Source organism: Rhyacophila brunnea, unplaced genomic scaffold, assembly GCF_057557595.1.
Source record: "Rhyacophila brunnea isolate RB1 unplaced genomic scaffold, BYU_Rbru_1.0 scaffold_11, whole genome shotgun sequence".
Taxonomy (NCBI): domain Eukaryota; kingdom Metazoa; phylum Arthropoda; class Insecta; order Trichoptera; family Rhyacophilidae; genus Rhyacophila; species Rhyacophila brunnea.
In genome coordinates, this window is record NW_028232763.1 from 33,414,764 (window position 1) to 33,991,479 (window position 576,716).

The 576,716-nt window shown below is 33.3% G+C and overlaps 9 protein-coding genes across 21 annotated transcripts; 5 read left to right on the forward strand and 4 right to left on the reverse strand.

The window, feature by feature from the left end:
• Nucleotides 1-4,433: 4,433 nt before the first annotated feature.
• Nucleotides 4,434-38,227, forward strand: Acsf2 (Acyl-CoA synthetase family member 2). Of its 7 annotated transcripts, none has more exons than XM_085960296.1 (14): nt 4,508-4,526; nt 5,074-5,162; nt 16,593-16,782; nt 20,172-20,403; nt 22,111-22,239; nt 26,105-26,328; nt 27,114-27,241; nt 27,774-27,880; nt 28,836-28,963; nt 30,413-30,578; nt 32,685-32,798; nt 32,923-33,065; nt 34,377-34,518; nt 36,745-38,227. In XM_085960296.1, exons 3-14 carry the CDS (start codon nt 16,715-16,717, stop codon nt 36,970-36,972), a joined length of 1,809 nt encoding a protein of 602 aa, XP_085816422.1. In that variant the 5' UTR covers nt 4,508-4,526; nt 5,074-5,162; nt 16,593-16,714; the 3' UTR covers nt 36,973-38,227. The 7 variants fall into 7 exon arrangements, with proteins under 7 accessions (XP_085816424.1, XP_085816425.1, XP_085816422.1 ...); XM_085960295.1 differs by lacking the exon at nt 4,508-4,526 and adding an exon at nt 4,915-4,945; XM_085960298.1 differs by lacking the exon at nt 5,074-5,162 and having other exon boundaries at nt 4,434-4,526.
• Nucleotides 38,228-45,862: 7,635 nt separating this feature from the next.
• Nucleotides 45,863-69,549, forward strand: LOC147078636 (medium-chain acyl-CoA ligase ACSF2, mitochondrial-like). Of its 6 annotated transcripts, none has more exons than XM_085960305.1 (13): nt 45,863-45,919; nt 47,341-47,571; nt 51,092-51,272; nt 54,551-54,679; nt 55,750-55,970; nt 59,764-59,891; nt 60,347-60,453; nt 61,793-61,917; nt 63,013-63,181; nt 63,307-63,417; nt 64,399-64,541; nt 66,317-66,458; nt 67,064-69,549. In XM_085960305.1, the coding sequence occupies exons 2-13, from the start codon at nt 47,486-47,488 to the stop codon at nt 67,289-67,291; spliced, it is 1,770 nt and encodes a 589-aa protein (XP_085816431.1). In that variant the 5' UTR covers nt 45,863-45,919; nt 47,341-47,485; the 3' UTR covers nt 67,292-69,549. The 6 variants fall into 6 exon arrangements, with proteins under 6 accessions (XP_085816431.1, XP_085816433.1, XP_085816428.1 ...); XM_085960307.1 differs by having other exon boundaries at nt 45,872-45,919; nt 47,354-47,571; XM_085960302.1 differs by having other exon boundaries at nt 45,880-46,000.
• A 5,434-nt stretch (nt 69,550-74,983) lies between these two features.
• Nucleotides 74,984-412,499, reverse strand: LOC147078637 (uncharacterized). Its single transcript, XM_085960322.1, has 11 exons — nt 412,014-412,499; nt 364,315-367,748; nt 358,505-358,644; nt 259,798-259,941; nt 214,812-214,952; nt 101,543-101,760; nt 81,856-81,976; nt 80,961-81,124; nt 79,861-80,031; nt 77,877-78,082; nt 74,984-76,738 (listed from the first exon to the last, which is right to left on the reverse strand). The coding sequence occupies exons 1-11, from the start codon at nt 412,020-412,022 to the stop codon at nt 75,451-75,453; spliced, it is 6,036 nt and encodes a 2,011-aa protein (XP_085816448.1). The 5' UTR covers nt 412,023-412,499; the 3' UTR covers nt 74,984-75,450.
• Nucleotides 412,500-428,084: 15,585 nt separating this feature from the next.
• On the reverse strand, nt 428,085-433,481 carry Mad (mothers against decapentaplegic homolog 1). 2 transcript variants are annotated; one of them, XR_015072196.1, is made up of 5 exons: nt 433,391-433,481; nt 432,886-433,021; nt 431,084-431,245; nt 429,144-430,727; nt 428,085-428,660 (listed from the first exon to the last, which is right to left on the reverse strand). XR_015072196.1 is itself a non-coding variant. In XM_085960323.1 (4 exons), the coding sequence occupies exons 2-4, from the start codon at nt 432,991-432,993 to the stop codon at nt 429,663-429,665; spliced, it is 1,335 nt and encodes a 444-aa protein (XP_085816449.1). In that variant the 5' UTR covers nt 432,994-433,021; nt 433,391-433,478; the 3' UTR covers nt 428,116-429,662. The 2 variants fall into 2 exon arrangements, 1 of the variants encoding a protein (XP_085816449.1); XM_085960323.1 differs by having other exon boundaries at nt 428,116-430,727; nt 433,391-433,478.
• A 4,852-nt stretch (nt 433,482-438,333) lies between these two features.
• Nucleotides 438,334-447,261, reverse strand: Stip1 (Stress-induced phosphoprotein 1). The gene is made up of 6 exons (XM_085960308.1): nt 447,057-447,261; nt 446,502-446,966; nt 442,946-443,411; nt 441,127-441,327; nt 440,197-440,393; nt 438,334-439,741 (listed from the first exon to the last, which is right to left on the reverse strand). The coding sequence occupies exons 1-6, from the start codon at nt 447,063-447,065 to the stop codon at nt 439,436-439,438; spliced, it is 1,644 nt and encodes a 547-aa protein (XP_085816434.1). The 5' UTR covers nt 447,066-447,261; the 3' UTR covers nt 438,334-439,435.
• Nucleotides 447,262-447,684: 423 nt separating this feature from the next.
• LOC147078640 (transmembrane protein 62-like) lies at nt 447,685-463,438 on the forward strand. The gene is made up of 8 exons (XM_085960332.1): nt 447,685-448,096; nt 450,342-450,591; nt 453,546-453,807; nt 455,315-455,512; nt 456,204-456,630; nt 460,448-460,833; nt 461,839-462,069; nt 462,534-463,438. Exons 1-8 carry the CDS (start codon nt 447,893-447,895, stop codon nt 462,610-462,612), a joined length of 2,037 nt encoding a protein of 678 aa, XP_085816458.1. The 5' UTR covers nt 447,685-447,892; the 3' UTR covers nt 462,613-463,438.
• Nucleotides 463,439-498,000: 34,562 nt separating this feature from the next.
• Nucleotides 498,001-503,300, forward strand: CaMKI (Calcium/calmodulin-dependent protein kinase I). The gene is made up of 2 exons (XM_085960309.1): nt 498,001-498,959; nt 500,923-503,300. Exons 1-2 carry the CDS (start codon nt 498,070-498,072, stop codon nt 501,134-501,136), a joined length of 1,104 nt encoding a protein of 367 aa, XP_085816435.1. The 5' UTR covers nt 498,001-498,069; the 3' UTR covers nt 501,137-503,300.
• Nucleotides 503,301-516,505: 13,205 nt separating this feature from the next.
• Nucleotides 516,506-530,131, reverse strand: Slh (sec1 family domain containing Slh). The gene is made up of 11 exons (XM_085960333.1): nt 530,006-530,131; nt 529,657-529,816; nt 528,262-528,563; nt 522,217-522,306; nt 521,277-521,535; nt 519,504-519,659; nt 518,319-518,494; nt 517,899-518,166; nt 517,674-517,803; nt 517,079-517,336; nt 516,506-516,783 (listed from the first exon to the last, which is right to left on the reverse strand). Exons 1-11 carry the CDS (start codon nt 530,031-530,033, stop codon nt 516,673-516,675), a joined length of 1,938 nt encoding a protein of 645 aa, XP_085816459.1. The 5' UTR covers nt 530,034-530,131; the 3' UTR covers nt 516,506-516,672.
• Nucleotides 530,132-531,409: 1,278 nt separating this feature from the next.
• Nucleotides 531,410-534,562, forward strand: LOC147078643 (glycerate kinase). Its single transcript, XM_085957541.1, has one exon. It carries the CDS (start codon nt 531,505-531,507, stop codon nt 533,038-533,040), a length of 1,536 nt encoding a protein of 511 aa, XP_085813667.1. The 5' UTR covers nt 531,410-531,504; the 3' UTR covers nt 533,041-534,562.
• Nucleotides 534,563-576,716: the final 42,154 nt, after the last annotated feature.

The window sequence follows — 576,716 nt, forward strand, 5'->3', positions numbered from 1 at the left end:
ATTGAAACTTCGATATAAATAAAAATATATTAAACCAATGAATTGTGTCAAAACCAATACATTAGCATTAGAGAAAACTTAATAAACTAATATGGTAGGGCCAATTATGGTGGCCCTAACTTATTTCTTCCCACCTACCTCAAATCCCCAATTATTGTCGCAAGACCAGGCGAACACCAGTCACGGGTCATCAGTCGACCGTGATAGAGTTACATTCAGTTAAAATACAGTGGACGCACTTTTTCGACCATGTCTGATTCTAATAAGATTATATTCACACTTTTTTTACGAGAAATGGATGTCATATTAGGTCGATACTTTGACTCATTCACAAATTGAAAAACAATATGTGTACGCCAGACCCAGAATTCGAACCTAGGACCCATGATGCTATAGGCCGATGCTTAAGCCGCGCGACCATCGTGGATGCCGTGAACGCGCTTAGGCTTGTTAAAGCTAAGACTCTATCGCGCCGTGATCTGACACGATACGACCGAAGCTGCGTTAACCACAGAGTGACCCCAACGCATCTGTTCGATCTTCGATGCGCTAAATCTGATATGGTTTGAGTGAACGTCGCGTCTATCATCCAAACCTGAACTTGTCATCATCATTTATCCCAAAACAGAAGTGAAACCGTAAGAGTGACATTCCGAAACGTTCGTTTACCAGTGCGTGAGTGCGTGACCATCGAACCAGCTCCAGCGTGCCAGCCTCTCTCAACATAAAATGTTAGTGCCTGGATCACTATTTAAACCTCCCACCTAGATCCGTAATCCACAAGCATCTTGAAATTACAGTCCACTGCACAAAGCGCCACCTTTTTTAATAATAAAAATGAACATAAAATAATATGTAGGTAATACTAAGATGAGATCCTTTAACGAATTCTGAATTTATAACTTTTTTTCGCTAGACGCGTCTGGTAGGCGGCGTATTTACCTTAATGTTAAAGCTGAATGTTCCACCTGCGTATGCACAGAATTGGCTAAACAAATCATTCATTCGCTTGTACTATGGACAGGCAAGGTTTACTCTATATTATATATTGCTTATACAGATTATAAACTCATCTGAGCAGTATATTTTGTACAAAAATTATGTATTCAACAACTCGCCCAGTTATTATGCCGCGAAAGAAAGTGTCTACTAGTAATTTTTAAATAGGTACTAGGTATAATAATTTTGAAATTGGCAAAGTTCAATAGAAATGGTAGACACTGTCCGTAAGTAACTACTAATTACTTATATTAATTTCTAAATAGATTAACTCATCAAATTTGATGCTATGAAAGAAAGCACATAACTAATAAGAATGTAATCAATTTTTAAATAATATAATTTAAACTTTCTAAATTTTAATAGAATTTGCGGATACTACACTATATTTTTCAGGCACTGTGTACTATAATAATTATTGTAATTATCAATAAAGTAGGTGTCTTTAAAATCATAATTGAATTTGACACCATTTCTGTAATCATAATCAAATACGCTTCAAACAATAATTATTATCAAGTGTCTTTTATAGGCACCATTTCTGTTTGTTTGGAATTCCCAAATTGATATGTCTCCAAGCGCGTGTTGACATTTAAAAAAATAACATACCACTATGTTACAAGACTTAGTGTTAAATGACAAGACTTAATGTTACTATGTATTATTCATAAATGAAAAACCCAATAAGAGATTTAGCGTATACACACGTATACTACGACAATTTTAGGTAGATTTTGGCTATTTTTTAACCCTCACAACCATCGCCACATTTATTCACATAAACTTTTACCCTCCTGTCTGTATTACGTCACATTTTTGACACCATAATTGTTAATTTTTTTTAAAATATCTATCCTTAAATCCCCAAAATTTAGTTTCAGGTCAATATTTTTTGTTTAATTTGTGACGGTATATTTTCTCTGACCCCCCCCCCCCCCTCCTTTGTCACAAATCATCACAGTATATCAAACCCCCCCCCCCCTAGTGCATGAAGTTAAATAATATGGACGGTTCCTTACGTACCGCGAATGGTTATAATCAAGGCCAGAGAGCACTCGTGGTAAGCAAGACCTTGTTAGTTTTCTAGAAAATAAATTCCAATCTATAAGTGTTAGTATTTTAAATTAACATTATCTAATAAGTAATAATACTAATAATGAATGACTTAAAATGCTAATTGTACATAAACGTATATTAACATAAAACAGTTTGTCCCTTTAAAAACATATATTTACTCCAGCATGCATAAGTCGTAGTCATAATTCTTTTATTGTAGTTGAATAAAAATTAAAGGTCATTGCGTCTAGGGCTGTCATATCGAAAGAAAAAATATTGGGTGCCAGGTATCGGTAACGTATCAAACTTTTGACTATTAAAAAAAATATATTAAATAGTTACTGCCAAAAGTTGGTAAGTCTCGAAATCATGTTTTTTTCTAGATGCCTTTATGGATACCTCGCATTTACTATCGAGGTTTCTTTAAGGACTTTGACACGCATACTACTGTACTTGATGGTAGTCAAATAAAAATTGTGCCAGGTGATAAAAATATGCCTTATTGAAAACCCACATCGGGTATTGCTAATTTGACTTCGGCTGGGGCCTATGAATCCGCCTTGCAAAATCCCTGGACAATTCTTTGTAGCGCAAGGCGGTGGTGATTCTGATGAATATTTTGTCGTATTCATATTGGGAACTGAGAACTGCGATTTATAGCCGAGTTTTTTCTGTGGTAAAAAAAATGTTGTATATGCAGCGCTCGAGATATTTAGTTATCTAATTTTATAATAACAAGTGTGTTAGATTTTTTGTTATAATATGACCTATATAGCTCAGATGGTCAAACCATTTTTTCCACGTGATGGAGCGATAATTTTGGGGATTTCATGAACAGGAACGGCGCTCCGATGTGCTCCTATCCATTTCGAGGCCTGGTACTGTCAGCAGTAAACCAATGCACGTGTACTCGTAAATGAGGATTATATCTGATTTTATTGGGCACATCAAACTTTCAAATTATAATCACTCCATTAAAATAAACTATTTGACTGACAATGGCATAAATACGGAAAATATTTTAATGAATTGACATCTAGTATTGATAGGAAAGTATCGATAAGATATCGTATCGGTCAAATAGTAGGTATCAATACTTTTTTGACGGCACTAATTACGTCTACATGTATAACCGGTTTATCTTTATGGATTTTGTGTTTTTGGTTTATAGTGAATTAGTATTTTTTTTATTAATATCTGTGTTATTATATTAGTACGAGATATCAGCTGAACATTTTCAAAAACTTGACGAATTTGGTAAAAAAGTGTTTAATAATATGATACACACACAGTTTAAATAAAATTTTGGAAGACACTAAACAAATGTTGAAATAACAATCATGAATGTGACCATTCTTAGCTCATATAATGTCTACATATAGGTACAAAAATAATATTCTGTTAGTGACAAGAAAAATATAATAAGTAACACAGAGAGAAATCACTATTGTTTAAGGCGATACATCTAGGTACCATAGGCATATAGCGAAAAAATACGAAACTTACAATTTGTGACATTTTTTTGATAATTTACAATATTTAAACTGTATTAATTAATAAATGTTTTTTATATTTATTTTTGAATACAAAGGATTTCAAGTTATACACATTTATATTTTTAATAAAAAACGATGTTTTTTAAAATAGATATAAAAAAATATTAAAACTATGAATTAGTCAAAAATCTAAACGGAAAAAATTTGAAAACTTAATAAACTAAATTTTAATAATAAATATAACCATAAAAATAGTGTAATAATAACGTAACCTATGTACCAAATATGTGACAAATTCACATTTTTTTACAATTATAAGTTTATCTTTGACTTAAAATAAAGAGAAATCTTTTTAAGGTTTTCAAATACATATTTATTAATAATTAATACAGTTGAAATTGTAAATTATCAAAAAAAAATCTCAAATCGCAAGCTTCGTATTTTTCTGCTAGATTCTCTGTTATCATAATATAATATGACCCCCCTTAATAAAACAGTTTAAATTGTAAAGTATAAACAAAATGTCTTAAATTGCAAGCTTCGTATTTTTCCGCTAGGTACCTCTGGCAGGAAAGAATTATCCCCTTAAGTTACGACTGTTAAATTTACATAAAACGTCACGCCGACAAGTTGAATGCGGGTGTCTGTATATTATTTTTATAGTCTCTTTCTTTTGATTTTGACAGTTTTCATTCTTTAGTGCAGCAGTTAATTTTAACACCGTAAACCTGCTTAATACGACGTGTTTAAGCTTTCTAATAGGTATTATAATATTATGTTCGTTAGTGAATATTGAGTAATTTACGAGATATTAAAGTTTTAGGTGGTGAGAGTGTAAAAATCATAAATGATTTTGAAATTGCCACCATTCTTTATTTGGTGCGCAGGCTTGCGTCTCAAGCGATGTATCATTCACTGCTATAGTCGAAGTAGGCCCCCAGTGCATTCACGTGGTAACATACGTGTTTTGGTAATGTAAGACATTTTATGTCAAAATATATATAAATGTATCCATTGAGAATAAGCCAAACAATTTGCTCTCTCTTGAACAATTTATTTGTAATAGTAACACCCGATATTTTACTTCTGACTTTGAAGGATAGTTAAGAATAACTTAACATAAATCAAACTAGAGTGACAATATGAATACATACAAGACACCATATTACCAAATGCGTGGGTGAAGTAAGAACCTATGAACAAATAAAACAGAAATAGTATTCAATGATTATATTTATATGTATAACCTTCACTTTACTGTGTTTATATAATAGTTAATTATTAGGCATCTGTTATCCATGTTTACAGTTTCCTGTGAAGTGAATTTGTGGTACGCATTGATTACAGTCGGGCAGTAGGCCTCAGTCGCGTATCTGCTCTAGTGTCAGGCTCAGGTACGGTATAGAGATTTGTCAACTAGAGAAATAATTCACAACAATTAACAATCACTCAAGTCAATTTTCACCGAATAAAATTATTGTTTGTTTGTGTCGAAATTCTATATAAATATATTTTTCCCCAGTGAATTTGTTATATAACAAAAGTTTTCAAAATTAGTGCCTCCTTTTAAAAAAATCATTGTTAAGTGTTGTGAAAAGTTAAAAAAAATAGGTAAGAATATTTAATATATTATAATATAATTAAATGAATTATACAAATATAATATATATAACATTTATACCTCATTAATTACTTATACTGAATTTAAGTAACGTCATTTTACTTTATATATACCTAGATAAATTTTTGAAGTGAATGAAAATCTATAACTTCGTATTATGTTAAGATGTCAATAGTAACATGAATAAAAAACTTTCATATACGGAGATGATATTGATTAGCGATTAGTTAAATAATAGTTTACATTAATTGACAAATATCATATTCAGATGCATCGACATTTGACATTTTTTTGAGGACATCATAAGCGTTGACTTGGATTTTTTGTGTATAGACATTATATTATCAAATAAAATAAAACAAAATTTACAGTATATAATTCATATAATTTATTAAAAATCATCGTGAGGTTACTGCCAAAAGTTGGTAAAGTCGATAATATAGGTATTTAGAATTAACAACGGATTATATGTATATGTATCTAAATATTATTATGTATGTTAGAAAAAATTCAAGGCTATCCGATATATTATAGAACATGCACATAAAGCATAAAGAAATTATATTATGCCTGATTATAGAGGACATAATATTATCAAACTTCCAATTGCAATTAATAATTTCAAAACTTACCAACTATTGGCGGTAGTCCCTACGATATTATACAATATTGCTTAGGTTATAATATTTGCTTCACACATTATTCCATACAATGTTCGTAACGACTATTTTTTTTTCAAATACATTGATGTTTTTGTATTACCATTATTTTCTCCAGTAGGGCATATTATTATGTATTAGAATTCTATCAAAAACGCACTAAATTCAAAGTAACATCTACCATCTAGAAACCCGTTTTAGTTTCACGGTCAATGCGATCCAGCTTGGTAAATGTTGTTTAGTACACCGCTTAGAAACAATATTCACATTTTTAACTAAAAATATTTTTGAAAATACAATTTTCATTATTAATATAAAACTATCACTTCGTTCGTTGTTCACTTATACTTACTGATTATTTTAAATATTTCTCAATTTGAGAACATACGGCTTCGTTTCTTTTTTCAGTATAGATACCAGTACAGATTTTCACAGGTAAAATTTCTCAGTTTTTAGATACGTTATACACTACATTAGAAAATATGTTTTTATCGCATAAAAACTAAAAAATAAAATATGTAGTAGCGTGAAAGTGGGTGCATTGTTTTAAAAATATTAGTTATTAAATAAAATTGTACCGCAGGCAAAAAAAATCTGCAAAACGTTTATAAGAAAAGTGTAAGATATAATTATTGTAAGTATATGTAAGGAAAATAGATCACACTACTATTAAGAGAAAGTCTGTTTTAATGAGGTTAGTAACGGGTATTTGTAGTATAATACACTGTTTATTAGTTTATTGATAATAACATCATTCTATTAGTTGAGGTAATAGAGATATTTCTTACCTAATTTTGTTGTTAAAAACAAATTTAATAATGTGCAACCATAACCCTTGTTTAAAAAAAGCATGTTCGAAAATCTGACAAATAAAATGTCCATTATGCTTCAATTAAGTTATGATGCACGTCACATAATGTCACGCTATCACGGCGTCAATTTAGTCTACGGTTTCGTCATTTTTCAGAATATTTTGAACGATCACTATCACTGTAAATTCAATGATGAAGAGGGCTAACTCTATTGTATTAGTATTTTGAAATATTATTCATTATTCATGCTAATTTCAATTAATTTTAACAGTTGTTATGTGTGCTTATAGACAAATAACAACAGATAATATTTTGAATATAACCCAACACGCAGACTATAGATAATAGACAACATTATTATAGAAAATACTTAATGCCAACCGCTAAAAACAAATGAGTCGAAAATGTGTAGGGTGCAGAAAATGATAAAAAACGTTCATTGAGTCATGCTGGTTTCGATGTAGTGTGGTACGCGTGAGATGACCTCATTGTTGTTCTGGTGATTTCGGCAGATGTTGCTAACTGACAATGTTCGTTTAAAGGTTGAAAATGTGCTACAGAATGGGAGCATCAGTCTGATAAGATTTTAAACACCTAGAAAAACGACATTATATATTTTTCCCATAGCGGCAACTCACTGTGATGTCATGTGATAGTACGCGACGTGTATCAATATATTTGTCGCTTTACTAACGTCATTAATACGTACTTTCTCTTAATTGTAGTAAAATATTATATTTTCCTTATACTTACAATTTCTTACACTTTTCTTATAAAAGTTTTACAGCATTTTTTGCCAGCGGCACAATTTTATTTAGTACCTAACATCTTTAAAAAACGTACTTACATGGTACTACATATTTTTTTATTTTCAAGCATTATGCGGTAAAAACATATGTTCATAAAATATAACTATTCGAAAAATTACACTTTTTTATGATGACGAAGTGCTACTAATTTTATGTAAATTGTATCTAAAAAGGCTGAGAAATACCAGTTGCAAAACATTATCTATCTATACTAATTATTTATATTAATAACTATTTATAATTATATCTAATATACTAAAAAAGAAACGCAACCGTATGTTGTCAAATACCTAATATAGAAAAAATATGCTAGCTGTTGTGTAATTCCAGTCGGCATTTATCTCGTTTTCCGGCTGGTTGCTATATCTTACGGTCTTTAGAGAAATACATACACAATATTTAAGATAATACATATATTATACTAACACTATATTTAAATATTCATAAATTACTAGCTGGTTATTGATTTGAATATTTAAAAATAAATCATTGTTTCAATTCTCTACGACTATTATAATAATATAATCCTATATCTTCTATCTCGCATAATCTTTTAATTAGTTATGTGTCAAAAGATCATGAGCTCTCCTAACCTAACCTAACCTTACCTAACCTAAACTAACCCAAACTAAAAAATAATCCAGTATATAGGGTATTTTCAAAATGTGTTTGCCGCTGTATTTCACATAACCGACTAGAACCAAAAATCCTTATATAAAAATGTATTAAGTTTATTTTGCCTACTAACTTCTAGAGTAGCAAAAATTACTTCTACAGGGGAGGGGGTTGTCGTTATCTAAGGGTAATCGGGACCGAAAAAATACCTCTTCAAGCGAATCTGCTTAAAACAGAGAGTAAAAATTATTACTTAGTAAATGGGTATAATTGGGCATGTTTAGAAAAGAAAAATACACATGTATCAAATTGAAAGATTGACAGTGACAGTGTTGATGACTGTGAGCTATTTTACTTGTATTTCATGTGTTTTTATAGTTTTTTTTTCCATCTTACTGCAAATTCGTAACTGCAAGGACTCGGATAATGAGGACCTCCTGTAATTACCGTTTTACAGTTTTATTACTGAAATATATTATTTACTAAGGGTGTTGTCAAATTTATTGTTTTGTGAATATTTTTGTTGTTGTATTATATCAAATAGGTACTAAGTGATTTAAAAATAATATGTTAATGTATGTTGATTATAATTTTGTAAAAAAACACATACATCGTAGTAACTTTGCAGTCAGTCATATCGAAAGCAAAAGTATAAATGCTGGTATCGGTATTGAACGGAAAGTATCAAACGTATCGAATTATCAGTAAAAAACTATCAATACTCTCGAGTATCGGTATCAAATGAAGCTTGTCTAAAAAATAGCAATTTCGGTATCCCCGTCGAAATAAAGTATCGAAGTATCGATCAAATAGCATGTATGCCTTCGTATACCCCGTTTACGCGTGCACGGATTTACTGCTGACAGTACCTACGTATTATCACGACTATAACAAAAAAATCCACCTGTAAACACGTATTATCGTGCAAATTAGAAGATGAATCATAAAATTAAGAAGTTTCTGAATTTCCACGCAACAATTATACCGTGCAATATATGCGCCTGCGCAGTAGAATTATAGTAGCGAACCTTCCGGTAAAAAAACGAACTATACAACGCAGAGACTCTTTTGAGGGTAACCGATTTTTACGATCTGTCAAATAGTAGCAAATAATGATAATATTGCGTGTCACTCACTCTTGTAGAATGAGATTGGCGAGACAGTCAGCACTTTTACGTGTAAACAGTTATTATCGCGATGGTTTAAAATACAAACTATTGGTGCAAGTAAATTCATGCACGTGTGCAGGCGCTATTATGACCCGTTTACACGTACATGGATTTACTGCTGACATTATGTATTATCGCGGCCATAACAAGAAAATTCACATGTGTAAACACGTATCATCGTGCAAATTGCAAGATTGCACGCATGTATCAAAAAGTTCAGAAGCTTCCGAATTCTCACGCTCTCAGTGCTCAGTGCGCATGACCAGTAGAACGATAGTAGCTAACCTGCCTGAATAAATAATGAACTACACTGCACAGAATATTTTGACGTCTAGGTACCGATTATCTATGAACTTGTCCGAACCTGTCTGAATCTGTCAATAGAGCCATACGATGACAATTTAGCGTCTGGCTTTAAGCCGCGTTGACACGGTCCAAGTACGATCCAAGTACACTTGGATCGAGTGTCATCCAAGTGACAGCTTCATACTAATTATTCCTATCCAAGTTAACTTGGATGAGTAGGACGCGGTCCAAGTAGCTTGGATAGGAATAATTAGTATGAAGATGTCTCATACGAGTTCACTTGGATGGCACTCGGTCCAAGTGTAATTGGATCGTACTTGGACCGTGTCAACGCGGCTTTACGCTTGAAGAATGGGATTGGAGAGACATTCAGCACTTTTATGTGTAAACAGTTATTATCGCGATAGTCTAAAATACACACTATTGGTGCAAGTAAATCCATGCAGTGTACAGGCACTATTAAAAAGGTTTGAAATCTTTATTACTTTAGATAATTATTATTAGATGTAGTGTGATAGCCCGTTTACGCGTGAGTGAATGTACTGCAGGCAATACATATTGTCGCGACCATAACAATAACATACCAAATGTAAACACTTATTGTCATGATGCAGCACACAAAACATGCCCGCAACAACGACAGGCGCGTCTCGCTGGGGGTCTAGGACGATTTGGTGCCGGGACAACTGGACGCCACGCAATTCGAAAATAAATAGACGTTAGGTTTTTATACGTACTTTAAAAAAATATTTAGTATTATTATTTATATTTAAATTATTATATTATCTTTAATAGTTAGTGAGAATTTAAATATGCACACGTAAATAATGATTTAATCGTGCACATATTTAAGTTCCAACGAAAAAAGAGTTTTTTATTTTTATATAAAGCCTTAGGCTCGGTTATTCTCAATCCACAATAAAAAAACATTATGTTAAGAGTAAAATGAATTAAAACTACTAGGTAGTAGATAGAAACTGATTAAAATTCATCGCTTACGTTCTGTTTACGTGTCTACGACAGTGCGGCGTCCAATTGTCCTGGCGTCCAGTTGTCCCATTCCCTCTCGCTGGGACTTAGGATTAAAAGAATTGGCGCGACAATCAACATTTTTGTGTGTAAAGTATTATTGCTGCGATAGTTTAATTTACACGCTTTTACGTGGCAATAAATCCATGTACGTGTATAGGTGCTATGATGGAATGATTAAAGTGTGTGTAAAATGCACTATGCATATCAATACAGTTGAATGTCAAACATGAATAATTTATTTAAAGTAGTTAATATCGACACGTGACGGTAAACAATAATTGTATTTTCATTGCCATCTTGTGATTATGTTCAATTGGCATATATTCAATAAATTATTTCCTATTTGGTCACTAATAAAATTCCATGACTGAATATAAATGTTGTTTTTTTATTGTTATTTTTTGATGAAAATGCATGACATTGAAGAAAATAACAGATACAATTTTTTTATTATTATTAATTGAATTTGCGTTTCCGTGGTATAACACTGTTATAACGGTTTTAAAAATAAAGTTTTTGTTAATTTTACAATATTTGAGTAATTTATGATTAACTCATCGTCAGATCGACTATAAGACATTTTTTTTTAAATCTTCTTTCTTTCGCACAACAGTAGCGTTGTTTTTTTCCCTTTTTGTATTTACATGAAAGATTTATCGTCCAAGTCTGCATAGATTTGAATTATGGGTATTAAAATAGGTTCTCATCTACATTAATTAAGTCATATATAGACCCTCGGTGGCCGCGCGGCTTAAGCGTTGGACTATCACGCCCTGGGTCTCAGGTTCGAATCCTGGGTCTGGCAAGTACACATATTGTTTTTCAATTTGTGTGTGAGTCAGGGTATGGACCTAATAGGTTGAGCAAGTGGCTGACATCCATTTCTCGTAAAAAACAAAATCTGTTAATACAAACCTCTACTCTGTGGAGGCCCATATGATCCTATTAGGATCGGACATGGTCGAAAAAAAAGATCTTGGAAAAATAAAATTATCTGAAATTAAACTTTTTACATAGATGCACCGCACCATGTGTAGGATCCACAATCTCTCTATAATGTGTTTGGAAAATGGTGAATAGCATGCTTTAATTGTTTTCTATTAATATATTATTTATTTATTTAAGAAAATAAACAATTGTGGACATAACAAAACTAAATTCAAGACGTACACAACATGATATTTACATTATAACAAATTAATTTAATATTACCCTCACAAGAGAGAAAAAGATAATATATAAAATAATAATAATAATAAAAAATTTAATTAAAATAAAAACATACTTACAAGTACAATTTTACACAGAAAAATAAAATTTTAAAAACAAAAAACATACAATTTAATACAGAAAAAAAAAATTTCGAATACAAAATACATATAGCAAATCACCGAAAATATCACTACTAATAATAATTATATCACGACGTGCTCTTCATATTCTAGTAACGAAACATCTCCCTGTCTGGCCCAGATAAATTGTTCGGCAAGTTCCACTCTATAGATTCGTTCAAGTGAATGCATGTGGTCTATACTATTTTTTTTCTCAATAGTTCTAATATTGTTTTATCAGGTTGCTTAAAAGTCAATATAAGCAAAAAGGATTATTGTTTGAGTCAGCAAGTGCACATGGGATATGAACCAAGCTGATTAGGTAGGATTTTGGGAAATTCCATTTTCATTCTACAAAGGTTTACCACTATGCTAGACTTCTCATGATAAGAATATTATTGCTCTGAATGATTGTCAGCCAATTATCAGGTCGTCTCAGGGAAGTAAGCATACCTAATATTATATAGTAGGTAATTAATATTTCATGTGTGTCATGCCGCGCTGCGCAGTGATTTTTAGATAATTCAATTTGTTTTTTCGTACAGTTACAAGAATTTGCTCGGTTAAGCGCGTAAAATTACCCGGTTTTTGGTAGTTTAGAAACACGCGGTTATCCGGTTTTCGATTTAAACCGGCTTGGAAGTTCTACCCTAACTACTGTTCAGGGCAACAGCTAGTATTATATTATTTTTATATTACATTTACATATCCGGCTCTCTTAAAAATAGTACATGTCATAACAGATTTGCATATGTATCACTTTTTTTTATCATATATTATTATCAGTGAGAAATACCAAAAAATATTAGTGATTGATGAGTATTATTATTATGTTTAACCGTCCAGTTATCTTTTGATTTTGGTTGATCATGACCAATAAGCTCACATATGGATAACTATCATCTCATTAGTGTAATATAGTGATATATATATATAAATATATTACTATATCTTATCTTATCAAGTTATCACACTTAACCATGGCATTAATTTCGTTTTATGATAACCGTACGCCAGTGTCAACATTGTGTAGCTCTAATATAGAATACTCCACATAGTTACCGGAATACTATATTTTTACATCGAGATCCCTAAGCCAGAGGACGGGATTATTTAAGGAGATTGATTGCTCAGAATTACATCTTTAGCGTTCCAATTTTTAGTTAGGGGAAAAACTCTCTCAAATTAGACCGCCTTAGTTAGCATGTATAATTGACACGTGCATCTTATATACATTGTATATAGATATAGGACGAACGCGTCACGTGTGTAAAGTTGTGATTATATTGAGATACACGTCGCGTACTGTCACGCTGTCACGGCGACAATTTTACTCTATGGTTTCGTCAGTTTGCAGAATATTTTGAACGATCACCACCTCTGTAAGTTCAATGATGGAGAGTGCCAATTTTGAATTATTATTCATTATTCATGCTAATTTCAATTAATCTTAACAGCTTCCACGTGTGCGTACGTTAAAATTACTTGCTATATTGCATCCATAGATAATATTTTGAACAAAACCTAACCTGCAGACCATAGATAATAGACAACATTCTTATGGAAAATATGTAGTATCAACTGCTAAAAAACACGCGATTTTTATATGAGTTGAAATTGTGTAGGCATGTAGAAAATGATAAAAAAAACGTTCATTGAGTCGTGCGGGTATCGATGCAGTGTGGCACGTGTGAGGTGACCTCATTCTTGTTTTGGTGTTTTCGGAAGATTTTACTAACTATGTTCGTTTAAAGGTTCATAATGTGGTACGGGACTGGAGCATCAGTCTGATAACATTTTTAACACCAAGAAAAACGACATTACACACCTTTTCCCCGTAGTGGCAGCTTACTGTGACGTCACGTGATAGTACGCGACGTGTATCTCAATATAATTAGAACTTTAGAAACAACAGACATCCGAGAAATCGGAAGGCAAATGAAGGCTTTGTGATACTCATACACGATGGAAGGATAATGTAACAATAAAGTTCTAATTTAATATTGTAACCCCGAAATATTTCAAACTATCCGATACGCCTTTTTATTTCATTCTTTTAATTTTAACTGATTTACACGTGTATGTAATTACTGATGGCAGTACGTACTATCGTGAACATAACGATAAAATACTAATGTAAATACGTATTATCGTGCAAGTTGCAAGCCTGCATGTATGGATCAAAAAAGCTTCTGAATTTTCATGCGATAGTTGCTACTTGCATGGCGTATGCGCATCCGCAGTAAAACGACAGTGATTAAGTTGACAAAAAAAAATACAAACTACACCGCGCAGAGCATTTTGACGTTTGAAAATTTTCACAACCAGTCAAATTGCATTATACAATGACAACAATGCGTCTCGCTTATGCTTGTAGAATGAGATTGGCAAGACAGTCATCAATTTCGCGTGTAAACAGTTACTATGGCAATAGTCTAATTCACATACTATTGATGCCAGTAAATCCATGAACGTGTACAGACGCTCTTATAGTATACAATAATAACCTATACAAACAAAATATAGTAGATTTTCAGCGAGAACTAGTAGTGCTGGACGGCATTGAAAAAATAAAATAATAATAAAACAATTCACAATTCCGTCATAATATATGCATCAACGCTATATATGAGTAGTGATTCTTTGCACACAATATCAGAATTGTTTGCCTTGATTGAAGATCGTGGAAATTTCTGAAAATCTCAATTTTAGACGTTTAAACAAAAAAAAAAAAAATAATTGAATAAACGGTAAATTCAAATCGTTTACAAATCACTTAAGTAGTTACGTTTATACACATATTCATATTTGGGTTCGTATGGATTGAAATTAGTTTTAACATTACCTATAAGAACCTACCAAGAATATTACAAGAGTATTAGTACATATTTCGAGTTATCAAGTTGTCACGATATTGGTATTAAAACGTTTAAGTACTTAGTATAGGCAATAAAACTTATCGATTGTGTATAATAATTATATAATTAAATAAGTAGGTCATCATCATCATCAGGCTGAATCTATCCACTACTGGATGAAGGTCTCTTCAAGCTGCTTCCACTTCTCTCGGTCCTGTACGTTGCTTTGTCACGTACTTCCGCAGAACTTTATCATTTCATAGATCCAGCGGTCTCTAGGTCTACCTTGACGATGTTTTGTACCTCTAGGATACCACTGGATGACTTAATTTGTCCAACTATTGTCTATTCTTCGAGCTATGTGTCCAGCCCATCTGCATTTGAGGCTTATAATGAACTGTATTACATCGCAAACCTTTGTCTGCTTCCTTATCCACTCATTCCTCTTTTTATCCTTTAGCGTTATGGTAATGTTAGGTAACAAACACACTGTAATATTATTATTAAATTAAATACCTAATATTATAATACGTATTGTTATCAATATTGTAATACGAATTTGTTCGTTTCCAATAATTTAATTACAATGGCATTTTAATAATTATAATTTATAACCTTATAACTTTTTAAATTAAAATTCCAATTGTTTTCATACTTATGTAAGTTGCATTTGAATTAGCGATCGCCTGAGTACGAAAAGTATAAACATAAAATGTAGACAGATTCGATTTATTTATTTTGGAATCAATGTTGTAGACATCGTTTAAATGTAAGCGCACGCCGCACAGGTCCTTCTACCCAAACCCTACCAGCGGGTCTATTGTATACACAAGGCTGCTTTCGGTCCGCTACGGCAGCCAAGTATGGGAGGAAAATGTCGAATTATTAACACTTATTGTAACAATTACAATAATTTTGTTATAATTGCTACAATAAGTACTATGCTTTAACAGCACCTCTCTTAGCTGTGATACATTTTAGACCGAGATAGACAGTTTTGGCAGGTCAGATGGTTAACTTATTGTAATTGTTACAATAAGTGTTAATAATTCGATACTTTCCTACCATATTTAGCTGCCGTAGCGAACCGAAAGCAGGCTTGTGTATAGAATAGATCCGCAGATCACTCCACAGCTGATAGTATAATTGGCTAGGGATTTCAATACCGGTATTTCAAAACCGGTATTCCAGTATTTATCAATGCCGAAATACCGGTTTTAAAAATCCAAAATAATTATTGATGACTGTTCAAGTGTTGAATTTAAGAAGCTTTTCCTGCAGCCAGACTTATTTGCACTTGATGAACTTTTGAGCACTTTTGTTAAAATTATCAATATATTCAAATTATTGTAAAAAATCACTAGTTCTACAATTATGATCAATACATATTTTTAAATGTCGACTTAATAAATGTAGGTATGTAGGTTTTTGCTATAAAATAATATTTTTAAAAGATTTTAGTAGCTATATTTTTATTGATAAGCACCTACTTCTGTTTTTTTAATGTTTAAGAAATACCGAATAACCGGTATTGACATTTTCATTCGGTACTGCAATCCCTACAATTGACATAATATTATGATTAGTAAATAATATAATAATTGATTTATATGAAAAAATAGAAATACTCACCGCTATTTATATTGCTATAATATGCTAATGTATGCATTATTTTAATGATAACTAAATATATCCACAATCCCGCAGATAATGGCATGTTGTTATCCATTTAAATGCCAGATACTTATCTCCATATATCCACTTAGATACAAAATGTATTATTATTTCGAGTTATCAACTTATACGTAGGTACAATATTTTCATTTCAGACAGCTGTTGTTTTGCCCAATCGCTGATCGATGGCTGACGTTGAGTGAGTTTAATAAGAAAAAAAGTAAACAATGCTTTGAGGATATTGAAAGTCCAGTAGAAGGATCTCGAAGTTTTAAAAATGATTTCGCTGCAGAGGATATGTCGGCAGACAACAGCCAGGGGGAAGGATTATTTCATTGGAATCATGTGAGTAGAACAAATTGATATTATAAACTTAGTGAAGAATGTAAGAAAAAATATCTATATACCATAATATATACTAATTTATAAATGTGGCTTTATGTAAAGTAAAGTGTAAGTCCTCATATAAAGTTGGTAAATTAATAAATTTCTTCATACTTCACAATACATAAATCTCTACCACTTTACCTCAGAGGCATACGAACGCACATAATATTATCCATATCCTCAATTGTTCAGGAGAGCAAAAAAAAATCAATTTATATTTTAGATGATTGCCAATTACTTCTAAAACCATATTTTTACTGCCAAAAGTTGGTAAGTCTCGAAATCATTGTTATGGATTAATTGAAATTTGATGTTTGACATGCCTTCTAAAATCAGGCATAATGCTAATAATTTCTTTGTGCTCTTATATGACAGATTACCTTGATTATTTTCTAGCATACTTACATATTTATAATATATAGACACATAAACCGCTGTTAACTCTAATCACCTAAATTATCTACTTCTTTTTCGACTTTACCAACTTTTGGCAGTAATACACGATACGCCAAAGATGATCATTTTGTTTTTATATTATCTAATTTAATTAATTCACCCACGGTGGTCGCGCGGCTTAAGCGTTGGACTATCACGCCATGGGTCTCAGGTTCGAATCCTGGGTCTGGCAAGTACACATATAGTTTTTCAATGTGTGTGTGAGTCAGGGTATCGACCTAATAGGTTGAGCAAGTGGCTGACATCCATTTCTCGTAAAAAACAAAATCTGTTAATACAAACCTCTACTCTCTGGAGGCCCATATGATCCTATTAGGATGAGACATGGTCGATAAAACTTTTTTTTTAATTAAAGCACTTCTAGAATATATAAAAGATAAACATGTTCAATTATTTTTTTAATATTAAAAACAATTATAAAGTTTGTGGTATAGATTTACATCCTTTTGCCTCAAATGATAGTTCGTCACTGTGGAGTTAAATCTTATTACTTGTTTATTTTTCTAATCTTTAAAGTCAATAAAATTTGTAGAACTTCTATTTCTTGTTATCAGTCATGGGAAAAAAATCCTAAAAAAATCTTCACTCTTTCTGTACCAAAACGTGTCTACTTGTGTCTACTTCTACGAGTATATTATAGGCGAATGTGACACGGAGTACCATGGCCCGCACAAGGGGTGCCCACAAAGTCGTCTGCGGTGCTATTTTCCATCACGATTCTCTCTTCTTGGTCGTGCACTCATGGCTGAGGATCGTGACCACATTTAAATTTCGCCATCCTTTGAGCGACCAAGACTTTCCATCCTTCTCGATCTTCCGCTTCTCTCAGGGCAGGATGGATGGTGCCCCCAGTCAGCTCTTTCACTTGGTCGTTCCATCGCGCAGACGATCTTCCTCTGCTTCGCCTTCCCTGGAGGCTACCCAAAACTACCAGTCTCTCCAGGTTGTCCGGTCCGCGCCTGACAATATGTCCAAAAAACTGCAGAATTCTTCTCAGACATATCGTCGAGAGCCGTTCCTTTATCTTCAGTTTCTGGATGATTGACTGGTTCGTCCTGTGCTCCGTCCAAGAAATGCAAAGCATTCGGCGCCAACACCACATCTCAAAGGCATCAATTGCTTTCCGTTCTCTTGCCTTCAGGGTCCACGACTCGACTCGAGAACACTAATATCGAGAACACTAATGTTTGCACAAGCATCATTTTTGTGGCAATCGAAATTCCCCGATCCTGTACGATATGATGATCAATATAATTAAACTGTGGTGAAGGTTTGCATATTACTTGGTTACCATAAAAGGAGGTCGCGATCAGTGCTTCATAATAAGTGCCGACAACTCAATAAATCAACTGGATTTACTTAAAAATCTCTAAAAACACACGGAATACTCTTAAACCTGGGGTTCAGTGGAAACCACTTAGGAAACACTACTGTAGAAAATCATACTGCCCTTAACCTTAGCGATAGGTAGGGGGGCCGCTTCAGGATGTGTACAGTACCCATGACAATGTATGTATGTCATAAGAAAGAAATAAAATAAAATAATTACTCATGCTATTATAATTTATCACAAATAATTCAGTGACCGTTCACAAGTTTAAAATATTCCCTCAGTGATGCGTGTTTGTTACATCAGGTGTTTGCTTTTTATTTGGTAAGTGTAAATATATAACGTTTTATTCAAATCGAGACGTACCTACATAATATATAGATATGTCTTTTTTAAAACTAAAATACTAAGATAAGATATAACATATTTTGTAACACCTCAAAAATATGTTTTTATCGGTGCGTTATCATCGTTGGCATTTTGTAGTGCAATCATAGTGCAAGTAATTTGGTTGAACATAGTTATCGCCCTCTCAATTGGCATTAGCAGTGGCAGGTTGGTTCTGCACCTTGGGAAAATAAACAATTGATGCTCTCTATTTCTAAGATAGTTATCAGGGACATACAGGTCAACACTGCCCAGAATGGCAGAGTTCAAGTTCAAGAGACACCCAAGCTTTGAGAAAATCACATAAATATATTGTGTCCTCACCGAGAATCAAGCCCGGAGCCACCGGACAATGCCTTACGCACTGGATAGGCGCACATGATAACTACCTGTTGGTGCGACATGTCACAGCGATTCATTGGTTACCGTCCACTCTAGAAGTAGCGAAAGGGTGCGGTAAGTGGTTGGCGGGGTATAGCGAAAATCAGTAGCATCGTCTAGTTAAGGGTTTATTAGATATCTCGTTAGGAATATTTGTTTGAAAATTGACCCGTAGGTCCCCGACATAAGTACAATTTTATTTGTGCGAGTCTGTAAGCGACTAAATAACTTGTAAACATAGTTGGAAAATGAACATTTTCGTCAAAACAGCTGTTGTTTCACTATACTACTTTCATTGGCTCTCGTGGCCTATTGTAATGTTAAAAATAATATCAACCGTGGAAAGGAAAAAGGGCGTAATCCACACAACTCAAATTTTACAGGAGGCAAAAAAACTTTTTGTTATGGTTTTCGGTCAAAATACAAAATATGAAATGCATGATAATTAATGATTTGGTTTTTTATATTATACTTAATCTGATATTAATTATTGAATTAATTTAAAAAAATCCAACAAAACTGATGGTTCAGTCGTTTTTCCCACGTAATTCCTTCCTTTTTTTTTTTAAATTGAAAGCTAAATTTAGATAATAAATCGGCATTTGCAGCTTACATCATTTGGATACAACGTGTATTTAATTGAGTACAACCTTATTAAGCAATAAAACCTACTTTGAAAAAATCGAGGGTTACGCTATTTTTCCTTTCTACAGTCGATATATTATAAGAATCTATCAAACTGTGATGAGATATTATTAAAGTGTTATAGTGAATAAATTCTTTTTGGTTTTAGTGCTCAACCTACAAATATCAAAACCATACCTCCTTCGCGGTCGATCAGCATTACTGGCTTGCGGCGGACGGAAAGTCGACCGAGCTATATCCACAATATTGGCGAAGATCCTCTACAGTTCAAGACTATAGGAGGATGCCTCGAAGAAGCAGCTGACAGATGGCCTGATAGACCATTCGTCACCTCATGCCAGGAGAGCCTCTCTTTGTCGTTCAGTCAAGTACTTGAAGAGGTGAGGATACAACCTGACATAAATCATTTATATTGCACGTGTTTTGTAAATAAATTAGTTATTTTGGTTCAGCCAAGCAGTTTATCATTAGTTTTGCTTTGCAGCTTTCATTTGCATCATGTTCTGAAGGTTTTCTGGTATCCTTCACAAAGACAACAATATCGTCAGCGCAAATATGTGGTGCTGTTATATTATTCTCCGTTAATGGTGATTCCATTATTTCTTTCTTAGTCGAGTTGTATTATTTGGTTACATGTAAATTTTACGTAAAACATTTCACCTAGGCAGTTTGCCGTCAGCCTTTTTATTGGAAAGAGATGACCGTATACTATACGGTCTCCAATTTTATTAGATTCAATGTACACATTAAATCATTTTTCATGGCTGATTTTGGCAAAATTCACGTATTCAAGAATTAAAACCTAACCTAACAAATAATCCAGTATATCGGCTATTTTAAAAATTTGTTTGCCGCTGGCTTCACGTACAACGTTTACAACATTTCACTGAGAAGTGTGACACGGCGAACTGCATATGTATACAAGTTTCGGGACATGGCATTAGTTAGGTACAGTAAAAACAAAACACTGATTTGGTTGGTCGATGGTGTGCGTGCGGATATTTAGCCCTATAAGTAAATCGTTCTACAGTGGCACTATAGGCGACACGCGGTTGTATTGGAATAGTTTTCTGCAATGCTTGTTTCTATGCTAGCAAACAATACCACTACAACTGCATCGTGGTTTTGCCGTGTCCATGGTGCCACTGTATACTGATTTATCTATACTAGTGCTACTAATGACCTGGCAGTCGGTGTGCCCACAGCGCTGACGACGGTACACGTATTCGTACGCATACAATCCACGAACCGAATCATTGTTTTGTTTTTACTGTACATATTTATTATTGGCTGCACAACCTTTGATGGGACATGGTCACTTTAAGAACTTTCTCCATCCCTGACGATTAAGCGACGTTACTATTCAGTTATTTTGGCTGAACATCTCTAAGTTTCCTGAATCACCGTCCAGACATCTCCTTCTCAACCATACAAATTTTCGATTCTTGTCGGTTTACAGGAAGTCAGCGGCAAACAAAATTTGAAAATAGCCAATATACTGGATTATTTGTTAGGTTAGGTTAGGTTTTCATAATTAAAATCATGAATTTTCCTAAAATCGGCCATGAAAATTAGCGTGGCTACCGCTTGGCTTCCTGTAAACCGACTTGTACGACAGATGGTAGATGAGGAGTAACGTGTTTATTTATATAATTAAGAGCCGCGTTTTGACAGAATTATTTATAAAAATCAATAGCATCCTTCTCACTTATTAAATTATTACCACCTATAGACCTACATAGGTATATGTTGATAAAATATTTAAAAAAAATTGTAACTTAGGTACACTATGATTTCCTTTATTCGTATTAATAAGGTACATTTCCTTTTTTAAGGCATTTTTATTTGGTGTGCCGCGGAACAAATTCCATTCACCAGTGTGCCTTGAAGTAAACAAGTTTGGCAGACACTGATCTAGTAGCTCTTCAAGTAGTCAATGTACGTGGCCAATCCAGCATTGAATGATTTGAATTTTCATATTATGATCATTTTTCTCCATTAAGTGAAGTGAATATTAATAGGTATATTTACATAAATAATTCCGTAATTAACTGTAAGTATGTAGAATTAGATGCGAATTCTTCCAGGCTGACCGTCTTGCCGCTGGCTTTCTGGAGATCGGCTTGGAGAAAGGTGACAGGATCGGAATATGCTCCCATAATTCTACTAGATGGGTCGTCGGTATGATGGCTGCAGCGAGAGCTGGACTCATTATGGTAAATAAATATTATATTTTATATCAACTTATATTTCAAGTCTTCGACGCCACACTTCTGCACGCGCTAAAATACATAACCGGGGTTCCACGAGGATCCGTATGAATTTAGTACAACTCGAAACATTTTTAGAAATTTTGCAGAGCTCGAAATGGACCGGAGCGCACCGGAGCGCCGTTCCGGTTCGTGAAATCAGTAAAATTATCGGTCTGTCTTGTAGAAAAAATATATTGACTGTCTGAGCTAGATAGGCCAATCTATAAAAATCAATATTTGTTTGTTTATTTGTTTGTTCGTATTTTATGCGTTGCCATACCGTTCATCCGATTGCGATAAAACTGTGTCAACTTATTGCTTGCACTTACGCGAAGATTATAGGCTATATCTTATATATAAAAATGAATGTCTGTCTGTCCTATGCGTTCCTATACCATTTATCCAATTGCGATGAAACTTTGGTGAGTTGTTGTGTGCACACCCGCAAAGGTTCCTGAATTAGTACAACCATCTTCTTCTTCTTTATTCTATCTTCTTTTATTTGTATGGTTCCTATACCATTCATCCGATTGCAATGAAACTTTGGTGAGTTGTCGTGCGCACGCCCGCGAAGATTTCTGAATTACAAAATCATCGTCTTCTATTCGTATGCGTTCCTATACCATTCATCCGATTGCGATGAAACTTTTGTCAGTTCTTGTGCGCACTTCTGCTAAGGTTTCTAAATTAGTATTATATAAAATACAAAGTTTGTTGTTTGTTTGTTCCATCCAATTTTGAATTTTTTACTACATATTAATACTACTAATAACGTTTTCATATTTTGGATTCGATTTTAATTTAGTGTCCTTTTGTTTGACCTTTACTCCTATTAGAATTACTTTCATATTGCCATATTGTATTACACAGATAGTTTAATATTAAAAAGATAATTACTTATTATTTTTTTTTTAAATATCTAAGATAAATGTATCCACGAAGCGACCATGTGCGAAGCCGGGTACTTCAGTTTATATAATATAAAATCTAACACACTTTTTTTATAAAATACACATCAAATTTGATAATAATGTAAATATCTTCATAAATTCGTTCGTAAAATTTTCCATTTCGAGCGCTGAAATTGTGTATTTATTTGTGACAATGAAAGACAGTGTTGTTGTTTAATTTATACCGACTCCTAATAGCCTACCTTCAGTCAAATATTATAATACATTGCTTCAAGTTGAAGAATGACAATTATGGGTAAGTATAGTTGATTACTGCCAGTTTTGATACCGGTTAATAGATCAGAGTCCTTGAAGTTGAATAAGTCCGCTCTAGATGAAAATGAAGTGATAGTTTCTTTTGTTAAAATTATTTATTTGTTTTTAAGAGTATAAAGTACCTACACAATAAAGTATGATTACAGAAAAAATAATATAAAAAATATTTGTTTATATTAATTTTTTGAGACTACTATTAAATGACAAGAGCTGCGCCATTTTTTTAAAGTCATATCGCTCATGTCAATCAAATTGAGATAAAAAAAAATGTGTTGTTAAGCAATATCTCGAATAGTCCTCATAACAATTATGTAACAATATCTTGTGAATTCCGACAATGAGTAATTACTTATATTATTTCGAGAGTTTTGGAACGATTTCAAATTTATGATACTGTGATACAAGGGAGTATTCTACTTGGCAGGAAACTGAACACAATCTCAAATCGAGGAGTGGGTAATCGATCACCGGCACTACAATTTCAAACAAATACATTAATTATTTTGGTACCGCCATATCAGTGGATACCAGAAAACCTGGACTGGAATGAGGCTATAAAGAAAATGGGCCAAAGTATGTGGATAGATTTTCACCATAGGGCATCATTAGAAAAGGGGAAATGGAGTAAGTCTATTCTACCATCACCATTAGAGGTGCCCTGGTTTGTAGAGTCTCCTTTGACGAGGAATGAGCTTAAGTTAATACTGAGGCTAAGAACAGGGCACACAATGGGCAAAAGATTTGATGTCCTCATAGGAAGAAGCGAATCGCAACTCTGCGATGAATGTCATGTTTTAGAGGACATTGTGCATATAACACTACAATGCTCTAAATATGAACTTCACAGAGTGCAGCTGCGAATTGCGGATATGTATGAGAATGTCGACGAATTGAAGGGTGTCCTGGCGGTGGGTAAGATGGAAGAGCTAGGCAAAATTGTAAAGTTATTTAACAGAATAGGAGGGAAGTCCTGATTGACGGATCCCCTTCTAGAAGAGAAGAGGCGATATGACAGCGAGTCGCAGTCAAAGCTTCGGTAAAATGACAAAAAAAAAAAATTGTACCGACTCATTAATTAATTACGCACTCGACAAATCACATTTATATGATAATTACAATATTATACTTATGGTTACGGAATTGTATGTTTTTCTACTAATTGGCTGAGATCGCGACATGCTCTGTCGGCCCGAAAGAATAAGCATTTATGGAAGTTATATTTTGAATGGAATGCCTATTATTATTCGCAAGGGTGACGGTCAACTAACTTTTTTTTCTTGTATCTCTAACGATGTCGATGATAACTAAGAAGATGTCTTAGATAAAATCGAACCAATTTCAAAAAAAAAACAAACCGACTCTGCTGTGGTAAATCGATTATAATTATTGCTGTCATTTAGAGAAATAATTTATAATTAAAAAAAATAAGTTCGTAGCAATTTTCATAAAACTACACAATAAGGCGGCTCTTGTTGTGCAGTGCGTAAGGGTTCGATCCCGGCGAGGACACAATATTTATGTGGTAGTCTCAAAGCCTGAGTATTTGTGATTGTTCAAAATTACTAACAACCACCTTGTACGAAAAGCAAGGACATGGTTATTATATTAATAATTCTAAAAAAAATACCACACAATATAATATAAATTACCTATATTTATTCCTGAAACAGGATTGAAACGCACTGCTTCGTTTATAAAGTTATAAGCAATATTGAAAATAGCTAAATATGTAGAATCAACAATCGCACATTTAACTTGGTGCACGGTGTACCTACTTGTATTGCTTCAACCCCCAACACGTAAATTATTGATATTTTGTATGTATGCAGCTATTCATTCAGAGTCCAACAAGATGTTGTCAACAAGAATTCTTGAGAAATCAATTTTCTAATATCGTCTATTCAATGCTATCCTAAATGTCAATTTTTCGAAATTCGTTTTTTTACATCAATTGATTCTCTATGAAATTTCCAACATTTCTGAAATACCTAAGCCTAAATGTATATGATTATATTGAATTTAAGAAACAATTATTTTCATGCCATTGCTTAAGTAGGTATCCTAGGTGACATTATGTGAAATTTGAAATTGGAAAAAATACCCCAAAATTAATTGTAAATTAAAACACAAACCATGTTTTTTTTAATATTTCGATATTACTGAACTAAAATCGAATTACGAGTATAGGTTCGTAATTTCTAAATTTCGCTTTCCTGCACACTTTATGGTTTGGCGTTTAGGATAGTTTAGAATTGAATAGATGAAATTTCAAGAAATCATCAATGAGATTCTCGAGGCATCCAGAAATTAATTGTCACTAGGCTTAAGCTGTCCAAGAAAACTTGATATCATGGTTATATTGACCTAAAGAGCTAAAAATATTCTCTACTTTGATTCTCAGCGAAAATTGTTAAAATTTACCGGTCCGGAAAATCTCTTCTTTAATTGTGAAATTTGTTAAATTTCTAAAGAAATGAAAAAAAAGAGAAATCACAGCTCTAATGTCTAAATAAAAATTATCGGAATAGATAGGCACTTGCGTCGGTTCTCGATAGCTTAATTGGTGAGGGTTTCTAAATTATTAAATTAATTTTATTTTACAGGTGGCGATCAATCCTGCTTATCAGCGCGCCGAGCTGGAATATTGCGTCAACAAAGTTGGTATCAAATGTCTAATGGTTCCGTCAGCTCATGGAAAACAGAACTATTACGAGATGCTCGTCGCCATGGCATCTGGAATGAAGAACGCGAGACGAGGAGACGCTGTCAATAGTCAGCTTGTACCAGACCTTCGAAGTGTTATCATTATGGATAATATTAAAATTCCGTAAGTATCAAAGTAAAATATCAATGTGAAAGTGGACAACTCAAATAAAATAAAATAAACAGATATAGTGTTTCTATACAAAAATACACGTCGGTTAGTAATTAGGTAATTAATTACCTACGTTAATTAATTATACTAAAATCGATAGCCAACATAATAACGCAATTCGATAAGCATTTCACGTAGGTAACAACTACTAGTTTAACTCATTTAGTGCTAACACCGCGACTGGCGCGTTTGGAGTATTTTGCCATTAGATATAATAAACGTGTTATTTAAATGTGGTAACTAAAAGGTAATTAAAAGTTCAGCAGTGATTGTGTTCTAAATCGTCGTAATTTAGTAATATGCCCATAGCGTAATTGAAAAAGCATATTAACGAATCTAGCAAATAAGGATTCAAGTCCCGTCGGGTGTTGTATTTTTTCTATAAAATGATTTTTCCTAGTGTGTATATTATGCATGAGATGTTTTCAAATGATGTATATTCAATATATAGAATTTTACATTCTCAAATCTTGTCTTAGTCTTGTCTTATTCATTGAATAAAAAAAATAGTTTATTAAAATTAGAAGCTTGCTCAAAAATGCTAGATCTGGTAATAAAAGTTAGCAAAACTGAACACCAGAAGAATAAGAGAATAATGAAGTAAATACATCAACACAACAATAATCAACTTTTCAGTAACGTACGATGAATATTATTTACATTTATACGTATGGTGAATAAAAAGTGATCCATTATGAATCCGATTTTTTTGCAATATATTATAATATTGTTTTCAGTGGAACATACAGGTATCATGATGTTTATACGTTGGGAAAGGCGGCGTCAAGTAAAAACATTTCTGGACTCCAATCTTCAATACGACCCGATGATGCTTGCAACATTCAGTTTACATCAGGAACCACAGGTAAAACAAAATAATAATAAATAATTACAAGATAAAAAGAACTTTTTATATACAACGTTTTTAAATTTTCTGTTGAATCACTTGACTAGCTTAAACGATCAAAAAAATGTATTAGATAGAAATAATGCTGAAATGTCATTTTGACACTCATATTGATTTCCATAGTAACGCACGTATATATTAATAATTTAGTTGCCTCGGGCCCACTAGCAACCAATAATGGTATCGAAATAACTTTTCATACAAAACAGAATTAACTGAAAATGAATTCAATTCTACTTAAAGATAACTAAAAGTATTAAAAAATGCATTGGCATCGTGTTTTGATATATTCTAAAAGTTTCAAATGTCTAGCTAGTCGGGAAGTTAGTTAAAAATCGATTGCAAGATTTGTACCGGACAACCAACCACCGGACATATTAGAATACGACCTAATAAAAACGTTGTAAAATTACCACGTTCGATCCTAAGTAGGTATAGCATAATATTGACTTTCTCAGTGGGTATATAACCCTAATATTTACTGTTTCAGGCAAACCAAAGGCAGCGTATTTTTCACACTTTAATTATATAAATAATGGATACTTTCTTGGGAAAAGGAATCTCTTATCTGATACGCACCAAAAAATCTGTACTCAGGTAAAATTATGTAATTTCTATTAGTATCTATGTTATATTATCTATAAGTATAGTAATTCCACGACCGCTCTTATTTTATCTAATAGTATTTTCTTAAACATTTAGGTAAAACTCAAATCTTTGCAGAAATCTCACTGAAAGCGGCGTATCGAAGTATGAAATCTATAAGCATACTCAAAACACACAAATAGGAGACTCCGTTCTTTTTTAATTATCTCGAATAATAAACCGGCGGCATATTTTTTATATTACACGGATACTAATACGGAGACAATTAGCTTAGTTCATATGGCTGATGACAGATTATTTTTTTTAATAAATAATGATTATTACTACGAAATGACTATGCTAGAACGCGTGCATTTCTTTCTATTATAGTTTTATTGTAATTTTCGTTTGTTCTTGTTCTATTGAAAACTAACTTTTGAGATCAATCAAAATAACCTTTTTTAATTACCCGATGAAATAATCTTTATTTGAACTGACTGTCTTTAATATAATACGAAATTGATTGACAGTCATTACGTAACGGATTTTGTAAATGTCTCTACACCTCACTGACTCTCTACAGATAATGCAAGCAACGCTATAAAACTATTTCAATAGTCATAACGTGATGTGTAATATTAAATTTATAATAGTTAATATTTAGATATACTAATATAATAATATTCGATTAATTCAACGGTTCTTGATAGCTTCGTTTATTATATTATTATGAATATTTATATTTTTAAAAAAAATCTTAAAACAATCAGTGGTGCGCTGCATCCACTTCATAATGAACTGCACGCCTCTTGTACCCAAATCCTCATAAAATATACATTTTGCACGTGTCTTTCATGTTACTAATATATTCGTATAATTCTAGTACATATCTAAGTATATAATATTATAATTTTGAAACCAGGATGAAGTATATTTCTACCAGAAACTTTTTTTTCTGATTTGACAGGTGCCACTATTCCATGCGTTTGGCCTTGTAATAGTCACAATGGCAGCTCTTCGGCATGGTTCAACACTGGTAATGCCTTCTTTTTCTTACAGTCCTGAGAGCGGAATTAAGGCAATTGCTCAAGAAGGGTGAGTTATCTATGTACGCATATTTATATATCACTAACGTGAATAATGTAAAACTGTGTACTGTTTTGATAATAAATTTCATTACAGGTAAAGAGTTTTCGTTACCCATAGTGAAAAGCCTCAGTGGCAGAGTTTTTTGGAGCGGGCGTGGATGTTAAATGAGTGCACACAATATTATGCACGATGCACTGCAAATCCACTGCAAATCCCTGCCACTGAGGCCCTAGGCATAGAAAACGACCGCGTTTAGCCGGACACTACCTTCTCTTTAGTCTATTTATTTCTTGCTCTACACCATGGGTGGCCAACCTTTTCAGCAGCCGGGCCAGATTCTAAATATGATATTTCCTACCGGGCCACACACGGGTTTTTTTTATTAAGTATACAAAACAAAAAAGAAATATATATTAATAAAATAAAACATAAATAAGAATAAAAACTTATTAGATTATACTTTTTTTTTTAAATTAAAAATGAACAAAAAAAAATTTTTGTGAGAAGTTTGATTTTGTGTGGCAAAACTAAGTGCATCAATATTGATATCGAGTAAGGTTGTTCCTACATGCAAACAGTTTTCCAAATGCACATCAGTGATTCGTGTTCTCATTCGGGATTCGATATGCTTCATCCGACTAAAAAGCTATTCACACATGTAAGTGTTTCCAAATAGCGAAGTTATAATTAGAGCATGTTTGTAAAATGCAGGATATTTCTCCTTGCTTGTCCAAATATGTTTTGTAAAACTCTTCCAAACCAACCTGAGGGAATTTCTCCTTTAACTGTTCATCGCAACATATTTCACAATGTTCCATTTATAAATTTCCCGGTAATAAATTCACGTCTACGGAGAATGGCGTTGCAAATGCAGCAAAAAGCACACGGTGCTTTTAAAATCGTAATCGAAATTAGCACATCTAGCGGTAGCATTTGATTCATTATTATTTTTATTTTCTCACTGCTTCACGGGCCACAAATTGACACCCAGTGGGCCGCGGGTTGGCCACCCATGCTCTACACTCTATCTATATAAAGCTTGTACAACTTTAAGTAGGCTTTTCTCTACTATTCATACTTAACACATTCACGACATGACATAAAATATAATAATAATTTATTGTTAACAATATTTAAATAAATATACATGGAAGAATACCGGATTAACTAAGTAGACCGGATACGCTATATAAAAAAAAATATTAAAACTACGTCCACTTAAAATTACTGTCACAGTGGAATATATCAATAACCAAAGCAATTTGATTTAACATAGTTATTGCCCTTCCAATTAAAATTGCTAATAGCTGGTCAGTTCTGCACTTTGTGAGAACAAACAGTGGATGCTCCCGATTTCTAAGATAATTATTAGGGTTTATTAGTGTCATCTACCACACTCTCTAATTGTCCTGTTGTAACACATACCTTACCATCACCGATAATAATTTCTTTCAGTTGCACCGTCTTGACTGGAACTCCAACAATGTATGTGGATATGGTATCAGCTGCAAAGTCCACAACATTATCAGCCAAACCAGTTATTGCTGTGACTGGTGGAGCTCCATGTTCTCCTAAATTATTCCATCAAATCAAAGAAACTTTCGGAGTAGAGACAATTAAGGTGATTATTAATATTTAAAATACCTACATAATTTTGAAAAACCTTAAAATATGTTATAATTCATTCAACTGAAATATGATGTAAAACGTCACGCGATTGTTAAACTGCGTAAGTAAGGGAAGGTCGAATAAAAATAGTGGGAATTTGCAAGACCCACTATATAGTCAGGCCGTGACATGAAGTGCCAGTTATTGCTCATACTTTAAATGCAATATGGTATACTGTTTATAGAAAAGGATTATTGTTTTATATTGAAATAAATGGTAGTAATTCGGACGAAATATTCAATCGAAAATCTTAATTTATTGCGAACAAGTTGTTATCAGATTACATTCGAAGATAATCAATAACTAGCACACCCATCGTAGTTCGCGATTCTGTACCACGACCTGGATAGTCGACTATGGGATTTTGACATGACCGTAGTTTTAGTATTTTTCAAGTTGATTTTGTTTTTTAAATATAACTATATTTTTTACCTTTCAAACGATGTATTGTTCACTACTCTAGTCACTGTAGGTGAGGAGCACTATAAAAAAAACGTAGTAACGCGAAAGTCTGACATCGCGAGTACGCATCATTTGCATTTATATATTCTGTAAATAATGGTAATAATAATAACTAATTGAATGCATTTTAATAGTTTAATCAATTTTACAACGTTTTTATTAGGTCGTATTCTTATTTGTCCAGTGGTTGTTTATGCAGTACAAATCTTGCAATCAATTTTTAACTAACTTCCCGACTAGCTAGACATTTGAAACTTTTAGAATATTTATCAGAACACGATGTCAATGCCATCTTTAAGCAGAATTGAATTCATTTTCAGTTAATTCTGTTTTGTATGGAAAGCTATTTAAGGAAAATCCGTAAAAAGTAAAAGACTATTATCGCCTTTTGCTAAGGGGGTGGTCCTAGCAACTAAATTATACTTTTATATATATATACATAATACTATATAATACTTTATAATTATATAATTATATATAATACTTTTAGCCATCTTTAAGTAGAATTGAATTCATTTTCAGTTAATTCTGTTTTGTATGAAAAGTTATTTCGACACTATTATTGGTTGCTAGGGGTCTTAGCTAAATTATTAATATATACGTGCGTTACTATGGAAATCAATATGAAATGTCAAAACGACATTTCAGTATTCTATATTTATTCAGTATTTCTATCAAGTACATTTTTTTTATCGCTTAAGGTTGTACCTCAGTTGAGGCACGGCCTGAAAAGATCGTGGCTAGGCGATGCGCGGATTGCGGGTCGCGGGTGTAAATGACGCATGCCAAACGAAATATAATTTGTCATAGAAATCCAACATACGTCCATTTTATGTTCTGTTTATTATTCTATTAGTAACAATAATAATATAATCATTGACATGTTTTCTTTTTAAAGTAAATGGGTAACGTTTTTAGTCATCTTTACACGATTTAAGAATTAACACGCCCGTCACCATCACGAAACAAAGTGACGTGTTTCCAGTTTGACATTCTCTCTCAGAATACGAGCGAGTCCAAAATTTTGTCGCGCCTACAGTTGAAAATTATTTGCCGTTTCACTGATGCACCTTAAGCTAGTCAAGTCAAGTTTATAATATGATTCAATAGAACATTTGAAAACGTTGTATATAAAAAGTTCTTTTTATCTTGTAATTATTTATTTGGTTAGTGAAGCAGTAAATTAAGTCAATATTATTTTATAAATCATTCTTTATCTTCTCTGTCACTATATTTGCGCTTTTATATTAAACACTAGCTTCAAATGCACCGTTCGCCTTCTTTTACCTTTATCACGAAAGGTTTATACATCTTTTCACAATAATATCATCTTCTATTGAACGGTTAAAAACGAAATGTAGTTTACTCATATTCCAGTATTTTACCCAGTTGTATTATGTTCCATAATTGCAATACAGTTTTAAACCATTAGCCCAAATTATTACATCCTTGCTTTGAATCAAATACACATTTGAAAAAAGAACAATGTGATTTTTGACAGACGCGGGATTAGGACTTGCAGTCACATGCGTTGTGTTAATAAAAAAATAAAATAATACTTATTATATTAAAATTCGTTGTTAATTATTTTTTTCAGTCAGTATTTGGCATGACCGAAACAACGGCAGTCTGCTTCCAGAGTATGAGAGATGAATCGATGGAAAAAATCACAGAATCCGTTGGAAGAATTCAGGAACATTTGGAAGCCAAGGTAATAGAATAATATTTTATTGAGGTTCTTGAAGGCGTATAATGTTAAAGGTATATATTTTTATAGTAGGTACATTCATAATAAATAAATTACATATTTAACACATTTTTTTTGTATTTATCAGGTGATTGATACCAATGGTCACGTGGTGCCATTCGGTACTCCCGGAGAGCTCTGCATCAGAGGTTACACAACCATGCTGGGTTACTGGAATGATCCCAAGAATACGTCAGAGATAATTGGACCAGACAAATGGCTGAAAACTGGGTAAATTGACCAATTCATTTGACGTAACCACACTGTCAATTTTAGTTGGATAACCATGATTATATTGCTATATCAAAATACCTATAATGTAGGTAGTTAGACAATTTTTTTTTAAATAATATGTTTGATTTGTTGCAAAAGACGAAGCCCGGGTAGCTAAAACCGATTTCTATAGAATGGTATAAAAATCATATCAATTAAAAAATCAATTCAATTCGCTTTTACAGTTTTTTGCATTAAATTATGAATTGAATATAAATTATATATATATATATATATATTTTGCTATTAGTTAGTTAAGGGGGATCATATTATATGCCAACAGAGAACCTAACGGAAAATACGAAGCTTGCAATTTGAGATTTTTTTGATAATTTACAATTTCATTAAATCTTATTTAGGTATGGTCCCAACATTTAAGCTCGATTTGATATAAATAAAAAGGATTTCAAGTTATACACATTTATATTTTTTTTATAAAAATCGATGCTTTTTAAAATAGATATAAAAAATATTAAAACTATGAATTAGTAAAAAATCTAAACGGCGAAAATTTGAAAACTTAATAGACTAAATTTTAATAATAAATATAACCATAAAAATAATGTAATAATAACGAAAGCTTTGTACCAAATATGTGACAAATTCACATTTTTTTTACTATATTGTAAGTTTATCTTTGACTTTAAAAAAAAAATCTTTTTAATGTTTTCAGATACATATTTATTATATAATACAGTTGAAATTGTAAATTATCAAAAAAAAACTCAAATTGCAAGCTTCGTATTTTTCCGCTAGGTATTGGCGAACAAAAGTATTACAATAATAATAATAACCTCGTATCTCGTTAGATGGTATTGGATTGGAAATAAAATAATACTTATATAGAACGATATTCAAAATGTGATAAAGTGGTTCGAGTCTTCGCTTATTTCGTGGAAATTATACAATAATGTCAAATATCTTCGTCTCTGCTACTTTACAAAACACTGTATTTTCGCAATGTTAATTCAATGAAGACGTGTCACACTGTGGCTGATTTGGTAGAGCGACTGTCTACAAAGTTGTTAATCGCAAGTTTGATTCCGCTATGTACTGAAACAACTAATCCATAATAATTCTATTAATATTATTGTTTATGGATGTCAGCCTGCTCCTCTTATGAGCGAAAATAATATATATCTTTACCATTTCCCTTTTTTAAATACTTTAGTACCTAGTTGAGTGACTACGTAAGTGTGTATTGATATTGAAGAGATTGTGGAAATCTGTAAACTAATGTAGTTACATGATATTTTTTTCTTCTTTCAGAGATCAGTTTGTGCTGCATGAAGATGGCTACGGTAAAGTAGTTGGACGTCTCAAGGATGTCATCATAAGGGGTGGAGAAAATATTTACCCCAAAGAAGTAGAAGATTTTCTCAATTCACATCCGGACGTCGTAGAATCACACGTAATAACAGTTGCAATACACATGTATTTAATTTATTAGTTACCAGCGCTCGAAATGGAAAAATTTACGAACCGGAGCGCTCGACAGTTTTCTGAAGATTTTTAGATAGTAAAGTTATCAAAGTTTATGCGTTTTTTCATAAAAATAAGTACTTATGTTAGATTTTCTATTATATGGCTTATCCAGCTCAGACTGTCAAATTATTTATTCCACGAGACGGAGCGACAATTTTACCGATTTCACGAACAGGAGCGGCGCTCCGGTGCGTTCCGGTCCATTTCGAGCCCTGTAAGTTACTATAGTTTTCAAAAGGAAATAAATACAATGGTGCAAATGTCAAAAGTTTCAATGTTTATCGGTTGGAAACGGCAGGTTATATGAAAGTATGGTGAAGCAGGCTGGTAATCAATTTACGGGAAAATTAACGTTAATATTATTAATTATACGTGTACGTTATAATGACCAAAGTAAGTCCTCCGTGATGCCCTGCATTTTTTTTGTCGCGTCGCTATTTCTCGTAAGTTGTTGGATATTGCTGGCCAGCTTCATTCAGTTGTATAAGAAAGCCGGTTGCTTGCTCCTCGTTTTATTTGATACCTCTATGGTTGGAAATAATGTTTACAATAAAATTTTAGAAATTGGTTCTTTAGTTAAAACGTTTACACCTATTTCAGTTATCACATCATTATCATTGTCAAGTTGATTACATGTAAATTGTACGTATGCAGTTCATCGTGGGACACTTATTCGTGCGCCGCAGTGCGTGGAACATGAGTTCGTATAACATTTTATCAAATGACGAGTTCTTCGTTGAACATTTCACCGTGGAATACATTTTGTACGTATCTTACAAAATGCGGCGATAGTTTGCAAATAGTACTGTTCCAATTTGACTAACCCTAACATAACTTAACCTAGTAAAGACATCTCCACGGGTGCCGGACGAAATCCCGAAGGCCAAAATCCCGAATGCTGAAATCCCGAATGGCCGAAATCCCGAAAGCCTAAATCCCGAAAGCCGAAATCCCGAATACCGAAATCCCGAACGCTGAAATCCCGACTGGCCAGAATCCCGAAGGCCGAAATCCCGAAAAATAAAAAAATACAAACATCATTAATTGCGCAATCTTGTTGTAAGAGAGACAACATCCATTTGTCCTACAAAATTGTCTCTCCTGTAAAAAATTGCGCAATCTGCAAAACCCATTTCCGCAAAAATCTCTTGCGAAAATTGCTCAATTATTGCGCAATTATTGGTGTTTATATTTTAAATTTTTTTATATTTCCAGAAAAAATGGGCTTTTGTCTCTCTTGTTAAAAAAAATTGTAAGATTGCGCAATTATTTATGTTTGTATTTTTCGGGATTCCGGCCATTCAGGATTTCAGCGTTCGGGATTTCGGTATTCGGGATTTCGGCTTTCGGGATTTCGGCCTTCGGGATTCCGGCCTTCAGGATTTTGACCCAAACTCATCTCCACATGTTGTAGCATACGTACAAATGTATTCCATGGTGAAATGTTCAACGAAGAACTCGTCATTTGATTAATTAATGTTACACGAACTCATGTTTCACGTACTGCGGCGCACGAATAAGTGTCCTGCGGTGAATTGTTTACGCACAAATTTCTGGATACGTGCCAAGTTACGACAAAAGTTTGGGTAACGAATATAAAAGAATTGTGGAATTTATCATAGTTAGGCTACTAATTAGCAGTAGCGAATGTTAAGATTCGCCATAAATAGTGGATATTAAATTTTGTTAGTCATACGAATTTGTATTTATTGAACTAAAACTACAATTTACAGATGGTGTAAGTTAGTTTATAAAATTCAAATAAACCCTGCCTATGCCAAACCATAATAATTTTGGTATACTTTGAGCGATACGATAATATTTTTCACACTTTCTCATTCATACTTATTTGTTTTCGTTTGATTAAGAATAAATATTACATATATTTATATCAAAATCAAATGTCGTTCTAAATTGAGCCGTTCTTTGGAAAAAGTGCGATATCGAGATTACGTTTGTTTTCGGTAAATCAAACCAAATCATTATTTTAACCTCGACATTTAACTGTAGCACGTCCGACATGATTATTTAACTGGTGTAACGTGTTTAAAAGCGAATAATTCAGGATAATGCTATTTTCCAGATATGTGTTTAATTGGAATTCTTTTCTTTATAGTATTAACTGTAATAATATTGTGTTGTTTATTGCTAGGTGTTCGGTGTGAAAGATGAACGGTTGGGTGAAGAGGTGTGTGTCGGCGTACGAACCCGCGAAGGCGCACAGTTCAACCTGAGCAGTCTGCAGAAGTTCTGCGAGGGACAGATCGCGCGCTATAAAGTGCCGAGGTACCTTAAGATCGTCGAGGCTTTCCCCAAAACCGCTTCCGGGAAAATACAAAAGTTCAAGTTGAAAAGCATGTTTGAGAATGGGGAAATTTGATAATATCTTGTACAGCCATTTCTATATTGTACCTGCATAATGGTTAATGCATTAAGTGAACATGGTTACATATTTTCGGCAACAAAATCATCATCAGATCATCTTAATAACAAATTATCAGTAATCCGATCAAGTTATAAATATATTATATTGGTTGAGACTTTCACGGTTGGATTTAATTGTATTTGGTTTCTGGTATGTCACCATATATTTTACCCCATTTTTTCCTCGATATTTCAGGTTCGATGCAAAAACCGTTCAGCAGGTCTATTCTTAACGGTTATCACTTTAACACGTTTCCGTTATTTTCATTCTTCCAAACTAGCACGGAAGATATTCTTTGCATTAAACAGCTAGCGGCGGCTATCTCTAATTCGACAAATTAGAATTTAGTCGAAAATTAGTCAATAAAATACGGCAAAAATTTTGGTTGGTAGACATGCCTGTCAAATTTGGATATGTTCGTACTACCGAACCCAAGCGGATACAGCCGAACCAGCGCCACCTTGTTGGTAATGAGCCGAACACAATAATTTTGTATTGACACGTCAGACATATCAACATAATCTACATTTTGATTAGTCATGCCATTGCAACTGAAACAAAACAGTCGGATCTTGCGTCTCAATTCTCAATATGTAAAATTTACATACTCTGTTTCATTCTCAAAGTTAGCATGGTCAAGCGAGGGACTTTTAAAAGATATCACCTTTTGATAGTTCAGACGGTTAATTTTTTTACATAATTAACCGCCAGAATACGTAAAGAGATAAATGTGGTATATTTTATCATAATTAGATCTTTTTTAATGGTAAGTGATATGTTAGAATAGGCCTGCAGGTAGTAAAATGTATTTACTAAGGGTGTATCATAATATATGTACGCATACGGGGGCAACAGGGTGGGACACAGTCATCCTGGTAAGCGAGAAATAATATCATAAATTTCTTATTTTGTACATAGTTGTAATTCGTGCAATGGGGCGTATTTTTTAAATTTATTATTTTTACATAATTTACAATAATTTCTTTATTTTAATGTATGTAATGAAGTACCTATGTATATTTAGTCCATCAAAAGTATACTCTAAGCCTAACCAACAATTTGGCCTTTAAATCAATGTAACGTGTACCTAGATATAAGTTTATATACATATATTTACATATAGACGCATGTGCTTTTGTGCTGTCTTAGGTAAATAAAAAAATGGTTCATTCTTGCATGTTACAAAATAAAACAAATTTATTAAAATTCATACGGTGTTTCATTTATTTTTTTTATTTTATATTCCTGGTGTAAAATGCATGTGTTTGTTTTTATTTAGGATGCACATATTTTCATAATACTGTATAAATATTACGGATCATAGGGTGCCACCACGAAACTGCACGTTATCATTGCGGATTTAGTACAAGGGTGTGCCAATATTTTTCGAGTTACGAGCCCTTATTACAGTAGTCAAGTTACCTGCAATCCCCGTCGTAATAATACATTTTAATTGGGTAAACAAAAAATATACCTAATTAAAATAAAGTAGAATATTTATCAGAATTTTCTTTCATATGCCTACATGTGAATTCACAATCATTACATTTGTATAGTTTACAGTTCATCATAGTACTTTAAAATGCCAATTTTATTGCATTTTTTTTTTAAAAATGCGGCGTTTTTGTATGTCCGTATTGTTTTAGGTATATTTTTTGTATTATATAATAAATATACAATTAAATTAATTTATTTTAAGTTAATTTCCCGTGCTTTTCTCTCCCATGGCATTTTTACAACGTCTTTATTAGCTCGTATTCTTGTTTATCCGGTAGTTGTTTGTCCAGTACAAATCTTGCAATCGATTTATAACTAACTTCTCGACTAGCTAGACATTTGAAACTTTTAGAATATATCAGAACACGATGCCAATGCCATCTTTAAGCAGAATTGAATTCATTTTCAGTTAATTCTGTTTTGTATGGAAAGCTATTTAAGAAAAATCCGTAAAAAGTAAAAGACTATTATCGGTTGCTAAGGGGGTGGTCCTAGCAACTAAATTATAAATATATACGTGCGTTACTATGGAAATCAAAATGAAATGTCAAAATGACATTTCAGTATTCTGTATTTGTTTGTTTGTTTTTTTATTTACTTCATATCAAGTATAAGTTTGAGCATATTGAGCATAATAATTCAGCAAAAAATTTAAAAAACGTGGCATATAAAAGGTTCTTTTTATCTTGTAATTATTATTAAATTAAGTCAATAGTCAAACATAGATAAAGCTCAGTTGAGAGCGTGGTGACCTCAGTCTTGGGTATCTGCAAATGAGGTATTACCAGGCAAAAAAAACTGCTGATGCTTCATATGCAAACGCAGGGCCTCGTGATACACTCGATTAAGACCGAGTATGGTGCCAGGCTGGTTGGTTTGGAGGGGTAGTTGCTTATGGTGTCTTTTTAGAATCGGATTTTTGCGAACACAAATTTTGTATATTACCACAATACCAAAGCTCGAATCAATACAAATAAAAAAGATTTCAAGTTATATAATATTATACATAGTATATTTATTTTTTCCAGGAAAATCTGAAAAAATCTATGAATTATTCAAAAATATTTTTAACTTAAGTTAAATGTTTAAAATATGAGAGAAACATGAACAGGGTCGGCCTATAATGTCGTAGGTAAGCGGCCTTCGTGGTGCAGTGGATAAGGCACTGGCCTTCCGCCCGAGAGTTCTGGGTTCGATTCCCGGTGAGGACACAATATTTATGTGTTTTTCTCAAATCCTGGGTATTTGTGATTGTCTAAAATTACTAACAACCACCTTGTACGAAAAAGCAAGGACATGGTTATTAATAATTCTAAAAAAAAAATGTCGTAGGTCCCAGGTTCGAATCATGGGTCTGGCAAATATACACATTGGTTTTCAATTTGTGTTTTAAGTCAGAGTATGGACCTAATAGGTTGACCAAGCGGCTGACATCCATTTCTCGTATAAAACAAAAATCTGTTAATATAAACCTACACTATCTGGATGCCCATATGATCTTATTAGGATCGGACTTGGTTAAAAGAAAAAATAAAGAAAATATGAGGTGCCTACCTAACTATATAAGTATAATAATCGGGCTTTTAATGAAAGCGTATTTCTTTATTCATATTTTTTTTATTAAAAAAAACTTTTCATTGTCTTTAGATACGTACAATGAAAATTATCAGTAAAATGTAATATTTTTCAGTTTTCAAATCAATACGTTGATGCATAAAGAATATTTTAAAAAAGTCATTAGTTACCTACTTTAATTTTATTGTAAATCAGATTTATTTCAATTACTAAAGTGACTCAGAAAGCTGTGAATCTTTTATGATTATTTACACTAAGTTGCTATGAATTAAAATGTATTTTATTTATTAATAATTATGGGCTTACATTGTAGTAGGTATCTTTATCTAATAAGGCTTATCACCAAGCCAACAAATTATACTGCTTTAAACTACTTTATATTATATTACCAATAAATCAAATAGTAAATAATATGTAGTAGGCATTGCACCCTATATATGCCAAAACGGGGAGATTTCATGAAATTTAATCTGTCACATTAGTGTTTCTCTTCTATCTACACGTGAATTGTTTCAAATGAGCAACATAGTAAATAATTTTATAGCGTACTTAAAATTATGTATGTAGTCATAATTATTATGTCTAACAGTGACGTCCCGTGGGGGTAGGCATATTGAGGGTCGCTTGGGGGCGGCAGTTACTCGAAGGGTCGCAAATCGAGGAGTATCATTTGGTATATATAGAAATAGCAACCTAAACTTGGTAATAAAGAAAATATATTTCCATTAAAAAAATCAGTTTGCTGATTGGAAACAAACTGTGTTCATAAAAGGATTAATACGAGTGTAATTTTTTCGTCGGGTTAGCGATGTCTAGTTTGCTTACTTCTGTATGAGTGGTCGATGGTGTTGTAGATGAAAGACGATCGTGGTTATTCGTGATGATGGAGGACTGAGAGTTTATTTATGGTTTCATAAGTACAAGGGTACAATCGGTACAATATAACAGAGGTAGGTGTTATTTTCTGAGACAATAAGTTCTCTAGCAAGATACAAGTTTATCCAGTGCATATTACGAAGAGACCAACCTGTTTCCTCAGGTATCTCAGCTATTTGGTGAGAAAATATAATAAACGTTTAATGAATATCACTGAGGTAAACAAAGTGCTTACTAAGTCGTAATTCGATTGTGTAACAAATGTATACAAAGAAATTACACATACTAAACAATAATTAATTTGAAAGCTATTCATATGTCATGAATTCAACTGACACAGCTCGGTTCTCACAGAACCATTGATAGCCACACTAAAAGTTTATTAGTCTATGGCCACACTTCTGTTGCCCTTCGACGTCTTTGGTGACCAGAAACGACACGTGCAGATTTAAGAATAATTACAGTTGAGTTGGCCGTCAAAACTAAAGATACATCTCCCTCTTACAGAACGTCCCATGCTCATGGTCCACGAGTTTAGTCCGCATCGAAGCGTCGTTTTGTCATTGTATCGTTTATCGATTTAATAATGCTTACACCTTTGCGATATCAAGCTAAAAATATCATTACAATTGTTGCCAAGTTTTGTAAATAAGAAAAGCCCCACATTTGAGGAAAAATTTAATTTTGTATGTTTTAGTGGTACCTATATATTATGTTAGTAATGTATTCATATAACACATTTCCTAGCTAATGCAGTCTTGTAAGGATGATAAAAAAAATACTGTATAAAAAATAGGTCGGCATTTTGGCGCTGCCTAGGGACATCTTGCAAGTAAATGATTATTAATATCCAAAGAAATATTAGCCGTGCTAAATAATTGGCCACAGACGATATATTTCTTATTACAGGCTATGTTATGAATCATTGTAGTTTAAAAATGACTCCACTTATGGCATTAATTAAGTTACAAAAATGCCAGTTTATAAAACTGTAAAGCTCTACAAATATCCAATAGCCTATTAAATTTAAAAATAAATCTTGTTTGACATGAAAACTATTTGAGAAAAGGTCGTTTTCAAACATTGTCAACCCCACCTCTGAGTTTAAAACATAAAATACTGACTCTACTCTTAACCAGTGTTTATAAACCTTTTTGAGTTAGTGGCACACTCTAAAACTAATTATAATTTCGCGACACATCAAAATTGATTTCAATTGTGTCAAATTTTTTTTTTTTTTTTTAAATAATAACACATGAAGCGCCTAGTTTCAAATCCCTATAAAACGGTTTTTACAAATTTCCGAGTTAGATATGTATTTAGATGAATATTTTTGTTACCCATATGATGGCCAAAGAATGAACTTTAAAAAACGCCAAAAACCGTCAATATGTATCATCAAAAATGAGGGTAAATTTCAAAACCCGCTAAAATGGTTGGGTGTGCTTTTCAAATAAGTACCCCTAAAATTGAAAGCCAAAATACTCTTTAGAATGTAACGAATTAAAAAATAAATACATGAAGTTCACAGATTTATTACATATGAATTATTATTGTCATTTTTCTCAAAACTACCAAAAATCGTTTTAGGGTGTTTTTAAACTAAGCGCTTCACACCTGCACTTGTTTTAGTTTTCGAAAAAAACGTGACATATCTACTTGAGTTACTCTCATGATAGACTGATGTGAAACACTGCTCTAACCAATTACAATCACAAGAAATGATAACGTAATTTGTCACGTGATCTTAGTTTCCTCGGTATGTATATTCCATCACCTATTTCATTCCATTTTGAAGGTTCCCCTATAGTTTTTGATATATAGATAGATATAGACATAATTATTATAAAACGTTTATCTATCTACTTTAGTGCTACGCCAGAGTGAACGCGCGGACAGCGGCCCGTGAAACTCAAACGTATAACCGTGTGTGAAATGCCCAAAAAAAGCCGTCTACAAAGATTTCACACACGGTTATACATTTGAGTTGCGCACGCCGCTGCCGAATCGTGTTCTACCACTTGCAATCACAGCATTAAAACATTTATTATCTTCAATACTTAGTAGTCACAGCGCTTTTTCTGCATTTTCTCGTAACTATTAAACATGAATAGGTGTTGATTTAATATTAGGTTACTTTATGGTAATTGCAATATTCAGGAATAACAAAAAGTTAAATAAAAATATTTAGTCCATTTAATTAAATATCAATTCAAATTATTTACAAGTTTAAGGACAAAAAACGAGAAAAGAGAATTACACAAGCCTAAATTTCAAGAAGAGGTGAGGTGCGGGTAGGGTATTTCTATATTGTGTATAATATACACAATATAATATATCTCTATTTTTTTCCTATTTCATGTGAATGAAGTCGTCGCGTCTCCAGTAAGTAAAAATATATGTGTATAATTCAAATAATAATACAAACACAAGGCCGACTATATATTTAGGCCGTGTCACTGAATTGCGAATTACGGTGGTAATAACTATTATTGATTATATTTGAATGCAATGCAGTAACTTGTAAGCAATAAATGACGATTTTCGATTGCATATTATTTCATTCCAATTATTGCTATTTATTTTAATATGCAAGAATCATAATTTTCTATAAGCAGTTCACAATATTGCATTCGAAATATTATGAGCGATAATTATCACTGCCATTTAATTTTACAGTTTCTTGTCACGGCCTGACTATTATAGTGGGCCTTGTACTAACATCACCTATTGTACGCTGGGACAAATTTTGGGTAAAATCTTGCGAACAAATACAACTTCAAACCATTTTGGTAATTGATTAATCACAACATTTAACGTGGCATACCTATTCATTCTAAAACACTACAGTATTTTAAAATTTAAGGTTAGGTGGTATTGCGAAATAGTTATTATATTGAAGTAGCGTGTGATGGACATCTTTGTAGCAACAAGGAAAAAAGGAATCAAAAATGAGGTATCAGTTGTCATTATTAAATTTCGCCGCCTGCACTGAACATTTTTTTTCTGTCAAAGCTTTTAAATTTGTATATTTGCATACTAACGTTACTTTTTTTTGTTGAAAACATTAGTTGTCGACAATGTGGAAGTATGATAATATAAATCGTGGATCCGAAGTATATGCAAACAATGGAATACTCTCTTATATTCCATGTATTTAATATATTTTTTAATTGTTAGTCACATACTTAACTGATTATTAATTACAACAGTAAAGTGTATTCATTCGTGTTTGGAAACTTATACGTATGCAGTTCGCCGTATCCCACTTCACCGTGAAATAATGTTGTATCGGAAATATATGGCCGTATATTAAAGACAGTCCAACCTATTTGGGTGGTGTTACTGGGTAGTACTGAAGTAAAATTCATGTCTAAATAAAACACGGTTCTTGTAGGTTTACACTTTACAGAACAAACAGCAGCAAACAAATAACACATTTTGAAAATAGCCGTTATACTGGATTATTTGTTAGATAAGGTTTTCATTCTTGAATTCATGAATTTTGCCAAAATCACCTATGAAAATTGAATTAATGTTATAATTAAAATATTTAATCTAATAAACTTGGAGACCATATAGTATACGGTCATCTCTTTACGATAAAAAAGCCCACGGCGAACTGTGCCACGGTGAAATGTTTTACGTACAATTTTTATGTAACCGTATTCATTGCGTAAAATTAATGGAAGAATTCGTATAATATAACTTTTTGTAACAGATTCTCTGTAGTGACAAATTTTTAATTATTTTGCATACAAATTGTGACTATATCTAGTAAAGGATGGCATTTTGAGAGTATTTTATAATTTTCATTTCTGGAACAGTTATGCATGATTTCCGCAAGATTTTATAAAATTAAAATGCTTCAAGATTCTGCTACACAAAAAGGGTTAGGAATCACTGGTGTATATAGATATAGCTTGTGTGTTCCAAGAATATACAAAAAAATCAGCAAACGAGGTTAGAATTCTTCAAGATAAGGTTATTTACTAATTATCATACTCAGAATTTAGCAGTAAGTTATTGGAATTAGGGATTGAAATACTGGTATTTCAAAACCGGTATTCCAGTATTTATCAATACCGAAACACCGGTTTTAAAAATCCAAAATACCGGAATTTTCGGTATTAAGAAAGCACACTCGTTTAGGTCTTTCAAAATGAATTATAAGTCGTGTGCTACTAAAATGCAAATATGTATATTGAGTGCATCCAACAGAGGTGAAAAAATGATAAAACAAATTTCATCAAATCATTATATCAAAAGTAATTGTCGCGATGAATTATCATAATATTATAACGAAATATAAAACATCAGTAACAAAAATGTTCAATAATTATCCTATAATTATTATTGATGACTGTACAAGCGTTGAAATTAAGAAGCTTTTCCTGTAGCCGAACTTATTTGCACTACATGAACTTTTGATTGCTTTAGTTAAAATTATCAATATATTCAAATTATTTATAAATCAATACATATTTTTAAATGTCAACATAATAAATGTAGGTTTTTGCTATAAAATAATATTTTTAAAAGATTTTAATAGCTATATTTATTGATAAGCACATACTTCTGTTTTTTAAATGTTTAAGAAATACCGGTATTAATACCGGTATTCAATAATAAATACCAAAAAACCGGTATTGATATTTTCATTTGGTATTTCAATCCCTAATTAGAATATTTCCATATCATCTTCGTCAGCTTTGTTTGAAACTGATATAGCGTCAGATCGCGCGTAACAAAATGTCTTACTTTGTTAGTTTACTCAGTGACATATTATCTGAGTTCCGTAATTCTTACATTTAATATTAATTACACAAAGTTAACTATTTGCTTTTATTAAATGATAAGATTGTATTTATAGTTGCAGAGATAGAAGACAGTAGACAATTAAACAAATTTTACCATTCCGTGTGGCGGACACACTTCATCTTGATTTAATTTAGTTAGTAAGCTAAAAGCTGTCAATAGTAAACTTTGTATTATTGAGTGGTTAAATTTTGTTTTATTAGTGAAACAATTAATAGTAAGAACAAGTGAATAACGTATAAACGTAATATTATAATCTACCTGCTTATTTAAATTTAAATTTTGAAGTGTATATTTTCAAATACTATTTCAATATTGTAGTAAACTATGTTTTTACGTTACGTAAATATTTGATTTAAATTGTGCTTTTTTCTATCGTAATAAAATAGTCCATTTATTAATAAAACACTTTAACATTTTTTCGCGTGATTTTGGCTTATTTTGGAAGCCACACTACCCTACTTATAAACACAGTGTTTTTAATTTTTGACTACAAGTTTAAAACTACCCTTTCTCTTATATTATCACTAAAATTATTGAAGGTGTCCTTCGGAAAGGGGTCATATGAAATAACCAAAATTTTTAGGAGAGAGGAAACACACTCAAATAAATAAATAAATAACAAGAATTTCAGTGATGTATGGTTATATTTTTATTTATTGACATTCATTGCCTTAAAAAGTCACAGGTAGGTACTATAGATCACAGAAATTCTTGTTGTTTATTTTGTTTTCCTTTGTCCTGTTAAATTTAGTTTTTGCATATAGACACCTTTTCGAGGGACACCTTCAATTATTGGATTGTTTTGACATAATATCAAAATATACACTGTCTATTTTTTTGAGATTATGACAAAACAATTTAAATAATTTTTCATAATATAAGAGGAAGGGTAATTTAAAACTTGGGTTCTCAATACACCAAAATCAAAAACACTGTCTTTTTACTTACAATGGCAGTATAGATCAGGCGTGTCCAGAACGTCGATCGCGGGAAAGATTTTGGTCGATCACACTATAATATGTATATATGAATCTAGTCGTGAAACTTTAAATGTGTGTACATTCAAATGTAACATGATAAAACTGCATTGAGATTTTCAAGAATAAGCATTACATAATCCTATGCCTATTTCTTTAATCACCTTACGTAACACTTGAAAAAGGAGATTTTAATTCCCTCATTTTAAATTGATTCACAGTTTTCCCTTACCATCACGCAGTAAGCTCTTTTCATAGTAGAATAGTAGTTTGAAAATGAGTATCCAAAATACCACGAAAACTTAATTTTCATGACGAATTAGCACTTTATTCTTTGTGATAGTAAAAAATAAGTGTAGTTTTATGTTTGATAATGTTAAGCAGTCATTCATTACACATTATGTGAAATTCCTCATAGAATACGTACTGGCGTAAATTATGTTATATTTTATGTTGAGCTATCGGTTTTTGTAAATATTACAAATGAAAATGGTTTGATCTATAATTTGATGTGTATTGAAAACGGCTTTTTTACGATAATTGTTTGTTAACCATTCGTTTAATATTTATAATATAGGTGATTTTTAAAGGTGAATGCTCTGCCAATAATCTAAATTGGGCGCTAAAAGCGAAATAGTGAGAATAAAGTGATTATTGCTAGCAATATCAAAACTGCATGGAGAAACGTTTCAAAAAAATTAACGCACAGTTTTTTACGAAAAATGCTTGCAAGAAATATAAAACATTGGAAGAAGAATGTCAGAATTCAAAGATGTACCCTGCCAACGTGGTTCACAGCGCTAAGAAGGTAAGGAAATACTACATTATTATATTTGAAAATGTGTAAATAAAATTACTAAACGAATTATGAAAAATAAGTATTAATGATATTCGATAATTGTAGGATTTTTTTTCTTTCATAATTATTAAAAATCCAAGAAAAACCATGTAGGATTTGAACAAACATCTTTCACTAGTATACACTATGCTACGGCTACTATTACTCTTCCGAATGATTGCTAATAACTATTTTATATTGAATTTTTCAAATAATTGATGTGTTTTTAATAAAACATAGTCCTATATTCCTAAATCTTTCATACAACCACCTGTCAACATTCTCATAGTATGCCTTCTCTCTGTATATCTCCTCGCATATGTTTACGTGTATGTTCTGTCTCTAGAGTTTCTGTCTCTAGTTCTGTCATTATGCTGGTATTTCAGACTAAATTCTTTATCTATGAGCTGCTGCATCAGCCGGGCGGAGTATTCTGACTTTGTCGAGCACGCCATCGCTGAATTCGTTCATTTTCACAAGCGTATTTCTTATCTGATGGTTATTTCTCATTCATAATGTTTCTATTTTCTTTCTTATCTGATGGTTATTTCTCATTCATAATGTTTCTATTTTTTTTATTGATTGTGTATGTTACCTATGGTTACAGTGGGTTGCATCACCATATTCCTATTATAATTACACTTAAATTTATTGAATGTCACACTAATTTCTCGATACTCTAATCACTCTATGTGATATTACCGCACTGTAATCAACGATCAAAAATTTATAAAACTATCAATTATTTTATTTCACGACTCGATTAAAATAAATGATTTCTTTGATTTTTCAAATTTAGAATGTGAGTTTATACGTCTTCTCCCTGTCTTGCTCTTTCTTATGTATTTTCGTATGTTTTTTCTCATGCGTTACATGTATTATAATATAATAAGGTAATACTATTGGGGATTTTAAAGTGTGCCTAATTTAAGTGACTGGCTTTGGGTTTTTTATTATTTATAGTAAGAAAAAAAATATTCATATATCTCTCTATATTCTATACCATGACTACTGATGGTTACATTATGCATGTTTTTACTACCATATACGTAGGAACGTGTAATCGAATTTCAAGTAATTCATGCTCATTATATATCATTATTATTTTTTTTTTAAATCCAAGTGTATTTTTGGAATTTTTAAATTCCGCGTGATGGTTAAATTATTATTTTTTTTATTATTTCCTGAAAAATTTTCCGAAATGCAGTTAGCTGGTTTTCAGATTAAGCAGTCGATATGTGACATTAAAACTATGAATTATTCAAATACCTACCTTTCTAATAATATATTGTGGAAAACTTATTAAAATATTTTATTTTAATGATAAAATAATCATATTAATACTATCGTCCGATGGTACTCGATGGAATTTGAATTTAAATTCTAATGGATTTAAGTTATGTATTCCATTTGAGTCGTTTTTTTGCCGAAAGGCGAAACCCGTGTCGCCAAAAACGACGCTAATGGAATAGTACATAACTTAGATCCTTTAGAAGATAAAATAAACATAAAAGAATGTGTAATAATGTGATTAATGTGTTCATCGAACCCAAATCAAAACTTAAACTAGTAAATTCACAGTAGCATTGCACTTCGCCTTAACGAAATAAGACGTCTGAAAATAAAGAAACGGCGACAGAATAGGTATCCATAATACACCTAAAATGCCACTTGCATATACTTTTTTTGTTTTTTCCTTGAAAATATCAGATAATATTTGGACTCTTAAAGTTATCTTATCATTTTTGTTTATTTGTTGGCCTGCCTATTTATAAGCAAATATAAAAATCTTGAAAATACAATTATATTGTTGATTTAGTATTTAGTTTAGTATGAAGGAGAGTGTACAAAAAATGATAGAATGAAAAAAAAAAAACAAAAAACAGTTGTATTCAAAATACACAAACGTAAAAAAAACCGGAAAGAAAGACCGAGTGGGATTCGAACTCATATCTTCCAATGTCCGGGTCATTGGTGAAATTTGAAACACATATTAATATATTATAATTAATTCGATAAAGTCATAAAGCTGATCGATGGCACAAACGCAACTTCATTCGGGGAATATGGCTTAAATGGCAATTTCACTAAATTAAAAAAAAATGTCTATAAATTAGCATTTAAAAAGGGATTATATTGATTATTATTTACAATGTTTTTCCAGAACAAAATTAATATTGTATAAGAACTTATAATTTCACAACTAATATTATAATAAATATAAGAAATATGCAGTTACGAAAATATATGGTCATCAGTTAAATATTATAATTAACATTTTATTTTATTGGTAAGATAATATTATAATATCGTATTAAAAGGCCAGTATGTTGATTTTCAAGCAAATTTGGTGTAATAACTTTTAATAAACTTTTTTGTGAGAAGTTTTACGCCATGTGAGGTGTCAAATAATGCCATATTTAATGCTTAATACGAATTTTGCAAGCTAAATTCTTATTTTAAACCTGAAAATAAATTCAAAATATTTTTAGAAATTTCTTGATAATATGTCCAAAAGTTTAACCGAAATATGTTGCTAGTTTCAATATTAATATAATAACATATACATTAATTGGTGAGCATGTTATATTATTATATACCTAGCATCGGAATAAATATTTACAATGCATGAATATATTATCATTATTATCAGAATCCGTAGCTATTTCCATGAATTCAAATAATAGTACACGCAAAAATTATTTATGTTGCATCATGAAATCATACCAATCACGATTTATATAATATATTATATGTAGATTTTCCGATAAAAATGTATTTTAAATTGCACTTTAACAGGTGGCTTTTTTGGGATATATAATATTAATTTGCCAATAGCTTCTTAAATGTAAAACTCAACAATAACAAGCATCGTATAACTACATATTTTAAAATTTTAATATTTTTGAAGTAAAATAGCGAAGTCAACTTTTTTTTACTATTAGAGCAAATTTTTGATGTGTGTTTATCTCACTTGGTCGAGCCGCTACGCCGGGCCTCCCTTAAGCCCGGGCCCCCAGGTTAAAGCCCTATCAACCTCTATGGCAAGGATGGAACAGTCCAGTAAAAAAAATCTGCTAAATAATGATTTCGCAACTACACATCTTAATGGATTTGTAAACGAAATAGATACAGAAATCAGTGGGACCCCGAAGACAAAATTCGAAATACTTTTATCAAAAATAAAACATAGCCATTTAAAAAAAAAAACAATCTTAGTACATATTTCTTAATTGTTGACTTCGATAGAAGTATATGTTTCGTTTTAAGCACAATCTAGTCTAAACATTGGTTCATGGTAGGTGATAAACATATTATATTGTAGTCGATGCTGACAAAAAATAAAAAATACGAATCACTTAGTACCACCTAAATTATAATTTATTCCGATTTTCTCGCATGAATAAAAAAATCACCAATTGGAATTATATTTTGTGAAATATTGTTGTAATGAAAAGTTGACTACAGTTTTTCAATTAATAATGTTTAGGATCACGACTGCAAAGCGAGAATTTCTATCTCCAAGTTACGCCCATCGAATTGGAGAAAGACCACTTCAACATAAGACCATCGGCCAGTGTTTGGAGCGAGCCGCCAATGCGTGGCCGGACAGACCGTGGCTGATATCGCGACATGAAAAATCCATGACATACAGCCAGGTTTTGGAAGAGGTAATAGTATAATATTATTACAATGACTTAAAATCCCGATCAATAGTATGGTGGATTTTGAAACATTTGCCATCAAACATTCAACTCACAGCAATGTATCACCTAAATAAATGTTTTAATTGGTACAGCGATATATATCTATACCTATAATAAAACTATCATGATTGAGGATCATGATCCAGTTGATTCATTGGTCCGATAGGCTTCTCCACGACATGGTTCCGTCAGCACAAAGCAGGGCGTATCTATCTAGATCAGTGCGCGGCACACTGGTGTGCCGCGAGACGATGCTAGGTGTGCCGCGGTGCAATAGCCAAATTTTCGTGCATGGCTGGTAATATATTTGAGCACCTGCGTGAACTTAATAAAACAATGCAAGGTCAGAATGAAAATATATTGACGTGATCTGATAAATTAGAAGAAGTCTGAAGAATAATTTTGGATCCGTCTCAAAAACATTTAACTTTGCTGCAAAAGAAATTCATCAGTACTTTCATAAAATAAATGCGACAGGATACGAAACCCTTTTGCAATCAATGCCGAAAATTCTATAGAAGCGCTTTTTCTATAAATTCGAGAGGAATTTGTTGAATTGATAAACGACGGGACGCTAAAACTGAAGTTCGCCGATGTTCCATTGGCTATTTTCTGGATTTCGGTTAATAAAAAATATCCACGAATTTCCGACAAGGCTATCGCAGTTCAGCTCCCATTTTAGAGTCAAAAAAAGTCGCCTGCGACGCTAGTTTACTGCGCTAGTAAGTATTACTATTTTAAAACATGTGATTGTAGGACACAATTTAGTATTATTGTATCAATACTCGACAAATAATTATTCCTAACCATAATTATATTAATAGAATATAACCATACAAAAAATCGCTAAACATAAAATCAATAGCATTAATTTTACCTCGAACACTATTTGAAAAACGCTATTTTAGAGTATAACACTCTCTTTAACCTTAGCGATAGGTAGGGGGGACCGCCAAAGATCTTGGGCTGGGGTCCCCTTTCAAGATGTGGAGTCCATGTTTTGGTGTATAAATTGTTTTACGTGTGGTGTGCCGCAGAATTCTGGGAAGACCTTTGGTGTGCCATGGGTTGGAAAAGGTTGCGGAGCACTGATCTAGATCACGTACTTCCTCGAGCTGTCCTACCTTTGACTTGACCAAATAGTACGAGCTTTTCCTTAATTATTGTTATCCTTTCTGTGGGCAATATAACCAAAAATAGGAGAGTCAGACAAAGGTACAGCAAGAAAAGTCTGTTTTGAATTCGTATTCTCAAAGACATATACACAGATTATTTGGAAAAAAAGAGCTCTTGTTACATATTATCGTGTACTGGTAGGTGTATGAATGCAAACGCCGCTCTAAGTGTGTTGAAAATGGGTTTGCAATAACCGTGAAATTCCGAAACAGTAATTATTTTAATATTACCAGTCTGTATTTTTTTTCAAGAATTTCGTTGAAACGGCGTCGCCAATGATCACTAATAATAATACAAAATAGCTAGATATCTATATACTTAATATAATATGAACTTAGTCTAAATCATAGTGTACAATTAAAATGATACGTAGTTCTTTTGAACTTTGTAATTATTGGCTCTGATCATAATTGATTCTGAATGATTCAAGACCGGGCTAGTTTATCTGAAACGTGAATATGTGAGTTATGAAGGAAACAAAGTAATGTTCTATTTTCTTGAAGACAATTGATCCCTAAGTTTATTATTATATGAAATCCCTAAATATTGGATGAACAAATGAATTATAACCGATCTGATTTTGAAAAAGCCTCTTAAAGATATTTACGTCTAATGAAGAACCATAATAACATTGTGCTCATTCTGAGGCATACCTAATTCAAATTATTTTTTACTTCTTTTTTTAGACTCGAGTGTGTTTTGAAAATTAGGTTAATTTATTAATAATTCTTTTAAACAAATCTTTAAAATTACTTTTATCTTGTTCCAACAGCAACGTATCAGTTAAATTAGCTGTCAGTTTAATCAGTTTTACAGGTACATTTTACTATTTTTTTTAATATTCATGCAATATTTTAACCATATTTTTAATTTATTCTTAGGTGTCTTGTTGAGTTATCAGCATTACCAATTCGACCAACAAAAAACAAATTCCCTTGTCGTTTACCTAACAATTATGTCGATACATATCGACTGTGTTTAGGAAAAAGGGCGTAACCCTCGATTTTTCGAAAAGTGCTTTTATTAGATATTAACAATGCATACAACTAAATATACATTCTATAAAAAGGAAGTAAGCCGCAAAAAATGCTCAATTATTATCTAAATTCAGGTTTTAATTGAGATTAATTAATTTTTAATTTATGGAAAAAAGCATTTATCCTCAATTTTAATGATTTTTCTGTAAAAACTTTTTTAATTTATATTAGATCGAAAATATATTACACCAAATCATCAATCATCATGCACCCGATGTCTGTGCCTATTTTAAAAAAAATATTAAACTAAGAACTATCAAAAAACGTTTTTTGCTTCTCCTGCAAAATTTGCTCAGTGAGGGTTACGTCCTTTTTCCTAAACACGGTCGATATGTATACAAGATCACAAACAGTCACAAAAACTCTTTCAGATACCTGCAGTTAAGACTCGAGAGAGAGGCTGGTTCATGGAACATAACAACTATTAGAGAAGTGGGAAACCGTCCATGCGTGGCTGTCAGAAAGTACAATTAAATTCTCGGGGGTAGAAAAATATAGGATACACTTGAACATATTATTGTGTTAAATAATGTATGACACGTAAACACGTTGCGCATTCGATATTGGTAATATTTTAGGACATGGGACTTTGCATTTCTTGCATTTAAGGGTTTGCCTCTCATTAAGTCATAAACCAAAACTGTCGCCAAAATCTTAGTCGTTGGCGATTGGCTTTCACACTTCTATCTTATTAATCGGCTATGTGGTCGATACATGTGTATTTTAGACCGCAAGCAATCACAAAAACGCAGTAACTTGTGGATTCTTGCAGTCGAAAAGGACTGGCCTACGGTTCTGTCCATAGACTAATATTATATTTGGTTCTGTCCATCAACTCGACTCCACATATATTAATCGTATTACTGTGGTTACTTGCGTACATATATTATCTTATAATAATATACTATTGTAGGTACTATTGTAAAATAAAATTCTCAATTAATAAATTATATGTTACGTTTAAAAAAAACGTGTGTACACGAGCATACACTAAAAAACCATTCTTAAAATTGACAATTATTTTAACAGGCAGATAGATTAGCTGCTGGTCTTCTGGAAAGCGGTCTCCAGCCAGGAGACAGGATTGGGATTTGCTCTCCCAATTCCTTGAGATGGGTCATCACCGCGATGGCAGCTGCGAGAGCTGGATTGATAACGGTAAATATGTCCCTAATTTATATGAATATCTAAAATTTATTGTAACAAATTTAAAGATAAAAATTATGACACTGATGAAAGACAATACGTTTCATTGTAACATAATTCAATTTTAAATTTACCTTACACCAAAAATAAATTAATATGATAGTGAGTAGCAGTAGCGAAGGGTGGAGGTAGGCTGTTAAGATCCGCCATAAATAGTGCACATTAAACTTTGTTAGTCACACGTATTTGTTTTTATTGAACTAAGATTACAATTTACAGATGGTGTTGGACGATAAAACAAAATTATGCACACGTTTACATTCATGTTTTTTTCTTTTAGTTGCATTAAGAATACATAATACATTATTACACATATTGTTGGTTCATTTTGTTTAAATTCATTAAGCCCTCCTAAACCAAACTATAATAAATACACATATTATTATATCTATACAATATTTAAAGTTATGTATGATGTAAGTGCATAATTTTAGATATTTTATAGATAGACGAGTTTTTTTTACTATTATCTATTTATGGCTTGGTTTTCGCAGTGTTTCATTGAATTTAAAAAAATAACAGACACTATCTATCTATACATTGTAGTCTTAGTTCAATGAAAACAAATACTTTTGACTGACAAAGTTTAGTGTGCACTATTTACGGCTGATCTTAAAAGCCTACCTCCACCCTTTGCCACTGGTGGGTAGGTACTAAGGCTATATATATATATATATATATATATATAATTGATTGAATGAATATTTTTTGAATAAAGAACTTTCTAGAATATTGTATTGAAAATTGTTTGTAACCATAGATATAAGAATTTATATTTTTGTTGTTAGTCTAGTTTAGATATGTTTTTGTTTAGTTGTGGATGTCCTATTAAAGTGAAGGAAACCGGTCTTAACCGTTATTAAATTATATGAAATAAGTACTACATAATGTTGTATTTTAATTTAATTAATACAATGTTTTGCCATACAGCATTGATAGTTAACACCATTTAACTGATAAATGGATGAACATTTAAGTAATATTGAAAGAAAACCTTTTATGGATCACCGTTGTATTCTCAGGTTGCAATCAACCCCGCTTACCAGGCCAAAGAGTTGGAGTACTGCGTGAAAAAGGTGCACGTCCGAGCGCTGGCTGTGCCATCAAGTTTCAAGAATCAGAATTACTACGGAATGTTAAGGGAAATCGCTCCAGAACTGGGAAGCTGTAACCCTGGTGACCTCGTCAGCCAACGGCTTCCAAGCGTCAAGACTATCTTCATGTTAGACGACAAGAAAATGGAGTAAGTCGATTGAACATTGCGATAAAATATATCGCATAATCGTCACGAATTTTAATTCTGACACTGCTCCATCGAGGATGCAACCATTCATGCATGGATAAAAACAATTAAACCCTTTCTCTAATAATATTTAAATTTTGTAAAAACTAACAAGCGTCATTTATTTAAGTCTTGATCATAGCCATGTTTTGTATAAAGTTTGGCTTCCAAAACTTAGTGGTTCTATTTGGTATTAATAATTATTATTTTTTTTACTAGGTATGTAGAATCTGCATAAACTATTTGGATAAAGGTTGGACTATGCATTTTTTTTTTTAAATATATTCTGAGAACTAATTCATTATGTTGAAAGTTTTCTTGATTAGGAAAGAGTATTATTGCATTACATCTATTGGCCAATGAACCATAATACATGATAAAGTACATGACAGAATTACGAACAATATGTTATATTTATAAAATAATCATGAAATGAATAAAAAGACTTAATTATTACTAATAACCAGGGTTTGAACTGGACCGGAGGGCTGTTCCGGTTCGTAAAATCGGTAAAATTATCTCGTAGAAAAAATAATTTGGCCATCTGAGTTAGATAGGCCATATAACAAAAAATCTAACACATTTATTTTTATAAAATACACATAAAATTTGATAACTATGTTAATAATAATTTCAAGAGATTTCTTTTCAAGTTTTCCATTTTGAGCGCTGCTAATAACAATCAATATAAAACACGAAATAAGAAAAGAGTCAGTTCCTATATAAAAATAAAATATTAAAAACAATTGTAAATTTAACCTATTTAACATGTCCACAAGCATTATAGTTATAAAAAATAAATCAACCTCTTCGGTGCAATCAAATAATTAATTAAAAGAAAACACATAGTCTGACTAGGCCCCGAAGCTTTCTTTAGTACTTATTATTTCTTTGAAGTATTATCTAATTAATGTAGACAATACGTATATCAAGGTAGATATAAACAATCACATTGTTTACTTACTCACAATATAATACTATATTTTGGGCAAAACAGGATCCTGTTATATTTTTTTATTATATTAAAATAATAATATAATATGCAAATTACCAAGAAATGTGATTTTACTTTCGCTAAATAATAATATTTACACACCTACCGAATGACAAATAGTTTATAAATTTAATAGTGTTATCAGTCTAGCTGCATAAATACTTATGTGTACATAGCCCTATGTTATTGTGTTATAAACAACAAACAAGGAAAACCTAGTAAGAAAATACTTTATATATTTGAAAAATGCAATAGTTTGATATTAAAGTCCATATAGAGCAGGGGTTCCCGATAGTAGTGTTCAACGGCGACGATGGGACCGTTCCAAAAGATTGATAAAAGTTAAAAAAAAATTATTATATTTTAATTTCATTTGTCCAACGGCCAAATTATAAAAAAAAACAATCTCTATTTACAATGATTCACCGTAGTTCCAAACCTTTGTAAATTCTGACGTAAGTCATAATATTATCTCATTTTCGTTTTAACTACATAATATTGTACTTAAAAAAATAATATCTAAACACTTAACTATTTTTTATTCAACGAATAATTCACAAGATTTAAGAATTTAACATTCTAATTATTGTATACATAATTTAAAAAAAACTTCTGAGAAAATATACCTATAACAACTAGAAAAAATCTTATTTGAAAAAAATACGAGGAAATACAAAAGCCGATCGGCAATAGTAACTCAATTTGGGAAGCGCTTTAGAGAGTATTAAGAGCCATTAGTTAAAATTTGTCGCAATTAAGTATGATACTTATAGCATAGTGGTATATATGCACGGGCGCGAAACCCAAGAGATGCAGGTTCGATTCCTGCTGGGTGTCGTATATTTTCAAAGAACATTTTTTCTATTGGTTATAGTGTTTTTAAAATTATGTATGATCTATACCTACACTTATACATACTTCATACAACATTCATTACAAACATTGTTGCATGATTTTTCTTGTCATAAATATGTTCCTTGTCAAAATCAAGCTGGGAAAATAGGCTTTAGAGCAGTATTTTTCAAACTTTTTGAGTTGGCGTCACATTTTATAACTATTTAGGATATCGCGACACACTTGAAATATTAACATTTGGGAAAAGATCGTAACACACTGGTTGGGAAACACTGCGTTGGCGCAAGGCAAACACGATAGCTATTTTCAGTAAAAGCCACGTTGGTAATCTTCTTGTTTATACTGTGACTTTATGGATGTTAGGCTCCTTTCAATGTTGTCCTGATAGTGTCCCAGGGCAAAACTTTCAAGATCTTGGTTGTGTGTCATTCCTATTCTAATTTAATCTATGGACAGGGTTTGGTGAGAAGAGACCTTCTCGTTCGCCGTAAGACGCCGCAAACATTTTGAAAGCTGATAAATTTTCCCTCGTAGTAAACAAGTTTCAATGGCCGATCAGTATAACACTGAGAGTCGGACCGGACCGTCTTGAAAAGCTCTTTCATTTCATCCTACATACATAATGATAACATTCCCAGATGATGTAATCGGCATCTTGCAATTCGCAACATTAGAAAATTTCATTTGCTTCAGCGATTTTTCATAAATAAACCACAGAAGGCTCCATGAAGAAGAATAAAGCCCGTTTCAGACGGGTCACCGGTGTTGCGCTCGATATAATATAGAAGGCCTTTGTATTCGAATAAAGGGGCCTTTGTACTATGTTTATGAACGCCCCAGAGCTAATGAGTCGACGCATAATTTCGCGTTAAAAATTAGAACACAAAACTGGCTGCGGTAATAAAAACAAATGTATCAACGGCTTGAGAATGTAGCGGCCGACGGAAAAGTGTACCGTACACGCGTTGACTCATTAGCTCTGGGACGTTCATAAACATAATACAAAGGCCCCTTTTAGTAGCGGTAAATACCTAGCCCGTAGCTATAACTGTGAATATTAAAGCAAACATTAGATGATTTAGTCATAGAATGCCAAAAGGACAAAAGGAGAGGGACCAACCCGTTGAGAAGGCTGTTGAAAAGCCAAAAAAGCCAAAAAGACTCTCAGTCATGAGGTCCTGACGAAGAAATAATATTCCGTTCACTTAAATAAGTTGTTAATTAAGATTTCTTTTTTCAAATAATTATTCACAAAATTTAAGAATGTAACATTCTAATTATTGAACATAGATAATTTTGAAAACAAAAATATATTATAACCAATAGAAAAAATCTTTTTGAAAAAGTAAGACGGGAATCGAACCTGCATATCTCGGGTATCGTACCCACTATGCTAAAGGTACACTTAATTATGTCAAGTTCAAGTAAGTTACAACAAAAAATCTTGGAGTGATCCGTGACGTCGGTTAGTAATTAAAGTAATACCTACTTTGATTTAGAATACAAAAGCCAATCGCCAATAGTAGCTCAATTTAGAAAGCGCTTCAAGGAGTATTAAAAACCATTAGTTAAAACTGGTCGCAATTAAGTATGATGCCTTTAGCATAGTGGTATATGTGCTTGGGCGCGATACAATTCCTGCGGGGTGTCTTACTTTTTTAAAAAGATTTTTTCTATTGGTTATACTTAATATGTTTTCAAAATTATCTGGGTATGTTATAAATTGTATTTTTTTCGTTCCTGGAGGAGTGTCTGAACCCGACACCCCCCTTGTGTACGCGCTTGTACACAATCAATAGTATAATGTACCTACCTATTTGATATGATGTGAATGGAAAAGCAATGTACGAATATTATTTATCAAAATAAATTTTATCATATTATTTGTTTGTTCTCTGTTTTCAGAGGTGTTTCAACATACAATGAAATTCTCTCCAGAAGTAACTCGCAGACCGCTCAACAAATTGCTTCCAATCAACATTTGATCTCACCGGAATCAGGATTTGTCATTCTCTACACTTCTGGGACGACAGGTAAATTGAAAAACTTCTTCCTCGAACTTTGAAATAAGCAGTCAAAAATTATTCGATAAGAATTGAATGCGTCCCCGGAAAAGGGGTCTATATAATACATCATGTCAAAAAATGATTTTATTGACTAAAACGGGTCAATATAGCATTGCTCACGATAATGGCATGTTTTATTATTTTAACTACCACACTTTTTGAGATATTAACAACACTAAAATGCTCACCGTAGAAAAGGGGTCTAAGAACCTATATGATTATTTTATTATCCAAAATAAAAAATAAAAAATGTCAATGGTAAAGAGTGTTTTGATGAACATAATTATTATCACAGATATACTCCAAAGGTCCGCATGATCGAATATAACGTTTTTTTCCTCTCCTGAACAATTTTGTTTTTGCATATAGACCCCTTTTCCGGGGACGCCTTCAATTTATGAAAACTTTTTATTTGTTTCCAGGACAACCTAAAGCTGCGTTATTGTCACATTATGGATACGTCAACAATAGCTGGGAGGGTGGCTTAAGGAATGAACTATCTGAAAAAAACCATACTTTATGCTTACAGGTAAAGGTTTATCTACTATTATTCTGTAGTAGTCTAGTAGAGTTGCTTTATTTTATCATGGCTTTTAAGATATCACTTTAGCGGTTGGCTCAAAAAAATTGTCACTTATTTTATCTACCTGTCGCATTTCGCGCTATATCCGTACTATAAAGCAGCAATTTCAAAACTGGGGGGCCCTGGGGAGGCGCGGACTGTTGCAAAGGGAGGCGCGAAAAGTTTAACACAATAATGTAGCCACAGGTTTGCAGTTTGCAAGTGCATAGTTTATAAAACAGCAGCTAGTTATAAACTACTCGTACATAACAAAACAGTCCTATAAAAGCTAGCTTGTTTGCAAACCTGTATGAAGATATGGAGACTAATTTTATTATACCTCATTTCTATAATATTGTGCATGGCCCCCATAAGAGCGGGTCTGACAGGGCTCCAGCCTTGGGGCCCGGCATTGCGGATCGACCAGTTAAGTGAGATAAATACACACCACAAATTCGTTCTATTAGTTAAAAAAAAAGTCGCAACATTTTATAATATATATGTCTGTGTGATACAATTTGATGTGATTGTGTGGTATGTGTGATTGATGATAATTCACATGTAGAATTTTATTTTATAATTATTTGTAGTGTATTTCCTGACTAATAAAAATGGCGATATGCAAATAAAAGCCCTTGTTCAATTTTGCTTGAATCGAACTGAAAAATAATATAATACTTTGTCAAAAAGAGCGATGAAAGTAGGTACTGCTACCATTCGTAACATCATATTTATGCGAAACGGAATTTTCTGCATTAGATGCAATGAAATCCATATATCGAGCCCGTTTAGTAGAAAAAAAAGCACGTTGTGTAAAAATGTATTTAATGAAATAAAGGGAGGGGGAGGCGCTAAGATTAGATTGTTTTAAAAGGGAGGCGTACAAACGTAAAGTTTGGAAACCACTGCATAAAGTATCTCAACACTTCAATGATTAATGCGGCAAATAGATAATCCGTTAGAGTTGACAAATCTTATTAGTAAGTAGCGTGAAGAACTCGTTGAACAAAGTTAATAATATAGTATGTATGTATGTACATATTATATTGTATAATAATAGTGACTTTTTAAAATTCATATTATTAGCTAGATACCTACACCTCCAACGTATAAGGTCGAAACTGCAAAACGGTAACTTTTCAGTAGTACGATTTCAATAAATTTTAATGACACCACATCGCTGGAATCGTATTTTTTAAGTTACGCCGGTTTACTGATTTTTTTTTTTGAAATCATCGTTTTATTATCTTTAAAATTATTAAAGGCAATGAAGTCAAAATAGCAATAATATCATTTTCTGTTTCAGATTCCCTTATTCCATGCTTTCGGTTTACTAACATCGATGGGTGTCATGCAACATGGAGCTACAATGGTCTTTCCATCTCCGCTTTATAATGTAGACAAAGCAATGGAGGCGATCATACATGAAAAGTGAGTGTAAATGAGTCTTAATAATATTGACGATATGTGTGTTTATTACAATATAAAAGTATATTAGTTTAAAGATAAATTTTATTGCGACTGGACACTATTATACTAAAATGTAGAAGCCGGTCAGCACGGTATACGTGCGCGGGGTTTAGAGGGGTTACATACATAAATCTTAACCACAAATGGCGTTAATGGGCGTGCAGGCGTATTGGTACATATGAGCCTCCGCAGAGTGGAAACAGTATTTTTGAGATTAAGGGTTGTCAATCATTTGCCTAAGGTACTTGTTTTGGGGTCACATATAAATTTTAGGTACATAAACACTTCTATGTATGCATTATTAAATAATAGATGACAGATAGCATTGAAACTGGATGACACGTTCTTCGCCCAGCATTTTACTGAGTTATAATTTGTACTAATTTTAAAAACATCTGTAACTGATATAGATGTGTTTTCCTTTCTTATTTTTTTTCCAACCTTTTTTGAGTAAATTACTAACAAAACATTTCTTGTAATCCACATTGTGATGGTCCACATCATGACCCCCACATCCCGAAGCGGGCCCCCAGACCAAGATATTGGCAGGCCTCCCTACCTATCGCTAAGGTTAAAGGAAGTGTCAAATGGTATTATGGGTATAATCAATGGTATTCGGTGTATATATAGCGATTTTTTATATTTTTTAATACATCTACTTACTTAAATTATGGAGTTGTCGAATATCATCAGAAAATAATCAAAAATTGATTCGCACGACCACATATCTTAAATTTTAACACTCTTGTAGTTAAATAGCGTCGCGAGCGACTTGTTTTTACTGTTAGAGCAAATTTGTTACGTGTATTTCACTTATCTGGTCGACCCGCCTCACCGGACCCATCTTGAGTCCGGGCCCTCAGGCTAGAGCTCTGTAAGCCCCCCCCCGCCCTCTTGAGGGGGCCATCCACTTGAAACAGATGTAGAGCTGGTTGATAACTTATCATTCAATTTAGACTGAAGGTACCAAGTAGAAAAGTTCATGAACGTGTAGTAGAAGAGAGATAAGAACATATCGATGGTCGATGGTACAGTCTTTCTTGTTGATGGTTGCAGATGTACAGCTTTAACTGGGACACCGACAATGTACGTAGACCTGGTGACGAAGCAACGACGATCGAACGCTCCGGTGACTTCTGCAGAAGTTGCTATCACTGGAGGAGCACCATGTTCGGCGCAACTCTTCAATCAGATCAGAGATCATCTTGGAGTACATACATTTAAGGTAACCTTGCCACTTGCTTTCCCTTCGATACCCACCACATTTCCACGCCCTTCAGGTATATGCAAATCAAACACGCTGTACACCTATCTACCTAACGTTTTTATTTATCTTCCAATTCTTTTCAGTCGGTTTATGGAATGACAGAATCTTCAGTAGTATTTCAATCGCTTTGTGGAGAAGACATTTTCAAAGCCACCGAAACAGTTGGAAGTATTTTAGGACACGCTGAAGTTAAAGTAAGTCATATCCAATACCTACTTAAATGATTAATTTTGTATGTAGTTATTATGAGAGAATCCAAAAACAAAATCATGACAATAAAGAGACATTTTTGGACTGAACGATATTGTTGATCTTGAGGTGGCAAATCGCAGTATCATGTCTTGTATCATGAAACAAAAAGAAAATAGTAAGACTATTGTTTTCCATGAATGGCGAAGACGATAGATGTTTCCATTATGGATAAAATCAAAGTGAAAGGCCAGCTCTCTACAACGTGTCCGATTCTGGGTCTACTTTCCAGTTAGTTTCGGATGTACCAAAAAGCGCCAATTTTAAATATGTATACCTATTCGTTGGGCCAGATGCATGAAGAGAAAATGCGTATTCGGTGAAAATGCCTATCTTTAGCGACCTCAGGGACGCATTACGGTATGAGTCTGGGGCGATTGCGTCAGTATCCGCGCCATCACACCTGTCGACTAGCAGAGCAACTCACGTTACCCTTATTGTGCAAGGCCATACAAATAATATAGAAACGTCTGCATATCTGACATTAAAATTACAAAAAATTAATGTATAATCGGTATAACTTGATGCTTTTATTTACTATGCAACACAGGGTATTTTTTATTTTATATACCATGTAGAAACTTACCTACTAAATCTATTAAATATTATTGTTTTTAACATAAATAAAACTTTTTTACAAAATCGTCTACTTAGATAAAATTGCAGTTCATCCTTAACATATTGACTGCTGTCTAGATAATTGCTTTTTAATTATCATATTTAAATAGCATGCTAATTATATCTCACCTTAATCGTACGCGCTGGGCGCGTCTTTAGCGTCCAATGTAATGTTAGTATTTCATAATTCAGGTATTTCAAGATCAAAAATTGACATGTGAACCCAGAATTCAGAATTACAGGATTGCAGACCTAAATTTATTGAACCTTTGTATTAGACATATAATTAATCATGATTATGTATTTAGATTGTTAATAGTGACGGCGATATAGTTCCAATGGGCACTCCGGGAGAGCTGATGGTTCGAAGCTATTCCAATATGGTCGGCTATTGGGGTGATCCTGAGAAGACGATGCATGTTTTAAACAAAGACAAGTGGCTTCATACAGGGTAAGGTCACCTTGTCTAAATTAATTACGTCACAATTTTGAACCCCTCCCCCCCCCCCCACCATCACCTTCGTTAAAATACAAATTGTGGAAAATTATCGATTTCTCTCGATGAATATTTTATCCTTAAAAAAAATGAATTTGTTTTGTGACTTTCATTATTCTATTTTCAAATATATAGTAATAATAATTATTGTATTAGGTCTTATATTGCACTCAACGTGTCTAAAAGGTTGCGTACATCTGCCCTATAGGGTATGCTCGCATGATGACCTACTTTGGCTACGATATCGTTTTACTGAGAAGGTTTTTATTTAGATTGGTATTACCACAAGACATCTAATTTTCTGCATCAGGCAAGTTGCTGGTTTTTGGTGGATTTTTTTTGCACACACCACTAAGTTCATACTGGAACCTTCTTTAGTAGGTAGTTTTTAATAGATCAATCACAAAGGTTTCTTCTAGAAGAAGATTCAAAATCTTACCCTTATCTCTTAATATTAAAAAAAAATAATAATAATAAGTATTTATAGATCTATATCACGCAAAAAGAATTTGGACTATAAATAGAAAGAACTTTATAAATGTTATTTCTGTTATGACATTTGAAATTTTATATTGAAAATTAATGCATGAAGTCCACAAATATTATCATCGCTTAGTTGGCATTCCTATTTTCTAACACACACAATGGCTGCCATTTTTTTTATGTTCATCGTGATTACTTACTCGACTGTAGTATTATTATTATATTATTAATAGTATTATTAGCTGGTTATCTACTCATTGTGACAGATTATATTTTTACACGTTCTACAAATTGGCAAATAAAATTTTCTGTGGTCATAACAGTAGTGTGGTGAAGTTCTCAGCAATCCCGCATAGGGAATTCACGTGTAGTTGTCCTTGTCTGTCCTTCAATTTCATACATCCATCACTATAACAGAAGGTGCTTTTCAACGTCTTTGATACCACGCCATCTCAGATCTAAGAGTAGAAGTTTTTTTTAATAAATGGTAGGTATTTTTCTAAATTTTTAGATGGCGACACAAGCAGCTTTAAATTTGAATAAAGTAGGCTCTCCTGATAAAGCCTTAAAACCACTTATAATTTATGAGTAATAATTAATTATACGATGGCCGAGTGGCTTAAGGCTATACCTTAGTTGAGGCATGGTCTAAAAAGATCGTGGCTAGGCGATGCGCAGATTGCGGGTCGCGGGTGCAAATGACGCATGCCGAACAAAATATAATTTGTCATATAAATCGAACATGCGTCCAATAAATGTTCTATTTATTGTTCTATTAGTAACAATAATAATATATTCATTGACTTGTTTTCTTTTTCAAGTGAATGGGTAACGTTTTTAGTCATCTTTACACGATTTAAGAATTAATACCCCCGTCGCCATCACGAAACAAATTGACGTATTCACACCTTGACGTTCCCTCTCCGACTGCCAGCGAGTCCAAAATTTCGTCAGGCCTATAGTTGAAAATTATTTGCCGTTTCGTCGACTTATAATGTCGTGGGTCTCAGGTTCGAATCCTGATTCTGGTAAATAGATATACATATTCTTTTTATATTTGTGTTTGGAGTCAGAATATGGACCTAATAGGTTGATCAAGTGGCTAAAATCCATTTCTCGTTAAAAAAAAAAACAATAATATCTGTTAATACAAACCCCCACTCCGTGGAGGCCCATATGTTCCTATTTGGATCGGACATGGTCAAACGAAGAAGAATTATTATAATAAATGTGTAATTCTTCCGCAGGGATCAATTTATCTTGGAAGATGGTGGATATGGGAGGATATCTGGCCGCTTGAAAGATCTGATAATAAGAGGCGGTGAAAACATTTTCCCTAAAGAAATTGAAGACTTTTTAAATACTCATCCAGATGTCATAGAAACACAGGTATGTTATATTATTACTATTTATTTACAGCTTGTTTATGTAAAAGTCTCAGTAAAGGAATGTTCCAGATATAGATATATATAATCTGCAGCGATATGTATTCTTTCTTAGTAAGTATACTTTTTATTTCATAACTCAACTTGAGAGTGAACGTTATATTAAGTATCTAATTATACATCATCTAGGTCTGACACGATTTGAGTTACCCCATCTCCACCCGCCATGTATATTATGCAGCCGCGGTTTGTGCATGGCCGCCTTCCATGACGCTATAAACGTGTCAGAATGAAAAGATTTCAGTGCCACACTTCCTTGATGCTGCACGGGACTGATGTAGCAACCAAGCACCTTAGTGCTTGAAGAAAGAGTTTTAGAAAATAAAAAGAATCTTGACTTGCTCTGCCGTCATTATCTGAGAGTCAGTATTAGTAGGATCAGCGTCCTGTATATCTGAATTTTTTTATGACAGGAGAGGATGTGAGACTTAAGCTGATTTTGTAAACCAAAGTAGTACTCGTTCGCTGATATAACTCCGCGCTTTATTAGTATCAACAACTCACTTGCACTTCTGATTATTTTTCAAACTCATGTGTTTTTATTTAAAGGTTTTTGGTGTCAAAGACGAAAGACTTGGAGAAGAAATATGCGCGAGTGTTCGAGTAAAGGAGGGTTCAGACTTTGGATACAACCAAATGAAAAACTTCTGCAAAGGAGCTATCGCACACTTTAAAGTGCCTAAACTCCTAAAAATAGTGGACCAATTCCCGGTCACAGCATCAGGAAAGATACAGAAATTCAAGTTAAGAGAAATGGTGGAGAGCGGACGTATTTAGGAAATAAGTTCAGAGACAAAGTGCCAAATTACCCATAGTCGTACGGTGCAATATAATATATTAAATTGTACAAAATATTATTAACCGGTTCTATGCCTTCAGCGAGTTTTATCGCTCTAAGAGGCCGTGATCGACTATCTCATCCGACTTTAAAATCAAATTACTGCCACTGTTGATTAATTTGCATAATTTAAAAAAAAAACACACAGTGACATCTGTTTGAACAATTATTGATATTACAATGATTTTAGTAAGAGCTTCGCTCTACATTTAATGTGTGTCGTTCAAAATCTGCGACCTGTCAGATACTGCAATAGTAATATCGTGAGACATAGAAAAGGTTAATATGCAATGAATGATAAAAAATAATTTTATTATGAATAGATACATGCTAACTAAATTGAATATTATAAATTTATACATCCATAAATATTAATATGTGAGAATTTTAGTGTTATTTAGGACATCTAGTGATGAAATCACGAAATATGTATGATTTCACCCAATTTTTAGGAGTGATATTCAACTGATATTCTAAATATTAATGATATTCTAAAAAACAAATCTATTTTTATTATTTGTCTGAGTACTTCGGCAGAAGTATTATGTCTTTGGTTTTTCAGAGCATTATGATTTTGTTCATTGAATCACATAATCCTTCATGATAAGTCATCTTCACTATATTTAATAAATATTCCTGGTACATATTTAGAAGTCTCGCAATTTTTATTGTTGTATGGGATATTTGTTGGATTGATTTTTTAATTAATAATTAGATGTGTAATGGGTGCAAGAATCTTCCATGGAGGTGGATATTTGATAATACTAGCGCAGGATCAGTATCAAAACTAACAGTGATTTACCATACTCTTTTATTATCATTTATCAACTTAAACAAACAAATTATAATTATCTGTAGGCACTGAGGCATTATAAATTAAAAATTTAAAAATTCCAATTGATTTAAGTTTTGTACTATGCCATTTGAGTATGTATGTATTGTACTATTCCAATAATTATTGAGTACCCAAATGGAATAGTGCAAGACTTTAAATTCAAATTCCATCAAGTAACCTAAGTCTATAGTAACTATTAATTTTATAAACAATAACACTTGAAAGAAATACTTTCAATTTTTCATTCGTCGTAAAAATGATAAATTTTTGTCTTCTTTTGGACATTTATTACACTCATAGCCAAACTGTTCTAAAAACCTATTGCATGACAGTTAAGAGAACTACGCTTCCCTTTAAAGCACAGGTATTCATGTAGGCCAGGAGTTATACAATACAATTCAAGTGTTATAGAGCCTGTATAGGTTACGTGCATTTATTGGCACCAATTGCGTGTAAATTTAACTATCGCGATAATGACTGTTTACACAAAAAGTGCTGACTGTCTCGCCAATCTCATTCTTCAAGTGTAAGCGAGACGCGTTGTTACCATTTTATGGTGTTATTTGACTGGTAGTGAAAATTGTTAAACATCAAATTAATATGCTCTGCTCGGTGAACTTAATTTTTTTTCCGGCAGGTTCGCCACTGTCATTCTACTGAGCAGGCGCAGATATGTCACAAGTTCCAATTGTCGCGTGAAAATTCAGAAACTGCTGAACTTTTTGATCCATGCATGCAATCTTGCAACTTGCACGATATTATGTGCATTTTCTTGTTATGATTTGTAAAAATTTGAGCAGTGAATTCAAAATCTCAATAAAATTATATAAAGTATTATAATAACTGAATGTAGACGCTTTTTACATTTTCACAACTAAATTTATATGTGGCTTTAGTAAGATTTACCAAAATCCATCCCATAACCAACTGGGTTGGACATGCATGTACTAGTTAGCATCTTCAATGAAAATCGATTTTTTTAACGAATTTTACACAATAGACTGATGACAATATTGTTTTAATATTGAAGCGGACCACTGTGCTGTCTACTATGCTGGTTATGCGGCAATTGTTCTAACCTAACCTATCAACACAAGGGATAGAAATACAATGTGAAAGAGATAGAAAGGGTACCTTTCAATACCTATATTAGATCCCAAATGTAGTCTTATCTATGTTAATGCCTCAATGATATTTATTACCTATGTATGTATTGATATTAGTAGTATTTCTTATGTATGAATGTATAATAAGTATTGTGTAGTGTTTGTCCAATATACCAATTGAGTTTTCATTTATTATTTTAATGTAAATATTTTTATATCTTTTGATAGTGCAATAAAAGACGATTTATTTACTCTCCATCTGCTTTCTTCTTTACTCCAATCCTAATGATGAACAGTCAAAAGTGTATTATATGAGTGTGATGAAAGAATTTGGACAGGAATTTTGAACAATTATTTTACGTCTGGTTAGTTACACAACACGTTTGTTATTTTCTTCTTCTATTGGCAACTCCGAAAACAAAATGGCAGTAACCTATGTTATGTATTTCACGGTGTTTTATGTTAATTATTTATCTTAAAAATAATTCTTTTTGGCTACCTACAACAAATTGACAAGGGAGCATTGCATAGATATTTATTTATAGTTAAATTCTATATTTTTTAAATCTTAATTTTAATTATATACTATCCAATCCTATGAATTTAAGAAGGTAGTTAAGGGCCCACATGCCCAACGAAGGTCAAAATGGAGTTTTTATGGTATTTTCAAAGCATTAGCCTGAACACTCCTTAATGTAGATAATCTATTTATTTAATTTTGAAGCCTTATTATCCTTTATATTTATTTTAAACATTTTATGAATGCATAAAGTATTTTTATTACATAAAATAGTATTCTTTTAAACCTCTCGATCTAATGTTATAGAATATAGTCATATTTCAGTACATCCATGCGCAGTGGTTGTTAAGATTCGACAAATCAAAAAAGGATTTTTTTTTCGGTTCGGTACATGTTCAAACACGCGCGTTAACATGATCTTATTCCCTACTTCAGTTATAGTTTGTCAATTATTAATCAAAAGACCAATTTCATACGTTATCTCTTTAGAAGGTTTTTTTCAACATCTTTAAGTGTGAGATCTTGTTGATGTAATGTAGGGTTTTTTCAGAATAAAACAAAAATGTAACATGTGCCTAACTTAGTTTATTTTCAATACTCTTCTATGTTAAAATTACATATCTATAGACAAGGTAATTTCACAAAGATACTCCAAGATATAAACATAACATCAATTAAAATATTGAATTGGAATGGATCTTATTCACATCTAAAATTTAAAATTACCGAAATATCATACACAATAATATAGAACTAACCAACTAACGATAATAGTTTCATGAGAAATATTCAATGCAATAAGAAATAGTATAAAATAAATAATAATGAGAAATACAATAAATTTAATTTAATAATATATAACTATTGAAGATATTAATTATATAAAGTGTTGCCAACAAATAAACGAATTTATTCCCAAATAGTCGAAAACGTTAAATATGGTGAGAATTGCAGTATACCCGAGAAGTTAAGATTATGTACATAATTTATTTACTTCGTACAGGTATGACAACTTTCCAATTATTAATGACTTTTGGGAAACATTATTATGTACATTGTACACATTAAAACATAATATATTAATTAATTTGTTCAGTGAAATGAGTATGTAATGAAATTTTAATAATATAGATATAGGTGATTATTACAGATATTATTTTTTTATTGAAATTCTACGATGGCAAGGCTTGCATGATACACACAGATCAAACGATTAAGATCAATAAATATATTTTTCAAAACAGTGTATTCCATATTATTATATTAATAACAAAATAATACCAATTAGTTTATTTTATTACCTCCATAAATAATTAATGGAAGTAATATGTACAAAAACTAATTGTGATTATTTTATTCTAATAACCTTTGATGAAGGATTAATAATAATAGTAAACAATAATAATTACTATCATAATATTATTATGTTCAATCGCCATTTTATATAATACTAATGTCATCTAGAAACTACAAATTCAGCATGGCGGAATCCGTTATACTTTATAAAATATCAAAATATTATTATTCCCAAAGAATGTTTTACATATATTTTATTATTAAGCCTATTTACAAACAAAAAAAATCCAAATATATTACTCGATTCAGTGTCAAACGGACCTGAGAGATTTTAAAATTTTTAATTTACATTACAATAATATATTAATATAATTTATTCTTGCGAAACTAATAAGGCTGACTGTACGACCTTAAAATTATAAAAACGTTTCGGCTGATGCCTCCGTCTGGCGGTGGACTGACCACAGCACACGACGATAATAAAGTGTTTATTCACTTACAATTTTAGGTTATGTCACATGTACAAGACGAAGAAAATATATATATATATATATTTACAATGACAATTCGCACGTACAAAAAGACAATATTATGATTTTAATACTCTTTTGAAAAACACCTTAAGAATTGCAAACCAAAATTTGGATAGGGAACATTAAGAATAGAATAATTATAAAAAATTTGAATCAAAAATAATTAACATAATTCAAAATAAATGGAATTCGAATTATCTCCTGAATTAATTTCCTAAATTCAGTAAAAAAAAAATGTGTTAATTATCTTTTAAAATACATAATGTGATTTCTTGCACATGGGTATTTATAATAAACAATAAGAAAAATAGTGTTAGTACAATGACATCCCATCAAGAATTAAACAATAGACAACAATCATAGTAAAGAAATAACAGTACAAAGACATTGTTATTTGTAGATATATTGTTAAGTATGTATTTATAATGACAAATTAGACAGATGTTTTTGTTATGTTTTACGTTAGCTAGAGAGCTTTCATAAGCAATTGTAAAAAAAGTTTAATACCTATATAGATAAGTAAATTAAAATATGATTTATAAAAATGATTGCGAAGTTTAAGCAGCCATAGAGTATCTAACTAATTATTGATTATATTATTATTTTTTAATATTTCAAACAGATAGCTTTAGTTTGCGTTGAATATCTACAAATACTTATAAAAGAAAGCCGCACTTGTTAAAGGTAAAAGCTAAAGTTATTTTTACGCGCGCAATATACAGCAATTCACTTTGAATTATTAGTTTCATAAAACTTTGGAAATGTAACAATATAAATATATTAAATGACGGGGCAACATTTTACACAATAAGGAGGAGAGGATACAAACATTATTTTTTTACAATATCAATAATATTCTTAAAGATCGACAACAAATATAATATTATTTTGATTAAACAGCTACGTATTTATTTTATTACAAACTTGAATACTGTTTGACTAGTTTTTCTTTTACACCAAAGTGTGATCAAGATTAAAAAAAAACTATGTAAGTATTTGAAATTATTCAATTATTAAAATCTATTTTGAGTACTGATTATTCATTAAAGTGCATCCCGTGTTAAAGTAACAATATTTTTAGTAGAAACTATTCTTAATTTGCTGTATCACCTGTATAATAATACGTGATAGTTATTTTTACTAATTTAATCATTACATTCATAATGTGATATATGTATTTGAGATATACGATATACACCAATTACATACAATGAAAAATACCTTACTCTCTTCCAAGTAGAATGTAACACATGACAGATTGATACAATGTGTCACAATATACCAAAATGAAGATTGTTACATTTTGGTATATTACAATTATGTCACACATAACTAACAATTGATACTTACACACAATGCTGCATTAGTATAAACGAGAAGGGATGTAATTTTTCTTCTAAGTAAACAGGGATAAAATTATTTATTAGTTTACCATATTGTTGGCTTTAATAAAACAGTATTCTGAGAAAAAATTATCAAGATGCAAAATCCACACCACCATTTATTATAATCTAACGAAGCTAACTTATTGACAGACATATTATCATTATAGCGATTAGTAATCTATTTGGATGATTGGATCCTACGATCGTAGTTTCTTAGCCTAAGTATAAAAAAATCTATAGGTCCTTTATTTAAAAATATTGTAACTTGCTGAGAGCATACGAACTTGTCTGTTACGAATTTATATTTATGTCAAGAAATAAAAATTAAAATGACAGAAAATAATATTATTATGATGCTTTCTAGAACTAGACTCGAGTCAGCAAAAATATTAGCTATATATAAATATATTATTATTATTTATAAAATCACTATTGTCAGCTTATTTTATAAATAAATTAATGATAATCACAAAATTGTCTTTAATATAATATTCATTTGATTAAAAAATAATATAAACAATACGAAAGTGTATCCATAACTTTCTATGAAATAAATTTAAAATGTGAAGGATCTTTACACTTGGATTTATAATGAACTGAATTGGTTTCATAATAAAATTATTAAAAAAAAAACACAAAATGTTTAAACAGTATTTATATTTTTGTATAGACAAATGATACTGAATATAATAAAAATATTTACTAAAATAAAACATCATAGTGGCAGCATTGAATATGCCCAGATTTTATAACAATTAAAAAATATGGTTTTAACAGTCAATAACAAAAAAATAAACATGCATTACCAAATGAAATTTTATTGACAGGGTACTTGCAAACTTTGTTTGGTTGAAAGCAAATCGTTTTAAAAGAGCGTGAACATTTTATTTTATGATTTAATGGACAATTTAAAGGTTTGTGTATAGTGAAATATAGAGACAGTAAGGTTGAGAAGGAAACTAAGGAAGGCCTTCATTATTATAATTAAGGACAAAATAAAAAGATATATATGAATAATTGAGTGAAACAGATGTTTAAAAAATCTGTACGAGCAAAAATACTTCTATGAAACATGTAACTAATTATTAGCAGCACAAATTTATTTATGTAGGTATTTAAAAAGATTTTAATATTTTATATTTAATCCATAGACAAAAATGGAAAAAAAGTGACAGTTTGTGTTTCAAATAAGGAATTTCACTGACAGCTAAATACACTGTCTTTTATTTAATGAATAATAAAAGAAAAATTATTAAATGGTTTATTTACTTTTAATAATTATCTCATTTAGTGCTAACACCGCGACTGGCGCGTTTGCGTAAGTTGGCCATTCGATATAATTAACATGATATTTAAATGTGGTAATTAAATATTAATAAACAGATCAGCAGTGATTGTTGTGTTATGTGTTAAGTATGTCATGTATAAAGAAAATAGGTCATTCAATTCTGTCATACTTTTGTTCATATTTGGCTTGGACTGCTATTAGTTAGTAAAATGTATGTATGAATATTATATATTATAGCCAATAATAAACAGTAACAAACATCATTTAGTTCAGAAATTGAAGACAATTGTAATATTTATAATAAGAAGTAATATGAAATGAGAAAAGACTATAAATTGGAAAGACAAAATTTGACAATTTCCTCAGGGACATTCTTGAGTGTCAAAAATATATTACAATACTATTTTAAAATTACATTTAATGAGATATAAAATAAATACAAAATACAGGTACGAAATAAAGACGACTTCTGATTTTCGATAGCTGGCTAACGCAGAATCAAAACGGAGGCTCCATTACCAATCAATATAATAATTAATTTTATCATCCTAATGACGCAAAAAATTTGAGTGGTATCATTAATTACATTATCATTGAGACAAGTTGACTTTATGTTATTAACACCAACTTCAATATCGGTTCGACACCATAATAAATGTTTTTTTTTTAATACGACACCACGTGTATTTATTTATTCACATTATCAATGGTAGAAAATTGCAAATGTTTTATAGAAGAAAAGTAAAACAAACAGACTAGACATGAAGACTCGCTCTCCTGCCAATCGCGGAGCCGCTTCGATGAGACTAACAGGGCATCGTTCGGCTCCGTTTCTTCATTCGTCGAGTAAAATACACCTCGAATGTTCACCGTGAAATAAATATCACTTCGCTGAGCGTTCACCCATAATGATTTCGTTTTTTTTAAGTAATAATATGTAATATTAAATACAACCTCTGGCGTTTAAGATTCATGTGTACACTTTGAAAAATAAATATAATCGAATCCGACGCTAGGACACTTCATAAGTGCGTGTGCAAACAAAAATATACTTGCGGTATAGTTAAATAATAAATTGCAGCGTGTCAGCTGCGTTTTAAATGAATCGAAAGTGACCCATTTAAAAATCCCAATTTCACATGTCCGCGTTGAACGAAGGACACTCGCCGTCTTCGGACCAGCTGTACTCCATGGGAGCGGCGGACAGGTCCTTAGTGATATTATTGGCGACCATCGCCAGCGCTCTTTCCGCCGGTCTCTCCCCGGCTCCGTCGCACTCCGACACGCTCTCGCAATCGCTGGAGCTGTGCGACGGGTCATCCAATGACACGTCGTCTTCGGAATTGGTTCCGGAGATGAGAGCTTCGCCGGCCGATTCCTTAGGAACTGCTTCGCACTCTTGCAGCAGAATCAAGTCTCCGTTTGAAACGAGAGATTCAGTATCGTAATCGTCTACTATTTGCATAGATTTATGTAATAAATTATTCTCTTTGGTATAAATCAAGTTCCCCTCTAGGCTCTCCATCTCTAAGGACAGAGCTGATGAAGAATTCCGCTCTTCGTGGGAGAAAGATGAAGCGCGCGGCCTGGTCAAATTTCCACGTTCGCAGCTGCGTCTGCCGTTCTCTTTGGTGGGCGTGCTGGTTGCCCTCAGAGCGAACTGCTTGTGCTCCACCGAACCAGACCGGAAGAGTTTGCAGCCCCCGCGTTGGCCGACGGGCTCCAGACAGGAAGCGGACGCCGATTGAGACAGCAGATGTCCTATAGAAGGAGGAGAGCACCCTTTAGGTCTGGACCGCTGCCTCTTCAGAGCCTCTCTGCCGGGCGGAGATGACGAAGTTCTGAATGAACCTCCGCGTCGCACGTACCTGGACGCCGTCTCTTCCGGTGCCTCTTCGATTTCCACAACCCAACTGACTGAATCGTTCTTCTCGACGACTCCTTTAATTTTAGGGGAATTGGGAGGAGAACAGTCGCTCATCTGGATGGATTCGATAGATCTGTTAGAATCACAGAAATCAGGTTTGATATCTGAAGAATCCTGACGAGCCGTCCGCTTGGGGGTAGATCTCCAATCGCCTCTCCGATCTTTGTAGTTGGTGGAATGCAGATACTTCTCGTTGAAGCTCGCAGTCATCCTGGAATGTCCCCGGACAAACAGCGTGTCGGCGGGTAGACTGTGATTGACTCTGTCGCTCTCGCCCTCCCCCAGACTGAAGGAAGAGGAGAGAGCACCCCGGCGAGGGCTGGCCATGGCGGAGGGGTCGAGGCGGTTGCCGGACTGGGCGGCGATCAGGTTCACGACCTCCGTGTTGTGCTTGAGTTTGTACTGCAACTCTTCGTTGTAGAGGCACAGGCGGTTCTTTTGAGCGGCCATCTGGGTGAAGGATTCTTGCAGTTGTTTGTTTTGTTGCAACAAATTTCTGAAATGAAACGGTATTTTTGTAACATAAATGCATCATAATATCGTTGAATTGACTTTGACAGTTTGAATTTAAATTGAAATTCCATAGGACAAAAATAAATTATTACTTAATTGTGGTCAATTGGTTAGAAAATGGTTTTAATATTAAGTAAAATAATTTATATATTGATTTCTCATTTATTTTGAAATATAATAAAAGTGAAACAAAGTAATAAAACATATCCTACGTTTTTGTGCAGTTACCTACACAATGAGCTGATTTTTGCCTAGAATACACTTTCTTCTCCCTTCATTTATGAAGCAATGAAATCGATTTTGGTAGTTTTAATGATAGCATCTTTGAGCACTTCCTCTGTTCAACAAATTGGCATTTAAATCTCAAAAATTAAAATAATGTGATGAGCCTGTTTTTGCCCTGTACCCTTCAAGTGGCATAAACATAGAATACAAAAATATTAAAACATGGAAACATGTATTATGTATCTTTGAAAGTGCCTTTAATAAAGCACTATTGCAGCGATTCCATACATGATTAAGATAAGCTATATGCGCTCCCTAAAGACACAGACATTTTCAATGATGTACTTTGCATTTTGTTTTTTAAACTTTATTTTATTGTTTAAAATTGTTTGTTGTTTATTATTTTTTCTTCTTCTCTCTTGTGAGAATAATATTTGTTATAATGTAAATCTCATGTTGTGAAAGTCCTGAATCTTGATTTGTTATGTCCAATGTTTTGTACAGTTCGGTTATGAGGAATACAGCGGAAAACACATTTTGAAAATATCCGATATACTGGATTATTTGTTAGTTTGGGTTAGTTTAGGTTAGGTTTGGTTGGGTTAGGTTAGGTTAGGTTTGGTTAGGTTAACCTAACAAATAATTCAGTATATCGGCTATTTTCAAAATGTGTTTTCCGCTGTATTCCTCATAACCGAACTGTACAAAATAATTAAGCGATAAACTTACCATTTAACTCATTTAATGTAGAATTTACTTAGTTCATTGTGTTTCCTGAAGATCTTTGGAAAAATTGATAGGTCGGGAATAAACAGAGAATAAAATGAAGAACTTACGTAAACAAAATAAACAAAAAAAACACAGCCACATTCAATTCATAATATTATTCAACTTACGCTTCTTCGTTAAGTTTCCTTTCAAGCTGTGCCCTGAGGTCTTCAGCGGTGTCTGCGAGCGTAGCTGATCGCTGCAGAGCGGCAGGTAAGCGGCAAGCTGCTTGCTCTAACTCTTCATTTTGCTTCCGAAGACTGTTCAAATCTATGATCTTCAGCTCCAAAACTGCCTTCAAAGATTCAACTTCTGCCTTAAGCGTGTCCTCTTGCTGAAATGTTCAAATATCATTTAAATAATGTGTACAACACCACCTCTCATAAAACTATTATAATATGACACATCAAAATATTATTATTATATGAAAGTATTACAAGTAGAATAATATTCATCTTGAAGTAAGTATAAATCAGGGCTTGTTTGACAATTGTAAAGCATGTACTCGATTGGAGGAAAAGATAGAATGTTGAGCTCTATAGTTGGTATGCACAGTCTAGAGCAGTCATTCTCAAAGTGGGCGATAACGCCCCCTTGTGGGCGCTGGAGGCGTTCAGGGGGGCAGTAGAAGGCTCAAAGAAAATAAGCGTGCGTTAAGGAAATCTAGAGGGGCGACGGCAGATAAATTCTATCTATAAACAGCTACTGTACAAAAGATCAGGCAGACATGAATTTAATAATTTCCGCAATTCAGCAGTATCCTTCAGTAACGATGACTTGCTTATTTACTGTCAGCACTTGAAGAACCTCCACGATGATTTAACGAAGAAACGATTCCAGGACATTTTTAACAAGGACATACCAGACTGGGTGTTGGATTCTTTTCAAATGTCAACACAGTAGGATCATCCCAGTTGAACTTATAGAACTGACAACAAATGGAGAATTAAAAATTATATTCAAGAATAGCTACAAAGAATTTTGGCTACAGAAGCGAATTTCTCAACTGTACCCTGGGTTATGGTCAGTTGTTCAACAATTTCTCCCATCGTCGTATTTGTGTGAACGTAGATTTAGTGCTGTAGCAACGTTGCTAACTAAAAAGAGAAATCCGCTGCAAGTTACTGAACATGCGGCGACTTACAGCTGTTTTTAAGTGAATTCGAGCCAGATATTAACAAACTCATCAAAATGCATCAGATTCATCCTTCAAATTAGATAAGTTTTAAATTCAAAGCCTTCTTTTAATGTTAATAAAAATACTTCTAAATATGATTAAGTAGGTATGAGTTTTATTTCTCTCATTCAAACATTCCTTGATCTCAGAAATAGGATATGGGTCACACCCAAGATATCATATCCATATAATAATGCATGTGTAAAAATTATATTTGCAACAACTGTTTTTAAGATATGCAACAGATGGTAATGAAAAAGGTAAGTTAAAAAATGACTATGGTGGTTAAGTGTTATGCACAGTATAAACAACAATGACCCACCTAAGGAAGTAACGTTGAGCATTCCAATAGAGCACAGAAGAAAACAAGGGCCAAAAATTCGATGGCTCTACATAACTACCGATCACTGCCGCAAGCTCGGGATACTGAATTGGAAAGTGGTCAATTCTGAGCGGTGAGTTGTAAACCAGCGCCCACACAAGAGTTGTCACACTCAATTATAATTATAACTATGCCCTCTATTGTATTATTATGCTATGTATCTATAACCTACCCGTGATAGACTTTTGAGTTATGTTTATCCTCGATGTTTCGGGCTCCATTATCAAGAGATAAAATATTGAAATATATTATTTTATTGGGTGTATTAGTGCGAATGCGGATCATAGTGTGTGGAAAATTGGTCTGTTTCGCAGAGAGCAAACGTTGCTCAGAGTAAAAAGAGGGTACTGTACTGTGTCTGTTGCGATGACCAAAGATACTATATTCGATATTGGACCGGAAGGCATAATGTTTTTAAGCTAAACACCATTGTCCTTATTAATTTTGTCAGGGTTCCTGTGAAATTCGATAAACTCATTTACTAAGCGCGAAAAATATCTCGTCTTAGTGTCAAACCTATCGAGAAACACGATTTATCGACAATAATATTAACCTTGCAAGGCGGTGATTGATTTCTTCTGAGGTCATCCGCAAGCTGTTTAGCTTGCTTCAATTCCTCGATGAGGGTCCGTCGTTCCGCCTCCCGGCTCTGACCGGCTCGTTCCACCTGCGCAAACCTCGCACGGCTCTCTCCTACTTCTTTCTTGAGCTCACCCAGAGTCACCTGAAATCATAAGAAAACGTGTAAATTATCATACATGTTACAAGACGAAACGTATTGTCAACACGTATAAACAATGTCCAATAACTTTTTCAATCGAGAATATAGGCGGCCCTCGACTTTCGTACGTAATTGGTTACTGAAAATGTATTCGAATGTTGAATGTTCGAAAGTAGAGGGATGTAAAAAAAACATCCAAAATTGTACTTTAAATTATTTATTTTATCAATGGGTATAATAAAGTTAACGAGGCGTATTACCAATCAGGTGTTTTCTTTACAAACTTGTCAAGAGATAGTTGAATATCACCCTTTTACGTATTTGAGAAGGTGACGGGGAGCGGAGGAGAGAAGAGCGACTGCATGGAAACGCACATGTTTTACATTTTCACCAAAAATCTGAATTTTAAGAAACGTATGAAATAGCGAATTGTGCAAAAGTAGAACATTTGAAAGTCGAGGGCCACCTGTATATAGGTAAAGGGTAATACTATATTTGTACTTTTATTTTAAGCTTATAACTCATTATGCTCTTATGACGAAGATGTTGTAGAACCAAATATATAGAATTTTAAAGGTATAAATGACATCTATCTATGTATATTTTAATGTAGATTGACAACGCTTAAATTAAACAATAATAAATGTGATTAATAGGTATTAGTTTGTTTTATTTTAATCATGATTGGATGATGATACATGGTCAAGTTAATGGCCAAATGGGTTGGAATCCCCAAAGAATGGCACTTTGATTAAGGATGCTTGGTGTGAAAGGACACACGAAACACACAATATTATATTGACTGAAAAAAGTCAGTTTGGCCTTGCTGTGAGATTTGAACCCACAACCAGTGGAACTAAACGTTGGTAACTAAACTTAACTATTGGTAAATGTGGGTATTAATACAATTTTAATATATGGATAAAAATTACCTTTAGATTCCTAATTTCGTTGGACAGAGCAGCACTGTCCTCCAAGGCAGCTCTATACTTATTGTCATGCTCCGTGGTGACAGCCAAGATCCTCGCATTGTACTTTGACTCCTGGGTTACCAGCTCACTCTCCAACCTCGTTATCTCACTCAGGCATTCCGCCACTGGAACAAAATAAGTATCTATTATACCTAGTCCATTGATAATATCACAACATATATCTTTTGCGATGGGGTTGTGCTGTTATCCGCATGGTGACACAAAAAACAAGGAGATTGAACATCGTTATCATCGAAAAACAAATTAAGTACATTATATATTCGCCTTGATTTATATATATATATCTATTATGCAAGCATGTGTCTTTGTTGTGCGATTGTATAAATCACACATGCATTGGTATTAAAATCGACACATTCTTCAGCAATGAATAATATTATTGTTACCCTATACATTGCTTTACTTATAATATAAAAAATAGTAAGTTTTATTACTGAGCACATCGAAAATAATGTTGGCATGTGACACTGCCACCTGGTAATTTTAAGCTGGTAAGGAATAATAATAAAAGTATACCATAATCTTTATTCATTATAATGGTAACAATATGGAGAGAAACATTCGTCCATCATCAGCTGGGGTCAATCTACTTCGTCTGAAAGCCTCCCTGTACCCAGCTCCTTCAATTCCTCTCGATTCTTGACTCTACGTATCGCTATTAAAGACTTAGACACAGCGGGTTTTAAGGCGGGTGGTTTTGTGACCATTGATTAACCCACTGGATGACAGCATTAGTCCAAATGTTGCGGAGATAAATGTCCAGCAATTTTAGCAGTTTGGCGAAGTACCTATCCTACATAGATTTATCCTGTTTACAACATTAATTAATTCTTACATGCTTGCTGGTCAGCTCGCTGCGCTTGGAGGACGCGCTGTAACCTGGTGGCGGCCTCTGACAACTGCACTCTGGCACCTGCTGCTTGTGCACGCCATTTTGGTGCATTCAATGCGTCCAACTGAAAAAATAAAATTGTTACATTAATAAAACAAAAACTAAATAAAACACTAAAGGATTTTTTTCAAATAATGCATATAAGAAGAATTCTTTGATCCAGATACACGTAGGACATACCTATAAGTAGGTACTCAGTTTCTTGATTATATTGTCCGTAGGAGCACCAATGGATTTGGAGGGGCAGTAGGATGCTAAAGTGCCCAGTGGGTCTATTCTATACTTATCGACCGCTAATGTGATAAAGTAATAAATATTATCAAACTTAGGGTAGGTTTGTATCAAAGTATTTAACAGTTACAATAAGTTGGTAGTAATTGTTGCAATAAGTGCTATATTTTAACAGCACCTCTCTTGGCTATGATAAAATTTAGAGCGAGATAGACAGTTTTGACTGTTTAGACGGCTAACTTATTGTAAGAATTATAATACCTCAATACAAATATGTAATAAATACTATCACTTTAGCGGTTGATAGTCACCTTGTGTATAGAATAGACCCGCAGGTGAAGAACGCTACGGGCTTCTCTCTACCAGAGGTGCGGAGCGCAGGAATGAATGGCAGATGGTCATTGAGGGTAACCAGGGATCAAAAAAAAGGGAAGTAGGTTACCGTCTAAGAAAGTGCAATAAATTCTTGAGTGTGGAGAAAGATCTCAAATGTTATATTCATTAAAGAATATGTCATATTCATATATTATATATGTCACGGTATCGAAATACGCATTCAATATAGGTAATATTTGAGAACTTTCAATGAGCTTTGTATTTCTTGCGTTTTATGGGCTGGCCGTCATCAAGTCATAAACCAAAATAAGTCTTGGTTTATGACGACTGATTATCGCATTTATATATTATTATTAATGTAAAGTAGGTATGTGACTTCAGTCTTGGGTAACTGCTCCCGAGACATTCCCAGTCATAAAAAAATGATGCTTCACATCCAAACGTAGGGTCGCGTGATACGCCCGATTAATACCGAGTGTTGTGTTGGTGGGGTCATTAACTGACGTGAGGACGTGAAGAACTCTTTACATTGTGTTGCATAGCATTTCTCCTAAGGGCACTGTTTATTAGAAAGTGTCTGTAAAATCAGTCAAAGCATGCTTGAGTGCATGGCGGCCTCAGTCTTGGGTATCAGCTCATGCGCATCTATTCTATACACAAGACTGCTATCGGCCACTATTGGTGGCTATCGAGGGTAGTTTATCATATTTATATATTGAGGTATTGTAATAAAATTGTTAGAATAAAGTAGCTGTCTAAACTGTCAAACCTGTCAATATTGCTCTAAAAGTTAACACTGCCAACAGAGGTGCTGTAACAAGAACTTATTATAACAATTATAATACCTCAATAAATAAATATGACAAACTACCCTCGATAGCCGCCGATAGCAGTCTTGTGTATATAATAGATGCGCCGAGACATTTCCAGGCGTAAAAACTGCTGATGCTAGACCAAACGTAACCGTAGGGCTCTTGATATAAGGTAAATCCAGGACTCGAAATGGACCGGAGCGCCGTTCCGGTTCGTGAAATCGGTAAAGTTATCGCTCCGTCTCGTGGAAAAAATAATTTGACCGTCTGAGCTTGATATGCCATGTAACAAAAAATCTAACATACTTATTTTTATAAAATACATATAAAATTTAATAACTATGTTGATATCTTCAAAAAATGTCGAGCGCTCCGGTTCGCAAACTTTTCGATTTCGAGCGCTGGGTAAATCATTCTACAGTGGCACAATAGGCGATTCGCGCGTGTATTGAATTGCTTGCGAAAATGCCTGTTTCAATGCTAGCAAACAATACCACTACAACTGCAAGCCGCGGTTGTCCTACCTATGGTGCCACTGTAAAACGATTTACCTATACATTCGATGAAGACCGATTGTAGTGCGGGACGGGTTTGGTTTCGAGGGTTCTATGCGCAGAACAGATAATAAATATAATTACGATAGGCAATATTCAATAACACTACATTTTGATTGAATGTGTGAGTGCCCTACGAAAATGAAACACGTATTATGCACGTGTAACATTGTGTGTAATCATTGCCGACTGAAGAGAAAGCCAATACATTCACGACTGGTCCTACCTTTCCGCCCCTCCGCTTGTCTATGGATGACCTGTTATTGCCATTGACTATAGAGTGATCATACTGACGCGTCTTTCGCGTTCAAGTGAAGTATAAGTATAGATGAGTTAAAATAGTTAAATGATAATTAATACACTAGCATTAATACACCTTCTACAAATGTAATGGATAGATCAATGCTACATATTTTTTGGAAATCGATATTACCACCGGCTTTTGTGTGAAAGACTAGTCTGATTTTGACAGCTGAAGAATAACAGGAATGTATATTATTCATAAATAACACTGATAGCTAACATATTTGATGTGCGAATTTTTTTAAAATCCAATTTGAAACGAGAAAGGGCGAATCAATATGTCAAGCAATCTGGGATCTGATTTTGACAGCTGAAAAGTGGACCACTCGTTGCTTGTGCAAAAAGTTATGCTCAGGCTTTATTAATCTAAAGATGGCGTTGGTGTAATACACCAATATTAAATGATTGCATAAACCGAAAGCAGTTGTCAGTATTCGACGTATGACGTATTCTTGACACGTGTTAAAATTTATCCCGTATTCTTCCTTACTCGAGATCGTTTACCTGCTACTCCTTACCCATTAGATATTTTAGTTCCCATTATTTCTGAGTTCAGATTTCAGAGGAGGTCTAATTATTGGAGTGAGGAACAACTATTACAAAGAAGCGTATGACAATATTTATATACAGTTATTTTTTTGTTACTTCTTGAAAGTTCCATAAGTTTAGGTATGGTTATTCTTTCTGCCCTGATATTGAATAATAAATAATTACCCGCGAAACTGTAACGACAGCATTTTTATTGTGTGTGGGTGTTTTCGAGAAAACTGTGTGCCGAATTATTAACTCAGTTAAAATATTTCGACTTATGACACATTTCCAGCACGCGACTGGCCTCAAAACGCCATGAGTGATTTTTCATAGTATTCTGTAAATTTTCAAAGAAATAATTTCCATATCCATTCACGGGATTATTCGGAAAATTCATTAATAAATACCATTGCTTGGTGAACGCAAATTTTCATGTCTTCGCAAACTTAGCTAAGTATCTAAATAAAGCTCAAATTGCATTGACAGATTGAAGTCACTTTTGAGTCGTGACCGAATTGGAACAATTCCTATTATTTGGGCACGATTTACCCGAAGATTACCATGAACCAGTGGCGAAGGGTGGATGTAGGCTGTTAAGATTCGATATAAATAGTGCACATTAAACTTTGTCAGTCATTCGTATTTGCTTTTATTGAACTAAGACTACAATTTACAGATGGTGTTGGTTAGTTTTTAAAATTCAATTAAACCTTGCCTAAACCAAACCATAATAGTTTTGATATGTTATGGGCGATTCGACAAAATAGCGCACACCTTTTCAATCATACTTATTTGTTTTCGTTGGATTAAGAATGCATATTACACATGGTGTAGGTTAAGTTTTTTAAATTCATTAAGCCCTGCCTAACCAAACCATAATCGATAAAAAATATTATTCTATCTACCTATAAAATATCCAAAATTGTCTATGGTTGAATGGCATAATTTTAGATATAATAGACGATTTTTTTACTATTATCTATGACTTGGTTTTTGCAGTGTTTAATTGAATTTTAAAAAATTCAACAATTCCATCTGTAAATTGTAGACTTAGTTCAATGAACACAAATACGTATGACTGACAAAGTTTATTGTGGACTATTTATGTCGGATCTTAACAGCTTACTTCCACCCTTCGCCACTGCCGTGAACGTACGAAAATATGCGAATTAACCTTGAGCTTTCAAGTATGTTAGTGTCCGCTTGTATCGTGTGCGTTGTCTTGTTTTTGAGACACGCTTCATAATATTAAAATTAAAGCAAAAATTGGATGTCTCGGATGGTTACATATTACATCAGTTCCACGGGTCTTTCACTGACATAGAACTTGCGTGTCGTAGAATCCCGAGAGGAGTGGGGTCGGCCCGTTGAGAGGACGATCCTCAATCATGGAGTCTTAACGTAGTGGAAGAAGTAATATTCCATGCGTCACCGAAATCATCTTTATTACATGATCGAGGATGATTATCACGCCCAAGTCATTGTTTACGTTGAAAACAAAATACGTTAACACCTATCTACAACCGTGTTAACTAATTTATTTTAAATGGTTAAAAGCGTTGTTGTGGTTTACGTGGCACCAAATACGGGGGCGGCATTATATATCATAAATATAATGATACAGATAATATTATTATATTATAACTATATCGTCTCATAACCTCAATTCGAAAGGAATTGACAAGCTTAATGTAACGGCTTAATAATTTGTTTGACCAAATATTTTGAGGTATTCCTGGCAAGTTTTTGAGGTTACGAGGGTACTAGGTCTGATGGAATGTCTCCATGATTGACCATTCGATATCTGCAATCTAAAACACAACTATAATATTTCCCGCGCTTTCACTGGATGCTATAAATTTTATAAACATTAACGTAACAATCATCAGCTGCAGGTGTAGCAACAATGTAACAAAAAAACTCCACTTCAGTAAAAATAGCTGATCGATAAATTAAATTAGTGATGTGGCAATATTTAAATAATTATTACAAGTGAATAAAATTGTGTTAAAACATAATTATTTTAATGATATGCCCATCAACATATTAGTAATACAAAGGTACTTAAATTGTGTTTCATTTTTAAATCTGTGCAGCAAAATTATTATATTATTAACCATTTTTTTTACCATGTCGGGTCTTAAGAAGATCATTTTATTATGGGCCTCCAAATTGTGTTAACAAATTTTTATTTATACGAGAAATAGTGCATGTTAACAGTTCGAATAATTAGGTCTATACTATAATTCGAAACATACAATACATTGAAATACAATATGTATATTGTGTATTTACCAGATCCAGAATTCGAACCTGGGACCCACGACATTGCAAGCCCACGCGTAAGCCGCTCACCCGTCGTTATTTATTGAGTTATAGTTGCAGGGTACTATTAAACCATTAGCTGATACAATATTAACTAAATGATACTGATAGTCATATACTTAGGAAGTAATGGTATATTAACTACATCGTTATGCGGAAAACGAATTACTTAACCAACCCTCCTAAATCCAATTATTTTACTACTCCTAATTTAACTAGTAAAAAAATAACAAAAGATGCCAACCAGCTGCTAAAAATCATGAACTGGAAAAGACGTGCGGAGGACCGTTCCGGCTGGAGGACGGCGGTGGAGGAGGCCAGGGCTCGACTTGAGCTGTAGCGCCATCGAAGAAGAAGAAGAAGAATTTAACTAATAACAACTAATCTAATATTTAACATAATATACCTATGTTGTCAACATTGTATACAATACTAAGTACCTACTAATATATTAATAATTTTATAAACAATTATAAATGTGAATATATACATGATAAATAAAATAATTACCTATGTAGTTTCTAATAATAAGTTATGTATCACTAACGGATCAAGATGACAATTCAATTTGAAAAGGTAAATATTATATAGGTAAATAAACATGATAGTGAAGATGATTTTAATTAAACTATTATGATCATCATTAGTAAATGGGTAGCACAGTATAAAGGTCGAGCGCTGAGTTACATTAATAATTTAAACCAGCGCCATCTTTGAGTCGGCAATGGTTAAACCCTTCATTCGAAAATTAAAAAAAATGTTTATTGAGCGTTATTGCCCAAACAAAATTGCGCCACAGGCGATATTGTCTATACAGATACAAATATACGTTTATGATGGCGAAAGTGATCGGAGAAATACACGAAAATGTATTTTTAATAATAATAATCCAACATTATTAAAACTTATTTATACAAAAGACTCTTTACTATATTCAATGCGTAATAATTTGGGGACACGTTTACTAATATTTTTATTTAAATTAAAACTTTAAAGTCGACTTCCCAAAACAAATAAAACACTAAAACTTAGAGGGAGACGAAATAGTATTTAGTATCATACTATGTTTTTTATACGATAGTAATATCTTGTGATTTATAGGCATTCTTGTTAGCAGTGAAATATTGATATGTACGTGTATGTCTTTATTATTTATTTTTAATTGTATTTTAAAAATGGCATAGCCCCGTGACCACCCGTTGGATATGTCTACAATTGGACACGTCTGAAGAATGGGTACTTAGGTATTTACTAATTACCGAGTTTGAAAGATAAATAATATAAGAAATTGTAAACACACAGAAGATGTTTACATTGCTAATGGTGAGTCAAGAAATATAAGTCAACGTGTCTGTACAATTTGACATTTGATTTCCTTTCCGGACACCCTTAAATAAAGGTTTAGTTGCAACACTAGTCCGACAACAAGAAATTGGCAATAACAGGAAGTCGCTGTAGTCGCATATAGAAGACTTCTCAGTGACGTACCTGTCATGGCGGCCACACGCGCACGGCAGGCGTGTTTAAATAATATATAGGCTCTCTTTTTAGATGCGACTCATTTTCTTCTTAGCAATAAACCAAAAGTTTACTAATAATAATTTTAACATCACTCCTGATTAATTTAGACATATTTCTCATTATAAAAAGCTTCAAATCACGTAAATTGATAAATCCGTATCCCACGAGAGCGTAAAATGCAATGATGAATTTGGAGGCGTTCCTCATTTAAAAACGGAAGTGCGATTAACTGCATTGAAGGGGATTGTTAGTTCACAGTTTTAACAAGTGAACAAGAAGTTGTTGTTCGACAATATGTTTGTATAAAACCATGCTCATGCTTCATGCTGCCATGATATTCCAGCTGTAATAGTATTGGAACCAGAAGAAGAAGAATATTATACTTATACACATGTTATATTAAAGCCTCGTCGGTACCACTGAATCAGTGGCAAAGGGTGGAGGTAGGCTGTTAAGATCTGACATAAATAGTAACACTAAACTTCGTCAGTTAGGCATACGTAATTATTGTTTTCATTGAACTAAGACTACAAATTAAAGATAGTGTTGATTATATTTAAAAAAAAACAATTAACCTTCAAGTCAAATATTATTCCTTTAAGTAACTATTAAATATCTAAAGCTATGCTAGCAAATCATAGATAGTTATAGATATTTTATAGATAGAAGAATGGGTATATTTAATCTATTATGGTTGCTTTAGGCTAGGGAATCCATTCCCGAGCCAAAATTCTGATACCGGGATTTCGGGATTACAATTTGACAATCCCGGATTTTTTCCATTGTTAATATATTTTTTTTATATTTACAAATAACATTGATAAAATCGGTCAAAAATAAATCTAGTATAATTTATACCATTTAAGACATTTATTGTTAATATTGTATACGTTAAATCTTGGAAATACATAAGTTTAATGGAGTAAATAATATTTTAATATAAATAATGATGTGAATTCAATATGAGATTGCTGTTTCTGATAGTAAAGACTTAATGAATTGGTTAGCGAGATTTAAAATAGTAAAGCAAATCATGGTATATTTATGGCCTTTCCGCTTTATAAATCTAATTAGTAAGCCAAATATGAAACTGCCGTAAAACGTATGATATCATGGTGGAATTACTTTGTTAATAGTGCTAAGCATTGTTTTTTTCCAATCTTTCTCATTTTTATTAATTTATGTGAAAAAATAAAATGAATCGGCAACTTACACATGGGTATAGATCAAACTTCAATCATTCAAACTAAGTTTATTTCTAATGTAGTTGTTTGTTATTGAAAGTATTTTTTCTGTTATATTTTCGTTTTTTATTTTATTTTCCATAAAAATTGATAAAAAATCAATCCCGAAAGGTTCGGGATTATGTTTATCAATCCCGGGATTCATAGGCATCGAAAATAGCTCGGGATCCCGGGATTGGAATCCCTACTTTAGGCAAGACTTTTTTAGAGATTTTTTTAAATTTAACCAACACCATCTGTAATATGTATTCATAATTCAACGAAAACAAATAAGTATGACTGAAAAACTGTGTCGGATTGTGACTGTGACTATTTATTTCGGATCTTAACAGCCTACCTCCACCCCTCGCCACTTCAACGACAATTTAGATTTGACCGGTAATTGTATTTTTTCAGTCCATTTTCATTAGAAAACGACTGTAAACGAAATAAGTAGGTATCAACGCAACTCACATCAGTGATAAGAATGAAAACAACTTGGAGAGGCCTTCATCAAGCAGTGATGACGATATATTGGCAGTGAAAAACTAAGCTTCGAGAGAAACGGATGAAACTTATACAGGCATTCATCAAGCAGTGTATCGACAAAAAAGTGTATAATATATAGTACCTACCTATAACTTAAGCGTCGGCCTATAACGTGTTGGGTCCCATGTTGAAATACTGAGTCTGGCAAGTACACATATTGTTATGTATTCAATTTATGTATGAGTCAGAATATGGACCTAATAGGTTGAGCAAGTGGCCAAAATCCATTTCTCGTAAGAACAAAATCTGTTGATACAAAAACCTCCACTCTGTGGAGGCCCATATTATCGATCTTATTAGAATCGGACATAATAAAGAAAAATGAAAGTTATATTTTGAGTTATAAACACTGACTACTGAGTACTAGTAGATTAGTATCGGTGACGGTTGTAAATTATAGTGCGTTAACAGTGTTGAAGACCGTTTTGCGAAAATCTTGTGCACCACTGGGCGTTATAAATAATAGTAGTTAAGTTGACATCTTGAGTTGCCTCGATTGATTATTTAAAATCAGCCTGCGAAAAATATCCATCTTTTTATTAAAATGTCACAACCTTCTGACGAAGCGATCTGCTTCATGGGAAATCGCCACTGAGTAACACAAACGTAAATACCTAATGTACATAATATCTAAACTTATATTTTAAATATAGAATTAAATAAATATTAAATACCTATTTTAAAATTCTACTTGTTTATCAAACACTTATAATGCGTAGGTAGATCTTTAGTTTATTTATAAACCGGTACCTACTAACACTGACAGAAGGTATAGTATACGAAATTGCGATTCAAAATAATACGCAATGTACACCGGAAAATGGCGAAATAAGAGGCGTACTAAGACATACTTATAAAGAACATATGTTATGTATTTTAAATTGAGTGAGATAATGTTGAATTGTATAGAAAGATGACGTTGTTTTGGCAAAATATAAAACTCACCATACTCAACACGGACGACATTATAAATGTTTCATTAATTTTCTGCGAAAGTCATTAACTACAGTATGTAATATTGTATATTTTATAAAGAGGTATCCAAACACTGAGCGATGAGTCACTGAAAGCACGAATAAGGCAACAATCCGGCAGGCGGTGACACACAACAGTGGAAACAATATTGGGAAAGGGCTGGACGGACGCGACCTCCCCCGCCGGCGAGTGAAACCGAACTGAACTAGGGGGTGAAAATCTACAGCAACACAATGCCAGTAAGTAGGCACCTACTTGCGGGGTTGCTCTCTCTCTGGAAAATTTGCCCCGGCCGCAGTGAAAAGCTGCGTAAATGGAACAGGGGTTGGGCATTTTATATAAAAAAATGTATGTAACATTAATTTATTTCAGTACTAACACTGCGGTATTTGTGTGTTGAAACAATGTTTTATATAAAAGATTTGATTTTCCTCATATAAAATTCAATCACATTGTAAAAATTACGTTCACAATATTATGATATTTATATGTTGTTTTCAAACAAACAAAAAAAAACTAGTTACAATATATAGCGAGTAAGAATATATGATATGGCCAAATATGGTGGCTGTCATTCCTTATTTCCCCACCTACCTCACATCCTTATTTATTATTGTCACAAGACCAGGCAACCAGCAATTACGGGTCATGAGACGACCGTGATTGCGAATAACATTCAATTATCTCGAGTCGCATTAAGAAAGCGGTCGTGTGCGGATTTGTTATAGCTTAGCCGTCGTTAACCACAGACTCAAAACGCATATGTTTGACATTCGTTGTGCTAAATCTGATACGGTTTGAGCGAACGTCGTGTCTATCATCCATCCTGAACTTTACATCATCATTCATACCAAAGCCAAGTGGAAACCGTGAGAGTAACATTCTGAACCGTACGTTTACCAATGCGAACCAACTCCAACGCACGCCAGCCCTTTCAACCTAAAAGGTCAGTATCTGGCATCCTGTGTAACCCCCACCCTAAATCCATAATCCACCAACCAGCATCTTCAAATTACAGTCCACTGCAAAAGAGCCACTAATATATTTTGAGAAATTCTAAAACAACTTACATCTAAAGTCTAAAGTCAACTCACTTAAGTGGAATACATCGAGAACCAAAGCAATTTGGTTGAACACAGCTATTGCCCTCCCAATTACGATCACACATTGGGATAACAAACGAGAATTACTAACGTTATTGATTTAGCTTCTACACCACGAATTGGTCAATAAGTTATAACTTATAACACATAATTATATTATATAGTTAGTTTAAAGTACTTGTTTTTAATTGTAAAAATTGTAAATCACCGTTATGGTTACAGGGCTAGATATATTATAAGTTGCAGAATGGAGATTATAATATTATTACACGTTTTACGAGTATTGATTGTAAGCTATTCATTCAAGCATTTCATACTCTGGATCCAAACATACACAAAATATAACACATCCACGAACTACGGGTTTAGTGACTATAGGCATTAAATATTGTTTATAAGGGACAGAACTTGAAAGATACATCAAAATACCTATGAGCAGTTTTGAAAAGGTAAAATATACCATTTCAGATGAGCATCTAGGTAGGCCTTCGACAGGGTGAACAGTCTGGAGGTACATATGGATAGTTGGTTATTGTTAGAAATTAGGTAAAATTTCTGGGCTTGCTTTGACTTCCAGCATGTAGTAACAACGTGGAAATTTGAACTAGCTGAAAGATTTGAAACCGTGACCCATGCTTTTAAAAGCTTGCGTTCTATCATTGTAACGCTCTGAGCGCAAAAATATTCACTAATAAATTAAGTACCTATGTAGTAAAGTTTTTTTTTCCGACCATGTCCGATCCTAATAGAAGCATATGGGCCTCCACAGAGTAGAGGTTTTGTATAAACAGATTTTTGTTTTTTACGAGAAATGGATGTCAGCCACTTGCTCTCAACCTTTTAGGTCCATACCCTGACTCGCACACAAATTGAAAAACAATATGTGTACTTGCCAGACCCAGGATTCGAACCTGGGACCCACGGCGTTATAGTCCAACGCTTAAGCCACGCGGCCACCGTGTTATAACTGTGATAATAGGGGTGTAAGTTTTACAGTTTATCTACCCCTGTAAACGTGATATTTCAACGCTAATATCTCATTGTTACAAGATTCATAAAACTGCTTATATTGGATATTGTGGGGTAAAATGATACTATACGGCTACGACAGATTTTCCACTAACCTTCGCTGGTTACTTTCCTACATAATATGTTAGAAAGACAGTGATGCAATGCAAATTAAAATAGTGTCGGGTCGCAGTTTTGAAACATCTTAATCCCCTCCACCCCACTCCCATTCCACAATTTTTCTAAAGCACGATATATTTTAATATTTCGACGGATATGTATATACCGAAAATTTCGTAACAGTAATAACAACAATTGATCTTAAGTTCCCCATCACCACCCGCCATGTATGTATTGCCGTAGATATGCATGATGCTTAAAACTGTCTCAAAGAAAAGATTTTACGTGCTCACTCTACTATCCCGGTACAGAGCCGCACGGGACTGATATAACAACCACGCACCGTGGTGCTTAAAGAAAGAATTTAGAGAGGAAATAATGACAATGATTGTCGATAGACAAAATCATCGAAGCGTCGGGATGCTTAAGATCAACAAATTATCCCATAATCACTAAGGAATTGAACTGACTAATCGCCTCCCTCATATTGTATGCCTAGTTTACTGGTTATCGCGATTGTGTCCAAGTTAAAAACAACAGCGAAATAATTTTATTTATTCACGTGATTCAAAACTATTGCGTGTAACATAATATTGGTGAAGACACGGGCGCCACTGGTTAGAAACGAGTTATATTATAGGAATTTATAATTATTACTAATACATTAGGTAAAGATAAAGAATCGTTTGTAAATAAATATAATAAAATATCTAGTTTGTTAGATTGTAAATGTCAATTTTCGTTCTCATGTGAAGCATATAAGCATCCCTAGAGAAAAGTTTATAAGTTTATAATGACAGCTTTTTTACGGGGGGTGATTGTCCATAATTCATCCAGCGCATTGGGTCCTAACGGTGGATCAAACACAGCTTGAAAATATAACAGATGTGAATTTTGTCAGACGTTGGCTTCGAACCTGCACCCATCAGAGACGGACACTCACAACTCCACCGTGAGGTTAGTAAATTGAATCACGACCAATCACGATTGTCAATGAGAAATATTTATATTTATAAACAGGTACACCAATAGAAGAATATAATATGTGTGTTTATATTATTATACACAGAAATATATTATAGACACACGATACACATAATAGTCTCATTTTTTATTGGTTGGCGATAACTTATATACGAGTAGAAGATATATTGTTTGTTACTTGTTATTTTACGCAAAAATAAGGTGGTGAAAGCTATTCGAATTTTTAATGTCACTAATTAATGTATCTATAAATTGAATCCATTTAGTTAACAAAAACATGCTGTATTTCTTCGAAATTTAATATAAAAATGCAGCCATTTATAATTCTACGAATTAATTTCCGAGAAATGTATTATCATTAATTATTATGAATATCAGGTAGAAAACTTAAAACGAGACACTACAAAATATTTCGTTGAAAACCCAAGTTAATCACTATGACCATTGCCGACTGAAGAGGAAAGCCGATATATTCTCGACTGGTCCTACCTTTCCGCTCCTTCCGTTGTCTATGGATGACCTGTCATTGTCTATAGAGTGCTCATACTGACGCGTCTGTCGTGTCCACTTGTCTGAGTATTCTTAGTTTCAGATTTCTTTCAGATTATTTTAACGTAGGTATCTTGGAGACCTTGGAGTTCATCTGATTTAGTGGTTATGTGTTATTAATAATTGGAAGTGACGATCAAAGTAAGTAAACTTCTTCTGTGTATAATAATATCATAATACACTAGGATGTTTGTCAATGTGACAGTCGATTATAAACGACAATAACTAATAACTTATTTATACTCTTCAGTCATTATAGAATACCAAACTCTGCTTGCATGTACGTTATCAATAAATAGTGTGGCTGTGGACCACTCGTTGCTTGTGCAAAAAGTTATGCTCAGGCTTTATTAATCTAAATATGGCGGCGCTCTGACATAATAATAAGTCTTTAATGAAGTATTTCTATAGTCAGTAAGATTTTTAAAAATTACAAAAATGGATTACTTCACCATTTCCGCTTAACAATTTAGAATAGTATGTATTTAAAACTATTATTTTGACGGCTCTTGTCAATTTACAGGAAGCTGGCGGCAAGCCAAAAACTGAAAATAGCCGATATACTGGATTATTTATTAAGTTAGGTTAGGTTTTCATTCTTGAATTCATGAAATTTGCCAAAATCAGCTATGAAAATTAGCGCCGTTCCCGCCTGGCTTCCTGTAAACCAACTTGTACCATTTTTATTAATATCTGATGGCAGCCACTGGTTCTATAAATAACCAAAGGGTGGGAAAAGGGATGGTAATAAGAGACCACGACAAAAAGCCATGTCGCCTGGATACACATGTTAATATTAAATATATTAAATTTCACCCAGCCGATTTGATAAAGACTCCCGATTTCAGCACAGAGAAGCAGTATAATATTATAGCAAACTTTGATAGCTGAAAGTGGCTGAAAGCTAGTTAATACTTAACAATAAATTAAATGTAAAAATAAATAACCGAAAGGGTATTTCCCGAGAAAATCTCAATATCGAGATTCGGGATTTCCCGTAATGATGAAATTTTGAATTCTCGAGATTCGGGATTTCCAGAAAATAATTCTCGAGAATTCTTGAGATATCGGGAAATTTAATCTTAAAATCAGTGTAAAAACAGGCAAATTCCAAAAAAATATGTTATTTTAAAACAAAAATATTTCAAAACATTAATTATTAAAACGGAATTTTAAAAAACAGAGACTGTCGCGTACGCTTTTGATACACAAAATTCTCTGATGTTGCAAAAATTGCGCTTATTTTGAGTCGACGTTGGCTCAATTGTGTTAAATGCCCCGATCAGTCTTTGAACGTTTTGTGTTTTCTGTCCACTTTTTTCATATAGTAATGTTGTCATATAGACATGTTCAAACACGCGTGTTAATATAATTTTACTCCCTACTTCAATTATAGTTTGTCAATTTATGACTACGGCCGTATGTTGTAGCTTAACCACTGGGTGATGACAAAAAAAATGGAGTATTTCAAAAAAACACTACCTTATTCTTAGGTCAATAATTATTATAAAGCAATCATTATTCGTAAAATTTTTATCACACTTGAATGGTCAAAAACATAGCTTATAATAAGTATCTTTAGAATTATCTTCAAATGTGTTAATCTTGCCAATTTTTTGAATAATAAAATGCCTAATTCTTGTAAAATTTGGGATGACAGAGATTATCAATTTAATTTTTTATCGTAAATATTTTACTAAAATTATCTCGTCATTAATTATACTAATGGTTTTATAAATGCGTTTAATAATTAATAAATGTAAAAAAATCTTAACACCACTGCACATTCATGTACCGAAATATGACTATATTCTAAAACATTAGAGCGAGAGGTTTAAAAGAACACTATTTTATGTAATAAAAATACTTTATGCAGTCATCAAATATTAAAAATAAATATAAAGGATAATAAGGCTTCAAAATTATATAAATAGATTATCTACAACGTTTAAGGAATGTCCAGGATCATGGTTTGAAAATACAAAAAAACTCAATTTTGACCTACGACGAGCATGTCCCCCCTTAAGGGAGAGTATAATAACTACTAGTGTCATCTAGTAATGGCATTAAAAGATATATTGTAGTATTAAATACACGGTACTGAAAATTTAATAAAAGCATTCAAATTAATCAGTAACTAACAATAATAAAAAATTATGTTTATTTTTTATGATTGTTATTTATTATCTTTATCTTTCAATATGTATGTGTCATCAACGACTGCCCAATACTATAAAATGACCGATGGACACTCACAGCTCTGTGTAGACAGCATAACCATAAAATTGATCTCCAAAAACCTCACGAAATACTAAACAACAAAACAACACAAGAACACTACACAACATAATATTTAATTCTGGCTATAAATGAAATTGAAGATATAAATGGAGGAACATAATTAACTGTACATCATTGTAATTAACCCTCTCAATTACCTTGAATGAGAAAGCAAGGGCATGGTTATTATAAAAAATATATTTGATCCAGTACAAAGAAGGTTTGAGCGAATGGCCTATGGAGGTCCGTATGCTCTGATCAGGATCGAACATGATAATTTGCTTTACTTGGGCTGTGTACGATATAACGGTTTTATTTGTATTTTTTAAATACATATATAAACCGAGTATATATATCACATGTACATATTATTAAATGTGTTTTTAGTTTATATAAAACCTTACTGTAACGACAACTTTGTTGCATTTTTTTTAAGTAAATCAAAATAGTAATGAGGTTTCTAATTTCTATACCAATTTCATTTATGACGTATACTCGGTTCGACAAATCACGCAGTTTGATGCAATTTCTCTAAAGCTCTACAAAGTGTTAATGAAGGAGTCCCAGTAGGCGCCCGGTTCAAGAGTTAACCTCTGGAGGAGATGAGCGGACTGCTTTAAGATACATGCAGAAAGAGTCACTGACTGGAGAAATAGAGCTTGGATGCTTGGGATTGAAGGAAGAGGGTTTTACAAATGGCCATGGACTTAAACCAACGTTGTATCAAAGATAATCTATCTATTATTTAATTGCGTGCCAAGTAATTCCATCGCTAGATATCTAATACTAATTACACTTCCATTAAACTCTCTATTGGACGCTATAAAAAGTATATTTCTAAAAATACTCTAGAATCTAGTGGGGAATTTTGTGCGAATCACTCAAGTGATAGTGTTAAGTTAAACGGAGATGGGATGAGAAGACGCCGTCCTGTTATTACTCTGAATCGATATTAACCTCGCACTGCGCAATCGCATACAATAAAGACTTTTTGAATAATATTGCAATGTAGTACCTACCCAAAATATATGCATACTATTGTAAAAATTATAAAGCTAAAATTTGAATAAAATGCATCTGTAAAAAACGAGTCACATTACTAACATACTGAAAATTTAACAGCTCCCTTGTAACTAAAATTCAATAAATACAAACCCAGTAAAATAATAATTTATATCTTGATATCACATATAAAAAATGCAATCGAATTTACATATCCTCTTCTTTCTCGGCGACATACATAATATCTCCTACTGGCTCCAACTATCGACAATTTCCAGAGCTTTCCAACATGCCCCAGTCCCTCATACACACAGTATACCTATCTGCCCCTTTGGTGACTGCATCTACGTCACATCCGCTGGGGTAGGTACCCCAATCCCAAGCCTTATTTATTATTGGTTTTGGTTTATGATATAATTAAGTAATTATTGGTTTATTATTCAACTATGCTGTCCAGTCCATAATCAAAATTTACTTATGTTTAAATACAATACAATTTAAGTTGCAGGGTGCTATTAAACTTTGGCATGTAGGTATATAAGAAAAATAATATATAATTATGTATTATGTACCTATATTCATGTAATGACAAATGGGCTATAATTAGTTTCGATGGCAATTACGAGGGCAATAACTGTCAATCAAATCGCTATAGATATTGATATAGGTACTCAACTTACGTGGATGAGTTTAGGTGGACGTTGTTTTATAGGTTTTTAAGATAGTGTCACCCGGTGTGCTTCCATGTAAGTACTAAAAAAAATATTTTTTACTCATATTGTATATTTATTTACATATTGTTATAGGTCTCTCAGTCAGAGTTGGTGCAATACAGATATGAAAGACTGTGTGTATTGGTGAATTTCTGAACAATACGAATACAGTACCTATTCTTTTACAGGCTGTTCCTTTTTTGAATGCGTCTGTGTGAGTATTCGGTCGCCTCAACTCTGGTTGTGCGATTTGTACTCATTTTTTTATATCATGTCGTGAACGATTTAAAATTATAATTTCTCATGTTTATTATAATAATCGAGTTTCATATTTTTTTAGAAATCCACCTAAGTAACTGTACCTAAGTGAAGCATGTGGACTTCCGCGGTGTGGAGATTACGTCAACATACTTTTTTATGAGGAATAGTTGTTACGATTTCACCCAACAAATTGGACCATTACACTGGATAAAATTCACATTGAAAAAACAACACGCATTTTTGAACAGCCCCAAATTCCAACTCGAGACCCAGAGCTTCGCATCAATAGAAAGACACCCGCTCAACCAATTAGACTATACAATTGAAAGATAATATATTAATCACTAAGAGTAGGTATATGCTTCATAGCTTTGCACTCGGCTCTAGGATGAAAATGATATAAGTAATGATATTTTTTTAACTATTATCTATTTATTTATTTATTACTACATATATTAATACGAGTGAATATAATTTGATCTAATATACTATAAAACTTATGAGTACTCTACTTAATATTGTAACAACATCAAGTTTTTTTTGCTGTAATGTAAATATTTACCTTTGAACTAGGTACTGTGGGTTTTCAGCATCTTTGCATAAGAACAATTTATTTTATTCTATAGACTATTCAGGAATGAAACATTTATGTAGGTAGGTATCTACTTCAGTATTCACAATATGGTAAATATTATGTAAATCCCAAAAATGCAACGAAAATAATAGAACCATTTGGTATTTTACCAACTACAAACTACGGAAATAACGTAAAGAGTAGGTAATACAATATGAAATGAATACATCAACGGCTGATTACTTAGTATTTTATTATTAGTCTTCCAAGACGGATTTTTATTGCTATAAAACAAAACTTTATCACATTAATTAATAATAGTACTTATTCACATTAGCATTACCTGTTTTTACCTTAATTCATGGAAGAATAAAACAACAATACCTAATACTGGTTCATTCTTTATATTTATTCATTACCTGCTGATGATAACTGAATACACAGGTAAACGACTTGCGGATTTCCAATAATAATTAACATTTCATGAAAAATAATATCAATAGGTAAACAAGCAGTACGAATCGAGTGATAATCACACCAAAACATGACACAAATGTAATTTTTATGGCTTCGAATTTTGCGTAGGTATAACTTACCTCGTAGTATAATCCTAAATAATTAAAACTGTCCGATTTGTGGATTAATTCACAGTGTGTTAAAAAACATCAACATACTAACTATTCAACATTATTCAAAAATGCCATTATATAATAAATATTATAATTATTTGACCTGAATTTAGTCAAATAATAAAATGCACCTAGTTAGTAGTTTTTGCTTGATACATATTATAATATGTTATAATTAATGATTATATCCAGCAAGAGGCACTCGTAAAAATATATGTTCGACATGTAGAATCAGTAGATAACTGGGTGGACTGAGGACCAGTGTTGCCAACCGTACTATAATTATAGTATTTGTACTATAATTGTTTGCTGCGTACTATGTACGATATAAAACAGGTATAGTACGCCCAAAATACTATAATTTTCAAAATTCGGAAAAAAGTAGGTAATCGATAATAAATAGCCCTAAAGCTGCTCCGGAGAACTAAATTACTTACCTTTTTGAAATTGTGTCTAAAAAAACGAGACGTTAATTACTTTACGCTTGAATTTTTGTTTAAGGGTGACGTTAATTACTTTATACGAAATTTTTTTGAAAATGCAGAAAAGTATTGGTCATTCAACGCGTACTATATTTTTTGCTGAAATACTATAATTTTGGAGGCTCGGTACTATTTCACTTAGGAAATATGGCAACACTATTGAGGACACTGAAGATCCTGGTGATGTGGCTATCTCATCAAAGGGGTCTAGGAAGATGCCATGAAAGAAGTGGATTGATTGTGTGTCAGAGGACTAGTACAAGCTGAGATGGCATGGAAACTTGAGTCAGAAGAAGATACTTGTAAGCGTGACCATAATATAACGCTGAGAAGAATAAGCATTTTGAAAATGAAAAACTACCTTCGATAGCGGCCTATTGCAGTCTTATGTATAGAATAGATGCGCTGGTGTGTAAATATGAAACTACAAGTTTGAAGTTTGCTACAAATTAACCTGCAATGCGAAGTAATTTAATCATACTCCAGAATCACTTTCATGCTAATATAATATAACGGCTGCAACTCCAGTACAAGAAGGATGTTTACAATATTTTAAGGGATTTACCTGATATACGAGATAGTGCACGAGGACGGCCAAAGCCTCGACTCCTCGCGTAGGCGGAGGCGCTGGCTTCCGCACCTGCTGCGACGGTTGAACCTGTTGCTGCTGATGGAGTTGAGGAGACGCGGCGACGGCCGGCGGCAGGATAGGGGATGACACCGCCACGGGTCCATTCACCACTCCGCTGGCTTTCGACGCGGGGCTGGAGGCACGATTTTGATCTGCAAAGAACAATACGAAAAATGAGCATGGGCAATCCAAAATAACAATTAAACAGGTAGGTTTCGTTTAAAATATTTATTTAGAGAAAAAAAAACACTATAAATATAGCTTTATAATGTGAGCAAAAAATTTTAATACATACAATAAAAAATTAAATAATTTACCACAGAAAAATGGTTGGAAAAGGGGTTCATTTTGAAAAATATCCAGAATAATTTATTAAAATAAAAAAATATTTTTCTTTTTAATGTTTTCAGATATATGTACCTACATATTAACACGGTTAAAATTGTATATTATCAAAAAAATATCTCAAATTGCAAGCTTCGTATTTTTCCGTTGGGTGCCTCTGGTAGGTAAAGACATCGCCTTAAGGGCCAACATGCGCCACGTAGATAAAAATGGAGATTTTTATGGTATTTTCAGAGCATAATCCTGGACATTCCTTAAACGTTATAGATAATCTATTTATATAATATTGAAGCCTTATTATCCTTTATATTTATTTTAAACATTTGCTGACTCCATAAAGTATTTTTATTACATCATAGTATTCTTTTAAAACTCTCGATCTAATATTTTAGAATATAGTCATATTTCAGTACACCCATGTGAAGTGGTGTTAAGATTTTTTAGGTTTATTAATTTTTAAACGTATTTATAAAACCATTAGTAAAATTAATGTTAACGTTATATAGTGAAATATTTACAATAAAAAATTATATTTATAATCTCTGTGATAAGAATTAGGCATTTAATTATTCAAAAAAATGGGCACGATTAACACACATGAAGATAATTCTAAAGATACTGATTGTTTTATAATAATTATTGACCTAAGAATAAGGTAGTATTTTTTTGAAATGCGCCATTTCTATTGGCATTTTCTCAGTGATTAAGCTGCAACATACGACCGTAGCTATAAATTGACAAACGATAACTTAAATAGGGAGTAAGATCATGTTAACGCGCGTGTTTGAACATGTACCTAACCGAAAAAAACATTTTTTTATTATGCTCTGAAAATACCATGACATCTCCATTTTGGCCTACGTGGCACGTGGGCCGTTAATACACCAATATATACTTGAAAACATTACATTCCTTATTTGATAGTAACTGTAGTTTCTAATACATTTTAACAGTTATATTGATAAGTGATCACACAGCAGAATGAAGTGTTTTGAGAAGAAAATAGGTAGCTCAGGTAGCTGGTACATTAAATATACGCAATCTGAAACTGTCCCAACCACTGAGTGCGAAAATGAATCTAATATTAGCTGCTCGACCTATACTCGGACGCACTATTTTCATCTTGGTAGAGGCGCCACGCATAAGTGCCTGCACATGTTTTCTCTACATATCGACAATCATATCCAGACTCAATATCGATATATGATAACGGCTATAAAATCGGCCATCAATGGAAACTCAAGAGAGAGTTATTAACATTGTCAAGTAAACTAGCAAGGGCCAAGATACAAACCTACAGTTCAAAATACACGAATCGCGGTTGAGGAAAATCCGTGAGTGGAGTAGACTTGGAAGAGTCGGAAGGTTTTTTTTTCTACACGCCTTTATGGATACCTCGCATTTACTATTACTATACTAGTTTCTTTAAGGACTTTGGCACGCAAGCTACTCTGCATGACACTAATCAAATGAAAATGGTGCCGGCCGAACCGGAAAACCATTCGTCTACCCGCATCGGCTATTGCTAATTTGAATTCGGCCAGGGCCTATGAAACCACCTTGAAAAAACCCTGGAAAATTCTTTCTAGTGCAAAAAAATGGGGGTAACACTTGGAAAACTTTAGTCTCCACAAAGTTGAGGTTATATTAACCAGTAGCGAAGAGTGAAGGTAGGCCGTTAAAATCCGCCATAAATAGTGCACATTAAACTTTGTTAATCATACGTATTTGTTTTTATTGAACTAAGACCACATCTACAGATGTTATTGGTTAGTTTTTAAAAATCAATTAATACCTACCTTAACCAAACCATAATAGTTTTGGTATAATATTTTGGGCGATACGAAAAAAGAAAACAAATATTATTATTAAACATATTGCTGGTTCATTTTCAGCAGCCCTGCCTCAACCGAACTATAATAGATATAAAAAATTATTCTGTCTATAAAATATTCGAAGTTATGTATGATTTAATTGATAGACGAGTATTTTTTGACTAATATCTATTATGGTTTTTTACTATTATTTTTTATTAGATATTTCAGCTGAGGCATGGTCTAAAAAGATCGTGACTAAGCGACGCGCAGATTGTGCAAACGACGCGTGTGGAACAAAACATAATCTGTCATAAAAATTCAACATGCGTCCATTAATGTTATGTTTATTGTTATATTAGTACGTCGCCGTGGCCGGCCCTCCCTCACCCTGCAGCGATGCTACAAAAGCGACCTACGTGCTGCAGGTCTGACATGGCGGGAGGCACAGGAGTTGTCGATGGACCGAGGGAAGTGGCGCCAACTTGTGCTTGCCCTATGCCCCAATGTTGGGACGTGACAGGGTGAAAGAAGAAAAAGAAGTAGTATTAATAATAATATATTCATTGACATGTTTTCTATTTCGAGTATACGCGTGACGTTTTTCAGTCAGCTTTACACGATTTAAGAATATATTCCTCCGACGCCATCACAAAACAAATTGACGTGCTCATATATCGACTACCCCTCTTCGATTGGCAACGAGTGCGAAATTTCGTTCCACCTATTGCTGAAAATTATTTGCCGTTTCACTGATGTATGCTCTTAATCTGTAAACTGAAGTCTTATTTGAATGAAAACAAATACGTATGACTGACAAAATTTGGTGTGCACTATTTATGGCGGATCTTAACAGCCTACCTCCACCCTTCGCCATTGATATTAACAGACTTATTAGGAGAAATGGTGATTATCAAAAAAAACAATATTTTTTGTCACACGCAGGATTTGAACCCACGTGCCTCTCAATAATTCAAACATGTAATTAATACGTATATTATATAATATACATAAAAAACAAATATACTGTTTTAGCGAACCCGTACTTTTGGTCCTCCGGAGCGCCGACCTAGCCACATATCCTCGCGGAGTTTTAGTCAGCAGCGCTCGATACATGGTGCAGCACACGACGTCTACGATGACGACTATCCTCCAAGGCTCTCCGACCAGCAGCACATATATCTGAAGAGGCGCATGGCAGCGCCGCTCGTCGATTAGTTCAGTCACGTAAACGAAATATGGCGGATTTTTTGAACTGGTTATATTGCAATGTTCATGCATGCCTCTGATTTGGTGGACCTGAACTACGGTGTTTTAATAATTTATGTTGTATTGATTATTAAGTATTATATTTTACGGACTTTGCAACCTTTTTAGTCCATTGTAATCAGGTGTAATTATTTAAGCACATGATAAATTAATTATTAGACATTTCACTACGAGGGGGGGCTGTATTATCCGTACAGTCCATTGCAGACCTCAGAAAAAGACACAAGATAACACAGTCATAATAAGTTGTCCTGCGTTGCAACGCGCACAAGTTCAAATTATTCAATGGAAGTCAAGTGTCACTGGTCACCCTACAAACAATCACACAGTCTGATATTTTCATAAACAGCTGTTTTTTTTCTAAAGATACCAAAATCACAATAATATGAGGTTTAGTTTACTGTTTCACTGATTTTAAAATTCCTCTTCAGGCTTTCTTATAATTCTATTAACACTATGTAATATTTATGTAACTGTAATTGACCCATACATAATATAACTTTACTTTACTGTCAAAATTAGTTAAGAGTGTACTATTAACATATCAAATCGCTGAAAATCCTAGGTTGTCGGTATTAGATGAAATTCTCTGCCAAACTATATCGTGGTATTTTTTGTATGGAAATACTACCTATATCTGAATATTTAACTTAATCTGATAGTCGAAATTACCAATTTTGCATTTATCGTGCATTGGTCTTCGTACAAGGACCAGGAATATGCATTTTCTTTTGAAATGTACCGTTTCATGTTATAATAGTATTTGAATTTATGAAAATATTGGCCAAAATACTAGAAAATTCAGTAGTATGCATATACAAATAAACGAAGGCCCTAGAAATAAAGCCGGCAGTTTTCATTTTTGAAAAATGTTGACAGGTCAATAAAAAAATTACACTTATTTATCTCTTGTATAATTAATATCTCTAAAATATAATATGATAAAATGTTTCATACTATTCGTAGGTATACAAACGTTTAAAGATATTTTTTCAGAAATTACACCTCAAATAGGTATAAGGTATGGGTCAAAGATATATGACGTTTTTAAATGGCGTGCCAATACTTTACGAAAAAGGAAGCTGCCGTTTTTGTTTCTAGACCCTCAAATGCTTTCCTACGCTGCGATGTTGGGTCATGTATAAAAGTGGCTTTCTATTCATATTGACATTTTAAATGAAAAAAAACATTAACTTTTGAAAAATAGCCAAAACAAATTATTAACATCCGATTCTGCATTAACAACATTAAGTAGATAATATTTTGCAACCATTGGAAACATTTTTTTTAAATTCAAATCAACGTTAAAGGCTCAGACACACAACACCGCTGCTGAATAAAAAAAATACAAGTGGAAATTCTAATCAGATGCGTTTGGTATCAAGTAAATCCTGCACCAACGCACGCTAACTGCAGTGCAGTGTGTTTTCGTCTTAGCTCGGATATTATATAATATCCAGAGTACATGTTGTATAAACGCCTTTTACATACTTGTTAATACGAAAATAATCTTGCGGATTATCGCGAACTGAAAAAAAAATCGATAGCATATTGTGCCCAATATTATTTGGCAGTTCATTGACGCCTCGTGAAGTGAGTAAAGCCGCACGAAAATAAAAAATAAATAATAATACTTATACGCGGTTCATCAAAACACATGAGTCGATGCCTTTTTACAAGATTGACTTTATAAATACGGCGTTGCGGGGAAAGAGGCGGTTTTAATCTAATAATATCGGATATGTGCGTATTACGAAAGAGCTGGCAATCATTCAAGGCCATCGGAAATAGAACTTGGTCCACGCGTCCACATTAATCTGACAGGACGGCGGTTTGGTCTCTCAGTTGGGAACAGCACAGTAGCGCGGTAAAATACACACATCATTATTAGAGAGAATAGAAAAACAAAAGCATCAACACCAGACATTCGGCTGGTGTCAGGCAAAACCACACAAGTGACAATATTGGTTACTTTTCAATACATACTGCAAAAATAGTAAAATTTGAACGCAATCTGAATTTGGCATCTATAGTAACCAGCATGGCCCCCACAAGGGGGGGGCTGATAGGGCTCTAGCCTGGGGGCCCGGCGAGGCGAATCGACCAGATAAGTGAGATAAACACACATCACAAATTTGCTTTAATAGTTAAAAAAAAGTCGCTGCGGCGCTATTTTCTTTCAATAATATTATTTAAAGTTATGTGGTTGTACGATACAATTTTTAATTGTGTATCAATACTTGACATCTCCATAATTCGAATGGATGTATTAAAATATACAATAAAACGCTAAATATACAGATTGATTTTACTGCGTACAGACTGCCCTAATTCTTAGCGATAGGTAGGGGGGCCCACTTCACGATGTAGGGCCCATGGTAACCAGTATTGCCCTTATTGACAAAAATATGCCAGACGAGATACGAAGACAAGCTATTTGGCTGGCCAAACGCAATATCCCTTTTGTCGATCGAAAAAAAGGCAAAAATTGAAAAAAATGGGTATACGTGTAAAGATCACATCACATTTCCCCAGAAATTCATTTCAAAATTGACAAAAATTAATTAATTAATCTAAGAACCTACGAAAAGCAATACTTAGGTAGGTGATACCAGATATTGGAATCTCCGATAATCTTCAATCCGATGCCACATGCCTAAGCACACATTAAAATATAATATCTGACACCATCGTATCAATACAACGCCAAGAATGCTCATATTGTTTCATTAAATATCCGAATAAATGTTTCGCTAGATTTCAAAATCAGCCAAGTCCATAATAGATGAATAGGAGAAAAACAGCTTTTTGTTTTCTCAAGTACACAGTCACAAGGGTGAAAGTTTATATTATTTCGAGTATAGAATATTTAAAATTAATAAGTTTCGCATTTTGATAATGCAGAAATGTTAGAAAGCAGTAGTTCTTCAGAAATTCACAAAAAAGTCAAAAATACCTAGGTGGACTTGGCTGATTTTGAAATCTAGCGACACAAATAAATTAAAAATCTAGCTTATTTACAGCATATTTAATTAAAGCTGTTGGAAGCCATAAAAAAAATGCTAATAAAAACGCCATAAGCTAGACGCATTTTTTGCAAGCTAGATGCCTATCAAAAAATTTTAGATCTGGCAAGAAAAATGCTAACATGGCAACGCTGATAGTAACGTCTATCAACATAAAGTATAACAAATGAGCTAAGGCGATAATTAAGTACTCGTCACTCGAACATCATAATATTAATGAGTCGATATCAAACCTTTAAATCAAGCAGTTCAAAATTAACCTCTCAATTAACTAGTCGTTACTTCCATATTATATTTGTCTTAATATGACATAAAACTATCAAATACAAACTTCACATAACTAAATTAATATTATCCAAATATATACATCCCCAAAATTTAATACAGTGTACACGTGCATACAAATAAAATAACCATTAGGAATAAACAGTTCTGTTTCTGTCTATCAATCAATTATGTATTCACATATCAAAAACTTAAGCTTAATAGTTGCTTCAATGAATAAACAACTACACACCTGAATAAGACGTGGAAAAAAGCATTGGAGACACGTTTTTCCGATGTTTTAATTTGACAGACTGACCGCAAGATATAATGAAATGAAATGTGGTACAAATAACAAAAACTGGGAAACATTAATTGAGCGATTTGCCTTATATGTCGGATTTGGATAACATTCATTCAGTACTATTAAATTCGACAAATGTATGTTTTTAAAAACAAACAGTTGAGCAATTTCACCTGTAGGTAATAAAAAAAATAACGAAACTGTACTAACAAGACAACACGATAGTGTGACGTAGTAGAATGAAGCAGTAATCTTAAAAAAATATTATTAAATTATTATCCAAAAAAATTGATCTATAATTTTGTAAGTCATGCATATTTGACGAATATGACATGGATTGCAATTTTTATGGACTTAATGCGGTTCTGATTGACAAATGAACGGAATGACTCAATAGGGAATTATCGCCATTCATCGCCATATATATCAAGTAAATAAAAGTTGAAGTAATGCAAAATAAATGATAAATTTCATTGACTTCAGTCTAGCTATAGGTATTTTGTACCTAGGTATTGCGGTTAAAAAACGTCGCATTAAAAGAAATCATATTTTTTACAATAGAAAGCTTGAACGATTTGAACTTTCGTGCTTTATCTTTTTCCTACTGTCAATAATTATTGTTATCAATAGGTGAATTTTTTAAAACATTTTTATGTGGTTTATGTTATTCAATATTTTGTGTCACTGAATAAACTGATGTATACAAGCTAGGTATATCTACTAATATATGTATGCGTATAAAAACGAGCCTTAGTCAATTCAATAGAAACTGTAGGTAACTTTTTAAAATGAATTAAAATTTTCAAGTAAGTTTTTCGTTCTCATTAAGAAAAACAGAAACATATTTCATATACAACATACTTCATGATTAGGTATGTAGATACTTGCGTATTTAAAAAAAATGTTTGCCATAATCGGTCATAATAAAATCATAATATGGGCCTCCACAGAGTGGAGGTTGTATTAAAAGATTTTTGTGTTTACGAGAAATGGATGTTAGCCACATGCTCAACCTATTAGGTACATACTCCGAGATTAAATACACATTGAAAAAAAATGTATTTTTTGATCTGACCTACAATTCTACACCGGGACCCACGAAATTATACACTGACACGTTACCGCTTGGCCACCGTCTTCATTCCGTCGACATTTAGGTAAGTAGGTACTTAATAGAATTCAATTTACAATTTACAATTTATAATTACAATTTTATTTTTTTTACAATTTATCACTGCGAGAGCCGAGTTAACTCGTCAAAGCATGTATATCGCATCAGGCCATGGACGAGTTAACTCGTGCATTCTTGTAAACGTCATAACTTCTGAATTCTGTTCCTATTTCATATGTTGAAGGGATTATTTTGTTCCAAAAATAGCTGGTCTACAAGTATCAACCAAGTAAAAACTGGCTGGCAGTGATAGGGTTTTAAGAATACAAATATAACAGTACAATAAATGTATCTTAGGTACTCGTACCTATATACTTTCCTCACAAAAAATCTCTTTCTGTGAGTCAAGTATAAATCGTTTATCGTCGTAGTCTGGTAATGGTGTAACAACCGAAACAACTGTCGATTAATAAACCACTCTTTAAAATTTAATACGACTTATATTATCGTTTTTATATATAAAAATAAATCAATTATTAACGTTTAAATTGAACTATTTTAAACGCTTTTTCTTTCACGGTATTCGCAGATAAGGTACGTCAAATATAACTAAATAAATAAATAAATCTATTTACTTTTTAGCCACCTCTGATGTGACGCCAATGGAAAATGATGAGTAACATTTCTAAAATCAAAATTACCAACTGTAAGAGCAACAGAAGTAAATAAACATGAAAACACTTGACTCATTTCTTGATTGAGCATTTAATTCAATACAGGCTTCTATATAAATTATAAATAATAGCTGAAATGTATGGCATAGCCATGTGCAAAGTAAAAATATCTATTATGCCAACCAAATTTAATAATAGTATAATACATTTTGTTTCAAATTTTATTAATAGTTCTCGCAATCTAAGTTTATATCAGTCACAACACAGAGCTAGGAACTTAGAACCGGAACTGAACATTAAAATATCAAGGGTACAAGTTACTTACATAATACCTAGTCCACACAAATATATCTACATATATTCGAACAAAAAAATCATACAATGTTTGCCGCTGTACAAATGCAAACGTGCACAATAATTTATAAAAAACCCCAACTGATGTGGTTTGGAATGTTCACTACACACAAATTTGCGTGATTTAATCGAAACAACATTTCACAAGACCACGCGTCGCTACTTCCGATGACAGTAAAAAACTGGGGGAAAAATAGACACACTTGCTGTGTACAGTACACGTTGTCCATCCGTAGCGAAATGCAAGGGCATTTTTATAAAAAAACATATTTACGGACTTGTATCATGACCAGTCGCGAAGGTTGGAGTTAGGCTGTTAAAATCCGACATAAACAGTGCATTATAATTTAAGATCGGGGCATCGTGTTTACAACATCTTTCCGTTGGTATAAATATACTATATATATTTAACCATGTCCGATCTCAATGAGATCATATGAGCCCCATCGAGTGAAGATCATATAAACAGATTTTTGGTTGTACGTAAAATGGATGTTAGCCACTTTCTCAACCCATTATCTAATCCTTGGTACAAACGTACATGGACAAAAAAATCGCCAAATCCGGAATATGAGCCCGGGACCAGTGACGTTATAGGCCGACACGTTTCACGCTCAGCTATCGTTGGAATTATATAATATATTATATTAGTGGCGTTGAGTTTCTTTTTCTGAAATGGGCCAATTAATTTAGGAATCCCTGATCTAGTGGATACAGGAGCGGCCATGTGGCAAATTTAGTGCCTATTGATTATATACCATCCGATGACGGAACGTTATATTTGCCTGCCGAGTTATATTGATTACAACGTAAGAATATAATTATTGTGTGTGGTTTGTACCGTATCCGGAAATTTGTACGTAAACAGTTCACCGCAGGACACTTATTCGTGCGCCGCAGTACGTGAAACATGAGTTCGTGTAACATTTGTACGTATGCTACAACATGTGGCGAATTTTATGAGATGTCTTTACTAGGTTAGGTTAGGTTAGGCTAGGTTAGGTTAGGTTAGGGTTAATCTAATTGGAACAGTACTATTTGCAAACTATCGCCGCATTTTGTAAGATACGTACAAATGTATTCCACGGTGAAATTTTCAACGAAGAACTCGTCATTTGATAAAATGTTATACGAACTCATGTTTCACGTATTGTGGCGCACGAATAAGTGTCCAACGATGAACTGCATACGTACAACTTACATGTACTTAACCGATTTGTACTTTATCACATGTGGCAGAGATCCTATTCTAGTCAATAATTGTAAGCGAATATTTAAATATTAACATGCCATATAAAAGCATAAAAATATTACAGATAACATTTGTATTATTATTCTTAGTGAAAGTAAGAGTGTGCGGTGTATTATTTTTATAAATTTCTCATGGGCTGAATTTGCAAATTGTTATTAGTTATGCGCACGCCCATTCAATGACCGTACATTTTTTTGTAAATCGTTAAAAAATAAAAGTTTATACTACAAAGAGAGAGTACAGTTTAGATTGAAAGATGTGATGTGAATAGCCGAATGGAGTCCAGAAATTGAGGATCCAGTCGCAAAATCGTTGAAATTCCTCGGCGGCAACTGAATTCACTGCCGTTAAATGCATGATGTAAAATTATGATTTCATAATAATTAGTCTTGGTTATCGATATTTTTTTCATCATTTTCGTGCTGGGATAAACAATCATTAGAGTGCTTTTTCTGTCGAATGCCAGCATAAACGTACTAAGTCATGTTTTTCTAATTATAATATTGTAAATAAACGCGTGAAAAAAATGCTGCGATTTTATGTCGACGTATACCTATTTCCGGTCAAACCTTACAACAGCTGGAAAGGTCGAACACGGGATGGGCTTGCGCGATTCTATACCTACCCAATATAAAATAGTCCCAAAATAATGTAAAAATTAATTGATATAATATGATTTCCAATTGAATTAAAAAATAAACTAGCTATATGAATAAGTAGTTAAATTTAATATTATTACGATATCGTTAGTAGGTATAAAAATCAGACGATAATTGCTTTTATTTTTTTGACATTTCAAAGAAAATATTTGGTGTTTTAAAATAACTTCTGAAGATTGGATAAATAAACAAATAAATATATTTTTTAAAGACTTATTATTAACAACTACATAAGTATATTACTTATATTATTCAAAATAAATATATTATAAGCTGTTTTTTATGAAACAAGTGTTAATTCGATTATATATCTACGGTGTTGCCATTTATGCATGTGCTAATTAATATATGCTACAATGGTCATAATGTACGCTAAATCCTCCAGATTATCAATAAACACGAATGTTCGCCTATATAAATATTGTTGAGACCAGTATTGTGCTACGGTTCAGAAACGTGGACTGTCGGTGATTCCCATAAGCTTCGGGTAGAGCGTAAAATCCTGTGAACGATCGGCACCACCTGCGAAGATACCATCTGGATACGTCGCTATAATCATGAGATATAATAAGTATTATAAGTTCATGGTGATCTTGACATCACCATATTCATTTAAGGCCAATGAATAAACGTTTCACATTTAGAGGTCTACAAGGAAAACGGAGTGTGGTTAGATCACTATTTCCTTGACATCGGCTGAAGGAAGAGAACGGACGATCGAGAAGAATATACGTTTGGGGTGATCAAGATTCACCACTGACTTGTGCCAGAGAAGAAGAAGTTACTAGTCAAAGTCGTAACTCAGATTTGTAAAAACACTCTAAATATATTATTTCAATAAGAAAACTACTCAAAATTTCAAGGTTAGTTAGTAATGCCATTCGATGTAGAGATGTCTTCTATTTACAATTCAGTAAAACAAAAGAGTCAAACATTTGTTCAATGTGTCATAAAATCTAAATACTCTTTCTGAAATTAATCATTTATTCAGTTATCTCCTGGAATTTTCAGGTTAATTCCTTATTAAATTGTAAAATTTCATTGTGCATTGGTGAAGTCCAATAAACTATATAGAGATCGGTATGCGAATATATCATTATTAAAACTATTCATTCATTTCATCAGGTATTTTTTAGAAAAGAAACTGGGAATACTAACTCTCCGTTAATCTCCATTAATAATCGAGAAGCGGTCGCTTTTCTGTGGTCTAGAATTCACAGATTATAAAATTTCACACGGAAATAAAACAAAGCAATTTATTTACAATCCAAAAGTTGTAACACGAACTGAGATTTTGTTAGCAAAACAGAGAAATTCCAGATTAAAAAAATATACAATATCTTGTAAACCAGTTGAAGACTCTAGAAACAATTACATGTTTAATGCACCCATAGATAATAAACGTACCTTCATATAAATAACCTCACTTTGGTCGAAATAGTGAAACATGGTACCCAAACGCTCACATACTAACAATATAATCTATCACAAGGGATGGTTTCTAATCCTGACGTCCTAAAGAATTAAAATTTATACGCGCCTGTCAATTATTACCTACGTAGATGCAGCCATGACTTATTCTGGGTCAGAACTGTTTCCTCGGGTTAAGCGTATCAGGCACCGTTAGCGAGGGGTGCAAGATTAGTCAATGCGCTCCCCAAAGACATCTTCAATTAGGTACTTTGCATTTTGTTTCTGAAACTTTATTTCATTGTATAAAATTGTTTGTTGTTTATTATTTTATTACAACGTTTTATTAGCTCGTATTCTTATTTGTCAGGTGGTTGTTTGTCCGGTACAAATCTTGCAATCGATTTTTAACTAACTTCCCGACTAGCTAGACATTTGAAACTTTTAGAATATATCAGAACGCGATTGAATTCATTTTCAGTTAATTCAGTTTTATATGGAAAGTTATTTCAGAAAAATCCGTAAAAAGTAGAAGACTATTATTGGTTGCTAACGCGGTGGTCCTAGCAACTAAATTATTAATATATACGTGCGTTACTATGGAAATCAAAATGAAATGAGAAAATGACATTTCAGTATTCTATATTATTCTGTTTGTTTTTTTTTATTTACTTCATATCAAGTTTGAGCATATTGAGCATAATAATTCAACAGAAAATTTAAAAACGTGTTAAGTATATAAAAAGTTCTTTTTATCTTGTAATTATTTTCTTCTTCTCTCTTGTGAGAGTAATATTAGATATTATTATTTTCAGATACATATTTATTAATCAATACAGTTTAAATAGTAAAATATCAAAAAAAATGTCTCAAGTTGCAAGCTTCAAATGGCATAAACATTGAATATAAAAAATATTATAACATGGATACGTGTCTTATGTATTTTTGAAAGTGCCGTTAATAAAGCACTATTGCAGCGATTCCATAGATAAGCAATTTTATGTGCTCTCTAAAGACATAGACATTTTCAATGATGTATTTTGCATTGTGTTTCTGAAACTTTATTTTATTGTATAAAATTGTTTAAGTATGTTATTATTATTATTATTATGTCTTCTCTCTTGTCAGAGTAATATTTGTTATAATGCAAATCTCATGTTGTGAACGTCCTGAATCTTGATTTGTTATGTCCACAGTGTTTTGTTTTCTTAAATAAATAAGAAACATTGACAAAGTAACGCTGCGTCAGGGTGACGGTCTGTCTGAAAGCGCCAATAATAATGTCAGTGGTGATAACGTAACAATTCCGTTTGGTTTAGTCCTAGTTGGATATTTCAGTCACGCGCGACGGGCTGGTACGAGGAAGAAGAAGAAGATGGGCACGTTCGCCGGAATTCCGAATTCGTGCAAAAGGAGTCGGATAAATAATAATGTATGGTCGACCGCTCATTCATGATGACAATATTATTACTATTATACTTTGGTACGAGTTTCTTTGCTGTCTATGGGCACAGGTCTATTTTCCAGGTCGATGTGGACGAACGACATAACTGTCAATTAGTTATCACTGAACATTATTCAAAATATAGATGTATACTCATGATAATAGCGCCAATATAAAGAAATACTATAGTATTGCTAAGTTATGTTTACTAACTATATACTAAGTTTTGTACTATTCCATTTGAATCGTTTTAATCTGTAGGGGGTCGTCGATGTGAAGGCCAATGGAGTTGTGACGAGGAGAGATGAGAAGTCGTTGTCGTGATTATGAAGGGCGTGAGTTTATTTAAATTGCTTCAGTACATGGTGTACAATTGTTACAATATTGTGAATCACAGCACAGAGCGATGTGCTTCGGTCGAAAACTTACAATCGAATAATCACGACAACGACTTCTCATCTCTCCTCGTCACAACTCCATTGGCCTTCACCTTCCAAAGATTCATCGACGACCCCTACAAATCTTTTTAAAGACTGATAGGTATTAATGATAGCTTATTAGTTTACTTTATTAAATTCCTAGTATTGACGATTTTAGACCTCTTGAATGTAGTATTTATTGATTAATATTTAATGATTTATTATTAGGGTTTGACGATGTATACGCCTATTACTACTATTATTGGTGACAGGGGGTTTTTAAAACATTTCAACTATTCATAATCTCTTTTATTTTGTTAACTGTCAATTCATGGTGGAACTGCATTGTATTGTTGTTTTTATTTAATAAAACGCAATTTTTTTATAGTACTTATTCCACTTTAGTTAATATATTAGGACCGGTTTCTGTCCACTTAATGTTAATGTCCCACTGAGGCGGACGAAACCGGTCCTAATATATTAATTAAAGTGGAATAAGTACTATAAAAAATTGCGTTTTATTAAATAAAAACAACAATATTCATAATCTGTTGACTTTAATAGGTGATAAAGTTTTTACCTACTTTATTGTATTAATTTATTATGTAAGTTAGAATTGATTGTATTCGTTATCAGTATGTATTTACCTTTTGGTGAGTACACACAGTGCACGAAGATGCCGAAAGGCGAAAACCGGGTCGCAAAAAACGACCCAAATGGAATAGTATAAAACTTAAATCCATTAGAATATATTCCGACCATGTCTGGTCCTCATAGGATCATATGGGCCTATAAAAAGAAATTCTTAATTATGTTTGAGTAAGTCTAACTATGTTAAAATCATACAAAAGAAAATAAACATAAAACGCCACTAGTTTTTGTAATAATAAATATATAAAATATATTCCATGTTGACGGTTTTCCGAGATCCAGGATTCGCTTTTTTGTATCTCTAGGTTTAATATATTCGGTATATATTATAATATATATATACGAGTATGTAGCTGACGGGCAGCATCATGAAAATGATTCTTGAATATAAATTTATTTGAATATCTTAAACTTGGTTTTTTTGCACAATATCAATCAATCATTCTTAGTAACTACTATGTAGGCATGTCTTGATCAACATTGATCTTGGGTTAAATCCGAGAAACTTTCTAAACAGTAACGATTACCAGTTGAATGATTAACAATTAATAATTATTGGCCTCGGCAAAATTAAAATTCTCCCAATATTGTCAGGCTCGAGTAAATACGGTAGACAAAAAGAAATTCTGCGGTGATATAAACTCAAAAATATAACAGAAGATTAACAAATACTAAACATTGCCTTCAGATGCTTTAGATAACCAGTGAAACTTACAACATCAACGAAATAATATTATGCGAGGTCCAAATCGGACGTCATAAAAACGCAGTGAACGCAGCACAAAAAATAAACTTTTGTATTCCTGTCATTACAGTTAACTTAAATAACTCCGCACCGCGTATATTTTTTATTATAATATTAATATGCATTAATTATTAGATTCATTTAACATTTGATCACATTTCCCTTGTCTATACACAGTTGACGTTGCCAAACGTCCAAGTTCAGCAGGGATCGTCCCGGAAAATACAACCCTTATTTAAATTCAACCGGGACTCAAAGTATATCGGAGTCTTAAACACCACCAACCAGACTTTAACAGAGTTAAGGCATTTAGAATGAAAAATTAAGCCCCGTGTCGAAAAACAAAACGACCTCTCGAGTGTGAATTTGGGTGGATTTTTCTTTTTGGGAAGAAAACCGCAAACCGCATGGAAGGAGACAATATTTTGGAATGAAAAACTAAAATGAGGTCTCGAATACCATTTCAATAGGTATCAAATTTATTTTCACTGGCGGATACAGCCGGCTTAGGGACGTGGAGGCCGGAAATACTGACTGATTTTGAGCCCCTCCCCACAATGAAAAAATAAATAATAGCAATAAATCATGGTATTTATAGAAAAAATATTATTATTGAGAATGACAGTGATGACACTAGGTACCTATAACTAATATTAGAGGTTTATTTTTTTCTGAACAAGTACGTTTGAGTGGTTATGTTAGGAGATTTGATTTTATTTACATTTAAGTTATGCTTCGGGTAATCTTTCATACTTAATTTGTGAGATTTTACACTTTCTAAATTGTATTATGACCGGTTTGAACTGTTTCGAGGCCCCCTGTTAAATTGTCTAACGAATCAATTGCGCCATGCGTGTCAATAAGAAAATCACATGGGTTTATTATATACTTGCCTCGGAACTATCTGAGAAAAGTATTCAATTATTTTCAAAACGGCCTTCGTAATCTAGTGCGTTAGGTGCTGGCCTTTCATCTGGGAGCTCGAGTTCGATTCCCGGTGGGGTTATAATATATTTATGAGACATTCTCAAAGCCTGTGTGTTTGTAATTGTTTTACTTACATTACTACTGATAACGCTACTGTTTCACTAAACTATTGCCATTCGACCTCATGACCTGTTTGTTAGTGTTAAAAACAAAATGTATTATATTTTGTGGTAGGTGGTACGTATAGCGGGTTCTGAAAGCAAGCATCACGTGAACGGATGAGGAGTATTCGTAATGTGAACCAGCATGCAGTGACAGTAGACGTGTTTTTAAAGGAGAGGTAAAAGAAGTGACACCGGAAGGCCGCGAGCGCCGCGCAATTAACCCGGAGATCACTCCACAGTTCACACTTTCTTGTTTCCCCTCGTACGCCGTTTAAACGACAACATAGCAACTGTAAATATACGCACTAACTTAAATGAGGTGTAATTGAGTATGTATTACAGTAATTCCAAACCTTTTTGTGGTTGGCGTAATTCTTGAAGCATTTTGAAAAATTTCGGGGAACCTCTACCTGGCTGACACATAATAATTATAAAGCAGAGGGCGGTAACATACATAAGCAACGTGCAGCCCTGTGGGTCTATTCTATACACAAGGCGGCTATCGGCGGATATCAAGGGGAATTTATCATATGTATGTATTGAGGTATTATAATTGTTACAATAAGTTAGACGTCTAAACTGTCAAAAATGTCGCTCTAAAAGTTAATAAAGCCAAGGAGAGAGGCTGTTAAAACATAGAGCACTTTTTGACAATTTAAACGTCTAACTTATTGTAACAATTATAATACCTCAATACATAAATATGATAAACTGCCCTCGATAGCCGTCTTGTGTATGGAAAAGACCCGCTGAAGTAAATATGCCGGCATTTACTAGCTATAGTATCACATTTTATATAAATTCACACCACCTGTATACTTTTGTACCTTATGTTGTATAATAATATCAATGTTTCATACAAAATGAAGACTAAATTGCTTATCTGCATTTATTTTTAATTTTAAGATTTATTTTATTTCATCATATAAACTTCATATAAACTCATATAAAAAAATCATATAAACTTGACTTGACTAGCTTACGATCAAAAAAATTTGTACTTATAGAAATACTGAATAATGAAATATCATTTCATATTGATTTCCATAGTAACGCACGTATATATTATTTAATAGTTTAGTTGCTAGGCTAGGATCCCTTAGCAACCAATAATGGTATCGAAATAACTTTTCATACAAAACAGCAATAACTAAAAATGAATTCAATTATACTTAAAGATGGCTTAAAGTATTAAAAATGCATTGGCATCGTGTTCTGATATATTCTAAAAGTTTCAAATGTCTAGCTAGTCGGGAAGTTAGTTACAAATCGATTGCAAGATTTGTACCGAACAAACAACCACCGGACAAATACGACCTAAGAAAAACGTTGTAAAATTACAGAAATATTAATAGTTTTTCATGGAATAATTACAATGGATCACTTGAGAACGATACATCAATTACAGAATATTGAAAATAGTTAAGTAGAATTTACAATAACATTTTTAACTTTGATGCCGATGTAATTGAAATTGGTCACCGGACCACTTGTAGGTATTAAGTTAATCCTCAGCACCTAAATGTAGTGTTTTTTATGCATCAGTCTCAGAGTTAGGTTTTAAAGATAGTATGCTCATGTTTGGAAGACTGATTTAGGTAAAAAGGGAGTTGTTATACAACATTTTTGGACATACAGTACGAATCTAGGTAGACACTAAAACTGTTATGAGGAATAAAGATGTCCATATTGCAATTACACAAATATCATTATTTATTATATTAAAAAGTTCAATTTAAGTCATGAAATTAATTTACGCCATGTTTAATCCAAGATACATTACAATATAACAAATAATATTATTAAAGCCATTCCAAGTGCAAATATCATTAATGTTTTAAGCCATTGCCTAGAAGCAAAATTAAATTAATAAAAGTCAACGAATTATAAAAAAAAAACACAACACACGCCCGCACTGAAATGTCGGTTACTGCATTACCATAGTTTTTTTTTAATATTATTTAAATGTATATTTTCATAGCAATGCATTAGGTCGATTATTTTTCAGATGAAGGAATAATTCGAAGTGAAACCAATGACCAGAGACTACCTTCTCCCTCTCCTCAGTATAAATTTTATGTTTGACTTGAGTTAGGTTGCCGATAGCTCGACCAAAAGATGTATGTAATATTGACGAACTGACAATTATATAAGTTTAGTAAATTTAGTTTCGGAAAATTGCCATTTAATATTTTACAACGATATCCTGATTCTTTGGCAACACTACTGAAAAATTTGGCAATCAAAATTCGAAAATGTATTAAGTACCTTCCTCTCATTTATGAGAATACCTCAATTATTATCTCAAAAGATTATAATTTTTATACCGAGTGGAAATACCAAGGACGTACGAAAAATAATCTAGATTATTATTTATTATGAATTTTATGAGGGCGTTCGTAATTTAGGAACGTGCCTCTTGTAAAATAACGAACAAGATTGTCTAAAGTTGGTACCTAATCCCATCATCATGTTTTTACAACTTCAAAGGAAAATGTCTGGTGTATGTAAGTATATTATGTATTATTTACACAATTTACATTATTTAATGAAGTTATACAAATGGCAAGAATGTATTTTTAAATCTTTCATTAAAACTTTTTAATGTTTTTAAAACATTTCCCCATTATTTTAAGGAATCACCACAATATTTAAAATATGCACGTATAATTTAATTAATAACTATATTTTAGTGCGTAATGTGAATGACAGCAACATTGATTTTCATTTGTTCTGTTTATTTCTCATCGACTAAAAAGAATGTTTTTTAAAATTGGAACTAACTATATAGAAGACATGCACATTTTGTTTATTAAAAATCTAAGAATAGTAATTGATATATATTTTGCAAATGCATACGGCGAACAGCGAAAGCCATTTCAATACAAAATAATCGTAAATACCATCGTCATCCACCTCCATAAATGTGCTATATCACAAGTTAACTCCTTTTGATCTTGTATGCAGTTATCACCTTATTACCGTCACCATGTTATAAAAACTAACACTCATTTTTAAATGCACAACAATTTATTATTTTCGATGAATGGTACACTACATCATACTCACTTATACAAAAATGTCATAGTGTCAATACTTGACAACTGCTGATATTTTGTAGTTGTTAAAGAAAGACAAAACACGTTATTATTACCTACGGTCCATATTATATTCTCTGTTAAGAGCCAAGGTGCTGTCTGAAAGTTTAAAATGAAGACTTTGGAGCATCTTTGCAAGCTTAGCCGCCATAATAATATGTACACTTGAGTATAAAATGTCATTATGATACCTTGTCTTTTCTTATCATACAAATACGGAACACAAACTGTTACAATAAAATTACGAGTCAATCACAAATGCAATTGAAAAGTTTACAGATTATATTTTACTATAATAATAAATTAGATACAAATTGATAATACAATGCACGTGTTGACAAAATAATAATTGAACAAGGTGCTTTTACTATGGATATATTATGATGTACCAAAATAAATATCGTTTAATTCTGAATTAAAATTCAGATGACGATAACGATGACGTTTACAATAATACGTTTTTATTGTATTATTATATTTTATTTTTTAAATAAGAAAAGACAAGGTATCATAATGACATGTAGGTACGCATTTCTTATAAAATTTACTTACAGACAACCTACGCAAATTCTTCAATTTCGACCATCACACAACACCGGGCACGATAAAAAATTCACAATAACGTTACCTCTTACTCAAATAGGGTTTCATCTGAAGATATATCGTTTTCTAACCATTATTTTTTTCTGTAGCGATATCTAATGGGCGAAGTGAGTTTTTCTATCTGTATCCGTTCATATTATAATTATGGCCACAACGTTGTCGCGATATCTAATAGCATTAACGTAATCTTTTTATGAAGATCATATTATTATGTTATCGAGTGCATTTATATAGATTCATTGTCAAAGTCATTGTCTATTGATATTGGCGGAAAGCACACTGTACTCTTATATACAATAGCGGATATTACAGATCCAATACGTCCACAATATGACAGGGAAAAATTACGGAACTTACGAGGACTGCATATTGGCGGGTCTAGAGCGATTCGACGCAGGGGCAACTGGGCGCCATGCAATCGAATGAAATTCTAAAATAAATAGACGTTCATGAATTATAGGTACTTACTTCAAATTATTATATTATTATTTAACACTTGGTGAAAAATTAAATATACACACGTAAATAATGTTTTAATTGTGCGTAAATTTAAGTTCCAACGAGAAAATAGTTCTTTTATTTTTATATAAAGCCTCAGGCATGATAATTCTCAATTTAAGAATAAAATGAATTAAAACTACTAAGTAGTAGATAAAAACCGATTAAAATTACTCGTCTACTCTCTGTATAAAATCGTAACACACGTATATTTATTTCATTCGACACTGCGGCGCCCAATTGTCCTAACCCCCATTCCTTTATTGGCCAATCGCTACATCCATAATTTTGATACCCACGATTCAAGAGGCAAGAAATATATTATAATATATAAATGTGAAAGCAATTCTGTTAATAATCAAAATTGCGGATTGTCTCCTTATAAAATGTGAATGTGAGAATTTTCGGTATTTGTCACGAAAACCTTGTGCTTATAGAATATTGACATAATACAAGGTGATGAAAAACAATTCACAATACGCCGTGACAAATTAAAAAGCGAATTGTGAAATCAATTATCAGTATGGTGTCACAAATTGAATTATTATACAAACAATCATAAGCAAAACAGTGTTTAATTAGCGGCAACACTCGAATTATTGCACCCTGATACGACTAGCGTTCAAATTGTATTCTAATGGTTTATTACAATAGGGTTATATTCTGCTCCTGGCCAGAGAACACAAAATTAATCTCCTGACGAATAGGGACATTGCTGTAGGTCAATTATTTATGTATCGTGTTATATATTGTGTTTTTACGTGTATGAATAAACAGGTAAGGTGTTAAAACCCCAATTAGCATGATGTCTTATCTTATCAATTATCATATCACTAACTTAATAGTGATTGGGCTGAAACAAGTCTCTAGATCACAGGTTCCCAACCTTTTTCGGGTGGCGACCCCTTTTTATAAAAGCCATGTGACCCGTGACCCCGATGCAATTGAAAGAGGCATTTTTAATAAGGTAATAAAAAAAACAACGAAAATAGTTTTTTTAGTATAATTTATTTTAAATTATATTCAATAATTAATTTAATGCGATGGTTGAAATTGCATGTTATTAACCAGCCTCAAAATTCGCGGGTGAATTTTTGTTAACGCCAACCTCGTGTCATTCTCAAGATTACACTTACTTTAATTTAAAAAAAATATATGAAATTATTCAAACTTCAAGCACCATTAAAAATAAAAATTGCATTATAGTGAATATTTTTTTTAGTTGACTGTATAAGTTGGCAACCCCACAGAAAACCCGTTGCGACCCATAGGTTGGGAACCCGTACTCTAGATGAATGACAGGAAGGCAAAAGGTCCTAATTATGCGAAGTATTGAAATGCCCATAAGTATAATCATCGTTTGGAAATAAAGTTTCTGTCAAGTCTACGATAGTTAAGTTATTTATGTTGACAATTGTTGTAGACTATAAATCCATTGTTAAAACGATTACTAAAAAACAGTGATCTTTACGAACTGCGAATTATGTCAGATATAGAGGTTGTATTCTGTTAAATTTAAACCTATTTACTTTGGCTTTTATAGACAGCAGTGGTTAAGTTTTCATTCTAATTTATTTAATTTATTACACTGGAAACATTTAGATCTATGGAATTAATATATATTTAGGGCAGGTATTAAATCAGTTTTAAGAAGGGACTATGAAACAGATTGATATCTACATTAATTAGATAATATTTAAACTTAACTGTATACAATGTAGCTGACTGATATATTATGTACAGGTATCGGAGCATGAGTTGTCTCTACAATATTTCGATTCCGGCGATTTGGCAAATTATGAATCTGCTTAAACTGTTTTCCATGATTTTATTATACTCTTTATACCTGGTAATAAAGCTTCTACCACCCCTCGCACAAGTATTATACTAAAATGTATTATACCACTGCATTCTATTTATATTATATCAAACCAGCCGGAAATACCGATTTGCACTAGCATTTTAAAATTCGTATTTAGTACACTAAATCAGATGAACTCTGAAGTCTCCAAGATACGTATATAAATAATCCATTTTTAACGAAAACAATAAAAAAAAATGCTCCTACAAGTGAACACGTCGCTAAAGGGCGAAATATATTGAGGTGCATATCGCGTACTATCACGTGACGTCACAGTAAGCTGCCGCTACGGGAAAAAAGTGTGCAATGTCGTTTTTATTGGTGTTTAAAATGTTATCAGACTGATGCTCCCATCCCGTTGCGGATTTTGAACATATCACATTCAAATCACCAGAACAACAATGAGGTCACCTCACGTTGTACTGCACAGCATCGACACCTGCATGACTCAATATACGTTTTTTATCGTTTTCTACATGCCTATACATTTTCTAGTAATATCAAAATCGTGTGCTTTTGTTTTTAGCGGTTACTATAAGAATATTGTCTATTATCTGTGGTCTGCGGATTAGGTTTTGTTCAAAATATTATTGAATTTACAGAGATTCGTTACTAGGTTACCCCATCATTGAATTTAAAGAGATTGTGTTCGTTCAAAATATTCTGCCAAATTACGAAACCATAGACTAAATTTATCGCCGTGACAGCGTGATAGTACGCGACATGCATCTTAATATAGTCACAACTTAATGGGCACTCTATATAATTATATAATATATAGGACAACTATTATAGTTTATAGACATCAGCAGGAGTAGAGTAGGAACAATCGATGTCGGCAAGCTTCCATAAGTATCGGTTTGTATTGGTAGTAGGTAATGATTATACACAAGTAGTTATTGTCTCCACTACAGTGTGACTGAGCATGTAATGATATATCGCGCAAACGAAAGTTCAATCGATAAATTGTTTGTTACGGAAAATCGTTAAAGTGAAGAAAACCGGCATTTAAACAAAGTATCGCATCGCATGAAAACGTGAACACGCCCGCATTTGTATCGAGGCAGGAAATACAATTTAAAGATATGTTTTTTTATAACGGGATAATAATTACCGCCGGTTAAACTATACCGTTTATTAATTTCACGTGCGTCTACCTGCATGGTACTGAAAGTCGTTAGCAAGAAGATAACAATATTAAATTTGCGAAGCGAAGGTGTGTAATTGTTATAAAATCTAGCTCACCTGGTATAACCGAACGATAGTTACGTTATCGCGAGATAACAAAAAAACAAACTTTAAAACAGATTATAACATCGACAGCAATTATCTTAGTCAATACAGCGAGACGAAATATTGTTACAACGATAATGAAAAATACTAAGTAAAGAAACTATTCGTAGGTACACAATAACAAAATGAACACATAATGAGGCGAAAACAGGGGGATTGATGCGAAATTAAGTGTGGAAATTTCTTAAGTTTATTAAGGAATTGTTAAAAATTAACATAGGAAAGTGAATCGAAGACTTATAGGATAAACTTTAGTGGTTCTCCAGCGAAATGAGCGGGGGAGTTTATTCTGGACGAAATTATTAAATGATTTTTTTTTATTGAATTCGTTTTGTAAATTGATTGAATTAATGATTTATAAAGTACAGCGTTAACGTCCGGCCCGCTTGCAATGTAACGGATTTATGCGTATAAAATGGCCGCCGGAACGCAGTTATCGAGTCTGATTTCACCCGTCCGTCTCAGCGACATATTTTTGTTTCGCTGTATTTATTTTTATAAGAGTTTTAAGCTATTCGAATGCAAAAGTCCTTGCATTCGTATCACGCCGCAAATATTTTTAAAGTAGTCATTGCCGACTCAAGTAGAAAGCCGATACATTCACAACGACTGGTCCTACTTTTTCCGCCCCTCCCGTTGTCTATGGATGACCTGTCATTGTTCTATAGAGTGCTCATACAGACGCGTCTGTCGTATTCACACAGGGAATGGTTTGATTTGAATAGATAAGTTACATGATAAATAATACAATAGCATTAACACACCTTCTACAAATGCAATGCATAGATCAATGTTACATATTTTTTTGAAATCGGTATTACCACCGGTTTTTTGTGTGAACGACTAGTCCGACTTTGACAGCTGATGAATAACAGGATTGTATATTATTTATAATTTATAAATATATTTGATTTGAGATTTTTTTATAATTCAATAATTAAATAAACAAGGGCGAATCAATATGTCAAGCAATCTGGGATCTGATGTTGACAGCTGAAAAGTGGAACACTCGTTGCTTGTGCCAAAAGTTATGCTGAGGCTTTATTATTCTAAAGATGGCGGTGAAGCAGTGCAATTGACTTTTGTGTCTACCTGAATATGCCATGGTGGCCTAATAAAATGAGCAGGATCTAGCTTTTAAATTTACTGATAATGGTATTTTTTGACAAAAGTAACTGAAGTTTCTCATGTTTACACTGTAGCCGAGTGTAGTTATGATACAAAAAATTGGGCACGTTTGAATGCACTGTATTTATTTTCATATTTGCATTTTTTGCGATACGTGGTTCAGTTTATACGTGTAAGCACGGCTTTAGATAGATTCAGCCGTTATACACGGTTCATTTTAATACCCCGCTATATTAGTCCATAGATAAATAATAGTAAGTACCTACGCGAAATGTTTGTATGAAAATTTCAGGCCAATTTCTATGGGCAGTTACTTTCTTGATGGCATAACTGTTTTGCGTTCTATACTCGGTTAAAATTCAAAGCAATCTTCTACCTATATCTTTAACGACATTTTGGTACTAGAAATTTACAATTACAATATTAATTTTTACATTATGATGGTTTTGATTGAACTATACGATAATAACCATCAAACTAATAAAATAAACCAGTGGCGTTTTGTACGGAGGATGTCTGGTGATCGATATACCAGAAAGTATGAAAATCTTAAAAAAGTGCATATTTTTATAAACTGAGTGTAAAAAAAAATCTCACGAGATAAAAAAATGTTGCTTTATATCCAATACCCAATTGTAGTTTATTGCTATTGGCCAAACCTGTCAGTATATTCACATAACTAATACCACATCTGTATTATATAACATGACAGTGTTGCCATATTTTTGTCACAGAATTATAGTACGCAGGCATAAAAAGTATAGTATTTCGTCACAAAATATTGTACTCGTTGAATGACCGATACTTTTCTGCATTTTCAAAAATTACACGTAAAGTGATTAAAGAAAGTTTTTTTTTTAGACAAAGATTCAAAAAAAAATTACCGACAGGAATATCAAGTAATTCCATTTCAAGTCAGGTCGAGGGTTTTTTTTAACTCTTCCAGACGAATTTAGTCCTATATTTCATCTATTGCCAACTTTTTTTTCGGAAATTTCAAAATTATATTATTTTCGGACTTATATAGCGTACATAAGTACGCGGGCCAAAATTATAGTAGAAATACTATAATTATAGTACTGTAACATGATAATTATTATAATACGTCAATGTGAAGACCTCAATACGCCATTATTTTTTCTACAATCCGGTGTGTTCAATAGTAGCAAGCTTATCAAAAATAAAAATGGTTGATAACCATTCGCTCATGTACAGAATATAAAACACATCGGCGAAAATCCAGTGGTTAAAGGCTCAAAACACGTTAAGCGCCGTATTAAAAAAGGTTTATAGTAGGTATATAGGTATCTCATGTGTTTTAAAATTATGTAGGTACCTATATATTTATATAAACACACGTTAATAAAAACAATATATAAATTTGGCGCAGACACAGATTTGAAATCTCGATTCAGCACAATACTCGACCGCGGACACAAATATAGGATCACAATAAGCCTCATAACTTGACTAAAGTATCTCGATTATGATCGCCAATAATATTTAGCTACCATAGTAGATTTAATATGTTTATAAAGTTCTCTTAAAATTTACCGTTAAATTAAATTCCACGATTCTTGGGTGTTGCCTTATTCAATAATGAAATTAATACAAATACAGCTGCACCGATGTAAGTAACTCATGCAATAAAGGAAACACTTCAATATGTATTTTATAATACCGTTATTCGTGTTAAAATAAAGTAATTATAAAAATCAACGGACGATCGCATTATTATTATGTAATGTCATTGTGATTAATAATTTTCTTCAATATCACAGCGAATGGATATTAGTTGTTTGAGTAAAAGCTTGTAAATACGCTATCGACGTCAGTTAAACAAATCAAAATATTTTACTGTGAAATGCATGCACCATAATCAAAATCCACCGAACACTCCGATAAAAAAATAACGTCAGAATTTTATCCAGCACGCCATTGCATGGAAAATACAGTTATCATAACCGCGAATGTTAAAAGTATGTATCTACATAGAACTATTGAGATTTTGCGCGTGTTAAGTTCGCGACGTTACTTAATCAAAATCGTAGATAATTTATAACATTAAAAAAAATACAATATCAAAAACGTCGATTTAAAATGTTGCTGGGCTTCGATTTAGTTTTTTAACAATTATATTATACCTACATAGTTTTATTTAATTCTGTGAATATTCAATTCATTTTAAATAAACAACAAAATCAAAATATACTGAATAAAAAATATATCAATAAAAACAAAACGTTGGATTTAATTTTTATATGCATATGTATGATTGCTTATGGTATGGCCCCCACATCCTTAAGCGGGCCCCCAGGCCAGGATCTTTGTCGGACCCCCCTACCTATTGCTAGGGTTAAAGCAGTGTGACCTACAAAAACGTTTTCCAAATGGTGTTCCAGTTAAAATTAAGGGTATTCAGTGTATTTTTAGCGTGTTTTTGTATTTTTCAATGAATCCACTTGAGTTATAAAGTTTTCTAATATCGACACAAAATAATTAAAATTTGCATCACACAATCACATATTTATTTTAAAATGTTAATATACCTAAAGTAAAATACACGCGGGCCCCCCACAGCCCGGGCCCCCAGGCTAGAGCCCTGTCAGCCCCCCCCTTGTGGGGGCCATGCTTATAGGTACTAGACACTCTTTCCCACGAATTCACAAATACTTAAAACCACAACGTAGTTCGACAAGGAATATTATTTTTTTTCACAAAATATTTATTTTATAATAAATCAATTATTGTAAAATTTTATTATTTCAATTTGTATTAACAACGGGTTTAATTCAAATACTAAACATCTGATAATAATGTTTAGGATTTAGTCATATTAACCTTAATAGTAGGTTTTTATCACGTAAATTTTATTAATTTACGAAATGTTCATTTAGAAAACGATATTAATAAATGCATTTAACTGCGTTTTTATTTTTAACCCGATGGATGCACCAACTGTATGTATATTATCGATAAACACAACAATTATCAATTATTCACACACGACCGACGGCAAATTACCTAAGCCGGCAATTGCGCGAAAAAAAAACTGTCACAAAACATCATTTCTCTCTGTCACTTTGTCACTGGCGGACGCCGGGCGTCGCTGGACGTCGCGAGGAAGTGCTTCACTGTGAGCGTGCATTGCGGCGGCCCGGCCCTCACTGCTGGTTCGCCGCTGGCGCGATCAAACAGACCTAATGATTCAGTCAATGCTTTGCCCGCCAAGAGAAGGCACTTTTGCATACTGATCACGCAGTCGGCACGCGTGCTGAAACTGCCACCAGCCAAAGAGTTAGGAGTACAAAAAAATAAATTCATAAAAGCGGTTTTCTTGACAGATCTAGCATTTTTTCTAGCCTACAAAAATCGCACCTGGGATGTGACGTTTTTTCTATTATCAACTGAGTCTTATTTAGCGTTACGTTTACATATTATATACACTGTTAATACATATTATTACAATACTCATGCAGTTATTACAATTCAAATTTACAGGAGGGAAAAAAATACAATTTACATGTATACACGTATTGTAGGCCACAATTCCTCAGAAACACTTGGACACACTGGAACGCCTTGTGATCCAGTCGATCCAGTGGCAATAATTGATACTTTTGTTTGCTTTTTCAGTTTTTCAAGAAGCCGCTGTCTCTGAGTATCATACAGGCATGATGCGTTAAGCGTGGCTTTTTTCACGTCACTTTTGGCTCGAAATATTTCATAAAAACGCTAGATTTTTTTGATAAATAAATTTACTTAGTATGAATACTACATAAATTTAAAATGTGGGTGGTTTTTAATTGTCTCTACATCAAAAAAGCTCACGATTGATCCTGAGTAAAACCTTTAATTGAATAAAAAGTTCCGTCGATTTCAGCGTTGATTTTTCACTTAAAATAGGTGAAAAAAGGTATTGATATTTCACCGGAAGAGGATTAAAAAAATACTACTGATTATATTAAAAAATCTTATATATCGTCCTCTTGAGGTTTCTTTTCAATGACGTTTTAATATCAGGAAATCTAGTGTTTTTCTTGCTAAGATAGCTGATTTTCTTACCCCGATTGCATAAACTACAACATATCACAACAATTTCATGGTAATTTTTGTAAAGTTTATAGAGGAGGCTGAAAGGTGAAACACCATGCCGGAAGTAAATCCAAGACAGAAAACAACACCAACCCGCCTGAATAGAGTGATGTGGTATTTCCAAATGTCTCCTATGAAGGAGATTAAACTTATATCTACATTGCTGACGAAAAAACAATGAGCAGGACATGAGATTATGTGACAGCGAAGAACTAGAAACCGAGAATAGTGTAAGAAGTTATTGAGAGGCCTTCAACCAGCTGTGGATCGACTCCGGCTCATGATGATAAAAATTAGTGTTGGCATAATATAAATCGAATCAAAATGGCGGCATGCTGTTAACGTTTCAATTCCATTATTTACTTTCAATATTGATGGTGAATCGTTCTTATATTACAATGCAACCTTGATATAAATCTAAGAGTAGGTAGGAGTGTGATATTTGCAACAAATGAATCTAAAATTCGAAATTTGCAGTTAATATTATAACCTAATTCTAATGGATTCAAGCTCTGTACTATTCCATTTAAGTAAAGTTAGTTAGTAACTCTTTCTCAGCTTCAATTTCATAATATATTTTAGAATACAGATCAATGAAAGGTTTTCTTCAACGTCATAACAATCGACTACGGAAAGGAAAAAGAGGGTAATCCACACAAATCAAATTTTACAGGACGTACAGAAACGTTTTTGTTATAGTTTTCAGTCAAAGTTAAAATTCAAAATAGACAACCTAAAAGTGCATGATATTTTATAATTCGGTTTTTATATCCTTAATCTGATATTAATTAATAAGTTAATTAATAAACCTCAACAAAAATGATGGTTAAGTCGTTTTTCCACGACACTTCCTTAATTTTTTTTAATTGCTAGCTAAATTTAGTTAATAAATCGGCATTTGCAGCGTATATGGTTTGGATACAACGTGTACTTAGTCGTGTGCAACGTTATTATGCAATAAAACCTATTTTGAAAACACTGAGGGTTACGCCCTTTTTCCTTTTTACAGTCATGATCACAAATTTGGCATGCAACTCAGTATAGTTATTCGAAGATTCGCAATCACTGTCATTAATACCGCCAAGATCGATGTATCGGTCAGCAGACGGGAAGGAGGGAAATGCTTTCTTTTTTGGGAACACCCTTTTACTACTGGGCGCATTAATTAATTCTATCACTTAGAGTCTTGCTAACGAGATAAAATAAGCATACTATGTGGGTATAATGTTTATTATTTACTTGATCAGTATTAATATAATGCAACCTATAAAGGGTGATTGACACATGAATATACAAACAAATGATAATGTTTATTTTTTTAACATTTAACAATTTAACATGTAACATTTTTTTTGTAATCTCATAGGTATCTCTAGTAATCTGTTAAAAACGCAGATAAAAATATGGCATGCAACCCAAAGCTCGCGAACGCATCACTTAGGTCGGGGAGGGAATATGTGAATTTCTTCATCGAGTGATCGCGTGGAAATAGTGACAAAAATGCGCATGCTCGAGTAAACGCGCCTGTAAACCCAACATCTACAACCAGAAATGAACGACTATGAAATATGAAATATATTTGATAAGTAATTTTTTTTTCTTCGTATTTTAGTATTTTAAACGAACTAAACATTGTAGAAAGCTTATCTTTTGATGGCGATGTGGTGAACGCTCTTTTTCCATAAGCATAAACTGATAAATCTCAATAGACGTAGTCTTGACATCGCGAGGAATTTTCGCTCGATAAGCTAATGTGATAAGAGACTTGCACGGACAGTTCTGTTTACACAACTGCAAATTCTAATAACCGATACGATAACTGATAGCAAACCCATCGAGCCAAGTCTCCGTTTCAGTTTCAGTTGGCCGATTCAGTTTTTGAGTTTAACTGACAGTTCAACTGAAACTGAAAGGACAACTAAACAGATCATTTAAAAGCACCTTTACTTATTAGAAAATGAAATAAATTAGCTGATTGAGCATTGAACCCACATCCGTCATCCTAATATTCATTCAATAAAAAATTATCTAATTAACAAAAAAAATATAGATTATTACATCGCTGCCTCAGTACAAGGGTCTATTTGACAAAACCCTGTTTGGAGAAAATGGCTGTCAAAGTTTTTGAATACCAATAAGAGAGTAATTAGATATATTTATATATTATTATTAAATGTAAATATCCTAAAAAGATTAACATTTTATCTAAAATTATAAAGAACCACTTTAAATTGCCTCCCATATTTAAATAAAATCAATTTATGTAAAAAGTAGTATTGCACTAAAACAATTATTACTCCTTTCATATTCATATTGATGTCATACAAATGTATCTGAAATATTATGGTAAAATAAATTTCAACAAAAATAGTGCAGACTTACCCAGAAACTTCAATCGATTCTCCATATTATGTAATTCATAAGTAAAAACTGACATTTTGTCAAATAGTGTACCCACAGAACAGTTAATAAATAGAATTCCGATAGGCCATATACCAAATGGTACATTTTGACGCATGGTTTTGAATGTGAGTGTCATACAAAAATGAAACACGCATTATAGACGTGCAATAGGGTGTCTAATACACCAATGTTAAATGAGCGTCAATGCATAAACCGAGAGCAGTTGTCAGTATTCGACGTATGACGTATTTCAATTTATCCCGTATTCTTCCTTACTCGGGATCAGTTGCCTGCTTCACCTTACCCGTTAGGTATTTCAGTTCCCATTATTTATGAGTTCACTGAGTGTACCCTTGTACTGATGCAGCGACATGTTTTCGGTTATACCTATCGAAGTAGGTGCCGAATTATAATGGACTAAAAACAAATGACGTACTAATTTTAACGTAAATGCACAGGTGTGAAAAGTTGTCAGTGGCGTAGTAAATAAACGATTATTGAATCATAACGTGCGTCCCGTAGGCAGTGGAGTTAGGGGTCAAGTAAAACATCATAAAACACGCATAAATCCACTCGTTAGGGGACCGGCACTAAACGTCGGTGTTCCCGTTGGATAACAAGGCGGGCGATCTAAATTAATGTCGTTAAACTGTCTCCAAGAATCTGTTCCTTTGACCCACTTCTATCTCTTTTCGGGCACACGCTTCTGCCGCAAATAATATATACACAAGCGTCTCTTTCAGTGTGATGTTTTCATAGTTTTCAATTTTATAGCAGTGGCTTAGAATGACTTTTGAAAGTAGGTAGGCTATGGAAATCATAGTGCATAGGTAGATGCTTGTCAGTCATACTAACGGGACTTGAGAAAATAATAATAAAAATGTGACGACACACTAAATAATATTAAGAGCATACTTCAGTGAAACGGCAAATAATTTTCAGCAATAGGTGGGACGAAATTTCGCACGCGTTGCCAATCGGAGAGCGATAGTCGACCTGTGAGCACGTCAATTTGTTTTCTGATGGCGTCGGAGGAATTAATTCTTAAATCGTGTAAAGATTACTAAAAAACGTTACGTAAAACAACACGCCAATGAATATATTATTATTACTTAAATAACAATAAACATAACGTAATGTAACATAACATAAACATAATGGACGCATGTTGAATTTTTATGACAAATTATGTTTTGTTCGTCACGCGTTGTTTGCGCAATCTGCGCGTCGCGTAGTCACGATCGTTTTAGACCATGCCTCAGCTGAAGTGTAGCCTTAACGTAAAATAGTATCTTAGAATTCAGGAAATAGATAGTGTTAAGTTAGTTTTTTTTAATATTTAAATTTAAATATCTATGACTTAACAGCGTAGAAAAATCTGTTATCTACTTGAAGGCTTATCATGAAAAGGCATCAAAATTTTGTGCAATTTACCGATTTGTCACGACAGTTTGCAGGTAAATGTCACGATACTCTATACAAGAACATGATACATTTACGTACGGATTATTACAGCTATTGAACGCATGCGTTAATATACGACACAGCGCATCTGTAGCCAGATAGGTAACAAAATAGTGTCAATATAACATGCATTAACCAAAATAGATTTTAAATATATCAATATCACCACCATCATCATCAGCCGGGATCGACCCACTACTGGATGAAGGCCTCCCCTAGTAATCTCCACTCTTCTCGGTCTCTAGTTCTTTGCTGCCACATACATCCATCAAAATTTATGAGTTCATCTATCCAGCGGAATTCAGGGCGTCCCTGTAGGCATTTAGTGCCCTTTGGATACCACTGTATGACGGCATTAAATTTGTCCAGCGGTTGTCCACTCGCCGGAGACATGTCCATCGCGAACTCTTGTCTGCTTCCTTATACATTGGTTTATTTTGTGATATTTACGCGTTATGCCTAAAATGCACCTTTCCACGCCACGTTACGGTACTCATAAGTTTTCGATTTAAATATTATATATCTACTTACCAATTATGATTTCTCGATAATTATAAATATTTTTTTAATCGTCAAGAATAGCAAAAGTAGGCAAACGGCACAATAAAAATTGAGTAATAATTATAAATAAATAGTTAAAACTTAACAATTTAATAGTTGCTATATCAGCGTAATATAACTAATTTAATTAACACATTGCGGATTGAGTATATCCAGTAAAATAAGATTATTTTTGATTCCGCATTGTTTAAACATAATAAGCAACTGTCTCTTTCAGTATTTCAGTTTTTTATAAAATTTCATCACATATAGAAAGAGATACACGATATAGCGAAATACTCTACAAAGGAGTTTATGTGTAAAAGAGTATTGCGTTGAAGAAAAAATGAATAGAATAAAAAGTGTTCATTCATTTCTTTTGGTGTATGATTGTCGTACGTTTTAATTACTTAAAGAGCGAGATGCCGAATGGTAAAAATTGAAATATAGGAACAGTTTATTTATACAATAATAATATGTGAAGGTGGTTTTCCGCGACAAGTGTCTGCATTTCCGAGTCGAGACACCTGCGCCGATTTATATCTGGATCGCCGGCTATCGTAATAGCATCGTATACGATAATCCGGTACGCAAACAAGCGTGAAACTTATGCCAGATCTGGGCCATTGAAATATAATTTAAAAAAAATGATGATATCTATAAGATTGTGTGTTTCACAAATATGTTTTGTAAAACGTGTACCTATGTACCGACATTATTAATATTTCGTATTATTCCGACATGTTAAAATATACTATTACAAGCCATTACATAACAATTTATTCTTGAATGATAACGGGAAACTCGAATTTTCGCCAATAATTATCTCGAAGAGTAGATCGGTGACACATTTTTTTACACTAATTGTTTCTGGGAAACAAACGATGTACATCGATTGACGAATCAATATATAGCATATCAATGTATGTATCGACAGAAGTAACTGGGTTTTAAATGGCCGTTAGAAAAAAAGTAATTTGTTATTGAAGACACAGCAAGAAACGCATTAAAAAGGTATATTAGACAAAGTTTTGAAAAACATATGACAATCGATAGGACTTGAAGTTCTATTCATCAGATTCCAGCCAATGTGCTTTACGAATTTAGCCACTAGAGCGTTTACAAATTTCACAAACATTGATGACTTGCTTTTGTGGTTTGAATCAAGATACCAATAATAGTACATTCTCAAATCCGACGAACTATATTATAATTAATTGGGATGGCCTTCGACCTACTATTAACAGACAATAAACAACTAAAGTGCATATCGTTTACACACAGCAGCCATACGAACAATTATTGAATATATCTGTGTTGCGAAAAGAAAAAAGGAGATAATTCTGACATTTAAAAAAAATGTATTAAACTATTAAATAATTCACAAGATTTCAGAATGTAGGTAATATTCATAATTTCTCAGAGAAATTACATAACTACTAGAAAAAATCTTTTTGAAAAAAAAATACGACACTCCTCCGAGATTCGCGCCCATGTGCGATACCAAGTAAACTATGTGTGTCCTATCTAATTGCGGCTAAATTACTTACCTAGTATTTTTTTAAATTCTCTGAGACGATTTCCCAAGCATTCATTCATTTGGTCGTATAGCTGCTGCGTTTTAATCTCTTAACTATTTTCTCCATTCTCCATTTTCATTTCGTACACAATTTTTTTCACTGCTAGCTACAGTCCATTACTATAATAAAGTATCACTGATTATCAAGTACTTAATTATTGTGTTATTACTGTGTATGCTATCTGCTTCCTCCTTTCGGGTTCCATATAAGGTCCATCTTCAAGCCGGAGAGATGGTGAGAGAGACGAACAACTGCGATAGTCTCAAAGTTATATGTATCAAAAGAACTGAACAAATTTGTAATCTTTTACAATTTCTCTTTATAAGAAGAGAGAGAAAGAAAGGCGAGGAAAATTATAATTGCACCATTAAATGCTTTAGTCAATGAGCAGATATTACCATTTATTTATACTATAGTAAACGGAATCGAAACAAAGTGAAAATGAGCCTCGGTTTCTCTAAAATCACCATTATATTTAGTAACAGAATACGTGTATTCTTTATCGTTGAGTGTTTTTTTTTTAAATAATGAAATACAATATCAAAATGTGATATCATTGTATAACATTATTGTGTGTAATAAAAATAACTGTATATTTTAAAAAGCAAACTTAGCGATCTTATGTTACGGTCCGCTGATAGAGCTCGACAGTTTTAGAATTCCTATCGCAGTTAATAGTAGAATGTTTAAATGAAAACAAGTGAAAAATCGACTATGTAAACGAACGCTAACTTGCCTAAAAGTAGGCCGCCTAATTAAGAATTAAATAGTTATCTAAGTATCTACAAGTAACAATCACAAAATAATAAAAGTATAATAGTAATATTTTATTGAATAATGTAAGTTTAATTTGATGACTTTCACACAAGAAAGCAGTGGCGAAGACTACGTAGTAGGCGATTATTTAAATCCTACCTTCTTAAGAAAACTAAATTTAATTGCATACTGACGTATTTAAATCATCACTTATATTCTAAAAAATAATTAAATTTGCCAACGACATCTGTCGTACTCGTTTAGTAACTTGATGATCAAATTACAGTAATAAGAAAACTCTGCCGTGTCAGTAAAATTGATTCACCAACATATTAGATACTGAGCCAACTTCAAGGGTCTCGTTACGCGTAGCTAAAAAAATGTTCTACTTACACCTCTGCTTGTCTCTATATCCTTCCCCGTTGTGGAGTAGTGACCCCCGTTCTTTGAATGGTATAAAATACCATTGAGAACTTTTATATTAAAATGACCAACCTGCTTTTTCCAGAAAAGATATTGACACCACCGTAATCTCACCTGGAACAAAAAGAAAATATATTTTTTATAATTATACGAAAATAATTGGATAATAATTGCAATATTTGGTCTAATTTTGCAGTCCTTTTACAGTCGACTCGCGTCCAGTTAACAGGACGCGGTTGCTAAGACAAAACGTAAACCGACTGCAAACTACCTACCCCTATCAATATTGTATTAAAAACAGGTATTAATGCGTTTATACAGTCAATAATCAAAAAAATTAATTAAATCATTATTCATATTATAATTAATTTCTATATAACACAAAATAGAACAAAATTTATTTTTAAAAAATCAGACGACATAGTTACTTTGAATTATTTTGGCAGTATCAGTTTTATTTGCATTTTAAAAATAGTTTACTAAGTTAAAGAAACACGTGTCATATAAATTAAGTAAGTATTACAATACGTGGTATACTTTATAAAAATAACGATATATCGTTCTTCAAATGGATTTGTAGCCCAAAACAGATGTCAACATCAACAACATACGCGTAAATACTATCAACTGACGGTATATTGAGGAATTTAAATTCTAATTGACGAATATTTTGTATTATTAAATTATTCCCTAAACTCAAAATTGGATCTATTAGAAATAAAACCATTGTTTATTTTAAGCAAATATCAAAAATATGCAATGAACCTATCAAGATAAAATTGAAATGTGTGGCTTAAATTAAATGCACATGCAATGTATACATGTATTATGTATTATAATATCATTAGATACGCATGTTTACAAGTCTACATTAGTTAGGAGAGCATTAGTAGCACTTGAAATAATCGAGATCAATATACGAGAAGCAAATTAATTAAGGGGAACAGTTCAGTCGGACGTGTTCTGCCACTCTAGATACCCATGTTAAATGTCTTTATCTAAAAGCTAAAAGCTCGTCCAAAGCTCGCAGGGGCTATTCATAGCCCTGCGGTCGTAGAGAGCGATTGTTTTGCCGAATCGATTTCATCGATTCAAGTTTAATACAGAAATAAAGAATTCCAACAACGCTTGACAGAACGAAGGTGTTATCCTTCCAGTTTATACTGTTTTATCATACTAGAAAGAGCATTATTGATCATTAACGTTAATAATTGTAGGGAACGACAAAGTATAATAATTCATTTAAGTTACCTACTTATAACATTGAATCGTTTTAGCGACCGGTATTCACCTTACAATATGTTTGGGCACTGTGTACAGTGACGTCCCGTGGGGGTAGGCAGATTGAGCGTCGCTTGGGGGTGGCAGTTACTGGAAGGGCGGAAAATCGAGGAGAAATATCTACCTAAACTTAGTAATAACGAAAATATCTTTCCATTAAAAAATCAGATTACTGGTTGGAAATATAATGTATTAATTAACATAAAAGGTTTAACAGGACTGTAATTTTTTGTTGGGTTCGCGATGTCTAGTTTACTTCCGTTGAAACGACACGAGCAGATTTGCGAATAATTACAGTTTATATTTTGTTAGTAATGTATCCATACAACACATTTCTTAGATATTGGAGTCATGAAAGGGATGATAAAAAATACTTTATAAAGATTGAGGCGGCATTTTGGCGCTGCTCAGGGGCGGCATTCTGTCTAGGGACGTCACTGACTGTGTACCATTGGCGAAAGGTGGTGGCAGGCTGTTAAGATCCAACATAAATAGTGCACACTAAACTTTGTCAGCCATACTTATTTATAATTATTGTTTTCATTGAACTAAAACTATAAATTACAGATAATGTTGGTAACTTTTAAAAATTAATAACTCTGCGTAAACCAACCCATAAGAGTTAATAGTTATGGAATTAAATCATACATAATTTTAGATATTTTATAGATATACTAATATATTTTATTTATTATGGTTTGGTTTAGGCAGGGCTAGTAAATAAAAAAAACTAACCAACACCAACTGTAATTCAATGAAAACAAATATTTTATTTAGAATTATTAATAATAATATGCCTGCTATTTCGTAGGATGTGGTTGTTAGTAATTTTATTTTTTAATAAATATTGTGTCCTCACCGGGTATCGAACCCAGAACTCTCGGGTGGAAGGCCAGCGCCTTACGCACTGCAGCACGAGAGCCGCCGAAAACAAATAATTATTAAGTACTGAAAAAGTCTGTACCATTTTTGACGGACCACTGACTTATGGCATACCTAAACTGTTGTGGTTTGGTTTAGGCAGGGTTTAATTGAATTTTAGAAACTATCAAGCACCATGTGCAATTTGTATTCATAGTTCAATGAAAACAAATAAATATTACTGACAAAATTTACTGTGCACTATTTATGTCGGATCTTAACAGCCTACCTCCACCTCTTGCCACTGCTGTGCACATAATCGTGTTCGATCCTAAGAGTTCCATAATATGGGCCTCTACAGAGTAGAGGATGGCCACCTATTAGGTCCATACTCTAGGGTCCAAACACGCATTACAATAACCTCATGTGAATTTGTCAAATCCGAAACCCACGACATTATAATCCGACACGTTACCGCTCGGCCATCATATGTATGACAGTGGTGTTTAGGCATAACCTGATAACGATTTTTTTTGCTCAAGAGTAAAAATTGGTTCACTATATTACCTATTATCTCCCATTTAGTAATAACCTGATAACTATATTTAATTTGAAAATGCTCAAAACGCTATGGAAAGCTATATACAGCTGAAGAGACAGAGGTTAGTTTCGTCAAAACATGACCAAAGACCTTATCATATTTTGATCACTAATACGTGACATTATTTTCCTAATTAGTGGAATAATTGACAATTTAATTATAGTCATATTCTTCTTCATTTATTTATTTTAAAATGTAGTCTTAATGTTTAGACAAAAAAATGTACAGACCTACAAACTTATCTGAAGAATGGGATGGGGGAGCCACTGTCGAAAACTACCCAATCAAGACTCGTAGCTGGACAAAATCTGACATTCGAATGACTTTTTAAAAATGGCGTCCTATGGAAGTTCGTAGTTCCATTTTTGGCCATTCTATAGATAAGTTTGTAGATCTGTACCGAGATTTATGGGGGCAATTCAAAGCTTAAAATTGCTCTCGCAATTTACAGTTAACAGGTTATGCCCAAACACCACCGATATATATTACGAGCTTCGAAATAGTCCTTGACAAACTTAACCTTGACAGACGAAACATAATTGATAGACCGAGATAATAGCATCATAATTATAAATATGCAGATATGACAGAACGAATTGAGAGGTGACGCGCGACTGCTCGCTACATCATCATCACGCTGGGATCCTCCAGTCAAGGGTCGTTAATTGAGTCCAGCGTCAATTACGAGCCACTCGACAATAATGATACGGTACGTAGGAGGGAGCTAGTTAACCGAACTTATTCCAGAACGAGCCATGACTCCTGCATGAGTTATAGATATGATTATTACCCAAAGGCGCGATACCATACGTGCGAAGGCGTACTATAATAGAAAATTAAGTGCCACAGTACGTAGATACTTGAAGAAATGCGTTGTTATAGTAACTTACATATTATTGTATATTTAAATTAGCAATCAAAATATAGGCGGCCTCGCACACAAAAACGCAAAGCAATTACGCGATTACATATCGTCAATATCGATGTAGGTACTTAATTAAATTGACACCCAGAAAACCATTTGTTAATTACTAAAAGCAACTGTTATATTTTCGGCAACGGAAATCCTTATCAACGAGCCCCGATCATTCACGTGGTCCAGAGGAAGGTGTACTATATCAGTAATAAGACTCAGTGGACGTTATTCTTCAGTGATGTTTAATCGTCACGGTCACAAAGTAATGTAAATAAAAGGGGAAAAAAACTTAGAGAGTTAAAGTGCGGCCACACCGGCAACAAGTCGCGCGACAACTCGTTAAATTTCACGATAATTATCATAATTGCTTAAGAAATTTTACGATAATTATCATGCTTATCGTAACATTTAACGAGTTGTCGCGCGACTTGTTTTCGGTGTGGACCCGGCATTACATCCCCAGTGAAACAACTTGAAGAGTAGAAAAAATAATGCACACCTTTTTAGTCATACTTAGTTGTTTTTGTTGAATTAAGAATACGTTTTATATATTTATTTAATTACAGATGGTGTTGGTTGGTTTTTTATATTCATTAAACCCTGCCTCAACCAAACCACGAGAGTTAAAAAAATATTCTTCTATCTATAAAATATTTAAAACTATGTATGATTTAATGTCATAATTTTAGATATTATTTCATAGTTAGAAAACTATTTTTTGACTATTATCAATTATGGCTTTGTTACGCAGGGTTTAATTAATTTTGAAAAACTGGTGTCTGGACACCGGTGTTTCGAGACGCTGCATTTAAACGTAAATGAATGGGCGCGAGACGGACACACAGACACCAGTGTCTCGTGTGAAATGGCTCTTAGTCCAATGAAAACAAATACGTATGCCTGACAAAGTTTAGTGTGCGCTATTTGTGTCGGATCTTAACAGCCTACCTCCACCCTTCGTCAGTTATATAAATAAGTATTTTTAGTTAATAAAGAATGCATACATGATTGATAAATCGTATTTAACTTCTTTCTATGTATTTTTTCCAATTAGTATGTTTTTTAGGTTTTTAAAAATATGTATTCAATTAAAAAAATATGAAAAGATTTCAACTGTTTTAGACATAAGGCTAGATATGTCAAAAGCGCTAATTTCACTTCACTGTTATCCGACGCGTATAATATCTACTACGATTTTCCCGGTAACCACATAAATATGGTGCTTGCGTATTATTTGCCAGTTGGAAGATAGTAACAACATTATTTTATTTTTCAGCAACCAATAAAACGAACATTTAGATTTATAAAGATACGGAAGTCCATCATATCATAAACTCCACGCACTAGACACAGAGTGAATAACTACTCATTGTTTCGTAAACGTTTCCATAATGATTATTGCAAGAGATTTTAGTGCAATGCGGAGAAAGTACTTAGTAGGAAATGTGTTCGACGAAAATGACTTAAAATCATCGCTTGATGAGCGTCGAGAAAGTCGAAAGATGACAGGTGATATTTACAATCCGGCGACGTTTACGAGATGGTCAGAAAATATAATTAATCAACGCCAGCAGAATAAACCGTGCTAACAGGCCATTACTACATGAATGATTGCTCATAAATAAACATACGTACGCCACGCATTGAATCATACAAACAAATAGAAACAAATGCATAATAATTATTCCAATTCAATAGTCAGTAGTGAATAGAAAATGGAATTATTTCCTCTGCTCTGGTTTCGAATTTGATTGTAGTTGATTATCTATAGACAGAGTGAGATATATAGGAAACAGAAACGGACATAATAGATACAGAGATAAAATGAAATATAGTGGGAAGGAGAGAAAATAAAAACAGTTGATAAACGGAAAATTCAAAAGTTAAATAAACCAAGAAGCATGATGTCTAAAGTTGTGATTATATACAGATGCATGTCGCGTACTGTCACGCTGTCAGTGTGACAAATTCAATGACGGAGTAACCTACTAACGAGTCTGTAAATTCAATAATATTTCGAAGGAACTCAACCCGCAGACCACAAATAGTAGATAACATTCTTATAGAAAATACATAGTGCCAACCGCTAAAAACAAAAAAAAACACGCGATTTTGATGATTCGAAAATGTGTAGGCATGTAGAAAATGATAAAACGTTATGCAGGTGCGGTACAACGTGAGGTGACCTCATTTTTGTTGTGGTAATTTGGGAAGATTTTGCTAACTGACAATGTTCGTTGAAAGGTTCAAAAAGTGCTACGGGATGGGAGCATCAGTTCGATAACATTTTAAATACCAAGAAAACGACATTACACATTGTTTTCCCGTAGCGGAAGCTTACTGTGACGTCACGTGATAGTACACGACATGCACCATAATATATTTCGGGCTTTAGTGGTCCTAGAGCTTGTGATTTCTGACTATTATTAATTCTGAAATTATAGAATATTATTGATTCTATACTTTAATTGATGTATTACGAGAGGATTTTTTCCCGTTAAGGCGGTTTTTTTCACTGAAAATCAAAGCCAACATTTAATATTTTTTAAAAACATTTTTAAATCACAGAACAGTTTAAATATTAAAGCCGAATTTTGTTCATAGCTTAATGACGGTTGGGTCAAAACAAGCTTGCAATACAAAGCCTCCAAAATCTCCTTAAATATGACCAATATTTAATACGCTTTTCGGTTACGTGGCAAACTTTAATACACACAGACGTAATGAAAATAATTACTGTCCGACAACAAGATCGTGGCGATAACAGGAAGTCGCTGTAGTTGCGTTTTTTAACACTGCATTTTGCCGTACTTGTCACTTGTCATGGCGACAACGCGTGCTAGGGGCTTGTTTAAATATTGTATGGGCTCGCCTTTCAGTTGGGGACTCTTTTTCTTCTTCGAAATCAACCAAAAGTTTTCAAATAATGATTTGAAAATCATTTCTGATTGCTTTAGACATATTTTTATTATAAAAAGCTTCAAATTACATAAATTGATAGATCCCAATACTACGGGAGCGTAAAATGAAATGAATAATTTGGGGCGTTCCTCATTTGAAAACGGAAGTGCAATTAGCTGTATTGGAGGGGTTTGTTAGTTCGCAGTTTTAACACGTAGACAAGTTCTTGTTCGATAGTAAGTCTATTCAATATTTATCCACAATGGCGAATTAAATCTTGTACTAGCACATTCAGAATGTAATATTCCCATTATTTCCCAGATTTAAACAAATTCCTTCCAGACCCAGGTCACATGAACCTGTTTTTTTGCTTTCCTTCTAAAATAATATAATGTGCGACCTAATTCAATTACATACTTACAGAATCCAGATTCGCTGATTGAATATTTATTATTTTCCAGGCGATATTCCCGATTTCTTGAGAATCTCATTATTCGTTTTTCGAGAAATGAGAATGTAATTGTATATTGAACAAAGCTAAAGAGTTTGTAGTTATGATTCAATTAAATTTTCCAGCGCCGTCTGCATGGAAACGATTGACATAAGAACTAATAACATGCGAGCTTTCGCCAAGCGCAAAAGGGTTTAGGCGACGCCGACGTTGAAACCGTCGACCTTCGTCTGTCCGCCAAGTTTTATGTCATCGCTGTCATCGCGTTGGACTGGCGTCGCTTCCTGCGGCCGTAGACACCGACAAAATAAACCATAACATCTCTTTTTATGTTGCGCAAATTTCGCCGCTTAGGGCTCGCGTACACGATTGGATTATTTTGTAATTCAGGGAAGATGTTTAAAAAAAACTTAGTAGGTAAATGATTTTCATTCCACCACTCGTTCTACACCCTTTATGCCATATGGCATATACTGAAGAGCGGTGGCGAAGGGTGGAGGTAAGCTGTTCAGATCCGACATTAATAGTATCTACACACTAAGCTTTGTTAGTAAAAGAACTTAGACTATAATCTGTAGAGTGTTTGTTAGTTTTTACAATTCAATTAAACCCTGCCTAATCCAAACCATAGTAGATAATAGTCAAAAAATATTCGTTTATCTATAAAATATCTAAAATGATCCTATTAAACAATACATAATTTTAGATATTTTATAGAATATAAGAATATTTTTATCGGTTATGGTTTGGTAAGACTTAATGAATTAAAAAAAAAAAAAACCAACACCATCTGTAATATGTATTCTTAATTCAACGAAAACAAATAAGTATGACTGGCAAAGTTTAGTATGCACTATTTTTGTCGAATCGCTCATAGTATACATAAACTATTATGGTTTTGTTTAGGCAGGATTTAACTGAATTTTAAAAATCAACCAGCACCATAATATGCAAATTGTATTCTTAGTTCAATGAAAACAAATAAGACGTATGACTGACAAAGTTTAGTGTGCATTATTTATGTCGAATCTTAACAGCCTACCTCCACCCTTCGCCACTCCTGTATAGTGAAGAGCAAGAAACTTATGTTCTTAGCTCTCTAAATTTATGTTGGATACATCTCAGAAACCACTTTCTACGATCTTTGTTATAAAAGGCGGATTGTAAGTATGCATCCATTGTAGTTTAACTTACATGATACTTTGATCGACTCTAGATGTGAAAAGATCGTCTCCGTTGACGTATGACACCGCAAATTTACCAAACCGCAATTAAAACTAGAATGAAAGTCGTGATAAGTAAGCTAGTTGTACACGGAGAAAAGAAAATGAAGATTTTTGCTCCTAATCGGAGCAGACCCTCACAGTTATATTAACATTTTTTACAGGGGATCTTCTTCATCACTTTAGTGATGCCAGTTAGCGGTAATAATTAGCCATTCACGAAACCCAATTAGTACTTCCTTTGAATCAAAAACACGTGTATCTAATACACAATATATAAAATTATCGCCAAACGCCCACTGCTTCAGAGGGTAACCGGACAAAACAGAACATGAAAAAACGGAACGGTGACAAAATAGAACATAAAAAAATAGAACAGTGACAAAATAGAACAACCAGGGGAAAAATAAAACATTGACTTTGGTCGTATCTATTTATCAATTAAATACTTATAAAATATTATAAATTTTTATATATCTAACCACTGCATGTTGTCCATCATCATCATCATCATCAGCCTGAATCTATCCACTGCTGGAAGAAGGCCTCTTCAAGTTGCTTCCACTTCTCTCGGTCCTGTGCATTGCGTTGCCACGTACTTCCGCAGAACTTTGTCATTTCATCGATCCAGCGGCCTCTAGGTCTACCTTGTGGACGTTTTGTACTTCTTGGATACCACTGGATGACTAGATTTGTCCAACGATTGTCTCTTCTTCGAGCTATGTGTCCAGCCCATCTCCATTTAAGGCTTTTAATAAACTCTATTACATCGCAAACCCTTGTCTGCTTCCTTATCCACTCATTCCTCTTTTTGTCCTTTCGCGTTATGCCCAGCATGCACCTCTCCATACCACGTTGTGCTACTCTAAGTTTCTGGATCTCTCTTTTACTTAGGGTCCATGTTTCACACGCATATGTCATCACGGGAAGCACACACTGGTTGAACACTTTGCGCTTTAGGCACAGTGGAAGGTCACTTTTGAAGACATTATTCAGGCGGCCAAAAGCACTCCAGCCTAGCTTTACTCTGCGAACAATTTCATCAAATATACATCCATCTATATGTCTAGCCATCTAGCATGTTGTCCATTCGGCGTAAAACCTTGAAAAACGTTGATTTTGGTAATCATGCACAACTCCACAGAATTATTAAACTCATTATTTCATTGTACCTAGTCACCCAAGCATTTTGAACATATTAAATTGATTAAGACTAAATATACCTACGCCCGCGGTGGCCGCGCGGCTTAAGCGTTGGACTATAACGCCGTGGGTCCCAGGTTCGAATCCTGGGTCTGGCAAGTACAAATATTGTTTTTCAATTTGTGTGTGTCAGGGTATGGAGCTAATAGGTTGAGCAAGTGGCTGACATCCATTTCTCGTAAAAAAACAAAATCTGTCAATACAAACCTCTACTCTGTGGAGGCCCATATGATCCTATTAGGAACGGACATGGTCGAAAGAAAGAAATATACCTAACTTGCCGGCAACTTAACTTGAGTCCCGTTTAATTGAGACTTTTCAGCGATTGGGAATGCAGAAATTATATACGTAATTTGATTTTTTACGGCATATTGAAAACCTGTGTTATTAAAAATCTATACAACATATTATAGAGATACCACAATTTCAATAGTTAATGTTATATTTTTTCCGAAAGATCATATTTTTATTTATCGCTGTTCTGTTATATCACTGTTCTGTTTCATCATGTTGTTTATTCATAGAACCGCTTCAGAGACAGGAGCTCTACCGACTACGGCTTTGTGAGCTATAACAGCTTCAAAAGTATACAAAGATCAACATTGTCTTGCTTTATATTAATAAAATTCATCGTAAAAGTAAAATCGTAAAGTTTTACAGCAATCGGTGGCTAAAGAATGAGCATAATTTTCGTTTTTATCGCAAACAACTGTGGTTTATCCATTAAGCGTGTTGGTAGGTATTGAAAAATGCAGTTGCGCGATAACATATCTACCTGTATTCTTGCACATTATTTCCATTTCGCAGTGAAAGGTGTATCGGCCATTAACAATACTATAAAACGATATGATTTACGTTTTTCTTTGTCTCGCTGCGATAAAGATATTGTAAGAATTTTCTGAAATATTTAAATTGAGACATCTACGCCAAAAAAGAGCTTTAATATGTCTGAAGTTAAAACACATGTCTTTTAATATTCCTTCATGTGCGCAATATGACTTTTTCAGGGGCTTTTTATTATTACCTATAAACATAGTATTATACTATTAAATTTGATTGTATTTTATTGGCAAATATTGCTTATCATCAATGACGTCACTATAGAAGGAACGCAAAACTTCCTATAATTTGTTTTGTCACTAATTGTAAACATTAAATACAACTACTGATCCATTTAGCCTTAATGTCCCCTCTAAACGGACGACAGAGATTAGCAGTTGGAATTTCTTGAAAAGGGAGTGAGTGGTAAATAATAATAACGGATTTATTTTCGAACAAGCTCTCCCCCAGCGTAATAATTATTTAACAAATATCTTTACCCTAACCAAACAATAATATAACACAATTACAACTTAGGTCTTAAAGTGGTTTAATTTAATATGTCGTCGCACCACCATGGACAACAAAGGGAATGACTTTGCCTGGCTAAATTTTTAAACAATACTTATTGATGAAATAAGTTACAAAAGACGAAGCGCAGCGGACTGATTTTCATGTAGTTGAGAAAGGTCACACACACGTCGTTCTCTTTGACACATTTCAAGGTATTCGCGTACAATTTCACTCGGTGGTACAAATGGTGCCAAAATATAAATTTATAAAATTAACTAGCTGAAGTACCCGGCTTCGCACAGGGTCGCTTCGTGGTTATATTTATCTTAGATATTTAAAAAATAATAAGAGGTAATTATTTTTTTAATATTAAAATATCTGTGTAATACAATATATCAATATGAAAATAATTCTAATAGGAGTAAAGGTCAAACAAAAGAACACTAAATTAAAATCGAATCCAAAATACGCAAACGTTATTAATGTTATTAATATGCACTAACAAACCAAAATTGGATTAAACGAACTTTGTATTTTATATAATACTAATTTAGAAACCTTTGCAGGTGTGCGCACAACAACTTACAAAAATTTCATCGCAATCAGATGAATGGTATAAGAACGCATACGAATAGAAGAAGATAGAATAGATGAAAAAGAAGAAGAAATGGTTGCCTCAATTCAGAAACCTTGGCGGGCGTGAGCACAATACTTGATCAAAATTTCATTGCAATCGGATGAATGGTATAGGAACGCATACGAATAGAAGAAGAAGAAGATGGTTGTACTAATTCAAAAACCTTTGCGGGCGTGCGCACAACAACTGGTCAAAATGTCATCGCAATCGGATGAATAGTATAAGAACGCACACGAATAGAAGAAGATAGAATGAAGAAGAAGAAGAAAATAATGATTTTTCTAATTTAGAAACCTTCATGGGTGTGCATACAACCACTTACCAAAATTTCATCGCAATCGGATGAATGGTATAGGAACCATACGAATAAAAGAAAATAGAATGAAGAAGAAGAAGAAGATGATGATTTTTCTAATTCAAAAACCTTCATGGGTATGCATACAACCACTTACCAAAATTTCATCGCAATCGGATGAATGGTATAGGAACGCATACGGGACAGACACACAGACAGACAGACATACAGACAGACAGACATTCATTTTTATATATTAGTATAGCCTATACTCTTTGCGAAAGTGCAAGCAATAAGTTGACAAAGTTTTATCGCAATCGGATGAACGGTATGGCAGTGCATTCAAAACGAACAAACAAACAAACAAACCCACAAACGAATATTATTTTTTATATATTAGATATGTTTAGATCGACTTAAATTATTTAAATCTCAATAATGCATCAGATTACAGGCTGTGATACTAGTTATTTGTCAATATTAATATTGCTATGTCTATTATTCCCTGTGGCCCAAATGTTAAAGTTTCATTACGCAATATGAATTCGCATCTAGATAGCATTAGATGAAATTGTCCAATGTGACGTCTATTATACCAACGTCGTTATACCTACAGTATTTTTTATCATCCTTTCATGAAAGAAATAATGTGTTGTACGGATACATTACTAGCAAAATATAATTACCACTAAATCTATTTGTATTTAAATGCCATATCTGCTTCAATAGACAATATTGCGACTCCACGGTTTCAGATGCATTTATAAATACACCTGAAACTAAACTCTAAAACTCTCGAGTGACTGGCAAAAATATGTTTGAATAATTTTTTAATTAGATACGTATGTACCTACCTATAATTCAAATATAATTCGCTAATCTGCCAGTCATCAAGGGCGTGACGTCCAAGGAAGACGGAAGTAAACTAGACATCGCGAACCCTACAAACTACAGTCCTGTTAAACCTGTTATGTTAATTAATACATTTTGTTTCCAACTAGTGAGCTAATTTTTTTAATGGAAAGATATTTCCCTTATTACTAAGTTTAGGTAGCTATTTCTACATAGGTATACCTAATGATTCTACTTGATTTGCCAGCCCCAAGCGACGCTCAATCTGCCTACCCACACGGGACGTCACTAGATGACGTCACGACGGATGGTCGACATGAATACCTATTATTAGTAACTTTACATATTGAAAATAATTACAGTTGTGCTATAAAATAACGTATCACATCAGATAATATAAAAAGGCAGTAAGTAAATAATAAATGGTGCATAATATGTATACAGTATAACGCGTGATAAATATTAATGATTGATAAACAATTTATTATAGCTATCACAATTTCCTCCAGCCAAGGTCTTCTGTCTTCAACCACGACTCAAAGGATAAACAATTTCACGAAAAGTTACGAATCAAAGCGAAGGAAGGAAGTGGTAAAAAGGGCGATGGAATAAATTTCATTTTGACCAACCCCGCTGACAAATTAATACTTCCGAATTCCGTTAGTTTGCCACTGACATCGACCGAGCTTTAACACACGATAAATAATACTATTAATGTCTGCAAATATTTTGTATACAATTTACTGACATATGAAATAAATTTGTCATCGTAAACAACCTAAAGACTTTACGATCAAACTTAGAAAGTTTTGCATTATTTTTAATCGGTTTAGAGACAACGTTCAACAGTTTTAAACTCGTTGTAAGGGAATGAGTTTTTTTTAAATATATATAGCCAAGGTAAGTAAGGTCAGTAAGGTCGATCACCAAACATATTTTATTTATTTATTCATAGTTCTGAAGCAGATAAGTATCCAAATCTGTTTAAATGCGCTGAAAATTTGTACGTTATTCATATTTTGGTTTGACATACTTGTGCGAATCAGCGTTTTTGCAAATGAATATTATAAAATCGAAGTACAGAACAACTTGAACGGACGAACATATTGGACTCATGTTTGAGAAATGGTTTGAGTAATTACATCCCCAATTATAAAAAGTTGTGGACACCTTAATATGTATGATAAGTAATTCAGGCTCTGTAGCATCCGGAAGCTCAGAATAACATTTATGTATTCAAAATAAAATAACTACAGTTATGTAAATTAAATTTTTCTATGTACCTATGTTTTTTTCTTTATTTATTTTTCTTGGTATGATTCTATTTTGGTTTAAAAATATATCTATTATATACTATACTTATATATATATATATGTCCTTAATTTCAGAAAAAGTAGATCGCGGAGGATTTTTCTTCGCGGAAGTAGACTTATGTAGAAATTAGTTGAGACTCCTGATGCATAGTATTGAATAATTCTCTTCTATTAGCGACTGCAATACTTTATTACCAGGAATTCTCTTCTTTCGACCATGTCCGATCCTAATATGATCATATGGGCCTCCACAGAGTAGAGGTTCGTATTGACAGATTATTTTTTACGAGAAATGGATGTCAGCCACTTGCTCAACCTATTAGGTCCATACCCTGACACCCACAAATTGGAAAACAATATGTGTACTTGCCAGACCCAGGATTCGAACCTGGGACTCACGGCGTTATAGTCCAACGCTTAAGCCGCGCGGCAACCGTGGGTTCACCCGGAATTCTAGTCTGCCGTATTTACTAACATCGCGTATCAGGGCTTCTCCAAAAACTTTTTCATCCTGGTTCACGCTTTCCAGTTGCTCTGTTATTATATCTCCCGTGGCTCGGTTCAACTATCGAGGTTTTGGTCGTCCAATGGCTGTATTCCATGCACCCACCGTGAGTGCAATATATCGCGAGGAGATTAGCGTGTAGTTATCACATTAGTTACACGATTGAAGTTGCATAGAGTAACGAAGGTAACTCGTTAATATGCAGTCGCGATGGGTATAATTATAGAATAAAGGCAAAAGTCTTATCATGTTTTAAGGGAATACATACATAGCCCGCCTTACTGGTAACTCCTAAGGTAAGGTCCTAAAGAATTTAACTTTATATGCGCCTGTCAATTACCTACGTGGTCGCAGGAGTTATTTTGGGTAAGAACTGTTTCCTCGAGTCAAGCCTATCAGGCATCATTAGCGAGGGGTGCAAGATTAGTAAATACGCTCCCTAAAGACATAGACATTTTCAATGATGTACTTTACATTTTGTTTTTGAATCTTTATTTTATTGTATAAAATTGTTTGTTGTTTATTATATTGTCTTCTTCTCTCTTGCGAGAATAATATTAAATATTATTATTATCATACACATATTTATTAATTAATACAGTTTAAATTGTAAATTATCAAAAAAATGTCTCAGATTGCAAGCTTCGTATTATTCCACTAGGTGCCTCTGGTAGGTAGTGGTATTGCCTTAAATCTTATTTTATTACAACTGAATGTACACGCGTTGGACATGCTTGGTCTAATATAGACAACAAATTCTTCGTTATACGCACAGCTAGTTTAGAATAAGTCCAACGTCTTACCATCGAGTTTGTTCGCTTATGCAAATATTTAGAATTACCAAAAAAACAGAATCAAGTAGTATGCAATATCTCAGCGAATAGTTTTTCATTTCGGAGAATAGATACAGACCTACCTGTCGGCCAATTCGCGACAGGTGAAGCAAAACGCGAGGTGTTTCAAAAGCATTACGGTCAGATTCAGGCGTGATAATGTGGTGCCAGCAACCGCAAGAAAAAAAATGTCCAAAAATATTTTGCACAATACCCCTCAGTGGAGATGTCGTTCATGCCAGAGTGAACCAATGTTAGGAATGATCTGTTATAGCTCAAAAATATTAGTTTTATTGCACAGTAACCAGTCACCATGTCAAAACTATTTTTTTACTATGTTCGATCTTAAGAAGATAATAATATGAGCCTCAACAGAGTGGAGGTTGTATTAATAGATTTGTATTTCTTTTATTTTTACGAGACATGGATATTAACCACATCGACTGTTCAATCTGCAAACCGGCTACCTCCATTTGGGAAAATTTTTCAGGAGGGAGAAAAAACTTAATAATTTAACTATCGAGCGGAGTGTAACAATTCAAAGAATACACTTTGATTTTTTTTTTACAAATAAGCTGCACTATGAATTAATACACTATTTTTGTTATTTTATTCGTTTGTATATGACTTTGTTTGATTTTGTTTTTACGAGAAATTGATGTCAGCCACTTGCTCAACCTATTAGGTCCATACTCTGACTCATACACAAATTGAAAAAACAATATGTGTAGGTACTTTCCAGACCCAGGATTCGAACCTGGGACCCACGACGCCAAAGGCCGACGCTTAAGCCACGCGGCCATCGTGGGTGTATTACTATTTTTAGCTTCCCTTTTATATATAAATATAATTTATATAAAGAACAGAGTTCATCCATTTTAGAAATGTATTGGAAATTTGGTACCTGCAGTTAGCTGTTTTGTGTGAAAAACGATAACGCATTTATTTATAGGTTTAGGAATTAAAACATGCTTTATTACAAAATTCCATCAAAATCTCATTTTTGGTCAAAAGTGCAGTAAGCTGATTTGCTGATTAAGCAGTCGACATGCTTAACCTATTAGGTCCATAGTCTAGGTCTAAACACACATTGAAAAAGAACATGTGAATTTTTCTCAGACCTAGAATTCAAATTCGGGACCTATAACAATATAAGCCTGACGCGTATTCGCTCGGCCATTGTGGGCGTCAAAATCATGTTAAAACTACTGAGGATTTATCGCTCTATGTATACAAGTATCAATTAAAATAGACCATATCGATAACTCGAAAGATTCTGAAGTTATAAGATAACATTTCTATGGTACTTTATCACGAATGAGTAGGTCAACTACGTGGTGTCGTGGGGTGCGGGTAGAAACATACGCCTACATATAACCTCATCTCAATCGAGTGTGATACTGACGTACTCGTACCTACGTGTCTAAAAGCCATTAATGGATATTCATAGAAATGGAACGATCGAATAGATGAACGAAAGCCTAGACCTAACCGTATAGGTATAACGGAGCTGTTTGCCAGGGTCCGTCCACACATGGGCCCGATTGGCCACGCCGACTTGATATTAACCAGGGCCAACTTTGAGGCATTCGAAAAATTTGCTGCGTCATACGGAGGACGGAATAATTCCGATCCCTCCTTAGATTCATCACTTTCAACTTCTGACTCCTCTGTTTCGGCATAGTTTCAGTACACGGGAACAGAGGACACTTCATGTCATTCAAGATAAATGACGGCAGAGCAAGTCAAGATTTTTTTTATTTTCTAAAACTCTTTCTTTAAGCACTAAGATGCATGGCTGCTAGATCAGTCCCGTGCAACATCGCTTCGGGACAAGGAAGTGTGGCACTAAAATCTTTTCATTCTGACACGTTTATAGCGTCATGGAAGGCAGCCGTGCACAAACCGCGGCTGCATATACATGGCGGGTGGAGATGGGGAAACTCAAATCATTGGCCGGAATCCAATGAATGCGAGTTCGCGTTCCACCTGGCGTCGTTTTTTTTCTAGTACGTCTATATCTGCGGCATTTTCAAATTATATACGTACATAATATTATATTATGTTTAATAAAGAATGTTACATTTTAAAATATTGTGGAATAGGAAAATTAGTTAATACATTAAATCAAATCGACATTAACTTTTTGTTGGTATTTGAATTTATTCTCACGGATGTTTATCATACTTAACACCTACACCTCACGAATTCGATGTCTTTAGTATTTGGTTAGTGACGTGAGAAATGTGAAGTGTGAAATGTGGACTTCCGTTGTTTCGCACTTTCCGAGAAAGGCGTTCGTTCGCGGCCTATGGCTCGAAATCCAAAACGGGAGACCGCCGATCGGAAAACATCCGCCCGATTTGTACACAAATACGAATATTACTGTCATTCCAAAGCAGGCATGTATATTATATGAATTAACACACAAAACGCCTGCCTACATAATTTGAATTACACAATTGAATTGCAACTACATTATTTAATTCTTGATTTATATAAAACAAAACATTGTGGACACAACAAATCTGAAATTAGGAAAGAATTGGTTCTAATCAAACAAGATAAAACAAATTATAAAGTAAACATTAACGGCCCACGTGCGCCACGTAGGTCAAAATGGAGATTTTTTGTGGTATTTTCAGAGCATAATCTGGACATTCCTTAAACGTTGTAGATAATATATGTATATAATTTTGAAGCCTTATTATCCTTAATTTACGGCTACGGCCGTATGTTGTAGCAGTGTACCTTAACCACTGAGAAATGTTAATATAAATGGCGTATTTAAAAAAAATACTACCTTATTCTTTAGTCAATAATTATTATAAAACAATCATTATTCGTAGGATGTTTATCACATTTGAATGGTCAAAGACATAGCTTATAATCAGTATCTTTAGAATTATCTTCAAATGTGTTAATCGTGCCCATTTTTTGAATAATAAAATGCCTAATTCTTGTCAAATTTGGGATCACAGAGAATATAAATATATTTTTTTATGGTAAGTAAATATTTCACTTATATAATTTTAACATTAATTTTACTAGTGGTTTTAGAAATGCGTTTAAAAATTAATAAACCTAAAAAATCTTAGCACCACTGCACATGGATGTACTGAAATATGACTATATTCTAAAACATTAGATCGAGAGGTTTAAAAGAATACTATTTTACGTAAGAAAAATACTTTATGCAGTAATCAATTGTTTAAAATAAATATAAAAGATAATAAGGCTTCAAAATTATATACATAGTTTAAGATATGTCCAGGATTATGCTCTGAAAATACCATAAAATCTCCATTTTGACCTACGTGGCGCACATGGGCCCTTAATCTCCAAAGAGAGAAGACAAAGAAAATAATGTAAAACACAAAATGCACATCACATCATGAAAAATGTCTGTCTCTGAGGAGCGCATCGATTAGTCTCGCACTAATGGGTGCCTGATAAGGCTGATACAAGGAAACAGTTATGCAGTAGAAGAAGTCATGTCATAATTTTTGCGCGCACATACTTGGGCGTAACTACAGATTCTTCAGGACGTCAGGATTGGAAACCATTCCTCGTGAGGGAAGGCAAAAATGTATTAAGAGCAGAAGTGACCAACTAGCGTCAAGAGAGTAAAAAGCAAGTATGCCTTGGAGACAACAAATGTCAACTGACGGTGCTATGGACGAGATTGCTCGCAGAACCAAATTGACATGGAGTGCATCTGGACGCCCCACTGTGTCTTAAGCGTAAAGTGTCCAACCAATGTGAGCTACCAATTCTCACGTATGCGTGCGTAGCTAATCTAAGATAAATCTAAAAATTACACGTAGCGTAAAGTGGTACAGAAAGGTACATCTTGGGAATAACGCGGAAAGGCCACAAAATAAATCAATGTTTAAGGAAGCAGCCGAGAGTGCGCTATGTGATAGAGAAGCACTGGACATGTCGCTCGGCGAGTGGACAACCGACGGACAAAAAATGCCGTTATATAGTGGTACCCAAGGGGCACTAAAACTCGATGGATGAACGAACTCACAAAGTTCGACGGATGTACGTGGTAGCGAAGAATTAAAGACCGATAACAGTGAAAGTATCTAGGGGATGGCTGCATCAAGCACTAGATATACCCTGGCTAGTGATGCTGATGATGAGATAAGAGTTTAAGACTCTTCCAATCTCTATACATCGTAAGACATCATTAAATTTAAAGATAACTAGCCTAGATGTAGCGTCACAATGATGTTGCAAGAGTCAGTTTTTAAATATAATCAAATAATATTTCGTTCGCAGCAGGTGTACAATATGTTAGACGTATTACTATCATTATCTTTCGTACGATATTGTTCATAATAGATTCAAATAGGTATTGTACGTCGCCGATTTTTAGAATGGCCGATGTTGTACTTTCATTTTTGCAACAACATTGTAATAGTACTAATAACAATGTACTCGAAACGTATGTAACAAAAAGTCCGCTCACAAAGCGAAATAAACGGCAGTACATTAAAATAATAATATTCGATCTGATAGCTCATCATGGATGCCAACAATCGTGCATGTAACACGAAGATTGAATTTAGAAATTTTTAGATAAATCGATTTATCCAAAAAAAAAAAAAAAAGACTGTATGCAATTATAACAAAACCTAAATAAGAAAAAACCAAATGAAGAAAATTGTTGCGTTAATCGCGAGAGATAAGTTTCGGACATGGTGGCGATAAACTAGTTTTTCCGATCAACTGGAAACATAAAATAATTTAAAATAATAAGAGAAAAGTAATAAAAAAGTCGGTGTGTGTACTTATGTACGCGCGTTAGAAGTTATACTTCTTTGGCGTAACAAAACAAAATAAGCCGTTACCTGAGTATATTAATATTATAGTGGGTTAGGTTGATAAAAACGTACGCGATTCATCTGTGTCTCATATAGCACATGATAATTCTAATTTAATTATTATATTGGACCAAAACTCATCTTTGCCATACAGCGGTTATAATCGATTCAGAAGTGCCCATGATGACTAAATAAAAAAAAAAAAATATATATTTTTTGAATCATTGACCAACTCAACATTCACAAAATTTATTTATTTACATAAACATAGCCTCAAATCTTGATACACAATCTTTACAATGAAAAATAAATATACACTCCAATATAAATAAAGTTTTATGAATATAAATTAACAGTGTAGAAATATTGATTATGTTTACAACACGTGTTGTTTACTTGGTTGTATTAAACGACTAACCAAATGACACTATGCGCATGCGCAAGTACCCTTGAGACCGAAATGAATATAATAATAAATTGTGTTGCATCGGCGCGCGCAACTTCGTCACACGCCAAAAATACATTCTGATCTGTTTTCCCAAACGCGTCTAAAGAAGTATAACTTCAAAAATTAAACGTCATACATGAAACAAAAGTAGGTAATTAGTATAACTTTGCAATAAACTGAGACAATAAATAACATTAATTTTGCAGCGCGTTGCAAATAACAATCTACATGGATTACCACCCTGCATGGCTTGCCTCCACTCATTATCATTTGTCGATAACTGTCAAATAATCTGATCGTATTTTCGTGATTCCACTCAATATAACGATTCCTGGCACGTAGTATGTCAAATAAGTGCGGGACAAAATATATTATCAAACAACGGTCGCGATACCACGAATTCCCACTCCCCTGAGTCGCAATGAACCAGGGTTACCCGCATTGCTATTAAGTTAGTTTAAATATAGCGAATTTCATAGTTAAGTCAAGAAAGTACAAAACTACCTGAGTCAATCGCGTTCAATCTACAAAAGCTATAGCATGGGCCAATTATGAATTACTATCTGCCAGTCAAAGTTGTCAAGCCAATTATTATTAAACTTTAAAAGCACAATAATTATTTATTTGCTCCTGGCGACGACCAACATTAGAGGTTGACAAAACGGTTGCCTCATATTCATTGGATAACGGGCTCGAATTCCGCGGTTAGGTCAAATTCACAGACTGCTCTTTCAATTAATTGATAATATGTGTATACCTATATAGATTATAATGCATATAACCTGAACGGCTAAAAACAAAACATTGTAAAAACCTTTTCAAAACGCGGGTTGTCTTATCAAAGTCATGGAAATAAACACATGTAGGTATATATCAACGAAACGTTTTCATTAAACTTACATTTATGTACCTACTACAAATTAAAATAATTAATAATTATCTAGATTTGTAATAACATTAATAACTGAGCCATCAAACACTGTTTCCTCAACTGTAAACAGATAATTGTTCATTCCATGCAGTTTAAAGTCGAACAATTAATAAAACCTCGATGGAGCAGGGTTGCCACACACCACATTGTACCTATTTGTATACAAACGGTATGTTTAGATGTAACTACTTATATCTAAATTTATTCTATTAGCTATTGTTGAAGAATTTTTGTCCTTTAAGATCCTAGAGTGACAGTCTAAATATTTATCTAACCATATAAATAACGAATTTTAGACATAACGCTCCTCACGCCCGTTTTTCATATTATCATCCGCGATACTCTATTAAATTAATTTTATTATTAAGACACGTCATAAAGTACAAAAGATCAGTAAGTATGTTAATTTTTAAGCGAATTTAGAATATTCAAACTTTTTTTATGATAAATTTAAAATGTCTAAAAACGATAGATTTAAGGGGGAGAGGCACGCCAGCAGAGAACCTAGCGGAAAAATACGAAGCTTGCAATTTGAGTTTTTTTTTTGATAATTTACAATTTCAACTGTATTATTTAATAAATATGTATCTGAAAACATTAAATAGATTTTATTTTTTTTTTTTAATTTAAAGATAAACTTACAATTGTAAAAAAATGTAATACAATGTGAATTCGCTGCAGGGTCACATCTTATTCTTACATTTTATTTTATGGTCATATTTATTTTTATAATTTAGTTGATTAAGTTTTCAATTTTCTGTCGTTTAGATTTTTGACTTATTCATCGTTTTGATATTTTTTATATTTAATTTAAAAAACATCGATTTTTATAAAAATATAAATGTGTATAACTTGAAATCCTGCAAATTGAAAGATGTAATTTAATAAAAAGTGCCATGGGAGAGATAGGCACGGACACTTAACAGAAATATATGAATTTAATGATATATAAGATACAAAAAACAAAGCTAAAACAATACGGACAAACAAAATTATGTGAAGAGATCTTCACGTCCGCAATAAAACGCCGCAAATTGTTTAAATGTAATCACTAGGGAACGGATTTATATGTAACCAAAAACATGATTATATGCATGCACGTATGCACTTAAAATCAACAAAATTTGCACTAAAACCGAAGAAATATGCAGTTAAAAATTAAGAATTAAAATTAAGAAAAAAAAATTAAGTACAATATTTTTTTCAATATGCTCTGGCATTAAATTTTTCCGCATAGGTATCTGTCAGTATTTTGTTCATATGCTGAAAACGAACCTCTCAACGTCCACAGAGGTGATTGGGCAAACTTTAAATAAAAGTGCCCGAGTTGACTTTACTTTTTTCTGATAAATCCACAGCTCAGAGATGGCATTAAAAACGCAAGTGCATCTAAACTATCTACCTTCCTAACTTAGTTATATTTCGATAAAATAATTTAAAAAAACTAAAATTATAAATTCAAAAGCTCTAAAATATGCAAATATGCTCTAGCGTCTCAAATATTCATAATTCTCATAATTTGGCGCCCCTAAAAAAACCCATGGTCTGCCTACCTCTAAGAGACGTCACTCGGTAACGTTAAATAATGGTTTGAAGATAGACGAATACGTCTTGGATAACTCCTCAAGAAGGAGAACTTGCTGTAATTTTTAAACGTATTATTTTAGTGTGCAAATCTTAATATGTAATAATTATTAGTTCTTGTATTCCCAATGTTACATGCAAATACTATAAATACTACCAAGAGTAGTTTTATTTTGTATGTAGTTACGTAATAGTGTGATTAAAAATATAAAGGAAAAAAAATTGATAATGATATTATAAATTGAATTAGCTGTGAACATAAGTGGCTGTAATAATTGATTTATGTAACATGTTATTGGCAAGAGTTCATGCACACCGGTAAAACGTACCCCGCGGGCCACAAGCGACTGGTCGGTCGCAGTTGTCGGTAATTATTTTCTCTTGGTTGATTTGTCGCACTGCGGCGCACATCATTTTGCATTTTCATACCCAAGAAGAGTTAGATGACCCGCGGGGCGGCCAGATCAACTTGATATCAGATGTTGAGAGTGCCATTCGGTGTACAACCAGACATGTTATATCTATCACAATTTGTTATAATCATAACGTCCCCTTAGAGCAGAACAAGCCTAACTGTTTTTTTTTTTGTGAAAATACTTTTATTGTAGGTACTAAAAAAAATCTTTTTCGATGCTCTATATCAGCGATATTCAACTTGCGGTCCTTTAAGCTTTTATGTGTGGCCCGAAACACATTTATTATCAGGAATTTCGTATATCCTGAGATTCGTTTCGACTTTGACGCACAGATAGTGACACCCGAAGAGGATTGTCATTATGGTCCACATCAAATCTGGTATAAGAGTGTTGCTATTGCACACGATTAATTTTAAAAAAACACGCATAATTTTTAAAATTTCAAAAATGTTTTGTAAAAAAGGGGGGTTTCATGATTTTTTTCGTCACACCACTAGTGATGCGGCCCGCGTTACTTTTCAAATATATGCATTTGGCCCGAAGAAAAAAAAGGTTGAGTATCATTGCTCTATATGGAGTCAGAATTATGAACGTAAAAAAGGTAGTCAGCTTAGAATGCTTAGATCTTAAAAATATTTTAGATGTCAGACGTTATCTGACGAAATATGTAACAGAATATATTTTTTTCACATAAATGATGCTGTCAACGAATGTATTATCGTATATTAAAATCAATATTTTTATATTTACAGTTTTCAAATTAATGGCAAAAGAAGTTTAGGGCACTTCTCTCCTGTAAAATATAAAAAAATCAGTTAGGCTTGCCCTGTTTTAAGGGGGCGATAAGATAGGTATGTAGGTACCCATAATAATTTAATATACCAAAACCGATAGCCAACCTTATAACGCAATTCTATAAGCATTTCATGTAACAACTATTAGTCAAAATCGTCGTAATTATCTAAGGCGCCCGTAGATTCATGGTATAACATACTGGCGTGAATCCAGCAGATACAGGTTAAAGTCCCGTCGGGCGTCGTATTTTTTCTACATAAACGATTATATTAGTGTGTATATGCATGAGATGTTTTCAAATTATGTTCCCATATAAAGTCAGATAAAAAGTAAATTACCATGTTCGATCCTAGTCAGCATAATATAGATTTTTACAATAGGTGTCAAATCGCCGATGATTCCATGGCTTTGTATTTATACAAAGACAGCCACTTTACGCACTAGGCCAACGTGGATATATTACAACAATTCTATAAATAGTAAGGAGTAGGTATATTAAATTGAATATTTTTTGAACACATAATATTCTAGTTATGTAGTGTTTAATTCATTAATAATTGAATCAGCATTTAACTCGTAGAATTCCCATTTTACAGAATGATAATATAAATTATATTAAATACTACAGTCGATAGCTATTTCGGTTATAACACCATCATTTTGTATTTAATTCGTCTTCGTGTCAGGAAAAAATATTTATTTTTCGTGAGTTGACAATAACCAGTCATGATCGTTATTCAATTATGTGGATTATGTACGAAAATCGTGATTTATTTTAACAATTTATATTATAATATGAATTGATTAAGTAACACCAACAATAATTAACACGTCAATTACACCTTTAACGTGATCTAGATAAGACAGGATTTGCCATAACGCTAAAGGGCTTTAGCACAGGGACCCCGAATTTGTAGGGGCGCGCGAAGCCTAAAAAGTAAATTTAAAAATACATATAAAACCCTCAAGACAGGAGAAGCAGCCGCCTCTGTGCCTAACTTTAATAAAGTAGAACATTATTGAAATCAACTGCAACAAAAAATAATAAAACAAGCACATAAAATTTGTGGGCGAATCAAATATAATAATTAATAATATTGAGGAAGTATGTTGTTTACTACTTGCAATGCGTAATAAAAGTTACGATTAAGCAAATTTAATATATTATATTGTGTAATATGTTTATTTAAATATATTTGTTTGGCGTTTTTTGGGGACCCCAATAAGTATTAGACCAGCGGCCCCTTTAAGTGTAAATCTGGCCCCAAATCTAGAAATAAAGGAACAACTTATATAATTAAATACTCATGGTAAGCGAGGTAAGTTTTTAAGTAACGACAGATCTTAGTGCGTCAGTTGAGCAATTCAGCATCGCTTACACCACTCAGTTTAATTGATTAATATGAATTTGACTTGACTATGGTGGTTGACTAGGAAAAAAAGTTCCAACGATAGCAACAAATTATCAACAATATTAAACTTTGGCTACATTTTCTTATATTACGTAAATACCCACAGAATATCAATAATCTATGTGTTATCTTCTCTATTATTATATGTCTCATAAACGTACACAAAAATCTTGTAAATCAGTTTAATCACTTTTCAATTTTAATTGAGTAAGACATATTTTTGTTAGGTGGGTATAGTTAATAAAATTCATGATTAGTTTTTCATTTGATTATTTACAAAAAATATGTTAGATTTAGGCAAGTATAAGGTGTCTAAAGACTTGAGAAAGCCTCTGTCGTAACTCTGTACTAACCTAACCTTTCGATACACTTAATTTTTATTTTTCATTAACTGCTAAACATAATATGTGCAATATACCTGTTACTGAACTTTTAAAAATATCTGAATAATAATTTAAATAATATAAATTAAACTTTCTTTCATAATTTTCCATAATAATTAAAATTACCCCTAAAGACGAGCCGTCCCTGTGTCTTCCATCATCAGAAATAACATAACCAAACCTAATTTGACCCAACTCCATTGTTTTTTTTTTTTTTTGAATTAGTACATGTACATTAATTAATTGACCTTATACGATAGTGCCCAAGTAAATCGATAGGTAATGCATAAAATATATTCTAAAAGATTTGAATGAATGAATTTGATTCATTACTTTGCGTTTCATTTAATGACATTGTTTTATTTAAATCATTCTCACCTTTATTTTTCCGCGGTCCGCGAATGGATGACCATAGATAATGATGCTTCTTCAATTTTTCACTGTCACCATAGATATTCAAATCACTAGTGTATTTCTTCTGGTACAGCGTTTTCCTTCCATTCCCGCCATTATTGTTATTATTATTACTGTCCCCGTGGAAAAACGACACCAATTTGTTTAAAGGACGCATTTTGATTTTTAAAATCAACTGCACTAAAACAAACGACAGTCGCTAGTTCGAAAAAGCAACGCCACTTTCAGAACGATTTTCCGGGAACGCCATGAACACACAAGAAAACTTTTACGTAGCAACTACAATATTTTATTTTCACTGTCATGATACTGCAACTAAATAGTTAGAAAGACTTACTAAATTATTTTCACTGAATTTTGACACGATATCGACCATTGAAAAAGCCATGACTAATATTTTTAATGTAGCGGTCTATTTTATTGCCGTCAATTACAATAATTTCGCAAAAACAATAGATAAAAATGCAGAACTAGAAGAGTTCAAAAGATATTCTTTTGCTTGTGGCTAATTTGATTGTTTTCAATTGTTGTATCTGAATTTATGGTATTCGGTGAACGCAAATAAATTCAAAATTCGAACGATTATTACATTTTTCAAATCTGACAGGTGGCGGAATTTAAAATGGCGACCGCGTGATATTGCCAGGCAATGCCCGCCGCGTACTGATCGAAATAAAGTAAAGCGATTCGTTTTTTTACCATAACAGTAGAACGCTCGCAAAACTTTCTTTTCGGGCGACTTTCGATCCGCGGCGGCCTGCCGTCTGGCCGGTGCCGAGTTATTACGTCCATGTTTAGTTCGGTCGGGGATCCGCCATTTGAAAGTGCAAGAGCACCGCCATATACGATCGACCAAACAAGCGGCAATCACAGATAACAGCGTTCATTGATTGCAGCAATCAATGAACGCTCTAGACCCGGTAACGTATGGCAGCTTTTCCAGCAATGTAGCCAGCTAAGTAGCGAAGGGTGGAGGTATAAATAGTGCACAATAAACTTTGTTAGTCATACGTATTAGTTTTTATTGAACTAAGACTACAATTTACAGATGGTATTAGTAAGTTTTTAAACATCAATTAAACCCTACCTAAACCAAACCATAATAGTTTTGATATACTTTGGGCGATGCGACAAAATTGTAGACACTTTTTCATTCATACTTATTTGTTTTCGTTGAATTATGAATACATATTACACACATTGTTGGTTAATTTAATAAAATTCATTAAGCCATGCCTAAAACAAACTATAATAGATAAACAAATATTATTCTATCTATAAAATATCCAAAATTATGTATGATTTAATGCCATAATTTTAGAATTTTAATTATTTAATTAATTATTTTGAATTATTTTAAACAATCACAAACACCCAGGCTTGGAGAAAAACACATAAATATTCTGTCCTCACCGGGATCGAGCCCAGACCTCTCGGATGGAAGGCAAGCGCATTACGCACTGCACCACGAGAGCCGCCTTAGGTACATTTAGTTACATGTGTTTAGTGAATGCCAACAAAATCACATCGACCAATTTTTCGTGTCGAAGTCGAGACGAATTTGTATGTGCGACCCGGCTAAGGACGCTCGAGAGACGATTTTTGAAGCCACTGTAGTGGGAAGTAGACAAAATGAAATTAAAAAAACTTTGCCTCCTGAACACAATAGTAAACTTGAGTGCCCACTTACCTATCTATAATACCTATTTCCAAACAGAGACACGCGAAACGTTACATTTCGTTAAAAAAAAAATCATAACGGGACTTCGTACTATTCTCTATTATCATTTACTTCACGGAGATTTAAAATAACAATTTGATTTCGTATTATGTTTTTTTTTGTTTTTAGTTTAGTAGCTAACGCCGTAATCCGAAGTGAAAAATTCCATTATCATTGATAAAAACTAAATAACTCAATGAGTACTGGGAAAACAATATATCAACACAAAACGAAATGATTAATGGAGAAAAACGGCTTAGAATAATTCATTCAGAATTATTTCAAACAATCTTTTTTAGATTAAAAAAATCAATATATTTTTGCACAGTTGCCGGCAAATAAAAACCGATAGTTTTTACATTATATCTCGTTATTTTGAATCATAATCAATGAATGACAGACAAGCCTTTTCATAATAATATTATACTAATTAAGTATTTTTTTATTCAACGAATAATTCACAATATTTAAGAATGTAACATTCTAATTATTGAACATACATAATTTTGAAAACACTTCTGAGAAAATGTATTATAAGCAATAGAAAAAATCTTTTTGAAAAAAGTAAGACCCAGAGAAAAAAGGAATTAACTAATGGCTTTTTAATATTCACCGAAGCGCGTTCCAAATTGAGCTACTATTGGTAATCGACTTTTGTATTTTAAATCAAAGTAGGTATTACTTTAATTACTAACCGACGTCACGGATCACTCCAAGATTTTTTGTTGTAACTTACTTGAACTTGCTAATAATTTTTAATTTATTTTTTTATTCAACGAATAATTCACAAGATTTAAGAATGTAACATTCTAATTATTGAACATATATAATTTTGAAAACACTTCTGAAATATATATATATCTATCTATAAGTAGTATAGTATGTTCAATAATATTATATATAAAAAAGAAAAATATTAATTAGTATATACGCTAGTTTCGCCTTGTTAAGGATTTTCGATTCTAAGTCACAATAAATAAGTGCGTTATTTTGAAAATAAGTCCGAATATTTATTATGGGTACATGGCATGTCAAATTAAATAAAGTAAATCACAAATACGTATAAGACAATCTTCCGTATCTACTTAATTCATTTGATTGTTTTTATAAACTTGAAGTCACGTTCATTGTCTGAGGTTTATTTATCAGAGCTGCACTGAGATAACAAAAAATGCATTTAACGTTTTATACAATGTATAATATACTATCATTATTAACGAGTACAACAAAAATACAAGCCGCTGTTTTGTTTTATGTTGCCACATTTAAATTCTGTCTTAGAATATATTTTAGATGGCTACAAATTGAACCTTTTGAAATCATTTGCTATAACTACTGTGCTGTGACCATACGGTGACAGAATTTTGAGCACTTTTAAAAGAGTTATGGTCTTTTTCTTCAACAATAATATTGTACAAGTTGTCTGCGATGTATTTTAAGAAATATTCCTACATCGGCTTCGGAAAAATAAACCACAATTTTATAAATAAAGAAAGAACTAAGCTGTGTTTTTTTTCGGAATAAAATTAATTTAAAGGACACCGTGCTCAAATAACGAACTGTTCTCTTAAATTAAAGACGGATGGTCACCATAGTTATTACACAAGTATGCATATAAATAGCTCAAGGAAATAGCTCTCTCTTCCTTAAGATTAAAATATTGTGTATCATAGACATGTATTAAAAAATGCAAGAATTGTTAGTGAAATTTATTCAGGTAACGGGTTTCAACTTGAAACGTTGATCTTGAGCTCATCGCAGACTAGATTGACACGTAGCAATCACAAATCCCATTTTTGATATTCAATACTAGGCCGATTTTGATCCGATGACTGATTTCACGTCAAAATCATCCTAGCATTCCCGCGATTTGTAGTTGCGAGTGTTGCGACATGCCATCTTAAGGCTATAATTATATACTTCAGCTGAGGCATGGTATAAAAAGATCGTGACTAGGCGATGCGCGGATTGTGCAAATGACGCGAGCCGAACGAAATATAATTTGACATAAAAAATCAACATGCGTCCATTTAATGTTATGTTTATTGTTATATTAGTAATATTAATAGTATATTCATTGGCATGTTTTCTTTTTCAAGTACTTGCGTAACGTTTTTTAGCCATCTTTACACGATTTAAGAATATATTCCTCCGACGGCATCTCAAAACAAATTGACGTCCTCACATCTCGACTGTCGGTCTCCGATTGGCGACGAGTGCAAAATTTCGTCCCACCTACTGTTGAAAATTATTTGCCGTTTCACTTATGTATGCTCTTAATGATCATAAACGAATCATTATATCATAATATAAAAATCGATACATAATTAATTTTATATTTACATTTAAATGAAATTTACCAATTATTTTCATGTTGAGACGCGTGCGTATTGTATAAGAATGATATAGCCGCTCCCGTAATACATTTCTCACGACAATTTTAACGAGATGGGAATTGAATTAAGTTAATTCCCATACTTTTCACAAAGTTCTGCCTGGAAATTTTCACACATAAAACAGTTCTTTTTGAACTGGTGTAAAATAATTGAAACTCCTACAATGGCAGTGTTATATTGAAATTACGAAATTTGATACGAATCAACACACATTCGGCGTAGATTAGCAATGCGTATGCAACCTTCGGCATGCGGGACCGTGTCGTTTTCAAAATTTAAAATAATCACTGAAAGAAAATTTCCGAAGGAAAACTCAACGAATATTTTCATGAAGCATGTAATTTCGATAATATCATTGAGTTACCACAACGAATATTAGGTGCTGGTGATTAAACGTAATTAAAATATATTTTCACAAGTGACCATGTTGGACAAATCGACTTCAAAGTTACTTAAATAATATTCGATTGTAAATTCTACATAACTGTAAGTTGGCAACATTCTGTTTCTACTTTATTGTTTATCTATGTTTTTTCTTTATTAATGTTTTTAATATTCGAAGGAGTTCAAAGCCAAGTCAAGCTAAAATATTACAATTATATACGGTAGCTATGAAAATAATAACGACATTTTATACATTATTACGTCTATGGGATTGTAGTATTGGGTTAGTTTTTAGGATTGTAGGTACTTTAATGTTGATAATGTAATGCACGGGGTAGTTTCCACTTTTTGACAAAGTGAACTATTTTACTGTTACTGTTTACTAGCAATAACGTCGTCTCTCTGATCACCTTCATAGGATGATATCTACTTTTGCGATGATATGATTGGTTGAAATAGATTCCATGATATTTGAAAACAAGAATATTAATAATTAGTAAATTTTCAAAATGATTAGATATTGAATTTGACGAATTCTATAAATGACATAATATCAATTATTACTATCAAAAGAGTGGTCTAGCTTTGCCAGTTTAAAAAATCTTTTTTGGAGTTAATCACTTTTGAAAATTACCTCCTCATATAATATTTATGTGTGTCCTAAGAACACATACAACATTGAATAAACATTTATTTCATTTAATATTTTATCAGATTTCCGAAATAGTAGGAATTCTTAGCGTATTTTTTGACACTTTTAAATAGGTACTTACCTTACTGCTCACGTAGAACAAATTAATCCACAATACTAACCAGCCGAACAATAAAAAAGACTTCATAGAGTAAGAAATCCAGAAAAAAGCTTTATGGCGAAGACTATAATAACTCTGGCCGTCCCACCCGAAGAAGATAGACTATCCGCATGGGAGGCGAACCTAGCCTCTGAGAGTCTCGAAGATTGGGTAAAGCCAGCAGAGTATCTCCCACCCGGAGCCAGTCTCGGGTACCGTACATGGCAAGCCCTAAACAGACTGAGAACCATGGCAGGGCGCACCCGAGACAACATAGTAAAGGGGTTCTCCGAAGACCAAACTATTTTCATGATAGGGCCCAGTAAGCTGCAATTTCGACGAGATCCTACAAGCCGAGGAAAATGGTGTTGCCTTCGCCAACTTTTGGAGCGACACATTGTAGTTATCGAAGACCCGACAAGACGAAGAACAGAGAAACTAAAATTCCCTTTTTTTCATATATGTACAAATACATTTCCCGACCTCCGCTTCTGTTTTTATGTACAACCTACAGCACTATGAAATATTGCTATGGAATTTTCGTACCTACGACAACTCCATCGGCGGCAGACTTTACAATTTACATCGACGAAAAGGCTGACAATGTCTGGTCAAGATTTCTGGTGTGTGTCTACTCGTGCATCGCAACCGTAATAATTCGCAATCCGAAGAAAGGAATTCCTTTCACTCTCCCGCCAATATTAATAAAGCGGCCGCCATTTGCGAATGGTAATTATTTACGAGAACGAAGAAGATTCTCACTTTTTAGCGCGGCAAATGGAGCGTGGCCATTTTTATAATGGCTGTACTGTTTTGCACCTATATTGTTAGTTAGCAAATTGGACAAACCCATTGCTTAATTGCCCGAAGGCCAGCGGAGGTTTTCTTCGACGCAAATGACACAACCGATTCGCCAGGAAATTTAAAAAAGGGCCTTGAAACAGTTCAAAACAGTCATAAAATTATTAAATTTTACAAAAATATAAAATAGATAGGTCGTGATCGGCCCTCCTTCACCCTGCAGCGGTGCTACAAAAGCGACCTACGTGCTGTAGGTCTGGAATGGCGGGAGGCGCAAGAGTTGGCGATGGATCGAGGGAAGTGGCGCGAACCTGTGCTTGCCCTATGCGCCAATACTGGGTCGTGACAGGGTGAATGATGAAAGAAGAAAGAAGAAGAAGAATTAATAACAAAATTCGAATGTTTGTATTTATTTGGAAAATTAAAATTACATTGAATTTTTTATCGTAAGAGGCCTTAAAATGAGCCAGTGCGTCGGGCCACTACGTCACTAAACGCACCACTGCCGAATGCGCGAGAAATTCAGTCACTTTAAAGGCCATATACCTAATATACTAGTGCGTGTCAGGAAATTTGTACGTATGAAGTTCGCCTTATCACACCTTATTCACCGGAAAATGTTGTATCGGAAATATATTATGGTCGTATATTAAAGACCGTCCAACCTCTCTGGGTCGTATTAATGTCTAAATAAGACACGGCCCTTGTCGATTTACAGGAAGCCAGCGGCAAACAATTTTTGAAAATAGCCGATATACTAGATTATTTGTTAGGTTAGGTTAGGTTTTCATTCTTGAATTCATGAATTTTGCCAAAATGGGCTATCAAAATTGAATTAATATTCATATTGAATCTAATAAAATTGGATGTATACGTTCATCTCTTTCCGATAGAAAGCTCACGGCGAACTGTGATACTAGTGACCATACTAGTGATCTCCCAATAGTTCGCAGACATTTAATAATCAAACCAATTCGTGTTCTTAATTATTGTTCGATTCCTAGGCGTGGATTTCTCTACCCACACCTACCTCACATCATATTGTTGCAAATTAATGACGCAGAATTTGTTCGATTTGTAGTTAATTTCAAGATATCGACAATCAAGATGAAATTTGGTACCAAATAGGGTTTTTGATTATTTATTCGGTTTAGGCAAGGTTTAATTTAATTTTATAAACTATGTAACCAACACCATCTGCAATTATTTGTATTCTTAGTTCAATGGAAACGAATAAGTTTAGTATGACTGACAAAGTTTATTGTGCACTATATTATGTCGGATATCCACAACATATCTACACTATTATTTGACACTTTAGGACAGTCTTTCAAATTAGCAATGTTTTTTGTCTCTCCTGTATAGTTTTGCGGAAACATCTGTTTTTGAACGCGCAATGATATTATTACCTAATACAATCTACTAGAAGTATTTTTAATCTCGCTCTGAGATGAGCATGCAATCTTCGAGTGAAAAAAATGACACTTTGACCCCTCTAGCAAAAATAATTTCCAAGACAATGAAAAAATATTCTAGAAGTATTTACAATGTGATTTCATCGCTCATTGAGATAATGGGCCGATTGACGATATTGGAGAAATAGTTTAACTGTAATCCGCACAACGCAATGTGAAATAGCAAAACACTATCGAACTTTTTAATCTGGCATTCCAACTATTATTGAAAAATGAACGCTTCAAGATCGCATTGCTGATATCAGGGCCGCCTTGAACTGATGCAACTACAGTAATATTATATAGGTACGCTTCTGAGCGCGATATGTGGAGCTAAAATGAAGTGTGGCGTATTGGCGAAGGGTGAAGGTAGACTGTACATAAACTTTGTCAGTCATGCGTTGTTGTTTTCATTGAACTAAGACCATAGTATGCAGTGTTGGTTAGTTTTTGAAAATTATTAAACCCTGCCTAAACCAAACATAAGTCAAACTAATATGTTTAACGAACATACATAACTTGAAAACACCTCAGATATACACCTACCAGAAAAATCTCTTTTGAAAAAAATAAGACACCCGACGGGATTCGAACCGGTATAACCACTGGTATCGCGTCAATATGCTTTATCCAATTAAGCTACGGGCATCCTCATGAAATACGTTAATTTTAACTGCTAGTTCTTACATGAAATGCGTTATAATGTTGGCTATCGGTTTTTGTATATTAGATTAAGGTAGGTATTAATTAAATGCCTTAATTACTAACTGACGTTATGGACTACTACAAGTATTTAATTTTTACAACGTACTCGTACTTGCTAATAATTTAATAAACCATTCATCGTTGAATAAAAGAAATGGTTTTTTAATATTTACCGGGTTCGTTTCTAACTTCACTAAGTCGATTATGCATATTATGTCTTGTCTTACTCTTACGCAAATTGCGGATATTATACGCGTGCCGAATGCTTTCTCACTCGCACTTATGATTAGTTGTCTAGTGTCTCTCTCCTTCGTCCGCCACCTATCCGCAGGCTGTCGAGGCTATACACAGGAAGAATCTCTCAAAACCTTTGTTTGCCGATGGCGTTCAAAATCCCTGGGTACTTACCTGTCATCTTTACCGTGGCCCTGCCACTTGGCGAATCACAATCATAATTCTTGATGGCCGGAAACGATGAAGCATTGCCAAAGAAACGAAAGACCGCAGTGTGGGAAATGTCGACGATCTCGAATCAATCCAAAGACACCACGTAACCAATTTCTTTAATCGCCCAAGAGATGCATTAAAGATTGCCACTATCGGCGAAGACTCGGTACTAAACGATTGATTAACATAATTTGCAAAACATATGTAAAATCTATGACCGAGTGGGGTTCCGGAACACAGTGACTTTTGCTTTTCGGGGTGCTCTTACCACTAAGCTACCAACCAAAGTACTAACTAAACCGATTATACCTAATAGCTACGCCATCTGAGATTTTTCAAATTTTAAAAATCCAGTAAGAGCCCTCGCATGTTTCCGAGAATTCCGAAATAAATCTAGTGTATATTTTAGTCAGTTATCATAAGATGGTAAATTCTGTTTTTTCGCGTCACAAAAATTTACACGCCATGGTTGACCATTTCTCACCGTGCGGCGATGCTACCAGAGCAATATACGCTCTCTAACATAATAAAAGAGTATCGAGATATGGTGATACCTTCTCCTTGCGACATATGGTCATGGAAAAAAACTGAGAACAAGTTAGCTTATTTCTCTCGGATGTGGATCTCCAATAGAGTGGACTTTTAGCCCGGTCGCACATATAAACTCGTCTCGACTGCAACATGTAAATTAAATTTGTCGATGTGATTTTGTTGTCATTCCGAAAACGCATGCAATTTAATGAACTGTCGCACATAGCGCTGGTCTGACATTTTTGGTATAAAAAAAAACATCCGCTTGTCACTTGTATAGTCCACGCACTTTACAGAGTCACTGTTGTACGCTAAAATTGCTTCGCATCTGGATTGGTATTATTTGTGTGTATGCATTAAGGCCTGTAATAAAACGATACTTAGAACCGCCTGCAATTATTACTTTATCACCAATTGGTTAGACGTACAGTGCAGGGGCGTAAAGGGCGGAGTTTCTTTTGTTATTAAGAGTCGCTGGTCATAAACAGGTCATTAACTCATTCTTTGGAGTCGTCTACAGAGTGTTCATATAGTGACTGTTATCTGGTTATCTATATAGCTGGGCGCCTCTTTAGTGTCCAATGTATGAAATTATGTTCTTCCTATTATTTATTTTACTTTGACAGCATTATACTTATAGTTGAAAATGCCATTTCTAATTGTTCTCAGAAGTCCTAATGATTATATGTATAATTAAATGACATTGCCAACAAAATTATGTATTTACGGTTTTATAATTGTCTTAGTTGATTAGTTCTCTATAAATTTATAATTAATCTGTTAAATAACGATAATGATATCGTTATGGCTAATTCATAAATTCCAAAACATTGTATATTCCCAATCCCAACTAAATAAATAATAATACACGATGTTTTCATTGAATTGTAATTATCAGTATAAGATAATAATACACAAGTATCTACGTTCTAATGTACGCATTTTTATTCCATATTTTATTAAAACAATAAGTCATAAAAATATGCTTATTTTTTCGTAATTCTTCATGCACACCCTGTGTCAATACTACCAAAGAACACCAACACAACTGCAAATCGTTTTTAGCGTACAACAGTGTCCCTGTAGAACAAAAGACCTCTAACAAATTTCACTCGATGTGGGGCGTAGGTATAATAGCAAAATGTCGCATCGGCTCACTGTCCTGGCATGATCTCGCATGCATGCGCGAAAGACAGTTACAACTTTGCGCCCGGTTTTGATTTATGACCATCGCATCTATGCTATACACAAAGCTGCTATCGGCGGCTATCGAGGGTAGTTTATCACATTTATGTATTGAGGCGGTTAATTGTTACAATAAGTTAACCGTCTGAAATGTCAAAAAGTGGTATGTTTTAGCAGCACCTCTCTTGGCTGTGTTAACTTTTAAAGCGAGATAGACAGTTTTGACAGTTTAGACGGCTAACTTACTATAACAATTATAATACCTGAATACAAACATATGATAAACTACTATCGATAGCCGCCGATAGCAGCCTTGTGTATATGATAGATGCACATATCCCAGTCGAAACGATTGTATATGTGTAACCGGGCAACAGTTTTATTATTTATGATTGCTAGCCATTCGTATAAAATTCGTCCGGATAAAACACACGTTGAAATAACAAAACCAACAATTGGGCAGAAGTGGATATCGAGCCCAGCCCATAAATTTAGAGGCGGATGCATTGCTAGTTTACTTTCCTAAATTTAATGCGAACAACTCCTTATAAAATAATTCGGTAAACTTCAATCTCATTCCTACTTATAATTTAGTCTAGAATGTTCCTAATTTTTTTAACTCACCGCATTTTAATACCTGCGTAGCGTTGCAGCAATAATCGATAAGCATTTAAGTTATCAATTTATCATGCTTATGAGTCGAAAAAACCATGCGGCCATTCCATGAACTTAAAAAGCAGAAAAACAAAGACAGTATTTTTTTACCCTTCTAATCGAGAAAGTTGTCATTAAAATCGTTACATAAAAATGTTGACCGCAAAAACAAACCGAAAACCGGTATCCAGTTATTATGTTTATTAGCAACACTAACTTGGACCTACTGTATTATTGATTTGAACTGCTTTTTATGGCATGTAAGTATCGCGGATTAGCTTTTTTTGGTCAGTCACATTTTAATCGTACATTATTTATACTTGATCATTGCAAGACGCCATGCTAATTTAATAATATATAATTTAATTACCATTGAAGTATTCTCGAGGTATCCGGCGGTTATTTAATTATTTGCGGATTTAAACCAGCGACAAATTTATGTTAATTTATACTGTAAGAGAAATGTTTAATTGTCATAATCGCACATTCATTTTCGAAATTTTAATTGAGTTTTTTTAGAGCAGGAAAGTTGTGAACTACATAACAAATAAACAAAAAAAAATTTAAATTAATGTAAATATTTCTTAAAATAATAATAATTATTAATAATGCAAAATTATTAAGAACTACGTGGTACATTATATACATACCTACAAAATTACGTAGGCATATAATTATTCAATAAATCAACTATTCTACTATTTTTATTTTAAGTAGATACTAAAAAACCGCCCTCAAGCCCTTGAAGAATGTAGCGGAGAATAATTGCGGACGAGTAGGGATGGAATGTGGGGGGGGGTATGTCAGAATGAACACTGATTTTGTAAATCTGACTTATTGTGACAGACATTTGAAGTTTAAAAATCAAGTATAACTTTACACAAGCTGTTGTGTGAGGAGAAGGGAGATCGATACTGTATTTCAAACTTTTTGGAAATATCGATTTTTATGACGACATTGTGAAGTTTATATCATTTGTGACGTTACACAAGTAGTTGGTGTTAATACGTACTTACCTAATTAATACCGCATCAAAAATAATTCATTTTCCTATGACATAGAGTAGGCGTGTCGTATGTGCCTCAGTAATTAGTAATTTGCAAAATATATGCAGCCTCTCTTTTTTATTTGAGCAGTCTTCAAGATTCACTTAATTATAAAAAGTTGTCGGTCTGTATTCTGCACGGTTTTTTGCGGAGAGAAAAAAAATATTGGAAGGAAGAGATTATTCTATGTGTGGCCTAAGAGTTTCACGTCATTCAATGGATCCCTGTAGAGCAGCGATACACAACCTGCGGCCCGCGGGCCGCATGCAGCCCTTTAAGCTTTTATGTGCGGCCCGAAACACATTTATTATCAGGAATTTCGTATATCTTGAGATTCGTTTCGACTTTGACGCACAGATAGTGACACCTGAAAAGGATTGCCATTATGGTCCACATCAGATCTGCTATATGAGTGCTGCTATTGCACACGATTAATTAAAAAAAACACGCATAATTATTTTAAAATCTCAAAAATGTTTTGTAAAAAAAGGGGGGTTACATGATTTTTTTTTTGTCACACCAGTAGTGATGCGGCCCGCGTTACTTTACAAATATATGTATTTGGCCCGAAGAAAAATAAAGGTTAAGTATCATTGCTGTAGAGTGTAAACATTTGTGATGATTTCTGTCGCGAAACTTCGATGGAAGAAGGCACCCCTAGAATATAAACAATTATTATTTAAAGACCTATCAGTTCTATTGGCGTTTAGATCGACTAGAGTTAGTAACTGTTATTATTTTGTCCGAAATAGTTTGCAAACCAATCGAGACGAGTTTTCAAGGGTTTGTAGCTGTTTCTGAAAGTATTTGAATTGATTCAGATAGCGCGCATAATAACATTAAATCCACAAGTGCATAATATGTCTAATGGATTCGAGCAGTTACATAAAAAAAATATTTTGAATGGTATATGTAACTACATACGAAGTGTTTCCCAAATAGTATATGTACTTATACAAAATAATTTATATTTGTTTTTACGTACCTACTTATGTAAAAAGAACGTTTTCGTCTCCCCTGAAGAACATTAAACACAGTGACGATTTATGCAACTACCGTGTCATATTCATTCACCATCTTGACAAAGCAATAATTCATCTCAGTAACCATTATGAAGCAATTGATATTATCAAACTGAACGTGTATCGTAGGTCTCAGGTAGTTATAAAAGCCAAGTACACTACTTTCATCTAACATGTGAAAAATTCGCAATATTGGTAGGTAAGTGTGTGTAACGCTATCTATTGTAAGGAAACTACGAATAAATTTGGTAAAGTTTACGAAATTAATGTTAATTAAATATTGGCTGCAAGCGAGAAATTGGCAATTTAAAATAATAATTAAATTCAAATGCGATGTTATCTATGTAAGTATTAAATTTATTTTTGAAATAATTAGATTGTTTTATGCTCGTTGCAGTGTTACCTAATAAAATTTTAATTTAATTAAATAAAGACTTAAATAACTTTAATACATAATGCTACTCCTATGGGTCTATTCTATACTTATCAACCGCTAAAGTGATAAGTGATAAATATTATCAAGCTTAGGGTAGGTTTGTACTATCAAAGTATTAGCACTTATTGTAACAATTACAATTACAACCAACTTATTGTAATTGTTACAATAAGTGCTAATACTTTGATACAAACATACCCTAAGTGTGATAATATTTATCACTTTATCACTTTAGCGGTCGATAAGTAAAGAATAGACCCACTGAAAGAATTCTGATTTTACTGTGTTCCTCTGTTTTTTTTTCTATGTATACATTTTTTTACCTAATGATTCTAAATAGTTAAATGAACAATAATTATTGTGTCATCTCCGTTATTGCATCCTATATAATGTTCGGGGTTGCCGTATTGATTTAACATAACTTTATAGATTGCACATAATTTATTATTATTTTTTCGTCCATCAAGTCAGTTTTTATTTTTGTATTTTTTTTTATTTCTCAACATAATCTCCTTGGAGCTCTATACACTTGGTTAGACGTTTCTCAATTTTTTTTAAACCGTCAGAAAAATAAGTTTTCGGAAGGTCCTCAAAATAAGCATTTGTCCGATCGATGACTTCTTCATTTGAAAAAAAAACGTTGTCCACTTAGCCATTTTTTTAAGTTTGGGAAAAGGAAAAAGTCACTGGGGGCTAAATCTGGCGAATACGGTGGGTGGTCGACCAATTCGAACTTCAATTCTTCAATTTTAGCCATTGATCGTAAACATGTGTGAACACGGGCATTGTCCTGATGAAAGAGGATTTTTTTCCTGTTTAAATGAGGCCGTTTTTCTTCAATTTTGTTTTTTAGCTGGTCCAATAAAGATGCATAATAATCCCTTGTTATTGTTTTTCCTTTTTCCAAATAGTCAACGAAAATAATTCCACGTGCATCCCAAAATACAGTAGCCAACCCTGACCAGCTGATTTTACGGTTTTCGCCTTCTTTGGACATGGTTCGCCTTTCGCAATCCACTGCTTTGACTGTTCTTTCGTCTCGGCAGTATAGTGGTGTATCCATGTTTCATCTACAGTCACAAAGCGACGAAAAAAATCATCCGGATTGCGTTGCATGAGCGACAACAGGGCTTTAGAGGCCACCACCCTATTGCGTTTATTGTCGACTGTAAGCAAACGCGGCACCCATCTTGCAGACATTTTTTTCATGCCCAATTTGTCATGTAAAATAGAAATGACGCTACCTTTTGAGATCCCTGTAACCTCAATTATCTCACTCAACTTTAATCTTTGGTCACTTAACACCATATCGTGGATTTTATTGATCATTTCTGGTGTAGTCACCTCTACAGGACGTCCTGAGCGTGGTTCATCCTTTGTTGATGTACGACCACGTTTAAATTCATTTAACCAGTTATAAATAGTTGCAAGTGAAGGAGCAGATGTGCCGTGAACTAAATCCAACTCATTTTTTATTTCCTTTGCTGTTAACCCTTTTATATTAAAATGTTTAATAACAGCTCTAAACACAATTTTCTCCATTTTTGTAAACAAGCAAATTTTTTTTTTAAATGTACGAGAAACACACAACAACCCGACCAATCTGATTGAAACTTGGCAGCATACTGAATCGGTAGTGCCGCTGCATGAAAACAAACCGCTTCCAGTACTAGTCGCGCCACCTGTCGGCTTTTCTAAGGACTTATTGACCCACCCTCGTATAAATTTTATAAACGAATTATTAATCAGATGTATTGTGTTATTAAACAATGATTAATCATTTAAATATTTGTTTTGTGATATATTGAAATGTGTTTATTGCTTCATATTTTGTTTTATGTTAATAGTTTAGAATATTTGGTCTAGTGTCCTTAGTGTTCAATATCATTAATTTAAATTTAATTGGTATCGGCAGAATAGTATTGGATGGATAATTATTTGTGAGATTATTTGTGTCACATTATGAATTTGTTTTAATAAATGCCTGTTATATAAAGATTATTTAGTTGAAAATATCCCTCTGAGGCGGACGAAACCAGTCCAGATTTATTTATTAAAAGTGGAGAAAGTATTATAAACATTTTTCGTTTTATTAAATTAAATTAATAATGTGTTTCTCTGGTTTAGACGTCTGTAAATTATGAAAGTAGATATTGTAGTAAGCATTAAGCAGACGAAACGAATTTTATATAATTATTATTGTAATACATACTTCAAAGAATAAGTCTACATGATATAGGTATATCGTAGAAGATTTTAATAATACTCCAAAAAATAAAAGAGTAAAGTTCAATGACACGTCGTACCAAAGTATTGTAAGGCTTCGCAAAAAAATTCCCACTGTCAGTTGGCTAATCCACCAGTTTGGTTATTCAGTCTATATCGTATGATGCAGATTATGTATTTCGTTTTATTTTATAAAGTCAGTGGAGTACTTGTATGTAACTTTTATGCGTAAATTTGGAGGGTTGAAAGTCTATAGAGTCTAAGTGCCAAAAATTCTATAACAAGTTTATTACTTCAATTCAATCTACATGCCAAACCTACTGGATATTCAGAAGGGTCTAAGTTCCAAACTCTACAATTTTTGTCACACGAATACATTGAAATATGGGCGGGGTCTATGGTCTATGTACCCCTACATACCCCCTACATAGAATGTTTCAATATGGTCCATGTTTAAATATTTAGTCACTGTTCTGGCAGAAGACACTAATTCGAAAAAATGACATATAGAGTTAGTTATACCAAAATGTTCCTTATTTCAAACTTTACCGTCTGGAAACCTTCTTAATAAATAAACAGTCTCTATTTTAAAGTCATTCTTTTTATAATTACTTAATAAACTCACATGATAGACCATTTCAAACATTTTAACAACTTCAAAGTCAAATTACTCAAAACTAGTATTCTCCAGTTAGTGTGTGCTGCCAGAACAGAGACGATTTTATCCTTCCTTTGTATATTTTATCTTTAGAATTATGTAAACTTATCAATCTTATCATATTATACTGATGTTCTTCTGTAACTTTGTAAAAATAAAAATACAAATTTTCTTGTAATATATATGGTTTTATTTTCTTTTTTTTTGTCATTTTTAGCACTTAGACCCTATAGACTTTCAACCCTTCAATTGAAAAATAAGAAACTTTTACCCACTATCACAATATGTCTACTTCTATCAGAGACCTCTACCTTAAAGTAGTGAAGGTATAGTGGGTATAGTGGGCTAACTTCTGGCTTCTCCGAATTTGACACAACATAGTAAGTATGTACTATGTCCTTATTACTACGGAATTTCATATGTCGTTTAATTAGAAAAATAGTATGTAGGCAGTGACGTCCCTAGGCAAGGAGCTGCCCTTAAGCAGACTTACAATGCCGTCACATTTGTTTTTAATTACAATAATTGTTTGGAAATTCGATATGTACCTACCTACTTGTCTATTCTATTATTTATTTTCGGCTATCTCAAATAGACAAATACACTAAAAATCTTTAAATTGATATAGGTACACACCATATATTGAAAATTAGAGCATATCCACGAAACGTATTCTCAAATAATGATGGTTTAGGTCTGTAGCGCTGACAGGTTTGGAGGCACCCCTGTGAAAATATGCCATAAATCGCCATTATAATAAGTATGTATTAGAATAGGTAGGTATGTATTGCAATAGAACAATAATGAAGCTTGCTATCTGGATTCTTAAGGTCAGATTTTTTTTTTGAAACTAATATGTCGATTGTCTGCTTCATAGAAAACCTCCACTACTCACAAAAGTTGAAATATTTGTAATCATTTCCTCATTCGCCGCCCTTTATAATGTGCCGTCCCCATGCAACGCATTGCCTGCTCTACCCCCACGGGATGTCACTGTATGTACTATATTTCATATTTTTCGATTGGACTAATATTTCTGTGTTGAAATTTGTATAAGCTATATGAAAAGTCTTAGCAGATACCAGTTTTAGAGTTTGGCATTAAACTTTAACACTCCTGTTTTTTTTAGTACACTACACCCCTGCCTAATTGGCCTGCTCCCTCCCTAGCATGACAATTTTTTTCTTCTGATTAAATAGATAGTTAGAACGTGTCCGGACATTGCCGATTGAAGAGGAAAGCCGATACATTTCACCACTGGTCCTACCTTTCCGCCCTCCCGTTCTCTATGGATGACGTGTCATTGCCTATCATTGTTTATGGAGTGCTGAAACTGACGCGTCTGTCGTGTTCACTTGTCGGAGTACCAATTCTTAGTTTCAGATTTCTTTCAGATTATTTTAACGTATCTTGGAGACCTTGGAGTTCACCTGATTTAGTGGTTCTGTGTTATTAATAATTGGAAGTGACGATCAACGTAAGTAAACTTCTTCTGTGTATAATAATATCATAATACACTAGGACGTTTGTCATTGTGACAGTCGATTATAAACGACAATAACTATTAATCTATTTATACTCTTCAGTCATTATAGAATACCAAACTCTGCTTGAAAGTTTTTTTTTATCAATACATAGTATTGCAGTGGACCACTCAGGCTTTATAAGGATGGCGGTGGTCCGGATCATAGCATAATTTAAAAACGTGGTAACTTTTAGCATATTATTATAATTGACACGGTGATGAGACGGTTCGTGCATTTAGGATAAAATAAAATAGTAGGTAGGGTTCGGAATTGTCGATTATTGGATTTGTCTGGCAAACTATAGGTATATTAGTACCCCTGAATAGAAGCACTGCATCTGTCGATTTACTACTATCTATGTATCTAACCACCTAGCGTAATAATTGTTACTATGTCCGATAGAGAAGACTCTGGCCTACCACTGAAACTGCCGCCATCAGCGAAAGTAACTAGACCAGCCCACAGTCCTAGCGCAGGTGATGGATGTGAGAACTTCTCGTTTCGAAAGTGTTAACTTAATAACATAATGCCACAAATAAATCGGCGAGAGTATCGCGTAAAATGGAAACATTAAAGGCGAAAACGCGGGAAAGATTAAACGTCAGATAGGGCGCTGTTGTCGCGGTGTCACGCTGCGACACTAACTTGACAGTTCAATGCGATCCAGATAAGATTAATTCAATTCAATTCAATATTGGTACAGTGTGAATTAAATTGCTGCATCATGAACAGACAATAATTTTATTTCCCGGTGTCAATACGAATTTAAGTAGTCTGACAATTACGATAAACCGTAGGTATGTATTATATACGAAGGCAAGTTGAGAGCTTTCCCATTTAATTAGAATTAAAACTGGGTATTCACAGCCAGTGACGTCCTGTGGGGGTAGGCAGATTGAGCGTCGCTTGGGGGCGGTAGTTACCCAAAGGACGTCAAATCGAAGAGAATCACTAGGTACCTACTTAATTATAGAAATAGCTAACTAAATTTAGTAATAACGGAAATATCTTTCTATTAAAAAAATCAGCTCACTAGTTAGAAACAAAATGTATTAATTAGGTAGGTAGGTACTATAAAAGTTTTGAAAGGATTTTTTGTCGGATTCACGATGTCTAGTTTACTTCCGTTGTCCTTGGACGTCACGTTCTTGGTGAACAGCAATGACACGTGCATACATAATTTAAAATGTATCCAAATATGTTTGCCAGTTTTGCGAGTTTTGGAAGTTATCAAGTGTATTTTTAAATGTACCTATCTGGAACCGTACACTTTGCAATATTGGCTATTGAAGCAGAGATGGCATTTAAATTAAATTTGGTGTTATATAATATATTGTTAGTAATGTATCCATACAACACATTTCTTAGATATTGGAGTCATGAAAAGACGATATAAAGTACTGGATAAAAAAAAATGTGGTGGCATTTTGGCACTGCTTGGGGGCGGCATTTTGTCTTGGGACGTCACTGCTCACAGCTGTTATTGATAGCACACCTTTTTATAATATTAAACCTGTAGTTCTGGACCTTAAAAATATATATAATTGTGTAATTAGATTTCTCATAACGATTGGTTCATAGAGAAATGGTAATAGGTTTTAATAAGGAATATTAAAACACACAGACCCCGGGTCCATTCATACAATATACATTACGTACCAGGGACGTGCAGTGACTTTTGCATTTAGGGATGATGTTTTAAAAAATATATACCTACCTACATATTACTATCTGCTTATGGTTTTGTACGTGTTATTGCATAGTGGCAGCCAGTGACGTCCCTAGGAAAAGTGCCGCCCTAAAGCAGACTTAAAATGCTGTCCGGTTTCTTTTTTAATTTCAAATCGTATGCGAATTCGTCGGATTTTTTTTTGAAAAAATGACATACCTACACATCTACTGACGATTCGACAATTACAGCATTTCTATGAGGTACATACATGAAGGTCTGAGACGCTGACAAGTTTGGAGGACCCACTGTAAAAAAATTGCCCATGGAATAAACCACCACAGGGTGGGTTCACGATACCACAATGGTAAATTTTTGTTGGCAAATTTTTTTACACGTCGGTACTTTCTAATGAAGCTACCGCATTGTCCACTCCATGAAAAACTGCCATTGCTTTAAAAAATGATAATATTTCTATTCGTTCCTTCATTTACCGCCTCTAAGCAACGCATGACCTGCCAATCTCCACGGGATGTCACCGGTGGCAACTCCGTAACACATTTACGATATATTCATAATATACAACGTAAATAAATAATAACAATCAACGAAGCGGATAATCCTCAAAATACCACTCAAATAAGACGAAATGGTTTATTAAATCGTTTAGAATGTTACCCACCTATGTAGATTATAAAAACAACATGACGTCCATGGATCATAACAATATTAATAAACAGCGAGTGTCTGCAATTAAAATTAGTCAAGAAGGAAAAAAAAAATTTTTTGCAATGTGTGTGAGGTCTATCTATCAAGAGACCACCAACAAACATGTAAAAGATCCGTTTAGATATTTTAAAAAAACAGCACTTAGATAAGTACCTACCTACCTATTTCAATTAATTCTATTATCTATGAAAATACTATGACGTATTATCTATTGATTAGTTTTTTCAATTCGACTAAATTAATTTGAAAGTACGACATAATTGCCATCGCGAATTGCAACTAACTTTAAAAAATAGCAATACCATTATCACGATGACGTATAAATTTGTATGCCGGACATCGATGCCCAGTCAATTGGATACGTGTGGATAAAATGACAACAGGGTCGGATTGGCCCGGCGAGACACCGGGAGAAATCTCGGCAGGAGGCAAATGAGTCCCAAATGACAATGAAAACAACGCATATAAATTAGGTCAAAATATTTTAACCACGAGACGGAGCGATAACTTTACAGATTCCACGAACCGGAACGGCGCTCCGGTGCGCTCCGGTCCATTTCGGGCCCTGATCATATTGTACGACAGCATCTTCTTGGCTACGTGAAGGAAGGCGCTAAATGGGAGGAGCTTGTTAGTTTCTAATGGAAATGCGGTTAAAAATGGGAGGAGCATGTTAGTTCACAGTTTTAACACGTACCTAGCCAAGATGTTGTCATAGAGTAGACATTAATATTTGCAACTGTCGAATGTATGTCGAATGATTTACCTTTTTCGGACCGATAGCAATCTACCAATTCGCCCCTGTATGCAAATGATGAGTTGTTTATAAGTAAACAGAATCATCATAATAATAATTAATAAAAACATAAATCGATAGGTAAGTACCTAAAAATATCCGTTATGTTTTTTTACAATTTACTATTAATTATTTTTATAATTTACTAACGAAGTTCATAACGAAATCAGTATAGCGACCGTTACTGAAGCCGCGAAAAGTACGTGTTGCTTTTTCAATGTGCGTTCTCAACCTGTGCATGGACCCAATGGATTCGGTAAAGGGCTAAAAACATTCATCTGATAATAGCCTCCATCCTATATTGGAGGCATAATAATATATACTTACTCAGTATACATTGGGACCAGCTAACATGGTAATAATTTTAATGAATAAATATTTTTCTATGATAGGTAACCTGATAACAGTGACAAGGCAATAATTTTACGTAACCTATACGAAATTATACCTAACATTATATTCTTAAATTAAAATACCAAACGGTCAAATAGTGTTGGCAATTAAAATATTATCAAAGCATAATGCAATAAGATAGAAATAATCATAAACTGATTCACATATTTACTAAAATATTTTGACAGGCGAAAACTTTTCCAACAGGTTTTCGGTAGAAATCTGCAACGCCGACATGACTCCACGTGGAAAACAGTTTTCTAACACACAAAGCTTCTAACGTTGTTTGAGAGATGGTACTGGCGTTCTCAATATACTATGATCACTGCATGGAAATAAGTTGCAAAATGTATGTGATCTCAGCGTAGATAATAAGACTAAACATAATTATATTATTATGTATGCATCAATTATCATAACAGCATTGCATTTAATATTGGCATTGTTTATCAAATAAAAAAACAATACATTAATAAGATAACGAAGTAGTATGTCGTACAAAGAAAATTCATTTTTCTAAACCTTTTAATATAAGTAATTCAATAGGTACATTTATTTTGGACATAGCTTTAAAATTTGTTTATGATGACTACCAAATGAGAGATTACATTTAAATAGATTCAAATTTTGAGTACATCCTGACTTCCATTCGTATAGTAATTAAATTAGTGAGTGTCAATGACTACTACCCTAGCTTCAATTCTATAAATTATTGTTCACATTACTATTATAAATAAATGCCTCAATCAACATATATATTCATAGTACATAATTATTAATATACAGCCTTAATAAAATAAATACACATAATAATAATCCATATCGCATAACTACACATTCTAGCACAGTGATTACAGCGTATTGTGTAGTGCGGTTTGCCGGCAGTACGGCGCTCAGCTCGCCAATAAAATTATGTAGAACAACGCCCTCATGCGGCCGACTTACAAACTAATAGAAAATAGTTTTCCCTCACCCCATTATTTTATGGCGCCGCGCCGGTTTATAGTTCATTTTACAATGCCGCTATAAATAATAAAACACTGCGTAAATAATCGTTAATTTCACTAAGGTTTATATTTTATAAGTTTATAACATATGAATACTACAAATATAGTCTCATAAATAATCTAGCCAATGTAACAAAAACTACTTTCGTTTTAATTATACAAAAATACCTTGTATAAGTAGGTACCTACCTATTTTTAAATTTCTATAATATAATATTACGAAGACCATTGAATCAAACGTCGGAATGTACGAATCGATAGTTAAATTCTATAATAATTACCAATCAATTATAATATGTAATAACTATGTGATTAATATTAGGAGAATTCAGGACCAAGCAAGCCTTGAAGGGTTAGTTGGTTAGTAGGTCATATAAGGGCTTCCAAAAAGCAAGGCTTAATTAAACATATATAATTTAGAAAAACACTTTCTGAGAGCATACATTATAACCAATAGAAAAAATCTTTTTTGAAAAAAGTAAGCCAACCCGACGGGGATTCGAACTCCGTATCTCCCAGGTATACGCCCTGATCCGCTGCATTACCATTATGCTGTTATAATGTATGCTCTCAGAAAGTGTTTTTCTAAATTATATATGTTCAATAATCAGAATGATATATTCTTAAATCTTGTGAATTATTCATTGAATAAAAGAAATAGTTAATTATAAAGGCTTAATTAATATAAATGTCAACCTGTCTCTTTTAAAATTATTACTTACTCAAATATATTTTAAGTCCATAGAAATAAACCATTTTCTTATCGCTACTTAAAACCCAGCTCACTCCCAATAATTGGAGGTTGTGAATTGTAAGAGAAAAATCTCGTCTCGAGAATCTTCAAGAAGTAATCACAAAAGGGGAAATCTCTGGGAATTATTTTCCGAAATTTCAAGAATTTTCATTACTCGAGAATTAATCGTACTACTACGCAAACGACAGTTTGTTGCTTGGATTAAGATAAACCCTATTTTACTCAAAAATTAATTTTTCTTCCGTCCTTTCTGATTAGTATTGCGTACCTACTACCATATTATAAATAATGTTAATTTGGGTAATAAACAAGAAAGGGAGGGAAGGGCGCCAAACGAGAAAAGGTGATACAATAGGAGTAATGTAAATACTGTCGGCGATAGCGACCGTACAACTTGCGCTTGGGTATAAATTATATATCGACTGTGTTTATGAAAAAGGGCGTAACCCTCGATTTTTCTAAAAGCGCTGTTATTAGATATTAACAATGTATACAACTAAATACACGTTCTGTAAAAAGGAAGTAAGCCGCAAATGCCGATTTATTGTCTAAATTCAGGTTTTAATTGAGCTTTAATTAAGTTTTAATTTAAGGAAGAAAGCATTTACCCTCAATTTTAATGATTTTTCTGTAATAATTTCTTTAACTAAGGTATTACACCAAATCATCAATCATCATGCACCCAATGTTTTTATCTATTTTTTTTTTATTAATATTGAACCAAAATCATTCAAAGAACGTTTTTTGCCTCTCCTGTAAAAAAAAATCTGTGTGGGTTATGCCCTTTTTCCTAAGCACGATTGATATATATACCTTATCTCACTGTGCTGTGTAGTTGTTTATTCATTTAAAAGGTCACTCTTTGTGGTTGTTAAAACTACTACGTTTAATTTTTGATATGTGGATACATAATTAATTTATAGAATGATAGAAATGTTTACAATGGTTATTTATTGTATGCACTGTATACTGCATTACATTTTTGAAGATGTATATAATTATTTAGATAACATTAATTTAGTTATTTATGTGAATTTAGTATTTAATAGTTTTATGTCATATTGGGACAAACACAATATGCAAGGAACGCCTAGTTAATTGAGAGGTTAATTTTGAAATCTTGATTCAAAGGTTTGATATCGACTGATTAATATGCTGTTCGAGTGACGAGTACCTACTGAACTCGTTAGCTATACTTTCTGCTCTATGATTAGTTTTGTAGCGTAAAGTTTGAATTTTTAAATTGACATTTCATCGGAAATTTAGTTGAATCTCATGTCGTTATGTGTGTCTTGTATGAAGGAATAAAAAAATAAGTAAATTTTAATGAAAAATGAGAGTTTACCATGTGATTATTTTATCTCGCATTCAGATTATTCGGCTTAAGTATAAATACTATATTTATTAAGAATCGATTGTCTTTTCGATTAAACATATGGGCAGCGACTGCTATTTGGAAACGTGCCAAAATGGCGTCGAAGCGCCACCGATTCAAATTACGAACATGCTTACAACTGACAGCTGATATTTTCTTGTTATTTTTTTACTGACAGATAATGATTCCCAGCACTCGTATAGAGCAAAGCAAACCGGTGTATAATTTTAGAATTAAAAATATGACACTAATTTGACAGTTTAGTATCGTGTATTAGGAATAGGTTTCTTTGTGGACGGTTCTTTGGGGTTCATTAAACACAGGAAAGACCTTTTATCTTATCTAGAACTATTGAGAAACCTACGTCTAGTAGATACATTATAAAATTCTTTGATCTTTTAAAAGAATCTTCGCCGGTGGTACCTTACCGGTATTGCTGCTGTGATTATAGAAAAAAAATAGTTATCATATATCAATATAAAGTCGTCAGGTCATTAATTAAACCTGAGATATCACAAAATTAAAAATTGTATAGTTGGACAAAAAACTGCCTCATGAGCACATACATACATAAAGGTAGATTTTCATGTTTGTATAATTCTCTGAATGTCTTGATTTATCTAAATAACAGAGTGGAGGGCTCGTCATAATCGAGTGTTTGTAATAGCTCCGATTGGTGTGTCAATTACATATTATATGCAGTAGGTATATAATATACAGATGTAATATCTATAGACAGAAATGCCACAAAATAGTTGACCAAGAAAATTAAGCTATTCCGAGAGTCATAAATGCTGAGAATGTCGAACACGTCATCGTGTTATTTTTCATAAGGGTCTATTTATCTACTATGTCAACCAATTCAATTGGCATACTACAAGTTGCCTCATTTTCAACCTCGTGTATACTGCTGCACGACGGCTCTCGTAGTGCTGACCTTTCATCCTGGAGTTACGGTTTCGATTCCCGGAGAGGTCACAATATATTTGTTATTTTCTCAAAGTCTGTGTGTTTGTGATTATTTTACTTACTACTTATTACTAAATACCCTACTGTTTCACTACATTACTGTCATTGGGAATATGATGTTATAAAGAATGTAATATATAGGTAGGTACTTATATATATTTTTTAAATATTATATGATATACCTACCTATGGGTCCGTGCTTGGTTAATTCGTATGAACACTAAATCAGCTGTTGTTTATGATAAAACTAGTATTTTATTATATTAGTTATTTTTATAAAGATAACAAAAAATTTAAACAAAATACATGAAAAAAATATAAATATTTTAGATTACATAGTTTGAACGTGACAGGACAGCTTAATAAAAAAATACTAGGTATATAAAACATAAACATACACAGGTACATAAAAGGTACTAGAAAAATGACATAGTTTTATCCTTACAATTGCATAATGTTTAGGATGATTTGGCTACCAAATACTATGTAGAATTATAAAACAATCTTACTAAATTCGTATTACGTACACATTTTTATTGGTATATACAGGAAAAAATAAAAATCTTTTCATGTGCCGTGGATGACATAATATGACATTTCGTCGTTGAAACTAGAAAATTGTGTAACTCCGTTTTAATCGAAAATTGACTTTGAATGCCATCTAGTGGCCGTTGATAATATCTATCCGTCTTGCAAATTTTGTAATTCCAGAAAAATTGTATCATTGTTAAATCATGGATGATTTCACTCCAAAACCATACATTTGTATAGGAAACCATAATGTTTTTTGTCTCTCCTGTAAAGTAGTGTTTTTGGAGTTACACAATTTTCTAGTTTCAACGACGATTTGTGAAGAGGTCATTTTAACAACAAAGACAACACGATGATAGGTTAAAAAAAACATTGTCTTGTAAAATATTATATAATAACGGGTCTGTAGGAATAAGAAGCAAATAGAGGTCGCTATTGTTATCCTAGCGCAGGGGTAACGAACCTATGGCACGCGAGATGATTTTGCACGGCACTCGAATGTTTCATATTGAAGAGAAAAAACCAATAATAATTTACAAAAAAGTTTTACAAATAAATATTATACTTACCCACATATACATAATATAAACAAATTATGACGACATAATCCTTCAGTTTTTAATATTATCTTTTCTCGATCTATCTAAACTCCTAAAAAACGCGAAAAATTGTGCAACCTACGGCCCGCAGCGAAATCTTTCACATAAAAAAACGAGCCGAAAGTTTGTAACATAAATTTCTTCATTTTTTCTCCATGAAAAACAGTTTGGCACGTCAGACGGCCGAGAAATATTTTTTGGGAAATTTTGGCACGCGTATGTCAAAAGGTTGGCTAACACTGTCCTAGCGTGATGTTTTTGTGCATCTTTAGATAACCAGTTTATTGGAAGAATACCGGAAGAAATTGTGTTTTTTTTCTATAAGTACCTACCTAACAATATTTTATGAAGGCTTGCGATATTGTATTTCATAATAATTTCGATGATATCCGTATAAAAATATATTGATTAGTCGACAATTTAGTGTTTATTATGAAGCTCAATGCTTCATTACCAGTCATGGTTATAATGCGAATCTTTTATATATTTTTTGCACACTAATGATGGTAACACAATTATATTATTCTGTATTTTTTTTTATTATACGAATATTAGAACGATTTGTTTTCCTGGGGGTTCTTAACGGCCCACGTGCTCGTCGTAGGTCAAAATTGAGTTTTTATCGTATTTTCAAACCATGATCCTGGACACTCCTTAAACGTTGTAGGTAATCTATTTATATAATTTTGAAGCCTTATTATCTTTTATAGTTATTTTCAACATTTGATGACTGCATAAAGTATTTTTGTTACATAAAATAGTATTCTTTTAAACCTCTCGCTCTAATGTTTTAGAATATAGTCATATTTCGGTACATAACTGTGCAGTGGTGTTAAGATTTTTTACATTTATTAATTTTTAAACGCATTTATAAAACCATTAGTATAATTTATTACGAGATAATTTTTGTAAAATATTCACGATAAAAAATTATATTGATAATCTCTGTGATCCCAAATTTGACAAGAATTAGGCATTTTATTATTCAAAAAATCGGCAAGATTAACATATTTCAAGATGATTCTAAAGATACTTATTATAAGCTATGTTTTTGACCATTCAAATGTGATAAACATCTTATGAATAATGATTGCTTTATAATAATTATTGACCTAAGAAGAAGGTAGTGTTTTTTTGAAATACGCCATTTCTTTTGTCATTCCCCAGTGATTAAGCTACAACATACGGCCGTAGCCATAAATTGATAAACTATAATTGAAGTAGGGAGTAAAATGATATTGACGTGCGTGTTTGAACATGTACCGTTTACAAAAAAATAAAAAATAAATCGGTTAGGTACATGTTCAAACACGCGCGTTAACATAATTTTACTCCCTACTTTAATTATAGTTTGTCAATTTATGGCTACGGCCATATGTTGTAGCTTAACCACTGGGGAATGACAAAAGAAATGGCGTATTTCAAAAAAACACTACCTTATTCTTAGGTCAATAATTATTATAAAGCAATCATTATTCATAAGATGTTTATCACACTTGAATGGTCAAAGACATAGCTTATAATAAGTGTCTTTAGAATCATCTTTAAATGTGTTGATCTTGCCGATTTTTTAAATAATAAAATGCCTAATTCTTGTCAAATTTGGGATCACAGAGATTATCAATATTATTTTTTATCGTGAATATTTCACAAAAATTATCTCGTAATAAATTATACTAATGGTTTTATAAATGCGTTTAAAAATTAATAAATGTAAAAAATCTTAACACCACTGCACATTTATGTACCGAAATATGACTATATTCTAAAACATTAGAGCGAGAGGTTTAAAAGAATACAATTTTATGTAACAAAAATACTTTATGCAGTCATCAAATGTTTAAAATAACTATAAAGGATAATAAGGCTTCAAAATTATATAAATAGATTATCTACAACGTTTAAGGAGTGTCCAGGATCATGGTTTGAAAATACAATAAAAACTCAATTTTGACCTTCGACGAGCATGTCCCCCCTTAAAGATTGTTGCAAAACCAGACATAATTGATTTGAATTTAAACAATTTAATAAGGACGTTTTATCCAAAGCATTGGAGCGGAGCTCGAAGCAGAAGCACGGAGCACTGGAGCAATGGGATTTTACCCGGAGCACCGAAAATTTGTGGTGCTCCACTGTTTCAAATGTTTTTTTTTTTAAATTTTCGTCCTAAAATCGAATGAAAATAGTATATTTAGTACACTTTACAACACTGGAATTGTTTTAAATATGGCAACACTGCCGAGTCATAAATAACCTCACTTTTTTGACAGGAGAGGCAAATAATGAGAGACGATTTGCTGTAGTAGTCGTAATAATTATTGATTACTCCACGTCTACCTCTCGTGTCCAGATATACGCAGACAAAACTATTATTTATTTACTTTCTCCGGGTTGTATGTCGTACCGCGTGGGTGTTCGCCAATAAACCCCTGTCACCCTAACAAATAGCTTAATTTTTCAGCAAACCCTTTGAATTAAAGCCGACCGCCGAAAAGGTCTGGTCTGAAATAATAAATTGGGATGTCCAGTTAACACCTCGCCAGACTAATTGAATGCGCACAACTATACTCCTGGAAACTCTTTTCCACGGTGAAAAAATAACATTACGATAGCGGAAAACGCGAAACAATTACATGCTTTCGAGAGAAACCTATGCTTGTATTTATTTGGTGGTTTATTTTTTTACTGTGTTAGGATATTATATTTTTAATTGTGTACCTAATTGAGAACTGCAATTAGTACCTATATCTAATTTGATTTGTGTCCGTGATGATGTAAAACAAGTGTTTGTACACATAAGTTGATAACACAACTTAAAAACAGTTCGACTCCCCAAAAAATGGTAATAAAAAACGTATTGTTAGAGCAAGAATCCGTGAAAACAAATTACATAATAATATGTCAATTATTATGCAGTAAGTTTCGGGTAGGTACGAATTTCGGGTCTGGCAAACGTGTGTTTGAACCCAGAGCATGAGCACAATTAGCTTGAACAGGTAAGTATCTAACATCCATTTCTTGTAAAATACAATCTATTAACGCCACCCCCACTCTATGGCGGTCCATTTTCACCGCTTGAATTCGAATATGGTAATGTGGTAGTCGATGTGGGTCATCAATGTGGGGTTCGATTTGAGTTACCACTGTGGGAGTCGTCGACGTGTCGTAGATCACGCTGTTGAGGATGATGATGAAGAAGTCGAAGATGGATGCAGGAGCGAGTTTTATTTGGGGCGTAACGGTCGGTACAATAGTATGTTACAGTAGTTATGCTACAATACTAAACTTCTGATACGGATCCGAGGTCCGCATCTCGGTACAATGAGATGTTGTACGGAGATTGAGATAGTAATAAACCGGAAACGTATATTCGAGTGACATTTCCGATAAATTATTATTTGCTATTTATACAATCAAAATAATATTCGTTTTATTGAAATAATCGAGTAGGCATCTGGCGTTTGTGTCAATGGATGACTGACTAAGTGAAACATGGATATGCGGAATTTATTATTGCGGTCAGCTCCTTAACGAGTTTGCTATAATTTGACACTACGGAAAATATTTATTTAATTTGTAATTCTATATCTCTATAGTAGTTTACTTTTTTACTGAAGTACCTACTTAGTAACCGGAATGACGTATTTTCTTTCAAGTCTAGGAATAACACGATTTTGATATTTTGTGATAGTCAATAATTAGTGTGCTAAACAATAACACACGATTCATAATAAAATCAGTTAAAATCGCCGGAAAAATGTGTCGACAGAAAAAAACAAATGAAAACATCGATCAGATGCGTCGTGGGCGCCATTTTGACGCGAGCTTCCCAGACTGGAACCAATCAATCGCATACAAAACACGACGTGTCGCCAAATATTGATTAAATTTCAAACCCCTATCCAAATTACATTAAAAACGAATCAGACACGCTCATACATCTACATAATATCTATCTTGTAAAGGGTTTTCACAGTACCTACCCAGCAGCGTCTGCAATAATTTAAATATAGTAAATAAATCTTACTAGACCTCTATATTGTAATTTACCTAAATAAAATTATAAGGCTTGTCACAACATGTTGTGCAAAAAATTTGAGGTTAAAATATTGTTAAAAGTATATTGTAATTTATGTACGGGGTTGTTGGCCGGGCGGTACCACAGACATTTTAAAAATAGAACAGAAAACGAATCGAGATATCACCGATTGTAGTTAAGTGTGCTCAATATGAAATAGGTACTATTCTGTAGCCAAATTTGCTGTGTTAGAAATGGAATGTTCCAACCCTACATAATATTTTATGCAGTTGCCATACTATTCAAACATAATATTATTTTAAAAGCTGACGGAGAAATTACATGGAAAATAATAAATGACAAATTATAAGGTTGCTGTTATAGCAAGAAAATATGTAAAAACTAATCCTGAAATCCCGGGATACCGTACCGTAATGAGTATTGTAATATATTACGTATTAGTAGTCTTCTAAATTAGAGATAACATCAACATACATTCTGAATAATGCAGACTTATTCATACACAGGCATGTGACGCACTTTCATTTATATACAGAGCGTTAGAGCGGAGCTCGGAGCAGGAGCACGGAGCAGTGGAGCAATGGTTTTTTTTATCTGGAGCACCGAAAATTTGTAGTGCTCCACTGCTCCGGTTGTTTTTTTTTATTATTAAAATTTCGTCCTAAAATCCAATAAAAATATTATATTTGACACTTTGCAACACTGGAATTATTTATTTTGAAATACGGCAACACTGCCGAGTGATAAATAACCTAACTTTTTTGACAGAAGAGGCAAATAATGAAAGACCATTTGCTGGCGGATTTTGTTTAATAGAATCAATCTTAATGAAAATGACGATTATTTTGAAATTACTTACTATCTTTTTAATTTTTTAACATTTGTATACTTACATAATATAATACCTATTAAAACTTTTTAGCTAGAGCAGCGCTCGAAATGGAAAAATTTACGAACCGGAGCGCTTGACAGTTTTCTGAAGATTTTTACATAGTAAAGTTATCAAAGTTATGTGTTTTTTTTTCATAAAATTAAGCGTGTTAGATTTTCTATTATATTATGGCCTACCCAGCTCAGACGGTCAAATTATTTATTCCACGAGTCGGAGAGATAATTTTACCGATTTCACGAACAGGAACGGCGCTCCGGTGCGTTCCGGTCCATTTCGAGCCCTGAGATAGAGCAAGTATTTAGGTTCCGGAGCGGAGCAACTCAAAAAGAGTCCGCTCCAACCTTATGTTTATATACCTAGGTACGTTAAAATTAAGCCGGTATTATAATCATATAACACTGCAGACATAATATAAAACATAAAGACGTACATAACATACGACCTTGTCATATCGAAACAGACATTTATTTTATGTATTTTGTTGCTAAACAGGTATTAAAAGTAGGCCAGAATGAAGCTTAATAGAAAATCCCCATTATTTAGGGCGAGCTTTTTAATATTGTAAGTAGGGACGAAGGCGGCGTAAACAACCCCCACAAAGTTTACACAGATCATGTTGCCATGTTGATAGTAAAAAGCGATTTTCACAAAACAAACAATTTGCTCATGTCATTACGCGAAGCTTGGCTAAATCTCTAAGCATGTTGACACTATAATGACATGAATGACTATAAATATTATATATAAACGTTCTTCTTTGCATTACCGGACATTGTCAATGATTAAAGATTTAAGTATTTTCCTTGTATGCCATAGAGATAGAGTGCTGATGTGAAATAAATCTATGAGATTATTGACCAAGGACGTGCTTTACCTTTTACCAGAATTTTTACCATGAATATAGTATCTAATATAATAAAATAAAATTTCTTTCACGTATATCACCTACAGAAAATAATACGATGTATTTATAATAAAAATAAATTCATTTTCCTACACATTCCATCAAAATTCTCCTTAATAAAATAATATCGTGTCCGGAAATTCGTACGTATGCAGTTCGCCGTATCACTCTTCACAGTGAAATATTGTATCGGAAATATATGGTCGTATATTAAAGAGCGCGTCCAACCTCTTTGGATCGTATAGTATATACTGAGATAAAATTCATGTCTAGATAAAACATGGTTCTTGTCGGTGTACAGCTGCCAGATTTTGCACAAATTTTGAAAATAGCCGATATAATGGATTTTTGTTAGATTAGGTTAGGTTAGGTTTTCATTCTTGAATTCAATAAAAACTACCGAAATAAAAGGGAAAGGCAGTAGAAAATATGTATGTAATTAAATCAGAAATACAGAACAAGGCGTATTTTTTTCATCTCGGTGCTATAGAGACGACCGTATGGCGTATAGTATACGTTATATATTTTCATCTCTCTCAGATAAGAAAGCTCATGGCGAACTGTGCTGCGGTGAAATATAATACATACAATAATTTACAGGCTAAATATCAAATATTTATAACCACACAGTACGGGCAACCAAAATCATAATTAAAAAACAACTCATATTGTGTATACGTAGAACGAAGGAAATCACTTTTGAGTTTTGCAGTGATATCTATTTCCATTAACGACGGGAAGATTATCTTTAAATACCTGGGGGTTCAGATCACGGGAGATGGCACTTCGGAATTTCTAAAGCGAAATACAATATGTTCGACGCTAGCATTGCGACGGTGCTACTATACGGCAGCGAGTCATAGCACCTTACAGAGAAACCATATCGACTGTAGAAAGGGAAAATGACGTAACGCTTAGGCAACGATAGGTTTTACCGGATAATAACGTTGTGCAAGACTAAATTTAATACACGTTGAGTACAAAGGATGTAAGCTGCAAACGCCGATTTATTATCTAAATTTGGCAAATTTTAAAAACAGGAGGAAGCGAAATGCGAAAAACAACTTAACCATCATATTTGTCGGTTTTCTTTAATTAACTCAATAATTAATATCAGATTAGGAATATAAAAACCAAATTATTAACTATGATGCACTTCAAGGTTCTGTCTATTTTGTATATTAAACATAACAAAAAGTTTTTGTACCTCTTGTAAAATTTTGTTTGTGTGGGTTACGTCATTTTCCCTTCTAAAGCTAAGAGATAAGATAACGAATCATTGAACCCCTAATCACGATAAGAGTAAGAAGACACATTGACTCGAGTCTCCGGAATAAGCATACAGGATTCCAGCGTCCTGGCCGCTCAATACCATCCACCAGATAATAGTATAAGACGGATTTGGCGTGGCTTGAAAAACTAGTGACCAATGGGGATTCTTGGATGCGCCATGTGATTTCTATATGCTCTACATTAGGAGCGAATATGGTCTAAGAAAAAGAAGAAATATTAGGTATATATCGTAAACCTTAATCCCAATGTTAAACGCTGAGTGATGAAACTATGGGTTCAGTTTGTTTTGGTTACCTAAACATGTCACTCCACTCCACTGATAAAAAAACTACCGTATGTGTTGTTACAATGCGTCAAATAGTGTCGATCGATATGCAATCGGATGTAGAGTGGTCGACATACTCATATCACATGTCCGTACACGACACAGAAGCCATATAACTAAACACGACAAAATCCGAAAAGACTGTTTAGCTACAAAAAAATATTATCTACATCGGTAATATTTATAAGATAGATTGTTGAATTGATTCAACGAAAGCCGGACTCGAATTAAGGAAAATTATAAAGGAGAAACTATAATCCGAATTATCAAAGGTTATTAATTAATTATTGTAATCATTTAAAAACAAGACCTCGTTTATAGAATTTTGAACTCGTTTTATTCAACTTGATCACATGTGCACTTGTATTCGTTCAATACTCAGCACCTCCAGTATTGTTTTATTAGTAGTTATTTTATTACTTTCTTCAATATCGCAGTGAGTAGGTAATACTATGATAATAGTTTTTCAACAAACATGTGAATATTATGCTGCAGGTAGATCAATATGAGTGAAATAGGACATCTCATCTAGCAAGGGGTCAAATTTAACTGATGAAAGTGGCGAAGGGTGGAGGTAGACTGTTAAGATCCAACATAAATAGTGCATATTAAACTTCATCAGTCATTCGTATTTGTCTTTATTACAAACAAAGACTACAATTATTTACAGGTGGTGTTGGTAATTTTTTTACATCAATTAAACCTTGCCTAAACCAAACTATAATAGTTTTGGTATGTTGTGGGCGATTCGACAAAATAGTTACTTACATACTTATTTATTTTCATTGAATTAAAAATACATAATTATTACACATGTTGTTGGTTAGTTTTTTTTAATTCATTAAGCCCTGCCTAAACCAAACCATAGTAGATAACAAAGATTATGCTATCTATTAAATATCAAAAATTATGTATAGTTTAATGGCATAATTTTAGATATTTTATACATGGTAGACAAATTGAATTAAAAAAATACTAACCTACACCATCTGTAAATAGTAGACTTAGTTCAGTGAAAACAAATACGTATGACTGACAAAGTTTATTGTGGACTATTTATGTCGGATCTTAAGAGCCTACCTCCACCCTTCGCCACCGATTGATGATTATTAAGACTTAAAGATAACAATGGGATGTTTAGGCATTTATTGGCAGCACAGAATATAAGTATAAATGAATGAGTCAATGTTTACCAATTAATCCGAGATATATAAAAGCTCCGAACAAAAAAGCTATAACTACTCGTATATAGATATCAAATATAATTATAAAAAAACATTCGGTAAGTAAGCCAATCTATGAAGTATGTATTGCGTTATGCAGTGGTATCCAAGAAGCAAGAGAAGCTATTAGACCAAGGTTTGGAAATATCTGGTAACCAGGGAACTCAACGAAGGGCCAAGGGTTAGTATGTGTGAAACGAGTTGAGTTCTTCACGGTTTTTGTTATTGTATATTGTTTTTGAATTCCCACCGTGTGTTCTTCGTTTTTCTTTCATCGACACAACGTTGTGCATTTTTTTACACAGCGTATCTCTATTATTTCAATACACGGTACAATAATGACCAATTAATTCAGGAAATATAAAAACTCCGCCCAAAAAAGCGATAAGTAAAGATATCAAATTAAAAACGCACAGCGGGCGTTGTTATCTCGACATAAATCTATTAATGAGCAATTTGCTTGGTAATAGTACTACGGAAAGATTAACAATGTCCATCGGTATAAGGTCGAGAAGGGTTACAAATGATTTATATTAAATTCCAAAACCGGTTCCTGCACCACGATTCGTGAATGGAGTGTCTACAGCAGTGTGTTGAAGCTAGTGATGTCCGGGTAGCAGAGCGCAGTGGCTAAGAAGAACCTCTTGTTAAAATTCGTGTATACCTACAGATGCATAGACTCATTATAATAAAACTCACCTACTTACTTTGATATTGCATAAAATTAATAATAATCGCTACGACATTACATTTTTAGTGACCCTCGTAGTCCAATTCGGAAGGCACTGACTTATTATACTGGGGTACCGGATTCGATTCACGGTGAGGTCACAATACATATAGATAATGAGGTTTTCTCAAGCTTGGCTATTTGTATGATGTGTTACATTACTGTAATTGGGTCTCGTGACATATTGTTGTATAAAAAAACACAAAATAATAAGTGTGCATTACAAAACAACAACCATTGCTTAAACAATGGTGGAATATCATAAATGTATTATCATAGGGGAAATAGAAGATTGATTGAAATGGCTAAGAGCCATTTCACACGACTGGTGTCTTTGGACACTGCATATATCTACATACATTTAAATTTAAATGAACGCGAGATACTAGTGTCTCCATTTGAACGTGCCCATTATTCATGTATTTGTAAATGCAGCGTCTCGAGACACTTATGTATGGACACTGATGTCTCGTGTGAAACGGCTTTAAGATTACATGGTAAAGGTATCGACACATAGGTATCTCGACTTCGATAAAAACCTTTTTGGTAGTTTTGTTATACTTTTTTTTATAAAAGCAGCGAAATGAAAAGGATCAATGCTTTTGAGGCGTTTGTTCAGAATATCTCGAACTTCCAGTCATATTAACAAAGGCATCACTGAAGAACTAATGACAAGGACAGACTCTCAACGATCTGTGTTAAATTAAATATTGAGTTACTTCTCCATTAAACTGGGGAGTATTGTGGGGACGAGATAGAGTACGATTAAAACCGTAGAGTAAATAGTAAAAGTGATATGATTGGACCTGATTAAGAATGTGGCAAGATCATTATTCGTGTTGTTAATTCATTCTGTTAAGTACCTACATTAATAACTGGAAGGTAATCATTGGCAGACCAGTTCATGAGGACAACGATCTTCACTAATGAAATAACGACTGAGAAGAAGAATTGTATAACCATAACTAATAGTTGCTATATGATTGGAGTGTCATCTTATTTTTTTTTAATAATTCGAGTTTGTAAACTACTAGCTATTAAATGAGTTTCACCGGTATGAACTGTGAACATTTCGTCTGTGGTTGGTCAATTTTCCCTGGAACTGGTTATAACATTCGCTCATTACAGCGAACCCCTTGTTGCTTATTTCGAAGAGGACATTACTACGCGAAACTGGATCCAATGAGCCACTTGCGGGATACTCAATCCTAAATTGAAGGCCCCGGACCAGACCGAAAACCTTTCCGGCGGAGGCAGGTCGTTTGTATTATTCACCGCGAAGCCATAAACACAACCTCCCATTTAGGGTAACGTCCACGTCAAGCGCCTAATTGGGCGATAATTATTTGGCTTGCGCAACATTACGAATTAGGCAGACACAATAGAGATTAATTTTTTAAATTGTTTAATTCTGGAACATATCAATTTGAATTCAGTACCTACCCAGGTATTGCCCATTCTGACAAATTTGACCCACCGGACCAACATCAGCCAACATTGTTTTTTCTCTCTTTATTTAGGCAATTGACAAATATTATATCGAATTATTGATAGAATTACTGATTACACGACGATGGAGAATTAAGAAACCATAAAAAAAAGAATTTGTCATAAAATCAAATACTTAAACACTTCTGGGATGTATCATTAATATAGTTTTAAACGGGAACGTCTATATAGATATTTCTTTTATTATTTAAACTGTCAATTCATGGTGGAAATACGTTGTATTATTAATTTAATTTAATAAATCAATCTTTATAATATACGATGATGATGATATAAATCAAATAATCTTTCCATAAAATAAAACTAAGATTTAAAATTGAAATAAGAGTTATAATCTTTTCTCCTTTTGGTGCCATCTTCTATCGAAGCTTGCCGACCAAATTGCAGTACACCTCCCTATCCTGGGACAGGCGTATCAAACCCCAAGCCCTTAGCCATTGCGCCACCTACGGATGTTTCTTAGCCAAGAGAATCACATTCTACCTACGCTTATACTGCCGTCTACTTTTCCCTGTAGTGTGAGTTGGAGTAAATCATACTAATCACTGAGGAAAATAGGGCACAATAAGTGCACATGTACCTGGAAAGTATCAATTATCGTATTAATACTATCTACCGAAGGTACTTGATGGAATTTGAACTTAAAGACTGATATGTATTATTGATATATCTCATTGTTTAACTCGATTAAATTCCTAATATTGACGATTTTAAACATCTTGAATGTAGTATTTAATGATCTATTATTAGGGTTTGACGATGTATACACCTATTGATTGTATTATTAGTGATAGGGGTGTTTTACAAACACTTCAACTATTCACAATTTGTTGACTTAATGTATGGTGGGTAATAAAGTTTTCACCTACTTTATTGTATTAATTTATTAGATAAGTTAGAATTAATTCTATTCGTTGTCGGTGTGTATTTACCTTTTGGTGAGTGCACATAGTGCCTGAAGATGCTGAAAGGCGAAACCCGGGTCGCAAAAACGACTCAAAAGGAACAGTACAAAACTTAAATCCATTAAAATTTTGTATCAATTATCATTTTTTTCCGGAAGCAAAAACAGTTTTAGTGAAATCATTTCTTTTAATAGAAACATAAATAATATTGATGGATTAGTCGAGGGTTTTCTGCATTTGGCGTATTTCAAGTTCAACATTAATAAATATATAATATTATTATATTGACTGAACGTTTTACGCTCCACGTAACTCTTTTATACTAGTCAATACAATAAAATTGACTGTTTACTTTTCCACTATAATATTATACGAATGTACATATTTATCCATATGCATACAACGGTAAATTCATTTCTTCGTTAACTATGGTGTGTCCAGTGTTTCGAAAATTATTTAGGAACCGGAAGAGGCTCAATCACACAATGTTGCCAACTGTCATCGACAAAAAATACCATCAAAGGTATACATGCGCCACATTATAAATAAGTAATGTTCGATAGTTAGGGCAATACGACAGTTTGCCGAGAATGTATTTAGTAATTAGACAGTGATGATTATGAGAGATCCAGAAACTTAGAGTAGCACAACGTGGTATTCAGAGGTGCATGCTGGGCATAACGCGAAAGGACAAAAAGAGGAATAAGTAGATAACGAATCAGACAAGGGTTTGCGATGTGATAGAGTTCATTTAAAGCCTCAAATGGATATGGGCGAATTTAGTCATCCAGTGGTATCCAAGAGGTACAAAACGTCCGCAAAGTAGACCTAGAGACCGCTGTATCGATAAAATGATAAAGTTCTGCGGAAGTACGTGGCAACGCAACGCATAGGACTGAGAGAAGTGGAAGCAGCTTGAAGAGGCCTTCATCCAGCAGTAGATAGATTCAGGGTGATGATGATGATGATTATGAGTTTATTTAGAAGAAGAACAAAACGTCAAAAAATATTTAAACACAAATCGTCACCTCAATACAACAACCAGATAACTTAATTTTCACTGTTTTTTAGATTGCTATTGAATATGATTCTACATTTCCTTCGACGAAATGCTAAAACTAGTTAAGTCAGCAGTTAATAGGAACTGTATTAATTTTGTGTTTGAAAATATTACAAAACTTTAAAACCATAATAAGATTAAATAAATAATATAATATATCTACAATATTTTTTCATTTAATTGTTCCCAATTAGACAAAGCACAATTTTCCATTTTTATTTTGAATAAGTAATAATTATAGCCTAGATTTATGTTATTCAAGTAGAGTTTAAATTGCATTATTCGAACAATGACCAAATCAGAGTTATCTAGTCGTAGTATTGAGGTGATGAAATACGTATCACGTACCTATATGGATTTTGTGGAACTGACATAAATGATAACACATATATTGTTACAAGAAGTTTTGGCTGAATTTGAGAATGGCAGTAGGTAGTAATTTATTACAGTTCAATAAGGCAGTTAGACATTAGACGTTTAACACATTCGCGTTAATATTAATATATTCTCCCAGATGGCAACGCTTTCAAAATCACGATAGCATTATTTCATTAAAATAATACATCATACGAATTCAGCATGTAACACATCCTTAATAAAACAACCCTTCAATTTAATTGGATTGTTCATTACTTTCATGTTATATATTATTCATTAGCCTTGGCGTATTCACGGGGTTTATATTTAATACATAAAAGATCCCAGTTCAATAATACATTTAATCAGGGGCGAATTGGCCTGAGAAATTTTCTAGTTTGATGTTTTTCAATCTTTTTACTAAAGCGGCACATTTTATTGATCTATTGCTAAACTCTAATTGCAAACCAAACATCGATATAATAATAATTAAACATGCAAAGCTATCTTTGAATATCCATAGAAGCTCTACTACAAGAGTAATCAACCTTTTTATACCTACCGCCCACTTTTGTATATTATGTTAGTAGAAAAATTTTCTAACCGCCCACCGGATCCACAGTAATGGTGATTTATAAAGTAGGGAAGTTACTTTACTTCATAAAATTTATAAAGCAGACTTACAGCAAGTGAAAGCATATAATAATAATTACTTACCAAATACTTTATGTCAGACTTTCGCTAAGTTTGTCAGAATAAATCTTTATAAAACAATTTACGGTAGTTAAATTTATATTTCTATCTAGGTTTTCATATCCACACTATCGAATTTATGTTTACTTTCGTCATCATATCTAATTTTATGAAAACATAATGAAAATGTTTTTAAAACCCTTACCGCCCACCATGAAAGCTGGAACGCCCACTAGTGGGCGGGAGGGACTAGGTTAACTACCCCTGCTCTAATATATTGTTTGGCACTTGACGTGTAGGTAAAGCCAATTTTATTTCGTGTATTCAAATATTGAATGACCAATTTTGAACGATTGAAAAAAATGATAGAATTGAACCAACTAAAAATAGAAAGCGAAATAGATATTATTTGAATGATATACAATATCTTCTAAAATACACAATTTTACATATTATACAATGCTTTACAATATAAAGATACTACCCAAGAGGCCACGTTGTGTATAATAACTCGATTCACGTACTGGACATACAATAACTATGCACTAAACCTACCGAAAAAATAACAAAAAAGCATTATTTAAAATTACACGTCAGCATACTGGGATTTAGAAACCCCCAGACTAATTCGCCACTGTTAATTCAAGATATCAAATATTATAATAATCAAATTCCATCTCTATAGTTACGCATTAGAATGGACAACCTTGAATGGGTTACCAGCTTACATAGTACGATGTAATATCACACATATTAGGCATATTCCTTCACATTGAATTAAATTGCTTACGTCGCCTCTCTAATGTTATTATAGGCAGACAGACGTAGTGCCAATAAATCCAGGGTGATTTCCATCGACCTTGCCTAAAAAGAATTTATGAATTCCAAAACAAGACAAGTGTCTCTTGAAACAATTTTGATTTATCTAATACCATTTCAAATAGAAAACAAATCGGTTATACTAAGGCCATGTATGCTTTAGCGAACCGCTTAAAATTAGCGAAAATAGCAGCACTTTCGTTATACGTTTCCGTTTTATTATACCTATACGTACAAATTATAATAAGCCAATTAATATAAAACGTCTCAGTGTTACGCACCTACTAATTCTAGAATAGTAAACGATATATCGTTTGAAAATAAAAATAAATCACACACACCATCCAAAATTTGGGTGCCGGACGAAATCCCGAAGGCCGAAATCCCGAATGCCGAAATCCCGAATGCTGAAATCCCGAATGGCCGGAATCCCGAAAAATAAAAAAAATACAAACAACAATAATTGCGCAATCTTAAATTGCGCAAATTTTTACAAGAGACAAAAACCCATTTTTCACAGAAAGTGGGTTTTTGTCTCTTGTAAAAATTGCGCAATTATTGATGTTTGTATTTTTTTATTTTTCGGGATTTCGGTCTTTGGGATTCCGGCCATTCGGGATTACAGCGTTCGGGATTTCGGTATTCGGGATTTCGGGTTTCGGGATTTCGGCCATTCGGGATTTCAGCATTCGGGATTTCGGCCTTCGGGATTCTGGCCTTCGGGATTTCGACCCAAACCCCCAAAATTTAGATACCTAGAGATCACATCTTCACCAGTTGTTACACAATTACCACGGCTAACTATTACAAATACATGAACACTTAAACGTAATTTGTAAAAAAAATCTACTGCTGCAAACAAAATTAATTGTTTATTTCTTTCTTTTACCCTTCTCTCACTCAAAGAGCTAAAATACTCAAAAAATATTCAAGATGTCACCGTGACGTTTTAGATACAATTTTAGGTTTAGCGTTTTTTTTTTTCGATTTTTACGTATTTTCGAAGTTTCAGTGAACGTGTCTAATAAAATAACAATATTACAAAAAGTGAAAATATATTTGCAAATGTAAACTTTTTTAGATCTACGACATATTCATAATATCCCATTTTTGAAAATGTTTATCGGTTACTTTTTATAGCAGTTTTGATAAAACTGGTATGTTTTTGGAAATTTTTAAGAAGCTGAGATTTGAAGAAAGCGATTGATTTGCAAATAACAACATCAAACTTATTTTAAATTGATTTTTAAAAAAAACTCCTAAATATGATATTTCTAGTATAAACCTATTTATTTTTCATAGTACCTATCTTCAAAATTTCACTTTGATTTATCAAATTCCGGAATTGAAAAGATACCAATTACTGTTGTAATCCTGTGATTTTAATGCCTAAGTACCGATCACATCCTCCGGATATAAACACGTGTTAAGAATACGCTTGTATTTCTTTTTGACAACTGCTCTCGTTTAATGCACTGACGCTCATTCAATATTGATGTTTTTGAAGTTGCAATAGACACTATTGCACGTCTATAATCCGTGGTTCATTTTCGTAGGACACTCACACATTCAAAACCCTGCGTCAAAATGTAGTGTATTGAGTTATAGCCAATCGGAAATATATTTATTAATCTGCTGTGAGGGAGTTTTATTCAAGTCGGTTCAAACATCAATCGGATCGACCATATCGATTTTATAATATTATGTAATTCTTAGCGATAGTGCCCATAGAACGCGTCGAGCGGGCGAAGTCGGTGTATGAAGCGTTTATTCATACCCATAATCACACGTCTCTAGCCGCGCATTACCCTTCACCTATGTAATAAGCGGCCCAAGCAGCACAAAATAATTATTATTACAGCGTCTCTCATAACAAAGCAATAAAAATATTATATTATTTCGCGGCTTGTAATTAAGGTGACGCATCAGTGAAACGCCAAATAATGTTCAACTGTACGCGCGACGAAAATTTGTACTTGCTTCGCATTCATTGAGAAAACGTGGAGTCGGACGCACGTCACTTTGCTGCGTGATGGCGACGGGCCAATTAATTCTAAAATCGTGTAAAGATGACTAAAAACTTTACCCATTTACTTTAAAAAGCAAACATGTCAATGAATATATTATTATTGATACTAATAGAATAATAAACAGAACATAAAATGGACGTATGTTGGATTTATATGAGAAATAATATTTCGTTTGACAGGCGTCATTTTCACCCGCGACCCGCAATCCGCACATCGCCTAGCAACGATCTTTTTAGACCGTGCCTCAACTAATTCATGGCCTTAATATTTACGACGACATTATTCAACCAGCGAAATATAGGACACGGGATAAAATTAAACAAAGAGATCTCTGTTATTAAATAATTGCTTCTCGCCCGTCGATCGACGACGCCTCGAGCAGCGTGATTTTGGTAGCCGTGTTCAATGAATGGACTTCTTTGTATTTTCATTAAATCGTATCGCCGAGTAGCGAAAAACGGTGACTCATGCGGCAGGCGGGGGCGCAAGGCATCGTCAAGTCCAGTGTGCGCTGGCGTATTTGATTACGTTGTATTTTCGATGATTTACGCGCCACTTGTCGAAATTCAACGGAGTCCATTCATTGAACACAGCAAGCAAAATCACGCTGCTCGAAGCGTCGTCGATAAGACGGGCGAGAAGCCATTATTAAGAACAATGTACGCTTTGTTTAGTTATTGCGTGTCCGATATTTAATTACAAGCCCCGAGAAATAATATAATATTTTTATTGCTTTGTTATGAGAGGCGCTGTAATAATAATTATTTTGTGCTTCTTGGGCCCCTTATTACATAGGTGAAGGGTAATGCGCGGCAAGAAGCGTGTGATTATGGTTATGAATATACGCTTCTTACGCCGACTTCGCCCGCTTGTCCGTCTTGGTGGGCTTTATGCCGTAGATATACCATTTTAGGTTGTGAGTGTTACCATAAGAATAAAATAGCCATAACAATTTACAAAACTCAAAATTAACTCAATGTTACAAAGATGATTTATAGCTAAACATCCATTTTAGAGGAACATCAACATCACCTCGCATCTGTATTTATGGTCATCGTCATAATAATAATGTCAGTCCCCCACACAGTTATTGATATTACCACCAAAAATTGCCCGAAAAAGAATTGAGCAAACCATTTACAAAAAACCGTAAAACACACCTGCTATGTTGTAATAATTCAAAGCACGTGTTTTACCGAATAACGCGTGGTCAGTTGGGAGTTATTTTTTTGGTCACTGAAATATTCGTAATTTTAGTGAAAACCGGTATAGTCCTGGGAGACGACGGCAGGTCCACTGTAACCTTATGGATTATTTTCACTGCCATCTCATCTCACTAGTCCCTTGAGAAGAAAATACATATTCCTCTTTATTTGAACGTGTTCCATCCCTCAAGAATAATGTTTCACCAGGCAGAAATAACGTAACCCAAATGCCGAAAAGTATACATACATTTGAAAAACTCCAACAAATGCCTACCGTATGTATGTAAATACAAAAATATGATATTATCATTCTAAGACAGCGGTCCCCAACCTTTGGGACCTCGCGGACCACTTAACTCAAAATCTTGAATCCCGCGGACCACTACCACGTATTTTTCCCCCACTTGTTAAAATTGTCAGTATAATGATAAAATAATTATAATAAATAAACTTATTAACACAGATATTCATTACAAAAATTGCATAAGAAAACATTTTAAATTTCATTTTATTAAAAAAGAATCAATAGAATTATTAAATTAATATCAATTCTACGTCGACAGAGGTGCATAAAAGATTAATTATTACAGGTACCTAACAGAAAGATAGTGTGATAAGAATATACTGCAACATTTTAATAAATACGAAAATTGCAAATATATTCAAATTACTCTGCGGACCACCAAAATTCTCTCACGGACCACCGGTTGGGGACCGCTGTTCTAAGAAAAAGCCAATGAATACTTCACTAATATAATTTTCTAGCATATACAATACGATGCACATTGTTACCTTGAGAAATTTTGACAATAAAAGGTTAATTTTGCCGTATTCATATTTTTTTTTCGAATTATAAACTACCCTAGCAATGATCAATGTACAAATAATGTGTAAATGTACATAATACAGTGCAGTGCCACTGTGACTTAGTTCTGTCCAGAAATTATTATGATTAAAATCACATTTAGACTTTATTACTCGATATGCTAGTACGGCACTTTAAGTATCTGTCAAACTATTATGAGAGAATCAATATTTTTTTCTTTCATGGCCCGATTAAAATAAACGATTCCTTTATTTTCGTGTCAGCTTATTTTTCAAATTTAGAATTTGCGTTGTGTATTTTTTTCTTTTACATTACCACATTCAATACGCCTTCTCCCTGTTTTCTCGGCTCTTTCCTACACATTTAAATAATATGTTTTCTCTCATGCGTTACAGATACATGACTCTATGTTATACTGTATCACTTAAAACGTTAATAATATGAGTCTGAGACTTGGGCAATGAGCACACGAGAAAAACAGAGAACTGAACGCATTTTAAAATGGGGCTGTTTTAAAGTATTGTTGACCGCAAAAAAAGTCCATCGTCAACAAGCAGACTCCGCTGATCCCTAGCCTGCGATAAAAGGGAGATCAGCTGAGGTATAACAATACTTAGAAGCCAATTAAACACCTAATGTAATTTTATTGTATTATTATAAATTATAATCCAAGACCAAACATGTCATAACGAGGGGTCAAAAAGACAATACGGCATATCATTGATTAAAATTGATAATAAGCGCAATGCCATGTCCTTATCTGACGTTGCATTTATGTCTGTATAAATTAATGTCCGTCTTAAGTCCGACAAAATATCAATTATAATATTGATATATCTGGGAAACTCATGTTCATAGCGGACATTATCATTAAAATTTATATGGAAACGACTAAAATATCGGTCAATGTCGGCTAACTATTTACAGTTTACGCGCTTGTTAGCGATTGACTATCAAGGTCTGTTGAGGTTACGAGATTATCTTCGATATTTCCATAAAAGTAAACATAATAATATGAACATACATAATTTGAAAACATCTCATGCATATACCTACTGTAGTTTAAATGCTAGCAGATATCAATATTTGGCCACGTATTTTTTTCGGTTTATACATGGTGTGAATGAGAACTCTGCCATTCTTGGTACTATTGACTTCTGTGTCCCTGATAACCATCTCAGAAATCGGGAGTATCAATTGTTTGTTCTTCCAAGGAGCAGAACTAATCTGCCATTGGTGATGCCAATTGGGAGGGCAATAACTCTGTTCAACCAACTCGCTTCTGATACTGATATATTCCACCTACGTGAGGATAAGTATGGGTGGACGTTGTTTTATAAATTCTTAAAATAGGGTCTGCTTAACTCATTCGGTGTACCTACTTCCTTGTACCTATCTAATGTATATATAGTATTTTTTGTATTTTTTACACTTTTCTACTGTTTAATAACTTAATACAGATCTATTTCTTTTGTATATAATACTGATTTAATAATATTTCTTTGATTCTAAATGTCATGTTATGAACGTGTTAAATTAATAATTTATAATCTTCACTATGTAAAAATAAATAAAATTTAGAAAAAAATCTAATTTAAAAAAACGACACCCGACTGGACTTGAACCTATAACAGATAGATTCGTGCTAGTGTGCTTTTCCAATTAAGATAGAGGCATGCTCAAAAATTAAATCTTTATTTCCAATTTAAAATTTTATCAGCAGCATAAAAATTAATTTCTTTTACAGCATTAAACAGTTAATCATCTGTATAATAAATAAAGCCATACCAAAAGGGGGGCTGGACGAGATAATGGAATAATCTTTTGGCGAAGCGCCAACACGGAAAAAAGATAATTAACTCCATTTCGCATTATTACATACGTCTCTCTATCTTACGTTTGAGTTATTATATTATTTGTTCCGACAATCGTATTACTTCAGATATTATATATGACGTAAAGATGGCAGCATTGATTTATCAACGACAGGGCAGCTGCCCGGTTTAAATAGAAACCGGTTAATTCATATTTTTGTTAATACGAAAAACGGTTTATTTTACTAAAAAATTCGAATGAAATTTTAAGCAAATTTCTCGGGTACACAAATACATAGATACGTGCGTGTTTAAATCTAATAAAAGTTCTAAAAAAGTACGTAGATAGAATAGTGTCTGATTATTGTGGCAGTGCAATCGACTCATTTAAGTGTTGGTATCATTACTTATGACAGTAAATCGTTCCCAAGTGATTTCGTTTGTACGCAATGCCAGAAGAATCTGTCCTTCCGAATTACTACGTTGAAATAAAGTAGGTATTAATCAAATATAACGAATCTTCTTCCAGGTGAAACCTTTTGTCTCCCAATAAAATCGCTGATGTAAATTCCAGTACAATCATAAAATCAGAATCTGTAATAAAATTAGACACCCCAGAGGTCATTCATTGCCATCATTATAATATTAATTAGACTCCATCTCCATAACATAAGGTTTTTTTTAAATACTTGGTTTTAATTGATAAATTGCCTGTTATTTAGAAGAATCGAGAAACTGTCGCCACAGAAGCAGCACATACACAATTATTGTAAATTTCGGTGACTTGGTAAATCGGTTAATTGGAAACTATATGAGCGAAACGCGTTTCGTATAAACAATAAATCAATGTTAAATTTAGTGAATAACAGTTACTAATTACTGTTCTTACAATATTATAGAAACGTTTATTGCAAAGAATAAACGCTGTAAATACCTAAAGTAAACCACTACAGGCATACCTATTATACATTGCCGACGTAAGATATTATTATGTTTAATAAAGTTCATAGATGATCTATTTTGCCACACTAACGACAAACGTGCAAAAAACGTAAAAATATGTATTCATTCATGATACTGAAGCTTCAGTGCATCTATTCTATACACAAGACTGCTTTCGGCCGCTGGGGCAGCTATTTAGTATTTGTATCGAAGTATAAGCACTAGTTGTAACAATAAATTGCAATAAGCTAGTTGTAATTATTACAATAAGTGCTATGTTTTAACAGCACCTCTCTTGGCGAAGCTAAATTTTAGAGCGAGATAAACAGTTTCGACTGTTTAGTTTAGACTGCTGGTCTAAAAAGGACAACGGAAGTGGATTGCCTCCCAGAAGAGAGTCGTATCCAGAAATGGAAAGAAAGACTCTACAATCCTTGGATAGAGTCAACAGAGGAACCCTCGCCGGGACACGAACTTCCCTTCGATGTCTGGAAGGCACTGAACAGACTACGAGTCGGTGTCACAAGGTGCAAGACAAACCTCAAGAAGTGGGGTGTCTTAACCGGCGAGGATGTCTCATGCGAGTGTGGGGAGGTGCAGGATGCGAAGCATATGTTGGTTTGCCCTCGAATTGGGATTGGGTGTGTTGAGGAGGACCTGTTGAAGGCCAATGACAAGGCGGTCTCGGTCAAGGAGCGGTGAGATCCCGGACACGATAAGTAAGTAAGTAGACTGCTAACTTATTGTACAATAAGTGTTACAATAAGTGCTAATACTTCGATACAAACCTATCTTAGATAACTGCTGTAGCGGCCGAAAGCAGTATTGCGTTTATGATAGATGCGCAGAAACATTATACAGGGAATACGAGACATTTTGATATACCTATTAGATAGTCTGTTGTGGAATTAGAAGAGAAAAGAATCGATAATTATTATATTATTAATAATGTATTTCTTATATTAGGAAATTAATAAAGTGTTTATTTTAATTGTTAGATAATGGTAGGAAATTTCGATTAAAATTTTTCCGTGAGATAATCAAAATTGAATCAATGTTATCAAATGGTAGTGATTTTACTGGCACTGGCCGAAATATTTCAATCCACGAATGCAATGGTCGCATAAGTAATATCACGGCTTAATTATAAAATAATTACAAGATAAAAAGAACTTTTTATATACAACGTTTTTAACATTTCCTGTTGAATCATATAAACTTGACTTGACTAGCTTAAACGATCAAAAAAAATTGTATTTGATAGAAATAATACTGAAATGTCATTTTGACACTCATATTGATTTCCGTAGTAAAGCAATTTTGCACGCAATTTAGTTGTTAGGACCCTAGCAACCAATAATAGTAGATTGGATTACGGATTTCTTCCGAAATAACTTTTTATACAAAACAGAATTAACTGAAAATGAATTCAATTATGCTTAAAGGTGGCTAAAAGTTTTAAAAGAATGCATTGGCGTCGTGTTCTGATATATTCTAAAAGTTTCAAATGTCTAGCTAGTCGGGAAGTTAGTTAAAAATCGATTGCAAGATTTGTACTGGACAAACAACCACCGGACAAACAAGAATACGAGCTAATAAAAACGTTGTAATAAGATTTTTCGAGTCATTCGCCAATCATACACAAATATAATATATTTATTTTTTTCTACGGAAGGCCCAATACGTGTCGCAAGTAAGCCCCCCCCCCCGATTGGTAAAATTTGCCTCCGCGTACACAAACGTTGCTACCATCAACTAATATCGTACAATTTGAACAGTGATGTAATCCAAATTTGGAAACGAGGCTATTGAAAAACGCCAAGTGTGAAAAACGCTTACCTTTATGCGGCTGCGACTTGGGCGATAGCGTCGACGTAGGACGCCGCGGCGCCGGTTTCCTCGCTGACAGGGGCAGGGGGAGGGGGGCACCCCGCGTCGCGGCGCCGCCACTCAGCGCCGACACAGCACCCGGCTTTTTCACTGTGGATCAAAACAAATTGTACGCAATCAATATTCTGAACACTTAACCACTCATTGTGAAGGCCAAAAGTTTTTATCTAAAGATGTTGGTATTATGTAATATTCAAGTTTCCTACACTATCATTTATCGGCAACACAATCTATCACACCCTCAACATTACATACCCCCTTAAAATACATTAGAGAGGTTTTCACACTATTTTGCCCATAATAAGTAATATGACATGGGGGTTCATTCATAAGGCCATCCGCTCACGTGAAAACTCAAAAAAGACGAGACTGAAACTACAGTAGGATCTAGATTCTAGCTAATGTACTTCAATGGCGGCTCGCTGACGATAAGACGGTTTCGAAACGTCTGCGACAGAAACCGAAGAGGCGCGACATGCTAGTTTCCCAGTCTCTCAGTTTCCAGTCATCCATAAAACAGTGGCACCAATATCAGTAGATTCGATGAAAAATCATATTTTCTTACCAAAATTGGTAGCACTGAACTGAACTGATCAAGAAATAACAAGCCAAGACGTCAAAAGTTAAAGATGGGCGAACCGAATTTTAATTTAAAATATGTGACAGATACTCCTGCCTGTATAATTACAGGTTGCCAGAATACTCCCGTAAAGATATTACGAAAAAGGCTTAGAATGAAGTAGGAAAGACAATGGCTTTCAGAGTTTGAGGTTATGAGAGTATTAAGGTTTCAGTAGCATTGTGTGCGAAGCATCAGTCACTGGCCAGTTTATGACTTCCATCACCAACCAGTTCGTCAGAGTTTAGTTTCTGCGCGAGCGGATGGCCTACGTTACAGGGCTTTATTATAAAATACATATTTTTTAGCATATAAGCTTACTTTCCTGAAAACAAATTGTGTACTTTTATTTGCTTTGTGTTATTTTATTACTATTAAAATCTATGTAATATATCCACGACTCACGAACATAAATTTTGTGACATTTTGTATGAGATTTGATTTACTAAAAGTTTTGAAGTTAACATTATAAAAGTATATAATTAAACTGCCTAGGATAATAATAAAATGTAAGGTATGTCTCTGATTTCAAAATGTTTGTCTCGCGATCAGTGTGTTAAGTCAGTTTTAAAAATCAAAAACTAATAGACCGATATTAATCAAACTTGGACAGTTTACATTGATGTAACCAATTGTATGTTTTATTTTGCTAAGTTACAAGAAAACTTCTCGCAAATATTGCATGTGCAACAATTCATCACGAGTAGGTTCAGTGGTACTATAGCAACGGTAAAATGGTGATCTGATACTGACGAATGGGTCTAAAAAAACTGACTTAATATTCATTGAAATTAAAGGGCTGGATAGAACGGAGTGCCTAGATTCAATCATTATCCACATTTAAAAAAAATCATATTGATTCAATATATTTTTTATGCTGTATATGGCTGATTTTTATTTTAGAATTTCGGACATTTTATGTAGTCATGGACTTCGACTAGGTAATATATTATGTGCTTACGATTCCACATATGCGTGAGAAACATGGACCCTAAGTAAAAGAGAGGCCCAGAAACTTAGAGTAGCACAACGTGGTATGAAGAGGTGCATGCTGGGCATAAAGCAAAAGGACAAAAAGAAGAATGAGTGGATAAGGAAACAGACAAGGGTTTTCGATGTAATAGAGTTCGCTAAAAGCCTCAAATGGAAATGGGCTGGACATATAGCTCGAAGAAGGGATAATCGTTGGACAAGGACAAATCTAGTCATCCAGTAGTACCCAAGAGGTACAAAACGTCCGCAAGGTGAACCTAGAAGCCGCTAGATCGATGAAATGATAAAGTTATGCGGAAGTACGTGGCAACGCAACGCACAGGACCGAGAAAAGTGGAATCAGCTTGGAGAGGCCTTCATCCAGCAGTGGATAGATACATACTGATAATGATGATGATATTATAAAAGTGTCATTGTATAATATAGCTAAGTATCTACTATACCATTTTTAAACTATTAGTAAAAAATGTTTCGATGTAACATTTTTCATATAGAGGCAACCCTTGACGAAAGTTTTTGTGAAATTCTAATTATAAACACACAATAATATGTAGGTACTTAACACAAAAGCGTCCATTTTGAGATATTTAATAGTTTATGATGACACTTCTAGACAAAAATACTTTCTTTTCATTTTGGGTATTAAAGAAACCTAACGATTTTCTTTCGTGGAAATAGTATTCATTTATTTTCACAATAATAATAACGAAAAGCGGTTTCATACGAAGAACCGCCTTATCATTAATTTTAACGTGAAACCACTTTATTTCATTTATGGCTGCTGTAATTAATTTGACGTTTCAATGACGTTAAAGGTTCAAATATATTACGATCACGTCATGTGTTGTCACGTGCTGTCACAGTAAACTGCCGCTACGGGAAAAACTGTGTAAAGTATTTTTCTTGGTATTTAAAATATTATCAGACTGACGCTCCCCCCATCACATAAAAGGCACATTTTGAACCTTTTAACGAACATTGTCAGCAAAATCTGCCGAAATCACCAGAATAATTAGGTCACCTCACGCGTACCGCGCCTCATCGATACCCGCTCAGTGAACGTTTTTTTATAATGTTCTACATGCCTACACATTTTCAACTCATGTCAACTCGTGTTCTTTGTTTTTAGTGGTTTTCTCTATGGATTTTCTATTAAATTATTATCTATTATCTATGATCTGCAGGTTGGGTTCTGTTTAAAATAGTAACTATGGATGCAATATTGTAAGTCATTTTAATGTACGCACACATAGAAATTGTTAAAATTAATTGAAAATAGCATGAATAATGATTAATAATTCAAAATATTAATACATTAGAGTTGGCACTCTCTCCATCATTGAATGTCTACAGACAGTGATCATTCAAAATATTCTGCGAAATGACGAAACCATAGACAAAATTTGTCGCCGTACCAGCATGTGACAGTACGTGACGTTATCATATTATGTATTTAAACCTTTAATTTAGAATCTTGACGCGAAATCGCGATTCATTTATTTTTATACGAATAAGGAATTTTATATCACAGAAGTATTACAGAAAAATAAATATTAATGGCTTCAACAGCGAATCTCTTAATATTTTCCTGTCTGATAAGTCTAAATACAAAATTGTACGATTCTTAAAAAGCTTCTACAGAAGTAATGTTGCTTTTAGTAGACTTGCGTAATCTGTATTTATTAAAGAAACATTAGTATAGCTATAGACTATAGGGGTGTTGTGAAAAAATAGTTATTTTCTAGAGGCCTTTTTGACTACCAGATTATCGTTATATCGGTCCAATTTTAACCAATAATGTTGTAAAATATAGAAATCATAGACTTATGATTTTGGGGGAAACCAAATCGATATTATTTTCATTTCTACAAATTGTATGCCAAGATACAATTATTTTGCAATTAAAAAATATAATTATTATATTTATTATAGTATAATTATTATATATAAGATAAATGTATACCATCAACGAAACGACCTCATGCAATGCCGGGCACTTCAGCTAGCTGCTTATGAATATTAAACGCTAATAGCTAATCTAATATACTAATAATTAGAGGTTGTGATTGAGAAATCTCGTCTCGAGAAATAATCAGGAATGGCAAATCTCGAGAAATCAATTTTTCGAAATTTCAATGAGAATCTCGAGAAATTGTCACTAGACTAAGCCGTCAGAAAAAGAAGCTTCTAAATAAATATTCTTGATTTATACTTGACTAACTAATTTTACAACAATAAATCTTTTAATTGTGCAATAGGTTATCTTTGGCATTGTTTTAACAATCAATTCTCTCGTGGCATTATAAACTATCAATCAACAATAAAAATACATAAAACCATAGACACAGAGAAACATAACAACATAACATATTGTTCGTGTTCTGGAACTTTTGGCAAATCATCTTAATATTGCATAATCGTACAATACTGTCAAGGTTATAAGTCGAAAGTGATTATAGGCTATTAAATAATGAATACATTACTCAGCTGTTTTCGAAAGGCTGCATTAATAATACAAAATGGTAAAAGTTCACGAAGTATCACGTAGAAACCTAAAATACCTATCGATAAATAATTTATCGAAGCAAAGCGAACGCGACCAAGGAAGCAACAGGAAAGGTAATATTTTCAAAGGTCGTGTTTGGGAGACTTTGCGAGATGTAATCTTCTAAGCAAAAATATTGAAATAGCATACAGGACGTTATGTGCATTTAATTATAATCAATTTAATTATAATGTAATTATAATTATATATTAAATTATCGTTTTTATGCACATAACGTGGGCTGAAGATTGATTTGTCAGTTAAAATCGATAATTTTGTCAGTATTCGCTAAAACTGTGCTTTTTTGAACTGGCCTTTCGAAATATAGCAACCAAGCGCACACATGGGATAAGGAGGGTCCGGACCCGAATATGAATTATTTAAGTAAATCGAATATTACTACGTCAATACTTCAGCGCGGACGATACAAATGGACACTGGCGATCCTAATAATTATGACCATTACGCCAAGCACATTCGATAACTTGTGGATGCGACAACACACAATAAATCGTATGTCCTTCACCCTCAAATCATTTTTCTGTGTGCGCGCCTAATAGCAAATTTAGCCTTTAAATTTGTACAATATTTTAATTTCGCTGAGTTACATTGAGTGAAGACAGATTCTCTCGTGCCGCATAAAGAGCTTTACCCTACGAAATTTAAGCTTCTTTTTTAAGCTCTATCTACTGATAATAATTCCCTCGAAAAATTTAATTCCAATCAAGTTAAATCAGAAAAAAAATCATTTGTAAGCTTAGCTTTTCCGTCCAGCATTAAAATAACTCGCTGACAATTTTTGTTGCCCAAAACATTTGTTTTTTAGGTTTGTCCCGCATTGGTAGTTGCCCGGGGCTGCGAGTGTTGGAGAAAATGTTGCTTTAAATGTGTACTTAAACATTATTAGGGACTAAGTACACATCTATATAATGTTTTAATGGTTCAAAGGCACTGCGAAATACGATGATTATCGACTGAAGTTTCACTAAAGCACGGCCAGCAAGGAAGTGGTTGATTGGAATGAAGCCATTTACACTCTAAAGTGCCCTTTTATACATATCCACTGCAAAATAAGTAAAGTAAGTACACGCATTCAAGATTTTTGAAAAAGCAAAAGGCCAGTAAAAAAAACGAATCGAGTATTAAATATGCAAACAGCCTGTAGACCTCTTCGCGAAATGTATTGCCGATTAAATAAATGGATCATGGAGTCGGCACCGGGAGTCGTGGAGTGGGGTTGGATGAAAGTGGTTTTAGAGGTTTAACACGTCGCTCGAGGACGCGTTTAATACATAACGGAGGGGCGGCCTGTCAGACGACGCGTGGCCTTCGCAAGGGCGCTCATTTAAGAGTTTATCGACGAGGCATTTTTCGACTAAAAATAAAACGTCTACAATCTGCATAATTTAATACCTCGAAAATTACTACCCGATAGGAAAATTATATGTGTTGGTATTGATTTTTTCAAGGCCCGTGAGTTTTTTTTATAACAATCGATGAAGGCATTAAAAATTGCTGAAGGAATAAATTGACAATAGCATCATGTAGGTAGAATGTAGATCAAGTATTTCCAACTTCAAGTAGGTTATGATCCCAAATGACTGTGACCTACAATATCCTCCCAATATCATTACTCAATTTGAACAAACGTATTATATTTGGTTGAGAACAATGTTCCGGAGTGTTGCCAACCGTACTATAATTATAGTATTTGTACTACAATTTTGGTCCGCGTACTATGTACGATATTAAACAGTTATAGTACGCAAAATACTATAATTTTGAATTTCGGAAAAAATATGTAAAAAGTACTAAAATTTCGATATTTCCGTTCGATAAATTGGTTCAAAATACTATAATTTTGCAATATAAGAAGATTTGGAGAACATGGAAAACAATGCTCGAAAAACGTAATAAAATCCCTTGACTTTGGTTTAAAATGAAATTTCTTGAACTCTTCGGTAAGTATTTTTGGTCGGAAGAGGTACCTAAATTAAAAAGAGTCTCGGAGTTACTCAAACTCTCCGTTATTTTTTTTCTGATAAAAAAAACCTATACATTTTCAACAGATGACAATGCGTACTATATTTTTTCCCCAAATACTATAATTGTGGAGGCTATGTTCTTTAATTCCACTTTGAAAAGATGGCAACACTGGTTCCGTCACAAATTAAACAACAGCACTAATTTATTGTCTATCACCATCACAAAGAAATATGTACGTACTCAGTTTCCCATTTGCCATGAAATATATAAGTTTTGATCTATTTTTGAGTTCTGATTTATTACGATAAGAGGAAACTACGGTTTAATTTAATTACAGTGCGGGGATAATATTATATTCTCTTTCTAAAACTCTTTCGTGACGCCGTGAGTGATGCAATTTGAACCAAGTGATACGACGAGGTCACGTGGACTTCCTTATGGTTAATATTTTACCTACGTACCTACTTTTACGTATAGTGGTTAAGGAAATAACAATAGGAATGGTACATCTTATTCTTTATCTAAACCAAAGATCGTTCCCAGCATGATTTGGCAGTTGCAGCTTACTCCACCACTACATTTCTTCGTCGTCGTCTGGTCTGACCTTCGCCTAGTATGAGTTTTCCCCGCTGCGGGTTATAAATATAGTCAAAAAATTCCAAAAGTTCAACACAGGAAACCCAAGGAGAGTCTTTACTGAATATGTGGCCATCCACAAGACTGTGTGTAAACTGACACTTTTTCATGTTTTTATATGTTAGGTATGTTTGTTAACAAAAAATCGGTGTGTGTACTTATGTACGCGCGTTAAAAGTTATACTTCTTTGGCGTAACAAAACAAAAACAAAACTTGTGATAAACTAGATTCTTTCACTAGCTCTTAATTATCTTGTTAAATTACACACTCAAGAAAAAGGACCGCTTATTGGAACGCCGTTGGTTTATTTCTATACACTTTAACTTATATTACTAAATTATATAATGGTTTCTCGTTGTTTTTATTTTTAAAGTACCAACTGTCACTCTGACGTTTTGTAAATGGCTGACAATAATAAATTCGCTGCCTAGGCAACGGAACAGTTCTAAACTATAATATTATACTGTATAACCGTCACGATTGCAGTATCATACTGTGGCGTAAAAGTAGTGCAATCCAATCGAGTGCGTTTTTTTTCGTGTGAAAAAATAAATTATGTGTTACATGTCACACGCCAAAAATACACTCTGATCTGATTTCCCAAACGCGCCAAAAAGAGTTTAACCTCAAAAAATATAAACAACTAATTGAGAAATCGACATTTGGATTCAATCTTGGTTCTTGATTAATTCGAAACTAATAAATCGCACCATAATAATTCATGCGGATAGATCTGGGGTGTAGATATTTCTACAAGAAATACTAAGATGTACGTCATCACGGTTCGTGATCCACATGTTGGTGACGGCTTATTGATTAATGGCAGTGTCTTTTCAGTTACAATCTTGCAACATTTGTCTTCTATAATTTGCAAACTTCGAACAAAATTGTATCTAAGCTTCGAAGCCATACATTAAATTGCGTACCTAACTTTCCGCCATTATTCATTAGCGTGTCTGTTACTAAATGTAATATTTTGTGAGAACGGTCTAGCTCTAGCTAAAGACAGCCATTGTTATAGTCGCCATTTAAGTTTAAATTTATTATAAAAAAAATTATAAAAGATGCAAATGAAGAATCTAGGATATGTTAAGGATCTAAGCGTAACAATTTCTAAGCTTTTTAGATAGGTAATTGTGTCATTATGATACTCGATCTTTTCTCATTATGAAAATCGACATTTAATAATAAAAAATATTTTTATATACATATTCCATAATTATTTTTTTGTCAAAACGTCGCATTATACCTACATGTCATTTCTTCTTCTTATCAAAGCGTTGGAGCGGAGCTAGGATCAGGAGCACGGAGCAATGTGTTTTACCCGAAGCACAGAAAATTTGAGGTGCTCCGCTGTTTCGGATGTTTTTTTATTATTAAATTTTCGTCCTAAAACACAATGAAAATAATATATTTGACACTTTGCAACACTGGAATTATTTGTAAAACGGCAACACTGCCGAGTAATAAATAATCTCACATTTTTGTCAGAAGAAGCATTTAATGAAAAACTATCTGCTGTCGGTAATTTTGTTTAATATTATTAATAATGAAAAGGACGAATAATAAATCTTATTTAAAAACTACTTTTTTTAAACGTTTTTTTAGGGAGTCCGTTAGGAGAAAAGACGGACGTAAAGTAGAAATAAGAAGGCGCATACAGATTGCAAAAAAGTCGATTACACGCCTTATCAATATATGAAAGGATCGATGAATTTCAATTGCCACGAAAATGATGCTTGTGCAAACTTTAGTGTTCTCCATATTTTTGTACGATGTTGAGTCATGACCCTGAGGACAAAGGAGCGGAAGGAAATTGATGCCTTCGAAATATGGTGTTGTCGCCGAATGCTTCGTATTGCTTGGACAGAGCACAGGACGAACCAGTCAATCACCCATATACTCCAAACAAAGAAATAGCTTTCGACAACATATATGAGACGCATTCTGCAGTATTTTGGACACTACTCGGCGCGGACTGGATAACCTGGAAAGACTGGTGGTTTTGTGTAGCCTCCAAGGAAGGCGAAGCAGAAGAGCGTTGGCGCGCTGGAGCGATCAAGAGAAGGAGCTTGCTGGGTACAGCCTTCACTCTATCACGAGAGAAGCAAAAGACCGATCATCAGCCACGAGGGAACGATCAAAAAGAACGATAATATGTAATTTAAAATAGATTTTTAGTTAATTTAGGTTAGGTTTAAGTTTTTTTATTTAGTACACAATCACCCGCCAGTGGAATAAATGTACTACAGAATATGACGCCATTTTTAAGCTAACTTCAGACTTCTAGAAATAAATAAAGCGGGAATTTAAAGCTCAAACAGTATTTAAAATGTTTTGTTTAATAAAATAAAACATTTCTTCGTGTTGACGTCTTATCTAACGGCAGAGATAACAGATAGACAAATTGTATTGTTTATAAATTTCCAAGCTTTTCTTTGTTACGCAGAAAGAAACATTAAAATAAACGTATTAAAACTTTGATTTCGTTTGTATTTTAAATTATTAACATAGTGTTAGCACGAAAAGGTCACAATACTCCGTTGTACATTTAACTTTTATTTATTTTAGTTGCGTAATAAGAGAAATAGATAACTGAACTTAACCAAAACCTTCCAACACATTACCCCGCCATTTTTATAATGATAAATAAAATAATAATATGATTTCATTACGATTTTGAAGGGGAATAATTATTAACTAATCCTATTATTGTCTTGAATATAATATAGTCGACCTTGACACAACTCGAATGCATTGGTAATCTATCCACATAACAACAATAAATTAGCAATAATAATTATACTACTTTTACATAGGTAGATATCTAAATAATGACAAAAAATATTTAAAAAAAGAACAAATGAAAAATGATTATTCAAAAGCTTTTCATTATTTTAATAAGTAATTAAAATTACACGCTATAATTAATGCAGATGTATGTGTTGTAAAAATATTCGAATAAAGTATAGGTATTAGGTAGGTACGTTATCAACAACAATTCACTGTAAAATACATGCTCATCAATATTCATTACAATATTACAGATAACCAGAATTGAAGTTTCACATTATGAAATTGATTTTAATATTAGCCATCTAAGCCGACACTCAACATGGGGTGTGAAACTGTTAAATTTAATACCTACATACGACCTGCTTCTCTACAAATACGTATATGTATGTAAGTATTGACACATAGTATCAATCGTTTGGAGGAAGAACGAAATATACCTAACATAGCAAGCTTCCTTCCGATATAGAAATCTAGAGTTGGGCGAACCGTATTGAAATAATTAATGAATCAGCAAAAAAAATTAAGTCCACGAATTCGGTTGCTTGATGTTATCGACGAGGAGTTGCGAATGCTGTGCTCGAAATGAAAAAAAATACCAACTCGATAATTTTCCGAAAATATCAACATATTTATGTATTTCATACCAAAAATCATATGCCTACCTACTTCAGACTGTCTAATGGACAGTCATTAAACTTGTGGCATAAATTATTAGGTCATACAGATAGACGATGTCAGCGCCGCAGGCAAAAAAAGGGTTTATGAACATGAAAAATACTGTGTAGACTGTGAGAAACCATTATGCTCCACTTAGATAGAAATGTTACTAGTTTTATAAATTATACTACAATATATTTAGTATAGATAATTTTAAAACATCTCAGATATAATATACCAACCAGTTTTTTTTTAAATACGACGTCTTGAATCTGTACACACTGGAATCGTGCCAATATGCTTTACTAATTATTAAGCTATGGGCGTCCTATCTAATTACGTCGAAATTACCTAATAGTTTTTACATGAAATACCAACATATTAAATTGCGTTAATTTTTGGCTATCGATCTCTGTTTTTTTTTTAAATCAAGATATGCGAATTCGTTGAATAAAAGATATAGGTACTTAGTACACCTATTATTACATAATATTTTGTTTCCATGACTTGTTTTTTTGAAAAATCAAGGGTTTCTGGGATTGAGAAAATACAAATTACGTAATCATAGTATTAAAAATTGTAATACATGATCCAATTTGTCATGTGTTGAAACAATTTACTCATGATACAAATCAATGCTAATTGGAACAAAAGGATTTTCAGTAAAACAGTCATAATGTCATAAAAAATTGTTTATTATACTGATTATTTTATAGTTATGTGTTACTTTGTATGTACATTTAATTTAGCCAATTAGAATAATTCACAAGTTTTAGAGAATCACGTCTTTATAGTCGGTAACATTGACACTAAGAATAAAATTTCCATTTTATAGTGTTGTCATCAACGTTTATAAAGTACACAATAAGTCTGTCATTATTTTTCAAAGCACATATCGATTTTTAAATCAATCGCATCAATATTCAATTTCTGATTGTTGACATTGTTTATGGATTAATGTGCTTCGAATAAAAATGTTAAATTATAAATGTTTTACATATTTAATGTGTACTTTCTACGTGCCGTGTTGCTTTGTACTTACAGTTATAGTATTTAGTATATTATATATCAATAAAATAAATATTAATTATATTTTCACCAAAGAATAAACATGCGTTCTTAAATACTTCGTTTTGATACTCAAAGATGATAATCGATAGAAATTTTAAAATAATATAACGTTACCATCATTTACCATGAGGAGAACGCTGTTGATCGTGCCGAATTTTTGCTGATAATTGCTGCGAAAACTCACCAAGCAATACTATAACATTCACGAAATTTATAATAATTATTTTATAGCATACGTTTAATTGAAGAAGTCTTTCGGAATAAAGACAGTAAAACTCAAAACACACTCAAATTATCCTAATAGCCACCTGAAATTTCTGTTCAATAAACAATACATACAGCTATTAATTATACACTGCCTTCTCGTTTTATATGGACGATTAATAATCAATCTCTTTTAAAATAGAAAACAATACCTACATATCTCAGGTATTTATTGAATTTTCCCTTGACAAAAGCTTTGACTTGAGTACCTACCTACTAATGCCGATAGTTTGACGATTAGTAGTCCCAACACCTACCGCTAGGAGCGAAAAAACCGCGTAAAAAATATACACAAGAAACGCTCATAGCTTTTCTATGCTTAGTCATGTCATGATTGTTACACGTACCTGTCATTCCAATGATCTTCTTAGTGAAGAATAACTACATATTATATTATTAATATTGATAGTAAATAAGTTATAACGAATCTTTTTAATTAAGTATACATATTATAAAACTTTAACAATAAAAAAACCCTTCTGAATTACAGGCGTTTTAGTAACAATTATTCACTCTGTAGTGACCTTGTTGGTAAATTTAATGTATTCAGTCGATTAAAAAAAACATAAAATAAGTAAGTACCTACGTTAATTCCCGGCCGAACCGGAAGATGGACGAAGGCTGTGTAAAGTGGAAAATCCGGTCGCCTTGTCTACGTTCAAGTTTTGTTTTCAATTCTTTATGGCCGAGTACGCGGGCTTAATTTTTTTTCTCCCCCATTAATGCAAAGGTCAATCGCCTGCCACGAATATTACGTACATTTTATATCATGTTGTGTCTTGCAACTGATGTTGCAGATTCGACGGTTAACAATATAATGCCTGATAAATAAAACAAACCATAAGATGCATATAGTCACCTCAATACTATAACTAGATAACTTGATTTTCACGGTTTTTGAGATAGCTATTGAACATGATTTTAGATTACCTTCTCTACAAAATGATAAAACTAGATAAGTCAAAAGTTAATGGGAACTGTATTAATTTTGTGTTTGAAAATATTAGACAATTTTAAAACCATAAATGCATTAAATAAATAAAATAATATATCTACATTATTTTTCCATACAATTGAACATTATTAATCAATTGTTCCCAATTAGACAAGCACACTTTTCCATTTTATTTTAAATAATAATTATAACATAGATTTATGTTAATTAACTAAAGTTAATTTTCGTAACAATGACCAAATCAGAGTATTGAGGTGAAGATATTATATTATTTCTGTAAATAGAAACTAAAATTTCTTTTCGATTTTAATTACAGTTTAGTTGGGAGGAAGTATTTATATATCTACTTAGGTATAAATTTTCTTTTTTAATTATATACGTGTTACTTATTAGTTTACATAGTTGCTTATTAGTTAAATCGATAAAGCTAGCTACACACGTAACAATACCTATACTTCAGTGATATACTTTTACCGCATTTTTTGTACAAGTATTGATGACGGTCCAAGGCCGCTATATTCAAACCGTTTTAATATTTTTTTGGGTTTTCACCGCGTGTACTTCTGCCTTCTTTCCTCGACGTTTCGGGCTCGTTGTAGAGGCCATTCTCAATAGATAATATGTTATGATGAAGTGTAGTGTATGAATGCGAACACCGGTTTATGAGATACCTATGAGTAATGACAGGGTATCATAATGACATTTATAATATGTTTTACCTAGAAAGTCCATAGATTATCTGGACTAACCTCGCAAAGACACTCTAAAATTCTTCATCTTCGACTTTCGCACAGCATGTCAACCGTTAATGGAAATTAGACAGAGCTACCGCCTAACAATTGATAAAGAACGGCTGTTGACAATGATTAATTCGAAAACATACTGTATAGTCTCGATATCGATGGTTAAAACAGTAGTGTTGTGCCTAGGTAAAAATTCAAATGTATATATTATAAGTATAACACGCGTCGCTCAGAACGGTGTCTGGTTTCCGGTTGGGGGCGCAAAAACAACGGTAGCTGTCAAAATAATTGGCGCGAAAACAATCAAAAGAAAATGGCCAACTGCAAGATGGATAATCGGAATGAACCGGCGGAGCGGTTCGCAACAAGACCGGCCGGCTCAACAAACTGTAACTAATATATGCCAAGTGTTATATAAAAGTAAAACAACCATAAAATATGAGGGTTATACTAACAAACAACACTCATAACTTGCGTTTATACAAGGCTGTTATTCCAGATGTAAGACATAATGGATATTATGGAAGTTAGTGTACTATCAAAAAGATATCATGGCCGACATTACACTTCCAGACTCGACAACTTAGAAATATACTTACACAATAATAAGCGATAATAGGCATGCATTTTGTATATCCATAGATAGGTTAAGTACAGATATTTTATGTCTGTAAATTGAGTTATTAATGTTATTAATGTTATTATATACGAAATACATCATACATTTAAGCCGTAAAAATATTGAGGTTATTTGAGAAGACATTTTGTCATCAAAATACATAAATAATTACACGTCCATTTCGCTTTTGATTTTCGATCGATTGGAATCATTCAAATTCTATTAAGACTGAGCTTGGATATCGTGACCATTATAATCTCGGTTTGATATAAATAAAAAGGAATTCAGGTTAAATACATTAAAACAGTTTTAGTTACTATTAGTTATTCAAAAATATTTTTGCATTCTTAGAAATCATAAATTATGAATTTCATTGATCCATAATAATTATGAAAAATATGTACTTAATACGAAGAAGAACTTGTTCAATTAACGCAAATTTTATAATTTATATTTGAATTAATATACTTATATATAGGTATATTATAGTGTTCTAGATCATGGGTCCCACATCCTGAAGCGGGCCCCCAGGCCACGATCGTTAAGGTTAAGGGTAGTCTTCTCCAAATGGTATTCTGCGGAGCTCCAGAGTTCAGTGTAAAATATAGGATATTCCGTGTATTTATTTTTAGCGATGTTTGGTGTTTTAAAATAAATCCACTTGCATTGTCGGCTCTCGGTATCGTACTATGAAACACTGATCGCGACCCCCTTTTGTGATAGCCAAATAACATGAAACCCTTCACCATATTGGATAAATAGTTATATTTATCAGTCAGGAAACACAGTAAAAATAATTGTAAAATAAAATTCTAATTATTAAATAGCGCCGCAGGCGACTACTCATACTATTAGAGAAAATTGTGATGTGTGTTTATATCATTTAACTTATTTCACGTCGGGGCCCCAGGATAGGGCGCTGTTAGCCCCCTTCTTGTTGGCGCCATATTCTAGATATGTATTGATTATTTAAAACAGTAATCGTTTTAAATTATTAGATAAATGTAGTTAGATACCCCTGCTTTCACTGCACGACCGTTTAAAGAAAGCGATTGAATTATAAATAATAAAATATCTCATAACATTCAAAGACATATGGAATCGGAAATACAATACAGAATTATAAATTATTATTGTATTGCGAAACACGGGTGTAGCTGTGTGTGAGATTTATAGTATGCTTTAAGCAAAATTTCACTTGTTTTCGTTTAATCCTGATTGAAAAATATTAATTCCGTTATTCCGGGGTCGAAAATTATGTCAAAGATTTCAATTTTCAACATTTCACGATACAATTATGTTATGTTATAATATATACATTCGAATGAAAAATAAAAGGTGAGACAGGTCGCAGTTTATTTGGCATTGAAAGTATGATTGGTTTTTAATTGGGTATAAATATTTTTCTCACTGACCTTTCGATGCCATGAAATATTCATATCCTCAGTCAATAGACAACAATTGCACTTCATATGACAACACTGGCATTGTTTTATTGAAAATTATAAATGCACCAACTACAAAGCGGCCAAGTCAAAAAACATGTCACTGTTCACTGTACACTCATTTACAGTTAATTAATGGTATTTAGAACGATTCACTTAATTGATGTCTTAATATTATGTTATAAGTACTAGTAACTACACATTACTTATGCATTATATTGTAAGTAAACGAAGTATATATTACTAACTAAAAAGTAACCTTAACTTATAATGCAATGAGGAACTAAGTGTGCGAGGGTCGTATTATAAGCATAAGTAATAGTTTTGAGAAAAACACGAATTAACATCTTAATTAGGTTACACAAATAATGCAATCCGTTTACTTTATTATTACATCATTGACATATTATTATATTAACCAGTGGCGGTCAGTGTTGTCAAATCGTGTCGACAAAAAAATGCCAAACGGGATAACAAAAAAAGACTTAAGATGTTCTGAACGAGAAAAATATCAGTTATCGTTTGTCGTCCGTGGAAAAAACATGTGAGTAAAAAAGATAACACATTTTATGTGAGAAAAATCATTGGTGGAACCTAAATTTTTCCTCTCAGGAAAAAGTGTACGAGCTTTCTTTAGCTCTGACCGAGAAACATGTACTTACAGTAAAAAATAATTCTCTGTTATTGATTTTTAAAAATGACCTGTGTATTATAACATTGTTTTTCTTGTGTCTTTCAAAAAATACTATCACGCCAAGAACATCTTGATCGGGAGTTTCTACAAAATTAAATAATAAGCTCATACTTTTTCAATTTACGTATAAATATAAATGCAAGCTTTAAAGCTGGAGTGGAGAGAGAATAGTCATATTGGGCGTATCGCGAAAAGACCACAAAATATACAAATTGGTGAGGAACCGGTAGATATAGTAGAAGGTGTAATATGTCGTTTAAACATTGAATTGACAGTGAGTTGGATTGATTGCAGCGATGCAATTACGAGGAAATACGTGATGAATACCAATAATATAATAGTATTATTTTAAAGGTTGCATTTATGTAAATATATAAACAGTTCATTAGAAATTATTTACGGTTTGTTTAGCTTAGTGGAAGTATTTCTTGAAATTTCAAGTGTTTTTGGTTGAAATATTTAATGTAGTATTTAACTTAGGCGGTATTGGTAACACAACCAATCCAAGTTTAGGATCGGATTGATGTGAAAATAATGTCTAGAAATTCGAATAATCATGTATATACTGTTTATCGGAACCATACCTATTGAATTAACTTGCATAGCTGATGTATTTTATACATGTCTATTATATAGCACATATTATGTAATAACATTAATTAAATAGAAAAACTAATCGCTTCACCATGTTTACATGAAATATCTTTGAGTTTAATGTAATCTGTAAGTTAATGCGGTTTACTGTTGTAAATCAACCTACATAAACATAACCTACAGAGATATTTCAAGCGATGTTATTATTAAAAGATATACATCTTTGATTATATAGTTTATGAATGCTCTGTGCTTTATTGTGCTTTCGATAATTCAGGTCAAACGTAATTTAATTATAGACTTGAATAACATTTAGAGATAATACCTTCTTAAGCCGCAGCCAGTCAAAGTGTAACTACAACTGACTGAATTCCAAATGCAGTTACAGCAGCTTCGTCAGAAAGAAAGTTCGTTTTTTTTAAATATGCTTATTTTTCATAGTCCAAAGCTTTTAAGTGTAATATAAATCCAGGTAGAATGACCCTCAGTTAACTTAGGATAAAGCACTAAAACTAAAAATGTATACATTGTTTACTGAAAACTCATTGGTTTAATTTTTATCTAGAAATCAGTCATCCAACCTGGGGCATCCATGTACCCTAAATCACCACTGTTTCAATGAACCTGACCTTAAATATTCATGAGAAATGTTGAAATTTTTCGTCGATGTGTGAATTTTATTAAATATTTCGATTGAGGGTTGAATCATTTTAAATGCCTCAATTTTTTCATACATAATAATTACAAATTATGGTTTCAATTTATGGAATTTAAGTCGTAAATTTCCGATAGAAAATCAATACGTACTAAAAGTATGTCATGTGTCGTTCATATTCTTAACAATTATTAATATTTTTACTCGTCCAACACGTCAAATATAATATTTGGGTTGATTTTAATTAAATGGGGTCACCAAAATATACATGGAAATATTACTTCTTCTCCGTTATATCGTCAGGTCTTCAATGGCTGCGCGCGTTAGCAAAAGCAACACCGTTTTCCTAAGTGTGTAGAATTCCGTTAAAATTGCATTAATATAAGTAGTATACGAATATTATTTGATTATTTTTACATCAGATGCCTCACATTTTGCAATACAAATTGTACCAATGTTAGTACTGACAAATTAATGTAGTTTTGTTATGATTGTTCAATAAATCCGATGTTTGATGTTTTATGCATGCACCTGTACCAATATGTAAGGCACTGGCTTCTCATCCGAGGGCTCGGGGTTCGATTCCCGGTACGTTCAGGTCTAGGACGATTCGGCGCCGGGACAACTGGGCGCTACGCAATCTAATGAAATTCGAAAATAAATAGACGTTCGTGAAAGATAGATTATTTTAAAATGCACACGTAAATGATGATTTAATTATACGAGTACGTATGTTAAAGTTCCAACGAGAAAACAGTTCTTTTATTTTTTATATGAAGCGTTATGCGTAATAATTCTCAATCCACAATAAAAAAATATTATGTTAAGAGTTAAATTAACTAAAACTCTACTAACTACAAGATAGAAACTTATTAAACTTCCTCGTCTACTTTCTGTATTAAATAGTCATGTTATATCATTCGACAGTGTGGCGTCCACTTGTCCTGGCATCCAGTTGTCCCAGTGCCGTACGGTCGCAATAAATTTATGCGATTTTATCAAAGTATGGATGTTCACCGCTACTACTAATGCTTCACGACTGTCATTGGACCTCACGGCATATTATATTTACGCGAATAAATTTTAGTTAATTGCGACTAATATACACAACATTAAAATAATAATTCATTCAAACAGGTGGATTTATTTGGAGAATTAAAATTCGATTTGTATTACATTAGAGGGGTATCAAAATCAGACATCGAGTTGAATATCTATGTCATAAATCGCGGCACTATACTTTTTCCAGAAAAGGATGTACACGTCTAACAAAAAGCTCTATAAATCACCCTTATCACCACCAATGCTTGTCCAGTTATAAGTACATACATATACGATAAGTATGTATTTATAACAAATATTTTATCATTATTTTAAATTGAGGGGTGTATTTTCAAAGTGAACTTATTCCATTACTTAACAAAAATGAGTTATGAATGCCAGAATTTAAAGGATGAAATTTTGAACAAGTATTTTTTATATAGAAGAATCTAATAGCATTCAATCCATTAAAAAACACAACTTCAAGATCGGTGTAAGTTACAAAAGTAATATTCCAATTCCAAAAACTTCTGTATTTAATATCATCACCGTTAACGTTTTTTTCTCTAGTAATTTGATTTACCTGTACTCTTTATTCTAAATGTGATGTTGTGAACGTCTTGAATTAATAATTTGTTATGTGCTTAATGTGTCCCTTTAAATAAATAAATAAATAAAGTCGTGGTAAAAAAGTGGAATAAGTTCACTTTGAAAATACACCCCTTAATAAAAGTAACAATAAAATTAATTAAGCCCGACCCTTATCTGTATAATGTAGGTGGAGTTTATTTTAAGACACTTTCATTTGTATTTATTATGAAATAATATTTTTTATTGAATAATTCTGACAGACTAAACTTTAGGAAAAACTAAAATTATGTAGTCTTTTTTGTTTGTCGTTTTTACATTTCACACATTTTCCATATAATAATAGGTCATGCTTCGAAACAACGATTATAACGTAACAGGAAGAAAGAGGAGGTATACAGCAACCGGAAAAACTGAGTAACTGGTATTTTTAACTGTGCATACTTATTTAAGTCTGCTTTTATGGTAAACAAGAAACATTTGCATATTTAAAATAACCACATAACGAACAAGACACGGAAAAACTTAATTCACATTTTTTTTATAAATAAAATCCGCCACGTTGTCGAGTAAACAATATCGTTTAATATGCGCGTAACCGGTGGCTGAGTGAAGACTGCCTGCCGGTGCGCCGAGCAAAGTAGCGGGTTCGAACCCCGGTCGCTGGAGCGTGAACCCGGTACCTACACACCGTGAAGATGTGTGAGATCTGTGGCGTTTATCTTTACTCCATGGTGCAGCCATCAAACGCAGACAATTGTAAGGAATTGAGATGCTCAAATATTTACTGGAAAACTGCAAAATTAACATATGCCTTCAACATGTTGTAATATTGTATTCACCAATTCAATTCGATCGCAAGTTACATACTTCTCATTGCAAGATGTAACACATGTCATAGAGCTTGTGATTTCTAGACTTCTTATAGTTTCTCGAAATTTGATAATTCAAGATTGAAATTCTAATTCCATCAAAAGTACCTTAGGTCGATAGTATTAATATTATAGTTCAAGATTGGTTTACTGATTCTTTTTTTAACCCATCCGGTCCAAAATTTCTGCCAATTGAATCAGTTTGAGGTCACATACCTTTTTTAGGCTTTTCTTAGCGCAAAAACTTTTTCATTAAGGTATGTATTTTTAAAAAAAATCCATTTCGGTTTAAAGTCACCAGCTTTCTTTTTTAAATTTTATTTCCTTTTTTTATTTTTTCCAAGTAATAATTTCTTTAATTTTCGATCGAATCATGTATGTAGTTCTGGGACTGATTACTCATTACTTATTATCAAGAAATTTAATATAAGAAACAGTCGCAAAATTATTATTGTCAAGCAATATTTATTACACCGAATGACACAAGTGTCGATTAAAAATGATTAAAATAAAAGGATGTAAGTATCTAAAAATAATGGTATATTACGTAACTATCTACCCATAGTTATCACTATATTCACAAAGTGATATTAAAAACACTATGTCAGTATATTGTTATCAACTGAAAAGAAATATCTACATTAACGATCAATACATAATAATGGAAAAACTAGTGAGAAAATAATTTACTCAATTAAAACTTTATTCTGAACAAAGTTTTACTAAGGGACAGAAATACTAATAAGTGAAATACGAAGTTTTTTTTTATACCATCAGTTTTGTTGAGAACTGAAGTGGTTTTCCGACCACCGAGGCATTATTATATGGGTAAACATTGAAAACAAGAAAATAGACAGAATACAAAACTAAAAAAGAAACAAACTTCCACGACCACCCGTGATAATGGATGAAAATTCAGAAAATATAAATGTGTACTTTATATTTTTATACATTTGAAATATAAAATAACAGTAAACCCATGTATTAACCCGGTATTGTCATATATGAGGACCCTTCTTTAAGCATTGTATCAGTGCCGACTCAAGATAATTAATATGAGGTTGTGAAATTATTATTATATGACGTCAAAAATGACATAACCTCATATTATGAGTATGTTAAGTAGTCACGGCACTCATTTATGACGATGACGTATTTATGAAACGATAATCATTGGTTAATTAATATGGGTAGTAAATTTTTTGATTTCGATGTTTTCAAATACAGCTAATCAGTTGATTGATAATTGGTAAGTTTAATTAATATATAAAATATATGTAATGTTTGAAACTTTCACGGCTGTTATTTATCGTAATAGATTCTTGGGTTTTCACCGCGTGTACTTCTTTCTTCGATGTTTCGGGCTCGTCGCAGAGGCCATTATCAAGAGATATCTGTTATTACAATGAAGTGCAGTGTAGGTGTATGAACGCAAACGTCGTTCTAAGAATGCTAACTTCCGGTTAGCTAAGAGCAAACGTTGCTTAGAGTAATATGTCAATCGTTACGACCAGAGATACCGGATCGAATATTGGATTTTGCTGACGGTGCCGGAAGCCATGACGTTTTTAACCGTAACCCATTATCCCTATCAATACTCAGGGTTGTCGATGGCCCCTTTACCACTCGTGAAAAATATCCCTTATTCCGACCCAATATCTCGGTATCGCAGTCAAATTTGTGTCCTGTATCCATCGAGTCCACGGCAATTGCTGACATCGTGAAGTATTTTAGTCAATTATAGGTAGATGTTTTAAATATATATATGACATATTCGAAAGAAGTATTATAAAATCTATATGACACTGTTTAATAAATAAACTTAGGCACGTGCTCTACATGAAGCATGTTTTTATAATTAATTTTATTCAGGAATATCCAATCGAGCATATCGATATATCTTTGCATTTTACGATAGGCACATCTAAGGAGTGTTACTGCTTAAAACAATGGCCGATGTATATAAATGGAATGATGAGAAATTTTTGGTATGCAAAAAACATTATAAAATCTTGTATCCATGTCAAAGCGAAATATGCAACATGTAACTGCAAATTCCCAGTTTCTAAAACCATACTAGGTACCTGTCTAAATAAAAAAAATGTAGATATACGTCGTTCACGAATGACTGACTTGAGACAGCTTCCAATCACTATTCTACGTGAAAAAACAAACAATCTGATGACTACAGAGTGATTCATACAAAACGTATCTGTTCGATCTTCGTTGCACTAAATCTGTTACGGTTTGAGTGAACGTCGCGTCTATATCATCCACCATGAACTTATCATCATCATCATTCATCAACCTCACAAAGTGTACCGTCCGTTTACCAGTGTGTGAATGCGTGAACACCGAACCGGCCCCAGCGCGCGCGAGCCCTCTCAACATCAAGGTCAGTATATGGCATCCTGTGTAACCCCCCCCCCCCCCCCCCTTAGATCCGTAATCCACGAACCAGCATCATCCTCCAATTAGGTACTAGTAGGAGAATAAATTTATATAAACTAATTGTTTCAATTATATTATAAGAAAACATGTAAATTCTAGTAGTTATCTAAACTTTGACACTCATGCATTGACAACATTTATCGAGCATTATCAGACTCAGATAATGGATAGATGATGGAATAATATGGCGCCACAGATTGAGGTCTCGTTGTGGTGCTGTATAAATAAATTGCAGTTGTACGCTGCAGTGAACAGCAAATTGAATGGCCGGGACTATTCCCCGAAACGGTTCGCTGCTCCGCGGGTTATTTCATATTATCATTTTACTTCCTAAGGATGCTTACTTGAAAATTGTAAGGGCCGCAATACACAGACTGCACTTTGCGATCGAGTCAGGTCAGAATATTAATTACTCCGTAATAACAATGATTTTGTATTACAGCCCCGTTTACTAATAATTTACCAGCAACATTACGATGTAACTGTTTTCTTATGTTAGCCTTGGGCGATGTTTCAAGTCATAATAAAGAAAAAAAAAGTTTCCAACTTAATAAAATATGTCATAGTTTGATTTACTATAAATTATTTTAACGGATTTTAGAGCAAGATGAATAATTATTTATGGCCAACACCGTACTAATCTGCGAAAAAAAAGTAAGCTGAATCTTTATTCCTTTTTTCGAGATTTAATGAGTAATCCGAGCTGTGTTGCCGGTTGTATGATGTTGTGAACTCTAATCAGGCCACTACGTAATGTTATGAATGATACATAGGCTTCGTAAGATAACATCGTCTGGAGTGTCCTTTACCAAGTAGTCGTACAATAGACCTAAATTATCCTAATGCTAAAACATTGACTGAGTAAAGTGACAAATAGTAAAAAAATCTTCATAGAATCCAAGTGCGGCAGAAATAATGTTATAAATTCGTATTTTTCTCACACTCAAGAAAGATTTGTATACATGAGCATTTGTGTCACAAAGCCTTCATTGATGTAACAGGAAAATTCATTTAATTTGATTCAAATATTCTATTTTGATTTACGGATGTGACATTCTTTCATTGAACATGCATAATAATTAGAAAACACTTCTGAGAAATATATATCATAACCACTAGTATAGTAAACACCGACACCGATCACTATTACCACTTTGCTATAGGTAACTTGTCTAATTGCGACAAATTTAACTAATGGGTTTTACAATACTCTCTGAAACGCCTATTTCATGACGATTTTTGGCCTGACATTCCTTTCCTTCAGTTGTTTTTACACTACCGTAGCTAAAAGAGTTTTACTTGAATGAAAATGTTTGAATATACCTATTGAATTTTATTTGAAAATATAAGTAAATTTTGTTCCAATTTTAAACTTGAATTTCATGTAGGTACCTATATTGTATTTTCTCGTTTCGAAGTTCAACTTTTGTCTAAAAGCACACTTACATCACATTCTACAATCATGTTGCAGTCAGTATACAATCAATATTAAATCTCATGATGTCACATTGTGTCGACTACGTGACAGATATTACGCATTGTAGCCGAGAGTTAACGCAAAATGTTGCCAGTGCATTGCGGCCCAAGTAAACACAATCTGAAAACCGGAACACTCTACTCGAGTGTGCAATTAATTTTGTAAAACCTGTTAGCATACACCAGGGTGACATCTAATAAATACGTATTATGGATGGTAATTAATTACTTAGCCTCAGATCTTACGAAAGGGTTATTCATTTAATATTGAGTTTCAAATTTATGGCAATGGGCTTAGTTCACGTCCTTATGAAATATTATTCCAGACTCCGTATAATAAATTAAACCGTTTATACTTTCCCATGGATTTTCAAAAGCTGCGGAAACAGTGAACTGCAACACGGTGACAAATAAAATACTTATGAATAAAATTTTTAAAACAAATCAAAACACCCAAACTTTGTAAATATTTTGAAGTAAATACTGTCACTTGTCTTGGTATTTTGCAGATTGAAAAAATAACAATCATATTTAAAGAAACGTGCATTGGTTCATTCTATTGTTTGAAGAAAGACTATATGTTTGTATTTTCAAGATACTGTGTTGTAGATACTTGATAATAATTATATAGACGGCAATACAAATACCACCATTCTGAAAGAAATTAACGTGAAAGACCGACACTCTAAAATATATCTCCAAACCGTTCTGTAGTTCTTTGGCTACATAGACAGAGGGCGAAAACAATAATTCGGAAAAGCCCATCGCCAGTGGAAACATTTAAAGTTGTATGTTGTTTATACCTAGGTAAACATATCCCAATTTAAGTGGTACATCGCTACCAGTTTTAATGCCTGACAGTAGATCATACCTACTTAAAATTGGATACGTCTGGTTTATACGATGTCCGATCAAGTGAAGGATGGATTCTCTATCTATGGATTTCGCAGAGATCATTTGATAATAGTCACGATCATGGCCACTAAATTCTCATACGGGCCTCCTGGCCAGGATCTTTGGTGGCCCTCTCTACCTATCGCCAAGGTTAATTGCGATGTGTGATGTTCTACAACAGTGTTCCGTAAATGGTATACCGTGTAACCCCAGGTTTCTACGAGGCAAAATTAAGGGTATTCCATGTATTTTTAAATAAATCCACATTATTTAGAAACCAAATTATTGAGTTGTCGGCACCCCTTTTTGTGCTATCCAAGTAACACGCTATTCTTTGCCATATTGGATAAATAGCCATTTTTATTAGTCAGGAAACACACTAAATATACTTATAAAACAAAATTATACACGTGAATTATCATTTAATTATACCAATCACCATATCACAACAAATTGCATTGCATAATCACATATTTTAAAATGTTAATTTAAATATTAATATTCTTCTAGTAAAAATAGCGCCGCATGCGACTTTTTCACTATTACAGCATATTTGTGGTGTATGCTTATAGTATTTAACTGCTCGACACGCCACGCCGGGCCTCTGGGCTAGAGCCCTGTCAGCCCCCCTCTTGTGGGGGCTATGGTCACGATCGTCAATGGTATGGGGCAGGAAAGTGAGGAGACATTGATAACCTAATAAATGAGTCAATTGTTAACGAAACACATAATATGTCGAATATAGTTTAAAAGAACTCTGAAACAAAATTGTCAAATAACAAACACTTTTATTTATATTATTATTCTATTGGCCTATTTTCATTAGTTGAAAATAGATAGATGTAAAAAATGTGAATCGCCTTTCAATATGGGATAGATTGGCTAGAAATTAATCAATCTACAAAAGTCTGCCAAATCAACTCAGTACTCACGCTAAACAGTAAACACGCTTTTTGGCTCCCAAGTTACCACCCAGCCTCTTAGAATATGTAACGAGACAAAAATAAACAGGATATGACAATTTGGCAAACTCCCCGGGTATTAAATAGGCAGGTAAGCCAATTTCTTAAAAAGGTAACGATTCCCCGAGTGTATTTGGCAAGATTAATTTCCGAGTGTCGGAAAGAGTGGAGGCACCTCTACGGATTGATAGATAGCAGACCGGTAGAGCCAACATTCACTCCGAATCAGAATAATTTTGGCGAAAGCTCCCCCAGGGTGAGGCCTTATATTTTCGTACCAGCCAGGGTTTGGAATGTACAAAGACATACCGGACCGGAATACCGATAAATAAAAAGTTTCTCGGTGAATTTTTTTTTGTTAAATGGCAATCGGAATAACTAAAATACCACCTATAATGTAAGTGGCCGGTCCATTTTATCATCCTCACGTTTATTGCCCTGGTTTTTAGAGTCTCCTTTGAAGAAAAATGAGCTTAAGCTGATACTGAGGCTACGGACAGGATACAAAATGGGTAAAAGATTTGATGTCCTCATGGGAAGAAGTGATTCGCAGCTCTGCAACGAATGTGATGTTTTGGAGGATATTGTACATATAGCAGTACAATGCCCTAAATATTAATGGCACAGAGTACATCTGCGAATATCAGATATCTTTGAGAATGTCGACGATTTGAAAGGTGTCTTGGCGGTGGGTAAGACTGAAGAGCTTGGCAAAATTGTAAAGTTCTTTAACAGAATAGGAGTGAGGACCTGATCGGCGGATCCCCTTCTAGAAGAGAAGAGGCGATATGACAGCGAGTCACAGTCAAATCCTCGGTAAAATCATAAAAAAATGTAAGTGGTCATTTCTTTTGTTTAGCATATGTAAATGTAGGTGAATAGAAACGGCATATAAATTGGTACAATTGAGAGCACACAAGCTTTACTAAATGGAATTATTTTAACAACAGGAACGCAAGTCAAATTGGTTTTTCTAGCTATATTTAAGTATATAAACAAATAAATTTCCATTATTTACACTAGCAACATCCTGGAAGATCGCTAAATACCATACTGTGGAGCTACAGGACGTTGCCATGACCTGGAAAGATGCAAGAAGACTGGCGAGGGACAGAGATTCTTAAATATGCTGTGTGGCGTGTGGTGTACATAAATGCGCCAACTAATGGATGGATATAGTCTACTAAAATGGCGGTTCATTAAAAATTTTGACTTTATTTACAACAATCTACAAGTTCTATATTTTGATAGTAGATAGGTAATTCATGAATCTTCTATGAAAGTTATGTAAGTACAACTATTTTTATATGTGTTGCCTTATATAAACACAAATCAGAAAAGGGTAAGTAAGAGACGTCCCGATTTTTGCTGGACGTCCTGCTTTTTAAGCAAAAATAGATTGTCTCGCGAGGGACACTTAAATTCACGATTATTCAACAAATACCTACAAATAAGACGTTTAGGTTAAGCTAATTTCATTTATTTTAAGCATACCAACATTTAATTTCTGTACCGAATGGGTATTCCCTAAGATAAATTTAAAATGGTCAGATGCAAGAAACAAATGTTCTATTGAGTTGATAAAATCGGAATAACTTGTTCAATTCAACATGATATACTGATGAGCTGAATTTAACCAATATATTAAGCAGCAGAAAGAATCTCTCCAGAAAGTGAAAATCTTCAGCCAAGTACAAATAGGCGAGTGTCAGGAAATAATATTGATTAATATTATTATTTTGATAGAATAAGAGTTTTGTACTGTGTGTTGTGTCATTTGTGATCAATATAAAAATATAGAAATAGAAAATAGAAATATTGAACTATGCGTTTTTCAGGATGTCCCGGTTTTTTGCTGCTAAATCGCAATTTAGTAAAATAATTATCTGCCAATGCTGGTACATATACTTAATAGAGTTAAGTATGAGAAAGAAACATCATATTATTATTAAATAAATAAAATAGATTTTATAAAATATTATATTCCGGTTCATCAATTATTTTCAATCCAAACCCTGATACTAACGCGATTTGCATCGATCGAAAGATGCCGTTACTGCGCCACGTTGTCGTGACCTCATACAGTCCTACCATTGTTGGGGTATAATAGAATCTATCACATATAACATAACAATAAATAAATTATTGTTTCCAACTAATTTAGGTCTGCCATGTTTCTAAGAATCTCCTTTAAAATAGGTAAGTACCGACATGATAATTGCAAGAATTTTAATTAATGTAGGTATGTATCAATGGATAAATAACTATCCTTCATACAGGAAAGTCGGTTAAGATAGGTCTTCAATGTGGTTTGCTCGCACACTATGTCGTTGAGTGCAGATTATGATATACGCTTTACTAGTGGTCATCGTGTCCGGAATTATGTGTGTTAATGGATTATCACAAAAAACAGATATATACGGCGCGGTCAACACAAACGGACACCAACAGTCCCTATAATTAAGACAGCTAAACCAAGAGCACACAACAACTACTTGTGGGTGGACAGGTTGCAGCAATTCGTAGGCAAGCATTCCACTGGTGGTTATAGCTGTAGGTATGCCAGGTGTTCATCATTAGAATCAAAGGCGGAGTGTCTGGGCATAATGTACTCGAGAAAATACGGGGTACGTGATGGAACCAAAGACCTATTATTTTTTTCACATATAAAGGCACCGGTTGGCTGTCAACTCACTATGGAGTCGTATCTTGCCGTATTATTATATTATTACGGATTTTTTTTTTTTTTTAAATCCCTGCCCCATAATATTTTTCTGTGTGGATGCCTGACATAGATACTTTAGTTTTACGAATTTTAGTTTATTGTACAATCAATAGCAGGAACACAAAATGAATGGGAACTCGCTTACCCGACGGGGTGTAGTGATAGTTTTAAAACAGGGTCCACTTTAATATTTTAGGCCATAAAACCAAGGGACACAAAGGCCTTGTCCACATTATGCGTTTTGACTCGCGCGCATTCCATATACGTGTGACCTCATTGAGCCGTCCATATGTAATCGGCGCGCGCCACTGTCCACGTGCGGTCGAGGCACCGGTGACCTCATTTAGCTACTATATGCAGTCGCGGCATATCGCGGCGAGACACGCGCCACGTGGACAGGGCCAAAGCGAGCCGACTGTCCGCAAATATTGAATGATTTATAATTTATATATACCTACGTGATAAACTTGAATACGTCATATTACTACGAGAGAGACGTAAGCATTACTATTGAAAATAACATAATATTCTTTTACACGTGTTCAAGCTTATCGCATATTTTACACACCACAGTTCTGTATCTTTAAAATACGGTATAAGATATTGTATCTACTTTATAATTGTTGTATTTACTGCGTCCATGTTTTTTATTTTTATACTGGTAACATATCATACCGTGAAGATCTTAAATTTATAATTTGTAAAGTTCACGACATGTATATACAGATTTTTTTAAATTTGAATCCTGTTATACCACACCCGATTGCGTTGGTGCCAATGACATTAATATGGACGAAGCATCTGGAAAAAAAATGACACTCACTTTTTGGTCGGGTCTGCCGAATGGCATAATCTGTTCTAACGCCATTACAATAAAGGTAATATTGCTATAAATTCCCGATGCGTTTTGTCGGGTCTACCGAATGGCATAATTTATATCATGATCATGATGACGCGCGTGTTTGAACATGTACCGTTTAAAAAATGGGTTTTTTCGGTTAGGTATATGTCCAAACACGCGCGTTAACATGTTCTTACTCCCTACTTCAGTTTTAGTTTGTCAATCTATGGCTACGGCCGTATGTAGTGGCTTAACCACTGGGGAATACCAAAAGAAAAGGCGTATTTCAAAAAAACACTACCTTATTCTTAGGTCAATAATTATTATAAAGCAATCATTATTCGTAGGATGTTTATCACACTTGATTGGTCAAAGACATAGCTTATAATCAGTATCTTTAGAATTATCTTCAAATGTGTTAATCTTGCCCATTTTTTAAATAATAAAATGCCTAATTCTTGTCAAATTTGGGATCACCGAGATTATCAATATATTTTTTTATTGTAAATATTTCAATATAATAATGTCGACATAAATTATACTGATGGTTTTATAAATGCGTTTAAAAATTAATAAATGTAAAAAATCTTAACACCACAGCACATTTATGTACTTACTGAAATATGACTATATTCTAAAACATTAGAGCGAGAGGTTTAAAAGAATACTGTTTTATGTAATAAAATACTTTATGCAGTCATCAAATGTTTAAAATAAATATAAAGGATAATAAGGCTTAGATAAATATATAAATAGATTATCTACAACGTTTGAGGAATGTCCAGGATCATGCTTTGAAAATAGAATAAACGCTTCATTTTGACCAACGCTGAGCATGTTCCCCCTTAATAATGTCATTGGTTGGTGCTCATTAATTTTGTATCAAACGACGATACAGAGCTGTCGAAACGTATTTATATATTTGTGGATCATACTTTTGATTAAACTCTGTAAGCACACTTATTAAATTTAAATTAAATACAGGGGCTATGTTATTATAATTCTGAGGCGTCACAGAGCGGCGCATCGCTACGTGAACCTGCATCACGAAGTTCGTGACAAGAGACACCCATACACTTTCTACTTCCACTATCTTCTATCTTCTCCGCCGCATCATTATTTTAATACACTCTTCAGCCGCCGAGCCGTATAATGGCTTTACCCTTTGGGCTGCGGCTAGAAAAAAATAGAAATTAAAAATAAACTTCTTCCTATTATGATGAGAAACATATTCTTATCTCTTCAGAGTAATACTATTTTCAACTCACTGTTGAAATCAATGAGACTTCATTTCGATATCAGATTGGTCCAAAAGTTGTAATAATGTTTATACCTAATATCGTCGGTGTTTTGCAAAAAGGTAGAATTAACAAAAATGCCATTTTACTGGAGGAGGATTTTTAACGTTTGACATTTATTTGTTAATTACCTGTGCATGATTATAAATATCTAAGCTTAGAAAGAATACTATCATTATAATAGGCATTATTATATAATATTTTAAAAGGCCTAATATGTCACATTCGCTTTTTATTCGTAAAACTAAATGGATATTCGCCCTTACGATTATCGTTATTAAGTACTTTCCTGTGGAGATACAAATTCGCCGTTTTTACAAAACAAAGGTATTGGGGTACGGAGTTAACATATAGTTAAATCCTCATCCGTCTACATAGCGCTTGCGGCGTCCAGTCAATGGACAGCGCCATATATGGGTCTCTTTTCGAAGTCAGGCCGCTACTATATCTTCAGAATATTCGACGTAAAAATACGTGTTCACTGGCTAATTCAATAATCAACATCGTCATATTATACTTAATGCTTTTATGGCATCACGATGAAGTGAAGAGCTACTGTATGATATTAGAAAGCATGTGATTGACAAATAACCAATACGTACCTGTTTATATATTTTTTTCATTGGTTCTCTACAATCCTATCGAGATCTTGCTCGACTCACGAAGAGGTTTCTTAACAGTTTTTAACGAGAAATTGGTATCAGCCACTTGCATAATCTATTAGATCCATGCTCTGGGTTCAAAGACACGTTAAAAAACAACATGTAAAATTTCTATACACAGGAATCGAACCTGAGACCCACGACTTGATGATTTATTAGTTATTACCTTATTACATATTTTATGGTTATTTTGACATTGAAATGTATGTTAATAAATTCTCTTAATGGTATAGTAGAGATTTTTTGTTTTAATATATTTGTATTTAATTTAAAACAAAACATAAAAATGTACATAATTAATTGAAATCGTTTTAATCTAATTATATCAAATCAAGGTTATGTATTAATTAGTAATTAGCTGTTAAAAGGGTTCGAAATGGACCGTAGCTCAACGGAGCGCCGTTACGATACGTGAAATCGGTAAAATTGTCGCTCCATCTCGTGGACAATATAATTTGACCGTCTGAGCTAGATGGGTCATATAACAAAAAATCTAACTTACTTATTTTTATAAAATACACATAAAATTTGATAACTATGTAATTATAATATCTTCAGAAAATTGTCAAGCGCTCCGGATCGTTAACTTTTCCATTTCAAGCGCTGTCAAAATATATGTTCTTGGTAATGGAGAGGTACACTTTAATGCTCAAAATAGCGTATTGAAAATATATAAATCTTTTCTCAAACTTTAAGCGACATAAAGACAGTAATAAATTTTTGGGTATTAAAATGAGGGCGTATTTCATAATAAACCTCTATGATATTATTAACCTCAATAATATTTAACTAACCACATAAAATGTATAAACGTAAAAGATGGCAACTGGAATTATCGTTTCAAAAAAAGAACACAATGACAGTTTGTTTAGTTTAGAAAACAATTGTTATAAAATACATTTTACCTTTCATTCATAAATGTGGTTCGCTGGTTTCACATTATTCAATACATTCGTATTTTCAAAAAACAATAAATCATTGCGTCCATTAACCCATCCCACATATTTATTTGGTAACGTTTCTATTGGATTCCTTCGAAATTCGTTATGGGTTATGCCATCAATGGCTCAAAATGAGAGCATGTCATGAGTTTCGCGAAGTTTTCGAAAACCGAAAATGGCGTGTCAACGTAACAGTTCAAAATACCGACTGTGGTGGTAAACTATAGCGAAATTATTACCGAAGCATCTAGAAGAAGAAAAATTACTTTGGTGAGCGCCAGGTGACATAATATTATTCTATCAATAACAAATAACGTGATAAGTGAAAAATCTTTATGTATGTCTGTAAATCTGGATGTAAGCTCCCACGATGGCCGAACGTCGTGGGTTCCAGGTTCGAATCCTGGGTCAGGCAAGTACACGTCATATTGTTTTTCAATTTGTGTATGAGTCAGAGTATGGACCTAATAGGTTGAGCAAGTGAATAACATCCATTTCTCGAAAAAACTAAATCTGTTAATGTAAACCTCCACCCTGTGGAGGTACATATTATGATCCTATTAGATTTGGACATGGTCAAAAGAAAGGACTTATTCAGAGTAGTGTAACCAATCGTAAAGAGTTAATATACGTCAGTATATTATAAAAAATAATTTAAACAAAAAAATCATAAGTATATATATATACTTTCCTGTAAATAAATAACCTATTAGGGGAAAAGCCATAAAAAAATATTATCAAACTAGACAAAATACGAGGTGGCAGTGCCACCTGTCAACGGTATCGGGTGTGGCTTATTTCTGTAACAAAAATTATTGTTTTCGATGTATCCACTACGTTAATTTATTCAATTTGTATTCAATTCTAACAGAAATTTTCATTTTCAGAGATATATAATTTGCAAAATCGTGTTTCCTATCATCATAATATACCTACTTCTTTACACCTTTCCTTCAATCTGTCATAAATTAATAATTGTAATTTCGTTTAATACTTCGTAGGTATCTGTCACACTATCATTTATTTTGTTTTCTTTCGCGACACGATTAAAATAAACGATTGCTTTATTTGTATATCAGTTTATTTTTCAAATTTTGAATTCGCGTCGTGTGTATGTTTTCTCATACCTTACGCTTCTTCATACGCCCTTTCCGTGTCTCGGTAGCTCTCTCCTACACGTTTATATATTATGTTTTCTCTCTTGTGTTACAGACAGACAGATAGATAAATCAAAACAAATAATATTGATGTTACATAATACGAATTAATATGTAAAATATTGACGGGAAGGTATAAATAAATTTGGTATCTTGGATATGGTTCAAAAGGTCATTTTATGCTGACAGGTGGCACTGCCACCTGGAATTATTTTTCTAGTATATTATGATTACGTAATAAAAAATTCTTCATGTAAATAGTGTAAACAAAGTATTTAATAGAACCATCCGTCAAATACTATAGTTATTACAATCGTTGTAATGAAAGATGGGTAAAAATGTACGCAAATTACGAAATTTCCAGTTTTGCACATAGCACATATTTTATATATTTAAGTAACAGTAATGTTAAGCACAGCCTCAAGGGTTCCGTCGCCGTGGCCGGCCCTCCCTCACCCTGCAGCGGTGCTACAAGAGCGACCTACGTGCTGCAGGTCTGACATGGCAGGAGGCGCAAGAGTTGGCGATGGACCGAGGGAAGTGGCGCCAACTTGTGCTTGCCCTATGCCCCAATGTTTGGACGTGACAGGGTGGAAGAAGAATAAGAATGTGATTATCGGATATAGCTACTAAACAAAACATGTAATTTACCTAACCAAATATCGGGCGCTCAGTTAACGTAAATCGTCAACGTAGGTAACCTCTATTCTCGACCCGTAATGGGATTAAATCGATACGGTGACAGTCGCTTGTCAAACTGTCCGCGAAGAAGGCACCTTCTTTAATGAAGATGAAATAGAACTGTGAACAATTTTATATATACAAGCCTCGGATAGTGCTTACACGCATACAAACGGCATGAGAAGGTAGTAGGTACCTAAGAATCCAGCAACAAAAGATTATAAAATATAATATAATGTTGCATAGTGGACAAGTGCACATTAATAATGTAAGCTCTACAAAATGATTGTCACGGAAATACAAATAATTGGTGTTCTTGTAGTGTAGAATGTGTAGATGATATTATCGTATATTTAAAAATGTATCACCCACGGTGGCCGCGCGACTTAAGCGTTGGACTATAACGCCGTGGGTCCCAGGTTCGAATCCTGGGTCTGGCAAGTACACATATTGTTTTTCAATTTGTGTGTGAGTCAGGGTATGGACCTAATAGGTTGAGCAAGTGGCTGACATCTATTTCTCGTAAAAAATAAAATCTGTTAATACAAACCTCTACTCTGTGGAGGCCCATAATATGATCCTGTTAGGATCGGACGTGGTCGAAAAAAAATTATACTGTTACGGGTAGGGATTGCAATACCGGTATCCCAGAATTTCACGATACCGAAATACCGGTTTTAAAAATCAGACAATACCGATATATTCGGCATTGAAATTGGAAACAAAATGTATTAATTGACATAAAAAGTTTAACAGGACTGTGGTTTTTGTCAAGTTAAGCGATGTCTGGTTAACTTTCGTTGCCCTACGACTTTCATGGTGACTAGAAATCACACTTGCAAATTTTCGGAACACACGTGCATTAAAGGTAGGTAGGTATCTACTTCTGTAATTTTTAATTTATTCAAATATTTTCGCCAGTCGCTCTCGGGTTTTAGAAGTTGTCCTGTGTATTTTTAAGTAGACATCCCGGTTAATTACTATTCGTGTGCACAATCATAAAGAAAGAGCGGAAAGAGATTTTTATATCTATATTTATTGGTAGATACTTCTGTTTTCTTCTATATATTTCACGAATACCGGTATTAATACCAGTACTCAATAGGAAATAACGAAATACCGGTATTGATATTTTCATTCGGTATTGCAATCCCTAGTTGCGGGGGTTTATGGAGTCCGAAAAACTTATACATTTGTGTTATTTCTTGCAAACTTATGTTTATTTAAATATTATTGTTATTCAGGTGCACGGCTGCTGGAATATCATGGACAAAATACAACATCAGTGAAAGAACACGAGCCGCCATTTTGTTTCCGGGCTTGCCAATAGAAGAAGAAAAATAATGACCCTCTATCTATACCAATGCAACCATGCCTACAATCGTTGGATTCGAAAATCGAACTGCCTTTTTACAACTGCTATCTAGATTCTAGAGTACAAACTCTTTTCTATATACCAATTTTGAGAACCTCTTGAAAGATTTTCATACATCGTGAACGTGCTGGAAAATATACAGTACAATTTTGTAGTACAAAGCTTGTAGGTGGTAATATAATGTGCATATATATAATATATAATAGCAGAACCTATCGGTAGTCGAGGGTTGAACAACCTATCGATTCTCCTGTCCTCGGTCATCAAGAGATCGTCGACTTTGGCGCCGTGAAAAAAAATCGCATTGCTGATATTGTTGGCATAACAATTTTTTATTCTTGTCGTGAAATTTTACAACGCTCTTGGCATCTTCGGGTCTGACGTTATCTATTTTATTGTGGACTCTGAGCCAGTCTGCTGTCTGACAAAAACTATCAATGTCTAGCGAAGTATAAGTTCCTGAAAAGTTGCAAAATGTCAATTTCAATAAATAAACTTTTAGTTTACCTACGGTCGGGACAGAGGCTTCTGAAATTGGATTAGTAGCATGAACTTTTCTCGTTGTGTCATTGATAACAAACATTTGTAATGTTCAACAGTGAGCGTAGTATCATCACGGGATGGATTTTGGTCGGTCGTAATTATTGAATCGTCAAAATGGAAAAAGCGTGTACCTACCTAAATTCAGTTGTAATATTATATAATTGAGATATTAAAGGGGAAGTAAATTAAACATGAGAAAGCCCACGAAACCTCATCGTATCACTTGATTCGTATTTGTAAACTCACTGCATGTCGCAGGAGTAAAATAAAGATACTGTTTGAATCTTCACGCTTTAAACTGAGGTACAGTTTCCTCTTACCATCGAATAGTAGACACTATGTACGGTAGAAGAATACTTCGACGATGAGAGCAATAAGTGCCCAATAGCAAAGCTCAAAATGGAACATTTTACGAACCAGAGCGCTCGATAATTATATAAACACATTTTAAATATTAATATAGTTATCTAATTATGTGTATTTTATAAAATTAAGTGTATTAGATGTATTATATGGCATATCTAGCTCATACGGTCAAATTAATATGTCCACGAGACTGAGTACTTTTGGGGATTTTATGATCCGGAACAACGCTCTGGTCCATTTCGAGCCCTGCCCAGTAAAATATCAAAACTCATAATTTTCACGACAAATGGGAAATTGAGTACTTATCTCTTTTCGAGTTGAAGAATGACAATGGGAGAGTAAATCACAACTCACTTCCATGTAAAAGTTGATTCTCATTTCTCGAGAAATTATTAATGAGAATCTCGAGAATTCCAGAAATATATACAATATTAAGATTCGGAAATAGCGTTCCCAATTAGGCATTTTTCTTGCCAGGATCTAGCGTTTTAGAGTAATTTCCCGATGAAACACCAAATAGTATTTTTTGTGAAATTCGAAGGTGAAAAAAGCTCTCCACTCCGAATCTAGGCAATTACCTTACATAAAAAATCGCGAGAATTCAATAAACCAATCTCGAAGTCTCAATTCATATTCTAAAAAGTCGAGAAATCACAAATTCAATATTAATATAGTTCAAACTCTTACAATAGCAACTGTAATACAGATATTTGGAATAATATGATGTTCTATATCTCCTCTCAAAAATACATTATGATCACATCTTTTCACTTCACTTAAATCACTTAAATGGCGTATTTCAAAAACACACTACCTTATTCTTAGGTCAATAATTATTATAAAGCAATCATTATTCGTAGGATGTTTATCACACTTCAATGTTCAAAGATATAGCTTATAATTAGTATCTTTAGAATCATCTTCAAATGTGTTAATCTTGCCCATTTTTTGAATAATAAAATGCCTAATTCTTGACAAATTTGGGATCACAGAGATTATCAATATAATTTTTTGTCGTATATATTTCACTATAATAATGTCCACATAAATTATACTAATGGTTTTATAAATGCGTTTAAAAATTAATAAACGTAAAAAATCTTAACACCACTGCACATGCATGTACTGAAATATGACTATATTCTAAAACATTAGAGCGAGAGGTTTAAAAGAATACTATTTTATGTAATAAAAATACTTTATGCAGTCATCAAATGTTTAAAATAAATATAAAGGATACTAAGGCTTCAAAATTATATAAATATATTATCTACAACGTTTAAGGGATGTCCAGGATCATGCTTTGAAAATAGAATAAAAGCCCCATTTTGACCAACGCTGAGCACGTCCGCCCTTAAGGGCATATTTTAAAAATATGCCATGTATTATATTATAATTTAACACCAACCAGAAAGTATATATTATGCAAATTATTAATAGCATTGCTGAAGTAAAAAGTTGAATAAAACTAAAGTTTAGGGTACTAACTAGGTAGGTACATGGCTAAATTAGTTTATTTAAAAAAAAAATCGTTACATTAGTAAACACATTTTTCATATATCAGGTAATATTTAATTAAAAAGCACCCTTCTCCAGTATGTGTTTATTTAATAAGTATTAAACACAGGAGAAATTTATTTAACTTTAGCATGCCATTTTTCGGCAGTATAAAAACAGAAATGTGGCAGTTTTTAACTTTTTCGTCAGATAAACAAAAGGTTTAAGCAAATTTTAAATAATATTTATTTTTACGTTACTAGCTATCTCATTTACTAGAAATTTGCAAACACTGACGTTTCCATGGTAATCAATAAAGACAATCAAAAATGAGATAGCTCATAAATGAAAGTATTTTCATATAGGCAATATTCCAAAATGGAAACAACGAACGTGTTTAAATTTAAAATAAACATTGTTCCATTATAAAATTTCAAGGACCAATCAGCACACATCCCGCCAAATCCGCTGTCAAAAAGGAAGCGCGTCAATTATTATGGAGTAGTCAGTTAGCAATGGGAAAAGAGATAACCATCTCTTCGCCACGTTAATAATAATATGATCGAGGACCTCTCAATTCGCGCAAGCCGTTGCCTACTTGACAGCCAAGTGAGGTACGCCAAGGTCTGCGGCGTCAAATCGGCCGATCAGTTTATTTTTTTGATGGTCGGATGAATCGCAAATTTAAGTTTTATCGGGCCGTATTTCACAATGGACGCGGTGCGGCACGTGCCAACTTACGGAATCAGGACTGTATTCAACCATTGTTGTGCCTTCAATAATTGAATGCCTGCGATCGAAGACTACTAGTGTGCCCGTTGTCATTTCGTTTATTAGGCTATGGCAATAGTATAATATCACATCACGTAATGTTTTCGGCTTCCTTCCTTCCGACCTTTCCATGCACCATATTATATCAACACACACTTACTAGTCTTTAGTGTGAACCACGAAATTTTAATATTATCTTATCACGATTGTGTTCATTTTCGCCGTCTTATCTTAAATAATATTAAAATTTTACAAAAAGTGTTTAAAAATATATATCTAGTACCTACAGTGCCGCGTGCGGTCCATAGATGCTGTGGATTCATCGCATGCATATTGTAAGCTATTCATATGACAGTAAAACCAATAATTAAATTGAATGATATAATATCTGCTCGGTACTGCTCCCTATGATAGCAAATGCGGGTAGGTGTGCCAATAGCTATTTAATAGTATGTCTTTCATGCTTAGTAAATAGTTTTCCATTACTTTAAAAAAGCTGACGTTGACATGCGTATATTCTAATTAGAAACCAATAATAGCAACATTAAATTCATTTGTTTTATCTTCTGTTTTAATCTTCAATCGAGTATTCAGAAGAAATAATGCATCTCAAAATTAGAATACCCAGCGAGATAAAAATTTCGCATCTCAAAATACTTTACTAATAATTATGACTTAGAACAGAATACCCGATCTCAAAAGATACCTAGTATTGACGTACCTAGTATTATTGCAAATAATTGTATAATGTTGTTATGTATTAAGTGAGAACATTGGTAGGTATGGTTCTTTCCTGTAACGACAAACTGTGGTTCCATTTTTCAGCTTTTCTGAGCCGCTAGTTGAAAAATTTCTATGCGGAGTTTTTAAATATTGAACCAGCTGAAACACCCCTCTATGGCCTAATTTATTATAGTTAACTACAGTAAAATTATTACTCGTAAGTATTATGATAAATTTATTTTGTATTTTAATCTAAAGTTTGGTTTATCTTCTCTATATATATAAAAATCTCGTGTCACGATGTTTGTGGTCGAACTCCTCCGAAATGGCTCGACCGATTTTTATGATTTTTTTTATGTATATTTGTTAGGTATGAGAATAGGTCAACAAGTATATTTCATACCGCTAGATGATTAGGGTATCTCTATCCAGAATTTTTATTTTTTATTTTTTTGACAATTTTTTTTTTGTGTTTTTTTTATTATATGGCATATAAAAATACCTATAACCCCAAATTTTCATTCTCCTACCCCCACCCTCCCATTTTTTAATCGCGATTTTATTATTTTTGTATGAACAAATTTAACCAAATTCAAATAGAACGAAATTATATATGTTGTTGAATGACAGATGGCGCTACGTCCAAAAAGAATTCAAGAGAAGCGTCGCGTCATTTTGACATTTCATTCGGCATATCACAACGCAGTGCGTGCAAAATTTTGTACGATTTATTTTAATTTATCTATTATTATTTGCGTGTATTACAGTACACAATGCCAGCAAGACGCAATGGGGGCTATTTGGGCCATCGAACGAATAAAGCAACAAACATGCAAAATAGTAGAGCAGAAAGAACAGACGAACAAATCCAACAAGATAACAAAAACGTGCGTGTGAGCATGTCGCAATTGCGTGCATCCCAATCACAAGAGGCACAAGCTGAACGAAATCAACAACGACAATTGGAACGGAGCCAAGCGCGCCAGTTCGTAGTTAACACACGCAGAGCAAATGGCCGACAACGCCAACAAGTACATCGAACATTTACATCCGCTTCGTTCCTTCGTCTCGCATTCGAGTACGAGCCAGATATTGAATATTCCGCTCATCCGAAAGTGCTGATTGGTGCTATGGACAAAGAATGTCCCCATTGTCATGCGCTCAAATTCAAACATGAGTCAGCCGGGATGTGTTGCGCATCAGGAAAAGTGCAACTAGCAGAAATTGAGATACCACCAGAACCATTGAACGGCTTGCTCATCGGCACGGTTCCAGATTCAAACCTGTCCTTAAGTCCATTCGCACATTCAATTCATGCTTCCAAATGACTTCGTTCGGAGCAACAGAAATAATTCACAATACTGCGGCAAATGGTCAACAATTCCACTCTACGTTCAAAATCAAAGGCCAAGTATACCACAAAGTAGGCTCATTGCTGGCAATGTCAAACGAACCACATAAATTTTTACAAATCTACTTCATGGGCGGTGAGGACATCAATCATGTGGATGCACGTTGCGGCTACAATAGCCTCAATTCGCCTAATGCCAGGTGCATCGTCGGCGAACTGGACGCCCTGTTGAATGAGCACAATGAATTATTGAAATTCTTCAAAGCACACATGCACGAATTGCAAAGTGACAATCACGCTATTGTCATCAATCCTGATAAAACACCAGCTGGAGAGCACGTGCGTCGATTCAATGCGCCTGTTGTTGACGACATTGCTGGAATCATGGTTGGCGACCACACATCGATTCGAGAAATCGTGATTCGAAGAAGAAACAATAATCTGGAGTTCATCGCTGACACACACCGTTCATACGACGCTCTCCAATATCCGCTAATTTTCTGGAAGGGACAAGACGGATATTGCATAAACATTAAACAACGAGATCCTGTCACAGGTAATTCATTCATTATGAACATCATTACTCATTTTGAATTGAGAAAATGAATGGTTGATGTTTTTTTGTTTTTATCGGCGGTCATCGTGTACAGCGCTCCATTCCTCTTTCTGTCATATATCCCATCCCCACACACTTACGATACATTCGTTATTTTTTATTTAACAACCGAAATATTCACTAGAAATAATTTATATGGCAGAACAACGTTTGCCGGGTCAGCTAGTATTATTATAAAATAATGGTCAATCAAATACTAATAAAAAAATTACAAGTGCACGCCTCTTCTTTATCTAAAATAAATAATGTATCGTTGTCAGCGCGGCCAAAAGCTACAAAAAATTTCCACGTTTGTTATCGTTGATCAAAAAACACTCGAACATTATTGACTTCGTAGGAGGATAAACAAAACAGTATAAATCTTCGTTTCCGAAAAAGGTATCATGAACAACGGATTAATAAAATTAAAAAAAATACTTGAATGAATCCAGTAACAGATAAAGAGACATACGACTCTCTCTATTTGGATCGAAATCGCCCGCGGGTAAAAAAATATTACAATGTGTCGTTATTATTAAAAAAAACACGATTTTTGAAGTGCGGCAAATACGCTTCGGGTGGGCGTGCACGATTTCAATTTTGAGGTCGTCTAGTGAAATGAAAAGAGCGTGTGAAATTACAATATTAAATTTTATATCAAAATAATTATTATAATTTAAATTTTAAACCATCGTGAGCGTCATTACGAAAACGTACGACCATTAGAATTTAACGCCGAGAGAGGGCGCTGTTGTGTGATCGAGAGATATAAATTACTTTGCTGATAATTTCGAGAGCTTTAATTAAAATCTAAAGTGTTTTGTGAAAATTTAATATAAAAGGTATTTAGTAAGTAGTCTAAAATTATGTTCTGACGTTGAAAGGATTGGCCGGGGTTTTAAATGTGACGTTGGAAAAAGATTTTATGACGAAATATGACAATGGGAGTAGGGGTAGTCAAAATAACAAATATCGTGTGATGATATTTATAGAAGACCCCTAAAAGAAACATCTAAATTATAATTAAATTTCTTTATTTCTTTATCATTTTATTTATGCACACTACAAATTGTCAATATTTCGACGTTCGCAAAACATATATTTACGTACATTTAAGAGGTACTTGATACCAATATATAAAATATAGTCCGACTAGTGATTGTGAATAAGAAATCTCGTCTCGAGAATTCTCATTTCTCGATAAATCATCAATGAGAATCTCGAGAACTGAAAAAATAGTTACTAAGAAAATAATTAGCAAACGGAATTTGAAACGGAAATAAATAATACGCCCACTTTGATCCGAAATGAAAACTTTTGTATTCCTTTGGAAAGAAATCTCGATTTTTAACCGTGGAAAGGAATTATCGAAGTTCGGCCGACAAATAATTTGTGCCGGAAAAGTTAATTTAATAAATAAAGATATCTATAATAATACTGAATCTCGAGAAAAGAAAAAAAATCACAAGAAATCACGAGAAATTACAAGCTCTGAGTCTACCTGACTCATGATAACAAATTTATTACAATAGGTACATAATATTATCATAATTATGTTATTTTTCTTCTTTTTTTCTTTTGACCATGTCCGATCCTAATAGGATCATATGGGATCACCTGATCAAGGTGGAGGTTTGTATTAACAATTTTTATTTTTACGAGAAATGGATGTCAGCTACTTGCTCAACCTATTAGGTCCATACTCTGACTCATACTTAAATTGAAAAACAATATGCATACTTGCCAGACCCAGGACACGCGACCATCGTGGGTGTAAAATTATGTTCACCACTATAAAATATTGTCCTTTTTTATAAAAATGAACACATAGGTATTAGAATCCCGGTATTAATGAATACTGAAATACAATTTAAAATATGTACCCGTATTTTAAATTTATTAAATTAGAGGTATTAAATTATAAAAGGTATTAAAAAGCCGATAAATTGGGAAAAAAACTATATCTAATACGACTGAATCATCCGACAAAAGTAAAATAATTACAAAATTGCGTAAAGTGATAGGACTGACGAATACCGGTATTCAATATGAAATACCGAAATAACGGTAGGTATTGATGTTTTCATTCAATATTACAATCCCTGTTTACACGTGAACCAAAAATTCTTACGATGCTGGAAAACATTTTTAAACAGAAGGTCACTCGGCATCACATTGAAAGCCAAGGCTTTTCAATCATGAAAAGACAAGGCTATTCATGACAGCCCTTTTTATTATAACGTGGAGAATTCTCGCAGTCATACATTAACATAAGTATGATGATTAAAGTGCTTTCAAATTCGAAAGCGGGTATCTACTTACTTACTCAAGTCTCTCGGTAGACTTTTTAAAAGATTTAACGCCAATATTATGGCTCTATTTTGAAATCTGAGCGGATAAAACGAGTCCATAAACAGTCGCCGTCAGAGCGTATTTCCATATTATAATAGTTTCCATTTCCTTCAGAACTTTTCCACGGCCGGAAAACGTTCATAATTCAGTGGAAATTAGGGAAAATAACTAAACGGTAATGATTATATAACATGTTAGTAGCACGCCTGCTTAATATAATATATGTATCAAAATTAGGATGCCTTCTAAGATATTATATGGTAAGTATATTATATTATAGATATTATATACACTTTTCAGGAGAAAACGGAGATAGCTGCTATTAGTTCAACAATATACCTAAAAAATGTACACGCTTGAATAAAATCATGAACATTTTTGCTTGAATAGGCGGAACCTACCTACCTAACCGATTTTTTTTAAACGGTACATGTGCAAACACGCGCGTTAACATCATTTTACTGCCTACTTCAATTATAGTTTACCAATTTATGACTACGGCCGTATGTTGTAGCTTAACCACTGGGGAATGCCAAAAGAAATGGCGTATTTCAAAAAAACACTACCTTATTTTTAGGTCAATAATTATTATAAAGCAATCATTATTCGTAGGATGTTTATCACACTTCAATGGTCAAAGATATAGCTTATAATTAGTATCTTTAGAATCATCTTCAAATGTGTTAATCTTGCCCATTTTTTGAATAATAAAATGCCTAAATCTTGTCAAATTTGGGATCACAGAGATTATCAATATATTTTTTTATCGTAAATATTTCACTATAATAATGTCAACATAAATTATACTAATGGTTTTATAAATGCGTTTAAAAATTAATAAATGTAAAAAATCTTAACACCACTGCACATGCATGTACTGAAATATGACTATTTTCTAAAACATTAGAGCGAGAGGTTTAAAAGAATACTATTTTATGTAATAAAAATACTTAATGCAGTCATCAAATGTTTAAAATAAATATAAAGGATAATAAGGCTTCAAAATTATATAAATAGATTATCTACAACGTTTAATAAATGTCCAGGATCATGCTTTGAAAATGCAATAAAAGCTCCATTTTGACCTACGCTGAGCATGCCCCCCCTTAAAAATAAAAAAAAATAATTGTATCTCGTGATTATTATTTAAGATACTTACTTCGTTCTGTCATAGACAAAAATAATTTATTTCACGATATCATGCAGTCTTTATTGTCAGTTCAAACGCGAGTGTAATATCGTATTATCTTCTTATTTCCCGTAAGTATACCTGATAAGTGTGCTATTTTTCTCTGATCTCCACAGCCTACCTCTTTCACCCTTCACCACTGATATACCTACCCCAAATCTTTAATTATATGCTGAGTCAAAATTATACAAAAAAGGCTGCAACACGAACATTGTGACTAAGTATATTATCATGATAGACGTTATTGCTTAACATTTTTCTGTACAAAAAGCACAAATTTTCCAGCTGAAATAAAATGAAAGGAAACTCACCAGCAACATTAGGAGGGCGACCGTTGACTGCGGGCGGGGTGTGTAGGCGGGTGTTGACGTGGGCGGGAGGGTTGGGGGTGGGCGCCTCGCTCTGAGGGCTGGCATTACGCCCCGGCGCTACCACGTCGCGCTTCTTCGCGGCGCCTGCAGAGAAACAAAGAGTCCACGTCAGAATTATTGTTCATGGCATTTAGGTACACTTCGTTGAATCAATACCACTTGACTTATTGATTGAACTAACGTTAAATTTAAACGGTAGCCTCCATTATCTAACAGTTACTCTGTAATTCTAGTAAACTCAATACAATTTTAAAACTTAGTGTGTTATTTTAATTTACTTAGTTATATTATTTTGGTTAAAAATGTAAGTTTATTTATTTGTCGTGTTTTTGGAAACATTTTTTTTTTTTTGCTTAACGTGTGAAGTGTTAAATCAAATTAATATTCCTAAATGAATGATTATGTACATTTGTCATAACTTTGAAAACACTTCTAAGAAAATATTATATTATAACCAATAGAGAAAATCTTTTTTGAAAAAAGTAAGACACCCCGCAGGAATCGAATCTGCATCTCTCGGGTAACGCGCCCAAGCACCACTATGCTAAAGGCGTCATACTTAATTGCGACAAATTTTAACTAATGACTTTTAATGCTCTCTGGAGCGCTTTCCAAATTGAGCTACTATTAGCGATCGGCTTTTGTATTTAAATTAAAGTAGGTAAGCCATTGGTTAAATTTTGTCGCAATTAAGTATGACGCCTTTAGCATAGTGGTATACGTGCATGGGCGCGATACCCGAGAGATGCAGGTTCGATTCCTGCGGGGTGGGGTATCTTACTTTTTTCAAAAAAGATTTTTTCTATCGGTTATAATATATTTTCTCAGAAGTGTTTTCAAAATATGTAGGTATGTTCAATAATTAGAATCTTACATTCTTAAATTTTGTAATTGTTCGTTGACTAAAAAAATAGTTTTAAGTAATTAAGACTGATTATGTATTTGAGATAGCATTTATTTGGTGTATTATTTTATATCGAATCCATACATTATAATATAAGATTAGTCGAAAGCAATAATGGAGGTTTTATCACACCATTACCAATGATGGGTATTTGTAGCTTTCGACTACAATACAAAAAATGTATACAATGTTGAGAGAAGTGAACATTTTGTAACTTCGTAAAAGAAATTGTAACAGACCACTATTCACGACGCTAGTTTTGTCAAGAAAATTACATAATATTATACACAAAACAATGATCGCAAACGATGTAATTTAGGAAATATCAGTTTATCGTCTTTTATAAATCTTTTTTTAATAAGGTCTGTATCCTGAGTCAATAACCATTTAAAAAAAATATATACCTATGAGAAAGTACGTCTAAAATAACTTTTTATAAGATCACAAAAAATATTGATTTTTTGAAAACTTAGCATGTGAAATGTATTGATTTAGCGTTGCTTATTCGACTCGTCCATTTCACACAAATCCGACTATAAGGCAATGCGTTTACGATGTTCGCAATAAATAAAGGTTTTCAATACCTAGCATATTTCGTTCAAATTATTACAATTTATTTCGATATGCAATAATCATCGTTTTCTACAGACAGTTTCCCATAATGCATTAAAAATATGAGCAATATTGAGCACTACCATTAAGTTCATCATGTTTTTTACATAGGTAGATACTATATATAAAAAAAACACGAAAAATAAGTTTACAGTAAAATTAAAAAACTTCTATTCTATTAATAAACATTTCCCAAACAATATACAAACCTCTAACTCCAAAACTGCCGAACCTTTCTCTGTGAACGGACGGCTTGTACTTTTTATCTGCCGACAGCTGTAGTTTGGGCTGGAACTTCTCGTGGTACTTGTCAGGAAACTTTTCTGACGCGGAGCGATAGAGCTTCTCCTTCGAGCCATGGGCGCCCATCTTAGCACACCGCTGGTCAGCGACCAACGGTTAAAACTACTCTCGACAGTGTATTTTATTGGTGACAATCATCATTTTCACCCTCCACATCTGTTTACTTCTTGATAACTCCATTTAAGTTCAGTACACCACCGTTCAGCTTGATTATTTTTATTTTCCACGTATATTCTGGTCAAACTATTAATTTGTTAATAACCATCTCCTTCTGAGCACAGTTTTACGCCAAATGTCTTCAACCTTAATTCTAGGAAAGTATGTTATAACATTTCCTATAAAACGTTTTTCACTTTTAATTATTATTATTTAATATTTTAATGGACACGTCATCGTTTTCCCCATTTTTTGACTACATTTTATAAACTTTTTTGAACACACTCTAAACACACTCCACATAGATATCGAACAATGTTTTGAACAGGTTTGTCTTTTTTCTATTGCACTATGTATCTATACCTACATAAAACAAAAACATTATTTTAATGCTCGAATAAAACAATGATTTGTTTAATATTTACGTGATAATTAATTTAGTCTCATATATACGCGCGGCCTATAACGTCGCGGGTCCCAAGTTCGAAGAGTATGGACCTAATATGTTGAGCAAGTGGCTAACATCCATTTCTCGTAAAAACAAACTGTTAATACAAATTTCCACTCGGTGGAGGCCCATATAATCTGATTAGGATCGGACATGGTCAAAAGAAGAATATATTCTCGGATTTGTTCGGCCTGACAAATCAGTCTGACCAAACCTGAGATGATAACTGAAAAAGTTACAAATTATTATATATTATTATATTCAAATATACATAATAATAATATGTATGTACCAGTGGCGAAGGCTCCATAGTAGGTGATTATTTGAAGCCTACCTTCTAAGAAAAATAGACAAAGTATTTAAATTTAAATAAGTGACATGCAGCGCTACGTGTTCTCCAGCGAGTATATAAATATCGATGCATTCGAGATGATTTCGGCGTACGTTTTGTATAAACTGCGTATCACGTGACATCGGGGTAGTCTGGCTTTTTTCGTACGAATCTATAAGCTTAAAAAGCGAAGCCTAAAATCTACGCACATCGTAATAATTAATAATTAAAAGAAAATGGGTTCAATAACGTCATATAAACATAGAATATTTTTAAAAATAAATAATAATTGTATCACGTGATTATTATTTATCAGTTAATTCAGTCATAGACTAACATAATTATATATTTTTTTGGTTGTTTGTCATTTTGAGCTGTTGATACCGCTATATTTACCGACGATACATTTTTGGGCGTATGTGACGTGTAGATATAGGAAAATACATAATTTATATTCATCGCTCAATTGTATATCGTCAGTGAGCTATCGAAATTTCATAGATTTAGTGTGATGTTGACATTAGTGTGTACCTATTCATCAGTAGTAATATCGTATTATCGTCGTGTTCCCCTTAAGTATACCTGATAAGTGTGCTCTTTTTCTCTGATCTCCACAGCCTACCTCTTTCCAAAAGTCACCCTTCGCCACTGGTGTGTACATCACAAGAATTTTACGCTGTTACTAATGTATCTCACAAAGCTTCCGAGAGTAGTGTTGTTTTGAGTTATTTTTAATTTGTCATGTTCTGCTTAATCCCAGCATTAACTCTCGTCGCTAAGTCTCGTGTGATCATGATTAATAAATCATGATCTTTTTTTATTCATTTCACTTATTTGACTTGGGTGAGAAACATTACGACAGTTATATTAATGCAAGTTAAGTATTGCCTAGTAAGCTGCTATTTTCGTTTTATGACGTTTCATAAGAGAGTAAATTCAAATATTAAATTATTCAATTTCAAACTAGAGAGATCGACTATAAAAAGAGGTAAGTAATAATATTATGAAATTTATGAAGTTTATTATAATAAAAGCGCATGATGTATTTTATAAATTGATGACTTGAAATTATTATTAAAACATGTCGGCGTGTGTTTTTTATAGACGTCAATTTTGTGTAGACTTTTCTTTTTTTCTAGTTTTCTCTCACTTTAACCTTTTTACGATGTCTTCTCACTGTCTCGCTCTCTCGTACACATTTACATATGGTATCTCTCACGCGTTACAGACATGTCTAATCAAATATATTTAATGCAATAATCAATTATTTCTGTCTAAGACAGACAGTTCCTTAAATCAAATAAAATAAAATCATATAAAATAAATACAGTTTTCGATCAAATATACGTAAATACTTAGGTACAATGAATGAGTAATAAAATATTATCTACTCTACTGAAGCAATACACCAAATTGAACTACTGTTCAGGTTGTGGCCGGCAAAAGGAAACGCAACTGGCTACTTATTTATGGAACTAAAAACATTTTAATTCTTTTTTTGAGTGACACGTGTGAAGCAAACGCGCGGGAAAACACCAATCTGGTGATACCATCAACAAAAAATGTAATTATGTGACCCATAAAGAATGAAATAATTGTGACACTTTTTTATCCGAAGCTGTCATATATTATTAGGAAGATACGTATTCCTATTTTATTATTTCGCGTGGTCATGATGCATGGTCATCTAGTGTTATCACATATTCAAATAAATGATTAATTATTCGGAAAAAACTACCAACAGCCACGGAAGATAATATAAAGAATAATACAACGTAGTCATTATATTTTTTATTTTTTATTCAAAATTGAATAAGTAGCATATAAAACATATAATATTATGTCTCAGCAGGTACGTGAACTACAGAACGATGCGATCGACCATTCGCTCGCTTATCGACCCTACCGCTGTCACAAATGTAGACGACAGTCGGCGCGGTATGCCTGCGCAGGGTATAGAAGGGTCACACATACATTAAAACGCAACCACAGATGGCGTTATTAGGCATGCAGGCGACAGTATTGTTATTGAAAAAACGTAACGTCGAAAAGCCTGATGAAACATTAATACATATCTCAGTCGGTCCAAGATTTAAAAATAAAAATTAAAATCTTGGACCGACTGAGATTCGAATATTATTTATGTCTCCAAACATTTATGAATAATTATGTATTACTGCGAGTAGTCATCTTATAATATCTTATAATATTATAGTAGGTGAAATGAAGCGATATTTAGGTAGTTGGTATCCTAAAAGTTTTCAACCCTAAAAATATTTAGGTAATATAATTTATTTTAATGAATTGTTTTGTTACGTAACCAGCTTGATTTTTATTACTTTTCCCAAGATTTTTCCCGTTTCTACGATGTTGTCAACATGTTTGTGTACAGTGTTTTATGCGTTCTTTCCTTGAAGAGAATTAAAAATACTCTTACTACATATAGGTAGTAGAGCTCTGTTGAAACTTATAAAATATGACAACAAAAAATATATTTAGATTTCAGACGTTCCTCCTGGCGTTGCAAAATTTAATAACGCTCGAATAATGATCCCAAACCCGCCCCGCCGGTGGTCGCCATTTTATTTCTGGCTTGTGACAAATCGCTCTAAATTTGGTTTTTTTGTGCAATAAGAAGAAAAGCGTCGTTTAAAAGTGACGCGGATAAGCTCAGCCCGCAGAGACAGCTTAGATATTATCAAAAGCGACAGCGTTGAGTAAAGGAAAATTAATATAATGCCGATATAAATATACATTATAATCTCTATTATAAATTATAATATATTATATATCGTAATTGTACAGGCCAATTGTCGTAACCCTCACTTTTCATCGAAGTGACATTTTGATGGCAATGAACTTATTGCATACTCTTACACGAACTGGCCTAGTATCATATATCCCAAAAAAATATTTCATAATATTATGATTCAAAACTATTTTGAAGCCATTTATAACTTAACAAAAATATTCCAGCCAAATACAGTAACCAATAAAAGTAAGCCACTGGTGTGTCAATGAAAGAAAATTCTCAATGTGTAATAAAACAATAGATATACCTACATATATATAAAATAATAAATAAATAGTATATAAAATAATAAGTAAATCCAATGCCCACAGTTTTTTTTTCTTCCTGAAGAATTTGATATTAATATTTTGAGGGTTACGACAATAGGCCTGTACAGTAGCGATATTATATTAATATTATTATGTCCGTGGCGAAGGGTGGAGGTAGGCTGTCACGATCAGTCATAAATAGTGCACACTAAACTTTATCAGTCATACGTAATTGTTTTCATTTAAATAGGACAGTTAAATTCAATTAAACACTGCGAAACCAAGCCATAATAAAAATAATAATAGACAAAAAATACTCGGCTATCTATAAAATATCTAAAATTATTCAATTAAATCATACATAAAATTGGTTATTTCATATAAAGAATAATAATAATTTATTATATATTATACTTTGGGTTAGGCGGGGCATAATGAATTTAAAAAAAAATAACCAACGAAAACAAATAAGTATGAATGAAAAAGTGTTCACAATTTTGTCGTATCACACGGTATATCAAAACTATTATGGCTTGGTTTAGGTAGGGTTTAATTGGTATATAAAAATTAACCAACACCATCTGTAAATTGTACTCTTAGTTCAATGAAAACAAATACGTATGACTAACAAAGTTTAATGTGGACCATTTACGGCGGATCTTAACAGCCTACCTCCTCCCTTCGCTACTGATATTTATATGTTTTGAATTATCTGTAACGCATGGGAGAAAATATATTAAAGAGAGCGAGACAGGGAAAAGGTGTAATAAACACACAACTATCCGTCTTTAAAAAATACGATTGATCAAAAATGTTTGACAGGCATGAGCTACACAATAAAACGCCTATTATTTTACGGACGTCTATTTTCAAATTTTCCAGCGTCTCCCTTTCCACTGTTGAAGAAATAAAAATACTTTCCGCAAGTTATTGTCCTCGCAATATAAAGTTTAACAAAACTCCGTGAAAATTCCGTAAACTTTTCACAAAAAGTTTCCATTCGCGTTTTATTAATTTTGCCCACGAAACAGTAAAATGAAGCACACCGAAGGTACGTATTTAATTGCCTTAAAAAATCTTTTATGTTTAATTTTGTATTTTTCGTGGGTCACAAAAATTTGATTGTTTTTTTTAATTTTGAAAAACCTATTTTTTTGAGTAAAATATTAATAAAGCATCTGTTTTTATTGTTTTAAGTTATTGTCATATTATTGTATATAACAAGGACACATTCAAGAAACTAAGAAGCATTTTAAAATGTACATACGCTACCATGGCCCCCACAAGGGAGGGGCTGTCAGAGCTCTAGCCTGGGGGCCCGGCGTAGCGGGTTGACCAGATAAGTGAGATAAACAAACATCACAAATTTGCTTTAATAGTAAAAAAAAAGTCGCCTGCAGTGCTATTATACTTCATGACTATTAATTAACATTTAAAATTATATGATTGTTCAACGTAATTTTTAATTAGGTATTGTGTGTCGATACTCGACAACTCCATGATTAACGTAGGTAGGTACTACTTAGATGTATTAAAAATGGGGGGAAAACCCCTAAAAATACACTGGAATAAGTAGGCACAAATAATGATTATAGTTAGCAAATGAACGTTGAATGGTAGTAGAAAAAGATTACTTATAAAATTTTGGGAGATGAAATTTAATCAAGTAAATATATAAATAAATATATAAATAAATATATCAATAAATAAATAAATAAATAAACGTTGATTAATATTATAATTTATAACCACCCATGATGAACAAGTTAATTTGCAGACATGGGATTCGAACTGGCTACAAACTGCAGCAGAAACAATCAATGTCTTTATTGTCCACGACATTTGTTGAAATTGGTAAATACATATTGTTTATATTGTTTAAAAAGTATCTATTAAAATAGCTTGAATGACATTTTTATTTCAATTTTATTTAAAAAAAAAAATTTAACATAATATTGTGGAAATTACAAATTATAAGTTTAAGACGTTCACAACATGACATTTAGAAACAAAGAAATATAAAACAGTATTACATAAAAAAATAGATAGATCAGTAGATAAATTAGATAGGTACCAGGAAGTACACCGGATGAGTTAAGCAGACCCTATTTTAAGAATTTATAAAACAACGTCCACCTAAACTCATTCTCACGTAGGTGGAATATATCAACACCCGAAGCAATTTCGTTGATTATAGTTATCGCCCTCCAAATTGGCATTACCAGTGGCAGGTTGGTTCTGCACCTTGGCAGAATAAACAACTGATGGTCTCTATTTCTAAGATAGATATCAGGGACACACAGGTCAACACTGCCCAGGATATTGTATTCAATGCTGAGGTTTTATAAAGTAATATTGTGATGTTACTGAAATTTGTTGAACACTGGCTGGCCCGACTATGATAAATGCAACTACATAATATAACTTACAGAACGCGAATAACTGCTGCATCGACTGCAAAAACAGAAGCCCAAAATACGAAATGCAGTCGTGTGTTTGTTTACTGATGTAAACACGACTCCTGAAATAGATTACCACAAAACGGGAGAGTAACTTGTATGAACAAGCAATGCGAAATAGAAAGCACATTTAATATTGCTTGTTATGTAATAATTTCAATTATGAATGTTAATTTTATAACGCAGAATTACGTGAAAACCAGCTTGCCGAATTTATTTTTAACACTGCAACCGAACGAGTGTAGTGCTGTCATGGCCCCCACAAAGGAGGGGCTGACAGGGCTCTAGCTTGGGGGCCCGGGCTCAGGAAGCGCCCGGCGTGGCGAGTCGACCAGATAAGTGATATAAACACACATCACGAATTCAATCTAATAGTAAAAAAAGTCGCCTGCAGCACTATTTTTCTTCAGTTATGTTATTATTTAAAATTATTTGGTTGTACGATACAATTTTTAATTGTGTATCGATACTCGACAACTCGATAATTCAAATGGATGTATTAATATATAGAAGAAAAAAAAACACTAAATATACACACAGCCATTCGCTGCGGACCTTTTAATTAATATTTAATTACCACATTTAAATATCTACACTATTTGGAAAGCGCTACTGTAGAGCGTCACACTGCCTTTATCTTTAGCGATAGGTAGGGGGCCGCCAAAGATCCTAGCCTGGGAGCCCACTTCAAGATGTGGGGGCCATGAGTGCAGTAGTAGCAGTGAAACAAATACAAAAATCAGTCTTTGACAAAATCACATACGTAGGTACTTATATAATATATATTGGACTACGTGGGCCATTGAAAATATTCTGCAAAAGAGTAGAACATAATATAAATAAATGAATGCATGTCCTAAGGGGGGGGTCTGATATAATGTGAAAATCTGTAACGAAGGGGATGGGGGAGCTGTAGAAAATGCGACGTAACAAAACCAATAAAAAATAAATTCATGTTGCCTAAGAATAAAATTAATTGGGGGCGGAGTTGATATGTAACATAATTTTGATAGTGTGTAAAAGATTTAGGGGAGGGGGTTTTTAAAAAAATAACGTAAATTTTGTGATGTCATTTATATACGACCACTAATATTCAATTTTCAATTCATTCTTACGTCGATAGATAAATGCAGATGAATTAATTGAAAAAATAACATTGTAAAAATGATGCGTTTTGTGAATTTACCTTTCGTTTAAAACATGCTGCTAAAGCTGCTAAAAACAAACTGCTAAAGCGGTTATTGTGTATGCATGAATTGTAATATTTCCACATACACATAAAATGAGTTTATAATGTGGAGTTAAAACAGTGATGCCAACCGTACTATAATTATAGTAAGTACAATACTACAATATTGAATCCGTGAAAAATGTAGAATACTATAATTTTACGCAAATATGCCAAAAATACTATAATTTTTAAGGATTCGAGACGAAAAATGTTCCTGTACTATAATTTTTTTCAGAAATACTATAATATTTACCCTTTTGTACTATAATCAACATAGAAAAGGTGGCATCACTGAGTTAAAAATTAAATCTACCTATACATTAATTAATTGTAATACGCGTGTCTATTGCAAATCTGCGTTGATGTCTTTACATAAGTGTTGCCCTATTCTGCTAATGCACGTACAGCTGTATCCTTATTAATACTTGTGGGAGGTAGGTGTGTGGTAGCTTACTTATATAATTTATATATACTATATAATATATATTGGAATAATCATGTTGGTAGGTACTGAGATTATTTTAAATACAAATTTAGTTTATTTCTTTATTTCTCCAAAAACGGTAATATTTTCATACGAATAGTTTCATTATGTTTATAAATGTCGCTAGTTATCTCGTTGTAATTTAATTACTTACGTGTGGAATAATAAATTAATGTACACTATTTTTTACATGTTTAGCACGCTGTCACATAAAAAAACTGAAGAAAATAGTTGTGATGATCACTCAGAAATATTGTTGAGAAACATCTGTCTTTCGTTTCTCTTTGAGAATGGATTTGTTGATGCGTGTGGCTGTCTAAAAATTCTAATCATACGCTTATAACAACACACATCTCAAAAAGATCGATCCTCTTTACATCCACTTCTTTAACGCTCCATGCACAAGTCAAGATAAAAGTTAAATAATCGTTTATCCCCGAGTCGTCACCACACTATATTTACATGCCATATTTTCTTCAGAAGAATGTCAAAAAAATTAGTGTCAATTATAAAATCCATCACGTCGCGAAATACGACCGACATTCAATAAGTTTTCTTTGCGGCCGCGTGGAGTATACAAAACTGGAGAATCTATAACTGGCAGTCAGCCAACAGTGTTCTGCTGAGATGCATTTAATCATCGAAGAAGATGAGAGACGAGGGCGAAGGAAGTGCAGCCAGAATACCCAATAAAATATGAGTCTGCTGACCTAGTTTATTTAACACAAGTAACCAGTTGGTATTTTAGATTGCATGGAGTAATCCGTCGTTGTTATTTTGGAAGATAAATCGATAGTTTTCTTAATGTCTTTAGTTACGAGTAGTTGTGAAAATAGCACAAGTTGCGTAGTAGAAGTAGAACTTATCCATAATGTGGTTGTTTCACCTCAATAATTACTAACTACTGTTTACTGTTTCACTTGACTACTAACATTAGGCCTCATCGCCTGTTGTAGTTTTGAATATATATATTATTATGTCAGCGGTGTGCAGTGATTTGTACTTGCAAGGATTCTGTTAACCTGATATTCGTTACTTAACGTTTAATGACTAATTCAATCTTGGGGGTGGCAGTTGATGAAATAGTACGGTGTGTCGCAGGTAAGTAACGCAGCCTGGTAATACAGATATATATATATATATATATATATATAGGTATATTTTTATTAAATAAATCGGCAATATAATACCAAACATTTAGACGTAAACTTACAGTAGGATTCGATTTCAACAATGAATACTTACAAAAAAAGAGTATGTACTATATCGATCATTTCTGGGGATGCGGAGAATCTACATTCTACAGCATCTATGAACCGCACACCACTGATAGGTATATATAATATATTAAATATTTAAAATTCATAATGTGGAACTATCAATAAGAAAAAACTTGTGTGGGTAGCTTTTAAATACCGACTTAACCAATTGTTGTTACAGGTCAAGTAAAATTTACAAATTATTCCTTGCACAGTTCTTAAATATATAAGTAAAGGAATATATTGTATAAATAAAAAAAATACTAAAAACATACAAGGGTTTGATAAATCACGATTTTGAAATTGCCATTTTGTTATCTTTTGCCATTTTAAACACAAAATTTCAATGTTCCTGGAACAATTGGAATAAAAATAAGTACAAAATGTGTTTGGTAGTGTTTTAAATAAAAATACTGGGCTTCAAACGCTGCAGAATATTAAAGCTGTTTTGGAAAATCCATCAAATGCCTCAGATGTTTCAATTTTTTCTACTTCAGAAATAGTTTCATTTACATACGCTATAATAATATCTGTAGAACCAAGTGGAAAGAAGTTTTTCCACATACAAAAATATGCTAGGTTCAAATCGTCAGAGATTCACTTTTGAAAATTTGAAGCATTATTTCATTATTTATTGTAATAAAGCGTTTTCTGTTTGTGAATAAATATTAAATTAAACTGTTGAAATAGATATGATTTATTGTAATACTTACTTAAATTTTTAGCACCTATTTTGTTTTTAGCACATAATTATGAAATTTTAATAACATATTTTCCAATTATAATACATATTTTAGGTACCTAGGTATTATTCATTTTTAGCACCTAAAAATCCTAAGCCTAATCATCACAAACAATGATCACCACACGCCACTGTTATGCAAAAGATATTATGAATATTGTATTAATATAATAATTAAATAATGACGAAACACGCAACTACTACAGAACCTGGCAAGCACGAATTGAATGGCCCTCAATTGTTTGTACGAGAAAGTGACACAAGACAATAATAGACAGGATGTATGGCCTAGTGATCAAGAGGGCTAACTGATAAGTTATGCGTATGTTTAAGTAGGTAGCGAAATCTTGCGCTTGTGGTACAGTGATACCGAACCTATTCTATGATTACTTCAATGGGCAAAGTGTTTGGAAGGTTAGAATAACAAGCTGTATGCTGTCGTACAATGTATGAAAATCGTGTCCGGAAACTTGTACGCATGCAGTTCGACGTATCACACCCAGCCGTGAAATGTTGTACATATTGGAAATATAATAGTATGGCCGTATATTAATTAAAACCCATTCGCTGCGTCCAACGCATCTGATCAGCTGGCAATTAGATATAATTAGCATGATATTTAAATGTGGTAATTAAATATTAATTAAAAGATCCTCAGCGAATAGGTTAAATACCGTCCAACCTCTTTCGGTCGTATAGTACTGACATAAAATTCATGTTTAAATAAAACACGGTTCTTGTCGGTTTACACTCTACACTTTACAGGAAGCCAGCAGCAAATAAATAGCCGATATACTGGATTCGTCAGGGTCTGAATAGGTCAGGATAGGTTGGGTTTTCATTCTTAAATTCATGAATTTTGACAAAATCAGCTATGAGAATTGAATTAATCATATTGAATCTAATAAAATTTGAGACCGTATAGTATACGGTCATCTCTTTCCGATAATAAAGCTCACGGCGAATTGTGCCATGGTGAAATGTTTTACGTACAATTTACATGTAACCTATGAAAATATCACCTGTCATGTGGGTGGAGTTTAGCGACGTCTTGTCAACAAAATGCTTGCATGTAAACAAACCATAAGGGCGTCGTAGTGTTGAGGAAACCAAGTTTTCTCGCATAGACAACACGAAGGACATGACCAGTGATCTAGTGGAACCGGAACACATTGAGTCGGCGCTCCGGCACTTCTCGAGACAGTTATCATCAATATTATGCTACATACAATAATTTTGAATAACGTGAACTTAAATGGATCCAATTATAAGCAGCAACCTGATCGTAAAAATGCTAAGATCGATTAGTCAGTTAGTCAGTTCAATTCCAAAAAAAATATGAAAAATGTGTTGCCAGTTTCACTTCGATTACTAGCATCAGGTCGCTCGATTTTGTTGTCTCTTAATAATCGTTATCACTGAGGTTAATTGTCTGTATCTATCATTTGAAATAGGTATTGGGTAGTGGGGGGGGGGCTGTAATTGGGATTTTTAAAACCAGCAACCAGACTGTATTTTATTTAGTAGGTACTACAGCTTATGTATAATCGTGAAAACACTTCTGAAAGCTGTTCTGAGGGTAATATTTGAGTAAATACTTAATATGATTATAACCAGTTACTTTTAAAAGTAAATGTTATGTTGTGAACGTCCTGAATTCTAATTTGTTACGTACACAATATTTTGTTTTTAAATAAATAAATGAGCATTGTATTAAAACTGTTCGACAGTTATTTCAAACTAGTAATGTTCCTATACAAATATCGTACAGAAGTTATTGTGCTTAAAACTAGGTATAAGAGATGACCCCATCTTTACTCGCCATGTACATATTATACATGTATGGAAGTAGGTACAACCAACGTTTATGTGCGGTCGGCTTTCATAGGGCATACATACAGGATAAAGCACAAGAGAAAGATCTTCACAAAGAGTGAGTATGGAGAAAAAGACGGGATTTTAATGTCAGTGCGGCTCTGTCGATTTTAAAAGCATCTATATGTCCGTGTGTCAGGTGTTCACAAGGCGTGACCACAATAAGGGGATACGTACCTATAATAATACTGTCCATCCATGCCACACCATGTGACTTTGTGGAAACATCGCCTATTCACCAAGCCGGGACGGTGGATATGTCTTGTAATGCATTTGATACTCATCATGTATGATGAACATACGTAGAAGAACAATATTATGGCTACTGACTGCGGTCAAACCGTCACGGAAAGGTGATTTCGATTCTTCTGCAGATAATGCTGCCCAGTAATTCTTTACTCTGTAACATACCTAGGCGTACCTGCATTCAATTAAATTGTAAAGTTATCATTTTACGTGCCCAAAAGAAATCTACCAGATATGTACTGTGTACAAGCATAAAATAGTATATATTGTTTTATTTTGATAATTTTACTTATTTAATTTTTATTAAATAATTCAACTGGCGTTAAGTTTTTAGTTAACTCGAGGTAATACTTTAAGTCTAGAGTTATTTATGCTTCGGGCTATCAATCCGTTTTCAGTATGATCCTAATAGCCCATTTACGTATGAGTGGATTTACTGCTGGCAATATGGATTGTCGCGACCATAAAAATAAAAGGCAAATGTAAACATTTAGTTGCTATGCAAGTTGCAACACTGCATGCGTGGATCAAAAAAGTTTAGCAGCTTCTGAATTTTCATGCGATTTTAGAAATTTGCGCGAGTTGTGCGCATGCACGGTAGAACTCATTTTACGGGATAGTGCAGCACATAAAACATAGTAAACAGCAATAACAAACGTCTCGCGTACACTTCAAAAAAGAGATCAGTATTTTTTGTGTAAACAGTTAATGTCGCCAAAATTTTGCACGTTATTGCTGGCAGTAAACCCGTGCACGTGCACGTGCACAGGGAGTTTAATGCAGGTGACACATTGACAAGCAAATCAGACAATAATTTATAGCAATACTAACCTAAATAGAAACCTTCACATATTATAAACAAACAATATGGCAGCTAAACTAGTCCACCATGCTAGCATACTATAAACCAGTTTTCTAGAAGGTGTTTTCCACAAAGAAGATGCAATAAAATGCGCTCTCCGTGTGGAAAACGTTATACAGTTGTCTGTTATTATTATTGCCCCAAGTTATCTGACTTGCTCCTCAATGGAGCACCTACATTTAATTTTAAACATCCAAATTCGGGACAGTCAAAAATGGAATTAACAGTTTTATTAAAGTCAGCCATTTGACGACTTCACCATCGCCCATCTTTAATTAAAGACTAATCACTTAAAATATTCACCAGAAGTGTCTGGTCTTTACTGTTCGACAGAATTTAATATTAGTCATAAAAATTGAAAGTCTGGCTGATTTGTATGTTTTCCCCATGTTGTGGTGGGTGAGTTGTTTAGATTTCGGCAGAGTTCATCAACTCCTGGCAATGTGAGGTCAGTTATTTCCACAAATAGACCTGGTGATGAGTAACAAAGGGAATGAGTAAGAATTCACGACTCCTGCCGTGGCCACGTGCACTAAACACTTTGATAAATATGCCTGCATTACGGGAGAATTCGCGGTAACATCAGAGGTAGACAACATAACATGTACATATGCGAAAATTTTGGCTTTCGACAAACGACCTTTATCGAGCAGCACGTTTTTGCAATATACTAAATATTTTTTTTATATATAAGAATGGCGATCTATCAAAAATCACCATTGGGGCCAAAAATCAAAATAATAGTTAAAATTATTCAGAAATATTATATGACAGTATGAAGGGAATGTCTACGTTGGTACCTGGGAGTAAATTACCAAGAATGAATTAAGTATTTGTATCATTTCATTCAGAATACCATATGGAAAGATGACAATATTTAGGTGTAAGTACACGATCTTCAATTCGGTTTTTAGAAATTATAATTTTTATTTAATACTGCGTATCCATATACCTACACTAATTATTGAAGCATATAGCATTTTTTTAATTTATAAATTGCATTAGAATGAAAATCCCTGACCGAGTGGGATTCTAACACATATCGTCCTCTTGCCAAATGAAGAAACTAACCATTAAGCTACCGATCCAGGCATTTTGTTGATATCTCCTTTCCTTGCTCAATCCATTAAGAACTATCGTTCCATTTGATTAAAGTACCGAAATGAGTTGAGGAAAATAAACAAAAATAAAAAAGTAGAAGCTACCATTCAGCGCCAATATTTCCCAATTAAATTTAGTTACGGAACCCTTTAATGTTTTATACAACATAACGGAACCCCTTAAACATTTTCAGCACAACATATTTTTAGCCACATGCAAAAATGTAAAATACCTTTAAATTGAAAATTACCCTTGTTAGGGGTAAATACACTATACGCGTGCCGCGTTCTTAGGTATGTTTTATGTCCCATAAATAAATGAAAACGGATCATTGAAAAATACATGTTCATAAACATGTACATAATATACAGCGCGTGTAACCAAGTACACTACTACTTTAATACCGCCGTGCATTTAGAATCTGCTTGCGACACATTCCAACAAAAACAATGAAACGTGTAATACGATGTTATGGCACCCATAAGTTTTCCATCTGTCTTCTTTCATCCTACCTTTATATTTTAAAAGCTATGAAATGTAGCACACTTATCAACGCACTGGAAAACGTGATGAGATAAGATCAAACGCCTCTATCCAACTGCTGATAAACAGTTGCCTTCTGTATGTAGTTAATGATGCATATTATACTGTTTTTATAAGCTCTGGGTGTTGATTTCCCGACAAATCTTATATGGAAGTGTATAGTAAGTAAACATGTAATTACGTCCTGTGCCCGTAAACAAAATAGTACGTGCATTAATTAGAAAATGTCAACAGGTAATAAGTTTCCTTCCCCTGATCGTTTGCCTGCAGCCGGTTATTTTGATTTCGCTTAAAAGCAAATTGATCTCGCGAAAGTTAAAACCGCAAGATGGAGTGTTGATTCTGCACGAAATGGCAGATGACAGCGCGCGAAAACAAGTCGGTAACGCAGGTACCTGCCCGTCCGCTAATAACATCGCACGCCGAGCCGCGAATTTTATTGTTTATGGCCGCCTGCAAGATTTCACACATTGCAAGTGAGCTGTGAAAGTTAAAATAAGTAATAATTATTATTGTAAGATAAAACAATGGTTGCATTAATTTTAGACACTATGGCGCCAACTTGCGTTTTCTTTCTGCGAAACGTTTTATTTCCATTCAATACAACAATAATTTGAATTATCGACCGCAAATTAATTCGTCTCGAGTGTTCTCTTACAATTTCTCTTGGATGGTTTTAAAAACTTTTAAATACTAATAATTTATGTATGGATAACAAATGTATCGCAAATAATAAGGGGCGCGTAAATGTATAATATTATATAAGTGACATTATTATTGTAATTTACTTTCCATAAGATGTCTTTACATAGGTATTGCTTGAGACTTTGGAGTTGATTTTGGGCTTCGCCAGAGGCCAGGGCTCGAAATGGAAAAATTTACGAACCGGAGCGCTCGACAATTTTCTGAAGATATTTACAAAGTTATCTAAGTTATATAAGTTCCTATATTATATAAAAATAAGTGTTAGATTTTCTATTATATGGCCTATTCAGCTCAGACTGTCAAAATATTTTTTTCACGAGAGATTGAACGAACCGGAATGGCGCTCCGGTCCATTTCGAGCCCTGGGGCTGCCACCGTCTGTTCTTCTACCGCCTTTCATCTACGTTTCAGACTCGCTGTAAAGGCTATTCACAAAATATAATGTAGTAAAGTATACTGTTTAGTATGTCAACACAAACTCCGCTCTAAGTGTGTCTAAAAGGATCGGAGGTGAACAATAGTGGAATAAAGATGATTTGTTGGAATTTTGTTGAAAAACCCAGAAGCCATGACATTTTTAAACATACCCAACGTGCCACGATGAAATGTTTTGCGTACAATTTACATGTAACCCAAATATGTACTAATATCCAGTTAGCATTGCACTCATCTTAAATTATATGCAATAACGACGTCTTTTGCAATACATTTAATACGGTTAAGGGGCCGCTGAAGAGCCCGCCGTTCAAATATAATTCAGTATGAAAAGGACCTCGGCGTCGTAACTACGTCAATTTAAATCGATCTTTTCGCAAAAATCACTAATCATCGGAGATTTTATTTCAAGAAATATTATTATTATTACTGATAATTTCTGCCGCGGGGCATTTTTTTTTTTTAATGAACACCTGCCAGACGTAAAGCCGATCAGAAAACAGGGCTGTCAAAATAATATTAAGCATTCATATTTTTTAAATGTTAATTTCATCATGGTTTTTAATCAAACCTGTGCAAGTACGTACTGATAACTTGGGTGGATTTTGTAGCAAACATACTATTGATATATATACGGGTATATTATTATTATAACCCAATTCAAATTGAACATAGGTTGATACTCAAATACTATTATAGTATGTTTATGATTTCGAGAAAATAATACGATGGTATAATTAATCCATATCAATTATTTGAAAACATTACATTCGCACTTTGCACAAAATTACAAACACATTCGAAGTTTGCCGCACACGTACAGACCACGTGATATTTGTTTACGCAAAATCGTCGCTTTTCAAAATGGCGAATTTGATTACCAGATTTTACTGCGATGAATCAGTATGTTCCTTTTTGTCTTTTTTTATTCGTAGGTTTGTTTACTATGTACACCGAGAAATTTCCATTTATAAACTCGGAAACGATTTTTACAGAAGAGTTTTGGAATATAATGCAACCAAAACTGGAAAAAATTCTATCATGGGTGTTGACTTCCTGAATTAGCTAACCCCAGGTCCATGCCACTACGTGAACCACAGTGGATATTAAGCCATTTCCACACTGGCAACAAGTTGCTGGCAACCTCATTAAATTTTACGATACTTACCATAATTGCTTAAGAAATTTTACAATAATTATCGTAAAATCTAACGAGGTTGCCAGCAAATTAACTTGTTGCCAGTGTGGACCCGGCATTAGATGCACAAAACTTAAATAATATATATTATAAATAAAAATTTAAAATTATAAATATATATTATGATTTATGTCTTCGACAGCCCTGATGAAATAAATGTGAAATATGAGTCGGATCAGTCACAGAGCAAATTTATTAACACAAACAACTTTGACACGACCTTTTTATATTAACTAGTAGACCAGATATTATGGACCACATGTTAAAAAATCATATTTTCAATTCTCAAGGCCAATTCTGTAGAACGTCCTCTTAAGCTACACTCGCTTCATCATTCACGCAATGAAAGATCGCTAAAGCTGTCTCCATCCAAGAGTATGAATTAGCGTCAACAAAGGAAACCGATAAGCGCAGCTAATTCGTTAAAGACGGCCTCTTTGTTGGATCATGTTGAGTGTTGACAAATAATACAAGACGATGTTGACCCGTTGGATGCCAGTTCACTTCAGGTGGGGTCAAAGGAATTATTATGACACGCTGAAGACGAATTTTATATTGGCTAATAAGAAATGTTTGTGTGGTCATTTAACATGTTATAGAATCTAGCAGTGGCGAAGGGTGGAGGTAGGCTGTTAATATACGAATTTTATATTGGCTAATAAGAAATGTTTGTGTGGTCATTTAACATGTTATAGAATCTAGCAGTGGCGAAGGGTGGAGGTAGGCTGTTAATATACGAATTTTATATTGGCTAATAAGAAATGTTTGTGTGGTCATTTAACATGTTATAGAATCTAGCAGTGGCGAAGGGTGGAGGTAGGCTGTTAATATACGAATTTTATATTGGCTAATAAGAAATGTTTGTGTGGTCATTTAACATGTTATAGAATCTAGCAGTGGCGAAGGGTGGAGGTAGGCTGTTAATATTCGATTTAAATAGTACACACAAAACTTTATCAGTCATACTTATATTTTGTTTTCGTTGAATTATGAATACAATTTGCATAATATGGTGCTGTTAAATATTTTTTTTAAATTCAATAAATCCTGCATAAACCAAACCATAATAGTTTAGGTGTGATATGGGCGATTCGACTAAAACTGTGCACACTTTTCCAGGCATACTTATTTGTTTTCGAATTAAGAATACATACTGGTTAGTTTTTTTAAAATAAGTCCGGCCCCACCAAACCGTAATCAATAAAACATATTCTTCTATCAATAAAATATCTAAATTTATGTATTGTTTAACGGTATAATTCTGAATATTTTATAGATAAACGAATATTTTTTTACTATAATCTACTATGAATTGAATTAGGCAGGGTTTAATTGAATTTTAAAAGCTGACAAACACTATCTACATATTTTAGTCGTAGTTCAATGAAAAAAAATACGTTTGACTGACAAACTTTAGTGTAAACTATTTATGTCGGATCTTAACAGCCTATCTCCACCCTTCGCCACTGGAATCAAGTAATATAAAATACCCACGGTATTGTCAACATAGACACCTACAAATACTATTACGTAAAAACAAATTTAACTTAAGTACTTAATTAATATTTTTGAGGATTCTTGACTATATTCGGATAAATCATTGGATGTTTCGCGATCATGTATATTTTTATGCCGTGCACATATGAAAAAAAATATCACAACTAATGGTTCAAATAGACTATATGACGATCGGGCACATATATGCTAAGAGCGTTTTAGTGTCTATGATAAAATCTATGCCATTCCGACATTTATACATACATATTGTATGACAGCTATGACATCGTATTTACACTCTGTGACACCCTGTGACACAGGACGCCAACATAAGAAACGGGTTTTTCGGCATTTATATGACCGATTGTCATAGAGTCTATTTGAGCCATAAGTACAGTCAATTTTTATAATATATCTCCCTTCCCCTTCCTAATGCACATTTTAGAACAACGATTAGCGATAGACAAAAATTATGTGCAACAAAATTAAAATATTTCACCGCGCTAAGACAAACTAGCAAAAGATTTTCTCAAAATTACTTCTGAATTGGATTGACTAATCGTTTCTTTTGCATTTTTATATTTTGCGCCTACATATTTAGTTATATATATTTATGTTCTTATTTTTTCTAAGTTAAAAATAGCACCGACGTAATTTTCTAAATTCATGTCATTTGAAGTTATTGTCAGTAATGTACTATTGATTAGAACCTGAAGCGCACTCCGTTCTGAATAAAAAAATCTCTGATCGTCTTGCGAAACCCTACTTATCAGAAAGCAATGCAGATGCATTTTTTACGTCGATATCGATGCAGATTTTGGCTACTGCATTTCAACGGATTAAATTTAATGGGGTGGCCAAGAGCTGCATCGATGTAGACGTTAAATTGCCTCTGGCTTGCTTTCAGATAAGTAGGGTTTGGCAAGACGCGACCCGGCGCTTTCCGACCGAATGAATACACCACTGGATACCCAGTCTTAATTATACAGTTCTTAATATTGTTTATCTGGGTATCGATTGCTCAAAATGTTTTTTTTACTATCTAGATTCTGATATCGATCGTACCGATTCAAATATTCATATCGAATTGATAAATATTGTAAAAACTATGCTAATATAAATATAATGGCGATCTTTTTGTACAAATCGTCGGCTGAGTGCAGCTAACTCACATTTGAAATATTTTACAGAGGTGTTCTTTGAACCATCATCTTTAAGTTATTTATTTCTATTTATATTATAGTATAGACACATTTATGAATAATTATTTTCATCAATAGTCCTACTAAAATATGATGTGTATACATTTATCTATATAAATAATTAAGTAGGTTGTTTCAGAGAACTCCCTTCTGAAATATTTTAAATGTGAGTGCATTCAGCTGACGAAATGTTTACGCACATTAAATACTTTAAAATACTACTTAAATATTACTATATTATAAATAAACATTTACTACATGAACCTAGGATTATTTTAAACTTGATAATGAGAACCAATCTCCTTAAACGAAGCTGGTCTCACCAATTTAGTTATAGGTATGCAAATTACTATTTAAATTTTAAAACACGAGCTTAATTTATTCCGAAGCACGTCTCCGTTCATGTTATGTATTGCCAGGGGAAAAAAACAGCTGACCGGAAGACTTCGGTTATGATTTCTCATTGAATATGTATGGCAGTGGGAAAAATCAAACGTGGGCATAATTTTATTCGTATATATTAGCTCTTACGTAAAAAAAATAACAATATTAATCGTAATGTTACGTTTGGTTGAAGAGAAATATTATTTTTATGTTGCCAACCCAACCCGCTGGTTCGCAAATAAATGTTTTCTTATATTGATTCAATACCAGAATGAATACATCATTATATTGCCATCAAAAGGTTATACTACGAGAAGAGAATTTATATGCATACTGTATCTATCAGTGAGAAGGGTGATTGATGAAAGAGTTAGGCTATGGAGAACTTGGAAAAATAGCACACTTGTCAGATATACTTACCAGAAATAAGAAGATAATACGACATTACTACTAAGGAATAGAATAGGATATACTGAAGAACAGGTAAGCCATGTTGAAATTCTCTTGAACTATCACAGCACGTTACGTTGCCGAGCCAGATCCAACGTCGCCTCTTCACTCTCAGTGTGATGACTGATGAGAGGCCACAAACCTTGATAAAACTATAACATATATATATACTCGTAGGTATTATATTAAAGTGACGTCCGAGCGGTAAAGTGTCGGCTTATAATGTGTGTGTTTGAACCCAGAGTATGGACCTAATACATTCGTGAGGTTAACATATATTTCTCATAAAAACAAAAATCATTAATAGAGCCCCATAATATGATCCTATTAGCCTTAGGATAGAACATTATGACTGGTGCAATGTAAAAAAAATTGTATAATACTTATGTATAATTGTGTGACATGTATTCTTGTTTACACTGCCGAAAACGGGAATGGAACCGAACCCATTATTATGGGGGTAAATTTATATTGCATAGAAACGAACGATTTACAGGCCTTATAATCGGCGTGTTAAATTTTGGTTCTAATTGCCGATGTAATCAGTATTATAAAGTGCATGGAAGTGACTTTAGTGCTTTTTCTAACGAAAGTTATTGGTTACAGCACGTTTTAAATGCATTTTCCATACCGTATCACGTAACATCGATTATAATCACCGTAAAACGATATAAGTAGTAATCGTGTGGAAGCACTACTACAATGTTAATTATCACGTGTTGTGTTTATAATAGAGGAACTGTGGACTAAGGTGATCTAAGTGCAATATAACCAAATATATTGAAATAATTACAAGATAAAAAGAAAAAGATAAAAAATTTGCTTGTATGTATATTTATGTTCTTATTTTTTTTTTTAATTAAAAATAGCGCCGACATAATTCTCTATATTCATGTCATTCGAATTTATTGTTAGTAATATCCCATTGATTACAACTATCTGAAGCGCACTCCGTTCTGAATAAAAATAATTACAAGATAAAAAGAACTTTTTATATACTTACAACGTTTTTAAATTTTCTGTTGAATCATATAAACTTGACTTGACTAGCTTAAACGATCAAAAAAATTTGTACTTGATAGAAATAATACTGTAATGTCATTTTGACATTTCATATTGATTTCCATAGTAACGCACGTATATATTAATAATTTAGTTGCTAGGACCCCAGACCCCTAGCAACCAATAATAGTGGATTGGATTACGGATTTCTTCCGAAATAACTTTTCATACAAAACAGAATTAACTGAAAATGAATTCAATTCTACTTAAAGATGGCTAAAAGTATTTAAAAATGCATTGGCATCGTGTCCTGATATATTCTAAAAGTTTCAAATGTCTAGCTAGTCGGGAAGTTAGTTAAAAATCGATTGCAAGATTTGTACCGGATAAACAACCACCGGACAAATAAGAATACGACCTAATAAAAACGTTGTAAAAAATATTCTGTTTGAGCCAATAATTATGGTAGAGTTAATCACAGAAAAAAAACTCCTAACCTACCCCCACAATGATTGTAGGGCGTCCAGGCACGTTATAAACAATTCGGTTACCTCCAGACCGTAAACGCGTCAACACGTGCCCAAGTTTTAACCATAGCGTCATCGAAGAAGTAATTCAATTATTACGAATTACGCCCAATGCCACATCAATCATCAATCGTAATTAATAAACAATATAAACTCATTACCCAAACATATATTCAATAAAATACAGTGTTACTGCGAGAGTGATAGTACTAGTGGGTGAGTGCGTGAACAAGGAGCCAGCCCAGCGCGCCCGCCTTATCAATATTAAAGGTTGGTGCCTGGAATCCCTGTATAACCCCCAGCAGCATCCAAAGCATATTTTTCCTAATACAGTTCACTAAGTGCAGTCCTTTTCTTTTATATAGATGGAACCGAAACATATATACAAAGATAGTGAAGAAAAAATGACCTACTTATTGTTTGTTTGCTTTCACAATCACGCAATTTCAAAACCAGTGTCACACTATCACGTGACCTGAGGCTGTAAGTATTTAAGCCTAGTGGTCCCTCCAGTCCATACAACAATGTAATTTTTATAAAAAAAATATACATTGATTTCGGCGCACCGGGCCTACACCAAAACAGTTTCTCGGTATAAACTTTTCTATTGGTCTGTATTCTATATAATATATTATATCTATTTAGTGCATGTTGTCTTTTTTTCATGTTATATATTATATATAAGTATTATAAAATGGTAAAATATAATATTTTTTGTTCGGCAAAATACTGATGATGAAAAAAATCAAATTCAAGTACTGTAAATATGACTGTCCTATAACTTGTTTTTATCTACCGCAGCCTACCTACGTTCAACATGCATCTTTCGCCACTGATACAATGATACAAGTAGAAATTACACAATATTTGTATTGATTTTCCAACATTTTACGAGAATGAAAACCTCCGTGTTTGCTTCTAGAGTCTTTACAACTTTTCATACAAAGAAGTTACATGGATGAATCTTTTTTCGGGCCTTATAGATAGATATGCTGTGATGTAAAAACTACTTTTAACATTTTATTAATAAGTCACTTGTATCTCTGGATTTCCAACCCATCAATTGTGTGTATATAGCGTTTCAGAGACGCGAAAATAATGAACTAGGAAAATACCTACGGTAAAATTAATGACGTTACGGTAGAAAAAATCATAAAAATATATTTTCTACACGACATTAATAAATTTAACAAACAGGAACAACCGGCTGTTGTGCCATTATTAAATTTAATAATTAATCGTCAACTATTAATCAACGAGCCATTTTCTCTTCACAATATGACAGCGTGTTAATTAATGACAACGTTTCTGTTTGACAGCCATCTTTTGGTAAAATCACATAATTCAATTATTTTAAATTAACCAACTGAAATAAAATTATCCCATGGAGATTTACTACCTACTTCTCATCCCTTTTGGCCAGTTGTAATTTGGAAATTTAACAATGGTGCCTTTTTTGCAATAATATTTAAGGCCTCACAGCCCCCCTTCCTCCACAATCCTCATAGCATTTAACATTACATCTGTACGGAACAGTGTATCGTGTGTCAAAAAAAGAATATCATCGCTTTTTTGTTTCAGAAATTACAGGTTAGATACAGGTTAGTTACAGGTTAGTTAGGTTAGGTAAGATCTGTACTTAGCTGTTTTCTGCAAAATCATACATACGACACACTGACTCTGACATACAGATAATGTAAACCCAATCGTCGTTTGTTATAGATATGCAAAAATATTCAGATGGCTGTAAAACTTTAACTGTGCGTCGGATTTTACTAAAAGTTTTACAGAAGTTGTATGAAGAATGATACTTACCAGCAGGTATTTAGCTTTGGTGAATAGTGGCATCATCAGCTATCGAGCTTTTCAAGCATAATGAGCTTTTCAAACTACCCTAAATATATGGAGAATATTTTTGGGAATCTAAATAAAATGGGGCGCGATGCAAGGCGCCATGAACTTTAAAAAATTGAAAATCTCTGAATATCTACCTATTATCAGCTGTAGATACTCCAAGAAAACCATGTAACAGAACTTATAACATTATAATATGTATATGGCGTTTGCTGGAATCCACTGTATACAGTATATACTGCATTGACATACTTTTGCGAAATGCAATATAGTCGGTCTGTTTATAATTTTATTTATGCATTGAATAGAACCGGTAGGTTGGTACTTGGCACAGTTTCCCGCGTAATTCATGTGACAGTTAAAGCAATATGGCGTCTGCAGCAATCTTGTTTGAGTTTAAACAGCTGAATACTAGACAAATATGTGCAGTAACCGTGGAATTTCAGTTATGTCATATTAGGGTGATCATAATACAATTTAAATCAAATCTTGAACAGTAAAAGATTTATATACAATTCATATGCTAGTAAATGCTTCTCTAAATTACCTATTTATATCTACACACATACCTATAGTACACGAATGTCGTCAAAGCATGTACTTATTCACAGGAGAGAAATGGGCCACCACGAACTTTGTTCGCTATTCAATGTTTGCCCATTGATAGATATTTATAAGGTTTATAGATTCTTTAGAAAAGCATACATTATGCTGATTGATATATTGAAAAAAATAATAAATAAGCGGCGCCATAAAAATGAGACTGATCTTCAAATCTAGCAGTGCGGCAAAGTAAATTGTGACAATAAATCAAAAGTGATAGGTAATATCTAGTGGTTGGGTCGATTATCCGCAAAAATGTCACATATACCGACATACCATCCTTATTATTATTGTTATCTATGTACTTAACAATCACGGGTCATCAGTAGACCGTGATTTAATAACAGTTCGTTAGACAACGAGAGAGTCAACTTGCTACAGTTTGGCCGTCGTTTAAGCAAGAACTTAATACGAGTCTCCGTACGAGCTTAGTAAATCAAAACATCTATACAAGCCGTGTTGCCAGCACATGGCGTCTGATCATTCATACAAACGAAATCATCATTCATGTTTAAGTGTAACAGTGAGAGTGACACTCCAAAACTATTTACCTGTTTACTAATCCACGAGCATCCTTCAAAATTACAGTCCACAAAAGCTCAACCATCTAGCTCTAGCATATTATAAGAAGACAAGACAAGATGTGTTCATCACACAGCATGTAATTATATTTCATTTATACGTCATGTAATGACTCATCTCATGACATTATGAATTAATGAAAATTGCATCTCTGTCAGAGAAAAGAAACGTGAAATAATTACATCGTAAATAATTATTGTTCTAATTCTTTTTTCTATCAATTTATTTCTCATGGTAACCCTATGGCAGGATATATTATGTTGATATCGATTTGTTATGTTGTCAGAAATGTACCGCAAATGGAGTCACTGAAGCGTGCCGAATGTTATCTGTGTGTACAATAGCTGTGCTGTTCATGTTATTATAAATATTTATATTGAGGAGGTTAATCTTTGCGAACCAAGTAATACGCCAAACCCATAAGAGGCTGGGACAATGTCAAACTCAAACAGAACAGACTATACATACATATTATTATAAGCAACATCAACAATGTTAAAGTTCTTATATAAAAGCAGCGTATGCAAAAGATATTTATTATAATCAAATTGATAAAGTCCTTCCATTCTATACATTTTAAAATTAAAAATTTACTACCTAATTAATTTTCTGACATGTTATTAATCAATGCAGGTGAAATATTAGATCCATAATCAGAAAATTTATCGGTAATTTTAGTTAAGAAATCCAAAAAAACCTACACCGAAAACAATCCATGTCGTAATTTAGTTAAAACTAGTAATTCTAATAAATTAATAATACATTCCACTGGCAACCAAATACGGCAAAGGGTTACAGAGAAACTTTGCATCAGCGGGCAATCCGTCATACATACCACAAGTCAATTATGATTTGTTCTGAAATATAAACATATCCGTGGCCCCAAAGGGCACTAACTAGCCTGGGGCCCAGCTCAGGAAGGGCCCGACGTAGTGAGTCGACCAGATAAGTGATATAGACACACATCACAAACTCTCTCTAATAGTAAAAAAAAGTCGCCTGCGGTGCTATTTTTCTTCAATAATGTTATAATTAAAAATTATGTGGCTGTATGATACAATATTTAACTCCGTAATTCAAATGGATGTATTCAAATATACAAAAGAAATACACTAAATATACACATTCATTTTACAGCGTATTGGAAAACACTATTGTAAAGCGTCACACTGCCTTTATCTTTCGCTATCGGTAGGGGGGGGCACCAAAGATCCTAGCCTGGGGGCCCGAATCCAGGATGTGGGGGCCATGGACGTAGTTGTTGGCCCACTTGATTTACCCATTCCATTGATGAGGATCGCTTTTGGTTTGGTAGCAAAACAGTTATTCATTACTTTTGTCTTGGATGCATTCATCTTTAAGGCACTTCAGCTGGAGCACGGTCTAAAACGATCGTGACTACGCGACGCGAAGATTGTGCAAACGACGCGTGCAGAACAAAAGATAATTTGTGATAAAAATTCAACATGCGTCTATTTAATGTTATGTTTATTGTTCTATTAGCAATAATAATAATATATACATTGACATGTTTTCTTTTTCAAGTAAATGGTTAACGTTTTTTAGTCATCTTCACACGATTTAAGAATTAATTCCCCGACGCCATCACAAAACAAATTGACGTGCTCATAGCTCGACTTTCGCTCTCCGATTGGCAGCGAGTCCGAAATTTCGTCGCACCTATAGTTGAAAATTATTTGCCGTTTCACTGAAGTATGCTCTTAAACATATTTTGCGACTTTCATTTGCACCTCCCGCATCCTGTTCTGAAGGTCTTCTGGGTCATTCGCAAAAACAACAATGTCGTCTGCAAAATACGTAAGTATAATATAGTGTTGCATCTCGTAGGTACCCACCCATTAACATATTGTGATTTTTTCCAAGTGCTTATTCTGTGACGTTTTTAAGACTCGGGACTTTATTCGAATATATGACAACAGCTGTCACATGAAGAAACATTAAACATTATTTGTAGTCAAATTTCAAGACCACGAATTGTATTGTGATTTATTAGCAAAACAAGCATTTTGAATGTTATAAATATACCAACCAGGACACGTTTTATAACAACTTGCTGCCTACTTATTATTTGAAGTCATTTGATTATCAATGTCAAGACAAATTTAGCAGAGACGTGCAAAAAAATATTTTTATTGATTTAAGCTTTTTGTTTCGGTAAAATACCAAATAATGGCGGTAAAAGGAGCGAAAGGCGGAACAACTGGCTCAAACAGTTAAATACTTACATCAATTCTCGAATAATATCCATGACTGGCAGGATTCCTTTCACACCTTTACATGAAGAACTTTCTCTTAGTAGTACAGAATAAGGAGATTTTTGCAAACGTCGAGGATAGCCGACACTGTACGCAGCAGACAAATAAAATATAATAGTATTGATAATAATACATAGAAATTGACATAGAACTATAAAAGTTGCGTAGATAACCAAAATATAAATTGTCAGAAATCAGGAAGAAAGTTCCGTGTTTTGACATAACTATAAATGCAAATCAAGAACTAAAAAGTCATTGAATTTTATCGTGAACAATAAAATTATTGTCAATGATTTTACTGTTTTATCTAATTTGCTTGATTATTTTCATTTTATGCACTAGTTAAAAGCTTATTTTTTAGTTCAATTTGTTCACCCGCAAGTCTGTTTGTGGTTTAAGAGTCATAAGGCTTAATAGTCGATACAACTCTGTCCTTTTGCCCAAATGAAAATCTACATTCACAATAACACAATTCTTGAGGTTCTAGTATAATTACTTCCTGGAATAAAAACCCCCAGACTGGAATAAAAATCCCCGTGCATTAACGCCTTTTAATTAAAAACTCTTTTAAATAAAATTTCATTGACACAATAAATTATGGATACAAATTTAAGATTACACCAATACTAAATATACACATGTTAGAAATAGAGAGAGAGAGTTCTGTCACAGAAAATTTAGATTAATATCACTATTTCAGATACTGTTATAAATTATTATTAGATAGTTATAAGACATGAATCAATAAGTAAATTTATGACCGAGTTTCCACATTATTTATGTTATATTGTTAAATAATATTATAAACAAGAAATGTTTTTATAAATAACACTATAAGGGATATTTTTACATTAAGTACTAAAAATAGACTACATTAAGATTTATTGTGTAAATTTAAGAATTAGCTATATTCCCATAATGTCACCGAGTATGTAGTATCATGAATTGTAATGTTCACGTCATAAAATCTATTGTTTACGATGTTTTTTTGGTACATCTGCTGTGTAGGGTACCTAGATATTCTCACGGTGACCCTTGTTTATGGGAAGTTTCCAAGGTAACAATAGATCCCTGTGCAGTATTCAACCTATACATTGAGCATGTAGTTAATGTAAAAGGGACTCTTGATTCAGACGCCATACCGATAAGTTATATTAAATGCCTGAGTTTACAATTAATTGAATCCAATAAATTAATAAGATAAAATCGTTAATTATACTAATTTTGGATAATTATAGTAGCCTGGTTAAACCATGATATAACAACACATTTAAGACAAAAAATAATCGATTTAATTATTATTGAACTTTATTGAGAATAATTATTTTGTGGCTCAAAGAAAAATATTCTATACAGAAGAGATTTTCTTCAACATCGTTGGTTTTAATGGTTTTTGCTTATTTTTCTACGACAACGTAATTTATCAATGATTGACAACATTATCAATTAAATTCACAAAGCTATAAGCCCATTATGCAGCCTTTGTTTATTTTTTTGCAATCGCTTGCGTAACATTGAACCATTCATTTTTTTACATCACATTAATGACCAAGATTAAGAAACAATTTGTAATTATTTTTGGTTGACAAACTAGACTGCCGATAATTCGCCACGCCTATGTTTCTGAGGACAGACGAGTGAGAGTTGCTGAGGAGGGAGGAGTGAGGTGTTGGCGGACTTCGAAAAGATTTATCCGGTCCAAGTCCAAAGCAAAGTGGGTGGTGGTTTAATCCGAAATTGAAAGTATCAGATGTAATTTGTAATACAAGACAATTACCAATACAATTACCCACAACCGCAATTGTTATTTAATGCAATTCAATCGGGCGATCATACGGAAACTCATTCTAATAAAACTAATAATATATAATTAGTATTATAAGGCTGAAAGTTTATCGGTAGGTAGGTACCTATACCTACTGTCCGGGCCATAAAGGCTCCAAAACGGTAACTGATTTTTATACTGAAGATTTGTTGGGCAATTTCCAGGTCAACGCAAGTATTTTGAGGTCATAGTGTGGTCCTGTTCACGAGACAATATAGCAATTTGAAGTTGTCACACAAACTTAGTACAAAACAAAACAATGAAATTAAATGAAAGATCCAATCAAATGGACTTATTTTAACAACCAGTATCACAGATACCTAATCAGGTACGTAGGCAATTGATAGTATGGCATATTTTTACAACGTTTTTATTAGCTCGTATTCTTATTTGTCCGGTGGTTTTGTCCAGTAACAATCTTGCAATCGATTTTTAACTAACTTCCCGACTAGATAAATATTTGAAACTTTTAGAATGTATCAGAACACGATGACAATGCATTCTTTTAATACTTTTAACCATCTTCAAGCAGAATTGAATTCATTTTCAGTTAATTCTGTTTTGTATGGAAAGTTATTTCGGAAAAAATTGGTAAAAAGTAAAACATTATTATTGGTTGCTAAGGGGGTCCTAGCAACTAAATTATTAATATATACATACGTGCGTTACTATGGAAATCAATATGAAATGTTAAAATGACATTTCAGTATTCTATAATATTTATTCAGTATTTCTATGTACTCATATATGATGTACTTTCTGTGTTCAGTGTTCTAAGTACAAAAAAAAAGTATTTATTAATACATAGAATTGTCAAGTTTATATGATTCAACAGAAAATTTAAAAACGTGGTATTTATATAAAAAGTTCTTTTGATCTTGTAATTATTTATATGAATTTATCTCTCCAGTAATTTTCAACTATTCTATCAGTGTCGCCAAACAGAAAATAACCCAAAAGGGGTCATTATTATCATCACATTTGTAAAAAAATAAACGGATTTTTTCTAAAAGTACGACTAAAAATGACGGCACGGATTGATGGACGTGTGACACCCCAGCAACTCTAGGGTAATATTCCCATGTCTGAACTATCTGGAATGTTTACGTCTTGCGATTTTTGGTTGCATCTAGCCGTCTTTATCCTTTGAATAAGAACAATGATGAATTATTTTTAGTAGGGACTCCATAGCAATTAAATTCTTCAGGAGGTATGGTGTAAAATCAAAATTAGTTTTTACATTGACCTTGAGGGTCAAGACCCACCTACGAATACGAGAGATATACGTAATGTTATAATATAGACTAGATAATACAGTTCACATCTTCACAAGTCTTAATCGATTCAATCATTATTGTAGGTATATTATTATGATTCATTTTATATCCTATGTTAAACGACCGTTTAATTTCAAGAATCAGATTAACGAAATGGTTTGCTTATAAAACGGCCTTGATTCTGTAATAGGTCGTTCAAAGCTCCTTTTTTATTCCAGTGGTTACACGCTTGAAAAGATCCAATTTATCTTCTAAAGAAAACAATACAAATTCTTCAACTGGCACAAATTGGTGTAAAAGATACATACGTACTAACATTTTATGATACGACCTTTTTTATAACTAATTGCTTTTAAATCTTGTCCCTAGACGAATAAACAAAATTATATAAAAGAAAATGAAAATTTATATTTTGTAAGATAAAAACAATCTACAAAACAAGCTACACAAATATGTCAAATAAGATATAGATGTTTCGTTCTACATCGGCACTGTTGTACGCTAAAATTGCTTCGCATCTGTGATGGTATTATTTGTGTGTATGCATTAAGCCCTGTAATAAAACCTTACTTAGAACCGCCTGCAATTATTACCTTATCACCAATTGGTTATCCGTGCAGTTTAGGGGCATAAAAGGCGGAGTTTCTATTGTTAAAGACAGTTGCTGGTAATAAACATACCATAAACTCATTCTTTGCAATCGTCTACAGTGTGTTCATATAGTGATTGTTATCGAAACGATACGCATACTGAATTATAATGTCCCGTTTAATTAGTCATACTATTAATGCCCAAACGATGGAAGTTATATATAATATATATATACATACGTAAAAAATTAAAACCAAATGTGTAGTGAAAGTAGTGTTGTGACAGAAGTTTCGAATGCATCAGGAGTTGGTTTAAGAACGGTTTGGCGTGTTTTAAGAGAAAAACAAAAAACAGGGACCTTTTCGAGTCCTAAAAAAGGGTAGTTAAAAATAAAAAAAATTATATTGATGACTTTGATAAATCTGTAATTCGACGGTGTATTCACGACTCTCATAAAAATCATAAAACTGTTGCAACACTGAAAAACATTCATGCCGTGTTGAAAGAAGATATTAATTTTAAGGGTGGAATTACGTCATTAAGGAAAGTTATGAAAGATATAGGATTTAGATGGAAAAAAAAACAGAAGACAATCGGAAGCTGCTCATGGAAAAAAGTGTCATAGTTTTCAAAAGAATTGAATATTTAAGAAAAATTAAAGAATATCGTGTTCAGGGGAAATCTATTATATTTACGGATGAAACTTACATACATTCCACACATAAGCAGCCCGCACCCGGCACCAACATCAAATAAAAAGAAGGGTGAAATAATTCAGTGGCTACAGGATAATAATATACCTTTCTCATCGACGATGATCAAACCGGAGCTTTACAACTTGGTACTAATGAATAAATCTCGGCATGTAAAATACAAAATAGATGCTATTTTAAATCAGCACGGGCATTCTGTACTGAGATTACCTCCTTATCACCCAGAGTTAAATCCCATAGAGAACATATGGTCTGTTGTTAAAGGTTATGTAGGAAATAACAATATTGAAATGACAATGGCATCTGTAGATAGATTGGTGGAAGAAGCCTGCAATCAATTGCCTATAGAGCAGTGGCGGAATATCTGTGGTCATGTGGAAAAAAAATAACGCAGTTTTTTGGAATACGACATAAGAACGGATGAATTGACCAGTGAGATTATAATCCACACTGCAGATACCTCTGATGACGACGACACAGACAGTGACTCAAATGGGTGACATCAACGAATACCTTCAATAAATTATGTTCTTCCTACTATTTATATTACTTTAACAGCGTATCATATTGTGTACTTATAGTTGAAAATGCCATTTGTAATTGTTCTCCGAAGTCCTAATGATTGTATGTATAATTAAATGAAATTGCCAACAAAAGTATGTCTTTGCGGTATTATAATTTTCTTTAATTGTTTAGTTCTCTATAAATTTATAACTAATCTGTTAAATAACGATAGTGATATCGTTAAGGCTAATTCATAAATTCCAAAACATTGTATATTCCCAATCCTAACTAAATAAATAATAATACACGATTAAATTATGTTCTTCCTATTATTTATTTTACTTTAACAGCATTATACTTATAGTTAAAAATGCCATTTGTAATTGTTCTCCGAAATTCTAATGATTGTATGTGTAATTAAATGACATTGCCAACAAAATTATGTCTTTACGGTTTTATAATTGTCTTTAATTGCTTAGTTCTCTATAAATTTATAACTAATCTGTTAAACAATGATTATGATATCGCTAAGGCTAATTTATAAATTCCAAAACATTGTATATTCCTAATCCCAACTAAATAAATAATAAAACACGATGTTTTCATTGAATTGTAACTATCGGTATAAGTAAATAATATATAGGTACCTATGTTCTAATGTACTCATTTTTATTCTATATTTTATTAAAACAATAAGTCATAAAAATATGCTTATTTACCGTAATTCTTCATGCACACCCTGTGTCAATACTACCAAAGAACACCAACACAACTGCAAATCGTTTTTAGCGTACAACAATGCCGATGTAGAACGAAACTACTATACCTAAAATAATAAGCAATATGTAAAAACAAATGATAGATTTTCTAAAAAAAAAAAAAAAAATTGTCTAAGGACGAGGAAGGGCCATTTGGATGGATCAAATCATGAGTGCTACGTTGTTTTTCTACTGACACAGGCTCTGAATGCGTAGTATGTCAACAGATTAGATCTCGACGAAGTAGAAGAATAATAATGTTATCATAATATGAATACGTGTATTAATTAAGGCTCTAAGTACCAAAAACAAAAAAACTGACATTTTTATAGAAAAGTGTTCTACATACCAACGCCAATAACTTCAACTATAGTCTAAGTGCCTCAAGCAAGTCAAAAAAATACAGCAAAATATTTAAACCTGTCGACGTTGTAAGTCCGTTGGCCTGTTTTATTTATAATGGTGTAAATAGCACTACAATGGTCAACTTCATTCAATATAAAATGGCTGACGATGGTGTGTTGACACTTGCGAGTTCCTAATACCTAAAATTATAGAAGCTGCCGTAATTGCTTCACACTGTAAAACCACATTTTTCAAAAGGTCTGCTTCATGAAATTTTACTGCAATGACTCGGTATTTTGTATCTACAGGCAATACTACTTTTTGGTACTTAGAGCCTTAATTAATACACGTATTCAATTATAATAGGTGCATACTTAACACATAACAGAAGTCAACGTGCGTACCTAAATAATAATAGTACGCGTATGAAAGGAGTGCGCCGTGTCTTTCAAATACCAAGTTAGAAGAGTGAAGAGTGAGATCCACGACATTTTCCAGAGCTGGTACCATTACTAAACGTATATAATATCGTCACAGGCAGACCAATTACAAAAGAAAATACGCCAATCATATTATTATCCATACGAAACCCTTACGTGTGCTCGGTGTCCTTGAAATACCAGGTAATGGAGGTGAAAAGTGGGACGAATCAGAAGAGAAACTGCGTCCCCATTATGACGTATACACAGACCCACTGTCCACCTTTTAAACCTGGTTTTCACTGTAATGAAGATTGAAGAAGAATTTATTTTTCCCCACCTAATAAATAAGTCATATACAACTAAAATATAATGCAGGTACGAAATTTGGTCTTACATTATTGTAGAAAACATTGTTTTAAGTAGGTACTAACGTAAACATGTTTGTATGTAACATTGTTTATGAAAAGTTTTAATCTGTTAGCGGTGTCGAGAAACGAAGATGCGAATTTTCCAACCACTAAAAAATGCTAGATCTGGCAAGAAAAAGTTGACAACGCTGCTTACCTATATTTTTTTAGTTAAGTACTGAAATAAGGAAAATGGACAATGTAAACGGATATATTGTGTTGATGCAACGTTGGGCATAACTCCAGCCACGCGCTGCAAATTCCTCTTGAAAGTTTCAACCTGGTCTAGCAATTTTCAAACTAATTGGATGTCGGTATCTACTAATTTCTACTGCAGTGGTTTGAGACTTATAACCGATATTTGATCAGGGACATACATTTAAGAACAAGATAGGAGCGAAGGGTACATTTGAAGCTTCCATGAATTTTAATCTACCAGTTTTCAAAATCTCCCAACTTCAACAACTTGAATATTAAATAATTTTGGATATTCACAATGTAAAATTCAAGATCTTGGTCTTTTAATTGATCAAGTTTATTAATCGATTCAGCTTAGTTGGTAATCACGAAAAAAAATTACGAACCATATCTGTCAGAGAAGAGTAAATAATTTCTTTGTCATAACTCATAATTCACAAGATTTAGGAAGGAAGCATTATAAAACTCAAGGAAGATTTCATATTAGTGCGAAACTTCCTTTGTCCAACTTTTTATTTCTTAACTTTTACAGGCAATATAATAAACCCACTACTTGACAAAACCAAGGGTGTTCGTGTGACCTGGGAAGATTATAGAATGTATATTATTTTGGGACGCTGGATCGTGGATACATACCTAATATGGACCGAAAATATAATATGTAATAAGACCAAAAGAAGAACAATATTGCTGAATGCTGAATTTTCACTAACTTTAACAATAACGATTTTTCTAAGTTCCGCAAAATGTCTCCTTATCTATAAACTATAAACAATAATAATATAATATAAATTTAGTATAACTTCGTTTAATTTGAATTCTTTTGTCATTTGTTATAAAATTCACAGAAAATACTGCATTAAAATTCAAGATAAAATATATGAAAGTATAATGTTCTACTGTTTTAGTGCATTGTACATTCTGGAGATATTGAAATGTTTTTTTTACCATGCATTTCAACACAAAAATGCAATCCATCACCAGCTGACTAAAAGTGCTATTACAAGGCGAAGAGCAGTGACGTCCCGTGGGGGTAGGCAGATTGAGCGTCGCTTGGGGGTGGCAGTTACTATAAGGGCGGCAAATCGAGAAGAATCATTAGGTACATATAAAAATAGGTACATAAACTTAGTAATCACGGAAATATCTCTCCATTAAAAAAATCAGCTCCCTGGTTGGAAACAAAATGTATAAATTAACATAAAATGTTTAACCGGAGTGTATTTTTTGTCGGGTTTGCGATGTCTAGTTTACTTCCGTTGTCCTTGGACGTCACATCCTTGATGACCAGCGGTGACACGTGCAGATTTGAGAATTATAGTTGAATAATAGGTTGGTACATACTTACCTAATTATTTTATTCAAATATTTTTGCCAGTCACTCGCGAGTTTTGAAAGTTGTCAGGTGTATATTTAAATGTATCTGAAAACCGTGGACTCGCAATAATATCTTTTGAAGCAGAGATGGCATTTAAATTATACCTAGGTATATATTTTGATAGTAATGTCTTTTCTTAACACATTTCTTATATATTGGGAGTCATGGAAGGATGATAAAAAATGGGGTGGCATTTTGGCACTGCCTAGGGGCGGCATTCTGTCTAGGGACGTCACTGGCGAAGAGTCTTAGTAAAGTATTGGGATTATTATCTATCATTACTAGACGAATAAGTAGTTGAACAATGGAACTCGGAATAGCCGGAGGAAATATTGTTTCTCACGGTTAATGATAATAAGTTCACAGTTATAAGTAAAGTTATAAAGATGTACTAATTGTTCTGCAGGCCAGGCCACTTCCGGTGCAAGGTGAACCTTACAATTGTAGGTATAACTCAAAGATTAAGTGGATACGTATTAAAAGAGTAAAAAGCAAGGATCGCAGAGTCAAAATTAATAATCAAATTTTAAAATATTGTAAGTATAATCAATTTATTAATTTGATATTTAAACATAGAATATTCGAAACAAATGAAAATTCGTGTATTTTTTTTTCGAATATTCAATATTTAAAATGTGTCAATTTCATTTACCTTATGCTGTGTTCTCACATGGCGATTTTGATCCTTCAACTGAATAGTCGAGTTTAGATTAGTGTTTAGTTATTTGAATTTAAAGAGGTAATGCAGTCGCTGTTTTGGGTACTCTTGAGGTATCGAGAGAACTGGAGGAGATATTTTATATACTAGAGAAAACCTAAGATAACAATAGTTTTATAAATATTAGTTTACATACAAATTATTTATATTATTATTTAATTTTTTATCTTTTCTAAGTGGTATTTTGTTTTACTCTTTAATTAACATTATTTTGTACGTGCGTATTAATTTCCTATGTAATTCTCTATTTAGGGTTTCCCAAACTATGTTTCGCGGAACGTGAATAAGTGTTCCGCGGATTTATCAGAGAGTACCCCAGTGTGTCAAAACAAGCTATTATTATTTAACATTACCGTTTACTAAAACATATTTATGTGAAACAGGATTTTCTTATTATGCTGCAACGAAGTCAAGGTCCAGGAACAGGCTAGACGCCATACCAGATATAAGAATTCAATGTTCTAATAATGTGTCTGATATCAAGATTAATTGCAATTCAAGGACCCAAAAATCATTGACGTCATTAATAACTTCATTCGCTAATATTTTTATTCTGTTTTAAAAATAATTACTTACTATTTAAATTTAATAATTATCTCATTTTTTTTAAATATTTTATTATTTACATACCTTGCAAAATAAACAAGATGTTCTGTTAAAATTTCAGAATTTGCGAAGTGTTCCATTGCAGGATAAGTTTGGAAAACCCTTTTTTAAATATTGATTTTAAAATTTGATTAAAATCATCCATTACATAGTCTATGTAATGTATGATTTTAATAAATTGATTAACAATTAGTATCTTATAAATATACCAACAAAAAAAAGGAAGATGGGAACCATATTTCATCAAAGTTGATCAACTTGTAAGTTGGGTTGAACGATGTTGAAGTCCTTTCTACCTTTAGTCGTTCAACAGTGAATCGTCATCCGAGTCAACTGGTTGCCTAGAATAACCAAGGTGATAACAACTCGCATCGGCATGTTGTCGTTGTAGTTGATAATAATGAATAATGATATTATTTCATGACGGATTTTGGTTGTACATTTCTTTCCTTCAGGCGAATTGTACGTTACCACGGCTAAAGAAGTATTCCACAATATTTTTCTTCTAGGATTGCAGAGCGAATGATATGAACATGATGACATGTTAATGTTAGATCCAGGTTTTTTTTATCAAAATATAAAAAGGTTAGCCCGACGATTACCGTATACTGCGGGGCACTAACCTTTCCACACAAGAAACAATATCCCCTGCAGCGCTAGCATAATAATCAGACTCCTTCTACCACGAGGTCTCAAAATCGTCTCCAGCCATCGACCGCCTGAATCCACCACTGCCAATTGATATTATTTCGCACAGGTCACGATGCAGAACTGTAACACATTTTACGATATTTTGGCGTTTACCCGTAATACGCGTTGCGATATTTGATAATATTATAATATTTACTCAACAATAAATTTAGCGGACTCGCACATACAAACTCAACGTAACCACATCTCATCAATTTTATACCTACATGCAATTTTAGTTGACATCCACAAAACACATTGACGCACAAATACCATTGTTACATAAAACAAATAAAACCATATTTTATGTAACTACCTATTTACGTAAGTACTTATATAATTTTAATTATATTATTTTTTTATATGCCACATAGTGCCGAAACAGACAAGCGTTTTTATTTATTAAATAAATTATCACGGAATATAAATTACTTATCACCACGACCGGTTTCTTCCGCTAATAGCCATTGTCAACCGATGATATTTTATTTTTTTATTCAACACTGAATAAACAAAAGGTATAGGAATACATACAATACATCAACAATTATATTAATATTTTTAAAATCTTATACTTAATTTGTTTTTAGACTGAATGAGATTCAAACATACATTATTTACTAGCCGATTGAGTGCAAATAATTGCTAATAACAACGCCATCAGAGGTATTTCAAATTCCATTGAAATATGGTTACCACCTTTGTAATTTAAATAAATTAATGTATTGGCATCAGGAGTAATCCGCAAATTGACGTCCATCCTCATGATAATTAAATTAGTTTTTATACAAACCCGAATTTACGCATGGCGTCGATTGATAAAATATGTATTTATACAAAACCTTTTATGAAAATAATATTTGTAATGAAATGTCTTTCAACTGATTTGGCAACTGCGTATTGAGTATTGGTAACTGTAAACACTTCAAACGTCAAATGTAACACTCTAGTAATTAGTTCGTGTGTTGAAAGACGAGGTTTAATCGAAATGTATAATCTAATCACAGTATCAAACCATAATTTTCTCTACATGACTACTAAGTTTGCACTAAAATAATATAACCCGTCAATTTTTAACAAAGAACACATAATCAACTTTTATTCAAATTCTTAACGAATATAGTTCGTATTCGATTTTTAAATTGTTTTTATCGTTCATAGAGTACTGAAGCAACAAAATCGTTTACACTGGTTTATACACATTACTTCACAGATTTGCTTTCGAACAAACTTGCAGTATTTAATTATTTATTGTATATTACATGAACACACGTGAATATTTTACATGACATAACAGAACAACTGAACATATCGCGTGTATTATTTGTACAGCCGTTGGAAACTGACTAAATTAAATGGCTTTGTAAGTGATGTGATCTGTTTTAATGCTGCTGTGCGGGGGCGCTACTCGGTTTCCGTACAGGTAAGTGTACCTACAGTGCCCCTTTTTTGGCGCCGCGTAATCAAATAAATGACGTGGGAATGAAAATTATGATGGAAAAAATAAGTCAATGGCACGCATTTCGGTTTTTACTTACTCATGCCTGAATAAATTATCTCTCCCACTCGATTGGGGTGCGTTAATTGATATAATATTTTAATTAATATACGCACAAATCAAAAAGGAAATAATTTATCATCTTAAATCAAATAAAATTCGTTTTCAAACTGAGTTTTGTTAGCTGTTAAATTTGATCAAATTTTTTCAGAATTGTTTCAATTGAGAAAATATGTATCTTTCAGTGTTTATTTTATCCACAAAAGACTCGGTGGTGAGAGGTGGAGGTAGGCTATTAAGATTCGACATAAATAGTACACACTAAACTCTGGCGGTCATACTTATTTGTTTTCATTGAACTGAAATTACAATTTGCAGATGATGCTGGTTAGTTTTTGAAACTAAATTAAACCCTACCTTACCAAACCATAATAGTTTGGTTATGCTATGGGCGATCCGACAAAAATAATGCACACTTTTTCAATGACACTTATTTGTTTTCGTTGAATTAATTTATTATTAGGTACATATTATGGTGTTGGTTAGTTTTATAAAGCTTATTAGGCCCTGCTAACAAAATATTCGTGTATCTATAAAATATCTTAAATTATGTATAATTTAATGGCATAATTTTAGATATTTTATAGATAAACGAATATTTTTTACTATTATCTACTATGGCTTGGATTAGGCAGCGTTTAATTGAATTTTAAAACTTTTAAAACTAATAAACACTATCTACAAACTGTAGTTTTTTTCCCTTTTATTTTGTTAACTGTCAAATCATGGTGGAACTGCATTGTATTGTTTTTTTAATTTATTAAAACGCATTTTTTTAAATGGAATTAAACACAGGTATAACATGTGACCAAACATGTTGAAAAAAACCTTATTCTATAGAGATAAAGTCTAAACGTATGAAATTGAATGAAACAAAACGTTAGCTATAAGTGACTTCGCATGGCACGTACATTTGAAGAGAACTTCACACTTCTCTTCAATGACATTTCATTATAATTATTGCAGATTCACCTAATTAATTTATTACGTTCACGATTATAATATAAATATGTGCATATATTGGCAAAATAAACCTTGAATACTTAAATTCATACGATTTGATAGTGTATAATTAAATTCTACTTCAATGTAACATTTCACGCATCATAAATGTTAGGTACAGTATGAAAGCAAACATTTGAATATAAAATTTAGTTAAATACCTGTAAAAAAAATACTCCCTCGTCAATTGTATATAGTCAGCCAAAATCAACACCTATATTTACCATTATTGTTAAGAGGAAGTACCACTTAAAACACTGAGAAAAGAGTACGTAGGTTTTTAAACAAAATAACAGAGTTCTAACCAGAACGTGAGCTGTTGTAGCACGGTTTGACCAGGCTGCTATAATTAGTCCAAAATTAGTAATAAACGATTTTATCCTATTAATTAAATATTATTGAATTGACAATTGTATAATCAGGTAATTAACATGCATAACTTTACAGTATGACGTCGGATACAACAATCCCGTTATATTGACTAGATGCTCAATCATGGCCCCCATAAAGTGGGGGCTGACAGGGCTTTAGCCTGGGGGCCCGGGCTCAGTAAGGATCCGGCGTGGCGAGTCGACCAGATAAGTGATATAAATACACATCACAAATTCTCCCTAATAGTAAAAAAAGTTGCAGATTTTCCTTCAGTAATGTTATAATTCGGAATTATGTGTTTGACCGATACAATTTTTATGTGTGTATCGATACTCGAAAACTCATTAATTCAAATGGATGTATTAAAATATAAAAAAAACACTAAAAATATACACAGTAATTTTACCGCGTACACTGTGGAACATCACACAGGCTTTATCCTCAGCGATAGGTAGGGGGGGGGGGCGTCAAAGATCCTAGCCTGGGGGGCCGTTTCTGCTCAATATAAAAATGTAGGATACTGAATAAATATTTGTTGTACTTGCGATACATTCCTATGGACAAGTAAGAGTCAAGAGGAGAGTCCCCTAATCAATACAGATGTTACACAAAAACATCATAAACGATTGATTTGATGGTGTAAACAATTACAATAATTCATGTTACTACACCCTCTATAATATCGTAGAAATATAACTGGTAATTAAATTTACACAATAAATCTCTATCTAGTCTAATCAGTACTTAATCTAAAAGTTTTCCCTTATTTATTGATATAAAAAATCCCTAACAATATAACAGAATTGTGAGATTATTGACTTACAATAAATCATATACCTATAAGTATTCACATCTTATACTTATCTAAAAATATTTTATAACAAAGCCGCCATTGCTTTGTACGCTGCCGATAGAAAATACAATGAACATGTTAAATGTTCACAGTGAAAAAATATACAGTGTATAAATGCAAGTAGATATTATGTAAATATAATATAAATAACCTCTATGTTATTTTCCAAGATAACACAACGTAATAAATGATCACAGTATTTGAAGAGGGTAAATCCGGAAAACGCTAGTGTAAACATTCGCGATTTAGCGCTAATAGGATTGTTCTTGTTAATTATTCACATAAAAACTTGGTTGTGATGACTATGAGATTCCTGTAATTATCCGGTGAGATCTCATGGGAATCTAGTTAACCAAACAAAAATTTGCAAAATTATGCTAAAACTGCGCTGTATACGCAATGCGGCAGTGCCCGTTCAGACAGATTAACAACATTAAGAATCGTCTTAAAAAACTTAGTTACAATATTAAAAGCAGAAAGTGGTTAACAATAAAAACTCTTATAATTTTCAAATGAAGTGGTGATGTATAATTTAGATATGATTTTTTGCTATAAAAAAGTAATAGTTATTGGCAATAACTAACCTGGCAGTTACTATGCTCACATGTTACAGTGTTACCATAAAAAAATAAAGTGAAATATTAAGTCATTTAGAAGAGTTTGAAGACAGAGCCAGACCATGTATCGGAGTGCGACAAAGTTTGTATATTTTGATAGGTCACTAGTAATAAATGAAGTTCTATAAATGTACTAAATGGCGATTTTATTTGACGCAGGTGATCAGTTCGTCAGATGGTTTAAAAGGTTTTTAAAAGGAGTTTCGAAACAGTTCAAATAGACGTAGAATAGCTAAATCATACTTACTATTTTTTTTCTTTTTTTTTAAATATTACTACCTATTTCTCACAAATCGCGTACCTATAAAATATCACCCAAAGCATGACAAAATCCCTGCATCTAACATCAAAGGGACCTATACCATAACCACTCTAATGCCGGGTCCACACTGGCAACATGTCGCCGGCAACCTTGTTAAATTTTACGATAATTATCATACTTATCGTAAAATTTAACGAGGTTGCGGCGACATGTTGCCAGTGTGGACCCGGCATAAGGCTGCAGACACATTGCATTGCAGTCGACGTGTGTCGACTACAATTTCGTGTGTCTGCGCCCTCACGGATACGTACTTGCACACAAAAAATTAACTGTCGTCTCTTCGATGATAATTATTTTTAGTTACAAGATGTGATTCTAGGAAAGAAGTACCAACCTTGATTAACATTTTACTCGGAACATCGTTAGTTGGAATTTATGGTTTTTATGGCTGTACAATCGACGACATGACAATTATGACAATTAGAACGGCGTGGAGTCAAGAGTGGAATATTTTAATATAAAACGGAGACGATAGAGGAAGAAAGGGAACCAGGTTATAATAATTATGGGTAGTTTGACCAATGGCAGGTCATTTGCTAATTATGTTGATAGATCTAATCTAAATTTGAATAACTAAACATTTCACATCAAATAATATAAATAAATAGATCTGCTTTTTAACAGGTTATCGTTGGATAATAGTTGCGAAATATCAAAAGGTCAATTAATAATAGAAAAAATTTCATTAGATGTTCAAAATAACACAAATACTTTATATCTGCAAGCAGTTAGGTCATTATTATTTATAAATGTGTATATTTATTATGCCAAATGATGGCATTAGCGAATATGTTATCATTTCTATAAAAAAAAACTTCAGTCTTTAGCGCGTGATAATTATCATTTAGTCACACTTAGTTTTTAGTCATCGTAAAATTTCATAGTTATGTATAGTGAGCTGTTATTTTTTTTTTTTAAGAAATTATACAAATATTCAATAAATTTAGTGTTCTCGTGACTTCACACGGGAAAAACCTGATATCTCACAAAAAAAATATATTTGAAATGATTTACGTACACTAAGTATACAAAGTTTTCCAATTCATGGATTTCATGACAATAAAATTCCTGGATTAAAATATTCGAATCTAATGAATTCTGGATGAAATTTGATAAAGGAATTAGCACCCTATTTTTTGACGGCACCCATCTGATCGCTCACCACCTTGTGAAAACCAATTCGATATGTATGCATTTGGTTGACGTTACCCGGACTCAAACAGAGTATACATAAACATATTTTTGTCAACTAAAAAAGCGAACGTATATAAACAAAATTGAACTATACAAAAGATATCAATGTCCTAATTATCACGGTTTTATGAATAGTAAAAAAACACCATTCACATACATATTATAGCGACGTACTAAGAACGTTCTAAATGTAAAAAGACCTTTTGTTGGCATACATTTCGTCAGGACCAGATCTAATAACTATTAGAGAATATACAAATACTGTAAATCCAGGATTGAAAATTTTGACCGGGGTTTTAATCTCTACTATAATCAATGTCCTACTGTTTAAATTGGTAATTCGTCAAGACGTGATTCTCAGATTTAAATTCAGCGAACGTTTATGAGAAAAAGAATGGTACATTTTTTACTGTCATTGCCCAACCCAAATAAGTTACATACTTAATAAATAATAAGACACGCAGGTATTTCATTTTAGTTTTTAAGTATTCTCAAGAAGTCGTTTTTTACGCGTATTATAATAATTATAATAATTATATAGTCTCTATTGGAATGAATAATATTTTCTAAAGAAGAATTAATCACCAATTAATTGCAGTTTAGTAAGTTATTTGGTTAGTACTTTATTATATTGTATGTACCTATTAAATGCAACAACTAAAAATAACAACAAAAAATAACTTTAAAAATAAAGGTCACTAAGTCCTCTGATAATTTCTATAAACTGTATTCAAGATGTTATCTTTGACCAACATTGCAAAAAATGCAATGACATTTTCCCACGGCCGCTTTTTTGTGTTCGCAATTCAACACAATAACAATAATAAATTAGGTTTCTAAAAATAAGTAGATATCTTGTTAGGACTGTTCACAAAATGGATCATTTCAACAATGCACGACTAGCCAAGATAACTACTGCAATCTGGTCACTAACCTTCATTATGAGACGCCGTGAAAAGAAGACGAATTGCAGAGACATATAATAGATATTTTGAAATCATTATACCTACTATAATATTCAATATGTTCTGAACACAAAGCATTCTAGTATGATAATGTTACCCAACTATAGTAATATCATCTGACCAAAAGAAAGACATAGTAACATTTGAGAATGACATAGTAAGAAGCTGTATTTTGGGTCGGCTTATGGTATACCAGTGGTCCTCATGTGCGACCCTGCGGCCACCAGCGCGTTACAGAATAATATTTATAAAATTATGAAATTGGTTGACTTGTCTTAAATTTCTTAATGATCCATAATATGTTCTTGTGATGAGATCATAATATTGTGTGAAATAGTATTTTTCTATTTTATTTTCTTTTAGAAATTACGGACACAACTTCTAAATTAAAATTAAAGCGTAGAATAATAGAAATTCTATCTCTAAATCTGGAATTTGAAAAGTTCAAAGAAATGATTTTGTTTTTAAACTCTTTCTTACGTAACTTCGCCTTTCCAGATGATGACAAATGACAATTTCATTGGACTACAAACGAGATTAACATCATTTCCAGTATTTAATTTAATTAACTGGGTTAACGTTAAATATTACGCATTATTTGAAATAAGTCATGACCAAGTACTTAAAAACCATTTATAATACCACGGTTTAAAAATTTTGGCCCAAGTTTGTTGACTAAGAATCAAGTCAATTCAAAGAATTGGAAACAATTATTGCTTTATTAATATTGTCGATTTTTCCTACTACTGTATACTGTGAAAGATCATTCAGTGTAATGTACTTCATAAAAAACAAATATCGAAGCCAGTTGACAGATGTGAATCGCAGACAGACAGAGTATTGAGGAATTTCCATTTGCATTATTTTTAAATAAAAAGATATGTACCTACTAAAATGTTCAAATGTCTTTTTTTCAATGGACTTGTCTATAAATAAATTGATCCATTTTTTTAGTAAATAAAATTTAGCTTTAATTTTTTCAGTCACAACAAAAGCGAAATTTGGTGCGGCCACCAGATGTTTAAATGGAACTGTCAATGTCAATTATTGTGCGGCCACAGTTAAATTTCACGTGAGAACCACTATGCTGCCCTTCTAAGGAAGAAGGCAGTAACTCGCAAAAATTGTGTAATTGAGTTATGAATGCCATCCGTTAGGTAATTTTGATAGTTAAAATCCTTAGTGAAAAAATAGACATCTTCTAAAATAATACATTTTTTTAGCAAAAAGGCAGTAATTGCACCTATTCATTGCAGTTACGGCTTGTTTATTATTACTTTGATTGTATTTTAACATCTTACTAATAAAAATTACCACTGTTTTTTATTAATTCACAGTACTAAAGTTTGAGAAAAAACACATGTCATTTATCTCGAAAGTGTGTGAGAGTCAGTTACTGCCTTCTTCCTAAGATGGGCAGTATGGTAGACGATATGTCTCTGTATGTCACTGCATAGCATGAACATTTTGTAATTAATCACCGATCATTAGTGGCTCCGCGAGATTTAAAAAAGTGTCTCAAGGGCTCCGCCAAACAAAAAACGTTGAGAATCACTGTATTAGATAATATTACATTCGTTATAGTCGCACACTTTATTATTTATATTCAGTCTAAACTACACTGCACACCCTTCATTAACATGAATTTATTATGATACCAAAATTTATATTTTATGTCTGTACCTAGTAAATGTCTAAAACGTGAGCTTGTTTCTACGTTCAGATGCTAAGGTTAACTTGTTCCACGACCTTTACATTATTATAATGATGCGGTTTCATAATAAATTCATGAAATTTGCAATTAACGCGAATAAATGCAGTTTTAATGCTCATCTTAAATCTTAAAGTTACCATTTTAAATCTGATATTAAAATAAAATTCATAAAAAATACAACTGGTTATTTCCAGTGAGAGTGAGTCTAATAAGCTCAGATTAAAGCTAGTAAGACAAGAATTTCGTAATTGATAATTAAAGTATTCTGTAGTTTTCGTTGAAACCACCCGGACATTGCCGCCAAACCAAATCCGCCCAGACAAAACCGCAAATAATACAAAAATGTAATAATAATATAAAGCGTGAAAGTAAAAGTGCTTTTTTGGTTTTTCGAAGTGCGTATCCAGGGAACTCAGATTTTTCTTTTCTGTGTGCGTATCGATACATGTCATAAATTTATCAGTGTAATTTGAGATTTAATCCGTTGCAGCTGTTCATAGAGTAATAACTTAAAATCATCAAATTTTTTAATCTAAAAACAAAAAAAAATGTCGGTAAAACATGTTTAATCCGATGCAGCTGCATAGCTTACATCTGAGTTCCCTAATGAAATACCTGGAATATCCACTATGTTTTTAATCTTTATTTTTATATAATATAAGTGTATATTCGTATTTTTTTTTATTTGTGTAGGTATCTAAAATATATTATGTAAAAATAAAAATTGTCAATTTCTAAATTGTTTTGGCAGCAATGTCTGGGCGGTTTTGTCGGGACCCCTTCGTTAGGGGAAGGCGAGATACATCGAAAAAAGTGTAACAGTATGTATGGACGAACCCCTATGTTGTTATTCTAAATGAAAATTGGCTGTCATAGTTTTCTGATATTTTCCGATACCACAATCAACATAATCCTAATTAGGTAAAATAAAGTAATTACTTTGTAAAACTCTTCGATTAAGTATGATTTTAACTAAGTATTAATATACTATAATAGTATGTATTATTATTATAGTATCTGAGGTAAATAAAATAATATTCACTAAGTAAATCATAAACTTTTATGAAACATTGCCTCCAAATATAATAACGATCCTACATCAGAATTTCATAATAATTACGCAACTAAATTCCATATTGTCTATCCGTAACGAATGGTTATTTGAATAGATAGTAAGGTATAGTTGAAATACTTTTATGATGTATATGTCGATATATCGCCAACGGGCAGATCTTGGTATTAACTGCAATGGACAATGGCGTAAAACATGTGTAGGTGATAATAATTAAATTATATCTTATAGCAATAGTAATAAAATATTTATCTCCCACGAAGTAGATATTTAAAATACGAATTCGATAGAAAATGCTTCAATAAAAAGGTTACGACAGAATAGTAGAGAGGGACTTTCAAGGTACACCAACACGAAACTAATAAGTAATAACATTCATATATTAATAAAAGTAATGAAATAAATTAGTGATTAAAAATGGTGATTTATTTTTTTATTTTAAAAATCGGAAATAAATAATGTATTATGTAATAATGGCCATACTACTTATAAAACCGCAAACAATGATGATTAAGTTAATAATGTGTAGTTAAATTGATACAAATCTGAAACATTGTTTTATATTTAGATATTCGGTTGGTTAGGTTAGATAGATAATGATTTTGACAATGTATCCAACTGAATTTTAACTAGTTACGTCAAAGCCGGTGAGTAAAATCATACAAATTAAATATGAAATAAAAATATTGTTGTCAGTATGAAAAAATGCATCGTGCAGAGGAAAATAGAAGACTTTTCTAGAATTTCCTTGACAGGATATTATTGAAATAAATATGGACGTCGCCGATGATTTCAACCATATTATTATCTCTCCCTCATGGTGTCGTTGCTCTAACTCAGGGGGGGCAAACTTTTTGGGTGGAGGGCCAAATTCAAGAATTCAAAATGAGCGGCGGGCCGCAAGTAAAATACCATTTTTAGATATACTTACACTACATATTATCACGAAAAATAAACATTACAAAAAAAATAATGAGAAGAATGAAACTGTGTTTAACATTTTTTTTAAATGCAGGTGTTAATTTTGTAGTTGATATTCTCAAAACTTCTTGAAAATAGGCATCGGAGATATTTGATCGTAAAGAATTTTTATTTAGGTTCACGATCGAAAATGTATATAGGTTGAAAAAATAACGAATATTTTTCTTGCATAATCTTTAAGTTGGTCGAATTTGTCTTCTGAGATTTTTTCACGACGATGCAATTCTGATAAATCAGTCTCACACTGCAGATCAATAATCTCAAGTTGTAGCTCTGTCGGTACACTATCAATTTCTTTTGAAAATGGATCCCGTACTATTGCTAAACTCGTCTCAATTTTTCGAAAGTCACCAAATCTTTGTGAAAAATCGTCATTCAGAGCTTTATTACCATATTCTTCAAATTTATATTCTGGTATATTCAGCAACTTCAAAGTTGGAAAGTGGTCCACGTCGTTATTCGATGTTTGTCGAAGGAATAATCTGAGTTTTAATTGAAATCCATTCAAACTTTTTTACCATATCGTGGGCATATATTTTTTTTCTTTGCAACGCGGAGTTAAAAGTATTTAAATGTGTCACGATGTTCAACGTAGAAAATAGTGGTTACATAGTGTGAGACGAGACGCAAGGAAGACATACTGAGATAATACATTTACGAAACAAAGAATTCTTCAAATTTTATTCTATTGACAATATTTTTTAAAAAATTATAAAAGAGGTACAATTAATGATGGCGGGCCGCAAAAAAATACCCGGCGGGCCACATGCGGCCCGCGGGCCGCAGTTTCCCCCCCCCCCCTGCTCTAACTAGAGATGGCGTGCGCATGAATAGTGATGTTGAAATCTGGAGATTTGATTTCCTATTGCGGATGTTTCTAATTTACTAATTACATGATATTATCATCACAATAATAATAAAAAAAATCACAAAAATTAATGCTTTTATAATTCCCGATATCCCTTGCTTGAAAACAGTGACCTAGGCGAAGTGCATCCCATAGAATCTTAAGATAGACTGAAAATCCCCCCTCCCCCCTCGATCTCATCACCATCTGCTTCTACTATTATTCTGTTACTCATAATCGATTGATTCCTAAAGAAGAAATTCGTTATAGACAATTTGATTAAAACATTTTAGTCTTCCACAAATGGAGCAAAAATAATTATGACGTAATTTTGTATTTGTAAATTTTACAAGCCGATTCATTCCTTCTTGTGTATGCCCGATGCCGCCCATATCCAGCGCTGCCTCTACACCTAGAGGACGTCACTGCTTGAAAATCTTTCCGGGATTTCAGTGCCTAAGCTGATAAGACTTATTAGAACTGTGCCACAACTTTATTTAGATAGAAAACAGCGTTGCAAGAAAATTAAGGTAAGACAATTAGAATTAGGAACATAAGTCGTAGAAAAGGTGAAAACCCAAGTTTTTTTCACGATGAAGAAATCAAATTACTATTATTTTCCAACCAATCAAAGATCCACATTAGCAAGTATGTTTCGACTAACAATGTGTGAACAAAATGAACAGACAGCACATTATTTAATTTAATGATGTAATTCCCACAGACTCACACAGAGGTGATTCAATTGCCGCAATGAGTGCCCTGCAATTCACACTGAATTTAAAAAAAAGTGTATAGCAGAGAGATTGATCTAGTAAAATAGATGGAGTAACAACATTTTTGTGTTGCAACACTTGAAATGGATTAATACGGTTGCATCGGTAATAAAGAAAATACGTAAAATTCGTTAGTTAAAAAAGGGTAGGTACTACGTATTATTATTTCTAATGATATAGATTGTTCATTTAAATCAGTGGTCTCCAAAGTGGGGTATGCGAGTCGATCTGCGGGGATGGGTAAACCTAGATCAAACCTAATAATAACATGGCACAAATATCAATAAACATTTCTTTACAGTACTAATTATTATTGTTGAGTGCGATTGAAATCTGAGTATTCTACATAGCAGCGAATGCACTCCTGGCTTCTGGTTCTGTGTATTTGTGTGATATATTATTTTATGTGATGTCGGGTATCAAAACCAGACCTTCGTACCGTACTATCAAAGAGCATCAAATCATAAATTTTAGATATTATATAAACAAATCCAGTCCTATCGGTCACATTAAATTGTATTGAGAAAAGTAAATATGTAAGGTACCTATGTAAATTGTTCATAAAATAAATACTGTGTAGTACCCTAATAATTAATTTTTGTTAATTTGTTATGTTATTATAATGACATTAACGCCTAATTTTTCACTCTCTACTGTAGATACTTATTCAATTTAATTACTGCTACAGTTTACCAGTGGTATCCAAGATGTACAAAACGTCCGCAAGGTAAACCTATAGGTCGCTGGATCGATGAAATGATAAAGTTTTGCGGAAGTACGTGGCAACGCATCGCACAGGTCCGAGAGAAGTGGAATCAGCTTGGAGAGACCTTCATCCAGCAGTGGATAGATTCAGGCTGATGATGATAAAATAAACGTATGCCTCTATGACTCTACATAATAATATATATTCCTACACTTATTATATTTGGAGTGCACACTGTTCATTTTTTTCTGCCCTAGGGGAACGTCATCAAAAAACGTTTGGAGACCACTGAACTAAATAATGCTTAAGTGTAAATAAAAAAATATAGGCTTGTAACACTAATGCAAAGCATTTTTATATGAGTATGACCCTAGCAAATAAAACTCAGAGAATATAAGCGTGAAGTTTTCTATTCTACAAATGGATCACTTTATATCAATTATTAGTTTTAGTAACCCCATTTCAGATTCACTTTCAAAAAACATAAAAGCTAAATATTATGATTAACGGTATGAAAAAATACTCGTTGACAATTAATACAACTATTGCGCACACATATAACAGACCACGTGGGAAATCACTGCAGGCCTATGTTATAACTGATGATATGAAGTCACCCGACGACATGACGTAATTGTGACGTAAGCCAATACACGCTCACCATAGATATTATTATGCTGAAACACCTATTTGTGAATGGGGACAATGGATAACGCCAGTATTTTAGTAGCGTTAATTTCTCGAATGCTATTATCACTCCGGTAGTACGTCACAATGATGTCATATGACGTCATGTCGACCGGGCGACTTCAACTCGCAAGTTCTAACATATGGTAAGATGAACGGTCAATTTGTTCACACTTTTCTTCTCAATTCCTACCCAGACATTATCCGTCCTTATATTTCAGTCAGCCAATCATTCTTCACACCGTTTTCCAATAAAAAAATGAAACTACAAACAGCTATGTATGTCTTATTTGATCGCGATACCAAATGTACTCAATTAATTGATCGTCGCGGTCAATTTGAGAAAAAAAATGGAGTCTTCGAAAAAACAAACGATATTTTTGTGCAACTGTTCTGAAAGGTTTCTCAATCTATTGTTATGGCTGTAATCTGCAACGCCCTCTCGTCGACAGACTAACGGGCGTATCTAGTAACTCTGAATTGAACCAATTGTATGCAAATTTATTATTTTTGTCGAAATTTAGACTGTGGGTAAGTACCTACGGTATGACATGTACTGCAGGCCTATGTTATAACTGGTGATATAAAGTCACCCGACGACATGACGTAATTGTGACGTAAGCCAATACACGCTCGAGGCAAGCCGCCCAACACACACTGCTCACCGTAGATATTATTATGTTGAAACACCTATTTGTGTATGGGGACAATGAATACCGCCAGTATTTGACTAGCGTTATTTTCTCGAATGCTATTATCACTCCGGTAGTACGTCACAATGATGTCATATGACGTCATGTCGACCGGGCGACTACAACTCGCAAGTTCTAACATAAGGCCCCTGGATCGCTGGCTATGGGAGAAGGACATCAGCATGAAAGTTGCATTATTGTGTACATAAGCAATGTATGTAGATATATTAGGTATCAACACGTGTAGCATTCACAATAAATCGTTTTAAACTCATTGTAAACTAGCAGAAATGCCTACGACCATGTATGAAGGAATATCGACGTTTATATTTAAAACATATTAAATTATAATAATTACATAGCATATTACATTTAAAATCGGTTTTAATTAATTTAGAACAAAAATCTATCTGTAGGTAGAGAACAATGGATATTTTAGATTGACAGTTAATTAAATAATTTAAAAATGAAGATGACTTCAATACGATTTCATTTTACGTCACGTTATCCTAAAGTTGTGATTATATTATGCTGCACGTCATGTGACGTCACGTGACGTCACAGTAAGCTGCCGTTACGGGAAGAAAGTGTGTAATATCGTTTTTCTTGGTGTTTAAAATGTTATCAGACTGATGGTCCCATCCCGTAGCACATTTTGAACCTTGTCAACGAACATTGTCAGTTAGCAAAATCTACCGAGATCACCAGAACATCAGTAGGTCACCTCACGTTGTACCGCACTGCATCGACACCGGCATGCCTCAATGAATGTTTTTTATCATTTTCTACATGCCTACATATGTTCGACTCAAACATGTCAAAATAGCGTGTTTTTTGTTTTTAGTGGTTGGCACTGTGTTTTTCTATAAGAATATTGTCTTTTATCTATGGTCTGCAGGTTGGGTTGTGTTCAAAATATTATTGAATATACAAAGACTCGTTACTAGGTTACTCCATCATTTAATTTACAGAGATCGTGTTCGTTCAAAATATTCTGAAAAATGACGAAACCGTGGACGAAATTTGTCGTTGTGACAGCGTGACAGTACGCGACGTGCATCTCAATATAATCACAACTTTATCGTCAGGAGTACAATATTATTAATAAACAATACCTACGTAAATATAAATTGTGACTACTTCCAATCAAATCGCATTAAAGTGATAAGATCAATAATTCGAAATTTCAAATATGTGAAGGAAACAAATGACATCCAACATAATATTAGTCTTTGACAGATATATTTTAGCAGTTCAGTATTATAAAAGAAGTAAAATGTCAGGTTGGCTCATAAGTGGAATAGGTATATGGGAAAGTAGAGGTTGTCGTTTCCTAATTCAATATAACCAATTCAATTTCCATCAAATTCGAGCTTGTAGAAATTTGAAAAGTCGTGGGTGTAAATTTGGGAGATTGACTTGTATCTAACTTAATCAATAGATCATTGATCCTTTTTTATATACACTTAGAGCGGAATGCAGAAACATTTGTCATAACTAAAATTTCCTTAGCAGAAAACACTATGCAGAAACACTGTCCTTAGTTAAGATCATTTTTATTGAAAATAATACCATATTTAAAAATTCTCGTTAGGTAAATTAGGTAAATTATTTTATAATCGTTAAACGATGACAAAAATATGACAACTGCATTTTATAAATGCAATAACTATAAATACATATTAATATTTAATTATAATACTCTTATGTTTCCGTTATAAGTCATTATACGTGATTCCACAGGCACCACAAGATTTTTTTTAACATGGTAACACTAGCATCAAGTGTCATTCTTCATCTGGTATTTTGTATTTCTGCGGGCTGGCGTATAAAAATAAAATAATATTCTGCAAGTACATGCCAAACGAATTAACACTATCAATATCCATATTGAGATACATTGTCAAATGAATTTGAGTGTATGGACTGTGTTATAGACATGCGAATTTATTTTGACAGCAGCTGTCAGTGGTAAATGGTAATACAGAAGGGGGCGTGTTCATAACAAAAGTAGTCTATGGTTAAGGATTCCTTAACTCTATACTCAGGATTGTCTATAGTTAAGTCATGCTTTTCGGCGACTTATCCTTAGGAACGAAATCTTAGATTGTGCATTCCGCTTTTAAGCTCCATCTCTTTAGAAGAAGATTTTCCTCTAGATCTTTGGGGTCCCGGGGATTCCTGTATTTTCAATCTTGGCATTTTTTGGTTAAACAAATTGAACGGGATTCAGGGTAACCCTACTTATATCTAGCCCAATATTGAGGCCAAGTACCAAACGGGCGGGAAATCATAAATCTTGACTAATCATTTAATTAACAATATAAATTAAATCACCATTAGCCTGAGCATGTTAAATGCATGTCGTTTAATTTAACGGTAATTGGTCCAGACAAACCGGAAGCATGTTTATTATTATAAGTACCATCTTAATTATTATTCAATCCAGTGCATAACATTTGGATGCATACCTACTTCAATCCATGTTAGGAAGGATCCTTCGGTGCAAAGTATGTATTTCTTTTGGTATTAAATATAGTCAAAGCATTTCGTTACATGTGCATTACAATCTATAGACTATTAATAAAAACTATGCACGCACACACCTACAAACTTATCTGAAGAATGGGATGGGGGAGCCATTCAAGACTCGTGACTGGACAAAATCTGACATTCGAATGAAATTTTCAAAATGGCATCATATGGTAGTTCGTAGTTACATTTTTGGCCATTCTACAGATAAGTGTGTAGGTCTGTACATGAATCTTCTAAGTATAAAAACGTGTATCAGTGGTAGAAAGTTGGTTGCTTATAGTGAGGTTTAAAATATAATATTATAAACTGTTACTTTTCCAGACCAAGGTACACCTGTGCGTGAAGAAGTGAACGTGATATACAAGAATATCTTAAATGTTTTAATACGAATAATGTACATGTTTTTTTGTACATACTCCAAGTTCAGATGGAAAACAATATACAACTGTCAATTTTATTACATACGTGGTCGCAGCCATGACCTATTCTGGTTCACAGCCGTTTCCTCGTGTCAAATTTATCAGGCATCATTAGCGAGGGGTGCAAGACTAGTCAATGCGCTCCCCAAGACATTGACATTTCCAGTGATTTGGTGTGTATTTTGCTTTTGTAATTTTTGTATAACATTGTTTATGTTGATTTTCTTCTATCTTGTAAGAGTAAGTAATATTTTCTATAGGTAGGTACATTAGACAAGTGTGTTTTTTTTACTTGTTTTCAATTTAAATCACATGTTTTGAACGTCCTGAATTTTGATTCATTATGCCCACGATGTTTTTTTTTGTTAAATAAATTAAATAAACACGTGTCAAAATACTGTCAAAATAGAAAATGCAGTCAGTCGTGTTTGGCGCGTCTTTTAACTATTTTCATCGGAAGTAGCGACACGCGGTATTGATTTGATTTAAGAGTACAAATTTTTACGGCGTGGACTGTCTAAATAACATTAAATTTGACAGCAATGTTTTAGGGTTTGTTAAATTTTAAAACTTTCAAACAAATGATTTTGCGCGGACATTGGATGTTAGGACATATTATTATATTTTAACACACATTTATTATCTACGCCTAAGATAGCGGTGGTAGGTACTCCCAACATTTTTCTATATATTGATTAAATACTACGTAAAATAATAAAACGTAAAGTAAATACTAAAAAGATTTTGCCCAAAAAAATTATTCAAGCAACATTATTTGTTGGTAAATTTAGTTGATATATTTATTATGCTGAAAGTGCTGGTAACATTGAAAAATTTAAATACGAATTTGCATAATAATAGATATGAAATTCAAATTCGGAACGAAAAAATGGCAAACAAAAAACATGCGAAAATTAAACATACGCCGCCATGACAGTCTGAAAACAATTTTTGATAACGTCGCAAAGAATTTTTTTATAAATGTGCAAAAAATCTCCGAAAATATTGACTAGCTTTTCATATTATTATTTTCATGTTATGGGAGAAATATTTATCAATAATAATAATATTTTCTTACCAAATAGTGTTCGCGGTGATATTATACAGGTAGGCACATTATGCTAAGAATGCTTTTTTGCACGAATTGAAAATGGTTTCATTTTGAAAAAAAAATATATTTTAAGAGAAATTCTTATACTGTATAAAGAAATGTGACAAAATTTATCCGTGAAATGAAAATAATTCAATACGATGCCTATGCCAAAAATAGCATAAAGCACCCTAGAATGTTTTTCTGTGAGCATTTAAAATATAAAAACATACCTATTATAGATACAGTGTGACTCTTATATCAAGTCTTCTACGTCATCACAGTCGTTTATGGGGCTAAAACCGGCTCCCCTTTTTTCTTTCCCCACTACTACATTCCCCGCGTCCATAATTCAGTGTGCGTTCAATATCGCGTGGAACATTAAAATACACAAACCTTTGGGAAGCAGACGAAGTGCATTATTTCCAATGTAGAAGTATTGTGAGAAATAAAAACAGAAAATTCCTCTCAATCATGCCAGAGATAGTGTCGAAAGTCAACGAGCAAAGAGCACGTGATAATTAGGTAGTAACAAACCGCTCTTTGGGTACGGTCGAATATAGGGTGGAATCGTAGGAGAGGAGAGGATGGTATACATTCAATATTATATTATTATTCGTATTTCTCTCATTATACAGCGCGTCTCCATTAGGAGTGTGATCAAAAATGCGTCTTGATCCGGCGGCTGGGGGATACTAAATACTAAAACAATTTTAAATGGAGAGAAAATGAACTGAATCCGGAATAACGTCAACCAAATGGATGGAGGATTGGTTTTTATGGCCGCGCACAGGCGTGTCTAGATGAGTATCATCATAAAAAGAGGGTGTAAGTACTGTTCTGCAACATCTTTTTGGCTACGCTTCTAGGCGCTGTTGTCTGCTAAATGGTAGGAGCTTGTTAATTTATAATGTAAGTGCGGCTAAAAATAGGCGGAGCATGTTAGTTCACAGTTTTAACATGTAGCCAAGAAGATGTTGCTGATGAGTATGTATGACATCCTTAATTTAAAGATAAAACGTAGTATGTAAGCAGAATGGTATTATCGCATGAATACATTCATTTTCGATGGTATTATAAAAATATTGTAGAATGTCTTTGTTGTACCTATTTATGACATTATTAAAAGTTAATAATAATAATTATTGAGGGTGTTATATTATGTAATATATTTTATTAATTTACGAATTATAACAAATTTACAAGAAAAATCATGATAAATTATGTGCATGTCTAATTTATTGTATCCAAACACACAACATTGAGACATCAAGTTTTTTCTCATACAATACGGCACAAAGCACCGTAAGAATACACAAAAAATCTTGCATGATTAAAGTGTGATCATGATCAAAGATCAGTGGAAAAACATGATATTGTAACGGGTCTAAGGACCGACCGGTTTCAGAACCGAAACAAAACACAAAGCATTATTATATTCAAATTTCATACATTGATCAGAGACTTAATGGATTTCCCAATCGTAGACATAATATTCAAATCAGTATATAGACGATTGAATCATTCTAAATTTAGTTTTACAAGATCGTTAACGACTACTTTGGATTAAAACTATATAGTTAAGTATTTGAACTATTTCTGTTACATGATTTTGATTCCTCGACGTTTATGATGCTGTTCAACTCACAGCGTAGTAATTAATTTAATAGTATTCTTTCATTCGTAAAAATCAAGTTTTTTTGTTTATCTTTGCAAAATCTGTGCATTTCATAATTTATGGAATTGGGGGGTATTTCAGTGAATCTAAAATTTTGTTGAATCGTGGTTTTTGACAGATGCGAGTGATTATAATGTGACATTTACAAACCTGTTGGTACTTTAGAGATAGTGTGCTTTATGATAAAAAAAACACTTTCGGAAATTACGATTTAAGTTTTTTCAGGCGATTAGTGTTTAATGGACTCGAGGATTAATTTGTGGATAAACTCAAAGGTGACTTAAATCACGCTGGATTTGTGATACAGAAATTAATATATTGTAGTGTAATGTAACATTTCCTTTATTTTGTTAACTGTCAATTCATGGTGGAACTGCATTGTATTGTTGTTTAATTTAATAAAACGCATTTTTTGTAGTACTTATTTCACTTTTAATCAATAAATTAGGACCGGTTTCGTCCGCCTCAGAGGGACATTTTCAACTGAATACATTTTACAATTTAACATGACTTTAAAATCTGGAATGAATTGATAAAAATGAAACTAACCCAGAAGGTCAAAATACGCAACATCGTAAAATTGTATAATTCGACTATAGAGTCGACTAGTGGATCTTTGTATCAGTAATATAATAGGTACGCACCTACACTAATTTAAAAGTGTTGATAAGATAGCAGAAGCGAAATCATAGAAAGAGAGCGAGAGAAAGATAAATTGGCAATATGACGTATACCTACTCATGTAAGTGTTATCAAATATGAGATGTAACAAAAATTTTGCAACAAAAAAAATGTAGAACGCCCGAAGTGAAAATGCCTGTCAGTTTATTAACCCGAGATTCTGCAAAAACTCGATTTATTTATATCGCAATAATAAGGAACCAAAAAAGAAGCAAGCAACGTTCATAGACAAGAGAGTCAAAGAGGCAATCATCTTTTTGTCAGCGGACAAAATTTTGTGCAAATTGAGAAATGTGAAAACGATTTCGTCAGTCTGTTATTGGGTATTTTTATTTGGATATTTCGTTTTTGGTATCGAGCGACGGCGACAACCCGCGAATTAAATTGAATAAAAAATGAACGTAAAAGCGTAAATTCCGATTTGAAATACATTAACTAATAACCTCCCCGTTTCTATTTCTTTAAATCTGTATCTGACATTGTAGCGGACCGAGGCGTAAAATTTGCGGAAATGAGTGATCATAATCGAACGCCATTTATTTTCAAAATAAATTGCATATTATCTATTGACAAGTAAATAAATTGTACACGGTAAGTAGTTTTCTGTTATACCGACTAATGTATTGTATTATAACAACTGAATACAAAGTATTATTTGAAAAAACAACAAGACTTTAGATTAAAATTTAGTAGGTATCTACTACGTATTGCTACGCTATGATGTTAATCAACCATAAACAACTTTTACGTGTATTTATACACTAACTAAACGCAAAGCATGGCATGACGCCGCAGTACAATTATTAATATAGTCTCAAATTGTATTGCGTAGAATGTAGATAGTTAGGTACTTACATAGTATAATAAAGGAAATGGGAAGATTTGGCGCCGCCATCTGCACACCAAGCCAACTGAAAGATTACCATGTTGACGCCGTTAAAGATTAGTGAAATGATGGAAGAATTACACGTACCTAAATACTTCATGCCTCTAAACATTAAGCAACCAACATAAATCGGATAGAAATTTAATTACATACACAGAACAGATTAATAAATATAATTCAAATAGGCCATACCCCAAATATACTACATTTTGAAGCAGGGTTTTGAATTTGTGAGTGTCCTACGAAAATGAAACATACCTACATTGTAGACGCGCAATAGTGCGTGTTGCAACCTTAAAATACACCAATATTGAATGAGAGTCAGTGCATAAACCGAGAGCAAATATCAGAACGAAGGACAAAGGCAGTTTATATTGAATATTTTTGACACGTGTTTAAGTTTATCCCATATTCTTCCACACTCGAGATCGGTTGCCTGTTTCTCCACGCCCGTTTTGTATTTCAGTTCCCATTAATTCTGTGATAAATGATATAAGTATCGTAAATATTCAATGCTTTATATAACACTCAGTAATGTATAAGTATCAATAGCGTGCGATGACTTTTACTTCTGGAGATGCTTTAAGCAAGGCAAGTTTTAAGTCATTCATGATAATATCGAAAAAAGCTAGATTTATCGCCATATGCCAGATACATCTGAACTAGACTTATCGTCGCTATAGATTGGTTTCCCGGATATCCGTTTTTTTGTCGAAATCGACCTTTTAAGGCAGAACGATTTTTTGTGTCTAAATGGACCAGAACCATCCTTTTCTTTAAATTGCTTTGTAATGAAAACAGCATTCATATGCTGTAAAAATAACAATTGAAATACCTCCATGTATTTAAATATAGGATAATGTAATTTGTTTTTCATCTCCTGAAAATTTTACATTTGGTCTATTCGACAAACCAATCCTACAGCGACGTTATGAAGACTTAGACAGACGTATGTTTAAAAACAATCAATGAACCTATAACGTCGTAATAGATCAGTTTTCTAGTTGCACGTAATAAAATCAAATTAAAGCGTTCAGTAGCTCACGGCATCCAATAAAATGTCGTCAGTTGATATAAAAATACGAAAACTGGACATTTACTGCGTACAAAGCCATTAACACCGACTAGTAGCGAGTAACCCTCCATTAGGCCAACGTTCTATTTCGTATCTTTATGTCGACATCTGTAAATCTGTGCATATTTTATTAACGGCATCTATATACCTACTCTATGGTTGCCAGAATCATTCATGACGACCAGATCCAGGGTAAATCTATTAAAGGTATACTGCGCAGATATTTATATAAACGTGTAAATATCTACTGTGACGTCACGCAATGACAACTTTTTGACAGTTTAATTCTCAATAGTAATGGGATTAATGGGAACTGATATACCTAACGGGTGTGGGAGTAATAGGCAACCGATCTCAGGTGTGGAAGATTATAGGATAAACTTAAACACGTGTAAAGAGTACGCTTGTCCTTCGTTCTGACAACTGCTCTCGGTTTATTCACGGACGCTCATGCAATATTGGTGTATTTGCAGGTTGCGGCGTACACTATTGCACGTATATTATAATGTTTGGTTCATTTACCAAATACAAGTTTTCTATCATCCAGTGGGACTTTTTGTCATCCATCAAGCTGGAGAAAACGCTCTGGCATAAATTGAGAGTTTACCGTTCCTTTTTTCTCAACAGTGTGACATTGTCTTCACACTCCAAGAATCCCTGTCGCTCGACAATCATCAACTTTACTGAACTTACTAAACTTTAGTACATAACATATTATATAGATTTCGAGATACAAAGGAACACTGTCTGCGCTGTGGACATTGCTAAAATCAATCAAGGTAAGGAGGTAGGTACATAGCGCACTGGCTGTCATATTATAAACCAAGATGCATTTTGTATTTTTCAACAGTAAACATAGTTATAATCAATAATATTCACACTATGACATTTAAATGTCAAGTTTTAATAATACAAAATTATAAAATATCCGAATTTTACCTAATGCGGACTTTAAATAATTATTTCGCAATAAATATATATTATTATATCCCAACTTCCTCCTTACTTTCACGGCTCTACAAGAATAATATTGACATAAGTGACATTGAATCAATTCCGCGCAAACGAGATGGATGCTGGGGTCTTACACGCCATCAACGCAAACTACGAGTACTACAACACTAGTGAACGTTAGTGTTAGCTCGAAAAACCCATAGTGAGATTATCATCGTCCACAGAGTCCGTACTCCCACACTTTCGCCCTAACCATCCTTCTATAGTCTATACAGTCCACTTAAATCACAACCAGTGACTATAAATTAAGATGATAGCTTTTCCGAAAGAGAACAAAAGTATCGTATCTTCCGAAAAGGGTAATATAAATTCTACATATTGGTATTTATGTATTAGTCGGTTATCACAACTATCTGCTGGACTAACTCAATTAATAGTAAATACTACCTTATATTACAGGTATAGTATTGACAGAATCTAAGAAAGACAGATCATATTTTGTCTTTATATGTAATTTTGAAAAACACGTCAACATTATTTAGTATTGGTGAAGTTTCAAAAGGAATAAAATTATTGATATCCGTATTGTATTTAGCAGTCCTATGTATAAATCGATATAAATATAATTGACGTAAGTAGATAGATAGCTATTTAAAAACATGTCCTATCAGAGAATTCGTAGTCACCTTGGAGACAAAATAATCGTGCAGGAAATTTAACAAAAAAGTGACGTCTATCTTGATCATTATGCTAGTTCATGTAAGTGCTATGTCGACTTACTGACGACATAAAAAGGTGAATTTAAACATAATGCCTCTCGAATGATTTATTGAAGACGCTTGAAAAAAATGAATTAAAAGTAAAATATAGCTAATTGGTTATAGGTTATAACGCTATGAATGAGCACCTAGAGAGCAGGCCCGGTTTTAGGGCGATTGGACAGATCGGCCCCAATTGGCCCTGGATGGATCTGTTTCTCACAAGATTCTCGGGGCATTGTTTATTAGTTATTCAGGACAATATCTCGGCTAGCACACTATTGTAGTATTTGACTGTCATTCATGATTGTGCAATCCATATTAACCACCAAAAACAAAAATATAAATGACAAATACATTTCTGACTACATAATAGATTAATAATATAGAAAAGCAAAAGCCAGTCGTCATAGACCAATACATTAACGGCAGTTTTAGTGTACGGCTTAATGAAGGCGAATGAAAGAATCACAGAGCCCCAGAATGTCCTCAGCCATTTAAAAAAATATCATATTCTTTAACACCTGTTACCACACCATAGTTATCCACGCTTGACATTGTACCTTCTTCCAACCGCTCCCAAAAAGAAATGTACTTTCCACTAAGTGTGTGTTCCCCAGGGAACTCAGAAATAATGGGAAATGAAAATACATAACGGGTAAGGCGATAGCAGGTAACCGACTCGAGTAAGGAAGAATCCGGGTTAAACTTACACACGTGTCAAGAATACGTTTTACGTCGAATACTGAAAACTGCTCTCGGTTTATGCATTTACTTTACGCTCATTTAATGTTGGTGTATTACACACACTATTTGCACGTGCATAATGCGTGCTTCATTTTTCGTAGCATACTCACACATTCAAAACCCTGCATCAAGATGCGGCGTATTTAATATAGCCTATCGGTATTCTATGTATTATCTGTTCTGTGGTGTTCCCTGTTTCTGACAGATTATAATACATAACAAAGCGAGAAACGCAGATCCCCCTGAATTTCCTCAAATACCTATATACCTAAACTTCATAGTATTATAATTCAAATGTAAATATTGAAAATACCATATTCTTTAACACGTGTTTATGTTCATCCTCCTATTTCTGACAGATATATACTTAATAATTTGCATAAAGTAATATGTAATAAAAAGTATCACCATAACACAGAGTAATGCTTAATATTAACCGTGATACAAGCAGGTCTAACGCTGTTTAGGAGCGGCACATTCCATGGGGTGGTAAATATAGGAAATGGATGTAAATATTACAACATTTCATAGTACTTCTCGTATTTTTTTAGAATATAACATTCGCGCGTCGAATCTACGAGTAGCATCCTCGCACAAATGCTCAAATCGGGCCTCACACTCTCTAGGATCGGCCCTGCTAGAGAGGCATCTAATGACGGTCAATTTCATGGTTTTTACTGTCAATCCTTGACAAACAGTCATTATAAAGCAAAAAAAAACGTTGCATGTTTGGTACTATTAAAACATTTTAATTTTCAAGATTCGAGCCTATTGTAGCAGGTAACTAGTTGTTCTATACATTTTCTAATATATCGCTTGATGTATTTTGATGATATCAAATAATTTTAATAATGTCAAAACACACGTGTAGTTACAAGGAGTGTCACAGTGTACACAGCATATTAATCTCACTTCGTCACTATTGTGAAAACCTAAAAAAGAAAATACACGAGAATTCAGGTAATTGCCATGAAACTACCTTGCCAATGGGAATTATATTTTGCATAATATTGATGACTGTGAGAATCTTAATATTAAATTATAAATCCTTAATGGACATATAAATACATATTCCTAATTTTCATAATAATTACGAAGCACAGCTATTGACTATAATAATTATGGACGGATTAGATCAGTAATCCTCAAAGTGAAGGCAACTGCCTGTTTGGGGACGCTAGAAGGCTCAATGGGCTAGACTAAACTCTAGGATGCTCAACATGGTCAGATGATATAAATATAATATACCTTTAATTTCACCTTCCGGTGTGCATTATTTTAGGTGTGTTTATAGGCTCAGAAAAGATGCAATATTTGGTCATGAAAACAACGAATATCGCATATAAATGGTTTTCTCATGTACCTATCTAATATGTCATTTAATGTGTTTTGAAGTGTTCGAATGTCCGCATTTCTTATTATCAAAACTGTTTTTTAATAAATCGTTTCTGTACTAACTTAGGAGGTGGCGCTAAAAGCGAATGGTATTCTGAAAGAGATCCTCTGTAATCGACGGATAAACATGTTCTCCACGTCCTCCAAAATAGATTCGCCACCATCATAGATTAAATAATTGAGAGAGCATTTTACTTTTTATAATTAAAAAAACATTAAGTACGTATTTTTTTGGCTTTATAATCTAATATGGATATGGCCGCCCCACGAAGAGGTTTCGCACAGATTAAAACACATTAAACAGTTTTGTTTAACGAGAAATGGATGTTATTTAGCCACTTGCTCAATTTATTAGGTCCATGCTTCAAATAGGCCATGGTCCAAACATACATTAAAAGATAATAATATGCGATATACAATATTATTTACTAACATTAAATTGTACAAATTAGTTTTTAGTCAACAGTTAATTTGGTTGTACACCACTATCAAGACTATGGATAAAATCATATTTAGTTTAATTTTGAAATTTCAAGCTTTCGAACAAATAAGTTGCAATATAGTTGAGAACCACTGCATTTAAGCAGGAAACGTTTTGAAATGTTTAATCAATAAACATCTACGATACTTAATAGTTATTATCATAGAAAATCATGTAGCTATCTAACACAATTTCTTGTAATATAAATAACTATAAAGTAAACGTCGAATCTGGAGAAAAGATCAATTTATAACTTGAGAAAATTAATGGGTTAAATTTTTTAACATAAACACGCAATCTGTAGAAGAGATCAATTTCTTTTATATATAAAAAAAATCAACATACATGTAACTTCACAAATTTTCCAAAAGTGTCTAATGGTATTCATTAAGTTAACTAGTAGTAAAATCGATGGACAGCAAGAGATAGGAGAATCTGGAGAAGAGATCTCAGTGGAAGAATGCGGCCCCAGCAGACAGGTTGCCGGACAAAAATTATTACTAACTTATTTATTATTAACGGTGAGTGTTAGAGCTCGCGACCGGCGAGTGCGGGGTCAACGGTTTGAATACTGACTGCCACAATTCACCGAAATACCCTGAGGTGGTGTTAAGCAGTGATGGTTAGCGGACAACAAGGGGCTCGCTCGTTCATAGGGCCTTTAAGAAAGGTTTAATAATCTGTGATCATTCGAGCCATGTTACAAAGGTTCTTAAATTGTGTAGGTACTGAAGGGAAAATATTACGTATAATATATTGGTTAATTAACTTGAAAGACTACTTCTCATTTAAAGGAATTTTGAAAGGATGTGTACTTGTACTTGTTTCCTAATTCATAACCGTATATTTGCCGAATCCCATAGATATTGATACACGTAATTTCAAATTATACTGGCAGACTTGTAGATTAAATTAGATCCAACGAGTCACGTCGATCGTCTGCCCCGATCGTAAAATGTCATTTTGGATCATTCCCTTGAGTCGTGGTCAAAATAGAATACCTAATACCTGTTTTGCACATGAGTCGACGATTGGTATCATTTGGGTCAACAGTACATTCACGTTAAAGTGAATATGAATGAACAGGGATAATGTGAAGGAATTACAAAGGAATTTTGCCAACAGTTCCAACCTTCAGCATTCGCATATTAGGTACCATAGTTCAATATTTGGTTGACAAAAATAATTCAAGGGATACGATTAAATGTTTTTTAATAAATTACATTCAGAACTGTAGATACTATGCATTTTTAATGTACCTACATAGGTACCACGATAGTTTTGTCTCTGAACAAATATTTTGTCATCTAAATTGGTTACGCTGGCATGAAAATTGTTTGAAAACAAGTATAATACATTAAATCAACAAGGTGCAAATCACTATTTCTCGATAACTAACTAGATGAAAGCTAATAACTAAACCAAAATAGATTTAGAACCATTAAAAGCAAATTTGTAAAAAAGTTTGTATAATTAGAAACAATGTATAAGATTCTGTAAATAATCAAGACACATTCAAAGAAGGTTACCATTGTTAACAAGGTGTTCCATAAAACCTATGTGAATCTGCGTTGGGACATCACTGGCGTTAAGTAACAGGATAGAAAACGACAGGCATAAACAGCGTGTCAATTTTATCACCGCGAAATAACACCGCCATATTGCATCGAACTATGAATAACAAACAGATTTTGTAATGGTCGACTTGTCAATTGCTTGAAACGACAGTAGCAACGAACTGCTGAAGTACCCATGACATTTTGAAGATTTTTCTTACATCTAAAATTCTTCAAAATGACGCCAATACATCGATCGCTACCTACTTTAAAGCAACAGTGAGACAAGTCAAAACACATTTTTGAGAGTACTACATATTAACGCTTATGACAAAAAATTAAGTAAGTACGAAACAAACATTGATGTGCAATAAAATTTTGATAGTAGTATTTCGATTTCCCTTACTGTTGTTTACAGGTAACGATATTTAGTATATTAGTTAATTAATATAATTGTCGTTTACATGGTAGAACTCCATTATAATGGTTTTGAAACAAAATTAATTGTGCTAACTTTACTATAATTGGGTAATTTACGTTAACAGTTACCTATATCCATACATACCATATATAAACAGCTGTCAACGTAAATGACTCAATTAAAATAGACAGCAAAAATAACTTTTTTTCATAAGCATTACATTATTTATCTATGCATACAACAATGTCATGGTTATCATTAGAATTATCGCGGTTCCGTTCTACCATTGTAATGTTGTAGCTCAGCAAGCGTAGAAAGGCTGCATACTTCGGTCATATTATTTTCTATAATAAAAAGTAAGATTTACTGCATGGGAAAATAAGTAAAACGCGTAGGTAAACAAAGTTCTCTTGGCTTCGATCCTCCATAAGTGAACTGGGTCAGGCAGGATAGGGAGATGTACTACAATGTCAACCTTCGCGGCACCAAGAGAAGGAGAAAATAGATAGAATGCTTTAATCCCTCAGTTATGTAACAATGATGAAGAGCGACAGCGCTGAACAATACTACAAAATGCTTCACCGTATTATCATTACCATTACATCCAATCTACTATACTATGTATTGTATCATTGCACAAATGTATATTCTTTACGACAGAATTGATTGAATAATTTTGATAATTTGGTTAAATTTTGATCGACTCTTACTTACTTTTAAAAAAATGTAGTCACGTACTTCCGGACTATAGAATCGTGTAGGTGTAGGTAGTTCATGTTAATATCATTTGTCTGATTCTGCCAATTTACAAAACCCCCTCCCCTTTCGCCGTAATCATTCGGTCCTACTGAATTTTGATTTCTATGGTATTGCGAAGGCCTAATAATTTCCTTGTTGCCATAGTATTTCCTTATGAATAAATGAATAATATTAATAACATTATCATTTGATGTTATATATTTTGGGGTTTTGTTAAATCAATAACCCGTGCCTGTCGTATCAATGTAAAAGTTGATTTAAATGTCTGTTTTACAATATTTTTCGTTAGTTTTCAGTAAAAAAAAACCCTTTGATGTAGATTTTATTGTTTACATTCAAATTTGGAACATTCGCATTTTCCTAATAATAAAATTGACTGGACGCGTTCCAAAATAGCGTGCATGCGTTTCTGAATGCAGCTGCAAGTTATATAAATCGTTCCGAGAAAATTGTATATTTTACGACAAAATTCAATACTGCGTTTTCATACATACAAGAAATCGAGTGAAATCGAAGAAAGACCTGACCATTCTCTTTAAGAATACTTTCTGTAATATTGAGGGGTTATTTTATTGTTGGTTGGAAACGATAATAATTTCATAATACATATTTATTTAGTTATCTAATCTTGAATCTAAAATGAATAAACAATAAATTTATTGTTGTAAATTATAATATATTGCAATTGCATCATAATAATAATATGTTTGCTGGTACAATATGTACCTACATATTCTAATTATAAATGATTGAACAAAAAGCAAAATTAATATGATTAGATTATCTATGCATTTCTATCAATAATTTATGGTCAAGTATTTTACTAGTATGCATATTTTATTAAATATACCTACTTACCTATTTATAAACCAGCATTTTTATTGTCTATCATGCATAACAAAATTATTCCATGTGTGTATTCTTATGAATAGAAAAAATGAGAACATAATAAAGCTGTTGCTTGCATAATGATTAGTAAATATAATTATTAAAACAGATGTTACATTTATGAATAAATTTACTGGAATGTATGGTAACATATTGAATGCAGTCGTAATAAAAAACGTAAATATAACGATGATAAAGTAGGTAGGTATTTTTTACAATAGACATATTGCTCCATCGCTAACCTAACACAAATCCAAGTACATTTTAGTTAGAGATCGATATTATGATTTAATACAAAACAACATTATAGGTGAAAAATAATTGAATTTTCCATTACACACTGTTTAAATTAAGGTAAACATCGTATTGTTATTTTGATAAACGCCTATTATACTGCTTGACATTATTTTATATAGGTAAGTAAACATTATTGGGCATCCTCATTGTTTGGTAACTTCTTCTTATTGAGTTTATATCAACAACATTATGTTAAACAATCTCGTCATAATAATATTATGTTAAATCCTTAAAACGATTGTCTTACTCAACCATGTATTATTCCAATAGTAACTGGGACACTAATCAATTCACTAAATAGCCTTTTATTCGATTTATAAAGCATCCGAATCATCACAACACCGATTGTCACTTTTGAAAATCGAACACACGCGTGTCATGGCCGCCGATTTAATGTCGCGGATATAAGCGCGGGAACTTAACGGTTTCCCTCGCCTCGGGCGCCTGACATAATGCAGTTTTGCCGCATCGGGAGAGCGCAGTGCAATGGCGCGGAAGAGTTGGATCGCTCGCAGACTGACTAAAAAAGCCGGGAGCAGCGACTCGGAGCACGAAACGAGCCAGACTGACTAGAGTCGCCTGTTGGGGGCCTGCCTCGTGGATCCGGCCGGCCATCATTCAAAAAAATACACTAGTAAACGTCAAACGAGAAATGGTGGTTCCTATTCAATAATGAAAAACGTTTCGAAAGAAATATTATTTATAAAATGTTGAAACTTGAGTTATTATTAACAGTGAAATGGTATTTATTAAACGCGATGAAACGGATTTAGTGGTGCATTATAGAACACAGCCAGGACCGGCTTAAGCTTCACCGAGCATCAACTGGAAAAGATGTTCAATTTTCTTTAATGGGTTTAAGTAATCAATTTCACAAATATTAATATAACAAATTCATTTTCAAAATATTGCATTAATCAATGACAATAGGTACGTCTACATTACAAAAAAAAATCCCCATTGAATAATTTTATTTTATTTATTATTATTATGTTATTTCGAATAATAGCTTTCGATAAGAAGAATCAATCAAAGATAAATAATACTGTACTAATAATACTATAATAATAATATACGATTAAAGTCTTCAAATGATATAATTATTTACTTTAAGCAATATCTATTATCTTACATGAAATTTGCAAAGTCGACGTTTTCATCTTTTTATTGGTTAGCCATGTGTCATCTTTACAGTGAGTCATGATTCCGCCAAAAAATTTTCCGCAAATCTCATAAAAAAACATACACAGAGTAGGTAACACTAACTAACTCGTCAGACCAGTTCTTCTTTTTAGATATTTCAATATTATTACAGTTAGCTAGTTACATTTCAAACCAGATATGTCGACACACAGCAGCTGATGCATGTGACATGGCGACAATGGTAATAGAACCTCTTTATTGTGAAGAAAATAAAAATTTATAACCTTGAAAACGACGACCATCGTAGTCGGGCGGGATACTTGAGCATGTAATTACGATTTAATGGTCTCTGAAATTCTGAGAACAGCGCGATAAAAACTCTAATCCAAAAGTTAACAAAACACTGTACCTATGTATTATTTCTTTGTACCGAGTTTGGCGATAATTATTTTATTAAAACTATAATCTAATACAGTTAAAATAATGATTATAATGCTTCATACCAAAAAATTGACACTACAATAACCAGTTGCACGACATCTATTTTAACTTTCGTTTTTTAAATAAAGCAGCGCTACAGGCGAAATTTCATTTTTAAAATGACAGTAGGTATATGTTGCTGCCTGCTACCCGTGCTCTTCTCTCATATGAGCATACTTAGTTCGTATTTTTAAATTCAGTTAAATCACACTCGAGTTCGTGGCGACGCCAATTTTTGGTACCTGCGAACAGCGTGAAGCCCGTGTGTGGTACGGGGAGGAAGTGGTTTGGTATGCCATGGATCCATCCAATGTTGGATCCAACATGGTCGCCACGAGTGCCAATTTTCTTGCGTTTAGTTTTTGCAGCGTGATACAACGAACGTGCATAATATTATCGTTAACTTACGATTGATAGGCAGTTTTTATTCAATTTTAGTATTTTGTGTTTTGTCTCCTAGATATATCCTATCTCATTCGTAATACCAGCCGGAACTCATGGCGACCTCAGTCTTCTTAATATTTGTCTCCGAGACGTTCCCAGTGATAAAAAAAACTGTCACATCCAAATTTAGAGCCTCGTGACACGTTTCTGATGCAGTCCGAGCACACTTAAGTGCGTATCGTCCTCAGTCTTGGTTTGCTGCTCCCAATATATCCCCGATCATACAACTATAGACGCCTAACGTCACCTGTTCGGCGGCTCTCGTGGTGCAGTGGGTAAGGCGCTCGCCTTCCACCCGAGAGTTCCTGGGTTCGATTCCCGGTCATGACAAAAACATTTATGTGTTTTTCTCAAAGCCTGGGTGTTTGTGATTGTTCAAAATTACTAACAACCACCTTGTACGAAAAAGCAAGGACATGGTTATTAATAATTCTAAAAAAAAAAAAAAACGTCACCTGTTCTTGTGATAAGCCCATACCAGCCAAAGAAATAATAAAAATTAGAGCATTTAAAATAATGAGTAGCCATTCAGAAAATTTTCAATTAAGAAATTAATAAATATGAGTATGTAATACTGGTTTCAGGGTAATCTGGTGTAGGTGTTTCGTTCAAAATATAAATACTTTTTATAATATGCCCCCATAGGCCCCCCTCAACCGGTGCTATGAGTATGGCAGCCCAGTGGTTAAATCCGCTCCTGCTCATTAGGTCCGTAACACATCGTTTTTATTGACTAATAAAAATCTAGTAGGTATATTTGTATATTTTCTACCAGAGCTTCCTTATAAAATTATTATTGCATTTACCTAACCACTAGGCCTATATAAAAATGTAGTATACTTATTCATTAATTGTTGTAATAAATAGTGTGAATATGGTATATCGATTTCATAATCACGGTTCTGTGGTTATGGTACAGAAATTGGTCATAAATTAAGAGATAAAAGTTAATTATTTCGCTATTCTTGGAGTGTGTCGCTGTTTGTTGGTTATCCATGAAACGGATCTTGCAGATGCAAGTGCAGTCCGGTTTCGACAGTGCCGCTGTGTCAATACAAACCAGGGACTGCACTACCAATTTACATTTACCGGCACTGCAAATATTTTTTTATTAATTTTGCCGGTATCAATACTATTATTTATGAATATTGTATGTTCGCTAAATTATTGAAAGGCTTGTGGAAAGGTAAGTAAATCTAGCACACCAAAGTGAAGACGTTTTTTACGAGAGTCAGATACTGGCCTGAAAAAACTTAATGTAGGAGATGACATACTACACTGGTTGACCTTTATACGCTGATGATTCTTTCCAGATGAAGGAGACATATCAAGAGTGCCACGGATTTTCTACTAGCTCACCTATGCATATAGCTGAATTCAAAGAGAGGCGGAGCCGATCCGTGGACTGCTGACGGTCAAATCTGGGTTGCGATCCTCAGACACGAGATGCCACGAAAAAAATAAAAATATATCCGGAAAACGATTTCCGAAATTAATATTACAAATAATCGCTTTTATCTTCTGTTCATATCACTTTGCTGGCCGACCTGCCAAGCCCCCCCCCCCTTGTGTGTGCTATGGTCTAGGGCAGGGTTTCCCAAACTATGTTCCGCCAAACCTGAGTAGGTGTTCCGCGAACATTTGGAAAGGTTTTATACACTGCAACACATTTAAAGATCTTCTACCAAGTAGAAGTAAAATAAGTAAAACTAAAATAATTAAAGAATCTACTTCATATTGAAAGGCGAGTGATGAACAATCTCCACTGATGTTTATGATGTCAAGTATCTAGATAGGTCATGGCTCCCACAAGGGGGGGGGCTGACAGGCCCCTAGCCTGGGAGCCTGGGCCTACGGAGGGCCCGGCGTGAGAGATCGACCAGCCAAGTGAGATAAACACACATCACAAACATGCACTAATAGTAAAAAAATGTCGCCTCAAGCATACTAACATTTAATAATATGTGGTTTTGCCATACTTACAATTTTTGATTATTGTCGATATTTGACATGTCCATAATATTGTGCATATCAACATAAAAGTGGGTGTATTAAAAATACAAAAAATCGCTAAAAATTCCCTTAATTTTACCTCGAACACCATTTGGAATGGAATGCAACTGTAGACTGTCACGTTGCATTAACCTTAGCGATAAGTAGGGGGCCCGCGAAAGATCCTAGCCTGGGGGCCCGCTTCGGGATGTAGGGGCCATGATCTAGGTACAGACGGAGGACCATCTTTTCTCACACCGTGCGCATGAAAAAGATGGGGTACCTATATTGTTTTTAACTGACCGGCTGACAAGTCTTGTCAGTTTAACGACAGTTGCCAAAATTGGCAGAACGGTTAGCTGCGCTAATAAATAACCTACAGAATAAGCTAAGTGTTCCGTGAAAATTTCCGAGTTTGCGAAGTGTTCCATTGCAGAAAAAGTTTGGTAAACCCTGGTTTAGGGAACTATCTGCAAGTAGCGAAGGGTGGAGGTAGGCTGTTAAGGTCCGCCATAAATAGTGCACATTAAACATTGTTAGTCATACGTAGGTATTTGTTTTATTGAACTAAGACTACAATAATTTAATTTAAAAATCAATTAAACCCTACCTAAACCAAACCATAATAATTTTGATATATGTAGGTACTTTAGGAAAAACGGCAAAATTTTGCACACTTTTTCATTCATACTTATTTGTTTTCGTTGGATCAAGAATACATATTACCTACATATTATTATATTATTGGTTCATTTTTTTTAATTCATTAAGCCCTGTCTAAGTCAAACTATAATAGATACAAAATATTATTCTATCTATAAAATATCCAAAATGATGTATGATTTAATTGCATAATTTTAGATATGTCACAGATAGATGAGTATTTTTTTACTATGATCTATTATGGCATGGTTTTCGTGAGGTTTAATTAAATTTTAAAAAGTAACCAACTCCATTTGTAAATAAATTGTAGTCTTATTTGAACGAAAACAAATAAGTATGACTGACAAAGTTTAGTGTTCACTATTTATGGCGGATCTTAGCCTACCTCCACCCTTCGCCACTGCTACCTGCAATAATACAATGAAAACAAAATATACCGGTACAATAGTACTAGTCCGTTGTCGCAATCCCTTCAGATACAAAATACCGACTTTCATATACGATTTTATTTAATTAGCATGTAAGTAGAGTCACATATCCAGCAATGTCGCTTGCAAGAAGTCGTCCGTTGTGTGTAACTCGCAGACGCGTTTTGACCGACAGGAAGTTATTTTCGGTCAGCCTCTTTTCTTGAAAATTCGCTATTTTTTGTTTATCTTGCATCTATAATGATGCGCGTCTTCTTTATTGCTGGCCAGCGAGTGGAGACGAATCAAATTAATGAATGGAGTGCAATAATTAATTGACAGGTTTGGTTTGCGAATACCTGGCCACTGTGTTGTATATACTCACCTGCATAACTAATTAGTTTGGAAAAGGATGTATGGGGAAAATTGCCAATTGTCAGATTTTCTTAAAACAAAATCTTTCAGTTCATACATAATTATTATCTCCATATTCAAAATTGGAATTTTATTCGTAAAATTACGATATTGTCGTATTATCCACACTGCTCGGTCATCCAATAGCAAAGTTGCATGTGGAGTGGACAAGCTAAATAAGCTGGTTTAAAGAAATTCAAATGCACCGCAATAGCATAATATGCATATTATGCAATTATATCGAAGTGATTAGACCTACCTGCAGGCATTTGTTGGTATTATTGATCCACCAGAATACCTTGTGTGCCCTCAGAATTTTTAAAATGTTTTTTCTCTGTCGACTTATGATACATTTTTATTGAGTTTTCTTTCACCAGTTAAGAATTATAAATGCGTGTGAAGTGGGCAAGCTAAACATTATCAACGCATTTACAAATTATTTACATATAAAAAGATACCCATTTATTATTCCACGATAGGTACCAATTTTATTTTTCATTACCAAATAGTAAATCTCACACCTCACCATATTTGCTCCCGTAGAGAGTTCCTCCGGGCCGCTAAGTAGTAAGAATTAAAATTTGTAACGTAAACAAAACGCGCATTCAATATTGGTAATATCTGAGGGCACTAAGCGGACATTGTATTTCTTGCGTGTTATGGTCTGACCGTCATTATGTAATAAACGAAAACTGACTTCAAAACCTTAGTCCAGGGTGACTTGCTTTCGCAGTTCTATCGTATATATATATTATAATGTTCTGTCATTAAAACTCTGGATATCCCATTAGGTATCACTAGCGGACCGTGTTACCTCCGCTGCAGTGGGTGGCAGTTAATTTTATCTTACGGAAATGTAAGTACATACCTACACTTATCAAAAGCTATTTTTTAATTATGAACACACATTTTACAACATAATGGCCACCGTTAATTTTACAATCCTTACAAAGAACATTGTAAAAGATCATACAATATTAATTAAGCAATTATAACTCAGAGATAATCAAGCCGGGAACTAAATTACTTGTGACTACGAGGTGATTATTTACAGAATGGGTGTTTCACTACACCTCTAACCGTGCATCATTTATAAGGGCAGCTCAACTGACGTCTCGCGAGCATTAACCGGCATGTTATTATAATGATGTAAGTTTAATTAATTTATTTTGTAATTAGGATAATGCATTTACTACAACATGAACTATTTACCTATACCTACATGAAAAAGTTACGATACCCGGAGGAAAAATCTGTAAATTCTACAAAATGTAAGTAATACTGAATTAAGAATAAGTCACACTGAAATGCAACAAAAAAACTAAGCTTTTCAAGACTCTTTTCTATATAGCATGCATTTACTACAACATGAACTATTTACCTATACCTACATGAAAAAGAAACGATACCCGGAGGAAAAATCTGTAAATTCTACAAAATGTAAGTAATACTGAATTAACAATAAGTCACACTGAAATGCAACAAAAAACTAAGCTTTTCAAGACTCTTTTCTGTATAGCATGCATTTACTACAACATGAACTATTTACCTATACCTACATGAAAAAGAAACGATACCCGGAGGAAAAATCTGTAAATTCTACAAAATGTAAGTAATACTGAATTAAGAATAAGTCACACTGAAATGCAACAAAAAAACTAAGCTTTTCAAGACTCTTTTCTGTATAGCAAACGTCAATGAATAAAAGAAAGTATAATTCTTTTACAAGATTTATAAATATATTTATAACTATAAATGTGTACACTCTTTTCGTCTCGAGAGTTTTTATAATTTAAACTGTTAAGGCTGGTTCGGACTGGTCGAGTGATTTAGTGATTTAGTAACTGAAAAGTGTCTGTACACAGTACATTAGTAAGTAGCGCATCAAAATGAACAGAGCACAACGTAACAAAGCAAAAATGAACTATTTTTTTTATTCAACGGATAATTCACAAGATTTAAGAATATAACATATTTTTATAACTAAAAAAGTAAATAAGTTACTTAATAACTTCATATAATTAGAAGAATTGGAGGAAGAAATTCTACAACAACTAATGAACTTGACTAAACATAACATGTCCAGACTTGTCTCGTGGCTTTTTAAGTATATAGTGAGATGTGGTGAGGGTCGCTACTCGACCGAAAAAATAGAATAAAATGGATCGACTCGACTAAATTTGACTGTGTATACACGTTTAGTTACTAAATTACTCGCCACTCGACTAAATTACTCGACCAGTCCGAACCAGCCTTTTGAGTGAAATTGGAGCTGCCTGTGCGTTATAGAACTCCATTTTCACATTTTTGGTTAATTGTATAAGTCTCGGTATTGATTATTGGATATTATAAATCCATTGCCAGAAACAAAAAAAATACTTAATCTTCTTTCAACTCGATAAAAGATACCTACCTACCAATCTAAAGGATTATCACTGTTTGGAGCATATGAAACTCCAGAGCATGGAAATATCGCAAGAAACTTTTTACAAAGACTTGCCGTAAACCATTCGCTGAATCCTGATCTAGATCATATCGACTGTAAAAAACAACATAGGTGTTATGAATATAAAATATTTTTTATTTAAGTTTTTCACCGCTAAAGACGCGCAAGGCGCGTGGCCTTTGGATCTAATACTTTCACTGCTGACGAGTTAATTACCACATGTAATTATCTTGATACACGCCTAGCGTGACTTTAGCAGTGACCGTATTGTGGTAATTAGCTGGCCAGCATGGAATGTGATAATTATTAATATAAATACATAAGATTTAAAAATGTAGCATTATTCCTTGAATTTATTTATTAATTGAATATGTATAGATATTGTGTATTAAAAAAACAATACTTCAATAAAAACTTATTATCATGATTACCTACGATAAAATTATAATTTTGAGAGAAAGCCTGATGCTGTGCCGGCATTAAGGGAAAATTGAAAATATCTCGGACGCATAGTTATTAGGTGAGTAAGTATCTACTTAATTTCATCGGGAATAAATATGGTCTATTGCAAATCACATTGGCACGCATCCGATTGATGTGAGTTTGACCCATTCCCCGGTATATTTTTTTTTTTAAATATATATTTTTAATATGTATGTTTCTTAGGTGTTCCGAATTATGTATACATTATATTATTAATATAACTCAATTAGCAAATTCGAACTTCTACCTTCTTACACACGATCGTCTGCTACACGAACCTCTGCCCCTGTCAACTGTCCGTATTTTTTACCCAAAAATGATTTGAATATACTAGTATTATCCTAATAGTCGTAGCTACATACATAATTACACTCTAAAATTATAGATATAAATAATTAATAATAGGAGGAAGTAGCTTGTCGAATCCGTGTCAGTATCCATCCAGTCACATCCGTGAATTGTAACATAGGTATTATTATAATTTATATCAAAATTTAATTACAAGTATTTGGACCGCGACCCGCTGAAAAAATCTCCACAAAGCCCGCGGTTGTCAATTAAATTGGGCACCCGTGATTCAAACCACACACCAACTTAGTTGAGCTCACAGTACCCAGGTAACGAAATCTCGAAAAATAGTTTTTAAATTTCGAACGCCGTATATTTTACAAACTCATTTAGGAACGCATTTAATTTTAATACACTTAGTTTATTGTAGGTGGAGTTGTTCAGTTTAAAATAGTAGCATGCATACATTATAAAATAACTACGTCAATTAATAAAAATATTTGATAATACCATAATGTAATTTGGATATTAGCAGTTTATATTTTATTGGCCGATATAAATCGATCAATGCATTATACTTTTATATCGCTAATTAAATGTATAATTATAATACGTAACATATCTGTTATTTGTATGCATGTAGAAATTTGCGACGTCAGATTGCCAACGTGAAGATCTCTTCACTTGGATTGTTCGGGAGTTTTGTATTAGCTTTTTTACTTAGGTCGGTACTATAATTTTGTGCTCTCTCTCCCATGTGTACTCTTAAGGCTATACCTCAGTTGTGGCATGGTCTAAAAAGATCGTGGCTTGGTGATGCGCGGATTGTGCAAATGACGCGTGCCGAACGAAATATAATTTGTCATATAAATCCAACATACGTCCATTTAATGTTCTGTTTATTGTTCTATTAGTAACAATAATAATATATTCATTGACATGTTTTCTTTTTCAAGTAAATGGGTAACGTTTTTCTTCTTTACACGATTTAAGAATTAATACCCCCGTCGCCTTCGCGAAACAAATTGACGTGTTCACAGCTCGATTTTCGCTCTCCGATTGCCAGCGAGTCCAAAATTTCGTCGCACCTATAGTTGAAAATTATTTGCCGTTTCACTGAAGTATGCTCTTAACTTCAAGTCATGTAAATTCAGTCAAAGCACATTTGAGTGCATGGCGACCTCAGTCTTGGGTAACTGCTCCTGAGACATTTCCAGTCATAAAAAAATATGCTTCACACCTAAATGCAGGGTCCCGTAATAGCCCGATTAAGACCGGGTATGGTTTGGTGATGTCATTAACATCAATGTAAGTAACATATTATATGTTATAAAAAATATATATTTCTGGTTGATACAAGTTACTGGTATTTGTAGTCAAATATAGAAAAAATAACGAGCGAAACATGGACCCTCGGTAAAAGAGAGGTGTCCAGATACCTACTAAGAGTAGTATAACGAGGTAAAGCGAGTTGCGTGTTGGGCATAACGTGAAATATCATAAAACGGAATGATTGGATAAGGAAACAAAATATGTAGGTACGTAAACGTGATGTAAATCGAAGATCGAACAATCGTTAGACAAATCTGGTCACTAGTTGTACCCAAAACGTAGAAAATGATAGAAATATTCGAGGCTAAACGGTTGCAGTCCGAGAGGGTTAGAATCAGCTTGGAGAGACCTTAAAATGAAACTAAAATTTAAATATAAATTGTGTCATTTGTTAATGTTGCCCTAGGTCCTTAATAATGATTAAAATCAGCGAAAACATCACATAATATCACAATATGTCTAATGATATTATGATTTTAAAACAAACCACAAGAATTTATATGCGTTGGTTTTATCAATTTATCTGATACGACTGGCCCAATATATAGATAAACCGGAATTTGGTCACCAACCTTCATTACAAGACGGCGCCAAAAGAAGAAGAAAATAATCAAAACTCTTTCAAGTTATACATATCTCTTAAATTGAGTAGGTACGCTACAACTTGGCAATACATACTTCATACATGCCTGCTATATTGATTTTTCCCAAAGATACTGAATAATACTTTCTTCTATAGAGATGGAGCCTCATCATAATAATAAAAATTAAGCAAAAAAGAACACTTGTTGTGTACCTATTTTCATACATAATTTGGAAACACTTCTGAGAAATATATAAACACTAGGAAAAATCTTTTTGAAAAAAAAATGCGAACATGCACCCCTCGGGATTCGCGCTCATGTGCACTGACAACTAACTACCTATGCTATAAGTGTCCTATCTAATTGCGACAAAGCTAACCAATGTTTTACAACACTCTCTCTGAAGCATTTTCTAAATTCAAAATATGTTTTCAAAAAGGAATTTTAAATTATGTAAGTATGATCAATAAAAGAATGTTACATTCTTAAAATCTTGTGAATTATTCGTTCAGTATAAAAATAGTTCATACAAGTTTCAAGTAATTTGCGTAAACAGGCTGACGTGCGTACATACCTGTCTTATTTGTTTGTATTTTGTGACAGATTTGGAGGCCGGCCCCCTCAAAAATTTGGCTTGTACGATAAGCTGTCACTGAGTTTTAAAAATACAATATAATAGTGCCGTATTTTTATTGTTTAATTAAAAATCTTGTGAAAAGAAGCATTTGATTGTATGCTTGTTTTGAAGGAGGAATCAAATGCCTCCTGCGCTTCAAGGAAAACCGTAACTGAAACATCTATGAACTGAAAAGAGTTCTTGGTAGAAACCTAGAATCACGCTCGTCGCGCTCCTGATGTTAATGATGATTGCATGATTACGAAACGTCGCGACGTGGTATAAACTATAAACGGTATTATAAATTTTATAAAGTAATAAAATTACCGAAGTGAATAAAATATAGTTCAACGTGCAACGGTGATATGAATGTAAATAAGGTGATACTTCTATGGTAGCTACTTAGTTTGCATGAAACAAGACTTGTCTACTTAGTAGACGTGACACCTATCGGCAACACTTTGAACTCGTTACATTTCAGGTGTTGTGAACTGTCAAAGCATTAAGTTTTTTTTATAATGTCTGCACGAACCATACGATAAATTGGTTAACCACAAGGTAGCAATAATAATTGATTTTAAATATTACTGATTCCAAGAATAGTTATCCGTAGATGGACTGTATTTAATTGTAATGTTATGCTGTGATTCCGTGCTGAGACAGGTGCAGATTTGGAAAAACCTGTCTTAGTCAAGTGCATTTTTTGTTTGTATTAACTTTGGATATGAGGAATATGTAGTGTGTAATTTTATTTAAAGAACAATCACATTATATTATATTATTCACTATAGGTACCTACGTAATATAACGATATTATAATAGTCCTAAGGCATCACTGTAATAATATTGATATTGATAATCTTATATAATATCAAGGTTTTGTTTAATAAACGTTTATCAATAAGTCAGCATAATTATATAACTATCATTCGGAAGTACCACCGAAAAGATATTGACGATAAAGGGCAAAAGATTATGCTTCAGTGGTTTGACTATGGGCAGATTAAACCAATTAGGGAAAAAAATATTTAAAACACAATATTTAAACTAAACTTTCTTAAAATGGCGCGTAAGGGTGCATTTTTAATTATTATTGATTTCGTAAACGCAATTTTCGTTGCCCTCATTTTTATTCGTGTCTACACGTAAAATGGCATGAATAGCTCCAATTCAGATTCAATTATTGATTATTTTCCATTGTACAAGTCCACGACTAATGTAGGTATCATAGAACAATGCACTTTATATTATATATTATAAAGGGTTATATTGTCACAAACTGTGATATTTCCACTATGTCTTTTAAATCGTCATCGAGATTATCAAAAAAGTGCATTTTCCTCTATACCTACCCGAATACCAATATTTTGGTTATTCGGCAAGAAATCTTAGGATAATAATTCTACTCCTATTTGACTACAGAAATTAAATGAGGTACTGCACTACATATTATTTGTGACAAACATTTCAATAATATTATGTAAGAACACCATTGTCATATTAGTCAAAGAATTGTTGCTATTTTTGCGTAATATGTGTAGGTATATGTATATAAAATTTATTATTAATGAATTTAGGGGGCTCTTATCAGCACGGGGCCCTACTCCTACACGCACTCGGAGTACCTAGTACTAGCAGGGCTCGAAATGGACTGGAATGCACCGGAACGCAGTTACGATTCATGAATTCGGCAAAATTATCATGGAAAAAATAATTTGACTGTCTAAAGTAGATAGGCCATTTAACAAAAATCTAATACATACACTTATTTTTATAAAATACACATAAAATTAGGCTTAGTGGCGCAAAGTGTTCAACCAGTGTGTGCTTCCCGTAATCACATATGCGTGTGAAACATGGACCCTAAGTAAAAAAGAGATCCAAAAACTCAGAGTAGCACAACGTGGTATGGAGAGGTGCATGCTGAGCATAACGCGAAAGGACAAAAAATAATGAGTGGATAAGGAAGCAGACAAGGGTTTGCGATGTGATAGAGTTCGATGAAAGCCTCATATGGAGATGGGCTGGACATATAGCTCAAAGAGACAATCGTTGGACAAATTTAGTCATCCAGTGGTATCCAAGACGTACAAAACGTCCGCAAGGTAGACCTGGAGGCCGATCGATCGATGAAATGATAAATTAAAAGTACTGTGGAAGTACGTGGCAACGCAACGTACAGGACCGAGAGACGTGGAATCAGCTTGGAGAGGCCTTCATCCAGCAGTAGATAGATTCAGGCTGATGATGATGATGACACATAAAATTAGATAACTATATTAATATTTTTAGAAAATTATCGAACGTTCTGGTTTGTAAATTTTTCCATTTCGAGCGCTGCTTATTGGTCTTGACCAAAGCACAGAGTCGCAATAAATATGACAGCACAATGATAGCTAACCTTCGTTTTGAAGATGGCACATTAAGAAAAAGAAGAAGCAATGGCAATTATCTCAAATTCGCAGAAACGTCACGGTATCTATATAAAATGTAAAATTGAAAATGTCACGGACTACCTTGAAAATATACGGCTGCATTTAAAAATAATTATAAATAAACACGTTCTTTTTTCCGTATCAATGAAATTATTTTTATCTTTGCGCAGTTTTTTTTTCGGCAACATTTATTTGCGTGATTCGCCAATTCGTTAATGTTCGGCCATTTAATTTTGCGTCTGTCATTTTTGACACCTGCTCTCGGTGATGCCAGAGAGGAAAATTAAATTAGCGCCTGTGTGACAGGTAGCGAATAGCGAGCAGTGGCAATAATAATATGTCTCACTTGTCTCGCCTCGCAAGCGATGTAAATTTCAACTACGTTACAGAAAAAAGTGCGTAGACCAATCATCCAATGGTGTACATCTGCGTCTCTAACTCGGTACAGTTACATGTAAATTGTATGTAAAAAATTCACCGTGGCACAGTTCGCCGTGAGCTTTCTTATCGGAAAGAGATGACCGTATACTATACGGTCTCCAATTTTATTAGATTCCATATGAACATTAATTCAATTTCTATAGCCGGACTTTGGCAAAATTCAAGAATGAAAGCCTCACTTAACATAACAATAATAATCCAGTATAACGGCTATTTTCATAATTTGTTTGCTGCTGGCTTCCTGTAAAGTCTAAACCGATAAGAGCCGTGTTTTATTTAGACATGAATAATTGTATGTCAGTAAGTAGTGATAGGTATGGGTTGCGGAGGGTGTTGATTTACACTTTTCCACTTATTAAAAACACCGATTCGGGGACATTAAGTAAGTATATTTCGCTTGACGATAAACAATTGATTGTTAATAACATTTGTAAGGCGCGCTGTGGCGCGAAAAAGGTAGCGAATCGTATTTAGAGGCGACGTAAGGGCTCAACGGGGGTAGGTAGCCGACTGGCCGTACCTACCCTCGATCCCTCGTTTGCCTAGAAACAGATAACGGTAACGTACTTTTTGTTTGTTTCGCTGTGCATCATCGTTTAGCCTTGACTCATTTACAGTTACAATAATATTATCATTATATTCTCAACTCTGTCGATTGGAGGATTGTTGATGGGGGATTTAGGCATTATGATATTTGGTAACAGTAGGTACTATACGACCCAAAGAGGTTGGATGGTCTTTAAGGCTCTATACTTCAGCTGGGGCACGGTCTAAAAAAATCGTGACTACGCGACGCGAAGATTGTGCATACGACGCGTGCAGAACAAAACATAATTTGTCATAAAAAATCAACATGCGTCCATTTAATGTTATGTTTATTATTCTATTAGTAATAATAATAATATATTCATTGACATGCTTTCTTTTTCAAGTAAATGGGTAACGCTTTTTAGTCATCTTTACACGATTTAAGAATTAATTCCCCCGACGCCATCATAAAACAAATTGACGTGTTCACAGCTCGACTATCGCTCTCCGATTGGCAGCGAGTCCAAAATTTCGTCGCACTTATAGTTGAAAATTATTTGCCGTTTCACTGAAGTACGCTCTTAATATACGGCCATATTTCCGATACAACATTTCACGGTGAAGTGTGACACGACTCGGTACAGTGACAACAGGATTATTATAATGAAATGTCCAACGTCGATTTTCTTTGACGCAGATGACGCAATCAGTTCGTTAGAAGATTTTATAAGGAGGTCTCGTAACAGTCCAAACCAGACATACAATTATTAAATTTAGGTAACCAAAAACTTCACAACTATATCACAAATTGTATGTATTTATAGCATAACAAACTAACTGCAATAAAACACGAGAGGGTCATTAACCTAACCACTTAGTATATTATTTTTTAATGTTTATTCAAAACCATAATATGTAGCAAATATGTTTGAAAAAAAGATTTTTTTTAGTGTGTACTATTATGTACATTCAATATATTATAGAATGTTCTCAAATCTTGTGTCTTATTTGTTGAATAAAAAAATAGTTTATTAAATTATTAGCAAGTCTAAGTACGTTTAAAAACTAAATAATGGAGTAATCCGCGACGTCAGTTTGTAATTAAGGAATTAATTATTGATTATACCTTAATTTAATATACTAAAACCGATAGCCAACATTATAACGCAATTTGATAAGCACAACTACAACTAGTTAAAATCGTCGTAATTAACTAAGATGCCCGTAGCTTAATTAGAAAAGCATAATGGCGCAAATCCAGTAGATACAGGTTCAAGTCCCGTCGGGTGTCGTTTTTTTTCTACAAAATGATTTTTTCTAGTGTGTATTTTCAAATCTTGTGTCTTATTCGTTGAATAAAAAAAATAGTTTTTTTTTTAAAGTACTTTATGTACCTAGCCTATTTACGAAAAAGAAATCCAGTAAAACCAAATTTTATATAAATAAAAATAGTTGGAGTTTAATAAGGGCCTCTCAATCTGTCAATGCATCAGGCCTCTACGTCCCTAAATCTGCCACTGAGAATTTTTAAGTCACTTTCTAGTTATTAGCTAAGCTTGGAAGATTGAAAGCCTTGAAGACTGGATGCAGTTGCTCAAGTCAGAGACAGAAGAAAATAAATTCCGCTAAAGCGCCACAGGATTTTAACTGGAGGAGGTCAGGCATGTCACCGTATACCGAGGATAGTATGCAGGAGTCTAACGACGATGCATTATTTAATGTGCTTCATTAGTAAGTGATAGATTCTTACATAAAGATAACTTAGAAGTAAAAATTTCACGGAAAGAAGACATCAATCTGATGATCCATGGTAAAAATAAGTTTTCTTTTATATAGTTTCAAACCACTAAGAAATGATTCAAAAACTATACAAGTCTTATAGTAAATAAATATATAAAATAAAGCGCTGTATCAATTTTAATAAAATTCTTGTAAAATTTATCACAAAACTAATTCTGGCATCAGTGTTCAATGGATCTACTACACCTACGAATATATTAATCGATGAAATATTGCATGAATCTATATAAATATACAAACACGGTGATCGTGATTAGGTAACTTTTTATTGGTTTTTAAACATTTTCTCACCGAAGTTAATATACACTATGTTGAAAAAACACGTCTCAAATGTACCTAAATATTATAATAAATTCTTATCAATGAATTCATTGCTGGCCTTCGCAGAACCGGTTTTCCTTCAGCATTGCTATCGTCTAGGTAAAAATGTAATAATATTCATATACAAACAATATACATAAAATAATAAGTATGTACCTACAAAGAGTTATCTATGAGACATTTTACTCGTGCTCTATCGATTATTAGTTATTAATTATAATAACTTATTATACAATGCTACAATAATTATCATTTATTCCATACGTATTTAGAAGAGGGATCGAATTCAAAATCGGTGAATGATTGATGGGACTCAATGGGCCGAGTGAATGTTCAACAATCATCCCTGATTCACTATTTTGCTTGTATTATGGCAGAATGACTACGACGGCATTGAGATCCATCCCTTATTTAAAAAAAAATTAAAAAAAGTATAATAACCTCCAGTCTGTGAAGTACCATATAGTGGTGTGTTATTGCACAGATGTGAGAAAATCAAATTTGAAATATTTTAATCGACTGAAAATCACAGACAGGAGTTTATATCTTCTCAAATATCCCGTTTGGACGAACGCTATGTATCAGTAGCGAAGGGTGGTGGTAGGCTGTTAAGATGTGACATAAATAGTGCACACTAAACTTTGTTAGCCATACGTATTTGTTTGCATTGAACTAAGACTTACAATTTACAGATGGTGTTGGTTAGTTTTTAAAAATCAATTAAACCCTACCTAAACCAAATTCTCCGATCCGACAAAATTGTACATACTTTTTCATTCATATTTCTTTGTTTTAGTTGAGTTAGGAATACATAATTATTTCACAAGTATTGTTTATTCGTTTTTTTTTAATTCATTAAGCCCTGCCTAACCAAACTGTAATATATTATACTTACTATCTATAAAATATCCAAAGTTATGTATAATTTAGCTGCATGATTTGAGATATTTTTTAGACAGACGAGTATTTTTTTACTATTATCTATTATGGCTTGGTTTCGCAGGGTTTCATTGAATTTTAAAAATCAACCAACCCCATCTGCAAATTGTAGTCTTAGTTCAATGAAAACAAACACGCATGACTGACAAAGTTTAGTGTGCTCTATTTATGGCGGATCTTATCAGTCTACCTGCACCCTTCGCCACTGATTTATACAGCACAAAGGAATGATGCAGACGACCGCTTTGTGTATAAAAAATAATCTATTCATGTCGATAAAAAACCTATTATATGATAATATGTGCACTAATCCATTAATATGCTAAAACTGAAATCATTCACGATGTTGGAAAATGCAAAATATTTAAACCTGCCAGAAGAGTGATGATAGTTTATAAAATTGTCATTATTAAGTCTTTATCGGTCCGTATAAGAGCGTTACATAAATTTGTAAACGCATTTGCTTGGCTGGGAACCCCACGTTGAGATGCAATGAATTAGCCAAAAATAAACCAGTTCTCGACGGCAGGGTTATTCAATTAATAGACATGAACGCATTGATGCGTCTTGCGACCATTTTCAATTATTATCCTATTTCTTTTACTATTACTCCATGGTTATTCATAATATTTTTATTCATCACATTTCCACAAATTATTATTGGTAAACATCCATATTTGATGACGTAAAAGAAGCACGTCATGTCGTAAAATTTAAACAATTAAAATATTAGGATTAAATAAAATATAAAATCGTTTATCATTATGGAAATATAAAAGAGTCATACCTATTTTGATAGATGTCGTAGATTTTTACTTATTATTTATTATTTTAGAATTATTTTTTTGTGATTTTTTCCGTTTCAGATCAGTTCTTATATGATCCAACAAAATTTTTCCGGCCAAAGAAATTCCGTTCAGAATAAAATCCGTGGCTCTTTTACATAGAAATCAATTCCATATTTTGTCGTTTGCGGTCGACGGCTTAGCCTGTGACAATTTATCGATAATCTCGTTGAATGAGAATTCTCTAAATTTCGGAAAAATAATTTCTCAACAATTCTCGAGACAAGATTTCTCAATTACAACATCTACCTGGGACGCTCTCAGCATAACTGACGGGTGCCAAATGTTCACCACGCCTCGGTATACGCCCGCATAACGGATGTGTAGCCATGACGGGTTGGTGGAGAAAAAGCATGTTTTGTTATAATATGTAAGTTCACGTGCTTATATTGTGTTAATACTACCTATTTCTATAAATCAATTGTGATAAAATAATACTACGTTAATGTCCAGGAACATACTTTGGAAACTAAATAATAGTATAGTGGTTCAACTGAATATTTAACTAAATGCTTTATTCAGCAAGTTTCATAAAAATAACTCCCGACGACAACAATATTAAAAGTGTAAATCAGATTTTAAAATGTAGAACTTTTCATATAAATATGAAGTCTAGATAGGGCATCTCTACAAACAAGAAGAATATAATTGGATTAGAATAAAAATTGAGCAAACGTCCTAATCTTCCGTAAGTTCAACGCCTCTGGCGCGAAGCATTGAACCCTAAGGTGCACTAACTGGGGGGCGCCAGTATTTTTTTTTTTAAATTATGTAATAAATTTTAAGTGTTATTTTATTGCGAATGGCAAATATAAAAGTAAACCTGTATAAAAAGGTATTATGATCCGTAGTTCCGTCTGATAGCAAAGCGTAGACAACTTCTGTGAACAGCTATAATGTTAGAATGTGGGAAAACAGAACAGATTCTTGATCCTTTGAAAATAACATTATGAAGAAGATTTTTGGAAATGCGAAGGAAGGAATCCTGGAAAAAAAGAAATCGTGCAGTGTAATAATTATGACTGACAATCATATCAGTGACTAATATGGCAAAGTAGTTCTCGCGATTAGAAAAGTTGATATTTTTTAAATTACAATTTTCCGTATTTAAAAAAAATATTATGAAAAGTTCTGTTATTACACAGTGATTTTATAAGGAGTTTTGTATTGAGTAGGTACCGTGTCATTATAATCACTTTATTTTTTTAATGGCAAGAATATAAGTATTTTGTGTAAGTAGTAGGTATTTGTACTTATGATATTTTATTCTTTAGTATTTCATAAGGTTTTGGAGGTAAATTTCGTAACAAATTATGTTATCCACACAGAGTTCCGAAAGCCCGTCGATTTTTTTCTAGTATTGGGCAGTTTTTGATGATATGCCACACTGTTTGAGACGTGTTTCCGTCACATGGACAGCAGTCATCGTCCCTCAGTTCAAATCTTTTTATATAAGCACTCAGTCAGTGTCATGTGATGTTTTACGTTTTATGTTACTGGCAAGAATGGTGGCGGGGATTATGGTAGGAATTCGTTTCGTAAATAATTAAAACATTTTCTTAATTGACATACAATCGTAGATTATAAACATAGGCACCACATAAAGGATTGAAAATATGCAAACTTTTCATGAAATGTCAAAATTACATTTCAGTATTCTATATTTATGCAGTATTTCTATTAAGTACATTTTTTTTTGATCGTTTAAGCTAGTCAAATCAAGTTTATATGATTTAACAGAAAATTTAAAAACGTTGTATATAAAAAGTTCTTTTTATCTTGTAATTATTTATTTTTACATACTATTATATTTAAACACAAATTAAAAAAAAAACATACGAATAAAGATATAAAAAAAAATAGTAGATATTCCAGGCATTCCATTAGGTAACTCAGGTATAATCTATGCAGCTGCATCGGATTAAACACGTATTATCGGCATTTTTTTTTTAGTACTAAGTGTTAAAAGCTGATGATTTAAAGTTTGTACTCTACTGGATTAAATCTCAAATTACACTGATTGTGTATCGTACGTATGTAAATTTCTATCGATACGCAATTCGTAAAACCAAAAAGCACTTGTGTTACATTATATTTTTGTATTTTTTGCGGGCGGTTTTGTCTAGGCTGATTTGTCCGGGCGGTATTGACGAGCACTGGTACGAGCGGATTTAGTTTGGGCGGCAATGTCCGGGCGGTTTTGTCGGGTGTCGTGTACGACAATTCTTGGTGACAGTACAAGTACAGTCGAATATTTCCGATGCAGCCCAAACCTACACGAAGCTCAGTTCTTTAAATAAACATTGAATATAAGTGTATCATAATTAAATTTGCTTTCACGTCCGAGAATTAAGAAGAGATCATATTCATCAAAAAAGAACTAAGTACCTACCTACTTTAGAAAGATTAAAATATATAATATGACCTACTGAGGGCCATATGTACAAGAGTAAGCTAAGATCCTTGGAATACGTTACCCACTAAGCCGGCTAAGTGGAGTAAACATCAGCGACTAGTGACAACTTACTTTCAATGCTAGAGTCGTGGGTTTGAATCCGTACTCCTGGGGAGTAGGTATTTACTACCGCGTAAGCCGTAAAGCGAGGGCGTGTATAAACATACGCTTGTAACTAATGATTTCTGTAATATTGTCGTGGGTGGAAATAACTTCTCCATTCATGGGCGAACATCACCACTTGAGACATTCGAACAACATAATATTGTAATGTCATTCTTAAAATGTTGACAAGTAGCACGATGCCTTGTCATTTTAATTTATAATAATTTATAGTCATCAGCGCAGGGACGGATCTAAAAGAAATGACAGGTGGACATACATCGGAATACGTTTATTACCATCCCCCTTCTTAAAAAAACAATACATGATTACTTTGGTCGCGACAAGTATCATTAACATAATACTGTAGGTATATTAGGGCTACAGGCAAAACTCGCTTAGTGTTGTGGAAAGGAAAAAGGGCGTAATCCACACAAATCAAATTTTACAGGAGGCACAAAAACGTTTTTGTTATGGTTTTCGGTCAAAGATAAAATACAACATAGGCATCACCTTAAAATGCATGCTAATTATTAATAATTTGATTTTTGTATTACTAATCTGATATTAATTTTATTGTCGAGTTAATTAAAAAAAAAAACAGGAATGATGGTTAAGTCGTTTATCCCATGTCACTTCCTTCTCTTTTTTTAATTGTTAGCTAAATTTAGATAATAAATCGGAATTTGCAGCTTACATCCTTTGAACACAACGTGTATTTAGTCGTCTACAATGTTATTGTGCAATAAAACCTATTTTGAAAAAAACTGAGGGTTTCGCCCTTTTTCCTTTCTAAAGTCGGTTTGCATAAGATAAAAATCTTCTCTGTCCGTATGGACGTAGACGACAAACTAAAGATGGATATCTGCGAATGTAATTAACTCAGTTGAAAATTGGAATTACCCAAAATTGTAAACATAATAAGTAATAACATTACGTTTGGTATAAAGTGGTCAATCAATATTCAAGTATTATTTTTTGGTGTCATAATGGTTATTAATTTTCTCCAATATTGCGGACAGCAATGGCAAATATAAATGGACGCTTCAACCTCATACACCATATTACTACTTTCATCTGCCACCTATCAAGATGAAAATGGTTGCAAAACGCTATATAGATAAAATGTAAAAAATATTAAATGTATATGTATTTTATCAGCAGAATCACGACAACCAAAAAATAAAATTATTATAGGCAGTTATCACTAATATAGTCATTATCATCATCTTCCTCTGCACTTTTCAGCGACGTACATCCACCGAACTTGTGAAGGCATTTTTCCATCGGTTGTCCAAGTCATGTGTCAAGTACGTATGTTGTTGTTTAAATATTAAATTGAAAATAAATCTCAATAAATAGATAGGTATGTGATATATATTTTATGCGTATTTTATGATACAATTTAAACCCACTACAATATAAATAATAACTTCGTTAATCAATATTTCATTATGTAATCCACTTTATCACCAACGCGTTAATATTTTGACAGCAACGTGGAAGTAAATTGAATAAAAGTTATTAAAAATTATTGATGATTGACAAAAATTGTGAAATTTTGGGTTGGGCAAAAATGAAGAAATATGTTTATTTTTTTTAATGTTAATAGTATACAAGCCCTATAGATAATTTAATGCGTGTATTTTTTTGGTCGGTGCAACCAACCTTACACAACAGTTGACACTATTTGATCAAGATCTTTCGTAAAATTTTGAGTATGCACACAACTGAGTCGTTTTTTAATGAATGATAATTTTATTATTGTCTACTTCTACTAGGTAGGTACAATTAGGTATCTAATATTGTTCACTGTGTAGTAGGTAAGGCTGTCATATCGAAAGAAAATTCTCTATATAACATCTACTAAGAATTAGAGAATTTCCAGCATTAGTAGTTTTAGATACATGGAGGTCTGTGGCACTGCCAAGTTTGGAGGCACCCTTATAAAAATTGTGTCCATGCGATAAACCGCCATTACAATATGTAATTATTACAGTGGGTATTACAATACAATAATATAATTATGCTGTCAGATTTTTTTAAACTAAGATGTCGATGTTACCTAATTTATAACGAAGCAACAACTTCGTTTACTTCGTGGAAAACGGCCATTACTTTAATAAGTTGTAATATTTGTATTTGTTCCTTCATTATTCGCCGCCCTTTATTATGTAACGCATGACCTGCATATCGCTACGGGACGTCACTGCATAAGGTGGTCCTAAATTTTATGGAAATTTCATTAGGCCGGTAATTCAGTGAAACGGCAAATAATTTTCAACTAGGTGCGACGAAATTGCGGACTGGCTGGCAATCGGAGAGCGAAAGTCGAGCTGTGAATACGTCAATTTGTTTTGTGATGGCGACGGGGGAATTAATTCTTAAATCGTGTAAAGATAACTAAAAAACGTTACCCATTTACTTGAAAAAGAAAAAATGTCAATGAATATATATTATTATTATTATTATTATTAGTAATAGAACAATAAACATAACATTAAATGGACGCATGTTGACTTTTTATGACAAACTATGTTTTGTTCTGCACGCGTCATTTGCACAATCTTCGCGTCGCGTAGTCACGATCGTTTTAGAGTTTAGAATATACCCCAGCTGAAGTATAGCCAACCGTGACCCAATAGCAGTGGCGAAGGGTGGAGGTAGGCTGTTAAGATCCGCCATAAACAGTGCACATTAAACTTTTTCAGACATAGATATTTGTTTTCGTTGAAATAAGACTACAATTTATAGATAATGTTGGTTAGTTTTTAAAATTCAATTAAACCCTGAGAAACCAAGCCATAATAGATAATAGTCAAAAAATACATGTATATCTATAAAATATCTAAAATTATGCAATTAAATCATACATAACTTTAAATATTTTATAAATAGAATAATATTTTATATATATTATAGTTTGGTTTAGGCAGGGCTTAATGAATTTAAAAAAAATAACCAAGAATATGTGCAATATGTATTTTTAATCCAACAAAAACAAATAACTATGAATGAAAAAGTGTGCACAATTTTGTCGTATTGCCCAAATTAGACTAAAACTATTATGGTTTCGTTTAGGCAGGGTTTAGTTGATTTTTAAAAACTAACTAACACCATCTGTAAATTGTAGTCTTAGTTCAATAAAAACAAATACATATGCCTAAAAAAGTTTAGTGTGCACTATTTATAGCGAATCTTAACAGCCTACCTCCACCCTTCGCCACTGCCCAATAGGTATCATCATTTTCAATATTCTTCGCCGTAAAAACAATTATCGAACCAGTAGCGGCACGTAAGTTTAAATATTTTCAATTTCATAACCCTCGCCCCATCACAATAAATTCACAAAAAACTATTTTTCTCACATCGTGCATACAAACATTGTTATCGCACTTTTGTTGCGAACAAGAAGAAATGTTCAGTCACGACATTATTAAAACGCTATCACTATGATAACAATTACAGCGCTACAATATGGCGGCTGGGCCGATAAAAAGGTTTCGTAAATAAGAAAAACACTATTTTCCTGAGTAGGGCATAGATTAGAAAACAGTTGAAGGTATAACGTAGAAATTAACCCCGAAGAAAGGTGCAGGCATTGTACCCACAGTGTTCTAATTAACTTTTACATCAGGGTCCAGATTTTAATCAAAACCGAACCGAAAACTAGCGCTGAACCGTCATTATTTAAAAAAAAAAAAAAAAAAGGTTTCCTAAATGGAAAACATTCCAAAATCCTATACTCAGTATTGCCAACTCTCGTCGATAAAAATATGCAAGGTCGAGTAAGAAAATAATCAGACAAAACACATCTTTTCGACCTTCGTTGCGCTAAATCTGATCCGGTTTAAGCGAAAGTCGCGTCTATCATCCATCCTGAACTTGTCATCATCATCCATCATCACAAACCGTGAGAGTGACATTCCGAACTGTCCGTTTACCAGTGCGTGAGTGCGTGAACACCAAACCGGCTCCAGCGCGCGTCAGCCACAAACATAAAAGGTCAGTGTCTGGCATCCTGTGTAACCCGCCCCTAGATCCGTAATCCCTCACCAGAATCTTCAAATTACAGTCCACTACTAAAAGCGCCACCATATTATTATATCGCTGATTCGCATCATATTTGAAGTTGGTCATGCCTGATATATACGATTCAAATTTAATGTGTAGGTAGGTATCACAAATGCTTTTAAAAATACTAGACATGTTCAGAATACGAAATAATGCTTCTATGAGAGTCAGTGAACAATAATTAATTAGTTAATAAGACGGTTGTATGTTAATCTGGCAACTTAGTTTGGATAACTTCACACACTGCTAACAATAGTACCTATGTGATGATTTAATAAGCCGTTTGAGTAAAACTTTTCGTCTGGGAAAAATGAGCTAATTTTTGAGATGTACGTTCCAGTTCAAACGAAGGTTATTGTTATTTTATGTAAATAACTGCCTACAGAACGGAGTTCACAAAAATTTTAATAAACTCGGACAATTTACATGAATACGATCTTTTCATAGCTAAGCTAGAACAATATTATAGTAATCTTTCGTAAAGCAGGTTTCGTAATTCGTTGCTTGAGTTTTTTGAAGAAAAAACGTTAAAATTCCCAACTGAGTTTGTTATTAAGAATTCATTCTCCGAAATAAATTGTTTCGCAGCTCAGATTAAGTTAAATAAACAGATGTAGTCTTTTTATAAGACATATAAAAACGCCACTAACTAGTTTGCCATAATATTCTTCTTCTTATTGTACCATATCCTAGCGGAGGTCGGCTACCCAGGTACCTCCGCTACCACAAACAGTTCAGTGGAGCTGCACTTGTACCAATGCCTGGTAATACCAATGCATTACTCAAGCCACAAAATGCGGTGCCGTCCTCTTACCTTTGATTTTCCTTGAATGACAAGTTGGGGAATGCTATACTTTTGTCCTCTCATAATGTGGCTGAGGTACTGTAGTTTCCTGGTTTTGATACTACGCAGAACTTCTCGGTCCTTTCACATTCAATGAAGAACTTCAACATTTGTGATTCGGTCAGTCGAAGGAATTTTGAGGATGCGTCTATAGGTACAGCCTCATCTAGAAAGCTTCAACTCTCAGTGACATCTCTTGGTTTAGCGCCCATACTTCCATGATAATATTAGAGAATAGTAAATGTCGAACACGTCTAAAACGTCATGGTGCTTTTTTTCATAGCTGACAATAGTTCTACAGACAACTTTGCTAGTCGTACAGTTATCTTTTTTCAATCGATCTATACTTCATACTTGTAGTAGAGGGTAGATAGAGGGACCACTGCATACATAAATTTGCTACATTATACTGTATGATAACAACTTTTCAAATTTAGAATATGATGTTGACCCAAGACCAAGGGGCTGGAGCCTTTTAGTCAATGGTTATACAATCGAAACTCTGAAATATGATGAAAGTCCAAGGTAGTCTGCCGTTGCTTCCTTAAAGATTACCCAAGTAAATGTAATTAAATAAACTCTTTCTGTTACTTTTTTTAGTTGTCCTGTGTATTTTGACTTTAGAAGTCTTTGGCTTTTCATGATATTTCTCCACCCTTCTCACCTATCCAGCTATCCGTCTATCCAAAATAGAGACTGTGGCTATACCAAATAGTACACTTTTCTAATATCTATCTACATTGCCAAGAGTTATGTACAGAGGGAGTTAGATCCCTAAAGCGGTGTCCACATTGGCAACAAGTTGCTGGCAACCTCATTAAATTTCACGATAATTATCATAATTAATATGACCATAAATTATTTTAATCGAAATTTAATGAGGTTGCCAGCAACATGACGCAACTGATTCGTGAGAAATTAAGGAGGCCTCCTAAGAGTTAAAACCTGCCTCTCCTATAAAATGAATAGATACATAGAAGGTTTTGATTAAATATATCTTCATTATTTTAATTCAAATATTTCCGTTCTATTCGATTGAACATATAAAGTCGTGAAAACTATTTTTCGAATAGGTACTAAATTGGCAAGTATCTGTTGTAAGTATGTACTTAAATATGTACATTATTATTTGTAAGAAAGGAGACTGTTTCAATTAAACTATGTTCGTAAGTTTAGTATATAATTTATACAAAATAAAAATTGTTTAAATGCATGAATTCAATTAGAAAATTAAAATTCTTTTTTATCGTAGAGGGCCTCAAAATCGTAGGGCCTCTACGTCACTAAACGCGCTACCGGTTATGTAAGAACATCGAAGATTGTTTTTCCGACACTCAAAAATAATATACAACGGCGTATCAATCAAAATCTTGTTATTTTGGTAGTAGGTACTTCATGTTATCCTCCCCAGCTCTTCAGCTATACATCTTTAATAATAATAATAATACTAGGGTAATAAAATATTTTGAATAAGTTCTTTGTTTTATTTTTTTGTATGAGTGGCCCACCTAAGCTCAGTAATATTTTTTTTGGCCCACCAAACGATTTGGGTTGGACACCCCTGATCTATCTTTTCGAATATAATAGACGCAATTAAGTTCCCATATTAATTGAATACTATATATATATAATATAGATAAAGGGTAACTAACACAAACGACGGTTGTTATGTTAATTGTATGGGATAAATTTTATATCTTTAATTATTATCTTCTTCTTTGATTATCCACTCCACTCTGCACTGGTCCTTGATCTTGTTTCATCTTACGGATTACAGTAATTCCTAGCGACATAAGGGAAGAAATACAAGTAACTGGTGGAAAAACTTACGGTTTGCATTGTGTTTCGCCACAGTGGTCTTGGGTGGAGTTGGCCCGCTGATGCTGACGTCGCTTTGTGAGCTGTGAGGACTGCTCCGACCACTTCCAGCCAGCATATTGATCTCCGGAAGCCTGCTTCTTACACGCCGGCTAGATAACAAAAGAATATTTTAATATAAGGCACTAAAAATAATTTATTTAGTAAGTATATAATGAGGATTGATTACCTGACCCTATAATATCCGAGTGTACAAATTATATTGACGTCACATTATTGTATAAAGTTCGTATTATCTTATTTTGTTTTATCATCACAAATGCAAATAATATTTTGTTAAACGTAGATTTAAATTAATTAAACTTTACTGTTTGACAGTACACTGCAATACGAAGTGTACCTACACCAATATTGCTACTGACTAAATTGCCAACAAAAACTACAGCATTCAATATTTTATATTACAACACTTGATAACAATTCCAGCGCATATATTATATACACAAGACTACTGTCGCCGCCGCTATCGGCAGCTATCGAATGTAGTTTTATATATAAGTATTAGCACTTATTGTATCAATTACAAAAAGTTAGTTGTAATTGTTACAATAAGTGCTATGTTTTAACAGCACCTCTATTAGGTGTGCTAAATTTTAGAGTGAGATAGAAAGTTTTGACTGTTTAGACGGCTAGCTTATTCTAATTGTTACAATAAGTGCTGATACTTCGATACAAAAAACGAAAAACTACCCCCGATAGTTACCGATAGCGGCCTATAGCAGTCTTGTGTATAGAATAGATGCGCTTGTGTATGTCATACTATATATTTTCATGATTTTTTGCGTCTATCTGTTTAGGTTAAGATGATTATATATTATGTAGGTATATACTTTACAATTTCGCATACAATTTGAGCATAAAAGTAAAATAGACTACATTCTAAGTCTGCCTAAGGGCGTCATTTTTCCCAGGGGCGTCGCTGGGATACATCCCTCGAACATCTTTGGAATGGCGCGATTTTTAAAATATTTCAAATTCAATTTCCTATCACTCGGTCATTAAACAAAATTTATTCTATTTAAAAAGAATTCCTAAGAAGTAGTTATTTATTGATACTAATGTTATGTACGAATGTAGTTCCTTGGCAATGGCGACGGCAAAACACGTCAATGTTCGTGAGATTATTCGTCTAATGACATTTTCATTATACTCGACTTTCGTTTGCTTTCAAGGAAACCGACAAAGTTGAAACTGCTTATTATGAAACATTAAAAATGCACACAAATGCAACCAATGCAGTAACTGTGCAATTAGTAATAATATATTCTTATATATTTTCCACTATGTGCAAACACTTGATGTCACTATGTTATTGAAATAGTTTTATTATATTTTAATTGAATACAAAAATAATTAGAATACAGGTAACATTCGTTCATCATGGCTCCGGCGAGATCGAATTAGTTATATTGCGAATGATTTTTAATAATATTTTTTATCTATTAGAACAAAATGAATGTTATTTTTTCGGTTTATTTCGATTGTATTAATTTTATTTTGTTACATATTTATTTTATATTAGTTTATTACCTCTATTACCATAAAATTGTTTACATATTATAAATTTTGTTTTTTAAAATCCCTCGTTGATCGGAAAAAATCGCTTATGGTGACCGTGTCCAAAACGTATTCATATATTGTTTTTTCTAATCTGTGTTTGATCCAGAGTACATACCTAATAATTTCTGGGAAAAATACACACGTTTGTGTTGTGACATTGTGTGTATGGTGTATTTTGCACTTCAGATACAACATACGTCATATTACTATATTGTAAAAATCCAATTTACATGTTGTTTTTTTTCAAAGTGTATTTGGACTTGATAGTTTGAGCAAGTGGCTAATATCGTTTTCTGTATAACCTCTACTCCATGGAGGCCTCTGGGATTCTTAGTATCGAAGATGGTAAAAAAATAATATTAAACAAAATGTAGTAGTTCTGTGCGAAATGGGTACATTTAGTAACCTGGGGTGGTGAAGGTCACCTGTTGAAGGAATGAAAGCTGTGGTAGGTAACTAAAAAAGCCCTAGGATACCCACTAGCCATACTTGCGGGCCTTGAATTTGATTTTTGTTTCAACTTCAGCATCCTACTGGTACAATTCACTGAATATAAAATATTATATTTTACTTTTTATAATAATATCTACCATTATACAACAAGCACTAAAATAGATAGTTTACTAAAATAAGTGATGCCCAACCGGGTCGAACTAGCGCCAAAAAAAATTAAGGCCTTTGCGACTGGGTCCATTGAGCGTAGAGTGCGAAAATTAAAAGTTGAAGTGTCATGACCGCTATCGTGGCGCTGCGATATATTAAGAAAGGATCGTCAGTATTGTAGTTCCACTTCAGTGTTGCCATGTCTACTGAAATTTCAGTAGATCTACTGAAATTTTTGTCAAGAAAAGAAGAAATTATGATACTTGTGATGAATAAAAGTCACTTTTACATGATTTTTTAAAAGACACTTTTGAGATTATGTCAATACGCTTTCACCAAACACAATCGTTGAATTTAATACATTTTTGTCAATCTACTGATATTTTGAAGAAAAAATCAAAAAATCTACTGAACTTTGAAAATTTTAGTTGGCAACACTGTTCTACTTGCTGCAGTCTATAATAACATCGCCATACTAGCGTATTCTTTGAAAACATTCATAAAATGAAGCAGACAATGCTAAGATATCAAGGACAAATCATATCAAACTACATATTACATTAAAACTTTGGTTTATCCCAAGACTGTTGAATGTGTTAGTATATTATTTAACAAACATAAATACAGTATATATATATGTGTAGAGTTGGGTTTCGGGAATTTCCCGATGGGAATTCTCGAGAAATTTACTGGATTTTCCATCCCGAATCTCGAGAATTGAAATTTTTAACATTTCGGGAAATCCCGGATCTAGAGAATCTTTTCTCGGGATTCGGGATTTCTTTATTATCAAATGTTATTTAAAAAAACGATTTTCTATATGAAAAAAGTGGACAGAAAACACAAAATTCAAGGACTGATAGGGGCATGTAACACAATTAAGCCAACGTCGAATCAAAATGAGCGCAATTTTTGCAACATCAGGGAATTTTGTGTCTCAAAAGCGTACGCGATTGTCAGACGCAGCGATTGACAGTCTGTGTTTTTTGAAATTCTATTTTAATAAGTAATGTTTTAAATTATTTTTGTTTTCCTACTTCTATTTTGTTTGTCTCCTTACATAAATAAAAAAAATCATATAGTTTTGGAATTTGTCTGTTTTTACACAGACTTTAGGATTTTTACAAGCTTTTTTTTAAATTTCCCGATTTCCCGATTTCTCGAGAATTCTCGAGAATTCTTTTCTGGAAATCCCGAATCTCCAGATTGAGATTTTCTCGGGAAATACCCAAATCTATCTATGTATATGTGAATCCTACATTCAATACTTAAGAGACAGATTGTTATGTTTTTTATTGTATTTTTTTCTTTGCAAATGTCTTTAGGATATTAAAATATATTTTTCTTAAGGTAGGCTTTTAAGAAATCGCATAGTAGGTACCTATAGTCTTCGCCACTGGTAACCTGGTATAATTAATCATACTTATTTATGCTTGATCCTCAAATTGAATACGTCTGTATTGTATTTACTCTTACGTGTTGAGGTATTAATTATTAAAAATGTAAAATATCGTAAATCATAATTACGTGACAGCAATACCAAAGATGGGTTTACATTGTATGGCAATCTATAGCGGTGATTGTAATTTAAATTAATTAATGTATTATTTTTGTACTGCAATTAAAATATATTCGCAATTTTATTCTGTAAAGATGTTGTTTATTTTGAAACAGATATGTTCCCAAGGTTTGCAAATCATTAATTAAATTGAAAATATGAAGCGTAGACAATAAAACGAACGTGCACTATAATAATTGCAATACATTGTCAAGGATTATCTTTTCAATTTTCATTATATACAATTAACATCTTTTATTTCAATAAAATATGTAGATCTTCTACTTCTTTGTGTGCAATTTGCATTTAAAAGAAGGTTGACTGTTATTGGTTTGCCACGCATCAGTTGAAGTAAGTACAGTCTGATGAAGGAGAAATTTCATAAGAAATAAATTGTTCTCCTTTATTTTAGAGTTTAGGCTATATATCAGTGGTTCTCATATGCGGCCACCAGAGGATTTTGCTGCGGCCACCAACATAATTTTCAGTGAATAATTTAATTAACTGGACTAACGTTAAATATGCGTTATTGGAAATGAGTCATGACCAAGTACTTAAAAACCATTTTAATAATACCACGGTTGAAAAATTTTGGTCGAACTTATACGTTGACCAAGAATCAAGTCAATTTAAAGAATTGGCAACAATTGCTTTATTAATATTGTCGATTTTTCCTACAACTGTATACTGTGAAAGATCATGCAGTGTAATTCACTTCATAAAAAACAAATATCGAAGCCAGTTGACAGATGACAGATGTAAACTTTGAAGCAGCCATTCGGCTCGCATTGGAAAAAATGAGTAGGTATTGAGGAATTATATTTGCATTTATTTTTAAATAAATAGATATGTACTAAAATGTTCAAATGTCTTTTATTAAATGGACTTGTCAATAAATAAATTGATCCATTTTTTTAGTAAACAAAGCTTTAATTTGTTCAATCACAACGTAAGTGAAATTTGGTGCGGCCACCTAACGTTTCCATAGAACTGTCAATGTCACAGTTAAATTGCATGTGAGAACCACTGTTATAATATATGGATATTATCCGTTGCTCTATCCCACTGACTTTTTCTTAAGGCCAGTTTACACAGATTTAGTACGAATCATTAGTACTCGCACTAATCAGCACTCAAAATAAGTTTACGAACCAGAGCGTTCAAAATCTTCTCAATATATTAACATAGTTATCAAACTGTATGTGTATTTTATAAAAATAAGTGTGCTAGTATTTGTTATATAGCTTAGACGGTGGCGATAATTTTACCGATTTCACGAACCGGAACGGCGTTCCAGTGCACACTGATCCAGTTCAAGCCCTGGAACTAATACCGACACGTATAAACAGGCCGCATACTATTAAGCATTTGTAAAAATGCAAATAGAAACCCACCCTATTTACTACCTAATAATTATTAGTACATACCCCCACTCTCACTCGCAACTTGTAGCAACATATTAACCTCCCAATGCCTGTCTAAGCTAGTGTTTAGTAATAAATAAAAATACGAGCAAGACTCGTCATTTTTTGTTGTATTTTCTATAGTGCTACTAATACACTTTTACATGTCAATCCATGTAAACTTTACTCAGCATTTTAAATAGCTTAGTGACTAGTGCGACTAGCAAGTACTAATGATTAGTACTAAGCCCGTATAAACAAGCCTTTAGGTATGCTTACATAATGTAGTTTAAAGTTTAGAAGACTTTCGCCATATATTTTTTCCGACTTACAAGCAGTGTAAACGGAAACTTTCTAAACTAAAGTACCACCTATCTTAGAAATTCAAATATTATAATTTATTTTTTATGTTATGTCGTGAACGAATGTTTTGATTTTATAATTAATCATGTTCAGTATTTAATGTCAAATAAATAAATTTTAAATCTTTAATGCAATTTTGAAGTAACTCTAAAAGTCTAAGCTAAATCACAGTTTATTAAACTACTGAAACTACTTCCACGTGCATCGTATAAAAATTATCAACACAATCATACTATTTTAATCTAAATACTAAAAGTATATTTTCTGGTGATTACCTTTTGAGTTTAGATGGTGGAGTCCTTGTCTTGGGTCCAGTGGCTTCTGATGTGTTTGAAGTATCCTCAAATGAGCCTCTCACTTTATCAGTGGACCTCGAAGACGTGACTTTCGACTTAATATCTTTCAAATGGCTTTTCGGCTTGGCTTCCGTTTTATTCGCAGAGATTTTATTCATCACCGCATCCCACCTTCCACCTTTCCTGGAAGCTTTTGGACTAGCTCGTTTCTCATCATTCTCAGGTGAAGGTTTTGCGGTGGACGTTGATAGCATCGTTTTCACTTTACTGGCAACATCTCTACGAGGCATTTTGTATTTCTTCAGAGCCATATTTTTCTCTTCTTTGTTCATTTTGTCGCTCGTGGCGTTCGATATATTCGAAGTTTCGCTTTTCGTTTTGGCTAGTTTGCATTCGGAAGTATTGATTTTTGCTTTCGTTGATTTTATAACGAGTTCTTCATTGCTGTCGTCGCCGGGTGATCGTAACGATGCTTCCATATCGGCAGCAATCACAGTTCCATTTAGAGAACCTTCAAATCCATCATAGAATACTCCAGAACTATTATTTTTCTGACTTAATTCTGAACGAATAGAAGGAGAAGACCCATCAGGAGATAAATCGTCTATTGCATTCAGCAAAAGAGGCGAACATCTCTGAGTCTCCATATCTGTAAACACCCCACTTGATTCCATACAGGAATCTTCATTATTTGAATTACCGTTTCTACTGACAAGAACTGGTGGATTTGAAGCTTTACCTCCACCATACAGGGCTCCATCAATTACTTGGGCCCGTCTATCCCCTCTGTGTACTTGTTCATCATGTCCATCAGCATCACTTTCTGTAAAGAAATCTGAATCAGTCATCGGATCCGGTCTCCTGTTTATAGGAATATTCTGCCAATGGTTTTGAAGATTATTATGCACAGCTCTGTGCCCTATCGTTGGGGATTGATCTGCACCTCTGCTGACAGGTCTTGACATCTCACCATCACCTTGGTAACCATCTAGACTAGTTATACTTGTGATGCTTGTTATAAAACTATTTGAAACTTTAGACGTTGCCGACTTTGTGGTATCAGTTTTCGTCTCAGAATCTGCGAGCGACTGCTCTTGGATTATCGAATTACAAAATTGGTTCGCAGACAGAGTCAACATATCTGTCCGCATATCAATAGGGTCTAGAGGTAGTTCCTCGGGCGAAGGTGTTTGGTCCATCCGATTTGCTGAATTCTGGTGAACGTTATCATATCTTCTGCTATCGAGAGGGAGATCCAGATTGACTGTAGTATCGACAACTGAACTTAGAGGATCCAATATGCTGCTGTGAACGGAAGGCAAGAGTTCATCTTCAATGGTTTGAGTGATGGTTGTTGAGCATATTTCTATATTGGATAAATTCTCTGCCGTACTCTGTTTGAAAGGACGCTGAACAAAATTATCATAATTATCGCAACTAATCGGTGCATCATCATCATAATCCATCAAATGGCACACTTCAGGTTCTGTATAAACTACAGTTTCATCTAAAACATTTACAGAAGTACAATTCTCGTTTTCGAGTGTAGCCTCTTTCAAATTACTATCATCTTCCGGGATTTCATCTTCTTTGTGAGTGCTGAGAAGTAATTTAATGGCATCTGGAGTTAATGACTTCAAATTTTCAGTTGATGGTGTCTGAGAGTTACTTGAAACAGTTTTTTCTGTTGTTTTAGAACTGTCGAGAAGATCATTTAAATCGTCCACAGACGGAGAACGGACGTTGTCTAAAAATGACATAGAGTCCATTTGATCGGGCGTTAAAATTCCTAAACTCTCATCAAATGAATTCTGCTTACTCATTTGATGAACTGAGTTATCAGAAACTGTCGGACTTGGAAGTTCAGTAGTCGTTCCAGATTTAGGACGACGATTTTCGATAGAAGGAGCCAATGTTTTTGGTAACTTGGCAGCCTTTTCAGAGGATTCTGAACATTTGTCTCTGTATGGTAATTCAGTCGGTGTATTTTGCTTACGCGTCGGGGGACCCAAAATGAACTTTTTTGGTCCACAATCTTCCCGACTTGTAATTTTGTCGACAAACGTGCATGGTTTTGGTGTATGCACACTTTTAACGTTTGTTTTCATTAATATTTCTTCTTCAAGAGGAGTGGAAGCGACTGCAGTTTTATCAAGACATAATACTTCAGGAGGTGTCTCACACTGTGAAGAACTAGTATCACTAGCTTTTGGCATACTCACAACAAGTGATCCATGACCCATCATGGGAGAATCGAAATTAATTGATTGAAATTCAATCATGCTTTCGGCTTCCAAAAGAGGTGCAGTGAAATCCGATGATGTTTGGTTGTTTTGCAGCAAATCTTGATTCAAGATGTGTGAAATTTGTTGGTCATATTGACTAAGCCTATGTTTTCCGTCGTTCGGTGTCGACGCAGCACCCACTGATGAAAATCTGTTCTTCGAACTGGGCAAGTCCATAGTAATGTCAGGATAGTTTTTCGGTTCCGTAATAATTTGAGTGGTGTCCAGCCCAACTAATAAACTATAAGGACCCGATTCTCCTTGTCGATCAGTTAAATCTTCGTCGATTAGACGTTTGGTAATATCTACTACGTTTGGTCTAAACAAATTATTGGTTGGCAAACTCGGCTTAGATCTAAGCGTTTGTAGTTTGTTTTTTAATTCTAATATTTTGGAATCTGTTACTACGCACGCTGTTTGGTTTTGAAGTTTTATTTGAGTTGCAGGCACTAATAGGCCGTGGCCCCTTTCGCAACTAAAATATTTAACGCCATTCAAGGAACCATCATGCAAGTCCTTTGACGATTTATCAGCTTCGATTCCACACCAGATATCATCATCCATTTGGACATGTCCGACGTATTTTAAAATGCCAGATATTATTCTCACAACTGATGATTTTAGATCAGGCAAAACTGCGTCAACTTTTGTTCCGATATGATCTCCCAGCTTTGAGAAATCGGTTTCCTTGTCGAATGTATCATTTCTCCCAAGTTTAAACAGGCGCTCTTTTTTATTCTCGCATTCATCTTCAACGTTGAATGTTTTTTCAGCTTTATCGACAGTAAATGTTTCTTCTTTAAAATCTGGTATAACATCAAATGTCCTTTCTCTGTTATCAGTCGAAATATCGAATGTTTTCTCGGCAATATCGTGTTTATTACACATTGTAAAAGGCTCAATCTTTTGAGGGACTATTTTCATTACGTTATTTTTAAGTGCCGCGTTGTTGACTTCCGATATTTCCGGGCTTTTGGTTCTTGGTTTTAGACCCGGTATTTTGAGCTTCGATGGAAGAAGTCGAGATCCGACAGATATTCCTGTCTGAAGGGTTCGCCTCACTGCACCTTTGGTGGCTCCGGGGGCTTGAACTCGGGTACCCATTGGAATTCGAGTGTCACCTGGCACCTGTAATCAAAGAAAATATAACATTACTATTTTGAGAAAATGAAAGACTTTATTATATTTTATATAGTGTATATATTATAAGTGTGTGCACTATTTTTTTCATTAATAATCCTACTAAATATCCACAAGAATAATAAATAATTTCAGTAAGTTGTTTCAAGGAACTCTCTCGTAAAAGAAATTCAGATGTTGGTTAGAATAGGCATTCAACTGACGATTTTAGATTGTCAAGGAAATAGTAAAATTAAATAAAAAATATTAAACCAAATTTAATAAAAGAAAATTGATGGAAGTAACTATATCTTCTAAAATACAACAAACGAAAAGAAGAATTGATAAATATATTATGTGTGTAATTTATTACAACCTAGTTAAGGAGTACAAATAAATATTTTTTTCTTTAGTCCAAAGTCTGTGTAACTTTATTTGAAAACAAGAAATAAAAAACCCATTAGAATATAAAACGACTACTTATTTCTCTAATGTGATTTTTTTTTTTATTTTAATTTAAAGAGAGATATGAAACCAGTGGAATATGAATGTAGTATGAATTTTTCCTTATGTGTAAATAAAGTACCTAAATCTATTAATATTGTATCTATACACTGTAGATATAACATTGTAATTTACTACTGTCACATTTTTTTTTGAAAACTTATTGCCATACTTAGTGTTGTATTTACTAGAATACCTTGAAGATACCTAATTAACAAAATCATAAACGAGCCAAAAAAGGTTTTTGGAAGAATGGCTACTAAGTAAAGGACCTACTAATTGTTGTATTGTTTGTTTTTATTTAATACTGAATAATAAATGTTCTACTTGTGATAGTAATGGCTCTAACAACTCCAATAAATACATAGTACACACCATTTCGGTATTTTTTAATTCAAAAATAAACAGTTTATAACTATTTAAATATAAAATTTTAAATTTAATTAAAAATAATATCGTTTCACCTTTTTTATCAATGTTTAATAGCATACAATATAAGTGAAACGGCAAATAATTTTCAACAGTAGGTGGGACGAAATTTTTCACTCGTCGCCAATATATTCTTAAATCGTGTAAAGATTACTAAAAAACGTTACCCATTTACTTGAAAAAGAAAACATGTCAATGAATATACCTACTATTATTATTACTAATATAACAATAACAACATTAAATGGACGCATGTTGAATTTTTATGATAAATTATATTTCGTTCGGCTCGTGTCATTTGCACAATCCGCGCATCGTCTAGTCACGATCTTTTTAGACCATGCCTCAACTGAAGTATACAATAAGTATATCCTTAAAAGAACAACCACCAACTATTTATAAGCGTCCTAACATAATCAATCCGTCGTCTCACGCGTGAAGTGGGGCAACTCCGTTGGGCGGAGCATGTCTCAAGAATAGAAGAAACCACACAAGAACCTCCTCTTCAATAAATCAAAAATGGAAAAAAGGTTGGGAAACCTAGGTGAAGTGAATATACTGTGTAAAAAGACACAGCATTCGTCAAGCAAAAGCGTTGGAGGCAGGGGCGCGTAACTGGTTTTAACTCTTCGAAACACCCTTATAAATCTTCAGACGAATCGGTTGCGTCATTTACATCAAAGAAAAGCACCACTGGGTGAAGGAGATTACAGCAGACAGACGGAAGTGATAGCGGTTCCTGGAGACAGTCAAAATCTGCATTAGGTTTTAATTCACCCATGGCAATTATTTGGAGGCTTTGACGTTTAAAAATGAAAACCACATATTATTGTGGCAGCGTTGGAGAGGTCAATAATTTCGATACGCAGACAAGAAGGTGGAGGGTGACTCAGAATGATAAAGTGGATTAAAAAACTATTCATGGCGATACAAGAAGTATTGGTACCACTATAATCGAGGAATTCTGTTGGAAATGAACAAACATAATCTAAATTTCCCCTTAAACTAAAAATTAATAAAAAGAATTGGTGAACTGGATCGTTTCATTCAAAACATCTCCATTATTTATTTATTTATTTATTTATTTATTTATTTTGAAATGGTATTGTTTCAGTTTTGATAAAATTATAATTGTTTTGTATATGTAACTGTTACATTATGTTATCTGTATGTATTCTATCTGTATTCTCTGTACCTCGGCCTCTAACTATCCTTCTGGTCGCCAGAAAGAAGACCTGGAAGTATTGAGAAACAAAGGTTTTTTGGCTGATTCTGGCTCACTTTTCCCCCTGATTACGAGGCTGTATAGATAACGGTTAATTAAATATTAACCAAAAACCAGTCTTGGTCGCCATTTCTCCAAGATGGCGGCATTTGCTCAAAGGTGCCAATATGGCGTCCGGCATATTCGTTCAGTGGAATATAACTGAGTCAGAATCAGGCATTAATTAAAATTTGTCCTTTAATATTTCCAGGTCACGATACAACTGTATAGGCTGGCGACAAGACAATATAGATAGACCGATCCATGCATAACGTTAGATTTAGCGAATGTTGAGCTACTCGTGATTCGCCTAATGTGCCCTAGCATAATGGTTAAGAATCGCATCCATAATCTATCGATTATCTACGTATCTAAATGCATATCTCAAAAACAATAATTAAGATATATGATTACTGATAAGACTAAAATATTTAAATTCCTGCATCTCATCATTGGAATACCCACACAAAATTCACCTGACAGGAAGATAGGTAATAATATTAATGTTTCAGTAGGTTGTGTATATCAACACATATATGGAATAACACGTTTCCAAACCGGTCACGATAAACTCCACAAAAGGCAATCATTCTCTTTATTTTATTATAATGTATTATTATTTTCTACATTCGTTGTTAATGCAAAAACAATCGGTATTATATTTCATATAAACCGGTCCTACTTAACATAGAAAAACGTATTATAGATAGATACAGATTGTGTCTAGGTTTGCATAAACATTATAGTTACTTATGTACTGGGTGTTCTTTAAAATAATATGTCAATATGATAATATAACGCCTAATGATTCTGTAAAAAAGTTCAACAATCATTTTCAAGGCTATGGCCGCCGCATCATATTGTGCAATGTGTGCGACAGAATCAAGGGACGGCCCAGACCATGGCCCCCACATCCTGAACCGGGCCCCCATGCTAGGATCTTTGGCGGGCCCCCCTACCTATCTCTAAGGATAAAGGCAGTGTGATGCTCTACAGTAGCGTTTTCCAAATGGTGCACGCGATATAATAAAATTAATGTGTATATTTTATTGTTTTTTGTTGTATATTTTAATACATCCATTTGAATTAAGGAGTTGTCGAGTGTCGATACACAATTAAAATTTTCATCGTACAACCATATAATTTTATGTAATAAAATTATTGAAGGAAAATAATGCGCAGGCGACTTTTTTTACTATTGAAGCAAATTTGTGTTGTGTGTTTATCTCACTTATCTGGTCGACTGGCTTCGCCGGGCCCCTCATGAGCCCGGGCCCCCAGGCTAGAGCCCTGTCAGCCCCCCCCTTGTGGGGGCCATGGCCCAGACTATTGTCGAACAAGAACTTCTTGTCCACGTGTTAAAACTGTGAACTAACAATCCCCTCCAGTGCAACTAATCGTTTTCAAATGAGAAAAGCCTTTAAATTTATCATTTCATTTTACGTTCTTGTTGTGTACGGATCTATCAATTTATGTAATTTGAAGCTTTTTGTAATAAAAACATATTGTCTAAAACGATCATTAGTGATGTTAGAATTATTATTAGTAAACTTTCGTTTTAATGCGAAGAAGAAAATGAGTCGCATCTAAAAAGAGAGCCGATACATTATGTTAACACGTCTGCCGTGCGCGCGTTGCCGCCATGACAGGTACGTCACTGAGAAGTCTTCCGTATGCGGTTACAACGACTTGTTATCGCCGATGTTTTGTTGTCGGACTATACCTCTTGAATTCGTCACTGTGCAGCGGTTGGCTACTGTCATTCGTAGTCATTAATTGCAAAAAAATGTTTAATAAAAATATAACGCCAGTTCGAATATAAACAAAATTCGAGTTATTGCAGCGTGCGACGTCAATGATTGGTAATGTACGAATATTACTTATGTATCGAGTAACTAACGTAAAGAGAATAGCAAATCTAACGGCAGTCATAGTTTATCAATAAATCCCAGAAATTAAATTAATCGTCACTTAAAAATGAATTTAATAAATACAGTTTTTACTATCATTTACTTCTCCGGGAAAGGAAAATTCAGTTTATATACGCAAACCCGATAAACGTGCAGTATTAAGTAAATTTATGTCTAATTACATTTTTCGCCCTATGAATATAAATACTACATAATAACATCTTTATAATAAAAGTATTATATTAATTTCAAGCCATTTAATTACCATATCAATAAAAAGAAAACACCGTATGTGAGTATACTGAATCCGCGATGTGTATATTATTTATTCATTAACCCGTTGATAAATCAACCATTGAATTATTTAAAGTTCATATTATATATTAACTACTAATTTATAATCATTTAATTATGCGATTCTCATACTTTCATTGTATGCCAATTAAAAAATATTTGAATAATTTTCGGGCAATCGTAATTTAAAAAAACTGCAACAATTTTGATGGTCGCTTTTCGTATCTGTCATTCTATTTTGATAATAATAATATATGCAAAACGATGCTTTCGACGATGTTTCGATTTAACCTAAGTTGGCATTGTTCTCGGCCTAACAAAATATTGATTTCTTTTTATTCTGATCTACAATTATGTAATCAAACTTTCTAGGCAGCGTGTACACGGCGAACTTAATTTTTTATTTGATTTATTTGCGAATAAAATATTGATCGCCCGGATAGCTAGGCGCATACCAATGTTACCTATTAATTATTACGAAGGAGCATTATTTCTTTGTCGAAATAAAACGAAATGTTTATCGTTGCCTTGTTAAAATATTATCAAAGAGGATATAGTAAGTCTTGCTAATTTTGAAGACCATATTTTAAGGAGGATCATATATGCCAACAGAGAACCTAGCGGAAAAATACGAACTTTACAATTTGAGTTTTTTTTTTTGATAATTAAGGGGGCTCTTAAGGGCACTAATGTTGATATTTCGACGAATCAAAAGAGATTAGTCAAATTATAAATGCCGTTATTTAATGAATTTGTAATGAAGAATGTAATTATTATTGAACATATTGGTATAACTTGAAAACACCTCAGATTATACCCACTAGAAAAAATCAATGCTTTAAGCAATTAAGTCACGAGCCTTCCATCGAATTGTGATAATTTAAACTAGTGGGTCCTACATGAAATGGTCATCAAATTGCGTTATTATTGACGATCGGTTTTTGTGTTTTAAATCAAGGAATATTAATTACCTTAATTACTAACCGACGTCCGGCTCTCGCCAAATATTTAGTTATAATTTATAATATATATTTGAACTAATTGCTAATAATTTTTAATAAACCATTTGTTTTATTCAACGAATAATTCACAAGATTTTGGAATGTAACATTCCATATATTCAACATACATAACTTGATAACACCTCAGATACGAGGGTGGGTCAATAAGTCCTTAGAAAAGCCGACAGGTGGCGCGACTAGTACTGCAAGCGGTTTGTTTTCATGCAGCGGCACTACCGATTCAGTATGCTGCGAAGTTTCAATCAGATTGGTCGGGTTGTTGTGTGTTTCTCGTACATTTAAAAAAACAATTTGCTTGTGGAAAATGGAAAAATGGAAAATGGAGAAAATTGAGTTTAGAGTTGTTATTAAACATTTTAATATAAAAGGGTTAACAGCAAAGGAAATAAAAAATGAGTTGGATTTAGTTCACGGCATATCTGCTCCTTCACTTGCAACTATTTATAACTGGTTAAATGAATTTAAACGTGGTCGTACATCAACAAAGGATGAACCACGCTCAGGACGTCCTGTAGAGGTGACTACACCAGAAATGATCAATAAAATCCACGATATGGTGTTAAGTGACCGAAGATTTAAATTGAGTGAGATAATTGAGGTTACAGGGATCTCAAAAGGTAGCGTCATTTCTATTTTACATGACAAATTGGGCATGAAAAATATTTCTGCAAGATGGGTGCCGCGTTTGCTCACAGTCGACAATAAACGCAGTAGGGTGGTGGCCTCTAAAGCCCTGTTGTCGCTCATGCAACGCAATCCGGATGAATTTTTTCGTCGCTTTGTGACTGTAGATAAAACATGGATACACCACTATACTCCCGAGACGAAAGAACAGTCAAAGCAGTGGATTGCGAAGGCAAACCATGTCCAAAGAAGGCGAAAACCGTAAAATCAGCTGGTAAGGTTATGGCTACTGTATTTTGGGATGCACGTGAAATTATTTTCGTTGACTATTTGGAAAAAGGAAAAACAATAACAGGGGATTATTATGCATCTTTATTGGACCAGCTAAAAAACAAAATTGAAGAAAAACGGCCTCATTTAAACAGGAAAAAAATCCTCTTTCATCAGGACAATGCCCGTGTTCACACATGTTTACGATCAGTGGCTAAAATTGAAGAATTGAAGTTCGAATTGGTCGACCACCCACCGTATTCGCCAGATTTAGCCCCCAGTGACTTTTTCCTTTTCCCAAACTTAAAAAAATGGCTAAGTGGACAATGTTTTTTTTCAAATGAAGAAGTCATCGATCGGACAAATGCTTATTTTGAGGACCTTCCGAAAACTTATTTTTCTGACGGTTAAAAAAAAATTGAGAAACGTCTAACCAAGTGTATTGAGCTCCAAGGAAATTATGTTGAGAAATAAAAAAAAAATACAAAAATAAAACCTGTTTTAATGCTTTTTTCTAAGGAATTATTGACCCACCCTCGTAGATATTATATATAGACGTATATATATATATATATATATATATATATAGAAGTATGTTAGTTAGAGTTTAATTAGACCGTAGATACAGACCGAAAAAAATTGCATACGTATTTTAGTTTGAAGATTATCTACGAAAATAATATTAATTTAAGTATAGGTGTACATACTCGTGTTATCTTTTTCTTGCACATAATATTTTTAAGTGTAGATATTATTATTTTACATGTAATTATTAATAAGATCGTGAGCATTATTATCACGCACGAGGTTAACTAACTATACAGCAAAACTACTTATTTTATAATAAATTATTTTAGATATCTTCTAGTCGAGTAAAATAACCTTAATCGATCAACATTTAATTAAACCAAAACTTACGAACAAGTTATAAGTCGCTTTCAGTTTAACACATTGCATTGAGGATACAAAAGATGGGTGAGCTAAATAAATTGATATTCGACAGTGGAAAGGAAAAATGAGTTGACCCTCAGTTATTTAAAAATAGTTTTTATTGGATAATAACACCAAACACGACTAAATACACGCTGTGTCAAAAGGATGTTAGCTGCCAAATTATTATCTAAATTTAGCTTATATTTTTTATAAAAGAAGGAAGTGAAGTGGGGAAAAAAGACTTAACCATCATATGTATTGTTTTTTCTTTAATTGTCTCAATGATTAATATCAGATTGGACATAAAATTCATAAAATCCATGCAATTAATGTTTATATATTGTATATTATTTCAACTGTGACCGAAAACCATAACAAAAAGTTTTTGCGCCTCCTATAAAATTTGATTTGTGTGGGTAAAGTCCTTTTTCCTTTTAACAGGAGAGTTATCATAATTTAATATAATTTTTACATTTTCGATAGCTTTTATCAATATTCTGTAAATAAGGTCGTGTTATTGAAAGATACCTACAGTTAGTATTCCAAGAGAAAATATCAATAGGTATGTCTTTGATAGAAAATATTGTGTTGGTTTTTTTAGGCTATCTACAGTTAGAGTTAGACTATGATAATTATTTCGTGTCCTCTGATAATCTCGCGAGATACAAAATGTCAGGCTAACACATTCAAAATAGATGCGTTGACATGGAAATAACAATGTCAATGCTTATGTTATCATTGCTATAATAAAACAGACTTATACTAAGATCAGTTTGACGTTTACATATAGCCTTGCTTGCATGCCTCGTGTTTTTCAGGACATCACCCTCTTTTTCAACTATGTCGTAAAAAACCGAGAAGTGTCTATGTTGAATGCTAACGATAGACTCTGCCCTTTCATCCTTTAGCCGTCCACAAGGCTTTTTGGTTGTCCGTAAACATTAACCACCAATGCTGCGTTCGACCCCCCCTCGTCTGACTCTTCCGCCGTAGGATATGTAGAAGCCAGTCGGCGCGGTAAGCCTGCGCGGAGTATATACAGGTAAAACTCAACCGCCGGATGACGTATTGGACGGGCAGCATTAATGGGCGGTGGCTCTTAACACTCGCCTTCAGCAACGGATTTCAAATGCATTTCTCTCTTCTTGCCCTTTCTGATTTCCTACATGCAGCGAAAACTGGATTCTAAAAAATCAGTTACGGTTACAGACAAATAATTTAATATTACTCGTTTACTAAAATAAAATAATTTGCACAATTCGTGACAATTGCATCATATTAGGTTAATCAATTTCTAGTATTTAAACTATTTTTGAAGTTCGAATATTAATACGATCTGCCTTCTAGAATAATTTTAAACTTCGAAGGCGGTATTTTCAAACAATTTTATTTTACTGGTACCTACTTACTTACACTTAGGTACCTACACATCGTATTATTTCGATGCGTTTTTTTTCTACTGCGCAAATTAAATTTCTAAAATCTATTATGGTTAAATTCTGTGTTCTCATTTCCTGTAATTTTAAATCAAATCTGTAATGTAAAACGTTTGTTCCGGAAATCTTTTCAGCTGCGGGCCCCTCCTCCCCCTCTGGTCGCCATTTCCAATTATTTTATCGCTTTTGTTGTCCAGTGGACGTGCCCAGATTTTACTCACACTAACTTCATTTCTACCGGGCTTAACTATATACCATAAATTACATCAGGTAATGGTTCCTTAACTTTCTATAATAACACACTTTCGATTTTTATAAATTATCAGACTTGCCTTACAGTCCAGAGGTTTTCAAAGTGTGCGCCACAGCACCCTGCACCGACACGATTAAGTCACAGATACATATTATTTTAATAACGACATACAGACTTGATTTAACACGCTGGTTTTACTGTAGCAATTATAGCAGTTCAACATCATGCGCAGAAAGGCTGCATACATCAGAACTGGAATGTTCGATAATTGAAGGCACTCACCGATCAACGATAGGTAAGGGGTACATTTCAATAAATTTGATGAATAAAGTAAAAACGTTAAATCCAATATTTTTACAGGAAAATAATATTTTTTGTTTATTGATATTATACTTATTATTATTATTAATACATCTATATAGAACATAAACTTCTATACTTCTAGGCTTCATAGAATCTTCATTTTGCTGCTTTTATTTAATTGATGTGTGCCACTAGATGACAAGCTCACACCACTAACATCCGCCATCTTTGTTCTGGTTATCATTGTTCTCGGATTAAGCAGTTTTCAAAACCTTACAGCACCGTCTAGGAGTGAAGGATAAACCTGTTCGATACATCACAACGTTCACAGGGATCTACTTATCATTGTTATATACTTAATTCAATGTGCGAAATATACTCCGCTTATCGTTGTTGCCTTCAATTTTCCGAAAATAATAAAATCTGTTCAATTTTTGATATATATTAACTTCACTACCATGCGTTTGGTATTAAACTTTAAGAAGGAAATTATGTACCAAATGTAAATGAATTTAATTATCTTCTTAATAATGCACGAAACAGAATAAAGGTAAAACATAGTTTAATATAACTTCATGCTAACTTCCTTGTAATACCACTAGTGTATTTGTGCCATATAAATAAAGGACAAAACGATATAAATACCAACGCGCGTATTTCCTTGAACACTGCCCATACAATACCACATGACGCATACAAAAGCAACCGTCTGAATATAAAATATTAACGGGGGTAGTTGACTAATACTCATATAACTCAATATAACAACTACTCCCCTTATAAGTCTGATCGAGCTATTTTGCGACTTTGTGAGTAAGGTTTATTTAAGTATAACTATATAATATATCGATTTTTTTTTATCAGTAAAGGGTGAACAGCATATTGAGTCCTAAATCTTAGCTAAGCTTGCCTCCATTTACGAGAAATTCCTTCTGAAAAAACTCAACTAAACGTAGAACGGAAAATGGGATTAACTGTCTAGTTTAATTGCAAGATTTGAAAGTATGATATTAACAGCAGACTCACGCATTAAACGTATGCTCCAATTACATCGCGTCACGTGCTATCACAGTAAGCTGCCACTATGGGTAAAAAAATTGTAATGTCGTTTTATTTGTATTTAAAATGCTATAAGACAATTATTATTAATGCTCTCATCCTGGAGCACATATTTTTGCAGCACCGTGAAACGAAAAAGTTTGACAACCATTACCTTACACCATTTGTAGCAGTTTTAACGACGCGAACAGGTTTTCTATTCAATAAAAATATATATTTAAAAAAGTGTACCAATAACAATTTGAGTTAATAGAAGTAATTTATTAGTATTATAAATTATTTCATAAATCATTAAAGAGTGTATCAGCTGACAGCTGTATTTGGTGATAGTTGATTCAATATCATAATACGGCCTTGTCAACAACATCAAAGATTTTGTTTTAAGTAATATGTATTAGGCAATTAAAATAATAATTATTCTTGGTTAATTAGTGGTACGTAATACGCAATTGCATAATATATAATGTAACATAATTTAAATACCTTATAAAAAGACCCTGACTAAATATTTTATTTCAGAATAATCAAAATCTAGATTAAAATTTTACAACCAAGTGAAGTGAAATATTGAAAAACACTGATCGTTTGCCAGTGTTTCTTCAAACATGGTTTACCTATTGCAACGATTGTTATCAATACAATTAATGGCTTGGCAGTATTTTTAATTGCCATCGTTTCTTATTGAAACTGGAAATAATATCTGTGTTACACAAATGGTAGGTATATGGAGTCATATTATACCGATCCAAGTGACACGTTCGCAAGACGTATATTTCTTTAAAAAATGTAATTTATATAGTATTTAATAGTTTATATTAACTGTAGAAAGTCTACTAATGAATCACATCTATAACTATACAAATAATAAATAATATATATTTGTCATTACTCATTATACTGTTCTCTGCCATTAGAGCCTTGGTTGTGTCAATTAAACTCATCCACAATCATCAAACCCGGCCATTCGCTCTCCTTACCAAGTCAATCACTTCTTGGTATAGGTACCATCAAACCACCGAAGTTATGGTTTTCAAGCCTCCGTTTTATTTCCGTGCAATTGCAATTAAAAACGTAAGTATGGTTCATATGGGTGGTTCACAATAATTATGGATCAAGTCCAATTTTCATAAAATTTGATTTTTTTGTTTCAGTGGTTAGGTTAGATAAAACAGATTTCTATACAGTCGTAGCTCTACAATTTTCCACATAAATGGCGATAACTAATATTGATAAGACACCAAATTGAATGTGAATCATTTCTATTTTGACAGTTCCTTCAGCAGTATAAAGAGGTATTTAATCGACTTTCGTACGTTCTACATTTTTACAATTCGTTATTTCGTACATTTCTTAAAATTTAGATTTTTGTTGATAATGCAAAAACTGTGCGTTTGCATGCAGTCGTTTTTCTCTCTTCTCCGCACTCGTTACCTTCTCAAATACGTAAAATTAAGGAATAAGGGTGGTATTCAACTATTTCTTGACAAGTTTATAACGACAGTACCTGATTGGTAATACGCCTCCTTGACTTTATTATTTCTTTTCTTCTTTCGACCATGTCCGATCCTAATAGGATCATATGGGCCTCCACAGAGTTGAGGTTTGTAAACAGATTTTGTTTTTACGAGAAATGGATGTCAGCCACTTGCTCAACCTATTAGGTCCATACTTTGACTCATACACAAATTGAAAAACAATATGTGTAATTGCCAGACCCAGGAATCGAGCCTGGGGGCCACGACGTTATGAATTTAGACCGACGCTTAAGCCACGCGGCCATCCTTATTGATAAATAAATATTTTAAAGTAGGTACATAGACACACTTCCTGATTTGTTTTATTTATATTGCTTTACTTTCGTACATTCAATATTCGTATACATTTTCAGGAACCAATTACACACGAAAGTCAAGGGCCGCCTGTATTTATTTAACAATTTGAATAGAACATACAACAAACCCAAGAGCTCACAAAACTTGGTAAAACTGGGTAACCATTTAGAAATTAACAATTCTCAAGCATTTGTAATTTGCTTGTAATTTTGCCCCTCGTAATTTGTTCTTGATCCGCCCCGCGCTGTGGTATGAAAAGCTATAATAGCGCGATAAATAACTTAAAGCTCCATTATTATTACCTTACTTAGTAGGTACTTAACTATGTGCTTATGAAGGTTTTTGATGATAGAAAGCTTTTTTCACGTTAATAAACTAAAGCTACTTATACACTGTTTGTTATTTTTATAAGTATCGTTTTTTGAATATTATTTAACGTTGACTTACGTTATAATATTATTAATTAACTATTTTTTTATTCAACGAATGATTCACAAGATATAAGAATGTAACATTCTAATTATTGAACATACATAATTTTGAAAACATATTATAACCAATAGAAAAAATCTTTTTGAAAAAAGTAAGACACCCCGCAGGATCGAACCTGCATCTCTCGGGTATTGCGCCCACGCACATAGTCCACTATGCTAAAGGAGTCATACTTAATTACGACAAACTATTGGCTTTTTAATACTCACTAAAGCGCTTTCAAAATTGAGCTAGATACTATTGGCGATCGGCTTTTGTATTTTAAATCAAAACAGGTACTTATTGCTTTAATTACTAACTCATTCCGTGCGTCCAACGCAACTGGTGCGTTGCCATTCGTTGACCATTAGATATTATTAGCATTTTACTTAAATGTGGTAATTAAATAATAATTAACTGGTCCGCAGTGAATAAGCAAACCGACGTCATGGATCACTCAAAGATTTTTTTGTTTGTATCGCCTTTAGCATAGTGGACTATGTGCGTGGGTGCGATACCCGAGAGATGCAGGTTTGATTCCTGCAAGGTGTCTTCCTTTTTTCAAAAAGATTTTTTCTATTGGTTATAATATATTTTAACAAGAAGTGTTTTCAAAAGTATGTAAGTATGTTTATAATATTATGTTTTAAAAACATTGTCTTGTCAATAATTATTTATCTTCTCTGAAAATAACAATGAAGTATGAGCGTCATAAAATCTAACATAACTACTGCATAATAAATATTCGAATGGCGTGACGATTTTGACATTTAGCTAAAATGGCGTGAAATAATACCTCTCCATCACAATGGGTCTCGCAGAATTCAGCCGTGTGATTTACCCATTATAAAAATGGAGTGACAAAAAATAACTGCCTATTCAATGCGTATTAATTTATAGAAAGTTGCGGAATGCTTTTTCGCCTATTTACACATTGGTGGTGCGAACATAATATTTGTATTAATGTGGCTCCAGACGATACGTCAACGCTCGTCGGTTTGCGTGTAGCAGAGGTTTATAACAATAACACAAAACTAATAGTAAATAGTAAATAGGGTAGCTTCTGGGTGTAACTGTAAAAAGATTTATTTATAACGTGTGGATAAATGTGGGATAAATTTAAACATATTAGGGTTAAGAATAATATGTTATTTTCAATAGTTACGTCTGTATTGAACACACATAATTTGAAAGCACCTCAGGGAAATGTATAAGTACTTACTAGAAGAATAAAAAATTAAAATACGGGACTCGAATCCGCTTCTATTGGATACGCACCAATTAACTCAACAAACTAAGCCATGTGCGTCCTATCTAATAACGACCAAATTAATCGGTAGATTTTACATTTTAGACTCACTTCACAAAAATTAAATTTATTATCGCGATAATTTTGGCACTCTGTATTTTAAATCAAAGTATCAATTAACTTAATTATTAACCGGTGTCAGGATCTCTTCAAATTTTAGTTATAGCGTACTTGCATTTGCTAATAATTTAATAAATTATTTTTTTATTCAACGAATAAATCACAAGGGCAGTGTACCTAACATTTACATTCCCAAATCTTGTGAATTTGTTGGAAAAAAAATAGTTTATTAAGTTACGTCGGTATTTTAATATGCATTAAAGTTTATTACGTTAACGATACGCGCATTCAACATCGGTAATATATGAGACGGGCTTTATATATCTTGCGCCTAACCGCCCCATTAAGTCGTAATCCGAAATAAACTTCAAAGCCTTGATTCATGGTAACTGGCTTCCCCATTTCTAGCATATTAATCTGTTATATATTACAACGCATATGCCCAACATTGCAACTTGTCGCTTTTATTGCCTGATCTTGCATTTTGGAAGTAGGTGTCTAGCTTGAAAAATAAGCATTTATACCAAAACTAACATGTTTATCTTATTTTTTATATAAATATTTAAGCTTCATATTAATTGACTTTTTAAATGGACGGTTTTCTTATATTATCAAATAGATAACGTGCTGTTTAGACGTTCAACTAATCAGACAAACAACGATCGCCGATCACATCACGCATCGTCTGAGGCCGGCACTATAAATTGTTATTTTTTATATTATAGCCGTGTATATATTATTTTATATTTTATATTATTTCCATTCAATTGTCGTTCGTTCAGTTTAAATAATAATTTACCTTTACTTTAAACATTTACTTGTATCATAAAATGTTTGAATTTAACTAGTCACCTGACGACACGTACACACAGGTAAATTTATGAACCCACTTACATAAAAAAATATCCGATAAAACAACATCAATAATAATTGCAATCAGTGATGGATTAAGGCACTCAGGCAATAAGTACTTACTTTTAAATTATTACTCAATAATTCTTGTTAAAAACTGGAAAGGCATTGTATTAATTAAAATAGAATACATTATATTATTATTTATTATAGTGTCAACTTTTACGACCGGAGTGGCGAATCCAATAATCTAAAAGAATTTGAAGACGGAAAGGATATTAAAAAATGACGATTACAGCGTATACAATAATGGATAATTATGTAAATATATAAATGCCGCCGACATGTGATCTACAGGCCTGTTAAAATAATATGACCCGAGTGACAGGTAAGCGGCAAGTGACGACAATCTCTAATCATTGAGCTTTCCGTTTTCCTTTTTACCTGACTGTCACATCGCTGATTCGGCGTCGGTTCTATTCCGAATGGTCCACGGGTACCTACACTTTGACTCAACAGGTGGTCTCTTGCATTATTGCATCTAATCAATTTTGAATAAATAATACAATTAAATCTTAATTATTACATATTACATTTAAACTATTCTTAGTTATAAGATCACTAGAAGTCAGTTCAGGTCTAGTCCCCAAAGCAGGGTCATTATTAGTAAATGTTACTACATAGGTACATCGATCGTGGCTCTTTAGAACGTTTCTATTGAGACGATTTGACCTTTGTTTCGGTGTCACAAGTATACACGCATGATCCATCTTCTACTATATGGTTATGTATTGGAGAAATCCTGATTGTCAACGGGTTCATTCAACCATAGTGGAGTTTTATACATGCCTTGTGAAAAGTGCACATCGACAACAGATTGGTGGTACCGTATGAAGTCCTACAGTCTACACTTACATAAATCTACGAGAAGTACAAGATCTTGAAGCACTTTTGATAATCCCATACTGCGACTATTCTAGTCGATAACAGTGATACCAATGTTATCGATAAGGTCGGATATAATATTTATGTAGATAATAAATAGTATGCAATATATTTACATGGCGTGATTTTAAGTGTAGGTACTCACTTACTGATAATGTCATTAGAATCAGCAGTTGCGCAAATTTTCAACATAAACTAAGTTATTAATTGAACTGGTGTTTACGTGTTAGAGCTCCATTATAATGGTTTTGAAACAGAGTTATTTTTGTTAATTCTACATTAATTGAGTTATTTACGTTGACAACGGTTTCGGGCTATAAACCCATCTTCGGAACAGTCGACTATAACTGAAGTTAAAGATTCGGATAACCTGTTGCCACCCAAGGCCTGAACAACAACGAACAAATGCGAATGAGCATTCGACGCGCTTATATCTCCGCAAGAGTTAGAGTAAGATTGAATTTCTACGGCTGAATTAAATATTTTTTGGAAACGACGCCGGTAAATATTGAATTGAATGATTACATCTATCTAAAAACTGCGATCACGTGTTGCTGAAATTTATTGTTTTTGTGTTAAATAAAAAGTTAATGGTACTTAATTATTTTTAATTAATTTAATAGAAAATACATTTATGTGTAATTATGTTGTGTTTAAACTTAGTACTTAGTCCGTTAGCCGTACTGAGAAGCAACATGATGGTATAACGTTTCATAGTTAAAGTTAATAATAATAAAATTGAGGTTATACTGAGCGTTATATGCGAGAAACGCGGCTTCATTTTGCCTAACAATAGCCACTCCCTTTATATTATTACTCTGGGGTTGCCACTCTAAAGCTGCTGTGAAAGAGCGAGAGGGTACATACAGCTTCGGTATATGATGATAATGATGATGGTGATAATCTGATAATAGCAATGACATTAAGATAATAGTAACAAAGAGATAGATATTATTATAGAAGCAGAGGTCAAAGATTTCAAGACGATCAGTTTGGTTAAATGTCCAGTAGACAACTCTTCATTTAGAAAAAACTCGTAATGGGTTTACACCTGTTTATATAGAATGATCGATACTTGATTTTAATAATGGATATCAATCGATTGTCTACAAATTGGGCGGATGAATCAGCGTATTTTTATTATTGACGGCAATGTCATCGTGTAAAAAAAATATGTTTAACTTGTATAAATTTTCGCAAATATATTTTACAGTAGCCATTGTGTTTTGCACAGAACGATGATTTGTTGTGAGCTAAATCACATGAACCCTCCTTGAGGAGTGAAAAATGAAAGAATATGTGTGTACCAAGCACCAAGCTTTAGTGAATTGTTCAGATTTACCCAAAATCACACAGCATATTAGTAATTTTCTGTAAATCACATGCCCGTATTGAATACAACTATTTTAATATATGTACGTACTTGAAAGATCAACTTTTCTCATTATAAATTTTACAGTATATATTTTCAGCATTCGATTGAGTGCACACGTGCCGTATACAGATCTAAAATGAGAATTTGGGGTGCCATTGGAAGATAAACCCTTATGCACTCTTCTTAAGACAATACATCAGTGAAACGGCAAATAATTTTCAACTATAGGCGCGACGAAATTTTGGACTCGCTGGCATTCGGAGAGCGAACGTCGAGGTGTGAATACGTCAATTTGTTTCGTGATGGCGACGGGGGTATTAATTCTTAAATCATGTAAAGATGACTAAAAACGTAACCCATTGAAGTACTTGAAAAAGAAAACTTGTCAATGAATATATTATTATTGTTACTAATAGAACATACGTTAAAGTTCCCACCACCACCCGTCATATATGCACAGCCGTGAATATGCACGGCCGCTTTCTATGACGCTTTAAACGTGTCTGAAAGAAGTGATTTTAAGTGCTCATTCCGTCCCGAGACGGAGCCGCACGGGACCGATGCTGCAACCATGCACCGTAGTGCTTAAAGAATAAAGTTAAGAAAGATTTTTTTTTTTGGACTGGCTCTGCTATCCGCTGACGTTAAGCGCTTTGTGTACCCGCATACTCGGTGTCACGAATTGAAATGGATGAGTCTACAGAAGAGTCGGGACTATCCCACTCCCCATACGACGCTGCAAATTTATCGAATGCCGCAAAGTTGGCCTCGGTTGCTATCAGATCTCCATGACCAATTGGGCCATGACTAATAAAACAATAAACAGAACATTAAATGGACGTATGTTGGATTTATATGACAAATTACATTTCGTTCGGCATGCGTCATTTGCACCCGCGCATCGCCTAGCCACGATATTTTTAGACCATGCCTCAACTGAGGTATAACCTTAATTTTCAAACAATCAATCATTCAAATACAAACGCAATGCTTTTTGGCGCGAACTTTACTTACTTTGAGTTGAGTGAAAATAATTAAGTCTAAAATTAATAATTGACTCTAAGAATTATGACAACACATTATTTATAATTGCTCAGATCAAGGAAGATTCATCAACCGCAAGCTATGTCTACATTAATTGATCACTTCATTTTCCAATTCACTTAATTTTTTAAATTGTGGTTTTAACACTGAGTAGTTTTGCGTTTGGTTTAGGATGAAAGCATCAACTGTCTACACTTGTACATCAAATATTTTTTATTTTTTCACGGGATAGTATTGTCATGTTTTTATAATACCTACTGATGTTACAGAGTCACAGACCTTTTACACATTTTCTGGTGTCCCTCAGGGCTCAAACTTAGGGCCGTTGCTGTTCACGGTTTTTATAGATGACATAGCATTGGTAATAAAAAATCCTATGTTTTTGTTGTTCGCTGATGACTTGAAACTCTTTTTGGAAGTTGTCACTTTGGACGATTGTCGTCAGCTCCAACTTGATATAGATAATATATTAGATTGGGCAGGCGTAACAAACTAGAATTCAATATTGATAAAAGCAATCTTTTGTCGTTTACCAGAGCCTCAAAAGTGTTGTTTTCCAATACTCGATGCATGGCAGAGTTCTGTCACGAATATCATCTGTAAGGGATCTAGGCATTATGTTTGAGAGTAAACTGACATTTATTAACCATATAGTGGCCATTTATAACAAGGCGCTTAAAATGTTGGGCTTCGTCATGCATACTTTCCGGGTCTTTTCGGATGTTTTAAAACTTTTATTTAATTCTTTAGTTCGAAGCAGACTTGAGAGTGGGTCTATTGTTTGGGCACCGCATCAGTTGAAGTATGGTCTTATGGGGGAGAGGGTTCAGAAGAAGTTCTTGAGACTCCTTTACTTGAGGTTGTATGGATACTATCCGTGGCTTTATCCAACTGACTTTCTCTTAGGCATGCTTACATACAGCAGTCTGTAATTTAGAAGACATCTTTATTTAGCTACGTATTTTTTCGACTTATACGAGGTATAAATGAGAACTCTGCCATTCTGGGCAGTGTTGACCTGTGCGTCCCTGATAACTATATTAGCAATAGAGACCATCAGTTGTTTATTCACCTAAGGTGCAGAACCAACCTGCCACTGGTAATGCCAATTGGGAGGGCGATAACTATGTTCAACGAAATTGCTTCGGGTATCGATATATTCCACCTACGTGAGGATGAGTATAGGTGGATGTCGTTTTATAAATTCTTAAAATAGGGTCTGCTTAACTCATCCGGTGTACTTCCTTGTACCTATCTAATTTATATTTTTTTGTATTTACACGTTTCTACTGTTTAATAACATACTATCTATCTCTATACTGATCTATCTCTTTTTTATGTAATACTGTTTTATATTTCTTTGTTTCTAAATGTCATGTTGTGAACGTCTTAAACTTATAATTTGTAATGTCCACAATATGTTAAAAAAATTGAATAAATTGAAATACAAAGGTGTCAAAAATATAGTATTTTGAAAAACCCTTTAATAAATAGAACATTTCTCATTTTTAATCGTTCAAAATTATAGTATTTTTGCCTTATTTGGTGTAAAAGTATAGTATAATATACCATTATACATGTTCACAGAATCATTCAATCGATCTACGTGCGGACTTTCATCATGAAAAACATATATTTTGAAACCGATTTGAGGCAAGAAAAGCGCAGGTTACGCATGCACTGCAATGCGTTGATCTAGCGAACGAATAGATGCCCGAATGTAGACAAGGCTATAAGCAGTTAATCGGTCAACTCCAACACTAGTAATAATTCTAATAAACCATGATTGGCACTTACTTAATTGAAAACATAGTCGTATAAGAAAAGTTTATGTTCGTTCATGAAATTATTGTCGATGTTATTAAAAAAAACATTAATTGCTGTACCTACCTACTTATGTGATAGGGACATTTTGGAGGGAGCACCGAACCAACTTGCAAGTTTGTTTTCGTTGAATTAAGAATACATGATAGCGTTGGCTAGTTTTTTTAAATTCATTAAACCCTAGATAAACCAAACCATCATAGAGAGTAGAAAACATATGGTTCTATCTATAAAATATATAAAATGATGTATGGTTTTTTACTATTATTTAATATTATGGTTTGGTTTACGCAGTTTAATTGAATTTTAAAAACTAACCAACAGTGTCTGCACATTGTAGTATTAGTTTAAAGGAAGACTTTAACCGTCTACCCCCACCATTCGCCATTGCTTACAACATATAGTATGGTTTGGTTTACGCAGTTTAATTGAATTTCAAAAACTAACCAACAGTGTTTGCACATTGTAGTATTATTAGTTTAAAGGAAGACGTTAACCGTCTACCTCCACTATTCGCCATTGCTTACAACATATATTATGGTTTGGTTTACGCAGTTTAATTGAATTTTAAAAACTAACCAACAGTGTCTGCACATTGCAGTATTAGTTTAAAGAAAGACTTTAACCGTCTACCTCCACCATTCGCCATTGCTTACAACACAGCCACCCCAATAAAAATATGTTAATATAACCACTCTGTCGAGGCCCATATGTTCCACTTAGAAGCTTACGAAAAAATGTTGAACAATTATTTACAATGCGGATTTTCGCGTACATACGAATTCGTCAACTGTCAAAGCAGAAATGCAGAGACTATAATGCAGAAATGCTTTATTTCTTGAAATGTCCAAACAAAATCGGTAAAGTAGGATGTTTATGGTAAAACAGTTTTCTAGGCATCGAAAAATGATATTATTTGATAATTTACACAGATGTCATTGGCTATATCGAAATAGTTTGAAATTTCGCAAATTTGCGATACTATGCAGTAAAGAGTAAATATTTACCAATCGATCCATAAATGACAGAGCGCATTGTATAAAACATAGCATGCAGATACTTTTAAAGAATAAGCATTATGTTTAATTTAAATTGAATAAGTCAGTCCTCTGGTTTTCAGCGTCACACATAATATTATTACATTGATCTCATTAGGCAGCGGGAGAAGCCATTCATTTTACAATGCTTGAGACCAATTCTGGCGTTAATTTGTGTGTAAAGAACCAAACTAAGTAATACAGAAACACTCACAATAACTCAATTATAATGTTTGAACTTTTTTAATAGAATTCTTATTAGTATTTTTCCCCTAGGTCAGACAGTCAAAAATAAATTTTGGGTAATTTGGCACGCTTACGTAAAAAGGTTTGCTAACCCTGATCTACATGTCGTTTAATTTTTCATGAACCAAGTTTTTCCAACTAACTAACGATTTTCTGTCGTCAAGTTTGTTGGCCTCAAACAATAGAAGAGCTTAATCGACATTCGACATCGATGGAGGTAACTGAACCGTGTCTACGACATGAAATGTTAATGTTATCACTACCGCTTATGATAAGCATATTTAGCCAGGTCCATATATAAATAATTTTCCGCGAACTTATAACATTTTCAATACTTATATCATTCAGTTTACAAAGACACGGCATTTTCATTACACAACTATATCGATGAGCGTATATTTATTGCCCTTTCACTCCAAATTTTAATAAACGTTTTTTTATAATTCATTTTTTTAAATACGCCTATGTTGCGTAAGTGTCAAATTATTTATTGACCTATGAGCCCGATGCTCAATTCGTACTTACCATAAAATAACAGTAAAAATTGTAAGTAGCCGAAATCCATCTGTTAACTATAGATTATAGATATAAGGAATCCTTAACCATAGACTACTTTTCGCCCCCTTGCCCCCCTTCCGTATTGCCATTTACCACTGACAGCTGCTGTCAAAATAAATTGACGTGGCTTTAAAACGGCCAATACACTCAAATTCATTTAACAATTGATCTCAATATGGGTATTGAACAACTATTAAATATCCGTGACATTTAATACGACACATTTTCCCTTATTTTCTTGATTCTGTACATGTCTTAATTTAGTAAAACCGATTATCGAATTGAAATGTCAGTATCAATGAATTATGAATTAACTTTTCTTATTCAGATTTAGATATTTATGTAATATTAAACCAATAGATAGGTAGTTGAAATATATAAGTACTTAGTTACCTACACACCAACATGGTAATATTAGTTTTAATCACTCCATATAATTATTCACATCGTGGCATATATTTGTAATAATTGTAAATGACAAAATCTGACATTTCAACGGCAAGTGTTACCGTATCGGGAAAAACATGGTCAAAAAATAACTTATATTATTCACTAATTGCGGAGACATTTAATCATTTTTATTAAATATTAATTGTGTATTTATAGTTATTGAATTTATTTTATATATTTTTCATATTTTTGTCATCGTTTAACAATTACAAAATAATTTACCTAAATTATGAAAAAGAGAATTTTTATATATGGTAATATTTTCAATAGAAAAACAGAACGAAACTATTGCAGATTTGGTGGACCATAGACAACTCGATCATAACTATGAAATGCTTTCTGCATAGTGTTTTGTTGTAATTTTGTTGTAATTATGACAGACGATTGTGCATAGGGCTCTATGTCTTATATATTAACTTTTTTTGGTGCTATCTTCTATCGAAGGTTGGGGACAGAATTGGACTAGAATTGTATGCCTGCCCTCACAGAACAGAATAATACAGATTAAACAGACAATCTACTTCTGCCTACGTCACGTCTAGGCAGTTTCTACCTTTCCCCACATGATAAGCTGAAGTAAATCATACTCCTATTTCGGAAAATATGGCAACCTAACACTTAAAAATAATGGTTTCTACGAAGAAAAAAAAAATTAGTTGAAATTTCCGTTAACCTATAATCTATAAATGGGTACTTAAGGAAATGTTTACAAATGTTTTATTAGTTTATTGCACTTTTTTTAACTTCTGCGTCGAATGGCAATGGAAGTAAACCAGACATCGCGTAACTCAACAAAAAAATTACAGTCCTGTTAAACCTTTCATGTTAGTTAATAAATTTTGTTTCCACTTTCAAAACCGAATATATCGGTGTTGTCTGATTTATAAAACCGGTATTTCGGTATCGAAAAATACTGAGATACGGGTTTTCAAATACCGGTATTGCAATTCTTAACAATGTATAGATGCGTTTAATCTATGTGTATAGGATACAATTAATATGTATAGTGATTGGTGAGATCGGTGTAAGTATTCCTACCTCAAACAGCATTTATTTTTTTCACAAATTTTATATTTTATTACATAATAAAGCAACAATATAATAATTATTAAAACGTTTGTTCCAGTAAGTTTTTATATGTAGGTATAGCAGGATCTAAATGGAATATCAGGGTGACGTAATAATTAATTGTTGTTCCCAGCATAACAACCTAACAATGCTAATAATTTTATATGAGATCAGGCTATTATTTACTATCCAATAATAGTTGGCACTAGGCTCACCAAACATTAATAAAATTATAGTCTATATTATTATCGAATACATAAAAAATCTATTATATTAACACTGTAATGTTTCATCGTGGCCATAGTTAAAAGTAATTATTATGGCTGTAGCAAAAACAAACTAACGAATAGTATGGTGGTTGATAGCCCCAAAAAGATATTATTCTACTGATTCCCGTTGAACATTGAAATTAAGGAGCATTGGGTACGCATAGTGGCGAGTGGAATGATTACGCTATTCCGCGTGCCATTGGCTCTGCTGGGAGGTAGAAGCTCCTAGTAAAACTGGACTGTGACATAATAATAAATAACATCAGATTTTCTTAGGTTAGTGCAGTGGTATCTCACCCTAGCGCTATGGATTCATTTGCTGATGAGGTCACAATGTGGTTTTCTCAAAGCTCGGGTGTTTATCTGATGGTTTTGCATATACTGCTGTTTCAATATACTACTGTCATTGGGTCTCAAGGCAAATGCATCCCCTGCAACAACACTGTACTTATATCGATTTTGGACAGTTCTGAGTTATTAATGCCACAATGTTGTACATCTCCCTGGGCATCGAATTGTGTATTGAACAACCATATACATGAATTAAAAACATTGTGTAAAACAACGTTTAAGTTGCCTTCCCTGCAACAACGCCAACAACACTGTATATCATTAAAAACGGCCGACACGTCGTCTTTTGAGCTCTCATCAAGTTGTTTAAAATCGTCAAATAAAGGGAAAAAAGGAAGATACAACCAGTTAGATGGAAGAGAAATATGACAAAGAGATTGAAGGATAGTTGGGTACCATATAGATCTGGTAAAGATAAAGAAGGATAAGATTATCACCACCAAAAATGTAAATGTCAAAACAATGTATATATCGAACTGTCAAAATTTTGTATTGTATGGTTTCAATTGAATTAATTTCTCAGGTCGTTGAAAATAATTCTGAATTCAAGAGACATAATATAATGATTATGTTGTGTTAATATAAATTATTATTGATCTTAAAATGTTTGAGTTCTTAGGTAAAAGAAAATCCGTTTTGTTTTTATTCCATAGTAATAAATGGGGCGATTTCCATGGGGCGATATACAGTGTTGTTGCAGGGAAATCTTACTTTTTTTATGTAGACCAGTAAAAATAACCTAAAAACATAATATAAAAACGCTATTTGTATTACATACTTGTTTTTGCTTTACATATTGTGTATTATAAAGATAAACAAAAATAATTTTCTTAATGCTTCAAAACGTTTTTTTCATTTTCCCAACATTTGTCAAAATCGAAAACGGAACCCATAGTTCTGAGGAAGCGATTTAATTTAATCAAAAATGACGCGAAGAGGATAGTGTAAGACCGTAGAATAACAACAATAAAACATGAAGACAATTTGGTATGCCTGCCCTACAAAGATGATGAACGACGATAATGGAAAAGGTTATGACCTACGTTCGTTCGTGTTGTCTCAGAAAAGCGTGGGCTTATTAAAGGCAATGTTACGAAATGAAATTTTAAATTAGCGACATCCTAAAAACGACTCTTCTAAATAAACAGATAGAATATTCAGAGGCACGATCGCATCTTTTTTAGTTCGGAGACCTGCCACCAGATTGTATTTCTGACACTCTTTAAGGCTAAGCTTTCCATTATTTTATTTTTTATGACAGCTTTGTTGTTAAGATTTTCACTGTCATTCTGTGCAACTTCCTATTTGTAATCTCAGTAGGTACCTTAATACCTGTTTATAATATTTTCAAAAATAGAAGACAGTTAATATTTATAGGTATGGGTTATAACTTATAGTATAGACCAGTGGTTTTCATGTGCAGCCCGGCATGTGGCCACCAACATCATTTTCAGTATTTAATTTAATTAACTGTGCTAACGTTAAATATGCGTTATTGGAAATGAGTCATGACGAAGTACTTAAAAACTATTTTAATAATGCCACGGTTGAAAAATTTTGGTCGAAGTTATGCGTTGACCAAGAATCAAGTCAATTCAAAGAATTGGCAACAAATGCTTTATTAATATTGTCGATTTTTCCAACTACTGTATACTGTGAAAGATCATTCAGTGTAATTGCACTTCATAAAAAACAAATATCGGAGCCAGTTGACAGACACAGATTATGGAAACTTTGCTGGTTGCAATAACTTTTCATTATTATATTTTAAATTTTTGTAATCAATATGTAACTGTTTGTTTCCTTAATAAATAAAAAAAAGCTTAGAAGCAGCCATTCGGCTCGCATTGGAAAAAGGAGTATTGAGGAATTTCCATTTGCATTATTCTTTAAATAAATATATATGTATGTTCAAATGTCTTTTATTAAATGGACTTGTCTATAAATAAATTGATCCATTTGTTCAGTAAATAAAATCTAGCTTTAATTTTTTTAACGAAAGTGAAATTTCGTGCGGCCACCAGACGTTTCTATAGAACCGTCAATGTTAATTGTGTGGCCACAGTTAAATTTCACGTGAGAACCACTGGTATAGACTAGTCCAAATTAGACCCGTGGTGGTCACGTGATGTATTGAGCTGAAATTAAGCAGGAATCTCTCAACCTTCTTATTGATCAAAAATTGTCCCGATCCTTCCGAGTGGCGCGTGGCGTTTTATGGGCGGTTATGTTCTTTATTTTGATATTTAGATGAATAATCACAATATACATCGCATACGCCATATTTACATAACACCGAAAGGTCACTTCCTAAATATGGCGGTATAAATAATGGTAAGTACCTACCGACAATACTCAAGTAAGATCCGTTTGTTTAGTTCTGAGATAGTTAGTGTTAAAGTTATGGATTCCTTGAAAAAACACTCAATATCGTTTCAGAAAAATACCTGATAATTTATCAGATGAATCACTTGTCCGCCATTTTTATGTGGAAAGACAAATATGGCACTCATAATGAATTATTTTATTGGATTGCAAGAAATTACTGTAGATGGTAGTATCACAAAACGACAACTTTTAGTGACAGTCATATATCTTAATCCTGACAAAAAATGAATATTTATTTAATACCTATTGATGAAATGTCTAATTCAGTTTTTTTCGTTTTAGTGGGTTGCACAAGCTGGTTCTGACGCACACAGTTAGAAGACCACCTGAAGCCGGTCCGGCCTAATCCCCGAAGAAGATTTAATATAATAGTACATATATGTACGTACTAAAAGTTCATAAGCCTCTCTCTTATTATGGTTTACACTCTTTTCATCACAAACAATAATAAGAACATCATAGTCCAGTGCGTACGGATTGGTTGAAGTCACAACTCACAATACATTTGTGTGATTTTATCAAAACCTGTGTGTTATCTGTGATTGTTTCACTACTACTTAGGCATACTACACTACTATTTCTCTACACTTTATTATCGTTGTGCTTCATCATGAACTAGTGTAGTGTTAAAAATATTAAAACAATCAGACACCTATGGGTTAATAGTTTTTTGTATGCATTTTATCTTGTATATATACTGTTTTTACTCCGTGTTTTATTATCAAAACTTATTAGGAGATTGTAATCATTTTTATTATCATTCATGACTTCACGAATCAACATAATAATAATATGCAGCAATCATTGTCGCAATTAAACGTGGCGTCGACGATTGAGAAAAATTACAAAAAAATGTATTATATTTGCAAACATCATGCAAGTTGCAAGAATGATGTTTGTACTGACTATTATTTCAATAGATAAAAGGAATTAGATTTCTTTATGAATCTTACATTATAAAATGATTATAAATTCAAATGATTGAGCAAGATTTTTTAGATAAACATCAAACAATACAAGAAAACATCAATATATTATTATTCCTACTCATAACTACCTACTGTTTTCAGAATGTCTATTATTATTCACCTAAGATGGAGTCCGAACGTATCGTGCAAATAAAGATTCAATAAATCAGAGAGGTGTTATCAACGTTATCATAGATTACATTAATACTGATCAGTGTTGCCAACTGTCGTTGACAAAAACATGCTAGACGGGGTACGAAAACAAGCTATTTGGCAGGAAAAAACGCTAGATTTTGTGAAAATGCCACCTTTTTGCCTATCGAAAAAAAAGTGCAAAAATTTAAAAATAATATATTTATCTAACAACCCACGATAAGTAATAATTAGGTATGTAATACCAGAGTGGAATTCCCGATAATCGTCAATCCGATGCCAAATGCCTAAGCACACATTGAATTATAATATCTGATACCATTATATCACTATAACGAAGAATGTTGACGCCCGTTGATGCATGTTGAAATACCGACACTGTGCCGAAAGACGGCAAACAATTGCCGCCCATGGACTATTACAACGCGTATGCAGGGCTCGAAATGGACCGGAACACACCGGAGCGCCGTTCCGGATCATGAAATCCTTAAAATTATCGGTCCGTCTCGTGGAGAAATTAATTTGACCATCTGAGGTAGATAGGCCACATTACAAAAAATATCTAACACTTATAAAATTAGAGAACTATGTTAATATTTTCGGAAAATTATTCAGCGCTTCGGTTCGTAAAATTTTCCATTTCGACCGCTGCGCGTATGTCGCCCATCACAATGGTGAGCACTACGTGACTACATACATCCGCACGACTTGGGCCACTGTGAAGAACCACCATTGGATACCTCGCCATACTGCGCTAAATTATATTGGCTACTCTACTGCACAGCACGTCAAAGCGGAAATGCATGTATATTCTACTACCTATAGGTATGTCATTATAATGCGGATTGAGTATAGTAGAAGACACCCGAAGAAAAAAAATCGGTGTATACTTATGTACGCGCGTTAGAAGTTATACTTCTTTGGTGTAACAAAACAAAAACAAAACTTGGGATAAAGTAGATTCTTTGACTAGCTCTTAATTATCTTGTTAAATTACACACTGAAGAAAAAAGACCGCTTATTGGAACGCCGTTGGTTTATTTCTATACACTTTAACTTATATTACCAAATTATATACTTAATGGTTTCTCGTTGTTTTTATTTTTAAAGTACCAACTGTCACTCTGACGTTTAATCGTTTGTTTACGTAAGAAATTGCAAATGGCTGACAATAATAAATTCGCTGCCTAGGAGACGGAACAATTCTAAACTATGATATTATACTGTATAATCGTCACCATCGAAGTACTATACCGTGGCGTAAAGGTAGTGCGTTCGACTGATAACCGAACAATCGGTGGTTCGAGTCCAATCGAGTGCGTTTTTTTTCGTGTGAAAAACTAAATTATATGTTACGTGTCTCACGCCAAACATACACTTCTCAAACGCGCCAAAAGAAGTATAACTTCAATAATAAACGAGACAACATTACATAATTAATATGCCTATTATTAAATATAAATCTTTGATAAATTGTTAGTATAAAATACAACGTTATCTACAGTGGATATAGTAAATATTCTTACGAATACATTGTACTTAAACATAGCGGATTATTTGACAGTATCCTGTATTATCGACATGCATAATATTTTATTATTCTTGACATGTTCACAGTCAAGATCGGTTTATTCGAGGTGCGGCAAGGTGGACTCGGATGCTTTGGCGGTCAATAAAAAATTAACATTTTCACCTGATTTCTTTTTAACGACAATGGTTGTCCTCAACAAACTTGGCACAGAAAACGGCGAGTTCAGTGTGCTGAATTATTTTGCGCATACATTGAACAAACCTTACCGTTGCAGTGTAATTATATTATGTGTTAGTTCATTGAAATAGTATTTATACAAAACTGTAACTATCCAAAGAGGCGGCTTATTTTAACAGATCTTTAACTTAAAGAAAACCAACTTTACAAATAGCTGCCCTGAGAATTGGTGTTTGTAGACTTATCAACATATTCAATCAAGCCATACACGGATTTTAAAGGTGATACTTACTGATAAGGTATGTTGGTACTTTCCACTCCAATATGAACTATATTATGCATCGTGATAGTACAGAGGTATTTTTACGAAGGTTGGTTTTTCACAGTTCATACACAGGGCCGCACACAGAAAAATGATTTTGTATTTTGAAAAAATATTCTTTATCTTTAAGGCGACGGGAGGGGGCGGGACTGACAAAATCGCGGCTATCGATGGCTAAAGAGATAATTATGATCATTAATTGAGTTAGCATTTACTTGTAAGAATTCCATTTTACAAGAAATGAAAATATAAGTAATATTAAATTCTACAGGTTTTTAAAGAGGTTTGTCGATAGCTATTTCGGTTGTAACACCATTATCAAGACTATTCAGATAGGCCGTTTGCCTTTGCTTAAATACTATACGTGTATAGATAGAGACAGAATACATTTTCTTATTCGTTCCAGCAATATTATGAATTTGTACACTTATTATTAATTCTAATATTATTAATACTTTGCAAAGTAATTAATTAAGCAAAGGCAAACGGCCTATGTGAATAGTCGTAAATAGTAGATAATGGTGTTACAACCGAAATAGCTATCGACAAACCTTTTTAAAAACCTGTAGAATTTAATATTAATTATATTTTCATTTCTTGTAAATATGATCTCTTTATCATAATTACATATGTATCATGGCGGTTGATTATTACAATAAATTAACCATCTAACTAAACTGCCAAAACTGTCTATCTCGCTCTAAAAGTTTACACAGCCAAAAGAGGGGCTGCTAAAACATAGTACTTTTAGACAGTTTAGACGGTTAACTTATTGTAACAATTAACCACCTCATTACATAAATATTATAAACTACCGTCGATAGCCGCATTGTGTGAATCCCGCCCCCTCCCGTCGCCAGATAAAGAATATTTTTTTCAAAATTGGCCGATTGATCATAAAAATCTTCGCCCAGCCTCAATCCGCCGCATATACTTTGGTGCCAATACCAATTCAATAATTAATAATGCAGACGAAAAACGTAACATTTAAAAATAAAAAAAGTGTCATATAAGTAAGGTGAACTTAAAATTACATATAAAATATTATTTTCAAACGAAATTTATCCATTGAAAAACTGATTATGAAGACTGAAGAGGTTTATGTATTAATTAATATTGAATTTTCAAAACCAACACGAATAGTAATTGAGTTTATTCAATTCAGTGGAGACTACATAACATTAAATTATTTTTATGGTTTTTTTAGTAATACGAGTGAAAATGTGCTCAACACATTTCATTGCCACTGCTTCTCAAACGATTATGTACATATATCCAATAAACTATTTCGGTACAAGTCTGTTTACTGGAAGTCAGGCGGGAACAGCGGCAATTTTCATGGCCGATTTCGGCAAAATTCATAAATTCAATCATGGTAACCTAACCGACGGCTCTCGTGGTGCAGTGCGTAAGGCGCTGACCTTCCATCCGGGAGCACTGGGTTCGATTCTCAATAAGGATACAATATTAACAAAGTTACTAACAACCACCTAGTAGATACGAAAAATCAAGGACATCAAAAAACCTAACCTAACCGAACAAATAATCCAGTATTCGGGTATTTTCAAAAATTGTTTGCCGCTGGCTTCCAATAAATTAATAAACAAGAACCACTATTTCATTTTTTGTCGTTTGGTTTTGAATAGGTTGAATATTATATTGTATTTTGATGTTCGCACGCTCGCTTGATCAAACTATGAAGACAATAATGGTGAACGCCAGTCCGAGTTGCGCAACCAATTTGACGGTAGGTATACGTCACCGCTGCGTTGCTACAATTCAAGGATAATTTGAAGAAGAATATTTTGAGAAACAACAGTAAATAACCAACCTATTTTACGTCATCATTCGTAAATACGTTTTAGTCATCGGTGAGTTACATCCTGACATCACACATCATCACAATAATATGCATTGTAACATCACGCAGACAGTACACTCCTCGTAGCCTGGATAAAGATCACACCCAAAGTTGCATAGGTACCAACATTACTTAAATGTATTATTATTTTGCAGTATTATGTCACAAACTAAATAGCAGACATTGTATGTGTTTACAAAATAAATATCCGCGTAGAAACTTTGGACAGAACAATGAAAATTTGAAACAGACAAATTACCCATCATAATATTTGGTGCATAATAATAATTACTAAGTAACTTTGGTGACAAAATATATATCTTTAAACGTTTTATCAGAAGAGGACCGACTGTCCGCGTTAGCAGTAAGGAAATTTTTGATTACGAGAATTCTGGACTCTCAAGAAATGAAACATGTCGAAAAATCATAAGTAAAGCTCTATCTACTTTTCATATTAGAAGGTCGCATTTAGCCATCTTGGACTTACAAGCACTTGGCTATTTTTTTGAATATTCATTTTTAAATACGGTATAATTGGGTTAAGAGCCAATACATCATTACAGTAGTAATTTGACGTAAGAAAAAATATATCGGTGTATTTTACAACGTTTTTCTTAGCTCGTATTCTTATTTGTCCGGTAAAAATCTTGCAATCGATTTTAAACTAACTTCCCGACTAGCTAGACATTTGAAACTTTTATAATATATTAGAACACGATGCCAATGCATTTTTAATACTTTTAGCCATCTTTAAGTAGAATTGAATTTATTTTCAGTTAATTCTGTTCTGTATGAAAAGTTATTTCGACAGCATTATTGGTTGCTAGGGGTCTGGGGTCCTAGCAACTAAATTATTAATATATACGTGCGTTACTATGGAAATCAATATGACATGTAAAAATGACATTTCAGTATTATTTCTATCAAATACATTTTTTTTGACTGTTTAAGCTAGTCAAGTCAAGTTTATACGATTCAACAGAAAATTTAAAAACGTTGTAGGTATATAAAAAGTTCTTTTTATCTTGTAATTATTATTTGTTAATTTTAAAGTTGGTAGAAATCTGTTTGCTGGAAGCAAGGCGAGAACAGCGGCAATTTTTATAGCCGATTTCGGCAAAATTCATGAATTTAAAAGTGATAACCTAACCTAACCCCTAACAGATAATCCAGTATATAGGCTATTTTCAAAATTCGTTTGCCGCTGGCTTTCACTCAATAGGCAAAAGTATCTTAAAGTTACCTAACCAACATGCCTCAATAGCTGTAGTGACTGCTTTTTTTAGTAATTAATCAAATTTAAATAATAAAAGAAGAACATAAAAATATTAATAGCTAGGCAGCCCTCCTAGTGCAGTGCATAATGCGTAGACCTTTCACCCGGGAGCTCCGGGTTCGATTCAAGATGAGGTACAATATATTGACATAATCTAATAGGTATGTGAATTTCTCAAGCTTGGGAGTTTTGTCACTTAAATTGGGCGTTCACGGTATGTTGAGGTGCTTAAAACTGTACCTTAGAGCGGAAGTCACATTTTTATAATTTTTGAGACACTTGTGCAGATTTAAATGTGTATTCACGTTCTCTTAGTGCTGAAAATTTGGGAGTCCAATGGCACATGATTTTCAAAATACTTACTTCTAGTCCAATTATTATACATACTTTAGAGCTGAAAGAGTGGATGTCCAATTTAAGCCATTTTTTTCTTTAAGCTAAGTATAGCAAAAAGATTATTTGCAAAAGTGCGGAAGTCCAACATACGGAGTTTTAGTCCGAACGCGAGTGAGTATTTTAAATAGATTAGATTATCTATTTACTATGTTAAAACTGCTCTCCTGCAAAATATTGAATATGTGACTTCCAGACTTTGAGCTCTTAGGTACCTACAGATAAAATAAGAATAGTAATTGTACTCTGCAAAATTTGGACTCATTCAAAAATCCGCACTTAGTTAATGGCATGTGGCATGCATGACGCAGGTTCCCCACCTCTGATCTAACTTATTATGAATATACCTACAAAGAACATCGCATTCAATTAAATTATCGATGTAGTCAAAATGAAGATGCGATGACGAAATTACAATACACCGGTCATTTTTGGAATAGTAACCAACACGTCCTAATGCAAACACATGCATGTCTTAATAAGTAATAATATTATGTATTTTTTTCAAGGCGTAGGTAACATTTTTACATAGTAAAAACATCGCCTACAGAAATTCGACATCCATACTTAGATGCGTAAGCTATTAAAATTAAATATTATGAATTTCAAATAACATCAGCTAATCATTTTATTTCGACCGTTTTGGACACACTCGTTTATTCTCCAACGCATTTCTGAGTCGAAATAATCACCAAATAATGTGCGAGATAAGTATTTTAAATTATAATAATATTTACGTAGGCCTTTATCTTCTCATCTTCACGTTTTTACGGTAATTATTATTTTATTTATTTTGTACAGAAACCACGGAAGCAGCAAAGTATACTTACCTTAATACTTAGATACGTACTGGTAATGCTCTTTAAGTTCATATTATTAAGATAGGATAATTTGTAATAGGTGGTCTATTGCAATATAAATAACATTTAAATTCTTCATTAAATCAAAATTATATACTATTATAATATAACCATCGCGTTCGGACTATACTTCGAAAGCCTCTCTGTACTACAACATTTGGATGCGATTCCAGGCGTGCGATGACTTTGGCTTATAGGAATTCTTTTAAAAAACATACATACCTAATATTGAACATACATAATTTTAAAACATCTCATGCGTATACACACTAGAAAAAATCATTTGGTAGAAAGTGTCTAGTCTAACTGCGCAAGTATACAGTATAGAAATTCAATCATTTCGGTTATTATGAAAGTAGATAAGAACAAATTATAAATTATTTAGGTATGCGTAGGTACTTATTATTGTAAAGATAATATTCCATAGTTTGTAATATATTAATTATGTAAATAAGGTTGGAATGTAATATCAGTTATTTGATCTAATCTTATCGGTTGATAACAGGTTAAAACAGGTATATAAGTATTATTATTATATTAGGTTCTTTTCTGTTTAGTGGAAGCCAGCTGCAAACAAATTTTGAAAATACGCGATATACCGGATTTTTTGTCAGGTTAGGTTAGTTCTTTAATTAACGAATTTTCCCAAAATCGGCTATGAAAATTGCCGTTATACCCGCTTGGCGTCCAGTAAACGGACTTGTACCTTATATTGATATAGAAACAATCTTATTGGGGTCTATAGTAACTATTGATACAGTATCAACCTAGTCATAATAATTTTTGTGTTACCTACAATAACTTTAGTCGGTAAGTAATTATTAATTATAAGTATACAAATAATTACAAGATAAAAAGAACTTTTTATATACCACGTTTTTAAATTTTCTGTTGAATCATATAAACTTGACAATTCTATTTATTAATAATTTAGAACAAATAAGGCAATTGTCAACAAATCATTTTTTTTGCTATTTTGCAACAAACAAACAAATATAGAATACTGAAATGTCATTTTGATTACGATAGTAACGCAAGTATATATTAATAATTTAGTTGCTAGTACCACCCCCTTAGCAACTAATGATAGTGGATTGGATTACGGATTTCTTCCGAAATAACTTTTCATACAAAACAGAATTAACTGAAAATGAATTCAATTCTACTTAAAGATTGCTAAAAGTATTAAAAATGCATTGGCATCGTGTTCTGATATATTATAAAAGTTTCAAATGTCTAGCTAGTCGGGAAGTTAGTTTAAAATCGATTGCAAGATTTGTACTGGATAAACAACCACCGGACAAACAAGAATACGAGCTAAGAAAAACTTGGTAAAATAGTACAGTCTAATTAGCAGTGTATTATTATTTACTAAAAAAATCGATTAGATCACATAAATAAGGCTTGTTATCTAAAACACGTGAAAGCTACCATTGGAATATAATATGATAACGTGAAAAACAATTGAATGAATTTGTTTGTTTTTAGTTTAATATTAAATCCCTACATCTAGGTCAGTGTTGCCAACCGTACTATAATTATAGTACAATACTATAATTTTGATTCGGTGAAAAATGTAAAATACTATAATTTTACGCCAAATATGCTAAAATACTATAATTTGAAGGGATTCAAGACGAAAGATGTTCCTGTACTATATTTTTAACAGAAATACTATAATTTTTACGGCTTTGTACTATAATCAGCATATAAAAAGATGGCAACACTGATCTAGGTACCCACTGAGAGAGGTATAGTATAAGAGGGCTCGCACATCAGAACTCGCCGCATGCGTCTTACGACGAATTCGTCGATGTGACGTCATCGTAAACCAAGAAACAAACGTTATCAAATGGACCTTCGCAGATTGGCCGATGCAACTGCAACTCTGCGACCCAGCGACATTCGTCTAGTTGCATTGGCCAAAGCGTGCATGTCGATCTCGGGAATGTCGCCTCCGCGCAAGCGCACAGCCTGCGGCCATCGGCCATTTCTGTTTCTGTCTCTGTCTACACTGTCATTGCTCGCTCATCGCGGTGAGCGTTTGACGTTTGTTCATACAATCAACACAATAAAAATGGCAGACGAGAGACTTCTCCTTTTTCACGTTTGACGTTTGCCGCTAGGCAGATGTGCGAGGCTGTAGCATACAACATTCGCCGGCAGTCTCAGAAGTCTTTGATTTATGGCCGTCAGGCACACAAGGCGAGTTGCGATGTGCGAGCCGGCTAATACCACTATACCGCATACTTATTATCAAGATGATACGTATATCAGTAAACAATTTATAAATGCAGACAGACATCCATTTTCAATAATCTGTTTAGATAACGAAAGTACATTTCGATTCCTACCTAATTCCACATGATATCTATATTTTCATCAATGATGTGAATGTTTTTGTATCCATTAAATGTAGTGATTTGGATACAGTGGGCACCTATATGATGTATAAGATAACAATATAGATACAAACTTATCTGCTACTTACTACATGTAATATGCAAGTCAAATTACACATAGATGACGCAAATATGATTAAATTCAGCTCTATTTTAGGAGTACTTAAATGATTGGAAATTTCCCCTGACAATAAAAGTAAAAATGCACACGTATACCGTGGCACAATTGATAAGGAAATTTTCAAACACATGCAGGGAGTGTTCAAAAGAACTTCAAAAAACCCTGGTTGTGAATTATGTGAACTAACCTGTGCATTATTACTAACTTGACTAATAAATGCTACGATTACTTCGGTCCAGTATATACAAGAAGTACCTTCTGTATCGTCACAATTGATAACTGAAACCGAGTATGTATTTCGTCCGAAGACTCCAGGTTCGATCCCGATGAGGTTACAATATATTTATGTGATTTTCTCAAATCCTGGGTGTTTGCGATTATTTCATTTCTGTTGCTAATTAAAAGCTGTTGTACTACTGTCATAAAAATGATAAAATTAATATACTTAATATTATGTGTAAGTATATATACAAAAAAAATTAAAAATAGACACGCACACTGAGTGAGTCGTACCTACATTATGGATTATACAAATTGTCACCAAACCAACAAATTAATGCATCTACTACAAAAAGTACTTAAGTTTTTTTTTCAATGTAATAACTTAATGTTAAATTAATGATTCACGCGATCCTTCACCGTTCGTTGTCACGACTATAAAGTTGCGTCAGATTTGAGCACATGCAATTCGTCCAAATCCAAACAACTTTCTTTTTGTAAACAAATTTAGTAAAATAAATATTTTATCTGCCTGTCCGTATGTTCTACATCACTCATAGAAGGTACTACGTACCTACACCTACACATACTTCAAAACAATCTCTTGTCTTGAAAATTTCTCTTTGAATCTTCCTTATATGTAAATTTGTATCGTAATCATGTCGATAATACAAATTTTAATTGATACAAAAGATAATAATTATAATATTATGTATTATAAAATTCCACAACTTACATAAGTAAATACTTATCTTGCTATCAGCTGTAAATAAAAGCTTACTGTCTACATTCGGTATTTTTTTTCGTTCGCTAGATGAACGCGTCGCAGTGCATACGTTGCTTGCGCCATTGTCTACCTCAAACCGGTTTCAAAATAGTCATTTTTCGTGACCAAAGTGCTAGCGCGCATAGATTCATCCATCACCGATGGACATCTTTTCAACATCACGTCAATGTTGCCAACCGAATGATTCCGCGAAACATTTATAACAGTTTATTATAGGTACCTAATATAATTTTAAAATAGGCCAAAAATGCTATAATTTTGAAGGATTCAAAACTAGAAATGTTCTGTGCAGTATATTTTTGAAAAGATTAAAAAGGTCACAACAATGCTTCCTGTGAAAAATTTAAAACTGTTTGACGTACACGTGTAGACAGTTGACACGATGCGTAACACACTTACAACCTAATGCCGGGTCCACACTGGCAACAAGTTGCTGGTTACCTCGTTAGATTTTATGATAATTATCGTAAAATTTAATGAGGTTGCCGGCAACTTGTTGCCAGTGTGGACACGGCATAAGGAAGCCGTCAATTTTTAAAACATTTATATTGTGTATGAGTTACGTAATCCGTGCTGTTTAAATTTATTGATGGTAATCGAACACATGTGAACTTAATATTAATTAGGTATAGATAGTATATAATATGTAGGTACAACTAGAATTGGGTATTTCTCGAGAAAACCTCCATCTCGAGATTCGGGATTTCCCGAAATGATGTAATTTTGAATTCTCGAGATTCGGGATTTCCAGAAAAGAGTTCTCGAGAATTCTCGAGATATCGGGAAATTTTAAAAAAAAACTGTAAAAAATCCGAAAGTCAGTGTAAAAACAGACAAATTCCAAAAAAATATGTTTTTTTTCATATATGTAAGTAAGAAGACAAACAAATAGAAGTATGAAAACAAAAATAATTCAAAACATTACTTATTAAAATAGAATTTCAAAAAACACACACATAATTCCCTGATGTTGAAAAATTGCGCTCACTTTGAGTCGACGTTGACTTAATTGTGTTAAATACCCCGATCAGTCTTTGAACGTTTTGTATTTTCTGTCCACTTTTTTCATATAGAAAAGCCGTTTTTTCAATCATTAATTATTAATAATAAAGAAATCCCGAATCCCGAGAAAAGATTCTCGAGATCCGGGATTTCCCGAAATGTTAAAAATTTCAATTATCGAGATTCGGGATCGAAAATCTCGAAAATTTCCCGAGAATTCCCGTCGGGAAATTCCCGAAACCCAACTCTAGGTACAACTGTGCATAGGTTTTGTATTACGTAAGGAGCGCATTTTTGTTATCGCCCCGGGCGCTAAGATACCTTGCTAGGCACTTAACATCATATTATCATAATATGATGATCCGAAAGTGCTAGATTTTCGTTGATTTTTACGATTCTCCAAATGTTAACCATATTGTATTTACATAATTACTTAGGTATGACGTACTAACTATGTAAATATTTTCTTTTTTTTTTGACCATGTCCGCTCCTAATAGGATCATATTATGGGCCTCTTTAGGTTTTTATTAGGTTTGTATTAACATATTTTTGCTTTTACGAGGAATAGACGTTAGCCACTTGGAGCATTGCAGACAGTAATGTTCAATTTTATTAGATCCAACAAGAACGTTTTTTTGGTAGGTACCACTGTCTTGATACTGACAAGCACCTATCAGATTTTTATATAAATATAATATACGACATGTTTGTATTTCTAATTTACTTAAGTACCTACTGATTTTCTTTTGTCTTTCCCTTGATCTCAATATTATACAGCCATCTACTTTTGATACAATACCTCGCGATGAACTGTGTGTGATACGGACAAATGCAGTCACATTTTAGTCGTATTCGATATGATTGTGAAAATATATATATAAATCACATATACGTAACAAACGTAAGTTTATACGTTTTGACCATCTACGAGTATTACTATTCTAAATCTAAATAATGCGTGAGTTATTTCTAATGATATTTACACAACAGGTGTCGTATTTGACTTACCATAAATATTTATTCAATTGTATCGTGTAAGTATGTAGGTACCTATATGAATTCGTTATAAAAATGTACCACAGTGTGTGGGAAAACTCGCAAAATTCAATTGATTCAATATTTTGTATTTATATAGGTAATACGCTTAATAGTGCACATACTATTTTAAAACATCTCTGGGATAAGTATGCATTGGTTACAAGGACTGAGGTGCTACATTAACTTTATAGGGGTGAAACGTTGGCTTACATAAATGAACAAGATCAATGATTTGAGTTTACCCATATCCACCCGCCATGTATATGCAGCCGCGGTTTGTACACAGCCGCCATCCATACGCTATAAACGTGTCAGAATGATAAGATTTTAGTGCCACACTTCCTTGTCCCGAAGCGATGCTGCACGGGACTGATGTAGCAACCATGCACCTTTCTTGACTTGCTCTGCCGTCATTTATCTTTAATGACATGACAGTCACGTAGGTACGTTATATCGAAGTAAGCAAACATACACATACCTTAGGTGGAAAAGAAGATATGAGAAACCGAGATTGAGGCGGCTGGACTACGGCACAGGAATTTTGAGGATGCTCGATGAAGAGATCTGAACAGCAACTGTGCTGGATCGCACGAAGCGGAGAAAGTTTATGGATGAAGCCACGACCCGCCACGAGAAGAATGATGGCGAATAAATTGATTTAAATGTTAGTATCCTGATCTTTATTCTGTTTTGTTCTGTGGTCATAATCATACATATTCAATTCAATCAACATTTTCTCTTTTCTGATGCATTGGTCCATCCGGTTCAGGGGCGGATTTACCAGTAGGTACTCTGAATGCGACAACAAACGGGCCCCTAATTCAAAAATTATTAATTCACAACTCATTTGTGACGACGTTTAAAAAATATAAAAATACTGAAACGTGTATTTCACAGAATTAATTTAGTAAGGAAATCGCATATTTCACAATATTTATTGTCGATTTTTCGATAATCTTAAGAGGGGACATGCTCAGCGTAGGTCAAAATGGATCTTTTATTGCATTTTCAAAGCATGATCCTGGACCGGCGTATTTCAAAAAAACACTACCTTATTCTTAGGTCAATAATCATTATAAAGCAATCATTATTCGTAGGATGTTTATCACACTTGAATGGTCAAAGACACAGCTTATAATGAGTATCTTTAGAATTATCTTGAAATGTGTTAATCTTGCCCATTTTTTGAATAATAAAATGCCCAATTCTTGTCAAATTTGGGATCACAGAGATTATCAACATAATTTTATATCGTAAATATTTCACTATAATAATGTCGATGTAAATTATACTGATGGTTTTATAAATGCGTTTAAAAATTAATAAATGTAAAAAAATCTTAACACCACTGCACATTTACGTACTGAAATATGACTATATTCTAAAACATTAGAGAGAGAGGTTTAAAAGAATACTATTTTATGTAATAAAAATACTTTATGCAGTCATCAAATGTTTGAAATAAATATAAAGGATAATAAGGCTTCAAAATTATATAAATAGATTATCTACAACGTTTAAGGAATGTCCATGATCATGCTTTGAAAATGCAATAAAAGCTTCATTTTGACCTACGCTGAGTATGTCCGCCCTTAACCTAAACGTCTTATTTGTATTTGTTGAATAATCGTGAATTTTGCTGTTGCTGACAATCTATTTTTGCTTAAACAACGGGATATCCCACAAAAAGCGGGACGTTTTTCAACGGTCCTGTGACATACCTACTACTTAACATTGCAGAAGATTAAGCAATTAATTATTATAAATATTTTAGTATGTTATTTCATATCATTTGACGTGTAGGGTGTAGGCGAAGGGGAAGAAAACTCATAGCATTGACAATGAATCAACGTACACTTATTACATCGATTTAACAAAATATTTTAGACATTAATAATTACGAAACGCAAGTTCTGGTGCCATTATTACCTATCTCCATAAGTAATTGTTATCTCTATGGGGGACCCCAAATTGGTGCTGTAAGTATGGCCCCCTATTGGTTAAATCCGCCCCTTACCCGTTACGGTTTTTAAATCTTATTGATGACTGTTTTAATTTGATTATGTCACTTGGTATGAAACTGAATAACACGGTTAAAATCCTAATGATAAGCTAATTATGCATTTCTATATAGCTGATATTTTGCAAAACGATGATAATAAGCTTGTATGTAAATTTTGTATGGATAAATTATTAAAACTGTCCCAAAAGAACGTGGATACATTTACTCATTTCTTATAAATCTTCACAATGCCATATAAAAGTCATAAAACGTCATTCATCTCATTTTTTTTAATACAACGCATCATCCAGAATCCACATGATACAGTCCTGTTGTCGGTAAATACTAATTATAGAATAATATTATTCAAAGAATAAGCAGTTAATATCAAAAGGACATTTATTATAACATCACCATACTTGTACATGAAAAAAATCGCTACCTAATATTGTTATGTTTCATCGATGGCATATTCCATAATAATTAGATAGTGAGGAGAAACCAATGAGGCTGTTAAGATCCGACATAAATAGTCCACAATAAACTTTACCAGTCATACGTATTTGTTTTCTTTGAACTAAGCTTACTAAGCCAACAATTTACAGATAATGATTGTTATTTTTAATTCAATTACTCAAGGAAAACCAAGTTTAGTTTAGGCAGGGCTTAATGAATTTAAAAAAAAAACTAAGCAACAACATATAATAATATTATGTACCTACTCTTAATTTAACGAAAACAAATAAGTATGAATGGAATAGTGTGCACTATTTTGTCGAATCGCCCGTAACATACAATAATTATTATGGTTTGGTTTAGGCAAAGTTTAATTGATTTTTAAAAACTAACCAACACAATCTGTAAATTGTAGTCTTAGGCATGAAGCCCATTGACGCAGCGAGTGCGGCGCTCGCGCAAAATCTCTACAAGTGGCGCGTAAATCATCAAAAATACAACGTAATCAAATACGCCAGCGCCCACTGGACTTGACGATGCCTTGCGCCCCGCCTGCCGCATGAGTCACCGTTTTTCGCTTCTCGGCGATACGATTTAATGAAAATACAAAGAAGTCCATTCATTGAACACGGCTACCAAAATTACGCTGCTCGAGGCGTCGTCGATCGACGGGCGAAAAGCAATTATTTAATAACAGGGAACTCTTTGTTCCGTGTCCTATATTTCGCTGGTTGAATAATGTCGTCGTAAATATTAATTACAAGCCCCGAAATAATATAATATTTTTATTGCTTTGTTATGAGAGGCGCTGTAATAATAATTATTTTGTGCTGCTTGGGCCGCTTATTACATAGGTGAAGGGTAATGCGCGGCGAGAGACGTGTGATTATGGTTATGAATAAACACTTCATACGCCGACTTCGCCCGCTCGACGCGTTCTATGGGCACCATCGCTTAGTTAAATAAAAAGGAATACGAACCATTTATGTCGAATCTTACCAGCCTACATCCACCCTTCGACACTAGGAAAATACATTGTTATTTTAGTGGGTACCTTCGTTGGTATATAGTTGGAATTAATGGTTTTATTTTGGTTTGTATCGTGGGGGTCTCTAAACCCGCCACTGTCTTTATACGTAGGTATTAGTACATTGTACATACAATGTACTATACAAATTAATAATAAAGTACAAAATAATGTACCTACTTGTTAATATACAGATACACATTAATATTTTACTTTCAGTAAGTATTCAGTAGGTACCTACATGGAATGATAGGATTTGCGGTCATGTCAATTGATTTTTTGCATCGGAAATTTTTCCATTAGACGGAACACAGTTCAGTTAAAATCTAGTAGACAGGCTTTCAAAAGAATGCTTTATTTCATTTTGTCTTGTTTATACGCCAGACAAAATCTAAATTATCTTTAAATCGACAATACTTACTACCTATCTATTTATCTTTAATCAATCGATAGATTACAAAATACTTAGATATACTAATACCTACTTATTATATAATTTCATGTTTTGCCGTGTTCAAAAATACATTTAACATTACGAATAAAAATCTGGTCTAAATAATGTACTGTCCGATTAGAATCCAATTGGATAAACAACAAATAATATTGATTTATTTGAAAGATGCTGAAGCTGAAAGAATGTAGTTTATTTAGTTGGCATAAAACACGTAGTGCCAGCTATAAATTAATAATTACAGCATATTGTTACAAAGTTTTAAATTAATAATAGTTTCATGCTAATGAGATTGCTTCATAAATGTTTATTATACACGGTCATTACGAATTCGGTGGGTCCTTTATTCTGTTCATCGCCTTCAATATATTGTGTAATATAGCTTAATTAGTTAGATATCTAGTATTACGTCAGTATTGAATGCATTATTATTTGTAATCGCACATTTATCACATTATTTTGCTGTAAAAAACATTGCAATCGAAATAATCAGCCCAATATAATGATTGCGGTTGGATGTTTCGCGCGTTTTTCTTGTAAATTCGTTCCTATTTTAAAAATAGTGCTTTACGTCAAAATTTAACTTGTTTCCAAATAACAGACAATGACATTGTACAAATTGTGACATGTAACACCAATATGAGAAGTGAGGTGTTGAAAATCTTAATTGGGATGCAATTTTAATTAGATGAAGGTACTTTGTGAATGCATGTATTGTAGTTTAGCAATGGATACTCGTTTATATGGGCATTGTTGGTGAAGTTCCACCGGTGTAGTACGTTTTATTATAATCAAAGGTTAATTAATTCTAATTGTAATGCAATATAATTAAGTTGGCATTCATTACCTTCGCCATATTGCAGCAAATATGAAATGCGCTCAAAATTCAAAAGCGCGTCAAATTGCAAGCGACCTTCGGCAGATGATCTCGTGGCCTACTGAGTGGCCTGGCGTCCGACATCCTTCCGCTTCAATCCGTAAAACACAATTTTCAATTCACAATAAAACCGAATCACAGAACGCACGCGAAAAACTAACACAAAAATAATAACGGATAGAAATCTCGGTTTACTTAATCAACAACAATGTTATTTATTACGCACAGTCGCGATTTTCAAGAAATTATCCAAGGAATAATTTGAAATTAGCACGAATTATAAATGAAAATCGACACAATTTACTTCACTGGCAAAGGTTCGATTCAATACTTTCGGTTTGTAGATGTTTTATTTCTCTCACTGACCGCGAAGCACTATTTATGATTCGTTATTCGTTGACTCATCTTTCCCTCTTTACACACACGAGTACGCGGCGCGCGCGTCAAATCAATACTGCTGGATAAGGTAAAATAATTCTTATTGCGCATGGCAGAGTGGCGCAAAGAATTAAATTGAAATATTATATTGTATGGCGTATGCGATCCCATACTGCCGCGTTCCGCTACAACGGTGGTGCTGCGTTTTTTATTCGAGGGTGTCCAATAACCTCTATTATGGAACACGACAAAGTTATTTGTTTATAGAATTATCATAAAATTAACCACGACGAACTGTCATTTTCAAATATAACAAAAAAACTAATCCCACTGGACCAAAATGTAATATAATTAGAACTAAATTAACAATTTCCAAGCTTTTTTCTAAAATATTTTAGCCCGATTGAATGATTTACATTTTACCTAGATGATATCATACGATTAACGAAAATTCTAATGGATTTAAGTTTTGTACCTACTATTCCATTTGAGTCATTTTTTACGACCCGGGTTTCGCCTTTCGGCATCTTCAGGCACTGTGTGAGTGTGCACAGTGCCTGAAGATTAATACTCAATAAAAATGTCAATTTTAATACTCTCGCCTTGTTAGCACATTTATTATTATCATTATTATTATTATTATTATTAGGTAGATATTAAATAAATCCACTAAAGCCGCGTTGACACGGTCCAAGTACGATCCAAGTACACTTGGACCGAGTGCCATCCAAGCGCACTCGTATGAGACATCTTCATACTAATTATTCATATCAATCATATCCAAGCTAACTTGGATGAGTAGGATGCGGTCCGAGTAGCTTGCACAGGAATAATTAGTGTGAAGCTGTCGCTTGGGTGGCACTCGGTCCAAGTGTACTTGGATCGTACTTGGGCCGTGTCAACGCGCTTTTATCCACGGCATTCGACATCATTAAATTTATGAAGCAATAATCGCAACTCCTCGCCATATTGAATAAATAACTATTTTTAGGAACTACACACACACGCTAAAAATAATTATAAAATAAAATTCTACACGTGAATAATTATCATTATATCAATCAACCACAAATGTCAAAATGCCATATCTTAAGTATAATAGCGCCGCAGGCGACTTATTTTACTATCGGAGGACATTTATGATGTGTGTGTGTGTGTTTATCTTACTTAGCTCGTCGACCCACCACAGTGCCCCACCTGTTTATCAAGCTGCAGAGGGGTTTCTATGTTCGGTACTGAGACTGGCTCTGGCGGAGCGACGCCGACTGTGACTCTGGAGAGACAAGGGAAACGTGTAAAACCTCAACCACTGGCACTCATAAAGTCTCAATCGACGTGGCACAATGTGCAAATTTTAGCATGGCATGCTAAATTTTGCAATTTTGAAAATAACAAATTTTGTGAAAAACTGCTTTGAAAAAGTTCTCGTCCTTGGATTTTCGACGGGGCTTTCATTGTCAGCAATAACTCGTAAATAATGAGGGAACTCATAAATAATGGCAACTGACATACCTACCTAACGGGCGTGGAGAACAGATAACCGATCTCGAGTGTGGAAGAATATGGGATAAACTTAAACATGTGTTAAGAATTCGCTTGTATTTCATTCTGATAACTGCTCTCGTTTTATGGACTGACGCTAATTCAATATTGGTGTTTTTTTTAAATCGCAACACACACTATTGCACGTCTATAATGACGCATGGTTAATTTTCGTAGGACACTCACACATTCAAAACTCTGTGTCAAAATGTAGTGTATTGGGTCTATCGGGATTCTTTATTAATCTGTTCTGTGATAGAAATAGAGAGCTTAAAAAACTCGACTCTAAATTCTGAAAATAGACCTCGAAAACTTTAGCGTAAAAAAACAGGTACCTAACACTGTTTGGCACACCACCCGTTATCACAATTAATATTATTTTAGATTTACGACATTTCAATGTTGTTTTGGTATTTATATTTTTGAATTTGGAATTTATAGCTGTAAATACCTAATATACTTATGGTATTAGTCCAATATTTATTATTAGGTATGCCAAAGTGCGGACATCAAATACTTTGAGAACCATTTCTACGGCGTGCAGCAGTTTTCAAACATCCCCTCTTTAAACTGAAAAGACCAAGTCATGGTGCAAAATGTTCTCAACATTAACCTTCCGTCGATTCAGATGAATCTAATGGATAAGACTCGACAATAATAAGTTGATTGTGATCGTGATGAAGCTGTTTTTACCGCGACGATTGATTTCCCGCGTCAAATGCAACGAAAACAGGAAATCTATTCATTTTTTTCATTCCACAATCAAACACGGAAGAATCTTCGATGAATCTCGTGTACCATGGATTATTTTCTTTGAGAAGTCATACTAATTATAATATTGATATGAATAATTTTGATGTGTGTATGGGGAACTACCTATCTCTATGGGATCATCCATAATTACGTCACCTATTCAAATACCTGCGCATCTATTCTATACACGAGGCTGCTATCGCTGGCTATCAAGGGTAGTTTATCATATTTATATATGGAGGTATTATAAATGTTATAATAAGTCAGCCTTCTAAACTGTCTATCTCGCTCTATAAGTTAACACAGCCAAGAGAGGTGTTGTTATAACATAGCACTTATTGTAACAATATTACAACTAACTTATTGTAAAAATTATAATACTTCAATAAAAAAATATATGAAAAACTACCCTCGATAGCGACCGATAGCAGTCTTGTGTATAGAATAAATGCGCAAACGGTTAACTGATTGTAACAATTAAGAGAATTCTCGAAATCAAGAATTATATTTTACGAGATTCTTTTTTGATCACTCAAAAATTGTCTACATTTCGAGATAGTATCGGCATTATTACGAAATTACCTCTTCTTGTCAATTAATAAATGTGTCTTACAGCCAAAAATGTTTGTACCTATACCAACGATTTTTAAAAAATCCCTTCAATCAGGCCTTTATTTTTTTACATCAAATTGTCTTGTGAATTTCCATTCACTTTTTTTAAATCACGGTTGGTGTCAGCAGCTTAGTTGTCATTATTTCTCGAATTCTCGAGAATTTCATTACCTAATAATTTCTCGAAGTTTCGAAAAAATAATATCTCGATAATACTTAAAACGACATTCCACGATCACAATATCTGCATATTAAGTACCTACTTAAGCAGAAAAGGTTTCATAAAAAATTAAAAAGGGTTATTGTTGTTGTGTTTTTGGTTTTCAGGGTTTCCCAAACTTTTTGTACCTTAAAGTACACTTTGAAATGGCCACCACCTAGTTTTTCAAAGAAATTTTAAAAAAAATTGTCGCGGTCGAATAGTGGCAGGCGCCATGGCGCCCGCGGGCACAGGGTTAGCAATCCCTGATCTAATAAGTAATATATATATATATATATATATATATATGTATATGTGTCTTAAAAAAACAAAATTTTAAATAAATATTAATCGACAATGGGCGATGGCCGATGACGTCTTATTTTATCGATAGTGTAAAAGACGGTCAAACTGAGGTCATTTTTTTTGTTTATTGTGAATACCCAAAGCTTCAGTGATATTTACAAACAAATATTAAAATGATATTACGGGTGTAATAACAATAACACCATTCGGTGAATTGCGAATATTCAGTTTCTTGTATTTGAATACCTATGTCATACGAACTTTTAAATATCCAGCGTTTCTCAAAATGCGCGAATATTATGCTCGTATTGTTTTATTTAATAAAACGCATTTTATTGTAGTACTTATTCCACTTTTAATAGTAAAAGTATTTATTAAAAGTGTAATAAGTAAGTACTACAAAAAAATGCGTTTTATTAAATAAAACAATAATACAAATACAGTTCCACCACGACTTGACAGTTAAAAAAATAAAAGAAAAAATACACTCGTAACTAGAACCCATACTTACCTCGACATGTTAACATTACCACTCTAGGCAGATGGAAAACAATCAATGGACGCCATTTATTGTACCAGACATCCAGCATCTTTATTTCCGCAGTAATCCGGTGTAATAATTCTACAATTAGGCTAGTAGGTACCAGTGGAGCACCCAGGATTTAATATTGGGGGGGCCCAAGGAGGAGAATGTAAATTAGTCCTATAGGCTCTTTTTCTTCTTCACAGCCTAATTTCTCGTTTATCGGTCGTTTGTCTATTGCACTCGGTGTACCTACACATGGTCCCCACATCCTGAAGCGAGCACTCAGGCTAGGATATTTGGGGGGCCCCCTACCTACCGCTAAGATTAAAGGCAGTGTGAAACACTACATTAACGTTTTTCAAATTGTGTTTTAGTTCAAATTAAGGGTACTTATACAGTGAATTATTGGCGATTTTTAATACATCTACTTTAATAATGGAGCTGTCGAGTATTGACACATAATAATCAAAAAATATATTGCACAATTATATAAGTAATTGAAAATGATCATGGCTACGAAGTATAATAGCGCCGCAGGTGACTTGTTTTGCTATTAAAGCTATTTTATGATGTGTGTTTATCTCACTTATCTGGTCAACCCGACACACCGGGCCCCCCACAGCCCGGGCCCCCAGACTAGAGCCCTGTCAGCCCTACCCAGCCATGACCTACACCATTCCGGAATTCGGGTAGACACCGAGAATTTTTTGACAGTTCCATTAGGGATTGGGTTTCTAAAAAAACCTGACATTAGTGTTTCGAAATTTTTGTGTTAGAAATTAAAATCTAAGAAATTTTTCTTAATAGGGTGCTGGAGAATAAAATTATTATAAATCATTTTTTTGCAGTGTTTTTATTTGTCTAAGCCCAAAGTTATAGTTTATTGGCTTTCAATTTCAATGTTTAAAATCATTCTGATAATTTTCATTTTTGGGGGGTGCCAGGGCCCCTTTCTCCCCCTGGGTGCCCACTGGTAGGTACAGTCCCACAAAATTATCTGAAGAAAGGACAAATATGGAACTACTATGACGCCATATTGAATACCTCATTCCACTGTCAGATTCTGTCCAGTTGCGAGTCTTGTTTGGGTAGTTTTTTACTGTGGCTCCCCCATCAATTTCTCAGATAAATTTGTGGCACTTTTTTATTCAACGAATAATTCACATACTTAATTTTAAAATACATGAGAAACATACATACGTATTAGAAAAAAAAACAAATAAACCTGGTCCTGTCAGCGTTATATTTTTCGGGATTTTTTCTAATAGTGTTTTTCTAAATGTTTCTGAGGTATTTGAAATTATGTTCAATAAAATAATTTGATGCTGGTTGCGGTGTTTATCATTATCTACGTAAACAAACAAAATTTGTGTAAAAAATACTTGCTAACATTCGAAATGCTTTTATACGAATGACGTATCTACAGTCTATGCGAATGACCATTTTTTCTGTCGTGGATGGAAAACATCTGCAAATGTACTGGAAATGATGCAAGTGTGGTCAATTTTATCACTGTTTCATCGGAAGTAGCGACGCATGGTCGTGTGGAATGTTGTTTTAAAAGCGCATAAATTTTGACGTTGTGGAGTTCCAAAATACATTTAATTCCATAGCCAATGTCTGAAGGTGTGGACAGGCGTTCAGTTTTAAACAAATGATTGTGCATGTGCATTAACGTAGCGGCAAAAATTTACAAACCTTTGTATAATTTGCTGGCAGGCATATTATTAAAATCGCAAAATTAGGACACATTTTTTTATAACAAATCTGTTTATGAATTAGAAAAAAAAAATACGTGAGATTTTCGAAAGACATATTTCTGTGAATGTTAAATAAATATACCTACATATTTTTTAAAGTACTTACCTACTTCTTTATTTATCCAAATAAATACGAAATATCAAAAAATTGCGCTGAAACCTATTTACTTTCAGTTTATCTTCCGAATTTAGAAACCCTTGTCATCTCTACATCATCGTGTATTTAGTTATCATTTTAGTGTATTGCCTCCATAAATTGTGCAGTTATAGATTTTCGTGTTTAAGGGGCGGCTGAAGAGCTCCGTATTCAAATATAATTTAGTATGAAATCGACCTCGGCGTCGTACGCACGTTAATTTAAATCGATCTTTTGGCAAAAATCACTAATCATCGGAGATTTTATTTAAAAAAAAAACATTATTATTAGTATTATTACTATTGTCGACCTTCTACATTATTATTATTGTGGACAATCTTACATTATTATTTGATAAACACCACCTGCACGTGTCCGCTGATCAGAAAACAGGGCTGTCAAAATAATATAATATTTGTAAAATGTTAATTTCATCATAGTTTTTAATCAAACCTGTGCAAGTACATACTGATAACTTGGGTGGATATCGTGGCAAACATACTATTGATATATCTACGGGTATATTATTATTATAACCCAATTCAAATTGAACATAGGTTGATACTCAAATACTATTATAGTATCTTTATGATTTCGAGAAAATAATACGATGGAATATATTATATAATCCATTTTGGTTGCCAGTTTTTACTGCGATGAATCACTGTGTTCCTTACTGTCTTTTTTTATTCGTAGGTTTGTTTACTATGTACACCGAGAAATTTCCATTAATAATATCGGAAATGAGTTGGAATATAATGCAACCAAAACTGGAAAAATTCTATTATGGGTGTTTACTTTTTGAATTAGTTGACCCCAGACAAACAGGTACATGCCACTACGTGAACCACAGTGGATATTATGCCGGGTCCAAATTGGCAACATGTTGCCGGCAACCTCGTTAAATTTTACGATAAGTATGATAATTATCGTAAAAATTTTTAAGCCATTATGATAATTATCGTAAAATTTATCGAGGTTGTCGCGCGACATTGTTTTGCGCCAGTGTGGACCCGGCATTAGATGCACAAAACTTAAATAAAATATATTATAAATTAAATTTAAAAAGTACAATATAATTAATTGCGTCGGCAGCCCTGTCAGACACTTTTTCTAGCGACAGTCATTTTTTATAGTCATTTTTTATATGCCCGCCAGTCCGATGGATTAATAAAAAAATAATGTGTCTAGTGACTGTATGTTAATAATTATTTTTAGGCACTCTTAATATAATATATAATTTCGCCCATTGGCTTTACCTACCACTTGTTTCACTAGTATAAAAGTGAAGTTGCGCAGGCAATAAAAAGTCACTTTCTTTTTATAGGCAGACAGTAAATTCTACGTTTTAAAAAATATGCATTAGAATTAAACAATACCTATTATTTTTAATATGTAGGTCCTAAACATTACAAATAAGCACTATTCATTAGTAATGTTTTTTGGATAGCACATGAAATAAAAATGTAGGTTGATATGTATGTCAACATCCTTCGTATGTTTAGTTGTCGGACAATTTCAGGTTAAAAAGTTATTAATATATTATTAAGTTTATATCGTGGCCAACACATAATCAAAAAAGTTATCATATCCATCATATCAGTTGCAATACTTCCCACCAAAGAACTGATAAACATATTGAATTTAGTAACATTAAATGTTATTAATAAATTTATTAGAAAATAAATTTTATTAGAAAGTACTATTTTTTGGTCACCCCATAGCTTCACTTCATAAGCTTCACTTGTAGGGAGTTTATTGAGACAAACATTAGCGGCAACCTTTTTATATTAACTAGTAGACCAGTTATTATGGACCACATGTAAAAAAGTCATATTTTCAATTCTCAAGGCCGATTCTGTAGAGCGTCCTCTTATCAAAGACACTGAAGAAAGTTTTGTTCTACCTATATTCAGATAATAAAGAAAGACTATATTCAATACGCTCAGGGCTCGAAATGGACCGGAACGCACCGGAGCGCCGTTCCGGTTCATAAAATCCTCAAAATTATTGCTCCGTCTTGTGAAAATATTAATTTGACAGTCTGAGCGAGATATGTCATTATAATAAAAAAATCGGTACTGTTCGGTTATACCGGAGGCAGCGGAAAACGCATTTTGAAAATAGCCGATAAACTGAATTATTTGTTAGGTTAACCTAACCAAACCTAACCTAACCTAACCCAACCTAACCGAACCTAAACTAACCCAAACTAACAAATAATCCAGTTTATCGGCTATTTTCAAAATGCGTTTTCCGCTGCCTCCGGTATAACCGAACAGTACCAAAAAATCTAACAGTAATAGATATCAATGTTAATATTTTCGTAAAATTATCGAGCGCTCCGGTTCGTAAAATTTTCCATTTCGAGCGCTGAATACGCTACATTGTGATGCAGGGTTTTGAATGTGTCCTACAAAAATGAAGCACGCATTAAGTATGCACGTGCAATTGTGTGTAGCAATACACCAACATTGAATGAGCGTCAATGCATAAATCGAGAGCAGTTAGTCAGTATTCGACATGACGTATTCTTGACACGTGTTCAAGTTTATCCTGGATTTTTCCTTACTCGAGATCGATTACCTGCTACTCCTTACCCGTTAGGTATTTCAGTTTCTATTATTTCTGAGTTCCCTGGTTTTCTATCAGAAGGAGCAGTTTATCCACTTCGTATACGACATATAATAGTAATGGTAAATAATAGTAAATGATTACCTTCTGGGTGAGGCTGTCACAATGTTGAAATCTTGGGTGCGGAGAAATATGGGATAAACTTAAACACGAATAATTAAAGAATGTTATTTTCAACAGTAATTAAATTACCTAAGTTTGTCTCACAATACCCATTAAAGTTTATTACATAAATGAAACGGACATTCAATATTAACTCTTTAGTGCCAGACCCAATTGCTCACGTTAGTGTCACCCGTGTCCATATGGACACGCAATTATTGTAGTACAGTTTACTTTGGCTAATTGTTATTTTAAAATAATAATTTGGTTTGTAAACGTTAATCAGTTGAAATAAGTACACTGCTTCAATTGTTCATCATTTGAATGATCTAGCTGACATAATAAAATTAATATCAAGTGTCAAAGTGGCCATTCATTTAATAATCATATAATGATGGACTTATGTTAAAGGTAACCATGGTTTTCTGATTATATTGTTTCAAAGAATAATATTTCTATCATTGAATGTATTATAAACGTGTTCAGTTTCATGATATGTAATTACGAAATGGAATTATTTTTGTTTATGTGGTGTTATTGCATAATGAATTAATGCATGTCCATATGGACACGCGTGCCACTTAACACTACAAATTTAAATTATGATTTGTTATCAGTGTTATCACTATATTTTTTATAAAATATATTATTCTCATTTTATCAAAGTATTTAGTTTCTGGGATATGTCTAAGATTAAAGAAAGAGAAATGCTGGTAAATAATGTATTGAATGCACTTTATGAAGCTAGTGATGATGATAATGTCGACGAATATAATATTATTATTTATCTCTATGTTTTAACAGATGAGGATGGTGGTGGAACAATCGATAATTTAAATCATAGACAATTAAAAGCAGATACAGAAGTGAAATCTAGGAATGCAAGAACATAGATAGACCAACCTGATATTTTATACTATAACTGGAGATTCTACACGCAATTACACCTAGCTGCACAAAATATCAATTTTACGGGAAAAATGTGGAAAACAAGAACGCTGATGGATCTTGATAGGATGGATATTCAAAACTATGTACCTACATCAAAATCAATGGTTCTAGCAGATATACGATTTAATGGGTTAAATTATTTTATTCAAAAAAATAGAAAAAATTGACGCTGTCACTGATTTTTGAAAGAAAAAGAAACATCTGAAATCAGAATGCAGTGAAGAAAATCCAATATTAGCTTGTGTGTAATGTGTATTGAAAACTATCATAATTTATAATAATTCTACTAATAAACCATACAATCCAAAAAAAAAACAAATGATAACATAAATGTCACGCGTGTCCATATGGACACGACTATTATCTCAAAACTTAAAACGATATGAAAATTTTATTTTCACTATTCATTCTGTTATATTACAGATACATAAAAAATGTAAATAAACAATTTTTAAAACAAATAAAAATTCATGTCACACCATCAACAAAATTGATGTGTCCATATGAACACCTGTGCCACTAATGAGTCAATATTTGAGAACTTTGTATTTCGTGGACTTTATGGCCTGGTCATCATATAGTAATAAATGGAATCCAGCTTCAAATGTCATGGTCCATGGCGACTGGCATTCACATTTTATCTTATTACTCTGTTCTGTGGAGCATTTACCGTAGATCAGCGATACTCAACCTGCGGCCCGCGGGCCACATGCGGCCCTTTAATCTTTTATGTGCGGCCCGAAAAACATTTATTATCAGGAATTTCGTATATCTTGAGATTCGTTTCGACTTTGACACCCGAAGAGGATTGTCATTATGGTCCACATCAGATCTGGTATAAGAGTGTTGCTATTGCACACGATTAATTTAAAAAACACGCCTAATTTTTAAAATCTCAAAAATGTTTTGTAAAAAAAGGACGGGTTTCATGATTTTTTCGTCACACCAGTAGTGATGCGGCCCGCGTTACTTTACAAATATATGTATTTGGCCCAAAGAAAAAAAAGGTTGAGTATCATTGCCGTAGATACTCACATAAACCGGTGCTACAATCCATTTTCCAGCTCCAGGCTTTTTGCATCCTTCTTAACATTCTCCATCCATCTTCACCAGGGATCTAGTCGGTTTCCTTTGTAAATCTTATGGAGAGTTTTTAATATATTACATCTAACATCACCAGCCCATTTTAGTCACGTGCTCTCAAGATACAAATTAGCCCCCAGAATCATGGATAATGATAAATATTCTCCCCCAAGTCTAGACATATTCTAAATTAGATAAATACCAGATTATCATCTTCTACTCTGCATTGCATATTAATAAGGTTTAAATAATACACAATAAATGAAACTCAGTGTTTGCGCTGTGAGATCGTAGACACTGCAAGTCAGTATTTGGAGAGTAGTAAACTCAGAGAGAATATATCATTATCCAAGATACTTGTATAACCCAGGATTAGGACTTAAGGAAGGAAGAAATAGGACGGGAAAACTGAAGTAGGCCATGGCTTAAATGATTGAGCTGAAATGACATCGTAGAGAAAGAAGAAGTTACATAAAGCAAATAAAACAATCTGGGTAATATTTTTTCAAAATATTCTTATATTTAAACAATTAAGCTTTTATAAAAAAAAAACTTTACAATAAAGACATGTTGGTAAAGAAAAATAGATGAAAATATCATGGCGTGGTTTTATGGCTCTATTATGTTACACTTAAACTAAGAGCCTCGTTCAAAAGGTCAATCGACGTCAAAGTTTACGCAGGAAAATTCTTTTATTTGACTACTTAGTATTATCATAATATAAGGCCTGTGTGATCCATTCACACCATCCAATGACGAAAATATAATTTCAAAAAGTGTATATTATATAATATATATATATTTTTATACTCTTGTTTCGATGCAATTATCACGTGCACGGAAAGTAAATTGGCGTCGCCAAACAACAGTTCAATCTCACATTTAATAGTATTCGAGTTTTACCTAAAATGAAAAATAAGGCAGTGATCACCGATACATTACATGACGAGGCAAGCACACACGCACACATAAGGCCCGCAAATAAAGTTCAGCACCCTTTCGCATCTCTCTCCGAAACACCACACAAATATTTCTGGGACCATGAGGTAAACTGAACTATTCGAAAAAACCTGACTTCTCAGTTTTAATTGAAACAATAGATAAAAACAATAACAGAATTAGAATGTTTTTTTTGACTGAAAGGTTTTTTCAAATAATTCGGATTCAACTCGCATCCAGTTTTTTCAATATGATGCCTAAACGTTAATAATACAAATGGCAGTTTCATTGATACTATCTTTCCGGTGTTAAATTATCTTCAATTGTATATTATATATAAATCTAATGTATGCAATGTATATATATAAATCATACACTACAATGCCAGTTTAAGATCTGCAAATGGTATGTTTAATTTGAGAATGTTGAAATTCAGGCATGTTCAAATCGCAGTATTATATTAATAGAATCGAGGTTCATTCAAGTTAATGAAATTATTTGCATTTGAAATATTTTATGGCAGTTGTAACCAGGACTGCGGGGGTTGATTAAAAAATAAAAATGTGATTTTAATCAAACACAAATCACAGAAAATAGCAATACGAATAAGTATAAATTTTAGGGACAATCAAAAGGACTGCGACTGGACCCATAAATGGATGTGGAACAACACCGCATCCCCCTGCGTAATATCCCCATGTCAGAAATTTACACCTAGAATGCTACTTCCTATGATTTGTGATTGCGTCTAGCCATTAGTTATGGGCCGAAGAAAAAAATGCATTTAAAGTACAAAATACATTACAAGTTTATTTAAAAAATAGCATGTTTAATAAAATGGGTTTTAGCGTCAACCTATAATGTTGAGGGTCCCAGGCTCGAATCCTGGGTCTGGAAAATACACATATTGTTTTTCTATTTGTGTATGAGTCAGAGTATGGACCCAATAGGTTGAGCATGTGGCTGACATCCATTTCTCATAAAAACAAAAATCTGTTAATACAAACCTCTACTCTGTGGAGGCCCATATGATCTTATTAGGATCGGACATGGTCGAATAATAATGTTATAATAATTATGACTCTTGACTGACTCTACAGTCCTGGTTTCAACATGTATCTTAATTTACAGTAACAATCATAAAGAATTACAGTAGAACCTCCATATAACGGACAAAATATTCGGTCAAATGTGAAAATTGTTAAAAACATCTTGTTAATGTTATACATGTTTATATCCTAGTATAACTGCTTCTAAATAATAGTCTGTGCATAATAATCTAATAACATTTATTGACTATTCGTCAGATAATGAAATTCAACTATATTACACACATTTTCGTAATTTAAAAAAAACAGCAACTTCATAAGTACAAATAAAACTTTTTTTCAAAGCAGGATTACCGAAAGCAAGCACGTCGACATCGAGCATTAATGTCACTCCACAACGGGTGTCTGGATATACCATCCAAAGACGAATAAACGGGATTTTGTTTTTTTTTTATAAAACGGACTTTAGGATGGCTGCTAATGATGTCTTAAGATGTGAACTTTTCCGTGAACGGAACGCCGCTCATACACAAATGACGTCTTTGGACGTCCCGCTTTAAACGGGAAACGGGGGAGGGGGGGGGGGGGTAAATCAATTATTTTAAACATACAAATATGTTGAACACACGACATATATTGGGAATATCGTCACATACTCACAATTGAAACAGAATTCGTTTTTACCACTTGAAACGTAAATTGATTTTATTTTTTTATTTTTACAATAAAATTCGCGGCGTGCAAGGCACCGCCATACGTACAGGTTAAAAAAAAAAGACACCCCTCAGCCGCATTAATCTGTTATATTGAGGTTCTACTGTTAGTACTCATCAACACAAATGTCTGTTACACTGAGAACAAGCTGTATGCCGTAGGAATCAGTACCTACACACCATTTAAATACAAAAATTATTATTCACATCAACGCAACAATAAATGGATAGTTACATCAATACGATTGTGACTTCAGCAAAAAGAGAAAAAATATATTATGTTTTTTTTAATGATCGAAAATTTTGAATCTACAATGACGTGTAGAATGTAGATAGACAAAACGGTGACAAATTTATTCACAGTTAATCCTGTTTATTTAGTTATAATTTAAATGTTATTATGGACCTGAATGACCAAATAAAGGAATTTAAGTATTGATAGCATGGCAAATCGCTAATTATTTTACACAACACACAAAATGTTTCTTATGCAATATATCTAATCGTTCTCATTTGTTTTAAATATTTAAATCATCTGCGTTCTCTCCAAAGGTATACAAATATGCAGCAAAATAATTGTTTTGTGTAAAATTTAATCAACATTAAAATACAAAATATTACAAGGAATTCACAGTAGTGCTAAACCATATCATGGCAGGAATGACAACAATTTTCTTAATTTTGAGCTTCTTCATGAATAATTCTGTGTGCAAAAGACAAAGGCAGACAAATCTTAAATCACTACTTATTAGGAGTGCCGAAAAACTGATTTTGAAACAGGATTTTCTATATTTCCGTGTGAAATTTACTAATTCAGCCCATTGTCCATGTCCATTTGATTAACCCCTTTCTTTATGCATCAGACGAGTCGCACATGCAAACTCGATACGACTGCAACACGTCGATGTGATTTTATTAGCATTCATAAAACATAATATGTAACATGTTTCGATGGATAGTGTTATACAAGATTGTCGGTTAGAGAAACATTTGTTTGCGCTTGCAACAAAAGTAGAAAAACTTGTGTGTAGTTAAAAAAATTACTTTCACCTCGAACAGAATCTACATCATGAAATGGTATACAATTGAAGCACATTGATAATATATTTCAAATTGATGAATTCATTCAATATTTCTGCCTATTTCTTGGTCTGATGTAAATATCGGAAGAATCCTGAATGATCTAAAATTAGGTAAACTGTATCCATTGTTACCTATCATAATAATTATAAATCATTCATTATAAGTTAAAGTCAAATTATCTATATTAATTCAATTGAAACATCACTGTCAAGAAAATATTTTTATCTAAAACAAACGCGTCAATTGGTCTCAGTGCTATACTGCCATCTGTTACTGGCATGAAAACACGTGGTGATAATGCATACGGCGAACTGCACAATCTACTTACTGGACACGGTTTTGACTATGAATTAAATTGCGTCTTATGTGCATGACGTTGACTTTATTGGCTTTTCCATGTTGGGATTATGTCGGTATCAAGTTAAATGTTTATGTGCAAGATGCATTATAATTAATTTGGCATTCTACTTATTTTTTAATTTTTTCAGCCCTTTTTCTTAATGCACACAGAAATTCAGTATTAAACCATCAATTTTAGACAAGTATTATGTATATCTTAACCGCATTCTATTCGAAAGTTATTTAAAAGTTTTTCATTACTTTTCTAAAAAGATCAACATTTTTGGCATTACATTTTTGCTAAGACACACCGCTATAAAACTTTCACATATTAGAAGAGGTACAAAAATCACCAGGAGTTAATCTTTCACGGCATTGACTGGTGGTTGAACTGATTTCTGCCGATGAATAATACTATACTCTCGCATTTTAGCGAGCATGGAATATTGATGTAGGAAAATAAAACAGTACAAACTCTTAGGTACAGGTTATCACTAGAACCAGATATAGTGGGTTTCGTATGCCTGCCTTCAAAGAACCAGATTTAAACTGATTTTGTAAATTATCTAACAAAAATCACTTTCCATTCCACACAAATAGTAGGTATAATATGGCAACAGTCAATTATCATAATTTAATCTGAAATTGGTATTAATCATATTAAAAATATATTATTTAATTCAAACATTGTTCAGAGTACTTAAAATACAGTGCCAGGAGTGCAGCGATGTAGCTTTTAAAGTCATATTAAATAATTTAAATTTAAAAAATACGATTATTTACTGAATATGGTGAATGGCTTATATCTTAGAATTCATTAACCAATCATTTAATATCTGTCAGATTAATTTCACAAATAATATACATTAAAATCAAAGATGCTGCAGCAAACTTCGTCTAAAGAGATGGAAAAACGAAGATGAATAAAAAAGGATCCCTGGTGTATTAATTTATTTTTGTCAAAAAGTCATTCATGGATTGTTCCATAAACAAATCACACTTGTGACAAACTCACTTCGGTGATTTTCATAGAGAAACCACAGAGGGCTCCATCGGGCAGAAGATTGACATCTTTGATCAAGGTACATTTTTTTGAAGATATACAGAGTGGTCCAGCTAGCAGTAATTAAACTGCCTCAGTTGTCCTATGCAAAAATACCGTAAAAGCCATTTTTGAGAAAATGACTTTTATTACATACATATCGTTGTCGAGTTGTTAAAGTTAGCCGCCGACACAGACCACAAGCCGTTGACACTTCCGCCATAAGGAAGTGTAGGAGCTAGCCGGCGAGGGACGTTTGTGTGGGCATAGAGAAAAACGCAACGTCTAATATTTATGTCGGCGGGCGCTGAAAACCTTCAATCTGGCATTTTTTTTATATATCCTGTTTGTTTTATTGCATAGTTTAGTAAAAACTCTGTGTTCTATATAATATGTACCACCCAAATTTAAATATAATTAATCATAGTAACTTGTAGAATGTCTCATTTCCTTCAATGTAATATGTATTGCTAAGTACCCATGCATGTTCTTTCTCGAAGGTTTAGCTCGATCGAACATGTTGACTTGGAAGCATGCTCGTTGTTGCGTCCACGCGCTAGAGCAGCTCGACACAAGACGCTCAGGGAAAGTGCTAAACGTTTAGACATGCTCAAGAGAATTTCTGTCAAACATCGAGCAAGAATTACGGTCTTTGAATGTTTTTCGCATCGAGCAAGATGGTACACACACTGAGACATGTTCGAATGAGAGTAAAACCATCGAGTAAGAACGTGCGTGGGTACTTAGCATACCACATCAAAGCTATTACAAATACTTGATGATAACGAGCCTCCTACTCACCACCTGTTATTTAGATAGATCAAGTTATTCAGAGACTCGAAATGAAATTCTACCTTAGATTTTGAGCATGTAAAAAGTTTTATATCTCTCTTGTCTTTGTACAATTTCAATTTTGTCATATCGCAGGTTTAAACAGCCCGGTGACGATATACAGTGTAAGTATTGGATTGGAATTTGAACTTCTGTCGACTATAAATGTAATTAATTATGGGACGAAACATATAAATGGACTGTCATCGATAGCAATCATGTTTTGCATTTCATTTCCTGAACATTTTACCCGTTGGAAAATAGTGTTTTTATTCGGCACTGCCGACCTGATGTGAATCATAGTTTAGTAATAGGTCATGGAATTACCTATGGACCTTCGAAATGTGCAATATTTTTTTTTATCAATATTATAATCCCACGGATTTCACGTTTTTTAAGCATTTACTTACCGAAAGTACAAACTCAAAATACATAGTATGTATGCGTAAGAAACCTATAATTTTAATTTACAATTCAGACTTCCCTTACATTTGGAAAAACACGAATGACATATTAAATTCATCAGTCGGCTGTCGGCCGACGACGGCGGAGTCGAAATGGAAAGACAATTCTGCAGGACAGCCCGCAACGTCCGATATATACAATAACAAAACGGTCACGTACGAAAAGTATAAAAGTGTTCAGGAGACGGAGCTAATGGCGTTGTGGGGTGAGCCCATCTGCGTGAGGACTTTGTCGAGCCACTGCAGCGGGCCGTGCAGGTGGATCTCGATCCAGCAGGGCGTGGACGTCACGTCCTGCCGGTGGTACTCTGCTCCCCACCCCTTCACAAATGACATCCGAATGGTGCACATCTTGGTGAGCTCGTAGACGGCCTCGAAACCGTGGTTCACGCTCTGGCTCAGCAGCTGCGCAAACTCCTGATTGTTGAAGATCTTGAGGGAGCAACCGGGGGGGATCTTGCAAACGGTGGACGGGTGGAAGCCATGGTGGTGGTTGCAGTTGCGGCTCTGCACGAACACAGCAGAGTCGGAGAGGCACTCGGCGTACACCTCGCCCCCCACATAGTACAGGTGCACCCCCTTGCCGATGTGGCGGCGGGTGTTCTCGATAGTGCTGTTGCGATTCACATTGCTCAGCTGGCCCAGGCAGAACCTGTCGCTGTTATTAGATGGGTTGGTGAAGCCGTCCACAATCACCGAGTGCGAATTACAGTGGAACACCTCCCCCACGCGGCAGTTCAGTTCATAGTAGGCTATGGAGGCCCAGTAAGGGGGTTCCTGGTAGCTGACGGGGGCCACCTCTCCGGGCTCGTTGACGTCATCGGAGGGGGCGGGCGGACTGTAGGCGGGCGGCGGCGTCTCGGCCAGCGATCCGAAGGCGCTCCCCGGGCTGGGAACGGAGCCGGGTGAGGAGGCATTGGAGAGAGACGCCGGCGGCGATGAGAGGTTGAAGCCCGAGTTAGAGTAGCTGACGTTGTGGGGCATGGTGGGCTCGGGCACCTGCTGAAAAGGCAGCAGGGAGTGGCCGGGGGCGAATTCCGAGTGACGGGGCACTAGGACGGGGGGCAGGACGGGGCTCTCTACTCGCTTGTAGTGGTACGGGTTGATGCACACCTCCTTCTGTTTGGCGCTGAAGGGATACTGGCACAGTTCGAGCGGCTTCAGCTCATGGTGACTCTGCAAGTCGGGCCAGCGCCACACCCGGCAGTAGATGACGTGCGGCAGGCCTTTCCTGTGCGACACCTGCCAAACGGCATGAGAGGAATAAACATGTGACAAATCAAAATTGACCCCTGTCTTGTTTAGCATCCTACCAATATTAAATATCACCATAGCATAGCTGTTCACACTGACATAAAATGAAGCAGATATTTTGCCTTGAATAGAATCTCAGTAATAAAATTTTAGGCGCTATACGTATTGATGATTTCCATTTCATTTGATTCTTCAACTTGCACATAAATTAAAAGGGGGGTGATATAACATGTAAAAAATCTTATGAAGTTTAAAGCAAAGATATGTCTGATAAAATAGAATTTGTTTTGATTAAATAATATGTATATTGTAATGGTGCCAAAATCAGTAAAAAAAGGTCACACCTGTAGTCTTCCATCAAGAGATCTGGGAATAGTAACACATTTGGAGGGAGTACCGGGACACGACAAAGCTCTCTCCAGCTCTTCTATGGCGCCTTTCCTCTTTTTAAGTTTCTTCACAAGGCTGTCTACCGCTTTCTCAGCCCATTTTTCTTCTTCATCACCCTACAAACAGTAATAAAAAGACAACATTTCACTAGTGCATCACAATCGTCACATTTTTTTATTGTAAAAAATTGCATTGTTGCCAAAAAAAATTTATAAGAACTAGTCATGAGCACCTGCGCCCTAAAATTTTATAAATGACATGATACAAGAACTATTCGTCAGTTAACTTGACGCCATTCCCGCCTAGCTTCCTGTAAACCGACTTGTACCTAAAACACTTACAAAATACGTAAAGAAAACTACCGAAATACAAGGAAAATACAGTTGAAAATAGACATATAATTAACTTAGAAATACAGAACGTGTAATTTTTTCATCTCTTTCCGATAAGAAAGCTCACAGCGAACTGTGATACGGTGAAATGTTATACAGTACTCTCTCAGTAATCCGCCACCCCAAAAACCAGACAAGTGTTGAATTAGTGAAAACGGAAAATACAAAATATTTATAAATTAAGACAGGTATTTCGTAAAAATAGTTTTTATTGAGAAATTTGTACTAGCAACTTACGGTTTTTTTATGATCAAAATTAATTATGTCTTAAATTACACATATTAATTATAAACTAAGTTTATTAACTATATACATAATATTAAACAGTAAATCACTTAACACAACCACTTGTTCGATGTTTTTTTTTCTGAATATTGTTGGAAGATTGTATCATTTCGTAATTTATGCAACAGGACGAATGTGTTGACGGTTGTATTATTTTCCTCTGCCCATTTAATGGTAACGAGTCAGTCCCAGCCAGTCCATCTTCTTATTTGACTGTATGAACTGCGGTCGGTTGACAATTATTGCCTTCAACATCAGAATCCAAGCCTCTTGATGTATTTATGAGCTCGTGCTTATCTTCAGTCGGAAGTAGCACATACTCCTCAGAACTTTCTGCTATGCATTCTTCTAAAACATTTTGTGTTAGTTCTGAGTTTTCAGTAGCCCTCTGAATCGATTCTTCTAATGGAACTAAATCTTCCGGTTCCCAGTTTCCATATTATCTTAATTCATGGGGGGCCACAGCTTGCTTCACGATTAAATTATTGCTTGTCCCATGCCACAGCCACATTATATTCGACAGAGGACAGCTGATATAGGCACGCGGCAGACTACTGAATTTTACACACGAATACCGGCGGATTATAGAGCTTGATTTTGTGATTTTGATATGAGCGGCGGATTACTGAGTGAGTACTGTATGTAGAATTTACATGTAACTAGAAAAACATACTACGTATTAGAACCTGCACGCCACAGTTTCTCATTTACACAAATACGGGCGCTCTACATACTAGCGACTAGGACAACGTTTTTGCATTTAATAATCATCTATGTAGTAGTTTAGTGCTTTTAACAAACCAAAATCAACACAACTTACTGTAACCCAGAAATAAATAGATTGTGGTATAAATCAATGACATTACATAAATTGTCTGTAATACATTAGTTATGATTTGTACAATTAAATTGCACTAAATAAAGGTTGCTCTGCACAAGACCCTTATTTTTGGACCTGGTCACACGGTCCTATTGGTCTTTCCATAGGAAATGTCACTATTACCCTCTCAAATCTCAGAAATGATACACTACACTTGTCACTTGAATGACTTTTTGACAAGTAATATGAAAATTCTAACCTGTTTCCATCCTAGTAGTTTCTTCACCGCTGGGCTTGTGAAAGAAAATAAACTATTCAGACTCGACATGGGCCCGCTGCTCGATGATTCGACATCGTCCGTCTCCATTGTGTGAATATATCACGTTATTTATTAACTGAAAACAAATGAACAAGTGAACTTTTGGTGGCAAAATTGAGCTGTAAGGGGTGACTCATTGTATGATACATTGTGGAGTTAGCGGCACAACACTCGCGCGAAGCGTAATTGTTATCGATCCGCCAAAACAAACAAATTCAAACGGCAGAGATAAAGCGCGATAATTTTACAAATCGGTTGAGGTAAATGTGTTCAAAAAATTGTTAGTAACATTGGCGTCCGATCGAAAGAGAAGAGAGGTTTGGCGACAGGATGTCTGAAATGCGATTTTAGCGGGATTTCAGAGATGCGGTCGGATCAATGGCGGTTGCAATATTTAAATTTATTGACGATTATTACTGCAAAAATAATAAAAATAATAACATACCAATATCAGTCTTAAAAATAAATAATTGTCAGAAATTGTTTATCAGTTGATGGCTTCTTCCTGCCTCTGTCCATCTCTGTCACGTCACAATGCTGCCATTAAGATAATTGAACATAATAATACCATTTCAAAAATAATCTGCAGATAATCTGTATACTTTAACATAAAGTATAATTATGTAAATCTACGTAGGTACATACCTATTCCAATATTCCAATTTAAAATTGAACACGAGGTGCCTTATTTGAAAAATAATGTGTTTTTTGTTTTACGTTTAATTGGCTCAGTGCCCTGACAAAAAACAACATGAAAAATAAACCTATATGTTCAGAAACGACAGTAAGATAATGAAAGTAGGTAGTTAGTAATAGCAACAAAAATATATACTTTGATGAATAAAAAAAATGTAATCTAAATGTTCTTCATTATTCGGTAATAGTATTCAGTAATAATATTCCGTTAAAAATGTGAAATTAATAATGTAATCCAGATTGTAATAGGTACTTTGAACAAATAAACCATATCACGATTAGCTTTCAATTATCTGTATCCTCATCGTCGCTATAGGATTTGTTTCCCGAATAGACCAAATGTCAATTTTACAGGAGACGAAAAACAAATTTCACTGTCGTATATTTTAATATCAGTAGATGTAACAATCATTCTTTCTATACTGTATGATTGCAACATTATCTAAGAATAGATTCCAAGAATAATATACTGGTATAAATCATTAAATGCACAGAAAATGCGTTTTATTTACAAGTACTCACTGTGGATATTCGGGAAATTTTTAGCGCTCTCTCAGAATAATGGATATTCGGGACAAAACATGGACGTTCGGGATTTAAGACCGTAGCGTATTGCTGCACGGCCCACAGATTACTGAGTGGTCAAAAAGTACGCGCCTCAAATGTTATATTTATTTACACAATAATTGTTAATAATTACCTCTACTATTTAAATACTTAATGATCGTAATTACCCAAGTTCGTATGTAATAATAACACGCGGCAATCGCTTTTTTCGGTTTTTTTTTTCGGATTAAGTAATAAAATAGTTTTTAAGTAATTAACTATTTTTTTATTGAACGAATATTTCACAAGATTTAAGAATGTACCATTCTAATAATTGAACATACTTACATATTTTTTTTAAATCACTTCTGAGAAAATATATTATAAGGTATCTACTACTTCAATTACTAACCGACGTCACGGTCATTTCTCCAATATTTTATGATGGTACTTACTCGTACTTGCTAACAATTTTATATTAATACTTTTTCCAAAAAAGACAAAATCTCTATTCATATATATCTGTATATTATTATATATATATATATATATTTCTATAATTGACAATTAAACTTATTACAAACCACCAAATCAGCGCTCGAAATGGAAAAGTTTACGAACCGGAGCGCTCGACAAATTTTCTGAAGATATTTACATAGTCATCAAATCTTGTGTGTATTTTATAAAAATAAGTGTGTGAGATTTTCTATTCTATGGCCTATCTAGCTCAGACGGTCAACATATTTTTTCCACGAGACGGAGCGATAATTTTACAAATTTCACGAGCCGGAACGGCGCTCCGGTGCGTTCCGTTCCATTTCGAGCCCTGCACCAAATAAATATTATATATTTACTATTGTAAGGAACAACAACACAAAATAATAGCATGTATAAATTAATTACCATTGGCTGCTAATATTAGGTAGGTACCAATATCCTAAGTATATAATATCCACCAAATAAATAGTTACTAACATACATATTAAATTAAAATATTAATTATCAGCGCATTCAAAAATAAATAATAGCATCGCCTTTATTTTCATAGAAATACCTAGATTAAAAGTAAAATAAAGACAAACAATGTTTGATTAATAATAATTTGAAATAATAATTATTTTTTACGTCATAGTAGTTGCCGGGTCATACTGTAGAATTCATATAACCGTTGGGATTTTGTGTCATTTATCAAAACAAAATGCAGTTATTTAGGTTGAAATACTCACTTCCACAACTCTATTGTAAGTTCAGGGCGAACTGGTGATGTATCAGCTATGAATGATCTCTTCAAATTTGATGAATTAACTATTAAAACAATAGTAACGTTAAAAACAATATCAATAAGACGAAATTTGAAAGAAGTCTCCAGACGGCGGAAAAATATGAAAGTGGGCGTGATTGTTTTAGAGCTAGACAGCGTGAATGTGGGAGCGAGATGCACGGCGTGAGCGCGGTTTGATTGGCTAAAGTCATATTCGGGAAATAAACACTCAGCCAGAGATATATTTTGACCGAAATTAACTTGGATATTCAGGTACGAATAGTTGGACATTCGGGAGAAAACCACGGAGTAATTGTAACTTAACATGGCGTATTCGGGTTTTTTAAAAAAATATCTCTGTTCCTAGATAAAAATATATTGTTTTTATAAATGATTTCGGTAGAGTTCGATAAAAGAAATTGAACTGCATTAAAATGTCGATTTCGACAAAAATGGATATTCGGGAAACAAAACCTATAGCGACGTCATGAAATCAATTACAACTTCTTCGGCCATATCCGCCCCTTAGTTGAAGCATATGGACACCACACGGCACCTTCAAGAATCCCTGTCGCTCGACAGTCTTCTTGCTTCGTTCAAGGTCAAACGAGCATCCCGTAGCTCTGCCGTATACACTCTATAGATAGTATTTAGCGGCATTCCAGGACGCCGGAATCCGGTCGGCTTGAAGAACAGGCAAGCCAGGTTGAGGTTCTCTTCTGGAATCTGCAGCATATGGCCGAGCCAGGTCCAATGTCGTCTCTTCACTCTCAGTGTGTAGAGCGGCTGCTTGGTCCGTTCTCTTATCTCCTCGTTGCTCCTAAAGTCATACCACTGCACACCCAGTATTCGTTGCAAATATCTGTTCAAGCTAAGTTCAATAAGCTCAGTATACTGCTGCTCTGAGCCTTCGTAAGGTGCCATGGTTCGCTCACAATCACAACTACTACTTGTTTATAATAATATAGGTATGTAATAATAATAATATTGTGTGGTGCTCTTTAACTGTGATGATACTGTTTAACAATAATAAAATTAAAGTGCGCATATCTGATTTGTTTCCGTGCGCAGATCAATAATATTTTATCTAGGTTGTATCACCTTGTCTCTTTAGGTTCCCATCCCACTCATGTCTCTTTTCTGCTCAAATGAACCTTTCACACGTAGAAACAGGGGCAGATTGGCCCGCACTTTTTTCTCAGTTTGCAAGACTCATCTCAGGGTCACCAATCCATCCACCAAGGGGCGCCAAAAATCATCAATACTTTTCCTCTACAATACAATATCAATACTTTTTTGTCAATATTGGATCATTCAATATTTTTTTCCTAGTTGGAATATTTAAATACTGATTGGCGATTACCATGCATAACCTATTTAAAAGGACCAATAATTTATATATTTTCTAATTTTTCACGGATCGCAGTGGGTACAAGTATTGAAATATAATGATTATACTAGAGACATACATTTTATTATTTTTAATTAAATAGTGACATAATATCAGCTACTCAAATCACTCTCCACCCTGCATTATTTACATATGTATTTGCATGACAATATTTTGTGTAAATAGAAAGTTACTTGTTATTTTAGGTAGCATGAGATGTAGTTTTTTTTTTAAGTTACATAACTTGACAACTGTCTCTAGTTAATGTGTTATGAAATGGGGTGAGATACGACCGATACTGTTTTTAAAACTTACTGTATCAAAATCTTTTAACCCCAAATTCTCTTCCCCATCCCGCTCAACTTCATAATTTAGTAATACAATAACATCATCATCGTCTTTCAAAACAATACTGCATTTATTGTAATACAGTCGCACTCGGTTACTACGATCACGGATATAGCGAGATCTCGGATGTAACGAGGAAACATTCGTTGACATTTTCTCAATACATTTATTCACTTTTATAACGAGCTACTTATCGGTTATACCGAGCTAAAATAATATGGTAAAAAATTTTCTTAAAACTGTTAAACATTTCGACCGTAAGCAATAAAATCCGACCGGACAGGATGCCGCCGGAAACGGATTACGTTTATGACGCTAGTTGAGTGTCAAGTACCTACAGTAAAACGTCGTTAATACAAATTCCATGGGACCGAAAATCGAAAAAAATTTCGTTTACGATCATAGATGTGCCTACGAAATTTCCGATTCCGTGTGTTAATGGGTCATAAAATATCATGATTATTTATATTACCTTCTTAAAATAAGTAATTTATGTTTTAAGACAAATCTGTCACAATTTTCAATGACTGGCTCATGAAATAGTGTACTTTATTACGATTTATTGAATATTTTTGTATGGAATTACGAAATTCGAATTAAAGGTATGGTTTTATACGAAAATAATGTTTAAGGGACTTTTTCTTGCGAAAATTTCGAATTACTTCCAATCATCCATGTTCTTATTAACGAGGTTTTACTGTACGTAATTGGTGTTTTCACCGACAATATTGAAAAAGTATACACGCATATGGTTGAATTGCATGTAAAAAATCCAAGCTTTGTGAAGTCAGAGGTACCTACCAACGCTGGTGGCTCAGTACATCATTACAATAAACAACTTCTCTTGTAGTTTATGAATGCCATGCTTGTTTCGCGGAAAAATTCTAATTGTGTATTTTTGTTTGAATTGTGACTTTTTGTGTTATGTGACCACTCATTTAAAAATACCTATTTTCTGATATAATGAGTAACGCTTATAACGAGCAAATTCAGTCGGTCCCATCTTCCTCGTAATAACCAAGTTCGGCTGTATTTAAAAAGTGACATCATAATGTCAATATTGATAGGTACTCCATATGGCATCCTACACTCATACATAATCGATGAAATTGTGATGGATTAGGGTTACATTTAAGGTAAAATTAGTAAAATGAACTTCTCATTAAAAAAAACAAGGTTTATTTAAAAGCCATGACTTTATACATAATAATTATGAAAATGGTTACATATACAAAAAATCCATGAGGAAATAAAAAATATTTTGTTTGATCAAAAGTTAACACGGAATGCATTTGCAATGAAAAAGAAAACATTTTTTCAGTTAAAGATAATCATAGAATTAGTATGCACAGTAATTCCTCATACAAAGTAGTATTCATGAGAATAAAATCAATTGAGCAATTCATTAAATCCACTTATAGAATTGCTGATAATTTATTTAAATACTGCTTGGATATAATATGTAATACATTATGAAGGATATCAATTAGCTGGAATAGTTGTATTAGCTTGTTGATTATAAATCGTCAGGCCCCAAGAGAAAGGTGTGCATAAATCCACAGTATTTTGTTTAATGGAAAGATATGTTTTGATTGATTTGTTTTGTTTTGTTGAATAAGGTTTACTGACAATAATAATTACTTGTGACCTACTCATTGTTAATCTTAGCGAGAATAAAAACTGAAATAACAATAACACAGGTTGCCTTTCTTTGTAATGGTATGGAAGTGATAGAGAAATAGAGAAAAAGTTAATACTATTGTATTGTCATATACTTTTTAGAATACATACATACATATTATCGTGAAGCTTAATCCAATATTTTCCTGAAAAAACTACTTATTCAAAATGATAATTAATTCAGGGTGATAACAAAAGTGTCAGAATGGAAAAAGGTAGGAGGAATTTAAGTATTTTTCTAAAGAATAACAGATTATATTGTTTAACTATTTTAAATTCGTAGTAAGATTATTAATTTTTATAAACCGTTATAAAATTAATATTGCCACACCTACGCATGTCGACATTAAGGTACCTTTTATGTCAATTATTTTTTTAAATATTCTAAGCAGTCAGAAACTGAAAATTCTCTAGACGTATATTCTTCAAAGTGTCTCCGATATTTTTAAGATTCATTCGAAATCTTAAACGGTCAGCAAAACAATAATCGTTAAATAATTCAGCGATCACGGGCCAAACAGACGTAGCACTTGTCACCTGAACCTGAAGCACGAAAGACGATGACCATATTAATGGATAGCTATTAGGCCGGATTCCAGTAATTTTTGTATCTTGGCTGCGATTTCAGGGTTCTTGAGATGGTCGTGCAGAGCCTGCGGGTCTTGCTGCATTTGGTCTAGAATAAGTCTCATAGCCGGATCTCGAAGGATGGTCTGGACTTCAGGATCGGACATCGCTCGCTTTCTCACCTCCTCCGGGTTGGAATTCACTTGCATAGTACAGGAACGGTAGCCTTCTAACGCCTCTGCATTGCCAGAGTCCAACTCTAGCGCACGTTGGTATGCGGCTGTGGCTTTCGAGTACTGTTGCATTCCCTGCAATGCAAGAATTCGCCAAATAAAATATATTATTATTTACCCCCCCAAATTTAATCCTACTCTTAATTCACAATGTTCTTTAATTTGTTGTTCACAAAAACATTATTCTCCAATGACAGTATGGCCAATGTCAGAGCTGAGATTTTTATTGAAGAAATGATATCCAATGACATATGAACTCCGTAACCAAGGAGATAAAATAATAAATCAATACTATTTTCATACAATTGCCAACACATTACATCAAAATAATAATAGTGATACGATTAATATACTCCTGAATGAAATGATTTTCATAGAAATAAATCTACAAAAATATATTTTAATCAAAGAGTTTGGACTATACAACAGTCCAGAATTATATTTTGGCAGAAACAAATTCCTTGCTCCTCCTTATAGGGTTTGATAGCTTTGTTGAAAACATAGCTTACAAAGGAGAAACGATTTTATACCTGTAATATTTTTCCTTTTCTGATCCACCCTTTGATGAATTTATCATCAAGCCGGCAGCAAGTTTCACAATCTCTGAGACCTAAATCAAAGGCGGCAAGTTTTGTGTAACAGGCTGCGCGGTTGCTGTATAGTTTCGGATCATCGGGATTCCTTTTGATGGCCTCAGAATAGTGTTTCACTGCACTTCCATAGTCACCTGCAATTTAACACCATGAAAGTAGTTAGATAGAATGTAGATCTATCAACAAATGAAAAACATTCATAGCCAAACATAATAAATCTATTATTTTTATACATTCTAAAGAATGTGTCGATGAGCGACAGATACTGTTAACTGGAAAAAAACAACTTCGAAATGATTCATTTGAGAGCAGCAATCATTTACATCATAATGGAAATCATTCTTTTATATTACAGATATTAGCCACATTTAAGAGAAAAAAGAATAAGACAAGTAGACTGTATTGGTAATTATAGATTAAACCACTGCTGTTCAGAGTGAGGGGTCATCGCAAGGTGTTCAAAAATAATAATATTTTCAAACATTGCAATTCATTGCGCTAATATACAATAACAATGATACAATATGTATGTACTAATATCAGTGTTACCAACAGTCATTCACAAACATATTAGATAGGGTAAGAAAATAAGCCTTTGCAAAAAAAAAAAATTCTCAAGCTAAAAATGCCAGATCTGACAAAAAAACACTTAGAAGGCTGCTTTCTTCAGGCGATCATAAAACATAAACCATTCTTCCCTTCTTGCTACGCTAGTGATTCCTTCTTTGCTTTAAGCTGTGTTAAAAAATTTGGTTTATAATAAAGTCCATGTTTCTCCTTAATTTCAAAATCTGTAATACTGCACATGCATATATTGATAGGGAGAAACGTCTGATTCTGATAATGGAACACTGGATCACTATTTACCTTTTTTGAAAAGTTCATTTCCTAATTCTTTCTCCTGTTCTGATTTCTCCGTGTCAATATAGGCTTTGCGGTCTTCCTCTTTCACTCTTTTTTCAATGTCGCTCAGCAAAGTCTTGATTTCCGGCGTTCTGTGCTCCGACATCGACTTCTCGTAGTATACCTTAGCCGATTTCCAATCTTCTAATTTCTTGTATGCGTTACCTAAAAAATAATCAAAAATCAACAAACGTTTCTTATTTAATATTACAGTTCGACTCTCGATTTACTGGGACAATGTTAATTGGGCAGACGATTAACTGCGGTATGTATGTAATTTGTTTGTATTGTGAACAAATTTTTAGATAATATGCATTTGAAATTAATTTCATCTTTATGAAGTGCCTATGTACAATTATTGCTGTATGTAGATTTTGTAGAACATGTGTAGTGAAATTAGGTAACAATGTTACAATAATTGCAAAGTTTTGAATATTTTTATTGATGTTTTGGAACAACTGGGAAGTGCAAAATCGGGAACCAACTGTACATAATAGGTAGCAGATTGATGTGGCAAATACCTACTAGTAGACCGAGGGAAACAAACAAAAATATACGTTGTGATAAAATTGAGGAAATTCATTGCATCATATTCAGCTCGACTCATAAGAAAGTAAATTTCAGAATCAATTGAATAATTATATTATTCAGTTAACTTTAAATATTACTTTTATATAGAAACTGATCTTTTTTATTTCTCCGAATTGCGGCGCTAATCACATATCGCACCGTGAGTGTAAAACCAACGCATCTGGAAAAGACATATTTTGGATATATTAGGGTTTGAAGTCTCTTTTTGTTAGGAGAAATAGATTTTCTAAAAAAAACATAATATTTGGTTTATATCTACATTATATTGCATGTTCTTTCAGTTACTTCACTTTTACATGATCAGGTTCACGACTTCTGCAGTTGTTTTGCATTTAATCTCGAAATTGAAAAATTCGCAGATATGTTGGTTTTACACTCACGGTGCGATATGTTCATACAAATATTAGTTATGATTATACCCAATAATTTCAGATGTAATGCTAAATAATTTCCGCTATTCGTTGCAATCGCCTAGCAGGTTTTACGTCCAGAAATATCTCATATTTCAATTATTTCCATGAGGCAAGGTTATCGTGAAATAATTACAAAAGCCTATAGAGACCTACATACATCCGCCCAAAAATTAATGTATAAAAACATTAAACAAGTTAGCGGGTATATTTTTACTCTTTCACCGGCAGTGGCGTGATGCGTGGTCTAGTGGAGTGCCATTTTGATTACAGCATGCAAATTTATACAATATGGACAGTCCAAACTACACTTAATTTGATAGCAATGTTTGCAGGCGTGGAAATGCCTTTAATTTCAAACAAATGTATATGAGGCATGGTATGTAAACATTTCAAAAAATATTTGGTAAATTTTTATCAGTCCTACGATGGCCACGCGGATTAAGCGTCGGCCTATAGCGTTGTGGGTCCCAGGTTCCAATCCTGGGTCTGGCAAAGTACACATATTGTTTTTCAAGTGTATGAGTCAAGAGTATGGGCCTAATAGGTTGAGCAAGTGGCTGACACCCATTTCTTGTAAAAACCAAATCTGTTAATACAAACCTCCACTCTGTGGAGGCCCACCCAAATGATCTTATTAGGATCGGACATGGTCGAAAGCATAAAACAATAAATTGTATAATTTGTTTATGGAGGATAGGTGTGAAGCAGGCTTTCATAGTGAGTCTTTGCCACTGGCAGATTGTAATTGCATGGTTGAACATTAAAAGAATAGTTATTACCGATTCTCATAAAAGCCTTAGCAATCAGTTTATAGTCTGCCCTATTCTCTCTCCCGATTTCGATTGCTTTCTCACACTGCTCTATACACTTTCTAAATTCCTTTTGTTCAAAATATACAGCACTAATATTATTGTGGTAAGTTATATCGGTAGGGTCATGTTCAACGGCTGCATTGTAATGGTTCAGTGCCTCATCAAAACTCTTTTTCTTGTAAAATTCATTCCCTTTTTCTTTTTCTTTGAGAGCAAGTTTCTTATTTTCAGGAAGGTTATCTTCCGGTTTAGGCGGTTCAGGTTTGGGTGCGCTGGCCTTGGGAGGGGGCGTGCTTCTTTTGAACATGGGCGGTGAATCGGTCTCCATGTCTTCGTCATAGGATATGTCAGCGCCGATTAGGAAACCGAGAGTTTTGAATAGTCTCTCGTCTTGTAGGCAATTTTGAAGATCGCGTGGATTCTTTTGAAGGTCCTAAAATAGTGATTTGATGAATTATTCATTACATTAAATCTTAGTTATAAATTACACAAACAAAACTCAATTCTCAGTGTTTATATATATATATAAGCTAATAGACAAATAATTATTGAACTATACTCAAGAAGTTGGAATATAGTTAAAATATTTGTCAGGATAGTTTTTGATGGCTTTGTCGACATAAAAATGATTAACAACAAAATACCATGCATATTACGCCATCGTCATCATCATCAGCTGGGGTCCATCCATTGCTAGATGAAGGCATCCACCGAATTTTATGAGTTTGTCATATTAAGTGTATCGTAAAATAAAGTACACAAAATACAGTTAACACCATCCCATTCATCAATTAAAATATAGAGCAACTCCCGTATGTCAGCCATTTTGTATTTAAAGCTGGGCATTCGATAGATTGTAAGTCATGTGTCAGTGAAGTCAGGAAAATATACAATCATGATTCATAATCGATTTTTTTCTTTCACACACGTGAAAAAAAATGTGTCAAAGCTGGGCATTCTATGCTAGCTGAATAATTGTCGGTGGTATGTTGATTTTCACCAGGAAAACGTACAAGGATGATTCATGACTGAGCAGATCAAAAATTATACAATTATTACAAAAACACATTGACTGCTAACTAGATAATTACTTTTTAATTAACACATTTAAATAGGATGCTAATTATATGGATTCGCATAAGCGCTAGGTGCTTTAGCGTCAAATGTATTAAGTACCATTATAAAAAATATATTTACGGGAATGCTCTTATTACAAAACGAACACTCACATTAAGAGCATACTTCAGTGAAACGGAAAATAATTTTCAACAATAGGTGGGACGAAATTTCGGCCTCGTTGCCAATTGGAGAGCGATAGTCGAGCTGTAAGCATGTAAATTTGTTATGTGATGTCGTCGGAAGAATATATTCTTAAATCGTGTAAAGACGACTAAAAATGTTACACATTTACTCGAAAAAGAAAACATGTCAATGAATATATTATTGTTATTACTAATATAACAATAAACATAACATTAAATGGAAGCATTTTGAATTTTTATGACAAATGTTTTGTTCTGCACGCGTCGTTTGTACAATCTGCGCGTCGCGTAGTCACAATCTTTTTGGACCATGCCTCAGCTGAAGTATAGTCTTAATCATTGTGAGCAATCAAGCTTAAATAACAATTACAAGCAAAGATTCACGTATGGATTGGTTCGTTTCAACGCAAATGTGATTGATTCATAATATATGTTTTTAAGTAAATGAAAAATATATCTTTTTGTCAGTTTGGTGCACAGAGCAGATTGATAAATATAATTCTGATGGGCTATACCCCAATATACATTTTGAAGCAGGATTTTGAATGTGAGTGTCCTACGAAAATGAAACACACATTATAGACGTGCAATAGTATGTTTCAACCTTTGAATACATCAATATTGAATGTGCGTCAGAACGAAGGACAAGCGTATTCTCAAGAGGTGTCTAAGTTTATCCCATATTCTTCCACACTCGAAATCGGTCGCCTGTTACTCCACACCCGTTGTAGTGGGTGTAGTCGTTCTTTCGCCGAATGTTTATTGTCGATTTTTGGTATTTTAAAATTGAGGTTCCAAAATATTAATTGAAAATGGACAAAAAAAAGTATTATTGCATTTAACTTATACACAAACCTACTCAACACAACACAGCTTAATTTCTCGTTTATCGGTCTTTTGTCTATTGCACTCGGTGTATTTACACCATTGTCCCCACATCCTGAAACAGGCCCTCAGGCTAGGATATTTGGCGGGCTCTCTACCTACCTCTAAGATTAAAGGCAGTGTGAAATACTACATTAACGTTTTTCAAATTGTGTTTTAGTTCAAATTCAGGGTACTTATACAGTGAATTATTGGCGATTTTTAATATATCTACTTTAATAATGGAGCTGTCAAGTATTGACACATAATAATCAGAAAATATAATGCACAATTATATAATTTAAAATGTTCATGGCCATGAAGTACAATAGCGCCGCAGGCAACTTTTTTTTACTATTAAAGCTAATTCAAAAGATTTATCTCACTTATCTGGTCAACCCGACACGCCGGGCCCCCAGGCTAGAGCCCTGTCAGCCTTCCCTAGCCATGACCTACACCACTCCGGAATTCGGGTGGAGACCGAGAATTTTTTGACAGTTTCATTAGAGATCGGGTTTTTAAAAAAACCTGACATTAGTGTTTTGTAATTTTTGTGTTAGAAATTAAAATCCAACAAATTTTTCTAAAAAGGGTGCTGAAGATTACACATCATTCTTTTGCCGTGTTTTATTTGTCTAAGCCCAAGGTTTAGTTTATTGGCTTTCAATTTCAATGTTTAAAATCATTTTGATAATTTTCATGTTTGGGGATGCCAGGGCCCCTTGGCCCGGGGGTGCGCCACTGTCTAGAGGTGTGTAATTCTGAGAAGGCTTTTGGTTGTCTCTACTGGAGCAAAATTGTCTTTGGAGAAACAAACCACCCGCCATAGGTTATTATTGCGTTTGCATTGTCATCGATCGAACTGTCTTTATTTTTCATAAAAAATAATTGTATTTTAATAATTGTGAATAAAAAATATGTATCTGTGCGATGTAATTGTAATGTGATATGATGATTCGATGATTGATATTATTATTGATAATTCACCCGTAGAATTTTGTTTTATAATTATTTTATGTGTGTTTCCTGACTTAGACTTACAAAATGGCTTTTTATCCAATATGGCGAAGGGTTCTATGTTACTTGGGTACTTGGATACTTGGGGGTTGAGGTCGCGATCAGTGCTTTATAATATGCTGAGTGCCGACAACTCAATAAATCAACTGGATTTATTTAAAAATCTCTGAAAATATACGGAATACCCTTAATCTTGGGGTTTCGTGGAAACCACTTGGGGAACACTACTGTAGAAAATCACACTGCCCTTAACCTTAGCAATAGGTAGGAGGGCCCGCCATAGATGCTGGCCTGGGGGCCCACTTCAGGGTGTGGGGGCCATGAATTTAGTCATAAGTATGGAATACATAAGGGGGTGAAAAATTAGCAATTTATCTAACCTGTAAAGTTTTAACATATTCAGGGTCTTTGAGCCAATCCCTGAATTTCGGATTGCCCTGCAGTTTCGCAAAGAGATTCGGATCTTGGAAAGGGCTCCGGGTAGGTGGTTCTCGAGTCGCTTGCTTGCGTACTTCGGCTAAACCACTCATCAACTGATCATTTCCAGGATTGAACTCCAAGCCTTTTTCATAGGAAGCGATTGATTCGTCGTATCTACCGAGGTAGGCCAATGCGGAGCCCTGGCGAGAGTATCCTTTGCTCCACGAAGGATTGACTTCGATGGTTTTATTCGCATCCTGCAGGGCTTCCTCATACTTCTCGGCTTTGGCGTATGCCGCTGATCTGTTGCTGTAGAGCACGAAATTTATGGAATCTAATTCAAGTGCTTCCGAGTAAGCTTTGATTGCTTCCTCAAAATTTCCTGAAGCCAGCAGCGCATTGCCTTTGTCCTTCAAAATCGTAACCTAAAATAATAATTCGAGTATCAATAGACACCGGCCACAATGTATATTGCATGTAAATATCTAAACAATGACAATGAATAGCACACTTACGTTATCCATTGAAAATTTAGCAACGGCACAAGATTATAATTTATTTTAAATTAATTGGAGTACTCCAATAATTCACAATTAGTGTACTGTGAGAAGTAAAAAATAATGACGGAAAATAACAATCACCACGCAGCGGCGAACAAGTATAAACGAAACGAAACGAAACGAAACGAGACTTCCAGAAACTTCCGATGATTTCGAGAGTATTCTTTAGAAGAATTTATGGCTGTTAAAAAACTTTATACTTTACAGTTAAATAGGTAAAATGTCAAAACCCACAAAACGTAACGAATTTAATATTTAAAAAGACACTATTTTTTTCAATAGAATTTATTTTATAATTTTCTGTAATTCAGATACAATTATTTTGATAAAATATAGGTACCATTTGTATGAAAATAGGTAGGTAATCTAAAATTTAAATACCTATAACTACTTTAAATGGTTATAAACAGTTCACTAAAAATGTTCTTCTTTATATTTATTTGTACGTTATTATAAATAGAATAGACGTAGAATAAAAGAATTAAAAATTTTCTATTATTTATCCGTATAAAAATATATTGTATTGTTTATAGCCATATAATGTTTCAACAGCAGACAGCTGTTGTGACTAAAGTTTTGTGCCACAAAAGTGACGTTTATCATGATAGGCTGAATAGTGTTCAATTCTTTGTGATGTTTTCGAGTGATACATTCGATACATGTGTAAAACAGTCAGTCAGTTGTTCGGTGTTTTGTCCGATGTATAATGAAATGTGAATTATCACCTTAATTCATACGGTGATGTATTTTTTTCTAGCTCGAAATTCTCTTCTATTATTTCCTAACTAATTATGATCACTTCAAAAACGATGCTGCTGTTTTTCATTGCGGTGATTTTTATCTCTATTTTCTTCGCAAATCTTGCTCACCAGATTGATTTTAATATGAATCCTGGTGTAAATCCCAAACATAACGTGAAAATTACGAACAGATTCGAAAATGCGAACTCAACAATTGTTGTCAACTCTACAGAGAGACTCATGTGGTTTATGCAGGTAAATAACATAAGCTACTGTTTTATTATCATAAGGGTAGTTAGATTGACTTATAGATCAATTTTATTTAAATATAAATGAGCAATGACAAAAAATAAGTACTTAGTTTCACTTTTCCTGTCAAAACAAATTTTATTTATTATTTTTAACCATACATGTCATCAACTACCTAAAGGAATAGTTAACATGAGCTTATCTAGTTGATATTCGAACCTATGACTTGCCGTATACAAGTGCAATATCGGGTAAACTTGCCATAAATGCGAAAACAGTTTGTTTCAACCACAGTCTATTTTTCTGTCGCAGAAGATGCTTTATATTGCACAGTTATAAAATATTCCTCATAATACTTAGTCTATTTGAATATTGAAACAAACCATTATAAAATTGATCTGCAATTTTCACTGATAAATTAATTCCTCATAGTCGATTTCCAGATAGACATGTTAAAAAAAAAATGGTTGTGTAGATCTACTTTCTGAAATAATGGAATTTCAATATTCGATAATTCATTTTTATGTTATTGATTGACAATTTCTTGAATTGGCATGTTTGGGCGTATTCATGTAAGTAATAATTATTAATTATTATGTAATAATGATGTAATAATAATGTTATAATGATGTAAAAATAATGTAATAATAATGCCTACATACTGTATTTTACGACTTAAAAAATGGGGAAATCAAAATCAAATATAAATATTAATAAATTTTTGAACATTTTGACGTTTACCGATTATCTACGAACATGTCCGAATCTGTCAAATAGCAATATACAATGACAATATCGCGTCTTGCTTATGCTTGAAGAATGAGATTGGAGAGACAGTCAGCATTTTTACATGTAAACAGTTATTATCGCGATAGTTTAAAATACACACTATTGGTACTTACACGTAATCTATGGACGTGTACTGACACTATCATCAGCCTGAATCTATCCACTGCTGGATGAAGGCCTCTCCAAGCTGATTCCACTTCTCTCGGTCATGTGCGTTGCGTTTCCACGTACTTCCGCAGAACTTAATCATTTCATCGATCCAGCGGCCTCTAGGTCTACCTTGAGAACGTTTTGTACCTCTTGGGTACCACTGGATGATTAGATTTGTCCAACGATTGTCCCTTCTGATGTGTCCACACAGACAGTATAACCCTCAATAAAATAAAATTTTATATATAATGATCCAAAACCCAATTCAGTACCTACCTATGTAATAAAAAAAATTGAAACCACTGACATGTGATTAGATTATTCTAAAAAAATGTATGTCTTGACGTGCATTTTTTAATTGATGAATTCAACTGGCGTTTACATTCTATAATGCGAATCTTTCATTTCGTACCCATGTTTCACCCGTTATTATTTTAAACCATGGGGGTACACTTCTTCTTTTTCTCTCAATGCTGTGGCAGGCTGTGAGTGATGCAATACGAATAAAGTGATACAATAAGGTCAAGTGGGCTTCCTCATGGTTAATTTAAAAACGAATTTCACGTAAGCTGGTTAACCTTTTTACTACCGGTAATTGTATCTATGGCGGTACCTTGCACGCCGCGAATTTTATTGCAAAAATTAAAAATTTAAATCAATTTACGTTTCAAGTGGTAAAAATTAATTCTGTTTCAATTCTAAGTATGTGACGATATTTACAATATATGTCGTTGAGTGTTCAACATATTTGTATATTTAAAATAATTGATTTATGTTAGTAAAATCCCGTTTAAAGCGGGACGTCCAAAGATGTCATTTTTGTATGAGCGGCGTTCCGTTCACGGCAAAGTTCGCGTCTTAAGATGTCATTGGCAGCCATCCGGTTAAGGTTAAATTGGAGTGGTTAATGTTTCCCCTTCAAAATTTCAATGAAATAATATTATATTACAACTGAATGTACACGTTTTTTACAGTTTCACAACTCAATTCCTGTGTGAATCGTGCGATCGACCAAAATCTATCCCGCGATCGGCCACCAAATTATAGCTTTTTATTCGCAAATTTGCAAGATTTCAGAGTTAAGTGTTATGTTAGGATGGATTAAAAATATTATTCTCATAAATGTGTAATTTGATTCACTCAGCAGCAGGGTAGGGCATAGAAAATAATATAGAAATCGGTACGGAAACGAAATCACAAAAAGGAGCAATTCAAAATCACATCATCATAAATATTCAGCCATTGTGTATATTTTAAACCTATGAGGGAAGTAAGTAAATTATGGATTCATCTCTTATTTGATTTCTTGCAGATATCTGATCTTCATATAAGCAAATTTCACGATCAATCACGCATAACCGAACTCCGTGATCTATGCTCGAACACTATCAACGCCATTAAACCTTCCGTGGTGCTGGCATCGGGAGACATTACAGATGCCAAGCACAAAAATAATATGGGTTCAGGGCAGTACGAGGAAGAATGGATTACTTATGCTGACATTTTGAAGCAGTGCAACGTGAAAAAGAAAACCGTTTGGCTGGACATAAGAGGAAATCACGGTATTTATTCAAATCTAAATAGTCAAAATCTTATCTTATTTATAGTCATAGTTTTTACTATAATATAATATAGGTACATTTATATTTATGGCGATAAACAACTCATTACCTTTGTCAGCAGATTGATCGGCGATATTAAATACTCTTTCTGCAATTACAAATTCTTTAATATGCATTTCCGTAGTGTCAAATTATAGTACAATAAGTAAATAGCTTACGGCAACGGTTATTTCCGCGATATCTATATTTTATACAATAGTCAGCCACTCGTATGTCCATTGACGCAAATGACATTAAGTAGCTGACTCGATTAATATAGTTATTTCCTTAATTATAATGGGTAGATATTATTTTGATTGTATAAATAGTGAATAATAATTCATCGGACATGTCACTCGAATCTAAGTACCTGGTCTGTTACTATCTCAGCTTATGTACTGTCAGTTTATTTCAAAGAGATTGGACTCCTCCCCCAGAGGTAGCACACAAATGTCAGTGTGTACTCGTTTTGTGAGAGAAAGTTCTACTTCTCTGAAATTAGGTACACTTTGCTGCAAATGGGCCATACTTGGACATAAAAACGCCCCACTGAGTATTTTTTTTTATCAACACAAGCTTACAACCAATTTATGATAAACGTATTTTCATTATAAAAAGTTCCCGCAATAAAAACTTTATTAGGATTCAGGGTAAGAAAAAATAATGCAAATGGATGTAAGTATTTTATTTTTAATAACACAAAAAACACAATAATATTACAAAAAATTATACACAAATCAGTTAATAGCAAATGGTTAAATATTGGAATAAGAAATATGGTCTTGTTTTTACATATTGTTCTATATAAAATAACATAGCATTATTGTTTAGATAAAACGGTTCAATAAAAAACACTAATAATTACAGTTAATTACAAACAAAAAAAAAATATTATATTACCTACCTATTTACACATGTGTATTTTGAAAATATTTTATGAAATAAAAATATAACATGGGTTCGTTTTTGACATTTTGTGTATAAAATTACTTGTTTATACAAACCTATTAGAGACAAAATACAGGTAGGTATGTTGAAAATTTGATTATATAGTTAATTACAATATTTTATCTATTTAACTCACTTTTTTAACTCTCATTTAACTTTAACACTCATTTAACGTCACTTTCCGAGAAATGCTTCCCACACAGTAATGAATATTTAGATGGCACCCAGCTCTCCCGCCCGACTGCATCAATCCACGATTTCCGAAGAACTTCATTTTTCGGAAATCTGAAATAATTTAATTTATACCTATAACATTATAAAATTGCTACATATACTCCATTACATACTTCATATAAATACAATTTTTTGTTTGGTATTCTTAAAAATATATTTAACTCTGAAATGAAATATAAAATCTATGTAAATAATGAATGTCATTAACTAGCACTAACAGTTTTAACTTTGAAAAAGACATCGTATATTTTAGGTTCAAAATAATATTATGCATACGGCCCTGGATTTTTCGCAATAAACAACCATTTGACGTTTGATGTAAAAGTTTTGAATTGTTATTGTAAAAGATCTTTTAGGAAAAACTATCAATGTATAAATAATAAATAGTATGCATATTGTTCCGAAATGCTGTTACTCATTTGTATTCTTCCATTAATAAACATTTTTTTACCGAATAATAACGTATAATACGTATAAATCGAGAGAATAACAATATCAAATCCGCCATGTTGTTTTACCACACGAACTTGAAGAAGCTCCAGAATACCAACATTACCAACTGTCTTTCTCCGATTCGTATTTTTTAGTACATAAATGATAGCGTGTTCCCTCTCCAGTCTTTCAATCTCTTTGGTTTATTTATATTATTGTAACGATTGTACCCTTGTGCTTATGTAATCATAAATAAACTCTCACTCCTCATCATCACGAATAACCACGATCGTCTTTCATCTACAACACCATCTACCCTCACATTGACGACTCCTATATATTTATTATATGCTGTAACCTTTCGACTTTGTGTTCCGCTGTTTGGCAAAGAGCCACATTTGAGTTAGAGGTTGGGCGGTAACGTGTCGGCTTACAAAGTCGTGGGTCTTGGGTTCGAATTGCGGGTCTGGCGAACTCACATTATTTTTTCAATGTGTGTTTGGACCTAGAGCATGTACCTAATAGTTTGAGCAAGTGGCTAATATCCATTTCTCGTAAAAACAAAAATCTGTTCAGAAACCTTTTCGTGAGACGCCGGCCATGGTGCACATTGAATTGTAAAGCCAACTAAAAAAAATATAGTTGACATATTATAAACATGATTGGAAACTGACGCAGGGCCAAGAATCCATTCTCTCGCTGTAGGGATATAGCTGATTACATGATTATATTGTATTTCACAAAACATTTTTACGCTATTTTCTGAATAGGTCGCATTTAGTATGATGTTTGATATCTAATGCCGGGTACTCATATGCGAACCGTAACTGTGACCGTTCCAGATACAGTAACCTGTATGGACGCCAAATAATTAGTTCGCGAGCCTAATAAATAATTATTTCGCTTCTAGAGTTAGTTACAGTATCTGGAACGGTTACAGTTAATATCAAGTTCATAAAGTTTGATGGATGTACATGGCAGCGAAGAACTAGGAACCGAGAAGAGAGGGAGGCTCCGAAGACCACGGCTGATGATGATGATTAAATATTATCACATCCAAGGTAAAACCTCTCAACCATGCGAAAGAATACAAATAGTTTAAAATGACGGAAGCTATATTTACACCATAAAAAACACGAATAATGAATGAAATGAAAAGTAATGTGAATTCGATGCCATTAAAAACTCAATTTCATATTTTTTCATGATAAAAAGTTGCCATGGGCGCGGCGCGGCTCGATGATGTTATATTGTGCGGTAAGATGCTTGATTGAAGTGACATCTATTCTTTTCTGTTTTAGATAACTTCAACGTTCCCGGTTGGAAGTCGCACCTGAACTTTTTCCGCAACTATTCTATCCAAGGCGCTGCTAATCCACGTTCCTACATGCATGTCATTGACAAAAATGGCGAAAAGTTTGCTTTCATAGCCATCGACGCTTGCCTCGACCCGGGGCCTCGGAGGCCGTTCAACTTCATGGGAATGCTCAGCAAAGAAGCTTTGGCTGATGTTAAGTCATTTGTGAAGCAAGCTGAGGACATGAGCGTTGATCACACTATATGGTTTGTACAACTTTTCTATTGCTTTTGAAATAATGATATTGATTTCAATAGAAAACATTTTATATACCAGCTTATCTACTCTTCTTGTGTCATCCTCTATCAGAGGTCAGTCACCATCAGGGAGGTCTCGACATTATCATCTGTTGCCTGGAACAGTTCGGTGGAGCTGCATTTGTGCCAATGAATGCAGAATTTCTTGGTCTTTTCCGATTCTTTTGAGAATGTCAACATTAGTCACTTTTTTTATGGCCCAGTTAAAGCAGTGGTACACAACCTATTAGGCCAATTTATCCATTTTCTAATTTTTCACAGGCCGCAGTGGGTAAAAGTGTTGAAAAATAATGATATATACTAGACGAGACATACATTTTATTATTTAAAATTTAATAGTTACATATTGGTGATGAAATACTTGTTATTTTGGGCTGCAACAAATGCCATTTTGGACCGCATGCAGCCCATGGTACGCGATTTATGCATCACTCAGTTAAAGCAAACAATTGAAATATAAAATGTCAACTCTGGCCAATACAGGTGTCATTTTTCATCACGATAAAGTCAGACCTCATACAGCACAAAGGGTCCTCCAAAAACTGTTAAATGAAAATATAATATGGATGGATGTGCCATATTATGGCACTTTCATCATATTTTTCTTACCTGGTCCCGCCAGATTAATTACATACCATCTTTTCCTCTGTTTACAAAACCATATTAAGGAGAAACAGAATATGATATCCGAAATGAGCTTGATTTATTCTTCACCTCAAAAAGAATTGAAAATTTAAGGGCAAGATGTGAAGATATATCAACTACTTTTTAAATACCGAATTATTTATGGGATGATCTAATATTTACACTCTTGACAAGGTTGTCTTCAATGTTCTTGGGCAGTCCCAAAAATGTTAGATAAAACTCTTTTCTATAGAGATGAAGCCTAAACATATGAAAGTGACGCAAAGAATGCCCTCAGCGCCTTTATTCCATTGCACCCATCACAATACGTCACACCGGGATTATTGAGTTGTTATTACCTCGGTTACTCTATGCCATCTCTATGCAACTGCCTATTGTAACCAAGGTAATAACAATTCATTAATTCCGTTGCAATATTTATTCCACTTGGAATAGCTACAATGGTATAAAGGCATTTGTCTACTAATTTTCATACAAATTGTGAAGAGCAGTTTGGTGATGTTGCATAGAAAAATGGTACTTATGGCAAACTGGAACTTGCTTCAGCAATTTTAATAGGAAACCCGCAGATGGCTTCATTTGTCAGAATAAGGGTGTCTTCCAAGTCCTTGGGCAGTCTAACGTGTATAAACTTTGGTGTTGGAATATTATAATGTTAATTTGTAAACGTTTAAATTACTAATGTAATTTGTAATTCAGCAAGTTAAGTACCTACTAAAAATCCTTTCAAAAGAGTTTTTGTAAAATCAAAGGCTTGCGTTCATTGAAGACTATCTCTGTAAGTAAATAAACCACCCTAATTCATTTACAGGTTTGGGCATTATCCATCATCATGCATACTGACGCCAGCCGATGAACCTCTGCGGAAACTGATCAGCGATGTGAAGACCTCGAAGGCTTACTTATGCGGACATCTTCACACGATGGGCGGGCTTGTCCCGGAAATGTACACGCTACAGAAACAAGGATACCTGGAATTGGAATTGGGAGATTGGAAGGATAACCGATTGTAAGATTTTCAAAATTATTTCTCAAAGCAATTATTTTTTGAGATCATTCATTAATGTTTTGTAATATCGGATAAGCTAAAACTACAGATTGTCTTGCAATTATTTTATGCTTTTGCCTTGTGGATGACACATAATATTATTGTAATAATTTATCTTGTTTTGTTTTGTTTTGATAATGATTGGTGAGTAATATCTATATATCTGTTACTTGGACTTTGGTATTACATACGTACAAATGTCTCACTATTGAATTCAATAATATTATTTAAATGTACCTATCCTTGCATTGTATGACAAAATATCTTTAGCCGAACCAGCAAACTATGTCTGACCTGGTTTTTTTTAAATGACCTCAACCGACCCTTAAATGGTCAACAATTACTGTCCAAATTATTTTTTAACTTCCCTAGAGTAAACATTCGATTACGATCTTTTCACTACTACACATTCACACATAGGTACAAAAACAGTCTCGGGTGCTATAGTCTGGTGAATCAACTCTGCACTGAACCATGAATCATCATAGTGATCGAATAGTACTGTTTTGTACTCTTGCCTCTTTCAAAACACGTTGCTTCGACACTACATACTTTATTTTCTGTTGATTAATTTTTATTTTTATTTGCTTAACCAGATTTATGTCACAAGTGCGTTATGCGCTTTACAAAACACACTACTTTATATTTTCAGATTCCGTTTGGCCGCTATGGATCATGGAATGTTTTCATTTACCGATATTGAACACGGAACTTGGCCCATTACCCTGATCACGAATCCGAAACACGCTCTTTTCATAATGCCCGAGCGTGAATCGCTGCCGACGATGAAAGAATTCTCTCACATTCGTCTTATAACATTTTCTTTGTCTCCGATACACTCGGTTGAAGTGAAAATCAATCAGGGAAAATGGATGCCCTGCAGACACGTCAGCGGACCATTGTATATTCGTAAATGGGACGGGTCGTTTTATCACTCGGGGCTGCACATGATGTATGCGAGAGTTAGAGACACTCAAGGTCGTGAAAGCATCATTGAACAACCGTTTTCAATGGACGGTACAAAGATGAGCTTTAAACTTTTGGCTAAAATGGTGCTGATGTTAGATGCTGCGAGGATCGTAAGTAGTTTATTTGATTTACGCATTCTAGTATTTTTTATGTCTAAATATGAAATGGATTTGACACGGTTGTGGAGACTATTTTTTATAAAACCAAATCGATTTGAATCAAAGTAACTTTTGTTCATATTATCATATTTATCTGTTACTTAAGGTGATTCATTAGTGAAACGGCAAATAATTTTCAACCATAGGCGCGACGAAATTTTGCACTCGCTCCCATTCGGAGAGAGAATGTAGAGCTGGAAACACGTAATTTTGCTTCGTAATGGCGACGGCCGTAATAATTCTTAAATCGTGTAAAGATGACTTAAAACGTTACCCATTTACTTTAAAAAGAAAACATGTCAATGAATATATTATTATTGTTACTGATAAAACAATAAACAGAACATTAAATAGACACATGTTGGATATATAAGACAAATTATATTTGGTTTGACATGCCTCATTTGCACCCGCGACCCGCAATCCGCGCATCGCCTAGCGACGATCTTTTTAGACCGTGTCTCAACTGAGGTATGGCCTTAATGTACGCTGTGCAGTGGCAAAGGGTGGAGGTAGGCTGTCAAAATCCACAATAAATAGTGCACACTAAGCCTTGTCAGTCATGATGTTTTCATTGATAACATCATGACACAACTTACAGACGGTGTTGGTTAGTTTTTAAAATTCAATTGAACCCTGCGAATCCAAGCCATTATAAATAATAATCAAAAAATACTCGTCTATCTATAAAAATATCTAAAATTATGCAATTAAATCATGCATAACTTTGGATATTTTATAGATAGAATAATATTGTTTATCTATTGTAGTTTGACTTAGCCAGGGCTGAAAAATGGACCAACAATATGTGTAATATGTATTCTTAATCCAACTAAAACAACCAAGTATGAATGAAAAAGTGTGCACAATTTTGTCGTATCCCCCAAAGTATACCAAAACTATTATGGTTTGGTTTAGGCATGGTTTGATTGATTTTTAAAAACTAACTAACACCATTTATGTAAATTGTAGTCTTAGTTCAATAAAAACAAGTTTAATGTTGACTATTTATGGCAGATCTTAACAGCCTATATCCATCCTTCGCTACTGCCGCTGTGGTATAGTTGATGTAGCGCTTGTCTTTAAAACCATGAGTGCGAGTTTGATCCCTCGTCTGCAAAAATCACATTTTTCCTTTATTCCATGTTCCAGAGTAAGGACTCAGTGGGTTGGGCAAATAACTATGTAACAATTTTTCCGTGTAAAATAAAGTTTGTTAATATAATATATTCACCATTCTATGTAAGATATTCTTGACTAGTAACAGGATGAGAGGAAGAGATCATTTTGTCTCATTCTATGAGCTTTAGAATGAATCGTATTTTATTATTTAAAAATCATTATTTTTGAGGTCTTGATATAGTTAAGCTATGCTTAGGAGTGAAAATAATGATTTACTTAACTATAGTTTGTATGTTAAATTTAATTTCCTATAATTCTCTTTGTTAATTTGTCAAATACAGTATGCAGAACCTCGAGTATCACTGCATTCCAGAATTTCATATGAGCATCAGAAATCAGAATAGCATGGATAATTGGTGAAAGACTCGAAAAACATTCATATTAGAAAAATTATTAATTTGGATTGTCATTATCTGTTTCTAAGGCTTGATGCATAGAATGTCGACATTAATTGAACTTTATTATTTACTTGAATGGATGACATTTTATCAAAACAGTCAATAATATGCAATAGGTACTCCTTCACGATTACCATAAATTATTAAAATATTTTTTTAATGGACTTGTATAATGGTAAAGATATGAACAATTATAAATTAACTAGCTGACTTATTTAATTTTTATTTAATAAATTATTTCTAGTGAATATTTTGGTTGTAAATAAAAAATAACGAATGTATCGTAAGTGTGTGGGGATGGGATCTATGACAGAAAGAGGAATGGAGCGCTGTAAACGATGACCGCCGATAAAAACAAAAAAACACCAACCATTCATTTTCTCAATTCAAAATGAGTAATGATGTTCATAATGAATGAATTACCTGTGATAGGATCTCGTTGTTTAATGTTTATGCAATATCCGTCTTGTCCCTTCCAGAAAATTAGCGGATATTGGAGAGCGTCGTATGAACGGTGTGTATCAGCGATGAACTCCAGATTATTGTTTCTTCTTCGAATCACGATTTCTCGCGTCGATGTGCGGTCGCCAACCATGATTCCAGCAATATCGTTAACAACAGTCGCATTGAATCGACGCACGTGCTCTCCAGCTGGTGTTTTATCAGGATTGATGACAATAGCGTGATTGTCACTTCACAATTCGTGCATGTGTGCTTTGAAGAATTTCAATAATTCATTGTGCTCATTTAATAGGACGTCAAGTTCGCCGACGATACGCTTGGCATTAGGCAAATTGAGGTTATTGTAGCCGCAACGTGCATCCACACGATTGATGTCCTCACCGCCCATGAAGTAGATTTGTAAAAATTCATGTGGTTCGTTTGGCATTGGCAGCAATGAGCCTACATTGCGGTATACTTCGCCTTTGATTTTGAACGTAGAATGGAATTGTTGACCATTGCCACACTTTTGTGAACTATTTCTGTTGCTCTGAACGAAGTCATTTGGAAGCATGAATTGTATGTGCGAATGGACTTCAGGAACAGGTTTGAATCTGGAACCGTGCCGATAAGCAAGCCGTTCAATGGTTCTGGTGGTATCTCAATTTCTGGTAGTTGCACTTTTCCTGATGCGCAACACATCCCGGCTGACTATGTTTGAATTTGAGCGCATGACAATGGGGACATTCTTTGTCCATAGCACCAATCAGCACTTTCGGATGAGCGGAATGTTCAATATCTGGCTCGTACTCGAATGCGAGACGAAGGAACGAAGCGGATGTAAATGCTCGATGTACTTGTTGGCGTTGTCAGTCATTTGCTCAGCGTGTAGTAACTACGAACCGGCGCGCTTGGCTCCGTTCCAATTGTCGTTGTTGATTTTGTTCAGCTCGTGCCTCTTGTGATTGAGATGCACGCAATTGCGACATGCTCACACGCACGTTTTTGTTATCTTGTTGGATTTGTTCGTCTGTTCTTTCTGCATTTACTATTTCGCATGTTTGTTGCTTTATTCGTTCGACGGCCCGAATGGCCCCCCTTGCGTCTTGCTGGCATTGTGCACTGTAATACACGCACACAAAAATAGATAAATTAAAATAAATTGTACAAAATTTTGCACGCACTGCATTGTGACATGCCGAATGAAATGTCAAAATGACGCGACGCTTCTCTTGAATTCTTCTTGGACGTAGCGCCATCTGTCATTCAACAACATAATTAATTTCGTTCTGTTTGAAATACGAACGACGGTTAAATTTGTTCATACAAAAATAATAAAATCGCGATTAAAAAATGGGAGGGTGGGGGTAGGAGGGTGAAAATTTGGGGTTATAAGTATTTTTTGATGCCAAACAATAAAAAAAAATACAAAAAAAAAATGTCAAAAAAATAAAAGAAAAATTTTTCCGGATAGAGATACCCTAATCACCTAGCGGTATAAAATATACTTGTTGACCTATTCTCATACCTAAGAAATATACATTAAAAAAATCATAAAAATCGGTCGAGCCATTTCGGAGAAGTGCGACCACAAACATCGTGACACGAGATTTTTATATATATAGAGATAATAAGTATAACTGTGGATATGACCCTTAGTCATTAATAATGACACAGGAACATGATACATACCCAGTGAAGTGAAGTATGGACATCTAGGTAGTAAACAATGGTTTCTTTTTTTTCAGTTCCAATGCATGTTCGGCACATTGCTGATGCTGGGCATATTACCGTTAATATTCTTGAGATATCTCCACAAGAAGACAATGGCGGGCAACATGAAAACGTTGCGAACGAGAAAAAATATCTTTTACTCGTGGCTCCGCAAGATGTGGCTTCTCTCCACCATCGACAAGCTTTTTTACCCCCTTATCTTGTTTGAGATTTATTTAACCGTCGGTCCCTGGACCGTAGGGGAGGTGCTGGAAGGATATGTGGGAGTCATATTTGCGTGGGGACTCCTCGTGAACGGGGTGTACATTCCTGGAGCTTTTACTTATGCGTACGGCTTCATACAGATGTTTGTCTGTCAGTTGCCGTTGACTTTAGTTCTAGCTCACTGCGTTGATGAGAGGTGGGTCATGATTTCTTCTCACTTTTAATATTTATGATTGTATTCAGCACATTGTTTTATTTAATTAGTTATTCTGTAAAAATATTGTGGCAAAACTGTTTTTGGCCAATGCGGCGCGGCATATTTGAAGGAATAATGTAAAGAACAGAAACAGTTGGTATTATTATGGTATAATATTTATCAACTAATAGAAAATTAGCCTATATAACGGGAGGGGGGGGGGGGGGGGTTGTAGTAAATGTGACATCACAAAATCGCCAAAATTATATAATTCTGGACATGAAATATTCTGTGGAAACATTCTACCGAAACCGATCATTTTAACCACTATATTTTAACGAAAGAGGTCAGGTTTAAAAATGTAACATAATTGTGGGGTAACAGTGGGGTAAAATATTTTTTCATAGAGTGCAACAAAATATAGAGGGGGACGGTTTTCAAGAAACATTTAAAATCGTGTGATGTCATTTATGGATGACCTCTAATATTTTTTCAAAATTTTAATAATCTACAACCAAAATCTAATAACAACGTCATACTATAAATAAAAGAATGTCATAATCCAAGTTCAAAACCCAGTAGTAACAGCATGCCCTTATTGTTGTTGATGTAGAATTGTTTTTGTTAGTTACTTACTAGTAATTTTGTAAACCAGTGGCAAAGCGAAGTTTTATAATGTTGGATATCTTGAAATTGAAGTGATTAAAAATAAAATTACAGGCATATGCATGTGAGGTGAATTTAAAAATACAATGAAATGCATTTTTCAAAATATGTTTCTTGCTAGGTTCTAAATTTTGACATCAATTTAATTTGCATGTCAAGATGTGAAAGACATGACAAATTTAATTGTATAATCAAATAATAATTAGCGGAAATACACTTACAATTTTCATATATTCTTTCACTGTATCCGAAACTGAATGTTACTTTTCAAAAAGGGTCCCAAATATTATATACATTATCACGTTATAAATGTCGGTGAAATCTTCTCTTCTCTTTCAGCTTTCAACACCATTGGTCAGGGAGGAAAAAAGTTACCCGTTCATTATTGCGGCGGTTCTTTTCACACCTTCCGTTTGTGTTTATCTTATCTGCTCAAATGGTGCTGGCCTATTTCTTTTGGCTGGCTTACGGAACGATGGCATTCCTGCTAGGACCCATGAGGACGTGGTCCGTATTTCTAAACATATATCTGTGGTACAAAGCAATTACGCTGCCACCAGAATCTACAAGGTATGCATTGTTTTCATTAATGTTTTTTGAACCCTAGTTATCCCTCATCTAGTGTAACCAAGATAGTGTTTGCATTATCTGCTTAGATATTTATGTTTATTCAATGCCCCAGGTACTTACTCGAATGACACTCACCTGTTTTTTCCACTGACTGACATCCAATTTCTGTCACAGTTTTTGGTGTGGAAGGTCACTATCGTGAAATCTAAAACTCGGGGCATTGAAAATATATATGGACGTTGGTGTCTTGTATTTTTTAAACTCTTTGGTTTCTGCCATGTAAGCAGCTGAAGCGGACCTGATAGATGTGTGACTCAAGTGATATGGTGCAAGCAAAGCATCCCACACCGTGCATCTCTCTTCTCTACAAGGTACCATTGTGATACCACCGGATCTTCTCACAAATTCCTGGTTGTCGGTAATACCGATGAGATTATAAAATTTTATTTAATTTTTCATTGCAGGGAAGGAGCCAAAATATGGGCGTCCCACAATTTCCAAGTTAGCACGACTACCAACACGACCAAATCGGCTGGTTCCTGATTGGTGACTTTTTATCGCATTCCTTTTTTAAACAGTATTTACAATGTTGCCAGATGTGATGTAAATAATATTATCCGGTGCATTTTTTTTTAAGACAACGTGTGTATGTTGATTACACAACAAATCATTATTGATTTATGAAAAATATCTACCACTGTATTATATAGAATGTATATAGAATTTGTTAGTGAAACTTGTTTTGTAAAATTTTACAAAGTTTCTTTTAGTCTTCATTTGATTGGATTTAAATATTTTTACAAAAATGACTTACTTATGAGATTAACACACATTCTAACGTAAAAATTAGTACCATTTTATTTCGCACGTAAAGTTTATTATTGTGTTTGCTTTTGAGCAGTACGACCATTCAACAAAATTACAATCTTATGTAATAATGTGGAAGGACAGAAAGGTCACCCAGTTTTCACCGCTAGAGGCCTGGTTAATCGGTTACGTAACTCAAGCCACTCATCTATCTTTTTTGTTATTTGTCATATAGATCTGATATTTTCGGTAATCGATTCTTTATGGTTGTTTCCAGATAGAATTGTAAATAATTTGCCATGGATCTACTTTATGAGATAATTAAAGGTGAATATTTCACTACTGTCTTTGCTATTATTATAATTAGGAGTGCATTGAGCTATGTGCACTGAAGAATGCCTCATAAACATTTTGCGATTTTTACACTTTGCCACACCGCGTCCTGTGGGCTTTTTCACTTAAGGTCCTTTTAAACGTCTGTTCTGTTGTCCGTTCAGTCGAGGTTTCATTTATTATTTCAGTTCAGAATCGGCGTTGTATATCTACATAGTTTTTATACACTAAAAATGAATATTATTTTTATAATTACTTTCTAAACATATTGGTTGGTGTAATACAGTACCTATATTTGAAGAAATAATTAGATTTCAATCAAAATTAGAAAAGTAGTATTAATAATATATACTAATTTACACAACAATTTACCTGGCATCTCTAAAAACGGATACGAAAACTGATGGAAAATCCATCCTGTCTCGTCTCCGTTTTGGTTTCAGTCGGCTGCTTCCGTTTTGCATTTACAAGTCAGTTTAACGGACAGCTCGACGAAAACGGAGACTGATTGGATAGCAAAATTGATCGTTTAAAAGCACATTTACAGTGTACTACATGCATTTGTAAATCATGCGATGGTTATCCGAAACTGAGATGAAGTTTAAGAGAGCTCCAAAGTTTTGTATTTTCTTTGAATTGGTTCAATGTCGCCTACATCAAAACTCTTGAATGAATATGTATCTATAATTTTCAAAGCTTGATTTATTATTATGTACATTGCAGATGTTTACTGGCAATTAGTGTCGAAGAGGTTCTGAGATAACATACTGAAATTGATAATTTTTAACAAATTAGGGAGGGAGGATCAAAAATATCCACATATTGATTGGTAGTTAAAATTTTATTTCATACATTCGGTTTTTATGGAGTCACTAGTTTACCGTGTTGTTATTTCAGAACATACAGATTGTAGAATAAATCAATTTGTGGCAATTATATTATGTGTAAACAAAGTACTGACTCTTCGCTATTGTTATAAACGTATCACATTGAATAAAAGATTCAATAGTTCGTAACGGTGGTAAAAAAGAGTGACTGAGTGACAGACGCCGATACAATGGGAGTAATTTAAACAATATCGACAATAGAGACCATTAACAGTAGGCAAATCAGCCCTGCCTATTTCTTATGTATGTGAAGCAATGTATCTATTTATAACGCACAAATGCGTGTCTACTTTATGTATATTTTAACTGTAAAAATCAGATTTTTCTGAATTAGTTTTCAGCCATATTTGTAATAAATAATTGTTTCATAATTTTCGAAAAGCAAAGGGCTCTATCTGAATGGTAATTGCTTTTGTTTTCATTTAAATTTATTCTTTCGCCAAAAATTCACTCCAAGACCAATTAATAAAATATATCAGAGCTTAATAAATTTTCACTAATCTATCTTCAATGAACTATTTTTTGTAATTTAATTCTAAGAAATATTATAACTTGTGTGTATGTAATTTGTCTAAATGTGAATAATTAAAATTCTTAACTATTTTATTAAATACCACGAAAATTAGCTAATTTGATATAATTTATTTTGTTTAATTACATAAACAAATTTTTTTCAATATAGGTAGATACTTACATGTATCCATATTGTTTTTATTATTTATCTATTGCCAGTATAGATGCGCAGAATTCATCTGTCCGACGCAACATAACCTCTTGTGCCATAAAAATATGACATGTATGAAGCTTACATGGCAATAACAGGTATATGTATTTCCAAATCAAAAACTGTATTCAGTATAATAATTTACATTGTCCTCATATAATCTTGTTGCCCACAATTATTTTGTGTAATATTATTCATTGTATTCTGAAATTCATTAATTTAATCATATAAAATAAAAGGTTAGGTAACAGATATATTAAATTGGTAAGTCACATTGGAGCGAATCCAGCGGATGTTTAACCCCAGAAAAAGATTTTTTCTAGTAGGAAGTTGTATATAATATCTGAGGTGTTTTCAAATTATGTATGTTCAATAACATCCTCAGATCTGAGTGAATTATTTGTTGAGTAAAAAATAGTTTTTTCTTTGTAACAGTCGATCGCATTTTTCATGCTTTAAGCATTATTGTTTTATTAAATTTATTCCTTATTTATTATTTAAAATATAGAGAACATAATTGTGAAACAGTGAAGACTTTCAGGTTAACGTATGTCGGGGTATTACTGTAATTGTATAATATACTACTATAAAATCTATTCTATTTTATAATAACTCCACCAAGAATATTGTCAGGTGATAACATTTAAAAATAAATTTTAAATGTTATTAATTTGCCCTCATTTAAATAATATATCAATATTGAAATATAAAATTTACATATTGTAAGTTAATTATTAAGGACCAATTAATCAAAACATTGTATGTATCTGTGTATATATAACATTAGAAATATATATATACATATATTGTTTTTGTATTCCAAACCAAATATCCTACGATTTAATTTATACACAAATGCCTGATAAACTATAATCATTATTTAGTATAATTACCTCTCAAGGCTCACTATAAATAGTCAAGCCATGACATGAAAATATAAACTTAGATGGTAGTGCTAGTTATTGCTCATACTTCAAATGCAATATGGTAACTGTCTGTAGAAAATGATGATTGTTGTGTATTGAAATCATCATCAGCCTGAATCAATCCACTGCTGGATGAAGGCCTCTCCAAGCTGATTCCACTTCTCTCGGTCCTGTGCGTTGCGTTGCCACGTACTTCAGCAGAACTTAATCATTTCATCGATCCAGCGGCCTCTTGATCTACCTTCTGGACATTTTGTACCTAGGTACCACTGGATGACTAGATTTGTCCAACGATTGTCCCTTCTTCGAGCTATGTGTCCAACCCATTTCCATTTGAGGTTTTTAGCGAACTCTATCTCATCGCAAACCCTTGTCTGTTTCCTTATCCACTCATTCATCTTTTTGTCCTTTCGCGTTATGCCCAGCATGGACCTCTCCATATCATGTTGTAAATGGTCATAATTCAAACGAAATATGCAATTGAAAATCTTCAATTATTACGAACAGATTACCACATTAAATTCGAAGATAATCAATAACTAACACTACTATCGTAATTCGCAATTCAGTGCCACAACCTGAACATTATTGGTTATCTCCCTATAACAGTGATTTCCACCTAGGTATAAGTTACTATCTTTTTTTAATGGACTAAAACAATTTTGGTTTTCACGTGACGTATTCATGAAAAAACAATGAATTTTTGTATTTTTTTGTATTAACAGAAAATAATATGTACATAGTGTTTGTTTTCATTTGTCACTGACCATACGTATAGTTAAAATGATTGGCATTTATTTTTATTTTGTAACAACGCTAATAATAAATAATATGTCATCCGAGTAAGGGTTTCTCGTGGTTTTACAATGTCTTTCAAGGGTTTCTCTAATCAAAAACGGCTGGAAATCACTGCTATATAAAACACATTAGTGTCAAGTATGTATTTATAAAGATTCACTAAAAAAGTACCTACTTACTAGACATTTTTATAACCTTGCCATTTTGATCTTTAACAATTAAATTAAAACTATCAAAATATATAATATAGAAGTCGTCCGTATATGAGGTCACATCCTAATGAGATGAGGGTTTTTTAGAAAATATGACACTGCGTACCTAACTAAAATATAAAATAATTTTTTCTGAGAATAAATTATTCTGTGAGAATATTAAGTATACTGCCATCGATTATTTTCAATGAATTTATTTTTTAACGAATGGGAATTCAAAAATGTGACGTAGGTAATGACAATGGGGTAGGATAGGTCAAAGATACAATAAATTATTTGACATAATTTATGAATGAATTTTATATTATCTATGGGAAAACGGTGATAGAGAGTGTCTTCCACTTCTGCATCAAATATTCATACAATACGAATGAAGATAATAATATTATGTTATTTGACACAGAAATCCTATTCGTTAAAATGACACATTTTAATTGTATAACCGTTATTCTGTACATCAAAGTTAGGATGGACATTGTATATTCAAAACATGTATAATTTGTAAATATTGACAGGAAATCATATTTTGTTGCAAAGAATAATTTTCCACTAAAGAAACAATACAATTAAAACCACCAAATGATAACAGCCGTGATAGTAAAATAAGACAATACACTGATTTAAATTCAGTATGATAGATTGTACATTTTACTCTTTGGTGGAAGCGCAATATAATTGTTTTGCAATTACATTTTATTATTTTGTTTGAATTTATAACCAAAAAGAGAATACAGATTCAATGCATTTATATGCACACTAGTTTGAATTCTCTTCCTGAAATACCAATGTTGCCAACTTGCGGTCAAAGTGACAGATGACTTATTCAAAGACAATCAATAATAATTGTTAATTGTCAATGCTACAATGTGGTATCAATGCTTCTTAAATGTTTTGCGAAAAGAGGAGCAATTTATAATGTATTTTTCAAACTATATATTAGCACTGTTTTGATTCTTGATTTGTGATTTGCAGCAGGAATAAATCTGTTACATCATAAAATAGTCTCGCCAATATAAAAAACATGAATTACATTATTGTTTTAATGATAATTCAAAATTAATATAGCTTCCATGTTTGTTGATTTTTGATAATAGTTAAGGGTGACATGCTCGTCGTAGGTCAAAATTGAGTTTTTTTTGTATTTTCAAACCATGATCCTGGACATTTCTTAAACGTTGTAGATAATCTATTTATATAATTTTGAAGCCTTATTATCCTTTATATTAATTTTAAATATTTGATGACTGCATAAAGTATTTTTATTACATAAAATAGTATACTTTTAATCCTCTCGCTCTAATGTTTTAGAATATAGTCATATTTCGGTACATGAATGTGCAGTGGTGTTAAGATTTTTTTACATTTATTAATTATTAAACGCATTTATAAAACCATTAGTATAATTAATGACGACATAATTTTAGTAAAATATTTACGATAAAAAATTATATTGATAATCTCTGTGATCCCAAATTTTACAAGAATTAGGCATTTTATTATTCAAAAGATCGGCAAGATTAACACATTTAAAGATAATTCTAAAGATACTTAATATAAGCTATGTTTTTGACCATTCAAGTGTGATAAATATTTTACGAATTATGATTGCTTTATAATAATTATTGACCTAAGAATAAGGTAGTGTTTTTTTGAAATACGCCATTTCTTTTGTCATCCCCCAGTGGTTAAGCTACAACATACGGCCGTAGCCATAAATTAACAAACTATAATTGAATTAGGGAGTAAAATGATGTTAACGCGCATGTTTGAACATGTACCGAACCGAATTTTTTTTTATTTTTTTTTAAACGGTACATGTTCAAACACGCGCATTAATATAATTTTACTCCCTACTTCAATTATAGTATGTCAATTTATTGCTACGGCCGTATGTTGTAGCTTAACCACTGGGGGATGACAAAAGAAATGGCGTATTTCAAAAAAACACTCCCTTATTCTTAGGTCAATAATTATTATAAAGCAATCATAATTCGTAAAATATTTATCACACTTGAATGGTCAAAAACATAGCTTATATTAAGTATCTTTAGAATTATCTTTAAATGTGTTAATCTTGCCGATTTTTTGAATAATAAAATGCCTAATTCTTGTAAAATTTGGGATCACAGAGATTATCAATATAATTTTTTACCGTAAATATTTTACTAAAATTATCTCGTCATTAATTATACTAATGGTTTTATAAATGCGTTTAATAATTAATAAATGTAAAAAAATCTTAACACCACTGCACATTCATGTACCGAAATATGACTATATTCTAAAACATTAGAGCGAGAGGTTTAAAAGAATACTATTTTATGTAATAAAAATACTTTATGCAGTCATCAAATATTTAAAATTAATATAAAGGATAATAAGGCTTCAAAATTATATAAATAGATTATCTACAACGTTTAAGAAATGTCCGGGATCATGGTTTGAAAATACAAAAAAAAACTCAATTTTGACCTACGACGAGCATGTCCCCCCATAAGAAAATAACACAATTAAGGTGCTGACGATTAAACAAGTGCAAGTCACATATTTGTACATTTATTATAACAATTAATTAGAAACAGTTTCCACATTATGCATGAAACAGGATTCAAACATGTAACTATTTTGTATGAAAAGTTATTGGTATTTTATTGCTAACATTCGAGTACATTCCGTGTCTATAAAATGTTGTTATTATTTTCATAGTAACATAAACCTAATTTGAATGTTTTGCCATAACCTGTCCTACATCAAACTCTAAAAATATTTATGAATAATCAAAAAATATGAATATTATATATGAATAAGTCATAAAACGAATAAGTTTAATTGTATGAAGTCATTTTTATAGTATAGAATTCTGCTTTTTTCAGTGAATTCACAGGTGATATGAACCTAGAGCCCATGGCTATTTTTGTTAAATATTTTTTGTATTCAGCGGCTCGTAATGTGTGCCTTTTTTGCGGGCAGATATGTCTCGGTCTGTACTAGGGGTGTTTTCTAGCTTCCTCCAACAACTTAACGGTCTGTGAACTCACTAAACAGGACCTTCTATTTTTACCTGTTGAAGAAGAAAAAGTAGTCACTGTGAGGCTATAAATGTAAAAAATTAAATGCTTGCTTATAAAACTTTGATTTACAATTATTGTATATTTAACTTTGAAATCGATTTACTCAACTCACTTGTATTTGTTTAATTATCAGCACTTCCATTATTATTATTATTTAAATAATTATTTCCTTAATTAAGTACTGTGATGGCAAGCGGTTATAACTGCTGTTTACACAATTTTACAGGAGAGCAAAAACAAAGTTTTGAAATAAGTCACTGACAAGAGTTAGTTTATAAGATATTTTGAAGTATTTTATATCAAAATAAGCGGAATTAGCATCCCAACACAAGCTTTAAATCGTTTCTTTAAAATATATATATATATATATATATATTTATCTTGCATTTCAAGCAGATACCTTTTTGCCATACTTTTTTTCACATTTGGTTAGATGCAGATTACTTTATGACCAATAAAGTTGCAACTCTAATATAATGCCACATCAAAGAATGTTCAATTTGGAACATATTATGGAAGAAAACTAAAAAAGTGATAAAACAACAGTTATAATAACCGTCTGCCATCACAGTACTGAATTATTATCCTAGATATAACAAGAACTTTTAATAATATTGATATTACATTGTGTTTTGTGTAGGTACTGAACTGAACCATAATAATAATTCACATCTTTGTTTTGTGATAACGTTTATCAAGACTCTGTGATGGTTAATTTGTATTATTCCAAAAAAAAGAAAGATGTATTATTTAAAACGTAATATTATGTACTTATTAGTTACTACATATATCATTTTTCTATATCATTTATAAGTCACAAAACATGTTGTATTATGAAACACGGACGTCTGGTGATAATTGTATGGTAAAATCTCGTTAATTCGTCATTTAAGGGAGAGAGTTTATTAAAGTCAATACTGTCTTCACCTTGTCATTAACAACTTCAAATTACGAATTACGAATTTCGAATTATTGGTATTTTGTATGAAAATATATTTTTTAATTTTAATAATACGAATTACACCAAATTCTGTAATTTTGTAGCTCGGTATCTTCTTCTTTTGGTGCTGTTTTCTATCAAAGGTCGGCAATCAAATCTGGTCGCCAACACCTTGGGCAATGAGTCACTTACATAGGTTGCTAGTCACAAGAATCTTCTTCTGCGCACGATTCGGCTGCCCTCTACCGTTCTCTGCAGCCTTTCTGCTCTTGATGTGCTCGAATTAACAGGGTTTTACTGTAATCTTTGCGAATGGAATCACTTTCTTGCGCCAACCGTGCATTACTATCATGTGATCACTGATTCAAAACTATTAAGTATAATGATATTTAATTGAATGCTACGTCCCGTTTATCTTGTCAAGGATTCACATTAGATAATAGTTAGTCGAATTAAATGTAATGTTGTCAATAATTTCCAAATTGATATTGAGATTAATATGATTATTTAACCAATAAGTCACCAGCTGCACAAATTGATAAAAGCTTAGTATAAAAAAATATGTAATAATTATAACAATTTACGATTAGATATTATTCTATTAAATGTGTAAAATTACAATATGTTCCTTATATATGACCCATAATGTTTATAAATTAAATAATTGCATATAATGTAATATATTATACTATTAGTCTTATTGTGTATTGTGAGTAGCGTAAAAATTTAATATCACATTGAAAATAATCAATTAATTAAATTAATTTTGTGTATAACTTTCTGTGAATTGTCAACTAGTCAATGTTGAAACTAATTTGTAAGGATACAAAATAAACACTTTTACCAAGCGTTGATTTTTTCTAATTTTTTTGTATTCTCAAAATCAACCAACACTACTACATGATAAAAATTTCCGCGCATGGCGTGAATATATTGATAAGTCTAAAAACATCAATTCTTAGGGCAGCAATTTGTTAGGTTGGTATTCTGTGGTAAATCAGGGATGTTTTTAAATTTTAGTTGAGAATTTACAAGTATTTTACTAAAATTTAAAATCATTCCTGATTAACCTCAGAATACCAACCTTACAAATAGCTGCCCTGACAATTGATGTTTTTAGACTTATTAATATATTCACGTCATACACGGACTTAATCCAACTACAATAATTGGTAAATTCAATTTCTCAATGTTGGTGGTTGTAAAATATATTATAAATTAGCTAAAAGAATCCGAGGCTGAAACCGAGTCATTTTGAATTGCAGATTTCGCTCATGCATAGTGCCGGTGCCAAGTAATAACATACCAAAAATCAACAACGGCTGCCATCTTGAAAAATGGCAGACAATTTTTAGTTTATCATCCATATCTCATTAATGGCTGGACATATCGAAAAATGTTTCACATACAAGTTGAGTAAAATTAGCAAATACACATGTTCTATAAGAATGCAAACGGTTACTAAGCTGTAAATGTAAAAAAACAGATTTTATATTGAAATTTTGAGGTTATTGACTTATGGGAAGCGATTTTATCTCAGTGTAGTCATGGGTCCCATGTTAGAATCCTGGATCTGGCAAGTACACATATTGTTTTTCAATTTGTGTATGAGTCAGAGTATGGTGAACCTAATAGGTTGAGCAAGTGGCCGACATCCATTTTCTCGTAAAAAGAAAAATCTTTTTATACAAAAAACCTCAACTCTGTGGAGGCCCATATGAAATTAGGATTGGACATGGTAAAAAAAAGTCGTAGTAAATAAAGCATAATGTGTTATTTTGACCCACCTAATTAATATTATGACTGGATTTATACCCCGTTTACACGTGCATGGATGTACTGTGCACGGTAAGAAAATGTATTGGGAAACATATATTATCCTGCAGTTGGCGAGATTGCATGCATAAATCAAACAAGATTGGAAGATTCCAAATTGTGATGATTTATTGCACGCAAGTAAGATTATTTTCCATCTGCGCCTGTGCAGTAGAGCGATAGGGGCGAACATACCGGTAAAAAAACGAACTACTCATTTTAATCTCCGATTTTCAATACGATTTGTCAGATAGTAGTATAAAATGACAACCTCGCGTCTCGCTTACTCTTGAAGAATGAGATTGGAGAGACAGTAAACACTTTGACGTGTAAACAGTTATTGTCAAGACCGTTTAAAATAAACAAAATTGCTGACAGTAATTCCATGCATGTGTACAATTATCTTTGAGAATATTTTTGAATTAAAACAAATGAAAGTTCAACATCTTATTGTTTTTGACATTTGAAAACATCAAACAATATTATTATTCATTGCTTGTTTTTGCTTCGTTAGAATATCAACTAACATGAAGAAATCTAAGGTAGGTAATATGGAAATGGTAAACTGCTTCAAATTTTACTGCAATATTTTATAATTTATTATACCATCATACCTTAATATGTTGTTAATATACTTGCTAATAATATATTTAGTTAGCTCCATACTATTTGGATTAGCGTCCAAATGAAAGAAGATGTGGTTAATGTACAGACCATATGGCTCTATTTTCAGTGAAAAAACAAATTGACAAACGCTTCGAAATCTACACAATCTACTTATATCTGAGTGATGGGTTATGTATAGTTTTTGGTAAGGTTTTAGGTCACAAAGATCACTACAGAAAAAACAGTACAATCAACTTTATATTTACTAATAGGGTATAGATTCATTGTACAGTTATGTGTCTTATCATATCATGGTTAAAGTGGGACGACTCTGTTGGAAGGTTGGAATCTCTGGTGGCATAAATGGAGGTAGTTGAATTGCGTGGAAAAAGTTACTGGATCCTCGTGACATATACATAGATTGTGAAGGAAGCAAATGACAGACAGCCTCATACAGATGTTTCCTGGAGAAGGCTATATCCCAATTATATACCTACTACCAGTAGGATAACAAAAAAATGGTGAATTCAGTTTAATATGTATTGTTCTTTACAATAATTGTGGATTTTGTTTTCAGAAGCCATTGCGAAAGAAAATAATTTCTAAAGCACTTAACATCATACCCTCCTCGCCTCCTAAATCAATCATTTCCGATGTCCAACCATGTGAGGCTATGTCTAATATTGATATTAATTTTCCCAAAATTGTTATCAATGTTAAAAAAATTATGGGAATACCGAAAAAAGTGCTGAAGTATTCTCGTATAAAAGTCATACATATGGATGCTGCATTGATTGATGAAATTTGTGATAAATTGGAATTTGATGGAGAATTGGATGTGGATTTAAATAGCAGCCGGGACCTATCGAAGTTCATTGATAATCCAATATTAAGTATATGTCAATGGGACCGTGTTATGTATTCATGAATCAAGTGACATAAAACATTACTAATGAATTTCCGGCTATTAAAATTCAAAACCCAGTAATGTACTTATGAAAAGAAATTCAAGAAAGGCAAAAAACATGTTTATATGAATCACATTGCAATAATTGAGCCTATATCCTGAAAACGGCGTTCAGAGATATTGGCAGTTAAACATTTCAGATACGGATAAACAGCATGCAACGCATGGTCAGTTTGGACTGTCTACTGCCACCTCTTGTTAGAATATCAAAGTAATATTTGGTGAGTGCATGCATAGGTGTATGCCACGTAATTTAAACCGATTTACCAAAAAACAGTGTTATCACGATAACGCACGTTTTCTGGATATGGGCTCAATTATTATAAAATAACATAATTAACATACTTATTGTATTCTATAGAATTTTAATTATTCTATCTACAAATAATAATATCATAATATTTTTTGCAACGTTTGCATTGTTTTATGGCACTTACTAGTAATTGACATATTAACATCAATTTACTTTGCTTACCTTACAATTTATTTGATTTGAAATCTAGGTATAATAAATTGTTTTAATGACCGATTTAAAATAAATAATAAAAGTAGATATTGTCATTAGTAATATTACTTGAATTTAAAAAAAAATCCAAAGGCATGAATTGCAAATTACAATGGTAGTGCTACTCATTGATTATCTTCAAATACAATGCGGTAGGTAACCTTTTCGCAATAAATGAAGATTTGCAATTCCATATTTCGGTACTATGATGGCAGACGACTATAACTGCAGTTTTTTTCACTTTTTACATTCTTTGATGTGGAAAAATATTAGAGTTGCAACTTTATTGGTCACAAAGTAACGTTAAAAGATATCTGCATCAAACCAAATGTGAAAAAAAGTTGATATGACAAAAAGATATATCTGCTTAAAATGCAAGATAAATAAAACTTCAATCTTTTAAAAAAAAAATGGTTTGTGGTTTGTGTTGGGATGTTAATTTCGCTTATTTTGATATAAAATACTTCAAAATATCTTATAAACTAACCCTTGTCAGACTGATTTCAAACCGTTTGCCACCACAATACCGATTTATTCAAATTACTACCATTTATTTAAATATGCAATAATCATCATTTTCTACAAACAGATTAATATTGCATTCGAAGCAATAGCTAGTACTACTATCGAAGTATACAGTTCCGTGTCACGGCCTGACTACAATGGGCATTGGTACTTACCATAGGAAAAATAATTTAAAAAAATCGAATTGAATATGCCCTATGTTGGTACTTCAAATTTTTATTAAAATAATATATTTAAGTTAATAAGAAAAACAATATGTTATTTATATACTTTTACATAAAGTAAAAAATACATTATTACGCATTTAAAAAATTGTTCTTAGCAAGGTTCTAAAAATCACCTAAAATAGGAATAATTAGACGTACACAAATACCAGTAGCAAAGTAAGTAAGGTGGGCTGTTAAGATCTAACATAAATAATGTACACTAAACTTTGTCAGTCAAACGTATCTGTTTTCATAAAACCAAGACTATAATGTGTAGATAGTGTTAGTTAGTTTTTAAAATTTAAAATTAAACACCGCCTAATCCAAGCCATAGTAGATATTCCTCAATAAATATTCATTTATCTATTATAATATTATGCCATTAAACCATATACAATTAAGGTATTTTATAGATAGAAGAATATTTTTTATTGATTATGGTTTGGTCTAGGCAGGGCTTAATGAATTTTAAAAAACTAACCAACACAATATGTAATATATTTTTTTTTTCGACCATGTCCGATCCTAATAGGATCATATGGGCCTCCACAGAGTAGAGGTTTGTATTAACAGATTTTTTTTTATTTTTTTTTACGAGAAATGGATGTCAGCCACTTGCTCAACCTATTAGGTCCATACCCTGACTCACACACAAATTGAAAAACGATATGTTTACTTGCCAGACCCAGGGTTCGAACCTGGGACCCATGGCGTGATAGTCCAACGCTTAAATTTTATAAGCTTAATTCAACGAAAACAAATGAGTATGACTGAAAGAGTGTGTGTCGGATCGACCATATCATATCTTAACTATTATGGTTTGGTTAGGCAGGGTTTAATTGAATTTTAAAATTAGCCAGCACCATCTGCAAACTGTATCAGTGAAAAGAAAAACTTTACAGCCAATTAATTGTCTTGCCGTAAACATGTCACCTGATTTATAAATACATAACATCGTCGAGTTCTTTCTCACTAACTGATATTACGTCATGATGTTTATATATTATGCTATACTTTGATTAATTTGTATGTATCTTTTTTTAGTAACAATAGAAGCATCTGTTGAAAATAAAGATAACCAGAGCAATGATGATGATTCTGATAAAGTTTTACCAAAGACATTTTCATCAGGAGTTATTGGATATGCTAACTTTGATTTGATTTTTTTGCTTAATGGTAAGGTATACTAATTATTTTTACACCATATTTTATCCTTCTATACTGATAGGAGGCTTAATCCTATAATGAAAAATATAAATACAGTCGAACATGGTTATTACGAGGAAGATGGGACCGACTGAATTTACTCATTATAAGCATTACTCGTTATATAACATTTTTTGCGCCACATTCTATTTAAGCATAGAACATAAAAAATCTGTAAACCATTGTAAATATCCCCGAAACAAGCATGGCTTTCATAAACTACAAAAGAAGTTGTTAATTGTAATGAAGTGCTGAGCCGCCGGCGCTGGTAGGTACCTACTGACTTCACAAAGCTTGGATTTTTTACATGCAATTTCAACCATATGCGTGGATACTTTTTCAATGTTGTCGGCGAAAACACCTGTTAGGTACTTAGACACTTGACTAGTGTCATAAATGTAATCCGATCCCGGAAGCATCGGTCTGGTTAACTGCCCGGTCGGATTTTATTGCTTAGGGTCGAAAATTATGTTTTTAAACGATTGACACATTAACAGTTTTGCTCGGTATACCCGAGAAGTAGCTCGTTATAAAAGTGAATAAATGTATGGAGAAAATCATAAACTAAAATGTCAACATCCGAGATCTCACTATTTCCATGATCGTAATAACCAAGTTCGACTGTATAACAAATTTGCATGACCCAAAGAACATTTTTTTTTCCGAAATATGATGCATATATTTATCTATCTTCCGACCATGTCCGATCTTAATAAGATCATATGGGCCTCCACAAAGTGGAGGTTTCTATTAATGGATTTTGTTTTTACTAGAAATGGATGTCAGCCACTTGAACATAGCAGAACGTAAAATGATGTATGAGATTTAGGGAACATATGAATCAGTAGTTAAATTTTAAATATCCTTTTTAGGTACTGAAACATTCGAGTGGCAGTGTTGTATCAAATGCCTAGTTACTTACAGCCAAATGCAGAGATGAAGATCTTTAAATAAGAATAATAATACCTCACTTGTTTCTCTCATTTCAAATTAAATGTTAAGCAATGCTTAATGCCTCTTATGCACTTAAATATGACTATGTATTTGGTACTTAGATTTTTTTACCATTTATTACAGGCACGACAGATTGTGTTGAAGAAACCCTAATTCTTTACCCGCCCAATTTATCTTTTGGAATCAATATGAGAAGTTGGCCTACTTTACCATCAGTTACTGTCCAAGTGTATACAAAGGATTTTACTAATATTCATATGGATTTTATCAAAAGTTTAAATGTACTAGATGTTACTGTCGAATGTATTTATAACGTTCCAAAGAATATCTGGAATAGATATGATATGGCAGTTCATTTTACAAACCCTATAAACGTTAGAACACTAATTGTCTTGTATGCTATATATTTTATTTCGATAACAATCTATTATATTATGGTGTCAGGTTGTCAGTGACCGTGTATGGAAATTTGTAAGTACGTATGCGGTTGGTCATACCACAGTTCACCGTGAGCTGCTGTATCGGTAAATCGACAGCCGTATAATATTGAGATCAAATCCATGTTCAAATAAACCCTTAAATACGTAATATAAACCACCGGAATACGAGGGAAAAACAGAAAAATATGTTTATATAAAATAATGGTAGGTGCTCGTAAGTATCAAGTCGTATCTATCAAATATCTGATAATAATGACAGCGTTAATATCAGATATTTGATAGCAACCAATATCTTATTAATGTTCTTATTGAATCTACGAATGTCATTTTTTTGATCTTATTTGATTTTTCCGACAAGTTACTAACATTACTTTAAAAAAATCATAAGTAAGCACAATATATTAAGGCCATACCTTAGTTGAGACACGGTCTAAAAAGATCGTCGCTAGGCGATGCGCGGATTGCGGGTCGCGGGTGCAAATGAGGCATGTCAAACCAAATATAATTTGTCTTATAAATCCAACATGTGTCCATTTAATGTTCTGTTTATTGTTTTATCAGTAACAATAATAATATATTCATTGACATGTTTTCTTTTTAAAGTAAATGGGTAACGTTTTAAGTCATCTTTACACGATTTAAGAATTATTACGGCCGTCGCCATCACGAAGCAAAATGACGTGTTTTCAGCTCTACATTCTCTCTGGGAATGGGAGCGAGTGCAAAATTTCGTCGCGCCTATTGTTGAAAATTATTTGCCGTTTCACTGATGAATCACCTTAAGTATATAAAATTAGTAGCGAAGGGTGGAGGTAGGTTGTTAAGATCTGACATAAATAGTGCACACTAAGCTTTGTTAGTCAACTGTATTTTGTTTTCATTGTAGACTACAATGTGTAGATAGTGTTTGTTAGTTTTTAAAATTCAATTTAACCCTGTCTAATCCAAGCCATAGTAGATAATAGTCAAAAAATATTTGTTTATATAAAAATATCTAAAATTATGCCATTAAATTATACTTATATAATTTTAGATGTTTTATAGGTAGAAGAATATTTTTTATCGATTATGGTTTGCTTGGGGCAGGGCTTAATGAATTTAACTTAACCAACCAACACCATCTGTAATTTGTATTCGGAACGAAAAGAAATAGGTATGACTGAAAAAGTGTGCATTATTTTTGTCGGATCGCCGATAGTATACCTACCTAAACTATTATGGTTTGGTTAGGCAGGGCTTAATTGAATTTTGAAAACTAAGCAGCACCATCTGCAAATTGTATTATTAGTTCAATGAAAACAAATAAATATGACTGACAAAGTTTAGTGTGCCCTATTTATGTTGAATATTAACAGCCTACCTCCACCCCTCGCCACTGGTAGGTATGCGTACATTTAAAAATTTTCCTTTAACCGCCGTTTTTACAAAACTACTCTAGGCGTACAGGTTTACTTTAGAACCGCCACCCCATTTAAGTTTTATGGACATGGTTAATGACACTGTTGCTGCCAAAAGTTGGTTAGTCGATAATTTTGTTAACAACGGATTATGTGTCTAAATATAAATATGTATGTTAGAACAAAAATTCTAGATCATCCGATATATAGAACATACATATAAAGCACAAACTGACTAATTTTAGAGGCCATGTCAAACTTCAAATTGCAATTACTTCATAACATGATTTCGAAACTTAGTAACTTTTGGCAGTAACCCCAATTATTATCATCGTTTCATAAGGACAAAATTATGATGTTAGGTTAATTCTTGGTAAATTTTATCGGAATTTTTTAGGCAAGTGACGTGTTAGAATTTTCCTCTATTCAAGAAAGAAGTGAAACTGATAAAGTACGAGTACAATATAAAACTTGGGAATCACTCAACTTAATTACCGGTTATGGCAAAATATCAAAATACAAAATATCAAATCAAGGCGTGATTAACAATGAACAAAACGTTTTTAATACCTCAAAATTGGACTCAAAAACAGGTACATACATATTCATTAGAATGATTACATTTTTTTTTAATGAATGATTCTTTAACTGCAGATTTTTTTACCTTTATCTGTTTATTTCCAGATAAGGAAATGCTTCACTGTTTTTCACTGCATCGTCTCTTTCTCGATCTAAATGAAACTGAGAATTTAAAGAAATATATTGAGACAGAGCGTGTATGTCCCGTAGATGTATTATTAATCAATAGAAACATTGACGTGCCTTCAAATTGCAGAGAAGATTTCGGTAACAGTGAACCTGATTTTTGGAGAGCGATTGTCGATATTTCTCAGCTTCTTTCTCCGGGAGGTATTTATAGAATATAATAATAATATAATTATTGCATAGAAATTTAAATTTAATGAAAACAATATTATAATTAATGAAAATTGTTTAATAATGATCAGGACAAGACATTGTCAACTTTCTGTAAGCAAAATACTTATGTGATAGAGCGGCGATTTTCTTTGATGCAAATGACGCAACCGATTTGTCATAAAACTTAAATGGGGGCCTCGAAACAGTTCAAATCACTCATAAAATTGTTAAATAATACCAAAATCTACAAGTTGCTTATTTCTCATAAATGGATGTATTTATTTAATTATCTATCGTAGGGAACCTCAAATTTATATTTCACAATTATATTAAGCCGCATTTAGACCAAGCGAGCGAATGTTTGTTCTTCCTCCAGTCCAGTGAAATTCTCTTGACGTAAATGCTTTTTGTTGAGTGAGCATAAGAATTTCGCTGGAGTGGGGGAAGAACAAACATTTGCTGGGTTGGTCTAAATGCAGCATAATATATTTATATAGAATCAGACTACGAAACCACCATAGAAAAAATGCTGTGATTACATTTTCAAAATACTAAATGTTTATTCTAGTTAATCACTGACAGATATTATTACGAGTGCGGGTTCGCACTAAATTCTGCCCCAAAAAGGTTCTCAGATACTCGGGCGAACAACTATTGAACGTTTGGGAAGGCGTCTGTTGGTTGTTATTTGAATGATACTCATCCCAAGATAGCGCGTATTTTGAAGATTATAGGAATTAACTGGGTATTTTTAGGTCAATTTATGCTAATCATAATAATACATCAACTTACAAGCGTTACCAATGCATTATCATGATGGTGACACTCATGGCCCCACATGATGAAGCGAGCCCCGGGGCTAGGATTTTTGTCGGGCCTCCCTACCTATTGCTAAGGTTAAAGGTGGTGTGACGCGCTACAGTAGCGTATTCCAAATGGTGTTCACGGTAAAATTATGGGTATTTTGTATAAATTTAGTACTTAAATCCACTTGGATTATGTAGTTGTCGAGTATTGATACACAATTAAAAATTGCATCGCATTATAATATTGTATCATCGCATAATACAAAATATTAACATTATTGAAGTCGAAGTGAAGTAAAATAGTTTTATACTATTAGAGTAAATTTGTGATGAGTGTTTATCTATGTTACCTCCCATGAGCCCGGGCTCCTAGGCTAGAGCCCTGTCAGTCCCCCTTGTGGGGGTCATGGTGACTCTATCAACTAAAAAAACTGATTTATCTATTTTTATTTATTTAATATTATAAAATGCACAAGAAAATGTTATCTTAATTAATAAATCATATGACTTGGTTTTTAGAAACAACTATACGTGTTGCTAGTTCTCTAGAAACAGTTATCATTAAACCTTTGGGTGACTCTCGGATTGACGTGTCAGATTCAAATGATGAAAAAACCAGTAATGACAGCCAATATCATTCGAAGAGTGAATCATTAGATAATCCGAAGACATCAGGTTTGGAGAATAGCATGAGGAGTGATGATCTAATGTCGATCGTCCTAAATATCGGTCTATCTAAACCTCTGATTAAAAAAGTGACTCTAACCGATATGTTCATTAAGTAAGTTGAAAAATCAACGATAGATGAGTCACAGCAAATCAAATTCGGCCTTCTTCACTGAATGCCAATTCAAGATAATTTTGATTGCTTTGCCACCCGAATTTAACTGTGATTTAAGGCGTCCAATAACAAAAACCGATAAGTCCACTATTTAATATTAGTGAGAAATTACATTTTTGTGTGTAGGCTACATAGTTGGTTTTAACATTATGTAGTTTCTTTATTCTATCGTATTTTTTTTTAGTATGGCGTTTTAGAAGTTATAGACCAGGGATGGCGAGGTGAACCTATGGCACGCGAGATGATTTTGCATGGCACGCGAATGTTTCATTTTGAAGAAAAAAGATATTACTATTCTATATATTTATATTTAAAAAAGATTTTTTTTATAAAAAAGTTTTATAAATAAATATATGAGAATCTCTAAATATGAAAAACCGTTCAGTGATGGAGAAAGAAGAGCGGTTCTGATCTGACAATATGTGGACTTATTGGTTTTTGATATTAAACACCTCATTCAGGAGTTTTAAAAATAATAAACAGCAAATAAAATGAAAATGACAATAAAATAAATTTTTGGAGTCGACTAATACTGTTAAATTTATTTAATTGACTTTGAACCATATATTTTTTGATTATTTTGGCTTGACTACACTGAGCTGCACTACGAACACTAATAAAATTAATGTATATAAAGAAATATTAATATAATTTCGTGGAATACCAATAGATGATTATTTGAGAATAAGACCTCATTTATAAAATTGCATATCGACTTTGGAATGGAAAAAGGGCGTAATACACAAAAATAAAATTTTACAGGAGGCACAAAAATGTTTTTGTTATGGTTAAATAAAAGATAAAATACAAAATAGACATAATCTTGAAGTGCATGATAATTGGAACCTGATCAGTGCCACGGATGAGTTAACTCGCGGGTTCTAGTCAATTTCTGAATAAACTATTTGTGTATATTTTCTGAACAATATTTATCATTTTAGTGTGAGAATATTTCACGATAAACTCGAGAAACATGTTGGTTTGGTAAGTTTTCACAAATACAGTGAAATCTCGATTCTACGATTTTCAAGGGACCCTCGAAAAAAACGATAAATGCGAGATATTAAAAAAAATTTAAAAAAAACTCGTTTTTCTCCCGGATTTTTTCGATGTCTTGAATTATTTTCAGTTTCTCAGCTAGAGTTCTCGTTTTCTTCATGGGGGGCATTTTAGTTGCGACTTATAAAACTTCGTGATACGATATGCGAGGCAAGCCTGAGTGTCGACCGACTTGTGCACACAAAGCGATGCGACTGAAAGGTCTGTAATAGTCTGTAATCATAAACAATTCTACGAAAGCGAAATGAAAAATATTCAACAAAAGCGGTCAATCGGGATAATATTTGTGACGAGACCATAATATTTAGATGATAGATCGAGGAAAACAATAAATCAGGGGATTATTTAACATTATTCTTATGGGTGTTTGGCGGGATTTTCAAAAATGGACGATCCGAGCAGGAAAACGATTTATGCGAGAACGGTAGATCGGGGTTCTATTTTAGTTATCATTCTGTTCCTATTTTATATTTTTTAAGAGATTTATTTTATTCCAAAAATAGCTGGCCTACAAGTGTCCACCTAGTAAAAATTGGCTGGCAGTGATTAGGTTAATAATTTGGTTTTTATATCTTTAATCTAATATTAATTATTGAGTTAATTCAAAAAAAAATGATGGTTAAGTAAGTCGTTTTTCCCACGTCACTTCCTTAATTTTTTGTTAAAAATCACTAGTTAAATTTACATAATAAATCGGCATTTGCAGCTTACATCCTTTGGACACAACGTGTATTTAGTCGTATACAACGCTATTATGCAATAAAACATATATTGAAAAAACTGGGGTTTAAGCCCTTTATCCTTTCTACAGTCGATATTATTATTTAACTCTGAAGTCGATTTGCTCTACTTGGTTACCGGTAAACTTGTATTACTTCAATCCTCAGCACTTCGATTAATCAGCACTCAATCGTACGAGCATTTAACTGGAAATTGTCTATTTCTTTTAAGCATTTGTAATCAGCTGCCAATGACGACATGTTTTGAAGCTATTTTAAACTTTACAAGTGAAGAAGATATTCCACTAGATGCCTCTATTTATAATTCAGCAAAAAAATTTAAAGAAAGTTATTCAACATTCATTGAGGATACCCCACATTGGGATGATGAAGAAAATGAAATGATTTTGTTTATAAACTTTTTAAGAAGGAATAGAATTTATGATGAAATAATCGGTTCATTAGGCTCCGCCATATCAGCCCTGATTCCTGAAATGTGCACAATTTATAAACCTAAAGACCAACAGCATTTCCAGGTGTGAGTTATTAATTTTGTAGATATTGAAAATGAACTGGTAATATATTGATTGCATGATTTTATTATTTGAAACTGTTTTGCGTAGGAATGCTTGGTGATGGTATTCATAAAACTAACAGAGGAATTAAACATAGCAATGGCCGGCTTGGAACCTAATATAGAAAAGATAAACGGAGAATCGGAGAACTTGCTGTATTTTGCACGTGAAGCGGAAGCCTTACAAGATTTTGTTGCGGCTGAACGATATTATTTGGAGGTTTATTATATGTATTTTATAATATCATGCCTAAAAGATTTATATAAGAGAGTACTAATTTCTTCTATGCTGATTTTGTTGGCTTTATAATAATAATAGACGATTAAATATATTTTTTAATCGCTGTGTCATTAGCCACATATGTGTTGTTACCTTTCGATTTTGTGTTACCTTTCATGGACGAGGGCTATGAAATGGAATTTGATTTCAGGCAATGGTGTGGTAAATAAAAATGAATCATAATATACATTTGAGATATCGCTGGACATATTTTATTTCGAAGTTTTTTAATTTATACAGGCACTTAAATACATATGTGTCCTAGGAGGATATAACATCTTACAAAACAAACAAAGTGGTGGGGTTTACATTTTAAAATAATAATATCTTTCACAAATACAAGTTCTACATGATGGGTGTCATCCAACTGCCGCCTGGTAGAATATGAAACAGCCTCGCATTAAACCCCATCTTTAGGAGTTCATTTTTACTGTTTCAGGCAATGATATGCCTTGACGATGCATTATTGTGATAGAGCATTATGTTTAATTAAACAGAGACTATTATACTTTTGATGTTGCAAAACGATGTTTCTAGAAGATAATATTATAAATCTATTGGCTGCTTAATACCTACTTCGTGTTCTTACAAATTTTAAATGATGTACCTTTATATAATACCGATTTAGATACAGTCGAACTTAGTTATTACGAGGAAGATGGGACCGACTGAATTTGCTCGTTATAAGCATTACTCGTTATATCGTTATATAACATTTTTCGCGCCACATTCGATTTAAGCATATAACAAGCATGGCATTCATAAACTACAAAAGAAATCGTTTATTGTAATGAAGTGCTGAGTGGCCGGCGCTGGTAGGTACCACTGACTTCACAAAGCTTGGATTTTTTACATGCAATTTCAACCATATTCATGGATACTTTTTCAATGTTGTCGGCGAAAACACCAATTAGGTACTTAGACACTTAACTAGAGTCATAAACGTAATCCGATCCCGGCAGCATCGGTCTAGTTAACTGCCCGGTCGGATTTTATTTAGGGTCGAAAATGTTGTTTTTAACGACAGTATAAAAGTGAATAAATGTATGGAGAAAATCATAAACTAAAATGTCAACGAATGTTTCCTCATTACATCCGAGATCTCGCTATTTCCGTGATCGTAATAACCAAGTTCGACTGTATATATGTTACGCCAAATGTGCGAAATTGACTATTACATGAAATGGGCTAAATTTTGGTTAATTCATGTAATAGTCAAGCCTGTTGCCTTATTCATGAATAAGGTAAATTTTCTGCCGAGTACATGAAGTCGCCAGGGCATGGAATTCTTAAACTGTCAACATGACAGCAGAAAAAGTAAATTTAATACGGATGATTTTATTAGTTATAATTGGACATAATATAATATTATTAGGTTAGGTTGGGTTGGGTTAGGTTAGGTTAGGTTAGGTTTTGAAATTCTGAATTATTCAACTGAATGTCCATTTTGAGGTTAGCTAACAAGTGTCAACAAACTATCAAAAACGTACAATCGACCATTGCATGTACGATACCCAAGCACGAATCAAATCGCGAAAATACCTTTTAATAAAATTCATCCATTATCATATTATAGTTCTAGTTTTTTTGCGCATAGTAAATGGATATGAACGTCATTTTAGTTATTGATTGGTATATTTTTATATTATAATCAATGACATCTGACACATTTCATTTGGTTAGTTTGATTAGTTGCAAAAAATACCACCGGAGCGCGACCACCTATTTTGACCATAGATAATATACGTATATTTTGACCAATCCACGAGCATTTCACACATTTAGTTTAGTTGCAAAAAATACCACCATAGCGCTACTATCTAATTTGTCCAATGCATGAACAAGGCAGAAAAATTACTGCGGAATTCATGCACTCACCAGATATTTTGTCTAATTCATGAATAAGGCAACGGGCTTGCATTTTTCATGATTTAGGCAAAATTTAGCCCATTTCATGTAATAGTCAATTTTGCACATTCGGCGTAACATATATATATATATATATATTATAGAGTAGGTACCAATAATAATTCATGAAATTTGTTCAACGATAATTTCAAATTTTCAATTTTACAGAGAATCATTATTCTTGGAGATAAATCTCAAGTGTGGTTTGATTTTTCTGTTTTTTTGACAAGACTTGGGGAATATGAAAAAGCGCAAGCAATAATTTGCAAAGTTCTACAATTGGACATTCGTCATAAATACGGGTAAATACACACCACATTATTGTGGAGTTCGATAGTTTTGACAGAAAACCAGACATTATCGATGCGGTGCCAAGCGAGAGAAGACGGTGCAATAGGCTTGATGTAGGTGCAGTGGAGATTAGATTTTGTAACAGTAATCTCATTCACCCTGCCTAATTCTTGCACAGTAGAAGAAGTCGCATCTGCACATGTTTAAGGGTAAACTATCTCACTATAGTAATATAATACCACTGAAGAGATTTGGTATGTTTGCGTGGCCAAATGCCTCGTTTTTACGGGACATGTTCAGCTTTTTACGATTTTATCCCACTGTCCCTGTGTAACAATCTATATTTTTCATAACATAATATATATGAGAATATTATGTGTAGGTACCTATGTGTTGCTAGGTATCTATAAAGCAGTGGCGAAGGGTGGAGGTAGCCTGTTAAGAACCAACATAAATAGTGCACATTAAACTTTGTTACGTATTTGTTTTTATTGAACTAAAACTACAAATTACAGATGGTGTTGGTTAGTTTTTAAAAATCAATTAAACCCTGCCTGAACCAAACCATAATAGTAAACTTTGTTACGTATTTGTTTTTATTGAACTAAAACTACAAATTACAGATGGTGTTGGTTAGTTTTTAAAAATCAATTAAACCCTGCCTGAACCAAACCATAATAGTTTTGGTATAGGCACTTTGGGCGATATGACAAAATTGTGGACACTTTTTCATTCATAGGTACACATTAGTTTTTGTTGAATTCTACATAAATATTACACATATTGTTGGTTCATTTTTTTAGCTTCATTAAGCCATGCCAATACCAAACCGTAATCGATAAAAATTATTCTTCTATCTATAAAATATCCAAAATTATGTATGATTTAATTGCATAATTTTAGATATTCGAGTATTTTTTGACTATTATCTATTATGGCTTGGTTTTAACAAGGTTTAATTGAATTTTAAAATCTAACCAACACCATCTGTAAATTGTCGTCTTATTTCAATGATACCAAAATACGTATGATTGACAAAGTTTCGTGTGCACTATTTATGGCAGATCTCAACAGCCTACCTCCACCCTTCGCCACTGGCGAACACAGTAGGTATATTATGCAAATGTCTCATACAAACAATATAATAAATTCAGCCCGTGCTCCTATTTTACTGATTTACAGACTGCTTATGCTCGGAATGCTGTTGATGCTCGGTGAAAAAACTAAAGATGCGGAAAAATTCTTTATCGCCGTAATTTATCTTTATCCTGAGTTCGTTGAAGGTTGGATAGCTGCGCATTTGTATTATCTTGAACTGGAAAGATATAATATGGCCGATTATATACTCGAAGCCATAAATGAATTTAAAAATGATACCTCATGTCTGGATGAGGATTTCACAACACATGGAGAATTTGTTTGGATGAAAATTCCAAATGAAAAATGTTTCTTGAGGGCGGCAGCATTGTTTGTAAATTTGCGATGTTACAAGGTATATTATGGCATGTTATCGATAGTTCTCTATTTTAACCATTCCATGTTGTATCAATTCTTGAAGGTGTACTCCAACTCTTCCGTTCCTGCATTGACTTCCTATGTTATTCATTTATTAAGGCTATAGATGACAGACGTATCCGGATAATTCAGTATAAGAACAAATTCTTGAACTTATTTAAAAAATGTATTAATAATCAATAATCACTTTTACGTTCGAAAATAGTAATTTATTGTGTATTATTACTTAATTCCATGATAAAAAAAACTTTTAATAATACAGATTGAAATGTCTAATTTTTATTTTGATTTTACAACCATTTAAATGAGTAACTTTACAGTAAACAAAAAAATGTTCTTCATGCATGCTCAATTTACTAAATATGTAGGGGCATTCGAAACACATCAGTAGCTTTATTGGTTCAGAGCACTCACCTGGAACCTAAGATAGAAGAGGAAATTACGCATATTTCAAATCATTTAAACACATCAAAAATCATTTGATACCATTTATTTTTATTTTTAAAAACAATCTATATTTATTATGAACAAAGTGCAGTCATGACAGCAATATTATGCGCAAAGGTTTTAGGCTCTGCAATAGGAGCCTACCATATTTCATACAATTCGATAGACTGACTGAGGTTACGTCATGCAAGGTCCGTACGAAAAAATATCACAATTCTTTGAGAAACAATCCGACATTTATTTACGTCAAGATGGCTGTGGTATAATTTTTTAAGCCTTTGCAGATTCTTTTGTAATCTGTTTAATTAGTATGATACATTCCAACATAATATATGACATCTGTCTTTGGCAAATTAAATTATGTTTATAGAATATAGAATAATCGATTATAAAAAATATTTTTCTTAAGAAGGTATGCTTTAAATAATCGCCTAATATGTCGAGTCTTCACCATTGGTATATACATATATTATTCAGTCTTGAACAGTGTTGCCATATTTTGAAAGTGGAATTATAGTACGGTGCCTTCAAAATTATAGTATTTTGGCAAAAAATTACGCTTATATTAAAAAGTACGCATTGAGTGACCAATAATTTTCTGCATTTTCAAAAAATTAAACGTGAGGTAATTAACGTCCTGTTTTTTTAGACAAAATATCCATGAAGGGTAATTAACGTCTCGTTTTTTTAGACAAAATTCAAATGTTGAGTTAGTGGTTTCCAAACTTTATCTAGGCGCCTCCCCCCCTTATTTCATTAAATAATACGGACACCTTTTTAAATAGTCAACAATGTACCTACTTATGAATACAAAAATGAAAAAAAACAAACAAGGTTTTACTACTTATAATACATTAATTTTTGACGAATGTGCTTGTTTATTAGCACAATCAATTTCAATAGTACTCAATCCAAATTCATCTTCGTTCATTGACAACAAATGGATTCTATTACGGACTCCACATTCTGAAGCCATATATTAAAAAAAAATAATAGTTCCTTAACTAAGCAGCGCCTTTTTTACCATTAATAAAATAATGTGAAAAGTGCAATAGCAAACTAACCAAGAACTTACTAAATAGATTTTTGTTTGCTTCAATATATCTGGTGTAGAAATCATTTAAAAGTGGAGACATGGCGAACTTTTTTTTTTTGTCATTTTAATTTCCTAAGCTACAATTTTTTGTGAATGCCTTCACTTTGTCGTTTTAAATCAGTGAATGCATTAGTGGTCTTTGGATTGATTTATTCATCATTCAGCGATTTCCAAACTGGGAGGTGCGAAAAGTTTAAGACAATAATGTAGCCACAGGTTTGCAGTTTGCAAGTGCATAGTTCATAAAACGACAGCTAGTTATAAACTAAATAAAAAACAGTCCTATAAAAGTTAGGTTGTTTGCAAACCTGTATGAAGATATGGAGACTAATTTTATTATAAGTACCTCATTTCTATACTATTGTGCATGGCCCCAACAAGAGGGGGGCTGACAGCGCTCCAGCCTGGGGCTCGGCATTGCGGATCAACCAGTTAAGTGAGATAAACACACCACAAATTCATTCTATTAGTTAAAAAAGTCGCTGTTTCGGTTGCATGTTATTAACATTTTATAATATTATATGTGTCTGTGAGATACAATTTGATGTAATTGTGTGATGTGTGTGATATGATAATTCACATGTAGAATTTTATTTTATAATTATTTGTATTGTATTTCCTGACTAATAAAAATGGCTAGGTATATCGAAACAAAAATCTTTGTTCAATTTTGGTTGAATCGAACTGAAGAATGATATAATACTTTGTTAAGAAAAGCAATGCAAGTAGGTACTGCTACCGTTCGTAAATTTATAAGAAACATTTTCAAAGAAAAAAAATTCTGCATTAGATGCAATGAAATCCATATATCGAGCCCGTTTAGTAGAAGCATTTTGTGTAAAAATGTATTTAATGAAATAAAGGGGGGGGGGGTGGGGAGGCGCCAAGATTAGATTTTTTAAAAAGGGAGGCGTAGTAACATAAAGTTTGGAAATCACTGAAATAAACAAGTTTAACAACAAAATTATCGTTCCTAAACAAATTTGCCTCAAATTTTAACATTATGATTAATTTGACCCTTTTATTTCATTTTTTACGAGATAGCCTTTGCGCTTCACAATAGTATAGAAGTGAGAGATTATAAAATTAGTCTCCATATTTGCAAAAAAGGTTTGCAAACAACCTTTTATAGGACTGTTTTTTGTGTAGTTTGTAACTAGAGGCCGTTTTATAAACTATGCATTTGCAAACCGCAAACATGTGGCTACATTAATTGTGTTAAACTTATCGCGCCTCCCTTTGCAACACTCCGCGCCTCCCAGTTTGGAAATCGCTGTTAATTAACGTCACCTTTTTTTAGACATGGGGATTATTTTTTTTTTTGCTTCTCACGGCTTCTTTTGGCGTTGTTTTTCTTCTGTTGGCAACTTTTTTTCCTATTTCTCAAAATTATAGTATTTTGGGCGTACTATACCTGTTTTATATCATACATAGTACGAAGACGAAAATTATAGTACAAATACTATAATTATAGTACGGTTGGCAACACTGGTCTTGAATAAAATATAATTTAATTAATACGAGGGTGGGTCAATAAGTCCTTAGAAAAGCCGACAGGTGGCGCGAATTGTACTGTAAGCGGTTTGTTTTCATGCAGCGGCACTACCGATTCAGTATGCTGCGAAGTTTCAATCAGATCGGTCGGGTTGTTGTGTGTTTCTCGTACATTTAAAAAAAAAATTTGCTTGTGGAAAATGGAAAAATGGAAAATGGAAAAATGGAAAATGGAGAAAATTGAGTTTAGAGCTGTTATTAAACATTTTAATATAAAAGGGTTAACAGCAAAGGAAATAAAAAATGAGTTGGATTTAGTTCACGGCATGTCTGCTCCTTCACTTGCAACTATTTATAACTGGTTAAATGAATTTAAACGTGGTCGTACATCAACAAAGGATGAACCACGCTCAGGACGTCCTGTAGAGGTGACTACACCAGAAATGATCAATAAAATCCACGATATGGTGTTAACTGACCGAAGATTAAAGTTGAGTGAGATAATTGAGGTTACAGGGATCTCAAAAGGTAGCGTCATTTCTATTTTACATGACAAATTGGGCATGAAAAATATTTCTGCAAGATGGGTGCCGCGTTTGCTCACAGTCGACAATAAACGCAATAGGGTGGTGGCCTCTAAAGCCCTGTTGTCGCTCATGCAACGCAATCCGAATGAATTTTTTCGTCGCTTTGTGACTGTAGATGAAACATGGATACACCACTACACTCCCGAGACGAAAGAACAGTCAAAGCAGTGGATTGCGAAGGCAAACCATGTCCAAAGAAGGCGAAAACCGTAAAATCAGCTGGTAAGGTTATGGCTACTGTATTTTGGGATGCACATGAAATTATTTTCGTTGACTATTTGGAAAAAGGAAAAACAATAACAGGGGATTATTATGCATCTTTATTGGACCAGCTAAAAAACAAAATTGAAGAAAAACGGCCTCATTTAAACAGGAAAAAAATCCTCTTTCATCAGGACAATGCCCGTGTTCACACATGTTTACGATCAATGGCTAAAATTGAAGAATTGAATTTCGAATTGGTCGATCACCCACCGTATTCGCCAGATTTAGCCCCCAGTGACTTTTTCCTTTTCCCAAACTTAAAAAAATGGCTAAGTGGACAACGTTTTTTTTCAAATGAAGAAGTCATCGATCGGACAAATGCTTATTTTGAGGACCTTCCGAAAACTTATTTTTCTGACGGTTTAAAAAAAATTGAGAAACATCTAACCAAGTGTATTGAGCTCCAAGGAGATTATGTTGAGAAATAAAAAAAAAATACAAAAATAAAAAGTGTTTTAATGCTTTTTTCTAAGGAATTATTGACCCACCCTCGTAATAAATGAATTTCAATTTAAATTGGCTGTACCAAAGTATATTATGATAAATTAAATATGTCTACGTCTAGTTTGCGGAGCAAGCATTAGCTCAAGAGCTGATTGATTCCAATACATCAAGTCTATATCATTACCTGCTCGCCGCCAAATATTACTTTCAAGGAAATTATGTTGATGCGTTACATCACCTGCACCAGGATGGATTGGAAGATATTCCAGTAAGTATAATTATTATGAGCCTTGCTTATATTTTCATTTTTGTTGGATATTTCATTCTATCGTTTTAGTATGATGAGGGAAATAATAAGTAACAAGTATACAAGTATTTCTTGAGTTACGATCCCTGGACCTTGGACATTTCACAGTTGACTGAATTTTTTTGACTGAATAGACTGTTGTTGAATGATTTTTTAATATGAAAGTATAATTGCTACCACGATGGCCGAGCGGCTTAAGCGTCGGCTGTCGTGGGCCCCACCTGGGCCTGGCAAATACACATATTGTTTTTCAATTTGTGTTTGAGTCAGAGTATGGATCTAATAGGTTGGGCATCTAAATAATGACGGTTCTACACTAATGCAAGGCATACTGGAAATTATAATATCTGAGAGCATAAATGCGAAACAAATGAATCTGCAACGAGGAATGAGTTGCGGCTTATTTAGCCAGTACGTCGCTATAGGATTGGTTTCCCGAATATCCGTTTTTGTTGAAATCGACCTCTTAATGCAGAAAGTTTTATTGTATATAATTGGACGAGAACCATCCCTTTCTTTAAATTACTTTGTAATGGTAATGAATACATCATTCATATGCTGTAAAAATAACAATTTAAATAACTCCATGTATTTAAATATGGGATTATGAAATTTGTTTTTCGTCTCCTGAACATTTGGTCTATTCGGGAAACCAATCCTACAGCGACGAGTAGTCTAAGTTTTTTCTAAGCCTTTTTCAGCTTCATAAATAATTGTTTTTTTATAGATACAGTAAGTCTAAAAATTATATAGGTACAATAAAGGTTTCATGATAAATTTATTATTTTCTTATTATCATCTATTGCAGATGAACTATTTGAATTCTTTACGAGGGCATTGCTACATTAACACACAGTCATATATATTAGCGATGAAGATGTTTGAGATGATAAAATCGACTTATTATGAGAGACCCTGCGATACACATCTGATCGATTTTCAATTAGGACAATATTATTCGAATATTGGTGATTACGACATGGCAGCGGAGATATTACTGAATTGCTGTAGTCTCTCCCCTTCTCCAAGAGTGTGGCTGGCGGTTGGAAAATCTCTTCTTAAGGTATCTGATTAGTGAACTTCCGAGTTGCTTTGATGACAATAGTCATTTAATGGAGGTGCTGAGGATTAAATTGATCCAAGTGAATAAGTAACTGAGTTGAGTAAATCAACTTTAATGTTCCGCATAACTAAAAATTCTATAAACGAGGTGAAGTTCTCCAATGATCCATTTTTGCTTTTCCATGAACATATATTGTTATTTATTTATATTTATTAGTGTTTGAAGAGGTATGTACCTAATTAATAAATTAATAATTAACTAATTAAAAAATTAAACCTAGGTAAAAGCATTTAATTTAGATAATATGTTGATAGTAACATTTCATTTAAAAATAATTCATAACATTTTATACACACAAGGTGACGTGATATCAAACTCATTTTTACTCATATGTTACTTGCACTTTACTAGATTTATTTGTATTTAAATGCAGAAATTAACTATGAATTATAATAATACCATAATGCTCCATTCCAGAGAAAGAACATCCGTATGTGAACAATGTTTTCCCACCGTGGCAAGATATGAAAAATAATGGAGATTTTTTCAGTTTTTATCAGGGCTTTGTACCGTTGTGTTTTCTGTTTCGGTTTTCGTTCGAGTTCGGAGTTCGGAGTTCAGAGTTCGCGTTCGAGTTCGAGTAAAAAAATATATATCGATTCGGTTCCGGTTTCCGGTTCAGCTCCTCTTTCATTTTTGAATGTTTTTATTTGTATTAAAATATAATTTTCTTCCATAATTTAGAACATTTTATGGTATTTGCATGATTGCCACGCACCGAAACCAATGGTTATGCTGTGTACCCTTAAATTTAAAAAATGATATGTATTACAAATTATGAGAATTATGTCGAGATGCGTCACGACAACTGAAGTGAGGAGTAAGATCATGTTAACGCGCATGTTTGAACGTGTACCAAACCGAAAATCCGATATTTTTTTTTCAGTTTGGTTCCGGTTTTCGTTCCAAGAAAAATAGAGGTTTTTGGTTCAGTTCCGGTTCGAATCCCCTGGTCATTATAAAACTTATAATTAGTTTTTATACAATATTCATTTGTTCGTGCACAGATATTTCTGGGATTGGACTAAGCGTTAGTTATTGATAATTGAATTTTATGTATCCTCCGAATTATTTTGATATTTTCAGACTTGAAATTTTTAACAGACTATGTTATTGATAGTTACGTATTATTATAACCTGCATAAGTGGGGATTAAATTCCTCTTTTCTATGTGTGTGGAGGACTCTCTGCCATCCACCGACCTGATTAAAATACGCTTGCATAGATTGAGACTTTATCGGTGATAATATTATTTTGTCTTACTGTGACTGCAATTCTGTTAATGTATATCTCAATGCCATCGCCGACATTATGCCGCCTTACGAGTGAATGGATTATAATAATACAAATACTTAATGCAATTTTAGTTGGAGTTATATGAGAACTATGAACCATGTTTGATAGAAGCCCTGAAACTGGATATCAACAATGGTGAAATATGGATGCATTTGGCATTGTGGTTTATGCGTTGCAATCTGAAAAGGGAATTCAAGGAGTGTTATACAAAGGCTATCAAGGTTCTTTTGTTTCCTATTCAAATAAATTATATTACATCATATAGTTGATAATGTCCCTCTGAGGCGGACGAATGGAATTAGTACTATAAAATTGGTTTTACTTAAATTAATAAGACAATGCATTTCCACCATGAATAATTGACAGTTAACACCATTAAACAATGTATTAAATTCATATTTTTTAAATCACATAAACTTCACCAGGAGCGTAGCATGGTGTTTTTGCGGCCGGGGCTCTGGTCATCTACTCCTTGTTATGCCACTGGTTGTAACCCACATAGGCAGCAAAATATAGATATAAATATTTTTCTTTCAGAATGGATTTAACTATGAAAATTTTTTCCTTGAGGTAAAGAACATGTTCCTTTAAATTGATTGTCTCAGAAGGCCACTATATTAACAAGGATAATAGTTTATAATATTTACTATCAATATGCTTATGGGGGGGGGGTCTCAATAATATTATATTGTATTTTAATATAATATTATTTAATTGCTTTTAGGTGTGTTAAATAAAATTAATATGTACTTAGTGTCTTCTCATCTTATCAATATAATATTATTTGCATTAGGTACTTATATTGCTACTGTTAAAAAATAAACATAAAATTGAAATAAAACGTTCATTAAAATAATGATATTTTCATTAATAAGACAGAATGTTTATCTTGAAATCATTAATTAGGTTGTATATTTATTCTAACGCCTAGCTATACGCCTACGATGGCCGAATGGCTAACGCGTTGGCTAATAATGTCGCGGGTCCCAGGATCGAATCCTGGGTCTGGTAAATACCTACACATATTGTTTTTCAATTTTTTTTTTGGAGTCGGAGTATGGACCTAATAGATTGAGCGAGTGGCTAACATCCATTTCTCGCAAAAACAAAAATATGTTAATATAAACCTCCACTCTGTGGAGGCCCATATGGTCTTATTAGGATCTGAAATGGTCAATTTTTTTTTTTATTCTAAACCATACAAAAAAATATTTGACCGAGTAACATGATTTGAATTTGGGATCGATAAGAGGCGAGTGTGCTAGCATCTGATTTATAGTGGCTACTAAATATTTTGTATTGATCACCTGTAAACATGACTGTCTCCATATATTATTAAAATGAATGTGTCAAAATCGATGGCATTAAAGAAAACTTTTTGTTTTAATCTTATCTCTTTGGTCTTGGTTTCGTCTTGAATAATAAGTTTACCCTATATATGCCCATCAGGTGACCATTAGATATAATTCGCATGTTATTTAAATGTGGTAATTATTAATGTTGCTGATGAGAGAGAAATGATGAGAAATCCAATAAAATTCAGAAAAGGGTAGACAAAAATTCATTGGCTAGATGGAGTTATAGGGCAATCATATACCGATACCAGTATTGTATTGAAGTATCAGTCAGAGAGTATTAAAATACTTGCGAGCATCATTATTAAACGATATATATAGATATACCTGCGAGGTATAAAATTTATTCATAAAAAAAAAGAAAAATATTGGTACCTATCGGTATCAAAAGATGGTATCGCTTTGTAAGAAAAGTATTGATCAATATAATAGCTCTTTAGCTAGGCCCTAGGCCCGGGTTACCAACAGGTACCAAACTCGAAAATTGCCACAATGAATACGGACAGGTGGAGAGAGCTGTTGTTGACTAAAGCCTGCACCGCGATTTCTTAACTATCGACTCGTGTGGCACCAGAAAACATGACGTAATTGTGACGTCAGCCAATACACATTCGAAGCATGCCGCCCGCGCGCAGTGCCCACCGTAGATATTATTACGATGAAACACCTATATGTGTATGGTGACAATGAATAGCGCCGCTGTCGGAGTAGCGTTATATTCTCGAGCGCTATTATCACTCCGGTAGTACGTCACAATGATGTCATATGACGTCATGTCGACCGGGCAGCTGGCACTCGCAAGTTCTAACATCGGGGCCCTGGATCTACCTGATGATGATGAAGGTAACCATTAGTAATTTGGATTCTTCCTAGTATCAGTAACTTTACTAAAATAAAACAAAATTATTACCTAGATCTTTTCATTTCTTAATTGGTAGGTACCTATATTATAATGCCTATCAGTTCTTTCATTTTTTTTTTAAATAGGTGATACATAATAATATACCTAGGTTATCTGCTAAAAATATTACAGGAGCAAAGAGATTGGTACTTTGGAAGCTTTGTACAGGAGCCATTTTATAATTTCCCCATTTTTTCAATCTACCTATTTATTTTCCACAATATGTCACTTTATTGAAACAAGAAGACACATAGGTATAAAGAAATAACGTTTTTGCTGAAAACGACGAAAAATGAACATCTGTTGCGTATTTTTCTGTCCTAGAAATGGGGACACGAAAAAGAAATATTTTGATATTGTATTGTAGGAGGGCAGCACCGTTCGTTTGACACTTGGCATTGGCATCTGTGACCCTGAGCACTCAGTTTAGAGTGTTGAGACGTTAGAGGCGTAGAGATGCCTCTGTTTGGTAAAAAAGATTTCGGGAAAAAGTCCAAAAAAGATGGAAAGGATTCGGAAAAGCAACCTTCAATCGAAGATAAGTATTTTCTCAAAGAGCAACTGGGCACCGGAGCGTTCTCCGAGGTCCGGCTCATAGAGAGCAAAGATATCCCTGGGCAGATGTTTGCCGTAAAAATAATCGACAAAAAGGCCTTAAAGGGAAAAGAAGACTCTTTGGAGAATGAAATTAAAGTTCTGCGACGGTTCAGCGAGCTCGCGAAGCAGAGCGGCAGCGCGCAGACGGACAAAGAAGCTCAATGGCTGTCACATCCGAATATTGTGCAGCTTCTGGAGACGTTCGAGGATAAGGCTAAGGTGTATCTGGTGATGGAGCTGGTCACGGGCGGCGAGCTCTTCGACAGAATCGTCGAAAAGGGATCCTACACAGAGAAAGACGCGTCACATTTAATTCGCCAAGTTTTAGAAGCTGTTGATTATATGCACGAGCAAGGAGTCGTCCACCGGGACCTGAAGCCTGAGAATCTTCTCTACTATAGTCCAGAGGAAGATAGCAAAATCATGATCAGCGATTTCGGCCTCTCGAAGATGGAAGACTCCGGAATTATGGCAACAGCTTGCGGCACTCCGGGCTATGTCGCTCCGGAAGTGTTGGCTCAGAAACCCTACGGAAAAGCGGTTGACGTATGGAGTATAGGCGTCATCTCTTACATATTATTATGTGGTTATCCGCCCTTTTACGATGAGAACGATGCAAACCTGTTTGCTCAAATTCTGAAGGGAGATTTTGAATTTGATTCACCGTATTGGGATGAAATCAGTGACTCTGCCAAGGACTTCATTCGGCATTTAATGTGTGTTGATGTTGAGAAACGATTCACTTGCAAGTAAGTCACAAAATTGATTCTATCATCTATTTATTTTAATGAGTAAAGTTGTTCACCATTTTGTTGTCCTCGTGCTAATGGATGCTAAATAAAAATATTCTATTAAGTGCATGTGCGGTATGCCATGCATTAAAGATTAAATTAATAAATATATTATTTCATTCGATATATGCTCGTAGTCGTATACTCACTATTTGTCATTTACAAACCACTTTGCTATACTTCCTTTCAATATAACAATAGGTAAGTAGGTATGTATAAAAGTTTCATTGAAATATCACAGTACTGAAAATTTACAATACAAATTCATAAGAATGTATGCATTTATAAATATTTTAATTAACAAATGGTATTCAATTAAAAATTGCTGATTTCGGGCATAACATAATATTTTGTATATCGAAATATTCATAATATTGCAGTGTAGGCTAGCATTTTAAAATATCACACATTTATATATTTAAAATTTTATTAAGGCAACGCACGTTTTTGTTTTGCGCAAACACGTTTTTCGTTTTTTGTCATTTGAATTTTCTGCCCATTTCAATTTTGAGTTATTATGAATCGTTTTATATTTTTTTGTATCAGGCATGAAGTATTGTTTACAAAAGATATCATATTTGTATAAACAAAAATAAAATTATCTATAAGTACTCACACCTACTCACTCTCCTGTTTTTCTTATAATTTATTTTGATCAGTTAAACAATTTCAAGGCAACAAGTAAATACTTCTCAGTTTTTAATCATTATGTGTATTTTGTTTTTTTAATTTTATCATTAATTTATTATCTTACGAATACCTATGACTTGGTTTACAAGAGAATATTATATACGTGAAAGAAATTCAGAGTGACGTTGATATGTCATTATAATTTAGATGTCAAGTTTAACTTAAGTCATTGGACGCTAAAGACGCACCTACGCGTAACGATCAGGTGGCCATTCGATATAATTAGCAGAATGTGTTAATCATTAGTATTTAATATTTTTTAAATATATTATAATGTCGTATTAGGTCAAAGCATTGTGGTTTTTTCACATTTCATTTATATGTACACTCATCTAGTGTGGTTAGATTTTTTCATTTTGTAGTCATTGTGGTAAATCTATATTAAGTATAAAGTTTATCACAAATATCAGTTTGCAGAATATTACATTCAAGTCCTATTCGCTAACCGGTTTGTTCATTATATATAATATTCATAATATAATGTTCATTATATATAAGTAACTCTATGAAATATAGCACTATAGCACTGAGTACTTATCTGGATTAGTCATAGAAACATGAGTTGGATTCAAAAAATTGCCAGGTTTCGAAACACGTTTTCACGTAGCATAAGTATGTTTAATCAGTAAAACAAAATTCAATTATTCTTTAGTTACGAAATGTTCAGAAGTTTTTTTAAATCCATGTCATCTATTGCCAATTGTCGATGCCAGAAATATGTCGATAGGGTTAGGTTTAGGAAATAAACTGGTTGGCAGAAGAAAATGCTTGATTTTCTGAAAATTTAAAAAGGTGGAAACTAGCATTTCAAAAAATAAGTAATAATTATGAATATCGTTTTAACGAGAACAAAGATTAAAGAAACAATTTGTCTTAAGGTGCGAAATTTGGTGATCATATTAATTATTGAGATATAAGGTACAAAAGGTATGAAAAACAATCTGACATAATATTCTACCCTTTTTTATGAGAAATTTTAGGTAGTTTGTGATGTCGAAAATCACTAGATTAAACGCCAAACGTCATATGTGTATTTTGCAAGTTGGACCCCAGCTGTTAAAAATGCTGGATGTGGCAAGAAAAGTGCAAAGCTGATGTCAAATGGTACATCAAAAGTTTTGCAAACCGCTACATTCTCGGCTATCATTGAAATAACACGGTATCCACTGCCAAAGGTTTGAAAGAGTAAACAAATCATAATGTTTTACTTACAAGTGCGTCATCTTTTCAGACTGGCTCTGGCTCACCCGTGGATATGCGGAAACGCTGCCAGAAATACCAACATTCACGGAACGGTATCCGAGCAGCTGAAGAAGAACTTTGCAAAATCGAGATGGAAGCAGGCGTACCACGCCACCACGGTAATCCGCCAGATGCAGCGAATGGCGCTCAGCAGCGGAGGAGGCTCTTCGCGGCAAGCCGCCGCCCCGCGGGGACCGCACTAGACCGCGCTCCTTCTCTCTCACTCCATGACAATGACAGATGCAAATCGGAATTGTGTTAATTTGAATGACAGTCTTAGGAGTAAATAGACCTAGCTACTCCCTTCCAGAAACGATTAGATATGCACCATAGTCCGATAGCCAGTGAAGCAGATACGGTCTAGATCTCTACATGAATTAACAGATTGAAAATTTATCCAGATGCCTTGTTCGGTTGTTCTGTAAATGAATGCCTTTGCAATCTATATATCGTTGATATTTAGTTGTGTCAGGTGTTTTGTGGTGGAGGCTATTACCTTGTGATTGATATAATTGTATAATCTGGATTATAATTTATTATTTTCTAGATTGGTCCTGCAATAATTTTATCTTGATGGAATTATTCACCTGCTGCCGGTTACCCTTCGAGCTAAATAATTAATTTTCACTTATTAAGATATCTATTTCCAATATCTGTCTCCAACTTTTTTCATATAATTTTGATTTTTCTATTACAATAATATAAAACGTACTAGTTGAGGTGCTGATGATTGAACGAATACAAGTGCATCGGTGACCAAATTGAGTAAATCGACTTTGAAGATATATATATCAGTAAATGAGGTCTCATTCTTAAATCATCTGTTGCTAATATTTTAAGGGAAAGTATTGATTTTTTAATGTATTAACGTTTTTAATATTACAATGAGGACAAGTGATGTCATTTATGTTGTTATGAAAATAATAACATTTTATTCACCACGTCCATGAGATATGATCAAATGTTCAGAATAAAATGCTAATATATCTTCATACTGAGCAGTTAAATGAAATTTGCTCTTAACTCATGCCTTAATTATTGGTCATTTGTACTTGTTTAATCCTCAGACTCTACGAACCAACAATAAATTTCGAATAAAACGATTAGAATGAATGTTACTTTGAAACATCTGAATTTTGGTGATGGTGCATTCTATGTAATCAGTTATTAAACACCTTTTCTGAAAATGTATCGTGGTAATTTGGAAATATATATTTCAATTGTGAAATTGATTTCTTTTTAATTTTGAATATATTATCAATAAGTCGGGACGGGTCTATTTCATCCTTCAATTTGACTGTACGTGTGCGTGCCATGACAAGGTTTTCACTATTGCAATATTCATGACAAACCCCTCGATGTCTCTCTCTCTATATCTCGCTCCCTCTTTCTCTCGAGTGCAGATTATCGTTTACTCATTGAAGATGTATCAAAACAGGCTTCGGCTGATTACTTCTATCGTAGGTGTAGTACCTTCTAATTTACTGTTGTCGTAGACCAGAATTTGAATTAGGAAAAGAATTATTATCCAGCTAGTCTCCGTTTATAGTGAGGAGACGTTTGTGGATTATATTGATTCAATTAAATTTATAAAGAATACTTATAGATTTGTTATAACGGTGAGAAATTATCATAACATGCTTTCATTAAATAAATAAAAATATATATTTCGCTTAGATTCGTAATAATAATAATTATTAACTACATATTATTCTCTTTTCATATTTTGAAAAAGTATGAGTCGAATGACAGATCTGTAATTAATGTTATAAGGAATTTGCATTAATTATAAATATATATATTGCTTAAAAATGTCACATAAAAGTGAAAACCTTTCTATGAGGAACGTTTGGTGCCATTCGTCTAAGTGATTGTGTTTTATTCGGTTTTCAGATTGCATAGTATGTTTTAGACATTTCAATAGTTTCTTTTGCATACCAGACACAGTCGCAAAACTGAAATTCATATTTCATCTTCTTTATAAAGTCAAAAGTCGTCGGAAGTATTTAGCTTTATTTTTATAATATAAACATAACTGAGTTCAGAATGACAAGACCAGTTTTCCAATTCAAAGTAAACTAAAACACTTTATTTCAACTAAATTCCTGGCATATATGTATAATATAATATATTGTCAGGTAATCAAAATTGCAAATACAAACATTATTATGTTTGATAATAAATACAGTTTCCGAATAATTGCAAATGTCGTCATATTCTATATTTTCTTTCCCAATAATCATTGGTGGTGGTAATTGATAGAAAAACCTTTTTTATATCACATGAATTTTGGTTATGTCGTACATATTTATTATTGAAAACTTTCTTTCAATAATGAATAAGCGATGATCCGTTCATTCCATTTACAAGATAAAATAATTAAAAAAAAATGTATTTATCTATCTATTCTAATTCATACATAACCTAAAATATTAATTATTGATGTCTGTCGGTACCTTAGCATGTAATTTGATAAAGTTTGGTTGTGCATAAATGATGAGACTAAATATTAAAATTTCTTGGCGATCTGCCGAGAACCAAAGCATTCTATCTAGAAATATAGTGCAATAAACCCCAGAAAACTACTCATATGACTTCAAAAAGTCAAACAGCTATTCGTAAGACTGGTATAAATCATATTAATTCCACATCATAAATTAGCATGCTTTCTTAATTCTATATTTGTGTTATTTATAAAAAAAACACAATTTTGAAAATCTTCAGACTTACACATATTGGAAAAAAAGTTGGACCGAGCGGGACTCGAACTCACACCTTTCACTTTCCGGATGAGTGCCTCTAAGCTATCGATCTGTCTATGATTCATGCGAATTATTCGAATTGTTGATCTAAGTTCTAGTCCCACTCGGTCCACCTTTTTTTCTAGAATTTTTTCCAATCTATATTTCTGAGGTTTTTCTGAATTGTGTTTTTTCTATAAAAAAGTATCCAACATTCTTGATTCAGTATTAAATGAAATAAAATATTTTGAGTTATTTATGTTGACAGCCGTATCGGGTTATAAACCCATCCTAAAGATTCAGGCAACAAATAATCATGATAGAATGGGAACATGTACTATGTTAATATCTGCTTTCCTCCTTTTTCATAATGTTTTATATTAGCAGCATGAAATTTAATGTACATCTATTGTCACCCTTTTTATTGATTTATTTGCAATGAATTAATAATTAGTATATTCAGTTCAAATCTATCTTGTGTTTACTGAATTTGATTCAATATGAATTTATTGCTTATTGATATGTCATCTACATATTGAATATTAATCGGGAAAGGTTAATTATCGAATTTTTAAAACTTCATACTTATCGTAAATTCACATTCGAGTTTGTGTAGGTGTAGACAATACTGTGTAGTGAGGGTAGAAAGGGGTAGTCGTACAACACATTACCTCTCTTTCTACCCCCACCACCACCAATAGTGTTGACAATAATGATTGTCAACAGGAATTACTCATTCTAAATCAATCAGTATAAACCATCATTACGATCTAGATTGAATGTATAATAAGCAGATTGATGAACTGAATCGTTTTTTCAAGATCCACGATCTAGATTAAATGTGCAATTCCTGCTTTAATCCTACACAAACGGAAATGTAAATTTCGGTGCCCATATGTGCCATAGGAACAGTATCTATATGAGGTGAAGATTAAAAATATGCTTGTTGAGATCCACAGTATACTCCATATCATATGGAGTGAATGGCAATTCTTCAAGGAGAGCATACATGTTACGTGACTCCATGACGTGCTTGTTGGTCTAATCTCATTACAACTCAGAGACAAGCCCCACATACATCTGGAATGACTATACTGGGTTCGGTTCAAACGCACGCTATATTTAGGATGTCGATTAAAATGATTTATACCTTTCTTTAATAATGCTGTGTGATATAATGTGATTATGAAGATGTTGAAAGGATGAATGGCGATTTAGATTGGTGAATATTTGAAATGCTGAAATCTGTCAGGAGGAGAGAAGAAAAATTGACCACACCGTGGTCAGGCAGTCCATTGACGCAACCATACTTGGATGCCGTTTATGAGATGGTTTTTTATTACCGAATTCATATAATTCTTCCGCAGTCTCTTAGCAAAGTCGTATGCTTTATTATATGAATAATATATGAAAATATATCTCGTAAATTGTATTTGGCAGTACTTATTTCCTCCGATGTTTGCCTCGGAAAAACGTTGTGTCATCGGCTAAAATACTTTCTACTCTTGAACTATTCCAATTTAAGCTTGCATCTTATAATATGGCCAATAATGTGCCACAATAATGTACTAATGTAAATAGCATTTGATTAGATATTGTTGGAGTTGATCAAACTCGCGGGTCCCTAGGTTGGCCTCCACAAATTGTTGATGTTGATGTAAAATTTCCAAAACTTAGCTTAAAAATATCAAAGTCTACTGAACTTAACGAGTTCGGCTGTAAGCCTTATCTTTATCTTTATCTAATGAGTCATTAAAACAAAACAAAAAAAAAATGAGAAATAAGCGCACTCCATGAGAAAGTTCACTATTTAATTGTTCAGCGATAAACAGCTGATTGTTATTGATCATTCATTGGCCGTAAATCATATTAAATGACTATTCCACCTCGCAGGAAAAAAACTCATTTAAAGTTTTAAAAGTCTTTATTTTGTTCTATAAATGACTGATTCAGATATATAAATGTATTTTTTACTATAGATTCAAAAGATTATTGTCTACATTTCTGTTTTGACATTTTACTTTATCGTATTCAGATTGCATAAATTAAATAATATTTTTATTCCGATGTAGAGTTGAGTCTTTTACTATATTTTTTGTTATACAAGTATTAAGTGCCATGCGACTTAATAGCAGTTTATCATGTAATATGTAGTCCGCTCAGATTTGTTAGGTTTTAATATCAATTTACTATTGGGCCAATTGATACAAAAACTATTTCCGTAATAAGACTATAGTATCACAATTTTCATTAACACATTCGCGGACACGACGTCTATAAACGTCGTATTCTGTGAGATGTGATATGACATGACATCCATTGACGTCCTCTACTGTGGAACGGAATACAACTCGACGTTTCTAGAAGTCGTTTTTTGGATTAAAACAATATGTTCCCTGTCTACTTGTGTCACAGTGTGAACATATTTCAATTAGATAATGTCGTATCTTAAGACTTATATATGTATCTAAATCGAAAAGTAAGTAGAACATTCTTGATACAATAATTTCAATGTGTCATATCACTAACATGTATTAGCTAACATGTGTCTGCGAATGTGTTAATGTCGATTGTCTGTTATGACATTTTGTTGAAAGATGTGTAGATCGAGTAGTCATTTTTAATGTTGGTGAAATGTAAATGGCTCTGGATCTTAAATTTGTTTATGACTGAATTTAAAGTGACTATTTTATACTAAATTATCGGCTAGTCTGTTAAAAACTTTCCTTCTTATCAGGTAATTTCTAAAAGACTATTAAGTGTAATATTTAAAAGAATTAAAATATTTTCTGCATAAAAATTGTGATGGAGCTAAACGCATCTTCCGTTTTGATATGTACATAAATATTTCTCAACATAATATTATAATATTATATATATATATATATATATATATGGATGTTTAGATGCAAAATAGATATCTTACTAGTATATAAGTACGGCATTGTTAACTTTTTTCAACTCAAATAGCGCATAATTGATGTATGTAACGCCAGATGTTGCTAATTTGTAAAGGTAAGTTTGTATGTTTCATTATATTCGCGATTTAAAATGTTACTCTGCATTTTATTTGTGTATTGAGATATGTGGCTTTCGTAACAAGAATTAATCGCAAGAGAGTTTTTGTTCCTAATGAAGTATGTTTCATTTCCAATATTTTAATTACGTAAAATGTACCTGATAAATTAAGCATTATCATTCATGCTATCAGTAAATCAGGTTCTGTAAGATGTTTCACGATAACACACGGTGATATCCGACGCTCTTATCTTTATAAAATCTCTTTTTTTAAATTAATTCAACACAGAAGTGGGCAATGTTGAAAATATTACATATTTTACAATAATTATACTTGCTTGGTTACAATTTACAGTTGTTATATTTTTTCTATCAAAAGAAGTTCCTAAATGAAATACCATTAATCTAATATAAAGTGAGTACAGTTCTGCAGATCTATTCCAACTACGTAACACCATAACAACTTTGTGTTATGTATAATATATTCATAGTGTATTAATTGCGGGTAACACCCGCCAAACGGAAATAATCAGCTATTACACTAAAACTTAGCCAGAACGATGCAGTACTTGCACAATATCACTGACTTGTTATGTAATTGGCTGTCAAAGTGATGCTTGACTAACCTTAAAAATTATGATGCATGCGCAAGATGTGATTTAACATTTAAATGAGAAACAAGTCGGTCTATTTACGCAATTAGGTATTCATTTGAGTTAAATCGGACAGGTTCCAATGTCGCATATGTGCTATCAAAATATGAATTTAATTCCACATTATTATGTCCATGGTAAGGCAATAAATACACCTAAATATGTCGTCTAAAATGACAGCTTACGGACTTATCATAGTCATAGATGTGATGTTAACCAATGCTAGAGTTAAGGGTTATGTTGGAATAGATCTATTGAGCCGGTTACGACTCTGTGTGTCTAGTGATAATTGTCTCAAGGATAAAGCTAGAGTAGAAACGTTTTCAGGGAGTGGCCAATATTCGCAGAGACTTGCGTTGCCAACCCTTTAATGACATAAGATCTTCCAATCTCACTTGTCTACTTCCGCAGATTTCTTTCAGTTAGGATATCACTGATAATTTTGATTCAATTAAAATTATTGTTAAATTAAAACATCATGCATTAAGTATCGGGTGTCAGGTTTGAAATAAATTATTTATATTTTCTTTGAATATAATTTGTTGCATAAGACAAATCGTAAGTTTCTTTGCCTTAATTAACTTATAAGTGTTGTTCGTGTGTATTCTTTAATAATATCATCTTCAGTGTTATATAAAAAAAAAATGAACAAAGAACTCGACATCGACGGATGGGTGCCTGCAGATCTCAACAGTTTGCGTGTTAGGTATTCATTAAGATGTAAAGGTAATATTGTCTCAATGTAGTCTATCGCTTTCGTTTAGTGACAGTATATGCAGAAGAATATATTATATCGTCTCATAGAGTTACACAGTTTGCCGTCCGTTCACTGCACAGGTTATTTATATTACGATTGGCATTTAATTACGAAAACATGACATTCCTACTGCATTTTTGATTTTCCATTATTTGTATTGGATTATAGTTTAGGCTTAAAAATGAGTGTATTGCTTTTTTTTAGGATTAAATGTTGTCAGCAGCACCGAAGGCTATTTTTGTTTTGATATTTATTTGTCTCTTATTTTCATGAATTGTTCGATAAAGAAAACGATTGTCTTTTTTCTTTATCTATTAGTGCGTACAAATTGTTGGCGTATATTTCCATTTCAATCGTCTGATGCCAGCGAAGCTGTCAATTGTTATGGTCTTTTATCTGTTTGTTAACAATATTTCTAATTATAAATGTTTATTTGTTATTTATTGATTTAATCACAACTTGTTAGGATCTGATAATTTTATAATTCATTTATTCATGGTGATAGTTCAAACCTCGTTACTAACATTTTTTCCATTACGTATCCTGGTCTATCTGGTTAATATTAATGTTTGTAATATTAACATTATTATACAGCCTAACTTTTAATGTAGTTTTTTATTTAAACTGTTATGTGTCATGATAATTAACATAAACATATTTATGAGATGTGGTTTCATTGAAAAGCTTACATGACATTTGTTTGTAAAACTTACATACATTTTCTTTGTTGATCAGTCGACATCGTAACAAGCCTCGATCAAATGATAATGGGATGCCAAACGTCTGACGGATATAAACAGTGACGCCACATAATAATTTTTCTATAAAAGTATATTATACTCGATCCGATTTAGAACGGCAGTTAGCTAGAATAAATATGCTGTCTCATTTTGATATTTCCCTCGCTCAATGGCCAATAATAATTCAGTACAGTAAGATGCGGTATCTAATATCAACTGTGGTTAATACGATATAACATTTTACAAATGTCGGTGGTATTGTAACTTTAACAGCTTTAATTAATTATTATATTTTTTTTATTAAAGGACAGTGTCATGAATTATTGATTAAACTGCTTGAATGACTGATTTAAGGATGTTATAAATGTCAAAGATATGTAAATGCAATGTTACATGCATCAAAAGAAGTGGACAGCATGTACGATTTAGCTAACTGAATTCTTACAGCGGATAGACTATAGTACATAATATGTTGCGCGTCGTCATGTATTTTATTTGTAAAACTTATGAATTATCATGAATAGCCCAGCCACAATAGAAACAAAGTAAGCGCCACAGCATTTTATGTATTGTATGATCTGTTTTCCTTTGTTTTATATTCTGCAATTGTTAAACATATTGATGTCTGTGTGATCCCTTCCCTTCACAGTGAAAGAATCAAATTATATTGATTAAGATGTGTTTGAATTGAATATGTTCATTTTTTAAATATTATTTTTTTATAACGGGTAGTATTTTGAGAGAACTTTTATATTTTACACAGACCGTCGAATAAATTGTCAATTGTATTTTAATGCTAACGCGTAAAAGATTCCATGTAATTGTTTCTCCCGCGCGGGGTTGTTATTAAGTATGAAGTACAAATTTAATTAAACTATTCTAATTCAGTCAGTATCTCGAGTGTCTCCGCATTTAGCAGAGGTTTTCCACAGATTACTGCCGATGGTTAACTTTACTATCTATAACAATCTTTGGAATGACTTTAAATCAGTTGCCAAATGATATAAAATATAATGCATACATTGAAGCTTTAAAAAAGTATTTTGAGCGATTATTTATGCCCACTGTTATTAATTAAACATGACAAAAAACGATTTTAGGCTTAAATGCAGATTTAAAAAAATGCTTTTCGGTAAAAAACAAGGAATAGATTGTAGGATTTTTTAATTTGTTTAACTTGTCAGCGAGTGTGAAATGTTAAAGAATGTTCCATAATATACTATTTTATTGTTAATAATGTAAGTGGGATTTTTTTTTCTTTTACATTGTGAAAATCTATAGCATTATTATTCATTAAATATTACATCTCGTGCTCTGGTGCTAATTTAGTTTCAGTTATCAGAAATATTTAACAAATGAAAAACGTAATCTCTTGGTATTAGAAATTCGTCAACAAATTTGTCTGCTCGTTTTCATAACACTTTCTATTGAAAACTGCTCATGTTTTATCCAAGCCATATATATAGCATACAGCTGAGAATAGATTTTATTTTTGACTAACGTTAATAATTAATTTAGAATATATTATTGTATAATCTATAAAACTATCTTATTCCAGAATTATTTTTAATAATCATATATACTCGAATACGATGATGACATAATTGTCCAGTATGCTTAAAGATTCCTCTGCGTCCTTGATTTTAATCAAATTATAAAATAGATTTCACAAAGTAGCGGCTTACGTTGTCAGCAATTGTATTTTTTTTTTTTTAATTTTGTTCATCATCATTGTTACTATTGATAACATAAAGAAGATAGAGTAGCCATTAGGCACTTTTTCAATCGATCGAATGGTCCGGATGTGTTTTATGTATATGTAAGTACGTATTGTACAATTCGATTGCAGGAAGCATTTAAAGTTTGAAATGTTGTATGTATTGCCGTGTTAAAAAACCACGGGTCCTTATTAATTTGTAATTAATTAATAATGCGGTTGATTGTTCTCAATTTATCGGTTATCATTATTGGCAACTCTGTCTTTTGATGTGTGTTTGTCCTAAATTTTGTTGAAATATTAAAATTTGGCTTTGAAAAATTTTGAATAATTATATTTAAAAATGTAGTAATTTTTTTATAGTGGACAGTGGATATTTATGATGTTTCACATAAGATGTGTCAATTTTAAATCTGCATTGTCTATATTTGCTATAAAATTTTATTGAACATGCCAATGCCACCTTTTCATATTTTCTTCCGTTAATTTTTGTTACTTACCTGTCAACTTTGAATGTCTATTAATTTATCATGTATTACAGATTTTTATATAAATTAAAATCAACGTTTAAAAGAAAACTACTATTATTGTCAAGGTATATTTATTTTTGTTATGAGATTTTTTGAGAGTTGTAAACATATTTTTGGAATACTTTATAGACATTATTATGTTACAGCTTTTTGTGATTTTATCTTCTCGCGTCTACAAATCGTACGGCATCTTTTCTCATATTTAATGATCTTTAGATTTTTATACTATTATTCTTCTTCACTATAGGTGGTAAGGCAATAAAATTATACTTATTGTATGTGTAGGTATTTGGCCATATTTGATTGTCAATGTAAATAAAGCATGCCCACTTGTTAAAATGATATTTTTATTGCATCTACCACCCCTAATGTACACATCAATTTACACTATAGTTTATCCACTATCAGAAGTCAATTAGCCGACTGACTTCGTATAGCGGATAGACTATAATAATATACTTATAATATTACATTCCTGGAACAGTGATTCCCAATTGGGTTGTGTTTCGTAAAAAGCTTGTGGAAAATAGAGAACTTTTTGTTAGGTTTTTTTTAAACAATGAAGCAATTTGAATGTTTAGTTTACTTAGAGATCACATCATACTTATTGTTGAAGTAGGGAGAGTTTTACTTGAGGGAATTTTTGTAGTATCAAGGAATGAAGTAATAAGAATTGAGGAATTTTGTTGCCACTGTTCAACAAATCAGGTTCTGCAAGATGTTCTAGGGTTCTGCTAAATGAAGGTTGGAAATCCACTGCCCTTGAACCTAGATTATTCTGACTATTTGGGGGTGAAAATACTTTGGATGACAATAAATTGGATAATTGAAGGAATAAAAAACCTTGATTATGAAAAATATACATCTAAAACATCAGAGACTGTTGACGTGGCGTGCCAACTTCATATTTCAGGAAGTAACTTTCAAATTTGGTCAAATCAACTTTTTTACAAAGTTTGTATTTACTAACAACAAAGCCAACACGTCGTCTCTTTGATCACACGCTGATGGCATTCGGCAAAATGACATCTGCCTTTGCGATGACATGATTGGTTGAAATGGATTTGATGTTTTAAAATAAACCTGCTGGATTTATCCATTATTGAAAATTAGTCCCATATGTAGTCATTTTTCCTCCATATGAGTTCTGAAAATCACATAAGAATACACCCGCCGTGTCTGTACAGCCGTGGATTATGTATGGCCGCCTTCCACAGTGCCGTATTGCGACATAATGAATATTTAATTGCTCACATTTCGTCCTGAACGGAGCCGCACGGGACCAAATATTTGCAACCATGCACCTCGGTGCTTAGACTGACTGGAAAGAAAGTGAGGTCCAGCGTGATGCGCCCTGTGTACCTGTGTACTGATGCTCAAGATTTTAATCTGATTCTACGGAGGAGTCGGGATTATCCCGCTCCCCATGAGGTTGGATGCTATTAGGTAAGGAAGGCCCACCGTCTTCGTTAATCTGTGGAATGTGGTTAGCCGTAAGACTGACTACTATTAAAAGATCACATTAAATCCCCATACGACGCTGCAAGAAATGTTTAAGTACATAAGATAGAGAGTGATCCTGGCGTCAGTAAAAAAATACTTTGGAGATGACTACATTGGAAAATTACCTCCTGATTTGTCAGCCAAGTAATGTTTTAATTTACATACAAAAGTGTTCTTTTCGTCATACAAAACAGGGAGACTTCTAAATGTGACACTGATTGATACAGGTGGAGTGGTATCACTAAATTCACTAAAATTGCTTTTTTTGCATTAAGGGGGGACATGCTCGTCGAAGGTCAAAATTGAGTTTTTATTGTATTTTCAAACCATGATCCTGGACACTCCTTAAACGTTGTAGATAATCTATTTATATAATATTGAAGCCTTATTATCCTTTATAGTTATTTTAAACATTTGATGACTGCATAAAGTATTTTTGTTACATAAAATAGTATTCTTTTAAACCTCTCGCTCTAATGTTTTGGAATATAGTCATATTTCGGTACATAACTGTGCAGTGGTGTTAAGATTTTTTACATTTATTAATTTATAAACGCATTTATGAAACCATTAGTATAATTTATTATGAGATATTTTTTGTAAAATATTCGCGATAAAAAATTATATTGATAATCTCTGTGATCCCAAATTTGACAACAATTAGGCATTTTATTATTCAAAAATCGGCAAGATTAACAAATTTTAAGGTGATTTTAAAGATATTTATTATAAGCTATATCTTTGACCATTCAAGTGTGATAAACATCTTATGAATAATGATTGCTTTATAATAATTATTGACCTAAAAATAAGGTAGTGTTTTTTTGAAATACGCCATTTCTTTTGTCATTCCCTAGTGGTTAAGCTACAACATACGGCCGTAGCCATAAATTGACAAACTATAATTGAAGTAGGGAGTAAAATGATATTGACGCGCGTGTTTGAACATGTACCGTTTAAAAAAAAAAATTAAAAAAGTTCTGTTAGGTACATGTTCAAACACGCGCGTTAACATAATTTTACTCCCTACTTTAATTATAGTTTGTCAATTTATGGCTACGGCCGTATGTTGTAGCTTAAGCACTAGGGAATAAAAAAAAAATGGCGTATTTCAAAAAAACACTACCTTATTCTTAGGTCAATAATTATTATAAAGCAATCATTATTCATAAGATGTTTATCACACTTGAATGGTCAAAGATATAGCTTATAATAAGTATCTTTAGAATCATCTTCAAATGTGTTAATCTTGCCGATTTTTCGAATAATAAAATGCCTAATTCTTGTCAAATTTGGGATCACAGAGATTATCAATATAATTTTTTTTCGTGAATATTTTACAAAAATTATCTCGTAATAAATTATACTAATGGTTTCATAAATGCGTTTAAAAATTAATAAATGTAAAAAATCTTAACACTACTGCACAGTTATGTACCGAAATATGACTATATTCTAAAACATTAGAGCGAGAGGTTTAAAAGAATACTATTATATGTAATAAAAATACTTTACGCAGTCATCAAATGTTTAAAATAAATAAAGGATAATAAGGCTTCAAAATTATACAAATAGATTATCTACAATGTTTAAGGAGTGTCCAGGATCATGGTTTGAAAATACAATAAAAACTCAATTTTGACCTACGACGAGCACGTGGGCGCTTAATATGCTTTTCATTAGATTCTTCTCATAAAATATGGTATCATACTCATATGAAACCATTTTCCATTCAAAAACCTCTGTCATTGAGACCGGACTGCATTATATCAGCTAAATATATTTCTTTAGATCGATTCAACCTTGCTATTAAAATATTCACCGGTTATTGGTAGCACAAAGATAATTTTGATTGTACAAGTCTCTCCCTGGTTTGGATAAATGGGGTAATATATCAAAGTTGTTGAAAAAATCTTCTTCGTAGAGATGGAGCCTAAATGTATGAAATTGAGCAAAAAAAAGGGATCTCTGGTCTACTCCATTATAGGTTCATTTGAAGAGAACTTCACACTTCTACTATGATATTCCACTATAATTTCAGATTCATCCAATTAGTTAATTGCATAGATGATTCTATGTGAAGATATTGCCAAAAAAGCCTTGTATGTAATTGTATAATAATTCATAGGAAATTGATAGTGCTCACATAGGTAATTAAATTCGACTTAGTTTCAATATTTCACGCATCTTAAAGCAGACATTTGAATATAAAATTTACCTATAAATAAATACATGTGTAAAGATATCCTTCGTCAATTTTGTATAGGCAGCCAAAAATAATACATTGACCATTATTTTTAAGATGAATATTAACATAAAACACCGTGAAATACGTACGTAGGTTATGTAAATAAAGTAACAGATTTAAGAACAGAATGCGAACTGCCATTTTGTTTATTGGGTTAATAACAGAAGAAGAAAATAATGAACTTACCTTGCCTTTAATAATTCTTATAGCTCCTGTACACGTGCATGGATTTACTGGCAGCAATAGTGTGTATTTTAAACTATCATGACAATAACTGTTTACACGTAAAAGTCTTGACTGTCTCTCCAATCTCATTCTTTAAGAGTAAGCGAGATGAGATGTTATTATTTTATGGTAGTATTCGGTTAACCTCAAAATGACTCTCTTCGCGGTGTAGTTAATTTTTTGCCAGCAGGTTCGCCACTATCGCTCTACTGCACAGGCACAGATTGAAAAATCCCAATTGTCGCATGAAAATTCAGAAGCTACTGAACATTTTTGATTCAAGAACGCAATCTTGCAACTTGCATGACAGTACGTGTTTACACGTGCATTTTCTTGTTATGGCCGCGATAATATGTACTGTCAGCAGTAAATCCATGCATGTGTAAACGGGGTATTATTGTCGAACAAGAACTTCTTGTCTATGTGTTAAAATTGTGAACTAAAAATATATAAAACGATCAGGAGTGATATTTGATACATTATTTAAACACGCCTGCCGCCATGACAGGTACGTCACTGAGAAGTCTTCCATTCGTCGTTAAAACTAGAAAATTGTGTACCTCCAAAAATGCTACTTTACAGGAGAGACAAAAAAAAAAATGGTTTCGTATACAAATATATTATGGGTTATGGAGTTAAATCATCCATGATTTAACCCTTTACTGCATAGTGTCGCAAATTTGAGACATTTCAAACTATTTCGATATAGCCAATGCTATCTGTGTAAATTATCAAATAATATCCTTTTTCGATGCCTAGAAAACTGTTTTACCATAAACATCCTACTTTACCGATTTTGTTTCGACATTTCAAGAAATAAAGCATTTCTGCATTATAGTCTCTGCTTTGACAGTTGACGAATTCGTATGTACGCGAAAATCCGCATTTGTAAATAAATAAAAAAAAATATACAGAAGATTGAAATTGGTTGAATAAAAATATCTACACATCAAATAAGGTGTGTACATTAGTTTTTTATAATTGTTTTCATTTGGTTTTGTATTTTGACATACTGAAATGTAAGATTTCCAAATGTCGTAAATCTGCGACACCACGCAGTAACATGCAAAATTTAATGAAATTTTCGAAAAATAATTTTTTTATTATTTTTCCTTCATTCACAAGGCATTTTGACACCAAGAAGAAATAAAAATTTTCAAAAAAAAAAAATCATGCAGTAAAGGGTTAACAATGTTACAATTTTTTTAGAATTATATCATTTGCAAGACGGGTAGATATTAACAACAGCCACCAGATGGCATTCAAAGTCAATTTTTGATTAAAACTGAGTTACACGTTTTTCTAGTTTCAACGACGATATATGACTACTACAGCGACTTCCGGTTATCAACGAGATCTTGTTGTCGGACAGTAATATGGAATGCGTCTAAGACTCATTTTATCCAGCCAAATTCTTAGGGTAGTAATGAAATTCAAATCGTGTTTAAAAGAATTTTTATTGCCAATGTATATCAATCAAACAAAGTAAAAAAATGTAGACCCTTTATGTATAAATTAAATATAGTTTTTTGAAATGCCTATAAAAAAATTAAGGAAACAAGTATATTATTAGAGAATTACTAATGCAAGATATCATGATGGAACTCTCACTGCATTTCTTGTCCGAGAAGGGAAAGCTGCTTTAGGAATTGTGTGGCGTTGGGGAAAGTCGAAGAGCCGTAAATGATCTTGATGTTGTTTCCGTTGGCTGACTTTTGCTGAAAACAAATAGAATGTAGGTCATAATTTAGTTTCGATCAAACCATGAATAATCTCGAAACCGTCTTTTAAAGTGAAAGCTAAATATAATATGAAATTGAAGCCAAAAAGAGGGTTCTAAGCAGCGTTGCCAACTTAGCGTTTTTCTTGCCAGATCTAGTATTTTTGAATAGGCATCTTAGCTTGTAAAGTTTAGTAGAACATAAAATGTAATACAATGTATTCAACCATAATAAAAAAGTTCTAGAATCACTATCGAATAAATAGGCTTACTTTTTATTAGTCAAAACTCACTTTGGCATAATCGACGAGATTTTGGTACTCGATATAGTTTCCTCCGCCGACGATAAAAACGACTGCTTCATGAGAAGGTGCGGCACGTGGCGCTGTGTCAGGTGCACGCGGCTGCCGGGGGTCCAGCCACAATAGCTCGGGAGGGCCGCTGCCGCTACCCGAAGAGCCGCCTCCTCCTCCGCCCCCACTGGATGCCCCGCTGTTCACGCTACTACTTCCGCTCATCGCAGCGTCCACAGCTCGGGTCACCGGCAAATTCTAAATACAAAAACCAACATTATAAACACTAATTAACAGATTGCTATAATTAATAAACACTTGTCGCATGTTGACAAACTACTTGACTAACTAATAAACTGCTGACGGTATATATCTATGCTCCTAGCCTAGCTTCCATCCTTTACACTTCATACTGCACTATGAAATCGCAGCTATGACAAGCTGATTATAGATTAATGCAAGTTATAAGGATTTCAAACAATCAAAACAAATGCATATGTATTTTCTAATTGATGAATGTCATATGGATTCGGAGGATACCAGTCCCGATCGATAAATGCATAACCAATCAATCAAATATTCGCCAGATACTTACATGTCTTTTAACGACCAAGTTTTTGACTCCCTCCATGACGAAAAGTGATCCTTGAAACATGAGATTGGAAATCATGGACACACTCTTCGTGCCCCCACCCTCATACTGTCCCGACATCTTTGTGTAACCTCTTCAAAAAATAATGGTCAGGCATTAGCTTAAGTCATATTATCGATTACCATTGAATGAGTCAAATAAAAACTCAGAAAAGTAAATTTGACATACTTCCATCGCTTGATGTAGGCCATTGATTGCATATCACAGCCGGCAGCGACAAGGGCAGCCTCGCACTTGGTATAATCCTGTTCAGTCAAATGCGGAGTGCAGATGAAGTAGATGATGAAAAGGCGCATCTTGTCTTCGGGGCAACCTGCTGAGGAGTCGGTCAACAACTCAAGGACTGTTTTGATTTCAACCGTCGCTTTGCTCATGATCTTTTCTTCCAGCTCGAAAAATGAGTCGAGCCGCCTAGACTTGATGTTTTCCAATATTCCTGAAAATTTTTATCAACATAGATTGATAGACAAAGAGATTGAACCTTATAGTTTTCTGTACTATAATTTGTAATCCAGAGTTATTCACATTTTAACCTTTTAGAGCACACAAGTCACCAATTTTGTGTAAAATTATCGATAATATATCTACCTGTTGCAATGCTGGTGTGCATGTCTATTAATCTCTTCTTCTCCATAAGCTCCGGTAAGGAGTTGACGGCGTCCGTGAGCCGCTGGGTGTTGTCGCTCACCATGCTCAACGCAAAATCACTATCACTGTCCAGACCCATTGAACTTTTTAGTTTTTTCACATGGTCTTCTGATGATCTGTAAAATGATTAGTATATACATGGTTTATTTTTAATGTTAGATGAATGACTAAATGAATGAATTACAAAATTATCATAAGAGGAATAAATTCATCACAAGATTCATACTACGCTTTCTTTAACAAATATATCTGTGTACAAAAGGAAAAAGGTGATGTCTAAAATCACTACTAGGAGAGGACAACTGTGTGTGAGAATTCCTATGTTTCTGCGTGGAAATACTATTCAGAAGCGTTGATTACATTTGCATCTTTTTCATTTACGCATAATTACGATTAATTTGGCTTATTCGACTATTTTTTTAATTTTTAAAAATTCTAGAAAACATCAAGTGGAGCTCAACACACATCTATGTAAAAATTATTAGCAAGTACAAGGATGACTACACTGAAACTTTGATTAATCCTGATGTCATCTATAAAGCTGAATTGATAATGTTATTATCATGATTTAAAAGATAGTATGTATGTAGACATTTAATACGAAATTTGAAAACACATCAATGCGTTGTTACTAGGTAATAATATCAGGAAGGATGATACTTGAATCGGTAGCTTAATTGGTTAAAGCGCTCTCTCAGAAATAGATATACGTTTGTTCACTCACTTCACGATTTTTCCTAGATTTTTTTTAATAGGCTTAGAAGTTATGTTAACCCAATGCTTACGGGCCGCACAAAATTGTGTTTTTGCTAATTACTTTTCAAATGGAAATTAACACGTTAATTACAAAATTAATTAAAAGGGCCCGTAAGCATTGTGTTAAATGCAAAGTAAATCTCCATTTTCTCTTCAAAGTGGAGCGTCTTGTCCTCCACTGAGTGGAGGTTGTATTAACAGACTATTTTACGAAGAATGGTTGTTAGTCATGAGCATTGAAAAAAATTTATATTTTTGCCAGTTATGGTGTCAAACCCGAGATGGGCGTGTTCTTCCAACTATTCCAACGTTATATATAATTTAATATTTACTTAGTACAGTGAGAATGTGTGATATGTATGTAGTTACCTGTATTTTTCAAGTTCAGCTTGGATGGCTTCTGCAACTGTAGGGAAGGGACTCCCCTTGTGATCCATCCAAAACTTATCCCGAGAGTCGAGGTCGCACGCACGCGGCTTGCTCCGTGCTGCACCCACTGACGGCCCATCATTCGCAACTACCACCCTTTAGACAAACCATAAACATCTTAAAATACATGTTTTACAAAATGACCAGTAATTACAATTTATACATTAAAATTGCCAAAGGCAAACAATCATGGAATGGAAAATATAATTGAAGTGGTGGAAGTATGGTATAGTACAGGGGTCGGCAAACTTTTGGACCAAAGGAGCCAAATCTTAGTGGCACAACGGTTAAAAAAAATTCGAGAGCCATACGTATATTTTTATAAATATGTTTTATTTAAATGAATTAATTACATTTTATAATTGTTTATTTATTAAGCGAAGAAGATTTCCTAAATAAAACTAACGTAAACATATGTTTTTATTGTTGAAATTATAAATATAATTTTTACAGTATATGAATAACACGCATTCCTTAAAACTAATGTGATTTGGTATGTATTTTTGGTATGTAACTTGTAGTTTTTAATTTCAGGCGCGATTCCAAATTCTCATCGGTTATTTGGCTTCTCTAAATGCTATTTATATTTTGCATGTTTAAAAATGATTGTTCATGAGTTAGTAAAGCTAGTCCATGTATTAAAAATCGTAGTATCTACTTTATGTAGATCTTTTAGAGCGCTCCATTTGTGTTGTGAAATTAAATTGCATTTCTCTCTCTCCAAATCCTCAATTTTGGTAGGTCTTAGTAGCTTGGTCAAATTTGTAGCTCCATAACTCTTTGCTTGTTAAATCCACTAATAAAATTGTATTTCAAAAGTGCTTGTGTCAATATGAAATGGAGAAAAATTTAATTTGGCGACTTTCACAATGAGCGGATTTAAAACAACAATTTTTGCATCAACCATCACGGAAGAAAAATTAGTCTCGCGATTATGTCATTATAAATAATATAATAAGTGTACAAATCATGGTAAAAAATAAAAATTGTGAATTTTGCAAAAGCTTTTGTAAAAACTGTGAATTAGGAATTTGGCAAAGAGCCGCACGCCAATACCCAAAGAGCCGCATGTGGCTCGCGAGCCGTGGTTTGCCGACCCCTGGTATAGTATATAATAATACATATCTAAAAGTACTTAAGGAATCAGAATCATCAAAAATATTAAAAAGAGTAAAAATAGAGGTTACCAACTTTGAAACCAACAGCCTCATATGTAACAGTCTACATATTATTGCCCAAATCTAACAAAAAAATATGTAATTTCACACAATATGTAATGATCTATAACTTTTAAAACTCATCAAAAGCAAACAAAAAAGAATGTTTAAAAACTTAATCTGAATGACTCACAGAAACCGATGGATTAAAGATACAAACAAATTAATGCCGATGATTATTTCTTTTTAAATAATGATATTTACACAGTACAAATCATTAACACAATACATAACTGGCTGTTAAAACTGAATTAATGCATTGCTAACATAAAAGTAGTCATGCTATTTTTTATTTTTATTTATTAAAGAAACAAACAGTTACATTTTGAATACAAAAATATGTTTAAAAACTAATAGTGAAATTATATTGCAACCAACAAGTATTCAATGCTATATCAGATAACACTGCAGGCTTCCGAAAGCTTTACACAAAATACACAAATACCACTTAAATAAAACCCTAATATAATCATAGTAACAGTAATATTATACAAACCTATTAAGTGCAAGATCTAGTACGTCATGCGTTAGTGCCTGATATGTCCACGTGTGATGAAGAGGAATTGCCATATCCATGTTTCTATCTAAGACTATAAGTAGAGGTCGGGAGAAGCTAAAAGCTCCCATTTGTCCTGTATTGCCGTGGAATAAATTATTTCTCGAATCCCATAGATTCTCTCTCAGTTTCTTGTCTAACTTTTTGGCGACCATCTCTGCTGCATTGCCTTTTGCACACCTAATTATTGGAATATTACCTAGAACAAAGTTGAAATGTCTATATAAAATAAAATTATAAACACGGCTGGATTTACACTTTAAGGGGGAGAGGCACGCCAGCAGAGAACCTAGCGGAAAAATACGAATCGAGTTTCAATATTGGGTCCATGCCTAAAATAAAATTTGATATAAATAAAAAGGATTTCAAGTTATACACATTTATATTTTTATAAAAATCGATGTTTTTTAAAATAAATATAAAAAATATGAAAACGATGAATTAGTCAAAAATCTAAACGACAAAAAATCTAAAACTTAATAAACTAATTTTTAATAATAAATATGACCATAAAATATAATGTAATAGTAAGATGTGACCCTGCAACGAATTCACATTTTATTACATTTTTTTACAATTGTAATTATCTTTAAATCTAAAAAAAAAACAAAAAATCTTTTTAATGTTTTTAGATACATATTTATTAATTAATACAGTTGAAATTGTAAATTATCAAAAAAAAATCTCAAATTGCAAGCTTCGTATTTTTCCGCTAGGTTCTCTGCTGGCATGCCTCTCCCCCTTAAGGGTCCCATAGAAAAACAGCTTATTCATAGTTTTCAATGCATAATATATTATTAGCAATCTGTGTACATAATACAGACATTAGTGTGGACTAAATAAATAGTTTAAAACAACCACGATATCGTGCATTACTAACCTAAAGTCACAAATAGTGAGAATAAACTATCCACCATGTTATCCATTATTGATTCCATTTCAGTATCCTTTGTGTCACCTCTGTTAATGGCTGCAAATAAAAAATTCAATATCAAATACATAAATATATATTTAAACCTTTGTAAGATAACGGAGAATTTTAAAAACATCAATAAGGTTAAGTTTATGATAGCGCACAGACGGCACAGATTGCTACGCGACTCGTGCACATTTCGCTGTGTTATTTTTATCTCCACTACCCTACGCAGTGCGGACTGCACCGTCTGTGTGCCAGCATACGCTTAGCCACATTCTTTTGACTTCCATATTTGTAAAGCAGAAATATTGTGACACCTGTGAGATATTATAACAATTAATTTTTTATTAAAAAGTTCAATGCATACCAAATAATAATTTTTATATCAACAAACATGCCATCCCCTTGAAGGAGTTTGAGTCCCCCAGTTCAGTTTATGAATAATATTACTTACAATTATCGCCCTATTGTAGGCTTTTAATCGTTTCAAATATATTAGGAATTTTACACTCCTTTCTAATAGCTAGACTAGAGCTTGTGACTTCTCGGGATCTTAAGAATTCTTGAGAAAATCTCCTTACAGTGCATTTCTTTCAGGTTTTATTCCTTCCACAATTTCTTTCTTTTAATTCCAAAATTTTTGCCACCAAATTAAACATCACAAAAAGATCATCGAGGGCTTTTTCTTTATTAGCTTTTCTTGCTTAACCCTTTGGCTGCTACGATGTTGTGCAAAATTCGGTGGAGAATTGCTACCAATAATTGTCGATAAATTAAAGTATTGTATTATTTTTAGACACCTTACCACTCTAATTGATTCTGCGAAATCGGAATATTATGAAAACACGTTTCGTAATTAATTTATCATTTTGAATAGATAATGAGGCAATTAGATATCCCCCGCTTCATGTGCCGTTAAAATTAATTGAACTTCTCTTTCTCGCTCTATCATACTGACGATCACGTGTGCGAGCAAAACGAACTATCGAGTTTTGATTTTTAACAGCTATTGGAAACAATCGGTTACTTCAAAATATTATTTTAATTCCATTCGATTGCGTTAGCTAACAACATGTGCTCCCCATAACATCTTATTAAGAAAATAATTCCTCATTTGGATTATAATTTTAATTCCTGCAAAATGATTATCATATATCATTTATGATATCATAGAAACTATTGAAAAAGGTTGGATAATAGAAAAAAATTATTTATCGGATGCACATAATCCCACACGAGGGATAATACAAAATAGTGGAATTAGGAAATTACCCGGCCGAAAAGAAAAAGTTTGCATTGTTTGCAGCAGGAAAAATGGTGGTCCCTTTAAAAGATCGCGTACAATATGCTTGAATTGTGAAAAAGGTCTTCATGGTGTTTGCTTATCGGAACATTTAAAATATTGCAAATGATTTTTATTTCATTATTTTTTTTATAAATAAAATTGTTTTTATATAGTACTAGCTGAAGTACCCGGCTTCGCACGGGGTCGCTTCGTGGTTATATTTATCTTAGATATTTGAAAAATAGTAAGAGGTAATTATTTCTTTAATATTAAAATATCTGTGTAATACAATATGGCAATATGAAAATAATTATAATAGGAGTAAAGGTCAAACATAAGAACACTAAATTAATATCGAATCCAAAATATGAAAACGTTATTAATGTTATAAATATGTAGTAAAAAAAAAATCAAAATTGGATGGAACAAACAAACAACAAACTTTGTATGTTATATAATAATAATTTAGAAACCGCACACAACTGACAAAAGTTTCATCGCAATCGGATGAATGGTATAGGAACGCATACGAATAGTAGAAGAAGATGATTTTCTAATTCAGAAACCTTCGTGGGCATGCGCATGACAACTCACCAAAGTTTCATTGCAATCGGATTAATGGTATAGGAACGCATACGTATAGAAGAAGAAGAAGATGGTTGTACTAATTCAAAAACCTTTGCAGGCTTGCGCACAACAACTGGTCAAAATTTCATCACAATCGGATGAATGGCATAAGAACGCATACAAATAGAAGAAGAAAAAGATGATTGTAGTAATTCAGAAACCTTTGCGGGCAAGGGCACAACAACTCACCAAAGTTTCATTGCAATCGGATGAATGGTATAGGAACGCATACGAATAGAAGAAGATGGTTGTACTAATTCAGAACTCTTCGCGGGCGTGCTCACAACAACTGGTCAAAATTTCATCGCAATCGGATGAATGGTATAAGAACGCATACAAATAGAAGAAGATAGAATAGAAGAAAAAGAAAATAGTTGTAACAATTCAGAGACCTTTGCGGCGTGAGCACAACAGTCGATCAAAATTTCATTGCAATCGGATGAATGGTATAGGAACGCATACGAATAGAAGATAGAATAGAAGAAGAAGATGGTTGTACCAATTCAGAAACCTTCGTGGGTGTTGGCACAATTACTGACGAAAAATTTGTTGCAATCGGATGAATGGAATAGAAACGCATACGAATAGAAGAATATAGAATAGAAGAAGAAGAAGAAGAAGATAGTTGTACTAATTCAAAAACCATTGCGGGTGTTACCACAACAACTGACGAAGGTTTCATCGCAATCGGATAAATGGTATAGGGACCATACGAATAAAAGAACATAGAATGAAGAAGAAGAAGAAGAAGACGATAGTTGTACTAATTCAGAAACCTTTGCGGGTGTTGGCACAATTACTGACGAAAATTTTATTGCAATCGGATGAATGGAATAGGAACGCATACGAATAGAAGAATATAGAATAGAAGAAGAAGAAGAAGAAGAAGATGGTTGTACTAATTCAAAAACCATTGCGGGTGTTACCACAACAACTGATGAAGGTTTCATCGCAATCGGATAAATGGTATAGGGACCATACGAATAAAAGAAGATAGAATGAAGAAGAAGAAGAAGATGATGATTTTTCTAATTCAGAAACCTTTATGGGTGTGCATACAACCACTTACATATGCAATCGGATGAATCGTATAGGAACCATACGAATAAAAGAAAATATAATGAAGAAGAAGAAGAAGATGATGATTTTTCTAATTCAGAAACCTTTATGGGTATGCATACAACCACTTACCAAAATTTCATTGCAATCGGATGAATGGTATAGGAACGCATACGGGACAGACACACAGACAGACAGACATACAGACAGACAGACATTCATTTTTATATATTAGTATAGCCTATACTCTTCCCGCAAGTGCAAGCAATAAGTTTACAAAGTTTTATTGCAATCGGATGAACGGTATGGCTGCGCATTAAATACGAACAAACAAACACACACATATTAATTTTTATATATTAGATAAATCCACTTTAATTTAATAGAAAATCTACAGTCCCTTCAGGGAGTCACGATCCGTGTATTTTACTTTAGTAAATTAGAAATAAGTAAGTAAGTTAGTATAATCTTTAGTATTTTTAGGGAAACACTGCTCTACAATACTTTTCCCACTATTTCAAATGTATAAAATAAAATAAAACAATATCCTTCCACCAAAAATATGACTGCAAACAAATCAAAAATGAAATACGTTTATATTGTAATTGTTATAGAAATTTGTATTTGGAACTTTATGTTTTTATTAAAAAGATGCCGATGCTATGAAAAAAATACAGTAGTTGTCATTTTTAAACCTATCCAGTCACAAAACATAATATATCAATCAGGGTATATTACACAACAATAAAACTAAATAAATAGAATGTTTCGTAAAACTGAGGCAGTAGTATGTTCCCAAATTAACTTTACATTGCAGGCATCAAAAGCAAAACGACGATCGTTGTTAGCATTCCTCGCCATAATCGAAAACAACGATATATCGTTGCGTAGCATTCTAAGGGTTTTAAATATTTTTTACCAGTGATTTTAAGAAATTCCGTCTATCAATTTTTTTTAAAATTCCCCAATTTGACCCAATTTTTAGCAGCGAAGATATTTTTTTCCTGGTAACAATTTCTTAAATTCTCAATAAATGAGAATAACCCTTTCTCATTATTTCTGGACAATTCACTACATATAGGCTACATACGAGGGTGGGTCAATAATTCCTTAGAAAAAAGCATTAAAACAGTTTTTATTTTTGTATTTTTTTTTTATTTCTCAACATAATCTCCTTGGAGCTCAATACACTTGGTTAGACGTTTCTCAATTTTTTTTAAACCGTCAGAAAAATAAGTTTTCGGAAGGTCCTCAAAATAAGCATTTGTCCGATCGATGACTTCTTCATTTGAAAAAAAACGTTGTCCACTTAGCCATTTTTTTAAGTTTGGGAAAAGGAAAAAGTCACTGGGGGCTAAATCTGGCGAATACGGTGGGTGGTCGACCAATTCTTCAATTTTAGCCATTGATCGTAAACATGTGTGAACACGGGCATTGTCCTGATGAAAGAGGATTTTTTTCCTGTTTAAATGAGGCCGTTTTTCTTCAATTTTGTTTTTTAGCTGGTCCAATAAAGATGCATAATAATCCCCTGTTATTGTTTTTCCTTTTTCCAAATAGTCAACGAAAATAATTCCACGTGCATCCCAAAATACAGTAGCCATAACCTTACCAGCTGATTTTACGGTTTTCGCCTTCTTTGGACATGGTTCGCCTTTCGCAATCCACTGCTTTGACTGTTCTTTCGTCTCGGGAGTATAGTGGTGTATCCATGTTTCATCTACAGTCACAAAGCGACGAAAAAATTCATCCGGATTGCGTTGCATGAGCGACAACAGGGCTTTAGAGGCCACCACCCTATTGCGTTTATTGTCGACTGTGAGCAAACGCGGCACCCATCTTGCAGAAATTTTTTTCATGCCCAATTTGTCATGTAAAATAGAAATGACGCTACCTTTTGAGATCCCTGTAACCTCAATTATCTCACTCAACTTTAATCTTCGGTCACTTAACACCATATCGTGGATTTTATTGATCATTTCTGGTGTAGTCACCTCTACAGGACGTCCTGAGCGTGGTTCATCCTTTGTTGATGTACGACCACGTTTAAATTCATTTAACCAGTTATAAATAGTTGCAAGTGAAGGAGCAGATATGCCGTGAACTAAATCCAACTCATTTTTTATTTCCTTTGCTGTTAACCCTTTTATATTAAAATGTTTAATAACAGCTCTAAACTCAATTTTCTCCATTTTCCATTTTTCCATTTTCCACAAGCAAATTTTTTTTTTAAATGTACGAGAAACACACAACAACCCGACCAATCTGATTGAAACTTCGCAGCATACTGAATCGGTAGTGCCGCTGCATGAAAACAAACCGCTTACAGTACTAGTCGCGCCACCTGTCGGCTTTTCTTAGGACTTATTGACCCACCCTCGTACAATGGATGTGTGAAAATAAAATAAAAACCGCTATCGTTCTGTTATGGACTGGATAATTTCAATTCATAAACATTTAAATTTACTTCATTGTGTAAATATGTGTGACAGATATTTAATTCAGTTTCTAAACTAAAAGGCATATAATTTTTTTGACCCGAGTAAGTAGTACCCACGATGGCCGTGCGGCTTAAGCGTCGGCCTATAATGTTGTGAGTCCCAGGTTCGTATCCTGGGTCTGACAAATACACATTGTTTTTCAATTTGTGTATGAGTCAGAGTATGGACCTAATAGGTTGAGCAAGTGGCTGACATCCATTTCTTGTAAAAACAAAAATCACACACAAAAATCGTAAAAACGTAAAATCGTAAAACGTAAAAACAAAAATCACACACCATGTGGAGACCCATATGGTCCTGTTAGGATTGAACATGGTGAAGTTTAGTTTAGTTAGTTAAGTATTTTTTTAACGATATGGAGACTGGATATTTAGCAGATATTTTAATGTCATATTCAAACAGATTTAACATCATGACAAAATATCATAGAAATAATTGTCTTACAGTATATAATAATGTGGCAATTATGACACATATTTTGAAACTTAAAACAAAAAAAGGTCATTATATAATTAAGGATGTTTATATAGAACTCACCATAATATGAGAGTGAATCGGATTGCTGATGTTTCAGAACAAACAAATCATCCTCAAGGCAAATAAAGTTCAAATACTGATCGTAAACTTTCTGGATGTTGGCAACGCAATTCGATTGCAGGGCCGACGCGGCTAGATCTTCAAGTTTCTGTCGAGATATGGGAGATATGAAATTCAGGTGATAGGAATCGTAAATTCCATTCTCCATGTCCTGACTGATTCTCCCGAGGTTCTCTTCGCTCGGTGCACAGAAATAGACGGCAGGTACCTCGGGAATCGAGTCCCGGTCTGTGTGAAGTTGGCTGTCAACATTGATAAACGTTAGATTACTGAATGGATACATTTTAAATAGTGAGTCGTCTACTGAGACATTTTTAAAGAGTAAAGCATCTAGATTTTTTGAGAAATCTTTTAAGGTATTCCGGGCAATGCGGATATTTGATGAAAATTTCACAAATTTTTCAGAATTAAAAAAAAAATATTGTTGCGAAACAAAAATCAAGATGTCTCATGATTTCTCGATCACAACCTCTATCAAAGACTTTGGGCCCCAAGTGTAAGAATAAGAGGGAGTCTAAACTTTTGTTTATACAGTACACTCTCAGTAATCGGCCGCTCGATTATCCGACAACTACTATAATCCGCCGTTATTATTACTAGTTGAAAGCACAAAATCAAGCTCTATAATTCGCCGGTATTCGATTGTCAAATTCAGTAGTCCGCCGCTTACAAGTATACAATGTAGATGAGACTGATTTATTTTGGAAACTTTACATTCGTAAAACGTAAGTACATCGTGAATGAAGTAATGTACATAGGAGCAAAGTGCCCAAGGACCGCATCACAATTATGCTGTGCTCCAATGCAACTGGGACACACAAACTGGAGCTTTTGGTAATAGGGAAAGCCAGGAATCCTAAGCTATTCAAGAATATCTGCCTCACTGAACAACTAGTTGTGTCAAGTGATTTACTGTTTAATATTTAGTTTAAAAATATGTATAATTTAGTAAATACTTGATTTTGATTATAGATAAAACCGTAATGTGCTAGTATAAATTTCTCAAAAAAAAAACGTTTTTTTACGAAATACCTGTTTTAATTTTTACCATATTTTCTATGTATGCACTATAATCCGCCGCTTTCACTAATTGAAAACTTGTCTGGTTTTTGGGGTGGCAGATTACTGAGAAAGTACTGTAGTTGTATTACATTGCATAAATCGATCTAACATACATTCATTTTGATTCCTACGTTTGCAAATTAATGTGAATTTCGCGGCCATTTTTAAGTCTTAATGACGATATGGAGTACCTACTGTATCTTCACCTGTCAGTATAGGTAAAGACCTCTGTAAAAATAATTAGCAATATCTGTATTATATTATGTTACTAACACATGTAGGGTCACTCCAAGTTCTCGGAGTTCTTTGACTGATATTATGGGCGATATAATATCCTGGCCAACTCTGTCATAGATCAACACCTTCCACATAGGTTCATTTGCGGCGCTTTTATTTGGTATCTGGTTAAGGTTTAGCATCTGCTTTAAGGCACCTAAAAGATAACATGATAAAAAATCGTAAAAAAAGAAGAATCAACGCATACGAATACATATAACACATAATTATTAATGAATACATATAACCCAAAAAACTGAAACGTCAAAATGAGTAATTAGTTTAATCGGATGTACGCGTGTTTGTATTTACATAGAGATAATTAACAACATAAAATATCACCAACTTATTTGCCGGTCTCGTAGTGAAGCCATTGTTTAGGTTTTTATTTATCATAAATAGTGTTTTATTAAAAAAACAGTACGCGAAATATCTGTCAAAAGTCAAAATTACACGTATGCCCCATGAACATAGCTGCGATTTGTGCAATTGAGCAGATTGAGCTGTCAAATGGGTATCCAGTGTTGCCATCTTTTTATGTTTATAGTACAAAAGTGCAAAAAATAATTAAATACTGGTTGGGCCAAAGAAATTGGACGGTGCCCAATCTCATAGTAGGCGGAAAATTATTCGCAGTAATTCTGATAAAATAATAATAACATAATGTAGGTATAAGATTATTTTGCATTTTTCACGGAGTGAAAATTATAAATGTACCCTACAAAGAGATTGGACTCTCAGTCTTCAATCTCTTTGTGTACCTACTAAATCGACAGTACGGCTGGCAATACTGTGTCAAAATCAAAATTTAAATGTGTTCAAAAAGTGGCCGGTATTGCGGTATTAGGCAGTGACATAGTATAAATATTGGGCCCATATCGACCGTGCTTAGGAAAAAGGGCGTAACCCACACAGAACAAATTTTACAGGAGAGGCAAGAAACGTTTTTTGAATGATTTTGGTTTAATATTAATAAAAAAAATAGGAACAGACATTGGGTGCATGGTGATTGATGATTTGGTGTAATATCCTTTCGATCCATAATTAAAGAAATTATTACAGAAAATATTATAATTGAGTGTAAATGCTTTTTTCCTTAAATTAAAACTTAATTAAAGCTCAATTAAAACTTGAATTTAAATAATAAATTGGAATTTGCGGCTTACTTCCTTTTTACAGAACATGTATTTAGTTGTATACATTGATAATACCTATCTAATAAAAGCACTTTTCGAAAAATTGAGGATTACGCCCTTTTTCCTAAACATAGTCGATATGTAAAATAATGCTATGGCTAGGGCTCCTCATCAGTGTTTCCAAAGAAGAATCCGTTAAAAATCGTAGTTGAAAGCTTTTTGTAGATTCTTTCCGATTCAATCGGCGTTTCGATGCTTTTCCCGTCCAAAATCAATGTCAAGCGTTTTTTTTAATTATGTACCTAATTAAATGGTGTTTCCATCAGTAATTTCTATGTGAAAAAGGTTGGCTGGAAGGAGTAAAAAATAAAATATGCTCCCGATTGTGCCGGGCTTTTTTATATTTATTGCAGTTCAAAAAGTTTTGGCCGAAAGATGTAAGTATAACAAAAAGCTATCGGCTTTTATTTCTTGTAAAAATCTCATAGGTATTGCGGAATTTCGATTCAAGACAACGGCCTACTAAATTATTTTGTGGTACCTAGGTAATAATTTTTGAAAAATGTACTATAATTGGGTGACACTCTATATGGTAACACTCTTGTGTTATCTGTCATAAGTGTCATTACTCGACATTGAAAGTAATCATTGACATTGAAAAAATTATACATAATATTCCTATTCTTGTTTTACCAGTACCTATTCAAATATGTATACAAAAAATATCCAAATGTACCTACGAAGGTATTCAAAATTTATAAAAAATAATCAAGTGCCAAATTTGATGATTGATGTTTTTTCAAAGGCTGTCAGTTCTATTCAACCGAATAACCTCATAAAAGAACACCTGAAATATGACAAAATAAAAGATTCATTAGAAATATTTGGTGATAAATATGATTTAAGAAATAGATCAGTTTATATTATAGGCGCTGGGAAAGCTGTCGTACCGATGGCCAGTGAAATAGAAAATGTTTTAAAGTCAAAGATTGAATCAGGAATTATAAGCGCACCCAGCGGTATATTAGAAAGATATCCATTTACTTCAGAATGTGGAATTAATTGCTACGAAGGAGCATACAATAATTTACCTGACAATGATGCACAAGATACAGCATTAAAAATAAAAGAATTGATTGAAGGATTGGATGAAAGCTGCTTTTTGATTGTTCTATTATCAGGGGGAGGCTCCGCTCTTCTGCCGTTACCAATATCCCCTATTACGATTAAAGAAAAGAGCCAGCTTATTAAACAATTGGCTGGAGCTAGTGCGAATATTACTGAAATCAACACCGTTCGAAAAAAGCTGTCCGTATTGAAGGGAGGCAAATTATCAATTTTGGCTCATCCTGTGGAAATTGTGTCGTTGCTACTTTCAGATATACCAGGCGATCAATGTGAATATATTGCAAGTGGTCCTACATTCGAAGACGAAGACAAACATTCTGATGCTGTTGATGTCATTGAAAAGTATCGTTCAAAATTCTCTGGAGGTTATTGTATACCGCCTTCCATTAGAGAAGTTTTAAATTCTCCTCCGGATATGACCCCGACTCCGATAAATATGTCTGTCAGTAATTATGTTATTGGAAATAATGCTATGGCGGTAGGTGTTGCCAGAACTGAAGCCTTAAGACTCGGTTATCAGTCTTACCATTTATCTGACGCCGTATCTGGTGACGTTGAAGATATCTCTGCTGAATACTGCTGTCTGATTAAATCTGTTATACAACTATTATCTAAAGAAATTGACGAAAAAACCATGAAGAATACATTGAATAAACTTAGGTTTATTAATATGAGAAGTGAAACAGTTGAAGAATTACCTAAAGCTACTTTATCCGCTGATTGCAAGGGTATTTGTTTAATAGCCGGTGGGGAACCGACAGTACAAATAAAGGGAACAGGAATAGGAGGAAGGAGCCAGCAGCTCGCTTTGGATTTATCTGTAAAGTATGATTTAATGGTCCAGGACAATCCGGATTTGAACGATTACAATGTTTATGTTTTGTGTGCTGGAACGGATGGAATCGATGGTCCCACGGATGCCGCTGGGGCGATAGGGTACCACAATCTGGTTTCAGACGCCAGACAACAAAACATCAACGTTCAAGACCACTTGAAAAATAATGATTCTTACAATTTTTATGATAAATTCTTCAATGGAAAGTATCACATCAAAATTGGCCACACAAATACAAATGTTATGGACATTCACATAATTATAATAGAAAAAAAGGACTGAATAAATTAATGTCAACCTGACTATAGATATTTGAATAGGTTCCTATTTAATTATAATTTTTATACTTAATTTATTTACTTTACTTTATTTTACATTCCTAAATGCATTTATTGAACAAAATTACCTATATTACCTATACCCTAAGTACATAACATCTTAGAACATTATTGAAACTGACTCAAATAATGCATCTATTGTTATAGTTCCAAAAATATCATAAACTATACATTTCTTATGTTTAAATATAATACATTCAGAGATCCGCTTAAGTCTGAGAATGCACCGCGCACCTACTGCAATAGAATGAAATAAAGGATCCAAATGACCAAAAGAAATTCACTCAAGTCAAAAAATATTTGGTTATATTGAACAGTTTGCAAATTGTTGTTTTTTTATTATACTGGTGATTATTTAAATCAAGGTATGTTAATTAATTAATCACCTATTCCGCAAGTACAAAACGCGTTATTGTTATCATGATTTTGTCAATCTTACAAAATGATAAAAAATATTTTTATGCCCGTGTCAATTTTTATAGCATCTAATATGGTTTTTGTTGAATAATTTTATTAACTAATACTAACTATTTTTTACTTTGGTATATTATATTTTTTTCTAATTTGATAGAAAGATTATTTGGAACATTTTTTTTCATAAAATCTGTTTTTACCAAGACCTGAACACAGACGAACCATAAGTATGAGTGAGAAAGCATTTGGCACGCTTATATCTCCGCAATATGCATTAGAGTAAGGTAGAATTTCTACAGCTGAATTAAATATTTTTTGTACACGTCGCCGGTAAATATTGACTGCATTCATTCAAAAACTTCGAGCATGTATTGCTGTGTTGGGTATTTCACAAATTTGGAAACCTTGATAATATTATACAATCATGGACAAAGTGAAGGAGTGGAGTTTCATTCCGGCACTGAAAGGAAAACTGACTGCATGCACTGTGATAATCATTGTCAGGGCTTTTTTTTAAAAAAAAGCTCTTGTTGAGGTAATAATAAGATTCATTTGCGAAAACCCCCGTTCACATTCACTTGAAGAAATGGGAATAGAATTCAGAGCATATACCAAACGCAAGAGTTTTTCAGAATATGTCTTTTCGAGAATGTATTCGCGAAATCCACGAATCATTTCTCGTTCATCTAGTTGTAGCCTGATCGAAATGTTTCTAATTTCCATCTCTCACATTGCGATTTTGTAGGTCCAAACTAAGTTCCGACAATTCTTGGAGAGCGTCGCACATCAATGCTAGATCCAATAAAAATGCTGTTGATGTTATTTTGTTCTTTAAGCCACTGTAAGTACACTTGTCATTTTTATCTCTTGTAGGGTCATTCATCGCTTCTTCAAAATGACGCACAAGGGATTCATAATTATTCCACACAGCCGAAACTGAACGAAAACTAGATGCCACCCATCGGGTACTTAAAACTCTTCCGATTTTCAGTACCTCAACGCCTAGTGATTCTGCACATAAATGCAACTCTCTATTATTTTTCGGCGACGCGTGGTATAAAACATAAAGTTTATCAATAAATGATTTGAATCTATTGATCCCTGAAATTTTTTTTACAACATCACTTACTGATAATTCTAATCTGTGATTAGTACAATGCCAAACTATAATTGAAGGAAATTTTTCTGTCAGCAATTTTTTCACTCCATTTTTAGAACCTAACATCACAGCAGCGCCGTCGCATGCAACCGAAACTAAATATTTTTTTAAATATTCTTCTGTCATCCCATATAAATCAAGAGATTGGAGTAATGATTCAAATATTCCTTTTGCCGTTACGTCTTTAAGTTCAATCAAATCCAAAAACAAATTAATTGGTGAATTCATTCCAACACTTTCGACACAGCATCGAACATACACAATGAGGGTGGTTTTTTGGCTTATGGTGGTAGACTCATCAATTATCAAAGAAATTATATTTTTCGATTGAACAATTTCTTTGAAAACATTTTTTCTCATTTCATCACATATATGATTTACAATGTTAACACATGCGTTAGTGGAATGGAGAATATGACCCATTTCGATCCCATTTAGTTCTTGGAGATTAATTTCACTTTCAAACATATTGAATGATTGATTTTCCTTAGCTACTTTATATGCAGTTCGAAAAATGTTTGCTGTTATTACTTTTTCGCGAGATAACGATTTTAAAAAAGTATTTTCAATCTGCTTTTTTTTGGCTTCAGAAATGGTTTTTAACGCTGCTTTGTGTGCAATAGATCCTCTGTGATCGAAAATTTTTTTTCGAAGTGACCCCAATTGTAGCTTCCTCTCTTTCCCAGAATACGTGATTTCATTATTGGCCCATTCTTTGGATATTTTCATTCCCATTGTCGTTTCAGTTCCAAGAGTTCCAACGTTTCTGCAAATTGTGCAGCCAAGTTTCATTTTGTGTACGTTCAACCATTCGTTTTTTGAGCAAAAATCGTTTTTTTGATCTAATGACCAGCAGTCTGGCCAATCGTTTTGAGTTCGACCTTGATCCCCGAGATCAGCTAGAGATGATTCAGGAACATCTACATGTACCGATATTTCCATATCTTCTGTCATCGTTTCTGTTTTGAGCTTTTTATTTGCGGAATCGGCGCCGCTGCCGGTGGTTGAGAAGTAACAGGAAATTTTTTTCATATTTAAACTTGGGGTTGCACTAAATAATATATAAAATAGTTGCACAACACGTAATCGTAACACAAACTGACTAAACAAACGTAAATAACAATATACGCAGATGCTGCCATGCGATAAACGTCAAACTGTCAAAATCATAATACGCAGCATACGTATGAAGCTAGTTACATACGCATGTTTGCTATTTAAACTATACGGTTACTTCACTAACACTAACACGCCAACATTCAAAATGGCTTCCACCTGTACCTTATTTTATCATTTTAACGAATTATTATTGTAATTACTTAAGCGCAAATATTTTTTCGTTTAATTGATTTTGAAATAAAACCGTGAAAAAAGGTGCCGGAACGCCGTTCCACCGCGTTAAATGGAAAAAAAAGCCCTGATCATTGTTATATAAATTTTGGGCCTATGTGCAACGTATCTAATGTTTAGTTTAATTTTGTCTAGGTATGATACAAAGTTGTTCAAATAAGGAGATTTTTTTGCAACATTTATTGTATATAATATATGACTGCTTTATCTACTTAAATTTGTGAATATAACTGATTATTTCTTTATTACATTTATAAGTTTAAAATTTAATATATTTTTGTTATTTACTTTTTATACAGAAGAATAATTATAATATATCATTCCAGTGCTATGCAATGTTTATACTGATACCTATATTTTGAGCACCCTCTTAAAAAATGCTAGAACTGACATTTGGCAGCCAAAAAAGCAGTATCAACTGCAACATCTCTAATACCTATTAAGTTTTATTTATGTATGTACAAATAAGCTTTAAGAATTGTAAAAAAGATAACCTGTCGAGTGAAGCTGCTCAATTCCGAAAAAGCAGACTGAACCTGCCATTGTACGTTTGGATAGAGTACAGTCTGATGTAATCGTCAGTTTGAACCAGCCTATTACTTGGACTGGGTCTCTCAGACTTTTAACAGCTCTCAACCTGCCGATACCTGGCTGATTTCATTACAATTGAAAACAATATTACACTGTAATCTGGCTTCTTTAATAATCACCGTTGATTATCGGAACCTGCCCTAGCCCCAGTGTCCTGGTCAAGGCACGCTTAAGGTTTAAGCCCCGTTCCATGCCTTATTGATACTTACATGCAATGATCAAAATATTGCAGTGCTTATATTGTAGAGATACCAATACATACACATATTAAATATTGTGGTAACTGATCAAAAATCAATTTTGCCATACAAGATATAAATGAGATGATAATACGGAGCTCTGTAGTATATAAGGAATATAATATAATATTATGTATAGGGTTACTATGTGAAATAATTTTATATTTATAAAGAAATGTTTTTACGAAATTAAATATATATTTGTTTAAAAAAGTGTATTTGTTTAATTTTTTAATTTCAATGCCAAACAATTCGGTATTATCATTTTTTTTTTAAATTGGGAAATGAAAATGTTAGTCCAGTCATATTAGGGTATTACCCTAAAATAATTTCCCTAAAGGAAAGGCTTTAATATGCAGAGTATTAAGTATAATAATGCTAGTGCCCAGTAATAAAAGTGCGACTATTGCGATATAACCGATTTTGAGTCCCCTATGGTAAAAAAATGGCTGGGACACGTATTACGGATGCCGCCAAAGAGTGCGGCACTTCGTACCCTTGTGGTACAGCCTCAAGGGTTCCGTCGCCGTGGCCGGCCCTCCCTCACCCTGCAGCGGTGCTACAAAAGCGACCTACGTGCTGCAGGTCTGACATGGCAGGAGTTGGCGATGAACTGAGGGAAGTGGCGCTAACTTGTGCTTGCCCTATGCCCCAATGTTGGGACGTGACAGGGTGGAAGAAGATGGGAAAAAATAAGTAAGTAAGTATAGAATTTTAATAGCGTTTATAAATTTATAGTAAAATACGAAATAACATGTCATAATTAGGTGATTTACAACAATAAAGGTACCTTTAAGTCTTTATATAATATATACATACATCAAATTCCGACGAGACGCTATTGCCGCAGGCGAAAAAAATTCACGTCGATGGAATCTATTATCAAAAATGTATATAATATTATTTTTATTTATTATACTTACATCGCAACGAATTATGCCTACTTCCACGAGACGTCACTGATTTTAAGATTGTTGAGCGTTTATTCTGTGAAATCTAAATCGATGTTATTTAAAAAATAAAAGCATCAATTTGTGAGAAATACGCATCTTTTCTAGATTTTGGTATAGTTTAATAATTTTATTACTGGTTTGAATTATTTTGAGGTCCATTGACGAATTGGTTGTATTATTTGTGTCAAATAAAATCACCGCTGCATAAATCAAAGCTGCCTTCAAAGTCTTGGTCTATGGCGACTTGGTTTCACATTTATATCGTATTAATCTGTTCTGTGTATTGCAGGGTCGGATTTTTCATAGCCAATGGGACCTGAAAAATAATTTGTAAAATGATACAAAAAACATTACACAAATGTGTGAGTTTCTAGATTCTAAATGATAGGGGAATAATAATTATTCTTAGTACTTACATCTCCAAAACTTCAGTACAAAACGCTTTAAGAAATATTCTCAGTATGTATACCTTCAACTAAATTGTAAAGACACGTTCATTTCCCACACTGCCAGGAATTAAACATTTTTTTGCGAAACATCATTGGTCAAAATAGATTACATTCATTCCTAAATAAAACCAGAACAGAAGTGGTCAAAATAATATATTTTAATGAAATAATAAGTGATTTTGCAACGAAAAAAAGAGTATTATTTTAAAACTATATTTTAATAAGATGTTTTTTGGTGGGGGGAGCTAATATGTTTCGATATCGATATTCGAGCGTAGATCCGACTCTGGTGAATTATACATAGGTATTGTGGGTGTCTGGATCATAACTAAAATCCTATAAACCCATTGATACCTAATGCTCTTTTCACGGATATTTCCGATCGATTATGCTTTAATTAAAATAATTGATTGCCCAATAAAACGTTTATAATAAATTACTTTTCTAACCGATTTGTTCCGTGGAAATGCAATTTAGGCTTTCGCGCAACTGTGGAACTCAGCCAATATGGCAATAAAATGTTGTGACTTTGCAAACCAATGGTGGCCGGGCACGATATAATAAAACATGGTATTATGTACCCACCAGTAGCGAAGGGTGGAGGTAGACGGTTAAGATCTGCCATAAATAGTGCATATTAAAGATTGTTAGTCACACGTATTTGTTTTTATTGAACTATGACTGCAATTTATTTACAGATGGTGTTGCTTAGTTTTGAAAAATCAATTAAACCCTAGCTAAACCGAACTAAGTATAATAGTTTTGGTAATTTTTGGGCGATACGACAAAATTTTACACACGTTTTCATTTATAATTATTTGTTTTAGTTGTATTAAGAATATATAATATTACACATATTGTTGGTATTATCTTTTAATTCATTACGCTCTGCCTAAAACAAACTATAACATATTATTATATCTATAAAATATCCAAAGTTATGTATGATTTAATTGCATAATTTTAGATATTTTATAGATATATGAGTATTTTTTTTACTATTATCTGGTTTTCGCAGCGTTTAATTGTGTTTTAAAAACTAACCAATACCATATGTAAATTGTAGTCTTATTACAATGAAAACAAATACGTATGACTGACCATGTTTAGTGTGCATTATTAATATCGAATCTTAACAGCCTACCTCCACCCTTCGCCACTGGTACCTACTACATATCTTTCTCATAATGAAGTTATCAAAGTATTAATTATTATTACACAGGTTTATTTGGGGCAGTCGCGGCGTGATAAGATGTAGTACTTATAATATTGTATTTGATCATTACTTCTCATCGGAATTCCAATAGGGGTTTACCGTCATTCTTCATGCGTTGTTATGAGTAGGGCCCGGATTTGTATGCAACAAAAAACATGGTTATATGCATGCACGTATGCACTTAAAATCAATAAAATATGCACTAAAACCGAAGAAATATGCAGTTAAAAATTGTCATTTTTGTGGGAAAAAATTGTAAATACCCACTTTACCCAATAATACTGACAAAAAACCGAATAACTAGTTAATAATTTTTCAACATAATACGATATCAGAACAAAAAACACAAACAAAGAATATAAAGTTAATGAATTACAATTTTCAAGATAGTTTTTTCACAAGTACCTACAAATAATTGAATAATAAATGCAATGTAAACCAAACATAACTTAAAAAACAAAAACGACACACTTAACTATTCCTAAATACTATTTTCTGTTTTTTGCCCGAAAAAAAAATACATTATTTTTTTCAATATTATCAATATTATGCTCTGGCATTAAATTTTTCCGCATAGGTATCTGTCAGTATTTTGTTTATATGCGGAAAATTACCTCTCAACGTCCACTTGGGCAAACTTTAAATAATAGTGCCCGAGTTGACTTCACTTTTTTCACTGATAAATCTACAGCTCGGAGATGGCATTAAAATGCAAGTGCATCTAAACTATCTTTCTTCCTAAATTAGTTATATTTCGATAAAATAATTAAAAAAAAAACTAAAATTATACATTCAAAAGCTCTAAAATATGCATTTATTTATGAAATATGCACTAATGTCTCAAATATGCTCTAACGTCTCAAATATGCATTTATATGCACAATAAAATTTTATTTTTGGATTATGTGTCTTTCAAAACAGATTTCTGTGCAACTCTCATATAGCTGTGCATACACCCGAACAAAACATGCACTAGCATATAAATCCGGGCCCTAGTTATGAGATATGAATTCTGTGAAAAATGAAGTGCACAAATTACGTTGACCCTCCCACGAAGCGCCGCAATAGCCAGCATCATTCCACCAAGGAGACAATGCATTCCTCGGATATGTAACAAATGTCCATTTTTCTTATTTTGTCGAGTCCTGACTGACGTTTTGTAATTATTAAGCATTTGAGTTTGAAATTTCCAACTGTTGTAATATATTTTGTTTGTAATTTTGCGGTGAATTTCTTCTTAATCCTAAATGCAGTATTTCTCAACCATTCGACATTCGTATTGTATGTTTTATTTTTTATTGGAGTTATACTTCTTTAGGCGCATTTCGGAAATCAGATCAGAGTGTATTTTTGGCGTGTGACATGTAACACATAATTTATTTTTTTCATAGTAATAGTATATATTATAGTATACTATTAGTACTACTACTATAGTATATATAGTATTCATAGTAATAGTATATAATTTCTTCTTAATCCTGAATGCAGTATTTCTCATCCATTCGACATTCGTATTGTATGTTTTATTTTTTATTGAAGTGATACTTATTTAGGCGCATTTGGGAAATCAGATCAGAGTGTATTTTTGGCGTGTGACATGTAACACATAATTTATTTTTTCACACGAAAAAAATGCACTCGATTTGATTCGAACCACTAATTGTTCAGTTATCAGCCGAACGCACTACCTTTATGCCACAGTATGATACTGCGATCGTGACAATTATACAGTATATTATTATAGTTTAGAATTGTTCCATTGCCTAGGCAGCAAATTTATTATTCTCGGATATTTGCAATTCCTTACGTAAACAAACGATTAAACATCAGAGTGACAGTTGGTACTTTAAAAATAAAAACAACGAGAAACTATTAAGTATATAATTAATATAAAATAAGTTAACGTGTATAGAAATAAACCAACGGTGTTCCAATAAGCGGTCCCTTTTTTGAGTGTGTAATTTAACAAGATAATTAAGAGCTAGACAAAGAATCTAGTTTATGACAAGTTTTGTTTTTTTTTTGTTACGCCAAAGAAGTATAACTTCTAACGCGCGTACATAAGTACACACACCGATTTTTTTTTATTATTAAATTATAGGTACGTATCAGCAATTTTACAAAAGTTATCCTCCCAACTAACTACATTCTAAAACCCAATATTTTTTGCTTATCAATTCAACAACACACAAATATTTATAATATGGCGTGTTGTTTACCAATTCATTGTACATGTAATCTTTCTTACACATTAAAAATAGATAGTACATCAATTATTAATCTAATTTTCGTCACCACCTCATACCTACTATATCTGTATGTTTATGCTTGAGCAAATAAACATATTATATATTATTTATATACAGAAATTCTACTAAATAGTTCGTTGGTGAATTTTAGCCAATTGATAATGCTGTGTATACGTTTATTCTAAAGGGTGAACCATTCTACGCCCATGCCAATGGTATGCTTAAAGTTACTGCTCTTTCAAACGATCTATTTCCGGACTTTGCGGGGATATTTACAACGATAATAGGCAATTATGATATACGTATATATATTTTATTAAACGATGAAATTATAACGAAACCGAGTAGATAACGTCATGGTAAATTATTAATCATTAGCGGACAGAGTGCAATAACAGTCACTTCAGTAGCTTCTGACATGCATATCCACTGACGATTGGAGTCGTCATCATTGGAAGTTGTCAGCGCCGCAGGCGAAACAAACTCATACCAATAACGAAATTCAAAAACTGTATTATTCTATTTTATTTACTTATCTTCCGTTCACAACCAGTGTATAATCTTCATAGCCCAACGGGATGTCACTGATTTATACTTAGGTGTAGTAATGTCGTGTAGTCGATCGTTTATTTATGTAATTGATTTAGTAATTAATAACATACCATCTATCAACAGACCCCGAAGTAGTTGAAGTAAATGAATTTAACTATTCTCTTAACTGGAACGGAATTATTATTTTTTCCAAGAGACAAGAGTTTCAGGCGAGTACTATGTTGCGGTCCTCATTTCATGTTTGAATAGGTACAGTGTCACGCATTGTGATGTGAAAACTGCTCCCAACTATTGTTTTTAAATTATACGTCACTTGTACTCATTTAATACTCAGCACCTCAATTATCATATTATAAATGGATCGGAACCGTTGCCTCGTATCAAGCCTATCAGGCACCATTAACGAGGGGTGCAAGACTAGTCATGCTCTCCCCAAAGACGAAGACATTTTCGGTAATGTATTTTTCTGTATACAATTATTGTACTTACGTTTTTTTTTAAATTATCATTATTATTATATTTAGATATACCTAATAGGTATATTCTATTTTTTTCTCTTGTGAGAGTAATATATTTTGTCTAAATCTCTCTGGTAAATCTCATGTTGTGAATGTCTTGCATTTAGATTTGTTATGTCCACAATGTGTTGTATTCTTAAATAAATAAATAAAATTAAAGCTACATTTGATTACCTAAGTTATCAACATCCTTGGGACACCTCACCTTCTATAACTAATTACGGCTAGATCTGTTTCCATGTTGTAATTTTTATTTTATTGAATAATTAACCTTCGCGTGAGATTGTAGAGATGGTTGTAAAACACTGAGATGAGGTTTATAACGCCCCTCGGAATCCGAGATAACGCGGCCTGTTAGGCTGGAGGAATGTCTTCAGAGAAAATCTAAACACAAAACCTTTGTTCACAGAAACAACGGCGGTTTCAAGAGGACTGTGAGATTCAAGCTCAGATAAGAATTGCACCTAATAACCGACCGGTGAATGGAACCATCCGGATGCCAACTCATAACATCTATTTACTACAAAGATTATCAATGACATAAAACGTCACGGATATATTATTATATTGGGAGATATTTACCGACTTGGAGACGTCTGTTTTTTTGTCTAATGCTGTCGGTAAGAAACAAAAGAGGCCTAAGATGGCAGTGCATGGATTTGCACTCTATTTTATGGTATACCCTAATTCATACGCATTTTAGTGGACAGGATCATTTACGACAATTTGTAGTAAGCAACAGGGTCAGAGGTATTTTTATTGTTACTGCAAAGGTGCTATTACGATTGCTGTGGAATTTGTAAGAACAATACCTTTACACGAGAATTCCTCGACTGATTATTTATATAAATCAAAGGTGTGTTACATTTCTCAAGAAAATCTTTACGCTACACAATTGGGCGCATATTTTCGGGATGACAAAATAAATGCTAAAGAATTTTATCTCAAGATCGTGTAAGATTAGTTTGTTCCCTTAAAGAACAATCGCATAGGCAAGCTAATCGCTATGTGATGTCACCTATTATGCCATGTAAAATAATTAGTAAATTATTTTTTATTAAAGAAATAACAAATGTAAACGTTGTTTCTAGTTTTTACTTTAGTACTATTTACACCACTTTTATTAAGTATATCACTCTAAGACCGGTTTCGTCTTTAATACATCTTTAATATTATTGGTGAACATTGATACAAAATATTTTCATTTTGGCAATGAAGCTAGAATATTAAATTAGGAAAAATATAATTTCTATAAACCTCAGAAACATACCCATTATCATTACAACTTTTATTTAGGATTTATAATGAAATAACAACATTCCTATACCTTTCGGTCTATTCTGTACTTATCGACCGCTAAAGTGATAAAGTGATAGATATTATCAAACTTAGGGTAGGTTTGTATCAAATTATTAGCACTTATTGTAACAATTACAATACGTTGGTTGTAATTGTTGCAATAAGCGTTACATTTTAACAGCGCCTCGCTTGCTGCTGTTAAAATATAGCACTTATTGCAACAATACAACCAACCTATTGTAATTGTTACAATAAGTGCTAATACTTTGATACAAACCTACCCTAAGTTTGATAATATCTATCACTTTATCACTTTAGCGGTCGATAAGTATAGAATAGACCCACTTGTGTATATTCAGTTTTGAATAAAAAATAATTTCATATTTATTTGTTTTTAAACAACATGTAAGTACTTATATTTAAAATTTTAGTTTTAATAAAATATTAATTAATTAAGTAGGTAGTGAGTAGTTCACAATCGTATGACATTGTATCAATAACCTTTAAATCAATTTCAACACTAAAGCTTGCCATTCGATTTAATGACAGTAGTGTAGTGAAACATCAGTGTTACAATTACAGAAACACCGAGGCTTTGAGAAAATCACATACATGTATTGTAACCTCATCGGGAATCGAACCCAGAACCACCGGTCGAGAAGCCTTAGAACACGAGGATGACTACCTTTGATGATTATATTTTCGCTCATTACTGGAAAATGTTGGATGTCGTCGTCTCTTCATCCCTTGTATCAGGTGTACTTAACAGTGGATTCTGTGCTGGAACTGAATCCTTGAAGGTTGTAAATCCAGGAATTCATTCTTCTACCGGCACCCCAACATCATTCTACTCTTTCTTCCTTGAATAATCAATTACAGCACTTATGATATCTGTAATATTATTATACGATATTTATATTTACATGTTTCATCTTTTTCGAGGCATCTCATGGCGGGGGTTGGCTTCCCCTACAAGCACTCAACACCAATAATATCTTACGCCGTGCCTTTTCAATTCCCAGCCTTTGATATATTGAAATGTTTTATTTTGTCAAAATGGCTATAAAATACAATATAATATTATGTACCCATCAATACGTGGTATCAATAATTATTATTAAATGGATTGCTTGAAATAGTTGCCTTCTATAAAATGTTAGCAAGTCTGAACTAGTTTAAAAAAACAAAACTAAAAATCATCCACAGTATTAACAAAACCCCTTTGCGGTGTTGATTTAAAATCAATTTAATAATAAAATTATATGCCTACTATTAATATGGGTTAAGGATTATTTGATTTTGTGGCAAGTGGATGAGATTTATCGCATCTGTCGACAAATTATTTCACTCGATAAGTTATCTTTTATGCTCCTGATAATCATTTTTATAACAAGGATCATCTGGCTGCACCTTAAATGGAATCTAAATTTAAACGTGCTCGTCAAACTTTTGATCGGTTTCATTATTTTTTCAAATTATTTAAAATATTACTTAACTTGAATTCATTGAAATTAATTAATACAAGTGACGGAGCTTAGAGACGTGAAAGCCCGACACATTGAATGGTTTTGAAGCCTCTCCGCACGATATAAAATAAAATAACAACCATACAAATCCTGGTACGGATATCAATGTATCTCTTCACTATATTCACGCCATTTAACTAAAAATAATTATTATTGAGGATAACAATAATGACACATATTAAAATTAGCGGTTTATATTTTTGTATGTAAGAACGTATCTCTTTGATAGGTTATATTATGGTCCTTTGATTTTAGTTCCGGGGATTTTGTTGATACTTTGTGAGAAATACGTAACTTATTAAGATTATGGTATAATTTACTGTGTTCAGCCCATCTCCAGAGATGGACTGGACACATAGCTTGAAGAAGAGACAATCGTTGGATCCAAGGTATCCAAGAGGTACAAAACGTTCGCAAGGTAGGCCTAGAGGCCGCTGGATCGATGAAATGATAAAGTTCTGCGGAAGTACGTGGCAACGCAACCAGGACCGAGAGAAGTGGAATCAGCTTGGAGAGGCCTTCATCCAGCAGTGGATAGATTCAGGCTGACGACGATGATAATTTACTGTATTGACTGATTGGTTCTAACTATTTCGAGGCATATTTATAAATATTTTGACGAATCGATAGCGCCATCGGTGCCGAACAAAATCGCCGCTGATTAAATATATTGTTTTACTCTAGAAAAGCATTTGATGGGTATTGTATAAAACAACGATGTATATATATCGTAAGTATTTGCGTAATTAAGTAATTAACATTAATTTTTATTTTACTTTAAAATAATGGAAATTCATAATATATTTTCCGTAGGTTTCGAAATACCTACTTACCATAATTTATAGCCTGAATAAAAATAGGTAAGTATCTAACATTACAATGTATACATATTATAAAAATATGTCAATATTGTAAATATTATGGGAAAATAAAATAGCTTCTACATCTCTACGGCGTAGAGGGTGTACAAGTGTACGTAGATGTACTGCACTTATACAAACTGCAATACAGTAACATCATCGACGATATTTTGTATTGCAAATAATTGGGCGTTATGTGATATATTATATATATCTATATTAATAAATATAATCGCATCAAACATTTTGCTACTGATGGGTTTATTTTTATTTGAGTTTTAACTCGACTACCTACATGGAATAATATTCTGTTATCGGCCTTGGCTGAATGAAGCAAAATGAATTGTTACATTTGATGCTATTTGTATTCGGATTCTGCCTATAAGGATGATTGAGCTGGTACACACTTCTCTATAGAATCCATTCACACTACATGGTAATAAGGTTCTGCTCAGCGTCGATCGCTGTGTGTTTTTTGGTCGACGGCAAAGCCCTTAGTAATTGAGTAGTAAAATATAAAAAGCGTGTGATTTACTTAATATAACGTAATATAATATAATGTATTAGTATTTTGAAGGAGAAGCATTAATTATTCCCTATGTCCATCTTACGTAAAGGTCATTTTGTCGTACCTATCACATGATTCGTATTACATCATTCGCGACTTTGTAAAGAAAGAAAATATGTGAACGCGTGTTCTTTCAACTGTGGCGTAGTACCTATTACAGTCACGCAATAGGCTCTTGGCACAGTAAGATAATAGTTTGACGATGGGTGCAACGAGTGCCTAAAAGATGACAAAAACTTCACAACGAATGGGAAATTTATTATTTATTTGTGACGGTGAAAGACAATTATTAGTGTTGTTATTAAATTGAAAAAAATGATCATGGTAGAGTATAGGAGATGACAGCTAGTTTTGAACCTAATAGTAGATCGCAGCATACCTACTTAATGTTGGATATGCCTGCTTTAAATTTTTTTTCCTCTTGTCGATTTGACTCTTTTCAGGATAACATTGCCGGCTCGTGATATCGGTAATTTTTGATTGATCATTAAATAATAATGAAAATGATTAATAATACATACCTACAGTTTAATATTCTCATGAGTGATGAACGAAGACGAGTGATGTGACCGCAACGCCTGAGTCATTCTATGAAATTATTTTCGGATCGTTTATTTGTTTATTTTGGACACATCAACAGACATTTCACATTTCATGCGCCTTTTTGATACGTCATTCCGATCGGGATACCTATTCGTAGGGACGCGCTATGATTTGTGTTAATGGACCAGGGATTAACAACCAACGGACGGGTGAGATCATTCCTACACAGACAACCAACCGTGGCGGGTTCTTCACCATTTCTGCCGATTTTCCAATCATCATTATATTACACTATATCTGAAATTCGATGTAGATAAAATTAACATATTCCGTGGTTATATAAATGTCTTCCTAAATCGTTGGTTCAATTTTATTATGACAAAAATGTTTTATATTCAATAACGATCTCACCTCCCCATGGTTGAAAATTGTGAACATCCTGTAATGTAGTCATCTTCTGAGCGAATTAAACTCTCTACCCCTCACGGTCCTTTGATTCTCTCATGTCTCAGTAAAATCCTTCACTTGGTCACTCCGTGCTGATGCTCTTCCTCTACTTTGCCTTTCCTGCAAACCACCAATCTTTCGAAGTAATCTGATCCACCTATAATCTGGTCAAACAAGTAACTTGGTATTATTCCTATTCATAATGAAGCCATATTTGCAAGGTTTTTCCTACTCAGTGTAGCAGCTATGTGAGTTTACTTTCAATAGGGCCTATAAATGCATAATATTATGTAGTTTAACGAATGGATTAGGCTTGGCGACAGTGCATGGCAGTGATGGACTGAGAGCTATGAAATGAATAATAGTTAATCACGTAGATTGATTACAACATTTTGAAGAGTAAACCACTATTTCGTCCCAAAATGGAGCATATGGATGTCCATAGCTTGTATGTATTATAACAGATTTGTTTTACAAGGATTGGTTATCCGTTCAACCTAGTATGACTATGTTATGGACACAAACCAGGCGCGCGAACAAAACAATGGTAGGCATGGGGGATCTACTTTAAAAAATATCCATAAATTTCTTATTGATTGTTGAAAATTGAAGTGTCGAGGGGGGGGGGTGAAGTTAAAGTTAAATCTAATAGGTGACAATGACTTCCGCATTTACCTCGCCTACTAATTTTATTATCTAGAATGAGTGTGGCCTAACGGTAATAATTATTAAGATCATTGATATCCGTTTGTATAATCCACGTGGTCTTGTCTTTTAGACATATTGCGTCAGAATATTAACGGAAATAAATCGTTGCATGTATCATGTATGCCAAAATGAGAAGGACCAACCCGTTGTGTAAGCGTTGAAAATACAACTAAATCGTCCGACTCGCGAGGTCCTGAAGAAGAAGTAATATTCCATTCTCAGGAATAATTTGAATTTTTTCCGTTCCTGGAGGGTGCGGTCCAGACCAGAAAAATATGTATGAGCGCCTGTTAGGTATTGATTGATAAACCAACATTTGAATTTTTCTCAACTGTAGGAGCAGGACACTAATTTTATTATGACCTGCCAATTAATAACTAATCGCGCTAACCTTTCCAAACGTAGTGGTGATATCTCACTGTTATTGTGAATTCGGAATGTGGAATTCACAAGCTAAACCATTTTTCTCAGCCATGTAAATTGCGTTAGGTACCTACCACATTTTTCTGCAGAACTTCACTATCCTGTCGAAACAGCGGCCTGTATGTCTAGTGTCTATCTTTGACGCAGATTACGCAATCGATTCGTCACGCGATTTAAAAGGGAGCTTCGAAATTGTTCAAAGCAGTCTTACAATTATAAAATTATACTAAAACCACCAATAAAGGGGCCCATAACAATATAACCAATCAAATAAATATATTTGCATTAAAAATATTTTTGTTACAAGATGTGATTATTAAAGAGGCACATTGGTATTTTTACTAAGTCCGTTGGTAGTTAGAATTCATGTTTGTTTTGTGGTGGCTAGAAAATCAGTCACTGCCAAAGGCCTCCACGTCCTCAAACATGCCACTGGTGTTTTGATATTATTTGAGTACCAATTAATAGCTAAATGCGGCGTTGTCCTCTGCCACGCTACCTGTTGATCTTTCCTTAGATGACAAGTTGTAGAATGCTCTACTTTTATTCTCTCGGTACTTAACTGTAGTTTTACCCATTAGATTGAGAACGTCAAAATTTGTTATGCGGCCATTCGAAGGAATTTTGAGGATGCGTCTATATAGATAGCTACATCTCAAAAGCTTCAACTCTCTGTGATAACTTTTGGTTTAACGTCTCCTCCATATTATAGGAAACGATTGAGAGAATATAATAACTAAAGTCAGACAACATAAAACTGAACTTTTTGATGTTCGGTTGTGTTCGGCGTTACACGAACGTGTAATAAGGAAACAGCCCATATTATACGTAGAAAATCGTCAAAGTTACTTTCAATATGAATAAATTATTAAACTACTGTTCACAACAAGATCTCGGCGATGACAGAAAGTCGCTTTAGTCGCGTGTAGAAAATTTTTTGTGTTGTCATTTTTTGAGAAAACCAATCCGGCGAAATGAGGTTTTTAATTTTTAACAATATTTATATTCTCAGCAATTCACTTAGAAGCCCAATTAATATTCGATAATTAACAATAGAAAAATAATTTCACCTCTTAATAATTAATAATTAGTACCTATTATGATAGTAGGTACGTAGTAATGAAACCGTACGCAGTCTCAGATCTAGATAAACGTCTCATTTTGAGAAAGGCACTCCTTGCGCCATCATTAGGTGTCAAAATACAAATATACTAGTTATGTTTCAAGGATTTTTTAGTTTTTAATCATACGAAAAAATACGTGTTTTTTTAGATTTGTATAGATAGATACCTTCAAATGACACGATCATTTCGTTCGCTTCATGGAAAAGCGCTACTACTATTAATTGTCTCCGAGCTGTGTCCTACCCAGCTTCATTGATGGTTTTTAGAAAATTTTATTCGTGCTTATATTATGAAGAGATTAATATGCCAACCCTATGCGTTGCGTGAGAGGGACAATCAGCTAAAATGAGTGAGTGGGACAGAATTGTTCCCCACCTGTGCGGCAGTGCAGTGCATTATTTATGTTAAGGCATCGCCATCATTTGCATGAACATTTCAATAAAGCGAGAGGAATGCAGTCGAAAACAAAGGGAGTGCCGATGGCTGGAGAAGGGGGAGGGGGTCGGGAGGGCGGTGAAGAAATCTCATCCTCATACTCCGATCCACCCTTCATCTGCAGCCGTTGTGGGAAAAAGCGTCTGCCCAAAACGTGCTTCATGATTATATTATGCTTGTGGAGCGATTTGCAGAAGCTGTAGGAAATTCATATGGTTGCTTCATTATGTGAATATTATTTAGATGAAAATACACGATATTACACAGAAGCAATTTTCTTTGACGTAAATGACGCAATCGATTTGTCAGAAAATTAAAAAAAGGGCTCCAAATAGTTAAAATCAGTGTTAGTTGGTAAATAATTTAATTGATATCAAATGGGTGTTTGATGTATTTTTGTTAACAATATCGATTTAAATTTCATATAACAAACGCTCAACTATCATTCAGCAATTTTAAAATCAATGAGCATTGAAATCAAGGATCACGCGTTGCCAATAGACAGCAAGTTAAGAGGCCATCAATTAGATGCTGGCATTTTGTCCCCTACTCCACTGCATGCGCTGTCTAAATAAGTACTTATATTAATTATAAATAAATATTTATTAACTATAACGTTTATATAACATTGGAATACTATTTATAAAAATACTACAAAGTATTATAAGTTATACGTTTTATAAGTTTGCACTTTTTCGCATTTTTTGCCATTTATAGTGCTACGCCTCTTTGCTTGATTAGGTACTTTGCATAAAATAGATGAAATGATATTCGTTTGTATTAATACAATATGTAGTAAAAAATAAATCGATAGATAATATTATATGTAAAAAAATATTTTTAGAATATATTAAGTAGGTACATCATTTTCATCCTAGAGCCGGAGTGCAAAGTTATTAAGCATATACTCTACTATATAGTAACTACTTTTTATAAGTACGTACTTAATTTCATTCCAATCACATATTTTTAACATATTTTATAATTATTTGAAACATTAGAACAAAAAGCAACATATTGATACCGAGTGGAACTTGAACATGTAAACATCCCAATCCGTGCAGTGTGCTTTTTTAACGAAGCTGTCATTGCAATCACTAATCACGACGAAATTTTATTTCCAATTATGGAACTGAGGAGATATTTTAAATTCTGTTAAAATTGACGACGATTTCTTGTGATTTTGAATCAAGGTGTTCAATTTTTTTTATTTTACTTATTATGAACATGACAAATTATAAATTCAAAGCGTTCACGACATGACATAAAGTAAGTGTTTTTGTGTAACACAAGTTTTTGTTTTGTGTAACAGTTTTGTGTAACAGTGAGTGTGTTTTCAAAAAAAAAATAGACGTGACTTGTGAGTAAATAATACAATAATAAAATAAGAAAAATCAAAATACATAGAAGCATACAGAGTGAACTAGGTTGATAGACCCTATCTTAAAAACTTATAAAACAAAATCCACCTAAATTCACCGTCACGTAAGTGGAATATATCAATATCTAAAGCAATTTGATTAAACATAGTTATTGCCACTTGTAAAAATACGTGCAACCTAGATTCACATTAAAATTTTAATATATACGTAATTATAACAGTTTTCAATTTAACTTATTTTTATTCAATGAACTATTGTTAAATATACACAATTCAATTATTACACAACAATTCAATCACCGTTAACTAAACTACCTACCAATGCGTCTACCTGATAAGATACAATCAGTAGTAGTAGGTACCTGTAATCTTGATTAAAAAATCGATTAGCTAACGATAACATTATTTTTTATGAATGTCCAGTTGATAGGGGCACGAGGGGAGAAGGGTTGGTGGCTGGTTTTAGTTTGTGAAGAGGTGAGATGAGGGTAACAGGGGGAGGGGGCTGCAAGGTATTTATGTACCTGCAGCAGTGGCTCGCGGCCCGCACCTGGGTGGCACTGCACTACAGTGCATTCCCACCGACGCAACGCAGCGCAGGCCCACATTATCTCTTTATCACCTGACAATAAAATCAATTTTATTAATTATTTTTTATGTTGCATTCATGATAAAGAGTTAAATTTATTATTTAAATTAGTATAATTATCATCATCAGCCGGGGCAGCGCCATCTTTAGATTAATAAAGCCTGATCATAACTTTTTGCACAAGCAACGAGTGGTCCACTGTTCTGCTGTCAAAAGCAGATCCCAGATTGCTTGACATATTGATTCGCCCTTTCTCGCTGCAAATTGAATTACTTATAAAAAATTCTCAAATCAAATATAATATTAGCTATCAGTGTTATTTAAAAATAATATACATTCCTGTTATTCATCAGCTGTTAAAGCCAGACTAGTCCTTCACACAAAAACCGGTGGTAATATCGATTTCCAAAAAATATGTCGCATTGATCTATGCATTACATTTGTAGAAGATGTGTCAATGCTAGTATATTATTTATCATGTGACTCATATATTCAAATCAAACCATTCCCTGTGTGAACACGACAGACGCGTCAGTATGAGCACTCTATAGAACAATCACAGGCAATGACAGGACATCCATAGACAACAACGGGAGGGGCGGGAAAAGTAGGACTAGTCGTTGTGAATGTATCGGCTTTCTACTTGAGTCGGCAATGGCCGGGGTCGATCAACTATTGGTTGAAGGCCTTCTCTAGATTCTCCTTCTATTCTCCGTCTATAGTTCTTCGCTGCTACGTACATCTACCGAATTTAATGATTCGACGACCCTATGTATGGCCCCTGAATTAGTAACTTGGCATAACTCCATCAGTATAAAAAAAATATATTGGTTTTTGTGATTCTCATGGTTGTGTATCGTGGCTCCTTTTAAGGTACACGATGACCACTAGCCGTTACCACAAACATCCTGTACAAACACACCCGGTCATAATCAAACGTATCACGGAATTCTGCGTTTAGCTGTGAAGCATTAGATTTTTAATGACTTGGAATGTCTCTGGAACAGTTATAGATAATTTAAAATTTTTCCACCATTTAGGAATTTTGGGGCAGCTGAGTAAACTTTGAAGAGGCTCAATATCTTTAAAATGGTTACATATAGATTGTACGTATGCAGTTCACTGTAAATTTTTGTATTGTGATCGCGTTTTGTTATTTAAATTAGCAGATTTACAAATTACAACTGTTGTTATAAACACTAATGAATGTTTTGACAAAAATAAAAAACACTAATTAAACCATACTGATTCTGCTTATTATTATATTGTGTGGAATGAACACTACCTACATATTATTGTGTTTTATTTTAATGGATACAATGTTTTCCTAAAAATACTTGTAAGTTAATACCATTTAAGTGCACCACATATTACTTATATATGTAAAAATACTTACTTTACGATGAAATTCTCCACGAACAACGAGATCTCAATATTATACGGCCATCTTTTTCTGGTCAAGCAGCTCATGGTGCACTGTGGTACGGAAAACTGCAAAAGTACAATTTTCCTGACACGCTTAAAAACGACTTCTATGCTATGCCTATTAATCACGCTAAAGTTCATGCTTTTATACAAGGGTGCACAATTTGATAGATTTTCCGAGCTATGCCGCCGGGCCATACAATAATCAGGTGTATTATAATTATTAATAAATCCTAGCATATTAATAACAGTAGGTACCTATATGAAGAGTAATTATGACATAAAAAGAAATCAGTCTGAAAGTTACTGAAATATGGTTGCATATTATAAAAAATAAAAATTAATAATGAGGAGGAATGTGTAAACTATCAATAGAAATAGTAAATCCCCGATTCGGGCCTCGAAGCTAGAGATGTTCTTATGCTCTTTTAGGCACAGAATATAATGCCACTTAAAATTGTTTTCTAATATGCCGTCCCATACAACGTACACATACTTCTTAAGTCCTATAACAAATAAAGCTGAAACAAAAAAATAAGACAACCGAAGGAACGACTTCGAGGATAATTTAAACATTATACGAGAATCAATATACCTGCCACAGTGGTAGCCAACCAACCGAGAAAAAAATATTTTCTCAATCTAGTGATTTTAAATCGCTCAATTTAGTAAATAGTTTCGACTTAGTAACACTGAATATTTGTGGCTTTACTACTTACAATCCTGTTTTCTTATAGAGAGAAGTGAAAAAATTAAAATAGATTTTTTTTCTATTTTATATATGGATTTTAGGGTACAAGTCGGTTTACGATAAGCCAGGCGTAAACCGCGTCAATTTTCATAGCCGATTTTGGTAAAATTCATGAATTCAATAATGAAAATCTAACCTAACCTAACAAAAACCTAACTGAACCTAACAAATAATTCAGTATATCGGTTATTTTCAAAATTTGTTTGCCTCTGGCTTCCTTTAAGACGATACTTCAGTGAAACGGCAAATAATTTTCAACTATAGGCGTGACGAGATTTTGGACTCGCTGGCAATCGGAGACCGAACGTCGAGGTGTGAATACGTCAATTTGTTTCGTGATGGCGATGGGGGTATTAATTCTTAAATCGTGTAAAGATGACTAAAAACATTACCCATTTACCTGAAAAGGAAAATATGCCAATAAATATATTATTATTGTTACTAATAGAACAATAAACAACATTAAATGGACGCATGTTGGATTTATATGACAAATTATATTTCGTTCGGCATGCTTCATTTGCACCCGCGACCCGCAATCTGCACATCGCCTAGCCACGATCTTTTTAGACCATGCCAATGATGAATCATCGTAAGCAAACGAGTGAAACATTTAATTATTGGGTTCGAACCAGGCAACCCAAGGATCATGCGACTGCGAATTAAAGGAAGTTTCTTCAATTACTCATTTATAAGTGTACATGCCCCTACAGAGGATAAGTCCGATGAGGAAAAAGAGGACTTCTACGATGCGTTAGAAAGCACGTACAACAGTTGCCCAAATCACGATGTCAAAATAATACTCGGTGATCTAAATGCCAAAATAGGACGGGAGGAGATCTACACTGCCATTGTCGGAAAACATAGTCTTCACAATGAAAGTAATGACAATGGTACCCGACTAATTAACTGTGCAGCGTCACTAAATATGGTTATTGGTAGCACAATGTTTCCCCGTAAGGATATATATAAGGGAACTTGGAAATCCCCGGATGGGTGCACAATAAACCAAATAGACCATATTTTGATAGACAACAGGCACAGATCGGATCTAATGAGCGTCCGGACATACAGAGGGGCTAATGTAGACTCAGACCATTTCCTAGTGTGTGGAAAAGTTAGAGCAAAGATCTCGAACACCAAAAAGGAAATGGGAGCAAGAGCAAAACCCTTTGACACAGAGAAACTGAAGATTCCGCAGGAACTGGCTCGGTACCAGGAGAGCTTGAACACTCACCTGAGCGACAATGTTGAGGTTGGAGATCATGAAGAGGTGAATCAAAACTGGGAAGAGTGCAAGACTGCCATAGTATCCTCAGCTAATGATACCTTAGGACGCCGAAAAACAGGTGAACGATCAGAATGGTTTGACGAAGATTGCCGCGAAGTCACTACGAGAAAGAATGAGGCTCACTTAATGATGCTACAGAAGAAAACACGGGCATCAGACGATGAGTATAAAAAGCGCCGGCGTTAAGAAAAGAAACTACACAAGAAAAAGAAACGTGATTATTTAAAAAAGGAAATGATCCTACTCCAAGAACACTATAAAGCCCAAGAAAGTCGGCTGTTCTATAGAAAGATAAATAATGTTAGGAAGGGTTTCAAGCCTCGTATCACAATGTGCAAGGATGACGATGGCATGATACTCACAGAAAAGCACCGTATTCTTGCCCGGTGGGTGGGTTTCTTTGATCAACATTTAAATACCCCCCATAATGATGCCGGCAACACTAACATTAATACTCATGACCAGGAATCAGTACAAAGTGGCATGGATGATAACGAAGAACCACCGACATTAAATGAGTTTAAACGACATTAAAAGGTGCCATGTCAAGGTTAAAAACAAACGAATCGCCTGGAATAGATAACCTCCAGAGTGAATTAATAAAATGTGGGGGAGAAAGCCTGCTCAAACATTTACATAGCCTAATCCACCAAGTATGGACTTCAGAAAAGATGCCAGAAGAGTGGAAGGATGGGCTGATTTGTCCCCTGCACAAGAAAGGAGACCAACTAGAATGTAGTAACTACAGAGGGGTGACACTCCTTAACTCTGCATATAAACTGTTGTCGATTCTGATATTCCAGCGGCTGGAACCCATTGTAGAAGGAATACTCGGGCACTATCAAGGAGGCTTTCGACGAGGGAGATCATGTGTTACTCAAATATTCACTCTAAGGCAGATTCTAGAAAAGACCACTGAATTCAATATTAACACGTATCACCTGTTCATCGATTTTAAGGCAGCTTATGATAGCATTAATCGATACCGGCTATACGAAGCAATGCGAGAATTTGAAATTCCGACGAAAATAATTAAACTTGTAGAGATGACAATGACACCAGTACAATGCCGGGTAAAGCTTCAAGCGGAAATATCCGAGCCATTTGTATCACTGAATGGCCTAAGGCAAGGTGACTCTCTGGCATGCCTTCTTTTCAATATTGCGCTAGAAAAGGCGATACGGGATGCAAAGATTGATGCCCGTGGCAGCGGCACGATATTTACTAAGCCTGTGCAGCTGCTGGCGTATGCCGATGATATCGACATCATTGCCATATCAGAATTGGCGCTAAAAAGGCATTCACAACACTAGAAGCCTCTGCCAAAAGAATGGGTTTACAAATAAACGAGGCAAAAACTAAATACATGCCTGTCTATGTCACACCACGAGAAGTCGCACCAAAGTTAGATATTGGTGCATACAAGTTTGATACGGTCGACAGTTTCATATACCTTGGATCTCTTGTAACTCGACATAATGATATTACAGAAGAAATCAACAAGAGAATCATGTCTGCGAATAAATGCTACTTTGGTCTGTTAAGACATTTTAAGTCCCGCTTACTATCTCGTCGAACTAAAAGCACTCTTTACAAGACACTTGTAAAGCCAGTGCTCACCTACGCATCGGAAACCTGGACATTAACTCATTAGTGGCACAGGTGTCCATATGGACACATCAATTTTGTTGATGGTGTGACATGAATTTTTATTTGTTTTAAAAATTGTTTCTTTACATATTTTATGTATCTGTAATATAACAGAGAATGAATAGTGAAAATAAAATTTTCATATCGTTTTTAAGTTTTAAGATAATAGCCGTGTCCATATGAACACGCGTGACACTTATGTTATCATTTTTTTTTTTTTTTGGATTGTATGGTTTATTAGTAGAATTATTATAAAGTATGATAGTTTTCAAAACACATTACACACAAGCTAATATTGCATTTTCTTCACTGCATTCTGATTTTAGATGTTTCTTTTTCTTTCAAAAAATAAGCCACTGTGTCGATTTTTTCTATTTTTTTGAATAAAATAATTTAACCCATTAACCATTGATTTTGAAGTACATAGTTTTGAATATCCATCCTATCAAGATCCATCAGGGTTCTTATTTTCCACATTTTTCCCGTAAAATTGATATTTTGTGCAGCTAGGTGTAATTGCGTGGAGAATCTCCAGTTGCAGTATAAAATATCAGATTGGTCTATCAATGTTCTTGCATTCCTAGATTTCACTTGTATATCTGCTTTTAATTGTCTATGATTTAAATTATCGATTGTTCCACCACCATCCTCATCTGTTAAAACCGCAGGATCTGGTCGGTGGTGAGATAAATAATAATATTATATTCGTCGACATTATCATCATCACTAGCTTCATAAAGTGCATTCAATGCATTAATTACCAGCATTTCTCTTTCTTCAATCTTAGACATATCCCAGAAACTAAATAATTTGACAAAATGAGAATAATATATTTAAAAAAAAAATATAGTGATAACTGATAACACTGATAAACAAATCATAATTTAAATTTGTAGTGCTAAGTGGCACGCGTGTCCATATGTACACGCATTAATTCATTATGCAATAACACCACATAAACAAAAAAAAATCCATTTCGTAATTACATATTATGAAACTGAACACGTTTATAATGCATTCAATGACAGAAATATTATTCTTTGAAACAATATAATCAGAAAACGACGGTTACCTTTAACATAAGTTCATCATTTTGTGATTATAAAATGAATGGCCACTTTGACACTTTATATTAATTTTATTATGTCAGCTTGATCATTCAAATGACGAACAATTGAAGCAGTGTACTTATTTCAACTGACTAACGTTTATAAACCAAATTATTATTTTAAAATAACAATTAGGCAAAGTAAACTATACTACAATAATTGCGTGTCCACATGGACACGGGTGACACTAACGTGAGCAATTGGGTCTGGCACTAAAGAGCTAACTCTGCGAAATGAACGAGCCCTGAACATCTTTGAAAGAAAAATTCTCCGCCGTATATATGGACCGATCAGGGATGGCACCAATTGGAGGAGAAGATATAATGCTGAGCTCTACGGACTGTACGAAGATTGCAGCGCAGTTCAATCAATTAAGATTGGGAGACTGCGATGGCTAGGTCATGTGCACCGTATGAATGACAATAAACCGGCAAAGAGAGTGATGTCCAGCAATCCAATAGGACGTAGAAGAAGAGGGAGGCCAAAGATTCGCTGGTTAGATGGAGCTGCCAGTGACTGCCGTATTCTGGGGGTACCAAATTGGAAAGCGGCCACACTGGATAGGGACAGGTGGAGGGAGCTGTTGGAGGAGGCCAGGACCCACACCGGGTTGTCGCGCCCCTGATGATGATGATGACAATGATGAATGAAAGAACCAATTTTAGCTATAGCGCAGCGCTTGAAATGAAAATGAAACCATAGCGCTCGACAATTTGCTGAATATATTAACATATTCGTAGTTAACAAATGTTATGTGTATTTTATAACAATACGAATATAACAAGATTTTTGTTATAATATGACCTATCTAGCTCAGATGTCTAATTATTTTTTCCACGAGACGGAACGATAATTTTACCGATTTCACGAACCGGAACGGCGCTTCGGTCCATTTCGAGCCCTGCTATGGCGGGTGACGTGGATGTCTGACACACTGAATGATGTTACGCCCGCTCGTGGGAAAAAAAATAATTAACATTAAAAAAAACCGAGTACAAATAATATCAATGTATCTCTTTTCTCGCTCTTCAACTAAAAATAAAAATCATAAAACATCATATTTTTATGTAAGTTCAAGTACTGTTATGTTTTGAGCCCCTTTGTTAGTTTCTTAGATTTTCTTATACTTTGAATACTATTTTATACACAATTTGTGAGAAATTCACATTTTTTCCCAGATTTTTACATAGTTTAATATACGTACGACTAGTGTGAACTGTTTCCAGGCATTCTTTAAAATCTTCTGACGAATCGATTGCGTAATTTGCGTCAAAGAAGTCGCCGCTGCATTTTTGTAAAAATACCAATATAACATGTTCGATTTCATGTGGTGCGCGGCATTAGCGGATGTAGATATCAAAGTGTACATAGGTATTTTTTGATGTTTTAAACTGAAAAAAACATATTTTCTTTACATATTTCATATGTACCTACCTATACGCTATTTAACACTGCAACAGGCCATGGGGCCCAATGACAGTATTATAGTGAAAAAGTGGTGTAATTTGAGAAAATCACATAAATATTGTGACCTCACCGGGATCGAACCCGCAGCTCTCGATTTTTAAACATGTTATTAACATACCAGTATGTAAAAATTGTAGATAATTTTTCTCAAATCATTATGCAAGTATATATAGTCTTTTTATATCATTTGCCTTTGCCTCATTAGTGAGGATGGTGATCACTGAAATTACAGGCGTTGCCAATAGTCTCCATCCACTGGTATAACTTATTTAATTGACTGTATGCTCGAATTATTAAAAATTATGAAGTGCACTCTTTATTCCGCATTATTAAACGTTATACCATCACATTAATTATTAATTCTCTTCAATAAGTGGGTAATAGTATATTAATAAGGTTGTAAATATTTAATATATTCATGCGTGCAATTGTATACGTTGTAAATTTTCCATGTACCTACTAATACAGACTGATACAACAGCAACGTTGAGTAATCTTGTTAGTCGGTATCGATTTACTGCTAAATGAAGGTAGCTCCTTTCACTCTTCTCGATTCTTAGTTCTTCGCTGCCAAACAGCGCTCGCAATGGACGAGAACGCACCAGAGTACAGCTCCGGTTCGTGAAATCTTCGAGACTACCGCTACAGCTCTGAAACTATTATAAAAATCATTACATTTTTGTAATAAAGTTTGAAATGTCATCCACACCTATTTTTACAAATAATTATAAGATTTTCATTGTTTTGTTAAAAAGATTTTAGGCCATTTTAATATACCATAACATCTGTTTATTGATAGTTTTGTACCATTCCATAGGATTTGGGTTTAGTGTTCTAGGATTTATCTTCCGACATCGTCAATGCCTGTCGATATTATATGATCTTAGTAATTAAACGATCGTAAATAATACATGATGTATAATAAAATTACAAAACTGTGACGTCCAGTAGAGGTAGATAAACTATGCACTATTTATATGCAGCAGATAAGGCAAGGAAAAATAATAATACCATTTTCGACAACGTATTTCGTAAAAATTAGATTTTTTCGCCTGCGGCTCTGAAAAACGTTGCCTATTCGGATATCTGGTAATAGTGCATATCAAAATACTAGTTACAGTTTCATCAGCATTTTTCAGACTTTTATATCGCGTACTCTCGTTTGCCTCCTTGTCCATTTGTGTATTTTATAGTATCTCCATACTATGCCCAACATGCACATTTCCATACCACGTTGTGCAGTTTGTAGTTTCTGGATTTCACTTAAATTAAGTATCCACGTTTATGTGAGCGCTGGTAGCACGTATACGTTGAATACTTTTTAATATTTCTACAAAATATTTGAATAAAATGTTCGTCATTACTATAATTGTAAAATTATAAATTGAATGGAGCCACCTATATTATATGTACCTAGTAGTGGTGTGCGGCCTCTCGACACTGACAATGTGGAGCATCCCAACAAAATACTATGGTATTTTTTCCAAAACCTTATTTCATCTAAAGGTACCCTGTAATACTATACTTAATATTATTATTAATATTGTGATATATAGTATTGCAGAGTTACCACTCCAGCACACCAAATAATGCCAACATTGTGTTAGTTTCAAAATATTAAGCAATTGATATGATAAACAAAATAGTCGGTACCTACTTATTTGTATATTTTTTCAACAGAAACCCTACAAGCAGAAGTCATCGCACGCTACTGAAATGTAGGTACATCATCATCATATTTAGAATTCAAATATGTACTTTCACTCCACCTTTCCTGTATTTAACTATACAAGTTTACGTACATTTTTCAAGATCGATTTTAAAAACTACCTTTTCTCTAAATAAATAACCAACAATAAAGAAACAAACATCACACCTATGCCTGAGGATTCGAACCCGAAATAATCCATTAGAGCTCCTAAAACAAGCACTAACTAGCCGCTTCGGCTTGTATGTACACTGTGTTATATTGCCTCGACCCCTAACACGGATTTTGGTCTATGCTGGGAAGACAAAGAATGTGTCAAATTACTCTGAATCAAATTAATAAAGTTGTTGACCGACAATGTGAATGTGTAGGCTTCGTTACTAATAATAATTCCAATATTATAACATCTACAGGATGAAACCTATATAAATCCACTTTACACGATTAAGCAAAAAAATATTATTATTAGTTGTGAGAAGTGGCGGTGTTAGATATACACCCAAGACACCAACATGTTTAGCGCCCTCCTTATAAAAAATGCCTGACAGGACAATTTTACTGGATGCCAAACAGGTTAATGAAATGCACGAAAATTACGAATATGATCCGACTCAAACCTGGAAGTAGACAAGCAACTCAAATTATCTAAAATAAAGCATCTACCAATAATAGATCGTGGTCTATGGTTGTTACTTGTTACCAAGAGTACTTCCATATTCCAATCTTGCACTGAATTACTGTGATATTGACGATATTGTGCAATTATCCAGTTATCCTGTCGTATAGTCATTAATCATTATCGTCCATTCAACGGCATAGGTTTAAATAAAAAAGAAATATATATGTAATATATTCTTTTTCATACTACAACACGCCATGAAGCCCAAAAATAGTGTAGCGAAACACTATTGTAATAGTGAAACAATATATAAACACTAATGCTTTTTGTGCTCACTATTGTTATCTAACCCCCATCTCGATTAAAACCCAGTGCCTTACGGACTGTGACGTGTGAATATAATTATATAACCGAGATAAAATAATCGTGAAAGTTCATGGGCACATAAATATTTATAATTCCGACTATCTATAACACACCCTTCAACTGTGGCGTAGCATTAGTTATAACGAAATATTTTCTATTACAATATAACATCAAGTTCACTTTGGTAAAATATGTATATTGCTATATTTGACGGTATGGGGTTGATGAAACCAAAGTTACTTAGTATCCGAAAACAAAGCCATTTGGAGATTGAAGCGAGGATGGTGGGAGTGAGCCTTTATTATTATTTGTTTTTTTTTGTTTGTGTTTTTTTCGTTGAATTTTATTTTTAAAAGAGCAAAAGCTCTCACGAGATGCGCTCGGAGGAGTTTATTAATGTCGAGTCCTTTATTCCGCAGATCGAAAATGCCAGGATCACGTACCAGTTTTAGTTCACAGGAATTAAATATTTTTTTATTCACAGATATTGTATAATTATATAAAAATATTATATAAAAAAGTATCATATATCTACTTAATATACGAAACTTATCAAAATAATATGTCTCACCATGTCTATACATAATTAATTATTGTATTTTATTTTGCATTGAACACGTCTAAAAATTTAATTTTCTACATATTTAAAACTTAAATTAAGCAAAAGTATGTATATTGAAAATAATTTTAGTACCTATTCTGTCTTTTAACAATTAAACGCATTGTCAGTTTGGTCCTACGAGACACTGGGACAAATCACGACAGGCATAAAAGTTGCAAATTCTTTTTTATTGCAAACCTTGAAGGTTGGTATGACCTGAATTGATGATAATTCCTGGAGACTTGTTTTATGGCGTTAATTAAATTTTATCACCTTCAAAGCCATTTGATTCGACAATTCGATCTATCCATTTTTATGTACATTTTTTAAACATAAAAATAGAGTAGGTAACTAGATTCGGTTATGTCATTTACGTGGTCGTGTCACTCAAAAATAAGTAAGACGTGAGACAAAAATATGATTTGAGTAATTTCTACAACCCCTACTCACCCGTCAAAACAACTGCACAAACGTCACGACTATATGTAGCTACCCTATTATAAAAACATTTAAAATCTTCAAAAGACCCACAAAAATATGTAGATATAGAAAAAAAATCCGTTCATCAAAAGTAAGCAAAATAAATTTTATATAATCACACTTTGCATATAAATCGTCGATTTAAAATAAATGATCGTATGTTTATTGAAACTTCCACGTGTTGTTTATCATTCATTGTATACCTACTTAACAATATCTGTGATATTGACATAGTTATTATTAATTTGCTGGTGTTATGGTAGAGAACGTAATATGTGGCGATGGTGGCAGACAGGGCGGCTGCACTTTGTTGATACAAGGCCCCCTTCGCGGCCGCCTCTCTTCCAGAGGGCCCATTACTCACAGTGCTCGCCAACTCTGCACTCAACTACAATATAATTATTTTTAATATCATTATTCTTTACTATCAGTGGATGTGCAGTGGATGGATCTTCTCAGAGATGGTTTCGAAATGATCGTACTCATTTGAACCCAAATATTCTTAGCCATGGCAGGGAGATTATATTAAGAATTTTTAACGAAGTTGATAGCGTTTTGACGCTGTACCTAATGGAACTGAAGACTTTTGGCTAAAACATGATTTAAAATGGTAGTTAATGTTATTTGAGATGGAAAATTTGTAAATAATATGTTAGGGATTTGATGTTCTATTCCATTTTTCTGGCATTCATTCATGGGTCTGGGAAGTACACATATTGTTTTTCAATTTGTGTGTGAGCCAGAGTATGGACCTAATAGGTTGAGCAAGTGGCTGATATCTATTTCTCGTAAAAACAAAATCTGTTAATACTAACCTCCACACTGTGGAGGTTACCCATATTATGATCTTATTAGGGTCGAACATGGTCGAAAAAAAATCCATTTTTTAATATTATACAAATTCTAAACAAAATCTTAGTTATTTTTGTAAAAAGGTATTTGTGAGGAAAATATTTTTTATTGAAGAAAATATTTCATATAAGTAAATAAAAAATTGTCTGAAACTTTTTCGTGTATAAAGCCGCTATTTTAAAAATTCTGCAGACGAAAAGTTGGTCTCATTAAACCATCTTCTATAACATTTCTCATAAGTCATAGATTTACGTGAGGCGTGTTGGTCCGGTAGCTTGCGTTCTAATTTTTGCTGGATAACACTGCATACTTCTCCAGAAGATCAAGTGTCCCGAGTGTCCGTTATTAGGAGTTGATCCCACTATCTGTATAATTTCCTTATTTGGTAGGCCAGGAAATAATTCTAGATCTATGTAAAATTATTTTCTGTTTGTATGGTTTATCGTCATTAATATCAATGGCGTGGGTGTTTGTGATGTTTTTCACTCAATAATTTCTTTTTTGCAGCCAAAATTTTATACCCACCCCACGGTGGATTAGTGGCAGAGCTTCGTTTCTCAAGAGGCACCTTTTAAGCTTCCACACAGGAATGAGAAAAATAAAAATTATTTAGGTGAATAGAATATAACTTTTTCGTCATCATTGATGGTCGTGACCATGTCGAACGGCCTTGGTTCCACTCCTCTCAGAGTATTATGTCATGAAGACCCGTGGCACTCATGAATTGCTGCAACCATGTGATGCATCCAATGTTTGCCATGATATTCCGATGCAGCATCTGAATAATGATTATGACCGTTACCATGATAACAATTCGATTACCACTTATGGTCGCCTGACATATTGCAAATAACTCGTAGGTGAGTACTCGTAGTTATAGCTGTTCAGTTTTCAGTATACCTGGTCAGTTTTTCATTGCTAAACACAAAGTTCAGAGTATCTGAATATGGAGAATGTAACTGGAAACCGGGATTTAGGGGTCCACGGCTACGAATAGCTATAAATAATGGGCGGGGTAAATGCGACAATTAATAGATTTTGTTAACCCCACTCCACCCGCCATAAAAATCAATAATAAATTATTATGGATATTTTTTCGAAATGGACAACCCGATACTATTTTTTTTGTATGTGCGACTGCTAGTTTAAATTATTTTTACAAATTTCTAATAAAAACTAAATAAAGATGTACTTACCTAAATTGGCGTTTGATGGATAATAAAACATGAAGGAAAATATACATACGGTAGAGGATAGAGCATTAGTAGTGGAATGACAGCTACAGGTTTCTGATTGTTGGCCATGTTTGTTTAGGATCAAAATAGTTGTTGGGTGAGATCTTGAAAGGGGAGCTATTTCTTTAGTCCCATTGTGTATTTGACAAATTAATAAGCATAGCGGATTAGATTTGTTCGCTTGTCAACCTGAATAAAATTAATCTGCTTAAAATCAACCGCATCAATACACATAATATTATACACAATATGTGTTACAGTTGATACACGCTTTTAGAGGAGGCAGTTAGTCTCTGTTAATAATTACTTATTACTAGTATAACTGGGTTGTAAAAATGTTTTTTTTGTAAAATATGCAGTTTTAAATACATTACCTATAATATAAATGTATAAAAAGTGTAATACCAAAACTTATGTAGGATATTTTATTTGTACTGACCACATAAGAGATACTGACCTTACTGTAGTACCTAATTACTATTGTTAAGACATATTTTATAAGAAATGTTCAATATTGTGTAGATTTTGGAGGCACCGTTTAAGTACCAACCTACTTGGGAACCAATATCTTCCAAAAGAACGAGATACACTTCGAATTCGCCAGCAGACTGAAGAGTGAAAATTCAACGTTCCTTGCATTGGAAAATCTATTTTCAGATCCAAGGTAAGTACTGTCCAAAAAAAAAAAAATTCCATGAATACAAAGTGACCAAGAAATTAATCAATCTGTATGGGTGTGAAACCAGATTGTTATGTATTCATAACTCCCCTCTTTATGATATCTCCCCAATGACAATAAATTGTCCTTTGTTCAATTCATTGACACTCTAAATAAATAACTAATTATGTACCATTGTTAATAATATTCGATCGGTGTGATTTCGACTATTGCAATGTACCTACTCAATATTATATTATTGATCAACCCAAATTTATCCACCATATCTAGCTGTGTTACTACATACATATTATAAACCATTGTACATGAACTAAGTGTCACCATTATTACTTACTTACTATTTCATATTTATAATACTATAAATGATTCTAATCATTCAACTCGGACCATTCAACTTGTTCACACTTAACTCAGCTCTACTCTCCGAGTTGTTTCACTGCGGATCGAACATCGATCGATCGATTAAACTTATGTATTTCGAAGATTGAACGTATACAATATTATCAATAAACGTCTTAAATATTATACATTATACTAGATTTATTTTTGACCGATTTTATCAAAGTTATTTGTAAATATAAAATTGTTATATTAACAATGGAAAAAAAATGCCAATCCCGAGACCAGTCTCGGGATTGTCAAATTGTAATCCCGAAATCCCGGGATCAGCATTTTGGCTCGGGATTGGATTCCCTACTTCCATGGGCACGTTGATTAAATTATGTCTCAGTAAACTAATTAGTCAAAGCACATATGAGTGCGTGACGACCTCAGTCTTGGACATCCCCAGACATAAACAACTGCTGATGCTTCACATCAAATGCAGGGCCTCGTGATACGCTCGATGAAGATCGAGTGTGGTGCGATGCGGGTTGGTTTGGAGGGAACTATAGGTAGTCAATATAATGTCTGAAAATAGAAAGTAGAAATACATGAATTCAACAATATAAATAAACTCCAAATTATATGGGGGTAAACAACTCAATGGGTGTCAGCATATGAATCGGCGATATTAAATATCTGACCGCAATTACAAATCCATTAATATCCATTTCCCGTAGTTTCCAATTATGGCTAACTCAGTAAATAGCTTATTGCAATTATATTTTCCGCAATATCCATTTTCCACATAGTCAGCCATATCCAATGACGTAAACTCCATATAAAGTAGCTGACTCAATTATAATAATTATTTCTTAAATATTCTTTTCAAGATATTATTTTGATTGTGAGTACGTCAATAAATAATGGATAATTATTCATTGGAGAGGTCACTCGAATATAAGTTCTCGGTCTGTTAGTATTTCAATCTTTGTATCATTCCGCACAACATCTCATTCTACCGGGACTCGGACCTCGGAACAGTATCATTAGTATTGTAATATAACTACTGTAACATACTCTTGTACCGACTGTTTACGCTGCAAATAAAGCTCGCTCCTCCATCCTTCGGAGCAACCACCAAATCTCGACTTCTTCATCCACCACACCATGACCCTGAACAACTATAATGTGATACAGTTTAGTTCTTGTCCAATTAACTGTATTATTACTTTGTAGTCTGTTGGTTTCGAAATATACTAGCCACATTGTAGAAGACACACATTAGAACCATTTGCCATTATTTAGAATTTTCATTCGCGACATTAATTTATATTTTAAATAAAAGAACAGTGAGAAAATCTAAAAATCACGTATACTTTCATTTTTGACATGCGGCTTTCAAATTTCGACGATGGTTGCAGATTTTTGTAATACATAATTGACCCATCATTGAAGAGAGTTGCTATATAATAAAATTTTGAAATGGAGGAATGGTCATTGGTGTACCTAGCGCCTATGGCGATAAATCGACATGGCCAGTGGCGCATTTACTAAAGTAGAGACCTGACGCACCGACTGATTTTGAAGCTCCCTACGATAGAAAATAATAATCAAATTTTAATTTTCCAAAATCCAAGGATTTGAACGATTTTTTTGATACCATGTCCGTTCCTAATAAGATCATAATATATGCCTTAATAGAGTGAGGGTTTGTATTGACAGATTTTTTTTACAAGAAATATATGTCAGCCACTTGCTTAACCTATTAGGTCCGTACTCATAGACAAATTGAAAAACAATATAAATGTACTGGCCAGACCCAGGATTCGAACATGGGACCCACGACGCTAAAGACCGACGCTTAAGCCGAGCGCCATCGTAGCATTTATTTAGTATAAAATCAAAATCTCTACATATTAATGATCCAGAACGTGACGTTAACACTGAGGCAAAACAATTGTATGTTCAATGAACCTACTATCAAAGGTGTAGGTAGGTATACCTATAATGTTTGCAAAAAAATACTACCTTGATCGCTGTCTTTTAGCAACGCATAATCTGCCTATCCCCACGGGACGTACTGATTTTAACATTGCTGAATAATAGTTAAGCGCTTGTTCTGTGAAATCTAAATCGATATTGTTTTTAAAAAATCTTGAGAGAAACTTCTTTTTATTCTTTCTCGGAACATTGTGGGTACAATTTAATAATTTTATAACTGGTTTGAACCGTTATAGGGCCCGTTTTAGATTTTCTAGCTAATCTGTTGTGTCACTTGCGTTAAAGAAAATAGCTGCTGGGCATAGCATTATTTGTTGGTTTGCTCAGTATAGTAACAATAAGTACACAATAATTGCAAGTGCTATACTTGACTGCTATAAATACCTACCTACTTGACGAATGTATGTACCAATAATAATAATAATTGTATATTCGTACACCTAGTTTTACAATAGTACAAGTGAATAATATTTTTGACCCATCCCACAATTTTAGGAATTATTCACGCTCAAGTCCTGAAACTATTCGCCGTACTTTCACTCTTATAAATAGTTACAGACAACCAGTGGGAAGATATTTATCAACTATTATACCAATTATGAGTTAAAATTAAAACACGCCGAGCTGCCTATTTTCTTTGGTTTACTGTGATAGTACAAGCTAACACTTAGCGATTCCTACTTCCAGATCAGGAATATAGGTAGGCATAATACTTTTCAACAATCACAAAATATATATTGATAACTACAGTTTTTATAGTGTGTTGCTATAATATTTGGAAGCACATATGGAAATATATATAATATATAAGCAGATATACAGAAATATATATAATATATATCTAAAAAATAATAATAATGTTTTGTACATACATTATTTGCATACAACCATTATTTAAGTACTGTATATAGTATGTAAACATATCCTACGTTTTTTCGTAATCTTGGTTTGATTCGTTTAGTTTTCCGGCGGGCACCAGATGCCGTTTATAGAGCATGACAAGAAAATCTCGGATAACATTTTTCTTTTATCTCAGGTGTTAGACGAAGTATGGAAGGCAGGCAGGTGGGCGTCTCCTGTAGGTGTGTAAGGCGGAGTCTGTTTTTAACCAATCACGAAACTTATATCCCTTCTCCCCACGAATTCCTCGCGACTCCTTAAGATCCTTCAAAGGATAACCCTAGCGCTACGCATAATTCTCAAACCCTTTGTTAGACAACAATGCACAGAACGCCACATAGATGACAATGTTACGAGTATGTAATATAAACCGAGGCTTTAAAAGTTTCAAAGACATGATACATGATATGACGATAGAAAATATATTAAACTATGATATAATTGAAGACAGAAAACGTTGTAACTAAAACAGATATAAAGCCTACTACGTATTATAACTGAATACTGCCATATTATTTTGCACAGGTAGGTGTATACGTGATGACCATAATATAACATCCACACGACACAAGTGAACACATGAACAATGTCATCGAACAACGCAATGAAAAATACGCGACTGCTCCGGACTTCTGTGGGCCTCGTACATTGCGTAAGGCATTGGCTTCTCATCCGGGAGATCCAGATTTGATTCCCGGTGAGGTGTCATAACGCATTGTGACATTATTTCACTTATATTATGTACTTACTACGAAACTCTCACTGAGCTTCATGGCGTGTTGTAGTGTGAAAAAAGAATATAATATCCATTTTTCCTAAAGTCTCTGCTACACGTGTTCAGTTAAAACCGTGCAAGTATAAATTATGCAATATATACATATTTTCATGTCACTTGTACAGTCGAAGAATTTGCGTAATTTTATCATACAGACATTCATGTATATATGTGAAACAAATGTACAATTATAGCGCGTAAGTATGTATGCAGTTATGTCTGTAGCCTACTTAAGATTGTACTGCAACTCTAGGTGGCGATGAACTGTTTCGGAGAGGCCATGACCGAGATTTATTCTCAAAGGTGATCCTCAATTTTGGGTAGACAAAATAAAGTACTTAAAAGAAATTGATAAATTTTGTATCTTTAACTACGTCTAAGTATACACATAAATAATGTCGTAGCATGTCTACGCTGGCGTAGACCCGTAAAATAAATTGATACACAGGTACTTGCTATTGACTGAATAATATTTATTGTATTATAATTTAATAATTTCTATACCAAGATTCAAAAATCATGCAATCTAAAACAGGTAAATTATCATTTCCGCTCTAAGGCTAAGAAGTACAATGGGTCTCATAGAGTGGAGATTTACTTAATATATTATTAAACTTAAATAATACAAATAATATATTGATCCAATTAATGGAAATCTTATTTTACTTTGTTTTTAATGTAGAAATATAACTTTATTAATTTGACATAATATGTATCTACGTACGTATAATAAGGGTTGTGCTGTAATGATTTTTTGACGCGTGAAAAACAGGTATACATCGGTTTAAATGTTTAGCACTAGCTATATGAAGAAGAGAGAGCTTCCTGCTCATGAAGAAAACCCGATACCAATAACCAACTAACAGTCTTCTATTATTGTGCTGCTCATCTCATCATATATTATGTAGGTATATCGAATGTAAATAGTATTCTTCGTTATTTGACGTAGACTTGCGTCTTTTAATTCGCCAGGAAAGTCGCCAAGCACTGAGTGTTGATGATGCCCAAAAAGATTTTATTATAATGTATGAATAGATAAACACAGACAAACCAAACTTATAGCATTGAGCTGTGACCAAAGGAGTCTGGTGATAAAATCAGGTTTAAACAAGGTTGCGGCCTCGACAACTGCCTTCCAGCAGTCATTTTATACATATAGCTCCATGAGATGTTAACTGATCCAGACTGTTGTTAACGTTATATTATGTAAACCAGGGAACTCAGAAATAATGGGAACTGAAATACATAACGGGTAAGGCGATAGCAGGTAACCGACTCGAGTAAGGAAGAACCGGGTTAAACTTACACACGTGTCAAGAATACGTCTTACGTCGAATACTGAAAACTGCTCTCGGTTTATGCATTTACGCTCATTTAATGTTGGTGTATTACATACACTATTGCACGTGCATAATGCGTGCTTCATTTTGGTAGGACACTCACACATTCAAAAGCCTGCATCAACATGCGGCGTATTGAATATAGCCTATCGGTATTCTATTTATTATCTGTTCTGTGATGTAAACCATTCATTCATTAAATAAACAAAACATTTTTTTAAAACCTCTAAATTCGCCCTGAACTGCCTATACCTATCTGAGTTCATAAACTCTATAGCTCACTTCGATAGTAAACCACTGACACGTTTATCGCTGCTTCACTTCACTTTAATCACAATACACTAATGGATTTTACTTTTAGCCCTGTCGCACATAAAAACTCACCTCGACTGCAACACGTCGAATTTGTCGATGCGATTATGTTGCCATTCACAAAATACACGTAACTTGATGTACTGCCGCACATAGGATCGATGCAAGGTTTTTGGTATGTAAAATGTTTCACTCGACATGGACCGCAGGTAGAATAGCAAAATGTTGTGCAGATGCCGATTTTTCATTCGTACCACCAGTTTTGATTTATGACCATGTTCCAGTCGAGACACGTTGAAAAACAAACATTTTAATTTATGTCAGCCCGGGATTCGAACCTTAGACCGACTTACCGAGCGGGCATCACTCGACCACCACGGGCGCCATTTATAATTTAATCCAAATATAGGTACATAGTTAAAGTTAAATGGCATTCGTATGATTGAGAGTTTGATTTTATCATTATTAGGTACATTTATTTTCATTTTTTAGAATTATTTCATTGCATGAATCCATTCCCGAATATTTCTCAGTGAGTATTTTTTTAAATATAAAATATGCATAAAAATGCTTTGTCTGTCAATCAAAATTATACAGTAAGTGGATAATAAAATGTTTTGATTATAGCCCTTGGCGTGTTTTACAAAACACATTAAAACGCCAACAAAATACAGATTATGCGGACATGCCAAGTTTATTAATTCTAATGTTTTTTTTATTCACATAAATATAGGTTGGTTGTTACATCTATAGAAAAATACTTAAGCACGCAACTATGGAAGTTTTTGCTAAAGATGTTGCATATATACTTATTATAAGATGGAGCCTCAAAAACACTGAAAAGAATTTCAGTTTGTTATAACCGCGTGTTGTTATAAAACTTATATCGATGAAAATCAATGACAAGTCACATTTACAGATGGCAATTTATCATCATTTAAAAAAATATGATACCTCCTACATACCTACCTACCTATATAAAATAATAAAATATACATTCGTGTAAGATATTATTTTTTTTAATCCTTTGATAAAGTTTTTCTTTTGTACGTAAATTAAATTTACATAATACATATCTATCAAGCCGTTATAATGATTAGATACCTATAAGATATGTAATTTATAATTAATTTTGTTTTTCAAATTTCATCTTGTTTCTGAAATATGAATAATCTGAAAACACATTAAAATATAGATTATATTTTTTTATAAATTGTTTCCGTAAGTACCTACTTAGGTAGGTACTAAGTAGAGATTCTAACTAACATATGTGTTTTATAACAATATAATGACCAATTGCTTTTTTTTTTAATCATATCATCTTTAAATAAACTTTTCATATAATTCAAAAAGGTAGTAAATTTAAATAATATCAATTAGGAAGTATTTCCACGAGGCACAAAAACTGAATAATTCACTAACAACAATATAAATAAAAAAAACTTCATTCGGCCGTGTAGTTTTGAGAAGTCAAAAGTGTTTTTTATTAACTACAAGCTGAAGTACCCGGCTTAACACAAGGTCGCTTCGTGGATACATTTATCTTAGATATTTAAAAAAAGTAATAAGTAATTATCTTTTTAATATTAAAATATCTGTGTAATACAATATGGCAATATGAAAGTAATTCTAATAGGAGTAAAGGTCAAACAAAAGAACACTAAATTAAAATTGAATCCAAAATATGAAAAAGTTATTAATAGTATTAATATATAGTATAAAATTCAAAATTAGATGGAACAAACAAACTTAGTATTTTATATAATACTAATTTAGAAACCTTTGCGGGTGTTACCACAACTACTGACGAAGGTTTATCGCAATCGGATGAATGGTATAAGAACCATACAAATAAAAGAAGATATAATGAAGAAGAAGAATAAGAAGATGGTTGTACTAATTCAGAAACCTTCGCGAGTGTGCGCACAATAACTGACGAAAGTTTCGTCGCAATCGGATAAATGGTATAGGAACCATACGAATAAAAGAAGATAGAATGAAGAAGAAGAAGATGATTTTTCTAATTCAGAAACCTTCGCGGGTTTGCTCACAATAACTCAACAAAGTTTCATCGCAATCGGATGAATGGTATAGGAACGCATATGGGACAGACAGACAGTCAGACAGTCAGACAAACAGACGGACAGACAGACAGACATTCATTTTTATATATTAGATATAGCCTATAACCTTTGCGCAAGTGCATGCAATAAGTTGACAAAGTTTTATCGCAATCGGATGAATGGTATGGCAGCGCATAAAATACGAACAAACAAAGAAACAAATATTGATTTTTATATATTAAACTAGCTGAAGTACCCGGCTTCGCACGGGGTCGCTTCGTGGTTATATTTATCTTAGATATTTGAAAAATAATAAGAGGTAATTATTTCTTTAATATTAAAATATCTGTGTTATACAATATGGCAATATGAAAATAATTATAATAGGAGTAAAGGTCAAACATAAGAACACTAAATTAAAATCGAATCCAAAATATGAAAACGTTATTAATGTTATAAATATGTAGTAAAAAAAAAATCAAAATTGGATGGAACAAACAAACAACAAACTTTGTATGTTATATAATAATAATTTAGAAACCGCACACAACTGACAAAAGTTTCATCGCAATCGGATGAATGGTATAGGAACGCATACGAATAGTAGAAGAAGATGATTTTCTAATTCAGAAATCTTCGTGGGCATGCGCACGACAACTCACCAAAGTTTCATTGCAATCGGATGAATGGTGTAGGTACGCATTCGAATAGAAGAAGATGATGGTTGTACTAATTCAGAAACCTTCGCAGGCGTGCGCACGACAACTCACCAAAGTTTCATTGCAATCGGATGAATGGTATAGGAACGCATACGAATAGAAGAAGAAGAAGATGGTTGTACTAATTCAGAACTCTTTGCGGGCGTGCTCACAACAACTGGTCAAAATTTCATCGCAATCGGATGAATGGTATAAGAACGCATACAAATAGAAGAAGATAGAATAGAAGAAAAAAGAAAATAGTTGTAACAATTCAGAGACCTTTGCGGCGTGAGCACAACAGTTGATCAAAATTTCATTGCAATCGGATGAATGGTATAGGAACACATACGAATAGAAGATAGAATAGAAGAAGAAGATGGTTGTACCAATTCAGAAACCTTCGCGGGTGTTGGCACAATTACTGACGAAAAATTTGTTGCAATCGGATGAATGGAATAGAAACGCATACGAATAGAAGAATATAGAATAGAAGAAGAAGAAGAAGAAGATAGTTGTACTAATTCAAAAACCATTGCGGGTTTTACCACAACAACTGACGAAGGTTTCATCGCAATCGGATAAATGGTATAGGGACCATACGAATAAAAGAAGATAGAATGAAGACGAAGAAGAAGATAGTTGTACTAATTCAGAAACCTTTGCGGGTGTTGGCACAATTACTGACGAAAATTTTATTGCAATCGGATGAATGGAATAGGAACGCATACGAATAGAAGAATATAGAATAGAAGAAGAAGAAGAAGAAGAAGATGGTTGTACTTATTAAAAAACCATTGCGGGTGTTACCACAACAACTGATGAAGGTTTCATTGCAATCGGATGAATGGTATAGGGACCATACGAATAAAAGAAGATAGAATGAAGACGAAGAAGAAGATAGTTGTACTAATTCAGAAACCTTTGCGGGTGTTGGCACAATTACTGACGAAAATTTTATTGCAATCGGATGAATGGAATAGGAACGCATACGAATAGAAGAATATAGAATAGAAGAAGAAGAAGAAGAAGAAGATGGTTGTACTAATTCAAAAACCATTGCGGGTGTTACCACAACAACTGATGAAGGTTTCATCGCAATCGGATGAATGGTATAGGGACTATACGAATAAAAGAAGATAGAATGAAGAAAAAGAAGAAAATGTTGATTTTTCTAATTTAGAAACCTTCATGGGTATGCATACAACCACTTGCCAAAATTTCATTGCAATCGGATGAATGGTATAGGAACCATACGAATAAAAGAAGATAGAATGAAGAAGAAGAAGAAAATGATGATTTTTCTAATTCAGAAACCTTTATGGGTATGCATACAACCACTTACCAAAATTTCATTGCAATCGGATGAATGGTATAGGAA

Excerpts from the sequence above, each read along its gene's own strand:
- Acsf2 (XM_085960298.1), top strand. The coding sequence starts at position 16,715 with ATGATTTCGCTGCAGAGGATATGTCGGCAGACAACAGCCAGGGGGAAG. Across the intron at positions 26,329-27,113 it reads ATGGATAATATTAAAATTCC|TGGAACATACAGGTATCATG; the intron begins GTAAGTATCAAA and ends TATTGTTTTCAG. Across the intron at positions 27,881-28,835 it reads ACCAAAAAATCTGTACTCAG|GTGCCACTATTCCATGCGTT; the intron begins GTAAAATTATGT and ends CTGATTTGACAG.
- LOC147078636 (XM_085960305.1), top strand. The coding sequence starts at position 47,486 with ATGCTTGCAAGAAATATAAAACATTGGAAGAAGAATGTCAGAATTCAA. Across the intron at positions 51,273-54,550 it reads ACAGCCAGGTTTTGGAAGAG|GCAGATAGATTAGCTGCTGG; the intron begins GTAATAGTATAA and ends TTATTTTAACAG. Across the intron at positions 60,454-61,792 it reads ACCATACTTTATGCTTACAG|ATTCCCTTATTCCATGCTTT; the intron begins GTAAAGGTTTAT and ends TTTCTGTTTCAG.
- LOC147078637 (XM_085960322.1), bottom strand. Across the intron at positions 214,953-259,797 it reads TCGCCCTCCTAATGTTGCTG|TGAAAAAGCCGGGTGCTGTG; the intron begins GTGAGTTTCCTT and ends TTTGATCCACAG. Across the intron at positions 81,977-101,542 it reads TGCACTATCTCGTATATCAG|TTGGACGCATTGAATGCACC; the intron begins GTAAATCCCTTA and ends TTATTTTTTCAG.
- Mad (XM_085960323.1), bottom strand. The coding sequence starts at position 432,993 with ATGGAGACGGACGATGTCGAATCATCGAGCAGCGGGCCCATGTCGAGT. Across the intron at positions 431,246-432,885 it reads AACTACTAGGATGGAAACAG|GGTGATGAAGAAGAAAAATG; the intron begins GTTAGAATTTTC and ends TACTGTTTGTAG. Across the intron at positions 430,728-431,083 it reads CTCTTGATGGAAGACTACAG|GTGTCGCACAGGAAAGGCCT; the intron begins GTGTGACCTTTT and ends GCCGTTTGGCAG.
- Stip1 (XM_085960308.1), bottom strand. Across the intron at positions 441,328-442,945 it reads TAAGGCTTTTATGAGAATCG|GTAACGCATACAAGAAATTA; the intron begins GTAATAACTATT and ends ATTATTTTTTAG. Across the intron at positions 439,742-440,196 it reads GAAAAGGAAAAATATTACAG|GGAATGCAACAGTACTCGAA; the intron begins GTATAAAATCGT and ends CTTGCATTGCAG.
- LOC147078640 (XM_085960332.1), top strand. The coding sequence starts at position 447,893 with ATGATCACTTCAAAAACGATGCTGCTGTTTTTCATTGCGGTGATTTTT. Across the intron at positions 450,592-453,545 it reads GGACATAAGAGGAAATCACG|ATAACTTCAACGTTCCCGGT; the intron begins GTATTTATTCAA and ends TTTCTGTTTTAG. Across the intron at positions 455,513-456,203 it reads GATTGGAAGGATAACCGATT|ATTCCGTTTGGCCGCTATGG; the intron begins GTAAGATTTTCA and ends TTATATTTTCAG.
- CaMKI (XM_085960309.1), top strand. The coding sequence starts at position 498,070 with ATGCCTCTGTTTGGTAAAAAAGATTTCGGGAAAAAGTCCAAAAAAGAT. Across the intron at positions 498,960-500,922 it reads GAGAAACGATTCACTTGCAA|ACTGGCTCTGGCTCACCCGT; the intron begins GTAAGTCACAAA and ends TCATCTTTTCAG.
- Slh (XM_085960333.1), bottom strand. The coding sequence starts at position 530,033 with ATGGCTTCACTACGAGACCGGCAAATAA. Across the intron at positions 521,536-522,216 it reads CTCACTATTTGTGACTTTAG|GTAATATTCCAATAATTAGG; the intron begins GTTAGTAATGCA and ends ACTTTGTTCTAG. Across the intron at positions 517,804-517,898 it reads GCCTACATCAAGCGATGGAA|AGGTTACACAAAGATGTCGG; the intron begins GTATGTCAAATT and ends TATTTTTTGAAG.
- LOC147078643 (XM_085957541.1), top strand. The coding sequence starts at position 531,505 with ATGTATACAAAAAATATCCAAATGTACCTACGAAGGTATTCAAAATTT.